The sequence below is a fragment of the Lissotriton helveticus genome, chromosome 1_1 (assembly GCF_964261635.1).
Source record: "Lissotriton helveticus chromosome 1_1, aLisHel1.1, whole genome shotgun sequence".
NCBI classification, from domain to species: Eukaryota; Metazoa; Chordata; class Amphibia; order Caudata; family Salamandridae; genus Lissotriton; species Lissotriton helveticus.
The window spans coordinates 1,111,961,313-1,112,507,037 of NC_136057.1; the positions used below are offsets into that span (position 1 = coordinate 1,111,961,313).

The following is a 545,725-nucleotide window of genomic DNA, read 5'->3' on the forward strand; positions in this document are numbered from 1 at the left end:
GGGGCTGCTCTTGCCCCTGCATTGCCATGCCCAAGGTGGCAGGCACCGTGTGGTGCCTGCCACGTTGTGCAAGGCAATGCACGACGTGCCTCTTTGGCATTGCTGCGGGTGCTGCCTACAGCACCGTCCGCTGGAATGTCGCGGATGCGACTGCCAGGGTGGTGGTCACATCCTAATTAGTGATGCGGGACTGCCGCACCGCTGGCGGACCGTCCCAGCACCGCTCGTCCGCCTGCCATCCTAATAGGGCCCTAAGTATGTCGCGCACGCCACAGGCTCCGATGTCTAAAAACAAGCCACTGTAAGGTGGTGGACATTTGCAAAGCTACAGACATGCACTTTGTTCCCGATCATTATGGACAAAAATCAAAGTTTTAGCCAGTATCGACAGCCACAAAACCCACGTGTAACTGTCTGGGCTGTAGGCATTGCTCCACCATGACCTACACTATCTTCCAAATTTGCTTGTGGCATCAAATTCCAGCATGTATAAAGTAGTCTATTGACAAAAAGCATGGTCTTAATGCCCTATTGCAGCCTCTAGCTCTGGGTGTAGGACCCATCTTGGCTGGCAATGGGAAAGTGAGCAGCTGCCACTGCACTACTCTACACATGTTGTGTATGCTGCCCACTAGTGCACATGTCCATAGTCGAAGTTTGCTTCGTCAGAAAAAATTAGGGTTTTCCTACCCAATAACAACTTAGTGGCATAAGTGACTCATTTATTTGCAGACAAATAAACAACTTCAAATTTCACATCAATTATCAGCAGGTCACCAGGTCCATACATATTCTCTAGAAAGACATGTTACACGTGGTCCTCTGCCAACAATTCTGTCCATTTAGCTTTGGACAATGACGCCCTTTTTTGTCTCTTTAACAGTAGAGAAGATAAATTATGTTTAACTACTTGTGATTCCCTCCACCACCATGAGAACGCTGTGATCTAAAAAAGTAGTGCACTGTCCCTTCTGAAAAAGATTCAAGTGAACCACATTAGTGCATGTAGTAATATTGCAATTGGACTGATGGAAAGTTATGTTTGTGGGGACAGCTATAAACCTTCTGAGGATGCTACAGGTTATGTAAACCTGTCTTACTACACCATTATTGGTTTAAATGGATGCCTGCCTTAAACCGGCACTAAAAGATTATTTAAGTTAAGTTTAAGTTTATTGCTTGATTATTTAAAATCATTACAAAATTGCATAAAAAAAGTTTCTTGATAAAACTGTGATATCACATAAAAGCATCATTGGTACTTCATATATATATATATATATATATATATATATATATATATATATATATATATATATATATATATATATATATATATATATATATATATATATATATATATATATATATATATATATATATATATTTTTTTTAAATATAAAGTGGTTTAGCTAAAGTAAAAAAAATCCAATTTAAACCAACCAACCGGTTAAAATGGCTTCTAAGTGCCTAGTACTTTATAACCTTAAATGTCCGAACAGCCTATAATCTCTTTTTTTTTCTTTTTCGACCAGTGTTTATATTCGCTTGATCTGCTTGTCGGAGTAGTTTCCTGATTTGGGCAAGATATTTTACACCTCGACAAGACAGAATGATTGATGAGCCCTCCATCCATCTGATCACAGCTTGTCTGCATGTGCGAATATGTAGCTCATTAAAAATCCGTTTTAAAGAGGATTTCCTTAATTCCTTTACAGCTGGGCACATGCACAACAGATGCATTAATGTGTTGTCCGAATATCCACATAGTCAACAGTTCTCTAATTGATAGTTACGTTTCCAAGATGGCATTAAGTCCTTCGAGTCATGGATTCCCAGCCTATAGTAAATAAAGCTCTTTTTTATCTCGGAGCTGAAATGGGCTGCTAGGTATGCTTGGGGTTTTGTATGAGTATAGGAATTTATTACTGTCCATGCATGGCGTCGTTTGGACAAGATGTTTTTGTCTTCCAGGAATGATTTCTTCTTGGCGGACAGATTACTGACTTTGTTATTTTTTTTCAATACATGAAGCGGTTGGTTTGAGTCATTCCGATCAATACAAATAAGTACAACATAAATCATCGCTTATTAGCATATTGCACAAATAATAACATCGCTTTTTAAATCAAGCAAAAGTTACAGAGCATATCATGAACAGTCCACAAAGAGAGGATTAATAATTATAGATAGAGAAACGGAGAGGAAAAGACTATATCTAGATATTCACTTAACACATTGGTCTGTTAGGAAAAAAAAGGAAAAAAAAGAGAAGAGAAAAAAATTTAAAAATCCAGACATTGGCTTAGTTCTACGGGCAGGCACTAATAAAAAGATATAACCCTATTTTATAACTCCACATACTGTGTGACTCTGCCCCATATTTGTGTGCCAAGTTTCTTTTTACGTAAGCCCTTCAACGCATACAGACTGTGCTCCATATTATGAGTAACAAAGAATCTGGACCGCCATTCCACGAATGAGGGTGGTTCCTGTTGTAGCCAGTACGAAGCAATACACAGTCTATAAACAGCAGTCGCTACAAATATTAATTTAGCATGTTGCTTTGCAGTTCCAGTATCCTTTGATCCCGTTTCTACCCCCAAAAGAATCTGGGTTGCAGATAATTGCATTTGACAACCTACAATTCCCGATAGGAATCGTTCTATCTGTAACAGAAGGGGAGCCAATGATGGACACATAAAAAAATATGTACATCATTTGCAGAAATGTGACCACATCGGAAGCATTTCCCTATAGCATCCCCAGACCATTTAGAGACCTTATCGGGTGTATAGTATAGATTAAAGAGGGATTTGAAATGTTGAGCAAGGAGCTTTGCAGATAGAAATAAGTCTGTTGCCGTATCCAAAGAGATTTCAATTTGAATATCTTGTCTTTCTAATTTAGTCCCCATTTAAGATTCTGCTGTTCGATATCGTTGGTTTTTGTGTTTAACATCAGATTATATAAAATACCTATCTTTGCTCTTCTTGTGTTAGCCTCAATCAGGGGATTTAGTTGAAAGCTAATGCCACTTTTCTCTAAAAACTCCCTAATCTGAAGATATTTAGAAAAATGCTCTCTAGGGAGTTGATATTGCATGCGTAACTTTTCAAAAGATTTAAGAGCACCGTCGGAATACAGATCTCCCACCACTCTTATTCCTCTCCCCCTCCAATTATACACCACTCTATCCCATAGATCAACTGGTAAAAATATTGGCGATACCAACGGTGTATAATAAGAAATTTTCGCGAAACCAAACATTTCTCTAGCTGCTCGCCAAACCTTGCACGCCGCTTCTACAATTTTAAACCGTGTTCGCTTGTAATAGCTCCATTCAAAATAGAGAAATAAGAGATTTTTTGCTTTTATACCCAATACCATTTGATATATCGAGGGACATTCTGCCAAATGCTCTGGTGCTGTTCCTGTCAACAAGATACCCATCCCTTGTAACCTACATGCATAATAATATAGTGCAAAGACTGACTTTGTTAAATGTTGACTTTTCTGCCATGCTCTCCCATACTACTTTGGTCTCTAGCTCCACCAGTGATTTCCTCAAATATGCTCCCCAAGATGTAGGTACTTCTTGCGTCATTTGTGCTTTCATCTTGTCCCAGCATAGGTTATTCAGTGTGCCCAGCTCTGATGATCGAATTTTATGGCATAGCTTCGCAAATGAATTCATGCTCCGGAACCTCTGATTTTGAAGGCCAAATTCCAGCCGTACCTGTGCTGGCGATGCTGACGTGGGAATGTTAAAGACGGCTTTGTATATCTTGGTCTGAAGCTTGTTCAATAACTCTGCCTCTTGGCCATGCCATGTTTCTAAATGATAAGACAGAGTGGGTAAAATTCATGCTGCCATCCCTTATAGGAGGTGGGTATAAGCCGGAGAGCTCAATTTTTTATTGAGCAGTCGAAAAGCGAAAATTAATGATTGGGCTTTAGCACTTAGATCCTGTATGTGGTCCTTGTATGTGGTACCACGCCCTAGTTTTATACCTAGATATTTATAGGAGGCTTGCTCTTCCACTTGATTTCCCTTGACATACCATTTGAACGTATTATTCTTGGGGTCGACTAGGCACACCACCTTTGTTTTCTTTTTATTTAACTCTAGATGTTCCTGGTCCTGATAAAGTACTAAGCTGTTCATTGCTCTTTGCAGCACTAAAAGATTATGATTGGTTTACAATTATGTCAAAAGTTAATACAAACTCCTTTTATATTAAAAAGTATGAAGTCACAAGGAAGAGAGCATTTGTGCTTTTTCTCACCAACAATATCAGATCAATTCTGTTCAAAGAGACATACAATAGACCACTTCAGGCTGCGGACCAGGTCCACCGGGGAGCTTCGACGTCTCATAGTAGGTGTTAAACCTGGCATCATTGGCGTGAGTTTCCCTTCCATTTTTTATGGATTGCCTTCTCCGTTTTGATATGTTTTTGCAGGTTATATCATTTGGGCACTGTGCCACTGCTACTCAGTGCCACCTTGCAAGTGCTCCCTATGTTAAATTGATGTACTAATTGGTGATTCCATGATTAGGTTATTTGATTTACCTGTCAGCCCCTAGTACAGTGCACCATGTGTGCCCAGGGCTTGTAAATCGAATGCTGCTGGTGTGCTTGCAGCACTGGTTATGCCACCCACAGAAGCAGCTTGTAAAGTGTGTCTCAGGCCTGCCATTGCAAGGCCTGTGTGCAGTCTAGTACTGCCATGTCGTCTTGGCAAGTGCACCCACTTGCCAGTTACTAAACCTTCCCTTTGCTTCATATTAGACACCCCTATGGTAGGCCCAAGGGCAGGGTGCATTGTAAGTATAAGGTAGGGTATGCTCTGGTGTGTGTAGTATGTCCTCGTATTGAATTACAGCCAGTTTCGTTTTTCACTCTTGAAGGCTACCTGTTCTCCATAGGCCAGAATGGGCAGTTAGATTATTACATTCTTATAATCCTAACTGACTCAAGGAACATGGTGGAAATTCGAATTTAGTATGCCTGAACTTAGAATAATAAAATACATCTTTTAGTAAAGTTAGTTTTAATATTCTGTGTTTGAAAATACCACTTTTAGAAAGTAGGTATTTTCTTGCCTAACTATCCAGGCCTGCCTCTGCTAGGTTGTGCATTCCTTGTCTGGGTTTGTGAGTGACAGGGCTGGGGATTCCAGGAGACAGACTGGGGCAGCCCAGTAGTGAATAGAGAGATCTGCATCTAGATGGGAGGGTGGAGTTGCACCTGGGGCCTGTATAGGGCTGGGCCTTCCCTCTACAATGCTGGCTCCACCTCCTGTGGCTTGTCTGATGTCTCTGCCCTGCACTGTGAAAGGAGAGGAGGAATCATGTCAACAAAGTGCTCCAGAGCTGTATGTTCCCTCCCCTGTGCTGGCTCCACCTCCTGTGGGGCGGCTGATGTCTCTGCCCTGCACAGTGAAAGGAAGAAGAGAGTCATGTAAACAGAGTGCTCAGGAACTGGGTTGGACTAGGCAGAGGCCTCTCTGCCTTCAGAGAACAAAGGATTTTGGGGTATAAACATTGAGACCCGGATCCCAAGAAATTAGATCACTTCTGGTACAAGAAACCTTTTGCCAAGGAGAAGAACCAAGGAAGCTGCAGGAGTTTGATTGCCCCTCTGCCAGTGTGCTGTTTTCTGGGTTGGCCTGCAGTGGTTGCCTCATTGCCAAGGAAAGGAGTAGTAACTTTGTAAGGACTTTCATCATCTACAGAATATTCTCCAAGGGCTTGAACTGTGCTTGCCTCCTGCAGAAGTCTCAGGGACAAAATACTTAATCTCCAGCTCCCCTCTGAATTTCCTTGCTGGGAATTTTCAACTCCAGACATTTGCGTGTTGCTGGGAGCTAGAAGCGCGACGCATCGAGAAGAAGCGTGTCGCCGCCGCAGCTGAAATCGTCGCATCACTGGAGAAGCGAGCCTTCGCTGCATCTCCCTGGAAGCGTGTGTTCATCGAAGCTGCCTGCTGTTGCATCACCGGAGAAGTGTGACGCCATCGAGAGAGTCGCCATTGCATCACCGGAGAAGCGTGTCGCAGGGCCTGTCTCGGCTCCAAAGTACAGAGTCGTCGCAAGGCTGCCTGGGCGCCTACGCATCATCACCACAGCGTCATCGCATCATCGCATCAAGTGCGCCATCTTCTTGCATCGCAACTGGATCATCACATTGCATCAAGGCGCCATCTTGCGCATCGCATCGGGCCCGCAGGCTGAGAATCTACGCATCACCTCCGCACTGGTAAGGATCCCGACGCATCCCCTATCTGCGCAAGCATTGAGGCATGGCGCATCATCTCCCCCGGATCACGGAACCGACGCATCTCCCCTTTTGTGAGCCTTTTGTTTACTTTGCGTTACGCATCCAGGTTCTTTGTTGAGAACTTTGTCGCATTTATCATCAACTTGAACTAAGTAACTTTTATCATCTTTAAAGCAATCTTAAGTGTATTATTGTGGATTTTTGTCGTTTGTGGTCTTGTGTTAAGTCTATATAAATAATACTTGTTTTTATAAAGCCTGTGCTGTGTCCATCTGTAGTATTTTCACTGTATCACTGTGTATATTCACAAATGCTTAACACACTGCTTCTGAGATAAGCCTATCTGCTCGTGCCAAGCTACCAAGGGGGTGAGCAGGGGTTATTAATAAGGGTGGGCGTAGTTCGCGAAGTAGCGCTACGCAAAGCTACGTGAAGTGCACTTCGCACTACGCAAACTTCACGTAGCACTACGCGAGCTGCATAGTAGCATGTTCGCACTGTGCAAGATGCATTTCCAATGATTGCACAGTGCGAACAAGCATCCGGCACTGTGCAATCATTGAAAACGGCATCTTGCACAGTGCGAGCTGTAGTTTTCTGCTGCTCGAGTAGATTTTTACTCGAGCGGCAGCTTTCTCAACGCAAACTGGCAGTTTCTCATCGCAAGCGGTCACAAGCATGCACGACCACTCGCAATGAGAAACCTGACCTCCCCGCATTGAGAGAGTCTCACCGGGATGTCATTTTGCTTGCTCGCGAACATGACGTTGAGGACCGTGAACAAGCAAAAAATGACCGCTGCACTACGCTACGCTGCGCTACACGTGTTCGCACTGTGCTACATGCAGCTCGCGTAGTGCGAAGTTACGCAAACTTCGCAAACTACGTGAGCGTAGCGTAGTGCTTCGCCCAGGGTTAGTTATTAAGGAGTGTAATCCCCTTATCCTTACTTAGAAGTAAAGGTCCCTATTTGGATAAAGGTGAATACCATTGCCAACTAGAGACCCCCAGATCTAACAGTAGGTAAAGAGCTCACATTGCTGCGCCAAGTCTACAGTACAAGTAGGATTTATTCACATTTCAGAGAAAATTATGACCAGCTCAAAGTCCGATCCTAGCCTTCCTTTAAGTGGCAAGGACCAGGTCCAAGACATCACAGCAGCCAACCAGACGTATAGGAGCATCTCTACCATTTCACTAGAGAGACCCCCTTTTTAGTAACCCAGCTACAGCTCAAAGGGATCTGAGACCATGGGTTTGTGCAGCACTCTATGCAGGAAGTGACAATTAAACTAGAAGCTTGCACTCCAACAACAATGACAGGAGTATCCAAAGTTACAGCTGCAGACAGAGGCTCGAAAACGTTAACCCTTTCTTGTAAAAGGGACAGCTGAATTGTTAGCTTAAATGTTTAAAATGTTATTCCGGGTAATAGAAATTGTAGAAAAATTCCTCATCCCAAATGTTTTAGCAGTAGGTAACTGTGGATCAATCCAAAGCTCTGGTAGCCAACTTAATTGTTACAGATTGTATTCACTACTCCCAAGGCCAGAGCAGGGCTGAAGCGCTTCACTGAACAATGAAGTACGTGCTGAGGGACCTGATATCACTGGACACAGCTGGGCTGGGCTACTCGAAACAAATGTGGAAGTCTAACCCTGCAAGGAGTAAACCATGGTGGCGTCATCCAGTATATGTTCTCAGCTCAGTTCCCCTATGCTTAGCTCTGCAGTGCCACCAGCCTTGCCTGAGTTCCTCATACTTTAGCTGAGCCCCACCAGGTAAACCTCAGCCTTTTCCAAACCGATTCAAACCTTCCTGTCTTCATGAGTCATTACTTTAATCCCCCTTGTGACCCAGACTGTCCTGCTTTCCTCACACCCCTCAAAGACCTAACTACTCAAACACCCAATAATGACCATCTTCTCATCCAGGCCATTACCCCTCCCCCAGGAAACAATGTTTACAACGCATGTGATACATCGCATGCCATTACAACGTGATCATTACAACAACTGCATTGTTACGTCGCATGCCATTATAACGTAAGTCGTTACTACGACTTGCTGTAGGGGGCAGAAGGTGTTGGATTTAAAATCCAACACCTTCTCAACTGTTCCACAGACTCGAGTTGGAATGCTAAATTATACTTTTCCAACATCCAGCGACCCGCCTACAGTAAGTCATCGTAATGACTTGCGTTGTAATGGTATGCGAAGTAACAACGCATTCGTTGTAATGACCGTGTTGTAATGGCATGCGATGGATTCGCATGCGTTGTAACATGGCCTTTTCCCCCTCTCCACCTCTAAATTAGCTCATACCATCTGCTCGCATACCTGAGATGCTGCATGCTCTATTAGTTGTTTCAGTGTTCTTTTATCCTCAATACAAGTGACTGCATTATAGTGAAGCACATTTCTTACAAGTATTTAATCTGTCAATCGTCCTCATGGAACAAATTACCAACTCAATGTTCTCAATCCACCTTGATATGGTTCCAGAATAAGTTACTAAGTATGGGCTAATGTCCAAACAGCCAACTCCTTGATAGGAGTGCAGACACTGCCCAAGCAAGAGAGATGTAATTTTTTGGGGTATGTCACAGAATTTGCAAAATCCTTGCTTTCTGTGGTATGGTATGCCTGCTTTTTACTTTGGAGACAGTGCACACACTGTTTTCGCTGTGGGGTGGAGGGGCCCTGCATAAGCTTTATTTTTGCAGGGGATATACATCTCCTTTGATGGAGGGTTGTAGTGAGCGTGTACTAGTACTTCTTTTTTTTTTTTTTATTCCAAAAGATTTTATTGTTATAAACAAGCAAATGAAGATACAGAAAACAAATAAAGTGATACAGTTGAGATCAAATAAAAAGACAATCAGAGGAGGAAATCCAGAAATGATTCATATGAAATGCATCCATAAGTAATAGTAGTCTGCTAGAAATAGAAACATGCATTAATGAAGGCCAAGCAGGTAGCTTAGGCATAATCTAAACTCAAAAGCATCACTATCAGCTGGTAGAATCAGGAGAATAGAGAAGAAGAAAGAAGAAAGAAGAAAAAAGAGGATAAGAGGGAACAGGTAGAAAAAAGAGAGGATACAGAGAAGAAAGAGGGGAGATAGGAAAGAAGGATTTCCAATGAGTAAACCCGACAGACGAGACGCCATTCAACCAGACACAACAAAGGGAGATTGGTCAACCAACCCCTTTGATGACAAATCCATGTAATTATCTAGAGCGTTCCAAACCCCACTAGCAATCGACGGAGAGAGATGAGCATGATCGACCGAGGTATGAGCACCTCGTAAGAAGGAAACCCAAGCCCACCAAGTATGATACGAAACAGAGGAGAAGGATTTCCAATCCATAAGAATGACTTTCACAGCAACGGTCAATAGAAGATCTAATAACTGTAACTCCATGGGATCTAAGGGGAGAGGAGTTGGAGCAGCTAAAGGACCTAATAGAATTAGTGGGAGAGAAAGTTGGAATTGAATATCAAAAATGATCATAATATGTTTATGAATGAGGTCCCAAAAGGGTTGGAGTAGAGAGCAGTCAAAAAACATATGTGAGAAATCACCTGGCGATAAGCCACAACTCCAGCATAAATTATCTTCTTTGAGATTGAGCGAGTGTAAGCGAACAGGCGTCCAATGAAGAAGATTGATAGAGAAAAATTTAGATTGCATTAATGACGGGGCGATTTTATTACAAAGAGAAAGTTTACCAATCATCTGCCAGGTATCTGAAGAAATATGATCGATAGCACCATGCTCAAAATGACGTAACCATTTTTGCTGAGCAACCGTATGAGAATGAGGTGAAGGCGTGGATAGAAATGTGTAAATTTTTGAGGCTACATGACCAGATTTAGTCCAAATTTGAAAAAGAGTTATCGTAGAAGAATTAGGATGAAGACGTACTTTAGCAAGTGCCACTTTAATTTTGAGAAAATTATAAAAATCTAAATCAGTTAAGGAGAATTGTTGAGCTAAAGAGGAAAAGGGTAAAGGCTCATCATTAGGACCATAAAGATGTTTAACCAACGATATCCCCTTAGCAGCCCAGTAGGAAATCAGGGAAGGATCAATATTAAGTTTAATTTTAGAGTTTCGCCAAATAGACGACCATCTAGATTTATGAAGTGGAAGCGCCACCAACTTGTCTACCTTCCGAACCGCAGTCAGAGTGTCTAGTATAATAGAACGGGAGAACGGGATAGACAGGGTAGACGCAGTGCAAAAAGATGCAGTCGGTAATTGAGAAGCCAATTCCTGCTCTATCAACAGCCAGGAAGGAACAGGACTAAAGGGATAAGAAAACCAAAGAGCACCTTGGGAAGCCAAAAAGGCAGTTTGGTATTTACCCCAATCAGGCAAATTACACCCTCCCATATCATAAGGCTTCCGTAAAAATTTATAAGCAATTCTCGCTCGTTTATCATTCCATATAAATTTAGACGTCAAAACATCAATTTCATGAAAAAAAGAATCTGAAAGTTTTACCGGAAGCATAGAGGATACGAAGTTAATAATAGGTGTAATCATCATTTTGAGAGTCTGAAGACGACCCCACCATGAAATGTGTTTCGGAGACCAAGTGTCCAAAAGGCGGCGAACTTTAAGAATAGTCTGGGTTTCATTATAGGAAATTGTATCATATAAAGTAGAACAAAAATAAATACCGAAATACTTTAAGTGTTTAGACTGCCATTTGAAACCAGCAGAACCCATATGTGTGGAGAAACAATAGGCATTCAGGGGAAACAACTCCGTCTTATCCTTATTTAAGGTGTACCCTGAAACCTTTGAAAAAAGGGCAATCGTATCCGAGATAGCAGGTATAGCCAAGACGATATCATCTGAGAAAATAAGGACATCATCCGCGTACGCCGCAGTTTTAATGCGATGAGGACCAAAAGAAAACCCTTTAATGTCCGGATTCAGCTCAATCAATCTAAGGAGAGGGTCAATGGATAACAAGAATAAGAGAGGAGATAAGGGACAACCCTGTTTGGTACCCTGGCGAAGATTAAAAAAGGATGACGTAGCACCATTAACTCGTATGTTAGCTCTAGGCTGAGCGTATAAGGACATAACCATGTTAATAAAGGAGTCACCAAAGTTATGTGCATATAAGACAGCACGCAGAAATGGCCAAGAAACCTTATCAAAGGCCTTTTCAGCATCAAGCGCCAATGCCGCAGCTGGGAGATGAGACCGTTTAGCAGCTCCAAGAATGTGACAAAACGTGCGAATATTGTCACGCGCAAGACGGCCTTTTACAAAACCCGTTTGAGAGGAATGTACCAGTGTAGGAATTAAGGATTCTAATGTTTCAGCTAAAATTTTAGCAAAGATCTTAGCTTCCATGTTCAGAAGGGAAATTGGGCGAAAATTTTTGGGATCTGAATGATCCTTTCCCTCTTTAGGGATTACTACAATGGTAGCATCCGCCGCAGTACCAGAAACAGATCCATTCTTAATAAAAGCATCAAAAACCGATTGAAGCTTGGGAACAAGCACAGGAAGAAAGGTTTTATAAAATAGAATAGGGTAACCATCAGGCCCTGGAGCTTTCCCAGAACGAGTAGCCTTAATTGCGGCTGTAATTTCGTCAGGAGTAATAGGGCCACCTAAAAGAGTACTATCCTCTACAGAAACCGATTTCACTGGTACAGATTTTAAGAACTCCTGACACTGTTCAAAAGAGGCCTGATTAGAAGGGGAATACAGGTTATTATAGAAATCACGAAAAACTTCAAGAATTTCCCCCGTCTGAAATTTTTTAGAACCAAGATGATCAGTAATAGAAGAAATTTGGGAAGACTTAAAGGAGGAATCCTGGAATTTCAACGTAGCTGCGAGAATCTTTCCAGCTCGATTTTTTAACAACAGCCTTTTGGATTTCTGAGCTTGAACCCCAATATGGGCTCTCTTGGTAACTATAGTGTTGTATTTGTATTTTAGGTGCTTGATTGACTGCAGGCAAGATTTATCTTTAGAATGTCAAAAGGAAGATTCCAGATTCTTAATGTCAGTAGCGAGATGCGCAAGTAAATGTGCTGGACTTGTAAATGTGCTGGACTTGTAAAGCGCACAGCTGCCCGTAAGCGTCCCGGCGCTTGCTTAGGGAACCCGTACTGGTATTCCCCTGTGAGAAACCCCAGCAGGGTGTCCACAAGGTGAAAGCCAGGCATCCCGCCACGAGGGGCCGTAGTGGAGATTAAGCAAGCTATTGCCCAGAGTCGCAGAGTGTGACCCCGTGAGTTGAGTAGGCACCAGAGCGAGAATTGTCGAGTCCGTGGAATTTTGAGCCCGAGACCCGCCGAGGCGGGGAATCGAACCCTGGTCCACGGTCGATCTCAGCTTCCGGGTCTGCCGTCTCTAACCACTGAGCCACGCTTCTCCACAAGTTCTTTTTTAATATCAGCATTCCTTTTTGACATACATTTAATAGCCTGGCCCCGGAAAGTACATTTAAACGAGTCTCAGAGGACAATCGGGGAGGAGACAGAGCCTTCATTCTCCAGAAAAAAAGTGTCAATCGCACTAGAAAACTCATCAACCTGAGCAGTGTCATATAAAAGTTCTGTGTTTAATCTCCAGGAGCTAGATTTCGATTTGGGAGCAAAGGACAACAGAGTAAAAGTAACCGCGGCATGATCAGAAATCAGAATAGGATGAATAATCGGAGAGGAGGAAGAAGGAACAAGGGAAGAATGAACCAATAAATAATCAATACGAGAAAAGGTAGAGTGAGGTGAAGAAAAGAAGGAGAAATCACTACCAGTAGGGTTATGAAGACGCCATATGTCTTGCAGTTGAGAAAGGGAACACATATTAAGCATTTGTTTATGGGATTTTGGAGGACGAAATTGAAAAGATGAATACCTGTCAAGAATGGGATCCATCAACAAATTAAAATCCCCACCAACAACAAGATTACCAGAGTGAGGCGTATCATTTAATTTTTGGGCAATTGATTTCCAAAAGGACGGATCATCCTTGTTAAGGGCGTAGATGTTCATAACATAAAGATCAGAAGTACCATCAGACAATTTAGTTAATAGCCATCGACCTTCAGTATCGTGATCAGAAGAGACTATGGACAACCCTGAATTCTTGGAAACTAAAGTAACAACCCCATTTCGTTTGCCACAAGCATCGGAGCAAACAACATCTGAAACCCATTCCTTCTTCAAGAATAACGCCTCTTTGGTAGAGACTTTTGTTTCCTGAAATAGGACTAAATCTGAAGAGAGAGATTTGCAATAATATAAGATCTTGGATCGTTTCACAGGACGATTTAAGCCCTTAACATTAAGGGACAACACATTCAAACCCGGCATAGACCAGTATAGAGAATAATAACATAAGCCATAGATAATAGACAGAAAGCAACCAACATGAAGACAAGCATCCAAACATCAAACAATAATGTCCAAAAAGGAAAATCCATTGGGGAAATCCGAGAGGAAAAAAGAGAAAAGGGAGAAGGAGAAAGAAGAAAGAGAAGAACCAGCAGAGGGGGTCTGAAAAAGACCAAATTCATACTAGGGGGAACGTGGGAAGACAAGCAAGGGAGCCGTCATAAGGAGCAAATACAATCAAAAATCAACAATCTACAACCCCAATATATAGCAGGAGTAATTATAGTTAAATAAGAAAGAGAGACAACTGAACTATGGAATAGAGTTAAGTAGAGTATAACAAAATAAATCGACATGAAAATCTATGAAAACAACATGCGTGCATCAATGTAATGAACAGGCAATATATAAAATATATCGTAGAAGAGTGAAATAGATAACAGAAAGAAAAAACATCTGGTAGAGTAAATGCAGTATCACTTCTAAAATAGTGATAAATACGGAAAGCAAGAGGTGTATTCAAAAGAAAAAGAAAAAAAAACAGCATAGAGACATGTTAAGAGTAAATAAAGCACATCCAGAAGACACAATATAACTATCAGGGAAGAATAAGTAGAAGGAGTTATATTATATAAGCAATATGCAAAAAGCGAGAGAAAAGCAATTAATCAATTGATTAACCTAAAATATATAGAACTTGTTGTGTTTAAGTTAGAAACTCATGCAGGAGCATGCCAAATATATCTTAAAATACAGTAAAATATTAGGGAACTATAAACTGCACTATTGACATAATAATTTAGACCTAGTAGGGTGATACAGTAATGATGAGAAATAAGCAAACAATCAATGAACAAGCATGAACTAAATAAGTGAATTAAACAATTAGTAGAAGCTTAACTCTAGATACATATCTGTAAATAATAGGTATCAATGAAGCAATTCCTATATCAATCTAGAAGACAATACCGATATGAAGCAAATGATGTAAGAGTCGAAATACAGAACAGCAGGAGACACACAAACGTATAACAATCAAAGTCAAATTAGATGGATTGAAGGGAAAGAAGGGTCCAATAAGAAAATGAAGACAAAAACATATCACGGACACTACATAGCAGGTATAAACCGAGGTATAAAGTAAGATAGGAAAGAAATAAAAGCTGAGGCCGACCAATGGCAATCAAAAAGAAAGAAGAACAGGTAAGCACTAACAGGACAGTCAGATTTAAAGGCATCCTAGAAAAAACAGGCAGTACTACAAAAGAATCGAAAAGGCATAAAGAAGGTACAACAAACATATTGACAACCTACAACATAAAGGGGACAGGGGAACAGATAAGAAAAACGAAGAAAAAGAAGAAGAAACACACCGCAGTAGTAAAGTTACATCGCCGCACAGAAACGTAACTAACAAAAATAAAGAACAATAATCGTGCACGCTAATACCACCACGCCGAACAAAGAGACAAACTTAATATAACTTAGAAAGAGCAAACACATTACATGTATGTGAACCCATCTCAGGTGCAGAGGCGCCAGGATTAAACGAAGCCTCCGGATGCATTTCCGTCTGCAGCAAGAAAAAAGATAGGCAATGGACTAACACACAAAATAGAAGCAACATAGAAAGACAAGCAACCCACAAAAGAGCAGAGAGAATACTGAGAGAATATCTCAAACGTGGTGGCGAATGAAACATAAAGAAAGGGAAGAGGAGCAGAGAGAGTCAAGGAAGGGAACATATCGCATAATTAAATGGCAACGTCAAACAGAAAATATCAAAAAACAGAAAAACAGCAAGAACGGTGGACCATCATGCCACCACCCAGACCTAAAAAAGATAAACTTATTAGATCTGAGAGAGAACAAACACATTACAGGCATGTAGATCCATCTCAAGTGCCGGAAGCACTGGGATTAAACGACGCCTCCATTTGAAGTTCCATCTGTAGCTCCATCTGATTGTCCAAAAAGGAGGCCAGGTCAGCAGGCTCATCGAAGATTCTGGAACGGCCTTTGAAGGTAATTCGAAATTTTGAAGGACCTGAGAAGCAAAAGGGGATATTCATCTCAGATAAACGCTTCCGTAGGTTTAGAAAACCTTTCCTTCTTATCACTGTGTCTCTGGCAAAGTCTTGGGAAATGGAAATACGATGGCCATTCCAGGAAACATTCTTAACCTTCCTCATGTGCGCCAAAATTTGCTCCGTATGTTGATGACGCAGTGGCTTAAAAATTATAGCCCTTGGTTGTGTGGCAGATTTGGAGCGGAAGGTGGGGACACGATGTGCCCGTTCTATCTCAAAATCTCTTTGGAAAGAAATTTGCAACGTAGCAGGAATCCAATTATATAAAAAATCAATCATAGAGAGAGCCTCCTTTTCAACTTCCTCAGGAAGGCCAAAAATGCGTAGATTGGATCTGCGATTGCGATCCTCTTGCTCAGTGAGGTCTCTCCTCAATGCCGCCATTGAACGCTCTAGTTGGCCCAGAGATCTAGATTGTTTCTGCATAACATCTACTGCACCACTAATACGTGTCTCTGTGGCGGTAACACGAAGGGAGAGAGCCTTGAAATCATTTCTGATGGCAGACACCTCGACTTGCAGCATATCCGTGTTCGTTTTGGTAGACTGAGCAATGTCGTAAATCATTCAAGCGCGTCAAAATAGACTCTAGCGTGGAAGTAGTGTCCTTCTGAGAAGACTCAGGCGTGGGAGATGGTTGTTTTTGTCTCTTTAAAGAGGCTTTAGCATCTTTTGCATTTGAGGACAAGCCCATATTCTCAGCCATATAGTTAACGTCACAGAAGCGACAAAGCAACAAGCACTGCAGGCACTCAAGAGCAGCAAAAGACTAAGGAGAGTGGGAGGGAACCCACAACATGCGAATAAATAATCAGCCAAAAAAAAAAAATAATATATAGCAAAGCGCCTCCACAACCAACAGGGCAGAGCAAAATATATTGCAGACTTATGTGAGGAAAAAAAGGGAACATAACACCTCAAAGATATGCCACTGCGTACAAAAATAAAGCGCTGTCACAATGCAGCAGCTGAGAGGTAAAAAACATTGAGCAAGTGAGAAACATTGTAAAAACAATGAAAAGAGTCATGAAAAACCAACCAGTATCTGCTCAGACGTATTCCTGGAAAGTTTGTGACAAGCGCGCCGTCATCTGTGGAGAAATTCCGATCTCCGTCACAGGAATGCAAGATGGCGCCCGCTCGTAAGAAAGACCGAGCGGCGCAAACAACCGGAAAAAAACATCGCTCCACCAGCTGCCGAAGACAGAGAAAGTCCGTAAACTGCGCACGACGTGTTCATGAAGGCAGAGAAGTCTCTCTTGAAAAATGGGGCTCCTGAAATCCGCATAAAAAGCTCCGACGGACCTTGTTCGTCTCGGAGCTCAGGCGCAAACCGCCATCTCAACGCGGCGCGCAAGCCACGCCCCCGTGTACGAGTACTTCTAAAACTTGGTGCATTTAACAGCACTACACTGTGTACTTCCAGGTATGCATTACACCACTGGCACTTGAAAGCATTTGAAGTCGTAATCAATTTGCTACCAGACCTTCTACTGTAAAGATCAAGTAAAACCTTGCCTTATATGCATACTTTATGGGGTTTGAGTGCATTAGTCAATTTAGCATTGTGTAAACGAGGAGCCCCGACAATGGCGTTAATAAATAATAATTTGATGAACCATTGGACGTGACAACAGATGTGTTCGACCGAGGTGCACGACAAAACACACAACAGTCTGAGGTCGCATGTAAAAATATAGACATAAAACAGTAACATCATAGGTGTCGGCGACATTTAATTTCTGGGAGGAGGGGCGGAGGATCACGGACAGCCTTTTTAGGTTTCGGCTACCGTCCCACTGCGTAAGCAGTGGGTGGGCGGAGCCGAAATCTTTTGTTGTTAGTAGGGGGCCTTAACACGCCCCTCTTCTCAATTGGCTGGCCTCGTAAATGCTGGCCAGCCATTGGAGGAGAGGAGCGTCACTGAGTTGAGGGCCCGCCTAGACGCGATTCGGGGGCGTTTCCGGGTCTTTTTTTAAGTCCCGCCCTCTCCTCTTCCCATTGGCTGGAATTTTACCTTCCAGCCAATGGGAAGGGGAGAGCACGCCCCCGAATCCCTACAGGACGCTGTGTTTTCTGAGCAGCTACCGAGGCTTTTAGGTAAGCCTCTGCCCCCCTGTTTGTGCCGTTGTTTCTTGTTGTTTTTGTTTTAGATTGACGAGGGCCCGGTAGCTCCCTCGGCAATATAGATTTGTAAAAACCTTGGCAAAATAAAATGAGCATTGATAAAACAAAACGGCTGTCCGCCAACGTCAGATTCATTGGTTTTGCCAAGACTTGTTTATGTTGGAGTCTTAGAAGGCATACACCCTAGTTACTAGCTGTTGTCGTTGTGCATGTCGCACTATTCGGGTTTTTAAAGAGGTGGATTGCGCTTGTTTCTTAAAAGAGTAAACGATATAATTAGGTCCCGCGCAGCAGGTGTAGCTTATCTTTGTGCACGACCGTCAGCAGTCGCTGGTGCCACCGCCTCCTTTTAGCGCACGTTTGGTTCTTGAACCTTGGTGTGGGAATCTACGGAAGCTACGGAATCAACTGAAGCGAAAGCGAGATCTGTATTTAAAAACGTAGAAGGAAAAAGAGCAGGTTTACTTTATTTTGCGTATCGTAGCATGCTGCATCTATTCACGAAACCTTAAACCAATTGCACGAGGAAACGCCGACTTATGGGGGAGGGGGTGGGGCGTTGACGAACAGCTGCCTAAGGGTCCTGCGTGTCAAGCGTATCTTGCATTCCGTCAAGTCTTTCTGTGTATCTCAAAAAGAGTGTTTCTAAACGCCCATTGTTTTAACTGCTGCTAGCTACAAAGCAAAACATGTCGATGTAATGGGAGACTTGGCATCTAGGCCTGCACTGAAGGGAGGGCTCGCTGGGATGAGAGGATGGCTGATTTTTGCAGTATTTGCTGTCCATCTCTCCTCCCTAAGCAATGCATGTTTCTCATGGCGCGTTGGCACACGGTTACCGTTTCCATCCTATAGTAGACCTTTGTGGTTGACAGAGTCAGAAGTATGCAACTCTCTGTTACTCTATTCCCCCCTCCCGCTGTCCATGTGCCTGCCCGCCCGCCCCCCTCCCGCTGTCCGTGTCCCAGTCTCTGGGTCTATCACATTCAGAGGAGGCTCGGGTGGGGGCTGCCCCCACCCTCCTCTGGAGCGAGAATAACCCGATCATATCCATGTATTTTAAGGCAGATAGCGCCTCGTTACCATGTCGGCGCCTGTCGCCTCGGGGACGCCCCGGGCATCCTTGCTGCGGGCCTGGCTGTTGGTGTTCACAAACATGCGCCGTACTTATCCGTTACTGTTCTGAAATAACCATATAAACACGTTGTGAACATATTTCTTTAAAGATACAGCAAAAAGCAAGATTTAGGAAACCCGACTATAAATCTGACATGCTTCGATCTTATTTCAATTTTACAGCCGCCAGTGTGTAGCAAAGACATCTTCTTGGGCGCGAACTTGTAATTTATGCCCAAGCGCCTTGGCCATGTAGGCGCTGTATTATGGCACCGATAGCCTCCCCAGCCCCGGTTTCAGTCGAGAATAGGCGCCTCTGGTATCACATACGGATTGGGTGACGGTTAAAGAGAGCCAATACACAACAGACAGCTCTTTATTATGGGCCCCAATGTTCTGGTGACATCCAGCCATTCAATATGTAGTTGGTTCGTAACCAGCAGCTGCGTATTGCCCAATGACGTCATGTCTTGTTCCTGCTGACGTGATAATAAACCACGACAAGTGGGCTTAACTATCACCAGCACTCCAAAGGGCTTTGTTAACCTTTATAATGCATGCATTGCGTGCATTTTTGTCAACAGTCGTCCATTTTATTTGCCTTTGAATAGCTCAATCACACCGTTTGAATGGCCTCAAAGCGCTTTATGACCCTAGATGTTTTTGCGATGCTGGGGCTCTCGTTGCGCATAGTATTTTTAACAAAATTATATTTATTCGTGTTTTTTTCGAAACAGTGAAATGTGTGCAGAAATGAGTAATATAGGGACTGCGATTATAGCTTATACGATTATAGCTACTGGGCTTCCAAATGGAGTAGAGTTGTAATGGGAAGTATTTGACAAGTCGGAAAAGGATGACCCAGGAAAAATGTTCTTGCTCTTTGTGGCATGATAACACACCAGTCAGTCGTTTAGCATTCGGGCGTGCATAGAAGGCGGCTCTAACCAGCAGATTTCCATGCTGCCAGGGCAGCTGGGGAGGTTAATGCACCTGTTGCCCAGACCCGCATAAAAGCAGTAGGGCGCGGGTTTCATTCCTGCTAGAAAGCTCAGTGGGCTGCTGTGTCTGCTGCAGACCCGGTGTCTAATTACTACTCCGAGCGCTTGAATCTTAGTAACATAGCTCAGGGGGTTGAGTGAATACTACAGAGATATGTTGCTGACTCGCTGGACACCGGTCAGTATTTAACAACTATAGTGTTACACTAAATATTTAAACGTTGCGGGACACTTTGGCATATGGTGGCGCTTCATAATTGGACAGTGCAAAATATTATTATTCTACTATTGTAAGTTGAAAAGAACTAAATAGGTGTTGCATTTATTTATATAAAATGATATTTGACCGAAAGCAGCTCACATTTATTTTATATAAATAACACGAGTTATTTTCAAGAAAATACAGGGCTTAGGCAGGCCATACAGCTAAATGTACATTTCTAATACTTGCCAAAGGAATTCCTTTTTCCAGTTCCTTTTTGGTTGCACCATTTGAGTCATGAAAACGTGCATTTCTGTGTGATCATTAAGACGACTGAACACTTAAAAAATAATAACAATTGTATTGTGCCCAGGATTAAGCGCGCGCAGCCTCTCATACTTTTTCGGCAATGTATTGTCAGCATACAGTGCAAAAAGAGAATTCTACTAAATATGATAGTCCTCAAGCAAGCGTTTTCCAAGTTTTCGAATCTAGTAGGACTGTGATTGGTGTGTTTGTGCTGAGTGCACTCTGTCTCATGTACAAAACCAGTGTGTATTTTTAATTTTTTTTGTATAGTTTTTTTTATATAGCGCGAACTCGGCCCGAAGGTATCTGGGCGCTATACACGAGCACCAGGTTGCATCACATAAGGATGCATTCATTTTTTGTAGGCACGGAGAGATGAAGTGATTTGCCCAGAATCACAGGCTGTTGAGTCGACGCCGAGATTATTCAGTCCTTGTTCTTCAGTCTATCAGGTTTTAAAAGACATGGCACCGCCGGAAGCGGCCTCTTGTGTATTTCTGAGTTATTTTGCTGACCCACGGGTTTTGTTGCAACATAGTTCTTTTTTTATTCTGCATATTGTAGTGTTTGTATTCCCTTGCCCTCTTCAGATCTCAAAGAGAAAGCAGAGTGTTTTTCCCCTAGAAAAATAACAAGCATTTACAATGCAATGGTCTCGACATTATTAAAGGTAGAGCTATTGGCATTGCTCATGACATTTTTTTCTTTTTTTTTTAAACATAAATAAATGGTATTGTCATTTACAATGGCAATAGGTGAGCATTAGAGAGTATTCGCGGACACAGAGCACACACAGAGCCGCGCACACACACAGACAGAGCCACGCACACACACAGACAGAGCCACGCACACACACAGACAGAGCCACGCACACACACAGACAGAGCCACGCACACACACAGACAGAGCCACGCACACACACAGACAGAGCCACGCACACACACAGACAGAGCCACGCACACACAGACAGAGCCACGCACACACAGACAGAGCCACGCACACACAGACAGAGCCACGCACACACAGACAGAGCCACGCACACACAGACAGAGCCACGCACACACAGACAGAGCCACGCACGCCCACACACAGACAGCCACACACGCACACACAGACAGAGCCACGCACACACAGACAGAGCCACGCACACACAGACAGACAGCCACGCACACACAGACAGACAGCCACGCACACACAGACAGACAGCCCCGCACACACAGAGCCCCGCACACAGAGCCCCCCACACACACAGAGACACGCACACAGAGGCACACACACAGCCACACACACAGAGCCACCCCCCACACACACACACACACACACACACACACAGAGTCCCACACACACACAGAGCACCTGCTTCCCATGACCATAAAACAAGCAGGTGTTGCACACGGCACCTTTTGTTTTTATTAAAATAAAAATCTGTTATTTGTGTAGCGCTTTCACAAAAGTGCTTTACGTCGAATGCGGAAAGGAACAGGAGTGGTGCCAATGCACTCGCAACCATGGAACATATGCAACAGGGAGGCTAAGTCTAAGGGGGCGTAAAATGCAAGTTTGTGAGCAGCGTGATCTGCATTACATAAATTACTCTCTTACAAGGGGGTTAGTTAAAGGCCTGCCCCTGCCCTTGAAGAATCCTCCATTCCTTCCCAAACAGACCACACACACCTAATAAATGAGCCCATCCTAGGAATATACACTAGTAAAGGAGCTCTTCCAGCGTGCCATGGTTTTTGTGCTTTTAATGTAAAGTTGTAATTGTGCCTTGTATGGAGATTAAGAAGAAGATGTGCAAAAATAACTAACAGAAGTAGGTCCCTCAACCACCTGAAATGTCCACCATTAATTTAATTTGAAACAAGTTATATTGCGTGACGAGTAGTGGCTTCCAGCCCTGGTCGGGAGGGGGGGAGAGAGGGGCTGTGGGGGAGAATGCTGGAGGGCTAATGAATAACGCTTCCGCATGCCACCTGAGCTTAATAGCAGCACTCATTGTAAAACACTATTTATAATATGCAGGCTACAAGTTTAAAATCTGGCAAACGCATTGTTTCTTTATACTTGGCAATACGTATCATTATCAAAAGTGTATTGGCAAGGCTGCTCGATTTCTGTTCGATGTTGTGCGCTGCTTTTCCAATTGACAATGTTTTCACATGAATGTTGAATTTCAAGCATTGGAGTCCTTTGTCATTTAGGCAACATTCTGCATTGGACGACTTGTCAAGGGTCGGGTCTTTATGGCTGCTTTTAGCTGTCATTCCATGTACATAAAGAAAGCCCACCCCTAAATTGTGCATCTCTTTGCTACTCCTGTGGGGTTCCATGTTTGCATCTTCAGCATGCTCTGTAGGGTGCCACAGGTTTACCTCGCCAGCACTGCCTGGAATGATCATCAGTAGTACTAGCGGGCATAAATACCCGGGTGACTTTACAGGCATTGTATAAACCGGCATTGCCATGTTCGTGCACCCAAGGATAGAAACAGCAGTGCAGAAGACTTCACGTTAGCAACACATATTCTTTGGTGCCAGGTGAAGATACTTAGTTACAGTGGAGTGGACAATGAGACAATGGGTCCTAACTCAAGAAGAAGAATTATCCTCCTACCCTCAGTTTTAGTAACCAATTGGCATAACTGAAGTTCAGTGCTTCGTCGACTCCCTGGGCCCCATTGTGACCCTACCTGCAGTACTTATGATAGCTACACCCCTAAGCATGTGATGTCCACACTCACTTCGATTGTTTTTCACCTGCTCCTTTCCAAATGTGTGTCTATCACATGTGCTGCCTTCTCTCACTCTATTCCCTCTGCCCTCCTTCTTGCTTTCTCTCTCTTCTACCATCCCTTTCTTTTCTGCCTTCTTACTCCCTCCTGCCCTCCCTTTCCACCTCTCTTCTGCTCTCTTTCACCTTCTTGTCCTCCATCTCTCTCTTGTTCTCTCTCCTTCCTGTCCTCTCCTCCTCTAGCCCTCCTTCTCCTTCCTGCCCTCCCTCTCCTACCTGCCGCCCTCTCCTTTCTGCCCTCTCTCACACACTCCTACCTTCCCTCCTGCCCTCCCACTTCTTCTTGCCCTCCCTCTCCTTTCTGCCTCTTTTCCTTCCTGCCCTCCCTCTCTCTCCTGCCCTCTCTTCCTTTTGATCTCTCTTCCTTCTTCTTCCTTACTCCTGCTCTCCTTAACTTCTATATCTATCACTTCTTCTCTTGCACTCAGTCTCCATCTCTCTCCCTCTTGCCCTCTCTCTTTATCTACACTCTCTCCTTCTTGCCCTCTCTCTCCTGTCTTCTCTCACACTCCTGGCTTCACTAACATGCTAACATGCTTTATGAAATAACTTGTATTCTAATTCACTGTACATCTGCATCTAATTGCATTATAAATGTAATCCATATTTCTGTGTAAAGTAAAACACATCAACGTTTTACACATAATTCAAAGAAGTTAGAAAAGACCATTTGTCAAAAGCAATACCAAAAGCTCAAACTTTAACAAAGGCGAAACCATTGCATTGTAAATGCTTGTTTATGTTGTTGTTGCATTTTTTATATAGCGCGAACTCGAGCGCCGTATTTACATTACACATTCAGGCACCAGGAGATTAAATGATTTGCCAAGCATCAAAGGATGAGGAAGCGACCTTGAGGCTCGAACCCTGGTTTCCAGCACCAGCTCTAAGAGCCAACGCACGAACCTAGCCAATTAGGGACATGCAATTCTTATATCACAGAGCCGAGTGACAATTATTGATAGTTATATTTATCTTTTAAATGAAACATTCAAGAATGCCCCAGCACCCTGATGATGATGCCACGTTACCCAAAATATGTCTGTCATGTTCTTTAATTGACATGACCTATATTATAATTAAGTGTGGAGCAAGCATACTTTACATAAAGCATAAATAAGTGGGTTTTTTGTAGAGCACAGATCCCCAATTGTATTATTTTAATGTGCTCTCAGACTTGAGGAAAATCATACATAGTGAAGTAAAGCAATGAGTCGTAGATCATTCATTTTGGTGAAGTGGGCAGCACGGATTTGAGACCTGGATTGCATATTGTGCAGTTCAGAGACTGTGGGGTTACATTCTTCTCTCTTCTGTTTAACAGCAAAGGTCAGTGCTTTGTGTTTGTTCAGTTATTCAGTTAGTGTTAGCATACGGAGGTCAATAAATACACTTATCACACCTTAAATCTTAACGAGAATCTCTCTCTCTCTCTCTCTCTCGCTCTCTCTCTCTCTCTCTCTCTCTCTCTCTCTCTTATCTCTCAGTTTAATCTTCAGTTTGCACTTTAAAATCTGGGAGTGGGGGTGATATTGTCACACACATCCCTCCACTTCCAAATCTGCAGTGAAAAATCACCCCTGTCCCCCACAGTTCCCACACCAATTTACAACATAATCATAGACATTAAATGTGTATATATGCCTGATCATTGTATAAATAGATTTAATGCTTTGCTTTATCCTGTCCTAACAAAATTGGGGACCCATGTTTGATGGTGGGCTTGGCTAAATGTAAGTATGTGTAGGCAGACATTGCTGTATGGTTGATACTTTTGCAGTATATATTTTTGACTCCATATCATTCAAATTCTAAATCGCTCTACTTATATTTTTGAAGTCAGTAAAATCACTGTGTTCTCACCCGGTGCAGTCCACAGCAGGACACACCCCTAAGTAAAGGGTTGTGATGAATAATGAACCCAGGCATAGTGACATCTTGGTACTCACGCATGCCTAGATTGGTTTTCAATTTACACCTGGTCCATGAGGTTGTTTCTCTTATCTAAGTGCAGCTTCAGGGTGGATCTAGGTTGCCACATTGCACTCTGCAGCTGAAGGTAATGCATAATGTCTGCGTCCAAAAACTGCCAATCTCGGTGCCTGTCTGTCTGCCAGGTTTCTGTCACAGGTGTTCACGCCAACAGAAGAATATGGTTCCGGGCGCTGCATGTCTTGGAGCCTTGGAATAGATAGGTATTGACAAGGTGCTGTGCATAGCAGCAGATAAAAATATTACTCTCCCATCCATCATCTGAAGTGCATGTACATCCTTCTAACTAGTTACCTCCCATCAGGCAGCTGTCAGGTTTAATGGAGGCTCACCCACTCAGAACACCTATTGTCCCAAAATCCCCACATGAAAAGAATGCGCACACTACACCCCCACAATAGGAATCAGGTGAAAACAAGGAAAAGATATGTAGGAAAAAAAGGAACAGCAAACAACTACACGTGAGTCTTCTTTGGCTGTGATCGTTACTACACAGGATCATGTTTCATAATAGGCAACAATATAAAACAGACTATCGGGTGAAAGGAAAACATCACAGCATGTCTGGGTGAGTGATGTAAGATGGTGGCCATGACCTAAATCTTCTCCAGCCACTGTGTTCATCCTTTATCACCCTGCCTGGAGCCAACATGATCATCCTGCCTCAGTGCAACACACTGTGGTTTGCAAGTAGTGTGCTTTTTCCACACAGAGCCATTATCAACTGAAGACACAAGCAACTCCATCTTGAGACACACAGCAGCCCTAGGTCTGATATCTTGGAGGCCAGCAGCGTTTCTGAGGTATAGGTGGATACCCAGCAACGGGACACTATAACGAAAATCCAATTTTTGGGTGCCCTTCTCCAGTGCATGAACGTGCCGTGGGGGGCTGAGAACCTACCTCTTGCAGGTGCTGCAGTCTGGTTCTGACTGAAGTTCAGGGGTAGAGGGGCTCCACGCTGAGGTGGAGCAGTGTGGGACCTGGCACCCGAGGTGCAGCAGACTGAGCTGAAAGTGGAATGGTTCCCTTGTCAGCTGAATTTCAGAGCCCCTGCCTCCCTCTCCCCTAAAGAGTAGGGGAGGTCGTTGGGGTTAAAAGCCTGTCTGGGATAGTAGTGAGACAAGGGACAGAGAGACTAAATCCCAGTGTATGGGAGCCTTTCTATTCATCTTCCTTCTTCACTGCCCTCCCTGCTGGATAGAACGGCGTGTAGTATTTGCTGGCTGGTCTATGGAGCCGGCTTGGTTTGGTGTGCGTGGAGGGGAGGCCTTCACCGCTCAGATTGGAGCCCTCCCACTCCCGGGAGTTGAGGTCACAGGTTGAGCCCACACCTACAGCCGCTTGAATCTGCTTTGCTGGGTACTGCAGGATCTTTACAATCTGAGAGCGGATGTTGCCACCATGGCAGCGTGTTGGATGGAAAGTGAGTGAGGTACGGCTGGATTGGACCTCTTTTTGCCAGCTCCATGGTTCATGTGGACTGTTGAGCGGACTCTCCTCCTCTGCCCTCCTGCTCCCACCCGGGGGTCCCTGCATCCTCCAACAGTTAAGGGTATTTGATCAAATATTTTGAATGATTGGGAGAGACTGACCTGTTCTGAAAGATCTGGTACACTGGATGTAGGTTTGTGGAACTAGCTGAGGCAGTAGAGCAGTCTTGGTGCTTATTCTTGTGCTGCCTTATTCTCTGGGTACCCTCCACAAGATTTGCTTCTGACCAGTCCCCCCTCACATGCAACAGGATAAGGCACATGGCCCTGGTCACCAGGGTGGATTGATAAATACCCTAGACTATCCCAGACCAAGGCCACTCACCCTGCTGAATCTGCTACTGAGCCTATTGAGGCAGCCTCCAGCGTAACATCACCAGAGATGATCTTAAAGGGGAAATTTCATTCTCAGAAAACACTAGAGGCCCAGATTGAGGAGAGTAAGCTAAGAAGTCTTTCTTAGAATGTGGCATATAGCACAAAAGAGGTACAGAGACAAATCTCAACTGTAGAAGATGAACTTCGAACCCTTACTACTGGCTTTAAAAAATTGAAACAAGTCACACTGAACCTAGATCGAGGGGTGGAGTATTATGCCTAGTGGGCATTCTGGAGTAGGGTTCCAAGCCCATGCTTGTCTTACTTAAATTGTTCAAGTCCTGGTTTCCTGTAGGGCATCTTTCCTCCTTTTTCCTCCTGGAAAGAGCCCACAGAGCCCTGATGCATAGGCTACTGCGATGATAGTCAAGGTAATGAACTATGCAGACTGGTACACAATCTTTAAGAGGCAATTGAAGGAAATGACCAGATTAGGGTCACCCGGGTCACTCGCGACCAACTTGCAGCCTTCTTCATAAATGAAGAGTCGGTCAGACAGTAGAGAATACAAACCAAATATATTTATTGAAAGTACTCTCGAGTGGAGTCCAGTCTTACCAGCCTCCTTAGATTGCTGCAGAAGGGCTGCCTTCTACCAACAGGACAATGCATAATGTACATTTTCAGGATCACTAAAGACACGCCCAGACTGGAAATTTCCAGTTGGTAGGTAGTGAACAATGGAGATACAGAAGGATGAGTTGCAATTCCAGGACCGGGTACATGTTATCTCAGAGCCAAGGTTACTCGGCCTGCACCCGCTGCTCTAAGTGTGGGAGCAGGGCTATCTAGCAAGAAAGGTATGCAATGACAGAAACAGTCTATTCATTAGTATAGCAAAGCTCAACCTTGGAGAAATACAAGAAGAGAATACCGCAGCTGCTTTCTGTTGAGGCAGACAAAGTGAGACAGAAATTAGTTTTGATCATGGCTCAAAATGGCGGCTCAACTTAAAAGGGTATCGCGAATGCTAACTTTACACAGAGCAATGCACTAGCAGAATGAATGCATGACATTTACATTTCAACAAAATGCATAGTTATCTGTTGTGATTTTAACGACGTGCTAATCTTCCCAGATTATACCACAAAGGTGCACCAGCAACACAATCCTTCTATGACATGAAACATAAACTGCAAGCGATGCAGCTTCAATACATACATTTGTATCTAGCACAGCTGAAGGTCTTGCTTCAAGGGAAATCTCATGATTTTTGAGACCCAAGATGATCCATGAGCCTAGGTGAAGGAGAAGGCCGACCTGCAAACACAGTTCTTGGGATTGGTGGCCTTAAACAGAGATGCACCGGGGGTTTCCACTGTAAGGGCTTGAAAGACCGACATCTGTAAAGTAGGCAAAGACATCGGGGGACCCCAACTGCTGTATCAGTGGATACAACAGTAGATAGCTGACCACTAAATCTCAGGAGGATAAAGACTGGAGAGCTACTGCAAGTTGAGAGGCATCACAGGCCTGACGGAACTGTCAGTCGCTGAGTAAAAGCGCTTAGTTTGATAGATGTCCAGCCATGAAGTGACAGCAAGGCTAAGGGTTCTCATTTGATCATACATATCACAGTGATGTGGCAATAGATGTTGCTTGTTCTGATTCTAGTGGATGAGGGCCACTGACCCACATGGAAGGCAATACGTCGTTTATGTTAGGTGACAGATGTTTCGTGTTGGGAAGTGTGGGGGGTAATAGGGTAGTCTATTAGTTGCTCAGTTACAGCCCACAGAGGGGCTAGGCATGCAGAAAGGGCAAATACATGTGCAATTAACTGATTGGGACCACAACTTGATGTTAAAGAGGTTTCTTGGAACATGAATGACCTAGATAATAGCATTAGAAGAGGCACCACACTGCAATATGCTAAGAAACACACACATCATATAGTTCTCCAATAGGAGACTCATCTGATACACACTCAGTGAAGATTTCTTGGAAGGTATGTATATACCCGAGTTTACCACTCCACATACACAAGAGGGTCTAGAGGGTCTCCAAGCTTTTCTGTAATAAGAGCTACTTATGTCTAGTGAAACTCTTTGAGAGCTACTAATATTATTAGTGTTGTAATAGTGACCACATCAAACAAAATTACATTAGTGGCCACCAGATGCAAGATTACTACCAGAGATCAGGCTTGGTTGCCAGAAGAAATGGAAAAAAGGCTTTGTCAATCCAGAATACCACTACATGGGTAATACATAACAGCCACAGTGGCAATGCCTCTAACTAACACCAGAGTTCTAATATTTGTAATACGTCTACAAATGTCACTTGATTTATCACTCAAATATCAGCTTTAAACATATTTTGGAAAATCAGCAATTTTTCTCCAAATATCAGCTTGTGAGTTCTGAAATTAAACACAATTTTATTCAAAATAAAAAAAGTAAAAAAAGCTTTCACATTTATGAGGTTGGGCTACACACAGGAGCAGCTGCTTACAGGTAGCTGGAGAGCTACCAGTAGCTCACGAGCTACTCGTTGGTGAGACTTGGTCTAGAGGAGTCATTCATAGAATGTTTCCCTTGATGGTGTCAGAGGTGCCTCACAGAGTATTGGGTGGCAATGTGGGGGTCTTGGGCTTATAAGGGATTCCCAGAAAGGGCTTCATAAGTGTATGTTCTATCTGCATTGATTGAACCCACACTCGGAGACCTGAATGTCCGTATCCTTAATGTCCAGGCAGTAAAGTGATTGTAGGGATTTGATAATGGAGCCAGGTATAGATGTTAGAGACTCTGTCTCTATGGAGCAGCAGACCGGAAAAAAGGGGCGGAAAAAAGATATACCGCAACCCCAAGATCCCTGACGGGGCGGAAAAAAGATATACCGCAACGATCTAGACCAGGTGTTCTATGAGGGTTGTCAATACTTGACCAATGGTTAAGTAGATACCATTGTCCATTCCCTTTTTGATTAACCTAGCAGCAGACCCCACTTCTGAGTTGGGATGCTATGCTTTGACTGAGTGATGCATGGACGGTCGGACACTCAGGTGTCCGAGATTACATATTCTATTTCGGGGAGCACTGGTCTCATTCTCAGCTATATTATTTCTTTCTTCCCACTGTGGATATGCAAAGGATGTTCAGCACTAGAATTCTCCCTAGATTTCTCTCAGGTTCCCTCCAGTGAAAATCACACTGAAAAAACATTCCGGCATGCAGGGTGGCCAGTGGCGCCTGAGTACCTGGCCATTGCTGGACAGGCAATTTTTATAACCATGTCCAAGATGAAAATGGGGAATACCTAGAGTTTAATAAGCTTTCCACCCTCTCAGCCATAACATTAGTTATAGCTCTAAAGCCAACAGTTCGGGGCAAGATAATTCCCAACACCAAGGACCATCATAGAGACAGGGACAAGTTAAACGATGATCTTGAGGCTTCAATCTGCACATTGGAGTCACGATTCTTAAAGTAGGGATGAGGAGACACAGAGACAAATGGAAGCAGATACATGTTTTCTTCAGGAAAGGTTGCTAGATGAGGCCAAAAGAGCTTGGGTTTCATTCGAGTACATACAACATTGGAGATAAAACCAGTAAGTTGCTCTACTGGTTGGGTAACTGCAAAAGGGACCACATCACAGCTATATCTTTGTAGACTTTTATGAGGCTTTGGGCCATATGTATCAAGCTAATTAGCATTCGCAAAGGCCGAAATTCTGCGAATTTCGGCCTTTGCGAATGCTAATTTGACAAATGGTATGTATCAAACATATTTGATGCAAAATAAGGAATAGCAAAATTTGCAATTCCTTATTTTGCGATTGCACTTAAGGAATCTCAAATTTTGCGATTCCTTAAATGCAATGTATCAAACAAAAAATATTCAAAAAATGCCATTAAGGATTCGCAAATTACCACCAACTTCTAGTTGGTGGTAATTTGCGAATTCTTTTCAAAAAGCTTTTTGACAAAAAACAAAATGTGCCATATGACGCCCATACATGCCCTTAGGGCATGTATGTGCGCCATATGCCCCCAAATGTCTTTTTCAGGGGTGCTGCAGGGTGTTCTTGAGACACCTCTGCACCCTTGAAGAAATTCCTAATTTGCGATTAGCTAATTGCTAATCGCAAATTGCACCTTCATTCCTATGGGCCTCCTGGCCCATAGAAATGAATGGGTAATTTGCGATTAGCAATTTGCTAATCGCAAATTAGGAATGGTAAGGAATCGCTATTTAATAGCAATTTTGTACATACATACCGTTTTGCGAATTCCAAATAGCGATTCCTTAAAATTCGCTATTTGGAATTCGCAAAACGGAAGTATGATACATATGGCCCATAGAACCAAAAGGTACCCACTTCACAGGCTGAAAGTGAGAATCCAGTAATAAAAGACCTTTTTGTTGCCAGGCTTAACTCACAAGACAGAGTAGCCACTATTTTCCAATCTCAAATGATGAGGTAATACTGGAAGCAATAAAAGGCTTGCTGCTAGTTAAACTCCAGATTCTAATGGCTACCCACTTGGACTCTACAATAGATATGCTAGCCTCTTGGTAGAGCCTTTAAGGGCCATCTTACAGGAAGCAGTGGATCAGCAACGTTGGCCAGAGGACTCTCTTAAACCGGATAAGCCGGCAACAGAATGTGCTTCCACACAGAGCCATATCTTTAATAAATATGGAATTGAATAGGCTTTCCTCATTAGTCGAATCATACCAGAATAGATTCAATCACCCCATAGGAACAAGACATTGACTGCTAAGGTTGCAGATGGCTAACCTAGGAATTGTACTCACTTACAATGTTAGTCGTCATTGATTTGAAGAAATCCTTTGACTTTATCGCTTGGTTGTTCCTTTACCAAGGATTGGACAAGATGCAATTTGGTCATAGGTACCTGGCACATGTAAGGCTGCTTTACTCCTCACCCTGCACACAAGTTTTCATCAATAGGGTCCTTTTTGAGCCTTTCAAGATTGAGAGGGAAATGCAACAGTGTTGTCCACTGTCTCCACTCCTCTGCTAGCCATTCAACCATTGGCAAACTGGTTCAGACGGGGTTGCTCAGTCATGGGATAAAGACAAAGGGGGAGGCCTGGAGGACCGCATACATTAGATGCTGATGAGCTATTGTTTTTGCACTGGTCACACCTCTCAAACACTAGAGTTATACAGATGCTGAATTTATATGGTGACGCCTTTGCAATTAGAGTCAACTGACATAATTCGTTTTGGTGCCCTTGATTTGCGACCTAGTAGTAGGGAGGACATCACCTATTTCAATGCTCCAGATACCACACCATAATTTTCAGTATCCAGGTATCCCAGATCCTTGGGATTCGAATGCCTATTGGCATTGAAATATAGTTCCCATGCTAGCAAAAGTTAAAATCCATATGACAATTTAAATAATTTCATCAGACATATTATACACGTGATAGACTTTATAAGAAGGGAAAGTTGCTGCGCCCCTGTACTCAATGTCAGGCAGCGGTAGGCACATTACTACACATGATCTGAGATAGCCCTAAGATACAGCTGCATTGGGTCTGTATCCACTCTACATTACAAACAATGATAGAAGCACTAGCGGCATGCAATCCTAAACTGCTCTTGACTTTGATCCTGACCATTTCAATGAGCGTCCAGAAGAATGTCAATAATTTTGTTGATCGGCAAGCAAATGCACAGCATGTCCATGAAGCTGAGTACTAAATTGCAGAGGTGGGAGAACTTACATCATCCACTCTGTCTGGGCCTAAAATCTGAGGCATCATGTAGCTGGGTGAAATGAGTGCAGGAAGTGCACCCTATCATTGCTCCCTGAGCCTGTGCCCAGGGGGAGTGGAGCATCAAGAGGAAGAGAGATGCTGGGTTCTCTGCTTGATATCAGACAGCAGTATTGGGCAGTTTTATGGCAGACCTGTTTGCTCCCACTGGGTCTATAACACCTTGTGGTTCAAACTTCTATTGTCTCTCCTTTCTCCCACAAAAGACGCTTTTGAGGTTGGTGCCACAGTTAACGCTCAGCTGCATGATCCTAATGCACTCTTTATAGGGCCTCCAAGAAACCCTTTGGGTTCACCTAAAATTCAGGATGTAAAACAGACCATGGGCCCGATTCACAGAATGAACTTAAGACTAAATCCTAAACTTACTACTATTTGGTATTCACAGAATGCACTTACTACTTTTGGGATTCACAGAGTGAACTTACTACTTTTGGGATTCACAGAATAAACTTACTACTTTCGGTATTCACAGAATAGATTTAAGACTACTAACTCTAAGTCCGAAATCGGGGAGTAAATTCCGTCCCGGAGGCGGAGCTTATGGCCCGGAGGCGGAGCTTCCGGCCCGGAGGCGGAGCTTCTGGCTCGGAGGGGGGTATTTTTGTCATGCTGAAATCTCCAACTCTGGGCCGCAAGCTCCGACTCCGGGCCGGAAGCTCTGCCTCCGGGCCGTAAGCTCCGCCTCCGGGCCGTAAGCTCCGCCCCAGGCCGTAAGCTCCGCCCCCGGGCCGGAATTTACTCCCCGATTTCGGACTTAGAGTTAGTAGTCTTAAATCTATTCTGTGAATACCGAAAGTAGTAAGTTCACTCTGTGAATCCCGAAAGTAGTAAGTGCATTCTGTGAATACCAAATAGTAGTAAGTTTAGGATTTAGTCTTAAGTTCATTCTGTGAATCGGGCCCCATATCTCCCGGAGCAATAAGCATTATATAGAAAATGTTTGCATGGTCTATAAATGCCTGCACCAGATGGACACCAGCTATGTGACCTGCAAAATCAGATGCTTGCTCAAGAGGCTCCAAGTCCTCAAATATTCACAAGAGTCTCCCTATTCTCTGTTCAGGCACCATCACTATGGGACTCTTTATTACTCGATAACAGTGATACACCCACGAATTTGAACTTCAGAAATAATCTGAATAGCTATGTTTGGCTAGCAAGTTTATGAAGCATGGAAGGGTATACTCAGATGTGAGTCCCTTGCTCATTGCACCATCAGGATTCAAGCAAGCCGGGCCGAAGACGCCTGAAATGGCAGAAAACCGGTCCCCGGAAGCTTGTTTCCTTCCCAGTGTAAGAATTGGCTTTTGTAGTCTGGTCTGCCCTGTTCCCATGATGCACTGGGCCAGGGACAGACTAATTTGCATACAGCCAGGTTCTGAAACTGGGATGGTGCAATGAGCTAAAAAACGGTGTTGGATCTAGCCCTGATCTCTTGACTGGGTGAGAGTACTCTGCTTAATTCAGAGACTCTGTCCATCACCACCCCTTGTTGTAAATAATTTTGTCCACCCTAAGCGTGGAAGGGTATACTCAGATGTGAGTCCCTTGCTCATTGCACCATCAGGATTCAAGCAAGCCGGGCCGAAGACGCCTGAAATGGCAGAAACCGGTCCCCGGAAGCTTGTTTTCTTCCCAGTGTAAGAATTGGCTTTTGTAGTCTGGTCTGCCCTGTTCCCATGATGCACTGGGCCAGGGACAGACTAATTTGCATACAGCCCGGTTCTGAAACTGGGATGGTGCAATGAGCTAAAAAACGGTGTTGGATCTAGCCCTGATCTCTTGACTGGGTGAGAGTACTCTGCTTAATTCAGAGACTCTGTCCATCACCACCCCTTGTTGTAAATAATTTTGTCCACCCTAAGCGTGGAAGGGTATACTCAGATGTGAGTCCCTTGCTCATTGCACCATCAGGATTCAAGCAAGCCGGGCCGAAGATGCCTGAAATGGCAGAAACCGGTCCCCGGAAGCTTGTTTCCTTCCCAGTGTAAGAATTGGCTTTTGTAGTCTGGTCTGCCCTGTTCCCATGATGCACTGGGCCAGGGACAGACTAATTTGCATACAGCCAGGTTCTGAAACTGGGATGGTGCAATGAGCTAAAAAACGGTGTTGGATCTAGCCCTGATCTCTTGACTGGGTGAGAGTACTCTGCTTAATTCAGAGACTCTGTCCATCACCACCCCTTGTTGTAAATAATTTTGTCCACCCTAAGCGTGGAAGGGTATACTCAGATGTGAGTCCCTTGCTCATTGCACCATCAGGATTCAAGCAAGCCGGGCCGAAGACGCCTGAAATGGCAGAAAACCGGTCCCCGGAAGCTTGTTTCCTTCCCAGTGTAAGAATTGGCTTTTGTAGTCTGGTCTGCCCTGTTCCCATGATGCACTGGGCCAGGGACAGACTAATTTGCATACAGCCAGGTTCTGAAACTGGGATGGTGCAATGAGCTAAAAAACGGTGTTGGATCTAGCCCTGATCTCTTGACTGGGTGAGAGTACTCTGCTTAATTCAGAGACTCTGTCCATCACCACCCCTTGTTGTAAATAATTTTGTCCACCCTAAGCGTGGAAGGGTATACTCAGATGTGAGTCCCTTGCTCATTGCACCATCAGGATTCAAGCAAGCCGGGCCGAAGACGCCTGAAATGGCAGAAACCGGTCCCCGGAAGCTTGTTTTCTTCCCAGTGTAAGAATTGGCTTTTGTAGTCTGGTCTGCCCTGTTCCCATGATGCACTGGGCCAGGGACAGACTAATTTGCATACAGCCAGGTTCTGAAACTGGGATGGTGCAATGAGCTAAAAAACGGTGTTGGATCTAGCCCTGATCTCTTGACTGGGTGAGAGTACTCTGCTTAATTCAGAGACTCTGTCCATCACCACCCCTTGTTGTAAATAATTTTGTCCACCCTAAGCGTGGAAGGGTATACTCAGATGTGAGTCCCTTGCTCATTGCACCATCAGGATTCAAGCAAGCCGGGCCGAAGACGCCTGAAATGGCAGAAACCGGTCCCCGGAAGCTTGTTTCCTTCCCAGTGTAAGAATTGGCTTTTGTAGTCTGGTCTGCCCTGTTCCCATGATGCACTGGGCCAGGGACAGACTAATTTGCATACAGCCAGGTTCTGAAACTGGGATGGTGCAATGAGCTAAAAAACGGTGTTGGATCTAGCCCTGATCTCTTGACTGGGTGAGAGTACTCTGCTTAATTCAGAGACTCTGTCCATCACCACCCCTTGTTGTAAATAATTTTGTCCACCCTAAGCGTGGAAGGGTATACTCAGATGTGAGTCCCTTGCTCATTGCACCATCAGGATTCAAGCAAGCCGGGCCGAAGACGCCTGAAATGGCAGAAAACCGGTCCCCGGAAGCTTGTTTCCTTCCCAGTGTAAGAATTGGCTTTTGTAGTCTGGTCTGCCCTGTTCCCATGATGCACTGGGCCAGGGACAGACTAATTTGCATACAGCCAGGTTCTGAAACTGGGATGGTGCAATGAGCTAAAAAACGGTGTTGGATCTAGCCCTGATCTCTTGACTGGGTGAGAGTACTCTGCTTAATTCAGAGACTCTGTCCATCACCACCCCTTGTTGTAAATAATTTTGTCCACCCTAAGCGTGGAAGGGTATACTCAGATGTGAGTCCCTTGCTCATTGCACCATCAGGATTCAAGCAAGCCGGGCCGAAGACGCCTGAAATGGCAGAAACCGGTCCCCGGAAGCTTGTTTTCTTCCCAGTGTAAGAATTGGCTTTTGTAGTCTGGTCTGCCCTGTTCCCATGATGCACTGGGCCAGGGACAGACTAATTTGCATACAGCCAGGTTCTGAAACTGGGATGGTGCAATGAGCTAAAAAACGGTGTTGGATCTAGCCCTGATCTCTTGACTGGGTGAGAGTACTCTGCTTAATTCAGAGACTCTGTCCATCACCACCCCTTGTTGTAAATAATTTTGTCCACCCTAAGCGTGGAAGGGTATACTCAGATGTGAGTCCCTTGCTCATTGCACCATCAGGATTCAAGCAAGCCGGGCCGAAGACGCCTGAAATGGCAGAAACCGGTCCCCGGAAGCTTGTTTCCTTCCCAGTGTAAGAATTGGCTTTTGTAGTCTGGTCTGCCCTGTTCCCATGATGCACTGGGCCAGGGACAGACTAATTTGCATACAGCCAGGTTCTGAAACTGGGATGGTGCAATGAGCTAAAAAACGGTGTTGGATCTAGCCCTGATCTCTTGACTGGGTGAGAGTACTCTGCTTAATTCAGAGACTCTGTCCATCACCACCCCTTGTTGTAAATAATTTTGTCCACCCTAAGCGTGGAAGGGTATACTCAGATGTGAGTCCCTTGCTCATTGCACCATCAGGATTCAAGCAAGCCGGGCCGAAGACCCCTGAAATGGCAGAAACCGGTCCTCGGAAGCTTGTTTCCTTCCCAGTGTAAGAATTGGCTTTTGTAGTCTGGTCTGCCCTGTTCCCATGATGCACTGGGCCAGGGACAGACTAATTTGCATACAGCCAGGTTCTGAAACTGGGATGGTGCAATGAGCTAAAAAACGGTGTTGGATCTAGCCCTGATCTCTTGACTGGGTGAGAGTACTCTGCTTAATTCAGAGACTCTGTCCATCACCACCCCTTGTTGTAAATACCTTAGGGAGCTAGGCACTTTACAAATGCTGCCACTCACTCTCTCACTCACTTCTTGCCGCTATAGTATCCCAAAGCCCCAATTCCACGTACAACATGAATCCTCCTTCAGCAATCCCTTCTGGGGCCACTCAGTTATCTCAAAATAACCCAAGAAGGGAGTGAAGAGGTAATGCTCAAAAGAGCAGAAGAGGTGGATGCATCCTCCTCAAGTTATATTGTCAAAAAACAAAGGGATCCAGCCTTATAGTTCCACTGTGCCGCGGCAAGGCAGTGTCCTGGTGAGGAGGTAACCTTGATATTTGTGTGACTATAGGTACCCCTTCGCTCCCGTTTTGAAGGCTCATGGGGCATTATCTGGGCGATATAAGAAACTCATTCAGCAATATACCTATTGGGGTATAGTATAATGTGCATGTTAAATTTATGTGCACCACTTAGTTAGGATTGATTATATGTAAATACACAGTTGTTTTGATTTGCGTGTAGAAGGGATCTCTTCTAGGTCCTGATGAGAAGCCATGGGAGGGCTTCGAAACATGTCGACACAGGAGACACTGCTCATTAAAGCATAGTATCTCCATCTCATTCCCCACTTTTAATGATACCAGCTCAAAGGAACATTAAAATGTATTTTTTACACGGAGCCAGGTATTTTTTAATATTTCACCATTCACCATTCACTCACTTCTGACCCTTCCACTCACACTTCTACACCACACATAGTATTGTTTTTCATAACCAGTGCTCTCTTGTAATCGTAGGTCGCAGCACGCCCCTTCCCGCAGCAGGCGGGAAGACCCCGATTTTGAAGCATGACACCAAGGGTCCTTTTGGTGGGTGAGGGGTATTTAAACAAAGCTATGTGCTTTCCACCATTGTAGGAGACACAGGTAGTCTGGATGAACACTTCTATACTTTTCCATGAGGGTGGATCCCTTTGTTTTTTGACACTCAGTTATCACCTTGATACTCACATAGCACTTTTAATACCCTGATGCCTACGCTTCCAACGGCATCCCAATATAGTGTGATGTTATTACCTTTTTACTACCTTTATCCTCCCATATCGATTGGCTATCTACTACCTCCTCCTGTTTGGGGCCATGATACACCAGCTTCCACCTACCATGATGACTCTTGCTCAGAAATGATAGCCCCCTCACCACCAACATCCTGCACCCAGATTGCTCTACCAGCCTTTTCCACCCATGCTTGCACTATAACTTGGCAGTCAGAATCTCAATCTCAACCCTGAACCTAACCAATCTACTGAAGCATGGGTAATTGAGCAACCTACTAGGTATGATTTCCAACCTTCTCGAATCAATGACTAAGGTGCCTTACCACTAACTTGTCTCATACCCTCCAAAGGTGCCTATTTTTACATTTTTATGGTTGAGATGTACATTTTGTTCAAGGTGTTATCTGCTCCGGGACATGAGGCATTCACTGCTGTGAAGTGTTTTGAATCAGCTTGCTGTCTCGTTCTCCTACTGTAATGTGTACCCTGGCAAAAAATAAGATGTACAGTCTAGGGGAGCAAGGAAGCAGAGGGTAAGGACTTATTCAAATATGAGTGGCCTGCAATTAACATGCATGGCTATTACATATATGATCGACGATCATAAGATAACAACGTGCTTGCCAGTGGCGGCTCCTCCACTATGCTGGAGGAGCGTCGCCCCACTGGTGAAATGCCAGCAGACAGAAGAAAAATAAAATGACAATAAAACTATTTTATTGTCATTTTAAATTTTGACCTCCAATCCACGAGTGTAGGGTGGGGCCAAGTCATGTCAGCAACAGTGGGGGAGTGCTGCTAGGCATTGAAAGTGAGCATGTCAGTTTGGCCGGGCCGTCCACAGACGGGCAAACTGACATGGACACTTTGATATCGTCAGGCTGTTCCTCAGAGATATCAGCAGTGCCCAGGAACACAGGCTCCCAATCCCTGCTGGAGCATGAAACTTTCCCGTTCTGCCCTATCCCAGCGCTTCTCTCATGCTGGGAGTAATTGCATCAGAGAAGCGCTGGGGTAACGTGGGGAGTCTGTACCCCTGGGAATTGTAGTGCCAGGAGCAGCGAGGTGCGCCAAAGCGAAGCAGCAAAAGATCGTGGGCCGACACCAAAAGGTAAGTGTTTAAACACATTTTTGTAATATTTTTTCCCCGCTCTGCCCCCCACACAAAGTTTGATTGGCAGCAGCCGCTGCTCGCGCTTTCACAAAGGCAATAGGGGAACAATTTGTTAACACAGTGCTCATGGAAAGAACCCAATTCGCCCAGCCTTCCGCATGAGCACGCCTTAGAACAGGATACTAAGAAGGATATGTCAACAAAGGGCAGTGTCAAACTGTCAGGGAAGTTATTTTGTATAACAGTATTTCATGTGAGGGTTTTTGACACCACCACTGCAATAGTAAATGTTATGGTATCAGACACTTGAACGTTGAATGTTTGATATTCACTTTAAGTATACTTTTTCCCCTACTGTTAAGTCAGCTGTTCTGAAACTGTCAAGTGATTCCTTTGCTTATTGTTATGCAAACATTGATTATATTAGTAAAATCTGGGATGACAAGGCTGATACATTTTGCATTATTTTTGATAGCTCTCAGGATTCCTAGGACCAGGCCAGCAGTGGCCCTGGACCTTCAATGGCTCCAGCCCACCAGGGAAATGCTTGATGAAGAAAATGGCCAGTATGCCTTGTCTGCACTTGGTGTAGCACCAAACTGTTACCGTGCAAGTGGTTGATGATGCCATGTGCACACCAGATGGTTGTAGTGCTTGCCTCCTTTGGCTCAGAAGCTTTAGATATATTTGACCACTGGGCACAGATTAACTTCCTACTGGTGTAATGATGTGCAATTAAAGGCACTTACTTGATTCTTCATATTGAAAGGATGCACCAGTCTCTGACACTGAGAGGCTCTGGCACCTGAGATGAGAAGTTTGTAAGTTAGATTGTTCAGCCAAAACTGTTTGCATTTTTGGTAATTATTCAGGCCGTTTTTAGGTTCTCATGAGCTCAGTTAAAGTTCCTGCCTGTATTCTTGGTGAGAATTTAGTCGTGATCAACACTTGAAACTTAAGTGTAATATGGAATACATTTTATTCTTTTCTTCCCTCGGGAAACTCGTCTCCACCATCGATTTGAAGGCATCCCCTTGTTGGATGACTTTGGGAGACACAGACTATTAATCTGCTTTTTTTCCTAATAAATTGTTTACAGACTCAAGTGAAATGGGAGCAATTTTCCTTCGAAGTCAGTACTTTAGTAATACTTTTTTGGAGAAGTGAAATAATTTTTGTTGGTTCTGATTAGTTCCTCGGGGTCAAGTTCCAGGGTTCCAGGCATCACTTTTTTTGTTTTCCTTTTTTGTTTTTTCATCAGGATGTCATACTAATGTTCTTCTCCTTCCCAGTCCTACAGAAGAATGCTAAGATCATGGCCTCAAGTGCCTACCTATCTTTGAATATTGTTGCTTAGCCTTACCAAGACCAAGATCTCTACTTAATATCTTTGTCCGTGCCTGTCAGGCTCCCCATCCTGTGTTGTGAGTCATGAAGACCTTGGCTGTCACACAAAGCCTTCCAGGCCTCTACACTTCGCTCAGTTCCCCACGAAAGGCAGAGACAGGATATGAGGGTCATGAATCTATGACACAAACCAGTGCGAACACCACACCTGACTACTCCCATCTGCACAAGGCTCCCACAACACTTGTGTCTATCTAGTAGGCAGTAGCAAAAAAAGTGATGGTAAATACAAACTTCTACTTCTTCTCACAGCAGGACAGGGAACATACATCATGAGACTGTACAGGAGAGCAGCCTCCTTCTATGCCATTGCATCCCTCTGCATACTTGTGAGGTAGAAAACACCAGTGGCCACTCAGCAGTGACTTCTCCTTTGGCTCATCAGAGCGATTACGCACATAGGCTTATTCAGCGGTACCCCCAAAAGAACTTCTGAAACTTCATACCACCTGGGTTGACTCAGGAAGTGGTGGGGCCTGACACCTTATTTAGATTGTTCAAGTCATGACCACGCTGTCTTGAAACCTTTCTGTATTAACCAACACCTGTTCATTCCAGTCACTAAAGACTCCTTGATTCCTATAGATTATATTCTGTTTGGCAATCCTGAAATATCTCTGTCACTTTGCTAAGGAACTGTACACACTTTAGGTATTTAGGGCCAGATAAACTATCCTACTGGTCGCAATTTACAACTCGTATAAATTATGCAAACCAACCAATGGCCAGGTGAACTTTTGTTGTGGTCGCAAAAAGCAGTCACAATTTGCAACCAATTTTTTTTGTGGCCAGAAATGTATTTCGCAGAATGACCTATGTACTTAAGGGTCAGTTTGTACAATAAGGATTCGGATTGGGTCAGAATTTGACCGTCCTAATTAATATCCGGTAGGCACTGGTGTAACAAGACTTGAGGGGGCCTGCCTGCAAGGCATGTGGAGGGGCTCCCTCTGGGCTCAATCAGGAGCTCTGCAGCCAGAGTGCTGTGCTGAGGAGGCCACCTGGAGCTTGGGGCCCCCTCCGCAACGCAGTGGCTGTGGGGGCCTGTGTTACGCCCCTGCCACAGGCCCCTGCCAATAGGGAGACTGACATTTATGAACCACTACAATTAGTCATTATCACTGCAGATCATTATGTCTGTGACTGACTTTAAAGAAAGTAAAGCTATTTTTAATGCTGTCCAGTTTCCTTAAAGGAAGCAGGGTTGTTTTTAAGAAAATGGCTTTTATTTAAAGTTTCATTGGGAGTAGGCAAGGGGCGAGATGGCAGCGGTCCACTGGACCACTGCCTATTCCCCAAGAAAGTTAAGCTTCAGTTCCCAAAGGGGTCCAAAGAAGACTCCTTCCCTTTAGCAAATAGGTTACTACCCTCACTTGGGTGTCAATATCTTTTCAATGGCTTGTGAATGGAATTCCAATTGATATGTATGTTACCGAATCACAATTTGGAAGCGACACACACAACATGCCCCTTTCAAATTTCAATTCAGTAACAATTCGGAATCCCACTTTGGAAGTAGGTAAATATTTATAGAATACTAAAATGGGTTTCTTACATTGGAAATAACATGTTCTGCTGTTGCAACCATCCAAACACAGTGTTTTCGACCACATACATGTTTCGTACATCTGACGATATGTATTAATAGGTCTGTTTGCAGATTTCTGAATTGAATTGTGTTGCAATCTCTTGGACCTACATCCTTGGTGTGTTTTTCCCCAAAACCTTTTGCCTTTCGTCCTCCTGTTTTGCTGAATTTTTTTTGGTTGGCCTTAGGACTCTGCAGACATTACTACTGATAGCCAGTGCTAACGTGCTTGTGCTCACTCATCGAAACTTGGAAAAATTGGTTTAAATCCAATTGGCACATTTCATTTACTTGTAAGTCCCTAGTAAAATTGTACTACAAGTACTCAGGGCCTTTAAATTACATGCTACTAGTGGGACTGCAGCACTTACTGTGCTACCTACTTAAGTAGCCTTTTAAACGTGGTTTAGGCCTCTCATTACCTCCTGTGTGCACTTTTAAACTGCCATATGAATTTGGAAAAATTACCCTTTGGTTAAGCCTCAATCTCACATCTTAATATGTATAAGTCACCCCTAGGATAGGCTCTAAACTGCCCATAGGACAGCATGTAGTGTATTTAAATAGTCAGACATGCACTTTTAAGTTTTATATGTCTTAGTAGTAAAACAGATTTAAAAAAAAAAAATTCTATACTGTGAGGCCTACCTCTCCAATTCGAAACTTTGTTTTACCTTATTACATGTAAGTAGTGATAGATTTTATTTCGAAACAGGTAGAAGTATCATGCTAGATGTCTATGGTATTATAAAGTAAAACTCTATTTCATAGTAAAGTAGGAGTGTAAGTTACAATAGTAAAAATGACACTTTTTAGAAAGTTGGCATTTTCTTGTCCTAACCATTTGGTGCCTGCTGCCTCTATCCTGGTTTGCATGACTAGGTGCAATTAGCAGTCCAGAACCCTCTGTGGGGGGAAAACTCCAGGAGTTCCGCTTCAAAGCTGGCACAGGTATAAAAATAGGACCCTCAGACCAACTCTTCAGAACAGGCCTGGACAGGGCACAAGTCAGGGGATATATGCTGGTAGACGGTGTCTACCCACTCTTTTCACAGGGTGGACGCCGTCTACCCTGCCAAGAAGTTGGTGCCCACTGAGATATGCGGAATTTCTCCTATGTAATTTTCAGAAACTGGGACACTTTCAGCAGCACCTGCACATTGTCTGCTTTAGTCCCAAGCAGTAATTGTGCAGACAGCAAAGGGCTCCTATTATTTTAAATTCCAGTTGGACCCAAAACATAGGCCCCCTTTAAGGGGCCATTGGTATTTTGGCTTGCAGCTATCTGGAGCCTCACACATCTAGATGCAAATGCAAAAGAGGTTAAACAAAGGCACGGAACTTGTCATCACTTCACAAGTACTTAAGTACCTGTACATAAGAGATATGCCTGCACTGTAAGAATGTCAGATGTGGTGGTCTGTCCCAGTATTTACCCACAATTTTTTTTCATAACACTATTTTGTTTTATTTCTTTTATAGCGCTACTCATTCCAATGCAGGGTGTCAGAATGCTTTACATCACATGTACACATTGTATATTGATGGTAAATCATATAAATGTGCAAATGAATGTACAGAATGTGGTCCATAAGGTAGTGAGGGTTACACGGTATAGGAGTCATGTCATAACTCACTGTGTTTTATTAGAAGGATTACAATTTATGAAAAGCAAGTCAAAAAGGGATCTCTGTGTGAAAAAGCAGTAACCCACTCATCTATCTACATAAAATAAAAATCTGTCTTCTGCATGTTACATGATGTGCTTGGCAGGTGACATATTAACACTCTTTGATTCAAAACGGGGACTAGGCAAGTCACAAATCTCTTCGGCAAGTGTGTTAACCTCCAAAGTTATCTTACCATTATAATTATTCTCTGAGATTTACTGGGCACAGAAAGATCTCTGCAGCATGTGCCTTAACTTCAGAAGATATTTTATAATGCAGACTGATGCAGACTGTGCACACGATTAAGTAGAAAAGATTTACTGCCATGTTTCTCCTTGTTGTGAATTCATTTGAGGTTGTTTTAGGTTTAAATTAGTTATTATTGTTGCAAAATAAGTATATGAGTACAGTCTGTCGTCAGTTGGTATGACATCAAAATTCAGCCATCTGCAGCTAGTATGCAACACATAACATGAAACTCCCTCTCACCTCCCCTCCCCCCCCCCCTCACACACACCCACCAGCCCCAGGTGCCGGTCCTGTGGTAGTTTAAAAAAGTAAATGTATAAATTGCAGCCTAAATTTTGTGTCAGGGTTGAGTCATTTTTTGGCACACCCTGAGGCAAAATCTAATTTGTTGAAAATTGTAATGTGTTCAAATGTACTTGTAAAGAACCACCTAAACATATGTGTGGTCTTAAGATCTGATGTCACTTGTTGTCATGTCACTTCCTGTGCGGTCATGTGCAATGTTGCACGCCGTGATGTCATGTGCCATGTGCCATGATATCTCTTGTATGCTGCTCAACTTGATTAGTCCCCCTACTTCTTTTTTTAGGACTTGTGGGCTGCTGCTGGACCTATGGATACTACAGAGGAAGGACTGCCCTGCTAAAGGCAGGCCTGCTGTTTGAGGCCTGCTCTTCTGTCTGAGAAGGAAGACAGCACCTGCTCCCTTTATCCCAAGCTACTTGAGGGACTCCCGGTTTTCTGACCTCCTGTCTGAGCTACAGGGACACAACAAGCTCCAGAAGCCTCCCTGCAACTACCCAGCTAACCTGCTGCAGCGGAACTGCCTGGATCTGTAACTGGACCTACCTGAGCCCTGCTGGCCTCTGCAACAGTGAGTCTCTGATTCCCAAGTGGTGCCTCCCCAGGACCTGGGCCCTCGGTTGGTATCAAAGTGTACACCTCTGGATACAAAGGAGAAATCCTGAAGTTTTGGGCTCTTCAAAACTGCAAACTCGTACGTTCGCGCTGAGATCTTGCTGCCTGCGATAACTTTCAACGTGAATCTCAGTGAACCCGGTTTTTCACGTTTCAGCAACCTCCAGTGAAGACTGGCAAAGTGAGATCTGAACTTCAGGGTTCAGCATCGACAGCCCACGATGACTGCCAACGCGCTGCTCCAGCAACGACTGTCCAAAACATTTGACAGGATTTTTGCTACACCAACAACTGCCCATGATGCCCGGCCTGCTCTTCATGCTACAGCGACGACCATCCGCAATGCTGTCCCTGCTAATCCCGGCCTCCTCCACTGTGAACTGGACTCTTCGCACAGCAATTTGAGAAGGTATCCTTTTCAGCAGGACTTACCTGGTCCCCACATCCAGCCTGTGCTCTTTCACTGTTGGCGTGACCTAACATGACCAAGTGGCACTTTGTTCTTTTAGGCGCTATAACCAGATTGTATATCTCCAGTTCTGCTGACTGGATTTTCGCCATTTTAGTGTCAATTACTTTATTGAACTGTACTCGAAATAGGTGTGAGATTTTCCTTGAGTTGTGTTTTCACTTCATTACTGTTTGTGTGCTGCATAAATGCTTTAGACATTGCCTATATGTTAAGCCTGACTGCTTTTATGCCAGGCTACCAGGGTGTTAAGCACAAGTTGATTTTGTGACTATTGTAGTTCACCCTGACAAGGATTGTGGTTGTTGCTTGAGAAGGGCTCATGCGCCCCTCAACCAACAGCCCAATTTCTCACGCAATCCCATCTACCTAATTAATATACATTATGTTGGTTCCAAATTGTGACTTAAACCGATTGATCACAATCACTCGGAAGGTAGTCTGCCAGCATCAGCAGCCCACCATGCCTGTGATTTTTCTTATTTTTTAAATAGACTTTTTTTTCAAAGCTGGCCGTTCCCGTAAAAGGACATGGGGCTGATTTTCTCTCTATTTTTCTTTAATTAGACCTTTTCTTATTCCCACAGAACAATTAACGCCTAATAATATTAATACTTACATGTTGTCTGATTGTGATGGCTGGCCAATTCTGCAAATATTCTTTTTCCTTTATCAATTTTCTCAAATAATATATCTTTTTATTTTTATAAATCAGTCTCTATTTCAACTGTATGCGGAGGCTCATTAAAGAGAGAGGAGTCCAAGATAGAACAGGGAGCTGTTCTAGATAAGACACATTTCACAAGACATAAATGGAATTCTGCATGCTCACAGTCAGCAATTTAAAACCATGTAAACACAATAGACTCTTGCTCAAGAAATCTTAAAATGTTACAATCCAATTACAAAAGCTTGGTGCCTTTTGGATGGGTGTCGCATCCGTAGAAAAGAAGATGCAGGCTGCAGCATACAGAATGATGCCAAAAATTGTTGTGTACACTAACTTGAGAAAAATGAGACAAGGCATGTAGGAAAGCGCTTATTTCCATTCATGAGAAATCCCACCGTACACCCATATTACTCATGCATGAAACATACATTGAAACAAAGGTGCATGCTGGCAGAGGTCCCAGGGATGCCAATGGGCGATGCGTATTTTAAAAGATGCGGGAAATCATATTGCCCAAGAAGACATTTTTGGAAAAGGTCCAAAACCTCGTATCATAATAAGACGAACACCGGTTCCTCCCTCTGGCTGAAAGGCGCTTGCTATTAAACCATGGTGTACACAGGCACTGGGAGCATTGCCCACGGTGACCACTTTAATTATGGGATTTTGCAATCTAGTGCCACTGCCGTTTTTGTCATTTTCCAACGGCCACGTGCAAAACTTAGTAAAGCTTTAATATAAAAGGTACTCCGACCATCACGTGGCCGTCAGAGTGGTACCCTAGATTATTTCTTTAATGTGATTTTTTTCTATTTAAGCAAAGAGAAAAGCAGGGTGACAGCATGGACCGTTGTCCTGGAAACTGTGTCTTGATATAGGATAATTTTCGATTCAATGCATTACTTGTCTGATCATTTTGTGTTGCTACATATAATATAAAAACTTAAAAAGCTGAAATACAAATGTGTTTCTTCGGAACAAATTATGGTAGGTATAAGTTTCTTAATATGACCTAACGGATGTGTTCCATTTCCCATATTTTTATCATTTGTGCTTTCCACAAGAGGGAGGTTGAACTGTTTTGTTTTCAATGAATACATCAAAATATTTGCTGCGGAGGCTTTTCCAACCCCAGTGCTGGACCCACTTTTTGATGTTTGTGCACTTTATAATTCAGCCCTCATAACGTTTCCCAATAAAGGTATCGAGGCCAAATGTTAGCCTTTTTTCCCACATGTTGGGGATTCCAGAGTATTCACTGTTTGTGGATTTCCCTGGAGGGAACAAAATAAAAGCCAAAATATAACAAAAAGTATTATTTGAAAATCGGATAAAAGTGGTGTGTAAGCAATTGTTTTTTTTTTTCTTTGATTCAGTCTTCCATCAACTAAAGATTTCCTCTCCTAAAATCACCATATCTCCAGTTTTCGGGAGCAAGCAGAATTGTAAAAAAAAAACAATTTTTTTTACCACGATATTTCCACTTTTTAAATGGTAGTCTATATTTTTCCTTTGGTGGTTTCAACTCAATTGCAATTTATGGTGGAAACCCTTGGCTGATCCTGGAAAACACATTTCCTGTCAATTTTGTAGATTATGTTTATCCTAAGAAACTAATAATTGAAACAAAAAATTACGTAAACAAAGGGAAATTAGAAATAGCTGACAACATTTTCATCTGTAATCTTTTTGCCCCAATGGATGATTTACGAAATAGTATACAATTACATCCTTCAGACCCTTTTGGTTGCAGGGATACATAGTATTTTCTGGTTGTCCAAAATATGTGCTAATCAGAGTCAACAACTCAGCTGTAGCTTATAATGATATTTCATTTTGTACCGACCATGCAGACATTTAAATGGTGAAACCTAATAAATTAAAAATTGGAATGAAGGAAGTATTTGTTTAAATGTGCACACGATATTGGGTTTTGGGAAAAGTGGGTATTTGTACACCAAAATGTTTTGTTTCTTCTACAATGGCTTACATTTAAAGCCAAAAATGGAGAGAAATTCACCCTCAGGAAAGTCATAGGAAGATATGAGAAGGGTTTCCCACAACCTGCCCCATCTCTTCTTGGCAAGTACCTAGGACGTATTTCCAGCCTACAAGTCCTTTTGAGTTTCTATTCAGGCAATTCTAATGTCTCCAAGTGGGAACAGAGCTCCTCCTCCCTCCTTCCAGATAGTGTGTTGAAATTTCCCAGCAGTCAACAGCCACAGCTGGACTTACAAATTACCCATAATGAACCTGAGATCCCCCAAAGGGAACCAGAACCACCGGAAGGTGACACACATGGTTGCCTGATGTCATAACCTGGGGGACCACATTAGGGATTACCTGCTTTGAGGACACTAGATGACACCCACCAGTAGTCATTCTGTCTCTCAGAGCCTCCCCCCTGCCCACTGATGGTGAGTCACTGTCTATATTTCTTAGTATTGTTAGCCAGGTGAGCATTTGGCACTATACCTGTGTCACACAGGGACACTATGGTAACCTCTGTTCTCCCACAATACACTGTAGGGAGGGGGGGACTAGGAGCTATCAGAAAGAAACAAGGTCCAGTACCATTCATCCCAAGAACTGACGAGGTATAAACTGAGGGGTAGCTGTTCCTAAAGAAAAAAAGAGAGTGGCAACCTATTCTGGTTTGCACATAAGTGTTGAGTTGGCTGTCTCAGTAAAGTTGGGATGTTCTAGAATGAGGGGGAATTCCTCCTTTTAAATATAGTGCCCTCACACACCCTTGCGAGTGTCATGCTTCACCGCTCCCCTTGCTGCAGCCTTGGGCCTGTGGTCAAACCATCTCCTTCATCTTCATCATCCTCCTTATCTACTTCTTTCTCAGGGTGTTCGCCCTCCTTATTGTTGGTGCAGCTTGCATTCTGCAGACCTCCTCAAAGTGTCTGGGGGCTATTTGAAAGTTCACTTGTGTGGCTCTATTTCCAACGCTTAGCCCTCTCTCCTTGCTGAGCTTCCTCAATTCGTCTACCATGAGGCTCTCAGTGCCACTGAGCTCCAACTCTGTTAGCAAAATTGCAGGTGCAAGAAGAATGTGAGAGGAATTAAATTGAGGAAAAATCAGAAAAAACAGCCAATTAAAAATAAGGAATTAAACACATTTATTCTGATATTGGATTATTAAGGGATTTTTGGTTTTACACAAATCACTGAGTGGCACTGCACAAACACAAGTACTGGATCCCACCAGTGAACCCCAATGTAAGAAATTGGCTTTCAAGTTGGGATGGGTGAGAACCCCACTCAAGTAATAAACAGAATACTTGTCAGGGTAAACCACAAAGGTCACTAAACCTTCTGCTGGCTTGGCACAAAAGCAGTTAGGCTTAACTTAGAAGCAATGTGTAAAGTATTTATGGAACACTCAAACAGTAATAAAGTGAAAACACAACACAAGAAAAATCCCACGTGAATTTAGAAAACTAGAGTACATTTTAATAAATAAAATGACACCAAGCAACAAAAATTAAACAGTTGGAACTAGAGTCATGAATTTTTTAAGTTTTGGTACAAATCCAGACAGGAACTACAAAGCGCCAGTTGCTCATATCTGGTTACGCTGAATTGGGTCAAAGTCAAAAGGTCGCGTCAACTACGATGGAGTGTAAGTCGGATAGAGGGACTAGATACGTACCCCTGGACAGGTACAGCTGGTGCTGCTCCGCTGTGCAGTTTCTAGGAATGCCTCTGGAAACTTGTTGTGTCACTGTAGCTCAAACAGGAGGTCAGCCTACTGACACTTGGAGTGACTTTTGGGACCCTAGCTTCAAGGCAAACAGGTCTAGTCTTCCTTCTTCAGACAGCAGGTCAGTCTTCTGAATTTGTACAGGTCCAGGAGTATTCTAATGATAGGTTCTGAGGGTGCTACTTTCATACCCAGTGCCAGCCTGTGTGTGGGGGTCAATCTCTTTGTCTACACTAAGCTGGATCTGGTAAGTTCTTCCCCTTCCTTTGGGTCTGGCTCCAATCTGCCTAGGTTAACAAAGGAGATGCAGGCCTAGATGTGGATTGCATTGGCCATCCTGCTCAAGCAAGGGACAACCCTCCTCATACCCAAGGTCATTTTGTCCCCTGGCTGGAAGCAATACACATTACACCACAGGAGAGACATTAACAGTTATTTGATTCTGGATACTGGCAGAAAGGTGTATTTTGTTTAGGCATGATAATGCCAACTTTGTAAAAGTCAACCAAAAAACTATGAGGGGGTGGCTCTAATCAGTATGGCTGAGCCGATATCCAAAAGAACAAAGAGGGAATGCCAGTACTGATACAGAAATTATTTAACATTTAGACACAGAACCCGAAAGAGTAATTCAAGGCTGGGAGCTGATTAGTAGCTTTTATTATTTAGTTCAAAAGAACAGCTGTATTTTAGAAAAACGTATTCAAAAAGATAAACAATATTACATGCTACGCACAAAAATAAGAAATAAGGGAATCTTTCATCATATCATGCATGTCACAAGCATATAACATTCAACCATTCGGGAACAACAGGAATTATTAACATGTGCACTATATTACAGTGATTAATATGTTACAGTGAACAAACAAGCACAGCAAGGCTGGAGAAGGCCACGGTGGCAATGGCCCATTGCCACCCTCGAGTCTGCATGGGTGATAAGCTCATTTGAACCGCTCTGTTGCTTTTCACCACTTCTTGTACATTACTTTGTTTATTGTTTCTTTAAACAAAAAAAAACAAGAATAGCTTAATTTGTGTAAGGAATGTACTTTTTGTATATAATTCTCTAGTAATATCATCCAAGATATCTTGCAGACCGTGGCCTTCTCCAGCCTTGCTGTGCTTGTTTGTTCACTGTAACATATTAATCACTGTAATATATTGCACATGTTAATAATTCCTGTTGTTCCCGAATGGTTGAATGTTGTATGCTTGTGACATGCTTGATATGATGAAAGATTCCCTTATTTCTTATTTTTGTGCGTAGCATGTAATATTGTTTATCTTTTTGAATACGTTTTTCTAAAATACAGCTGTTCTTTTGAACTAAATAATAAAAGCTACTAATCAGCTCCCAGCCTTGAATTACTCTTTCGGGTTCTGTGTCTAAATGTTAAATAATTTCTGTATCAGTACTGGCATTCCCTCTTTGTTCTTTTGAACTTTGTAAAAGTGGCCTTTTCAGAAAAGCAACTTAAAACCCGACTTTACTATTAAAGAGAATTTTAAATTACAATTCAAATGAGTGGAAGCAGTAGCTCTCTATGTGCTCCCAAATTGAAATTTTCACTTATTAATTGTAATAGGGTAGCTCAGTCTTAGGGCCTGATATAGATCTTGGTGGATGGGAAACTCTGTCACAAATGTGATGGATATCTTGTTCGCCGTATTTCAATTGCCATGGGATATAATGCACTTGTAACACGGCAGACGAGCTATCTGTACATTTGTGACACAATATCCCATTTCCCATGGTCAAAATCAGACCTTTAATATATGGGAGGTTTAGCATTGCTGCAGTGGAAATCGACTTCAGGAGTTTTTTACTGTGAGGGCATGTAAAACCTAAATACACATGTCCTACTCTTTAAATAGCAGGCACCCTTTCCTATGACCCTATCGGGGCTACGTAGGGGTGTCTTACAAGTATTAAAAAGTAGGATTTAGGCCTGGCAAAAGGTTTATTTTGCCAGGTGAACCTGGCAGTTTAAAACTGCACTAAAGGTTGCAGTGGCAGGATTGAGAAACATTTTACAGTGTTACTCCAGTGGGTAGCTCAATGAGTGTTGCAGTCCACTTGTAGCATTTTATTTACAGGCCGTGGGTACATGTATTACATGTAGTACCATATCCCTGGAACTTATATGTAAATTAAGTAATGCGTAGCCCAAGTTTATAATATTTACGGGAGAGAGCACAAGTATTTTACCACTGGTTATGAGGGGTAAAGTGCACAGAGTCCTAATACCAACAAAATCTGATTCAGCTAAAACAGAGTAGTAAGACAAAATGTCTTATGGAATACCACATTAAAGGTTGTCAGGTCCGACAAACTTTAATATAACAATCAACTTGCGGAGCAGGTGAAGCCAAAGCACATCGACTACATGTATGTTTGCAGTCAGTTGCACACAGGAATAGGGGTTATGTGGCTCCTAGTTCTTGCTTTTACCTACCATTTTACATTCCAGTGTCTTGAAATATATAACATTTCAACATATTAGTGGAAGTTTAGTTGAAGATAACCCACTACAATCATGGAAGTTGTTTCATCAAAGGTTTTTCAGATGGTTGTTTAAACCGCCGTGGATTTGTATATAATTCTCTGGTGCTCTCAACCTATGTGGATGAATGTGAGGCCAAAGTCACCTTTCCAGTCTGTTGTTGAGTCTTAATTTTTTTGAACAAATTAAATGCCCATGTGGGCTCATCAGTGAGATTGTTTGTTTAGAGCCATATGCAATATTGTTGTAGTTTCCTCTTAACTGCTGTGAATGTTCTCCTGGCACCAAGAACTGAGCAGGAGCCAAGACACCTCAGGGTATAAATGCGCTATACAAGTACGAACTCATTCATTTCATTCATTATTGTTGCAAAATAAGTGTATGAGTACAGCCTGCCATCAGCTGGTATGACGTCAACATTCAGCCGTCTGCAGCTAGTATGTAACACATAACATTAAACTCCCTTTTAACCCCCTCCACACCCTCCAGCCCCAGGTGCTGGTCCTTTGGTAGTTTTAAAAAGTAAATGTATAAATTGCAGCCTAAATTTTGTGTCAGGGTTGTGTTTTTTTTTCGCACACCCTGAGGCAAAATCTAATTTGTTGAAAATTGTAATGTGTTCAAATGTACTTATAAAGGACCAGCTAAACATATGTGTGGTCTTAAGATCTGATGTCACTTCTTGTCATGTCACTTCCTGTGCGGACATGAGTTGTGTTGCCACTTCCAGTGTTGCCATTTGCAATGTTGCACGCAGTGATGTCATGTGCCATGATATCTCTTGCATACTGCCCAACTTGGTTAGTCCCCCTACTTCTTTTTTTTCGACTTGTGGGCTGCTGCTGGACCTATGGATACTACAGAGGAAGGACTGCCCTGCTACAGGCAGGCCTGCTGTTTGAGGCCTGCTCTGCTGTTTGAGAAGGAAGACAGCACCTGCTCCCTGTATCCCAAGCTACTTGAGGGACTCCCAGTTTTCTGACCTCCTTTCTGAGCTACAGGGACACAACAAGCTCCAGAAGCCTCCCTGCAACTATCCAGCTAACCTGCTGCAGCGGAACCTGCCTAAATCTGTAACTGGACCTACCTGAGCCCTGCTGGCCTCTGCAACAGTGAGTCTCTGATTCCCAAGTGGTGCCTCACTAGGACCTGAGCCCTCGGTTGGTAACAAAGTGTTCACCTCTGGATACAAAGGAGAAATCCTGAAGTTTTCGGCTCTTCAAAACTGCAAACTCGTACGTTTGCGCTGAGATCTTGCTGCCTGCGATAACTTTCAACGTGAATCTCAGTGAACCCGGGTTTTCGCGTTTCAGCAACCTCCAGTGAAGACTGGCAAAGTGAGATCTGAACTTCAGGGTCAGCATCGACAGCTCACGATGACTGCCAACGCGCTGCTCCAGCAACGACTGTCCAAAACATTTGACAGGATTTTTGCTAAACCAACAACTGCCCATGATGCCAGGCCTGCTCTTCATGCTACAGCGACGACCATCCGCAATGCTCTCCCGGCTAATCCCGGCCTCCTCCACTGTGAACTGGACTCTTCGCACAGCAATTTGAGAAGGTAACCTTTTCAGCAGGACTTACCTGGTCCCCACATCCAGCCTGTGCTCCTTCACTGTTGGCGTGACTTAAAATGACCAAGTGGTACTTTGTACTTTTAGGCGCTATAACCAGATTGTATATCTCCAGTTCTGCTGACTGGATTTTTGCCATTTTAGTGTCAAATACTTTATTGAACTGTACTCGAATTAGGTGTGAGATTTTCCTTGAGTTGTGTTTTCACTTCATTACTGTTTGTTGCTTCATAAATGCTTTACACATTGCCTATATGGTAAGCCTGACTGCTTTTATGCCAGGCTACCAGAGTGTTAAGCACAGGTTGATTTAGTGACTATTGTAATTCACCCTGACAATGATTGTGGTTGTTGCTTGAGAAGGGCTCATGCACCCCTCAACCAACAGCCCATTCTCACGCAATCCCATCTACCTAATTATTATTGATTATGTTGGTTCCAAATTTAATTAAACGTTTTCTTATTCCCACAGAACAATTGACGCCTAATAATACTAATACTTAGGTGGCTGATTGTGATGGATGGGCCATTCTGCAAATATTCGTTTTCCTTTAGCAATGTTAATAAATAATATATCTTTTTATTTTTATTTTTATAAATCAGTTTCTATTTCAACTGTATGCGGAGGCTCATTTAAGAGAGAGGAGTTCAAGATAGGACAGGGAGCTGTTCTAGATAAGACACATTTCACAAGACATAAATTGAATTCTGCATGCTCACAGTCAGCAATTTAAAACCATGTAATAGACTCTTGCTCAAGAGATCTCAAGATGTTACAATCCAATTACAAAAACTTGGTGCCTTTTGGATGGGTGTTGCATCCGTAGAAAAGAAGATGCTGGCTGCAGTATACACAATGATGCCAAAAATTGTTGTGTACTCTAACTTGAGAAAAATGAGACAAGGCATGTAGGAAAGCGCTTATTTCCATTCATGAGAAATCCCACCGTACACCCATATTACTCATGCATGAAACATACTTTGAAACAATGGTGCATGCTGGCAGAGGTCCCAGGGATGCCAATGGGCGATGCGTATTTTAAAAGATGCGGGAAATCAATCATATTGCTCAAGAAGACATTTTTGGAAAAGGTCCAAAACCTCGTATCATAATAAGACGAACACCGGTTCCTCCCTCTGGCTGAAAGGCGCTTGCTATTAAACCATGGTGTACACAGGCACTGGGAGCATTGCCCACGGTGACCACTTTAATTATGGGATTTTGCAATCTAGTGCCACTGCCGTTTTTGTCATTTTCCAACGGCCATGTGCAAAACTCAGTAAAGCTTTAATATAAAAGGTACTCCGACCATCACGTGGCCAACATAGTGGTACCCTAGATTATTTCTTTAATGTGATTTTTTTCTATTTAAGCAAAGAGAAAAGCACTTAAAAAGATGAAATACAAATGTGTTTTTTCGGAACAAATTTTGGTAGGTATAAGTTTCTTCATATGACCTAACGGATGGGTTCCATTTCCCATATTTTTATCATTTGTGCTTTCCACAAGAGGGAGGTTGAACTATTTTGTTTTCAATTAATACATTAAAATATTTGCTGTGGAGGCTTTTCCAACCCCAGTGCTGGACCCTGTTTTTGATGTTTGTGCACGTTATACTTCAGCCCTCATAACGTTTCCCAATAAAGGTATCGAGGCCAAATGTTAGCCTTTTTTTCCCACATGTTGGGGATTCCAGAGTATTCACTGTTTGTGGATTTCCTTGAAGGGAACAAAATAAAAGCCAAAATATAACAAAAAGTATTATTTGAAAATCGGATAAAAGTGGTGTGCAAGCAATTGTTTTTTTTCTTTCACTAAGTCTTCCATCAACTAAAGATTTCCTGTCCTAAGATCACCATCTCTCCAGTTTTCAGGAGCAAGCATAGTTGTAAAAAACCACATTTTTTTACCACAATATTTCCACTTTTTAAATGGTAGTTTATATTTCTCCTTTTTGTGGTTTCAACTCTATTGCAATTTATGGTGGAAACCCTTGGGTGATCCTGGAAAACACATTTCCTGTCAATTTTGTAGATTATTTTTATCCTAAGAAACTAATGTTTGAAACAAAAAATTACGTAAACATAGGGAAAATAGAAATAGCTGACAACATTTTCATCTGTAATTTTTTTGCCCCAATGGATGATTTACGAAATAGTATACAATTTCATCCTTCAGACCCTTTTGGTTGCAGGGATACATAGTACTTTCTGGTTGTCCAAAATATGTGCTAATCAGAGTCAAGAACTCAGCTGTAGCTTATAATGATATTTCATTGTGTACCGACCATGCAGAAATTTAAATGGTGAAATCTAATAAATAAAAAATTGGAATGAAGGAAATCTTTGTATAAATGTGCACAAGATATTGGGTTTTGGGAAAAGTGGGTATTTGTACACCAAAATGTTTTCTTTCTTCTACAATGGCTTACATTTAAAGCCAAAAATGGAGAGAAATTCACCCTCAGGAAAGTCATAGAAAGATATGGGAAGGGTTTCCCACAACCTACCCCATCTCTTCTTGGCAAGTACCTAGGCCATTTTACCAGCCTACAAGCCTTTTGAGTTTCTATTCAGGCAATTCTAATGTCTCCAAGTGGGAACAGAGCTCCTCCTCCCTCCTTCCAGATAGTGTGTTGAAATTTCCCAGCAGACAGTCAACAGCCACAGCAGGACTTACAAATTACCCTTAATGAACCTGAGATTCCCCAAAGGGAACCAGAGCCACCGGAAGGTGACACACAATGGTTGTCTGATGTCATAACCTGGTTAGGGATTACCAGCTTTGAGGACACTAGATGACACCTATCAGTAGTCATTCTGTCTCTTCTGTCTCTCAGAGTCTCCACCCCTACCCACTGATGGTGAGTCACTCCCTATTTTCTTAGTATTGTTAGCCAGGTGAGCATTTGGCACTATATCTGTGTCACCCAGGGACACTATGGTAACCTCTGTACTCCCACAATACACTGTAGAGAGGGGGGGACGGCGAGCTATTAGAAAGAAACAAGGTCCAGTACTATTGCTCCCAAGAACTGACGAGGTATCATAATGTTAGTATCATCCGGACCCCAGAATAAAACTAGGAGCTAGGTACCGGCAGGTAATTTTAACTCATGTATTCACTCAGTGTCCTAGGCCCACACACCATATACAAGACTGCGGCGACTCCTCAAAAGAGCCCTCTTACAGGGCCCATGGAGACAGCTGCGCCATCCTCATGACGATCAACGCTCGATGATGAAGCATCACACTCGCAAGGGTGTGTGAGGGCACTATATTCAAAAGGAGGAATTCCCCCTCGTGCTAGAACATCCCAACTTTACTGAGACAGACAACGCTAACACTTGTGTGCAAACCAGAATAGGTTGCCACTCTCCTTTTCTTCTTTCGGAACAGCTACCCCTCAGCATATACAATCTCTGTACTCCCCCTAAACATTAACAGGGGAAACCTCCTCTACAAGTGGTTGACTTGCAATTCCAGGGGTGGGCCCAACGTCGCGGGTTTGCTCCTATGGGGACAGATGGCATCCTTGTTTAAGTGCTGATATGGATAGCACTCATGGATCTTAGGTTGAAAAGGGCCCTGAGGTTTCTTCTGGTAAAACCCCTCTTTCTTCTGATGAAGGTTGGATTGGGACTTCCACCTGTGGAAATTCTTTTGCTGACCTTTAAATAGCCCTTTGGGTTTTCCATGTTTACCCCCTCCTTCTGCTGTGGGCTGACCCCGTCCACCCTTCATGGAGTCTCCCACTGGTACCCTCTTGTGGACCCTGTTGCTGAGCCATAGGTCTGCTTCCTTGGCAAGCTCACTGGGTACAAGTTTGTAATTAATGACGTGTTGGCACAGCTCTTTAAAACAAATACTAAACATGTGTCTTTGAGAAAAAGATTGTGCTTCTCATTTTAATAACTTCACTTCACCCAACCATTGCTCCCCTTGCTGCAGCTTTGGGCCTGTGGTCAAACCATCTCCTTCATCTTCCTCATCCTCCTTATCTACTTCTTCCTCAGGATGTTCGCCCTCCTTATTGTTGTTGCAGCTTGCATTCTGCAGACCTCCTCAAAGTGTCTGGGGGCTATTTGAAAGTTCACTTGTGTGGCTATCTTTCCAACGCTTAGCCCTCTCTCCTTGCAGAGCTTCCTCAATTCGTTTACCATGAGGCTCTCAGTGCCACTGAGCTCCACTCCGTTAGCAAAATTGCAGGTGCAAGAAGAATGTGAGAGGAATTAAATTGAGGAAAAATCAGAAAAAACGTCCAATTAAAAAAAAAGAATTAAACACATTTATTGTTATATTGGATTATTAAGGGATTTTTGGTTTTACACAAATCGCTGAGTGGCACTGTGCAAACACAAGTACTGGATCCCACCAGTGAACCTCAATGTAAGAAATTGTCTTTCAAGTTGGGATGGGTGAGAACCCCACTCAAGTAATAAACAGAATCCTTGTCAGGGTAAACCACAAAGGGCCATATGCATCAACACATTTTCCCATAGACACAGAATGGGCAAAAACGTTTGATGCATCGGGCCCAAAGGTCACTAAATAAACCCGTGCTTAACCTTCTGCTGGCTTGGCACAAAAGCAGTTAGGCTTCACTTAGAAGCAATGTGTAAAGTATTTATGGAACACTCAAACAGTAATAAAGTGAAAACCCAACACAAGAAAAATCCCAAGTGAATTTAGAAAAATAATAAATAAAATGACACCAAGCAACAAAAATTGAACAGTTGGAACCAGAGTCATGAATTTTTAACCTTTTGGTACAAATCCTGACAGGAACTACAAAGCGCCAGTTGCTCTTATCTGGTTACGCTGAATTGGGTCAAAGTCAAACGTTTGCGTCAACTACGATGGAGTGTAAGTCGGATAGAGGGACTAGATACGTACCCCTGGAATGCTTAGCTTCTAATTCAGTTCAGTTCCACACAAAGAGCCTCAGTCAGAGCTTTACATTGGGGTGAGGAGGCTGCGAGGAGATCATTGTCAGTATGAACAGCTGGTCTCCAGTTGGTGTTTACCTGCCTGAAGATCATTGTTGGTGTGAAGAGCAAGTCATCAGTTGGAGCGTCACTTTGGCAGGAGCCACGAGGAGATCGTTGCTGACGTGAAAAGCCCAGAACCTCAGGATTTTCCCTAGAAGTCTAGTCCTTGGTGTACGCAGGTTGCAAGAGTAAATGCTGCACTAGCCAAGGTTCCTGGACCTGACGAGGCCCCTCGTGGGCTTCAGGACTCACTTCAGCAGAGGCCAGTAGCAGGGTCTGGACAGGTACAGCTGGTGCTGCTCCGCTGTGTAGTTGCTAGGAATGCCTCTGGAAACTTGTTGTGTCACTGTAGCTCAAACAGGAGGTCAGCCAACTGACCCTTGGAGTCACTTTTGGGACCCTAGCTTCAAGGCTAACAGGTCTAGTCTTCCTTCTTCAGACAGCAGGTCAGTCTTCTGAATGTGTACAGGTCCAGGAGTATTCTAATGATAGGTTCTGAGGGTGCTACTTTCATACCCAGTGCCAGCCTGTGTGTGGGGGTCATTCTCTTTGTCTACACTAAACTGGATCTGGTAAGTTCTTCCCCTTCCTTTGGGTCTGGCTCCAATCTGCCTAGGTTAACAAAGGGCATGCAGGCCTAGATGTGGATTGCATTGGCCAGTGATAAGGCAGGTGGCTTCAGACGTCAGGAAGGGGATGTGCACAGCTCTCAGGCTACCCTTTGAAATTCAGGAAGGTCTGGGTACAACTCCTAGGCCATCCTGCTCAGGCAAGGGACAACCCTCCCCATACCCAATGGAATATTGTCCCCTGGCTGGAAGCAATACACATTACACCACAGGAGAGATATTAACAGTTATTTGATTCTGGACACTGGCAGAAAGGTGTATTTTGTTTAGGCATGATAATGCCAACTTTGTAAAAGTGGCCTTTTCAGAAAAGTAACTTAAAACCCGACTTTACTATTAACCCCTTCAGTGCTGATGACAAAGCCAGCTCGTCATGGGCGTTACCTGCGCTACGCGGATGACGAGCTGGCTTTGTCATAAACAAGCCATTTTTTTTTCTACCTTTGGATCGGAATCAAATCGCATCAAAAAAATCATACCAAAAATTGGCACCTCATCCAAAAGATTGAACCACAACTACCACTACCAAGGTTTGCGTTTAAAAGGGCACGCAACCTGAGGGACCATTTAGTTAAAGCCTACAAAGAGCCAACTGTAAACACCATCCAAAACATCTGGGGTCTACCACCCATAGTGGGACACTATCCTTGTGGCACATGTGTCGCTTGCCAAACTACAACAATAACTAAGACCTGTTGTATAAATGGAAAAAATTGGACTTTGAGGAATCACACTAATTGCCTAACAAAAAATGTCATATACTGCATACAATCTCCGTGTTCGCTGTTTTACATAGGAAAAACCACACAAGAAGTCCGGAAGAGAATTATCCAACATCAATCGAGAATTAGATGTAAAATAGAAACAGCTCCTTTAGTTGAACAATATTTGCAAAAACAACATTCTCCCTGTGATATGCAATGGTTTGTTCTGGAAAGTGTAAAACAGTCAAAACGCAGATGTGACACTGACCGCCTGCTCACACAAAAAGAAAATAGGTGGATTTGGTCAGCCAACACTGTGGCTAAGGGACTAAATTATTTTGAGGAATGGCAAGTCTTGGCAACTTTCCGCTAATATTCTGTTCTAATGTGATTGGTCCTAGACGTGATAAGGGTTATGAATCACTTATTTCCTGTATATTTTGAATGAGTCTGCTGTACAGTCAGCCCCCATGATCTTTAGCTGACCGATCTACACTATATTGGGGTTTTTAAACTTTTGATATTCCCTTTTTTACCACACTAAGCGGGCTAAATTTGATCTAACCCGTTCAATAAAGCTGCCTGCTGTCACTAGCGGTTCTGACTCTTTGACTGCCCATTTTGCCTGACTCTCAATGATATTCCTATGGAGAGTCAGGCACTGCCCGTTGTCCCAATATGGCTTCCTGACGCTGCACGCCCTACCACGTGATCGCGGGTCTCCACTAGGTATTCTGGGTAAACGCCGCTATCGGTTGCGTTTTTGCCGATTTCTGCTGGAATTTGAGTGGCGATTATTTCATGCCCAAGTAAGTTACACCCCTGTTTAGATCCTGTTGTAGCTTCCTATTATCGTTCTAAAGCCGTGCCTTACTATTCTTCGTGGTTGTGTCTTGCTGCAGTTCAGCCGGAACACATTGAGACTTCATGTGCACTTCCCTTGAGCCTGTTGTTCCACACGACCATTGAAGGTACATTTTGCTTGCCATTTCCGAATTACCGTATCTTATGGCTATCTCTATGTATACTTGTTCCAGACATGATAGAATTACTGTTGTTTTGTTCCATTCCCAATAGGATTAGCGTCTATGATTTGTTGTGAGTATTTTCTTGATATATTCCCCTTTCACGGTGTTATTAGGAGGGTGTGTGCATGTCGTTTTGGGACATGGCCACTATGTATATATATATATATTTGTAAATAGGACATTTTAGTCCCTTGGCACAGATTGTTGGCACTTTTTATTTATTTATATGTTCACCACTTGGTTTGGTGTGGGCAGACAATCAAGACTTTGGATTCAAGAGTATGTACAGAATGAGTTATGTTTCTATTTACATTGTCTCACTATAGGTCCATGGTGCAACCCATGTCCTGATGATGGTCTCGCTATATTGTATTGTATGAGACCGAAACGTCGACGCAACAACACTTTTTTGTAAATAGCATCACCATTGATTGAGTCGCAATCGTGTATATATAATTTGTGCAAAATTACTGGATGTATGGAAGATATGTAAATACTGTCCATATTGTTTGCAAAAGTGTCTTTTGGTACTGTATACTCTGAAAAACTGAGCCAACAGTACACTACCACGTTGCCGAAAGTGGACTGTAATATGATGCATATACATATTCTTTTGATTTAAGATGAATATGATTAAATGAAAATTAAAACAAATGAAATACTATTTGTATGTTCTCTTGAAATAAATTGATGTTCACTACTGTGACAAGTCTTTAACTGAGAAGTTAAGTTGAAATAATTTGCCTAAGGAACATTGTTTTTCTGTTATTGATTATACCCAGTTCCTTGGGAATATTGGGTCGCCCTATTGACTGTTAATATTTTTTTTTCAGCGCACAGCGGGAAAACGCGCTAGTGCGGTAGGGGTTAAAGAGAATTTCTAAATACAATTCAAATGAGTGGAAGCAGTAGCTCTCTATGTGCTCCCAACCTGAAGTTTTCACTTATTAATTGTAATAAGGTAGCCCAGTCTTAGGGCCTGATTTAGATCTTGGTGAACGGGAAACTCTGTCACAAATGTGACGGAGGATATCTTGTTCGCCGTATTTCAATTGCCATGGGATATAATGCACTTGTAACGCAGCAGATGAGATATCTGTCACATTTGTGACTCAATATCCCATTTCCCATGATTAAAATCAGACCTTTAATATATGGGAGGTTTAGCATTGATACAGTGGAAATCGACTTCAGGAGTTTTTTACTGTGAGGGCATGTAAAACCTAAATACACATGTCCTACTCTTTAAATAGCGGGCAGCCTTTCCTATGACCCTATCGGGGCTACGTAGGGGTGTCTTACAAGTATTAAAAAGTAGGATCTAGGCCTGGCAAAAGGTTTATTTTGCCAGGTGAACCTGGCAGTTTAAAACTGCACTAAAGGTTGCAGTGGCAGGCTTGAGAAACATTTTACAGTGTTACTCCAGTGGGTAGCACAATGAGTGTTGCAGTCCACTTGTAGCATTTTATTTACAGGCCGTGGGTACATGTAGTACATGTAGTACCATATCCCTGGAACTTATATATAAATTAAGTAATGGGTAGCCCAAGTTTATAATATTTATGGGAGAGAGCACAAGTATTTTACCACTGGTTATGAGGGGTAAAGTGCACAGAGTCCTAATACCAACAAAATCTGATTCAGCTAAAACAGAGTAGTAAGACAACATGTCTTATGGAATACCACATTAAAGGTTGTCAGGTCTGACAAACTTTAATATAACAATCAACTTGCGGAGCAGGCTTTAGGCTTTGTGGGCCAGTAGACCACAGTCCTCTGTCTGCCCAAAGGGCAAGTGAAGCCAAAGCACATTGACTACATGTGTGTTTGCAGTCAGTCGCACACAGGAATAGGGGTTATGTGGCTCCTAGTTCTTGCTTTTAACTATCATTTTACATTCCATTGTCTTTAAATATATAACATTTCAACATATCAGTGGAAGTTTAGTTGAAGATAACCCACTACAATCATGTAAGTTGTTTCATCAAAGGTTTTTCAGATGGTTATTGAAACCGCTGTGGATTGTCTATAATTCTCTGGTGCTTTCAACCGGTGTGGATGAATGTGAGGCCAAAGTCACCTTTCCAGTCTGTTGTTGAGTCTTAATTTTCTTGAAGAAATTAAATGCCCATGTGGGCTCATCAGTGAGATTGTTTGTTTAGAGCCATATGCAATCTTGTTGTAGCTTCCTCTTAACTGCTGTGAATGTTCTCCTGGCCCCAAGAACTGAACAGGAGGTCAAGGAATAGTGAGACACTTGAGCTTGATAATTCATGCTCCATTTTCCATGCACTTAATAAAGGGTGGCTTCTCTGTCCCTATAGCTCATTAGTTGATATAATGTATGTCTTGCAAGGGCACCCAGAGGAGGTTTCTGAGAGTGTGACCTATAAACCCTTTCAACAAAAATTGGAGCAGAGAAATTGGACCTACTGAAGATATCTGCAAGCAGTTTTTCCACAAACTCTTTCATAGTGCCAGTAGATGTCGTTCTGGGGATTCCTACAATACTGCGATTGTTTCTCCTAGATGTAGCTTCTGTGTATTCATTTTGGTTTTGAACTAGTTCAATGATTTTCTCCAGTTTATGGATCCTTGCATCATTGGTGGCTAGGGTGTCTACTGTATCTGAAATATGGCATTCTGCCATATCAATTCTTATGACTTGTTTATCAAGTGTTTTCATAATTTGAATGACTTGGATGGTCAGTCAATGGAGCTTGGTGTCTATTGACATGAGGCCTTTCTGCATTGTTTGATTACGTTTTTAATGCTAGCTTCATTGTCCAGCTCTGTGGAGTTTTACTATGCTCGGTTTATAGGTGCAAGGTCATGTATTTTGTTCTTTGTTTCCAAATGACAGTTTGGAATGATAGTGGTAATTATTCCCCATTTTGCTACTGCAATCTTTTAGCTGAGTGTACAAGCTAGACCAATTGTCAAGCGTGTCATGAACAGAAGTCTCAAGTATCTTCAGTCTTAGGGTGTGATGCACATCGCACACTGGTCTAGGCCCATTTTTAGTAAGGGTATCAGCCATTTACCTTTAGTTGGAACAGTACAACGGCACACTGTATTCCAACCATTCAGCAGCAGTACTGTGAATGTATGTTGTTATATTGTATTATTGGCCTTTACAGTTGTTGTACTGAGTTTTACTGAGAGCATAGCGTGCTGGATATCTGGTGACTCTTCCAGGTTCTTTCACTCTACTCATTCATTTCTGCCACATCATACTTCCATTTGGTATGTGTTAGAAATTGGGTCTCTAGTTGGCAGAGGTATGCACCCTGTTCAAGTAGGGAACACAATCCTAGTCAGGGTAAGCTAGATACACACTAAAAGATAACCTGTGCTCACCCTCTGGTAGCTTGGCACAGATCAGTCAGGCTTATCTAAAAAGGCAATATGCAAAGAATTTGTGCAACACACACACACAGTACCAAATTGAAAAACGCAAACATATTCCACACAGGTTTAGAGAAATAGAGAATATTTTTATGAGTAAAACGTGACCAAAACGAAATATCCAATAAGTAGAACCAGAGGTATGAATTTTTAAAGGATAAACCAAAAAGAGTGCTTAGAAGTCAATAGCGCTAAGAAGTTACTTGAGGTCGCGCTAGACCATGGTAAATCCAAAGTTTGGGCTGACCATGATGGAGGGCAAGTCGGTCCGGGACCCAAACAGGTCTTGCTGACAAAGTGCCTTGGATGGAGCAAGTGGCGATGTCACAGACTCACTGTGAGGAGCAGAGGAAGTGCTACATCGTTGTGATCTCATAGATGGAGGCAAATCGCGGGTGCTGATCTGGGCAGTTGACGAAGGCTTGGGGGCGAACCCTTTTCAAATGCAGGTGCTACTTTGATGTCGAGCCGCGCTGTCCATCATCGTCGAGCCGCACAGTCTAAGGAAGTGATGTTGTCGATCAGGGCAATGCGTCAGTCTGGTCGACACAAAGTCCTCACTTCGTTAATGTTGATGCTAAAAACAAATTCAGAACTAATGTACGAGGCCCAGGACTGGGTTGGCACCTAAGGCAAGGGAGGACTCGTAGATGCCAGAGTCCAGCATCAGATTTGCAGGAAGTCTTGATGTCTCTGAGACTTCAAGAACAGGGGCAAGCCAGCAAGCACTTGGAGTCACACCGGGTTCAGGTGAGTCCACTCCTTGTCCTCAGCAGGGCCTAGATCAACAGACAGCAGGGCAGCTCTGCAAAGCAGAGAAGCAGTTCCTTCAGAACAGTCAGTCAAGCAGAGTGGTAAACCTTGTTACACAGTAGTCTTTACTCCTGCCAGAGTTCTTTACAGGTCCAGTAGTGTACGGTTTTGGTAGGGTCAGAGCCCCAGTACTTATACCCAAATGTGCATTTGAAGTGGGGGTGACTTCAAACAGGACCTTGAAGTGCACAGGTTCCCTTTCATCCCAGCCCTGTCTGCCAGGCTATCTGTGTGGAAACAGGACACTGTTTATTCAGGTGTAAGTGTCAGCTCCCTCTCACTGCCAGGAAAGCTATCAGAATGTAGATGCATGCAGATGAGTTATTTGTCATACCCACCCTTCCTGTATTTGTGGCTGTCTAGATGTTTAGAGGGAATGCACAAAGTGTAGCTGTCACCATCACCAGATGTGTATTGGAGACAGACTGCGAGGCACACAGAGCAGTAAGAGCAGAGACATGTCCACTTTTTAAAAGTGACATTTCTAAAATTGAAACGCTTTCTTGTCCCATATAATTCAAGACTCTGTCATCGTTGTCGATATATCAATTATTTGAGTACATAACATCGATGTGTAATACCAGGAGTCCGAATATATGATTAGTATTGTACACATTTTTTTGTGTCTTACTGTTTCTGTCCTTGTGTACCAATTATTCGGGTCATAATTGAATGTTATGATTTGTTATGATATGTTTTTATTTAGCTTCCAGTATTATGTTGTGTAGTATCTATTGTATTTTTATTGCATTTTACTTTTTGTAAACATAATAAATCGTGATCCCCTTTACAGATTAGTTTGTGGATTTGTCTAAAATCTTTTTAATTGAGGCATAGATTGTTCTTATTATTGTTATCCTAACGTTAGCTCAAGGGAACTTTGTTTTCACTTTCTAAAAGTGACATTTCTAAAATAGAAATGTTAGATCCAACCTTACCATTGAAGAGGATTTATCATTACCATTCCAACAAAAGCCATGATTGATAATTGTTATCTCTCATTATTGTTGGTGATTATAGGAAGTATTTCCTCTAGATAACCTCCTTTGCATGCCTTCATATCCCAATCAGGAAGCCACATTGAAAGTTCAACTCGGAGACATACAGAATGTGTGGGGATGATTAAGCACCACTCATATTGTGCTAGTAGAGAAGCTTGCCCTTTCCAAAGTGTGAATGGAGGCAGTATGGCCAAACTGTGCAACTGGTCCCTGATAATGTTATGGTTTTTAAAGCACCTCGTAGTCCTGATGCTTTTTTTCTTTTGCAATGGTATGAAGTCAATCCCTTATTTAATCTTTATTAATTGATACACAGAGCACTAAAGTGCAAAGCACTAAACACTAAATTAGGGACTTGTGGTAGCCTGCTGTCCTATTTGTGATGACACATTGTTTTGAGAAGAATAAAGCTTCTGATCTTGATATATAACATGCCAGACTGGCAGCAACAAGATGCATGTGTACAGATCATCTTGCCGAGAGCCTCCTAAATAGGCAGACCACTGAAATTACTTGAATATGGGGCTGTGACATTTTCTAGGTAATTATGCATTTTCTAAAATTTCCATATAATTAATAATCTGCTGTAAAATGTGCATATTTTTAACAAAAGAAAGTTTAATAGGTCAAACAGATCAAAAGTTACTAAAAACACTGCGACATGTGTTGCCGCTCAGTGCTCACACCCTTTGCAAATATTAACCGGTCATCTTTCAGTTGATGATTGTTCCATTTAGGTGTTAAACTGATACTCTGAAGTATAACTTTGCACAGATAGTTCTAACGTGTAAAAAGAGCAAAATAATGAAGCAATAATATCACAAATTGTGCTGAATACCAGCGCAAAATTTGACTTTTCTTGCCACATAATTTATCCAACCGTGCCACTGATTTGATCCTCCCCTGTTGCATAATTTCCATAACCATGACTTTAGACAACAAATACGCACTAAAAAAAAACAACACTGAATACATGATTAGTACGGTAAATGAGGCATGTTTAAATCCAAATTGTGAAATGTGTACTTTTTAATAACATGTTTCATGAAATCTGAGATGCTGCTGGATGTGGGCACTTCCTTTTTTGTTGTCGTATAATTTTTGTACCTAGTCTGCAGGCATCACAGAAGTTTAAAGGAGCACTAGAATATGTTACACATTATTTAGGGTTGGAGCTATTAGGCCATTTACCTAGATTCCCAGGATATTGAGCTGGGGCCAAGATTGGAACCCGGCTTCCTAGTTCCGAAGTTAGCAGCTCTAGACACAAGGCCACATTTCTTCCCCGTGCCAGTGATTTGGCAGTTAAAGAGCAAGATAACCTCTCCAAGAAACCTCAACCCAGAGCTTGCACATAGTAAAGCCACAGGCTTATGTCATGCATTCCTTGCTTTGAGATCAGCTATGTAGCAGTGCTTTCCATAGCGGCACAGACCAGTCTCTATTTATGTGAAGCCTCAGGAAATCAGCTCAGGGCATAAAAGCTTCACTTGCAGAAGGCCATCATTTCTAAATCACACTGACATGCATTTGCACTATGCATTCCAGAGGTGCAGAGGCAATTTTGCGCGTTCTTAGGACTAACATAAAAATATCAAACAAAAAATTAAATGTGTTTGATTAATTAGTGTTTAGATAAAGGTGCAAATTATTAATTAGATAAATTAAGTACTTGAAAAAATTGAAAAGTAAGCAGACCCTGTTGCCACCATTCTCCGAAATATGTACACATTAATGGGAAACATAAACTCTTATTGCACTTCACTGAGTGAAGCCATGTGCATACAGAGATTCAAGCTTCACTGATGCTGGGACACCACATTACAAATCTGCATTAAACATAATCCTAATATGCATTACAATGCAATGCCAGTCATCCTTTGTGAATTAACTGAAAGTTAAAGAAAGAAAGAACTCTATATTCTAAGTTACGTGTCTGCACTGCTTGAGATATCTGGTCACACATTACATGTTATGTTATGTTAACTTAGGATGTAGATGAAAGGCAGGTAACTTGATGGAAGTAGAGGCATTTTCGGTACAATATTGTAAAATGAACCTCCCTAGGAGAAAAATGCATGGCACGAATATCTAGCCCTCTAACATCTGATACCCGCCGAAAAGAAACCAAACAAAATTGACAATAGTTTTAAGGATAACCTGTCATTGTCCTCCCACAATAGAAGCATTTGTAGAACCACGTCTACATAATGTAGAATATGTAGACTTATGTGCATGCATAGACCTTATACACTTCAATGATTTACAAACCAACGGATACGGAAATATGTTAGCTGTGGAAAGGAAAGTGCTGCTCTTCCAACAATAAGAATGGGGGTAACAGTATGATATCAGCAATATGCACAGGTGAGAAGTGGTGCTATCATGATGTCAAAACACCCTGCAAACATATTTAAGGCTGTGGTTACAACTATGTACGAATGATACGTCATGTAGCAGAATACAATAATACAATTGTTGTCTCAGTGGGCATCCTCCAATTCATGACAAAAATGCTTGTGGCAGGTAATGCTGAATATCCCCTCAGTATGAGAAGATAGGGGGATCCAGAAATCCCACCATCCCATGTTCATTGGGCAAAATGTGTTTTTCATTGATGTGTTGTTATATAGAAGAGTGACTAGTGTCCCATGTGTATTCCAACTCATTAGCCCAGCTTGAGAAGTAGATATTAAATGATAGGAAAGGTCTATCTTTTTATGTGCGGATTTGTAAACTTACTATTAATTCATCATTTGTGAATACACAAAAAAACCGCAAACTTACACAAAAATGTAAGTTTACCTTTGTAAATCAGGCCCTACGTCATTATCTCCCTGTGGCATTGAACCAAGACCAAACTCATCCCCCTCATGCCAGTGGCGTAATACAACTTGAGGGGATCCCCCTGCAAAATACATAGAGGGGCCCCTCCACACTCCAGACCTAGACAGGAGCTCTAAGACCAGGGACCCACAGCACATGCACAGTTCTGGAGAGCCCCCCTGGAGCTCGGGCCCCACGCACCACAGGGGCTATTGTTACGCCACTGCCTCATACCCAGGAGGGGAAACAACATTTTTGTCCATCATTTGTTTGCCATGATTGCTACATAATTCCCCTGGCTGGATATGTAGTCTGCCATCCACAGTAATTAAATAGTTTGTAATGGTATTTGCCATGGAATTTCCTTCATCAGTGGCCACACTTTTAAATGATGAAGAGAACTTTTAGAGAATATAATTGGAAACTGAATTGTCCAGAAATTCAAAAATGTTTTTCTAAAAAACCTTATCCTACTCATTATTAAGTCTGTGGCTAACCATTTTATTCAGAAAACAGAGGATTGAACTCACACAAAACTTTCTGTGAATAAGATATATCAACTTTATTAAATACAAGCACACAGAAAATAGGTTTTGGCTTTAAATGGCATTCACATCAATAAAGCGAACTACTTACATAAACACTTCCCCAGGCAAGCGTCTGCCCTCCAACAAATAATACAATGTATCGGACCATGAAATAAATATACGCAAAACTCCCCAGCAGCCTTGCACCTCACAATGTAATTATTCTCGAATGGACCGTTAAAACTGTCAAATTCAAACTTAAAGAAGCAAACCAGCCGTAGTGTTCTGAAAAGAAGAAACAGTTTCACATACAAGTGGAGCCCCTAGTGAAATTGACTCAAAACAAAGTAACCGTTTCACACAGAGTCTTGAAAGCAGGCATATGGGGGAATTCACCTACAAACAACTAAACATCAGTTTAAACACCCAAAAGAATTAAACTACAGTAAATCACAATCCTATGCTTGCAAACAATGTAATGTAATATGTAATATAATGTAATAAGAATTTCTAAAGCGCACTATCGCCCCACTGGTATCCTGGGGCTGACAGCAGTTCCTCTACATGCACATTTTACCCACCAGATGTACGGCCTGCACTACCTCCTAGGGAAGAGATACGTTTTAAGTTTTTCCCAAAACTGAAGGTATTCTCCTATTTGTCTGATATCAGGCGGAAGATTGTTTCACAGATGGGCAGCCGCCCAGCTGAAGGCTCTCCTCCCAAACTTAGAGGTTCTTTTTCTGATGGTACAGACCAGGTGGGCAGTAGAAAATGAAGATTTTGTGATGGAGCATGTCAGGCAAACTTGTTCTGCAATGGCAGGGGTCCAAGTCCATAAAGGGCCTTAAAAACAATACATAGTGATTTAAACTGAATTCTCTGAGGGAGAGGGAGCCAGTGGAGATCGCTAAGAGCTAAAGGTGCAGAATCGCCTCGGGTCCTCTTTAAAGCCAACTTAGCAGCACTTGCCTGTATTCTTTGTAATTTCAGAATAAGGAAGTTGGCTAAACCGAGGAGCAGGACATTACAGTAGTCCAGCCGGCTTAAAATAACGCTTCTAACTACTAGAGCCCTAGCTGCCAAAGGGAGCATGGGGAGGATTTTCCGCAGAGCCTTTATGAGTGAGAAACAAGTCCCAACTGTCTTATTCACATGTTTCTCCAGGCTCAACTTGTCGTCAAAAACGACACCAAGTTGCGCACTGCTACCGCCGGTATGGGAGGCGTATCTACTTGAATGGGCCAGAAATTGTCTGGAAGAGGACGTGGGATTTTCTTCACAGTGCAGTGTAAAATTTCTGTTTTCCCATCATTAAACTGCAGAAACAACCGTTGTAATGCACTTATCTCTAGCAGCAAGAATAGAGCAAATGGTGTAAGGACAACAGCTATTTACAGGTGGGAATGTCCTTTGTTATGATAACTTCCTGCCTAGGGGAACAATATTGAGGGAGTTTTAGTGTTCTTTTAAGTGCTCTACAAATTAAAACAAGAAGAGAGAGTGCATAATAGAGACACCTGTCTTGTAACAAAAGTGGCTCCCGTCAGTCCTCGCATTGAAGCAAACTACGGGCCCATTCACAAAAGTAATCTGAGACAAAATCCTAACTTTACTACTCCTTAATGCCTTTTGTGAATACCAAAAGTCATAAAGTTAGGGATTTTGTTCCAGTTTAGGAGCAGTAAAGTTAGGAATCCCAACTTTACTACTCCTAAATGCCTTTTGTGAATACCAAAAGTCGTAAAGTTAGGATTTTGTCTCAGATTACTTTTGTGAATCGGGCCCTACGTTTGTAAGTGGATTGGACATGTGTAAGGGAAGAAAGCCCTCACCAAGAGAAGCAAACCAATGGCAGAAGTGGGCTGACCCATTGCACGATGCTTTATGCTCACCTCCAAGCTAGTTCTTTCCATGGCTTGAAATAAATAACCACTACCTTCGTAGGATACATTTCCCAACAGTCACATGTTTACACTGCAAACTGCTTGAATATCTCTTCAATGTATCTACAATGCACTGCTTTACAGGGGTACATTTAAGTGTGCAGAAGTTCCAAAACATAGTGAGAAATGTGTCAATGTTTGTAAAGCTTAACAGGGTAATAAGTATAAGATATAACTGCAATTCTTTTGAGGTTAACATGTAGTCTAATTTATATAAATGCCCCTACCTGCTTTGATATTAATGCCCCATATATTAACTTTAAAAAGTAATAGGGAACAAGCATACTGCTCACAGCCTGCAAGGTTAGGTACAAATACTTTGATGACCTTTCTGAGTGCGGGGAAGGCGGCTACAGCTGTAAAGATAAAAATGGGCCCCCTAATAACCAGATCTTAGGTGAGCCACTTACTGTTTATATTAATGAAGTCAGCTCTGGATTTTTGCACATTGTTGCTCTGCTGATTGGCCAGTGGTATATTGGGAAGTAACATGCGTAGGTGCCCGGACTTTCTTTTCAATAAACACACAGTGATTAAGTCGGGCAGCCTGGTGTGCTGGTCCCTGATTAGCTCTATCACCATCTTAAAAGTGAGCACATACTGCAAAGGCGTGGCGACATTTTTAGAAACAGTGGTAGTATCGAGTAGTGGTATACAACTACTATAAGTTCTTTGCTTCTAGATAAAATATGTGCACAAACTAAATTGTTATGTAGTTGTTTGGTTTTTATTACATTATTTTTTTGCTTGTGTTTTTTCTATGATATGAAGCAATTCGAATTAATGAACTTTTCTTTGTATTTTCCTCTTAAAATGTGTTATTTATAAATTGGTATGCATGATATTATATTTCTCATTGTTATAGTGCTGTAACATGGCTGTGTGTTTCTGCCACTTTACAAAGGCTTGATAGAGAACATTCTACTCAAGTCCGCCACTGATTTGTATGGTGCCTGCTTTTTTTCTCACCACCAATAAGCTCTACCTCCGTGGGAAAGCACAACCTGCTCTGACATACACTGTCCACATAACATAGAATAGTGACAATCTAATCAGATGTGAACACAAGTGGGGATGCATGGAAGGTGAAAGATGGGTTAGGCACAACAGTGCGATGAGACCCACGAGGCACGAGCATTAAAGTACCAGGCCTCTGCAATTCACATATATGACTGAGGAAACATTGTTTCCCACCAGTCTTCCCACTGAAGTGGGCCACTTTTTAATTGGATGTCCACATGTGCGGAATGATCTAACTCAGATTAAAGTAAACCAACGGAAGATGTGGGCCGACCCCTCGCTCCATGTTGTATGCTGTAGTGTGCGGGAGAAAAATGTTAATGCCACTATGTGAGGAAATGGGGTTTATTATATAGTGTGGTTGTGCAACCTCACAGTGTAAAAATTACAAACCCCTCCACTACCAGTAGGTTTCATTTGTTAAATCCTAAGCTCAACCCTAGGTGGCTGTGGCTCTGGGGAGTCAGGCTTACACAAAGGAACAAGTATTTAATCAGCACCAAAATAAGTGAAGAAGAAATTCAAGACACTCAAGAAATCCAACACCAATTTATAAAAATAGACTATATTTTAATGTATGTTTAGACACCACAGCAAAAATGATTCACTGGAGAGTTCAGAAAATAAAGAATTTACGAGGTACAGTAAATCACCACTTTTTACTGAACCGCAAACAAGCATTGGCAAATTCAAAGAATATGGCACTTGGAAAAACTTTGGCAAATGTCAATGCAGGCAGTTCAAGTTACTTTGGGTGACAAACACAGACAGGGAACTAGTCAGGGGGTCATCAAGGTACACAGAAACAGTTATCTCAAGTCAAGAAGCAGTCCTCAATTTGTTCCTGGCGAAGTATCCTTTTGCCATAGGATGCTGTGGGGGAAATGCAGTTGACGGGGTTCTTTCTGCAGCTGCTCCTCAGTCCACGACTCAGTGAGGCATTCCTGGCTGCAGGGTTTGAAGTCTCTTGAAGACACCTTCAGCCTGGCAGAAGCCTAGTTTTCACTGGTCTACCAGATGCTGGGTATCGCAGTTACAGAATGATCCTTCCTCGGATGATAACTTGTCTTCTGGGCAATGAAGATGCACTCCCGATGACTCTTTTGAGTCCAGCAGACTAGGGAAGAACTTTGATCGCTGGGTCCTGGTCCTTAGCGCTGCGCGGCGGCAAGGACAAACGATCCAGTGATCTGGGCTACCAGTCGACTGACCCTTTGAGTCTCTTCTCCTGCTTTGACCCCTCAAATTTGTTTATCATCAGGCAAAGCACAGTAGGCACAGTCCTTTCCCTCACTAGCCGAAGGTGTGGCAGGTGCAGTCCAACTTTGATGCAGTCTCTACTTTGCCGGGTCCTTGGTCTGTCCTTCTTCGGTCAGGACTTCTTTTGTTCTCTTTATCCAGTCAGGTTGGACCTGAGTGCTGGGGGCCAGAGGTGGCATCTTTATGTCCTGAAAATGCCCTCAGGGTAGGATAAGGGCAGTAGCCAATGGGAGGAGGATCCCTCTCTTCTGATGAAGACTCCTGCAAAATGTGGCATCTGTCTATCCCAAGATACACCATTGTGCCCACTTCCAACATGGGAGAACCCCTTTCTCGGCATCCAGAGCTTCCTACACCAACCCATGGGTGTGGTTACCAAAGGGGATACACACTTCGGGAAAACAGGTTTGGTAACTGGTTATCCTTTTTCTTTCCCTAGTGCCAGCCTGTCTACCTCAACAATGGAGCAGCCCATCTCCAGAATGTTTCTTCCCTTCAAAGGGGGTTTCTCCTTCAAAGCTCGCCTTTTAGACCAACACCTGTGTGGCTGCCTGCATGAGAGAGTTACCACCTCTTTCCCATGCAGGTCCCTATTGTTATCTTTCCAGGGAGTCTTTCACACTTCTCCCAGCAGGATAGAAAGCTGTCTGCTGGACAAACCCTGTGTTCATCTGTAAATGGGCACTGGAAATCTTGAGCAATTAAAGAGCAACTTCTAAATTAGATTTCACCATGAAATCAAATTTAATGTTCTGATTATTTTGATATCTTACAATACCAAATTTAGTAGTCCTAGTCTGAAGTTAGCAGGTTTGAGATGTCAGCCTGTTACATACTACTTGCCAATGGGGCTACTAGCCTTTCTGCAGTGAAAACAGCAATTTAGGGTATTTACTGTTATAACATGTAAGTACATGTTCTACTATTTAACATACAGCATCCTGACTACGGGCCCATTCAGCAATATCCCGACTGTGGTAAAGTATACTGTCCAGGCTAAATTTATGTGCACCTCTTAGGATTAAATGTAAATACACAGTTGTTTTGATTTGAGTATAGAAGGGATCTCTGCTAGCTCATGGTGGGAAGCCAGGGGAGGGCTTAGAAACATGTCGACAGGAGACACGGCTTATTAAAGCATAGTATCTCCATCTCATTCCGCACTTTTAACGATACCAGCTCAAAGGAACATTAAAATTTATTTTTTCCACTGAGCCAAGTATTTTTTAATTTTTCACCATTCACTCACTTCTGACCCTTCCACTCACACTCCTACACCACACATAGTATTGTTTTTCATAACCAGTGCCTCGTCCCATAGCGGGCGGGAAGACCCCGATGATGAAGCATGCCACCAAGGGTCCTTTTGATGGCATAAAAGTAGCAGCATATAGGAAAAGGGTCCGGGTGAATAGCAGCAGTGGGAATTGTTCTGAAACAATAAAAACAAGATCGAGTTTGTGTTGGTCTTCGCTTCACGTCTCAGTGACTCAGGAGTAGAGGAATGTAGGAGGTTGTATAGCTGGGGTCGTAATTGTGCAGATTTAAGGTAGGAATTTTCTAATCAAGAATCATTTTGCTTCCTTTTTGAAGAGAGGCGTAGAGGAGATTTTTCTGATGTATGGCGGAAACGAATTCCATATTCTTGGCACTGCTCCTGAAAATGCTCTGTTGGAGGTTTTAGTCTTGTGGAAACGTGAGGGTTTCAGAAGCAGATTGTCTGCGCTCCAAGAGTGTCTGTTTCCTCCAGATAAGGTACATTTTTTGGGCTAGGTACTGGGGTGTTCTGGTGTAGCGCCTTGTGAGTGATGCAAGCCATCTTTAGGTGGATTCGAGCTTCATAGGGTAGCCAGTAGAGTGCCTTCAGATGTGGTGATATGTGGTTATATTTCCTGGATCCTGTTATGAGTCTTGCTGCTGCATTGAGACAGGCTTTTAGAGGGGCGGTTGAGGTTTTGGGAAGCCCTGAGAGGGTTGCGCATCCGTATTCCAGCCTCGAGATAACTAAGGGCTGAACTGCAGTTTTGAGGTCTGATTTCTCAACGAATGGCTTCATTTTTCTGAGATAGCTGAGGTGGAAGCGGGCGTTTTTAGCCAACAGGTTGATATGACTTTGCATGTTAAGGTTCTTATCCAGTGTGATTCCAAGTGATAAGGTGGAGTTCACCAGAGTCGGCGTGCAGTTCAGAGCAGTGATCATTTTGATCCACTCCTTTGTCACTGTGGTGTTATTAGGTCGGGAGATTAAAAGAAATTGTTTTTTTGTTTTTTTGTTTAGCTTGAGGAAGTTGGTTGTTAGCCATTGTACAGTATTTTCGAGAGCTAGATTAGTTGTCTTTATTTCTTCGATGGAGAAGAACTTGATGTACAGTTGCGTGACGTCCGCGTGCATATGGAAGGAGCTGTTCGCCTGCTGTAGTAGATCGGTAAGTGGTTCAACATATAGGTTGAATAGCGTGGGGGATAGTGTAGAGCCTTGTGAAACTCCTAGTAGGTTAGGTGAGGAAGTGGAAAGATTTTTGTTGATCATGTACGATTGTGTTCTGTTTTCCAGGAAGGATTTAAACCATTGAACGACTTTCCCAGATAAACCCATCCTGTATTCTAGTCTTCTTAGTAGTTTGTCGTGATTGACCGTATCAAAAGCTGATGAGAGGTCGAGTAGGACTAGTAGGCAGGTTTCGTTGTGGTCAAGAGCTTAAAGGGCATCATCTACTACGTGCAGGATGGCTGTTTCTGTGCTATGATCAGGTCTGAAACCCGACTGATGGATGTTCAGTAGATTGAAGGTCATGATGTGTTGGCCTAGTTGTTGCGGAACACATTTTTCTAAGACTTTAGCTAGCATGGGAATGTTGGTAATTGGTTGGAAGTTATTCGGTCGGAGGTGTTAGCTGTGGGATTTTTTAGGATAGGGGTGACTTGTCCTGTTTTCAGGCAATCCGGGATGTGACCTTTTGCTAGCAAGGCATTGATGATTTTGCTCCAGAGAGGTGCGATGATATGGTAGAGGTGGGGTAGGCTATTTGAGGGGGACAGGGTTATTGAAGTGGTTGTTGAGTTTTATAGTCGCTAGAATATTGGTGATATCATTAAGATTGTATAGTTTGAAAGTAGACCAGTGAGAGTTATTTTTGGGCAGGGGTACCTCATGTAGTACAGAATTATCGACTTGAATGATCATTGGGGTGACTGAGTTAATTGCTGCCGCACTAAGCTCGAGTTGGAGAGAGTTTGTTTTTGTTGTGAAAAATTAAGACAATTCTTCACTGCTCAGCTGTGATTTCGATGTTAGGAGTGAGGAATTGGCAAATTTGTTAGATTGTTGTTTCAGAATCTTGAAGAGTCTCATTGGTCTATTTTTAGCCTTGTCTAGTTCTGATCTGAAAAATAATGTTTTTGATTGTAGAATGCTTTTATTTTAGGAGTTTCTAGATTTCTGGAGAAGTTTAAGATGGTGGGGGGATGGATATTGCCTCCATTTCCGTTCCGTTGATCTAAGTATGCGTCTCTCTTCAATTCTTTTTAGTTTTGGTGGAGCGGCTTGGTCGAAGACTTTGGTCATCGAGGAGTTATAGAGAGCAGTGAGGTCATTGATGTCTGACATGTTATTGGGGAGAGTGAGAGCCTTCTCACAATGGGAGGCAAGGTTGTTCCAATCAATATTTTTTGTGTCTCTTATCCATTGTTTTGGCTTAATTTGTAACTCATATCTATTACAAAGTGCGCACTGAACTTCCCAATTACTTGATTTTCTGCAAGGCCTTCTAAGAGCCAAAGTTGGATGCATCAAAGTCAATAAAGCACCAAAAAGACACAGTTTATCTTTTAGGAGCAGAGATCTTGGGGACTGAATGGCACTGCATATCCCTAATCTACTGAATAAAACGCCATGTTTAGCATCCACTGTGAAGAAGTTGGGTTTTACATTTGTTCATGGAATGACTTTGGGAGCTCAGATAAGCAAGATGGTCTGAAGCTGTTTCTATCAGTTAGGAAAGTTAAAAACCTTTCCTACATTTACTCTCTCCTAAGTACAGCAGTTTAGCTGTAGAGGTGCTGATAAATTCCAGGACTGACTTTTGCAACTGTTTGTATGTTGGTCATTTACCATCTGCATCTGCTCTGGCCCAGTTGCAAAGGGCTCAAACACAGCAGTGTGTGCTGTATCGGACCTCAGATGTAGGGACCATTTTTCCCTGCAAGAAAACATTTGCATTAGAATCGGCTAGCCAGTTGTATTAGCTACAAAGTAGCGTGTTGGGTATTTAGATGTGATCACCAACTGCGCCTTTCTACCCTGATTTTGTTGGTGGAAGACTTAAAGGATAATGCAGACAAGTTTTTATTTAGTTCTGTCTTTGGTAGGAAGCCAGTGTAGCTAACAATAGATCAGTGTGATGTGGTCAAATTTCTTTGCTCCAGACAATAGTGTGGCAACAGAGTTTATAAAGACAATAAGTGGCTACAAGATGATTTTGTTGATACCAGTTAGAATGGAGTTTTCATAGCCAAGGGTGAAATTACTGGCAAATGGAAGGTGAGGTGAAAGTCTTGGGTTGCTTAAGAGGCTTTAATATTTTCAGGGAAAGCGAGTGGCTCTTGCAGATTATATTTATTTTGGGTGGTCAATATGCAAGACCATGGAGAGGTGTGGGTCTAACCATATTCTAAGGGAGCTGATCTCAGAGGCAAGAGAAGATGTAACGTCAAACGACTGAAGTTCAGAAAGCCAGTTATGATTTGAAAATCTGATTTGTGCTGTCTGTGAAATAATAGAAATTCTTTTCAGGGTTAAATCTAAGGATATTGCTCAACATCCACTTGTAAAGGTTAGGTAGGCAATTTCTTACAATGTGAACGTTAGTGAGCGGGGAGATTTCTTTGTGAATATGAGTTTCTTCAACATACTGATGGATTGCCATAACAGAGTTCTTCATTACATCTCTCAGTGGCTCCATGTACAAATTAGATTAAACAAGATTGGAAATAGGAATGATCACTGCGGGTCATTATTCATTCATCATTCATAATGTCTGAATCCTCTCGCTGTGAGCAGAATGCTAGGAAGCTGTCTACATGTATCCCACAATACTAAAATTATTATAACCAATGTCAACAAGTGTGACATACAATAAAACATCCTTTTTTGTAAAGGTAAACAATGTAATAAACTAACACAATAAAACAAATGAAAATTACTGAAGAAATGAAGATGAACTGTGCAAATTATGACCTGTATGAAGAAATCAGTTGGTGTCTAGCTGTCTAAAAATGTAGAGGATGTTAGGGAAATCTCTGTATGGCAATGGACTTTAGCAAGCATATATTGAAACGAGGTGCAAAAAACACTGCTGAGAACTTTCATTAGACAAGATATTAAGGGCCTATTTATAATGCCAGGTGGAATCACTTCCACCCGACACCCGGTCGACGGTCCCGACAGCCCCATTAGGATGTGACCGAACACTGTTTGGTCACATTTCTATATTTCACTATGGGAGCATACATTTTGGCGGTAAATCAGCCCTAATGCATACTCCCATAGTGAAATGGGAGATGCGTTCATCCCTGCACCCTGTGGCAGGCACATCAAGGTGCCTGCCACAAGGTGTAGGGATCACCAGAGGGGCACCATAGGTGACCCCTTGGCCTCCAAGTAGAGGCCGTGCACCAAAGGGGGCCCTGCTGGTGGCCCCCTAACATGCTTTCCAACATGGTTTCCATGTTGTACAGACCGTCATGGAAACCATGTTGGAAACCGTGATCGTAATCTCAAGGTCATAAAGAGCCGCCCTTGAGATTACCGGCTGGATTTCGACTGGCGGATGGGCTATCCGAGCCCATCGGATGCCAGCCCGAATGCCCGGCCAGTTTCCTTTCTGACCGCTTCCATCCTAATGAGGCGGTCGGAAAGGAAACCGATCAGCGCATTGAGATGCAGCCCTAAAGTCTCCAAACATCGGTCGGAGCCTTTATGTACTGTCCTAATCGGCCCCTAAGTCTACATTGACTGTGATTCATATGCTTCTTAGGGGCAGACTGGAAGGGCCAGTGATAACTGGTGTGACTATCTCAGCACACTGTATCCTTTTTGATTTCCCTAAAATCTGGTAGGTCGTACGAGCAGCAGAATACTAATTCACTAATTCTAATGAATGTGCTTGACCCAAATGGGCACTAAAAGACACAGTAACATGTCAATCTAAAAAGTAGTGTTAATAGTAACACCCTCACGTTTTATATGTTCACGGAAGTCTCAATAAATTTACTTGTTTAACAATTTTATGCTGGCCTGGGTAGGTTGTACGGCTGTGGCAATTTAATGTTGGTTCTTTCGAGAGAGGCTGTGCAGTTAGAGATGCCACCTTTCTCATCGGCCTACGCCTAAAATACAGGACATGCTGTTAAAAGATGGATAAATGGTAGCTCTATGTACAGTTAATAGGTGGCAACACAAGAGTGGGGGGTGAGTCCTAATTAGATGAAGAATAGTCTTGTTGTTTTATAAACCTTAAGGTTACATGATCGCTGCAGTGAACATGCATATCAAGTTCCCCTGTCCATGAGGATATATGTCAGACAATGTGGGTGAAGGTTTGAACATGTGATTATTTCCATCTGAGTTTCCATAACAATTTTGTCTTCATCCAGTTCTTTATATTATGAACATACATGAATGCCTACAAAGAATAGAAAAATCTTCTCAACAGCCTTGGGAATTCCAGGCCCAAGGTCTACAGGCAAACATATGGTATTTATCACGTTCCTCTATAGAGAGATTCCCCCAGCAGGATGTCCCTCAGCGTCCTTGACCTTAATGTTTTCCTCTCACACCTTTTGAACTCTAGAGCTATGTACCTCAGGGGGCAATAAAACATAGTATGTAGTTTTAAAGCGAAAACGTTTTCAAAGTTTTATTGTGGGTGTAAAGTCAGGGATTAGGCTTAGATTAATGGGGCCATTTACTGAGGAAAAAAGTTATTTTCCCTAGACTTGTATTTCTAACAATCACCAGCAATGGGCATCTTATTGTCTTTGATGAGATCTGCTGGGATTTTGAGCAGTGACAGCTTATCTAGTGAGGCATTTGGATGTTGCCTCTCTCACTGCGAAACCATATACTTTTATTTAAAATCACCTTGATGGAATTACTTTTTTTGACCTGGTCGCTGCGCTCTGTTTGTTGAGTTAGTGTTGCCTTCCATCCTTTCAGGGTGAGGCCTAGTTGTATTGATTGGCACGTCAGCAGGACTTTGACGTCATGGCCATGAACTTGAAGTGAAGTGTAGTGCACATGATGGGTTGGACAGGTGTCTTGCTGTGCCCGACCTGTAGCCAGGAGTCCCCATGGCCCCATGCTCATGAGAAGTGTGGCGTCAGGAGGATAACAGAACATAGAAAAAAAGAGTATGGCATTTTTTGAAGCCACATAGTGATTTGTTAGGTTTCTATCCCTCGCGTTTGACATGATGGTCTTCTCTAGTGCCAGTTACAACACTGTACCCGCAACACACCTGTGCCTTGGTACCGAATGCATGCAACAGGAAGGAGAGACTGTGGCACTGTGTTTGTAAACTGTATGCCTCTACAGCTTTGAGTGGCTGAGCACAGCAGGCATTGCTAACATTTTGTGGTGCTGGAGCCCAATGGGCAACATAAACCATGTTAGTAGGGACTCTGTTGGGCTTGAGGCGAAGTCTAACACCTAGAGTCAGCTGAAAAGTTGTAAGAGTACCTCCGTGACACTTCTGACTACGCAATGGTTGTACTGCATTGTAGAAGGAAATGGAACATTCACATTTTTTCTAGGGGTCCTTCCCCTACCCCCGAACATCCCTTATCTTACTTGAAAATTCACCAGCTGTCACTGGTTTTGAGATTTATTGTGACTTCCTTCACTGATGCCTCTTTTGAGATTTAGGGGCAACACAGTGTTTTTACTTTCGTAGCCATCATGGATCCACCTGTTCCATGTTTAATCAATAGAAAGAAAATACAATTAATAGATTAAATAGAGAGATGTGTATGAAGTCAACAATTCTGCAATAACATTTATTTTATGGTATATTTCAAAATATGTGTCTTGGTGTGATCATATATATTTCAAATAAAATAAGACATTTATATAGGTTTTTTGGCGATTTGGCGCATAACTACATCAGGATGCTTTATCACATGGATTTGCAGAGAAAGGAGGAATAACGTGATCCTGAACTTGTATATCATCATGAACATTGTATGTCTTTCCTTTTTCTGGAAATTGCATTTTATCATGTTGAAAGGTTGTGTTCTGACTTCCAGCCTCCTGCTTGTCATCTGAATATGTCGACAAATCTAAATCTTCAGTTTTGTCTTTCTAGAAAGGAAATAACATAGCCGTCAATCAGTGATTGATAAAAACCTAACAAACAAAATTACAAGCACGCTCTCTAAACACACGAAAGTAGCATGATAAATCAATATATGTATTTGTTTCACACCATTACAATTCGGTTTTACCGAAGCTATAGCAGCGCAAGTGGTATTTAGGTATGTTTTGTAAAAGCGTACTTTTATGAAAGTTTACCCTACATTTAGTCATGCTCATTGGGAAGTAGGTGGCGAGACCACCGCCAACACTCAGAGTAGGAAGCACAGATCCAGCAAGGGTTGGATTGAATCCAACCCTTTGGGTGAAGGAGAGACTTCAGAAAGGTAGAATTAGGAGAGAGAGTCTTTTCAGATTCCACAAATGCCAAGATTTAGAAACAAATGAGAGGTTTTAAAATGAAGGTATAATAGGCCAGATGTACAACACATTTTTGCAGGTCACAAACATCCTGATACGAGGGCAATTTATGACCCAAAAAACCAATTTGTAAAGAACAAATGGTAAATTGCGATTTGGTAACTTGTTACCGTATCGCACTTTGGCTTAGCGACTCGGTATTTGGAAGGGGGAGGCAGAAACTCCTTGGCAAATGGGAAGGGGTCCCCAAAGACCCCTTCGCCTTTGAGAATGTAAACAAAAATATTTTGAAAGAGCAGGAAGTGGTTCCACAGAGCACGCCTACTCTGAAAAAAAACTTAAACTTCAAAGTTTTGTTTTCTTTTTTTAAATGTATCCTGTTTTCCTTTAAGAAAAAAGGCTGCATGAGTTTGTTAAAGAAAAAGATTGCTTTATTTAAAAGCAATCACAGACATGATGATCTGCTGATCCCAGCAGGCAATCATCCTTGTGATGGTTATCATTCCTAAAGAATCGCAAACTGCGACCTACCTTATTAAAATTCATGAAGTAGGTTGATTTGCAACCCCACTAGGTATCATACATTAGGAATTGCGATTTCCTAATTGCGATTTGATAAGAACTACAATTTGGAAATCACAATTCCACAATTTTGTGCATCTGGCCTTAACGGTGGCTAAAGAACGGTGATGGATTAAACCCAGATCAGTTTACTGGGGGTGAGTGATTGTATTGTCAACGCTCCGTCCATCACCACCTTTGGTTTTGCTTTGTTCGCCATAGGTTGGCAGGGTATACTCAGACGTGAGTCCCTTGCTCACTTTGCCACTGGATTCAAGCAAGCCGGGCTGAAGACGGCTGTAATGCCAGAAACTGGTCCTCGGAAGCTTGTTTTCGGTCCAGGGAAGGCATGGCTTGGCAGTTCGGGCTGGACTGTTCCCATGAGGCACAGGGTCAGACTGATTTGCATATGGCCATGTCTGAACTGGGGTGGCAGAGTGGGCTAAAGAACGGTGATGGATTAAACCCAGATCAGTTGACTGGGGGTGAGTGCTTGTATTGTCAACGCTCCGTCCATCACCACCTTTGGTTTTGCTTTGTTCGCCATAAGTTGGCAGGGTATGCTCAGACGTGAGTCCCTTGCTCACTTTGCCACTGGATTCAAGCAAGCCGGGCTGAAGACGGCTGTAATGCCAGAAACCGGTCCTCGGAAGCTTGTTTCCGGTCCAGGGAAGGCATGGCTTGGCAGTTCGGGCTGGACTGTTCCCATGAGGCACAGGGTCAGACTGATTTGCATATGGCTATGTCTGAACTGGGGTGGCAGAGTGGGCTAAAGAACGGAGATGGATTAAACCCAGATCAGTTGACTGGGGGTGAGTGCTTGTATTGTCAACGCTCCGTCCATCACCACCTTTGGTTTTGCTTTGTTCGCCATAAGTTGGCAGGGTATGCTCAGACGTGAGTCCCTTGCTCACTTTGCAACTGGATTCAAGCAAGCCGGACTGAAGACGGATGTAATGCCAGAAACCGGTCCTCGGAAGCTTATTTCCGGTCCAGGGAAGGCATGGCTTGGCAGTTCGGGCTGGACTGATCCCATGAGGCACAGGGTCAGACTGATTTGCATATGGCCATGTCTGAACTGGGGTGGCAGAGTGGGCTAAAGGACGGTGGTGGATTAAACCCAGATCAGTTGACTGGGGGTGAGTGCTTGTATTGTCAACGCTCCGTCCATCACCACCTTTGGTTTTGCTTTGTTCGCCATAAGTTGGTAGGCAGGGTATGCTCAGACGTGAGTCCCATGCTCACTTTGACACTGGATTCAAGCAAGCCGGGCTGAAGACGGCTGTAATGCCAGAAACCGGTCCTCGGAAGCTTGTTTCCTGTTCAGGGAAGGCATGGCTTGGCAGTTGGGGCTGGACTGTTCCCATGAGGCACAGGGTCAGACTGATTTGCATATGGCCATGTCTGAACTGGGGTGGCAGAGTGGGCTAAAGAACGGAGATGGATTTAACCCAGATCAATTGACTGGGGGTGAGTGCTTGTATTGTCAACGCTCCGTCCATCACCACCTTTGGTTTTGCTTTGTTCGCCATAAGTTGGCAGGGTATGCTCAGATGTGAGTCCCTTGCTCACTTTGCCACTGGATTCAAGCAAGCCGGACTAAAGACGGCTGTAATGCCAGAAACCGGACCTCGGAAGCTTGTTTCCGGTCCAGGGAAGGCTTGGCTGGGCAGTTCGGGCTGGACTGTTTCCATGAGGCACAGGGTCAGACTGATTTGCATATGGCCATGTCTGAACTGGGGTGGCAGAGTGGGCTAAAGAACGGTGATGGATTAAACCCAGATCAGTTGACTGGGGGTGAGTGCTTGTATTGTCAACGCTCCGTCCATCACCACCTTTGGTTTTGCTTTGTTCGGCATAAGTTGGCAGGGTATGCTCAGACGTGAGTCCCTTGCTCACTTTGCCACTGGATTCAAGCAAGCCGGGCTGAAGACGGCTGTAATGCCAGAAACCGGTCCTCGGAAGCTTGTTTCCGGTCCAGGGAAGGCATGGCTTGGCAGTGCGGGCTGGACTGTTCCCATGAGGCACAGGGTCAGACTGATTTGCATTTGGCCATGTCTGAACTGGGGTGGCAGAGTGGGCTAAAGAACGGTGATGGACTAAACCCAGATCAGTTGACTGGGGGTGAGTGCTTGTATTGTCAACGCTCCGTCCATCACCACCTTTGATTTTGCTTCGTTCGCCATAAGTTGGCAGCGTATGCTCAGACGTTAGTCCCTTGCTCACTTTGCCACTGGATTCAAGCAAGCCGGGCTGCAGACGGCTGTAATGCCAGAAACCGGTCCTCGGAAGCTTGTTTCCGGTCCAGTGAAGGCATGGCTTGGCAGTTCGGGCTGGACTGTTCCCATGAGGCACAGGGTCAGACTGATTTGCATATGGCTATGTCTGAACTGGGGTGGCAGAGTGGGCTAACAAACGGTGATGGATTAAACCCAGATCAGTTGACTGGGGGTGAGTGCTTGTATTGTCAACGCTCCGTCCATCACCACCTTTGGTTTTGCTTTGTTCGCCATAAGTTGGCAGGGTATGCTCAGACGTGAGTCCCTTGCTCACTTTGCCACTGGATTCAAGCAAGCCGGGCTGAAGACGGCTGTAATGCCAGAAACCGGTCCTCGGAAGCTTGTTTCCGGTCCAGGGAAGGCATGGCTTGGCAGTTCGGGCTGGACTGTTCCCATGAGGCACAGGGTCAGACTGATTTGCATTTGGCCATGTCTGAACTGGGGTGGCAGAGTGGGCTAAAGAACGGTGATGGATTAAACCCAGATCAGTTGACTGGGGGTGAGTGCTTGTATTGCCAACGCTCCGTCCATCACCACCTTTGGTTTTGCATCTGGCCCTAAGTGCCTGAAGTAACAGAAGAATTAATTAGAAAATAGGCAACAGCACTACAAAAGGCATCTATCTCACAGTGATCTCCAGCTCCAGCTGATAGTATACTCTCCATAAGGTTTTGTTAGCATGCAGGGAAATTCCAGAAGCGAAAGGCGTAAAAGGGCTGGAAATAGAAATAAGCATGTAGGGAAAATGGGGGAAACAGCTAAGATAATGTAGCACTTCACCTTTGTTGGGGGACAAAATATACACAAATCGTCTCCATACAAAAATAAGAGGTAATAGTAACGGAACACAGGTTACCATGGTGATGCCACATAGTCTTCGGGCCCATGTGGCATGCTGAGTTCTTTTGAAGACTGGCTGTTTTGTGTGGAAACTCTTCCCACAGACTAACATCCTCAGTGTTCTTTGGAGCATGAGCAGCCTTAAGCAGCCCGTCCATCCTCCAAGCTTCGACATTCTCCAGGTTTACAACATTCTTCTTTACCATTACATTTAAATGGGTTCCAATACGAATTTGGAAGATTTGTGTTGATGTGACACCTCTGTTAACAAAAGCCCACTTTTCCATCCTCCATTGCATCATTTATTTTATCATTTGGAGCTGCCCATTTGACTGTGAGAAAGACTGGAAAGTCCTCAGATGTTTTATAGATTCATGCACAAAAACTTTCATATATTATAATGTTAGTTACACCTTGCTGTCAGTGATAGTTATATCAGGAAGTCCTTCATCCGTAAAGACATACTTCAAGAAAAGTACTAACAGATTTGTGGTGGTCTTAATTACTTCTCAAGTAAACGCCCTTCATATCTAGTAATATGTCAAACAAGCATTGGCATAGTCAATAGGTCTTGCTTTTGGGACATTATAAGTGTTTAGCCAGAGCTATTTGCTTTGCCGATGTTTTCAAGCTATGTTGCAGAGTCATGTGGGTGTTGTGGAGCATGCTGAACAGTTATAACTAAAAAGTGTTATAAGCATTTTTGTTACCTTATATATAACTAATAAGACATTATTGTCTAGGCGGGACCTAAAGCATTTGTAATGCAATCGGTCTCGCATTTGTGAAAGTTAGAGCGATTGGTGTTATAAATGATATTTTTTTCACTAGAGGAGTCTAGAGGACTAAGAATGAGGACATACCAATGGGAAGAGAGAGACAGCTGCAGCACTGCCTAGAGGACTTAAAATGAGGAATTACCACTGGGACCACAGATGCAGAAGCAGCACTGTCTAGAGGACTTAGAATGAGAAATTACAGATGAGACCAGAAAAGCAGGTAGCAGCACTGTCTATAGGACTTAGAATAAGGAATTACCGACTGAACCCGAAAAGCAGCTAGCAGCACTTTCTAGAGGACTTAGAATGAAGAATTACTGACTGGGCCAAAGAAGCAAGTGAAGCACTGCCTATAGCTCTTAACCCCTTCCATGCTCATGACGAGCTCAGCTCGTCATGCAGTACACTAGTCTTGTGCTTATGACGAGCTGAGCTCGTCATGAACACTGGGATTCACGAGGTATCAGCACCGGGGGGGGAATTGCCTTAGCATTGAAGGTGTTAAAATGTGGGACTTGCCGACGGGACCAGAAAAGCAGCTGCAGCACCATCTAGAGGACTTAGAATGAGGAATTACTGATGGGACCAGAGAAGCACCTAGCAGCACTTCCTAGAGAACTAAGAATGAGGAATTACCACTGTGATCCGAGACACAGCACTGCCTAGTGGATTCATAATGAGAGAGTTACTGATGGAACCAGAGAAGCAGCTCTGTCTAGAGGACTAGAATGAGGAATTGCCAACAGGACCAGAGAAGCAGCTAGCAGCACCGCCGAGGGGACTAAGAATGAGGAATTGCCCCTGGGAACAGAGACACAACGGCAGCACTGAGTAAAGCACTTAGAATGTGGTAATTGCCGCTGGGACAGAGAAGAAGCTGCAGCACTGTCTAGATGACTTAGAATGTGAGAAATACTGCAAATGTTTTGCCACCTAAGGCAAGAAAAAAACATTTGGATCATGTCTTAAATACAGTTAAAATGCAAGAAAATGTATTCACTGACAAAAAGGTGTGTATGGTAATTTGGAGCACTGTGAAAGTCATTGCTCCATTCAAAGCTATCGCAGACTAATTCAACATGTACCGGATAAAACACTTAAAAGCATAAACTGGGATTCCCAAAAAGGTTTCACAGAATGATGTAATGCAAGGCTTTTACATTGCACTATATGGAACAACTCACCTTCTGAACGTTCAAAAGAACATAATGCTCTAGATTCAATATTTATTCAGATGTGAAAAGCCATTTCAAAGTGGTGGAAACCACATGTAAGTCAATGTCAAGGGCGAGATACAAGTGTTCTAAAACACAGTGTCCACCTTTCCCCCAAATACATGATAATGTGTTCCAATGAGACCCAGCAGTTAACAGCCAGAGGTGGGACATAAATATCATTGCTCACTGATTGAGTCATCAGTCAAGGCCAACCCCCATGCCTGGGTGCAGTGATCCCAATCCGTCACTATCTGGAGACAATGATGTTATTCTTCTCATTGGGGTGCAGTGACTCACACAGGTTTCTCCGAGATGCTGCACACTCACTACTCCATGGAGGAATCCATTTTACTGAGCCAAATTTCTGATGGCTTTAGTGAATGAGTAATTGCAGGAGTGCCACCATACTCTCTTACGTGCCATCACACCCATCCCATCTGGACAGGGTCAATCCTACTCTAGACTTTGTGAACTTCCCAGCAGTCAAGTCCAGCTCGGTACTCAACCACCAGTTCAGTTGATCCAAAAAGAAAATTAAATAAAAAATCCTACTTGGTGACGGGAAAGCAAGGTTAAAAGCCTTGGTGGCGCAATTAGCTGCCTTGATAAATTGTGCAGGGCATTAGCCTCCTTTCTGAGTTTGCTTCCATTGAACGAATCTTGCATGTACAGGCTAGTGCCACGATTACTTCAATAACAAACTTGCTACCATTGTTGGGATTTAAACCCCAACTCAGTTTTAAACACACACAGATTCACAAAAGACGTACTTAGATACTAAAGAACGAATGGCTATTCTAATTGTTGCTCAGCTTCTGCTTTTTGCCCGGCATCTCACTGTTTCCTGCCAGACCCACCCCACTATCAGACATGTTCCTCTTCCTAGATTGCTGCCTAACCAATGGAGGCCCTGCAGTGTCCGTTGCAGAAGCTAACAGTCTTTTGACACAGAAAGAAGACTAGAACAAAAGCTAACAGTCTATTGACACAGAAATAAGACAAGAAAAACGAAAGATTGTCAGGTTGCAAAAAAAGTAGCGACCATACAGAACCTGGTTCAGACTGGGAGCTGCTCTTCACTGGGGACTTCAGGGGAGCACTGGAGGGGACTGGTTTATAGGCCGGACACGGAAACTGTGGAAGCTGCCATCTTACAGAGAAGACCTGTCGTTGCCTTTTGCTGGCACCACTGCCTCTGCTTGTCCTTCAGCAACATAGGAGGGGGCGGGAGCAAAGGCAACACACCGTATAACTGTAGCCGGTACGCACGGAGTTTAGAGCAGAAAAATAAATATAGTAAAGGGATACCAGAGTGGTAAAAAAAAGTAGTATAATGTAAAAAGGCTTGCATGGAGGGAACAACCTATGCAAGAGCTTGTGTGCAGGCAATGGACGTCCAACTAGCCGTCACACCAACATGCGCACATTAACAAGTACATGTCAGAGAAGCATCAAGAAATGGCATGGGCCACTCAATTTAAAAAAGAGCGCACTGAACAAACGATAATATAAATCAAAAAGTAAGGGCACAAGTAAGCGGGCAAAGTAAAAACACACCCAAAGGAGGGACAAAGACCAGCGTTTCACCAATAAAATAAAAGCATTTTAGAAAGACAAATGAAACAACAAATGGAAAGCGGTGGGCGGGATCTAACCCCAAAGAGGGATTACAGCATACCGTGCAGAGCAGCGCATGCACGCTGCCTCTAGGCTTGACCTAAATAGGAAACAATTCTAAACAATTTTTACACTGCTTACATGCCCTTTTTTCATCAAGAGTCAGCTTTCTATAGGCTTTATATGGCACACTTACTGGTAGCAATAGGGGTTGTATGCACCACTTTGACTTTATCACTGGCAGCAAAACTTATTTTGCTTGATCTGACTTTCTATTCAATAAAAAAATCATCCCTGGCAATCAAAAGTATGACTTCTGTTAGATTCCTCCTTGGGTGGTTCTCATGAACAAGATCAGCAGTTTAGTCTTTCAATGGTTCATGTCAAAGTGCTTGATTTATAAAAATACATTTGTGCCATCGCTTTCACCAGGAGGTCACTTCAGCTTGCACCGAACATTGCCCCTGATATGCTGTCAATGACAGTAACTGCAAAAACAACAAGTGATGGACTGAATGTGGATCAATGTCACACACTCCCCCAGTCAAAAGATCTGGGCCCAAGAGAGGTGTTACCTCGAAACCGGTCCGGTCCTCGGATGCTTGATTCCGTTCTGGGAAGGACATGGCTTTTGTAGTTCGGACTGGACTGTTGCCATGGGGCAACAGGGTCAGAGCTGATTTGCATATCGCCATTGTCTAACCCAGGGTGGTGTGGAGTGCAAAAAAACGATGGATTTGGGCCCAGATCTTTTGACTGGGGGAGTGTGTGACATTGATCCACATTCAGTCCATCACTTGTTGTTTTTGCAATTGCCGCCCTAAGTGCGCTGGGGATGCCCAGACGTGGGTCCCAGGCACTCCACACCACTTGGAGTCAAGCTAGCCGGGCTGAAGAGAGGTGTTACCTCGAAACCGGTCCGGTCCTCGGATGCTTGATTCCGTTCTGGGAAGGACATGGCTTTTGTAGTTCGGACTGGACTGTTGCCATGGGGCAACAGGGTCAGAGCTGATTTGCATATCGCCATTGTCTAACCCAGGGTGGTGTGGAGTGCAAAAAAACGATGGATTTGGGCCCAGATCTTTTGACTGGGGGAGTGTGTGACATTGATCCACATTCAGTCCATCACTTGTTGTTTTTGCAATTGCCGCCCTAAGTGCGCTGGGGATGCCCAGACGTGGGTCCCAGGCACTCCACACCACTTGGAGTCAAGCTAGCCGGGCTGAAGAGAGGTGTTACCTCGAAACCGGTCCGGTCCTCGGATGCTTGATTCCGTTCTGGGAAGGACATGGCTTTTGTAGTTCGGACTGGACTGTTGCCATGGGGCAACAGGGTCAGAGCTGATTTGCATATCGCCATTGTCTAACCCAGGGTGGTGTGGAGTGCAAAAAAACGATGGATTTGGGCCCAGATCTTTTGACTGGGGGAGTGTGTGACATTGATCCACATTCAGTCCATCACTTGTTGTTTTTGCAGTCAATGACAGTAACAGCACAACTACTAACCATCACACTCCTACAAATGTGACATTTTGGACTATTTCAGGCCCCCAAAGATATAAGAATGGCTTCGACGGCAGGCAATAATCCTTTGTATTGTATAATGAAGTAATAAACTGTTGTTGTGGTCATCTCTAAATTAGTCAGACAGAGCCACCTTGTGGCAGACTATCATTAGCCATTGTATCTGATTTAGGCCGCTTGTGACTGTTGATTCTTTTCTGGCAATCATTAGCAATGGTTTTGACAACTAAGTGTTGGAACCACCGGCTCAAATTAAGCACTGTGATGGGGTACCTATATCTGTGATTGGAGAGCCTGTATTACTTAGTTTCAGTTCATTTATCACATACCAACACACCTGAAGGCTCAGTGGTTCATCAGTTGTTTTTTTCAAGCCAACCAATCAGGACCCATTCGTTTAACACCCTTGAATTGCTGTCTCCATCCTCAATAGCTTTCCGTTCATTCTCACCAGTGCCTTCAACAACAACCTCTTTATTAGCTATTCCCCACCATCACTGATAGCAAAAGGTATACATAAATGGCAGTCCACTTCAAGATTTGTAATTCCAGGCTGATATTGTATTTCAACCAAAGTAACCATCTTTGCGGTGGTTCATTACGCCCCTTTTGTATTGAAAGTAAACCCTAACTGTGATTCATACGTACCACAAACTTTCAAATGGAAAATGTACCAATAGCAAACTAAGGATTTACTTTCCACCACAGAATAATTCTATTTTCCCACTTTCAAAGCTCTGAAGGCAAAAGTGATTATGTTTACCCTGTCCTTCACCACTCGTGTTGGGGTTGCCGCCAGCACTTTGTTGCTAGTGCTTATGGATGATATGCTTAGTGTAGTCAGACCTCTTTAATATAATGCATATCTATGGTATACCTTTTATAACGGCTTCTTGGCCGCTGACCAGATAAAGGGAACATCCATGTTAAGAAGAGACATCATAGTTTTCAGAAAGTGAGAAAATCCTCCTACACATTTTTAAGAAGCACTCAGATAAGCCTTCCTCAGGGTTGGGTCTCATGTCATCACTGGATAGTGTATGACTTCTTTGGGTCACTCACCCCACTCCGGTCGATTGTCACTCATTAAACACAAAACTGGTCTCCCATCCTGAGAACATAGCACATTCAGAGGCCATCCTCAATTTTCAGCATGATGCAAGGGAATTCAGGGCTAAACGTACAAACACATTTTCCAGTTGACACAAAATAGGTAAAATCCTTTCATACATATGGCCCTCAGCTTTCTGTTATCCCAACAGAACACTTTTAACAGTTGTTCAGTCCTTTCAAAGCTGGATTATGCCAACTCCTAAATTTCTGGCATGCCTGGTCTGGTCCTGGAAAGCAGCCCTCAATGATGTGGACTAAGAAGGGCCGCATTGTGCGTGGGCGAGCTGAGCTCAAGCCAAAGGGTCTAGGTTCAGAGCAGTGTGCACAGATCTGACCTAATGTACTACCTTAATAATTGTATCTGATTTAGGCCGCTTATGACTGTTGATTCTTTTCTGGCACTCCATACATTTTCTTGTTCCTGTTTCTCCTTTTCCCCCATCCATCCTTCCTTGTTCCAGTCATTTCACCCCTTCACCTGGCCACTGGCCTTCAGTTTGGCCCTGATGTATAGCACTCGGGCATGGTATAAATGATGCAGGTGAGGGGAAGGAGAGGTAAATGTTTGCTTACAGGCAGCCAGTGCTCTGCGATACCCAACCAGGACCCCGCATGTGAACACCAAAGCCCCCGCGGAGATGACCAGGAGAAGCAAGCTGGAGAGGATAGCCAGGAGGACAAAAAGGGTCTGCCGAAGTTGGTTTTGTTTGGATTTGCCGTTGACACTAGCTAAGAAAAGGCCGACCCTGACTAGTTTCCATCTTGAGAAGATCACATCACATCGCTTCAATCCTGCTCTCTCTATAATGGCTTGGAATGAACACCAGAAAAGTATCATATCTGGTCTATATAATTCACAGGGCTTTATATAGCAGTACTGCATTCTACAAGAACCACACATTATCCATATCAGGAGGCACCCATTAACTCCAAAGTGCAGAATCTTTCTCCCTGGAAATCCCCTGTGGAAAAAACCCAATAAAAATGAAGCACACGTTTTGGGGAGTTCTCACAAGCTATGGAATTGCATCCATATGACTATCAAATGACACTTTCAAGAAAGATATTATTTTTCAATGCCACAACAAGATAAGTGCAGGTGGCTATCGTCCTTCAATTAATGGTCAATGATTAGAAGGCTTTCAACTAACAGGAGCCCTCTTTTAGATGTCATGCACAAGATTGTAGTCCATAATATCTCTCAATATTAACTTTTCAACCTAAATTTATAGTTATTATGAGTTGGTTAGCACTCTATTTTAATTATAACTACAAGACTATTAGCCACCCTGATGGAAAGCATGTTTGTTTTTTATCTAAAATGTAACTTCATTATGCACTCTATTGTATACTTTTATCAAGTTGAATTTGTATGTCTCTTGGTTTTAAGTAAAACACTCCGTTACCCTGGTAGGTCTTGTTCACGCTAAATACAGCTAAGAATAAATAAATAAATAAAGCTATGAACTCCTCAAATGCGTACCTGTTTGATAAAAGTGACCTGTGCAGTTTCACAGTATGCTTCAGAAGTGTGCTTAGGTGAGTGCTCTTATGAGAAGTGCATGTGGATGGAAAGACCATGGCTGCTAGAAATGCTCTTGAGTACAGAGAGTAAATATCTTATAGTACTGGAGCCTGTCCTCAAAGATATAAATTAGAGTCTGATGATATTCAACAATGGAAGACCTTCATGAAGAGAACTTTAGGGTGTTTGGAGATATTAGACTGTAGATCACATTCATGAATAAGGAACGTGTGAAATCATTTATACGCTAATTGAGAAAATCGGTTCATGTGTAAAACAAGGTTGTGGTAGAAATGTCATTACTGATAACGAAGGCATTCTTGTTAAAGTACAAACACCACATGGCCAGTGACATTGTCTGGTAAGAAAAGACGTTCTGTGGGTTCTCGCAGTGAAATGATCACTCCACACAAGTTCCATTAGATGCTGTAAAATGGATTAGAAGGCAGTCTTACTTTGATGCTGCTGTCTTGCTCTAGTGGGTTTACTTTATCCCAATGGGATAACAGAACCACTTACAGACCGAAAATGGGTTTTTATGGGAGCGAATGGCCTAATGAAAAGACCTTGTAAGCCTATTTAAATAGATAAGTACAATGAACTTAGAAGGGAGATAGTCCTAGTTATGTAGAAATTGTTTAAATAATATATTTGAAGTTTTCTTTAAATAAAGTTATGAAGTGCGTGCACATAAGGTATGTGGAGGTATACTTCATATAAACCTCTCATTTTATAAGTAGGGGCAATATCAATAATTTGAAAAACAAATTGTATGTACAATTGTGCTTTTCTACATATAGTTCCGGGTGGGTCCCAGCCACAAGCTCTGGCACTTAAACCTGCTGTGGGGAGCAAGTAGGGGGCCCCAGCCTAATTACCACAGCATCTGAAGGTTCAAGACAGGTTAAAACGCTAACTTAGGAAGAAGTGTGACTTAACCTTCCCTCGAGGTAACGGTGCAGCTCCCCAAGGCAGGTGATATTCAAAGTGCATGGATCTGAGTGCAAAACTTTGGCATCTAAGTACTATTAGTAGCCTGTGCATAGGCTGGTCTTGCCCTGGGGTGTTTAACAAGTCAGATTTTCAGGACTCTACACGAGTTACATTCATTCTTTGTAAATGTACTGTATGAGGTGATTGCGGAAATGTACTCTGGATCGGTCCCAAGTCGACCGATATTGAACACCACGAGACAACCCCATGTTGGATATTAAAACACATCGACCAACAACTTGGAAACAGAAACAGGGGGTCAAGAGCATCAGATTCAAAATAAGTGATTGCAGAAGAGACAAACAAAGGTATCAAAGAAGGCCTGGTGTCGATCGTTCAAGAAATGAGTGTTTTGATCCTGACCTCAGGCAGTGCCTGAAGGAAGAAAACACATGTGGAAAACCTGAAAGCGGAGCAACCAGGGCAGGGCTTAATTTATTTAAAAAAGTAAATGCCAGGGTCCTCGTTAGGAGGCCGCTGCAGATGGCACCACCCATTTCTCCTGCCAGCGATGCCAAAGACAGCATCAACACAACTACTAACCATCACACTCCCACAAGTGTGACAATTCAGACTATTCCAAGTTCTCAAAGATATAAGAATGGCTCGGGCGGCAGGTAGTACTCATTTTTAACGTATATTGAATTAATAAATAACTGTCGTGCTCATTTCTTAATTAAACAGACAGCGCTAGCATGTGGTAGACTGTCATAAGTGCTAGTGCTCACAATTAAGTGCCGGTGCCAAACACCGGCAACGACCGGGTCAAATTAGGCAGTGCACCAGGAGCACATATGCCTAATCACTTGATACACAGTTTTGTTTAAAACCAAAGGGCTCTAAGGCATGTATCCAAAGAGGAAGGGTCCCTCAGCACAAGTGCGAAGCAATATACCTGCTGACAATAATTTTGACTGCTGACTCAATAAAGTGTACCCTAGTTAAAGGAATTTAGGAAGAGCCCAGGGAATGGACTATACTCAGCAGGTATTTGTCATGGCCCGGTGCTCATCAAAGCAAAGAAATACATAATGGGTTAAGAAAAAATAAGGACGATTTTAACACGGAACTCACAGTCTGCGAGAAATTAGTTGCATCAATTTAACTAAATAAATGTATAATTTCAGGTTTAAAAGTTTTAGAAACGCCCACCATTCGCAGAGAGAAAACCCCAAGGTCAACAATAATCACCTGTTACCCATTTTACTTTATCTACTTCTTTGTTGCAGAGGGAAGAGCAAGCATGACTGCTTGAGCTTAAGAGCTGTCCATCCTTCCTGCAACATTTTGTTAAGTGAACAGTATTATCACATGAACGGCTGTCTGGTTATTATTAAATTACACCAACAGTGTAGGTCTAATAAGGTCTGATGGAGAATTTACAAAATGGACTTAAGAATTCACTTACTTAGAGCTACCAGGTTAGCAGTTGGAAATCATGCGGATGGCACAGTTTGCATTATCATCAACTAAAGAATCCGGGGCAGATTTACAAGAAAGTGACTCTGCGGGAACGTAAGCCATTTGGCTGCGCTGCACTGAGTCACTTTCAAAGCACAGGGATGCGATATATTTACAACAATATGTCGCATCTCTGTGCTTCCCCCTGCATTGGGGCCACAAACTGCTGCCATGCTCCAGCGCAGGCACCCAGGGCCGGACGGGGAGCCACAACCGGCCCTGGCAAAGTGCTTGGCCACTCCCCCCCTCCCCACTCAGGGGGGGGGGAAGGGGGGGGGGGGGGGTTGGAGGTGCCGCCGAGCTCTTTGTTGGGGCCGGTTTTCGGCCGATTTTGGTACAGGGCCGATTTTGCAGCTATGCTGCAAAATCGGCCCTGTAACAAAAACGGCACCCGGCAGCCCAAAACCGGCCCCCACCCATGTGGCGCACCGGGGGATTGCCCGGTGCCCGCTATGGCCGGCCCAGCCCTGCAGGCACCCTTACACCATGGTGCATGGATGCCTGCGTCGTGGGTAGATTGTTTTTGTGCAGGAAGGGGCATCTTGCTGCACAAAAACAATCACTACAGGCATTTTTCTCTTTCAATGCAGGCTGTAGAATGCATCACGAATTGAAAGCGGAAAATAAAGGAGAAATTTTTAAAATTCTCCTCGTTGGGCCTCCCTATGTCTCCCCTGGGGAGGCGTAGGATTCACACGCATTTCCAGATTTACGATCCTCGTAAATCTGGAAACGTGTCTGGTTCCATGGGTGTTGCGTGGGAACACCAACATCAACACCCCTTTAACACAAAATGCTGCGTGTAAAGGGGCCATATTTACAAGGAGAGGAAAAGCCATGAAGGGTGGCTTTTCCTATCCTTGTAAATATGGAGCAGTAAATGCACCACCAGTACGACACAAAAAGTGACGTACTGGTGGCGCAGGGGGCTTGTAAATCTGCCCCTATGTATTTGTGCAGCGTTCCATAGGTCTGGGTCTCTCTTTGGAAAAAGCACAGTTTTCTGAACATACACATTTTTTTCTTATGTATAATTAAACCTTTGCTGTTCACAACGTACATGACTCTTTGAGTAACAGAGTATGCAACACATTTTTCAGTTAATCTGTCCCTTTTTGTTTTAGGACGTGTAATTAAACAAAGTGAATGTTGAGGTCTGGGGTTTGCCAGCACAGCCGTCAAACAGACTATATTGCGAACAATATACTTAGAGTTGTCTTTGGGTCTGCCCCTTTAAATCATAGGCTTTCTTCGAGGCCGGTAAGTTACTTAATGGTATTGAGGGGCCGCTTTACAACTATAGCCCTCTCTGGCTGCTCCTGGAAATCTTAGATGTGTCTTGCTCTAATGTGATCACACTGCATTGAATGAAAAAACCCAGATGTATTTGCGCTTCCAGGCCTTGTTATAAAAAGCTAGTGGCGCTTTAAATGGAAGGGACAGGAGGGAACTTTCTCAAAACAACTATAAGGTACCATTCTAATGAATAGATTCCAGAGGCAAGGATTTGCACAGTGCTGTTCTCTGTTCTTAGTTTCAACCTCTAACAGGAGAATACCTGCAGGAATAGTTCATCACTATATGTCCGCAAGGGTGCTATCAGTAACTCATTTACTCGGTAGACAAAGAAAGAACAAGCATTGGCAAAGCCAGTAAGGTTTGCATTGACTGCTGCCGGCCTTTTGTCAATTCTTGTTTCCTTTTTTCATTATTTTTGCAAAAATGTTATTCAGGAAGCTCAGTGATGGGGGGGATAAGGAGAGAGAACCTCACCTTGATGTCCTGTCATCTAAAGAGAAAGATGGGCCAGTGGCCACCTCTGACCCAGAACAGTAGAGTACTGTCTCCAGATGCTGGGACAGGTTGCCTCACTATTTTCACTCCCTCCTGGGCTTACACACTTGTGTACCCATGATATTGATATTGGGGACAGTCTGCCTGTCAAAAATGAAATACACAGACTGTTACAGACATGATTGAGCACTCCAGTAGTCCCTGGTCCAGCCCCCAAAGCATCCCCGCCGGGTGCCGCCCCAGAACTCAGGTTCTGCGTGGTCTACAGGGGCCACAACTCAGTCACCAAAACTGATGCTCACCCAGTGGTGTACGAAAACATGAGGTGATCCCTGCAAAGTAAATGGAGTGGGCACTCCCCCGGTACCCAGACAGGCCAGGAGCCCATCGCCCGTGCACAGTGCGCATGGCATGACTGCATGCACAAGCGTGTCTGGTCCCAGACCCAGTCAGTGTACTGAGTATAGTTGCCAAGGTTTCATTTTACTTATTACATTTCCATGTTTTTAGTGCACTTATGTGTGACATTTCCATGCACATTTGTGACACCTTGAGTGGTGACACTTATAGTGAGAAGAACAACAGTTATACTCATATAGTGAGAAAAGTAACACAAATCTCTCCTTTTTGGAGTGTAGTAGTCTAAAACCCTCTTAAAACAGCTTTCAGCTGACTGGATTTGTAATGTGTAAGTGATATGATATACACTTGATTTTGGTGCTGTTTCTCTTTTGCAATGATATCAACAGAATCCGGTTACAAACAAAAACAGCTGCAACATGCATTAAGCACTCATGCATGGTCAATTACCTAAGTTTTTCTAATATAATCCTGGTCCTCTGCCATTTCTTCCCTATTGTGTACCTCTGGGCCAGTGATTTCTGACCTAGTCGGATGATAAGTCACCATCAGACCAGCAGCCATCATCGACAGCCTGCTGACATGAACAATTTCCCAGACACTTCCTGGGTATGGGGTGTGCTAGAGTGATGGCGGGTTGGAGAAGATTGGAGAGCAAGGGAGATATAGAAATGGTGTGTATGTGTGTGTGAGGGGGTCAAGGCTAAGAATATCTGCATTCAAAATGTTACTGGCAATCTATAACATTTAACAACTTTCTGGGACAATGTCAGAATCCAGTAGTTTTTTTCTGATGCATGCAAGTGCTCTTTATAAATACCGACAAGAGTTATCATCTTGATCATTCTCCTCCTTTCTGATTCTGTCCTCTGCCTCTTCCCCCTACTCTTAGTCCTCCTCTTGTTTTGCTCCTGATGCTCTTCCTCGTCCTGTGCCTTTTCTGGGTCCTGGCCATCCTCATCCTGATCCCGGGGCTCATCATATTACTGAATCATCTTCTTGACTCAGCTCTTGTAGCCCTGGTCCTGCTCCTCATCTTCAAGTTCTGCCTTCTCGTCTTCTACCTCCTCCTTTAGGTCCACTTCCTGGTCATTCCCTTCCCTCCTTTTAGCTCTATTCCTCTGCCTCCTGGCCTTCATTCTCCTGGTTTTTGCCTCCTCTGGTTGGGTCCTGAAGCGATCCTCTTAGTATAGGTCTTCCTAGTTCTGATCATCCAGGACATGGGCATTCTGTTCTTCTTGGCCCTAGTTCTTGTACTCTTGAACCACCTCCAGATCATGGTGCTGTTCCTGGCCCTCAGACCTTCCTTTTCCTATCTCTTCTGGTCTGGTTTTTCTGGCCTCCGTGTTTCCCCTGTGTTTGTTGGCCCTGGTCTTCCTGTCCACTGTTCATTTGATCTTGGTTCTCTTCCAGGTTTTGTTCCTGTCCGTGGTTCCCTTGCCCCAGCCATGTTCCTGCCACTTTACTTCTCAGACCTATTCCTGTCCCTGCTCCTATTGCTCCTACTAGCCCTTTTTATCCTAAACCTCCTCTCACTGGCCATGCAGTGATGGTCCTGGTCCCTTTAGTCCTGTTCCCTCTGGTACTTCTTGTCCTGCTCTCTTGGCACTGGTCCTCCTGGTCCTTCACACCCTGCTTCCCTTGTCCTTGCCTTCCCGATTCTGGTCCCCTTGGTCTTTTTGGTTCTCAGAGACATTTTTGCTCCAGTCCTTCTGACTTCGTGACCCCCCTGGTTTTTGTCCTCTTGGCCAAGCCCATGCTTGTCTCCCCGATCCTAGTTGTATGGGGTTGTACTCTTTCTGGAGCTGCTGGTGATCCAGGCCCTCCTGCTGGTCCTCCACTCCTCCTGGTTAGCCAGGTACCTTTTCCAAAGCTGTCACGCAGGACTTTTTTTACTTTCTGGTGTATTCAATATATCTTTAAAGGGGCTCTTATCAGTTTCCTGTCACTGAAGTACTGTATTATTGTGCTTTTGTGCTGAACTTTATTTTTGGCTTTACTTTCCCTGGCTGCATTAAACAGTATAGGGCATTTTGTTTATTTTTCCCGGCAGCACTGCTGTCTCCATATCTTTGATTCTCCGATCTGTTTCATTTTTTGGGGGGCTTTTAACTTCTTTCAGCCTATAACTTTCACGACTTGCTCATTTTCGAGTGAAACTGTGTCGCACATCACTGCAGTCTCTATTTCTTTCATTCTCCGATATGTTTCATACTTATTTCGGCGTTTACCTTTCATAATTTGCTTATTTGCCTTGAAACCTTGTCACACATCACTTCCCGCTCCATTTCTTTCATTTTACGATACATTTATTACTTATTTGGACTTTTAACTCTCATGGCACGCACACATTTGCTCAAGTGCTTTGGCTCATCGGCTCGCTCATTTTTGAGTGAAACCGTGTCGCACATTACTTATGTCTCCATCTGCTGACTTGGGAACTAGGGAAACTGGTAAATGATTCAGTGCCAACATTACATCCTATAAATTTGAGCAATTCACTTAATCTACCCATACTAGGCAAAAAACAATGGGGCATATTACCAACAACTAGCGATAATTATCGCTATGTTGGTTTAGCGGCTATATTAATATCGCCGAGCTCCGCCGATTTTTATCGCTTAGGAGCCTTGTTATTATCAAGGTTTATCTCCTAAGCGATAAAAATCGGCCGGAATTGCATGAATATCGCTGTAAAGTCAGCGATATTCATGCATTACCGAGCAAATGCTCTTAGCCATGTTATCCACCTACCATTGGATAACATGGCTAAGAACTGCTCTGGGCAGGCGTTAGCTTTTGGAGATAATCGCGCTTAGTGCGATTATTTCCAAAAGTTGGTAATAGGAGATAGAGATGTTAGCGACTGTTTCCAGTCGCTGACATCTTGGCACGCCCACTTTGCATGTCATTAGCGATAATTATCGCTGACATGCAAAGTGGGCACCTAAATGCCCGCTATCTCCTACTAGCTGTCGCTAACTGGTGTTAGCGACAGCTAGGTAATAGGGCGATAAAATTATCGCCGCTTTAGCGGGAAAAATTCCCGCTAAAGCGGCGATAGGGCCCTTGGTAATATGCCCCAATGTGTCTTTGTGAAACGGAAAAAGGGCTCGAATAAAAGTGCTCAAATGAGTGGTTATTATTACTAGCACTTTTAAACGGCAGGAGTGTGGTACAAACAGCGATACAGTAAATACTGTGGGGCAGATTTATGAGTTCTGGCGCATCTCTGCAAATCAGCAGGGATGCGCCAGAACTGATGCGTCACGCAATTCCCTCCTTGCGGCACCACAGATGCGCCGCATTTACAATGCGGCGCACCATGGTGCAAGGAAGGGCAGATGCGTGACGCATCTCGTGGTGTACGGGCGGCGCATTGCTGGAGTAGCGTCGCAAGTGCGACGCAACTCCTGCAATGTACAGAGGCCACCCATATATAACGTGGTGCATCATTCCTTACGCCTGCTTCAAGCAGGCGTAAGGATTTGACCCAGCAGCGTCGTAAAACTGACTCAGTGAAATCTTGTAGATTTCACTGCGTCAGTTTTACGGGGCATTCCTACGAGGGAACGCCCACCCTGCGACAGAACGCCCACATGAAACCTGACGCAGGTTTCATGTGGCGCAGGGCTTTACAACGTGACGCATCTGCCTAGATGCGTCACGTTGTAAATAGGTTGCAGGGATGCGCCACGTTTCTGCGCCGTTGCGTGACGCAACGGCGGCATAAACGTGGCGCAAGTCCGACACAAATCTGCCCCTGTAATTTTTAAAATTCTTGCACAGAAATTCCAATACAATTAAATATGCTGTTTTACACAACAGAGCCTGACCAGAACATCAACGCTTAAATTTCACTAGCTACACTTGTTATTTATCTTACACTTTTATTACTTAGTGCAGCATTTAATTAACTTTCCTAGACAGCATGCAAATAAAGCATGCTTTTATTCTTCTAAAGCAATTATTTACATATTAGCTTTTAGGGTGAGCACACACTTATTTAGGCATTTCTTTCACTTACTTCTCCAACACGCGTTTGTTCGCATGTTGGCATCGTAGTCTTTAAAATTAATCTTTGCATGCCTTTGGCATCCTAGCAATTAAAATTCATCTGTGCTTGCCTTTTGCACAGGGAGTTGACAAACTATGCGTAATCTACTTATTTTCTCTGGGCATACATACCTGTTTTAAAGGTGAACCTACAGGCATCAGTTAACATTTTAAACAAGAGGAAATGCAAAGGTTTTTACAAATGGAAGAGCAGGATCGCACATATACTAAAAGCTTTTCCCTAGAGTACATACGGTTTGCATGGTTGCACATTCAAAGCTGACAGTTTTAAAACTCTGAAACAGGTTAAAGTCCCTGCTCAGGCTCAACATCCTATCTTTTTGGTCAAATTACTTAATCTCAGCCTGCCAACAATTAAAATTGTGAGTTTGTGTAACTGGGGCTCATGTAAAAGAGCTCCTCTACCTTTGGGTGGAGTTCACGCTATATAAAAAATGAAAATACAACAAAATCAAAAACATGGGGCACCTTTTTGGGAACTGTGCTTCTAATGTCTATGCTTTTATATAATTTTGGGGTTTAAACTCCTTTCAAATAAAATGTAGTTGTTTAAGGCATGCTGGCAAGCTGCATAAATTTGTTAGGAAATCACAAGCTTGATTTATTTGCTTTCTGTAAACATACATTTGAAACATGCATTATAATGTTATTATTTATGAGGAGCAAGATAACACATACATCAAAGACAATTGCTTATATTTACTAAAGGTTGCACGGTTGCGCACATGCCTATGGGCAATGCAACTACTAATGAACAGTGGTATAATGCTTAGGTATATTGGCGCCACTCAGGAGAATAACACATGTATCTATACTAATATAATACAGAGAGAGCCCAAACCTTTAAGGCGGGTAATCTCAGGAACCACAGCACCAATCACAACACCCAGTACAGCGTTGGAAAGGGCAGTTGCAGCAGAAGGACATAGGCTATGCAGACGCCCACCATATACATTTAAAAGGTAAAAGAACCGTGCCAGCAAAGTAGTCCCTTGTGGGCATGTCTGCGTTGTGCTGTGGGCGTGTGCTGGGGGCGTGACAAACGCTGGGGGCGTGTGGTACGTTCCGCCCTTCATGCCATGTCTCATATCGTGTGCTAATCCCACCCTGCTCCCTTTAAATACCCCTGCACCCCATAATCATAACCCATCCTTACTCCTTAAAATAACCCAACACCCTTAAACACTAACCCATCTTAACACTATAAATATACCCTGTACCCCAAAACCCAAACCTATCCCTAAACCCTAAAAATACCCCTGTACACCAAAACCCAAACCTAGCCCTGAACCCTATAAATACCCCTGTACCTCAAAACCCAAACCTACCCCTGAACCCTAAAAATACCCCTGTACCCCAAAACCCAAACCTAGCCCTGAACCCTAAAAATACCACTGTACCGCAAAACCACCCCTGAACCCTAAAATACCCCTGTACCCCAAAACCCAAACCTAGCCCTGAACCCTTAAAATACCCCTGTACCCCAAAACCCAAACCTACCCCTGAACCCTAAAAATACCCCTGTACCCCAAAACCCAACCCTAGCCCTGAACCCCAAAAATAACCCTGTACCCCAAAACCCAAACCTACCCCTGAACCCTAAAATACCCCAGTACCCCAAAACCCAAACCTAGCCCTGAACCCTAAAAATACCCCTGTACCCCAAAACCCAAACCTAGCCCTGAACCCTTAAAATACCCCTGTACCTCAAAACCCAAACCTACCCCTGAACCCTAAAAATACCCCTATACCCCAAAACCCAAACCTAGCCCTGAACCCTAAAAATACCCCTGTACCCCAAAACCCATACCTATCCCTAAACCTACCCCTGTACCCCATAACCCAAAACTATATCTGAACCCTTAAAATACCCAAACACCCCAAAACATATACCTCAGTGCCCCAAAGCATATACCCCTATACCCATACTTACCTTATCCAAACATTTAAAAAAAACATGCTTTTACCATTCATGCATGGTAAAAGCATATAAAATGTAATGCCATGCGTTATAATGGTACTTTCGTAATGAAAGTATGCAGAGTGATGGTATGCAGAAAGAAAGTTGCGGAATAATGGGTGTTTAAGCTCCCTGGGTAAGTACATTGGTGGCACACATCTCCAGCAACATACTCATATTTTTTCACCACCCATTTGAAAAATGAACAGGTCTCTCTCATTGATGGCCAGCACCGACATACACTTTTAGACACACCTCCCGCCACAAGTTCTAGAATTGCGAACTTTAGAGCTGGGTAGCTACGTTCATTCATTCAAAATCTTTATTTCGGCATTACGCCATAAAAGAACAATTTAAACATTACATTTCAATAAAAATTACATTTCAATAAAAATAGAAACAATCACTTGAAAAAGAAAAATAAAAAGCATTCTATATAACTATGCAACAGAAGTGGAATATACATGGAGCGTAACAATAAAAATCACATGAGACGGGAGGACACCTCAATAGTTCTATAAGCAAATTCAATTGTATAGTGCACTTAATGCTAATGTAAACAAAATCGGATCCATAGGTTGGACCAAAATAATACAGATTAGAGATTAAATTCACAGCTGAAGGCCCATTTTTTTTCTACGGTAGCAAATAGAGAGTAAAAATCTGCTGACACTAAATATGATCTGTTGTGAAGTATTAGTAGTCAAAATTCTCAGAGCCTGGTCGCAGGACCTCAAGCCTAATAAAAGGCATATCGGTTTAATCCATCTTTTCCTTTCAAGGGCGTAGATAGGACAAAAAAAGAGAATGTGCTGCACATTCTCAATTTGGTTGTTTTCACAAAGTGAACAAACTTTGTCCAATACCTCAGCCGATGGATCACGGTTCCTTGCCCAACATGACAAAGTTGATTTTAATAGAAGATTTCCATATCTAAACTTCAGGAAAAGGGTCTTGGCAAGTGGAGGCTCTATTTCGTCCATAAAGGACTCATAAAAGGGTTCGCCTTTAAAACGTAAAAATTTTGATACTAATGAACCACTAGTACTGAGGTTTACAGCCATATTTGCTACATAGGACCAAAAAGCTTTTTTCAGGACTAATTTGGGATTAGGTGGTAAATGCTCGGGGTACTCCCAAAAATGTTTCAGGCCTATAAAATTAAGCCAAGTCCTAACATGTGTTAACCAGGGGATTTTTTTGTTACTATCCAACCCCATGATCTCTATCAGCCCTTCTCTATATGCCTGAAGCTCAGGAACGTGCCACAATCTTACCCAGAGCATGAGCGGTCTAATAAGGACATGATGGTCAGTTCTTTTAAAATCAAGGTCCAATTGCAGGGGTACTAATGGGGTTCCTCTCGGAGCCCTAACCAAGCTACGCATAAAGTTGTTGTCGTGGATACTAAAAGTCTCCTTGGAGCCTGGCCCCCACAGTTCAGCACCATATAGCACTGATGATTGAACCTTAAATTTAAAAAGTTCCATGACGGGACGTACCGCTTTGCTGGTGCTTAAGCTTTGCTCTCTGAGTATTGGTTTAACGTTCTGAGCAAATAACAATTTGCTTTTTTCCAATTGTGCTTTCCAGGTAAAGTTGCGATCAAGCGTCACCCCTAAATAAGAAAAGTGAGGCACAGATTCCAACTTTATCCCTTTTAAAGTTAGACAACCCTTGTCTGGTTTGGTTGGATTAAGGGACATGTATTTCGTTTTTTTTACGTTGATCTCTAGCCCCTTTTGACAACAGTAATCGTTGAAAGTATTCAATAAAATCTGCAAGCCATTTTTTGTTTGGGATATCAGAATAGTATCGTCAGCAAACAATAGAGATGCTACCCTTTCGCCATTCAATTTAGGTGCGTCATTTTTACATTTGTCTAAATAAGAGGGAATATCATTCACGAAAATAGAAAATAGAGTAGGGGCCAGAACGCATCCCTGGCGAACTCCACGTTCGATTGGAATTTTCCGTGAAAGTTCGCCATTTTGTCCCCATCTAATTCTCGCAAAGTTCCCATCGTGTAATTTTATGATTTGAGCTACTATATTGATTGGCATACCCGCTGCGCTCAGCGTCTTCCACAGAAGATCACGTGGCACCAAGTCGAATGCTGCCCTTAAATCAACAAAGGCAACATACAAGTGGGCCTTCTTTATCATTACGTACTTCCAATAGAGGCAGCAGAATCTAAAGCACTGATCTATAGTGCTGACTTTAGTTCTGAACCCGGCTTGAAATTTAGTCAAAAATGAATTTTCGTCCAACCAATTACTCACTCGTAATAGGATATGGCGTGAGTAAATTTTCTGAAGGATGTCCATTAAGCTTATTGGACGATAATTACAGGGATCCTTCCTGTCTCCTTTTTTAAATATTAAAACAATTTCAGCTCCTTTCCAACTTTCAGGAAATTCTAAACTTTGTGATAGTTTGTTGCATAGATAATTGATATATGGTGCCCATATTTTCAAGTCGTGCTTGTAAAGATCCCCGGGGATTTTATCCAAACCTGGGGCTTTCCCATTTTTAACTTGGCTTATGGCCAGCTCTGTTTCCCCCAAGGTAAAGACCAGCGGATCTACTGGAAGTTCATGGCTTGCTGCAGTAGATACTGTGTAAGGGTCATCATATTTTGTATACAAATTGGTAAAGTGGGTTACCCAGGTTTGCTCGTCTAGGAATGTGTCTCTAACCACCCTTCCCACCTTGTTCCCATTAGCTATCAACTTCCAAAATACTACAGTGTCTCGTGATCTTGCAGCTGACAGCAATTCCGCCCACTTTTCTTCCTCCCACGCAATTTTCGAAGTCCTTTGGGTAGTTTTATAGTTACTTCTAGCTTTTTTAACATCCAGTTGCGACTTGGATTTAATAGCGATTAACATTTCCCTCTTAGACTCTCTACACAATCTGTCGTACCAGGGCTTGCTGTGTGACAAGTTCTGAGTCTTCTGCTGGGGTTTTTTGGGCAGTTTAGTTACCAATAGTTTTATTTTTTTGGAAAACTCCTGATGTAAGGTCAGAAAGGAAGTTCTTGCTTCCTCCTCGGGAGTTAAACTTAGATATGCAGCAAAGGTACCTGCAAAAAGTGAGTATATTTCGCTCAAAATATCACCATGATCCAAAATAAATGGCCATTTTAGCGATCTCCTGTTGTTACTGATATGAATATCATTGCCATCCCCAACACACCCCTCAAAGGAGGGTGGAGGGGAAGGGTCGCTAAATAATGCAGCGTTTAGTGACAAATTTAATGGAAAGTGATCACTTTCTGCCCTCTCCACTATTTCAAGATCTATGAGATACGACCAAAGAGGGATGGAAACTATTGCAAAATCCAAGATGCTCCTATATGTATTCCTCCTAAAGGTTGATTTTTTTATGGTGTCGGACGGTAACCGGCCATTACAGGCCCTAAGGTGATGCTCTGTACATAATTTGATCAGTTGGAGAGCCAGAATGGAACATTTCACAGATTTGCTGCTCCCGAGGAGGGGGATTTTATTTGCCTGGTCTTCCTCCTCAAAAATCTCACTTATGCCCAACACAGGTTCATAGTCACAATTGAGATCCCCAGCCAAGATGATAAAATCCTCCCCAGGATTCAACCCCCTCAAAAAGCAATCCAACTTAGAAACAGTCGAGGATTCCTTTGTTGACGGTGTTGGCCTATTATAAATATTTATTAGGAGTAATTTATTCCCATTGGAGGTAGTTATTTTTAATGCTAGGATATCTACAGAATTTGTGTCTATCACCTCAATATCAACCCTTAGATTGATCCTTGTCCAGATCAGGAGGCCCCCAGACGGCCTACCACTTTTGGATGGGATTGCTCCAATACCAAGAGTCTTGTAGCCCACCCTGTGGGGAATGTCGATTGCCCAGGTCTCCTGGAGTAGGCAAAAATCAAAGGATTCCATAAATGCAGCCCAGTCCGGATCCCTCAAATTGCTGGCAACCCCAGCTACATTCCAGCTAACAAGCTTAACCGAAATCCCCAATGCAGAAGACATAACGGTGTTAACCCTTGGCATCTCGTCACCAGTATATGTTACTTGTAGGATTCCCGAAGATATTCCCTCAGAAGGTAAGTGTCTTATAGTAGGAGTTAATTCTACCTGTTCTTCAGGAATATTATCGTAACATGTTACATTTTTTTCCAGAGGTCGAGATACAACAGTTGGCAATAGGTTACACTCTGTTCCAACCCCCATTTCAGTATGGTTCCTTGTGTCCCCTCCCTCATCCCCCCCACTCAACAAACTTCAATCGCAACTATCAAGGCCACTGAAAACATCAAAACGATTGGACGTCTCAAGTGGCGTGAAGGGTTTCAGATGGTCCATCCTTCTGTCTTGAAAGTTGTGAAAGTTATGATGTCTAACTGGGACAGAATTCCATCCCAAGGGGTCTGGGACTATTGCAGGGCAAGGGGCACAAGGCATGTTTCTCATACCCTGATAGATCAGGGGGTACTGAGCGTATTGACTATTCCCAACATTCTGTACAATTGAATAGTTAAGTGGCTGGGTTTGAATTGATCCCTGTAAAAGGGGAAACTGAGATGGAATCACCACTGACCTTGGATAAAAATACGTTAGAGGTCTTGGGATTATAGTACTATTAGAACTGCCCATCTGCCAATTCAATATGTAGTGGACAGCGTTTGGGTCCCTAAAGTTAACAACCACTACATCTCCTTCGATATCTTTGGTTCTGCCCCCCAACCATTCGAGGCGTCGAACATGAACTATATCCCCGTTAATATGATTTGCAATAGGCCTGTGTGTTCTCAACCAGTGCGTTATCTTGTTTTTTAGTTGAAAAAAGCCCTCCCTCTTATTTTGTTCAAGGGCCGGCACACCTGTTAGGACTACCACATAGGGTACTGCCTCTGGTGGAAGTTCAGGCAACGGAACCCTTTTAGGTTTCCCCCAGGTGCGTCTGGTTTCCCTCACTTCCCTTGTTAAGTCTGTTAAAGCTAAGTTGGTTATATTACCAGAATTTTTAGATGTACTAACACTGGTCTTACTAACGACAGACCCCAGCATTTGATCACCTGTTTTCTCTTGAGATGGTCTAGAATCAACATGATGGTGAGCAATGGCTGGTACTGTATTCCCCAAAGATTTTGGTACAGATAAAATTGAGGGAGGGGTAGGAACAACATGAGCGGCAATAGGGGGAGGAGGTTGCACAACAGATGACAAAGCTTGTGATACACCATTCAATGCTTGACTGACTGCAAAGTTAACACCTTTATGGCCTACATGATCTATTTTAGGCAATGCCGTCTCAATTTTTGACAACCTACACTCCACCTCCGTTAACCTCTCCAAGATAGATACAGAATATAGTCTGATCAGGTTCTCAATATCCTGAAGGGACACGGAGCCCTTATTCTCAGAATGAACATCGTCTGTCGCACTTGACTCCATATTGACCTCTTTGTCTATAGGGGTATTCAGTAAAACTGGGGATGCGGAAATGATGTCCATCCCCTCAGAATCAGATTGGATAACACAGGGATTCTTAACAACTGTGGACAATTTTTTCCCAAAGTCAGAGCAGCTCAGTTTGGGTTGCAACGGATCCCTCCTTTTCCGTCGCTTTTTGTTCGGCGGGGGGCCATAAATTTTCCCCGTAGATGGTAATTTTTTAGCCTTAACACGGGCTGCATGCTGTTGTAACAAGGCATCTCCCTTTAGAGTCGACAGGCCACTTCCAATAGATGTTACGGACAGGTCAATCATATCAGCTCGAGATACGGTTTCGGGTGAAAGAACAACCGTATTTACCTCCGGGAGTAAACTGTCTAGTAGAGGGATCGACTCGTTTACTAGTACCCTAGCAGCATTAACAGAGGGTCCAATCACGGGAGATAAAGATGGTAAAGCTGATCCATTCTTCATGCTTTCCACTGAACGGCGGCGGTCTGCCCGCCGCTCCGCTAGCACAATCTCCCTAGCAATATCAGGCGATGATTTGGTGAAATAACTGTCCAAGGTCCCATTAAGTAGCAAACCCTGTTTGTCCTGCGCATGCAGCTCAACATTGACAGTTGCCATATCTAAATAAAAGGGGTCGGTTGGTGAGGCAGATGACGGTGGTGAGATAAAAAATTTGATAAAAAACAATCAGTACCTGAAAACAAGAAGGTATGCCCGGTCCGGTCTCCTCGTGTCTCGGAGGGTCTCAGAGGGTCCGCCCTTAGTCCGGGCTTTGTCCCGGGATTGGTCCCGCACACGCGTCCCGCTAACGCGCAGCCCTTCCAGATGATATACGATAATAGGTATAGGGGGCGGAGACACGGGAAGAGGCAACAGGTGTGCTTGGTGGAACTCGCACAGCCTGATGGGCCTCGCAGTCCCGTCCTCCGGCGCTTGCTGGGTCCCACGCAGATATTATTCACCAACGGGGCTCCCAAATGGCAGTACAGCTGACAGCGCTCCCAGTCCTTCAAACACGCAGAGTCTCCTCGGCGAGCGGCACCCGCGGAGCGGGGGCCGCGAGGAGTTTAAGGGCGAACAGGCAAGCAGGGGGGCGGAGACGCGGGAAGAGGCAACAGGTGTGCTTGGTGGAACTCGCACAGCCTGATGGGCCTCGCAGTCCCGTCCTCCGGCGCTTGCTGGGTCCCACGCAGATATTATTCACCAACGGGGCTCCCAAATGGCAGTACAGCTGACAGCGCTCCCAGTCCTTCAAACACGCAGAGTCTCCTACGTTCGAATCACGGCTTCAGCTCAACATCCTGTGATTCCAGGCAAATCGCTTTGTCTCCCCGTGCCTACCACAAATGAATGTGTTCTTCTGTAATGTAAATTGAGCTCATGCCATGTTGTCGAGTTTGCGCTATATAATATTGCAAGGAAAAATAAAGTAGGGAAACTCGAGTTCACACACTACTGAACGCGCACTCTTAAGTGCATCAGCAGTGCACTGTGAATCGGAGCGTTTCACAGGCCTGTCACAGATAAGAAATGCTATCAAAACGAAATCCTACAAAACAATATACTACTGGCCGGCAGCAATTCATACCTGGACAACGTCGGGCTGCTAGTTTGTACATAAAACCACTTATTTGGAAGACGGTGCTGTAAGGTGAGGAGAACCGCCAACCTCCTCAAAATAGTGGCCAAAGCCAACAAAATAAGAAATCCTCAGCATACGTCATAGGTGTATCAACTATCAACAATTCGTTAAGTGCACGATGTAATCACAAATTATACGCAAGTTATTTCAATTCTTATTTTCTTTCTTTATTCTTTTGATCTTGCTTCAGCCAACACATGTTTTGTTGCTTACAAAGAAAAATTGTCCCTCGACTTTCTCAATGCTATGTCCTTTTTGAGAAAGACCTTTCTTTTGTGGTGATATTTCCAACTCACAAAGGGATTCAGTATCTGCGCGACGTCAATAAGGCAGTCCATGCATCTGAGGGATCCTATTTTGTCCCCAAATCGTGAGCTTGTGAGTCTGATGGTCTCGCCCCAAAAGTCTCTCTCCGTGTAGCTTGAGTACGAGAACAATGTTGCACTCGAATTGTTTTAGACAGCGCATTGTACTTGAAGATATTGGAGTGGTTTATTTGAGCAACAGTTACGTTACACAATGACACATTGCATTTTCTAGTAGGCATGGGAGATTAAGTAATTTGTCCAGAATCACAGGATGTTGAGCCGAGACTCGAACCTGGTTACCCTGCACCAAAGTTGTCAGCTCTGGTCGTTATGCCACGACAGAACCAGTACAAACTTACTCCGAGCCTTGCTTTCTTCAGCTGTCTGATGAAGGGCGCTTTAAGCACATCAGGCAGAGGTGTAGCAAGGATGCATGTGCCTGCTGGCGGAGGTGTATATCTCTAAACTTGCGCTGACCTCCAGCACTTGTCACACTTGTTTGTTATGTCTGGGCATAGGTCGCAGCTCATTAGTACCAGTTCAACACCCAAATATAGCAATAAGCAAAAGAAAGGTGACCAATCAACTTTTGCAAAGGGCATTCCAATGGACTTCACTGCATTTTCAGTAACGTTTGAACCATTTGGGCTAGAAACAGTTACTTTTTAGGTCTCGGCTTGCGTAGGCTGCGGTGCAGTGTCGCTGGCGCGAAATTTTGTTTACAGTATGGGGGCTTGAACCCGCCTCTCTTCTCCATTGGCTGGCTTCCTAAACGGAGGCCAGCCATTGGGCGAGAGGGGCGTCTGTCCGTTCAAGCCCTGTCTTTTTGGGATTAAGGGTTGTGTTTTTTCGTTTCTTTCTGTTTTCTTTCTCTCCTCTTCCCATTGGCTGGAATTTTACATTCCAGCCAATGGGAAGAGGAGAGAAAGAGAACACGCCCCTCAATCCCAAAAATGACGCTGGTTTCTCAGAGGCATTTCTGCCTCGCCTCGGAGAAACATGGTGGTGTTCGACTGCCCTCCTGATGGTTTTTGCAGCTAACTGTATTTTTATCCCCCACTTGTAGAACTACTTGCTGTGAAACAGACCATGGGGCCTGGTGAGATTACCAGAAGACCGGGAGAGTGAGGCGACCCTGCGTCTCTCTCAAGCTGCCTGCGGCAGCCAGGTCGGCCAATGGACAGTGGCACCCGTGCACAATGGTCGGTGCCGAGCGGAGGTGAGAGCGCCAGCAGTGAGAACGCCGGCCTGGTTCCCGCAGGACGAGCGGCACAGAGGGTAGTGCGGAACACCCAGTGCTCAGAAGCGGCCTGCGGATAGTGAGGTAGGCCTACCCCGCTCAGTGAAGGCAGCGAGGCCACGAACTCCTGGGCAATGTGGTGGGAGATCGGAAGCGACTGAAGAGCGGGGCCCAGACGCAAATAAATTACCTGCGAAGGTATATACCGTGCTAAGCAGCAGGGGGCAGCGAACTGCTACGGCGGGATCTGGACAATGACGGGCCTACACCAGGGCCAGAACCCAGAAAGCAGGAGAAAGCGCCATATTCAACTAATCTATTAGTGAGGCCTCGCCCCCTACCCCGCATCCCAGGAGCGAGCCCACAGCGGAAGAGCCAGACGGCCCAAGGCAAGCTCAGAGTGTGGGTGTAACCCAGAAAAGCAGCAGCACGTCAGAACTAAAAGAAAAGAGCAAAGTCCAAGAATGGGGGAGTGGGCTGGAGAGGGGACAACGTCTGAATGATGACCCCCTTGCAGAGTCCGAGTAAGGGAAATAGCCGGGCCGCCTCTGGGGCTGAGCAGCCACCGGAGGAACCAGGGCGGCCGCCGGAGAGGAGCCGCTGCCGCCGTCCTGCCGCCCCAGGAGTACCTGCAGCGGCCGAGCTACTGCGACGCGGCGTTCGCCCTGGAGAAGATCTCCAAGGTGCGTCCTCGGTGCACGTGTGTGTGTGTGTAGTTGGGTCTGCTTGTGCTTGTGATCTTTTTTTCTGGCCCTCTGTTCCCCTGTTTTTCCGGCCCTCTGTTCCCCTGTTTTTCCGGTCCTCTGTTCCCCTGTTTTTCCTGCCCTCTGTTCTCTCGTTTTTCCGGCCCTCTGTTCCCCTGTTTTTCCGGCCCTTTGTTCCCCTGTTTTTCCTGCCACTGTTCTCTCGTTTTTGTGCCCTCTGTTCTCTTGTTTTTCTGCCCTCTGTTCCCTCGTTTTTTCTGCCCTCTGTAGCCTCGTTTTTCCTGCCCTCTGTTCCTTCGTTTTCCTTGCCCTCTGTTCCCTCATTTTTCTTGCCCTCTGTTCCCTCGATTTTCTTGCCCTCTGTTCCCTCGTTGTGATCTGTTTTTCTTTCCCTCTGTTCCCTCGTTTTTCTTGCCCTCTGTTCCCCTGTTTTTCCTGCCCTCTGCTCTCTCGTTTTTCCGGCCCTCTGTTCCCCTGTTTTTCCGGCCCTCTGTTCCCCTGTTTTTCCGGCCCTATGCTCCCCTGTTTTTCCGGCCCTCTGTTCTCTCGTTTTTCTTCTGCCCTCTGTTCCCTCGTTTTTATGGCCTCTGTTCCCTCGTTTTTATGCCCTCTGTTCCCTCGTTTTTATGCCCTCTGTTCCCTTGTTTTTATGCCCTTTGTTCACTCGTTGTGATCGTTTTTTCTGGCCTCTGTTCCCTCTGTATAGCTCTGTGTGTGTGGGGGGGGGGCTCTGTATGTGTGTGTGTGTGTGTGTAGAGGGCTCTGTGTGTGTGTGATCATTTTTTCTGGCCTCTGTTCCCTGTGTGGGGGGCTGTGTGTGTGGGGGGGCTCTGTGTGTGGGGGGGTTCTGTGTGTGGGGGGCTCTATGTGTGGGGGGCGCTGTATGTGGGGGGGCTCTGTGTGTGTGTGGCTCTGTGTGTGGGGGGGCTCTGTGTGTGTGGGGGGGCTCTGTGTGTGTGTGTGTGTGGGGCTGTGTGTGTGTGTGGCTCTGTGTGTGTGGCTCTGTGAGTGTGGGGGGTCTCTGTGTGCGGGGGGCTCTGTGTGTGTGGGGCTCTGTGTGTGTGGGGGGCTGTGTGTGTGTGGGGGGCTTTGTGTGTGGGGGGGGCTCTGTGTGTGTGTGGGGGGGCTCTGGGTGTGTGTGTGGGTCTCTGTGTGTGTGTGGGGGGCTCTGTGTGTGAATGGGGCTCTGTGTGTGTGTGTGTGGGACTCTGTGTGTGGGGGGGCTCTGTGTGTGTGTCTGGGGCTCTGTGTGTGTGTGGGGGGCTCTGTGTGTGTGTGGCTCTGTGTGTGGCTCTGTGTGTGTGTCATTTAATGAGACCGTACCCTTGAGTTACGATAGTAGATTTTTAGACTGACCTATCTTTTTAGTTGAAAACATGTATACCACGAGCATTTGTCTCAAGTGCTCCAGATGAAAGAAAGAAGTAGTCTGCTAAAATATGATAAAATGGCAGCTGGGGATGGATATTAGTGATTGGCCCCTGTTCTCGGGTAGGACTAAACACAGGAACTGGCATGACAAATGCATGCCATGCATGCCATGGACAAATGGGGAGAAAGAATAGGAGAAAGAGAAAGAATAGGAGAGCGACGATGGAGCCAGCAAATGGGAAGCCTACGGGTGGGTGGGTTGAAGCCCACAAAGTATTGATAACATGTCTCAAGAGAGACAGCGCAAGTGCTGTCTTGCCAAAACTTTAAAAAAAAACATTTATGGTAGTTGAAAATGTGAAAACTATGGTACAGCATATCCATGTTTCCTTAGCATCTAACCGATAACTTGTGTGGCTTAAAAAGCAAAAGCCAGATTCCGTGGCATCCTCACCGTTCACATTGAAAACAGTAGGACGTGTCTGCCAACATTCACTAAAACATGTTTGTGGGTTAACTAGAAATTCATCAGCACCCACAATTGGAGAGTCAGGCATCAAACGTTTCTTCTCCACCATTACCGTATGTTAAGTGATAAACCAAGTAGTGAAAGAAGGAGCATATGACATTTTACCATGGTTTGCAATAGCATTAACAATAACAAGTTCTCTAACCTCCAAAGGTTACTGAATGCCGTCAGAGAATACGACTTGGCCAAGCAGGCATTGTCAGACAAACTCAGTGCTTAATTTGAGCTGGTGCTTTCAGGTGTTCAACACTGGCACCTAATATTCAGCACAGATGCTTATAGCACCAGTTAAGAACACATATATTTGGAAGTCACGTGATTTTCCCCCAGAATGACAGGATGTTGAGCCACGCCGAGACTCGACTGCAGTTCCCCAGCTCCGAAATTGGCAGCTCCAGACATTAGACCAAGTCCTCTCCAGAATATTAAGTGCTGGGGCTCTAGTCAGAAGGCAGTTTGCACAAGCACATTTCTCCTGTTAGCGCTGCCTCCTGAGGAGAAACCCGGCACCTTTTAATTTACAAATTAACCACTGGACAGACTCCTCAGATGGCAAATTCATCCAGTGCTGCGCTCCTCTCATACCATTATCACACCCAAGGTCTGAGCCTGCCGCAGTTCAGTAGTGGCAAAGTGGTGTGTCTGTGGTACCGAACTCTTGTTGCTGCAATTGTGCTACAACATCCAAAAATTGTTTACACAACTGATGATAGGTAGGCCCATGGAAGTATGCTTTCTACACCTTAAACCTCAAACACTGCACAGTTGGAGATGGCACTATCTGCATCACTTTCATATTTAGAATTAACCTGACATGCATGGCTCAGAGAGCCTGACACCCTGCAATTTCAGATGGTTACACATTGTAAAGCTGCCCTGTTTTTTCCATTGCTTTCGCAGTAGTCATTGTTCATTAGTGGCCGCCAAAACAATGTTTACATTTCATGTTAATAGACAATGAATGGACTATGGTCTCTTTTATGCCTACACCACTTTTTTGCATTAATATTTTGATATACTTACTTTGTCTCGCCTGCAGAATGCAAAGATGTCAAAAGAGAAGTCTTCTGTACAATGAAGGTATTTCCGATCTATATTTTGCTTTGCCCCTCCTAAAAAACTCAAAGCAAAAAAACAAGAAATCAGAATACAGTCGTAGCACTTGTTTATTCTTCTACTCACGTTTGGGTATACCTCATAGCGGTAGACAGGAAGAGGCAAGGCTGAGACCGTCTTATATCGTCAATAATACTTGTATTTACTCTAAGTTATTTCATGCTATGCATACATTCCATACATACTACAAGTTCCAATGAAAATGCATGCCTCGGTGTTCTTATTGAATGTACACTGGATTTTGGCACATGCTTTAGTAAATGCTAGAAATGTGTCCTAATGTTGTTTTGCAATTCAAGCTCTGCCCTATACCTCAGTTTACTGTACCATGCTGTTCCTCCTTCATTACAATGCATACTTCTGCCAAGCAATCAGTTGTAAGTGCTCCTTCTTATCAGCTTGATTTCGGGCCGTAAAAATGGCAAAAAAATACACCTTCTGTGGGTTTCCACAGGCGCACAGAGAAAGCAAGCATCGGCAAATTCGATGGGTTGGATGTTTTAATCGGGCATGCGCATGCTATACAAACGTCAAATCTATTGGTTTTGCCAGTGCTTATTGCTACTGGGGCAGGCAAAAGCATCTGTAATTTAGGTGCTACAGAAAAAAATTGCCTTTTTTTCGTATGGAATCTATTTTTCAGATCTGTTTGGCAGTGCTAGCAGGCTGCTGCCTGACTGATTATTAACATGGGAGCAAGCTTTGAATGATAAACTCATACTAGAACGTGTAGAGTACAGTTCCAAGAAGGCCACCATGTTGATAACCCGTAGCTGTGTGGAGCAGCTAGAGTGCAAAGCGAGCACTGACAAAAGGATCTGGAAAATTGATGCTACACAGGGTACAAGTCTGGTATACATGCAGGTAGACGGCGTCCATCCACTATTTTCACACGGCAGACGCCGTCCAACCTGTCATGATGTTGGACCCCACTGAAATATGCTGAGCTTGTCCCAGTGTAATTTTCAGACACCAGGACACTTTTATTCAGCAGCGCCTGCACATTGTCTGCTTTCATTTCGAGCAGCAACATGTAGGCAGGCAGAGGGCTTTGATATTTTCACCTACAGCTGGGCCAACAGTAAAGGATGAAGTAAAGGGGCCATCAGGGCTACTTTTCGTTCCAATATGATTCTGACTGGGTGGGTGGGTGTGGAACCTCACACTTAGATGCAAATACAATGGAGGGGAAGCAAAGGCACACAGCTTATTATCACTTCACAGGTAAGTAAGAGAGGCATGCTTTTGACTTTGTTCAGTCCCTGCATATCAGAGATATGCATGCACTGTAAGAATGCCAAATGTGTTGGTCTGAATCAGTATTTACACAAATCATTTAAATGCCACTATTTCTTTTATAGCGCTACTCATCCCAATGCAGGGTGTCAGAACGCTTTATGTAAAATACATGTTATACATTGCCAATAAATCATGTAAGTGTGTAAATCAATGTACAAGATGTGTTACATAAGACAGTGGGGGTTACAAGGTGTAGGGGTCACGTATTTCATAGCTCACTGTGCTATATTGGAAGGATTACAATTTATGAACTGCAAGTAAAAAAAGGAACTCTGTCAAAAGCAGTAGCCCACTCACCTATCTACATAAATTAAAATCTGTCATCTGCATGTTACATGATATGGTTTGCAGGAGACACATTAACCTTCTATACTACTTTGATACAAATCAGTGACTAGACAAAACAAAGATCTCTCCACCAAAAGCTAGAACTTCCAGAGTTATCTTACCGTTATTAGTAATATTCCCTAAAATGTACTAGGTGCACAAAGATCTCTGCAGCATGTACCTTAACCCCAGCAGATATTTTAAAGTGCAGACTTTACAACCAATTAAGCATAAAACATCTACTGCCATGTTTCTCCTTATTGCAAATTTCTTTGTGCCAGAGTGTTAAAAAAAAATTATTAGTTGAGGCCAAGATTTTGCGTCGGCAGTGTGCCACTTTTTTGACACAACCCTGACACAAAATATAATTTTTTTAATCTTGTAATGTGCATAAATGTACTCTTGATAAACCTGATAAACATATGAGTTAGGTCTTAATATCTGATTTCACCACTTGAGATGTCACTTCCAGCCCTGCGATGCCACGTGCGATATCATGCGCCGTCACATCCTGTGCTGTGATGTCATGCACCATGATGTCAATTGCTTGCTGCCTAACTTGGGTTAGTCCCCTCACTTCTTTTTTTAGGATTTGCACCCTGGTGCTATAGAACATAAAGCAACCCTATCCTTCTGTAGCATCCATTTTCCTGATGCTTTTGTCAGTTCTCACTCCCAAGTGCTATTGCACCACCCTCCGACTGATTTCTGATGCAAAATAGTCCCTCTTTTTATTCCAGTGGAGGCAGAATTACCCATCCAAATAACCAATCCAAAAAGATTCAGACTAACTTACTCCTGTTTAGCTGATCGGTGAGTGACAATTCCTGAAGTATCCAGAGCAAAAAACGCTGATTCATAAAACAGAGAATGTGGGATGGATTGATTTCAGGGGAAAACAAGTTTAGCGAGCAGTGAGATATTAAGAAAAGCAAATGGTGATGAATTCAATGTCAGGGATAGTCAACATATAGAATGGGGTGTGGCTTGGATGAGTATGGAGTTATAAAGGGCTCCACTGCTGCGTGGGCTTCTACAGCATTGCTGAGCATCTGCGGACCTCAGTGGGCTCTGACAATTAAGGCGGCAGCCACAGGAGCAACCAAGTGCCCGACTGCTACAGAAAAACAAACATTAACGCCCTTATGGCGGTTGGAAATCAGTGACAGACCCTCGAGTCTGACAGGCACTGTTTTGTAGACACAGGTCAGCCTGTGGACCATGCTGGGCTTCATCAACTGAAGCAGATGGCTGGGAGGCCTGCGAGCGCCTGAATGCCGCCAAAGACCACCTGAATGCAGCAGGAGACTTTACCCTGGGTTTTTCCAGTGCTATGGAGACTGTGGCAAACTCTTGCTGCTGACAGGTGCAATTTGGAAACTGTTGGTGAGTAGTCGCCTGGCCTTAGGAAAGTCAGTAGAGGTCAGCCTCTAGGAGCCACAGGCTTAGTAGACATAGATTTAGAGGGTGGATGGCAGGGGTAGCCTGAAAGAGCAGCATGCAAATCAACTCACCTAAGCAAGACAAATGAAGAATACAGACAGATCGACGGACTATACAGAGACAAGGAATGAGCCTAGCTGAAGTATGATAACCTTCACGCAGGGGAGGGGGAGAGGCTGGGTGGGTGCTGATTCTCTCAGGTGTAGGGTGGTAGAAATGGAGGCAATATTTAACCTAGTAGGAGAATCAAAAGGACGCTTGGGAAATTCCATTCAGATTTTTATCTCTTAACATTTAAGACCTAAATTAGCTAGGAAAAAGGGAACAAGCATAAAGCTATATTCGAAAGTACGTCCCAATCCAGGAGACTCATCTCCTGTAGCAAGACCAATACTGAATGTGTTATAAACTTTACCCCAATCAGTTCTGGTCCTTTGCAGATTAAAAAAACTGGGGTGGCATCCTCTGTAAAAGGCATGTAGGTGTGGAGAGACATATGGTCAAGAGAAACCAGGGGAGAGAGGGGACAGGTATATGAGAGTCTGAATCCTGGTGCATCATCCCCCATGTGCTCCTCTATTTCTAACTACCATTATGGTCCAAGAACCTTTATATTACGTGAGCAGCTTAGAAATGAGAGGAGCAAAATCGTAGTGGGCTAGTTTGACTTGGCCAGGGACTAGACCGCACCTGTTGGTCAAACATAGGCATGCGAGTCATGTCTGGGAAGCTAATTCGGGAACTTTGAGACTTGCGGCTGGTCGACACATGGAGGTACCTCCATCCACATGAAAGAGACTACTTTGTCTATCATCAAGTCCACGCCACCTTCTCAACCAGTGGCTACATTTCAACGTTGCACTGCCTGACCAGATCCATTCCCAGAGTCAGAAAACTTACTTGGAGCCGGGCCATGCGTTTTCTGAAGAAGCAGCAAGTTTTTCTTAAGTTCTATCTATACATTGAGACATACACTTACCTGTTACTAGGCTAACAGCGAGACCCACAACAACAACCACTAGTACTCCAATTGTGCCGAGGTGAAGATATGACATGGAATACCAATAATCTGCAATAGCCGGTCTGAAAAAGGAAGAAATAAAAATATAATAGTTCAGTTGTCTTTCAAAAAATAAATCTTTTGACCTCCATCCTTATTACTTAAAAATACAAAAGACCATTTATGAGAGCCGTTAACAATTTACTCTTTCAAAATCATGCTAACAATCTCGACATGTTCAGTTTATTTTATGGGCATACTGTATTTGTTTGTAAGATAAAAATAAGAGCACAGCAAAATACTGACTTATAAGTGTAAGCTTAAACAGCAGAAGAATAATATTTACTGTATGGTCTGTAACTGGTAACCACATAGCTGCCGAGTGTGCAGACGGATTATGTGTGACATTTCAAAATTTTCCATATTTTTATTTATTGCATTAAAATGGAAATTCTGGATTCTATATGTCCAGGGTGCTGTGTATGTGGACGAAACTCATGACAAGCTCAGCTCGTTGTGTCAGTGCCCACTCCACAAGCTACAATCCCACTCCCCTCCTCTCTGATCGAATCTAAGGAGTGGTGATCCTACACAGAGGTCGAAGCGGGAAAGAACTAACGGATTCGCTTTCCCATAATGTTTGATTTAATACAAATTTGTTCCTATACTTTGTTAAGTAAGGAGAACGTTCTGAATGACAGAAGAGCCCTGTGGATGCAGATAATGGATTCCCTGCAAAGCTCAGCCTGTGCTGAGCCAGGAAAAAAAGTACCTGGACAGAGACACTCTGAGGATGGGTGGGGCTGCAGGGGGCTCTTATCTTGGGGCCAGTGCCCCTGAGGACTATTGTAGAGTGTAAATGAGTGGCCCTAGGTGTAAGAAATTGGGTTGTTATTTGAGAGAAGTGAAAGCTCTATTCAAGTAAGAAACACGATCATGGTCAGGGTGAGCCACAAAAGTCACTAAATAAATCTGTGCTTAATCATCTGGTAGTTTGGACAAAAGCAGTCACGGTTATAGGCAATGTGTAAAGTATGTATGCAGCACTAAAAACAGTAATAAAGTGAAAACACAACACAAGAAAAATCCCAACCTAATTTAGAAAAATAGATCACATTATAGTAAATAAAATGACATGAAAACAACAAAGCTCCAAAAAGTAGAATCAGAGTTATGAATCTTTAAAGTTTTGATTAAAAATAGTCCCAAAAAGCACAAAGGTGCACTAACAGTTGTCTGTTTCTGCTGGAGCAGGTCAAAGTTACAAGTTCAGGCCAATCACAATCGAACGGGCCAGATACAGAGACCAGGTTCGTCCCAGGGAAGAGTGTACTGTAGCATAGTCCACATCCGCAAAAGGAGCCTCAGGTGGGGCTTCGCCTTTGTGGCAGTCACTAGTTGCCATAAAAAGCCGGTCACCGTCAGAACTTTGCATTGGTGGGAGAGGGAGCATTTGTTGCTGTTGCGAGAAGCCTGCTCGTGGTAGCGAAGAATCCCAAACATCCTAATTTTCACCTGTAGCTCATTTATGTAGTAGAAGAAGTAGACTTTGATGCCAACCATGGACCAGGACCTGTGGAGAACCTTTGAGGACCATGGCTCACTCTAGCAAAGGCCAGCAGCACGGCTCAGGCAGGTCCAGTTGGTGCTGGTCAGCTAGGCAGTTGCAGGGAAGGACTCTGGAAGCAAACATGTTATACAGTGCAACTTGACTGGGTGGCACAATGTGAGCTGCAACCCAGTGGCAGCTTTCAATTTACGGGCCCTGGGTACATGTAGTACCATTTACTAGGGACTTATAGTAACTTAAATCTGCCAATCAGGTATATACCAGTTTTACCATCTTTAAGGGAGGGAGCACAAGCTCCCTACCTCTTATTAGCAGGGGTAAAGTGTGCAGAGACCTAATGCAGACAAAAACGTTTTCTGTAAAGACACACTAGCGAAGGCAAGAGGTCTGGAGGAATACCACACCAAAGATGACAGATTTAACAGCATCCTGATAAGCTCTTCTGCACTTGGAAAAATATTTATGTGTCTCCTCCACTTCTGTGAATCAAATTTGAATGCCTTGAGTGTCTACACGAATATTATTGTTTCTTTATTAATCACTGTATAAACCGACAGAAGGCTTCATATCATGTGTGACACCTCAATACAGGTCTGGATTTTATTCACTAACAGCATGCATTCTGGGACTTGTCAATTGTTATGTTATAGCTACTGTACAGTTCTTAGACCCTTTCAAGCCATTCTGTGTACACTGACCCCACCACACTCTCTTCACCATGCCCCCACCTTGTGTCCTAGCTATACTGTCATAACAATGAGCAATGACAATGATCCTGACTTCACAGAGGACATCATAGATTGCATCACAAATTACATCATCACATTGGTGTCATTTTATTTGACAACAACCATAGTGCTCGATTGTCCTAATTCAGATTAAAAAGAAAAATACACGAATAGAAAAGGCTGATACAGCTTAACTGTTAGGTAATAATTAGTTATGGCCTTTAAAAGGAGTTGTCAGATCATCACTCCACGGTCAGTTTCTTGATGTTTACTCCCAGACTACACAGATAATAGGCTGCTGCAGTTCTTTTCACAAGTACAAGAAATCCTTATGAAAGGCAAACGTAATTGTAGAGCTGAGTACAATTGCTAACATTTTCATTGCTTCTTGCAAAGCATATTTATAATATCGGCTGCTCCAGTTACAGTGACAAAGTATTAGATATTGCTATACACAATGTCTTAGATTCTTGAATCTGTGGCTACACATTTGTGAGGGCCACTTTGGCTGGAGCAAATTGTGTGGTCTATTTTCAAAGCCTGCAGAAATAGTAATTCAACAGGAGGAAGGCCAGGCCCAGGGCCGGACTGACCCCCACAAAGGAGACCTGACAAACTTTGTCAGACCAGCCCCCATATGGTGCATAGCGAGCAAGTACAGTGCGCGAGCCTGACCACTACAAGAGGGATTTGGGTGAGTTCTTCCCCCCAAGAACATTTGTGAAAAAGTGGTAAAAATGGGGCATTCTACAAAACATTTATTCATTTTACATTCAACTGTATTAGTTTTTAAAGCATAGTAAATGATGACCTTACTGTGCGCCATAATACCCAGCCACTTAAACAATTATAAGTGGCATTTTTTCATGTGAGGATTATAGGTTCAATTAGAAAGTCTGCATATAAAAAGTCAAATTGCAGTTAAGACTCACTTTCAATTTGTATTGGTGTGATTCACAAAACATATATGTCTCAATTATAGAATCGTAAAGTCTGAAAAGACAATTTGGTCCTTCACGCTGGCAATGTATTACCCCCAGAGCCTCTGAGGTGTGCTCTGGAAGACGAGGTTGTCTTACAACAATTTACGGGCAGGGTGCTTCTCGCTGAGGGAGGGCTTGGGACGGTTTTAGTGCATATAGCTGACAGTGAAAAAATCTTTGTTGAGGTTCTTCGGTGTTTTCCTCACTATCACCCTCCAACAAAGCCCCTCATCCCTCCATAGCCATAAACATTCTGCTCCTCCCTGGGCAGTTTCGGGGTGATCCATTAAGCGGTGGCCCAAAAAAAGGAAAGGGGCTCAAAATGTGTTTTTCCCTTTCATTTTTCCGTAGGAACATTAGACACAGCTAAGGCCCAACCCACTGAAAGGATTTACATCAAATGTTGCAGAAAGCTCGATCTTGGTCTAGAAAGAGGGCTTTCGTGACCTGGTGTAAATTCATTTATTAGTATTTGAGCAATAAATGCTAAAATAATTTGTATATATCTTGCCTTGGAGGTTCCACAGAGCCGACAGATCTCATGCTGAGATCTGATTGGCTACCACTACTTCGACAACAATGTGTTGGGAGCCATCCTAGGACTTGGAACTAAGGGGCCAATTACGATGGTGGGAAATCCGCGACCGCCGGGCCGGCGGTGAGGACGGCCGTCCCGGCAGTCGCAGATTTCCCGCCATCGTACTGATTATTCCCACCGCCATATTAGGATGGCGGTGGGAATAGGAAAGGCATCGTAGCGGACGGAAAGACCGTCCACCGCTTTTCCGCCGGTCCACTCGTCGACCGGCGGAAAAAGGGGTTTAATATGGTGGCGGTGTCTGGAAGACACCGCCATCCATATTATGATGCAGGCTCAGAGCAGCCTTTCCATGGCTGCATTGCTGCCATGGAAAGGCTGGTGGTTCCAGCTGTTGGGGGCCCGTTGCAGGCCCCCAGGGTGTGGGGTGCACATGGAGGGTACCTATGGTACCCCCTGCTTTTACATGTACAATGTGACAGGCACCGCGCGGTGCCTGTCACGTTGTACATGTAAAAGCACAACATGTTTATTTTACATTGCGGAGGGTGCTGCTAGCAGCACCACCTGGCGCAATGTAAAATATACAGGATGCGCCCATAATTGAATTGGTGGGACTGCCGCAACTATTGCGGGCGGTCCCTTTAGGAGGTGCGATGGTGGGCAGACTTTGTCCGCCTGCCATCGTAATCGGCCCCTTAGTTCAGAGTCCTAAGAATAAAACTGCTTCCACAAAGGGATCGCAATGCCGGCTCCCGCTGAACCTGCGCTGGGAAGCCAGGGGGCTTCAGGGCCTCCCGCTGTAGCCAACAACAAGGGACATTCTGTGGTGTGCCCTGTGTGGGTACCTGGGCACGCTACTTAAAAAATAGATAAACAAGCCGGCTCCTGCAGTGGCAGGGAGCTGACAGGGAAGCATGGGCCCTGGGGCACCAACGTGGCCCCCAAAGATATTAATGCTATGGGGTGCACTGGGGCACCCTTTGCATAAAAATAATGCCAGCTCCTGCATGGCCCAGAGAAAGGGGCTGCATCAGGGATGCTTCTCTCATCTGTGTTAACAGCATGAGAGCAGTGACTGAATCGGTATGGGGAGCTTACATGCAGATTCAGAAGTGGAACACTGAGTAGTACATGTAGCCATGGGTAAGTGCCATTTACTTTATTTATTTAAAATGTTAATCCAGTTTTTTTTTCAACTTTTGTAGGGAGGGGTTGTTTTGTTTTGCGGTTTTGGAGGGAGGGGGATTTTACTTGGGGTTTTGGAGGGAGAGGGTGTTTTATTTATGTCATGTTATGTTATGTTAAATGATTTCTAAGCGCACAGCTGCCCCAGCAAAGAGGCATCCCGGAGCTACTAGATCTAAAGGATACAGATTAAATTAAGAGCCAGCCCACCATAGTCGCAAGCCCTATGATAACGGAAAGTGGAAGGTTTTAATGGCTTTCCGGAATGCCAGCAGATCCTCCATTCCACGGATATGGACCGGTAAGGAGTTCCATAGCTTGGCTGCCATGACCCGGAAAGAGCGACCGCCAATACGGCAGAGTTTAGTCCGTGATAAGATCACCAGATGCTGTCCCAGCGAGCGCAGACTACGCTTAGGAGCATACGGGATCAGAAGTGGGCGCAATAGTTCCGGGTTTTAAGATCTTAAACGCCAGACAGAGAGCTTTAAACTGGATCCGAGAATTGATCGGAAGCCAGTGCAGCCTACTGATCGTGACTCTAACAGAACACCGGCGAGGAAGTCCTACCAAGGTTCTGGCAGCCGAATGTTGGACTCGTTGGAGTAGCTGTATCTTGGCTTTATTAGCCCCCAAGAGCAACACGCTGGCATAGTCCAGACGCGATAGTATTGTGGGTTGGACAATAAGCTGCCAAATTGCTGAATCAAAGAACTTCAGGAGGGGATTTAAGCCTCTAAGCAGGCCGACACATGTGGCTGCCACTCTCTTTGTGTGGGTCTGAAAGCTAAGTGATGAATCCATCCAGACTCCTAAGTTCTTAACAAGAGTCTTTGGCACAGGCATAGTACCGAGCGAGGCCGGCCACCAGTGCTCGTTCCAAAGGGAGATGTTCTTCCCTGCCAGTAGGACCTCGGTTTTGCTTGCATTAAGCTGTAGACAGTGGTCAGCCATCCATTGGGCTACTGCAGCCATCCCGTCTCTGAACCTCGTGGCCGAAGTGGATGGCCCTTCAGCTAAGGTGATAACAAGCTGGGTATCGTCAGCATATGATACCAACATTAGGTCCCATGCCTTTGCCACAGCCACGAGAGGCTGAACATATAGATTAAACAGAGACGGGCTTAGTGCAGAGCCTTGAGGAACCCCCTGACCGATGGGATGGGATTGAGAAAGGAACGGTGGCGCCGATACCCGGAAAGATCTATCCTGTAGAAAAGATCTGAACCACTCTAAGGCGGTTCCCGTGATCCCTACTGCCTCCAGACGATACAGAAGGATGTCATGAGACACCGTATCAAAGGCAGCGCAAAGATCTAATAAGATCAGCGCTGCACTCTGACCGGTGTCAAGGATCGTCCATAGATGTTCAGTTGTGGCTAGTAGGGCATACTCGGTGCTGTGGCCTGGTCTGGAGCCATTTTGGGACGGATCTAGAATGTCATTAAGGTTCATGTATTGAGATAGAACATTGTTTACATGAGCCTCCGCAATCTTCGCTACCCACGGGAGAAGGGAGATTGGTCTGAAGTTTTCCGGCTTTAATGGGTCCAGCGTGGGTTTTTTGATGATGGGGGATACCCACGCCAGCTTCCAGGCCATAGGAACTCTGGCCATGGAAAAAGACAGGTTGAGCATATGACCTAGAGGCTGCTGAAAAAGCGCCAGAGACTCGATGAATTGTGCCGGCCTCATAGGGTCCGACGGAGAGCCAGATTTGACTTTCCTGCATAGTCTGGCCAGCTCTTCACTAGAGATCTCTGGTATAGCTGCCAAGATGGAACCGCCAGCCTTAGTGCTAACAGGGGCATATAAGCCTGGGGGATACTGCGGAAAGGACTTGTAGATTTTTTGCACTTTTTCCACAAAGAAAATCGCGAGTTCCTCACACTGTGGAACAGATGTTATACTGGATGCAGTGGCTCTGTTTCTCTTGAGCTCCTGAACAATTTAAAAAATACATTCAGTGGGATTGGAACAAGCTTTAATTGCTTCAGCGTAGAACATGGCACGTGCAGAGCAGATGGCTTTATGATAAAGCTTTATTTTGGCCAGATAAATTACTTTATCCCCATCTTTGTAATCCCTTCTCCATACCCGCTCAGCTCCTTTGCATTCCTTTCTCTGGGCCCTCACAGCCACTCTATACCATGGATTAGAGTTAGCCCTGCGGCCCTTAGTCCATTTAGCCGGAATCAAGGCGTCGAGTCCCTCCATGATCCAGTCACAAAAGGTAGTATACGCCACCTCCGGATCCGACATGTCTTCCAGGGAAAAACCCCTAGAAAAGATTGGAGGTCCTTCAATTTAAATTTATGCCAGGGCCTCTTAAGGGTCGGGTTCACCCAATCCGCCCTAAATGGTTCGGGAATCTCCAGACTGGCTTCTATCAGGTAGTGGTCTGTCCATCCCATAGGCTTGGGCGTAGCTATGCTCACTGCCGAAATATTGGAAAAGACCGGATCCAATATGTGCCCAGCCGTATGGGTGGCAGCTGGAATTAATGGATCTAACTGTAGGGCAGCTAGATCGGCCAACAGATTACGGATGGTCGTATCATGGGTCTGATCAAAATGAAGGTTCAGATCCCCCAAAATCGTAAAGTTGGCAGATCCCACCACCAGTGAGCTGACAACCTCTAAAAGTGCCTCAATAAACTTGGCAGCAGGCCCCGGGGGACGATAGATGTATAGTCCCGAAAATGTGAAGTGCGCGCCTATTTCTAGCCGAAAGCGGGCACATTCACAGCCCCATATGTTTTCCTTAATAAAAGAGCAGGGGTATTGTGCTTTATAGATAACGCTATACCCCCACCCCTTGAATCCCTATTTAGGGTAATGATTAAGTAGTCTGCAGGAAGAGTAAGACTTAATATCCCCATCATGTCTTCTCACAACCATGTTTCACAGATAAACAGAACATCTGGGGATTCTTCCACGACAAGCGTCTGTATTTCCATATGATGCTTAGCAAGTGACCTTACATTCAATTGGAGGACCTTGAGTAGTGCTTGTTTGTCAGGACTTGCCCCTTGTCCCACCCGGCCGGGCGCAGGGGTGGTGAAATTACAGGTATCACAAATCTCGCCCCTCGGTTTCAAAGTTAAGAGTGTCTCTCTATCATAATGAGGGGGCTCCAGCAGACCTCGACCAGGGGTACAGGCGAGAGGCGATGTCCTGGCGATGATGGGCGCAGATGGGCCTGCCTTTGGCGCGCGGACGTTTGATGGTGGACATATGTAGAGGGAAGGAGGAGGGCGGGAGTCTCAGAACAACTATACCGCCACCCCAGAATCCTCCCAATATGGCGTCTAAGCCCGCGTGAGTTCCTGGACAGCACCTATTCGGCTGCAAGGGTTCGCGGTGGCACTGCGGGTGAGAACAGACACCGCGCAAACTAAATGTAAGGCAACATAAAAATCAGAATTTTAAAAGCACACAGTTTTAAAAATTAAGGTTACACTCCTAGCTTTCCCGGCTGAGCCTCAGGAAAGTACCAATCAGATCTAGTAAGCGCGCGGAGTCACAGCGCAGTTTAAATAGCTTGGAGGGCGGGAGTCTCAGAACAACTATACCGCCACCCCAGAATCCTCCCAATATGGCGTCAAAGCGCGCGTGGGTCCCTGGACAGCACCTATTTGGCTGCCAGGGTTCGCGGTGGCACTGCGGGTGAGAACAAACACCGTGCAAACTAAATGTAAGGCAACAGAAAAATCTGAATTTTAAAAGCACACAGTTTTAAAAATTAAGGTTACACTCCTAGCTTTCCCGGCTGAGCCTCAGGAAAGTACCAATCAGATCTAGTAAGCGCGCGGAGTCACAGCGCAGTTTAAATAGCTTGGAGGGCGGGAGTCTCAGAACAACTATACCGCCACCCCAGAATCCTTCCAATATGGCGTCTAAGCCCGCAAGAGTCTCTGGACAGCACCTATTCGGCTGCAGGGGTTCACGGTGACACTGCGGGTGAGAACAAACACTGCGCAAACTAAATGTAAGGCAACAGAAAAATCTGAATTTCACTCACTCATCCCCCATTTTCAAATGGTACCAGCCATCTCTGGAGCTGGTAGGGTCAAGGTGGACTTGAGGCTTCCCCATGGCCCCCTCTATAAAAAATTTAAAAAACACTGGATGTCCCGGGTGGGACCGGGACACAGGACACCCAGAAACATATAGGTAAAAAAGTATTTATTTATTATTCACTGCTCCTACAAAGAGTGCCTCATAATGACCTGCAAAGGCTATTTGCATTTGTTAGATTCCCATAGACATTCACCCATGCTTTCCAAGTATATGCAAGTCCTGTAATGGATGGCCCTTGCCGAGGGCAGATAGTAACTATTTACAGAGAGTAAGCTGTAAATATGTGACAGCCTACGCTCTGCTTGTGTAGGCCGGGCTAGGGAGGTGGGGAGGAGTAAATACATAGTGGACCCATGACATGTTATTTCACTGACGTCAGAAGCTCAGTGTGCCACTCGTTGTGGCATTGCCATCTGTCGCCATGTGGTTATTTTGAATGCTGAGATGGGAGGTCTGCCTTCCCATGAATGCCTTCTTCTCAGCATTTACGACAAGCCTGGAGCCAATTCCCCCTTTTTCATTTCAACGAGAAGGGGAGTTTGTGACATTTTGTGAACTGGAGTCTTAGGTTGCGAGAGCTTTTACTACAAAAGTAGAGGTGGTCTGAAAAACAAAAACAATTTGTGTGACCAGATTCGTTTGCACATTGGGCACTTGGCCTTTTCCTTATTGCACTTTTTATTTAATGCCTGAACATAATGTGGCTTTGTGCTTGGCGTGTTGCTTTTTGTACTTTGTCTCAAGCTTAGCCAATGTAAACAATTCCTGGGATTTCTTTGCTTCTCCTGTGAATGGATGTATTAATTTCTCTCTTCTCCTTCATGCCTAAATGAGTTTCTGTCTGTGAGAGTTTCTGTTATGTCTATTACTGTGGTGTAAAATTGCACTTTAAAACAAACCAGGTACCTCTTCGTTAATCTCTGTGGGAAGTCTCCATTAAATTTCATCAAGAAGTAAACATGAGTTTTACATTTCCTACCATCATCAAAGGAATCTGTTGTATGAAAACCTCACACTCGCGCATGGGGCTTGGACTTTCTATAATGCTCATTAGTTTGGCCTGTGAAAACTCCTTTCAAGGCGAGAACCTGTTTCTTAATCCCACAATTGCTTAACTGCTCTACGTTTTAAAAAATTATGTAATTGTTTGAAAAAACGATGCCACGTCATGATTTACTTTAAATAAGATTCAATAAGCTCAATTATATGAGATAATGTGGCCTGTAAAAAGGGGTAAACATTAGACACTATTCACAAAAAAGGAGTAATATACAATGGACCACATTTACTAAGAATTTATTCGGTAAAAGGATTCGTATTTTGCACATTAGTTTCTACCAAATGCATTTGTGTTTTGTGTTCCGACCTATGTATGAATAGATAGGTAAAAAAAAATACTGAATTGTAGAGGGTAGAAGGTCGACCTCCCTCATGAATCTTTGAGGTAGGTTTAAATTTGCATCCCACTATGATTCTCTGCCATCACAGGGATGGTGTACTGCAGGGGTCAGCAGACTCCTTTGTCTGTGAATGCTTCTAAATAAAGCAATCATTTTCAGGTCGAGCCTGGGCAGCGCATGCACTGCTCTGAGAGGCATGCTGTATTAGAGTATGGACTTGAAGCCCTGCCCACTCTCCGCCCATATTTTTCATTGGCTTCTATAATTGTACTTCGTAAATGCTGGCTTCTGATTCGTTAATAGGCTTGTTAGCCCTTCCTTAGTAACGCCTTGTTTTCATTTGTAACCTCCTATGAGGACACCCCCTTTAACACATGTTGTTGCTCTGTGGGCTTTATTTACAGCCTCCAAGCACTATTTTGTTTAATGTTTTTCTCCTGCCTGCCGCAGGCAAGAAGCTGTCTCGCAACACTTTTTTTTTTAACATGGCACGACATGCCATGCTGATAGTGGTAGCCGTGCCTTTGCTTTACTTGCTGCGCCAAATGCGTCCGCTGTTTTTTTTTCTTCTATTTAGTTCTTTTTTTTTTAATTGCCCCATGCCGCACTTACACTTTAATGTCGGCTGTGCACCTTTCCTTAGACTAGCCGCTTCTAAAGACAGGGATGTGGCCGCCATTATTGTGAAATCACAGCATGGGGCGCTTTTACAAAAAAAAGCATTTGTTTGTCAACTTGGCAAACAAATGCTTTTTTTTTTAAGTTCACCCCATGCCACACGTTCACTTAAAATGACGGCCACGCCCCTTTCTTTAGACACGTCCCTTCTAAAGAAAGGGACATGGCCAACATTAAAGTTAAAGTGCCACATTGGCATTTTTACAAACTAGCATTTGTAATGAAATAGGTGTTGCATTTAAGAAACTCTCTTAAATGCGAGACCTATTGCTTTGCAAATGATTGTTTTTAAATGCATCTCATTTTCATTAAAGGAAAACAGGATGTGTTAAAAAAAAATATCCCCTTTATATCAGCCATATGCTTTGCACTTGTGTTCTCATTCTTTTCTTTGTTCTAATCCCAATTCTCCACACTGTTGTTTTATCTACATGGTTTTCACCAGCGTGATGCAAATCTTATGGGAAAATCTTGAACATTGCAATTTTGGGCACCTCAGAATTTGGTGAAAAGTGCCGCACTGGCACATTATCTCCCACTCGGAGTTTCATACTTGAGGCTCACTACTAACCACCCCCGCAGTATCAAAATAACCTACTTATTCACACTTTCTACAGAACTTACTCCTGGAAATGTAAGTTAGATAAGCTGAAAAGTGTGGGAAATGCACTTCGAATGTTTGCGTCTCACCATTCAATTGAGACTAGGTAGAGCTCAACATATTTGCATGATATTTTCCTAATCTCCGACACAAAATCACACACCCTTGAGAACCTCCCACTAGTCTGACTTAAGTTAAAAACTACCAGTGCAAAATCTACAGGTGTTGTTAAACTACTAACCTTAATATAGCATGCATTTATGCCTCCTTATAATTTTGTGACACAAGCATATGCTTCGCAGGCATGACTTTTTCAAGCATATACACGACCTATGCTTGGAGAAGTAAGCCTAAAATGTTCAGCTCTTTAACAGAAGTTGATCTACATTCCTACACTCTATGCATGTAACAAAACTAAGTGAAATAAGGGGCAAAGTGACCTCGACTACACTGGTCATTGCACTGATGTATTTTCATGCAGATCCAACCATGGGTTTCCCTAGCACCTAGTCTAAATTTGTCTAAATCTGAACTTAGAAATGAAACTTCTGAGTGTGAAAGGAATTAAGATAAGTAGATTTCTCTTTGGAGAGTGTTTTTTAACTTGAGCCAATCAGTAAAATAATTTGTGTATTAAATAACTGTGATGTTGCTCAGATAACTTTAATAACAAAATATGAATGTGTAAGAGGGATAAATTCTCAGGTAGCCAAACTCTCAATCAATCAGGGTTTGTAAAGCGCGGCTACTTACCCATGAGGGTCTCAATGGCACACTTTGTCATGCAATAGTGAACAGCAATAATATTCAATGGCTTCCTGTTAGAAGACTGCATATTTAAAATTGCTTTGATGAAGAGCTCTCATTCGCATATATTTCACAAATTAGAAAAAGTCGTTGTTTGGGGACAATATCTTTGCAATATGTGTATTTCTTTACCTCTCCTGCAGCATTCAGAGCCTACTTGGCACTACTGATGGTGGACATTTACCATTGGTGTCTCAGGACATTAGATCAAACTCTATTCTAATTAGGCCTGCCTTTGAATGCTAATAGATTTTGTGACTACAAAATTTGTGCATTCGGGTCCTTATGTACGAGAAATGCATTCAGTTAAAGTAATTGCAATTTGCACACTAATCTTCAGAGAATGCATTGGTATTTTGTGAACCCTTCTATGTACTAATAGGTTGTGTCTCAAAATACTGAATTGTAGTGGGTCTTAATTTGACCTACCTCCAAAATATTACTAAGGTAGGTTGCAAATTGTTACCTACTATGATTTGCTGCCATCAGAGACTTGGTGCCTTTCTGGGGTTAGCAGGGCACCCTATTTGTAGATGCTTTTAAATAAAGTCATTTTTTTTTAATGCAGCCCCTTTTTCCTTGCAGAAAAAGTGGGATACGTGCAATAAAAAAAAAGAAATAGGGAAGAGGATGTGGCCTAACGACTAGGGTGGTCGATCTCAAAGCTGGGGTACCAGGTTCGGGTCTTGGCAGGGATGCTCAACATCCTAAGATACTGGGCATTTCACTTAATCTCCCTGTACCTAGCAATATGAATTTGTGCGTCTGTAACACAATTGGTGCTCATTTAAAGCGCTCTGATACCGTCGGGCCACGTTTGTGCCATATAAAACTCCAATAAAAAGAAAAAAAATTACCACTGTCTATTACGACAAATGTTTTTTGGACCATAATCAAAGGGGAAAGGGTCCCTGGGGGGAACCCTCCCTGTTTGCAAATGAGTTACCACTACCTTTCAGTAGTTGGTAAAGTATTAAAGTTTTGAAACCAGATTTCAGTCACAAAACATTAATACATGCCAAAAGGAATAGGGATTGGGAGGATATGGCCCTTTTTACGCCCTTTCCAAATACTGATTCATAATAGCTTACTAAACACATTTATTGATTGGGAAAACCTTTTAACACTTGCTTTTAATACCAAAACAGCAGGAAGCAAATGGCAGAAAGGTTAGTGAATTTGAACACAGGGAGGAGGATAACCTCATCAGAGCAGGAAGTGGAGTATTTAACTGATTTGCAGATGGCAAACTGATGTCAGGGCCAGATGGAACACCCATTGGATTTGATAAAGTGGTCACAATTTGTGTATCGAGTTTTAGTCAATCCATCTGTATTTTGAAAACCAACTTATGTACCAATAAGTGGTTTCACAAAATACCGAATCGCAGTGGGTCATAATTCGAACTACCTCATTAATATATATAAGGTAGGTGGTAAATTGTGACCAACTGCGATTCACTGTCATTACAGGGATGGTAGCCTGCTTGTTTTTAAATCGTTTTTTTCTAAATGCACTCCATTTTCCTTAGAAAAAAAAATGGATGCGTTTGAAAAAAAAGAGAAACATTTAAAAGCAATTATTTTGAGAGGAGAAACTGGTCTTACCGACTACTGCCTAATCCTAAAAAATGTTTTTGGGACCTTTTACAAAGGGAACAAGCATTGGAAATGCAATAGGTCTCGCATTAGGAAAGTTTGAGGGATTGGTATTGTAAATGACACTTTTTATTTATGTGTTGGTTTTGAAAATAGCAAAATTAATAGCTTCGTCAGTTACAATGTCAATAGTTTTAACTTTCGCAAATGTGACACCTATAGCATTTGTAATGCAATGTGTGTTGTATTTACGTGACTTAGATGTATTGATATTACAAATAACAATGGCTTTTAATTTTGTAAATAATTAATACTTAAATAAAATTTATTGTAATTTATAATGGCAATAGCTTAAACGTTTGTAAATAACTTTTGTGAAGATTATGTTCAGTGTATTTTATTGTGATGAAAATCCAAGAACATTGCATTTGCACCTACACACACACACAGAGCCCGTGCCACACACACACACACACACACACATATAGATGTGGTGGTGGTGGATCTGGGGGATATGGTGGTGGTGGATGTGGTGGTGGTGGTGATGGTGGATGTGGTGGTGATGGTGGTGGATGTGGGGGTGGATGTGGTGGTGGATGTGGGGGTGGTGGTGGATGTGGTGGTGGTGGTGGATGTGGTGGAGGTGGTGGATGTGGTGGTGGTGGATGTGGTGAAAGTGGTGGTGGATGTGGTGGTGGATGTGGTGGTGGAAGTGATGGTGGGTGTGGTGGATGCGGTGGTGGATGCGGTGGTGGATGCGGTGGTGAATGAGGTGGTGGATGTGGTGGTGGTGGTGGATGCGGTGTTGGTGGAAGTGGTGGTGGATGTGTTGGATGTGGTGGTGGATGTGGTGGTGGTGGATGCGGTGGATGTGGTGGTGGATGTGGTGGTGGTGGGTGTGGTGGATGTGGTGGTGGATGTGGATGTGTTGGTGGATGCGGTGGTGGTGCATGTGGTGGATGTGGTGGTGGTGGTGGATGTGGCGGTGGATGTCATGGTGGATGTGGAGGTGATGGTGGATGTGGTGGTGGATGTGGATGGTGGATGTGGTGGTGGATGTGGTGGTGGATGTGGTGGTGGTGGTGGATGCGGTGGATGTGGTGATGGTGGATGCGGTGGTGGTGGTGGATGCGGTGGCGGTGGTGGATGCGGTGGTGGTGGAAGTGGTGGTGGATGTGTTGGATGTGGTGGTGGATGTGGTGGTGGATGCGGTGGATGTGGTGGTGGGTGTGGTGGATGTGGTGGATGTGGTGGTGAATGTGATGGTGGATGTGGCGTGGATGTGGCGGTGGATGTGGCGGTGGATGTGGTGGTGGATGTGGTGGTGGATGTCATGGTGGATGTGGTGGTGGATGTGGTGGTGGATGTGGTGGTCGATGTGGAGGTGGATGTGGTGGTGGATGTGGTGGTGGATGTGGTGGTGGATGTGGTGGTGGATGTGGTGGTGGATGCGGTGGTGGTGGATGCGGTGGTGGTGGTGGTGGATGCAGTGGTAGTGGAAGTGGTGGTGGATGTGGTGGTGGATGTGGTGGATGTGGTGGTGGTGGATGCGGTGGATGTGGTGGTGGATGTGGTGGTGGTGGGTGTGGTGGATGTGGTGGTGGATGTGGTGGTGGATGTGGTGGTGGATGCGGTGGTGGTGCATGTGGTGGATGTGGTGGTGGATGTGGCGGTGGATGTCATGGTGGATGTGGAGGTGATGGTGGATGTGGTGGTGGATGTGGTGGTGATGGTGGATGTGGTGGTGGATGTGGTGGTGGATGCGGTGGATGTGGTGGATGCGGTGGATGTGGTGGTGGATGGGGTGGTGGTGGTTGATGTAGTGGTGGTGGGTGTGGTGGATGTGGTGGTGGTGGGTGTGGTGGGTGTGGTGGATGTGGTGGTGGATGTGGCGGTGGATGTGGCGGTGGATGTGGTGGTTGATGTGGCAGTGGATGTGGTGGTGGTGGATGTGGTGGTGGATGTGGAGGTGATGGTGGATGTGGTGGTGGTGGATGTGGTGGATGTGGTGGTGGTGGATGTGGTGGTGGATGTGGTGGTGGAAGTGGTGGTGGATGTGGTGGTGGATGTGGTGGTGGATGTGGTGGTGGATGTGGTGGATGTGGATGCGGTGGATGTGGTGGTGGGTGTGGTGGATGTGGTGGTGGATGTGGTGGTGGATGTGGTGGTGGTGCATGTGGTGGATGTGGTGGTGGTGCATGTGGTGGATGTGGTGGTGGTAGATGTGGTGGATGTGGTGGTGGATGTGGCGGTGGATGTCATGGTAGATGTGGAGGTGATGGTGGATGTGGTGGTGGATGTGGTGGTGGTGGTGGTGGATGCAGTGGATGTGGTGGTGGTGGTGGATGCGGTGGTGGTGGTGGATGCGGTGGTGGTGGAAGTGGTGGTGGATGTGTTGGATGTGGTGGTGGATGTGGTGGTGGATGTGGTGGAAGTGGTGGTGGATGTGGTGGATGTGGTGGTGGATGTGGTGGTGGTGGATGCGGTGGATGTGGTGGTGGATGTGGTGGTGGATGTGGTGGTGGATGCGGTGGTGGTGGATGTGGTGGTGGTGGATGTGGTGGTGGATGTGGCGGTGGATGTGGAGGTGATGGTGGATGTGGTGGTGGATGTGGTGGTGGATGTGGTGGTGATGGTGGATGTGGTGGTGGATGCAGTGGTGGTGGATGCGGTGGATGTGGTGATGGTGGATGCGGTGGTGGTGGATGCGGTGGATGTGGTGATGGTGGATGCGGTGGTGGTGGTGGATGCGGTGGTGGATGGGGTGGGGGTGGTGGTGGATGGGGTGGTGGATGTGGTGGTGGTGGATGTGGTGGATGTGGCGGTGGATGTGGCGGTGGATGTGGCGGTGGATGTGGCGGTGGATGTGATGGTGGATGTGGTGGTGGATGTGATGGTGGATGTGGTGGTGGATGTGGTGGTGGATGTGGTGGTGGATGTGGAGGTGGATGTGGAGGTGGATGTGGAGGTGAATGTGGAGGTGATGGTGAATGTGGTGGTGGTGCTGGATGCGGTGGATGTGGTGGTGGTGGACGTAGTGGTGGTGGACGTAGTGGTGGTGGATGTGGTGGTGGTGGACATGGTGGTGGTTGTCGTGGACTTGTTGGTGGTGGATGTGGTGGCTACCTACTCTGTCAATAGCCTTCCCTTTGACCTGGTACAAAATATATTATTGTACTATGGTCTTGAGTATGTGCAGTTTTCTATCATATTACAAAGAGAAAAATAATGGCGTTACTCTATATTTTGCACCAGTGCAATTATTTCTAATATGGCAATGGGCGCATACGTAATTAAACTACACGCTGCCAAAGTAATCGGGTGAATTTGATTGTAGTGGAAATCGGATTTATGACGAGCAAAAATCTTGTAGAAAACAGGTACGAGTAAAACACGTGGAGCATCAACTTGACCACCAAATGGCGCTACATCGTGCCCGGTTTTAAGAAACATTTGAGTCAAACAAACTAGTAGAAGAAACAAGCATTCCTCGGTGGCGGCGTGGTTGCAAAGCAAGCCCTGCAGATTGCAGGGATCTGAACAGACTAATAATGTCTATGTAAATAAACAAAAAAAATACAAGACTATGCATGCAATTTATACCTGACCACAAGTTCATGCTCCCGTTGTAATGTATGGACCGTGCAACTACATGAGACATACTTGCATAACATACCTACACTCACTTTCCAAACTCTACCTCTGTAGAATGTAAGGAATGCATGCCAAGCTTATATGTGGCTGAATGTGCCTTCCTGTAATGTAACTGATCCTTATGTAAAGCGCCCACCTCTGTATCGAGTTTATGCTAGATAAAACAGCAAAGGGAAACAAGACGGAGGGCATTGCTGTGGGGAGGGGGAGGAGAAATGCGACATGGGGCGGAGCGGGGAGAGCGGCGATGAAGGTGTGAAGCAGCAGGGGCCTTTGAAGTGAAGCTAAGCTTCACTTCAAAGGAGTGGGAGGAGTGCTGCTGGGGAACAGATGGCGATTTGATGATGTGCACGAGCATTTTAGGTCAATGCGCTTGCGCATTGACCTAAAAGCGCACGGGCACAGCATCAAACCGCCAGTCTAGGTAAACCTTATTTAAGCCCCTATAGTCTCGCTCAATGCGCATGCGCATTGAGAGGCGAGACCTAAAAAGGTCCTCCGGCAGATACCCTCCCATATGCAAATGGGTTACAACTTCGTATGAAGTGCTGGTAAAATATGAATGTTTTGCAACCCCATTTTGGTTGCGGAACATTAATGCTTACCGTGACAAAACGCTATTTGGAAGGGACACCATAAAACACCCCTTCTAAATAGCAATTCTTCATGATTTCCTAAACCCCTTTAGTGATTTGGGGCCAGATGTATCAATGGTTTTTGCCCATTCTGTGTCTATGAGGAAATCTGTTGATACATATGGCCCATAGTGACATTTTAGTGAATCGCTAAATGGGTTTAGTACATTTGAAAAAAAAAATCTTGTTTGCATACGGCCTCCGCTGCAGATGGAGGAGCCAATTGTTGTGCACCTCTCACTCCTTGTTCAACAGAGATGCACTGATCTGAAGTCGTCTGGGGGTGCTCTTTGTGGCCAAGGACTCCTTATTTAGTCCAATGGTTCGTTATGTCCTGTCGAATGGATTCTTAAATAGATTGCCATTAGTACTTGGCTGCATATATGCACCAAATGCAATTACAGTTTAGGAATCCCTCTCTGAGAGGCTTGCTAATTAGCCCGCTATATGATAAATGCCAGTGGAGATTTTAACTCCATATTATATCCCACACTGAATAGATCACACCCCCTCTACCAGGCACACCAGCTATTCATATTGCCAGAGACCTATTCGACTGGCTGCATCTTTGATCTCTAGTCAACGTGTGGTGAGTTAGGAATACCAGGTCTAAAGAATATTCGTTCTGCCCCCTCCACTCTCCACCCCCATAGATTACATGCTTGACTAAATTGAATGGTGAGCTCTGCAGATCTACTCACCTATGTTCAGCACACGTCTTACCTAGGCAAAACCCTGTGAAACCACGACCTATTGCAGGTTAGCATACACTGGGTGAAAATACTCACTCCAATTCTGTCATGGAAGCTGTAGCCCTTCCGGCTAGATGATTTCAAGTCCACCGGCTCTCCGAAGGGAAGGAAAATACAGGGCCTGCGAAAGTCCTCCCTGGCGATTTATTGTGATGCAATCCTTCAAGACTTAAAAGAACATTCCAAAGAGGATGACCGACCACTTAGAAAACCTAGATCAGTTTATTTACAAGTCCTCGAGATAAATGTAGGGTTCGGGGAGTGAGCTAAGTTATTGTTTAAGCCCAGCTCTCCATACTATTATACCCTCATTGTTTCTTATACAGCAATGTCCCCCAACCTACTATTGCCTGGTAGTTTTGCAAACTAGAACTTCCTGTGGGTGGGTGGAAGGGTTCTCAGGTTAAAAAGAGTTTTCTTCATATACAGATAGCACTAAACATTTTATCTGACATCTTAGGCTATTGAGCCAATCGCCTCAATGGCAAATAATATTGGAAGCAATATTTTGATTTTCATTAATAAGTATCAGGCACTGTACTATACTGCTTGCCCTGACATATTGTCTTCAGTGTATGCACTTCTCTGTACTCAATTTGACTTTCATCAAAAGTTTGTTCTTGTTATCTGAAATGTTAATAACATTGTATTTTAAAAAAACAATAGCATCCAGGGACTTCAGGCAGGGCAAAGATGACTTAATAAAAGTCATCTTTCCAAAATGCCTATTACAAACCTCACTTCACTAGTGAATTGGACTTGCAATAAATATTTCAACAAGTCCCAGAAATTGAATTTGTAGCTCTTTGCTAGGTGGAGATTCCATTTATGAAACTTAATATTGTATTCCAGTGCTTTTCTAAGGAACAAGCAACCCTGCTTTAGTGAAAATATCTTTCAAGTGCTGGTCACTATAAGGACATGTTTAACATTAACCTTAACATGGCCTACTTTTAAATAATGTGTACCGTGCCTTAATGGGCAGAAAGGTTACTTAGTGATGGCTTATAAATATTTAAATGGAAGGTTTGAAGCCAAAGGAGGAATTGCAGTTTAACCCTACACAGCCAGGCTACTAGAGGAACATAAACCTGTTGCCATTGGTTAGCAGAGCTAACTTGCACTGAGTTCTATAGCCAGGAAAAATAGGATTCAGCAGAAAGGCAAAAATAATCCAGAGAGACCTAGAAGAAAGGTCAAATTTCCAACTCTGGGCAGTTCCTGTGATTCTAAAATTACTTGCAGTTCAAAGGCACCTTTAACAAATAGTTTCAAACCCACTTTCTCATTATTATGTATGTGGCGGGAAGCCCTTTACATTAATTTGTGGATACTGGAATGAGAATCTGCATCCCACAACAGACCTTCATCCTAGAATTTGCTTTGAAATGTGTTTGCATGGTGATCCTTGTGCCTTAATGTCACAGGGATCAGAAGTTACAGATAGTGGTACAGGTAGTGTGAGTTTCACATTAGCGATTGCATTAATTCGTCAGTGGAATTGCTGGTTGTGCATTGCAGATTTGAGGTTTGTATCACAGAGCTATTTACGCTTGCCTTGCAAATGCAAAGTCTTCTGTGCATTAGGCCTCTGTTCGCTCTTTTTCCAAAACGCTTAAAACAGCACCCAGGAGAGCTTATCAAAGGGTTTTGGGTTTATGAAGTGTTGGATGAAGTGTTGTTCTGGTGGGGAGTGGAATCACAATGGTGCTTGGTCACGCATGGTAGTGGTATGAGCATGGAGGCTTTGACAGCAATTCCCAGGCCTGGGGGATGTACTATCACTCTCTACTGCTTGCTTTTACATGTCTTGTTTGTTTTGCTTCTCAAGGGACAGTAAGACATGCATTCTAGCCCACTCATTAAACTCACTGAAGCCAGTAGGATTCATACTGCTCCATCAGTACATGTGGTCTGTCTTGTACGCGGGAAAGGAAGGAAAGAGGTCTACAAGTACCAAAGGAAAGCGCAGTAGGCTCAAGGTATGATACTCTTAGAGTCCTACAGGTTTTTTTCCTTTTAGCAGCATTCATCTATATTTGTAGCCAAACAGTCACACATTCCCACAATTCTGGGTACCAACTCCTGATAACCACACACCCCAATTATGCATGCAGATAGCTCAAACAATCTATTTTTCCATTCATTCATTACAGAATAAAGACTGTGATACCAAGATCATGTATGGATTTTTTCTCATAGCCCTGGACCTGTGTTCTGACCTGATACAAGATGGGCTCACTGATTGTTTTTTTACACTCAAATATTACACCTATTTAAGGTAAGCCTTCCATACCTGCATGCATTCCTTGATCCTGCTTGAAGCCTGATGGTTCGCTTTCACCGCCATTGGCTTGAAGGGATTTAGGGTCAGATGTACTAATGCATTTTCTTGTCTTAATCCCTACGATTTGGTAAATTGCATGGTTTGCAAGCGGAGGCAGTCGCCTGCCTCATCTCTTCTGCCTGATGTCTTTCTGAGTGGGAGCATGATTGCCCCTGGGCCAGAGATCAGCCTCACAGGGTTAAATCCATCCTCTTAGACGGATGGCCATGCCCCCATGTCCCTGGAAGTGGAATATGTATTTGTCTCTCTCCCTTCTGCCAGCCAGTGGGAACTTACTCGCAGGAAAGTGAAAAAAGGCCTTGGGCTTGAGGAGGTGTTGTTGTTCTCTTGAAGGGATGACCTGTGTGCTGGACCAATGGACTTTTATACTTTCAAAGAGTCCTAACCTGATGACACAGCAGATGTAGTTAACACCCAGGCCTGTACCCTTCGTTTGTCCCTTCAGCCAGTCTGGCCTCCATCTCACTAGGTCCCTTGTTCATATCACAGATTCAGATCCTGCTGGAATGTCAAGACCTGCTTGACAGATCTGCTGGGATTTTTCATATTACATAGCAAGTGCATTTCAAGGGAGGGAAACAGAATGGAAAAACAATTTGTGTGCATTCACTGCCTGGTTGCTGAAAGCTCAGCTTTGTCGTACCAGCTCAGCTTTGTCTCTAGGTTATTTTTGGTGTACAGGGACTGCCTGAAACTACATTCTAGAGTTAGATGTGGAAGGATACTAGGATTACCATAATACACTCCCTTCACACACAAACACACGTTTAGTGTGGTTTGGTGTGGCCAAAGACTTCAGCCATCTTTAAAAAGCCCAAAGTATGCACTTGAAAGGGAGAGAACAGGATACTAAGACAATTCTTGCGTATCCCCTGGTTGATGAATCACCCTACTTTTGGCCTAACAGACTTCTGTCCCTGGGTTTGTTGTATGTAGAGTGCTGGCTTCAAACTGGAATTTAGTGTTAGATTTTGGAGGACACTAGAATTGCTATAGTACACTTTCCATTCCCACCCACAGCCCCAGAGCCCAAGTTATAGAGTGGCTGTAGACCTTTGCCATCTTGGTTTTATGCTGACACATTGCATTTTTGGCCTATTTGCAGTAAGGCAAAGAGGAACTACTGCAAAGGTAGTTAGCTCATGACATGGGAACCATTACTCCATTGCTCAGAGACAGACTAGGAGTGTATTATGGTGACTTCCACCCACAAGCTGGTAAACCCTGCAAAGCTGGACCCTCACCTAGCCTTCCTCGGAACACTGCTGGACTTGTGAAATTGTACCAGGCAGACTGAACTTGCTGCACTTGGACTCTGACCTGTGAGAAGCACCTTAGGGGTTGGATCCCCTTCCACTTGAAATCCAAGGAAAAACGATCTTCAAAGATCATGAGGTTGATTCCCTGGCTGGATTCTGGGACAAAATAGAGCTGAAAAGGACATTCCTGCGAAGAACTCCACCTGGACTGGACTTTGCTGTAGCTGGACTTTGCTGTTGCCTCTGCCTGACACCCCAAGAGTATTTAAGTGCTCCCCCTGTGCTCCCGGGGGCATCAGAAGTGTGCTACTGTGGTTGTTTTGGACACCAAAATAAGTTTGGGAACTTTTTCAAAACTTGATCTCCAGAGTTTCCAGAGGACAGGCCGCATATGAAAAGCGTCCTGCTAGAGGCTCCACAGCACTGAATTTGATTTTTGGTTTGTCCCGCAGAGAGAAGAGTTTTTCCTCAGAAAAACAACAAAGTCCCTTTTCAAATTGAGACTTGAGGATATGTTTGAACTTCCCTACCTCGTAGGCCCTCACGGGGCCAATCTACTTTTCGAACCTGAGCAAAGCCCTAGTGGGGTCAGCCTAAAAACGTGCCTAGATTCCTGCCTAATACAGCCATTGACCACCAGTGGCTCTTTGTGATTCTTGGCTCTATTTTCTACTAAATCTTCAGAAAATTAATCTCCAGTTTCCTTTATTGTATTTTTGGTGTCAGTATGCTCCTTAAATTTACTGTATTTTTATACATAGGAGTGAGATTTTTATTGAGTTGTGTTTTTGCCTTTTTAACTGTTTTGGTACTAAATGAGTTACACATTCTCATCTAAACTAAGCCTGTCTGCTCTGTGCCCTATCTACCAGGGGTTGAGCTCTGGTTAAACTTCTGAAACCACTGACTGGACCTAACAAGTATGTGACTTTACTACTTGTGGTGGAATATCTAAATGGACAGAAAAAGTTCAATAGAACCATTGCAATGGCATGGCCTACCTTTTCCAGCAGTGCCTTTGTTGTTTTAGGGGTTCATAGTAGATGGAACAAAGTTAACTGTGGCCAGGGCCACCGGAATTATGCCATTTTGCGGTTGCTCCATTTTTTGCATGATTATGGATTTTCCACATAAGGCATCATCTGCTGCATAATTTGCAGATTTTAACAAAAAACATTTTCTAGCTCAAATGGATCAAAAGTTACTAAAAATATTGCAGTGGAGTGCAAATCGCAAACATTTGATTGTTCACCTTTCAGTTGCATATTACTGTATTTGAGTTAAAACTAGTCCGAATTAGGTGAAATCTTTGTCCAGACAGTGTTAACATGTGAAAATGACAAAATGATGAAGTGATACTATCACAAATTGAGCTGCATCACACTGCATCATTTGCATTTTCTTGCCACATAATATAGTAAGGCATGCCACATAATTTGGTCCTCCCTTGATGCATAATTTTAGTGGCCCTGATTATGGTGAGGTAAAGCAATTAAGAGAAGCCCTTGGGCCTAGACCCTTTAGTACTATATCGTTCAGGTTTTTAAACCTAGCTTGCATTGTCTGCTGCACCTATGAGGTAGCCCAACTCAATGCAATGTTTAATGAGTAGCGTTTATTTGAATTATAAATATGCTGTTCACACTGCGTTATTAATACATAACATGGTTGAACATGTTATACAATAAACTGATATAATGCAATAGAATTATCACCATCATGAGAGTTAGATTAGAATACTAACTAGAAACTTTGCTTAGTCCACCTCAGACTCAAACACTCAAAATCACATTTTAACTATGCCATCTAAATAGTATTCCACTCCATCTCAACTGAGGCAACGTTCTGTCCAATGACACCACTGACTGCCAACCTGACTCTCTAAACAGCATCCTATATGCTCCTTGCTGCCTAACCAAAATGTATTTGGAGGTATGACAGAATTCAACTTACCCTCAGAGAACTCAGTTGGTTCTCTTTGCTAAACATACCTCATTGAAGTAATTTAAGTCATACAGCATGGTCAACGAGATAATCAATGCAAGTTACCCTGTCACCCAACAGTAAGATGCAACGTGGGGTTGTACAGCACCTGCAGAAGCATAGACATTCTTTAGATCATAAAGTTCGGCATTGTGTAAACAAGACGTCAGTCGTTATCCTGATATGCAGATCGGGATTTTTATCCTAATCCAGATGTGGTCTGCCTCCTGCCTTCTCCAGTTTCAGACAAAGCTGAAGTCTTGTTACGTCGGACGATACCTTGATGCACATTGACCTCACAGTTCACAGACTACACCTTAGGTGTCCCTTAACCTCAACTTTGTCTCTTAATTATTGTAGCCTGCTATTCCTCCATGATGATGTTGCATAATTCATTAATGGAAACTACACAACCCACCCTCCTGCCTCAAAACCTCTACTGCCACTTTTCTCCAGTATCTTGCTCTGTTGTACCTAATACCATGTTGTGCACTATGTTTTTCTCGAGTGCTCCTTTGATTTGCAGTTACAAAATTACATATGTGCATTTATAAGAATGGAATTAACTCTCCTAAGGTTTAAGAAAATATTAAAACCTATTGTGTTAGACCTGTCAGCCTTAGGGTTGTCTTCCCCCAAACATATTGCCTTCCACCACCATTTATCTGACCTTGTTTTTGCTGGCATTAGAACTCTATGCACTTTACCACTGCTAACGTGCATGTGCTCACTCCTCAAAACATGGTAATATTGGATTATTCCAGATTGGCATATTTCATTTACTTCTAAATCCCTAGTAAAGTGGGATTACTTGTAACCAGGGCCTGTAAATTAAATGCTAATAGTGGGACTAAAGCACTGATTGTGCCACCCACTTAAGTAGACCCTCAGACATGTCTCAGGCCTGCCATCGCAGAGCCTCTGTGTGCAGTCTTAAACCATTTTGACCTGGCAAAGTAAACCTTTTACCTGGTCCAAAAATGTCCTTTTTAGCACATAAAAGTCATGCCTAGGGTTGGCTCTTTAAAAAGTAGGACATGTATCTTTAGTGAAACACTCTTAAATTTGTTTTTCACTACTGCAAGGCCTATCTCTCCCATAGGATAACATTGGATTTGCCATATTACATTTTATCAGTGTAATTTCCAAAAAGAAAGAGATGATCAGTTCAAGTTTGGCGTCTATGAAATTGTAATGCGATACTCTTATTAATAGTAAAGTAGGATTTTTTATTACAGTTATGAAATTGCCAATTTTACAAAAGTTGCCATTTCCTGCCCTTTTTTGCCTGTAGCCTGTCTTGGGTCTCATGACTGGTTATAACTGACAGTTAGATTTTGTAAATTCCTCTCAGTCACACAAGAGAGGGATTAGGTGTGCATGCGTGGACAATCTACTGGCAGGATAGGGGGGCAGACTGAGCACAGCACCACTTACACATGAATAGCCTGTGCTCTGCCTTTACACAACGGGCCTGGCGACCCCGCTTTTTCACTTCAGCCAGCTTTGAACTAGGGCAAGGGGTGCAAAAAATTCCATGCACTTCAAAGCCACTGTCTAGAAGCTTCTCCCACCGTCCAGTACTAGGACAGTATGGTATAAAAGTAGGACCTCAGACACCAACTCTTCAGTACACTTCTATACCTGTGGATACTCTGCCAGGAAGAAGGGCTGCTGTGCTGTTCAAAGGACTGCCACTCTGCTGGACTGCTGTTCTGCTGGGTTAACCTGCTGCCTACTTGACTTTGGAGGAAGAACTAGACCTGCTACCCATCTTGAACCCAGGACTGCAGAGTGGCTTAAAGGGCTTGTTTGGTGGCGTCCTGATCTGAGCCTCAGGGATAAAAAAAGGCTCTTCATCTGCCCCTCAGGTCCTGGACCCTTGGTGTGGCTAGGTATGCTCTTAAATCATGCTTTTGACACTTTGAGACTGCGAACAAGCTCGTTCACACCTGAACTGCCCTACTTGCACTGAAAATCAGCGCGAGCCACTGCCAGCCCATCTCTTTGCACAGCCAGCATCGATTGCCACAGAGGACCGCCAACGTGAGACTCCAGACCACCTATCCACGCCCAGCCTGCTCTTCGTGCCACACCGACAACTGCCATTGACCATCTCCTTGCTCCCTGCGGCCCTCTCCCATGTGGATGGGGCTCTTGGCATAAAACTTGAGAAGTTAAACCTTCATCAGGACTAATCTGGGACTGTATCCGACCCGCGCACCATCGTGGTTGGCTTGATCTTTTCGCTTTGACCCAGTGCAGCGCAACCAGAAAGCTGTGGTTGGCGCTTAATACCTTTAGGTGCTATTTTGCAGTTTATTCTTTAAAAATTAATAACACCATTTCTGATGATTGGATTTTAGTTGTTTTGGTCTTGCTTTGTTGTGTGGTGTTTTCACTGTTTTACTGTTTGATGTGTTACACAAATACTTTATACATTGCCACTAAGTTAAATCTGACTGTTCTGTGCCAGGCCACCGGGAGGTGAGCACAGGTTAATTTGAGGGTTTGCTTGTGACTTGCCCTGATTGTGGTTGTTGTTTGATCAGGGCTCACCCCCAGTCAACCAGTAACCCAATTTCTAACATATTGTTTTTAGAGAAGTTTCAAGTAAACACTAGCATTGCCAATTCTTCACTTCCAACATCACCGTTCTAAGCAGCAAATTGTATGGAGTTCGCTTACTCCTGATAAGTAATGGTATACAAAATCCTGATAACATAATGTCTACATGTGAGCTAATTTACCTACCTTTCATTGGCTTCCATGGGTATCAAAGGCGTAACTGTTGGCACTGCTGTAGTTGATGTCCAGTTGCTAATTGAGGTCCAGTTGTTATTTATGTCATAATTGCTAAAGTTGCAGCCAGCAGTGCTGAGATTCAATGGTAAACGCCGCTCAGGCGGAGGAATGTAAAGCTGCCCTCCAATTCCAACCCACAGTGAAATACAAAATCCTGTTATAAGTCCCACAATTGCACCCTAAGAAAAAAAATAAGTTATACATTAATGTGGCTGATATTTGAATCACATTCAACTTCCATATGTATGAACTATAGGTTGACAAAACAAAAAGAGAGGATGGGATCAGGTGTGGCAAGAGAGTTCAGGACAAAAACAATGTATTGAAGCATTGGGACGGAGGCAATATTGTGGGCATATGAACTCATGTCAAACAGACTCACTCTTTTGTGCCCAACTGACCCAAAATGTAGGGGTGCAGAATGTGGAAGTGTTCTCCGTTTGCCACACTCAGTATAGATTGATGATCATCCTCATTCTATTATTAGAGATAATTTTGCCACACTTGGTATGGAATCAATGGGCAGTAGCGACAGGTGCACCATGATCTGAGCAGAACCCCACAGTAGATTCATGTATATTAAGGAGGGGAAATAACCTTGTAGTTTGCTTGAAATCTGACCTATGATTCCCAAATACCAATTGCTACTAATCTAGTATGTCCACTACTAGCAGACAGCTTAGCTATTTTCTCTTACCCAGTCCATGCTACCCTGACTGAACACCCATCAAGGTCAGTTCAGTCTGCACAATATCTCTTGACTTCTGGGTGTGATAAATTAACTCTGGACTACTGGGTGTGTGGCGCATATCCAATATATCATTACAATGTCTTGTGCACCTGGCACTCTATATTCCTACACACTGATTTCACTTCTCTATTCTTTGCTGGTACTGCTTTCTTACTTCCTTGTGTTGCTCTACTTTTCATACAATGCCAACATATGCCAGGAGTATCTGCGATGGAAGCAGTTGCCTGTGCTCAGTTCACCCAGCTCAAGCTTTATTCTTACACCTGTAAGTTGTATGCTGTGTAAATATCTGTCTTTTGCGGATCAGAATTGTTTTTGGGATTGTCACATAAAATAAAATGCCTATTGAGAAATTAGGATACTATTCTTCACCGAATGGGACTGCAGCATGACCATGATGTACATTTCCTACAAAATAAAAAATACGTAATTTTCATGCTAAATTCTTGTACTACCAAATTTCAGCTATTATACTCACGCAGGAATTAAATTCATGCAGCAAAAATGATTTCTGCAAACTGTCTGTAGCCTCAGTGTAAAATGTTCAGGTCCTTACTGAGTGTGGATTGATGCATACACTACATTTAAATGCTATAATCAGATTATACATAAATCTAATCCTTGGTTTACCGATATTTCTTCCATTGGGAATGGCCCGAGTACCTCATGAGAGAAGCATTTCCAGAAGTATGAGGAATAAGCAGCTAAATTCTGTGGCGTCAATATCCATATTGCTAACATAGTGAAGGTGTACTATTCTCTAGAATGAAAGTGATATACTATGCAGCTCAAAGATCTGTTGAGATGTAATCCATGCAATAAAAAATTAGGATGCAGCTTTCAATATAAACACGAGTTAAAGTCGGATCTCTATTCATTTGATTTACCAGATAAAGTGCAGTTTCAGAGTGCTAGTTATCTTGAAGGAATCTTCGGAGGCAACCAGCTATCAGGAGATTCAATAAGTCTTTTATCCCAAATATTGTGTCACGTAGCTACAGATGTATGAGAACAACACTATCACAACTGAGAGCCTTCTCTCTCTAGCACATTACATTTTCTGATGGATACTTCCAACCACAACTTCCTCGCCTTTAGAATATTTTCCAGGTGCCAGACTGGATCTGGAAATTTTTTATAGCAGTGATCCTGCATGCCGCTAGGTGATGCCATGCTTCTCTGTGTCAGCTTTGTTCCACCTCAGAAGAAGCATAGTACAACCACATATTAGTGCCGCCCCTGTGCACAGACGTGAGTTCCTTTCTTTCTGAACTTTGAAACATGGATCAGGCTCTCCGCTCCCTCTTTCGTCTATATTTTGTCTGTATAGACAATTTCTCAAATCAAAATCCAGAGTGCCAGGGAATGATGTCCTCACCCAAGACTGCAGGAATCGAAAGGTGCGGTGGCTGTTGAACACAGATTTTGATGATGAAACTGCACAAGGTGTGCAGTTTGTGTTTGGACTCAGAGCATGAATCCAAGCAATGCAATGAGTGTGCCCTTATGTACTTGAAGGAGATCCAGGACCATTAAGCAAAGCTGTATGTTGCTGAACATGAAAAGAAGTCATGCATCTCATGTAAGACCCACTGACACTCCAGGTTGAGGGTGTGGACCCACCCCCACTCTCGGGCTGATCCTGTGACAGGTCTTCTTCATGATGGAAGTCATCTGGTAAGCAAAAAAGTCCATATCATAAGAAGAAGAAGCTGGACTCCGCCTCATTCAATCACTCTCTATTTAAAGAGAAGTCACAAGGAGTCAAGGTGCCAATCGATACTGCTGCTGATCGTGGAGCCAATTATGTGATTGATTCTGACGCACCCTGAGTTTCCTGGCGTCATTGGCGACACTGCAGCAGGTCAAGGACTTTAAGGAGGCCATTCGAAGTATTTTGGGATAGTTATTTGCTTCTTCGTGTGTGCCTTTAGGCCCCAAGGACCCACAGCAGCCTGCAGATAGATTACTACCGGTGTAGCCAACTTCAGTGCCATCTGAGGCACTAGAAACTCTTGGGGTCTGCACCTATTCTAATGGTGAATTCTATTCCGATGCCAGAGGAAGATGCAGTGCGGCATCCGATGGTAGACCGCAAGCCAAATTTTTCTCAACCTCTATGGACGGAATGCTCAGACTTCACTCCACCACAACTGGTTACAGCCTCCTTCAGACAATGCACTGCCACTACTGTGGGGCCGTCTCAGAGGCGCATTCATCTTTTTCTTCTGATTCTGACTAGCTTTTGCCACCACCCAGAGATGACAATGTTAATGATGGGGATGATTTACCCCCACATTATGATAATGGTATAGATATATATATATATATGATTTTACAGGAGACCAGTCGGCTTGATACTTCCATGATATGGGGCTGCTTCCTACCATTGGGCTGCTAACAACGGAGTCTTGTTCCTTTATGGTGGTAATTAGATGTGCTTCTGAGGTTCTGGATCTAAAATTGTCTTCGGTTAATGTTTAGACAAATACCTTACAGAAGTCATGCAACCTAGGCCTGCGTCTTCTGAGCCCTTATGCTTGGATACAATCCACAGGTTTTTCAGGTAATGTGCAGGCATCCCTTATGATATGCCTTTTGAGGGATCCCGACAATTCAGTGAAACTGCTGACTCTGCTTTAAAGAAATTAAGGCAACTGTGCACTTTTGGGTCTCTCGGCCCCAGCCAGGCAGTTCCCCCATTGAATTTTAGCCTTTTTAGAGGCTACGCAAGAGGGTTGGCTAGCAGGTAGACCCATGCCCTTAATTGCATTCACACCAGCCCTTTCATGATCAGGTTCGGGGATCAGTCAGGCAATGATCAGGTCACCAGAGGCACAGATCTTCCAATTTCCTTCCCCTGAAGCAACATCACCCAAGTTACTTTTGTTTGCCCCTAGCGGCGCACAACTACCCTGTGGAAGCAGGATACCATAGTTTGTCCTGGGTGCCAATCCATCACATCTGACGGATGGGTCCAAATGATTCTTCAGCAAGGCTATGCCCCTCTGTTACTTTCTGACCCACCACAATTTCCTCCCACATCAAAGCGACTTTCAGAGGAGGACCTATCCAACTTACTACAAGATTGTGTGAGCACTATTGTCCAAAGGAGCCATCGAAAGGGATTGGGATGCAGAACCATTGGTGGATTGTTACTTCCTCCATTTCCTCATGCTGAAGAGCAATGAAGGCCTTTGTCCAAATCTAGATCTTAGCCCTCTGAATGCCATCCTGCAGAACGACAAATTCAAAATGCTCACACTGACCGAGGTTCTGTCTGCTCTGCATCCAGGCAACTGGATGGTTGCCTTGGACCTGCAGGAAATGTACTTTCATGTACCCGTCCCACAGTTCCACAGATGCAACCTGCAGTTCAAGGTTGGCCAAGAGCATTTCCAGTTATCCATTCTTTAATCAGTGTCCCTTCGGAGATCGGGGATACCAACATTTGCTATCTTTGATGACCATCAGTTGAAAGTGTGCACCAAGGCTGCCACCACTGCACTGGCATGCAGAGTGCTTGTTCTTGACATCTGCCAGACAGAGACATGGGCATTAGTCTTAACATTCACAAGGTCTTTACAGCCAGGTCTGATGGGAATGGCATTTCGCCCATTCAGTCCTGTAGGATATGTTGTTCTGAGCCACTCTATAGATCCTTCATTTTGGGAGGTGCTGCTTTGGTACATACCTAGACTTATTCTAAAGGTCGGGAATCTGTCGTTATATCTCTCTATCAGAAGAACAAGCTACTTACCCAGCTCTTTCTGGTGGATGAGAGATCTCACTGTCCTCCCAACTACCCATTTTGTGGAGCTGTCTCTTATTTCCATCTAACAAGGTCCCAAATTAGCAGCCTGCACATTGCCACCTCCAATAGTTTTGTGACCACATGTAAGTGTTTCATATTCATGTAAACCACTTCGTTATAGTCAAATTATGGTTTTTTACTGACCGCAAATCTAACAGTCTACACGTGTGCAAAAAATACAAATATCTCTAAATGTTTCAGAAGGAGGGACGTTAAGATTAAAATCCAAAGCCTAAAATCCTCTGAAATTCTTCAGTTGTTGTGAGCTACACAAGTAGAATTTCATCAATGTATGCTTTTGACCTCACACTCGATGTCACAGATAAATTCTGTCATTGATTTTATCATGGGTGGCATCCGATTTCAGCAACAATACCTGCTATGCAGAAAACACATTTCTTACATGATACAATGGTCATCAGAGTGCAATTCCCAGGCTTTGCCATCCAAAAGAAAAAAATATTTTTAAAACAATTCTAGATAGATCACAGAACAGCATGTACAAACACTTAGACAACTGCAGGTTTTGGGCAATCATTCAGCAAAACGCCTCGGTCTGAATTTAAATAGTCTAAATACCTTTTGAGACCCTTGTAGCACCCACGTCTACCAATCTGTGCAAAACTTTCCGCAACCCAAATCTTTGTTTTGGGAAGTAGAGCACAGATTTATCAAACACGCAAGTTATTAGCTCATTATCCAATGGATTCTTGTGTTGAACCATTAGTATCTACATTTCACAGTTGGTAGTGCACCGATAGATTACAGTCCATTAAACAAAAGTCCAGTTCCAAATTGCGTAATTCATTATGTTGCTATCCAAGCCGTGAGATCGTACGCCAAGGTGGCTGGATGTTTGAGGACACGCAATGAGTGTCAACTGCAGGGGCTTAATAGCTATAGCTGACTGATGCATTGGGATCAGTTAAGAATTTGAGGTTCTTATGTAAGTAAAGGACTGGTATCGATTCGACAATGGCTGCAAGTAAAAAACAAGGGGGTCAATTAGGATGGCGGATGGATCGCCACCGCCATGCAGGCGGTGGCGATCTGTCCGCCATCCTTGCCCGTCCGCCACCTTTCTTCCCCCCACCATATTATAATGGCGGGGGGGACCGTGGCGAAGGGGAAGATCGCCCAATGCTTTTCCGCCGCGGTCGCCTTGCGACCGCGGCGGAAAAGGCCTGATGTGGTGGCGGTGTCTATCAGACACCGCCAGCCATATTAGGATGGCCTGGGAGGAATGCCTTTCCGTGACGGCAATGCTGCCACAAAAAGGCATACTGTTCCTGCTTTGGGGGCACGTTGCGGGCCCCCAGGGTGAAGGGGGGTGGGGGGTGCACATGGGAGGTACCTATGGTACCCCCCTGTGTTTCACAGTGTTGTGCTGTGAAACCCCTTTTGTTTCGCTTTGTTCGTCCTAAGTGTGGCAGGGTATGCTCAGACGTGAGTCCCTTGCTCACTTGGCCACTGGATTCAAGATAGCCTGGCTGATGAGGATTATGAATCCGAAACTGGTCCCAGGATGCTTGTTTCCGGGGCTAAAGAATGGTGATGGATTAAACCCAGATCAGTTGACTGGGGGTGAGTGTTTGATTTGCTCAATCGCTCCGTCCATCATCCCCTTTTGTTTCGCTGTGAAACGCATAACAAGCATTTTCAACATTGCGGCGGCCAGTGCTTTAAGCACCGTCCGCCGCAATTTTAAAAATGCGGGATGCACCCGCCACTGTGGTGGGTGCATCCTTATTGGGGGCACGGTTCCTCTGCCCTTGTGGCGGACGGTACCTGCCCCCAACGCCATCCTAATGGACCCCCTAATGTCCAACTGGTGATCATAGAATTCTAAGTGCCCTGAGGAAGTTCACATGTGGTAAACGAAACAAGTTGGCTGTCTCATTTTATATCACCAAAGAAGGTAAAGACAATTTGGAATACACGCAATTTGGAACTGGACTTTTGTTTGAATGGACTGCAATTTATCTGTGCACTACTATCTGTAAAATTTGGATTCAATTTGACCTCATCAAAGGCAGGTGCCTTGGTATGGTGCATGTAGGAGGACTATATTGTTTAATAATATTTAGGACAAGGGAAAGTTGTGGTGCTCTGAGGGGCTCACTGCTCTAATCTGTTGATTAGTTGAACCATTAGTATGCTGTTGGCACTTAGCCTGCACTTTGGTGGCTGTTTAATACGGTAGAAAAATGAAAAGAAGTAAATATTTCTGCTGCAGATTGTTTAGAAGCATCGAGGTTGGCGCAGATTCGACAGACTAGACCTAGAGCCTAAATATTGCTAATAAATTAAATTTCCATTTTGAATAAAACATGTCCTTTGAATTTTGCCATTTTTCACATAGATAAATATACTTACTGGTGAATTTGCACAGGGAAATAATATGCCTAAGCAAAAGAGTCCAAGTAGAGGGCCACCAACCATCCCAAAAATTGATAAAGCTGCCTGAGGGAAAAAAAGTACACATTACATTTTAGAAAAACCAACATCTTAATAAAATATTTCTCAAGAATTTGCATGTTTTAGAGCAGTGTGTCTGCGGCTGCCGGTGCAAGGGTACTTTTCTCCACATTCTATGGGAGTGTCCTAAAATCGCACAATTTTGGTGGAGGGTCACACCAATTATGGCCAGAGTGGTGAGTACTGAAGAGCCGCTTGACGCAAAGAGGTGCTTACTTATCATCAAGGGAGAGGCAGTTTGGCCCAAGTATGTCACCATTTGGCGTACCCTGGCGGACGGGGTCGTGAATTGCAATATTGCCAGGGGATGGGGGGGGGGCGGCACTCCCTTCAGTAACTGGCTGGGAAAAAGACATGGATTGGTGCCAAAGAGCAGAGGAAACAGTCTATAAAAGTAGAGCGTTCATAAAGAAATGGGGAAAAGTGTGGGCGCCATGGAGGATGTACAGGGTGCTATTGGAAGACTCTGAAGAAGCCGGAGATGATCTGATTGCCTACGAAGCGTGGTTGGTCTGATGTGGATTCCTCCTGGTTTATATGATGATTCCTGCTTCACCCTGTCATTAGTGCTTTTGACCAATGTAAATGATTACCCGATGTGAATGCAATGGTAAATGTTATTATACTGTCTTTTAAGCTGTTCAATAAAAAGAAGGAAAAAAAACAATCTGCATGTTTCATAGGAAGGATGTTGCAAGTGCAAATGCTCACCCTAACCTATTTTATAATATATCATCCTGAATAGGAATGAGTTCTAAAACACACATCAATGCAAAGACTTTTTATTAAGTGATGGCAAAACAGAATTTGATCTCACTGCATAAAAAAAGTATTCCAACAAATAGCATGCCATTCAGAAAATAAACAAATATTCTCACAGTACAGGGCATCTATCCACCTAAAGAATTCACTAACGGCACATTGATGAAAAAAATCTGTAAGTCAATAAGTGTTAATCCATGCTCCTATCATTTTCAATATGGTAGGACTTTGTATTGGATTTCCAAAAATCTCAGTACATATTTACCTAAATCCACAAACCTTGAAGATATTTGTATGTACAATTGATACTAATCAGAAAAGCATTTTCTGAAGTAGAGAAACCCATTCCCTACAAATGCACTCCTAGAAATGTGGGTATGTTTGGTTCATCATAATAAACTTTATTCGGTTTACATACTAGAAAACCATAAAAAGTTACAATTCATCTATAAAAGTGTACAAAGCACATAATACATAACTGGGCGTAGAATACAAATATCCCAATTTATATGCAAAGATTAGTGGAGTAAAAAGGACATCACATTGTTTCAATTTAAAAATTAATTCATAAAATGCAGCAGCCAAGTCTTTTAGGGTTCCCAAACATTTTCTGTACCTTAGGGAACATATCAGAAAACCAACCACAAACGGAATACATTCTGGCTTTAATAATTGTAAAAAATAGAGGGCGGGGCGAACCTGTAAAAAATTTAACTTTTTTAAAAGAGATTTTAAAAAGAGCCTCTGAGGGGCTTCATAGAAATTACAGAAGAACACAAAGTGCAGCAGATCCTGAGGAGACATACTGTCGCAGCCACAGGGTGCTAACACTTGTCCTTTGTGACTCCCCTTCGGTGCGGCTAATAAAAGATGGAAATAATCCAATCTAAACCTGATCAATAGGAAACGCTTGTGAGCCAACAAAGGCCACGAGAGATATGGCTCCATATCTAGAGATGATTTAAGCATCATGTGCTTACGGACACTATTTTTCAACAGTTCCACCTCCTCTCTTTTAGCTTTTTGACGCATAATAAAAGATTGTTTCACAAAAGCCACATCTTCCCTGGTTATACAGTCAGTTGTTAAAAAAAGATCCGGACGCCCCAACTCTCTAAAGCCCCCCTTTAAATACCTTAACCACGGTATATCGATCATGTGGCCCAGGCTCAGGGTCTCTTTCAGTAGCTCTTGAGTAAGGCCAAGGTCTTCATTCAGCCAACATTTGAGCCAAAAAAGTAATGGGTGCATAGCCAGAATGTCGCAAATGAATGTAAGGCCAATTTCTTCATGAACTGTTAGGTATTCGGTCCCTTTAGGAACCCCCAGCAACTGCTTTAAAAAATTGTTTCCCGTCACCTGGATACCCTCCAAACCTGTATATCCCCACAATTCGCTCCCATAGCTAGCGAACGATACACTCTTGGCTTGATAGATCTTCAACATTGCAGCTATTGGGCGATTGCCCATTTTAGCCGCAAAGTTAAAGATCATTGCATTAGACCTGGTCACCTCTCCCCTTTTCTTCTTAAGTAGTGCGCCCCAATCCAGAGGATCGTCCAGTAGGACACCCAAATAGGAGAAGGTCAAGGTTATTGGCACTCTTTCTCCGTTCACCTTGAAGGTGTACTGCCTCTTGGGGCGCAGCCCGACCTGCATTGCGTAGGATTTCGAATTATTTATGGCCAGATCTCGATCGCCCATAAACCCACGAAAGGTGTCAAGCAGGATCTGTAGGCATTTAGGGGTACGTGCCAGAAGAACGGCATCGTCTGCATATAGCAAGACAGGCAGGCCCCTGCATCCCACGTACGGATAGTCAGCCCCGGTTTCCAAAAAAGTCTTATCTAGGTCATTGATATAGAGGTTAAAGAGAAGAGGGGCTAAAATACACCCCTGCCGTACGCCCCTTTCTGTATTAAAATCCCTAGTGACCCTCAGATCCTGGGCGTATCTAATGTTTGCCCTGGTATCTCTATGTAAATCCATCAGAAAGTCCACCAGGTTTGCCTCCACCCCCATGGCCCTCATGGACTGCCACAACTTCCCCCGATTGACGCAGTCAACAGCGGAGGAGAGATCCATGAGGCCATGTAGATTGTCTCCTGGCGGGCAACGGTGTACTTTCCGAGGAACAAATAGAGATTGAGACATTGAGCCAAAGTAGAGTGACCTGGGCGGAACCCATACTGGATATCAGAAATAGTCTTATTTTCTTCCGCCCAGGCCATCAGTCTATTTAATACGACTCCGCCTACGACCTTAACCACGGAGTCGATAAGGGAGATTGGTCTGTAATTCATAGTGCTGTTACGGTCTCCCTTTTTAAACACTGGGACAATTGTGGAGACACCCCATAACTCTGGACACCCTTCCTTGGTGGCGGCATTAATCACCGCCACCAGGATTGATGCCCAGAGGGAGGGATTGGATTTAAAAAGGTCCGGTGGAATACCATCCGGGCCTGGTGCTTTCTTACATGAAAGACTAGTAATGCCTTCCTCCACTTCTCTTTGGGTAAATACAGCTACATCATTATTCTGGGTTCTTGCTTGCAACAGGGGTAAAGTTTAAGCGCTTTTAAAAATAGTACTGAAGTGAGACATCCATTCCTCTTCCGTTATATTGGTGCCCACGTCCTCAGCTCTGTCCCTTTCAAAAAGAGGTTTGTTAATAAGGATGTATGACATCACAACGCATGCTTTCACAACGCATGCCATTACGACGCAACTTTTACAACGCATACCATTACAACGCATAGTGCTTTGGGGCGCTGGATAGTGAATAGTTTAATTTACTATTCCAACTCCAGTCCCTGTGGATAGTAGGGAAGGTGTTGGATAGTAAATTAAACCTATTCCCTATCCTAGAGCTCCCCCCAGCGCAATGCGTTGTAATGGTTTGCGTTGTAAAAGTTGCGTCGTAATGGCACTGCGTAGTAAAAGTTGCGTTGTAAAGGTTGTCTCCCGTTAATAATGCTCCAAAATCTGGAGCTACTAGATAGAGTAAAAGGATCTAAAATCTCCCCCCATGTGGCCTCCTTCAATTCCATTTTACGATTGGTCAGCATCTTTTTATAGTTAGTGCGAAGAATATGAATCTGCGATTAGTCCCTAGGGTTTGCTTTCAATGCAGCCTTTAGTTCTCTGGCGGCTTTGAGCATAATGGAATAAACCACTTGGGGTCACCGATAATCCTTCTTTGGGCCGGGACAGACAACAGTGTCCCTACTTTAGAGACAATCCCATTGAAAGCGTTAAGAATACCCACGACAGTAGAATGAGGTTTCACACTGTAGGAGAATTCTGCCGCACAGGAGTCATAAGGCTTTTCATAAAAAAGGGACGGAGTTACTTGGGCCCATTTAAGGCGTCGCCGACCATCAGTCAACTTCAGCGTGCCTGGAGCTATCACCGAGTCCTTCCTTTTCAGTATAATCCCTTCCAAGCACACACACACAGGGTTATGATCACTAAAAGCACTCGCTAATATTGCGAAGCCCACTAAAAGGGACTGAACGCTTGTAGAGATCAAAATCTGGTCTATAAGACGGGACCTTTTATTTACTAGATGGTGATACAAAGCTCATGGATGAAAACAGGTCATATTCGTTGAGCAATTCGTTAAGAACATCTCCCTGTGGAGAGTGCTCAAAGTGAAGGCCCCGAATCCTTGGACATCCCAGGTTACCCATGTTAGTGGATTCAGGATCCCCACACGGGTGAACATTAAAATCACCTACAATCATAAGGCTATTTCTAAAGGGACCGGACCACAATACTGCTTAACAAAATTGTCCAGCTGGGTTATCTTACATGCCCCTTGTTTGTGTACTGCTTTATAAAAATTAATCAAACAAAGACTAAGGTTTCCTCACCCTAAAACGATTGCCTGAAAATCACTATAAGCAGGGGAGATAACCTTTATCCTGCATTTCAGGTACAAAGAAATAAAAATAACCAAACCACCCCTTGCTCTCTCACTGGGGTTGCAGGAACAAAAATAGCTTTATACCCCTCCAAAAAGAGATTACAATTAACCAACCATGTCTCCTGGAGGCATATCACAGATAAGTGACTAACAAACTGCACCCATAATGGATCTGCAACCTTCTCTGACAACCCCGCGATATTTCAGGACAACACATTATAATCCTGGGTCTTAGGTTGGTCCTCAGGGGGAACAAAATAAGAATCCTGCGGTGGGGCAACAAGTAGTAATCCTGGCAGCTCCTGTTCCATTGGCCCTTCGCGTGGTATGACCTCCAATGACTCTGCATTAGATAACACTTTAGAGGTTTCAGTTGGAAGCCCATAATCCGACAAGACTAAATCAACAGGGACAAGCTTCTGGGCTGTTTGATCCAAGTGAACTTCATTTTTACTCAGTCAATCACAATCATTCAGACCTAAGAGAACTGCATATCTATTTTGCCCCTGAGCACATGAGGAAAGATGACAGTCACCCCGAGGATTACCCCTTTCTACCCAGGGGTTAAAAATACCAGTCCTACACTGTTCCACAGGCATATTAGGCCAAGTATTATGCTCTAAATTCAGATTATTCTGTCTAGGGTTCTCCACCTTATAAAAGAATCCCAAGGGCAGTATCTGAATACCTTGGTCCCTATATGCCAGACCAAAATTGACCTCCCTGAAAATTCTCTCTACAGGCAGTGGGTTGCTAAAATTCACCACAATACAATCCCCCCTTCTTGTTTTCCTGGAACTTCCCAACCAGGCAACGTGACGGACCATAATGATGTTATGTACAGTGGTTGGACCTACAACAATATTGCGAGACAACCAATGAGTTACCTTATTTTTAAGTTGGGCATAATCCTCCTTTGTTCCAACTGGGAGAGGGGGCACATTCCCTAAAATTGCCACCAGTGGGGTTGATTGTGGGGGTAAATCAATAACTGGTCAGTTCTGTGGTACATCATTGGTGTAATCCTGCGACATGTCCCCTTTCTTTCCCACAACCTTAAGAACTGCACCAGGTTTCTCTACTTCAGGAATTCCGTCTATTGGCAAACAATCAGGAGTCTTATCATTCCGCCCCCAGCACTACTAGTAATCAAATCTATGACCGATGGAGCACAATTATTTAATTGATAATTCCATATTTGAAACAGAGGGGGCTGCTGCTGCTGTGCAACTACGGTTTTGAAAGGATTGCATAATATTGTGCTGGTCTGCTATACTTTGCTCAATATTATGTCATTTGATCATAATTGGGCGTAATTTCATCCAGTATACTGTATAGGGTATATTTAAACACTTCTATTAATGGGAGATCAAGCGCAGGCGGGGCTGCCCCAGTTAATGATGCTGGTATTGATGGTACAATAGATTTAGACTTTTTCGCTTGACTGCCCATTTCTTTTCCTTTTCTCTTAGTGCTGCTAGTAGGGCAACGTACCCCCCCACTTGTTGCAGTGAATTAAAGTTACTAGCAGCCTTAGTATTACTATGAGTGGTAACGGTCGGACTTTTTTCCACACCCTTTCCGCCCAAATCTGGGGGAACAACCTTTGCTTATTTATCACCGTAACAACGGGAGATAGGGGTGTAGCTAAAATGTCCTGCTGGGCCTCTAAGACTGGGGAAAGCACAACCGAATCAGGGATACTATTCCCCAACCCCTGTGTAGAAGTAGTGCTCACAGTTTCGTCTATACAATTAGTTGATTGAATTATATCCCCCTCCAGAAGTGCTAAAGAGCCGCTTGTCGGTGATCTAGAAAAACGTCGGTTTACCAGCTCAATCTCCCTATCTATCACCGTAGCAGCTCTGGTCAGGAAGGCATCCATCGTGGTCACGGTTACTCTTGCGTTACCCAGAACCCCATCCTGATTTGCCTGTGTCTTGCGCCTCCCCATAATTAGTGCACAACAATAGTGACCTCTGCTTAACTTAAATAAAAATACCCCAGGAATAAGTATCATGCAACAATTTTGTCAGTAGTCTCCCTCAGGTCAAGGCTACTAAATAAAAGCAGGTAAATATATCCAGTATCTAGCAGTTATAGCTCATAGTCACAGTGTAGAAAGGTCCAAGAACACTAACCAAGTCTTTAGGGGTGCCTCTGCAGCGTTGAAAAGGGGTGGCCCGCCCCGCCTCCTCCTGCCTACGACGGGCCCGCCCTTGGCCCGGGCAGCGCCCGGGCACGCCTGCGCACGAACCGCGCTGCGGGAGCCCAACTGGGCTTTAAGCACCTCCTGGCGCAAAAACGCGGCGTCCGCAGCCGCAAAGGAGCCTGGGTGATGTAATCTCCCTCAGAGATGGATCGACAATGGTGGCCCTCAGCGCGCTCAGCCCGCAATCCTTCTCCTGCGTGGCGTGGCGGCAATAGCACTGAACGGAGCAGGTATGTGGCAAGGGGCTGGCGAATACGGACTCCCGCGTTGCGGGAGCCCCAACTGGGCTTTAAGTGCCTCCTGGTGTGAAAACGCGGCGTCAGCAGCCGCAAAGGAGCGTGGGTGATGTAGTCTCCCCCAGCGATGGATCGACAATGGTGGCCCTCAGCGCCCTCAGCACTCAGCCCGCAATCCTTCTCCTGCGTGGCGTGACGGCAATAGCAGTGAACGGAGCAGGTATGTGGCAAGTGGCTGGCGAATACGGACTGTTTGGTTGTTTTTCACACCCAACTTGCTCACTTATTGCAGCCTCTTTGGAACTGAAGTCTGCCAATTTTGTGGGCAAGGCATTTGGGAATGTTGAGGAATGCCCAGAAAGATTTTGACTTTGATAGTTTATACAGCAGCCAGTGGCCAGTCCTTTCCATTCCCATGGGAACCACAGTAGACTTCCCTCTAACTATTAACCCTAAATCTATAAATTTGAAAGATCCGCCGCAATTGTAGATTTTCTTCGCCCACTAGCCATGCGGTTATGTTAAGCGTACAATTAGAATGATCTGGAGTGGTACTAAGTAGAGCCATGAGGGGACACATGCTGCTGCTGAGCCTAGAAATTACCAGAGAATGCAACGGAAGGAACATTGGTTCAGGATACCTTCTTAAGACACAATTCACTGTCTCGTGCACAGTTTTAGAGGGAGACTGTTGTCCAGGTCCAGCTCCCCAGGTGATGTGTAGATATATGAAGGTGTCTTTTAGGTGATCAGGTGTGCAAAGTCTACATCCCCAAATCACCTGTCAATCAATCAATCAGGAGTTTGTTAAAGCGCGACTACTCACCCGTAAGGGTCTCAAGGCGCTAGGGGTGGGGGGGGTGGGGGGGGTGCAGGTTCCATTCCATCAAGGAGGGGGTCTGTCGAAGAGCCAGGTTTTGAGGTTTCTTGCGAAGATGGGGAGCGATGTTGTCTGTCTGAGGTGGAGTGGAAGGGCGTTCCATGCTTTGGCCGCGAGGAAGGAGAAGGAGCGGCCTCCCGATCTGGTCTTTCTGGTGCGGGGGACCACAGCGTAGGAAAGCTGGGCTGATCGTAGGGTCCTTTGGGGTGCGTGGAATTTGAGTCGGCTGTTCAGGTATGCTGGTCCGGTGCCGTGGAGGGCCTTGTGTGCGTGGGTGAGCATCTTAAAGGTGATTCTCGCCTCGACGGGGAGCCAGTGGAGTGTGCGCAGGTGCTGGGAGATGTGGCAGTGTTTTGGCAGGTTGAGGACCAGTCTTGCGGCGGCGTTCTGGATGTTCTGTAGCTTGCGGATGAGGTTTTTGTTTATTCCGGCGTAGAGTGCGTTGCCGTAGTCGAGTCTGCTGGTGACCAGGGCGTGAGTGACTGTCTTTCGGTGTTCGAGGGGGATCCATTTGAAGGTCTTACGAAGGAGGCGGAGGGTGTGGAAGCAGGAAGATGAGACAGAGTTGATCTGGCGGTCCATTTTGAGCTCGGAGTCCAGGATGATTCCCAGGTTGCGTGCGTGGTCTGTGGGGGTTGGCGGGTTTCCGAGGGCGGTGGGCCACCAGGTGTCACTCCAGGCGTCGGGGTTTGGGCCCATGATGAGTACTTCTGTTTTGTTGGTGTTTAGTTGTAGGCAGCTGTTTTTCATCCATTTGGCGACGGCTTCCATGCCTTCTCGAAAGTTGCGTCTGGCGGTGTTGGGCTCGTTGGATAGGGAGAGGATGAGCTGGGTGTCATCTGCATATGACACGATGTTGAGTCCGTAGGTTCTGACGATGGGGGCAAGTGGAGCCATGTAGACGTTGAAGAGCGTCGGGCTGAAGGAGGAGCCCTGGGGGACTCCGCAGGTGATAGGTGTGGGGTCCGAGAGGAAAGGGGGGAGTCTGACCCGCTGTGTCCTGCTGGAGAGGAAGGAGCAGATCCAGTCGAGGGCCTTGTCCTGGATTCCTGCATCGTAGAGTCTGCGTATTAGGGTGCGGTGGGAGACTGTGTCGAACGCCACTGATAGGTCGAGGAGGATGAGGGCTACTGTTTCTCCTTTGTCCAGTAAGGTGCGGATGTCGTCTGTTGCGGCGAGGAGGGCGGTTTCCATACTGTGGTTTTTTCTGAAGCCGGATTGGGAGGAGTCGAGGATGTTGTGTTCTTCAATGAATGTGGCGAGTTGGCTGTTGATGGCTTTCTCGATGACTTTCGCTGGGAACGGGAGCAGGGAGATGGGTCTGTAGTTTTTGAGGTCGGTGGGGTCCGCTGAGGGTTTCGTTAGGAGGGGGTTGACCTCGGCGTGTTTCCAGTCGTCGGGGAATGAGGCAGTCGCCAGGGAGCGGTTGATGGTTTGGCGGAGCATGGGTGCGATGGTGTTGGCGGCTCTGTTGAAGATGTGGTGGGGGCAGGGGTCCGTGGGGGCCCCTGAGTGGATTGACTTCATTGTCTTCAGTGTGTCTTCGGTGGTGAGGGCTGTCCAGTCATCAATCGCTGGTTTCCGGGTGTCGGGGGTGGTTGGTGAGGGTTCAGTGTGTTGGTTGTCTTCGTCGAAGTTGTCGTGGATGCTCTTGATTTTGTGGTGGAAAAAGATGCTGAGTTTGTCGCAGAGGTCTTGTGAGGGAGGGATGTCGGTAGACTCGCTGGTGGGTTGGGCGAACTCCTTGATGATGCTGAAGAGTTCCTTGCTGTTGTGTGCGTGGGTGGAGATTCTGTCTTCAATCGCTTTTTTCCTCGTTTCTCTGATGAGTTGATGGTGGGCGTTGGTGGCGGCTCTGAAGTTGTTGTGGGCTTCTGTGGATTTGGTGTTTCTCCAGGCCTTTTCGAGGCGGCGGCATGTGCGCCTGGACTCTCGAAGTTCGGTGGTAAACCATCTGGCTTTCTTGGCACGGGTATTGTTGTTTTTCTTGAGGGGGGCTATGGTGTTGGTGCTGTCCGAGATCCATCTATGCAGGGTTCGGGCTGCGGTGTTGGGGTCGTCGTTTTCCGCGATGGTTGGGGTGGAGTTGTTGAGTGAGGAGGTGATCTGGTCATCAGTGATTTTGGTCCAGTTTCTTTGTGGAAGCAGGTGCTGGTGTCTGTGGATGGTGGGTGTTCTGAAGGTGAAGTGGACGCAACGATGGTCGGTCCATGGGAGTTCGGTGGTGTGGCTGAAGGTGATGGAGTTTCCTGTAGTGAAGAGGGGGTCGAGGGTCTGTCCTGCTGAGTGCGTGGGCTCGGTCACGATCTGGCGGAGTCCAATGTTGTGGAGGTTGTCCAGGAGGGATGTGGTGTTGGGGTCCAGTTGATTGTCGAGGTGGAAGTTGAGGTCTCCCAGCAGGGTGTAGTTAGTGGATGCGATGGCCTGCGGGGAGATAATGTCCGTAATGGAGTTGGCGAAGGGTCCGCGGGGTCCAGGGGGTCGGTAGATGAGGGTTCCTCGAAGGGCGGCGGTGGGGCTGGCCAGTATCTTGAAGTGAAGGTGTTCCATCAGTTCTGTGGACTCGTCAGGGAGTGTGCTCAGGCGGAGGCTGGACTTGTGGACGATGGCGATTCCTCCTCCTGGGTGGATGGGGCGGTCCTTCCTGGAGATCTTGTATCCTTGGGGGATGGCGATGGCGATGTCCGGTCCTGAGGTGGTGTTGGTCCAGGTTTCGGTGAAGAATGCTACGTCTGGGGGTGTGCTGTCGAGGAGGTCCCAGATTTCTGTGGCGTGTTTGTGGAGGGATCGGACGTTGAGGAGGATGCATTGTTGGGTCTTCGGTTCGGTTGTGTTCTTGTGGGCGGGTTGTGCTGGATCCGTGTTCTTGGCGGTGCTGCAGGTGTGCCGACAGCGGTGACAGCTGAAGGGTCCATGGGTGTCAGCTGGTGATGCTAGCTTGCAGTTGTTGTTGCAGCCTGGGTTGAGTGCGTGGAGTGCTGCAGGGTCGTAGCGTTGGCGGGGCGGAGGTCCAGGGTTCCTGGTGCTGGTCGCGGACGGGTCGCAGACGGGCGCAGACGTGCTTGCCTTTGACGCGCCTTCGGTGCACCAGTGGCCGCCATTAAGTAGGGGTCGGGGAGGGCTGGACAGCTGGGAGGCGGGAGCGGGGAGGGGAGCTGGATTGGGCCGGTCGTGCTGGGGGGGGAGGGGCCGCGGGGGCAGCAGCGGCGGGGAAAGGTAAAGGGAGGAAAGAAGGGATAAAGAAAAAAGGGAAAATAAGCAGAAATAAGGCACAAAAGAGCAGAGATGCAGAAAAGAGCAGAAAGGAGAAAGATAGAAAGGGTAACAAAACGAGTGAAAACGGGTGAAGGAGCAGAGGGAGAGAAAGGGAAAATGGGCAAAAATAAGGCACAAAAGAGCAGAGGTGCAGGAAGGTTAAAGATAGAAAGGGAAAAAAACGAGTGAAAACGAGTGAAGGAGCAGAGGGAGAGAAAGGGAAATGGGCAGAAATAAGGCGCAAAAGAGCAGAGGTGCAGAAAGGTGAAAGATAGAAAGGGGAGAAAAAGGAGTGAAGGAGCAGAAAGAAAGAAAGGAGACAGAGGTCCACTGGACCACCAGGGATGAGGCGCAGGGAAACCTGCGGGTGGAGGAGGGCCTCGATCACCAACACTCAAGAGTGCAGGGGCAGGGGCACCTCACTTAATGGTGGAGCTGCGAGGGTGGGAGAGCAATTTCACTGACAATGAGTCAGTGGTCTTGCTCGCCTGTCCCCGCAGTGGCCGCCATTAAGTAGGGGTCGGGGAGGGCTGGACAGCTGGGAGGCGGGAGCGGGGAGGGGAGCTGGATTGGGCCGGTCGTGCTGGGGGGGGGAGGGGCCGCGGGGGCAGCAGCGGCGGGGAAAGGTAAAGGGAGGAAAGAAGGGATAAAGAAAAAAGGGAAAATAAGCAGAAATAAGGCACAAAAGAGCAGAGATGCAGAAAAGAGCAGAAAGGAGAAAGATAGAAAGGGTAAAAAAACGAGTGAAAACGGGTGAAGGAGCAGATGGAGAGAAAGGGAAAATGGGCAAAAATAAGGCACAAAAGAGCAGAGGTGCAGGAAGGTGAAAGATAGAAAGGGAAAAAAACGAGTGAAAACGAGTGAAGGAGCAGAGGGAGAGAAAGGGAAATGGGCAGAAATAAGGCGCAAAAGAGCAGAGGTGCAGAAAGGTGAAAGATAGAAAGGGGAGAAAAAGGAGTGAAGGAGCAGAAAGAAAGAAAGGAGACAGAGGTCCACTGGACCACCAGGGATGAGGCGCAGGGAAACCTGCGGGTGGAGGAGGGCCTCGATCACCAACACTCAAGAGTGCAGGGGCAGGGGCACCTCACTTAATGGTGGAGCTGCGAGGGTGGGAGAGCAATTTCACTGACAATGAGTCAGTGGTCTTGCTCGCCTGTCCCCGCAGTGGCCGCCATTAAGTAGGGGTCGGGGAGGGCTGGACAGCTGGGAGGCGGGAGCGGGGAGGGGAGCTGGATTGGGCCGGTCGTGCTGGGGGGGGAGGGGCCGCGGGGGCAGCAGCGGCGGGGAAAGGTAAAGGGAGGAAAGAAGGGATAAAGAAAAAAGGGAAAATAAGCAGAAATAAGGCACAAAAGAGCAGAGATGCAGAAAAGAGCAGAAAGGAGAAAGATAGAAAGGGTAAAAAAACGAGTGAAAACGGGTGAAGGAGCAGAGGGAGAGAAAGGGAAAATGGGCAAAAATAAGGCACAAAAGAGCAGAGGTCCAGGAAGGTGAAAGATAGAAAGGGAAAAAAACGAGTGAAAACGAGTGAAGGAGCAGAGGGAGAGAAAGGGAAATGGGCAGAAATAAGGCGCAAAAGAGCAGAGGTGCAGAAAGGTGAAAGATAGAAAGGGGAGAAAAAGGAGTGAAGGAGCAGAAAGAAAGAAAGGAGACAGAGGTCCACTGGACCACCAGGGATGAGGCGCAGGGAAACCTGCGGGTGGAGGAGGGCCTCGATCACCAACACTCAAGAGTGCAGGGGCAGGGGCACCTCACTTAATGGTGGACCTGCGAGGGTGGGAGAGCAATTTCACTGACAATGAGTCAGTGGTCTTGCTCGCCTGTCCCCGCAGTGGCCGCCATTAAGTAGGGGTCGGGGAGGGCTGGACAGCTGGGAGGCGGGAGTGGGGAGGGGAGCTGGATTGGGCCGGTCGTGCTGGGGGGGGAGGGGCCGCGGGGGCAGCAGCGGCGGGGAAAGGTAAAGGGAGGAAAGAAGGGATAAAGAAAAAAGGGAAAATAAGCAGAAATAAGGCACGAAAGAGCAGAGATGCAGAAAAGAGCAGAAAGGAGAAAGAAAGAAAGGGTAAAAAAACGAGTGAAAACGGATGAAGGAGCAGAGGGAGAGAAAGGGAAAATGGGCAAAAATAAGGCACAAAAGAGCAGAGGTGCAGGAAGGTGAAAGATAGAAAGGGAAAAAAACGAGTGAAAACAAGTGAAGGAGCAGAGGGAGAGAAAGGGAAATGGGCAGAAATAAGGCGCAAAAGAGCAGAGGTGCAGAAAGGTGAAAGATAGAAAGGGGAGAAAAAGGAGTGAAGGAGCAGAAAGAAAGAAAGGAGACAGAGGTCCACTGGACCACCAGGGATGAGGCGCAGGGAAACCTGCGGGTGGAGGAGGGCCTCGATCACCAACACTCAAGAGTGCAGGGGCAGGGGCACCTCACTTAATGGTGGACCTGCGAGGGTGGGAGAGCAATTTCACTGACAATGAGTCAGTGGTCTTGCTCGCCTGTCCCTGTGCGCATTTGAAACTGTGAGCAGCGGTTCAGATGATGTTGGGAGAGCAGGTGTACTGTGGATGGGTCCAGGTCACCTAAGCTCATTGTTTAAATCTGTGGTTCTGACTAAGAGCTGCAAACATCACCGGTTCAAAGTTTAAAAAAAACTTGGGCCCCTCTAAAAATGAAAATGATTTTGCCATAGAAAAATACTCTTACAAAGTTCTAAAACACCAACCTGAATCACACTTCCCATGTATGATGCTGCTGCAGACATACCAATGCAAACGGCACCAAAGAAGACACCTAAATTAAGACAAATTGTACATGATTAAAACTCCCAAAGAATTGCAAGAGCAGCAAAATAAGTTATTCTTAAATCCGAACAACTACAATATCTTGCATTTCCTTTTGCAGCATTATGCCATTTAGGCCCATGAAACAGCTAATGCAATGGTTTACGCATTTATAGAGCAAGCAGTTATTTTGCAACATTATATTAACAAGTATTGGGACAGGCTCATCCGTCTGCTTCGGCACCGTTCTTACCCTGTGACGGTCTCATCCTGGACACAGGCAATTCCTATGCTCCCCAAGAAAGAAACTTTCAGTTTCAAGAAACTATTTCTTTTAAAGAAGCAAACCTCTTGTGGCTGCAAGAATGCAGCATGTCCGTTATACATGATTTTTAGGTCTCGCCTAGGCAGCACTTGCGCTGTCTCCTCAAGGCATGGTATATCTGGAATACGGGCTTTAAGCACAGCCCATCTTTCTAATTGGCTCCTTTTACTGTCCTTCATAAAGGACTGCTTTTCTTTGGGTAATATGCTCAGCAGTTCCTCCTTACTTATTTCTGTAACCTCCTATGAGGACTATCCCTATTACATGTGTTATTACTCGTCATGTTACTTATTACTTTACAAGCACTTTTCCTTTATTGTTGATTGTTTAGGCTCAGAAACCCGCTGGCGCCCACACTGGCTTCCTCTCTTCGGGCTGCAGCTGCTTTCTCCTCCTCTCTCCTGCTTGTACTTATTTATTTCCTGTTCGCTCTTTGGTGTGGTTTACCTTCAGCTCCCATCTGTCCCCCACCACTTCCCACCTGTTGAGTATTTCGGGCTGTTTTTAAAACTATGAGCGTGGGCTGCTTTCTGTCTGGGCCACGTTTACAATGTAGGTAAGTGCGTATGAAAATCTTCCTGTTTGGAACTGAAGCACACAACCCTTTAGCCCTAAAGAACAAGCTCATACAAAAACATAAGAAGTCCCTTTTTTATGTTATTTAAAAGTTCATTCTTGATGAATTAATGTTGTTTTTGTGATAATATTATGTATAATTTTAGAACAATCTGTAATACATAACCAGAGTTATCACATGGGCTTGTATTTTGTTTTGATGTAATAGATTTAGAGATTTTTGTTGTGGTGCACATTACAAGATGGCCGCCGAGTATGTAGCCAGCAAAACTATTTGTAAGTCCACTTTTTATGTTGTCTAAATCACGATTGTATTTAAATAATGCCGAAAAATGTCTTCTTGTACCCGTGATCAAGGAGTGCATACGCCGAAACGTGTTGGGTTTGTTCGGCTTTGAAAATAAATCACTCTGGAATTCGCATTTGACTTGCTGAAATTTCATCTTGGGTGAGTGCATACCTCCTAGCGTTTCGGAGCTTGTTAATGAAAAACGATATGATACATGGTTTCCTCATTCCCTGGTGCACACCATGGCTGCTGGATCCCGGCGCTTATGAGGACGGTGGTTTGTATATTGTGTAACTGTGCCGGTTGACTGTGACACTACAAAGTGGACATTATGGAGAGGTCACTATCAAATACAAAACTGTTGGGGATATGCTGACCTTCGTTGGAATGGAGACCTGCCGGTTGGAAGACGCGGGAGGAAATTTGCAGTAGAGGGAGATGAGTGTTTGCGGCCATAGCATATCGGATGTTGCTCTTGCAAGTTTATACTTGTCACCTAACTCAGTGTGTTGAGGAGTGATATTTGAGGGTATCCGGTCAACTTTCAAGCATTTCGAACATTTGACTCAATGCATCTGGATTGCCTCTCCCTGTCCCTCCTGTTCTGGATGTAGTGCGTCACAAGCCGTTCCAGGTAACCCGAGTTCAGTGGAATGTGTACTTGGGTTTTTGGGATCCCCAAGTTAACCAGAGAAATCATTGTGCTTATTTAATAGAGTGACATATAAGTATATATATATATATATATATAAAAAAGAAATAATTTTCAACGTAATTGTGGCATAGCCGTAATGGAAGATTACTCAGAAGCACGAAGGAGGCAAAAAGCCAGTGTGGTATTTAACAAAGCAAGCAGACCAGCAACATTAGTAGAAGGTAAGACTTAACCGGTGGCAATAACTTAAAGTATCAAAGACTAGAAAAAGTGATAAGAAAGGAGACTTCCAAGTGGTGGGGGGTCATCACTTTGGAAAAATATTTTGAGGATGAGGAGTCCCAAGGGGCTTGAGAATTTTATTTGTGCCCTCATATGAAGAAACTGCTCCGAAGTTAACCAAAGAGTGGGCTTCTATTTTTATAGACTGTTCAAACCGTATGTTGTCAATTCTAACCAAGTATGCATGGAAAGAATGTGAGGTTCCCTTGAAAACCATTGAAATTCTAAAGGAAGCAATAAAAAAAGAGGAGAGTAAGGAGAATTTTGAATCGAAAATGGAAGAAAAAAACAAAAGAATTGAGAAATATGAGGAAGAAATAGTTGCAAAAAAGCAGAGAAAATTCACAAGAGATCAAATAGATTATCAAGTGGGCAGAATCTTCACTTTCATTTGAAAATATGACACAATATGGAGCAATTTCAAACCCATAACAGTAGAGAAAAGCATAACTTCTATTGGTTCCCAAAGTGATGCCAGTGAAAGTGATATCTTGGAAGATAGAATGATGATGGGAGATAAAGAGATGGTTTACCCGACAAATTTTGGGGAGGAATTCTGTCTACTAAACTAAGGCAATATTCAACTGAATTGGCAGCATGATCGAAGTCGGGGCAAAGGAAAAGGTCTGGGCAGAAGAGGCAAAGGCAGAGGAAAAACGAGCGGAGAAAAAGATTCAGCTACTCTAACAAAAAACTAGGAGAAGTCGATAGAACAAGATCAGCAGCAACCCCAGTGGGAGTGGAAACAAGGAAACAAAAGAAAGGACGATGAAGAATAATGTGATAAACTTATCTAAACGCTCTTTGAATGATATAGAGTTAAGAGTTTTAAGGCATGGTTTATCCTTTTGTCCTATTCTCCTTTTAATTATTCTCAGAGCAGAATTGATTTATATCATTTTGTAAGGAAGTTGAAACTATGTAAATGGCACAAATTGAAAGTTAAAACAGTTGCTGCATCTAAAGTCTTGGCTAGATCAAGGCCCAATTTTTTAGCTATTATACGCTATCCACTCTAACTGAGCTTAACATGGATGATTCTGATCACATACCTGGTGATGCATCTACAGGTCTTGAAATTGTCAAAAGTTGTCCTAACAACTTTAAACCTAAATCAACCTTTAATCCTTATCTTCCCCATGTGCAATTGACACATTTGAAGTTTTAATTGTGAAGGACCTAAAATGTTTAGCTAAAAAAGCAAAAAAATCTAATTAGAAGAATGACAACCTAACTAGAAAAGAGAGAATGGCCCTGAAACATTTGCAATCAGATCACAATGTGGTAATCTGCTAATCGGATAAGGGGGGGTAATGTTGTGCTGCAGAACATTGAGGATTATGTAAAGGAAGGTATGTGGCAATTGAATAATCAGGATTGTTATGTAACAGTCTCTAAAGAGAACATTGATAATTCAAATAGAATGTACCTTGAAATGTTAAGCATTTGGCACAAAAAGGGCCTTTGGAATAGGACTAATATGCTTTTCCTCTCAATAGGTTCCCCAAAATGTCAGTTTTGTATTTGCTGCCTAGACTTCATAAATAGCCCTTGAATCCACCAGGGAGGCCAATTGTTATCTCTATAGGGTCCCTGTTAGAGCATACCTCTAAGTATGTTGACTACTTTTTGCGTCCCTATGTGCAAACGTTACCTACACACATTCAGGATAGTAAAGATTTTCTACATAAAAACAGAGGTGGAAAATGGGAGGAAGATTTCCCTATTACTAACCCTGGATGTGTGTAGTTTGTACACCTCCATCAAACATATTAATGGCTTACAAGCCTGTAGACATTTTTTGAAATCTCAATCTATTTCCTATTCCCAAAATACTGAAATGCTAATATCCATGATGGAATTCGGCCTGAACAACAACTTTCTCATTTTTATGAGACATTTTTTAGACAAACCCAAGGTACGGCGATGGGCACCTGTTTTGCTCCCAGTTATGTCAACCTCATGATGGGCTGGTGGGAGCAGCAGGTGTACTATAAACAGTATAAGGGTCCATGTGAAAATGTGGGTTCATTATATAGATGATCTCTTTATCATTTGGAGAGGTAGCCAGAAACAGGCTAACACGTTTATTCTCCAACTCAATAATAATGAGTACAATTTAAAATTTGAAAGTACCGTCAGTAAGAGTGAAATTGAGTTCCTTGATATACAGATTAAGGTGATGGATAACAGATTAACATCTAAATTGTTTCATAAAAAACTGCAGAGAATACAATCCTACATGCAGAGAATAGTCATCCCAGGAATTTGATAAAGAGCATCTCTTGTAGGGAATTTCTACAGGCCCATAGACATTGTAGTTCCGATACTGATTTTGTAGAAGAATGTGAGCGTATGTCGATCAAAATCTTGGAACAAGGCTATAAAAGATAGGATATAGCCAAAGCCTGTAAAATATCAACTAATTTGAGCTGTGAGGTAACACTTGCTCAGAGTGTATCAAAAGGCAAGTCCGACCACACTCAGATTAGATTTATTATAACATACAATGCTACCTCACATGAGATGGGAAAAAGTTTTGTAAAACATTGGGATATTTTGAAAACATAGACTATCCATGCATCACTTATAGAAAAGGGAATTCCTTAAGAGATAGCTTATGTAGTTGTGAAATAACTGAGACCAGATCCAATATTTGTTCCATTAAGGGTTTTTATACCTGGATGTCATGCAAGGCATGTAAGTTTAGTGTCGATGTAAAGAAAGTATTTTCTCCTGTCACTAAGACTTTTCGAGTGATTGAAAAACATTTAGCATGCCTATCTTATTTCTATGTATATGTCCTGACCTGTCCGTGCCAGAAAGCTTATGTAGAAAGTACAATGTTTCCAGACAAAAAGGGTATCTTGGAGCCCATGCGTGCAATCAAGATTAAAGATAAACAATATCTGGTAGCCCGTCATTTTGAGAAACTACATAAAAGCAACAGAAATTTGCTTTGCTTTTATGTGGTAGTCCGTGTCCCTCAGACCATGAGGGGAGGGGAAAGGATTCGGAACTTGCGCCAGTTGGAATCGAGATACATACTCAAGCTTGACACAAGGGCACTGCAGGGTTTGATTTCTGATGAGGAATTAGCTTGCTTTTTTAGGGAGTTATCTGCAATATGTTTTTTTAAGGGTATGTGGCTGTATAATAAACATTCCCAATGTACATAATATACATAATACTTTATGCACCAAGGCATCTAAAAACATTTTTGGTTTTAACTTTTTCTTCACAGCACTGACAGTTTTTAATCATTGACTTCTTTGCATTTTTTTGCATTACATCGGTCCAGCTGAGGAGCATTACCTATAGAAAAAAAGAATGATCAAAAGAAACCAAACGTGGACCATGTAAGATAGTAGTTGGAAATTGCAAAGAACCAGACAACAGATATGGTGCTTTATATTTTACAATTTATATTTTACAATTTAAGTTATAATATGAATTATGTGATAGTATGAAAATCAAGGGTTATGGTGCGGGAGAGGATACTCATGTTAATAAGTGAATGTCACCCCACTGGGGCGTTATACTACGAGTGAACTATTATTTTGATTGTTTAGCAATTTTGATTGTGATTACTGTAATCTTTGAATTAAAATTTATTATAATCATATCAGCCTTATTTTAAGGTCAATTTGCTGATGTGTCAGTATCATATTACCTATTAGTGTCATTCACTCATGGTATAATGATAGATATGCTGGTTAGCCTTGTTTAGTAATATGCCCACTGGGGCAGAATTGAACACATAATTGATGAGGAAACTGAGATTTATTTTTTATGACACTTATTAATGTTGTTATTTACAGCTCATAACCTTAAATGTTATTCAATAGTTAATGAAAAACTACAATTGATTTACATTATAGGTAAATGCGTATACAAATCTTACAGATTGGAACTCAAGCACACAACACTGTAGCCCTAAAGCAGAAGCTGATACAAAAACATAAGAAGTCCCTTTTGTATGTTATTTGAAAGTTCATTCATCATGAATTAAGGTTGCTTTTGTGGTAATATTATGTATAATTTTAGACCAATCTGTAATACATAACTAGAGTTATCACATAGGCTTGTATTTTGTTTTGATGTCATTTATTTAGAGTTATTTGTTGTGGTGCACATTACAAGATGGCCGACAAGTATGTAGCCAGCAAAACTAAGTCCACTTTGTTGGTGGTCTAAATCACAATTGTATTTAAAAATACTATTGGGAGGATGCAGTTACTTCAACAGGCACATCGGAGCCCGCGATTATCGAGACTGTGTGGCTGGGAGTGAGGGCATAGGAGCTGTCTATTGCCCTGCACAGCGCTCGGAATTCCATCCTGAACCAATTCCAGCCAGCCACCTACTTCAGGTAACCAAAAATAAGGCTGATAGAGACATTCAGTGAGATGGAGAACCAACTGCAAGCGGACCGCCCTACTTTAGGAGCAGGAAAAGGAAAGAAACGAACGGAAGTGAAATCGGGGATTCTAAAGCACCCGTGGCATTTGAGAAAGGCTTCGCCGAAATGCGGCATGCATAGTGTCTTAAAATAAACAGCTCCTGAAAGCCCCGCCGTGTCCCTGCGTCTCCTGTACTGAGGGAAGACAATCTTTGCATATTAGCGTGTTGCCCGTGTCACGCAGTGGGTGCCCTTCCAGAAGCGTTCACGGGATCACAGGCACTTACCCGGAACCGCCACGCTTCTCGAGGTAGCAGAGACTTTGCTGCCGCATGGCAGACCAATACTATTGGGAGGATGCAGTTACTTCAACAGACACATCGGAGCCCGCAATTATCGAGACTGTGTGGCTGGGAGTGAGGGCACAGGAGCTGTCTATTGCCCTGCACAGCGCTCGGAATTCCAACCTGACCCAATTCCAGCCAGCCACCTACTTCAGGTAATCAAAAATAAGGCTGATAGAGACATTCAGTGAGATGGAGAACCAACTGCATGCTGGACATTGCAGTCCCAATTGACATTATAACAAAACTGAATGGCCTTGAAATGAAACTGGCTCAGGTGCGGACCGCCCTACTTTAGGAGCAGGAAAAGAAAAGAAACGAACAGAAGTGAAATCGGGGATTCTAAAGCACCCGTGGCATTTGAGAAAGGCTTCGCCGAAACGCGTCATGCCTAGTGTCTTAAAATAAACAGCTCCTGAAAGCCCCGCCGTGTCACTGCGTCTCCTGTACCGAGGGAAGATAATCTTTGCATATTAGCGTGTTGCCCATGTCACGCAGTGGGGGCCCTTCCAGAAGCGTTCACGGGATCACAGGCACTTACCCGGAACCGCCACGCTTCTCGAGGTAGCAGAGACTTTGCTGCCGCATGGCAGACCAATACTATTGGGAGGATGCAGTTACTTCAACAGGCACCTCGGAGGCCGCGATTATCGAGACTGTGTGGCTGGGAGTGAGGGCACAGGAGCTGTCTATTGCCCTGCACAGCGCGCGGAATTCCAACCTGAACCAATTCCAGCCAGCCACCTACTTCAGGTAATCAAAAATAAGGCTGATAGAGACATTCAGTGAGATGGAGAACCAACTGCATGCTGGACATTGCAGTCCCAATTGACATTATAACAGAACTGAATGGCCTCGAAATGAAACTGACTCAGGTGCGGACCACCCTACTTTAGGAGCAGGAAAAGAAAGGAAACGAACGGAAGTGAAATTGGGGATTCTAAAGCATCCGTGGCATTTGAGTAAGGCTTCGCCGAAACGCGTCATGCCTAGTGTCTTAAAATAAACAGCTCCTGAAAGCCCCGTCGTGTCCCTGCATCTCCTGTACCGAGGGAAGACAATCTTTGCATATTAGCGTGTTGCCCGTGTCACGCAGTGGGGCCCTTCCAGAGGCGTTCACGGGATCACAGGCACTTACCCGGAACAGCCACACTTCTCAAGGTAGCAGAGACTTTGCTGCCGCATGGCAGACCAATACTATTGGGAGGATGCAGTTACTTCAACAGGCACCTCGGAGCCCGCGATTATCAAGACTGTGTGGCTGGGAGTGAGGGCACAGGAGCTGCCTATTGCCCTGCACAGCGCTCGGAATTCCAACCTGAACCAATTCCAGCCAGCCACCTACTTCAGGTAATCAAAAATAAGGCTGATAGAGACATCCAGTGAGATGGAGAACCAACTGCATGCTGGACATTGCAGTCCCAATTGACATTATAACAGAACTGAATGGCCTCGAAATGAAACTGACTCAGGTGTGGACCGCCCTACTTTAGGAGCAGGAAAAGAAAAGAAACGAACGGAAGTGAAATTGGGGATTCTAAAGCACCCGTGGCATTTGAGAAAGGCTTTGCCGAAACGCGTCATGCCTAGTGTCTTAAAATAAACAGCTCCTGAAAGCCCCGCCGTGTCCCTGCATCTCCTGTACCGAGGGAAGACAATCTTTGCATATATATATATATATATATATATATATATATATATATATATATATATATATATATATATATATACATATATATATATATATACATATATATATATATATGTATATATATATATATATATATATATATATATATATATATATATATATATATATATATATATATATGAACAACAAACCTCTGCAGCTGCAAGAAGGTGAGGCCACACAGGGGAGTCTGTGGAGGTATCCTTTAATACACAAAGAACCAAAGTCCAGGCGAATGCATTTCGGCTCCGTTTGAGCCTTCATCAGCGCGACGTGGTTCACAGCAGTATCAGGACAAACTGACCGGTGAGTATCCGGGTCCCGACCTGCCAAGTGAATAAGTAATCCGCCCCCAACAGCTAGAATGTTATTGGCCGCAGGAAACATGTGGTAGGACACACAGTGCATCTGGACTCCCACTACCAAGATGCAGTGCGCTGGTCCGGCACCGCATCAGATGGACACAAATGTTCACGGATTACTTGCACTTTCTGAAGTGTTTTGAAGGAACCACCTCCGCTCCCCTATACTGCACCAACCACGCAGAAACGACAGTCCATAAGGCAGGTGCGGGATCAATGATCCGGTGCCCGAGGTGAAGCAAAGTTACTCCAAACACTACCCTTTTCTCGTGCCGCTCCTAGTGGTGGGCTCCTAGAATCCCAATAGCTTGGGCACATCACAAAACTCCACCGAAGCAGATGCCAGCAGCCAGGAGCCTCTTTCCGGTGCAGGGGCCTCTTTAAGCGCGATTCTGGCGTGCGCGCTAATTAATGAACAACAAACCTCTGCAGCTGCAAGAAGGTGAGGCCACACAGGGGAGTCTGTGGAGGTATCCTTTAATACACAAAGAACCAAAGTCCAGGCGAATGCATATATATATGTCCAAAACCCCTCCAGCATGCCAAAGGAAGAGGCCACGCAGGGAATCCAGGTAAGTGCTTTAATTCGACAGCATACATGCATAATGCATTTCGGCCGTGTGGCCTTCCTCAGACGTCGCTGCTAACAAAAGACAATGCCGCGCCTCCACCTTTGAATGGTCCTGCAGTCCTTCCATTGGTGGGAGCACCCTCCATCCCCAATCTTGTGACCGCCCACCGAGTGCAGCACTGTAGGTACTGCAACTCCCAAAATGCAACATTCTCGGGCTGGTGTTGCTTGGGGAAACTGAATAAAACCCAAAGTGGCTGGTGTCCTGCAGGTCAAGGCGTGGTATGCTCAGTTTATTTGAGTCCAAAAGCCCCCCTGGGTCCCCGCATACGTTTCAACCACACAAATAGAAGTCCGTCAGGCTGCAGGCTGATTATAATAAATCAGTCTCACTTTGTGAAGTCACGCGCTGCCTGATGGCAGCAAGCCCTGCTGAACAACCACTCCGGGTGGGCTGGTGCCGTTCCAATCCCTTGGAAAACAACAAAAACTGTGAATGCAGAAGCCAGTGAAGACACCTGCCAACTTGCGGAACGGGGCCTCTTAATGCGCCTCTGGCTGACGCAGCAAATGTCCAAAACCACTTCAGCATGCCAAAGGAAGAGGCCACGCAGGGAACCCAGGTAAGTGCTTTATTTCGACAGAATACAGGCATAATGCATTTCGGCCGTGTGGCCTTCCTCAGACGCCGCTGCTAACAAAAGACAATGCCGCGCCTCCACCTTTGAATGGTCCTGCAGTCCTCCCATTGGTGGGAGCACCCTCCATCCCCAATCACGTGATCGCCCACACACATAGCATGGGTGGTTAAGACATATGTTTGGCAAAGCCTTGTTTTGTAATGTCATCCAACCCATCTTTAGCCATAATAGGCTGTTCTTCAAAAAATGTATGTCTGATTTATGCCAGAAAAAGTTTAAAAAATTGAACAAGCGCACAGGTCTGGGTAATTAAAGGAATGAATATCAATGCAGAGATGTACTCCTTCTCATAAGATATTCAACTAAAGCCTTAGAGATAATTTATGGTTTGGCAGAAGGGCCACTAAATCGAGAGTTACTCAAGTATTTTTGTTGGAAGTACTATGTGGACTGCTCCATCCTCACGGACTACTCTCATTGCTTTATGGCTAGACATCCCCGCACTCCCTGCCAACTATTGCACAGGTCCCAATCTGCTGTTGGTATGCAGCACTTCGCCATATGAGGTGGAATGGCACTCACAGGGGAAACTCTCCTCTGGCATGGGACATGGTTGGCGGCCTTGGTGGGGCTCCAACTATGGGACTTGAATGGCATCTCCACACTTGGTGATGTCTTTCCTAGAACTGGCAGATGAGGCCCACCTACACTCCTCACTGTTGTATCGATACCTTCAATTGCGAGATGCTCTGAAGCGCTACAGGGATAGACTGGAGCCTCTCACCAAGTTCAACCACATTGAATGCAAATTAGTCATTGATAAGCCTGTGAAGGATGGATTTCCAGTCTGTATAAATCACTAGTCAAAACACACCAGATCCCCTGGGGACCTTCAGGGCACGGTGGGAGGCAGACGTGGAGACCATTGAGGATGAGGAGTGGGCGGAGGCAACAATGGCCTAGAGATGCATGCTCTATCCATGCACTTCCTCTTGTTCCAATTCAAGCATTTTCATCTAATTTAATATTTCCGGAGCATCTCTGGAGTACGGGACGTGCTTGAGACCCTGCATGTTTGCGATGTAGCCTTTCTCTGGGCTCCCTCTATCATGTTCTGTGGACGTGCGTGGGAGTGCAAGCATATTGGACTGCAATTAATTGTCGGATTGGGCGGGTGCTGGGCATACCCCTAGCACTCAACCCCAAGATCATCCTACTGGAGATCATGGATGCAAAGGGAACTCCAGAGCAATGTGCTCCTTAATCGCTACAGCATGTATGCCAGCCAAGAGAGACTAAGAGGTGCATGTGTCGTCAATGCATGAATGGGACAGAGGAATGGACTCCTGAGCAGTGATGGAAAAGCCGGTGCACAATGCTCTGTGGGTCCCTCAGAATTATGGCCATATTTCAAGTGCATGGACTGGATTTAAGAAACAATAGGCTGAGACTGTGGCCAGGTGATGCAAGATTCTTACCATTTGATGGAAGTGCGCCTGTACTGGCCATTGGACTGGACAATGCATATGTATTTTGCAGTAGAAGCTGCTACCAAACGGTGGGGAGGGGGTGAGAGTGGATGGAAAAAAATGTACCTAGATATGGCTGGCCAGCCGCCACCACTCCTCCATATTGGTTTTTTCCCCCAGGTGGCAGGAACCAGGAAGCACACAGCCTCCCAGACCCCCCTGACTAATCTCAACACAGCAACTTTGTGATTGGTCTGAACGCCGTGGTTCAGTGCTCAGAGAGGGGCTGGAAGGCTGTGCATGTTCTCCACCCAGGCTGTAATGCAGCCTGGGACAAGACCATGCAAAGTGCACATGACTGTTTGGCTGGCCAAAATGTCCTTCGCACTTCAGAAGTGCCTACCATTCCTCCCCAACTCTAAACAGCACGACCCTGCCCCATACCCCAACCAATTGAGCCAGAACGCAAAATAAAAAGATAATAATGTTGCGTTAACATTTTATTTTTCCATTTTGAATTGCTCAGTGGGGCGATGCTCCTTCACTTTAGCAGAGGAGCTGCCACTGGTACTTTGAGGTGAATAACTCTGCTTGCAACAAGTGTCAAGGTTGATGTTGTTACGGCGGGATTTCTGATCTATTGTTATAGGTCTAGATCCCAACTCGGGTCGACTGAACCGTTGATACCTGTCATAGAGTAAAAGGCAATCTAATACTAGGTCAATCAATTAAGGATTTACACCACTCTAAAGAACCACTTACTACGAATAAGTTTTAAAAGTTTATTATAAAGCCAAAAATAACTGGAGATACAAACATCTCAAAATAAGGTTCAAAAGATATACTGGTATCAATACAAACATACATTTTCTAAATGCTCTTAGTCGGCAGAAGAATATCACCAAAACCAATTCAAGAATCATCAGAGTTGCAAGAATAGTCACAAGCTGTAGCTTATGAGTCATTTACAGAAAAGAAGAAATTTCAGATTAGACTGTCCCTACACTAGACTAAGTGACATCCCTACTTAGTAGAATCTTAACCTAAAAAGGTGTCAGCCGTGGTGACTTCCAAAGAAGATCACTCACTTCCCTTAGTCTTCATTGTAAATCGGTGTCTCGCAGTTAACCTATCTGCCTACCCATCCGCTCTCTTAGGTTCCTCAGAACATCTGCCCTAACTCCACCCAGGGGTGCTGTCCCTAGTACAAAAATCACATTTACAATAGAAACGCCCTTTAGAGACGCCCCTCACGTGGTGTTGGTTCTGGCATTTTCCATGCTGATACTCCTCTGGGCCCATCGTTAGCGTTGACCTTGCTTCTCAGACTCTTCTCCGGCAGGACGGTACCCCCCAGGAAATTCCTGAAGCCTCCTCCAGGCCTGTGCCTGGCTCTCTTAACAAAACCCTATTCATCACTCTCTTGATTGGAACCTCCTCGCACCTGCAAACAGACACTTGTACAGTGGGCCCCAAATTCCGGCCTCCACCATATCTTCTAAGTCGTAAACCATCGAGCAGGCTCCGCAATTTATGCTTAACATGACATTTCTCTAACTAACACATACAGATCAAAAGAAATGAACTTATCTATTCAGGCCTTTTTAGAATTACATGAAACGGGCCTGTGCACTCTGTAAACCTTTAATTTTCTTAGTCTAAACAGTATTCTAACTTATTACACACAATGGTTATATGAAACACTTCTATAAAACATATATTTCAGTTCTATGATCAATAATACTTTGAATTATAACAACATTAAAATCCATATCACGTGAAAGTATAACATCACCTTTCATTCTCCGTGAACTGCCATATTGCCTACACATTTCTACGTTTATCAGTTATTACATTCTCCTCTACAACAGCCACATAACATGGTATTTCAACATCATTATAACATCTCTACACACTTCTATATTAGCTTTTCACACAGATATATGCATTCTATTTTGATTAAACACTCTTATGTATTTTCACTCTATAAATTCGACACTCTTATGTAATCTTTACTAAACTAATGCAACGTGCTTGTAAATATGGTGCACTTCTAATTTTTTCTCGATTTGCGCTCTCTCAGTTCCCCCCTTTGATGACTTTTAGTAGTCATCACCATCACAACACCATCCCTGAGGTATGACCTAAATCAAACTGAACTCGTTGCAGTACTCTCTCGTTTCATCATCTCTAGAGCCCTCAGACTCCTGTACTGATTATCCTGCATCGCAGCTAATCTCCTCTCCTGCTCTCTCATGGATCTCTGCAATCTGTTTGATCTATACCATTGGTACAGCCGCACCAATCCCCACAGGGTGATTATACAAACCACTATTATGATGATAGGTTTCAGTATGTACCAAATGAAACCCTTTCCTAGGTTGGCAAACCAACTTCCAACTTTAACCATTCCATGACCTACTTTTTCCCACACATTTACCTGTGTCAAATCCTCAATCTCATGATGAATTTCAGTGATGTTCCTTATATACTTTTCTAAAGGTTTTGAATTGTCTGGAATGTAAGTACAACATTCCTGAACCTTCAAAGCCTTACAGACTCCTCCCTCTTTGGCTAACAGAACGTCTAGAGCAAGTCGGTTCTGAAGAACCATTGCTCTTATCGACTGCATCTCTCCCTCCACCAGCATTAATGATCTAGCAGTACTGGCGGACAACCTATCTACAACTGTTGCCAATCTTCTGATCTTGACATCATTCAGTACTATCCCTAAAAGAGGAAACATAGCACCAAATACGTCTCCAACTACCTCCTCATCGCTTACATCCCTTCTTCCTCTAACTTGAGTTCTTCCCTCTATAATTTCTAAATCCTTAGCATGGTATATTTTGGGGAAGACAATTGCTAAATAACATGATCCATACCAATTATCCGGTAGTTTTACGTATGCATTTCTTCCACAAACAAAATATACATTCGGGATCACCTGCATTCCCTTCAAGAAATCCTTGGTATAATATTCTAATTGGAAAGCATGTTCACAATTTACTTCTCCCACAAACACATTCTCATCATAGGTTTTACCCCTATATATACACAGTTTCCCTTTCTTCTCTCGATCTAAAGCTATTGGACCATTACTACCCTTTCTTTGGTGTGACCTTTCTTCCTCTGTCCAATCTGTTTTCCATTGACCTGAAGCTTTTAAGATCTTCTGTCTCCTGTACCGATCATCCACCTGCCCTATAAACCTTTTCTCAATTTCTGACACTTTTCAAGTCAAATTATTTCTTCGGGCATGTGAAGTATCTAACGTTTTCCAAGGAATGAAAAATTTCTTTAGTCTATCTTCACTCTTATAATAATCCCACTTGTTCATGTGCTTGTAGTTTGGAACTTCTGGTAAAACAGCATCAAAGTTTGAAAAATAATATTCAAACCCATCACGTTCATAAAATATACTAAGCAACAAACTACATGTGATTCCATAAGTCAATGGAAGATGATGATATCTAATACCTTCGTCTACAGAGGCTGGCAATTGCATACACACGTAGCAATCTTTAGCCTCCATAGCATCAATATATTCGTAAAGCAACTTAGCATATGCATTTGATTTGAAATTTCCCTGTAATTCATCCACATGCAACCTACGAGTCTCTGCTGCTAGTAAAGCTTTATCTTTCTCTGTATTGTCCCCCTTTTTACCAGCAGTATTAGGTTTCTGTGTTGATACAATTTTTGCTTCCTTTGTAGCCTTTTCTTCATTTTCATGTCCCACTACATATGATATAGTAACTACTAAAACTATAAGGAAAATTACTCCCACTAAAAGTGTGCCTACTATGCATTTAGTCCTGCGGTTTGGGTTGCCAGCCTCCATGATCTCAAGACAGTGTAGTTCTGGTTTTCTTTCACAGCACAAAGTCTCTTTTCTTTGCTTATTCAGTCTCTCCGAACCATATCTGGAAGCTGATAATCCCTTCAGCAAGATCAGTCTTTGAGTTCCATAGCAACAGACAACCCTAGCCCTTCTCCGTCCTCTAAATGGGAAGCCCCTAAATTTCTTCTTCTTCCACTTGGCGCTAGGTCATCTTTCAATCTGTTTATTTACAAAGTCTTTAACAATCTGGAATCAGACGTGTTCCAGCGGCTCTAATCACGTATTCTAATATTTCCAAACGAAGAGTGATCTCCTCATGCGTTGGCCTCGTTGAACAAAAAGTCGGAAATTCTATTCTGTTTAAAACCATGTCTCTTATCCCGCTCAGATAAGGAGGATTGCGGATAGTGAGTGTCAGCAACCCTTCGACCTCCACTCCGGGTATCACCAACACTATTTCCACGGTTATGATTGGGTCAGTACTGATCAATGTCACTTCCCTCACCCTCCCGGATCTCCGTGCACTGGACATCTGCAGCTAGGTAGGTCCACTCAGGAGTAGAGTATCTTCTGCAGGGCACTCGCACCCTCCTCGATCTTCTCGGACCTTCCTGTTCCTGTCCTTGTGCACCTTCGTCCAGATCCGAGTCTTCAGATATAGGAGCAAGAGTTCTCCCTGGAGTTGGCTTCAAGCTCGACCTCTTCTTTCTTTCTGGCCAACTAGCTTCTCCACGCCTTGTTCTCCTATTTCTTGTCCTCACACTCGGTTCTTGATCACTCTTGTCTTGATCTGTGTCTGAGCCGTATTCACAGCAACTTTCTCCTTCGTGGCAACTTCAGTTTCACTGTCGTCCTGTCTTTCTTCTTCTGGATCTGTAGCACTCCCAACTTCTTCCGACACCCCCACAGCTTGACTGATCCCCTCTAGTGGTTCGCCGTCCACAGCTGGATTTTCATCTGTTAGAGGAGCTGTTTCTTCTAAGGGTGCTGGAACTCTTCGAGTATGGGAAGCATGAATCCAGTTTGGCAGCCCTCCACACTTTACAGCAGTATTCGTCGTCAAGATTATTTGGTAGGGCCCCTTCCAACGCACGTCTAGGCAGTTCTTCCGGACGTGCTTCTTGACAAGCACCCAGTCACCCGGGCACAAGTCGTGACATAGGTCTCTTGAAGATGGAACTTCAGCAGCCTGCACCTGAAGAGACACAGAATGAATGACATCAGAAAGTCCCTTGCAATAATCCAAGATCAGGTCATCTGTAATATTCAACAAAGCTGTAGTTGGAACAGACGGAAGTCTCATTACCCTCCCCATTAAAACCTCATGTGGAGAGAGACCTGTCCTCCTGTCTGGTGTGCTACGCATACTCATGAGTACCAAGGGCAAAGCATCAGGCCAGCTTAAGGACGTTGATGAACATACTTTGGCTATTCGGGATTTTAGAGTTCCGTTTATCTGCTCCACGATACCTGAAGCCTCTGGTCGATAGCTACAGTGCAACTTCTGATCAATGCTCAATGCAGAGCAAAGCATCTTCACAACTTCGCTGTTGAAATGAGTTCCTCTGTCTGATTCCAAAGAGGTCGGCACCCCAAAGCGCGGGATCAACTCTCTAAGCAACAACTTTACTACTGTGAGTGTGTCACACCTGCGTGTAGGGTATGCTTTGACCCATCTGGAAAATATGCATACAACCACCAGAACATACCTGAGGCGGTTGCTTTTTGGCATCTCAATAAAATCTAATTGCATTCTGTTGAAAGGCCCCCCAGACCTCCCAATGTGACTCATTGTAACTGGTGTTCTTTTCCCTACATTCAATTGCTGGCATGTGACACACCTCCGACACACTGCTTCTGCTGCTATCCTAAACCTAGGATTATACCAAGTCTGCCCAAATAACCTCAGCATGGCATCTCTTCCTAAGTGTACTGGACCATGTATCTGTCGTGCCATTGGACTCACTAGTTCATCAGGTAATACTGCCCTTCCATCTGCTGAAACCCACAAATCCATTTCACCTTTCACACAACCTGCTGTTTCCCATGCCTTTTTCTCAGAATCAGGTGCTTTCTCTTGCAGGTCTTTTAAATCATCCCAAGTATCAACTGTTTCTAGCATCATGTTTAACTCTGTCTTTTCCTGAGTCCCTCCTACTTCCACTTCCGTGAAAGAATATCCTTGCTCCGCGCAGTAGCGGGCAACTTCATCTGCATATCGATTACCTTGCGACACAAAATCTGTATTTTTGATGTGGGCCATACATTTAACGACCGCAATTGCTGCTGGACCTTGTAATGCTTCTAACAACAATCGCACAAATTCCCCATTTCGAATAGGCGAACCAGAGGAGGTCATGTAACCTCTCTGAGACCACAATTGCCCATAATCATGAACTACACCGAAACCATATTGGCTATCGGTATAAATGGTGACTCTAATTTTGCTACCTGCTAAACAGGCACGTGTCAATGCAATGATTTCGGCTACCTGAGCGGAGTGTACTCCTTCCAGGCAAGCGGCTTCCACAACTCCAGTAATGGTGCAAACAGCATAAGCTGCTCTCAACCGACCAGTATCGTCTCTTAAACATGAGCCATCAACAAAGAAAATGTCATCAGGGTCAGTCAACGGCTCATCCACAATATCTGGTCTTGGCTTGGTGCATAGTTCAGTCACATCAAGGCAATCGTGATCTTCAGATTCTTCGCCTTCTATATCATTAGGAAGTGGCATCAATGTAGCAGGATTCAAAACAGAGCACCTCCTAATTAAGCATGGGCGTAAAATCCGCTCCGCTCGCGGATTTTTCGGATTTTCGGCAAATCCGCAATCCGCGAACGCTCGCGAATTTGTCGAAAATCCGTGAATCCGCTCGCGGCGGATTTTTTGCTTGGTTGCGGCGCGCGGCGTGGTGCACGGCGTTCACTTTCCGTCATTTTAGCGTTTGCCGAGTTGTTTTTCTTTGCGAGTGACGCGCCATTTTAGATCTTGCTGCGTGTTCCCGCGGGAGTTTGTCGCCCGCGAATACGTACTCGCGGCTTGCCACCTTGCACAGCACACCTCGCGAGAGTTCGCAATTGCGAACACGTAGTTGCGGCGGAAAGGAACAATCTCGCACTTGCGAAATAGAGATTTTGCAATTTCGCACAAGAAAATCACCAGCAAACAGGATAAACCTTCAGAAAATTATGATTTTTATCAGAATCACTCCTCAGGTTGACATTTGCATGGCCTTTTTTTTTTGCAAGGAGTCCATTTTGGGGGGGGGGAGGAAGGAAGTGCCCCACAGTCTCCAACTTCCTGTTCCTGTCCAGCAGGCTCCTCCCAGTGCTTTGTCCATCTCCTGGTCACTTTCATTTGGATCTGGAGCTGGAAGGATTACTTTTTGTGGGTGCTGCTGGATATTTGGATTTGAGGCCTTTTTGACTGTCTTTGGATCACTTTTGGATTAGAAATCAACTTTCACAAGTAAGTTTGTTTGGGGCATTACAGTTGCTGCAAGTAAAATTTTGGAACTTTTTCAGAACATTAAATAAATTATATTGTGGGTAGCCACAGTATCCAGTAGGACCAGGTTTGGTTAGGGGTGCATGATACAACTGTTTTGTTGAATTTAAACACCATTTAGGCCATGGATGGGCTGGGATTGTGCTGATTTTTGTCCTTTTTTTGGGACTGCTGGTGGGGCCCTTTGCCCAGGGGTGGTGAGTGTTGCATGGGCCTAGTCTTTCTGTGGGGTGTCTTCTTGAATTTAAACATAATTCATGTCATGGATTGGCTGGGATTGTGCTTATTTTATTGTTTTTTGTCGTTTTTGGGGGGCTGCTGGTGTGGCCTTTTGCCCAGGGGTGGTGGGTGGTGCATGGACTGAGTGTGCCTGTGGTGTGGTCTCACTCTCTTTAATGTAAACATCATGGATGGCATTGGATTGTGGTGATTTCTGGCTGTTTTTCTGTTTTTTGGGGGTGTACTGTTGATGTGGACTGGCCATGTGGGTGGTGGTGGTGGGTGGCCATCTTGAGTGCTGGCTGCTACAGGCAACATGTGCTTGGGGTGTAAGGGGCCATTTTGAGGAGAGGCAGTGTCTGAGGCCTGCACTTATTTTGCCTACTTTTCATCCATTATGCCCAGGGGTAGTGAGTGTTGCATGGGCCTAGTGTGTTTTTGAGGGGTGTCTTCTTGAATTTAAACACCATTGAGGCCATGGATGGGCTGGGATTGTGCTGATTTTATTGTTTTTTGTCGTTTTTTTGGGCCTGCTGGTGGGGCCCTTTGCCCAGGGGTGGTGAGTGTTGCATGGGCCTAGTCTTTCTGTGGGGTGTCTTCTTGAATTTAAACATAATAGAGGCCATGGATGGGCTGGGATTGTGCTTATTTTATTGTTTTTTGTCGTTTTTGGGGGGCTGCTGGTGTGGCCTTTTGCCCAGGGGTGGTGGGTGGTGCATGGACTGAGTGTGCCTGTGGTGTGGTCTCACTCTCTTTAATGTAAACATCATGGATGGCATTGGATTGTGGTGATTTCTGGCTGTTTTTCTGTTTTTTGGGGGTGTACTGTTGATGTGGACTGGTCATGTGGGTGGTGGTGGTGGCCATCTTGAGTGCTGGCTGCTACAGGCAACATGTGCTTGGGGTGTAAGAAGGGGCCATTTTGAGGAGAGGCAGTGTCTGAGGCCTGCACTTATTTTGCCTACTTTTCATCCATTATGCCCAGGGGTAGTGAGTGTTGCATGGGCCTAGTGTTTCTGAGGGGTGTCTTCTTGAATTTAAACACCATTGAGGCCATGGATGGGCTGGGATTGTGCTGATTTTATTGTTTTTTGTCGTTTTTTTGGGCCTGCTGGTGGGGCCCTTTGCCCAGGGGTGGTGAGTGTTGCATGGGCCTAGTCTTTCTGTGGGGTGTCTTCTTGAATTTAAACATAATAGAGGCCATGGATGGGCTGGGATTGTGCTTATTTTATTGTTTTTTGTCGTTTTTGGGGGGCTGCTGGTGTGGCCTTTTGCCCAGGGGTGGTGGGTGGTGCATGGACTGAGTGTGCCTGTGGTGTGGTCTCACTCTCTTTAATGTAAACATCATGGATGGCATTGGATTGTGGTGATTTCTGGCTGTTTTTCTGTTTTTTGGGGGTGTACTGTTGATGTGGACTGGTCATGTGGGTGGTGGTGGTGGCCATCTTGAGTGCTGGCTGCTACAGGCAACATGTGCTTGGGGTGTAAGAAGGGGCCATTTTGAGGAGAGGCAGTGTCTGAGGCCTGCACTTATTTTGCCTACTTTTCATCCATTATGCCCAGGGGTAGTGAGTGTTGCATGGGCCTAGTGTTTCTGAGGGGTGTCTTCTTGAATTTAAACACCATTGAGGCCATGGATGGGCTGGGATTGTGCTGATTTTATTGTTTTTTGTCGTTTTTTTGGGCCTGCTGGTGGGGCCCTTTGCCCAGGGGTGGTGAGTGTTGCATGGGCCTAGTCTTTCTGTGGGGTGTCTTCTTGAATTTAAACATAATTGAGGCCATGGATGGGCTGGGATTGTGCTTATTTTATTGTTTTTTGTCGTTTTTGGGGGGCTGCTGGTGTGGCCTTTTGCCCAGGGGTGGTGGGTGGTGCATGGACTGAGTGTGCCTGTGGTGTGGTCTACTCTCACTCTCTTTAATGTAAACATCATGGATGGCGTTGGATTGTGGTGATTTCTGGCTGTTTTTCTGTTTTTTGAGGGTGTACTGTTGATGTGGACTGGCCATGTGGGTGGTGGTGGTGGCCATCTTGAGTGCTGGCTGGTACAGGCAACATGTGCCTGGGGTGTAAGGGGCCATTTTGAGGAGAGGCAGTGTCTGAGGCCTGCACTTATTTTGCCTACTTTTCATCCATTATGCCCAGGGGTAGTGAGTGTTGCATGGGCCTAGTGTTTCTGAGGGGTGTCTTCTTGAATTTAAACACCATTGAGGCCATGGATGGGCTGGGATTGTGCTGATTTTATTGTTTTTTGTCGTTTTTTTGGGCCTGCTGGTGGGGCCCTTTGCCCAGGGGTGGTGAGTGTTGCATGGGCCTAGTCTTTCTGTGGGGTGTCTTCTTGAATTTAAACATAATTGAGGCCATGGATGGGCTGGAATTGGGCTTATTTTATTGTTTTTTGTCGTTTTTGGGGGGCTGCTGGTGTGGCCTTTTGCCCAGGGGTGGTGGGTGGTGCATGGACTGAGTGTGCCTGTGGTGTGGTCTCACTCTCTTTAATGTAAACATCATGGATGGCGTTGGATTGTGGTGATTTCTGGCTGTTTTTCTGTTTTTTGGGGGTGTACTGTTGATGTGGACTGGCCATGTGGGTGGTGGTGGTGGCCATCTTGAGTGCTGGCTGGTACAGGCAACATGTGCCTGGGGTGTAAGGGGCCATTTTGAGGAGAGGCAGTGTCTGAGGCCTGCACTTATTTTGCCTACTTTTCATCCATTATGCCCAGGGGTAGTGAGTGTTGCATACTTGCATGTCCGTAGTCTTTCTGTGGGGTGTCTTCAATGTAAACATCAAGGATGGCATGGGATTGTGCTAATTTTTCTGTGTTTTGTCGAATTTTTGGGGTGTATAACTGAACTGATGTTCCTCTGTCTTCCATTGCTTTTAGGTGCACAAGAAGACTCAAGAGAACCACCAGTGCCAGGAAGAAGTCCTGCAGCGGTGTGTGCAGCATAACGTCACGCGACGTCACGTCTGGACACAGAACCCTCTGCAACTCGTGCAACTGCTGCCTGCTGACCTGCTCTGAAGAGGATGGCCCCAAAAAAAGTAACCCGTAGCTCCTCTAGCAAGAAAGGTGCCAGTAAGGAGCAGAAGAAGCAAGTTACCAAGGAGACTGGTGTGCCGCCCGCCCCTTTTTTTGGGAGTAAAAAAAAAAGTATGCCTGCAGCAGCAGCAGCGGGATCTGCTGGGGACCAAGCTGGCAGCACCCCCCCGCTCCATTGGGCTCAGTGCCACCACCACCACCACGCCAACTTAAGTCCAAGCCCTTGAGTGCTGCAGAGGCAGCCAGTATAGTTGTTCAATCACCATCGACCAGTGATGTTGGCTCATCGCAAGAAAGCAGCAGCAATGTCCCTCAATCAACACAGGTTGTTGTAGCTCATCTGACGAGTGTTGAACAACCACAGCCGCAACAACAATCACATGTGCAAGTACAAGCCCAAGTACATGTGGAAGGAGAGGCAGCGCAAGGAGATGCGCAAGCAGAGGTGCATGGAGGGTCACAAGTGCCCACAATAGTTGTTCCTCCCGAAGTAGGGGCACATCAGGAAATCGACAATCAAGGCGAGGTATCATTTGAGGAAGCCACTCCTCCTGCTGATCCTTCATTGTCTTCCACAACCCTAGCAAGGAAGAGATCAAGGGTGGTGTCTACATCCTCTTCAAGCACACCTCCTTCTGATGATACGGATCAAACTTGGGAACCAGCACCACAGCCGTCTGAGAGTGAGGCACACCATGATCCAACAAAGGTACTTAAGCGTAAAAGGAAGCTCGTCCAAAGTCTCAGACTTATGGAGTGTGATGAGGCTCAACAAGAAGTGGCGGATACTGCTGCTGATGAAGACTCTGCCAACGACGACCCAGTCATCATAAAGGTCACTGCAGCCCCAGCGGGCATGCAGCAAACAGACATTTTGACCCTAGCCCGAAGAGCTGCTGCGCGTGATGATGATGATGATGATGTTGTCGATGAGGAGGCAGTGGAAACACCACAATCATTGGAGTTAAGTAGTACACCAACTCGTCCCGCTTCCATATTTCTTTCTGGCAAGAAGAGACCTCCGTCAACCTCGACCTTAATTAGTGGCGGTGAAAGTGGAAAACGTACAAAAGTTGGGCAATCCAGATCCTCCACTTCATCTGGCATTAGCTTCATGACCACCACCACCAGTATCGCCGCCTCCTCCAGGTCCCACAGACACTTCAAGTCCCCAGTTTGGGACTTCTTTACTGTTTGTCCCAAAAATCCAAAGTTTGCCATTTGTACCCTTTGTAAGCTTGCAGTTAGTCGTGGTAAGTCAGGTACCAACTATGGTACCGGCGGCCAGAGTGGTCATCTTGAGAGAAAGCACGCTGTCAAATGGTTTGCGCACCTAGCTGCGATCAAGAAAGGCCAAAATCAAGGAAACGTTGATGTTTCATCTGATGTTGACGAGCAGGAAGAAGACGTGTCAAACACTTCCCTTACACCCAGTACCCCTGTCAGCAGCACACCCAATGTGAGGCACACTAAGAGTGTTGGAGCGAGTGAGACACCAACGCACAAAAGTTCACCAGCGAGCAAAATTGGGTCAACGAAGTCATTATCAGCCCGTAAATGCTTGGTCCAGGCCAACATTAGAACAATGCTTACTTCAGACGTGCCATATGAACGCAACCACCCACTGACGCGTCTGTATAACACTAAGCTGGCTAAAATGCTAGCTGTGGACCTTCTACCTTTTTCTTTTGAAGAAGCGGTAGGTTTTCTTGAATTAGTTGCAACGCTCTGCCCTAAATGGAAGGTTCCGAGCCGGTTCTATTTTGCCAGAGTTGCGGTTCCAGCACTACATGAAGATGTGCTGCAGGCGATTGGGGCAGCTTTGCAGAAGAGTGCTGTTCACACAATACATCTGACAACAGACATGTGGACCAGTGGCCCAGGCGATGATTACATGTGCATCACTGCACACTGGGTCTCTTTTTCAGGTGTTAAAGCAAAGCTAAACGCAGGTGTTGACCCGGACCAAGTTTTCAAAGCTGCTCGGAAACATGCAACACTAGCCATGTTTGGCTTGGAGAAAAGTCACACAGCAGAAAACCTTTTGGAAGAGTTTGACAAAAAGGTCTTGACAATGCTATCCCCCCTAAAACGCAAGATTGGTTATGTTTCCACGGATAATGGCGCCAATGTAGTTAAGGCCATGTTCCTTGGTGACCATGTTAGAGTGCCGTGTTTGGCGCACTGTATCAACCTGGTAGTTCAAAAATTCTTGAGTGATAAAGAGAGTCCAGCGTTCGAGGTAATGGCCACCTGCCGCAAAATGTGCAACCATTTCAGCCATTCTTTTAAGGCCCGGAAGCATCTGCGGAGACTGCTACTTCAACGTGGAATGCCAGTGAAAGCACTCATCCAGGAGGTGGCAACACGTTGGAACTCAACCTTCTACATGCTTGAGCGTCTGCATGAGCAGTATACGGTACTCGATCACTATTTCTTGACAGAGGCTACATCTCAGAAGGAGGACCTGCGGATGAGTAAGGCGCAATGGGACATAGTTAAAAGCCTGACAGACATGCTTCGTCCTTTTGAGTTCTTCACGCGTGCAGTCAGCCAGGAGGACTGTAATTTGGGAAAAGCTATCCCATTGTTGTGCATACTGGAGCACCAACTGATGGCGGTTTCTTCTGAGTTTGAAAAAGATGAAAAAAAAAAAAAACATTTCATTTTGTCTGAGAAATTATTACATCGCCTACGTGGTGATGAACGTCTTCAAAACATCAACTCAGATCAGCATTACATTTGTGCTACTATTCTGGATCCACGCTACAAAAAGGCGCTGGCAGACAACGCATTCTTTCCTTTCGCTGATGCAGATGTTCAAAAGTACAAACATTGGTTAGCCTGGTCAGCCAAGAGGTTTGAAAAAGAACGGCAGGTTATTGAAGGAGAAGCCAGTACATCAGCATCAGCATCAGCAGGCCATCCGCAGTCACAAGAATCCACTTCTGCACCTGTGGCTGGGGCACAAGTGACCTCTCAGCCGTTAAAGACACCGGCAACTGGATCATCTGCACCACACACAATGACAACACTAACAGTGGCTGGGGAGGAGGATTGGCTAAGTTTGATGGGGTATGGTTCTCGAAAAAATGTCACAGGCACAGCAAAAAGTAAGCAAAGTGGAGGAACAGTTGATGACCTTGAGTCGATGGTGCAGGACTATCTGAATGACTCAACAGAGGTCTTCCTTAATGATGAGCCATTGCAGTATTGGCATGGCAAAAAACAATTGTGGCCACAGCTCTTCAACCTGGCTATAAACTATTTGTCTTGCCCACTCGCAAGTGTGTCTTCTGAACGTGTTTTCAGTGCTGCTGGTGGCATTGTAACTCCCAAACGGAGCCGCCTCTCGCCCAAAAATGTGGAGCGGCTGACAATGATCAAGATGAATCAGCACCTCATACCACCAGATTACAAAGTACGAGAAAGCACGCCGCATGAAGACGAGGAGGACAGCAACGTAGATGAGGGGATTTTTTCTCTGTTCGGTGCCACTGACCTCATCCAGCCTGAATTCGCAGAGTATGATGACGAAATCTTGTTCTTATTCCCTGACACCAAGCCCTGAAAATGAGACAATCAATCAAGAACTTTCTTTTTCGTCCTTATTCACTTTTATTCCTGTGTGCTTTGTGTCTCTCTTTCTTTGTTTTGCACAGTTAATTTAATTCAAACTTTAATCACCTAATCCCAAAAACAAGACCATCATCAGAACTGTCTTCACTTGTTTGCTTATTGATTTGAAGGTGCCGCAGTCTACATTCCTCAGGTTCACAGGTTCTGAAGAACATGCTCCTCTATCCTCCTCCTCCAGACTGCGATTTCCCTCCAAGCAGAGTGCTGGATTACGCACAATGAAGAAAGACTCAGCACTTGTGGGGGTGTTGTACTTCTTTGCGGGTGAGTTGACGGTTTTGGGCCCATTGCTGTGAAGCTCTAATAATGGACAAAAGTGTTTTGGACCAAATATGAGGTGGAAATTTCTTGCCGTTTTTGCTGACTTGCTTGCCTTTGAGGTGCTCTTTGGCGGGGTTCCGGGGGTTTGTGTGTAATTTTTGGTGTCTGTCGAAGCACTGCTGCGACAGTCTAATCTTGATTGCATTTGCTTTTCAGGAAATCCGTGGTGGAAAACAGGAGTTATGATGATTGATGATGATGACCTAGCTGAACAGCGCTGCATTTGGAACGAAGGCCGAGAGATATTGTAAGTATGAGATTTAGCTTTTTCGCTGTTTGGGGGTGTTGTCGGGTGTTTTTTTGCGGGTGGGTTGGCGCCGGCGGGTCTTGCCTGGGGCATTCCTGGGAAGGTCTAATACCGGATAGAAGTGTTTTGGACAAAATCCATAAGGAACAGCCTTTTTTTTGCCATTTCTTCAGACATCTTGCTCAATGTAGCGTTTTGGGGGGCTTCCTGCTGTTCGTGGGTGGGTTGCGGCCGGGGTCTCTGTCGAAGCACTGCTGCGACAGTCTAATCTTGATTGCATTTGCTTTTCAGGAAATCCGTGGTGGAAAACAGGAGTTATGATGATTGATGATGATGACGACCTAGCTGCACAGCGCCGCGTTTGGACCGAAGGCCGAGAGACATTGTAAGTATGAGATTTTGCTTTTTCGCTGTTTGGGGGTGTTGTGTCGGGTGTTTTTTTGCGGGTGGGTTGGCGGGTCTTGCCTGGGGCATTCCTGGGAAGGTCTAATACCGGATACAAGTGTTTTGGACAAAATCCATAAGGAACAGCCTTTTTTTTGCCATTTCTTCAGACATCTTGCTCAATGTAGCGTTTTGGGGGGCTTCCTGCTGTTCGTGGGTGGGTTGCGGCCGGGGTCTCTGTCGAAGCACTGCTGCGACAGTCTAATCTTGATTGCATTTGCTTTTCAGGAAATCCGTGGTGGAAAACAGGAGTTATGATGATTGATGATGATGACGACCTAGCTGCACAGCGCCGCGTTTGGACCGAAGGCCGAGAGACATTGTAAGTATGAGATTTAGCTTTTTCGCTGTTTGGGGGTGTTGTGTCGGGTGTTTTTTTGCGGGTGGGTTGGCGGGTCTTGCCTGGGGCATTCCTGGGAAGGTCTAATACCGGATACAAGTGTTTTGGACAAAATCCATAAGGAACAGCCTTTTTTTTGCCATTTCTTCAGACATCTTGCTCAATGTAGCGTTTTGGGGGGCTTCCTGCTGTTCGTGGGTGGGTTGCGGCCGGGGTCTCTGTCGAAGCACTGCTGCGACAGTCTAATCTTGATTGCATTTGCTTTTCAGGAAATCCGTGGTGGAAAACAGGAGTTATGATGATTGATGATGATGACGACCTAGCTGCACAGCGCCGCGTTTGGACCGAAGGCCGAGAGACATTGTAAGTATGAGATTTAGCTTTTTCGCTGTTTGGTGGTGTTGTGTCGGGTGTTTTTTTGCGGGTGGGTTGGCGGGTCTTGCCTGGGGCATTCCTGGGAAGGTCTAATACCGGCTAGAAGTTTGTTGGACAAAATCCATAAGGAAACACCAGTTTTGGCACTTTTTGTAAGTTAGGGTTTGTTAGGGTTAGCCCTAGCAGCAGGATTGCATGTGTTTAGGGGGGTTCTATTGCAACGCGGTTCTGTTGTTGTAGAGCACTGTTGGAGCGATGCTGGCTATGGATACTTTTGCTTGCAGGCAAGTGGTTTGAATACAATCCACGGTCTGTATTTGGGCCTACTGTTACTTTCAAAGTACGTTTTGTAACCATTTTTCTGCTAGGCATCGTTTTTGGAGATATGATTGGGTTCTTCTACATTTTTGCGACTGGCTTTAGTAAGGGTCTTGGTGGGAGCATTGCTGGGAAGGTCAAATTTTGTTCTAAAACACAGTAGTACACCCACCTTGAGGGGAAAGATCCGCTATAATATTTTGGCCATACTTATTGATCCTTAAAAAGGTGACTCAGACAGAGCACGCAATTTCAAAAATATTGTACTGTCTATTAGGGAAATCAAAGTGTCACTTTTTGAACCACACAGCGTACATACCTTTTATTTATTTATCAGTGGTATTGTAATAGCACTTCCTGTTTTCCGTTCAATAATTACAGGCCGGGTTTCAGTCAACATCCGCCAGGCAGGCAGTGGACAGGGTGTCTCTTCTGTCAGTGGTCACCACCACATTGATGGACGAAGCGTCAGCTGGAATGGAGGAGTGCCGCCAATAAGAGGAATTGTTTGCTGCATGCAACTTACTTACCAATTTCAACAGGACAACTCCAACAACATACGCAATACAGATACAGTATCCATTGTTGTCTTTTATTCTATGAGTGTGACTGCATGTGCTTACCTTTAGTTTGTAACCAAAGATTGTCTGTAAACTCTGTATCTTCAATTATTGTTTGTCCATGCTCTGCTTTTTTTTTCTTCTCTCAACAAAACCTACCCAAAAAGAAACCCCCATTCCCATCCATTTTACAAACCCTAACCCTCTTCCCCCGGGCTGTGTTGTTTTGCTTGATGTCTGACTAAAATGACATCAATAATTCCACACACTTGCTGGGGAGGATAAGGTGATAGCAGCAACAGGCTGGTGAAGGAATACGAGGATATCTTCTAGACTTACTCAGCTTCAGTACTATATCTTCTAGTAGTAGTAGCCAATGTCAAATAAATTCAACGCAAGTACTAGTTATACTTGCAAGCAAATACTTTACCATTTGTTAGGCTACATTATGGCACTGTTCTAGTGTACTGTCACCTGCTATTTTCTCGATCGTACCGTAACCGTTGTAATGCTACAGTAAGGAGGACAAACAAGGTTTCGTTTTCTTTTTTTCCATAGGCATGCAACTGCCACTGTGTCACACCACTAGTACCACCGCAATGAGGAAATGTCACCCGCCCAGGATTGACAACGTTAATCCCCATTTCACCTGGAGCCAGCCCTGGGCCTAGCCCTAATTTCTAACACAAATTACAGGTAAGATAAGCGTTTGGTGGGAGGTAGTATAATGGAGTATTATTTCGGAGTAGACAAGAGATTGACGGTTGTACTACTAAAGTCCTACGACTGTTCAGGAAAACAAAGTTACTGTTACACCCCCGCCCCCCACCCACCAGACTGAAAAGCAGTAAAAAACAGGTATGGTCAGATAAAGTTGAAAAATATATTTATTTAGCCCTAACAAAATAATCTCCCTCACCCACCCTAACCCCAACGATTGTCTCTGAAACGTCCCAAAACGATCCCAACTCCCAAATCCCACCCCCCAAAAGTCTATAAAAAAAGGGCAAGGGACACTCCACTACTGGAGGGTGCTGGTGCTGGTGCATGATGCGGCATGGGCATCATACTCCTTGCGGAGGGTGGCAAGCTCGGAGCGGAGGCCCTTAACCAAGTTCTTATACCTCAGGACCTCCTGCTCCAGGTTGGACATGCGGACTCGTAGGCGGCGTTGGCGTTCCTTGCAGCTCCTGTGGGGGGCAGCTGGTATTTCGGTTGCTTGGCGGTGGCGGTCGGCTTTCTTAGCCCGGCTCGGTCCCGCTGGCTTAGTCACGGAGGAGGATGCAGTGGTCACAGTCGAGGATGTTGCCCCGCTCGACTGCGTGTCCTGCTCCTCCTCCAGGGCCACCAGCCGCCGATACTCGGCGACTGTGGCCTCCAGCCTCCGTTGCCGGGCCAATCTAGCCTGCTCCCTCCTTGTTGTTGATTTGGAAGGAGCAACTATATGAAGAAAGAAAGACATAGTCTGTAACCAATGCTCCTTATTAATAACACAAAGTGATTGAGCCGAAAGTTGGGTCACAGAGTACAAGTAGCAAATTGAAAGCACAGTACATAACTATTGAGGACAGTATCTATGTAACCTCCCACTTCTGCATCCTTGCTCTAACAGTAGTGGTAGTTTAATGAACTAATTCTACGACCACTATGGACTTCCATTACAGTCGACTATGACAGTACACCAGTCTTATTCTTCTTCTTCTCTCTTGTTTAGGGAAATGGGTACGTTATCTTATGCAAGCCGGCAGAATGACATGGACACAGCACAGTGAAGTTGCACCCGAGAAAAAAAGTTGCACACCATGATGATTGAGACAGACTTGCGTTACTGTACCGGTCCAGTACATGCAGGTGGTGAAGCTATTACTTTTCTATTACGGGTGGCACTGAGAATACTCTGTTACAAGGGCTACTGCTTAATTAATTTACCTTTCACCCTACAGTGCAAATGAGTACTAGAAAAGGAAACTGAAGAAGCTAACTAATTTGATTATCTATCACTTCACATTGGACGTATTTAATGACAGATGAGATGACTTTAGGTGCTTTGCTTAATATTGAGTGAACAGTGATACACCCACACATGAATGACGTACTACAAGTAAACTAAAGTTATTAAGAGAGGTACGGAGTGTCCACCGTAATAACCAGATATATGCTGTGAATGCAAACGCAATACAAAGTACTGCTACTATTCATGGTAGTATTGGACACATTTACAATTTCTTTTCCTTGCCTTCCCTGCACTGGGACGGACGTGCGGGTGCGGTGGTACATGCTCTTCAAGGTAACACTTACTTCACCTGGCGACCATCTACTCTCTCTAGATACACATGTGCTATGTAAGAGTCAGAGAATACCATGCTCCAGGCATCCATTCAGTCAAAGTATACGCACACATACAGTTTCTGTTTCACCCACCCAGGCTGCTGTCCTTCCACCCATCCTTGCTTCATCATTGACCCAGCCATGCACCATACCATATTCTTTCCTTCCCAGCCACCTCGGGGGCCAAGCAAACACATATCGTTCTTCTTTGCCAGCCATCATACAAGTTCGCGTCCCACTTACTTACACCCTTCTTTCGCTTTTCGTTCATCCCATCCATCACGTTCGTCTAAGAACTTATTGGGATTCTTCTCACCAAAAACTTCACAGCTAAGTCGAAGTACATTTCGAGGAGGCTACTACCTGGTTGATTTGTAATTGTAATACACCCGTGCAGAAAGCACACTATGCAGTCTTCAATCTCAATAAGTAAGGAATATATAGCTTACCTGTTTCCGCCACCACCGTTTGATCCCCCACAGGAACGGCCACCAGCTCTTCTACCGCCGCCTCCTCCCCAGAGGCCTCCGAGTCCAAGTCCAACACAGCCACCTCCGCGCTGGCCCCGTCACCAGATGTTACACCTACAAAGTACATTTAAGAATGTTAATACACCACTCACTACTATATAATATTTGGTCTAGGAGAAATGTTAAAAAAACAGAATACAATGTAATAATTTGTGACTGTCTACTCCATAGTAAAAATGTCCCATTTTCCAGGGAAGGCTGTTGTCTTGCTGCACTTTTATGCACAACTGATGAATGCTTGCTTTTGATTTTTAACACGCACCACTTTTTCTCCTAACAGACAGAAGCTTGACTCCTGAGTCCTAAGAACACGACCAGGATCAAGTTCAAACTAGGTGAGAGTTCGGCTCGACCACAAGAAATGTGTCCAATTAATCGTCAGCACTAACCACTTTTCCGTTTACAGTTAAATAGTTTTATGACAAAGTAGATTTTAATAAATGTGTTTACTTTTAATAAAGCTTTTACACTTAAATAGACTCTGTGGTTTTTGTTCCTCTAGACTAGAGTGGATGAGCTAAAGGTTTTGGAATTTTTGCAAGCATGAGTGCCTCTGACACTTCTTGACTGTGCTGTGACTCCGTACTACTCTCTTGTCCTGCGTACGATAATCTAGAGATCATTGGGGATCTATAATCGGTGACTTCGGGAGCTGAATGACTCTGCCACACTATCTAGTCAGTAAGGAGACAGTGCATAGAGGTATTGCTGAATATAATGGGAGTCCAATGGAATTGCCAAATGTCCAATCTTAGTTAGCTACACAGACAGACTAATAAGAATAGTCTAGTAATACCACAGGGAGTCATATTCGAGGCAGGATAAGAATTTATATCCAGTCTACAAGAAGATCAAAGACGATTTAGAAAAAATCGAATGAGGAACGCTAGGAAAAAGTAGGTACTGTTTATTAAAATGTAAACTTACTGGGGCCAGCAAAGGAGCCCTCGCCTGCCCGATCCTGGCCTGCATCCTCAGCACCCTCCTCCTGTGTCCTCTTGCCCTTGGGGGGAGCTGATGTACAACATGAAAGAAAGAAAAACCAGAAAACATGGATGAGATTTTTCAACCAAATCAAACATTTCAAAAGAACAATAACAACATATTTTGGAAAAATAGCAAATAGATAGACAACTATTCCACGGGATCTATCTCATGTGGTATACTACGTTATTCGTATTGCCTGATTTGCGGAACGTTGACTTAGAAAGTTCCTATGTAACTCAATAAACAGACTACTAAAGAGGTTTGCCTAGGCCTGGCACTGCAGGCAGCAGTGCGCAACACGTGACAGACAAAGTCCATCCTGCTTGCAGATCAGTGAATACTCAAACTATCAATCCACCCGCCACCACCGCCACTATTTCTTCTGATAGCCATGTGACTGTCTAAAGGAAGGACTGGACTTCAGTCTGTTGGGGCTGATTTATAAGTCCCTTGCGGAAGTTGCGGCTGATTTTCCTCCATTGTTGCGTGCCTTTTCTGACGCAGCGGCAGAACAAAAGACTCGCCATGGTGTTGGTGCGGCGTATATATTAAAAAAAAAAAACACATATGGGCGATGCATCACGTTGTAAAGCCCTGCGCCATCAGGGGGCGTTCCGGCGCAAGGGAGGGCGTACCTGCGCAGGAACGAATCCTAAAAGTGGCTGAGGGAAATCTACAAGATGTCAATCAGTCACTTTTAGGACAATGATGCATGACTCAAACCCTGCGCGCTTGAAGCCGACGTACGGCTTGATGCAGCATTGGGGAGATAGGGTACCCCAGAGCATTGCTGGAGCTGCGCCATCGTTGGCACGCAACTCCAGCAATGCGCTGCCTTTACGGCACAGATGCGTAAGGCTTCTGTGACGTTTTGGGCCAATGGGTGGTGGTGGCATGGCACACAATTACTGCCGCATCCCTGCTACTTTGCAGGGATGCGCCGGTAATTGAAAATATGACCCTTACTGTCTAGCATTACGCAGTTCTTTTCTTTACAGTACACTCATACATAATTTCTCAGGCCAATGAAATGCTTCTGAACACAACATACAAAACAAAGAAGCATAGTAGCAAGCAAGGCTACTGAGAAGGAGAGCAGTGCACCTGAAATGCATAGAAGATTTTGAAATATAATTTACCTCAATGTAATCGGCAGCATTATTGCTCTTGGTAAAGAACAAAGATTTGCAAATAACAGAGCAGGATAAAACAGAGTAGTAAATGTACTACTACTACTACTCACCAAGCCCGGGGACCTCTACGCCGAGCGCGTCCAGCAAGTCCCGCTCCCGGTCCATGACATCGGTCCAGCGGTGGGTGGCCTGGTTATATGTGCGCCGGACCCCAGAGATCTTGTACATGGCCCGGCACACCTTCTCCCACCGCTTGCGACGCTCCCGGATGCCATAGCCGGTCGCGATCTTGCCGCCTCCCAGGATCGTCTTGGGGAGGCGGCGCTGGACGTGGAAGATCAGTGCCGCCACTTCCTCCGCGCTGAATATCTCCCTCGGGACCACTTGCTCCCCCCTTAAACGCCCGCACGGGAGCCGGGCACGGGGTGCGGGACCCTTCCCCTTCTCAGGGTGCTTCCCGGCTCCCTTTACCATGGTCTGGGCAGAAATAAACTTAAATGATAAAGAAGAAATAGAATAGTGAAGAAGAAAAGAAAAGAGTTTAAAAAAGTAGTTTAAAAGTAACTAAAAGCTGCAGAAAACACAAAAATATAGAGCTAGAAAAATAGAGGGTTAGATAATAAGTAAAATTAGATCAAAAAAACTTCAAACAAGCAAAGGATGGCAGAGATTGAGAGAGGATAGAGAAAGCATGCCCAGAACCATAGCAATGAATGAGAAACAAGATGGCCGCGCCCGTTCACGACCGCGTGGGTAAGTTCGCGCGAGATTTTCCTTGCGAGTACGCGCGAAATTGTACTAGCGAGCAGCACACTTTGCGAGATTACACATAGCGGGCGGAAACGGAATTACGTCACGCCAACAAGATGGCCACGCCCGTGTACGACCGATAGGGTAACTTGGCAAACGTATAGCTAGAAGCGCCTCGCGAACACGCGCAAGATCACGCGAACATACACGTCGCAACAAAAACAATTTTGTATTCGCACGTATTCGCGGCTTCCGAAATCGATCTCGCACGGATTCGCGCCCCAAAAAACGCGCGAAATTGCAGAAAAAACGATTTTAGCTAAACTGAAAGCAATGAGCAGGTGCAAAAGTTCAAACTTAACATTAGTAACATTCAAGGTAGTGCTTCCTGATGGGCCCCTCCAGAGTTTGCAACTATTCTATGACCCTGCTATGACCCAAACAGCAGGCTCATAGAATAGCACCATAAAGGTCCTGTGAAAAAAAAATTTCACTGCAACAAAAAGCTAATTACAGATAAGGAAGGAAGCAGGTGCCAGCCAGACTGGAACTTTCAAAATTACTGACACATTAATGAAACACAAATTAATTGATGGCAGTTGAAGAAGGGCAGGTGTGCTTGCTTTTTTCAACCACCATAATCTACAGTGATAAATAAACCTAATAGGTGCCAGTGAGGATGTACTAGAGGGTGGCATGGGTGTCCCAGAGGGTGGCAGCGGTGAAACAGAGGGTGCTGTGAACCTGTGATGATAAACCAGACGTAGAAACAACATAGTCGCGGCCGTTGCAAGCCGAAAAGTAAGTTCGCAATTGCGAACTTGTCCCAAAATCGGCGCGAACACGCGCCAACACAAAAAACGGAAAAATCCGCAAATCCGCTAGAGTTCGCGGATCTTCGCGGATTGCGAATCCGTAAATCCGCAAGTTCGCGGATTGCCAATCCGCAAAATCCGCCCATGCTTACTCCTAATGGTCACGTTCTCCGTAGCAAGAATAACTTGCTCGTAGCGCGTGCGCCTATTATTGGTTAAGTGCTGTGTCTTGGTCCTGGTCATTAACAGTTCTACAGAATGAGGTACATACACCACTAATTGGTGTCCCATGACGATATTTTCACACCTTTCAATGCTGACACCTGTTGCAGCAACGGATTTGAGACATCCGGGCAACGCCGCGGCTACCGGATCTAAAGTAGCCGAAAAGTATGCAACTGGTCTACGGGCATTTCAATGAGTTTGTACTAAGACTGACAAAGCACAACCCTCTCTTTCGCAGCAGTAAAGTGAAAATGGTTTTTCGTAATCAGGCATCCCCAAAGCTGGAGCACGGCACAAGTCCTCTCTCAGCTGTAGGAACGACATCAAACAATCCTTGTCCCATGGTACCGGATCACTCACCTCCTTGTGCGTCAGTTTTTGTAAGGGTTTTGCTTTCAGGGAAAAGTTAGCTATCCACTGTCGGCAATAACCAACCATTCCTAGGAACATCCTGACTTCTCTCTGTGTCGTAGGCGCATTCATCTTCATTATCGCCTCTATCCTATCTGGTGACACCTTGCGCTTTCCTTTTTCTATCCGGTGACCCAAGTACTGTACTTCTGTCAGACAGTACTGCAATTTGCTCGGAGATACCTTATGCCCATTTTCAGCTAAATGGTTCAACAATGCAATGGTATCTATCTTACAAGCTTCTTCCGTTCCTGACGCAACAAGTAGGTCGTCTATGTACTGGACCAGAACCGAGTTCTGTGGCAGTACTAGACTTTCAAGGTTTTTCTTCAATAGCTGGTTGAAAATTGATGGACTTTCTGTATACCCTTGTGGGATACGACACCATGTTAGGACACGATTTTCCAGCTTAAAAGCGAAAAGATACTGGCTTTCTTCATCTAATGGAATTGAAAAGAAAGCCTGACAAAGATCTATCACGGTGAACCACTCAGCTTGGAATGGTATCTGAAACAATATCACTGATGGATTCGGTACCACTGGACAACATGAAACAACTATGTTATTAATCTTTCGAAGATCTTGCACTATTCTAAATTTCCCACTAGGTTTCTGCAAACCCATAATCGGGGAGTTGCATGGACTACCCACGATTTCCTTCAGTATTCCCTGTTGGATCATAGAGTCGATTACAGGTTTTATTCCTGCAATCGTCTCTGGGGTCAATTTGTATTGAGGCGTTCTTGGATATTCAACATTTGGTTTTACCATGATCTTCACTGGTTCTACTCCTTTGATCAATCCTATCTCTTTTCCAGTAAAATCCCATACCTCTGATGACACAGTATCTCGCAAGTCCCGAGGAAGGTCCCCCACAGTCAGGGTAGGATACAGTTCTACGCATACTCTCGAATTTGCAACTTTAAAGGTAGCATCCTCGTCTGTAGTCTGTACCTCTACTCCCTGAGGTGTGCAGTATATTGTGCAGTTCAGTTTGCACAATAAGTCCCTTCCTAACAGACACACAGGACTAGAATCACATACTACAAACTGATGTTCATAGTTGTGGTTTCCTATTCTTACTAGCACTGGTTCCGTCAAAGGGTTGGTCATTCTCCTATTTGCGACTCCTACCACTTGAATTGTTTCCCCCGACATTGATAGATCTGGAACCACTGCCGATCTCAAAGTTGATCGAGTAGCTCCGGTATCTACTAAGAATGTTGTAGGACACCCTGCCACTTCAGCCTCAATAAACGGTCCTCTTTGATCCACCTCTAGAACTGCCCCGAGGGTACAGTCCTCCTCTTTACTTACACGTCGTCCCGTCAATGGATCAACGTAGTAACACTCTTCTTCGTCTATAAAAAGAGGCATTTGTCTATAGATCTTTCCCCCTGTCGTAATCTTTGGTGGCTGCGGGAACTGGGCTTGTGGAGCCGAAGTCCCCCCTTTGGCCACCTTACTCTTTGGCACTGTCACCCTTTGAACTGGAACTTCTTGAACTTCCTCCTCCTCTACTTCTAGCTCTCCGTTTTCAGGGTTATAGGGACACTCGCGTTTCCAATGTCTCACCTGGTGACACTGGTGACACTTTGTCGTTTTTTTCAATGTAGCAATGTCTATTCTAGGTCTTGAGTTTTCCTAGCTGTCCTTATTCTGACTATTTGGTTTCCGTCCCATTGTTCCTGTTCCCTGTTGCTGCTGTCCACCCTTTCCAGCCGACTGCATCTGCACCATCATCAGTTTCTCTTTTAATTTCTTTGCTTTGGAATCTATTTCATCACTGCAATACCTTGCGTATCTCAAAATTTCATCCAATGGTTTCTTTTGCCAACAAATTAAATGTTGCTGAATCATCAAACAAATATCAGGTCTCAACCCCAAAACAAACTTCGATACAAACTGTCCTATATCTTTGGGATCCATTACATCTAATCCACTGTATTGTTTGAACGTTTTCAGCAATCGCTCATAAAACTCATGAACTGTCTCTTTGGGTTCCTGTCTTGTTCGGTCTATTTTTACCCAATCTATATCTTGTGGTTGCACCTTCTCCTTCAGCCATGTCATCACCCTATCATATTTTAACATTACGGTTTCTGATGGTCCATTAGTACGTCCATCCCTTTCTGGTTCTGCGGTTGGCCATTCGACACTAACCTTGCATGCTATCCACAAGTCTCCTGGGACCACAATGTCAAATAAGGTGTTCAAATCAATCCACAATACTTTTGAAATCTTGACAAACCTCTCTACCTGCTTGTACCACTCTACGGGATTTTCCCTTAACTCCGGAAATGAGTTGGTGAATGCAGCCAAATCTCCCCTACTCCAGGGCACATGTATATAACTCCCATTCGCTATTTCTCGCAAAGGGAATGCTTCCATCTGCAGTAGCCTTCCCTCCGGTGACATCACATTTGCGCTCCGCCTGACAGTTCCCTTTTTGGACCACCTCTCTTCCCATTTGTCCAGATCTCTCCATGCTCTTATTCCTGTGATCAGTTCCCTTATGTGTGTTTTTAATCCAGTTGTCCTTCTCTCATCTAGGTCCTGATCTGAATAATGCAACCTATGGTTACCCTGCAATGCTTATGTTCTGGACAAATCTACCATATACTTGTCTGCCAGTTCAGACAGTTTCTCATGAGTTGCTCTTGCCTTCCGAGTAACATCCTTTGCTATAAACAGCAGCTCGTCTTGTTCGTACATGTCAATCCTTTCTAAAGGCAACACACCATCAATTATCTCGTCCAAGTCAGATTTTAAGCTGGTCACATCGAGTCTTTTGGCTTTTATCACAGCTTTCAGTATGCTATCTCTAGAGAGTCCATTTACATCTCTCCCATCACAGCTCTGAGTCCTACGTCTGGGCTCAGGCGTGTTATGGGGAGTCTTCCCATGCTCCCATCTCTCCAGGTCCCATGCAGTTCCATCCTCTCTGGGTGTATAGTGAAACACTTCTCTATTTCCCATAGTCCCACATTTCCCGTTCTGCCTGGTTTCTCTGGGCGCATGGTAAGACATTCCATTATTCCCCATGCCTTCGCAATTTGCCAGTGATCTCTGATCACTCGACGCATGACAAGATCCTTCGCGGTTCCCCATGTTCCCACAATTCCAGTACTGTACGTTACCATCGGGTGCGTGGAGAGTACACTTAAATCTATCCCTGTACTCTTGTGTCCTTTGGTCTCCCTCACTTTGAATGAGACGAGACGTCTCTCCACACTCCGCACTTCTACCTTTTTGCTCCTGCCCATTTCCACCGTCAATATGACGTGTAACTCCTCTACTCTCCTGACTTTTCCCATCCCACTCCTGACTGCTTTCACTAGCCCCGCAGTGAGATAATGTCCCGTTGTCTCGACTTCCCTATCCAGCTTCTGCTCTTGACCTGTTGCTCTGTGCTTCTGTGGACCTATCCCATTCCTTCAAGTCAGCCCTCAACTCTTTATAGGATTTTGGCCGTGGTCCCCTCAGGTCCATCGGTCCTCTCTGACCCCCCTGCTCTGCTACGGGATCCACTGCTGAATCCAATGGGGTGCTCCACGTTATCGGTCCTGGCAGTTTCCTCCAGGCGTTTGTCATGTTATTCCTCCTTTCCATCTCAACTCTTTCTCTGTCTAGCCGTACCTGTTCTTCCTCTCTCCCTTTCTCTGGGTGATAAACCGACACTATAGGACCTATGGTAACGGGTACTTGAAGAGCATCTGGCAATCCATAAGACTCAACCCTCTCTGTTGCTGGCATCTTCTGCACCACAACCCTTCCGACTACTCTCTGTACAGGACTATGTTGAGGTGTCTCCTCACCTTTGGTAGGTACCCAATCCATTATAGGGAGTTGCCTGTTCTCTTCTATGTCAACCCTATCTTCCCTTGGGAGCTCAGTACCTTCTATCTCCCTATTGTCCGGAGGTGGTCTATCTATCAACAACCTATTTATTAGGCCATCCTCCGACTCGCTCTCTTCATCCTCTTCTATTGGTCTCTTTTCTCCTGTAACCTCTCTCACTGGGTACAACTTATCCACTTCAATCGTCTGTACCCTCCATCTCTTGGCCTCCGCATCCCATTTGGCATCTTGCACTGCCCTTACTGATCGCCTTACCCTTTCTGGGCGCCTGTTCTGATTCCTGTCGTGCGCCGCCCTAATCCACGCATTAAGCGCCTCAAACTGTGTTGGTCTAGGCAAAGGTCTCAATGAGGACATAACTGCTTTCAGCTGATGCAACACTTCTAATCTAAACGTTCCGTATTTCGGAAAAGTCAGTTCCTCATTCCCCTCTGTAATCTTACTCCAAGTACCAAGCCACAGTATAGTATGCAACCCAACATTCGTTGCCATATAGTGAGCTGGTGTACCCTCTGGCGGTGCCTCTTCCCCGTAATAAGATTCTCTTCTTTTTCTCTTAAAGATCGCTCTCAAACATTTAAAACATTTCATGTTCAAAATCTACAAAATTTCTATTTTCTCTGCGTTCGTTTACTTCCTGATGACAATCCACCAATCCCAGCGCGGTTCTCGCTAACTGGCCTATCACAGCGCGGCTTTCGCTGATGTCACACCAACCGGCCTATCTCAGCGCGGCTTCACACCAACCGGCCTATCACAGCGCGGCTCTCGCTGACGTCACTCCTACCGGCCTATCACAGCGCGGCTTCACACCAACCGCCCTATCACAGCGCGGCTCTCGCTGACGTCACTCGTCCCCCTTCGCAGCAGTTCCCCTCCTTTCTCCGCTCGTCTCCCGGTCATGCATGCGTCCCATTCATACTCTGAAAATGATTACTTCCGACCAAGCGATCACTTTCCTTGACTGTACGCCCACAGTCTAACTGTAATTGTCACCTTAACTGACGAAATGTCTTTCCGTGTACGTCCAGACAATCGCCTTAACTGATAGGTTACTTACACACGGTAACTTTTGACCTGCGTCCGTTACCCACACACTCACTCTTGCGTTCCCCCTATCTCGGTCCTGCGGGCGATCAATGGTACCTCATGACCCCCTTTACTCTGGTCGACAACTACTCTGGATGTTCGATACACCCGAACCACTTAAGCTCTTTCCCGAACTTAAGATTTTCCCCCAGCCAGGTTGCGCGCGCTCACAACCCTCTCTCACTCACACTACAGGCATTCAACTCCGCATGACATTACAATACAAATACAACACAAAACAGCGCAATCTGTCAACGCATGACCCTTGTTATACTCACTCTTGTCCGACCCTGCTGCTTTTCTCTCGCACCGTCAGCACCTTCTTCGGCAGGCGATTCTTCCGCTGCTCATCTCTCGATCTCTAGGGACCTTGGGGTAATCTTAACCTAGTCTAGATCACCTTCCTCTAGAAGGTAACCATCCGTCTCTGCTACCAACTGTTACGGCGGGATTTCTGATCTATTGTTATAGGTCTAGATCCCAACTCGGGTCGACTGAACCGTTGATACCTGTCATAGAGTAAAAGGCAATCTAATACTAGGTCAATCAATTAAGGATTTGCACCACTCTAAAGAACCACTTACTACGAATAAGTTTTAAAAGTTTATTATAAAGCCAAAGTTAACTGGAGATACAAACATCTCAAAATAAGGTTCAAAAGATATACTGGTATCAATACAAACATAAATTTTCTAAATGCTCTTAGTCGGCAGAAGAATATCACCAAAACCATTTCAAGAATCATCAGAGTTGCAAGAATAGACAAAAGCTGTAGCTTATGAGTCATTTACAGAAAAGAAGAAATTTCAGATTAGACTGTCCCTACACTAGACTAAGTGACATCCCTACTTAGTAGAATCTTAACCTAAAAAGGTGTCAGCTGTGGTGACTTCCAAAGAAGATCACTCACTTCCCTTAGTCTTCGTTGTAAATCGGTGTCTCGCAGTTAACCTATCTGCCTACCCATCCGCTCTCTTAGGTTCCTCAGACCATCTGCCCTAACTCCACCCAGGGGTGCTGTCCCTAATACAAAAATCACATTTACAATAGAAACGCCCTTTAGAGACGCCCCTCACGTGGTGTTGGTTCTGGCATTTTCCATGCTGATACTCCCCTGGACCCATCGTTAGCGTTGACCTTGCTTCTCAGACTCTTCTCCGGCAGGACGGTACCCCCCAGGAAATTCCTGAAGCCTCCTCCAGGCCTGTGCCTGGCTCTCTTAACAAAACCCTATTCATCACTCTCTTGATTGGAACCTCCTCGCACCTGCAAACAGACACTTGTACAGTGGGCCCCAAATTCCGGCCTCCACCATATCTTCTAAGTCGTAAACCATCGAGCAGGCTCCGAAATTTTTGCTTAACATGACATTTCTCTAACTAACACATACAGATCAAAAGAAATGAACTTATCTATTCAGGCCTTTTTAGAATTACATGAAACGGGCCTGTGCACTCTGTAAACCTTTAATTTTCTTAGTCTAAACAGTATTCTAACTTATTACACACAATGGTTATATGAAACGCTTCTATAAAACATATATTTCAGTTCTATGATCAATAATACTTTGAATTATAACAACATTAAAATCCATATCACGTGAAAGTATAACATCACCTTTCATTCTCCGTGAACTGCCATATGGCCTACACATTTCTACGTTTATCAGTTATTACATTCTCCTCTACAACAGCCACATAACATGGTATTTCAACATCATTATAACATCTCTACACACTTCTATATTAGCTTTTCACACAGATATATGCATTCTATTTTGATTAAACACTCTTATGTATTTTCACTCTATAAATTCGACACTCTTATGTAATCTTTACTAAACTAATGCAACGTGCTTGTAAATATGGTGCACTTCTAATTTTTTCTCGATTTGCGCTCTCTCAATGTCTTTATGCTGGCCTCCCAGGCCTGAGCTTTGTGGTTGTTTGGTTTTCTTGATTAAGCGAAAATAATAAAAAAAAGTGTCACCAACTTAAACAAAAAAGAAAGTTATATTAGGAGAACCTTTCTGAATGTTTCATGCACATGATTAACATTGTTTACATGCTAAAATTGAACATAAAATATTTGAGTCGGTAGGCCCACACTTTTTATTGCCCAAGTTAAAACAGGCCCCTCAATAAAGTGAAATCACTGCTGTGGAGGATGGCTCCCCGGCTAAAGGTTTCCAATGTTGAAGCCAGATGAGGCTGAAGATGAGAAAGGTTTTGCAAATACAGCGTTAGATTAATTATAGATAGTATACAGTTATTTAAGAATAAAAAGGATGAGTATGACATAGTAGGGCCGGACATCGAAAAATCCTTTCATAAAGTTCCTTGGACTTACATATTCGAGATATTTAAAAGAAAGAATTTTAGCACTGACTTTTGTAAAATATAACAGCTACATGAAAGCTCACAATGTAGATGTATTACAAGTAGCTGCTGTCAGATCAAATTATTTAAATGGTTATATGAGGTATAATACAAGTTTGCCCACTTCCATTTGTTATTCAGCATATCCATATCTTTAACCATAGTGATTGGATCCCTATTACACATTTAGAGGATTCCAATAGGCTCGGAATGTGGCAGATGTCTTCTATTTGCTGATAACAAGATGCTTACAGTGTCCAAACTGGAATTGCCTTGACCTTCTCTGCTACTAACCGACTATCAAATTTGTGTGATAAAATCAACAGAGCCAAATTAGTCCTAATACCCGTTTCCAATGATATAGCAAAGAAGAATCACATTCTGCCTCCTAGAAAATAGTGGGGTATTTACTGCACCTGGTAAATATTACTATTGTTATTATTATTATGCAAATATATCAAGCGCATAGCTACCACACAGGAGTTTCACCATGCTGGTACAACAGATTGGACTGAAGTAAACAAATTAGAAAAGCCACGTCTTTAGGAGTATCTTACATTTATCTAAAGATTTACAGGACCTTAGCAAGGCAGGCAAAGAATTCCATAGTTTGGCGCTAAGATAGGAAAAGGAGCGACCACCTTGCCTCGTCTTGAAAAACCTAGTGACAACCTCAAAATTCAGATTGCTAGAGCAGAGAGATCGATTAAGACACTATGGCGACATACGTGACAAATGGTAAAGTGGGCCTAAGTTAGACAAAGCTTAAAAAATGTAGCATATTGCCTTAAATTAGACTCTCTTGCCGATTGGGAGCAATGTAGGTCCAGAATAATATGAGCGACTGAAGAAAGCTTAGGAAGATGATAAAGCAACTAATTTGCCATATTCTGGATGACTTCTAGTTGCCTGAGTGCAGCTTTTGATGTACACAGGTAAAGAATATTACCATAATCAAGGCTAGAAATGATCAGTGCCTGTACCACCGTCCTATGGGCTGAAACAGGAAGGAGCCATAGCCAACTATCAACTCATGCAAATACCAATAACCCCATTTCGATGTTTCCTCTGGAAAATAAGTCACTATGTGTGGAATTTGGTATTTTCTGTACTAAAGTGTGCTTGTTTAAAAATGTAACCAATGTTTTCCACCTGGTACCTTTTGACTGGTGTGGTTATTATCACTGTATTGGGAATTATAGTCCATGACTGTTAGAAAGTGAGTTACTAGTTGGCACAGGTAAGCATCCTCTCTAAGCGGGAACCACAATCTTAGTCACAGTATGTCACAAACACACCAAAAATTAGCCTGTGCTCACCCTTTGGTAGCTGGGCCCAGAACTGTCAGGTTTAACTCAGGAGGCAATGTGCAAGTATTTGTGCAACATATCAAACAGCAACAAAGTGAAAACACAACAAAAATACTCTACACCAGTTTAGACAAATATAGAATACTTTTATGAATAAAACAAGACCAATATGACAAAAATCCAATGAGTAGAAATCAAGATATGATTTTTCTAAAGAATAAACTGTTCTGTAGTGCTTAGAAATAACTAGTGCCAAACCAGGGCTATCTGGCCACGCTTGACCAGGTCAAATTCAAAAATTCAGGCCAACTGCGATGGAGCGTGGGTCTGGTGCAAGGACCAGCATTGGTCCTCTGATCAGTAGCTTGGATGCTTTGACGCCGAGTGAAATACAGGGAGCAGGGGTGGTGATGTGTCGTTGTCGATCTCACATATGAAGGTGATGCGCCGGTGCCGGGCTGCGCACCGTCGTGGATGAGTAGAGGATCAAGATGCGAAGAACACCGGGACAATGCGTTGTCATCGAGCCGCTGGACTGAAGACAATGCGAGCAGCACAAATTGAAGTCATGCAAACTCAGAAACACGTCAGAAACTGGAGATGATGTGTCGCATTGTCGGCAATGTGGAGTCCGCAGTATGTGCAGCAGTGGCAATACGTCTGTGTCAAGAAAAGTGTGCTAGTTGCAATTAGTGCAATGTCGTCGATGTTGAGTTTTTAAAGATGCAGCACATTAAACTCACTTCGAAGGCCCAGGACTGGATTGGCACTACTTGGCAGAGCAGGAATCACAGCACAAAGAGTTCATGTGCTGTTTGCAGGTTGAAGAGAGAAGACTTTGATATCCCTGAGCCTAAAGAAAACAGGAGGCAAGCCAAAAGCCCTTGTAGATACTTAGGTTCTGGGATGTAGAGATGCAGGTCCAGTACTTCTCACTCTCAGGCAAGAGGGTCGCAGGCAACATGCCAACACAATAAAGCAGTTCAGCAAAGTGGTAATCCCTCCAGCAGTACAGCAGTCCTTCTTCCTGGCAGAATGTCCTAAGTTCCAGAAGTGTTCTGAGTTGGTGGTGTCAGAGGTCCAGTATTTATAACCATTTTCATCTTTCAAGTGGGAAAGACTTTAAAGAGAGGCCTTTGAAGTTCACAGAATCCCTGCCCTTCCCACCCTGGCCCCAGACTCACTACAGGGGGATATGCAGCCCTTTGTGTGTGGACAGAACACCACCTGTGTAACACAGCAGGTATAAGTGAGGCCATGCTCAGCTCTACCCTCCCATCAAGCTAGTTAATGGACCCTGTTTCTATTTTGCTTTTGTTTCTATTCTTATTTTCAGTCTGATTAGCTCTGTTCCTTTTTCCACTCAATATATTTAAGGTGTTGCATTCTTTTCTTGCAACCACCTCACACGATCGTCACAATTATCGATCCACTATGATGGTTATTGGTTTCCATTTTCAAACAGGGTGTTCCGCATTTTCACTTCTCTTTGTGTCTTAAGATGACACCACACACACTAGATAAGGTTTTATTGTATTATTGTGTTTCTGGATATATTTATGTTTTTTATGATTTACAGCCCTGAAGAGTCACAGGTATCGCCCTGATGACGAAACACGTGTCGGCTGGCGTCGTTTTTTCATTTTGAAGAATACCATCTTTATAACCAATATTGTATACCACCGGTGTCATTTGTGGCACGAGTTATTCTCATTGTATCAATACTGTCAATTCTCCAACGTGTGCCCAGTATCTTTTGTACATGTATTTAGAGATATGCACCAATACCAAATGGCTAAAGTAGGAAGATGCCAACTTTTGAAAAGTAAGAAACATGTAATGAGAATGCACTCCTTCCCTTGTAAGTAATTCATTCACGCAAATCATGTCGTCCATTGGTGCGTGCGAACAGATGCTGTGCACCGTCCCAGCACACAGCTCATACTTGTAGTATACCGTAGGGCACATTTTCATGCCCCATCTGTCGCACTGCGATGTGGGAAAAACATCCCTCAATTTTATCCACTTTATCTTGTGTTCTCCATTTTCATCATTAGAATCAGTAATTGTACAAAACCACATCGCAGTGCAGTGCACAGCATCTGTTCACACGCACCAATGGACAACATGATTTGCGTGAATGAATTACTTACAGTGATTGCCTACATTTAATAATTGCTGCATTAATATCATGTGATCAGCACACAAGGTTTCAGTTTTCAAATACATCTGTCTGGGCTTATTTCCTAATCTTACATTTATTGAGATCTCTGCTCTATTAATAATTACATATTTAAAAATATACTTTTATTCTACTTGTGTTGCTTTAGTTAAGTTTGTTGAATTGTATAAAAACAATCGCTGTGATAGTTTTAAATGAAGTGAAAACAGAATTCAAATAGAGGGTAAGAACTATAGATATCGCAATATAAGTGTGCGTCTGTGTCATCTGTGATAAAACGTATTGTACTGAAAAGTAGTCATAAACTAAATGAAAACGAAGGTACTTAACAAGAGTAATTTATCACAAGAGCAACATGATAACAAAATGTAACTGCCTTATGTGTCTTAAACCAATGAAGATTGGGAAACCTTTTAGTGACTATGTCTAGGATTCCGTGTAAAAAATGCATTTATTTTTAATGAAAGGTGGGAATTTTCCAGGAAGACCAGAATAGTTTGAGACCTGTTGAAACAAAGCTAAAGGGGAAACAAGGAGAGGGTAATTATAAAAAAAGATGCAATGAGACAAGTTAACACATACACCCTCTTGTAGTAACCTACAACTAATTTTTTTAAAACAGTTGGCCAAGCCTACGCCAATTAGTGTAGCAAAAGCATAGAAAGGACTGTGCCTTCACAAATATAGGTTTTACAGACGAGAACTCATTATGGCTTCACGTGACACAAATAATGAGATAAAAGTATACCAACAGCAATTAGTGTAGATCTTAATATCAAAACTTATACAAACGAGACATTGTATTCAGTGGTACTGCTAAAACAAATCATAACATAGATAAATGTTTTTCAAGAATAAAGTTAAAACAATTCAACATCCCACAAGCGTTTACCAAAATGAACTGTTTGTTAGTGGTGTAGGTAGGGTGGTAGACATTATAAACATACATGCTCTAATGAGAGTTCATGTACACGAAACTGACATGGTGCTCCGTAAAAGCCTACAGGAGAAAAAAGAGCAGAAAAATCTAATTTGGTGACCCAAAAGAATAATTGAACTAAAACAGCATAAAAGCACAGAGTTTAGAAAAAAATGAGTTGACATTTGAAAACATAGGAAGATGAATTTAGCAAAAGGGTCAATTTAGATTTACAATGTACAAAGAAGCAGAATTGGAAGAAGAGACCCAAAATGAGATTACAACCTACACAGGTAGGAGAAAGCTATAGAAATTGCACACTGCTCCACATTAAATACTGAACAGAAGGGCAAGCATGAACCCCTCTACAAGTCAGTCTCTCGTGAATGCAGACGTATTCTTCAGCAAATCATCATATGTAGGATACATGCTATTCTTTGTAATATATGAGGATCACAGTCTTCCAAATATGGTTGAATGATGTTACACCATAACTGCACCAGCTAAGGCAAATGTAGAACAATGGACTTCTGGAGAAATACATTACTAAATAAAATATTGAATTTTAGGGAATACTGGCATAAAAATATATCCACATCAAAAGCCTAACAGCTAGAGACACTTTTAAATATCTTATGTGCATGTTCCTCAAGAAGAGCCTGAGAAAGGCCAGACATTTTGGTCAGTAATTGTAAATATCATACAAGAGTAAAAGTGGGAGATATCAGTGCCATTTGGAATTCCTGGACACATAACTAAGTTAAGAGACCATAATACAAAGATCTGGTCTGGAAGCTGAACCACCTCCATGCAGGACCCTCCAATGCTTGGTCCAGCTCATATATTACACCCTCCATTGTTGTTTTTTTTAAGTGATGGTTCCTCATTTGCATGGGACCAGTGCACAGTGACAGAGGGGCCAGTAAGACTGGCAGTCATTTTATATAAGGGTGGTCTAAAAAGTGGAGCAAGCATGGCTGTCATTACAATGCATAAGCCAAAATTACATTTTTACCATTGGTTTGTACGATTGTCATGGAAAGAATAGAGCTCTTTTGCATTACATTTGGAGAGCAGTACAGGGTTGTTCAACCATATTTTGGTACAATTACAGGTTGTGCCACCATAACCTTGAACAATTTATAGTTGCACCACTATACCTTCACAGTATGCCTTCATGAACTTTAACAAACATGGTGATTTGTACAGGACATTTCTTTAGAACGCCCTTTTGGTATTTGGCCAACAGTATGAAAGTGCTAAAAGGAACAATTGTGGTATTATTTTTTAATAATGTATCTTATATTAAAAATTCCCATTCAGAGTGTCAAGGTTCTGCTACTATAACACTAATGAATGTTCGAAAGGTTATTATTATGAGTGGAAACTACCCACACAATGCGTCATAAGCTAAAAGCAAATCCACACACACAGAAGTAAGCAGCCATTATACTAATGAATATTGCCTCTAGATTGTTCATTAATCCTCTTAGGGAATTAGTGCTGGGATCATCAAAGGTTAAGAAAACTCATTCTGAGTCTTAAGTCTATAAAAAGCGAACGGATACTCTGTCCAATTGACTAAGGTATTAGCTAAGCAATGTAGGTAGAAAGGCAGTTCAGTTTGATATCATAATGAGTACTTGGCATGAACAGCATTTTTCATTGCATTCAGAGTTTAGTACATTGAGATTTTATTTAAGACCATTACAAGTAGGTCCCACGTGATTCAATGCTTCAAGGATCATGAGCATGCAAGTCTTCCAGAGCAGTGGAAGATGAAAAGGAGCACAGGGTGTCCGAGCTGCCTAGGCAGAAGTCTCGCACATCAGAAGGATGCGTTCCGTGATCAGGTAAGTGAAGATAAGAAAGACTAAATGTCCCATAAGCCAACAGGACGAGACTTCACAAATGTAGTGGCCATCATAAAGCACTCAGTAGAGGTTCCTCGTGAGCTTTAGTAGCTTTACTAGGCAATCCTGATGCATCATTGCTGTAACCAAGGTTTGCTGTTGGAATCCTGTTAGCTGTTCTTTTGTGAAGCTGACAATGCCATTTGCTAACAAAGGAATGATCTCGCAAAGAGTAGACTTGCATTTGTTTGATTCTACAGGAGTCATATATAAGGAGTATGAACGCTATAGCATCTGTTTCTTTCTGAATGAGTTATCCTGATGGATTATGAACTCTATAGCACTTGTTTGTTTCGCAAGAGTCATCCATAGAATTATGAAACCTGTTGAACTGTTTACTCCACAAGGAATCAACCATCTGGGTTATGAACTATTGCAAACTTCAATCAAATATAAGGAATACCTGTTTACCCAGGGATAGAAAATGCACCTGCAATACTACCAAATTCTGTCATGTTTCATTTATCCACTTGTCACCTTTAACACAATGCCATGTAGTTCCTATAACAAGTATACAGGATCTGCGCGTTTAGATAACATACACTGTAGGAATGGTTTCAGACGAACTCTGATCACCCCACCTGGTATGTTGGCCCTTTTGTACCAACTAGCTCGCAGTGCCACTAGAATCTCTTCTTAAAGAAGAAAGAATAGTTCTTGGCAACCATTGAACATGACAACCCTGATCCCTCAGGACCGTGGAAACAATATACTACCTTTCGCTCAGTCACTCATGCTTACGTAGTCTGTCTCAGAGAGATACACAGAATAAACAGGCTGGGCGTTTTCAATAAGCATGTATTGAACAGTTGTTTTTCTAGTGTAGAATAGATGAGCTGCAACAACTGTTAGACAGTATAAGATATAAATGATTAACAGTACTAGAAAGGTAAATGGATGGTATAGTTCTACCATCTTACTATAATCAAGAATTGGCTCAAGTATATAAAACACATGATAAAAAGATGCGTACTCCTACGATGCTTCCCTAACTAGATCTACCTAAGTGTACCTAGCATGCATGTAGGTGTTAAGCAAAGAATCCCTCTAGGATTTAGTCAACACCACTACCTGAAGTGAGAGAATATGGGACCCCATCCTGGTATTGAGCTGGACACCCCACGAGGGATGTTAGACCATTGTGAGCTGGAGTATCTGCATGCAGGAACCTTAGCGTCTCTGGTCAGTGTGTCGGCCGGGAAGTCTCTGTCTCCTCTGTACATCTTAGCAAGATGTGATGTATATATACCCACATGGGGTCCTACCTTGCTGTATTACTGTGTCCGCCTAAGGATGAGGTCGGGCATGAACTTTATACTTAGATTTTATACAGTAGATGGTAGTCCTACTGTGCTTCCAAGAATCCTCATGCATAACGTATGAGATTTCGGACTAGGGAAAACCCACGTTCTGAATGCAGTGTAATATCTAGGTAAAAGGCCAGTACCTGTAAACCGTGACAAGTGTAATGTAGGGAGAGGATATAGGTGAAGGGTAATAAGATTACTGTGGCCTATATTATGGTACCTATATGGAATATAACAACAAAGCAAACACAAAAAAAGTATTTTGTGATGATAAAGGTAGCTTTATTTGGTAAACAAGCTCTAATTGCAATCCTGATTGTTATTCAATGAGTATACTAAACCCTAAATGTATTAAGGCTCAGTAAAAAACTGAATTTAAAACTAGAATAGAAAGTGGAAATACAAAGAGTCAGCAGGTATAGCACAGGCAATAATACTTTACTGTTTAAAATAAAGTTATATTAAAACTCTCCTCTGCTTTTTGCACTCCACTTAGTAGTGCAGATTACGCCCAGCTGTGCAGCCAAGTCTGTGATGATAATCTCTGTTTCTCTCTGTTGTCCTGTTCACCAGGCCTACTGTAGTACTGCAATAATGGTGTGACATAGGCTGTGGGACTGGCATAGTGCGGAAACTAACTTTGTTCCTTGCAGATATGTTTCAGCTGGTGAGTGCTCCCAGAAAATACCATCTTTACACTACAGAATGGTAAAAATCTCCCAGCACTCCAATCCTTTAGGAACACAGCCTCTTTATGCTTCAGATCAAAGAGTTAAATAGAATGAATGAATTCCCCTTGAAGAGTCCACCTTGCCCTCATCCCATTCCTGAAAAAAGTAACTAGAACTTCATCTACACCAAACTTCTCCTTGTTTAATAAAATGTTTATCTTTTGAAGGTCCTTTGCACCTTGAAAATTAACTTGTCAAAAATAAAGCATATCTCTTAATCTAATGCTTAGATGAAACAACTATTAAACGAACCACATCAAACACACACCTACATTCAAACTACTTTTATAGAATCTCCTTCCATACAACCAATTCCTCTGAAATAGGGTTTGGTAATGAAGATGGATAATCATAGCTTCCATGTATTTAATATAAATCTAGCTTTCAAAACATTGAAAGTTATGAAATTTGTAATTGTACGTAAAGTCTAAGGCTGTGATTATGTACAAGTTCAGAGCCACTGCACAGCATTTCTAGATGCGTGTGTCTCCAACTGTAAACCTTTTGTAGCTGACTGGACATCCTGAATGCAAACAGGTCCACAACAAGATGATCCCACTGGTCCTTACACTTCTTGAACAATCCAAACAACAATTTACTTCTATTCCTCAGATATTATGAATTCCAATCCACTTCTATGTTTGTTCTCCCTCAAAAAAGTTCTGCTCTGACCATAACCTTATAACCCAGTCAAAAATACAACCATTCCACTGCTAACTCTGACAACTTACTTGACGTGGTTACCCAGGTCAATTAACTTATTGCACTGCAGACATATTGTCCATCCTTAACAAAACTGATTCCCATCTCTTGATCTGTCCATTTCTCTTCCGTTGAACATGCTCCACACTTTGCAGCACTCCAAACTAAGCACCCCATCCTATTTGACTTGCGTTGGATTCTACAACAACCTCCACCTTGTCTTCAAATATTGTCCTGTCATGCTTTTATATTCCTAACCCACCAAACAATACCTTATCTCACTTCCACATTCACCCAAACTAGAGGATGATCCCAGCACTCCTTCCTGAGGAAAATCCCCTGTGAAATGTTGTAATGACCTGTATTGTAAAGTGCCTGGGGCTATAGACTGAACAGAGCAGAACAACAAACGTATTAACAACACAAAGTCCTATTGGAAACTAATACATTTAAAAATAAATCTCAAATGTTGTAATACCCTTTAATGTAAAGTGCCTGGGAATATAGCCTGAAAAGAATAGAACAAAGCTATTACCTATGCAAACTTCTTAGTAGAAACTGATATTTCTGCAACAAAGTTCACAACCCGCTACGCTTGTCTTATTTTTTTTATGGTGAGCAAAACATATACTTCTCACAATCCACAGTGAAACCTAGAAACTGGTCTCTTGACTATCTCTAAAATGAACAGTTTCCTGTTGACTAAATAACCCAGCTTCTCTAACATTTGCCCATTCATTTTCAAATGCTGCCGAAATATCTGGCTGTCTCACCCTTGTAAATATAATGTGGGACAAACTCCCCCATTCCATAAAAAAGCAAATGCTGCCATAAACGTTTTGGTAAAGCACAGAAGATATACCAAAAGGCAGACAGGTAAACTGCCCCTTGTTTCCCCAAAGAAACTGAAGAAACCATCAACACTATAGATTAAATGGAATTGTGAAATATGCATTCTTTAAGTCCAAATAAACTATCCAATCATAATTTCTCAAATTGATGCTGATAAATGGATACCCTCCTTTTTCAAATGGTGATAGACAACACATTTCTTCAAATCTGATCAAAGGCCTCTACCCTCTTCCCTGAAGACTTTTCTTCTTTTTTCCTCATTAAAAAAAATTGTTTACAATTCGTATCTCCAGCTCCAAAATTTCCGCTTTTGCACCATGCTTTATTCACTCTTGCACCTCACCTAAACCCAAACATTTTTTTCTTCTGCAAACCTTAAATTCCCAGGAAGGTGAGTTTGCCTTGGCTGAGTACCAAACTCCAATACATATCCTTGTACAGTCTGTAACACCCAAGCTTATGACGGTATCTTCTCCCACTCTTGAGCAACAGCCTCAATCATCCTCTTACTTTTGGAAGGGTAAAACTCATAGGAATTGTGCAACTTACAACTAATTGTACCAAGACCCTGTTCTCTACATCAACTACCTGCACCTTAAAAAACTCTTCCTTTTTGCTATTTGATCCCCTGTTGTGGCTTGGAACCAATTATATCCTTTTCAACCTCTATTGGACTGTCTCTGTCCTGTATATTAGTATTGGAATGCAGGTTAAAAACTGGCATCACTTGAAACTAACTTAATTTATCGGCCCTGCCAAAATCCCACATCGTAGATGTTTCTCATAGAATTTTGAAATTACCTAGATTTGTGAATGTTGACCCATGCTTTCCCAATTTTCTTAAAACGTTATGACTAAATAGATGACCCTGAACCTTTGCTACATCCTCTGCTACCACCATATCTATTAAATCTACATCTGATCTCAATATTATGGACTTCCTCCTGAGACAATCAGTATTAATAGAAATACCCTTCATTACTTGTTTTACAATATATCAAATATACTTAGCACTAGTCCAAGGACATCCAAAAGCTTATCATTACATATATTGCTAGATTTTTCCAAACATTTCTTAGGGTTTTCCCTAATATAATGCACACATATGGGCATTTTCTTAATCCAGATCTGAAATGTTGAATACTTGATCACCAACTGCCTGTCTGGAGGACCTTGACCATTTCACATTCCTTTTCTCTACCTTCATTTAGCAGACAAATATTCTGCTACCTGAACCAAAGGTCAGCAATTTAGGCTGATAGATAACTAGTAGCTGTAATATTACTTGGCTTTAGCTGGAATGGCTGGATTCTTTTTAAACATTCTCAGAGTTCTAAGCTCATTTTTTATTTTCCTAAACATGTTTGTTCTCTTTTTTGTCTCATTCTGAATCTAAAAGAGTGTCAAATTGTTCCTCTTCTGGAGATTCTGATACACTCTGCTGCTTTTTTTTCCTGTCACATTCTCTTAAAAGGTTCAGGAAAAAAAGGTAGAAACGGTGTCGCAAAATGTGATTTCTAACCAGTAGAAATTGCATTTTGCGATCCCAAAAATAGGAAATCGCAAAAAATGTATTTTGAAGAATAAAAAATAACTCAAATGAAAGCCATGTTTTCTTGAAATTTTATATCTGTGCTGTATATTTGAAACGTGTAATAGAGTTACAACCAATTGGTAAACTAGATAGGTCTGGCAAGAGGTTTTGTATACATTGTGTTTTCTTTTTCCCCCTCCTCTTGGACCTTTAAGCAACAGGGGGTACCTTAGCTCAATAGCGTTGGTGTCTCATCATCCTGCACTGGGAGTTGGATACAAAGACCACAAGGAGCAACACAGTGGAGAGGTTACTACAGGAGTATACCTTGAGCTCTGTGTAACCTTCTAAAAAATGCCATCACTTTAAGACAGCCCGCCAGCCAATGGTAATTTTTTTTAAATGCCAACGGCCAGAGAGTGAATGAAGTTTGTCTAAAGACTGCTTTTCTTCTGTATGTATGGTGGTATATGGTGGCTGAAAGACAGGAGCCAGCTACCAGTAGGCAAGACCTATAAACAATTTATATGTTGGGTAGCACTAATAAAAGAGGAAGTGCTGGAAGGGGATCGGAGCATCGAGATGTTTTTTCTTTCTCTTGCTATGGAAATTATATTCAATTGTAGCTGGTTTGAGGTGTGTTAGGGACAACTCCGACAAGGTTGAGTAAATTGAAGTTGTTTATTTCCTCCTGAGGGAGAGCGGCAGAGACACGCCTGGTAGAACAGCCGAGCTACTGAAGGCTGCCCAACGGTTCGCCACAGAAAGTTAAAGTCTCGGCATTCTTCCACACTCGCTCGGTAGCAACGTCGCGCGACAGGAAGAATACCAACATGACATATCTTCCCTTTTTATACATTGAAATAGACCATGAGTAAAAACAAGTAAAAGACCAAGCCATACCTATACACAAAAAAAGTAACACAGAGAGAATATAAATACACAATGGCATGAAGAGCTTGCTAATCCATTGTGCTTTGCATGCGTGGGTTCAGATCCCACCCTCCTCGTCAAATTGTGGTAAGTACGACTCCGACAAGGTTGAGTAAATTGAAGTAGATTATTTCCTCCCGAAGGAGAGGGGCAGAGGCACGGCTAGTAGAACCGCCGAGCAACGGAAGGGTGCCCGACGGTTCCCCTCAGAACATTGAAGTCTTGGCATTCTTCCCCACGCGCTTGGTAGCAACCTCGCGCGAGGGGAAGAATACCAACATGAGAGGAGGCGCAATTAAAGAGATAATGCACACATTTATAGCTTCCAGTTCTGACATGAAATTAAGTTGCAGCAGTAAAAGATGCAGAAGTCATACTAGTATTGTCTGACAGAGTATTATTACATCACGAGTCACATGCATGGCAAGCAGGCATTCAATTTGAGCTTATGCCAATTTTTCTGAGTGTGCTGGTTGTCCCGCATGGCATTGTTAACACACACTGTATAGGACACACATGAAAAGTAGCAATAATGTAATTTGTGACTTACTTGCCCCTTTGGCCATCCATGCCAGCTTCCGGTCTGTGAGTGAAGGGAAGCAGGGTTTAATGAGGTCCTCCACTGTTACACCTGCCAGACCATTGATGGTGGCAGACACCGTGCTAGAGACAGAAGGATCACATGAGTGGGGTGTTTTCGTGAGCAGCGACATTGCTAGGTGGATTATAAAAGCATTTTTTAACAATATTGTTACAAAGCATTTACATTTAATTTAAAAAAAACTTATTCTGTCTTATCTCTTCTGCCAGCGATGAAGGGCACCCACACCTGCCAGAGATTCTTCAGGTGAAATCACAAAGTCATGATGAGGCAGGGGCTGTGTCATGAACATATGTGTGTGCTGGGCAGTGCATAGCTGTCTGCCTGTTTTAAGCCATTGCATATACCCGACTTACATTCTCCAAAGAGATGCATGAGCTGTCAACATCACCACTCGGAATAAGGGAATAGTTTTGCCTCACCCTCTGTCCTAACTCTGCTGACTACAGATCAGACGTTTACTTGACCAATTTTTTTGTTAATATATGCGCTTTACATAGAGCAACATTTTAAAAAGGGGCGCACAGCCATGCTCTCCATCAATGCAACCGTAGTGAAAATAAAAGTGTCCCTGTAGCACCTGGTATTAAAAGAAAGAGTACTGGCAAACACAGTAGAGCAAGGGTTAAAATCCAGGGGCATATTACCAAGGGCCTTATCACCGCACTTTTTGCCGCAAATTTTTTTTATCGCCCTATCAGCAAGCTGCTGCTAACAGGCGTTAGCGACAGCTTTCTGGCGATAGCGGACGGTTTTCCTGTTGCCTTGCATGCCAGCGATAATTCAAGGTAGGCGTTCCCAACTAAAAGCGACTGAAAACAGTCGCTAACACAACTTCCCCCTATCAGCAACGCAGGCAAAGCAATGAAAAAAGTTGCGCTAAGCGTGATTATCGCTAGAATTTAACACCTGCTAAAATCATGACTTACCTGTTTCTTCAATGGGAGGTGATTGTCAGGCTAAATCTATCATGGCGTTAATGCGTGAATATCGCATTTCGCCGCTATCGCTGGATATTTTATCGCATTGGAGATAAACATTGCTAATAGCGCATTATCTCCGCGATAATATCCAGCGATAGGAGGCGATAAAAAAATCCCGCTAATATGCCCCCAGTTTTTAGAGCATGTGGCATTATGCCAGAGCTGACGACTTTAGAACTGAGGAACTTAGGGGCATATTATCAAGAACGGCATTAAAAATTATCACCGGTTTAACGGCAGAAAACTGCAGCTAAAGTGGCGATAATGGGCTTGATAATATGCCCTGGAGAATTCCAATAGAAGTCCATGTTCTGGTGTGAATATGGGCTTCTATTGGAATTCTCCAAGGTATATTATCAAGCCCATTATCGCCGCTTTAGCGGCAGTTTTCTGCTGCTAAACCGGTGATAATGTTAACGCAGTTCTTGATAATATGCCCCCAGGTTCGATGTCTAAAAAAAGAATCTAACCTTGTGTAGTATAACTGGTAGTTATGTAAAGCGTTCCAATATTTCCAATATTTTCAGGCCGAATACAAAATTCCCACAAAAAAACTGCACCAATATGTAGGCTTTATTCCTTCCATCAAACTCATAGGCATTTTCCTGACTGCCATGCAAAAAACACTTTGCAAGCTTGCGGAGAGCCTTATAAATAAATGCAGTCCCTCGGTCAGGTTTGTTCCATCTGTTAAAACTTGTATCAAATTTGGGTAATTTTCTGTTGATATGGAGGAGGCACAATGCCCCATCAGTTACGCCATTGTCCAGATTGAATCATAAGCAAACTGATTTTAAAACATGGCCCTGCTCTTTCAATCCCAATAGCAGCTCTCTGCTCCCAGTACCAGCCTGCGTTCACTCTGTTTTAGACTGTAATTCATCAGAACCAGCACCGGTTCTGCCATTATTTATTTACTTGTTTTTACCCACAAGCATTCTAGGATGTAATGCTTGGATTGTAAACTCTTATAACTCCTGAAAAGAAAATTACATGTAATCAAAGACATTGGTTGGTGTGAAATCGGGGGTGTAGCTTGGTCAAAAAGATTAAGAGGGGGTGTGAGCATCAGATTTTCTGACACTCACACTGACATATAAGGTTAAAATGCATTACCCGAGGGAAGTGTGTATGACAGAGCCTTGAGGAGCCATGGAAGGGGAGAGAAATTCAGGTTTGTACGGATACTATGTGAGGGAAAACACAGCATTTTGTAATCTTATCAACATTTTTGAAGACTCTCCAAACAAAGAAAGGGTGTGTGTGTATGTTTTTGTCTGTGTGTGAGTCAAAATTCCTGGTGAAATGCAAAAGACACCTCACCATAACCGACTGAAAGCACCTGCACCCCATTAATTACCAGCAATTACATTTATTAGATGGGTTGTAACACCCTCCTGAAACAACGCCCCTGCATGGAATATCGCAGGTCGTTAACGTAGGAAAGCAGATGGTGCGGGGAACCAACATCTGGGTGAACCAGTGTCCATTGTATGCCCCACTGCAAATGATAGGTAGATTTCAAAGCAGTGGCAGCCTCCTTTGGTCATTACCCAGGGGAATATGCGTTTAACAAAACAAAGTTCAGATCTTGTCATTCTCAGCTGCTGAAAATGACAAGTTTCTAATACCAAGCATTCCTATGTTTATCTTGGTCATTATAGCCAACATTTACAAGAATTGATCCGATACTAGTGCCTAAAGGTCACTGGTGAGAGCATTCCTCAGTGTATTGAAGGAGGAGGTTGATCGTCCAATCTCAGGCATCCTGATCCCAAAACTACTAGTAGGAAATGTTGACAATGTGCAAATGTTGACATCATCTTATGATGCCTTGTCTAGTTCTGTGTTATTTTGTGTTATGTTATATCATGTTTGGGCATAATTGGGATTTCAACCACACAATTCCCCATTCAAGGAAAACTTGAGTAAATGTTTGTTCAATCACTTGGCTCTCAGTTTGATGCAGCAGACTATCCTGTACCCAGTATCAAAGAGACAAGGTCCTTATCACCTTTATTAAGTACTACAGTAATTGTGTCCAGGTTTTCAGACAACTGAGAAATGCCTATGATGTGTTCGCCTCTGAGGTAGAGACGAAGGGCTCAACATCATAAGCAAATATATCAAACCACCCTGGAAAGATATAGTGGAGCACCTCAGAACCCTACTGTGATGACACAGTTGAGCACCTCACCAAGGACATGGTCTATCCTTACCCTGTGCTGCTCCTCCCTAATTAATTGGAAGTAGCTGTAAGACTGCATGCCTTTTCAAAATAAAATAAATTATAACATTTCATATTACCTTAATGTTCCACAGTAAGCACAAGCAACAAACAACCCGGGAAGACCTGGATAGTTGTGGAGAATGTCCATTACTAGATATGGCAAAAGCTAAAATTGAAGAAAAAAAATTGTTTAGAAATCAGTTACAAAATGTAGATACATTTGAAGTAAAATATATTGGGGGAATACATTATTTTTGTCACTGGCTATAATATAAAAAACATATTTTAGCTTGTTAAATGAATCTTGCACTTCAGCATGCATTGCTATGGAAGCGTTCAATCAACCAGTTATCCGTGCAGCAATGGAATCCTTTCATCCTGAAACATGATCTGCAACATGCTTTAATATTGTATTTTAGTGGTCACTTTTTAGTAGCTCGGATGCCAAACAATGACCCACTAGGACCAGACCAAGCCAGCTTTCAGGACATCTATATGAGAGAACTTTTCATGCTATGAAGTATATGAGACTCATTTGACTAGTCAATAGTTATTCCGAAAAGTGCTTCATTGTCCATAAAGCACCTCTTTGACATCTCTTGTCTTTAAAATATATACAGAGTGGCTTTGGCTCCAACAGAGAAATATTCCCTCTTACCACATGCTAATGGCTGTTTTGTGTATCATTCTGCCTTGCAATTTGTTATAATTCAAACCTGGCCTAAAAGCATTAGTGAACTTTACAAGAGAATCAGGCGTCAGACATTTCTTTTTATTGTTTTTAGGAATAGGGAGATGAAATGATTTGCCCTGAATCGCAGAATGCTGACCTCAGATTAGAAATGTAATTTAGTTCCCCAGTTCTAAAGTTGGCAGCACTAGCTATTTGGCCTTCTCCTCTTATGTTTTCTATGGAATACTAGCATTGCAATGAATGAGGGACTATTTTACATCTGATAAATTAACCTAGTCATCGCACATATAAGTCTATATGTGAGGCATGCATTGTAAACAGAATGAAATCCTTTTTAGGTCTGACTAGACAGTGCAGCTGTCGCCATACCTTACATGATTAACAGAAAAACAGCTTTCAACAGTTCTACTGAGAGAGAGACTTAGGCTCCTCCCACATATCGGGCCGTGTGAGTACAGCATTTGATTAGACAGAGGTTTTGTGCTTCAACTGAAAAAGAGTGCTTGTATTGCATTTTTTGCCTTGCACAAAAGCTTATACTTAATACAGCAGGGTTGAGTTGGTTATGAGCAGAAATCAAAAATCAAGACTGGTATTATGGAAAGTGATGGTAAAGGTAGTAGGCCTGACATATTTATTGTTAAAAGCACATGTTAACGTTGGCATTCATTTTAAGGTGGTAGTTATTACTCCTTTGGGCCCATAGGAATGAATGGGGAGTCATTCCTTATTTGCGATTAGCAATTTGCTAATCGCAAATAAGGAAGCTGTAGAAATCTCAATTAAAATTGCGATTTCTACATGAATCCCGTTTTGCAAGTCCTTAATAGCGATTCCTTAATAATCGCTATTAAGGACTCGCAAAACGGGACAATGATGAATCTGGCTGATAATATATTGCTATCCCAGCTGTATTTTTGGATACATTTGTAATTTTCTGACAGTATACCTGATTGTTGCCTTGTGGGAAAGATTACGCTCAGTACACTAGGCCTCCACTGGTTAAGGTTGTAGGTCAGTGATAAAGGCATTAGGATTGATTAGTTTACTAGGAAAAAGTATGTCTGATACCATAGGTCTAATCTGCTTACCCTGGAAAGCTATGACAAAGGCAGTAAACTTTGCTTATTTTTTAGAAAAGCATTTGTTAAACCCGATAGGCATTTAACTGTGGATTGTTATCACACCGTGTTACAGGCTGTAGACATGTATTTATTAATATGAAGTTTCACTGATTCCCTTAGTGGGCAAGAGTTTTGGTCACCTCCTCTGACAAACCCAGAGTGTAGAAGATTTTTACTGTCATAATTCATGGTAGACCCTTTTGAGAGAGGTTGTGCATTATTTTGACAACTGTACTCTTGTACATAGCTGTAATTTTATTAAAGCATGCATCATGATTACGAGCTCATGTGCACTTCAGAAGGTCTGTGTTGGCTACGGTGTCATATCAATAATAAAGATTGTTGGCCTTATTGGAAAAGTTCTGTCAGATTCCATAGGTTTGATCTGTTTATTATGTGATGTTATGGCATAGCAGCACGCCTGATTTGCTTATTGTGAAAAGTGTATGTTAAATGCACTAGGCTATTAAGAGTGGAATGTTACTACACTGTGTTACATGAAACCCCATGGATTACTGTGATCAGCAACATTTTTGTTTTGGTGACCCACTCAAACAAACTGTGAGGATAGAATATTTACACTATGATAATCTTTATTAAGACATCCTAGAGGGGATTTGTATCGTTTTGACCACTATAATTTTTGAAATGTTTGTAATTTAAATATTGAATACCTGATGATTGCTTAGTGGAAAAGCTTTCACTCAGTAAGCCTATAGATCTGATTGGTTCTTTGAGAAAAGTTATTTCAGATACCTTTGTCTGATCTGTTTATTATAAAAAGTTCAGATGAAGGCAGTAAGCCTGCTTTATTTATTTTGAAACACATAGGCCTTCAAGGGAGAATTGTTATTGCACCGTGGTAAAGCCTGCAGATGTACTTTGTTACATGAAATCTCACAGATAGCATCCTCAGGCAAGGATTTTGGTGTTGATTATTCCCTTTGACAAACTCTATTGGTAGAAGATTTGCACTGTAATAATTCTTGCTAGAATCCTTTCGGAGGGCCTGACAGGCTACACGATCTACCATGATCTCGTAATTAAAAAAATTAGAAATACATACATATACATTTTATGCCACTAGTAGTTAAAGTAAAGTCTGAGTTTCCACAGGAAGAACATTTTTGAATCTTTAAAAACGTTGGGGCCACATCACAAACTTGTATAAAACTTCCCCAAAAAAGTTCATCCATCATGGCTCCTTAATGGAAAGTTTGGTGCTGGAATGTCAAGTGGGGGCCACGAAAAAGGGATGGGTCTCAAAAGTGTAATTTCCACTTAATTCCCACAGGAAACTTTGCTCTCTGATACGGAAAAAAAACCAGTTGGACGGAATTGCAGCAGATTTGAAAAAAGTTTGTATTTTACTTAAAAAGCATGCACAAGTGGAGAGATGAAGTTGACTGCCCTGCAGCAGCAGTTGGATGTTCCCCGGGGAGATTGGGCACAGGTTGTCCAAGTGGACTGGGCATATCTTCAATTTATAATATGCTGAAAAAAACACAGAAGCTCAACTGAGAAAACCAAAGATCAAAGTGACGTTAGCATAAGTAATAATAATGAGATCTTAGCTTATAAAAGTTTTTTTTTTAAAACGACATACACTGAAAAAAACGAGGGTTAAACTGATCACTGTGGTTGTTTGTGTGTGTAACCAGACAGTCACAGAACTGATTCCTATTTGGCACAGTAGGCAATCAATAGTGAACTAAGAATTTATATTGCTGTGAAGTTCCAGCCTGCCGCTGAAAGCACTGTGAATATGAAAGTCATTAATCAAAACGGTATCACACGCTGCATAATTTAATGCCGACCTTGAGGTGCCTCTTGCTGAAAGGTAAGGGGTGGAGGTCTTCTGTACCATGAAACCAAGCGAGAGTCAGGCAGTGAAAGAGAAACAAGCCTTCTCGGCAGGGTGCCTGTTACAAGAAAGAAACCTAAATGTGTGGAACTGGACATGCAGCAAATGTAAAGGCTACTTGGGAACCAGTTTGCATATGGCTTAGGCACTTTAGCTGCTCCTAACATGTTTGTCTCAAGAGGGGTGGGGACTGAAGGTAATTCAGGGTGCAGATGCAGCTCTGGCCATGCCATCAAGGTGTCCAGCCCGCTTCTTGCCTTCTTGCCTTCTAGGACACCGTAAAGCAGAATATACTGTGCAGGAGGTGCTGCAGGAGGGTCTGGACGCATCATGCAATGCATAAGTGACCTTGGGCTCCTGGAACCATCACAATACAACACACAAATGTTTTTGTTCACTGGCTCAGGCAGTATCCATTTATACCGTTTGTTCTGGTTGTTCACCTGACCTCTTGATGTCCCTAAAATTAAGACTTTCAAACAGGAACTGTTCTTCTCTGTAGGACACTTCATGTTGTCAAGAGTATCAATGTAGGGCATAGCAGGCAGCATCTGTAAACCGAACATTAACAGTAAGAGCAGGCAGTCGACACATGGATGGGTGATGCGCTAAGTAGATGTTTAGATGATAAATATCAACCGTACCCCACTGGGGCATGTCACGTTGGGATCGGAATAGAGACGCTCAAAACACTTTTTGAGGCTGACAAAAGGTGTCAACCCTACAAGAACGTGGGGCATCTTTCATAGCGTAAGACCGGGAAGTACTTTCAAATAGTTCAGTGGTTCTTTTGAGCATTTTCTCCAGAGTCTGGCAGCATTCTGACCAAACTTTTCACTCATGCAATAGTTCGACAAAGACGCAGTATTCTTCTTTGACAAACCACTCTGAGACATGTCGGTCTTACAACTCTTCTCTCGCAGTCAGGACCTTGGGATGCTTCACTGGTGTGGCCTGGACAGCAATATTGAAGGGAATTAGGTGAAATGCTGCACTCTATAGCAGGGAGACATTATTGTGACCCAGAACGAAACATCATCAAGGGGGACACAAGCGGTAAAAGAGGACATAGATCCACACTCCAGGTCCCCTGGAGGGAATATGCTTCCTAAATTAGTGACTGTCACTTATGTTTGCCCCGTGGCACTGCCCTTAGGGCATGCTCCACTGCACCACTGAGTGGGACTCCACATCAGGGCACCCTAAACACTGTGCATGCTTGGAATGGCCATTGACTGAGGATTTTAAACAGCCATGACTTGTGGTTTCAGGTGCAATCAATTCTATTGCTTCTTCAAGCAATTCCTATACATCCTCCCACTCTGTCACTCCCTGAAGCTCTTTTCTTTCTCGACCTGGGGAGTCAATGGCAGGATATGCTGCCACCAGAGTCACGTGCCATTCCATGCAGCCTGTTCAGAGCCCAGGAGTGAGCATACAATGACTTCACATCCACAGAGGCTAGGGCTATCTTTTTTTCCAATACCCATTGCCTAGATGGCTCTGTATGTGGGTGTTTTTGTATGTGTGTGTGTGCATAGGCGTGCATGTATATGTGAATTAGTTCCATTATATTCCTTTTGTGGGCAGGACACTGTGCATGATATCCAGGCATGAATTTGGGAGCCACCAAGGCAATCACCTTCTTTGCCTTAACACTGTGATTCTAATCTTAAAATCTATTATCCCTCTTTCATCGGTACCGGCCTTTATGGTGATGCTGACTGTAGGTGATGCCACAAAGAGGAAACAAAGAATGCATCAGTGATATTGTTTGGCTGATTCCATAAAGGTTCAGTACCTACCTCGTTCATTTTCCTCGTTAAAATCCTCACCACTAGAGCAGTGTCTCTCACACGAAGAGCATTCACCCAGCTTAAAAAATTACCAACATGTGCTCATCCCAATGTGGCCACCACATAAAGGCCTCGCTGTGCAATTAGAAGCTGGTAGACTTCCTGAAATACCAAGTTGATTGATAATCCATGTAATGTATTCCTCTTACCCTCAGGCAGGAAAAAAGAAAATGTACTACTGTGACGAGGAAGACTACGACTAGGAGTAATGAAGATTACCAGTAAGTAACCAAGTCAATTCGTGCAAAGTGAGCAGTTATTTACTGATCCCATGTTGAAGGGTTATCTGTGTCATTTGAAAAAAGATCAACTAGTGGAAATCTATTTAAAAAATCAGTAGGTGTAAAAGTAAGTATGACAAACAAAGACAGTCATATATTTATCAAAGCCAGCTACAGATGTAGTAGCTGCAACTGTGGCTGTCACATAAAGCTTGTACCGTACATGTGATTTCAGAGGTAATGTATGGGAAGTTGGGAGAGAACGGCTCATTGACGAAGTACAGCAACTGAGACTACTTGTTTGAGATGCAGTAATTACAGAACTGATACAAAAAAGCATCATGTGCAAGTTCTCGAGAAACTATGTAGTGTCAAACTTAATCGACCACATGTATGTGATTCATTGAATCATGTCAAATTTTTTTGCAAAAAAAAACTGTTTGCAGTTTCATTTTTCAAAATGTGCATACTGTGCGCTAAAGACAGGTATACATTTCAACATCTGAGTATAAATAATCCACTGTAAGTTATTCTTACTATACCTGATCGGGGGCTGTCACTATATTTGCCGTCCATGGGTCGCAATCACGGTAGACTGAGTAAAGGCACAATCCACTCAACACCACACAGACAAGAATCACCCACAATCCGACAAGATTTAGGTAAAGAGCCCTGAATAAGAAAATATTTTAGCAATATTAGCAAATAGATAATTGTTAGTATTACATTGACATAATATGAGTTCAAGTTTTAAGAAATTGAAGGTAGTATTTGAAAATCGAGAACTAATGTTATCTATATGCTTGCGCTACTTTGCGGAGAATTGCCATTGTGGAAAAAATAACAAAAATGCAAAACCTCTACTACAAAATAAGAGTAATAACACTTGCACCTCGTGGACATGGAGGCAGGTTGCCACGAGTGACTGCTCGTTGCGCCCTCTGGAGTGGGAATAGTAATTTTTACCCTTCGCTATCCAACACTTTCTCTACTGTAGTAATTTCTTCCCGTATGCTATTCAACACTTTCCCTACCGTTGCACTCTCTGGAGTGGGAATAGATATTTTTACCTTTACGCTATCCAACAATTTTCCTACTGTTGCACTCAATGGAGTGCAAAATGTAAGTTAAAAAATGTATAAATATTTTAACAATTCATTTTATAACATAAGCTTTTTATTATTAGATGTTGTGTTATAGGTGTATGTATGTATATATATATATATATATATATATATATATATATATATATATATATATATATATATATTTAATAGTTCATTTTTCTATATTTATAATTTTTTTAAACAAAATTAAAGTTATTACTTTATTATTAGTTTTGAAGTAAATATACATTTATATATAAAATTTTATACGTGTATGTTTAAAGTGTTTAAAATTAAATTTGTTTAATATGGCGCGCCGAGGAGTGATGGCGGACCCTGTGTGAGCTCCGCAGTGCTGCGGTACTCTTCTTCTAATTTCGAACCTCATTTCTTAGTTGCGGAGCAACGAGGCATCAACTTTCGTATCTGAGGATGCCGCGCATCCGATGATGAGGTCCTGGAGGTGTTCCTGCCCTTTCTGAGCAATTCCTGACGCCCGGGGATTTCGCCTCGGTTGAGACGCGGGCGGCCCCCATTTCGGGCCGCTGAGCTCGCATCTCCCTCAGCTGCTGCAGTTTGATTACCGGTATGCTCTTCTTCTCTGCATCTACTGCGCTGCCACATAATATAATGCTTTTTCTCTGAGGATGACTTAAATTGCACCTCTTTATTTAAATTTTTGACCAGATTGCGGTGATTGATTTCTCTCTCAGCGCGAGCGGCCGCCATTTTAGGTCACAGCGCTCGTGACCAATTTCCTCAGGATAATTTTGCCGCTTGGTCATTTCTGAACTTTTTTGACTTACTGCAGGAGTTAATGTGTCATGTATGATACATAGAGCCCTATTAATACTTGAATAATTTTCTTCACGCCTGAAGATAAAGTCTTTATATCATTGCTCATGTTTTTTTTTTATTGCTGTGTTCTTCACCAAATAGCAGCTTTCCAACACATTATGCCGCTCTGAAGTGGAAGTTGAGTTTTGTTTTAACACTGGAGGTATGCTTATCTATATGGAATGCACTGGTCCATCTTTTGGTTTTTAAGTGCAAAGTCTTCTCAAGTTTCTTCCAGCAAGTTAAAGAAGCATTCTGGCCTGTATCTCTGCTGAAGATTGTTTCACTATTTTCTTTTTCCTTTCTCTTACCACGTATATCCCCTATGTGCATACCAGTCCATCTGTTGTATTACTACATAAGCAAGATATTGCAATGTGGCTCTTCTATTCTGGCATTCCTGTTCCTATGTCAGCATCATTTACAAGGTCTACTTTATTATTTAGCAAAACCAACCTTTTTGAGGAACTTGGATTGTGTTTTCTTGTTTTTTTTCCTGTCTGGATTGAAGGAACTTATCTTATTTTTCAGCTGCTCTATCTGCTCTGCTATTATATTATATTGTGGCCCTCCTACTTCAACTGTTTGCATATATCATATTTTTCTGCACATTTTTTGGTACTTCCTTTTTTCATCGCTATGGCTACTGATCTGCATTCTACTAGATCTGTTTCTGGTACAAAACCAAAGAGGCATGAAAATGACCCGCCTTCTCCCATACACTCATCTCAAAATCCAATTCTGGACTCGATATTGGAGGAAGTTCATGGTCTTCAGCCTTTTATGTCAACGACCAATGAAAAACGTAAACATATTGAGGAGAGATCGATTGTTATGGAGGGCAAGGTATTAGAATTGGAACAACGGGTTAGCGATCTTTAGGATGTTTCTACTAAGATACCATTATTAGAACAGGAAATTCACAAATTAAAAATCCATCCTGAGGACCTTGAAAATCATAATCGGAGGAATAATTTACGCCTGTATGGTCTACCAGAAAATATTGAAGGCCCTGATATGGTATCCTTTCTACAAAAACTCCTTCCGGAACTCCTTGATCTCCAGGTTTCCACAAACCCTCTCAACATACAAAGAGCACACCGTCTGGGTCGTCTCAATCCTAATGCTTCTAAACCACGTGGTATCATAATGCTGTTCCTTGAATTCACTGAGCTGATGCGGGTCTTGAAAGCTGTAAAACTCAAACGTCGCCTCATTTGGTCTCGTCATAATCTCTTCATTTCTCAAGATATTTCTACTGCAACAAATGCACGTCGTAAAGAATTTCTTGCATTACGTCCTCAGATGAGACACCTTAACATCCAGCACGGCATCCTCCACCCATGTCTTTGCAAGATTACTCATAATGGTCGGTCGCGTTCTTTTGACGATCCAGAAAAACTCAGACTCTATCTTCATGATCTGACATCACATGGAATGGATACTAATATCTAATCTCTTTTGTGATTTAGTAGAGTCACCTTAGAGTTCTCCTCCATGTTCATTCTTGGCTCATAGTTTACTCGTTCTGTACTCATTCTCATGAGGTTCTTCTCTTTCCATCTGCTTTGTATTCCTTCTGTGGTCCGTGCCCTCTGGCGTCACTATGCTCTTCACCTCTTGTCTTTTTTTCTTTTTACAGGTCTGCACGTTGTTCCTTGATCTGTCTACATGTTCCTCTCTCTTGTATCTTTTTTTGTAACTTTGTCACGTGGAAATTCCGTGGTCTTGGGAGTCCAGTCAAAAGGCAAAAGGTACTGTCTCCATTTATCAAAACTTAGGGGTCGATTATGATGGCGGTGAATCTGCATCCTCCGGGCCCGTGGAAGCCACCGCCGGCCCGGAGGATGTGGATTCACCGCTGCGGTCCCTGACAACACCACCTGCCAGATTAGGATGGCGGTGGGATCAGCGGTGGACGGCAGGTCCGTCCGCTGCTGATCCGCGGGGTGTAGACCTCTATTTGGTGGCGGTGTCTGCAAGACACCACCAGCCAAATTAGGAAGCGTGTGTAAACATGCTTTTCCGCGGCGGTTTTTGTATGTATGTATCATATATTACTAATCAAAATGTAAACACGTTCTTCTCAGGTCTCCCTTCCCCTCCATCTTTCCCTGATGAATTTAACGCGTTAGAAGAAAACATCACTCTTCAAGAGGTAACCACTGCTATCAAATCTCTTAAAAAGTCAAAAGCACCAGGCCCTGATGGCTTACCTGTAGAGTTTTACAACACCTTTAACTCCATTTGTATCCCCAAACTCCTCCAATTTTTTAATTCCTTTATTGCTGAGGCCAAAGCATCTGGTTCTTTTATGGATGCCTTAATTGTTATAATACCCAAACCTGATAAAGACCACTCTTATTGTAAAAACGATCGCCCTATCTCGTTAATTAATTATGATTGTAACATTTTTGCCGAAATTCTCGCATATCGACTTGAAACTATCATTCCTCTTTTGATTAAAACTGATCAAGTTGGATTCGTGAAAGGCAGGCTGGAATCTGATAATGCTCGAATGTTTGCTAATATCATTTCATATGGCAAAAACTATAAATCTCCCCTTGCGGCCAAGTCTTAATTGGCAATTCATGTTTTAAACTCTCCAATGGTTCGGTTTTGGGCCCTCTGTTATTTCTTATGTTAAACTTTTGTACTCTTGTCCTCGAGCCAGTATTTTTGTTAATAATCACTTCTCCAGATCTTTTTCTTTGTCCAGAGGCCCAAGACAAGGTTGTCCCCTTTCCTCTTTATTATTTATCCTATACCTTGAACCATTCCTAGAGCGTATCCGTATTAATTCTCAGATTGCTGGCTTCAAACATAACTCTGTAGAAACTAAAATATCTGCTTATGCAGATGATATACTGGTTTATATGTCTAATCCTGCTGAATCTCTCCCTCATTTTCTAAATGAAATTCGATTATACTCCAGTATTTCTGGTTACAAACTCAACCTCTCAAAGACAGAAGTTTTACCCTTAAACTCTACATGCTTTCAGTGTATGTTTAGTGCTACTAATTTCGCTTGGTGTCCTTCTAAAATTAAATACCTTGGCATTTGGTTTTCATCTTCCTTGAATGATACAATTAAAATTACGTTTACTGCTTTAACAAATAAAATCCAGTCGATCCTCCTCAATTCGTCCCTCCTGTATCTTTCCTGGTGGGGAAGGTTAAATACCATTAAAATGATAATTGTACCTCATGTGTTATATACATTATCTATGCTTCCTGTCGGAATTCCTAATGTTTATTTTTCTAAAATTAATTCTGTTTGTACAAAATTTTTCTGGAACAATAAACACCCACGAATTGCTCTAAAGAAACTCATACGTCCTAAGGATGAAGGTGGTGTGCGTTTCCCAAATTTTAAAGCTTATCATTCAGCTTTTTTGATCAAACAATCATTTGCACTAGTTTATGACTTTGTAGATCTTCCTGTTCCCAGTTGGGTCTTTTTTGAACGCTCCTTATTAAAAGATTCCACATGTAATCTTTATGTCAAATTTTACCTTTTTGCCCACTAACCCTGTTTTAAAGTACTCCCAAACTTTATTACATAACACTTTCTCTAAGGATTTTACTCCGCTTCAATGTTTTTTGTCATCCACTATATGGTATAATAAATTCCTTAAATACAAAGGTAAATAATTTTACTACAAATACTGGAAAGAAAAGGGTATTATTTTTGTTCATCAATTACTTTACAACTATTCCATTGTTCCCTTTCATACCTTACAAACATGTTATCAATTACCTGATTCTCTTCTCAATGAATATAATATAATTGTTAATACCATACAATCTCATCTGACCACTTTCTCCCTTCCTCCTCAAACACCATCTATTTCCCCTTCTACTCCTTTATTCCCCTTATTATCAAATCACAGACCTAAAGCCGCTTTTGTATATAAGTTATTGTTATTAAATGTTATTGAAAGACCTAAATCCCATATTGAAATTGCATGGGAAACTGATTTGTCCGTTTCTTTTCCTATTACTACCTGGGATAAATTATGGTCTAAGTTATTCAAAGTTTCTGCTGATGCTCGTATAACTCAGCCTTTGTATTTTATTTATCATAGAGCGATTATTACTCCTGTTAGTATTTGTACATTTTCTGCAGCTTCTTCTCCATTATGTTGGTCATGTTCCACTGAAACGGGCATGTTAAAACATCAACTTTATGAGTGTTCTAATGTTTTATCCTTTTGGAAATCAGTTTGGAATATTTGCATGTTAGTATTTAAATTCAATGCTACTTTAACTCTACAGAATGTTTTTCTAGGTTCCCTATCACCTAATGTGGATGTTGTCTCTTCTGTTCCCAGATTATTTGATCTTTTTATTGCATTAGCTTTTAAAGTTATTCTATCATCCTGGAAAGATAACTCTAAAATTTCTTTGCTAACTTGGTGGAATTTTATTTGTGATGAACACAGGATTGCTTCTGTTTGCTCCTCCTCTCTTTCTCAAAAAATTAAATCTGATCTTCTTTGGCTTCCTTTCACTATATATCTTTCTTCACACTCTCCTATGCTTTAATTCTTTTTCTCTCCCTTTCTATAATATTTTTCTACTCCATTTTGGTTCCTCCTCTCATTTCTTTTCTCTGTCTCTCTTTTCTATCTTTCTCTTTTCTACTTTCCTTTCTCTCTCTCTTTAATTATAATATTACTATTTTATCACATGGTTTTTGCCTGATTGTTTATTTTAATAATATTATGTATGTTTTATTATGGCTTCTACCCCTTCCCCATTTTATTGTTTTCATTTTATCTCTTTTCTTATGTATTTGAAAACTTAATAAAACTTCTTAACAAAAAAAATGTATTTATTATATTTTTTCAATGTACATTACATCTAAGTCATTTTTTAAAAGTGAATTTTATTATTTAATGTATTTAACATTATTTTTCATATATAAAAAAACGATATTTTTGACATCGATATTTTTTACATCTGTATTATTGTTTCAATATTTTAGTCATTTACATTATAAAGATAGATGGCGATATTTTGACTATCAATATTTTTGCATCGATATTTGTGTAGGTAGATATTTTTGCATTCGATATTATGTCATTGATTCGATAATTTTGGTAATTATCATCCAAAAAATCTCACGCTGTGCTGATGCTACAATAAGACTGATATATATGCAATCATGCAGTCACATTGAATCCACACAAACAACTTTTTGGGAATGCTATTGATGTCATACTTTGGTTTAAAGCCTCAAAAAGTTACTAGGATATCATGCTCAAAGGGTAGAGGTAGCGACTTTATGTGAAAGAATCCATGCAATCTCACTCAAATTTATGGACTTACCCTACTTAGGAATCCTACCAAGGCACATGGGAGGAGGAGAAAAACAGTGTATCATGCTCAAAGGGTAGAGGTGCAAACTTTATGTGAAAGAATCCATGCAATCTCACACAAATTGATGGACTTACCTTACTTAGGAATCCTACCAAGCCACATGGAAGGAGGGGGTAGCATGTCCCCATTGTCACACACTATAGTTATTTGTTAACAACCATAAAAAAAATGTGTAGAACAGGCACGAATCCCCGAATGGTAGTATGCTGCTTGTTACCTATTAGGACTACCCACTCTCCCGATGGTTTTCCGTGACCGTGCATTGGAAGGCCGCTGTATAAAGCCATCCAAATGCATAGTGGTATTTAGCCTGCCCCATACGCAATGACGTAATGATGTCCACTGAGTAGAGATGACTCATGGAAAATGAAGTCCCATCCTCATTTGGATCCTGATTCGGATTGTGATCGGACAGTATTTTGGTACGAGTGCGGCCTCAAAAAAGTGAGGCCATTAATTTAACACAGTGGGTAAAAACAAGAGGATTTATGGGAAAGGAAGTCGTGTTCTCATCCGAATCGTTATAGGAAGGTTTTTTCCACGAGTGTTTTGGAAGGTGGTTTATTCGTAGGTGTAGGTAGGTATCTACCACTAGAAATAAGGCTACAACCCCAATATAAGGTCCAGTCGAGGTCTCAATAAATTATTCCCTTGCCCAACCCTTGGTAGCTGGCTGCAATGCAGGCAGGCTTACCTTAGGAGATAGGTGTGTAAAGCATTTAAAAACACCAATACATCAAATAAGTAAGACACAACACACAATACGAATCCAGCACCAATTTATTAAAATTGACAAACAAATGATGATTCAAATGACACCAAAATGACAAACATCAACTGTAGGGAACCGGAGATATGAATTTTAAATAAATCGACAGAAAACCATAAATTGCCAATTTTGGACATCTGGTTGTGCTAGACTGGGACAACGTCAAAGCTTCAGGCTGACCACAAAGGAGCATGGGTTGGATACAATAAGTTGTAGGCCCCGGTCAAGTTTTTACCTTCTGACTTAGTTAATTTTTTGGAGCTATTTCTCTCAACGTTGAGCAAGGCTCCTGTTCAGTCTAGGTTTCGAATCGGTGTTGGCAGCTTGGCGCAGGGTAAAGCCTCAGTGAAATACTGGAAGTCTTGAGGTCCGAAGCTTCCAACGGGACAAACCAGAAACCAGGCCAGGTCGCCGGTTCTACATCAGTAGCTTGACCCTAAATGACGGGTTGGTCAACTTATGAAGCTTTTTTCCCAAAATTCTCCAAAGTTCTCCAATCTTCTGGAACTTTTGGGGTTCCAAAGGGTCCACAGCATCAATCCAAGGTTTCAGAAGCTCTGAGTTGCTCCTTGGGATGTTGGGACTATGTCTTCCACAATGAACCTGGTCAAATCCTTTAAAGTCCAACTGAAAATGGCCAGCAGCTTTCCTCTTGCTGGAGGTGATCCTGGCAGAGCTCTTTTAACCTGTTTCTTTCAGGGAGTCTACTCCTTCCATTTTCAAAGCAAGGCAAGGTCCTTAGGGTTCCCAAAGTGTACAGCAGGTACAGTCATTCAGAGTGCAGTCCTCTTGGTGCAGGACAGGGTTCCAGCAGGGCAGTCCTTTTCCTTCTTGTAGTTTCAGACAGGGATCTGAGTTGCTAGGCAGCTCGCCTATATTAATCCAGTGTTCCTGGGCGACAAACAGGGGGGCACCCCCGACCAATGGAGCACAGGCTGACACCCAGAAGTATGACAACTTTCTCCAAAGTGTGGCATATTCTTGTCCCAGAAAGCACTATTCCTTTGAAATCCAAAATGGAAAAAATGTCTCCCGGAGTTTAGGATCTGGCTAAGCCAACCTACTGACGTGGCTAAGTTTACCTAACACTCCACTTCCAGCCAGTTAGCTAATTCAATTGCTGGGGCTCCTGATTGCTGGGGGTGCAGGATGTGGGGGTGAACCTGTGTCCTGTCCTAACTATCACTCCTTCTGTAATGACCAGTTTGGCTACCCAGACCCCTTCCTGCCTTTTGCTCTGCAGCTTGCAGCTCTCCTTCCAGCAGATGTCCTTTGTCTCTATGCAGGCCACTTCACACCACATCAGAACAGTTTGACTCAGCCTGCCAAAGGCTGGCCATTCAGGAGAGGCTGCTGGAAGGCTGGATTTTAGCACATCAGAAAAGCAAATTTGATAACTTATTTTCTGTAATAGTTATAATGAATACAACCTTGTCATGTTGTTGGATTTATTCTAACTATCATTTTTATACTTAGAATCATGTGTTCAGCTCACTTCTATCAATAGTTATACTTTATTAAAGTATTCCTATGTCAGCCGATTTAGCCCATGTGCTACAATGGGGAAAAATTAAACGAGCAGTTTTTCCCTCACCAGGGCACATGAAACATATTGTATAATGCCCCTGCTTATAGATACAAGGCACCCTACCACTGGGGCACCTAGGGGTGACATATGTAAAAAGTAACGTAGTATGAGACTTTGGAAGTACCTTTAATTTAAAAGTCGAATTTGCATATAATTTACTTTTAAAAGCAGCCTGCTAAAGTGGTGTATATCTTGTTCACTACAAGGGAAAAGGTAATAGCAAAATCATTAGATAAGTAATTATTTCTATTCAATGAAACCGAGATAATAATTCATATTTACAAGTCTGCATGTAAGAAATCTGAACTTTATGTGGCATTTATTTTTGTAGTTATGCTTTTTAAGCTCCGCGGAGGTCAATTAAGGAGAAGAGGCGTATGCCCTAGTTAGTCTATAACACCCACAACCAGGCAGCACTTTCTCAAACAAATGTAGTATCCTGAATGTGACGGAGTTCACATTTAGGGAGCTAGATTTTACATTGAACAGTAAGTCATGAGCATCTAACCTTAGAATTAGGGCTGGCTTTAGGGCTGTGCGACTGCTGCGGCCGTACTGGGCGCTGACCTGGGGAGGGGGCCCTGACTTCAGGGGACAGCGCTGTGTTGAGCAATAACTTACAATGTAAAAACATCTGTGACAGAGTTCCTTGTGCCTCTAGCTTTCACATAGCAATAAAAATGTCAAGATAACTCTTATGATATATGTTCCTGCAAGATGGAGTCAGAGTTTTGTCTAGGGGCAGTTTTGCATTGCCATAAAGTAGCGCAGAGGGTCAATATGCCCGCTCTTTCATTATCTATTCCTAATGTTGCTCATCACTTCCCCTTCCATAGCACTACCCACTGTAAAACCCTCATTTTGTGTAGTGGTGTGGTGCTTTGTAGCAAGGTTTTTGCTATAGCTGACAATGTAGACATTCATACAAACACACGGTTAAACCATAAAAGAAATAGAAAGATGTAATGTTTGACCCTAATGTTAGTAACTACAAGCACTGTAAATGTGACCCTTTGGGTCCCATTACGATGGCGGGCAGACTTTGTCCGCCCTCCACCGTAACGGTAAACAAGACCGACTGCCAGAGGTGTGGCGGTCCCGCTAGGCCTATTAGGATGCGACTGCCACCCTGGCGGTCGCTTCCCACATATTTAACATTGCGGCGGGCGGTGCTGTAAGCAGCACCCGCCGCAATGCAAAATGTGCATTAGTATGGCCAGGGACCGCACGGCAGGTAATCATAGCGATTACCTGTGTGCGGAAAAGCAGCGGATGGTCTTTCGGTCCGCCGCTGTGTACCCACCCTTGTAAAAGGGTGGGGGTAAATGGCGGGCGGGGAAAGATGTTGGGCGGATCACCACTGCCGATCAGGCGGTGGCCATCCACCCGACATCAGAATGGCCCCCTTTGTCTTTCTGCACCCAGGTCGTTTAAGCCCAGGTGCTGCCTCACCTGCAAAAGACATTTTACCTTTATAACTGCCTTACAAAAATGTGGTGGATTGAAATTCATGGTGCATTGTGTATTCATGCTTTGTTTGATATTTTGTTTTCTTTTAAAAACAAAATTAAAAGATTTACAAAAATAAATAAAACATTAAAAGGAATAAAGAGAAGAATGCAAGTAGATGTGTACACATTACATTTTGGCATGGAATCTGGTTTTGCAGGAGACGTATCTCTGGACCTGAGCTTGATTCACTCCATATATGCTGGTCCAGGTAAAGGTTCCTCCAACTACAATCGTCCAGAAGGTGTGTCGCTGTAAAGGCTGAGGGTCGAAGCTAAATGCAAGATGGACAAACACAGTTTAATATTTCAAGTTGATGGTTTATCTTTAAAGTGCTAAAAGGCATTTATACATTTTTCCAACTAGCCTGGGGATTATTTGTTCATCATCTCATGTTACCAAATTGTGCTGCTTCTGGACAGAAAAGCAAAAATGTACTGGTTCCATTTTAACTACAGATTTAACAATAACAATATTTGAAAGTATCAAGACTTGGGGAAAACATATCAGACCATTTTCTTATGTACCAATATTGCCATGAAGCACAAGACAGCTAGTCCTTAAAGGGCCATCTGGAAAATGTGGTCACAATTGATCTCAAAACCTAAGCAGATATCATCAAACAATGGATCATTGTGGAATGCCTATTGCAGGTAAGTGTTAGCAATGTAAGACTGTGTAAAGAGAATTCTTTTTTTCTCTACACTAGGTCAATGTAAGCACTGAGCGAGCCAATAGGTTGGACTTGCATTTTGAGTGCTGCCAAAAACACTAAAAAATGACTTCTGCAGTGGAATACAAAATATAAAAAATTCTGCTCTCTGTATACAACACTTCTATGACAACGAATGTACTGTGTGACAATTCAATGTACTTTGAGGTGTAACATAGTCCCTGATGCATTCTAATACAATCACTCCAAAGGAGGTGGAATGATACACCAAACAGCCTATTACACAGGTGAGAGTGAAATACTCCTTTGGAAGTAGCCAATGTCCACTCAACGTGCACTTTGAAGAGCCCAAAACAATAGGTTGGGCACCTCTTGAACAAGAACAGACTTTGGAAACTGCAGCACAATGTTGAAATTTTACTTGTGTTTTTTATTTAGCATTGTCATCATGGTCCCTAGGGATTCATCTGTCATTAGAGCATTGCTGGAAATACATATTAAAATACAAATGTTCGTATGCTCTGTGACTTTATCATTTAAATATTTAAATAATTGGGAAAATGTCTTTGCACCTAACTCATAATACCAATACGTATTGATGAAAAATAAAATGCTTGCCCTGACTGTTAACAATTTGCATATGTTGTGTTGAGTGTCAACTCAAGTGTTGTTGTCTTAGTAAAAAACTTGAATGATAGAGATAAAAAAGTGTGCAGGTCTAGGCAGGTCCATGTACTGCTGGCAGTTACAGGGAGGCCTCTGAAGCGTGTTTTGTCCCAACAGCTTACACAGGAGGTCAGACAAAAGACCTTGGAAGTCACTCTGGTAGCCTTGGATTAAGGCAAGGCGATCTAATCTTCCTTCTTCAAACAACTAGGCCATCCTGCAAGCAGCAGGATAGTTCTCTGGTAGCAGGAAAGTATTTCTTCTGAAACTTCCAGATGTCCAGAAGTGTTCTGATGAGTGGCTCTGGAGGGCCAATATGTATACCTGGTGTCAGCCTTTGCGTGGGGGATTCCCTGACCTACACTGGTTCTGGAAAGTTTTTTCCCATTCCCTGGTGAAGGCTCCAAACTCTCTGGGGGTGACAAAAGACAGGTCAGACCTGGGACCAGGTTCCTTTGTGTGTGCTGTGGGCAAAGTACTTTGAAGTGTAAACAGGGCTGTATACAGCCCCTCCCCAGTCATCCTCCAGGTTGGCCCATCCTGTCCACACCTAATTCCCTTTAGTCTCACTGTTTGAAAGCAATATATAAGCACCAACAGCAGAGTCAGTCACAGTAATGTGACCCAGGACACTGCCAGAAGGCACAGTTGATTGGGACAAGAAAATGCCATCTTTCTTACAGAGGTGTTTTCAGAAGGGTAACTTAAAATCCTATGTCACCATTTTAAATTCGCATTGTTTTAACAGCATATCTCTACCTGCTCCCAAATTAAAGTTAGCACTTATGAAAGATAAAAAAGTAACCTAGTGTTAATAGATCAGAGACATACTTACAACAGTGCAAAATGGCTTTAGGAGTGTTTCACACCCAAATGTCCTACTTTTTAAATACAATGCACCCTGACCTATAAACCTTTAGAGCATATACTAGGGGTAACTTATAAGTATTGTAAAAGAAGGTTTAGCCCAGGCAAATGGATTTATTTTGCACAATGACTGTGGCTGCCCAGTAGTAGCATTACATTTACAGGATACATGTAGCACATTTTACTAGAGACTTATAAGTAAATTAAATGTGTCAATTATGTGTAGCCCAATTTTACTATGTTTAGGAAAACACAGCACAAGTACTTTACCAGTGGTTAGCAGGGAAAAGTGCACAGATTCTTAAAAGCCAACAACAATGGTTTCAGCAAAGGAAGGCAGAAATCTGAAACGGTCCCTCAGAACGGGCCAGGTCAAACAGTTCACATGATTTGAGAGGATAACCTCCAAATACAAAATAGGTCTAAATGCTGGAGAACTTACATTTGCCTTTTGACAGACCCCTAACAGCTTCAAACATGTCAGTAAATTATGATTGAATGCCTTAATTTAATTGGAGGACCATATGGGCACAAATATTGTTGGACTCTTTCAAAGCACATTTGAGAATGTTATAGTTTTCCTTAACTGCAACCAAATGACAGACAGAATTGGCAGAACTAAAATATCTTGAGGCTAGATTGGCATAGTTCAAGCATGACCAATAATACCATAATGTACATTAATCAGTATTTGAAAAGAAACATTGCACTCAATCTCATCTCTTTTTAAAACAGCTTTATGATGATGAAACATGTTTTTACGAAAGTTCTTTTTTTATGGGCCACTGTACATTCTAGAAGTTCAATTCTTCTTGATTAAGTTGCTGCTTTTTTATCTGCATTCACGTACGTTCTGACAATGTACAGTAGCATTGTTTCGGAAGCATGAACCACTTTGTAAAGACCCCTTTTATGCACGTTGTATCCTTTTTTACATTGTATTTGTATATTATGACAGATGGTGTACAAGGAACTATTGCGGCTTTACTCTGGATGTTTTATATATTATTGATAATCTGTACTTTTATGGTTGCGTGGCAACTGACTAATGTTTTTCATTGATTGGTTGATATTTGAAAAGAGGATGATAAGTTAGGCAAGCTGCATGCCTGGAACCCACTAACACGTAATACTTAAAAGTAGGTTAAAAAAAATTAAAATTGATTCTGGTGAAGGACTGAAGACTTGAGAGAAGAAATGAGACATTTTTGTAATTCTATCTTCATTCAATAAGCAGGTACTCCACCCTCAAGCTTATAAGGCAGAATAGTTTTACAAAATGTCAAAGTTGATAAGATTACAGAAGACAGTTTTTCTTTAATTGCAGAGAAACAAGGATGTTGTAGTATCTCAATATTCTTAACTCTGTTGAAATAGAAAAATACGTTACTTCTCTTTGTTCATAGACAGGTAATGTGTCTCACAGTTATTATATTTGATGGAATACAAAACTTACTTCCAAAAGTTTAATCTTCCACCTTCGTAAGAATCGTCAATTATGCGGCGAATCCCTCCCTGAACCACCACAGCCCTTGCAATAACAGCTACAAATCCGGCCACCATGATTACTATCTGAAACACATCAGTCCAAATGACAGCTTTCAAGCCACCCTATAAAAAACAAAATATTTTTAGTTATCATAAGTGTTCATGAATCAATTCATCTTTGCAGAAGAGGTTAATATTGTGGTATTGTTTTCAGCTTGCCTTCACAGCATATGTTGCATGCAAATGCTGTAGAAAGAAAACTGTAGCAAGCTAGAAAGATGGCTTACAACATTAATGTGCAGGGCACATGGTTGCAATCTGGCATTGCTAACTCCACCTTCCCTCATTCTGAGGTTGTGAAATGGAGTACTATAAAATTGGCAGCAGTGTTATATGTAGCTATACACAACAGCAATAGCAATACCTCATTTTGCCCTTTGTGAGACTGACGCTATATGCGTATCACATTAGACTGAACAAGAACGAGAAAATGTTTTGAGAGAATTAACCAGTGATTATTAATACCACTGTTTATTTATAAAATGAATTATAAAAAAACATATTTTACTTCTGTATTCTCAGGCATTTGCCTAAATGATCCAGAAGAGGAGAGGTTGAATAAAGCCATATTTGTGAATGAAACGTTCTGCAAAACTGACCATATTTAAAATCTAAGAAGGTAAATACTTTTAACCTGACTTACACTTAAGCTTATTAAAGTTGTAAAAAATGGCAAATTCCAATTTTCTAAGTTCAGTTTCCATGATGTATTTTAAGTTTAAAACGTTTAATTAAGAATGATTACATTTTTATATCTATATTTTTATGTTAGCAAAATACTTCATCCTTTTTCATTAATAGTATCAAATACATAAAATAAAATGCAATGACAACTTATACATGTCATCAGAACTAACTTCAGGAAACAAAATAGTGGGAATATTAAAATAGCTTACTGCAAATATGTTATGTGTGTTCTCCTAGCCCCCCATACAAGATGTACAGCATTTTAGCTTTTAAGGTACCCCTATAAAACTGGAGTATTTTTTATACTTGCTGAATTAATTGTAATTATATTTGATGAATAATGATTCTGATGATTATTGTGAGGATTGTTAGGAATACATATAACTTTTCACCTATTGTTTAGACATGGTCAACCATGTGTAACCATTGTTTCATTTTCTTTTATTCATGTTTCTTTTCTTTTATAAAATGCAATTGACTAGGGCAGTGGTTTTTAACCTATGGTCCGGGGACCCATGAGGGTCCGCGACAACTATTAAGGAGATCCGCGACAGCTTTCAAAATTGATGTGACATATTAATAATATTATATGTTATGAACATAATATTAATATATTAATAATACTAAATTGTATGTAAATAAAGACTTGAACATTTTTAAACGTTAAGTAAATGTGGAAGGAATTTGCAACTGAAGACTAAAAATTAAGTTGCTGTCCTCAGATTGCTTCATGGGAGCAGAGCAGATGCTTCGAACAGAATACACTATGGACGATAGGTGGCCTCAGTTGAATGTAGAAAAGCCACCACCTCCCAATAAAAATGAGCATTTAGATTTTTTTACATTTGTTTGTGAATTAAATAAATATTTAATCATTTGTGTATTTGTTTAATGAATTTTTGTTTCTGTAATTTTGTATATTATTTTGAAGTTCACATCATTGAAATTCCTTGTGCTAGGCTCCCCAGCTTCTAGTAATGACTCAGTGGGGCTCCCTGGATTCCAATAATGATTCCGTGAGTTTCCCTGGATTTTACAGAAGTCAAAAGATTATGTATCACTAGACTAAAATAATCCCAAAATATGAATCATAATGGCTTTGTAGCATGCTTCAAACATGTTTGACAAGATCATTCAGTACCCAGCATCAGATTTGTGAGATAATAGAGCCCCACAAAATTTCTGGAGAGGTAGCCAAGATCTCAAAATACATCTAGGGTCTTTTCTACATTATACACTTTAAAGCACTAAGGTAAAAAAAAAAATCAAAAGAATATTTCTATGTTTCTTGTTAACAAAAAAACGGATAAAGCCCACTGTGAAAATCAATTATGTTTCAGGTAATTTAGTAACATACCAGTGCACAATAGAAAGTACAAACTGCTCCGGTTATAACCACTGCGCCCCAAAGATTAAATCCTGTCACTGTAAAATAGAAAACGTGAAAGTTTTTTCAAAAATGTTATTGACATAGCATGTTTTTTTTTATGTTATAGTTTTATATAGCGTGAAATTACCCCGAAGGTATCAGAGCACTTTACATCAACATACAGTTTTATATAGCGCAAACTTGGCCGGAAGGTATCAGACCACTTTACATCAGCACCAGTTATGTATCAGACAGACGCATTAATTGTTGAAAGGTACGGGGAGATTACATGATTTGCCCAGAATTACAGGGTGTTGAGCTTCCCTGCCAAGACCTGAACCAGGTTTTCCAGCTTCGAGGTCGATTGCTCTAGCTGTTAGGCCACATCCTCTCCCCAAGTTAGTATACTACACTTGACAGAGGTGTTGTATTTCCATACATGACATACATATTTCCATACAGAACAAACTTTGTAAATGCCAATAGGAATTGCTTTATTGTGTTGTACCCTGCACTCATCAAAGGTGCATTCACATACCATGTAGTTAAACAGACTCATCTCTCAACATGCAATCATACAAGCATGTCACTCACCCTGCAATCACAAACCACCTAGCTGGCACTCATACACCTTGCACCCACCACTCACCCTTCACTTACCCTGTAGAAAAACACCAGGTACCTTGTGTTCTTACTCACGCTGCACCCAGACACTACTCACCTTGAAGTCATACACTGCTCATTTACCTGTCAACCTGCACTCGCCCATCTCATCCTGTACAGACCTGTCTGATGGCATACCTCTATACCTGCACTCACTCATAACTAATACACAATTTACACTAACTACTCACCTGACTCATATACCACTCAACCTGCACACTCACAAATTGCTCAACCTGCACTCAAACACTGCTCCACCTGCACACAGATGCCAAACGCCCTGCGCTCAAGACACAGTTCACCATGCACTCAATAAACCACTCATCCTGCACTCAATATACCACTAGCACACCTCTCACCCCACACTCACACACTTATCACCATGCAGTAACATTGCTCACCCTGCACTCACACTTCTAACATACTTATCACCCTGCACTTGCACATTAACACACCTCTTATGCGGTCCACTCACCCTTCACTTACACACCCTGCATCCTGCGTACCTACCTCTCACTCTGCACACTCACACACTGCTCAACAGGCATACTCTCTGCTCACACTGGCTACACTCTGTTGATCACAAATGATCACACACAACTCATTCCGCACACAAACACTCACTTTGAACTCACATACTACGCACCCCTCATTCAGACACTACTCAATCGGCACTCAGAACCCTGTCATACTTCACACTCACCCTTTAGTAAGACATTGCTCACCCAGCACTCACACACTCCTCACATGCATTTCACCTTGTGCTCATATATCACTCACCTTGCAATCTCGAGTGACTCACTTTGCACTCACACATGACTCACTATGCACTCACACACCACTTACCTTACACCCATACATCACTCACCCTGCACTCAGACACCACTTATACACCTCTCACAGCACTCACTCTGTACTCACACAACACACCCTATCTTAACACACCACTCTCCCGGCTCACAGATACACCATTCACCATGCACACATAAAGCGCGCACCCTGCAAACACACACTGCTCACCATTCACTGTTACACACTTCCCACCATGCAAAACAATCACACTGCGCTCAGGCACTGCCCACCTGGCACTCTCACACGCCTTTCACTCGGCACACTCACCCTGCACTGACATTGCCTAACCTCCACACAGTCCCTCAGCATACTACACTCACACATCGCTCACTCTGCACTCCCATAAGTATGACCCTGCACTCATACACCTCTCACCATGCTTCACATTGCTTACCATGCTCTCATACCTCTGATTGCTCACATACCTCACAACCTGCACTCTCACCACAAACACTGACCGCTCATCATGCACTCACACACCTCTTACCGAAACCCACTCACACCTTGCAGTCGCCTCGAGGTAGTTATAGTTTGTCTGCTTTTCCATAGACGCATTTTTGGTTTGCTAATAACGTTGGCCCTGTTTAATCTTAATTTTATTTTTTTTTAAACTTAGAAATTCACTGAGAAAAGCAAACGCCGAGGTAATATTATAGTTAGGTGAACATGTCAGTGCAGACACTAAAATTAAAGTCAACTGTTACCTGCACCCAAACGTGTTCCATACCTCTACACACCTATGGTGCCTTAGGAGCAGATGTGTTTTATAAACACGGACACCCATTAGCTGGACCCATGCTGTACAAAATTAGTTAGACAAATAATATGGTATTTACCTGCCACTATGTAAACTATGAAACAAACTAGCACGCTCATTGGATGATGTCATCATTGATGTCAGGAGTGATGTCATTTGAAATGTCATGAGTGATGTCATAAATGATGTCATAGAACATGTCATGAGTGATGTCATATGTGAGGTCATAAGCAGTGCAGGGTGGGGACGCAAGTTATAGTTAGGGCTGCTAAATTTAACTGGTGAATTTCTGCGTTATTTTTTGTTCAAAACGTTAATGTCATCACTGACATATTAACCATTATTTTTTCAGTGAATTTATAAGTTTTTTTATACATCCTTTAATCACACCTAACTATAGTGTTACTTTAACCTATTTCCAGTGAATATATACACACATATATATATATTACCTACTGGCGGTCGCCAGTAGGTAGTTATAGTTAGGACCTAGTTTCCATAGGAAGATCGCAACCTTCTATTCCCAATAACTTCGGCGCCGGTTGACGAATCTTTGCAAAATGTTGAATACTCGTGGGGCGCTCCGGTCTGCTCCTATCTTGAAAGTTTCAGGGTGATTCGGTAAGCAGGGGGCCAAGAAAAAAGGGGGGTTCCAAAACGTGTTTTCTCCATGTTATTCCCCATAGGAAACTTTAGACATGGCTGCAGCCCGAACTGCTGAACGGAATTACACCAAATTTAGCAAAAAGGTAGCCCTTGGTTCAGAAAGAGCTCTTTTGTTAAATGGTGTAAATTTGTTCAGTAATTGCTGATAAAAATCAAAAATAAAAATATCGATATATAGAGGCGCACAGGATCCGTGTACCCTGCCGATCACGAGCTTTATTGTAATTGGCAGTCAACACTCCAAGCCAGGAAGTGTTGGAAGCTATCTTGTGCCTCAGTTGAACCGAGGCACAAGAAAACAGTAAAACTAGTGCAAAAAAACAAGAAAAGGGGGCAGGGGGCGGTAGGAGACGGTGGCAGTGTCCCCGACCCGCTTGCTGGTACTGGTACAGCGCTATCAGCGATTTATGCGGTAAAGCAATTGGATATTTTAAACCTCACTAAACCTTTGTGCTTGTGCACTTTTAAACTGTGTAAATTCTGTGTGTGTGTTGATTACAAACGCGCACTTTTAAAACTGTGAATTTCTATGTGTTGACTACAAATGCGCTAGAAATCACCGCGCCGATTCTCCCTCACCTGATGTACTAAGTAGGGAAGCAGCATTCAGCCAGTTCCATGTTTGGGGACAGCGAGTAGTGGTGGCTCAATTCTCCTTCCTGTCCGCCTCGTTCCGACAGGGTAACTAGTACCGTTGTGCGGAGGGTGGACAGGTGAGAGCCAAGCACTTCCGGCACTTCCGGTATTCACTGGAGCGGGTAGCGCTCTAGTGGTTATTCTCAGGGGCTATTTAGCCCTCGCCCCCTTAGAAGCGCGCAGCGATCGCGCGCAGGCGAATACACGCCGAAGACCAGCCAAAGAGCTGCCCGTCTGCGCCCGTCCGCGACAGGACGGGGCCATGGACCCTATGAGATCTTCAAAAGGGACTCTCAGGTATTCTGCTCAGGAATTGTTCAAACTGAGACCACCCCCTTTGTCAGGCTGTACTAGCGAGAAATGGCCATGCTTAGAGGGCCCTTTTTCTTGTCTCAAATGTCGCTTTCAAGCAACCTACCTAATCACTTCCAGCGTATTGGGCACAGCTACAGATAGGCTAAAAGATGGACTAAAGTGTATACTATTGAATGTTCGCTCTATGCCCAAACATCAACTCCAAATATGGGATCTACTTCATACATCACTACCTGATCTATGTTTCTTCACAGAAACATGGCTTAAACCCCATACAATTCCCGCTATTACATTAGGGATTCCTCTAGGATATAAGTTCCTAAATATGGATCGCCCAAACAAAACAGGAGGCGGTCTGGCCATTGCATACAAAGAACACTTGAAGGTCACCATACTAGAGCAAAAATGTTGCCCACTATTAGAAATTGTAATTTTTAGAATTAATCTCTCCACCAAAGTGTCCAAGAAAGGAGCGCTTGTCTATCGCCCACTAGGACCATGCTCAGATTTCACTCTCTCCCTTCTGGAACTGCTAGCTCCCTATTTTAGAGCCAAAGTAGACTTCTTTCTTCTGGGTGATTTTAACATTCATGCAGATATTCCAGAACTTGCAGAAACTAAAACTTTGCTTGCTGATCTATCCACCTTAGGTCTGGAACTACAGAATAATGGACCCACACATGAAGGGGGACACTCTATTGATCTGCTTTTTACTAATTGTGCCAAAATTCATTGTAAAACTGCCATCCAGCTAGACTGGACTGACCATTTCCTGGTGGAATTTTGTCTGCCTATAACCAATATACGTCCTCACAAAAAAACCCTCCCGCCAATATGGCGTCGTCAGTGGCACAGGGTAACAGTGGAAGAGCTGCAGAGGGTTTGGGAAAAACCCAACTTTATGGAAATAGATAATGTGGAGGATACACTAACCAAATTTAACAAATCCCTAACTGAGGCAATAGACAAACTTGCCCCCTTGAAGTTACACAAACAATTTCCTATAAATAAACAGGAGAAATGGTATACTGAGGCACTGAGAACTGAGAAGCAGGGATGTAGGAGGATAGAGAAAAAATGGAGGAAGACACGTACAGAAGAGAACAGGAAGGCACACTATGAAGCACAGACAAACTACTATAAAAATATAAAAAAGGCCCGAAAGAACAGTCTTGCCCAGCAACTTGCAGACGCAGGTAATTCCTCGAAGGAATTATATAAAATACTGGAAGCATTTGTCAAACCTACAGTCTGTGCTAGCCCAGACGACTTTTCACTATCCTTATGCAATGAAATATCACTGTTTTTTTAAAACAAAATAAATTCAATTTATGAAAAAATTCTGAAAGCCACGAGCTCAAATTGTAACACTTCTGCCTCCCCCACACTTACCCAAAGAAAAACCTCCCTATTAACTTTTCCACCAGTAACTGACATAGATCTCCCCCTCCTTACCAGCCATATAAAATCAGGCTCCCCTAATGATTTAGTACCTGCAAAAATGATGGCCCCCTTGAGTACCCTGCTAGGACCTCAAATCCAAACAGTTATAAATCACTCCATCATAGAAGGGCATGTGCCAGTGGAATGGAAAAAAGCAGTGGTCAACCCCATCCGAAAGAGTGCCGCACTTCCATGGACGGACCTTTCCAATCTTCGACCCATCTCCCTTTTGCCTTATCTCAGCAAATTGACCGAGAAGCATGTGAATACTCACCTGTCAAATTACATCGAGGCAGCGGAGGGCCTGGCCCACTCTCAATCTGGTTTCAGGCCCAATCACAGCACCGAATAAGCCCTCCTCTCAGTGACTGATAACATCAGGATGTCACTTGATGGAGGGGGCTCAACGATTCTGGTGCTGTTAGATCTATCCGCTGCCTTCGACACGGTGTCACATGAACTCATTCTCGGCCGATTGAGAGATGTGGGCATAGGAGGTGTGGCTATGTCGTGGTTGGAAAGCTTTCTTTCGGGTCGCTCACAAGGTGTCAAGTTAGGCTCCCACTCTTCCACCCTCAGGGAGCTTACCAAGGGAGTGCCACAGGGCTCATGCCTAAGCCCCACGCTTTTTAACGTGTATGTGGCCCCCTTGGCAAACATTATAAGATCATATGGGTTCACCCCGGTGTCATACGCTGATGACACCCAGCTTCTATTTCCTTTCCATACTCTCACAGCCGCAATCCAAAAATCATTTGCGGACGGAATGAGAGCAGTGGCACACTGGTTGGCACAGAACTACCTTCAATGCAACGTGACCAAAACTGAGGTCATGTTGTTTGGGGGGGGCAACTCTAATGTGGTCCCCCGATTGGTGGCCCTTGGAGTTGGGACCTGTCCCAAGCCCGAAACAAACAGTTAAAAATCTTGGTATTCGGCTGGATCAGGCACTCCTACTTAAGGAACACACTACCCAAGTCACAGGTGCATGTTTCCGTGTGGTTGGGCTGCTTCGACGTGTTTTTCCATTTCTGATAGACAACCACAGGAAAACGCTTGTTCAGACCTTAATAATAAGTAGGATGGACTACTGCAATGGCCTATACATATCGGCCAATGAGGAACAACTGAAGAAATTACAAGTAGTCCAAAACACTGCAGCGAGGCTAGTTCTCAATGCTCCCCCCAGAACTCCCTCTCGTCCCCTTCTTCACCGACTCCACTGGCTACCAGTAAAGCAGCGTGTTAAATTTAAGATATGTTGTAATATACATAAATGCCTGTTTGGCACTGGTCCCAGATATTTAAAGGAAAAATGTGTTCCATATACCCCTGGACGTACTTTACGGTCCAGTAGCCACCAACTGCTTCAGGTCCCAAGGTTCAGAAGAGCCAGACAGGGAGGTCGGGCCCTCTCCTACAAAGGACCTGTCCTTTGGAACTCCCTACCACCTGGCTTGAAACAAATCACCAGCCTTGAATCCTTCAGAAAAAATCTAAAAACTTATCTCTTCACCCTGCCTTAGGTAAAATCTCCCTTATAATACAGCAATAAAAATAAACATAAAACCTTGATAGAGACTACCAGTGGAAGCACAAGCGCAGAGATATCCCTTCGGGAATTGAATCAGGCGCTTTATAAGGCTATAAATAAATAAATAAATAAAGGGTATAAACACCCTGACCCTCAAGGCCTGCTCAGGGGTTCCACAAGGAAGCCTAGGGCCAAAAAAAGCATTTTTTTTTAAAATCACTAGGTACACGCTGGCTTTGCGGATCCGGACGCGAATATAAAAAAACAAAGGGTGGACTCCCGCGCTTCGTTTCATTGAAGCCCCCGGGTGGGCCAGGAAACCTGCTCTCTCTTCCAAAATCCAAACCATACTGCTTTTCCACACAGGGAGCTGCATTTCAGCAGCTCCCCATGTGGAAAAGCAATGCCGGCTCCCGCAGGATGCAGGGAGTCGGCAGGGAGCATGGGGGCATTAGGGCTTCCCCACGGTCCCCAACGAGGTGGCCAGGCCCCAGGGGATGGTGTCCCCAGAAGCCTGGGACCCCAATAATATATTTCTTTAATTTTAAAACGCAAAGGCCGGCCCTGGGGGATGGGGTCCCAGGGGCCATAAATGGCCTGAGGAGGGGGCCACGCAACCCTCCTACAAAATAATATTAAAAAAATTGCCCATGCCCCGTGGAGGGAGATCCCGGACCCGGAATTGGCCACGGGAGCGGGGCGTAGGCGGCCCCCTTAATAATTTTTTTTTTTTATTGGGGGTCAGGCCCTGGGGGATGGGGTCCCCAGGGCCCCAAAAAAGTAAAAAGAAGGAGGGCCACACAGCACCCCTTCCAAAAAAAAAAGAAGAAAAAAGACACGCATCGTGCCCAGGTCCCGTCTCCTCATAGAAACACTCTGCAAACGCGCCCTGTGGGGCGTTTTAAATTGGGGAATGAATTTAGAAAGCGCCTGCTGCCGAGACCTTTCTCCAGGTCTTTTAACCTACAGAACATTTTGCACTGAGCACAGTAAATGAATTGGCACTACACTTCCCTCAATGCACGCGCAGGACTCATTCAGAGCAGCCCATCAGGGTGCGTGCTGTCATGCAGCAAAGGGAGTGATTTGAACCAGCCGGTGCTTTTTTCATTTTCACACAAGCCTCTGAGGAAGAAGTTATTTGAAACGCGTCAGGCAGTGGAATTTGTAATATATATATATATATATATATATATATATATATATATATATATATATATTTATATATATATACATATATCCTTCTTCAAAGAATGCAAAGAATGGGCATGGCATTTAGGTTATTCACATAGTTTATTGAGAAATGAAAGTCAAAGTCAACGCGGTTCGGTTGTGTCCACACAACCTTTTTCAAGACCTATAAAGCCATTTTCATTGAAATACAGTTTAAATATCATGACATCACCAAGTGTTAGTGAAACAGAAAGAGGACAGGGTTCTAACCCTATTTTTGGTCGCTATCTTATAACATGCATCTCGCTGTCTGAATCAGTTCATTGTTTGTGTGATTCAACAATTGTACCACATCATGCGTCTTAGATACAAAAATCACAGTATGGGGCACATTCATATCCGCTGTATATTCAGATTATTCGCTCATGGATCACTGTTCAAATACCACATTAGCATTGTATCCATATCAGTACAACTGGATACAGCAGTTGGTTCACTGACTAAATATCGACCACAAAAATATAGAAGGGACAAAATATCGACACCAAAATATCAAAGATCAGAATATCGACTCCCTATCTACAAACAGGTAAGTAAAAAACATATCGAAGACAAAGGGGCCGATTCCGATTCGGTAAAATCCTGTCCGAATCGCCGTACGGAGCATTTTTCCGTACGAATCGTATCCCGAACCGTCCCCGTACGTACGATGTAGTACGATGTGCACCCAAAGCAGTTCTCCGTACGAATTGTACCAAGGACCGTACGACTCAAGAATCCGTACGGATCGCATTCGGAACATGCAGTACGCGATGTCCGTACTGATCGAAGCATCATTTTCGAATCGTTTGGACAACACTCCGTACGACTCTCTTGATACGGGAGCTGAAATGTCCAGAAAAGCAGATTTTGACTCAAATGCGTAAGAAACGCCCCCCCCCGGGTACGGTGCGTACACCCCATGATTGCAGGGGTATGGTGCATCGGGGTACGGTGCGTACACCCCTGGATTTCAGGGGTACGGTGCGTATGTCCTGTGCGTACACCTCATGATTGTGGGTGTACGGTGCGTAGGGGTACAGTTCGTACCCCCAAGGCCGTAGGTGTATGGTGCGTACACCCCGTGAGTACACCCCTTGAGATTAGGGGTACTGTGCGTATGTGAATGTGTGGCTCTCCGTACGAATTGCTTCTACGCGACGTTTTCCGTACGAATCGCGTACTCAATCCCCGGTCCGGATCATACTTGTCGGATCGGATGCCATGTTTACGATTCGTACGGTTCACTGTGAGGGTCTATGTCGTACGGATTTCACCTCGTGTTTCGTGCGGTTCGCAATGATTTGGACGTATTTTTTACCTACGGATCGTACTACGCGATTCGGACGGATCTGTACGATTCGTACGGAAATGGCTACGAATACGAATCGCCGTACGGATTTGTTTCCAGAATCGGCCCCAAAATATCATTGTTTAAAATACAGATTGTAAAAAATATCATCATCATCATCATTTGATTTATTACAATCTCAAGGATTCAAAAAAGTACAACACAGCACAGGTACATAAAATCCTTAAAAACTTTAATTTCATAAACAAATTTACACTAAACAAGGTACAGCAACTCATTTTCCTATTTATACAAAGTCTACATAAAAAGAAATATCTAAAAAAGTTCATTGCATTAATTTTACCCGCCTGATCCACAGAGCATAGAAAAAACGAGAGATACCAAAGACCACTAGTCTACGGGTATCTGTAGACAGGTGCCTCAAACTTTCTAGGTAATGACCCGGCCCAACAGCCCTGCATAGGGGTATTTTCCATTTCTTTTTCAGTAGAGAATAATAGGGACAGAAAAAGAGAAAATGAACAATAGATTCTGTGCAAGCTTTACACGCAGGGCATAAATCAGCTACTGGGGAACACGTGCTCCACTTAGAGCAGAAAAGATTAGTGGGTAAGGTCTTATTTCTAAACTCAAGAAAAAGCTTGTGTGCCAGCGAAGGGGTAATTTCCCCTATTGATGTTTCAAACCGTGGCACACTTTTAAAGATAGAAAATCTTTGGTTAGACCTGACAAATGTTCCACCAAATCCATTTGGAGTATTTTCTCCCAGTAAATTGTTTTTAACTTCTCCCTCGAAATGCAACTCATAGTTTCTGGGCTAAGCCAGAAACTTTCCATCCCTAGTTTCCCCAATAGATCACGCAGGCAAGAAAACTATGATATTGATTCTGCCTTGGGGGAGTCTTAAGAGATCCTTCAGGGCATCACGATTGTTATTGTTATTGTTAACTACAGCTTATATAGCGCCAAATCACCGTCAGGTCTCTAGGCGCTTTTGACAGAGGAAGCTATACTAGCAGAATAGAAAAGATACGTGAGGCCGTGGCACTAAGCGGTGCTTAAGGCTTCCCTAAACAGGAGTGTTTTTAGAGACTTCCTAAAATGCAACAGATTTGATTCCTTACGAAGAGACTCTGGAAGTTTATTCCAGATCTGTGGAACCACCACTGAGAAAGATCTGCCACCCTTCGTTGCTAATTTATAGCGGGGACAAGACAGCAGTAGAGTGTTTGAGGACCTTAATGATCGTTTGGGTTTGTAAACTCCAAGGCGTTCTTTAATGTAAGCAGGTGCTTGGCCATAGATTGCCTTGTGGGCGATGCATAAACTTTTGAACTCCACCCGTTGTTTTATGGGGAGCCAATATAGCTTACACAACAGTGGAGATGCATGAGTACGTCTAGGTAGCCTAAAGATCAGCCTAGCTGCGTCGTTCAGGACTACTTGCAGCCTATTTGTCAATGTTTTGGGCAGACCCAAATACAGGGCGTTCCCATAATCTAATCTTGAAATTATTGTGGCTGAGACAATTGTACGAAGCGTGGAAGAGGAGAGGAGATCGACTAGCTTACGTAGCTGTCTGATTAGATTAGTACAGGTCCCAACAACGGAGGAAATCTGGCTGGCCATTGACAGCTCATGGTCGATCTTTATGCCTAGACTTTTTACATTAGAACAAGGTTTAGGGGTGGGGCCAAGGTCTTGAGGCCAAAACAAGTCACCCCAAGGAGACGCTTCAATTGAAACCATCAAGACCTCAGTTTTTTCTGGGATGATCTTCAACGAGTTCGCTGTCATCCAGCTCACCGTATGACTAAGAATTTTTTGGGCATGGGTCTGTGCAGATGCCGTGTTATCAAAACTAAGTAGCAACTGAGTATCGCTGGCATAGTTGAAGGTTTTATAGCCCATGCTTACCAGGGAGTCGATTAAGGGCTGCAGGTAAAGGTTGAAAGGAGTGGGGACAAAGCAGATCCCTGAGGGACTCCACACTTCAGAATACCCAAGTCTGATATACAGTCCTCCAGTTGAATCCTTTGAGTTCTTCCCGAAAGAAAGGATTTGAGCCATTTATAGGCTGTATCTTGTATCCCGAAAGCGGCCAGTCTGTCCAGAAGCAAGGTGTGGCTGACAGTATCGAATGCCGCTGACAGGTCTAATAGTATCAGGGCACTCGGTTTCCTACTGTCAGCCATACCTGTGAGCTCATCCAGCACCGAAAGCATCACCAATTCAGTGCTGTGATGCGCCCGAAACCCTGCTTGACGCTCCTGGAGTAGATGGTGTGACTCCAGGAATGATGAGAGAGATATCAGAACGTGTTGCTCCAAGATCTTGGACAGAAAAGGTAGCTGGGATATTGGCCTATAATTTTTTGGGTTGGTGGGATCAGCCCCCGGCTTCTTTATTAGGGGCCTAACTCGTGCTTCTTTAAAACTGGATAGAAGCTGGCCAGTATCTAATGATTTATTTAGTAGGGAGACAAAATGACTCTCTAGAGTAGGGAGCGCCAGGCGAAAGATGCTAGGGGGACATGGGTCTGCTGGTGAGTCTGACTTAGTTCGATTTATAAGCTGTCCTAAGACTGTAGAGTCAATCGAAGGAAACTTAGAAATGGTGTAATCTGGCGAGGGGGCTTGAGAAAGGGAAAAAGAAGAGTGACTGCTGGAGGTATTCTTGATGTCATTAAGAATATTTTGTACCTTATCAAGAAAGTAGTGTTGAAAGGTGTTGCAATCTATCGGGGATTCTGATTTTTCTACTTTCTTGCTCAACTCTGCTAAGATCTTAAAGGTTTCTTTCTGAATATTCTCCGCGTTGTTGATTCGGGATTCATAGTACTCTGCTTTTGCTGACCGAATACAATTTTTGTACAGTTTGAGAAATGTTTTATAATGATCCCTATCTATGGAATCATTTGTTTTCCTCCAGCGTCTCTCTAAATGGCGGAGCTTTGTTTTGTGTTCCCTCAAAGAAGTATTAAACCATGGGGCCCCTTTTACCGCTCTATTTGTCTTTTGATTTCTTTCGGGTGCACTTTGATCAATGGCCTGACTGAGATTTTGCATCACATTCGCATATTCCTGATCAAGATCCCCATGCGTATCATGTAACTGTAAATTTTTGAGAAGGGTGTCCGTCAGAGTTTCTGAGTCAATTTTCCTCCATTGACAAACTTTTTTAGATTTTAGGGGTGGTAGTTGAGACAGATACCCATCTAGAGGGATATCGCAATTTATCAGGTAATGGTCTGACCATATGCAGGGTAGGATACCTGTTAGAGCTACATCCGGATCAGAGGTCCAGATAAGATTAAGGGTATGGCCTTTATTATGTGTGGCTGCCTCTACTAATTGTTGGAGCCCAAGTGTGGTCATGGTAATTTCCAGCTGTCGGGTTGCCACATCCTTGCGCGTTTTGTCCCAATGGACATTAAAATCTCCTGTTATTAAGACCTTTTGATAACGTGTACAGATATCTGAGATGATGGGGGTCAATAAGTCATTAAACAAAGAGGTAGATTTAGGGGAACGATAGACTGTAAGAATGACAAGGCAGGTGTTCCTCAGCGTAATCTTCACCCCAAGTATATCCGCTAAATCGACTGTTTCAGCCATTAGTTTAGTGACAGTTAGATGTTTTTTAAACAGAATTGCTACACGTCCCCCTCGGGCGTTATCTGCACGATTATGCCATATAGCATCATATTCGTTTGGGAGGGCGGCAATGATATCGGGTAGAGAGCTATCGCCCAACCACATTTCTGTAAGAGTTAGGATATCAATGTCTTCATTCTGAAGAAGGGTGAAAATTTCAAGATGATCTTTTTGTAGCGATCTAGTATTCAGGCTAGTTAGCCTCAGGCTGGGATGAATCACAGGCATACTCCTATTAGTACACAGGATGCCTGTCTCTTTTAGCTTGGTCAGAATGGTTGAAGTTAAGGTAAGAGTACTAGAATCTAGCTGGTTTAGCTCACCTGGGGAATATGTCAGTCGACAATCAGGGGGGTAGGCCCCTGTGCCCGGTTGTGCGCGGACGGGCGCAGACGGGCAGGACTCTGGCACGACTCCGGCACAGGTCCGGCGCATCCGCTGTACGCGTCCGCTGCGCGGAGGCATGGCCGTCCCCTTTTAAGCCCAACTAGAGCGCGTCTCGCAATAGCCCACACCCAATATGGCCACCGTCAATCACACGCCAAACCAGGAACCAGCTCTCGGCGTCAATACTCGTCCGAGAGCTGTCCGGTGGCGAAGGGAGGGGGGGAGAGGTCACAAAGCACAAGGTAATCTCAGGACAAAGTAAAAGCTTATTAAATCAAGCAAAGTGAAAGCTTGTTAAGTCAAGCAAAATTTAAAACGCGCGATATTAAAAAGCGCAAAGTGAGAGAATAGACCTCCCGGCTTCCGCCTCAGGAGGGGGAAAGAATCGTTCTGTCAGGATCAATCGCCGGGCTCTCTAAGCCCCTTTTAAGCGCAACTAGAGCGCGTCCCCGCAATAGCCCACACCCAATATGGCCGCCGTCAATCACACGCCAAACCAGGAACAAGCTCTCGGTGTCAATACTCGGCCGAGAGCGGTCCGGTGGCGAAGGGAGGGGGGAGAGGTCACAAAGCACAAGGTAATCTCAGGACAAAGTAAAAGCTTATTAAATCAAGCAAAGTGAAAGCTTGTTAAGTCAAGCAAAATTTAAAACGCGCGATATTAAAAAGCGCAAAGTGAGAGAATAGACCTCCCGGCTTCGGCCTCAGGACGGGGAAAGAATCGTTCTGTCAGGGATCCAACTCTTCTATCATCCATAGCCTAACCCAAATTGATAACATTTTATAGTTTATTTTATGCTTTAGTTGTTTGTGAGCAATATCAAAATAAAAGGAAATCAAGGGGGAACTGGCAGGAAGGTCAACCAATGATCTAAGAAACCGATTTTCCACTGTAGTTAAGGAAACTTGGGTACTCGAGCCCCAGAGCTCAGCACCATACAATACCCCGCCCAAAACCTTTGTGTTATAAATTTCAAGGTCCGGAGCGATTCGCCTAGATACAGTCCTTCTATGGATTTTACTAATGTGTGCACATTTGTTGTGTTAATTGTAGTTTCAATTTTTCCACCTGTGGGCACCAGTTAATAGATGGAGTAAGTCGGATACTCAAGTAATCAAAAGATTCGACCCGCTCCAGTTTAGTACTACCGGCCCACATTGGCCTAGTCTTTGCTGCACTTCTACCCTTATTAAATATCATAAATGTGTTTGTTGTTTCATTTAAGCTAAGCCCTTTTTCATTACAAAACTTTAAAAAATCATTTAAAAGTTGTTGCAACCCTTGTGGGGATTTTGAAATTAAAAGGGTATCGTCAGCAAACAATAGTGCCGGAACTCTTCCTAACCCTATTTTTGGAGAATCACAGCCATCTCTAGTTAAAAACTTGACAACCCCAATAATAAAAAGAGTAAAAAGGGTCAGTGCCAACACGCGTTACAGTCTCACTCCACGTTTGACTCAAAAGGTTTCAATTACTTGGCTGTTGGCACCCCACCTAACCCGTGCTGAGTTGATTGTAATCTAATTAAGATGTTTAAAATATTGATTGGGAGGCCCATCTAAAGTAGCACCCTCCAAAGTTTTTCATGTGGGACTAAGTCGAATGCCGTACGCAAGTCGACAAAAGCCACATAGAGTTTTACGCCCTTTACAGCTACTTCCTTCCAATAAATACAAATCAACCGAAACACCTGGTCCAATGTACTGATTTTAGAATGAAAACCCGCTGGAAGTCACTCAAAATGTTTTCTTCCTTTATCCATTTCTGAACCCTTCCTAAAACCTGCTTACAAAAGATTTTCTGAAGGGAATCAATGAGGCTAATAGGCCTGTTGTTCTTAGGGGAAGATCTACCCCTTTTTTAAAAAAACATGGGCACTATTTTAGCTATCTACCAGGAGGGTGGAATAGGGGCACCTGCCAAAATCAAATTGTTAATCAGATTTCTGTATAAACCCCACAGCATTTTATCTTCTTTATACAAATCATTAGGAATCCTGTCTGGGCCAGGAGCACGAGCCGACACCCAGGAAGATACTGCTGTTAATGTTTCCTCTAGTGAGATAACCAAATTTTCATCTTCACACCCCCTAAGGAAGTCCATTTCCCCTAACGCATCCCTAGCTGTACAGGGGTCATCATCATAAAGGAGACCAAAATGCGCGACCCACTCCTCTGGTTGAACAATATATTCAAGTGTAGGTCCTTCCCCTTTTAACCAATATGCAGCTTGTCTCCAAAACCCTTTGGGGTCACTATCTAGTAGGGCAGTATGTAAGGAAGCCCAAAGTGAATCCTCCCACTCCTTTTTTGCTATACTTTTTTAAAAATATTTTAAAAGTAATATTAACTTAATTAAATAATCAATATAATTTAATAAAACATACTTAAGATTTATTCAAAAATATTAAACTTAATAAATAATATATGTAATGTCTAGAAATACATTTACATCAGCATTGGACAGCGGGAGGGTAAAATTGACTATTCCCACTCCAGTGAGTGCAACAGCAGGGAAAGCGTTGGATAGTGTAAGAGTAAAAATTACTATTCCCACTCGAGAGAGTGCAACAGTAAGGAAAGCATTGGATAGCGTAGGGGTAAAAATTACTATTCCCACTCCAGAGAGTGCAATAGTAGGAAAAGCGTTGGATAGCAGGAGAGTAAAAATTACTGCTCCCACTCCAGAGAGTGCAACAGTAGGGAAAGAGTTGGATAGCGGGAGGGTAAAAATGACTATTCCCACTCCAGAGAGTGCAACAGTAGGGAAAGCGTTGATAGCATAGGGGTAAAAATTACTATTCCCACTCCAGAGAGTGCAACAGTAGGGAAAGTGTTGGATAGTGTAGGGGTAAAAGTTACTATTTCCACTCCTGAGAGTGCAACAGTAGAGAAAGCGTTGGATAGCGGGGGGGTAAAAACTACTATTCCCACTCCAGAGAGTGCAACAGTAGGGAAAGCGTTGGATAGCCTAGGGGTAAAATTGACTGTTCCCACTCCAGTGAGTGCAACAGTAGGGAAAGCGTTGGATAGCGTAGGGGTAAAAATGACTATTCCCACTTCAGAGAGTGCAACAGTAAGGATAGGGTTGGATAGCATAGGGGTAGAAATTACTATTCCCACTCTAGTGAGTGCAACAGTAGGGAAAGTAATGATTTATTTTTTAAATAAAAATAAATTCATGATCAATACCAATAACAAATGTATTACAATTAATTACCAATCACAAAATATTTCATAATTAAGTACTTATAAATACCAATACATATTATTTATTAAAAAATAATTACCTATTAATAATTAATTAATACCCAAATAATGTTCAATACCACAAATGCAATAAGTAATTACAAAATACAAATTAATAATTAATTAACAATTCATTAATTATCAATACACAAAAATTATTTCAATAATTACTTAATTACAAATAATGTACTTCCCAGCCTATTCACTTATAAACCCACAACCAGCTCCAAATAATAAATTAATACAATTAGCATAATTATCAATTAATAAATTCATTAAAATGTATTACCAATTAATAAACATAAATTGCCAATTAATAATTAATTAACAATAAATAAATCATCCATGCCAATAAATAAAAATAAATATTTATTTAATTACAATTAAATTAATTCCCACCCTATTCCCCTATAAACCCACAACCTGCTACGGAATTAAATTACGAAAAAATTAAATAACATACAATTAATTACTTTAAAAACAATAATCATACAATCCAAAAATAATATACAATTTTAACACATATACTAACATACAGAACACGAAAAAAATCGATATTATTAAAAATTCGATTTATTTTAATGCCTATATTATGTACTTCGATATTTTGACAGTCGATATTACTTACCTGCATTTCGATATTTTTAACCACTATATTATGTCCATTAGATATTCTGTCCATTCTATATTTTGAAGTCGATATTCTGTCCATTCTATATTTTTGATTCGATATTATGTATAGTTACCACAGCGGTACTGTGGTTCATACCAGATTAAATTTTTCAAATCATAAAATACAAAATAATGAGCAGTACGTTATATGCAATTTCATTGGAGCTCCCCAACAATATTTCAGGTTGTGGATCCCCCAGTAGGTCCACACCTCACTTGTTCTTCAATGGTACATATTTCTCTAATTCAATCATATAAATGAAAATTCACATCGCATTTATCAGCTTAATTCCTCCAAATGCCCAAAAAGGCTCATAAAAGAAGCAATCCTACTGCTGACCAAAATATATAAATGCGCTCAATATAGATTGTTTCAAAGGTTTTCCATTAAAAATCTTATTCGATTTGCTTGTGTAACAACTGTACAACAATATAATTGGATTAAAAATCATAATTAGTGTATCATCGGTGCAAAAGAAAGTGCTGTCTGGAGGCAAGCAGCTAATCTAGACGTCCGCAGCCACTCATCCACATTAAGGCCCTATTGCTCTTTACTATCTAGTTCCAGAAGGAACTGGGTTTCCAGCTTATGGAGTACTCGTACCATGTCCCCTCTTTTTATGTTCTTAGGGAACTGAGCTAAGTAGCCATACTTAAGCATGAATGGGTCACCCTTCTGGAATTTCTCAAAATGCCTTGCAATGGTGTGCTCCCAAACCCCTTTTGTTTAAAAGACTCCCTTGGGGAGGCAAGCTGACGAGCTTTGGAGACGCACTTGTTTTCCTGTTAATGGTACTGAGACCTGTAAGGACTTTGGCTGCCTTTTCAGCAACCCCAGATGAAATCCTTTTTTGTTCTCTACTGATGAAGGTTGAACTCCAGAACCACATGTCTAGAGATATAGAGCATAATCTGCACCAACTCTGGTGAAAACTAAAGTTAATTTTGAAGTTAACACTAACTGTGTACTGCATTTATCATAATGCCAAGAGGCAAACTGCTGCGATGTGAGGCAGTGTGCTCCCAGCCACCCATTTGTTTAAAAAGCTCATGTGAGCCACCAACAACAAAAGCTTTTGAGAAGCACATGTGTGCCTGTGACTGGTATCATGACCTGTGATGATTCGGGCAGCCTTTCCAGCAACCCCAGATGAAATGTCGCTGCTCTCCTGATGAAGGACGAAATCCAGAAACACATATGTGTCTAGTGATATACAGCACTAACTGCTCCAAATTTGGTGAAAAACTACAGTTAATGTTGAAGTAAACACTAATTGTGTACTGCATTTACCATCATGCAAAGGGGCAAACTGTGCTGGGATGTGAGGTAGTGTGCTCCCAACCACCTTTTTATTTAAAAGGCTCCCATGAGCCAGCAAGCTGACGAGCTTTCAAGATGCACCTATGTGCATGTGAGTGGTACTGTGACCCGTGACGTTTTTGGAAGCATTACCGGCAACCCCAGATGAAATGTGGCTGCTATCTACTTATGAAGGACAATATCCAGAAACACATATGTGTCTATGGATATACAGCACTATCTGCACCAGCTTTGGTGAAAAACTACAGTTAATTTGAAGTAAGCGCTAATTGTATATTGCATTTACCATAATGCAAAGGGGTGAACTGTGCTGGGATGTGAGGTAGTGTGCTCCCAACCACACTTCTGTTTAAAACGCCCCCTTAAACCAGCAAGCTGACGAGCTTTGGAGATGCACCTGTGTTCATGTGAGTGGTACTGTGACCCGTGAAGATTTTGGCAGCATTACCAGCAACCCCAGATGAAATGTGACTGCTATCTACTTATGAAGGTCAACATCCAGAAACACATATGTATCTAGAGATATACAGCATTATCTGCACTAACTTTGGTGAAAAGCTACAGTTAATTTGGAAGTAAGCGCTAAGTGTGTATTGTATTAATCCGTATTGCAAAAGGAGGGAATTGTACTAGGAGGTGAGACAGTGTGCTCCCAAACCCCCTTCTGCTCATTTTACTTATCAACAGCAATCAACATGATACACCATGGAAAAATCCTAAAAATGCTTTCATGAAGAATGGGAATTAATTGAGGCACTGTCACGAAGTGGCTCCAATTTATCATCATGGAGTGGTGTGGCTCACTGGTTAGAGGTGGCAGACCTGGAAGCAGAGAACGGCCCAGGACCAGGGTTCAATTCCCGACGCGGCAGGGTCGTACACCAGGGTCAGCGGACTCAATAATTCTTGCCTCGGTGCCTACTCTAACCAGGGATCACACTCAGCAACTCTGGGCATTAGCTTGCCTCATCTCTACAACGGCCCCCCACATTCACCAGGGGATGCCTGGTTTCACCTTGGAGATACCCAGTAGGGACCATCTCACAGGGATAGCCAGGACGGGTTCCCCAGCGGTCTACAGCGCCACGACGCCTCAGGGCAGCAGTGCGCTTTACAAGACACATACATTTACATCACTTCCAGATAACAATTTTGAAAATGGACACATTCAGATTACACTGCCTCCGACTTTCTTACGGTGTACTTTAAAGATCTATCCTATCAGCTCTTCTATTCAACTTCGACATGGAGGCCCTTGGTCCTATGCTACAATTGGAAGAAATTTCAATGAATCCTTACCCCAATGTTCTCCAAATATGCCTCAAAATATTGGAATCCTCAGACATCTCAACCCATAGATTGTTTGATGAAAACCTAAAAAAATGAATGAGCACTTTCTTCCTTAAACCACACTAACACTGAATTCCTCCTGCTTCACTCACATAAACCTCCTCTCCCAATGTACCTCTGGCTCCAGAATCATACTGACATGAGTGCCACACCAACATCTTTACGATTCATCCTCACCCTGCGTCTATCCAACTTCACCTCCTTAGAAAAATTAGGAATATAAACTCCTCCTACCCACCGAAGATCTTACAACTGTTTTTCAAGCGCTTGTACTGTCTCACCTTGAAGCAGCAATGCAATACTTGCATGCCTCAGCACAACTAATATCGCTCTTAACAGGGCCATCCTACACATGGTCATTCACCTTGGTCAAGGAGCAAAATAATCTAATAACATCACCCCTATCCTGAAAGACCTTTGATAGTTGACCTTGAATTTATTTTAAAATTGCTAGCATCGCCTATACAGTCTTACACCTAGATTTGCCCAACTCCGGGATAACTCAAGGCCCCCGAAGGGAAGAAAGGTACCAGGAAACATGTTGCATGAATCTAGAAATTCCAAAATTAAAAAAATCCAAGACCCATAACCAGCCCTTCTTATGCTTGGCCCTTAGACTCCGGAACAGCCTGCCGGAAGACCTGAGGATCAACAACAACCATGTCCACTTCAAAAGTAACCTGAAAACACTCCTGTTCAAAACCTATCTACCAATTAATTTCTCCTAGACAGTCTCCTCTCTAATGATATTCTGACCATGTTCCTCCTCAGTTAACCTACCTCCTTCGTTCATTGTACTGGTCTTTGGTTTTCTGGAGAGAGCTCAACTGCCAGTTGGCTAGGTTGGCACTATATTAATATTAGAACTATCATATTATATTGAAAAATAAATAGTCATCAAAGGTTTGAAATTGTGACTCTTTCCTTTCTAAGACTTCAAAGTGTTAAAATATCAAACAGGTTCAAAGACCATGGTCATGGCCGGCTCTAGGGCACTGCAAACAGTGCCACCGCGCCGGGTGCTGACTTGGGGCGCCTGTTTGCTAGTTTATAATGTGCTTAAAACCACCTGCTGCCGTGTTCCTGGCCTCCAGAAATTTTCAGGCAGCAATTGAAATGTCAACAAAACTCAGGTGATTAATGTTCTTCCTGGCGAGATCGTAGTTTTGTCTAGTAGAGGTTTTGACTTGTGGAAGTTTTGATTCATGGTAGGGTAGCACAGAGGGTTAATATGCCTGCTGCAAAGAACGTGTATTATGCAGATTACAAAGTGAATGTAATTTCAACAGGTCAGTGGGTTATTGCTTTTGTCAGAGACTTCCTTTTGTAAGTTGCAGTTTACAGTGAGCTATTAACTGTCATCAAATAACTGAGTGCAGCCTTCAAGGTATAGATTAGAGCGTATGGATTTTTTCCCATGACTTTCATTTTTCTAATGTTGCAAAAAGGGTTCATGTGGGAACAAATGAGTTCCTGTTATTAAAGAGAGCCCCAATCCATTGTGTTACATTTTAAATTCAGAGTTTGTGCTTCTCCAGACCAAGTACTCTTCAACTATACTGCCTACCTGTATGGCCGACATGTGAATCCACCCTATGTTGTCTTCTGTCTTATGTAACATTTTCTATACACTGATTTACACACCTATGATTGTCCCTGTGTAATGTGTGTGTTATGTAAAGTGCTCTGACACCCTTCCCATTAATGAGTGATGCTATAAAATTCATTAAATGCAGCATCTGCGAGAGATTGGTTATAAAGACTGTTTATGGGTGGTAGGGAGCAAACGCGGTTCCCCCAGAGCAGCAATTGGGCGAACGACAGCCAGATCTGCTGCTTGCTAAGTCTAATGAATTTAAGCTTGTGGCAGAAGTAGTGTAAGAAGAGCAGGAAGCAGGTGTGTGGGCCAGTGAGGCAAAATGTTGGCATCCAGCTGTCACTAAATAGCAACAACAGCAGTGGCACAAGTAGCCGCCTCAAGGTATGGCGTGGGTGCAAGCTCGAATAAGGATACAAGTGTGTCAAGCTGATTTTGCAAGCCCCACTTGCAGAGGTGTCCTACTGACTTGTACAGATACCCTATGGAATAAAGGCATCTCTTGGGCCAGAGAGCAGGAACTATGCAGAAGCCATCTTTGTGGTTGAATGCCTATTAGTCATACTATTAAAACTGTCTTAGTGTTCTTAAGCATCGATAAAGAGGCATCTCTGTGCAGAGTGGAGATTAGTAGCAGGGCCCAGCCTTTCAATGTGCACAGTGCCAACAGTGCCCTGAACCAACATTCATCCCACTTAAAGCAGCTGTACATGGCTTCAGCCATGTGCAGCGGGCTCTGAATGAATGGTCTAGTTTATAGGCTCCACACCTTTCACCCAAAACACAACTGCGCCCTGCTCCCAGCATATGAGTCCATAAGGTTTACTGCCCACAGGATCCACAGATCAGGATCCAGGCATCTGGGTCCACACCCACAAATGCAGTACAAAATACCAGTTCAAAAACTGCTGCCCAGTGATTAATTTGTAAATAAATTGGTGCCGGGGCCCTCATCAGGAGGCAGCTCGCACCAGCCCATTTCTCCCGTTAGAGCAGCTTGAAACAGAACCAACCGCTAACCATGAAATCCAACAAGTGGGGAGAGGATGTGGCATGATGGCCAGAGCTACCGTCTTCGGTGGAGGGCACCAGGCTCGAGTCTCTGCATAGCTCAACATCCTGTGATTCTGGGCAAATCACTTAATCTCCCTGTGCATGTCCTTAAATTGGTGCTATAAGCGCCGGTACTGATGGATAAGTGCTGGTGCTGAGCACATGAAACTGCTGGCTCAAATTAGCACTGCTGCTGCAACAGAAACAGGGATGTTTTTATCTGGCTCAACTCACGGCCCTGGAGTTCTCCCAGAGGTCAAGGGAGGATCCTCTTGTCCCAGAAGAGTGCTTTGACTCTTTTTTCAAGATCAAGGGATCTTAATGATCTTAATGTTCCTTCCTGGGAAGCCGTTGTTAGCCGTGGACCCTTGATTAAGAAAGGTCTTCAGAGAAGAAATACTAAGGGACTGCGCCCACTTTTCGCCGCACCCGCTCTGCGGGTGCCGCTTCAGAGGCAAGGACTTCGGGGACAGTGTTCAGACTGTGGGCGCTGTGTTGTGGGCAGTGGAAGGAGGCTGAGACGGCGAGTGCGAGCGCTGCAGGGACTCCAACATCCAGGAGCCCCTGCTTGACCTGTACCACCTGGTCAGCGCTCCCCAGCTCGGACCCGCCCACCACGCTGCAAAAACCAGGCGCTCTCTACACTCGTGTGGGAAGCCGTTGTTAGCCGTGGACCCTTGATTAAGAAAGGTCTTCAGAGAAGGAATACTAAGGGACTGCGCCCACTTTTCGCCGCACCCGCTCCGCGGGTGCCGCTTCAGAGGCAAGGACTTTGGGGACAGTGTTCGGACTGCGGGCACTGTGTTGTGGGCAGTGGAAGGAGGCTGAGACGGTGAGTGCGAGCGCTGCAGGGACTCCAACAGCCAGGAGCCCCTGCGTGACCTGTACCACCTGGTCAGCGCTCCCCAGCTCGGACCCGCCCACCACGCTGCAAAAACCAGGCGCTCTCTGCACTCGTGTGGGAAGCCGTTGTTAGCCGTGGACCCTTGATTAAGAAAGGTCTTCAGAGAAGGAATACTAAGGGACTGCGCCCACTATTCGCCGCACCCGCTCCGCGGGTGCCGCTTCAGAGGCAAGGACTTCGGGGACAGTGTTCGGACTGCGGGCGCTGTGTTGTGGGCAGTGGAAGGAGGCTGAGACGGCGAGTGCGAGCGCTGCAGGGACTCCAACATCCAGGAGCCCCTGCGTGACCTGTACCACCTGGTCAGCGCTCCCCAGCTCGGACCCGCCCACCACGCTGCAAAAACCAGGCGCTCTCTGCACTCGTGTGGGAAGCCGTTGTTAGCCGTGGACCCTTGATTAAGAAAGGTCTTCAGAGAAGGAATACTAAGGGACTGCGCCCACTTTTCGCCGCACCCGCTCCGCGGGTGCCGCTTCAGAGGCAAGGACTTCGGGGACAGTGTTCGGACTGCGGGCGCTGTGTTGTGGGCAGTGGAAGGAGAATGAGATGGCGAGTGCGAGCGCTGCAGGGACTCCAACATCCAGGAGCCCCTGCGTGACCTGTACCACCTGGTCAGCGCTCCCCAGCTCGGACCCGCCCACCACGCTCACTACATAACTGACAGAAGCCCCCGCAGCGCGAGGCCAGAAAAGACTGGGCTGGGCCACCCCCCTAACTTCACTGCTATTTTGAAGAAGGTATTTGCTTTCCCCCAAAACTATTGTCTGCCTAAATCTTTCTTTACTGCTTGTGGGTGGTCCGCTCTTAATACCATCTTAGTACCATCTAAAGATTAGCTATTTTTTAGGGGATACTTATTCCTTTTTGATATTAAGTAATATGAGGAACATTACTAAATCTACCAGGATGCCCATTTTAAGATCTAACACCAAACAGAAGGCGCCTGCCCCTCAATCAGTTTCCACACTTACAGCAATTGATATAATGCTGCAGCAGACTATAGGGGCAGTATCAACTGCAATAGCTAATTCAGAAAGGAGGCTGTCCTTACCACCGACAATACTTGTCCATGACTCACAAGATGCTGCAACTGACCCTCTGGTAGTTTCTGTAGATGCCACGGATGATATAGATCTAAGTCTTGGTGTTACCTCTTCCTTTGCTGAGCTCCCGTGTGCTCAGGCCCCCACTGAGGTATTAGGGGATGTTGAAATTTCTCAGCCCAACTCGAGCCTTTCACGGGACGGGGAGAAGTCGAATCCAAGAAATCTAGTGGCAAAAAAAGCTAGTGAAACTTGTGTATACAAAAAGAAAAAAAAGGGTCAGAATTCTACGCCAAACCACAATCTAGTCACCCCTATGCCTAATTCAACATCAGGAATACCATGCTGGGTAGCAAATATGGTAGCTGATCTCAAAGCGGACCTTGAAGATACAATCATTGCCCATATCAAACCACTCATGTCAAAAATCGACAGATTGACGTCCTTAATAAACAACAAAGGGATGGGTCCTACCAGGCAGGTGGCAACTGATGGTATATTAACTAAAGGGGGGACAAAAGGGGGTCCTGCCAATAACATAACAAATGATAAGGCTGCAATAGTTAACCAACCCTTGGCCAGTAAATCTAAGGATGCAACCCAAAATAATACTCCAACTGGGAAGAAAACTCTGGCACCCTTGAACCCTAGTGTATCTACTACCATCCCACAGGCCCAACCGAGGCAAGGGCAAGGATCTGGAAATGCTCCACCCCCAGCTGACAAAACTGGACAAAACTCCACCAAAAGTACAACCACAGACACTGCCCAAATAAAAAATCAAGCAGACAAGGCAAGGTTGGCACACTTTAAGACAATCAATCTCCCGCCTGAAGCCCTTCCTTTTGTTGTTGTATTAGCAGGAGTGCCACCCATGAAGGAGGGAAAAAAGGAAACACAAATTGAATTAAGGAACAAATGTGCACAATGGTTACAGCTAAACAGACCTTTACCTCCTAATATCTCTGGAGAAATATTAACGGTTAGACGAGGGGAATGGATAGGCAGAAGTATTAAAACAATAGCAGGGGACATCATAACTATTAACAGTAGAACCTTCACACCGTTCATATTTCTATCCTACCACACATCAAAGGCACATGCCAAGGAATAGAATTCCTATGAGCAGGGCATACCAGCAAGTTCCCCAGCAAGTTCTCCAGCAAAGACTCTCACAGTGGCATTCCCCTTGGCAAGGTATCCTTGATTTTGATCCTTTTCTATCTCAGCATGCGCACTGGAATAGATTGTGCGCACTGGATGAGGTGGATTGACTCAATCCTGAGGAATCCAACACCCTGCAACCAAATCTGAGACTAGATGAGGTAGGGAACACTTTAATGGAAACTCCAATCCTATGCCCCCACCCTATCCATACACTAGTGCCTAGTAATGCCCAGGTCATACCCTTATCAGCGGCTATACCTCCAAGCTCAGTTCTGGGCCCTCAAAAAAGCAATGGCTATGATTGCAAGGATCCTCTAACGATCCTTAGTTGGAACCTTGCAGGTATCCATCGGAAATTGGGGTCACCAGAGTGGAACTCTCTGGTGGAGGACCATAAGATATGTTTGTTCCAGGAGACCTGGAGCCTAGTACCTCTCCATTGTGTTGGCTATGTCACATATTTTGTCGCTGCGGAAAAACACACAAAAGGTAAGGGACTCCCTTTGGGGGGTCTGCTCACTTGGATAAGCATCTCCCTTAATTGTAGCATAAAACTCAAGCTGATCAATAGTCCAGATATCCTAGGACTCTCTTTAAAAGGTCCTCGCAGGGGACTAACATTAGATCTGTTTAATATATATGTTAGAGGCACTAAACATGGGTCTACCCCGATTGTAACCACCCTAGAAGCAGAACTAAGAGAAAATGCTGGGGGTGCCCAAATTCTAGTTGCGGGTGACTTTAATTGCACCTATGAGCCACTCTTCTTAGATGATATCTTGGACTTGGGTGAGGATGACATCAGAAGGGGCATTCCAGCCCTAACTATTTCCCCGATTAAAAGATGGTCCCATAGCGCAATTCAGCTAAATGCGCTGACATTGGAGTTTGGCCTAAGAGCCACAAATGGTCGTACACCATCAGATCCTTTGGGTGCTGCCACATATAATAGACCCAATCATACATCGAGGATCGATTATATTCTCCTGGACTTCACGCTATGGGGCTTAGTGCAGGATATGGCAGTTTTACCCACGGTAGAAAGCGATCACAATTCGCTTTCCCTATCTTTAACGAACCCCTGGCCTAATAACCCAGCTGAAAAATCCCCTAAACATGCCCACAAAATCTCCGTCTCTTCTTGTGGGAGACGCTTAAAGTGGAAAGAAATTTCCGTTGACGAAGCCAAACTTAAAATAATTAATGAACTACTCTTGACCTCACAAAGGGAACTGGATACCATCAACCCAGCCTTGGCAACAGTCAAGGTGACATCTATCTTTGAGGGCACACTTAGGTCCATAGGGGACATATTCCTGAAAAAGGGGAGTGTGGAGAGGAATACGGTATCCCGGAGCCCCCGGGGCAAGCACGACTGGTATACATATGCATGCAGACATGCTAAATCCCTCCTGATCGAGCCTGTTAAAGCCAAATCACAACCCCAGATACAAGAGGCTAGGAAAGAGTACAAGCGAGTATTGGCTAGAGCAAAAAATGAGTGGGAAGTAGAGTTCTGGTGCACTTTAAAAGAGGCAAGTGCTAAGAAAGATTCAAGGCGCTTCTGGGACACAATCAGAATCAGAAACAGACCAGATAGTGACCTTATAACATGCAACATCACTAGCCAAGAGTGGGTCAACCACTTCTCTAAACTATATACCCGTCAATCCGGTCATAATATCTCAGATACTCCCAACTAAGAACAGGGATGGGAAGTGGCTCCAATTGTGACTAAAAAGGACTGGGATGTAGATCGAATAGACTCAGACTTCTCAATAAAAGAAGTAGAGTATGCCATCAGTACCATTATGCCTCAAAAGGCGCCTGGCCCGGATGGTATCCCTGGGGATCTACTGCGCTCAGACATCCCGTTATGGGGGAAATTTATCCATTGCTTGCTCATCGCCATCTGTAGGGGTGCGCCGATTCCCACATCCTGGAAGGGGCGGAGGTCGTCCCTATTTTTATAAAAGGTGCCAGGGACGACCCGTCAAACTACAGACCTATAAGTTTGCTGGACATAAGCCAAAAGGTAGCCGGAAAGGTACTGCTAGTCAGAATATTGGAATGGATTAATGATAACAATATCCTTTCTGACTATCAGGCTTGGTTTAGAGTGGGCACTGGCACAATTGAACAAGCCTTTAGATTGATGCTAGTGTACTGGAAGGTGGTGGTCATAGGCAAAGGCAGTCTTTATCTCGCATTCATAGATTTAAAGACTGCCTTTGACCTAGTACCTAGAGAGACCCTCTGGAGAGTTCTTACTGATATGGGGATACCGCATTACATCTTATCGCTACTTGTAAGACTCCATGACAATAGCTTTGCCCAGATAAGAAGAGGCACAGGGGGAGAAAAAACCAGCAGCATTCCGGTGGATAGAGCGGTTCGCCAGGGATGTGTTCTAGCTCCCACCCTTTTCTCCCTGTACATCAATGGAGTGGTTGAGCACCTGCTGAAAGATCCTTCAGACGAACCATCCCTGGCGGAGGAGCGTGTCCCCACCCTTCTATTTGCCGATGACACGCTCCTCCTGTCCAAATCCCCAATGGGTCTCCAAAAACTTTTTAACAACTTCCAGACCTTTTGTGTAGAACGGGGCCTGGTAATCAATACCGATAAAACGAAGAATCTTGTGATGAATCCCCCCAAAAAACCTGTACGCCCCCCAAGCTGAATGGGGTACCTTTGGGGAGGGTAGAAGTATTTGATTACCTAGGCATCCGTTTGTCGCACAATATGCAGTGGGCCCCCCATCTAGATAAAATGTTGCTAGCCCATAATAGGGGCCCTTTTGAAGGAGCAACGCTCTTGTGCTATATAGCAAAGGGAGTTAGCTCTGCTCTGTATGGGGCAGAGCTATGGGGTCACTGCAACATATGCTACAATCAAAGGAGAGAGTAAGGGAGTTTGTTCACTCAGAAGTGAACTAGAGATCACTCCTATTCCCCTAGGAGGAATTATGTCAAAACAAAGAGAGGAGTATCCCCTATGAAGTTAAAGGACAGACGTATCTGGAGGGCAGGTTTTTTTGGCAAGAAGGAGACTATTCATCCTTTTGTTTAAAACCCCTCACTCACCAACCTAGTGGTGACATGCTTCATCATCGGGGTCCACCCTGGCGTCCTAGCGACACCAGGGTGTGCTGCGACACCTGTACTACAGTGGAGCGGGTTGTGACTGTGGGTGTGAAAAAATTAAATGTTAAAAATTGTCCTGGTTGTACTCAAAAATAAAATTTTAATTATAGAGCAACTGAACAATGTTAAAAAATAAGAGGGCGAGATCCTGGTAGGGAAGTTATGACCAAGGGATCTCTATATGTGTTGAGTGGTCAACATGTTTCGACCATAAGGGCTATGATAGCCGAGCAGAGGACGTTAGGAGTAGGTCTGAGCTGATTCTTCCCGCCAGTAACTAATATGTTACTTCTATGGCATTGAACCTACGCCCTGCCCGATGAAGCCCTGAGAGCTCATAATCGAGTCTCTTTTTCACTCTTTCATCTGCTCACTTATTTTACTGAGCAGTCTATACCACTGGCCGTTTTGCCAGTAGGTACACAGGGGATCAAGGTACGGGTGTGCTTTTTAGGGAGCACACACCCCCTGTCCACCTGTTTTTCTGGTCCTGATGAATACCGGGCAATCGCCCTTATGGTAGAAACATGTTGACCACTCAACACATATAGAGATCCCTTGGTCATAACTTCCCTACCAGGATCTCGCCCTCTTATTTTTTAACATTGTTCAGTTGCTCTATAATTAAAATTTTATTTTTGAGTACAACCAGGACAATTTTTAACATTTAATTTTTTCACACCCACAGTCACAACCCGCTCCACTGTAGTACAGGTGTCGCAGCACACCCTGGTGTCGCTAGGACGCCAGGGTGGACCCCGATGATGAAGCATGTCACCACTAGGTTGGTGAGTGAGGGGTTTTAAACAAAAGGATGAATAGTCTCCTTCTTGCCAAAAAAACCTGCCCTCCAGATACGTCTGTCCTTTAACTTCATAGGGGATACTCCTCTCTTTGTTTTGACATAGTCACTGCAACATAAACAAACTGTCAAGATCCGAGAGGAAGTTCTGCAGGGCAATTATGTCACTTCCCCAAGGAATTCCCATGACCCCACTAATGCTTGATTTAGGTTGTCGACCCATTGAAGACCTAGCAAAGTTCCGGCCCCTACTCCTATGGGCCCGCTTGTGGCGAGTTCCGGAGCTCGCCAACTATGCGAAAGGTCTCTCTGAGATTATGTCACTACCAGGATGGCACAGAATTAAATGGCTAAGAGACATGAAATCCCTCTTGTGTGACTTGGGCTTAAGCGAAGCCTGGATAAACAAGGCACCCCCACCAAAAGCAACACTCAAGAGTTTGTACTGGAACTGGATTTTTACTAAAAGGAGTACAAATCGTACATTGGGCAGATTGACGGAGGACTTCCTGAGATTTAAGGACCTACCAATTCGGGAACTCTATTTAGACATTATTGAGAAACCACTTGATAGGTCCCTTTACTTTAAATTTAGAACTGGAACTCTTCCTCTGCATACCTTTACATCACGGTGGAAAACGCCAGCTCAGACCACAGAGTTTTGCCCCTCGTGCCCACTAAACAGGAGTCAGTGGCACACTTTATGTTTGAGTGTCAGGAGTATGCCCGACCAAGAAGAAAATGGCTTAAGCAACTGTGCCGCTTGCTGGGGACCAGGCATCATGTTGAGGCATTACGTATTTTAATGTCAGACTCACGACCACTGTATGTTTGCACCCTCTCAAAATTCTTATCGTGGGCCTGGTGTATTAGAAGTAAAAGGCTTAAATCAAATGTTAAATTTTCTTCTAACTACAACTTTTTAATATGTGTTCTTTTTCAATGGAAAAACCCAGATTTTTAAAGTTGAATGTAATTAACTCGCTGTATTTTAATCAAATTGTAATCAAATGAATTGGTGTGTTTTTATTGTGCAGCTTTTATGATAACTTTTATCAAAATAAAGCCTTTTTGACTTGACTTTTGACTTGACTTAATGTTCCTTAATGTCTGCTGCAGCAAAAAATGACATTGCGACTAGCCAGTCAGATTGTCCAGATCATCTATAGTGCAGTATTCTCCAGTAAAGTATTTCCTCATGTGTCAATTAATGACATTTTCAAACCCTCCAGTTGGGTGGTCTCATTTTACAAGGTTTGGTGAAAATGTACAATGCAGGTTATAGTGCTCTGCTCCTTTTTTGGCTAGGTTTGCGCTATACAAATACCACATATATACATAAATAGATGCAAACCTATATATTTCATACCACCTTTAAACAACAGTCTGCTGCCTAAGAATAGGGTGACACTGACATCCACAACATAATTACAACTCAAGACAATTAGACATAAACACACAAAACTGGTCTAGAGCTCAGCACATGGAGACTATCCTAGATGGAAAAGGGAGAATGAGACAATCAATCACAAGCAAAGTGCGACTCCAAAAGAAGACAACAGGAATTTGAAACAGGACAACTTAGAAAGAGAAACACAGACATCACCAGTAGGACAGAGAAGCACATACTCACTAGTTAGGGCAGAGAATCTGTGACACAGTGATTGAGAGTGGCACAGAAAGCCACTACATATACACAAACATACAGATGCTGTAAGGACATAGGGAATTTTATTGGGACTCTGGGATAGACGATCATCCCTTAGGATAGAGAGATACTGGACCTGAATCCACTAATCACTCTCATAGTTTCGAAGAAGGCCATAAGGCACTCAACTTGGTACATTTATATGGATATATACATGTTAATGCCAATAAACCAAGAGAGGGATTAGGAGCTGATCATTAGGTCCAGCACCCACGCTCCTTAAATGTCACTGTTAAAAAAAGAAGGATACTGTTCTTCCAGAGAAACCAAGAAAGAGAAATAAGAAGTTGGCGGTCAGGACCAGGAGAGGGGCTGATCAACTGGATCATGGGATGCATGAGATCAAAAGTGATTGCCGTCACATACCCAAATAGGTGTCATGCTTCATCATTAGGCTGCTCTTCATTGGCCCGGCGATGCAATGTCCAACGGGCCCCTTGAGAGGGCTCTTTATTGGAGATCTTCTGTTTTGGAATCCATAATAATGAGTGCAAGTGAATATATAATGAGTGTAGGGTGGTAAGTGATTTTAAAATGTTTAAGGGGCATGGAAGGTGGTTTAATAAAGTGGTCCCTTTGAAAAAAGTAAAAACAAATGAACGTTGTCATAGGGGCCAATGAACCTTGACACCTTAAAATATGTGAAGTAGGGTCAATATGTTTAATGCATTGTGGCCCAACTGGATTTTAGGCAATTTGTCCGGACCAAAAAGAGGATACCTACAGTACACCTGATTGAAAATTGAGCTGTGTTTGAATAAATATGCCCAATTAATATTTGTAGTCAACTATACCTGCTACGATACAGGATATTGGAAATCTGACCCTATTAGAGTAGTGACTGTGCCCCTTAGGTATTGTCAGAGGACCCTGCTTAGCTGTGGTAATTTGCCCTCTTCTGGCTTGGAGGGGATTTCAGTACAGAAATATAGGAACTTGTGTATAGACGCTGGCACAACTGAATATGCTACAATGTGCTATCATTATTTTGGGTTCATTTGTTTCTTTGCAATGTTATGAACAGTAAAGATAATTAATTCAATGTAAGTCTTGTCTGACCTTGATTAAGAGCGAGAGCTGGTGCGTAGATGACGATCCCAGTGTATAGTATCTGAAAAAATAAATGTGTGAAATTAATCAATTCAGACAAAGCACACTATTGTCAGTATCAATGCAGATTATATAGACTCACCTTCACCCGTTCTTAGTTACCTGCAGATTCCATGAAACAACATAAATTGTACCTTTTCTTTGAGATTGTATTTTCTAGCAGTATGCAAAATCTGGCAATGCGCCCATGTGTATTTAGAAAATCAGTGTATCGGGGTGGAAGATGTAGAAAAGATTATTTTGGTGATTGATTCTACTGCAAATGGCTATGTAAAGATTCTTCTAGCGTGTCGGTGCAATATTTGGACATATTAAAATATTAAAATAAAGTAACCTTTTCAGTTAACACTATTGTGTGAGGAGTTCACAATCAGATACTGTATTGTTAACTGAAGTGAAGACTAATACATCAACTGCCAACCAATCTACTGTGTGTTTTGGCTGGCCCAAAGTTACTCATTTCGCATTTTTGCTAAATCAGGCGGCAAAATTCACAGATGCAAATTTCCATTCTAAGGTCCTGATTTCAAAATAGCTGGATAATTCTGACCTAAATGGGTGAACTTTAATGTATCCAATAGTTAAAGGGTGCTATCAAGTCCACATCACCACAATTTTCCCTAGGTACATAGTGGCAGTTCAGACCTGCCTAAATATAAATACTAGGAGATGTGGATTTTGATGAACAAAACACCCAAATCCGGATGTTGTGTCCCAGTTCTAAGGGATGAACTTGTAATAGGTTTTGATTATTGCACTCGATAAATCCCTATCCCTGGCATATTGTATTTTAACAGGCTTGCAATGGGATCACCAATGTATATAGCCTTTTGCACTTATAAAGGGGAATCACAAACTAATATGTGTTTGATCCTGCTGCCTTTGTGGCCCTTCCAATCATGAGTTTAAAGGTGGTAAATGTGAGAAAGTGGATTATTAGTTGGGTGGATGGTAGTCCAACACAAGGAATAATGGCATTATTCTTGGAAGGTCCAGTAAAGGTTTCGGTAATTTAAACCTGAGCTCAACCCCCTGGAGGCTATGACACAGAGCAGACAGGCTTAACTTAAGAAAATGTGTAAAGAATATAGAATTATCAAAAGTCAAAAACACAACACAATTAAAATCCTACACCAGTTTATAAAAGTAGGGGATATTTCAATTAACAAAAGACACCAAAAGGACAAAAAATCCAATGGGGAACTGGAGATGTGCATTTTTTAAGTTTTGGATAAAAATAGCACCAAAAGTAACTGGTCATGCTGGGCTGGAATAAGGGTATGGTAGGAAGCCAACCGTGATGGAGCTTGGGTCAGATATGGGGCACAAGTAGGTCCTGGTTAAAGAGTTACCATCTGACTTTGAGATTTGTTTTTTAGAGAAAAGGTGGTCATTTGTGGGGAAAGCTGAAGGCTAGGTCTGAAGTTGGGCTTAATGACGGCAGGTTGGTGAAGAGCAGGGTCTGGTGCAGTCGATGACCCAGGCAGAAAGCTCCGAGCGAGTGAAGTCCTACAGCTTTGTCTCGGTGACGCTCTCAGTGATTCCTTCTACGTTCAAATTTAGAAGCTTTTCTGGAATTCAGATCACCAGCAAGTTGGATATGACAGATGGCACAATTTTGATGACTTTGGCTCGAAGATGGTCCCGCCTCCCTCTGGGTCTTCGGAGGAAAAGTTGCAAAACGTTTCTAAGTCCCAGTTTACAGTTTGGGCAGCAGGAGTACACTCTAAATACCAGCAAAGGGTTCCTGGACCGCAGCCCTTGGGGATCAGGACTCACTCCAACAGAAGCCACCAGCAGGGTTCAGGAAAGTGGGTTTCTTTCAGCTTTTGTGTCCTGTAGCTTAAGAGGAGGTTAGCCAACTGACTCTTGGAGTCCACCTCTGAGTCCTGGGTATATGTGGGAGCAGGTCCAACTCTTAGTGTTCTCCTCATGGGTCACAACAACAGGTAAAATCCTTCTTCTGTCTTCCCCAGGTACAGAGGTATTCTTAACAGTGTACTGGAGGTGCTACATTTATGCCCAGTGCTAGCCTGAGCGGATAGTAAATTCCTGGCCACATGCTAACTAATGGATTAAAAAGTTCCCAGGGGTGACCTTACCTACTTTTGCAGCACTTCTTGTGTGTTTAACTGTAAACTATTCCACAGTAGCCCTCTCTTAATAGAATCAAAATGGCAGAATGTTTAGTCCCCTGTGCAGAGCTCTCTGTGCCCATGCAGAGGCGTGGCTATGATAATAGGCAAACCATCCCTCGTGGTCACTCCAAACCAGTTCTGGTGCAATTCCCCCTCCCACTGGGATTGGAGATAGTTTGGCTATGAAGACAAATGGGAGGCTGACTTAAGTGTGATCTACATCCACCAGTGACAGCTAGGAGTGCTTTGAAGTTAAAGTTCCTGGGCACAGAACAGATGGCCATCCTGTCAGAGGAATGTCAACCGCTCTCCCTTTGTCTCAGTTCTGGAAGCCATTGGACACTTAATCTAGGAGTCATTCAGCTCCTGCCTGGCAGTGAACACTGACTGAAAAGCCTATTTACCTCAAGCAGAAAACTGAAACCTTCTTAAAAGTGTCATTCTCAAAATGGTAAAATATTAAATGAAATTCAATTCAATTAAAAAGACTTGTAGTGTGCACGAATGCCCAAGGATGTCAAGGCGCTGTGAATGGTCATGATGCTGAAATCTAGTAAGGGGACTAGCTTAGTGTTCCAGGTAGAATATTGAACCTTATTATTGAGTGAAGAGCCAGGCTTCCAATATCTTTCTGAAGAGTATATGAATCTTAAGGGAGGTCAGGTGATGGGGAGAGAGTTCCAGGGCTTTGCTGCCTGGACAGAGAAGGCTCTGCCTCCCCATTTTGCTTTCTAAAATATGGGGGCCATGACCCTGTTAAGGGTCCACCAAATGAAGTCTCCTAATGGGAGTATACTGTTGAAACATGGCTCTAATTCCTTCTGGACCTGAGATGTGAAGGGTCTTGTGAAAAATGCATAGCACCTTAAACGTAGACAAAGTATGCTTTTTTATCGCCAGTGGAATTTCAGTAATCCTTCTGAGACTGACTAATATTCAGGGATGTCTAAGGTCAGTCTCGCTGCTGCATTCTGTACCAATTGCACTATCATGTGTGCTGTCTTGTTAATATCCAGGTAAAGCACGTTGCAATAATCAAGCCTTAAGAGAGAACAACGCCAGGGCTACATTGAGTGTGCGCTGATAAAGGGATGGAAGGAAAGATTTTCGCAGAATTCTGATAATCCAGAAGCAGGCCGCAACTGTGGCCCAATTCTTTGTCCTGGATTATTTGCTGATAGAGTGGGAGAGGAAAGCATACCCAACTCTTCCGGCAATCAGCTGTGGTCCCATAAGGTCGGTTTACTTCCAAAGATCAGAAACTGTTAAGTTTAAGGGGGAACATTGTTTACAACGAAACTAAACTTTTTCCCCGCACTACCATTACAACGCAGACATTACAACGAAAGTCGTTACAACGACTTTCGCTGGAGGGCGCTGTTGGATAGGAAATAGTTTAATTTTCTATCCAACACCTTCCCTACTATCCACGGGGACAGGAGTTGGAATAGAAAATTAAACTATTCCACTATCCAGCGCCCCCCAACGCAAGTCTTTGTAACGACTTGTGTTGTAATCCCCTCGTTGTAAAGGCATGCGTGGTAAAAGCATGCGTTGAAATGACATACATCCAAGTTTAAGACAGTTCTTGCCCATCCAGATTGCCACTGCCTTAATGCAGTTGTTAAAGTTAGCTGCAGTGGCCTCTGTGTCTTTAGCGATGGATGCAATTATTTGTGTGTAGTCCCCATACGACACGGCTTGTAGACCATATGTGCATATCAGTTTGACCAGAGGGGAGTCGCATAGATTGAACAATGTGGGGATGATTTCAGATTTAAAGTGATTAGCAATCACCGCCTGTGATCTGTCATTAAGAAAGGAGTAGTGCAACTTCAGTGCTGAACCTTCAAACCCCAATTCCTGAAGTCTCTCAGTAAGCAAGAGAGGAGAGATGGTATCAATAGCTGCGGACAGATCCAGAAGGATTGGTCCCACAGCCTGCCTGGATGCCCAACTTTACCATTAAGATGGATTTAAAATTACTGTTCAGATAAGTCCTTGAATCTAGCTACTCCCAAACTGAAGTCACGCATTATAAGGTGTTACAAGGCAACCCAGTGCTTTCCTATGAGAGCCAGCCAGCCCTTTCTCAGTGACTGGGGATTTTTCCCTGCCACGGTATAAACTATACATGCCCTACTTGTTAAATACTAGGGCATTTATGATCCACCTTACAGTGACTTATAAGTATTGATAAGGGAGGCTTGGCCTGTGTTTATTTTGCCAGGTCGAATTGGCAGCTTTAAACTACATGCCGGGGCTGAAAGGGCAGGCCTTAAGACATGCTTTGCATTGTCACTTTAGTGGTGGCAATATGTGTTGGACTCCACCAGTGACATTTACCTTATAAGCCCTAGGTGCACTTTTGTACAATATACTAGGGAGTTGGAGGTAAGTTAAATATGCCAAACAGAAGGGTAGCCAGTTTCAACATGTTTTAAGGGTCAGAGCACATGCACTGGGACCTTGTTAGCAGTATCCCTGTGCGCAGTCAATAAATCAGCGATAGAATCTAGCAAAATGTAGGGGTGGCCACGACAAAAGTTTTATTTTCTTAAAGTGAAAAATGTGAAAATGTGACTGAAACTCTAGCTTAGTTCACAAGAGGTACACATGGAAAAATGAGTGCAAAAATATTTCCGCTTGTGTTTTTTATTTCTGCGCCATAAAAATAAGTGAAGGGTGAAAAAACAGTCAATCTTGTTTGTTGGTTTCCATGCAGCTTTTCTGCTTAGAATCTATGCTCAGTACCGGTCAAAGTTATATGAAATGGTTCTGGGGTTCATGGTATTTCCATTGTTCCCTCCTAAATTAGGGGCTGATTATGATGGCGGTTTTCCCGCATCCTCCGGTCCGGCGGAAGCCACTGCCGGCCCGGAGGATGCGGGAAAACCGCAGCGGACTGAAAAAGACCCCCCGCCAGATTAGGATGGCTGGGGATCGTTTTTCAGTCCGCAGCTTTTCCGCCGCGGTCGCCTCCCGTCCACGGCGGAAAAGCACTAACATGGCTGGCGGTGTCTATCAGACACCGCCAGCCATATTAGGATGTTGGAGTAACATGCCTTTACACGGCGGCATTTCCGCCGTGCAAAGGCATACGGTTTTTGGTTTGGGGGCCCGTTGCGGGCCCCCAGGGGTGAAAGGGGGATGGGGGGTGCACATGTGGGGTACCTATTGTACCCCCCTGCATTTGCGTGCACAAAGTGGCAGGCACCGCGCGGTGCCTGACGCTTTGTGCATGCAAATACACAACTTACATTTTTAACATTGCGGCGGGTGCTGCTTCAAGCAGCACCCGCCGCAATGTTAAAAATACAGGATGTGACCGCCAGGGTGGCGGTCACATCCTAATTTGCACGGAGGGACCACCGCTGACCCTGCGGACGGTCCCTCCTACTCTATGGTGGCGGACGGACTCAGGTCCGTCCGCCATCATAATCGGCCCCTATAGTCTGGGGCTCCCTCTGGCCTGTTTTAGACATTGACTGATTGATATCACTTTTACAGCTTTGCACTTCCAGGAGTTACTTTGCCGTGGGAGTGTCTCCTCCAACTATAAAACTGGTATGGTTTATGGTTGGGGAAATGCTACACTGGACTAGCCACCCTCTTACACTCTCAATCTCTTTGTTGAGGTCATAGCTGATGACCGAAATTATGTATTATGGTGTAGTAGCTGCTTCCAGTGGTTTGCCCCGATTTCGTCTCTTTTTAAGGGTACTGGTCATAAAGAATAGTATTTGCAGCTTAGTAGCTACACTGAGGGGTAATGGCTCCTGCGTCCCCAACCCCCAAGTAAATTAACACCTTGGCTGCTATGGATTTTCCCCTCCTGTGCTGTTACTCCAGATTTCCCATTGTTCATGACGAGCTCAGCTCGTCATGAGCACACGACCAGTGTACTGCATGACGAGCTGAGCTCGTCATGAGCAGCGAAGGGGTTAAGTCCAGTGACCTGTAGCCAAGTGGCCGCTTAATGTTTTTTTTCTAACTCGTGTGTATGATCCTGGCAATTGTGTTAATTGGTTTTGTAATAATGATTGCACACACCATTTTCCTAAATTCCCATACCTTTTTAGGATTATTCCTTTTGTATTTCCTGTAACTTGCTTAGCAAAGGTAGAAATGATGTGTTTTAGATTTCTTTGGGGATATCATAGATCAAGGAGGGGGGCTAAATGGATGACTCTTTCAAGACTCTGGGGAGGTGGGCTAGCAATTTTTTTCTGTATTACTGTGCGTCTATTCTGCAACATATGGAGATACTCTTAGTGGGGGCTAAGGCTGAAACCCTGGAGGCAGTTAGACCAACTATATATGAAATAGGGCTCGGGGATAAGGCAAAGCAATGCTTGGTTAAGATTTTAGAACCCAGCTACTACAAAAAGACTAGATTTAAAATAGTCAAGGCGGCTTACTTGGTATGGAGGCAGATACGGCATAGACTGGAGATATCAAATATCAATGGGTATACACCAAGACCAAACCACCTTCAGATGGAGAAGAATGTGTTTCAATACTTTGGCAATTTATGTCATGAAGGTCAAATTGCCTCATTCCTGTTTTTACAAGAGAGGTTTGGCCTGTGCAAACAGGACTTCTTTAAGTATTTGCAGATCCTGAGTTGTCTGGGGAGGAACACGCAAAGGGCAGTTTTAAATTTCGGAAAGATACGATTAGTGGAGATAATACGAACTAAATCTCGTATAGGGAAGATTTATCAAAATCCATTGGAAGCTCTTCCCGATGATACATCTGTCCAGAATATCAAATGGGACAGAACGCTTGGGAAGGTGGGAATAAATATTGAGGACTCACTTGAATTATCCAACCAGATTTTAATCACTGGAAGTCTTAGGAGTCAACATTTCATGTCGGTTTTGACCTTCATTATACTCCTGCAAAGATAGCTAAGTGAGGAGGAACGCGGGGTGATACATGTAATAGTTGTGGGCTGCAGGCAGCTGATACTATCCATATGTTCTATTCTTGCCCTAGCTTAGCGAAATTCTTGCAGGATATTGAATCTTTTTTTTAATTTAGTTTTAGGGACTCCGATAACAATCACCCCCAATTTGGTAATCTTGGGCATTGAGGGGAATATGGGGGGAAACGCGAAATCTAGATCGGTGATTGGATTTTTGTTTATTGCAATGGCTATTGTACGATTATGCATTACCTCCCAATTGATAAGCCCTGAACCTCCTACCTCTTTTAACTGCCAGTCCAGTATACTGGCTATATATAATGTCAAATCCTCAGTGTATTGGCAAAAAGGACGAAGGAGACGGAAGTGGGGGCAAAATATCTGGGTTCCTATAGCAGGTTGGATATAGTAATCAGGATTAGATATCAATTTAGAGACTAGCAATGAACGGTTTCCTCCCTACGGGGCGTTTTTCGCTTGTACCCTTTTTGTTTAGGGGTCTCTAGCAGAATACTTCCTTCTTCCTTTTCTTTTCTTTTCCCCTTTGTTTTTGATTTCTGTAATTGTTTTGGACAAGAAGATACCTGGTCTTCTTCTGCTTCTTTTGGATATATTCTGCCCGTTTGTTATGGGCTATGAAATTATGTGATATAGGCTTAATGATGCTCTTTATTTGTGTTTGCAAGAGCTATAATGTATTGCTTTCTGATAATTTGCCATGACATGCAGTTATGTAACTTTAAATTGGAAAAATAAAAAATATAATAAAAAAAAAGATTGCACACACCAGAACATGTGTGGACACAAGATAGTTTACTGTCACCTTCAGTGCACCTGCCATTAAAGTTACCCTGAAATAATTGCGAAATTCTTTTTTGTATGAAAAATTGCAAGATGGAAAACATAGAAACAAGAACAATTCCGTTTGTGACTTCTTCATTTCCTGTTTCCTTTGTCTTTGAAGAGTGGATACAAAATATTTTCCCACCAGAGCAGGCCCCTGAAGATTGGCACTAAACCGCATTGTGCATTGTAGCGAAAACCTTGGCCAAAGACTGGAAATGTAAGTTGGAGCCAGTGCTTAGTTAGTGCCGGAGTTTGTCGGTGCTTAGCACCAGTACTTATTTGTGGTACCACAAATCAGTACAACTCATCAGCAACATATGCAATATATTATAAAAGATATATCAAATATGTAGGTCCAGACCATATTTACAAAGTAGGTGACCTGAAATAGCATTTGGAAATGCTGGCAAAGACAGTGAAGAGTACCAACCACTCGGGCTTCCCCATAGATATCTCGGGTAGTCGCAATTACATTTTCAAAAATGAATCACTCTTTGGAGTACAACTCTAAGTCAGGGAACATTTCTGTTGACACATATCTGCATGGATTCAGCCCAACTAGCACAATGTGTCCAAAGAAATGGACATTCTGTACCTGGAGACATGTCTACCCCTCAACGGGGACTCGAAGAAAGATGACCAAGAAACTAATTACAACAAGCAATGCTCCCTCTCATTATGCTTATCTTTGTGTGACTCCAGAATGTTTGGGCGCACTTTTCTCAGCTATGAGGAGAATTGAGTACACCCATGTGTCACTATGAGAGAAATCTTGGCTATCACTTAGGATGGCTTCGGGGTAGGATAATGTGAGGTTGAAGTGAGATATCCATCAAGATTAAAAACACATCATCTAGCAACATAGAATGTATGATCTCCGCTATTGCTTCCAATAGGTTGTACGGTTTGGAACCTCAATTTGGGGGAAATAACTTAACCGTAAATGAGGTTACAGACAATGTTTACCACACTATCAGTCTCCTGTACAATGAATGGTTAGCGCCGGGACGCCCCTTGACTGGGACAGCTGTGCGCTTCAACAAAACTATAACATAACATAACATAACTACTACTGACTTCTAAGGGGATATGTTGCCATTTCTCAGTACAATACTTTGGTCATCCCACAGTAGTTAATTGTATATGTCAATAGATGCATAAGACACTTCTATAATCCGACAATAAATAAAAATACCTAATAATTGTATGCATATCCCTGTAAGAATTTTTAGGCTAATGTCTATCAAGACTGAAGACTTTTAGGGCACTCTTGCACAGCAATCGTCTAAAATAACTTAAAGGCGGTGGAGTTAAGACTGATGCATTTTATAAGTACATAGATTTAAGTATTCTGGAAGAAATTCTAGACACTGAGGGGAGGCTGCAGTACTCTTTTGCTACTCGCATACAATTAATTATTACAATCAACATATTAACTTAAGAACAGCCTGAAGTGAACCTGAAGTTTCACATGTTGTGCTCTTGTCTTCTGTCAGGGACACTGAGAAGTGTGGAACAAGGCGAGGCTTCATGATTCTCCACATGATAGGAGAAGAGTGAAAGAGGGATTGGTTGAGTTATTTCGCATTGAGCAGGAAGGGGAAATAGGCAAAGGCTGCAATACGCTCGTAGAAGCAACCTACATACTGGCAGCAGCAGAGGGGCACAAGAACAAGGGAGAACCATGCTCCCCACAAGAAAGCGGGGCAGAGAGACGCCCCACCGCCACGCCCCTGCCCCCAGGTGATAAGAACCTCTTGCGTTTCCCGTTCTGCGGGAAACGCTCGTAGAAGCAACCTACATACCGCCAGCAGCAGAGGGGCACACGAACAAGGGAGAGCCACGCTCCCCACAAGACAGCGGGGCAGAGAGACGCCCCACCGCCACGCCCCTGCCCCCAGGTGATAAGAACCTCTCGCGTTTCCCGCTCCACGGGAAACGCTCGTAGAAGCAACCTACATACCGGCAGCAGCAGAGGGGCACACGAACAAGGGAGAGCCACGCTCCCCACAAGACAGCGGGGCAGAGAGACGCCCCACCGCCACGCCCCTGCCCCCAGGTGATAAGAACCTCTCGCGCTTCCCGCTCCGCGGGAAACACTCGTAGAAGCAACCTACATACCGGAAGCAGCAATGGGGTGCACAAACAAGGGAGAACCACGCTTCCCACAAGACAGCGGGGCAGAGAGACGCCCCACCGCCACGCCCCTGCCCCCAGGTGATAAGAACCTCTCGCGTTTCCCACTCTGTGGGAAACGCTCGTAGAAGCAACCTACATACCGGCAGTAGCAGAAGGGCACACGAACAAGGGAGAATCACGCTCCCCACAAGACAGCGGGGCAGAGAGTCGCACCACCGCCACGCCCCTACCCCCAGGTGATAAGAACCTCTTGCGCTTCCCGCTCCGCGGGAAACACTCGTAGAAGCAACCTACATACCGGCAGCAGCAAAGGGGTACACAAACAAGGGAGAACCACGCTTCCCACAAGACAGCGGGGCAGAGAGATGCCCCACTGCCACGCCCCTGCCCCCAGGTGATAAGAACCTCTCGCGTTTCCCACTCCGCGGGAAACGCTCGTAGAAGCAAACTACATACCGGCAGCAGCAGATGGGGCACACGAACAAGGGAGAAACACGCTCCGCACAAGACAGCGGGGCAGAGAGTCGCACAACCACCACACCCCTGCCCCCAGGTGATAAGAACCTCTCGCGTTTCCCGCTCAGCGGGAAACGCTCGTAGAAGCAACCTACATACCGGCAGCAGCAGAGGGGCACACGAACAAGGGAGAACCACGCTCCCCACAAGACAGCGGGGCAGAGAGACGCCCCACCGCCACGCCCCTGCCCCCAGGTGGATTTAATCAACCTCTCATTTTAGTCCCGGGGGACGCGAGCGGACGCGCGCTGGGCGCAGCCCGGGCCATGGGCGGGCCCGTTTGAGCCCGTTCGAGGACAAGCGAGGACGGGACGGGGCCACCCTCTTTTGCCTGCATTCTACGGCACCGGTCAAGGTTAGTCCTAAGACACTGTGATATCTCCCGTAGAGGGGGCTCCATAGTGCTAGATCTACCCTGTGTATTTTAAGTAGCCTTTGTCGTATTAAATTCTCATAATGTCGACCTTAAATGTGGGAAAGGGAAGAAAGTCGACTCCAGGGGGGTCGTTTATAGGAACGCTGGACCAATTCCTTATCAGGGCATCATCCATGCTGACCCATCAAATTGATATTACGGAAAATAGGCTATCCCTGGACCCCAACTTTGATGAGCGGTCATCTCTGGGATGCTTGGCGCATGTACCATCGCCAAATCGGCAAGACCAACCTGGTACATCTCCAAGGGGGGCAGGCAACGAGGGTCAACACCAGGCCCAAGTAGAAACCAGACTTGCCGCCCCCTCCATGAAAGACTCAATGCTATTGAGAACAGACTGTTACGCATGGAACGCCTGTATCCAGCCGCTATAGGGGAGGGGGGGGGGTGTTCAAACCACAGATGCTAATGTCATTATAGCAATGCCCCCCGGGAGTGTTAATGCTTCCTGTAACCCTCCTGTCCTGCAAGTAAATAATTTAGATGGCCCGACCCCACAAAGCATCCCGTCACTGGGTCAGGTGGTCCAGTGTTATGATGTGTGGTCTCGTGAGGGTCTCGTGTGGTCTCGTGAATGTCTGTGTGTGTATTCTGAGTTCTTTAGAATGTTAGGCTGACGGCACTCGGTCAGTGACAGTTGCACTGGACTGTCGAGGTGGTCGGATGCCAGGTTGTGCTTTTGGAATAAAGCTTACCTGAAACTACGTTTGTCTCTGCTGTTTCCTGCACAATCCCTCTCAACATTTTTGGCGACGATGCTTGTGCTGATATTGTGAACCTCTGATGCAATTTGATGTTCTTTTTCCATCGAGGTCAAGCACAGCCTGGTGATCCTTGACATCCCTCTTCGTTTGTTTGGATGTTCGGTGAGGTCTTCACGTCTTTCTGATTCCCGGGACTCGTAGAGGTACTTTTTGCTGTTAATTTCAGCATTTCCGCTGTTTTCCTCTTTCAATTGGTCGCAAGCGTGACCAACGGCTGTCTTTGCCTCCATCACGTCATCGTTGATACGTCACTGGAACGCACGTCTTATCTTGAAACGCAGCGCTACACGCAGCCATTTTCTGTGATCTAAAAGCCTTGGCATGCGTGCGTGACGTCTTGCGTCAGCGACGTGCCTCCATCTTGTTTCAGATCAGCTGTTTTCTCACACGAGTTCCAGATTGCTCCGTGATGCTTGGCTGATTTTCCCGGAGTTGTTTGCCGATATCAGGTACTGTATCTTGAGCGATAAGACAGTGGAGCAGCTGTAACGCCGTGGTGTTTGCTTCTGGTTATTTTGACTATTTTAAATTTATTTTACAAAATAGACTTTGAACAAAATTTCGTTTGTGCATTTTATTCTTCAATTTTTTTTGATTACTGTGATTTGCACACCTACATTTGGTCTCCTCAAGTTTTGTGCAAATTTTATACGATGATTTGCACACCTGGTCTACTTTTGTTTTCTCTATCTCTACGGTGATTTGCACACCTTGATTTTGTTTTTGTGCAGATTTTGAAATTTTCACTGACACGTATTTACACGGTGATTTGCACACCTTTGTTTTGTTTTGTGCAGATACTGATATTTTCACACTGTTTATTCTATCACATATCTATTTACCATTGTTTCTATCTTGTAAGAAATGAATACCAACGTCGTCACGCCTCCTATGTTTTTATCTCTTCCTGGTACTCCTGTTATTGATTGGGAAGATTGGGTTGAGATGTTAGAAAATTACATAGTGGCTCTGAATGGGAATAATTTTCATCCTGAGAGGAAGAAGGCATTATTACTTAGCACCTTAGGCAATGAGAGCCAACGTATTTTCAAGTATTTACCTGTAGCAATGGGTCCAAATGGTCAACCGATGGATGATGTTTTTAAAGAAGCCCTTAGAAGGCTTGAGATAAGATTTGCCAAGGAAGTTAATTTAGTGATGGCAAGATATAGATTCTACAAAACTATATGTTGGAAGATGCACAGTTAAAAATTATGCATTAGACAACTTTAATATTTATCTAAACGCCAAATTAACCAAAAACTTCATGCGAGTACACTTCTGAAATACCATAAAGCCTACAGAATCCCACACGGACTACGGATAGCCTTGAAACCTTCGCTATGTAAGAATTCAAAAACCTTTAAAGAGAAATGGAATGCAATCTTAAATAAATGCAGCCTCGACCTGATACTTCTTATTGTGGAAGAATTGTCACACATATTGACAGACCTAGAAAAGGAGATCAAAGAAATAGAGAGAGAACTTGAGGATTCCACAACACCTGAGGATTGGTCAAAATATCTAGAAGACATTAAGACACAACTAGACAAACATACCAAGGAGATTAACGAACGGAAAATCAGGAAATATAGAGGAGACACCCTGGATTATAAACTGGACGAAGTATACACGTGGGCCGAAGTGTATGCCCAAAGACGAAAAAACAAACCTTACAGTCAATAACCAAACCGACACATCATCCTCCGGTAGTGATTCTTCAACACGTCCTTTTAGAATAACCAATACTCCCACTTCTGTTACCAGTAGACAAAATCAGCAAAATCAACTACAAGACACAACTGAATCCACTGAAACCTCCTCCTCTTCTAGACAAGATCCATCCACTTCGGTACATTTTTTAGAATCGGGTCAGGACGAAAGAGAAGACCCAGGCGGGGCAAAGGCAAAAGAAAAAGAAAAGGGACATCCCAACACGCGAAGTACAATTTTGAAGAAGGACAACAAACCCAAAAAGAACACCTAGTGATTAACATTTCTGATGCTAAACTGATGCCACATGAAATGAAACTGCTTGAAAAAGGTACATCTTTCATCCCCACAACACAAACCAACTTGTTGGAACTGGAAGTCAGTACGTTTAAATTCACACGAAAATTAAGACTACGTCATTTTTTTGACAATATTCTAAGTCCAACCACAGAAGCTAAACCAGATCAACTTTTGGGGTTACGCCCACACAGCACATATCAAGCACCGTGCAGCCACAAATGTATTGATCTATTTGAAAATCTAGTCAAACGTGATCTCACACAAATCAACTTTAAAAAGAAAGTTACTAAAAACATCACACAAAAGGACCATGATACTTTAAAAAAGATTGCCAACAACCAGAACATCAAATGCTTGAAAGCAGACAAAGGTGGTGCCTTAGTCATTGTAAATACAAGTATGTACAACAGCAAAGTAACTAAACATATTGCAGATGCAAACACTTATATGAAACTACAAGCCAACCCCACCACTGAGTTTAAAGAAATACTTCAATCTATTGTTACTAAAGCCCATGAATCAAGAATCATCGATGATCGAACCAAAAAATTCTTACTTCAAGAATATCCCAAAAGTCCGTCAATACGCATGACACCAAAAATTCACAAAAACATTGAAAACCCGCCATTCAGACCGATACTGTCTACAAAAGGATCTCTACACGAACCCGTGGGGAAATTCTTGGATAGACACCTTCAACCTTTAGTCACCAAAATGAAAAGTTACGTGAAGGACACAACTGACTTTTTGCAAAAACTATCAGAAGTCTCCATCCAGCCGGATGAACAAATAGTGTTATGCACTGCTGATGTCAGTGCACTATATACCTCTATTCCGCACGGGAGCGGTATTGAAGCGATTGAAAAGGTTATTCTCAACAGTGATATTGATCCCCAGATGCAACAATTTTTGATGGAACTCATGATATACACACTTTACCACAGTTATTTTGAGCATGAAAAAACTTGGTACCTTCAACTATCAGGAATGTTAATGGGAAACTGCGCGGCACCCATGTATGCGAATATATATGTGAAAGAATATGAAGACACACACATCTATGGCAATGAGAATTGGAACAGCAAAATCAAGTTATTTATTAGATATATAGATGATCTATTCATCCTGTGGAAAGACTCGAAAGATAACTTGCAAAATGCACTCATTGACCTGAACTCTAAAAACGAAAGAATCCAACTCACGTGGCAAATGAGCGAAGAATCTATCAATTTTTGGGATGTAGCCATTACCCGAACACCAGAGGGATTTACAACTGACCTGTACCGTAAACCTACGGATCGTAATAACACCCTTCATTACTCCAGTTTTCACCAGGGTTCACTCAAAAGACGCTTGCCATTCTCACAAATGCTGCGAGCCAAACGTATTGTATCTGATGAGCAGTTGGTTGAACAACGAATGAACGAAATGAGTAAGCGATTCTTAGAAAGAGGATACCCAAAACCCATACTAGAGATGGCTAAAACAAGAGTTCAAGAGATCAACAGACAAGAGGCTCTTAAAAAAACAGTGAAACCAAAAGACACCAGAATGGTACTAGTTTCCAAATGTTCAACCATGAGTACCGTGTACAAAAAAATCATTTTAAAACACTGGCCAATCTTGGAATTAGAACCAGACTTTAAAGGTATGTTCAAAGATCCTCCGATATTTGCTTACACCCGAAGCAATAATATCAATGAAATCCTCGACAAACAACCCATCAATACCATTGTATACAAAGGCTCACGCCCTTGCATGAACAGCAATAACTGCAACAATATTTCTAAAGGGAATACCATCACCCACCCCATGAAGGGAAATAACATCAAGTTAAGAGTTAACGCTACGTGTGATTCTTCTAACCTTATTTATGCACTAAAATGTCCCTGTGGTAAAATCTATGTGGGGAAAACGGAGAGAAAAATCAAAGTACGCATAAATGAACACAAATCCAACATAAGAACTGGAAATGTGAAATCTTTTGTTGCTGTTCACTTCAATGAAAACAAACATACTGTTGCACAATTAAAATTTATGATACTTGAAACGATTCACAAAATAGAGGGCAGAGACAATCGCAAATTCTTATTGCAACGAGAGATGTCATGGATGTATCGCCTACAATCAATGAAGCCCTTTGGGCTAAACGACAGAACAGAATTTAATTGTTACCTGTGATTTTTTGGTTAAAATTATTATCAGGATATTTAACCACGTTTAGTGGTACTCTAATACAGTTGCTTTGCCGTGGCTTGTTTATTTATATTAATAATTTGTAAAGAGTATGCACGCATTGTTTTATTGTTACCCTTACCAACACTCTTTAGGTTAGTATTCCGGTGATGAATTTTTTTCACTTGATTCTTGATATAACTTTATTTGACATTCTATGACACACGTCCTTGTTTCTCATTGACACTCACTCGTACTTATTATCCTTCTAAGATGGCCGCTCCCACAGTCCGTCATCTTTTTCTATTAACGTCACGTGATTGCCTGCACCTATCACTTCACCTTTATTCCGGCACACACTCAGTTTACGTAGGACGCAGTATGCTGCCTCCACAGAACCCGGAGCACGAACACGCCGACTAACCTATTCCAGTAAGTCACTTATGACTAACTTTGCAACTTCACAAAACACAAAGAGATCTTTTCTTATACAGGACCTCACAACATCATTCTTTTTCTTTTTAGTTGCATCGATTTTTGGCAATACCGAGGAGCTGTAAGTAGCTCTTACACTATCGTTAACCCTCCCACTCATCTTGGTATATTTTGAACTTGGTCTTGGTGACTTTAATTCTTTAATTCATTTATTTAATCTTCTTACCATTAAAACTCGCACCACACACCCAGGTGACCGTTGGTGCTCTTTACTTTCCTCTACTTTACACTTATTTCAGTAAGTCTTTAATGGTGATTTTTTTTCACTAAAAATTCACGCGTTTGCATGCAGTTTTTGAAACACAAGTTGCGTATTGTTTTTTGAGTCAGCTCATTACATTTTACAGTGATTGCCTATATCTTCTTCATTTTTTTAGTACTCCTTGAAAAAGGGCCGTTCATGCCCGAAATGCATTGGAGTTTAAGAAATTTGTATAATAATTGATAACTTCATGATCCGCACGTCGGATATATGATATGCTGAAAAATATCTAATCTCTTTGAAAAACCTACATAAACTTTACTACATTCAATGAATATCGTTTGGGAGTTTTTTTGATAACCCAATGGAATGCCTCAACACAGGGATGCATCTACTAGCATGTATGCACAACCTTTAAGATATAGATTCTATACACAACCACAAGCTGAACACGAAACCATAGATGAGTTTGTCTCTAGGTTACGTGAATTATCTATTAAGTGTCGTTTTGGTATTATGACTGACAAACTTATTCGTGACCAGCTCATTGTTCAATGTCGCCATAGGAAGATCCAAGAGAGACTTTGTGCGGCTAAAGACCCTTCTATAAAAGATGCCATAGATATGGCTAAAGTGATAGAGGAATCCCAGAAATGTATCAAAGAACTTGAGCGGCGTGATAGAAACTCTTTAAGTTCTTCTTCGCAGATTGGTAATGTTGATTTTTCCTCTTCAGAGGATAATTCCGATGTAAGTGTGGTTTCAAAACGTGTACACAAAGGTAATTCCACTGTGAATTTTTCTTCTAAACCTAAGGGGAAAGAGTGTTGGCGTTATGGCAGTCAGTTTCATTTGGGGGATTTCAAAAAGTGTTATGCAATCAAACAGATTTGTAGGAAATGTGGGAAAAAAGGGCATTATTCAAGGATGTGCAAGCAAGGTGATAATGCTGAAAAGAGCAAATCTAAAGTCAAAGTCTTACATTCTCCTGACATTTCTCAGAGTTCCAATAGAGTATTGGTTATACAACATGAGAGTTATGATTTTGTTGGTGATGTTTGTGACATTAATACTCGGAGAGTAACACGTCCCTCTGTGGAATTCACTGTCTGCGGGCAAAAAGTGTTTTTGATGGTGGATTCAGGTTCTCTTTTCACTATCATCCCAGAGTCCTTATTCACCAGACTTTGGAAAGGGGTGCTCCTTTCCGAAAAGGACATCAGTCCAGTAGGATATCAGGGTCAGATTATTGATATTTTGGGCTATATGTTTGGGGTTATTACCTTTGGCTCCAGGAGTGTAGGAGGGAAAGTGTATATTGCCAAAGATGGTCCACCAATTCTAGGTTGGATGCACCAATTTGACTTACACATTATAATTAATCCGAGGTCTCCCAATTGTGTTATGGTTGTGGATGACGACATGTCAATTGGTGATGTCTTGAATGATGCTAATGGTGTATTTGCAGACAGGTTGGGTTGTGTCAAGAATTACGTCCACAAAATTGTCTTGAAACCCGATGCTACACCAGTGCAGAATAAACTTAGGAAAGTGCCTTTGTCAGTCAGGCAAGGTTTGAAAGATTTGCATCATGATCTACTTGACAACAAGGTAATAGAACCTGTGGAGGTTTCCCCTTGGATTTCGCCGGTGGTTTTGACGCTCAAATCGGATGGCCGCCTTAGATTTTGCATCGATTCGAGATCACTCAATAGGGATAAAATTGTTGACACCTTCCCTCTACCTAATATTAGTGAACTTTTGCATTTAGTGGGGGGTGGTAGGTACTTTTCTAAAATTGACCTCAGAAGTGCCTACCACCAGATCAGGTTACATCCTGATTCTAAACCACTTACGGCATTTATTACAACTGAAGGCACATTTCAATTTACTCGCATGCCGTTTGGCTTGGCCTCGGCTGCGAGTGTATTTCATCACATGATGTCCAACATGTTTGAGGGGTTGGTGGGTGTAGTGTATTTTCAAGACGACATTTTGGTCTCAGGGGAGTCTGTAAGGGAACACAACACCATTTTACGTCAAGTTTTATCCAGATTGGAAAATACTGGTTTGACTGTCAACAAAAGCAAGTGCACCTTCCTGGTTGAGGAAATTGAGTTTTTGGGTTACACGATTTCTAGCGGTGGAGTTTCTCCAAAGAAAAATGTATTGATGGCTATTGAAAATGCTCCGCGGCCTACAGACAAGGATCAACTCAGGTCCTTTTTAGGACTAGTAGAATACTATTCAACATTTGTTCCAAGGTTTGCGGATATTTCGGAACCTTTAAGGGTTTTGTTACGGAAGGGTGCTAGATTTACGTGGGAGCAGCAACAAGCTGATTCTTTCTGTCGCATCAAAAATGAGATTTGTAATGCAGGGATTCTATCTCCTTTTAATCCCTCTTGTAAATCATTCATAACAGTGGATGCTAGTCTTACTGGTGTTGGAGTGGTATTTTCTCAGTTACAGGCAGGCACCGAAAAAACTATTGCTTTTGCATCTAGGACGTTAACTCTGGCTGAGAGAAACTATTCAGTGATTGAGCGTGAGGCTCTCGCTGCAGCATGGGGTGTGGAACACTTTAGGGTGTATTTGTGGGGTGTAAAATTTGTCATACGTACTGACCACAAACCTTTCGTGAACATTTTATCAGCTGGTGGTGCAGGGAAGGGTTCTGCACGTTTAGCCAGATTCGCAGCCAGGTTACAGGAGTTTCTTTACGAGGTGGTCTTTATTCATGGTTGGCGTAACGTTCAAGCGGATTGCTTGTCCCGTTTAGCTGTTGATTGGGAGTGTGTTGATGAAAATTTGTTGGAGGATTTGCATAATGAGGAAGCGGTTGCTTCTGTTGGTGATGTTTGTGGGGGTTCGTTGGGGGGTTTCTCCAAGGTCCAGTGGGTGTCAGAAATGGAGAAAGATTCCACTTTGCAGGGTCTCATTGTTTTGATAAAGAATGGGGCTTGACGTGAAAGTTCAGTCCCGGTCTCTATCAGGCCTTTTTGGAAGATTCTGGATGAATTATCTTTGTCTTGTTCAAATGTTATCATGAGGGGTGATCGTTTTGTACCACCTTCTGGTCTCAGATTACACATTTTCAATCTTGCGCATGAGGGCCATTTGGGCCAAGGTTTGACAACTAGAAGGATCAAACAAGACTTTTGGTGGCCTGGCATGGACGAGCAGGTTAAAGGTTGGGTACAAGCTTGTGGTGCTTGCAAAGAGAGTGAAAAAAGACTGAAGATTGGCAGTCAGAGTGTTATGGGACAGATCAATGATCCAGGCAAACCTTGGTGCAATATTTGTTTGGACTTTATAGGTCCTTTTTCTGATTTGGGTGAAGATATGGGTTTTGCCATGGTGGTTGTGGACGTTCATTCCAGATGGTTGTGTGTGGAATTCATGAGAGACATCACTACAAGGTCAACAATTCTAGTCCTTGAAAATCTTTTTATGCTTGAAGGGGTTCCTCAAATGATTTTGACGGACAACGGAACTCAATTAACATCTAATGAGATGAAGTGTTTTTTTGACAAGTGGGGTGTTAAACATTCGTGTACCTCCTTGTATAATCCCATGGGAAATGGTATTGTTGAAAGGACAAATAGAATGGTTAAAGGCACTATTCAGTTGGCTTTAGCTAAAGATTTACCTCCCAATAAAATTGTGCAGGATATGGTGTGGGCGTATCGGACCACTGTACATTGTGTCACAGCTAAATCTACGTGTCAGGTCATGAAGGGGACGTGTTCCTGGTTCACGGTTGGTTCCTGGTTGGCTTAAGATTTGGATTTCATCTGAGGGTGAGAGTGTTCCTGATGTTGTAGGAGACAAAATCGAAGTTGGAGATTGGGTTAAAGTGAAGTCGGGTAGGGTTAGAGCTGGTTTCTCTAAATTCAGAGGTCCTTTTCGAGTGGTCAATGTGGGAAGGTTCTTTGTCATTTTGGATGGTGGTGAGAGGTGGAATTTAAGGAGAGTGGCTTTGTACCAAAAGGGTGGTTCGATCAAACAAGTGGTTGAGGATGATGGTTGTTCTGGAGTTTTGTTGGAGGCTGGTTTTTCTTCAGATTCTGGTGTTGGGCAGTTCACTGATCGGGGTTTGAATGTTGGTGCAGGGAGTGGTGGTAGTCTAGATCTTCAACAGGATTCTGAATGTAGAGTGCTTAGATCTTAATGACTATGTTGTGTATTCATTTTATGTTTTTTTTTGTTGTTTTAGGGAAGAAGATGTGTTATGATGTGTGCCTTGTGAGGGTCTCGTGTGGTCTCGTGAATGTCTGTGTGTGTATTCTGAGTTCTTTAGAATGTTAGGCGGATGGCACTCGGTCAGTCTCAGTTGCACTGGACTGTCGAGGTGGTCGGATGCCAGGTTGTGCTTTTGGAATAAAGCTTACCTGAAACTACGTTCGTCTCTGCTGTTTCCTGCACAATCCCTTTCAACATCCAGCCTAGGGAGAGCATTGTAAACAACCCCAACAGGAGTAGAATTCCTGGGTGTGAGAGGGGCATCAAATTCCCAAGTTCTACCTACTAGGAATGTAAGCAATGACTGTCCAGCTACAGTACTGAAATGTTTGGATCTCCCCCCTGAGTCCGCCCCGTATGTAATAGTTCTTTCTGGGGTTCCTGCTTTGGACCAGGGTAAAAGAGAGGACTATGCTGACCTTAAAAACAAATTTACCCCTTGGCTCAATTACAACAGGCCACTACCACTGCACGTATCAAGTGAAATACTCTTTGCGTGATGCGTTGAATGGGTAGGGACAAGGGTGAAAAATATCAGGGGAGATTGCGTAGTTATTAATTTTAGGGACAGTAGGGTGGTGGATTACATCTCTAATTGGGCCTCATGCCACCCAGGTACGCAAATTCAATCACTACCCCTGACTTATTTTTATCCCACCCCAACTAGGGCTAGAGGGCAACCGTCTTGGGGTGGCCGTGACATTCGGGGTTCTAAGACTCAGGAAACCCAAGTTGCCTGGTTGGGAAATAACAACAATTCCCCCAGATGTGAATTGTTTGCACTGAGTAATAGATTTAGTGTCCTAGACCAGATAGATTGACGGCAGACCACTGGCCTACTGCAGCCTTCTATTGGTGATGCAGAGGGCCCACGCATTGCCCACAGCTCCCCAGACTCCTGTATGTGGCCCACTAGGGTACCCAGTCCCCAGGAGGGTTGGATAGTTAGGAAGGATCTAGGGTGTGTGTAAGAATTAGGTCCAAAAGCTTTTAAGAAGTTTATTGAAGTACAGCACAGCATAGCTCCTGTCAGGATAGCAGCAGGATACAACTGCCTTCCAAGTACAGAATACTACATTAGCAAAGCTCTGTTTAGAATCAAGAACCAATACAGAAACAATACAAGTCTCATGCCTTAAAGAAAAACACTAATGTACATGTACATAATATGTTTAGACTAGATAAAGGAATATAACACATCTCCCCTATTAAAAAATAAACACAAAGAAAGAAATTAAAACAATGAGTTATACAAAATCGCGCAAAGAAATGGGCCTATTTCTGACCCATACATTGTTTTTGATTCTTGATGCCACAGAATCATATTTTGGTTCATGACCAAGCTTATTATCATGCATCATGCATTAAGCTTTCCTTGGGTCGGTTGGTATTTTGTATAGGACACTTAGCTATTTTCCTTGAATTCCAAACCTTACCATCCAGGGTAACAACAGTATTCCTGAAAACTTTTTTTATCTGAATAGGTCTACCATACTTACTCATGCCCTTACTAACCAGAGACGGTTTCAGAATCCTGACCCAATCACCAACTTCCAAATTATGTTCTCTTGTCTTCCACCTGCTGTTGTACAATGGAGTGGCTTTGTCCTGCTTACAAACAACTCTATTAGCAATTTCCTGAGATCAACTTTGTTCCCCACTACGCTCTTACAATTTTCCTTAAACCACCACGGACAAATATCTGAGGCTGGGTCCCTTGCCCTAAGTAGTTTAAAAGGACCAATCTCCGAAGTAGTGTGTGGAGTGATCCGATAGGTCCATAATCTTCCTCTAATGACATTCAACCAATCCCCTTTCTCCTTAACTGCATCAGATACAAAACCCTTCAACACTCGATTAAAGCGCTCAACCTGTCCGTTCTCGTGAGGTTCATAAAGAGATGTGCAAATATGTTTAATCTGACAAGTCTTCAAGAAATTCTCCATCTCGCAGAAACCAATTGCACTCCATTATCCGAAATTAAAGTAGCAGGACATCCCTCCCGTGCAAAAACCTCTCTAAAAAAACTAATAACAGCATTCGTAGTAGCCTTAGCAACAAATTTAACCTCAGGCCATTTCGAGTGATAATCAATGATGACAAGAGCAAAAGGTGAGGTTTCAGGACAAATAGAAAAAGGACCAGAGATATCAAAAGCAATCCTATTCCATGGAACTTGAGGCCATTTAAAGGGTCTGAGTGGCGGAACATGAACCTTCAACATTTTATCACTATCACAACATTCATTGCATTCCCTGACAGTCCGATCTATAAATCTGTCCATTCCTGGCCACCAAAAATACAATCAAACGTTTCATTGCAGAAATTCCGGGATGTGTCCTGTGTGCCAATTTCAAAATCAACTCTCGTACACCAAAAGGAGGAATACATTTACCAGATTTAAACAGGAAATCACCTTCACACAATAATTCATCAGCAACGGAAAAATGGTAACAACTCTGATCTAATACTATTTTTGCTGCTAGGCCATCCATCCAGCACCTATTTCTTGAGATGAACATAAATATCATCTGCATCTTGGGACTCTTTCCACTTTAGCTCAGTGATATCTTGATATTGGACTGGAATCACATCAGAAATTTTCAACACAAAATCAACATCTTTAACTAAGTTTACTTTGTCCCTACAATCTTCGCATGGAAAACGTGACAAAAAATCTGCAGTCACATTTTTTTTTCCAGGAATATACTCCACAGAGAAATTGTACTCCCGCAATTTGGATGCCAGGCATGCAATTCTCGCCGTGGAGTTCCAGCCTCCACCAACTGACAATATGTGTATTAAAGGTTTATGATCTGTTTTAAGAACACAATTGCTGCCCCAAAAATAAATTCGAAAATGTTCCACCGCCCACACACATGCGGGCAACTCTCTCCCAATACCCGCATACCTGCGCTCAGTTTCATTAAGTGTTCTAGATGAAAAAGAAACATTCCACTCTACATTGCCATCTCGCTGGGACAAAACAGACCCAAGACCATATAAGCTGGCATCAGTAGTAATGATACACTTGTATCCCATTCTAAATGGTTTCAAAGTTGGAGCATTTACAATATCATTTTTGATATCTACAAAAGCCTTATCCTGTTCATCCTTCCATACAAACAAAGCCTTCTGCCTTAATAATTTTCTTAAAGGTTCCATTTTGGTTGCGAAATTTTCTACAAATTTACTGTAATATTCGCACATTTCTGAAAAAGAAAGTAACTGTTCCTTGTTAACTGGAGCCGGAGCTTTGAGAATGGCATCTACATTAGATTTCTTCGGAACTAAACCCTCACCTGATATCGTATGTCCTAAGTACTCAACTGATTTACAAAACAACTTACACTTATGTGCCTTCAAAGTGAGTCCACTATTCTCCAGTCTTTTGCATACCTGATCTAAGTGCTATACATGTTCTTGTTCATTTTTAGAAAAAACTAAACTATCATCTTGGAAGCATTTGACAAAAGAGTACAAGTCTCTAAAAATTTGAAACATCACCCTCTGAAAAACAGACGCAGCTGAGGCCAGCCCAAACGGCATTCTTTTATACTGGAATAGCACCATAGGTGTGATGAATGCGGTGTATTTCTTTGACTCCTCAGTCAGCTCTATTTGATGGTACGCTGATCTGAGATCAAGGGTGGAAAATATTTGCGCACCATCAAATAGGGAAACAAGCTCATTAATGTTAGGAAGAGGGTGACAGTCAATTATGATATTAGCATTTAACGCTCTTAAGTCAATACACACGCGTAATTTTTGATCAGGGTTTCGTACGAGTACAATGGGAGAAACCCATTCCGAGGACTTATATTTTCCTTAAGAAGGTCATTCAACATCTCCTTCAACTCATCTCTAACATTGAGAGGAACACCTCTCAATTTTTGTTTAACAGGCAGTGCATTATCTTTCAAAACAATTTTATGCGCAAAATTCTTTAGTTTGCCCAAATCATCACAAAAAACGTTGTTATACTTATGACTCCAAAACTCCATGTCCTCCTTCTTATCCTCTTTTACAACGTAATTGTGACTTGTAATACTCACCATATCTGCTTCACTGCATAGGGAAACTGGATCTTTGGAACGTGGATTTAGAAAAATGCCTAACTCATATTGATCATGCCAACCTAGAACATTGACCCCCTTGACAGCAATGTATAATTTAATCATGGCAGATCTATTTTTAAAGGTTAGAGGTACTTTTAAGAAACCCTCAATGTCAATTACTGACCCGTTAAAACTTTCAGCAATGATGTCTGATGGTAGAAGACTTGTAATATCACATGCATCCACTAATTTCTCATTACAATATTCTTTAGTGATAATCGTCCACGGTGAACCAGAATCCACATGAGTTCTATTTCCTTATTGAAAACATAAAAGGAACATTTGGGAGATCTTACACTGCCAATGACTACACAACCTCTTTGTACAATGGAAGCTACAAATCCTCTGTTGGGCTCCTGAATTTGACTAACTTCTGTACTACCACTAATGCAAGATACTTTCGTGGGATCTGAACTGTTGGAAGGAACACGTGTTTGGTTGTGACGCCTGTCTCTGCAAACATTGCTATAATGTCCTATCCTTCCACAAATCTTACACTCCTTGTTAACTGCCGGACATCCTTGAAAAGAAGCAATATGCAATTCACTACCACACCTAAAAGAAGAAAAAGAACTGTTATAATTATCTTGTCTTTTGTAAATAAAGTTATTGAAGTTGCCTTTGTTTCTTCCTTGAGTAAAATTAGAACCCCTGTTGTCAACTTTAGATTTAACAATACAAACGTCTTCCTCAGATGTAGATTTGCTAGAATTAGAGTTTTGCTTGACAACATCCATCCATTTTTCTGACATTTCAGTGGATTTAGCTACAGCAATTGTTTCTTCCAAATTGGGATCTGCCATGCACCAGAGTTTCTCCTGGATCTTTTTATTTTTAACATGGACGATGATTTGATCTCGAAGCATTTTGTTACACATTGTCCCAAAGTTACAATGTAGGCTCAGAGATTTTAATGCAGTAAGAAAATCATCGAAAGATTCCTCAATTTTCTCTGCTCTGGTGTAAAATGTAAACCTATTCAAAGCAATGTTAGCAGTTGGCTTAAATCTTTTTTTTAAGTCTAGACAATGCTTCAGTATAAACATTCAAGGAATCACCCTCACCAAGACGTGAAGTGCACTGTGGCAAGGTTCTGAAAATATCTTGACCCTCCGAACCAAGACAGTGAAGTAAAATGCTTTTCTTTCTTTCAGTACCCATGCGCTCCCCATCAATGGCCTCCATGTAATTAAAGAATTCCTCTTTCCATCTAGACCATGGCATGGGAGGATCACCTTTGCTTTGTAAAAATTTAGCTGGAGGATCAAACTGCATTTTTAAGAAATGATTGATCAATTTATGAATAATAAAATAGAGCTGCACAGATTTACAAATAAAATAAATGATATCTCAGAAAAAAAAATCAATAAATAGAGTAGTATGGTATAAAATACATATAAATATTTCAATATTCTCAAAAACTGAGTAAAATGCTTTGAAATACCACCAAAACTGGAAATGGTATGACATTCCACTGGTCAAACGTTCTGAACTTTCTTCTGAACTTTCACCAAAACCTTGAAATTAAATAAAATGCTTCGTTTTGAAATTGCACCAAAATTCTGAGGTGAAAGTAATGCTTCCGTGTGAAAGGTTTAGCGCTTTAAAGTTCACCAATTAACTTGAAATAAAATGAAATGCTTCCGCGTAATTCACAGCACTTGTGCCAAGTAACAGCTTGTTATGAAATGTTTCCGTGTGCTTCAGCACGCTCGTTGCTAGGTGACGAATAGCCAGTAGCGAGATCACACTGGGTGTTAGTTGTGACGTGTTTTCTCGGCTAAGCGTGATGAGATCAGCGCCGTCAGCTGAGAGCCAGACACATCCTCTAGAGGCAGCGCGTGTGAGCGCAAGACATGCACGTATCCAAGCAACGCCGGAAATATGAAGAATGCAGGGCTTCGCAGCAATTGAAACAGGATGCTTGGGCTAAGGCGATACTTCAGATGTCCGTAGCACCGCAGGTAACACAACAAGAAAGGCTCTAATAAATAATAGATTTAAGAAGATTTCCACACAGCCAAATCCAGACCATGAACTGGAACGTAGAATAACGATGATACCACACTCCCAAGAGTCACAAAACAAAACAATGTAAATCGTAGAAAACGTAAGAATGAAGGGTAACAAACACCCTGTAAATCATGTAAATAAACAGTACCTTTAAATGTGAAGAATCCTCATGAAAATCGAATTGAATGGAAAATAGTTGTAAATTCCAATAGGTTTGTGGTATATAAATAAATAATACCGGATCTATTTTTGACTGGACATAGTAATAACAGATAGCTCAATAAAATAAGAGTCAAGATTCGAGGTAGTAGGAGTTTGCAGGTTTTAATACAGCATAAAGGACAGGAACAGGACAACCTGCACGGGCAAGATCTGGTATGGCTAGCAACTTTTAATAACAGTGCACAAGTATATATACTAAAACAATTGCATTACAATACATACGATAGGCGGAGCAGTGGGTGTGGTCAGTAACAGTCGCGAAAGATAAGGGTGAAAGTAGGTGTAACAGGAGGCGTATACATAGACATGTGATGTAAACGTAACAGAATATGTCATAAATGGGGCGGAAACATGGAGGGGGCTATCTGAGGAGCCGGGACCTCTAACCTAATGGTGCGCGCAAACTGACAATGACGTGTTACTAGGAGAAGCTGGGGGCTATGACTTCTGCGCTAGGAGCAGAGACTGAAGTCTGGAGAGTCAGGGCGACATGTACCTAAACATTATCTAGTATCTGATGTTTAGAGAACATGTTGATATAAACTAAAAGTTATCGGGGTAAAGGCTAACAGACTCTAAGACTGGTGCATGCATTATTCTACATGTAGTGTGTGTTGAGGAATATTAAATGGCCATTAATACCGTATTTCTCTTACATGGAGACGTAAAGGCTAGACGATGACTGAAACTATTGATGCGATTCAGTAGCTTAGGAATGCAGAGAAGGAGAGCCGGACTGATAACTAGAATCATAACATACTCTTGGCAGACTGGCAGGCAGAGCCAGGCCGAGCCGGGCACTGCGAGGCAGGAAGTAAGTGAAGGGTCAGGGATACAGGTGGGGGCTGTATCGCTCCTCAGCGAGGGCTCAGGAGACAGGAGCTGAATCTGGTGTCCGGGCCCTTTTGAGGCCTAGAAACGGGGACTTTTCAATGAAATAACGTGCACACTGAGAAACGTGGCAACGTAACTTTACATAGGCCTGATACTCGTAGCTTTCACGAGAACTGGAAACTGGCATACTAGAGATGGACACAACTGTAAGTGCGTCTTTAATCAAACATGGGGAATACATATGCATATTAATCATGCACACATAACATAAGATGGGGGACACGTAGGGACACAGAACATGGCAAAATTTACTTTTCCACATTCCCTCCTTGTCACTACGTTTCCATCAGGAAACATCAATATTCATGATACCATCTATTATTTCATACAGTATCATCTGCTCGTCTCGAATGGTCTTGGAACGGGATTTAGAACGGGACTTGGGACTAGGAATACAAGAGGTAGCACAAATGCCGCAAATCGCAGGGCCACATTGTATACAGAGGCAGCAACTGAATATGATCGCTACTGCAATACCTAGAAATGACAATACTTTCCATCCCCAGGCAGAAATTATATTCCAGAACCAACCGGACCATGTCCAGGTGCCTGGATTTTGGTGTAACAGATGGGCAATTTTATGGAGTCTGGTTATAGCTGAATAAACAGACGGCGCGTTATTAGGAATGAAAATGCAGCAACTAGATCCGATGACTCTACATGCCCCGCCTCTATCGGCCAGTATGACGTCAAGGACGAGACGATTCTGGAGCACGACAATTCTCATAAAAGATTGCTCTTCTGTTAAGTTACCTAGAGCGGAGGTAGTCTCAATCACTACTGCTTCAAGTGTTCTGGTTAATCTACGTATCAGTTTACTATTCACGACAGTACCTAAGTAGGGAAAGACACCTTTATTGATGTCTATGTATTGTTCTAGAGCAGTTTCAGTATAATCGACAATCGGGAGGTCTCTCTTGTGTCTAGTATGTACTAGGTGGGAGTTCCTATGATAGTCAGGTGGGGCTAGAAAAACTGGTGGCAGTAGGAAGGCAATGTAACAGGTTCCCTCCCAATCGAGGGGCAGACGAACATATGCGGTCCGACCACAAACAAAATAGGAATGACGTGAAGCTTTGAAAATAGATTTCCCACTGTCACTATACTTGACAATAGTAGTACAATCACTGTGTCCTACATGTACGGAACCATTCTTTCTGACACATAATTCGCCTTTGACTGGTAGTACTGACATAGCAGGTAAGTCTGGAGTAGTATCAGACTGAACATTCAGGACCATGAAATTCGAAGAATAATTACCCAAATTATAAACTTCATTTTCTAGATCTAACCCTGTTCTGTGGGGAAGACCTTGCTTGTCTGGAAAACATGTACTGTTCAGAAAGGACATATCTGTTGAAGATGACGTTAACGTGGACCATGCTCCACATGAACCGTTATGTGAAAATGGATAAGGAAAGAGTGGCAGAACTCCCTTCGGTGTCTGGAAAGGGGGGAGTCGACCACATACCCAACAATTAGTGGCATTGCTGGTCTGGTGTGAATAATGTAACATGCGGATAAAGGAATTATTTCGCATAGCAAGACGATAAGATAGTTCATGAGGAGGCAGATCACTAAACGTATGCTCTACTGTAGTATTAGAAGACTTATTTACATGAGAAACTGGAAAACATAAATAAAATGCATAACTCGTGCAGGTAATCATAAGGCTGAGATATAGCAGAAAACATAAAATAATAATGCAACTTTTAGAGTTTTCACTAACTCTCTCTCTATGGGGGTCTATTTTATACATGTCAGAAACCGGTCTGACCGTTTCACCTAGGGGAGGACTTAGACAATCAAACTGGCTGACTTATTTTACTAGACCTTAATTTTAACTTATACTCCTGCTGCGGAGTTTTCTCTAACAGGGAGGGTTTCGTATCAATGTCATTTGCGGGACAGTCCTTGAAAATAGTACTTTGGCAGTCTTTAAAATCCTCGGAAATGTTCTTGGAAACAGTCTTTAGTCCATAAAATTTCTTTACATGCGACAAATGTACCCAGCCCTTCCTGCCTTCCAGCTTGACGGCAGTACGGGTGGCCAGGAGGACTTGCTTGGGCTCCTTCCAGCGGGGCTCCAGCGGACTTGAACGATCAAAGTTCCTTACGAGAACCAGATTTCCGGGAACGATTTCATGCGGTGCCACCTCGGTATTGTCTGGAAATGCGGCGGCAACCTGTGAACGACAAGAGTGTAGGGCAGACATCAAGGAAGCTAGGTAATCTGTCAGCATATTACTTGAAACATCTGTAATACTTCGAGGTCTAGGTGTACCCCACATATTAGGGGGGCGGCCAAAAACGACCTCGTACGGGGACAGACCTGATCTGGAATGTGCAACCATGCGCATATAAAACAGAGCGACTGGCAGGGCTACTAGCCAGTCTACACCTTTTTCTTGACATACTTTAGCAATGCGTATTTTCAGGGTCTGGTTATGTCTCTCTACTAGACCGGCTGCTTCAGGATGGCGTACACAATGGAACTTCCACTGGTACCCTAACAACAGGGAAACGTGTTTCATCAATTCAGATGAGAATGGCTGGCCGTTATCAGAATATACGACCCTAGGGAGTCCATAACGAGGGAAGAACTCACGAACCAACTGCTTGGCAGTGGTCGCGGCTGTGTAATCTGGGACTGGATATGCTTCTGTCCACCTGGACAAAGCGCATACAACTACAAGGACATACTTGAAACCTCGACATCGCTCCATCTGAATATAATCCATCTGGAGGACTTCAAAAGGGTGGTCAGGAGGTTGGAATCCACCTTGTTCCACCGGAACACTTTTACCTGGATTAAACTGGCAACATATCATACAGGTACGGACTTTCTGCTTGGCTGCAGCTCGTAAATGCTTGTTAAACCAAATGTTCTGGATACTGTCTAACATGGCTTTTTCTCCTAAGTGTGCTGGACTATGTGCGGTATTGATAATGACTTGAACCATAGAGTCGGGGAGAAACCATGTGGCTTTTCCCTTCGTTACCCATCCCTGATCTGTCTGGACCCCTCCTTGTTCAGACCACTTCTTGATTTCATCGGGAGTAGCATGTGACTGGATATCTATGACATCTTGAGTAGGGTCCTTAACTGTCATACAAGTAGTCGGATCTGGAATATGTGTCTGTGTCGGATTAACTGACATGTCTGGAGTCTGTGCTGTAAGCTTGGCTGTGCGATCTGCTAGATCATTACCTTGAGAAATAATGTCAGTAACTTTCGTATGTGCTTTGCATTTCATGATAGCAATAGATGTCGGTAAATGTATTGCATCTAACAGAGCTTGAATAAGGAGACCATGCTGAATCTTGGTTCCATGAGAAGTCATGAAACCTCTCTCCTGCCAGAGCACTCCGAAGTCGTGTACAACTCCGAATGCGTAGCGTGAATCTGTGTAAATATTAACTTTCAGGTTCTTGGCGTGTATGCAGGCTTGTGTCAGAGCAACTAGCTCTGCTGCTTGAGCAGACAGGGTGTCAATACGGTGTGTTTCTATAACTTCAGTGTCAGTAGTCACTGCATACGCGGCTACTAGTTCTCCTGTACTCGTTCTCATACATGAACCATCCACATAAAGTGTCAGGTCAGGATCTGGAAATGGAATATCTGTCAGATCTTGTCTTGGCTTAGTCATAGTGTTGACTACTTCCACGCAGTCATGTGTGGCAGGATTCGAATTAGCTGACGGTAACAGTGTAGCAGGATTTAGAACGTTGCAGCGTCTGATTTCTATGTGTGGCTGGAACAGTGTCAGTTCATAACCTGTTAAACGTGCAATTGTCAAGTGCTGAGTCTGTGTTCGGTTTAAAAGAACTTCCACGGAGTGTGGAACTTGTACTGTCAAGGAATGTCCTAATACTATGGAATCACTTTGTCTGATAGCTAGTGCTGTGGCTGCAACTGACTTGAGGCACGCAGGCAGAGCCTGGGCTACGGGATCTAATGTGCTCGAAAAATAAGCACAGGGCTTGTATTGTCCTGCTTGATCTTGTGTGAGAACAGATAATGCTGTACCTTCACGTTCTGTGACGAAAAGTGTAAAAGGCTTGCTGTAGTTCGGTGTAGCTAGAACAGGAGCTTGACATAAAGCTTTCTTTAACTCATTGAAACTAAGTGTATGTTCAGATGTCCAAGGGAGGACAGTCGATACGGCTGCCTCCTGTGTCGTTAACTGTATCAGTGGTTTGGCTAGAAATGCATACTGAGGAATCCATTGTCTGCAATAAGAAGTAAGGCCGATAAAAGCACGTACCTCCTTCTGGGTCTTGGGCTGAGGAAGACTCGCTATTAACTGGATACGGTCTGGTGTCAACTGCCTACCCCACTTGGACAGTAAGTGGCCTAAGTAGATCACTTGCTGGACACAGAATTGAAGCTTTGAAGGGGACACCTTGTGCCCCATCTCGGCTAGGAAGTACAGAACTGTAAGTGATGCTCGCTCGCAAGCACGTTCAGAACGGGCTGTGATCAGTAGATCATCGACATACTGGAGCAGGGCAGTGTCAGTTGGCATGTGAATGTTGTCTAGTTGTCTCTTAAGTGCTTGACTATAAATACTAGGGCTTTCTGTGAAACCTTGAGGAGCTCGTGTGAATTTATAGCTCCTTCCATTTAAACAAAAACCGAAAAGGTACTGGCTGTCTGGATGAATTGGAACACTGAAAAACGCGTTCTTGAGGTCTATGACTGTGAAAAATGAGGCTTCGGAATCAATGGCTGTCAATAGGGAAGAGATATCTGGGACAACTGGATACTGGGGAATAATACATTTATTGAGTTCTCGAAGATCAATCACTAATCGATATACTGGGGGTGCATTTGGATCAGTACGTTTCATGACTGGAATGATCGGAGAATTACATACATTGGAGTCAGTTTCTACAACTACTCCTTGAGCCATGAGCTCGTCAATTATTTTAGATAAGGCTGCTACAGCCTCAGGTGGCAATCTGTACTGTCTGATTCGTGGCAGGACTATACCTGGCTTGAGAGTCACACGATGAGGTGTGATTTGCATGAAACCAACATCAGTTGGACCTTGCGCCCATAGATGCTGCGGAACATTAGACAATCTTGGATCAAAATCTCGTAATACATAGTGACCCTTGAAGTCACGTAAAAACAAACGTATTCCCTCGGGGGAACAACATATGACTGCACCTAATTCTTTCAGTGTCTTAATGCCTAACAAATTTTCTGGACATGACTTCGTAAGTAATAGATCAGTAGTGCGGGACAATGGACCTACTTCTAGAGTAACTGGCTTAGATATCTCGTTTACAATAGGCTTTCCTGAAAATCCAAGGGAAACATTTCTAGAGCCTGAGAGCGGAGCCCCTGGAACTTCGGCGTGACTTATGGTAGTCCTACTTGCCCCTGTATCAATCAGAAACTTTCTGTCTTTCCCTAGTACCTGACTATGAACATAGGGACCTTCTTGATCTACAGGAATCTCGACGAGAGGCAAGCCTACCTCCCTCTCTAGGCTGTTTCATGAATACTGTTGATACTCTGGATACTCAGACTGGGCATACTGGTACATTTGCTGTGTAACATGCTGGGTTGCAGCAATAGGCTGCGGTGCTGGAACTGTCTGTTTTGCGTTCTGTGGCTGAGAAGTCTGTGAAACTTGTTCTTGTCTAGGCGGACGTGGTCTTTCTTTAGTCTTACCAGTGGCTATATTATGTTTCAGAACTGCACACTCGTTTATAAAATGACCTGGCTGTTTACAATAATTGCATGTCCCTTTAACGGGAGCTGCAGGATGACTGGCTTGATTCGGACCCCTCTTCTGACTGTCTTGTGGAATAGATTGTGCAACTAGTACTTTCATTTTCGTGTCCTTCATACGTTTTCTCTCGTGTTCTTGCTCTTCTCTGATTCTATTCTGGTGATACTGGAGCATCTGTAACATCTGGGACGGGGTACTAGCTTGCCATGTACTTTCGACTTTCAAAACTCGATTCTTAACTTGTGGACTTGAATTCTCGACTAATTTAGTAACAAAAAGATGAGGGTATGACTCGCTACTCGTCTTCAATCCGCTGTTTATAATAAAACATTTTTCAAACCTAGAATAAAAATCACTAGTGTCTTCGTCTTGTTTCTGTTTACAGGCTGAGATTGCATCCCAGTCTTCCTTTTTAGTGGCTAACAATCTGGGCAAAACTTGTATTAACAGTTCTGGTAATTCTTTACATTTCTCTCCAAGACCGGTACCTGGTACTCGTATCTTATCTTCAGCTTCTAGAACTGCCCAATCGATCTTTTTCTCTCCCACCTCCCATTCTTTTTCCTTGAGTTTTTCATATACCCCCGCGGGCAACAGGACCTTTAGCATTTTAATAATATCTGGATACGTATATTCTCCCATACGGAGCATGTCTTTTAATTCTCGGTGGAACCCTGCTGGATCTTTGTCATGACAAGGAATTAATTTCTTCATCTCTAAGAGTTCCATTTTTGTAATCGGGGTGTAAACAAATACTCGTTGCATTTCACCATCTGCTGTCCTGACTGGGTGTACTTCTCGTAACGGATGCTGTCTGTCTATGTAAAACGGTTTACTTTCTGGAGGTGAGACATGAACAAAATGCGGGTTCAAAAACATACTATATTTATGGCGCTGTTCTAGAATGACACTAATTAAATCGGTACCTAAACCTTTCCATCTATACTGGAGTAACTCGTTCAGGACATCATGTAACGGACCTGGATCAGAATGTTGACCCTCATACAATGTGATGAGGTGCTGAATCATATACATACCCACCAGTCGTTGCTCGGCTGGGGGCAATTTCAGAAACATTTGTGCCACTATTTCGTCTGGAAAAGTGGTAGAATCAGTAGTCCATCGGACTGCTGATCGGGCTAGTTCTTGTTCATGCATAGTACTTAATTCACTATAACCGATTCGTGATTTCAAAATGTGATCGGTAGCTTGAAATACTTGTTCCAGAGAACCTTGTTCCGGTGCTGGATGATGAAAGATTTTCTTGTGTTCTAGGCGTAAATGGCGATCTGGAAATCTAGATTTACCTACATACGCTATTCTGGCGGGATTCTCGTCCTCTACCTCTTCCGTAGGAGAGTCATTCTCTTTCTCGCTTACTTGTGCTGTTTTACGTTGTTCGTGTAACCTTATTATTTCCTTACGAATTTTCTTGTACATACTCTCTATACTACTGATGGTTCTGTGCTTACCCTCGGCTATATTATCACTCCACCTTGTCAGGGTTCTCATTTCGGCCGGATCTTTGGTCGGATAATCTTGTTCCCTTATTAAACAATTAATCAGAAACTTTAATATCATGAGCTGGATCTCAGCTTTCCTTTGAGACATGGCTTCGCCAATACTTTCTGGATCATTCCCTGTACGGATGAAACGATATATTCTGTCTAGATCTTCTTTCATATCTGGTAGGGTGTCCAAATACCCGGTCACCCGTCTTACACGTATGGAATATATAACCGTACTATCATCGCCTGTGACTGGATCATAGCGGCATTCAGTAAGAGCTCGTCGGATGTCTGCAACGGACTTATATTTGGGCGTACGCTGTAACGCACGTTCATGTAACTCGACTAACGTTATACGTTGGTGTGGTGGCGGGGTACCAGGAGGACCTCCTCCTGCGGCCCCTAAACTAGAATCGTCGACTGATACTCTTCGTGCTGGCAGAGTGGCTGATGTGGCGGGAAGTTGTACTATGGGCTGGACCGGGGGTACCGTAGCAGGTACTGCAAAAGGTGCCCCGGTGTCTGGAGGAGCAGGAATTGCATTATTTACAGGAACTGGCGGAACAGGATTTGCATATTCTGGGACTGTGTCGTCCAAATAGGACGAGAGAAAAATATCAGCTGCGGTCGGTTTGTGACGTAGCTTGGTCGGAACTAATGGCGGCGGGAAATTACTGGATGCTTCCGGGGTTGCTTTTGGCAAGCCCTCAGCAAGAAGAGGATACATACCCTTAATGAGGGCATTCCTCTGTCTGTCTGACTGTTCGGTTTTAACTCGTTCACCTATCTCGATTAGTTCCCTTTCTTGGGCTCTTTCTATGGATTCTCTACTTAATTCTGACTTTCTGATTTCTTTTTCAGTTCTCTTATGAGATTCTTTGCGCCATAACTCGATGGCATCTTTCTGTGACTGTCTGGCTTTCTTTTTCCATAATGCTTCTTCTACTCGCATGATGCACTCGGCATCCCATGTGCCTGATACGGGCCATCTATACTTTTCTTCTAACTCTTTGGTGTACTCCACCCATAAATCTAGATATAATATGGCACTTATGCCATGCTTCTGATACATAAAATGACCTGGACTGTCCCTAGGCGGGACAGGAACTGCTGCTTCTAACAGACCTTTTCTGGTTTTTAACTGACGTAGTTTGGAAAACAACGGCATGACTGGACTGTAGTCTAGACACAATACAATACACAATGAACACGATAATTACACCACTTTCATACCACGACATTAAAATACATGAATTACATTTTAAAATAACAGTTCTGACGAAATACTACCTGGAATACTGGAAACAGAATACATGAATTTTCTCGAGAACAGAACTGACTAGAACAGAGACTAGATGCACTGCTGAAACAGTACGAAACTTACCGGTCTCATAAAGAGACACGTCAGGACCCGCATCCACCGGAGTGGACACTTCGTGTTGGGTCTGTGTACCACCAAACCCACGGACCAGAGTCAATTAGATTGACCCTGTCTAGATACTACCCCAGCAACGGTACTCACCGGGCAGCAAGAACGGAAGGCCTCAGGCTGGACTGGACTGCTTCGACGCCGGACGGACGAACTTCGGACTTCAGTTACGGGTGGGCCTCCGGATACCTCGGACCTTGGACTCTCGGCTTGGGCTCTGGTCGGGACTCGCCGCGTTCCTCCACCGCCTCGTCTGGATGCTGGACCGCAACCTCCGTCTCCTCCGTGGGCCTGAGGGATACTTGAAGCAGAAATATCTGCACGTGCACGGTATGGTTCCGTCACGGCTGCAGAGGGTCAGGGGGCATACGTGGCTTCACCGGCGTGTGGGGAAAGGGCAAGTTCCTGTTCGGGCGCCATTATGTGGTATATAAATAAATAATACCGGATCTATTTTTGACTGGACATAGTAATAACAGATAGCTCAATAAAATAAGAGTCAAGATTCGAGGTAGTAGGAGTTTGCAGGTTTTAATACAGCATAAAGGACAGGAACAGGACAACCTGCACGGGCAAGATCTGGTATGGCTAGCAACTTTTAATAACAGTGCACAAGTATATATACTAAAACAATTGCATTACAATACATACGATAGGCGGAGCAGTGGGTGTGGTCAGTAACAGTCGCGAAAGATAAGGGTGAAAGTAGGTGTAACAGGAGGCGTATACATAGACATGTGATGTAAACGTAACAGAATATGTCATAAATGGGGCGGAAACATGGAGGGGGCTATCTGAGGAGCCGGGACCTCTAACCTAATGGTGCGCGCAAACTGACAATGACGTGTTACTAGGAGAAGCTGGGGGCTATGACTTCTGCGCTAGGAGCAGAGACTGAAGTCTGGAGAGTCAGGGCGACATGTACCTAAACATTATCTAGTATCTGATGTTTAGAGAACATGTTGATATAAACTAAAAGTTATCGGGGTAAAGGCTAACAGACTCTAAGACTGGTGCATGCATTATTCTACATGTAGTGTGTGTTGAGGAATATTAAATGGCCATTAATACAGTATTTCTCTTACATGGAGACGTAAAGGCTAGACGATGACTGAAACTATTGATGCGATTCAGTAGCTTAGGAATGCAGAGAAGGAGAGCCGGACTGATAACTAGAATCATAACATACTCTTGGCAGACTGGCAGGCAGAGCCAGGCCGAGCCGGGCACTGCGAGGCAGGAAGTAAGTGAAGGGTCAGGGATACAGGTGGGGGCTGTATCGCTCCTCAGCGAGGGCTCAGGAGACAGGAGCTGAATCTGGTGTCCGGGCCCTTTTGAGGCCTAGAAACGGGGACTTTTCAATGAAATAACGTGCACACTGAGAAACGTGGCAACGTAACTTTACATAGGCCTGATACTCGTAGCTTTCACGAGAACTGGAAACTGGCATACTAGAGATGGACACAACTGTAAGTGCGTCTTTAATCAAACATGGGGAATACATATGCATATTAATCATGCACACATAACATAAGATGGGGGACACGTAGGGACACAGAACATGGCAAAATTTACTTTTCCACAGGTTCAATGATACTCCGCTCCTGTGCTGAAAAATGGCAGAAGTAAAGTAGGTCCTCGTTGACAAAATTTGTAAGAATTAGGTCCAACAGCTTTTAAGAAGTTTATTGAAGTACAGCACAGCATAGCTCCTGTCAGGAGAGCAGCAGGATACAACTGCCTTCCAAGTACAGAATGCTACATTAGCAAAGCCCTGTTTAGAATCAAGAACCAATACAGAAACAATACAAGTCTCATGCCTTAAAGAAAAACACTAATGTACATGTACATAATATGTTTAGACTAGATAAAGGAATATAACAGTGTGCTGTTAGGGCAATCAAGATTGGCAACCAGGGGATGGGTACAGATATTGGAACTCCCCATTTAGCAACTCAGGCGGTCGCTAGAGGCGCAGCATCCCTAGTGGATGTGGGAAGGATGACTGAGCGCGAGGGAGCAGGGACTGGCCAAAACCCGCATTGGAAATATTGCTGAGGATCTGACCGCTTTAGGGGTTGGTGCAGACCTAGTGGAAACCGAAACTGGGGCGGGCGAGACAAAGGAATCAATTAAAATTCTCTCCTTGGAATGTGGCTGGGATTAAAAACAAATTGCTGTGCCCAGAATGGGGAGCATTTGTGGAGGAAACCAATGTCTGCCTATTCCAGGAAACTTAGGTGTTGACAGATCTTCGCACACACAAGTATACTACTTTGTAACAAATGTGTAAGTAACTGGCGGAGTTGATAGAAAATGGGGAATAATTACTCACAAATGGGTGGGTTAGAAAGGAATTTACGGGGGATTTAAGTGGGGCATACCAATTGAAAGTCACCCAAAAAATGTAAGATAACTGCAATTCACAAACTATGGGGTCCATTACGATGTCGGGCGGATTCCCTCCGCCAGGCTGGCGGTGGCAACCGCCAGCCTGGCGGAGGAAATCCGCCTGACATCATCAGCCCAAATCCCCCCGCCATATTAGGATGGCGGAGGGGACCCTGGCGGTGTGAAACACCGCCCGCCTGTTTTCCGCTCGGTCGCCTAGCGGCCGGGGCGGAAAACCTGTAACATGGTGGCGGTGTCTTTTAGACACCGCCTGCCATATTACAATGGGCTTTGCACAATGCGGAGACTCCCTGCGGGGGCCCCTTGCGGGCCCCCTGGGAGTCCGTGGCTTGGGGGGTGCACATGGGGGGTACCTATGGTACCCCCCCGCATTTCAGTGTGCAACATGGCAGGCACCGCGCGGTGCCTGTCATGTTGCGCTTTGAAAAGTACAACGTGCACTTTTACCATTGCGGCGGGCAGAGATTCCTGCTCCGTCCGCCGCAATGGTAAACATACAGGATGCGCCCGCCTGTGTGGCGGGCGCATCCTAATGCCATTTTCGGGACCCCGCACCGTTAGCGGGTGGTCCACTTCTCCGTTAGGGTGGCGGGCGACTAAAGCCCGCCCGCCATCCTAATGGACCCCTATGTTAGGGTTACTACAGCCCTAAAAGTGGAAAAACAGGCTCAAATTTACTCCAGTCCAGCCTTGGAGCTACACATAACTTGCATCCCTGCCAAGCACTGCTTATGAGCTTGCATGTTGCATCACTCATGACATGTTCAATAACATCATTGATGACAGCACTGATGATATCTCAAATTACATTGTTGATGACATCACTGCTGTCATCATCCAAAGAGTGAGACAGTTTGTGAAATGCTTCTGACACTAAATGGTATTTAGTAAGCTACATCAAGAGCAAATGTTCCATAGCTTCTGTACTGCTGAGTGCAAACTTTTACAACATGGTTGGCCTCCTAATAAGGCTTCTGTGTGTGTGGAAGGTGTGGGCTCTCCATGAAGACTTGTGCACAGTACAAAGGCTGCGCATAATGGGGTGTCACCACCTAACAAGGTTTGGCTTGGGTATCTGGAGGGAGTGCCTGCTCCATGAAGAGTTTTGCACTGGGTGAAGGATGTGTGTTTTGTAAGGGCTTGGTCATGTAATGGGGCTTGAATGTCTGGAGTGGGTTCTCCATAAAGAGTTGTGCACAGAGTGAAGTCTGTGAGTAGTGATTTTTGGGCACCTAATGAGACTTGGGTGTCTGCAGGTAGTCGGCTCTCCGTGAAAATGTGTGTCCACTGCAAACGATGTTCGTAGTAGGGGTTTGGTCATTTAATGGGGCTTATGTGCCTAGAGGCACAGGGCTACAATCTAATTATTTTATATAAACACATATGTTTATGTAATTCATTCTTTGCATGATTATGTGACATGTAGTCTTATATACATATTTCCAATGTGTACTGGTCTGTATAGTAAATTGAACTTCAGTATCACAGATGATGTCATCAATGATGTCCTTTAAAATATCATTAGTGATTTCATCAATTATGTCAATGAAACCTTATAGGTATTACCAAGGTGGGCGATTTGTGGAAGTCAGGTGGAGTGGTCTCTTTCTCTTGGCTGCAGCAGGAGTATGGGCTATCGTAATCAGAATATTTTAGGTATCTCCAAATTAGACATGCCCTACTGGTGATTCTCCCCTTGGGTAGTTAACTCCCGATTCCTACCAGCTGGAGGACAGAGTACTAGATGGCGATCTGCCAGGGAAGGACATATCACTCATTTACAGAAAACTGGTCAACAACATGGCAGATCCCCTGACTTATCTGAGAGTTAAATGGGACCACAACCTAGCAGGACTAGATGATGACGAATGGTTGGTGGCGGTGGCATCTCCCCGGGAGGTGGCTATATCTTCCGGGCTGCGCCTGGTGCAGCTGAAAATTCTCCATAGAATCTATCTGTCTGGGTCAGTGTTGGTCCGTATGGGATATGGGTCAGACAGCTATTGTATAAGACGGTGTGGGCAGAAGGGAACCTTTGTTCACACACTTTGGGAATGCACGACTATACAGAGGTATTGGGAGGCAGTAGCTAACCTCATGGAGGAAGTGTTGGGGCATCATATAGACTGTAACATTAAACTGGCCCTCCTGAACATTTGGAGCCCTCCAGACCTCAACTCCAGGGAGCGGAGTTGGGTCACCAAAAAACAGAAAATTGCAAGATTGTGGAGGGCTCAGAGCCCACAGTGTATTGAAGACTGGGGCAGTGATATGGACTGGTATATGGTCACGGAAAGTCCATATACGAATCCAGGGGGTGCCCGAATAAATGGACCCAGATCTGGGGACAATGGAACACCCACAGAGGGGAAATATGTGAACCTCCAAGATCAAGTGATGATGTTATAAATGGGACCTGAATATGTCTAAATGGAGACTGACAGTGGTGTGTGTGACCACTATGTCTTCAGTACATTTGTAATATAACAGGATTGCCATTGTATGTACACCGTACTAGTATCATTGATCATGCCTTGATTTCAATCAAAAGATTTATTGAAAAAACAATTATGTAATTGAACGTTATAGGTGATGTAATATGTGAGGTCGTAAGTAGTGCATGGCAGGACGCAAATTATAGTTATCCCATAACAGTTGAATTTCACTTTTTTTTTTTAACTCACATTTTTACCTAACTATAACATCACTTTAACCTTTGTTTTTTCAGTAAATTTCAAGATTTAAAAAAATTTAAAGAACGTCATTATTACCAGACCTAACCATAATGCCACTTTAACCTTTGCTTTTTTCAGTGAATTTCTGAGTTCTTTTTAATGCAAAGTAAGATCGTATTACACTGCCTAACTATAAAGTCACTTTAGCCTTTGCCTATTTCAGTGAATTTCTAGGGATTTTAGCACACAGTATGATCCTACTACCATACCTAACTATGATGTCACTGGCTTTTGGCGGGCAGACCCTGCACCCCACCCCGCTTAGTGCGACCAACCCCCCACACAGGCTCAGCTAGTGAGAGAGATCATCACAATATAAAGGGGTGTCATTTTAGATAAGACAAGTCTATTGTCTTGAAAGTGGTCACAACATCAATATATAAAAGGCAGGCCTATTGGCTTAGTCAAGGGTGACCCCATCAATATACAAGGCAAGCCTATTGGTTTTATCATGGGGTCGTCACATCATTATGTTCAGGCATGCCTATTAGCTATGTCAAATGGTTACTACATTAATAAGGCTATTGGCTTTGTAAAAGGGTGATCACAATAATATACAAGGCAAGTGTATTGGCTTTATCAAGGGGTCACACCATCAATATAGGAATGCAAGCAAATTCGTTTTGTTAACAACAATAAAAACTGTTAACATCTTTCTTTTCCACTCCTCAGGCCACATTGTACAGCCATGAGACCATCCACAATGGGTTCCTGTAGTCCTCAGTTGAAGAGTAAATGCTGCAGCTCTGAGAATGATTAAAGACACCATAAATGTTTCCTCATTTCATGTTGTATGCACTCGGGTAAACATAGGGTTACTTTTAATAAATTATCTCTGGGGGAGGGGGGCTGCTGCACTCCTTGCAGCCCCACACAACACTGTTGTAAAATGGTGGTGCTGCCGTTGCCATGATTGGAGCACCACAAATCATGAACAAATATGCATATTGCCTGTTCTCTGATTCAATAAAAATAATTTTTTTAAAAGAAAATATGCATATTACCCCACAAAGGGCATCACAGAGCACTCCTGAGGAAACAAAGAGCGGAACCCAAACGCACAAAATGGAACATAAAACAAGAGGCTGAAAATGAAACATGGGCAAAATTGCTACATGACACCAACAGCAGTAATAGCGCACGCTTTTGGCAATCGGTGAATAGGATTCTGCGTCCACAATATAAAGAACCAGGCTCGCACATCATGGAACAGTCATGGATTAACTATCTCTCCAGCCATTTCAACAACCACCTGGTACAGGTAGGAGCTCAAGAATCCAACAAAATAGAGCCCCACCATACAACGCCCTCGTCGGAGTCTCTGATTAAGAAGGAGCAAGGCCTACCCGAAAGCACTATGGTTGCATCAGCCTCTCAGCAAATAATACTAATATCAAAACAGATTTGCAAGGGCAGGAAATAAGGCGCACCAGGTCCTAATGGCATACCGCCAGCTCTATTCAAGGAAAAGAGCATAGAATGGGCTACTATTATGCAACCGCTATTCTGGGAAGTCAGACTTCTAAATAAAATCCCAGAATCCTGGCGAGGGTCGACAATTGTCCCCATATATAAAAAAGGCGATAAAATGGATCCAAACAACTATCGTCTAGTAGCCCTTCTTGACAATGAGGCAAAATACTTTGCGGGTACTATCTTAGAGGAGATTGTATCATGGGCGGACTCTAATGAGATTATACCATTGAACCAGACCGGCTTCCGGAAAAACACTGGAACAACTACAAATATTCTGGCCATCTCACTAATGATCGATGCAGCAAAAATACGAAAATTGCCGTTGCATATGTGCTACATTGATTTCAGTGCGGCATTCGATAACATTGAGAGAGACAGACTCTGGAGGAAACTGGCACAATGGGGAATACCGCATTCCACGTTAAGTATGCTGAAGCTTCTCCATTCTAATACCTGGGTGCAGGTGAAGCTAGGAGGCGGCACACATCTGTCATCTAAAGTCCGCACCACCAAAGGCCTCAAGCAAGGGTGCGTGCTTGCCCCAATATTGTTTAATTTGTATACGGCGGACCTACCAGGCATATTAAACACATGCAATTCCCATTCCCCGAGGCTGGGAGGGAAATCCCTGAGTAACCTTTTGTATGCAGATGATGTCGTGCTACTGAGTCATACCTACATCGGCCTCAAGCAATTATTAATCCAAATGCATAGTTATGCCACGGAAAACAAACTAAAAATAAATTTGAGCAAAACTCGCATTATGTCAATAAACATACATAAAAAGCCTCAGAAGACCTGGACACTGAGCGGCCAAAACATTGAGTCAGCTTCAGATTACAAATACTTGGGAGTCATCTTCGACCAAGACGGTTCATTCTCACAGCAAAAGCTGGAAGCATAAAGGAGAGCATCTTGCATTGCCACCACATTAAAAAGCATAGCTAACCAACTAACGGGACCAATTCTGACTCCTTATCTGAAAATCATCCAGGCTAAGCTACGACCTTCCATCTGCTATGGCAGTGAGGCTCTACGTGGGAGAGATGCCAAGAATCTGGACTTAATCCAGATAAAAGCTTACTGAACAATGTTTTCGCTCCCGTCCTACACATCGCCCGCCCAACTCAGGCTGGAATTTGGATTACAAAAACAAGCTCTTGCAAGACAGGGAGCTTATATTATCTGCTGCCACAAACTTCGTTCAGCTACTACTAACACTCTAAATGTGCTGCTATGGCAAGACATTCGAAGCAGGGACGCATCTCAGGCAAGATCTTATCTGAAGACAGCCTTGGGGGCTACTAAACTATCCGCGATCTGGGATATGCAACTCGGCCACAATGCGTTCAAAAAACTGGTTTGGAAAATTGTTAAAAGTCTTTCACTACTAGAGGATAAAGAGTCATTTGCTAAAAGAAATCATGCATGGATGACCATAAACTCATATAAATCCCTGACACCACAACCATACTTCAGCCAGGGTTATTCCAAGATAATAAAACTGAAGTTTTTGAAATACAGACTAGGGGTTTTGCCTACTAGAGAGCATTTTCCACCATGGCTCAGGAGTAACGGCCACGATGCCTGCACCTTCTGCAATACAGAGAAGGGCGATATACTTCATATGACTTGCCTCTGCCAAGAGTTTCGGCCAGCACGCCAACAGCTCTTAAAGGACCAGCTTAAACAGATAGGATCTCGCACCAGAAGGCAAGCAGTGCTGGCTTGTCTAAACCCTGCAAACACAAAACTGAACTGCAGGTATGTAAAGTTCCTTGCGCTAATTGAGCAGAAACTGCCAAAAAACATTACACAGTAAACATATAGACGCCAAGCAGAACTCAATGATACCTGCTTCAACCTAAAAAAAAAAAAAAAAATGCATCTGGACATTAGATCGGGCTTTTACTGTTTGCTCTTTTAATGACGTTTTAATGAAACAATTTTTCTTATGATATTTTGATCTGTTTTGTAAAATGTTTGCACTGGTTTTAATTAACTATGCACAATAAAAATTACCTTACCTTACCTTACTTTACCTTATAGGGAGCAGTCAGTAATAAATGAGTGACTCTGACAGCTCATTTGTTATTTATTTGTAGTATTATTTAATGTTTTTTGGGGTGCCCTGATCCGACCCAGGACACCCACAACTTGTCATATTGCTGGGGGTCAGAGAGGGGAGCCCCAAGTACCCCACTGCTCCACCAGCTTCCCAGCCTGCTCCTATGTTGTGGTGTGGACGGGTATACCTTTTTTTGCTATTTTGTTTTTTTTGTCTCTCATTGGGGGCCATGGGAATTTGCCCACCAGCTTCCCATTTGGTGCAAGCATGGGATTGGGCCACACTTCTCTGTGCTCCTGCCAGGCGGGGGCAACCTTTTTTTCTGCCTCTGTCGGGTAGTAACAATCCCACAGTCTTGTAGGAAGGAAAAAAAACACTGAACCATGGGGCATGTGGTCCCCACGACACTATACTTACATTGGGCACCGGGCGATGGGTTCCCCCGAGACATTGTACGCATCAGGGGAATGGGCAGGTATGGGTGATGCATAGGGAGAGAGGGAGAGGGCAGGGCACTCACTCATTGAACAGAGGGCAGGTGGAGGGGGAAGGGGCAGCAAGCTAAACATAAAGGTCAGCCCAACATAAGCAGAGAAAGCACAATATACCTTGGAGGGCAGGAGGGAGGGTGCAGTGGTAGACACACAGAGGACATAGGGTAGGTGAGAGGGGGCAGAGGCAGCAACCGGACCATGGTGGGCAAGCTGCCAGGGGCAGCAAGGTGACCACAAATCACCAGCGGGAACAGGCAAGGGTATACGATGTGGAATGGAGGGCAGGGCCAGCAAGCTGACTATGCTGGGCAGGACGGCAAGGACACGAAAAGAGAGCTGACCATGAAAGGCATAAGGAAAGTAACAGGGGGTGCAACCTGACCCTGGAGAGCAGGCAGCTGTGGGTTGGTCCCCGGTAGGCCTGGGCAGTGTATCTGAAGCACAAGTGTGACAGGTGACAACTTTGCGCCCTCATAAAGTCAGGATGGCCAATCCTGAAAAAATCCAGACCCTCTATTGTGCAGCTTTCTGTGAGGAACACACAAACACCAACTGCCAACTACACCTAGTCATGTCACACAGTAACAGGCTGCATGGACCAAATGGTTAGTACAAGAAAATGACAACTTTCTAAAAGGGGGATTTTCAGAATTGTGACTTAAAATCTGGCGTTACCGTTATAGAGCGTATTAAATTACAGTTCCTCAGACACCAAACAGGACAATCCTAGCGGCTCCCAAACAAAAGTTATCAGTTATTAAATGTAATCAAGTAACTCAATGTTATCCTATGGAATTGAAAGGCCTTGCAACGTGAACAATGCATTTTAGAGTTTTCACTACCAGGACATGTAAAACATAAAAGTACATGTACAATGTTTTAAATAAAATACGTCCATATGAGCCTGTTTATGGCCTACCATAGGGGTGACTTATAGGTATTATAACGCAATGTTTAGGCCTGGCAAAAGGTTTATTTTGCCAGATCGAAATAGCAGTTTAAAAATGCACAAACAGGCTACAATCCCAGCCCTAAGGCATGTTTTATAGGACTACTTAAGTGGGTGCACAATAAGCGCTGGAGTCCCACTAGTTGCATTTAATTTACAGGCCCTAGGTACACATGGCACCATTTTACTAAGGACTTAAAAGTAAAATAAATGTGCCAAATGGGTGTAAGCCAATTGTACCATATTTAAAGGGAAGAACACAAGCATTTAACACTGGTTAGCAATGGTTTAAATGCACAAAGTCCTTAAAGCAAAATTAAACTGGTTCAGAAACCAGGAGGGCTGAAGACAAAATGCGTGTGGGTTACCCTATGGAAAGGGTCCGGCCCAACAGTGTTGATCTAATTTTTTGTCCAGGTTTTTCACAGTCTTAGAAGTGTTGTGGGACTGAATGGGTTCATCTGGCTACAAGAGAGGTGACCATATGGAGTTGGAGCTGCCAAAAGTCAAGATGTAATATTTTCTAGAGTATAGTTTGAGGCAGCTATAATGCATTTACTGTGCCTGTGATGAGAGGTATAATTTTAACTTTGCTCGACTAGAAGAGATGTTCTCAGCATGGAAACAGTAAAATGCATATCATCCATATAGGGGACAATCAAAAGTCATAAATGTGCACCAACAGAACACGGGGGTCCTCTAGCTATTTTTTATTTTTTTTTGGTCCTCATCTCACCTGTCAAGCCTCTGCGGGTCTTATGAAGCCAGTTTTTCGATCTGTAGTCCCTCCAGCTTACCGCACTCCCTTGGGTCATCCGACCGGTCCCTTATTGTGAGGGAGCCTGGTGTAATCATTAGACCAATTATATTAATCTAAACTTTGGCCCCAACTCACAAAGGGGTGCCAGATGTTTGATAGCATATCTTCTGTACCCTCATAGTCAAGACGAGCCATGGAGAATGATGCCTTAAGCTAATCCTCCCTCTGTGGTGGTAGGGGGTCTTTACACCTCTTATAATTTTCCCATCGGGCCAACAGTACCAGATAAATTAATAAACCTCTGTTTTTCTGGGAGAGGGTCTGGCTAAGTCGACCATCATCTCAAAAAAATACCAATGACATGTTGACATCTAAAGTGGTGTTAAGGATATCACGGATATTGTCGCCCACCTCTGCCCAGAATTTTGCCAGTACTGGACACTCTAGGAAAACATGTAAATCGTTGGCCAAAGGTGACAAACATCTTGGACATTTTGGGGGTGGCTCCGGAGCAAACTTGGTGATCCTAGCGGGGGTGTAGTAGAGTCTGTTAATAACGAAGAAATGTTTTTTTTTCAGACAAGCAGGTTTGACATATTTATACAAAACCTTTAAAGAAGGCTCATATAAGGATTCTATTGATGGCCCAAGAGGAGTTTCGGACCATACTTCAGTTTCCAATAAGTTGTTATACCATACTGAGATTTCCTTCTTAATTGGGAGGGTAGATTGCCACAACCCTTCGATCTCTCCATTCCCACTGACCTATCCTTTTTCTGCATCGTACCATGAGACTAACTGTAAATATTTAAATCTTGAGAAGCCTGGCCCAATCTTTGCTCTTAGGTATTCCCATGGGTAGATCCCTCCAGAGACTACGAGCTCGGCCCATTTGGTAATGCCTGCCCATCTCATGGGCAGTGCGAGCCTATCTCTGAGGCAGCCCGGTGTTCCTGGTGAATCCCAGACAGGGGCGCTATCCGAGTAGTATCCTATGTCCCAACTACATCTAAGCCAATACCATAACTCCAGGGCCGCCCTCAAAATCTTCAGGCGCACTCGCTTGAAGAATTTTGGAGATCCAAACTTATGTAGAAAAGCCTCACCTTCTCCTCCACCCTCCGCTCTTGCCATTTCACCAAGCAGCCTGCCCCACTCCGACTCCTCTGGTTTAACAAGTAGCATCCGTATGCTTTTAAACTGGAATGCTGCAGCATATAACCTGACATCAGGAAGGGCTAGCCCGCCTTTCTTCAATCTGCGTCTGATCTTTTTCCACGCCAGCCGGACCCCTTTTTCCCCCCACACAAAGCTCCCAATTTTACTCTGTGCCCTGCTTAAGCTTTTTTTTCGTGAATGTTAATGGTATAGAGGAAAATAAGTAAGACAACTTGGGCAGAATGACCATCTTTACCAAATTAGTTTTTCCATAGATAGTCAAGGGGAGGTTCCCCCATCTGCTAAAGAGGCCATCTATTTCTTTAAGAACCCAGTTAAGGTTAAGCTCAGGTATCTTCTCCAAGTCCTTGACTATATATATCCCCAGGTATCTCAGCTCTGTACTGACTCTTCCCGACCACTCCAGATTCCAGCACATCACCTCTGTCTTGGTTTTGTTAACTAAATACCCAGATAAGGCCCCAAATTCACACATATGCTCTTCTACCCTCGGAATCGTTGCCTCGGGGTCACTCGTATACAATATTAGGTCATCGGCGTAAAGGGCGATTTTAGAACTGTATTGTTCAGATCTAAAGGGGTAAATTAGATTGTCCAATCTCAACAACTGTGCCAATGGTTCCATGTACATGTTAAATAAAAGAGGCGAGATCGGGCAACCCTGCCTGGTTCCTCTCTGGATGTTGAAACTCGATGTAAGTATCCCGTTTAACAGGATTCGTGCGGAGGGTTCTGCAGGGTTTGAATAAAGACGGGACCAAACCCCATTGCCTTCAGGACCTCCCAGAGATACACCCAACAGACTCTGTCAAAAGCCTTGGCCTCGTCCAAAGCGACTACGGCCAAGGGTTCAGTCCTCTGAATGGCAAGATCTATGTTGCCTATTAAGAGCTGTATTTGCTCCTGGATGTGTCTCCCTGCAACAAACCCTTTCTGATCTGGATGGATTAACTTCGGGATCAGTTTTGCCAATCTCCCTGCCAGAATGCCCATAAAGATCTTATAATCGGCATTCAGCAGGGAGATTGGTCGATAGGAGTCCGCCTTTTTAGAGTCTTTCCCAGTTTTTAAAATCAGGACAATAATTGCCTCTTTCCAGGTCTCGGGAACCTTTCCAGTTAAACAATAGACTGAGTTAAAAGTGACCCTCATTACATTTATCATCTCCTCATTAAGGAGTTTATAGATCTCGCTTGGTAGCGAGTCTGGGCCAGCGGCTTTTTTGTTCTTAGACTTTTTAATCTGATTGACTATCTCCTCTACAGTCAAGGGAGCGTCTAGTTTGTTCTTACTTTCTTCCGAGAGCGAGGGAAGATGTTTATTCCTCAGGAATGACTGAATAATACTCGGTAGGGGTGCCATGTCCTCTTTATATAGTTCCGAAAAAATGGAGAGGAGACAGAACTGCATATCTTCGATCTTACTTGAGGTTTCCCCGCTAGCATTAATGGTTAATTCTTTTATGTCATTTCTAGTGCGGTCTGTTCTCACTTTCCACGCCAAAAGGGCACCTGCCTTCTCCCCATATTCGAAATTCTGCATCCTTCTGGAGTTCCACTGCGCTCTGCACTTAGCTTCTAGCTTCCCTCTATACTCTAATCTTGCCTCGTCTAGTTCCTTCAAGATTTGTGTTAATCGTTCCGAGTCACTGTTGCTGAGTCCATTCCTCTCTTCCTCCAGATTATTTATTTTTCCCTCGATATCCTTCAATGCCTCTACTTCAACCTTGTTCTTAAAACAAATTATTCCATGTAGTTTCCCCCTTAACCAGGCCTTATATGTGTCCCATACAACATCTAGAGTTGTGGAACACATATTCATAGAGAAAAATTCCAGAGAGGGAGCTTGTACTGCCTCAACAACTTCAGAGTCTAAAAGCTTAGCCCTATTGAGGGTCCATCTCACCGGCTGCCGCTGTACCTCTTTACTCTGATATATAAACTGCAGAGGTGCGTGGTCAGAAAGGTGACTCGGAAGAACTGATATCTCCCGTAGGCTATCTGTTGACATTCTATCCAAAAAGACATAGTCAATTCTTGAATAATGACCATGCTTTTTACTATAGAATGTAAACCTTTGTTTATCACCTTTTTGGGCCCTCCATATGTCGATCAAATCCATATCATGTATCATGTTAAGTAGTGCTCAACGTATCTTGACTGCTCCAACATAATGACTCAAGTTGGATCTATCTTTCAATGGGTCCAACAGGACATTGAAATCCCCTCCGAATACATAGGGTGGAGATTCCAGTATTAATGCCGACTGTAGTTTATATATATACGCCGGGTCATCGATGTTAGGGCCATAGAAGGATGCGCATGTTAAGGCTACGTTTTCAAATGCCAATTGTGCTACCAACCACCTTCCTGCGGGATCAGATTGTGTTTGTTTTATGATACAAGGAACTCCTTGTTTAATTAAAATTGCTTCCCCTCTGCTTTGAGATGTCTGATATGAGGCACAGAAGCTTTTAACCCAGGGGACCTTCGAGAAGATTACGCTACTTTCTTCATAGCTCAGATGTGTCTCTTGTAGCATACATACTTGAGTAGTTGAGAGTTCTAGATGTTTAAAAATTAATCTCTGCCTCCGAGGGCACCTTAACCCGTTAACATTACAGGAGGTAAAGATGGTCCTTCTATCCCCTAGGCCCGGGCCCCTGGTCATCCCCTTGTTCTATCTGGAAAAGTTGACACCCCTTCGTGGCATAAAGGTCCTACATAAGGTTGAGATGAGGTCGATTTTTTTCCCTTTTTTCCCACTGCTCCCCACCCTCGTGCCCACCTGCCTCCCCCATCCCACCTCCCCATGAGCCCGTGCCCCCCCAACCCTTGAGGAACCCTCCCTTCTAATAGGCAAAGGCCTATTTAGCCCTCTCCCCCCTATGGAGTAGCGATAACATTTTCAATTTTTAGCTAAATTCCTGCTGATTACAAATCATAAATATAGAGGGACCCACTAAGTCTACTTCCCCCCTTCTCCCCCTTGCCCGTCTCTGATCTTTGCAATAAGAGCATCCGCCTCTTCCCCAGTTCTGATTTGGTGCATGTGGTTGTTCCACATCACCCGTAGCGATGCCGGAAATTTCAACTGAGCCTTGGCCCCTATGCTGTTTAGCTCCTCCAACCTTTTCCCCAGCTCCCACTGTCTCGTTGCAGTTATGTGCGATATGTCGGATCTTATTTGGAAGGTAAAAGGGTTGGAGCTGTTAAAGTGTATGGAGCCTTCTTTCAGAGCGGAAGACAAAATCTGCTCTTTCACAGAATATGTTAAAAAGTTCACCAGGATCTTCCTGGGTTTCTGCTTTGCAAGGTTTCTTTTGAAGGGATCATGATGTACCCTCTGAATATCATGCAGCAGATCTACCTCTGGTGAGTCTTTTAACATTGTTCCCTTCAATAAAGAAATTACAAAGCCCTTGATGTCACCCCCCTCCAGGGCTTCAGGCACATTCAGGAGTCTCAAGTTGTTCCGGCGCAAGTAATTTTCCAAGCGCTCAATGTCCTCTTTTAATTCTTTGTTCTGAACAGACAGCTTGGTGACCTCCGCTTCATTGGTACGCATGGATTCCTTGATCGTAGGGATTTCCGACTCAATTGCCTTGGTTCTAAGGGTGACTTCGTCCAGTCTCTTGGCCAGCACTTCACAAGATGCCTGAATTGCTGCTTGGTTGGCCTCAGAAATTAAGAATCTGTTAGTCATTTCCGCTTGATTGGTTTAAGATACCGTGAACCTGCTGGTAATCTCATCCTTCATAGCTAGTAATATGTCGGCCAATGTGAGGTTGCATCTGATTTATCTGTGATGTTCTCTGCGCCGGCATTGTCAAACGAGGCGGAATGGTGTACTTGTTCTAATTGCGCTACATTCGAAGCGTCAGGGCTTTTTATTGTTTCTGTGGGATCCATTAGGGTGTTTCCTGATCCATCACCCCCGAGCGCTGAGTACCTATTTGACAGGCTAATGCCTGAATGCACCACAACCACTGCCTCCACCGGAGCTGGGGGCTTGTCTGCGCTCCCTTCTTTAACAGAGCTCATGGGAGTCATGGGGGTCACTGTCGGGCCTCCTTGTAATTGTACCCCCATAGCATTTACTGCTGTAGTAGCTGGGGTGGACTGGGTAGACTGAGACTGAGTGAGCTGAGTGGGCTGGGTGGGTTGAGCGGACGAGGGAGAGCAGGTGGTAGCGGAGGTGGTAGCCGAGGTGGTAGACATTACCTTGTAATAGGTTTTAAGTGAAAGGGTAACTTTTATGTTGGCGGCAGCTCCTTTAACGCTTTTACTTCTGCCCTTACTTTTTTATATTTTTCACACTCAAATATTCTTCGGAGGTATTCAACTTAGCTTTACTCCTTCTTACACGCACCCTCACTTCAGAGACTGGGGGTGAGATACGTGGGGGATAGACGGCTTCCCCTTGGTTGAATCAAACACTGCCCTGGCTCTTAGTGCATACCTATTTGTTTTAATTGGGTCCAAACTCTCCTCTTTGTCACTGGGACTTCTAGGGCTGACCTCACTGCCAACACCAGCACCCTCACCAGGCGCTCCCCCTACATCCATACAACCAGTTGGAGTGCTGCTTAAATTTGCCTTGTTTAATTGTAGGGTATATAGTCCTCTAAAAGTACCATCATATATATCGTTATACCGGGTTCCTATGAAATAGTTACCAGAACCAACAGCCTTGTGGCCACCACAGGGCGGGGAGAAGAAATATTGTCGATCCCCTACCTTAGAATGCGCTTCACTGCAATGCCAAATTATGGTTTTACTTTCACTCCTGTGTGCAGCCCCTCTCACCGGCTCCACTCTGCAAAGGCTGCCACTGGCTCCACCCCTGATGACCCGTAACGAAAGCAAGGCGAAGCCGCGCCTCTTCCGTGTCCGAGCCGCCTCCTCCCAGAGCCATCGCCGGCCTCCATGCACGTCGTCCAGCTCCTGCTCACTCTCCTCGTGGTCCTCACTCGTCCCGCAGCCCGCTCCAAGGATCCACGGCTTCAGACCATTCTCCGGGGGCATATTCAGCAAACAAGGAACAGCTGCAAGTTTAATTCCAAACGGGGGAGGGGGGGTAACTGGCAATCAAAATCATATGTGGGGTCAAAGAAGTATGCGAACGAAAGCAGGAATTAGTTTCTCCATAGGGGGAATCCGGCTGCGGCCGTTTAGCTGGCGGCCGCCATGTTCCTCCCCTACCAGTGTCCCAAGTATGGTCAGGGGGTCCTCTAGCTATTGACTAATATATGGCTCAGGGAGGAGCCTTCTGGCCATTCATGTATCACTTGGTGAACTGTGAATTTGAAGGAAGAGAGGAAGACTTTGAGACCTGTCAAGAATGTAGAAAGTTGGCCAACTGAATGCAGTGTTATGTATCCCAAGATTGTAGAGGCATTAGAATAAAATATTATGTGAGACAATGTCAGAGGCTGAAGAGAGATCAGTGCTATGGAGCCTCCATCATCCACAATAGCTTGAATGTGATCCATGGCATATAGGAAGGTTTAGTCTGTGCTAGAAAGGGCCTTAATATGGATTGGGAAACATCTACAAGAAAGTGGGGCTAGAGGAAGTCTGAGAGTTGCTGATTGACCTCCTTTCTAGGATCTTAACTAGCAGAAGCAGTGAGAAGTGGACCTTACAGTGCAATCTAAGGATGATGTTTTGAGTACTGAAAATACTTTTTGAGTGGAAAGAGGTAAAAAGAAAATGTTAAACAAATAAAAACTCTTCAGGGAAAACCCTGCTAAAATATAAAGATAACCTAGACGAATCCAGACAATCTTACAAACCACTTTATTTTAGGGCTGACCGTCTTCAGGATGAACAGATTTAATACATACAACATCAACTTGCTAAATGTTCCCATTGGATTTGTAGAGGCTTAGGAGGCTCCTACTACTAACTACCTAGGGAAGACATCTTGCACAATAGCATACGTAAATAAAAAAAGCCTCTAGACTAAACAGCTTCAAAAGTAATTTTTATGATAATTTTTCACCTAGCATGGGAAAGGTGGCCATCACAATACTTCCTAAACCTGGATACACCCTTCAGTTATGTGTCTCATATAAACTTAATACCTTCCTCAATATTAATGCTAAGATTTTATCCAAAATACCTGCAGAGACATTGGATGAGACCTTACTGTGAGTGGTCAATGCTAATTAATTTGGCTTCATAGCCACCAAACAAACTTGAAATAAAAGAGGAATAGTTCACTTTGGCAAAAGAGCACAGAAAAAAAGGTCTTTTCAATTTTGATTTTACTTGATGTGGAGAAGCCCTTTGATCGGGCGGACTGGACTTTCTTCAACTTCATGATGAAGCAGATGTGTTTTGGTATCCTACTTCATAAATATGATGTTAAGCATTTACCCTAAACCTGTGGCACCCATGTTGTTAAATGGACAGAGATTTAGACTGTTCTCACTGGGTTGGAACACAAGGCAAGGCTACCCACTGTCTCCTCTGCTGTTAGCCCTGAGCATAGGTAGAGAGCATCTGGACCATGGAGTGGAATTTTAATCGGCCCTGAGGAATTTTAAATGTTCCTATATGCGGCCGATGTGCTCCTCACGTTGGGAGACCCTAGGCATCCATTTCTAAATTAGTCACGCAACTCAAGAAATTCAAAATGGTGTGGAGACTTCGAAATCAATATAGACAAATCATAAATTCTCAACTTCATGCTCCCAACTCATAATATTTAGGGGCCCATTAGGATGGCGGGCCCCTAGCGGTACTGCGACCGTCCGCTAAGGGTGCGGCAGTCCCGCACCAGCGAATAGGATGCCACCGTGGCGGTGGCATCCTCCATTCCCAGCACTGTGGTGGGCGGTGCTCACAGCACTGGCCGCCACAATGCTGGGAATGCACTGCGTGCATTGTCATGCACAAGGTGACAGGCACCGCGAGGTGCCTGCCACCATGTCCATGACAATGCAGGGGGGTACGATAGGTACCCCCCATGTGCACCCCTCACCCCCCCAATACCCTGGGGGCCTGCAATGGGCCCCCATAAGAGATTTCTGCATGCTTGTTCCCACTCCCATGCTAATATGGATGGCAGTGTCTAGCAGACACCGCCACCATATTAAAACCTCACCGCCACCATATTAAAACCATATTTAAACCTTTTCCGCCCGGTCGACCTGTCGTCCGGGTTGAAAAGCGGCGGACAGTATTCCCGACCGCCGTGGTACCCCCGACATACTAATATGGCGGGGAGAAATGGGTTGCGGGCGGGGAAGGATGTAGGGCAGATCGCCACCGCCCGATGGACCCCTTCTTCTTGGCTGCCACCCATATTAATTATTCTGAAATTAAAAGAGCAGCACAAATTCATCACTTATATAAATACAATTCCCCTCCTTTATTAGAGGAAGTCAGTAAGAATTTTGATACAGGGTGAAAATTGTTTTTATCTTTATCTTGTATAAGTTGTGTACTCAAGATTAAAATGAATATTCTCTCCAGAATCCAATCCCATTAGACAGGGATTTCTTCCATCAATTAGGCAAGATGATATCAAGATTGTTATGAGTCTAGGCCATTTCCCCTAAGACTTCTACAACATACCAGGATCAGAAGAGGACTGGCTGCAGCAGATTTCCAGACATATTACATGGCACCACACAGATAAGAGAACTAACCAAATTCTCCATATTGCAGTCAGAAAAGCCTTGGGCAATAATGGACTATAACATAGTGAGATTACCTATATGCAACCTCATTTGTCTACATAAAAGTGAGAGACCTCCAAATGCTCACCAGTTGGCACCACACTAAAAGAGTGGGATGGAGTGGCAGAAAAAGTAGGCCACAGTTCTTTCCCCTTGCCATTCACATCTATCTATTTTAATAGAAACTTCTCACCTGCCTTGGCTCCAGGCCCATTTGATCAGTGAAGGAAGCGGGGACGTAGAATGATATCCGAACTTTCACAGCACTACCACAAAATCCCCTGACCAATGCAAGAAATTCAGTGTGGGGGAAAATGAAAGACTACATAATGCTCAAATTAGGCACATGGCATTACAGCCACACAATTAATCTAGCAGCTACTAGGGAAAAACAGTTCTAAAAAAACAATAGGAAAACTAAAGGCATGAATGGAGTGCTTTCTAAGCCCTGTAGCCTAATCTTCAAAGCTCTTTGATCTCAGGAATAATCCTATATGAAGTGGTGGGAAACAGGCCCTGGGAAACAACATATTCTCACACATGTGGGACTTGTTGAGAAGAGACATTCAGTAAATGCTCCCTTAGTTTAAAAAATAAAGAGATTCACTATAACATTCTTTACAAATGAAAGTACACTACATTTAGGATAGGTCATGATCCCCTAAGCCTCATAATTATGGTTGAGAGGTTGTATCTTATGCAAGGTACTTCTATTCCCATTCATTGCAAATATTTATTTCAATAATGTGGAATAATCTCAAGTCAAGGTCCACCTGACCTTGATCAGCTCCTCTAGAGTGTGAGTCTCCTTTTACCTGTGTGCATAGAGACCTGCCTTCTGAGCCAAAACATGCCAGTGCACAAGCTTCAGGGCTAAACACAGTAGTGTCGGGGAGGCCAGGGACTTGTTGAGCTGTGCAGGACTGAACAGCACTAGGAGCTGTGCAGCCCCACCACTGGGTAACAGCCCAAGGTAACACCAGCTAGCTCCCTCACTCTGTACTTCATAGCCTGACAAATGTTTCCCATATTTCTGTCCTCTGATTTTGTGTGTACAATACTGAGTTGTGTGTTGAAAGTAAAGTGAATTTTCTTTTAAGTAAAATCACTGGCTATGCATTTATTTCTTAAATGCTTTTATCTGTTTCAATGAGGTCTAAGTTGCTACCACACAGCGCTCCCTTGAGTATGTGTTGGACTGCTTGACTTCAGTACTTTGAGGGTCAAGATCTAAAGACCAGTGCTTAATCCTCAGGTTTGGGTCCAGCACTTAGGTAAATCTCCAGGACACTAGTGGAAAAGGGTTCTTATTGTTATACTTCTAGCCTTTTAACCCCTGACTGCACTGTGACTTCTGAAATGTTATTACAACATCCCAGGTACTGGGAGAAAACTCCCAGAGAGTCAGTGACTGTTTTAAAAGCAAACCGTTTCTCGGATTGTTTGTTTCTGTAAAAATGTTCTGACATTTGCCTTTGACATTTTAGATGAAAGCAATCCCATCATACTGGTAGGAACACTTTCAGCAGTAAATCCACATTTCATCATCTGAGATCTGGCATTATAGGCCCTGTAGGGCCCTGGGGGTTTGGGCCAGCTTGCCAATAATTAAATGAGTCACTAAGGGCCTTGTTTAGACCTTAGCGGTCCTCCCGTCATCCTGCTGCGGCAGCAGTCCCAAGTACACCGTTGAGTTGACGGCGGCCCGCCGCATTTAGATGTTGCAGCAATATACAGGAGACCGCTGCTGTGGCAGTCTTCTCTGCTGACTAGCAGTACTCAGTAGCTCTCCAATTTAGATGTTCCCATTGAGCTGGCAGTGTCCTAGCAGCAGAGTACAGATGTAATGGGGCAATGGTGGTGTGAAACAGGTAAGTACTACTTATTTACTTCTCTATACACATATAGGTTTTGTATATGTCAATATGTACACGTCGGTAATGTGTACTCCCCATTGTTTTTACATATAGCATTGCACACCACCAACATGCACACCCCATTGACTGCACAAACACATCCTCCACAAAGGTGGCTGAGCGTCATGGTCAAGTAGCAGCAGCACAGCAAGGACCTAGATAATAATAGAATATGGACGCGGTGGGGGACCCTGAAAAAAAGGTGAGCTTTCACCCCTTTTTCTTTGTTTCCACCCATACCCGAGCTTGGAGGTTTCCCAGCCACACTTGTCTCGACAGACAGGCACTCTGTAATCTGGAAAGCGGGAATCTTGGCAGAACTCCCTCTAACAGCCGCTTTAGCCTCTGACGCCATTGATGTGCAAGACAGACCCTGGAGGAGTTGGTGGGACCATGGCAGTCTTCCCTTCGGTGCCCAGCAGCAGGAAGACTGCCAAAAAAGTAATTGCCCGACTACTCCTGCCAAGATCTAAATCAGGCCCTTAATTTCCTCTTTTCTATTAATATCCCAATTCCCTATTCTTGGGTACAAACTCATGTCCTTTGAGTCATATCCTTATGTCACGTGGTTCATCAAACTCAATGGCATCAAAACATCAGCATTATTCCTCATCTTCAAATAAAACCTCAGTGTCTAGGTTCCACTCACATCCTGAACTGTCACCTTCAAATCATTGAGCAACTCTCCAACATCAAATAGTCCTGAACTTAAATATCGTGAGGAAGGACTAGATTAGCATTACAGTCAGCTCATTCCATCTTTACAGATGAAGCCTCCAAAAACACCAATTCTTCCCTGCATCTGACAAAGACCAGTGGTCACTGGGTCCCATAGCTACTCACTCCTGGAATGTGTGAGTCCACCAGGCATAGGACTCCCCCAAAATACCAAATCTACATTTCTTGTCAATATGACTCCCCATCCTACAGGACTCACTTTGTCTCTCCCAAAAAAGGATCACTGACATAATATCGAGTGACAAAATATTGTGTTCCCAAAATATCGGGACATAAATATCAATGTCAAAAATATCGACATCCTATCTTCATAATGGTAAGTACTAAAATAACGAGAGAGAAAATCTCGTTGTTAAAAATATCGAAGTACAAAATATTGTTTTTTTAAATGTATAATAATGTAAAATAAATGTAATATTACATAAAACTTTAAAAAATGTTTTAGAATTATTAGAAAATTTGAACAATTATAAGTAATAAATGTAATGTAAAAATAAATTAAACAAACTTATATAAAATGTAACATATATATTTACTTAAAAATAATTAATAAATAATTATTTTAATAAATTATAAAATGTTAAAAATATATTTAGAATTATAAATACATATATATATATATATATATATATATATATATATATATATATAAATATATATATGTAACTGGAGTCTTTCACGAAGTGAATTGCATGCGCTCTCGGACAAGAAGGCAAGAAGAGGGTCAAAATAGTTGGTAATGCAGTTTAATGCACTGTGCAAAACTATGGTCAGTTTTATTGGAAATGGGGGTAGAGCAGGTGCTTGTCAATTTCCTGCACAAGTTATACTCAGATGTTACAGCCAGACTGAGGTATGGTGTCGGGGGGGAACTAACAGCGTCATTCGGGGTAGAGAGAGGGGTTAGGCAGGGCTGTGTCCTGGCCCCCTTTCTTTTTACACTCTATAGTCTTTACCAATGGCCTGGAGCGGAACATGGTAAAAGGGTGCCAGGACCTTCCCACCATCAACAAGCGCCCAATACCGGCCATAATCTACACCGACGACGCTGTGATATTAGCACATACCCCCGTAGAATTACGACCTGCTTTTGTGAGATACAACACATTTTTAAGGCCAATCTGGACCTGAATATCAACATTAAAAAAACCTTTGTTATGTCTTCCGGATCCAGAATCAAGAAAACCAAGGCTATTTTTCTAAATAATGCTAAACTTGAGAGCACTAATACATACCCATACCTAGGAATAGTAATCTATATATATAAAAACCAAAGTATGTCCGTTTGTCCTTTATGCATTACTACACCATTCATCCGATCGGCATGAAACTTTGGGAAGTTGTTGAGTACACTCCCGCGAAGGTTTCTGGCTAAAAAAAAAAAAAATTACATTGTTAAAAGTTGTTGAGTACACTCCCGCGAAGGTTTCTGGCAAAAAAAATAATGTGTTAAATATCGCCCCCCGCCACCCAGGGCCCTCATAATCTTTCCAATACTGCACGTTTACACTTTCCGGTGCGATTCGCTTTTGCACTGACCATCAACAAAGCACAAGGACAATCGCTGCAAGTGTGTGGACTAGATTTGGAGAATCCGTGCTTCTCACATGGACAACTGTATGTGGCCAGCTCACGCGTCGGAAAACCTTCTCATTTATTCGTCTACGCACCAGACGGAAAAACAAAAAATATCGTGTATCCACAAGCACTCGAATAAAGAAACAGAATTAAAACAACACTTTGAAATGTGTTCCATATTAAAATGAATACATTTCAATAAAAATGACACAATGTAAATTGAATGTTATCATAGCAAGTTTCCTTAAATTTCCTTTCTTCTGAGATCGCAGCAACTCGCGACAGGTAAGCTAGTAGACCATAAAATCTCCTGGAGACAGGCCATTGAGTCTAGGAAACTGCTTTTATGAGGGCTATTGTTGCACTAGTAAATTTTTATCGAAGGTTGGGACGAAGGCCCCCCGCTGAACTTATAGCGATATATAAGGCCAAATACTTAACTGTTGCAACTTACGGGGCTGGCGTGTGGGGCTACGGAAAGATAGATGCTTTACAAAAGGTCGAAAATAGTTTTTTACGGTATCTTTTTGCTGTCCCCCAAGGTACGGCGACCTTTTCGTGCCATTTGGAACTGGGTCTCCCTTATCTGACAGATATTGTCAAAATCCAACCACTTCTCTTATGACACCGTATCTGGTCGTCCAACAAAACTATTTTCTGCCAAGGTTTCATTCAGGACTGTATTTCTTTAGAGAATGCTCATAAGATTGGGTGGATAGCTTATATTAAAAGCTCCCTGTATGATCTGGGCCTGGAAAAATATTTTCATTCCCCCCTCTCAATCTTAGAATTGTCTAATAAAGCATTCAAAGCGCAGTATTTAATACATCTAGAACAACTGCGACTGGCCAAAGAGGTCAGAAAAACATCTGCCCAACATTTGCTGTCAATACAAACAACTTTGACCATGCAACCCTACCTAACTTTCAATATCACTAGCTATGAACGATTTTTACTAATCCGGTTTAGGCTAAATTCTTTTTACCATCTAGTTAGCTTCCCAAAAACAAACAACTGGGCCACAGCATTACCACTCTGCCCATTCAACGTTCTCTCTACCCAGGCCACAATTCATACAATTCTATTTTGCAAGTTCTATAGTGAACCTAGAAGGCTTTGGTTGATTCCGATCTTAAAAACCATGGGTATTCGAAGATGTCGTCCCGCATTCCTATCTTTGCAGTTTCTGGATGAGGAGTGCTCAACGAAAGCTATAGCTAAATCTCTGAAGTTCATTGTGCGGCATAGGCCAAACTTAGAGTAGACTATGAACATTTTGTCTAGGACTTCTCTTTTCCTATTGTATTGCTTAAGATGTTTTTTTAAGATGTGTTTATACTGTTTTTAAAGGATTGTATAGTCGTATTTTATGACTTGTTAAAGTCCCCAATGAATTTTATTTCCCATTATCTTCTAGAGATATGTATTTTTATATTTATTGGCGTGGGAAAAAGCTTTGAAATGCACTTTTATGGTTTTGTATTTGATGAAAAACGAATAAAGTAATTTTTGATTGGATTGATTACTGACGCATAGGACACAACCATATGACCTTTAGAAAAATGTTAAAGACATTTGTTCTAATAACCCCAATCAAAGTTTCAACTCATCATCAGTGGTTCGTAGAGGTAATTCGGTTCGTGGTGCTGTTCATGCTCTGTCACTTAGTCACCAATCTCCCTAAATGTGTTTCAATGGGGTCTCCATTCACCCATGCCACTGATTTCTTTGCATTGTTGAAAATACATTTCCATGATTTGCTTTAGTAGCTTCAATGCATTCACAATTACTTCGAGTGAAATAGTTATAGCTCCAGTTACATACTCGTTATATACCCACGGGACACAATTACAGCGGTGCCTAATGGGCACTAGGCACCAGCACGTCCTTTGCCCATACCTGAGTTCCCATACCCACGGGGGATGGCATATGCCCATGTCCAGCAGACACCGGCTAAAAGTTGTGTCCTTTGGCCACACCCTGTAACTTGTAACTAGTTCCTGAGTGCCTGTGCCCCCTGGACTCGCCTGGAGCCAGGCCCCTGTTGCACAGGTTGCAGGGGGAAACATCATTAACAACGAAGGCAGTACTACGCGTAACGTTTACAACGAGGCACTTACCACGTAAACGTCTTTCCAACGCGTATGCCTTCAACGATCGTATTTACCACGAAAAAAAAAACGAAGGATTAAAAAGGGGGGTTGGGGGGGGTCTCCCCCCCCATAAAAAAACGATCCCGCCGTGCCGAAAAAAACAGTGTCATAAGAGAGGAAGCGGAATAAACTTCCGCTTCCTCTTTATGACGTAAGAACGACGTGGCAAAGAAGATGAGGGGAAAACGAATTCCGTGGTAACGCATGCGTGGAAAAGGCATGCGTTGCAACGGAATTCGTGGTAACAACATATAACCGTTGCAGGGTGTGCTAACACGTTACTTCACTTCTATACATAAATACAAATTAAATGTGGTTATTATAAAATAATCTTACCCAAAATGCATAACCTACCTAAAGTCGGTAAACTGATTTCACATTATAGTACGTTCCTCATTTATTAAGTATACAGATCACTACATGTGGCGAAAGTGTTATGATGTTTTCCTATAACGCAACCTGGATTCTAAATTGCAACATCTGAATTAAAATATAAAGGGAGTTGATCAGCTGAGTTTCTAAACAATTACGAATTCGGACGCCTGAGTCCATAATTGTAAAGTTTGATTAATGCGCAGGACGTACTCACAGAAGCCACGCCTGAATAAACCAGGTGTAAGTGGGGCTGAAATGAGAGGAAGGCAAGCAGGAGGCACGAGGGACAGGAACACTTTGCAGGAAAATGTTTTGCTGGTGAAGAAAGTAAAAACAAAAGTGCGAAAGCCCAAAAAGAGTTAATATGTTCGTTCCATTTTACTTACCATTTCAATCATGAAAACAAGCGTCCCACAAATACGAACGACCCGATTAAATCGAAGTTCTAAATACTGCAATTAAAAAGAAAATAAACCCATTAAGTAGCAGATAATGAAAACATTAAGCCATGTTTATTTACAATAGTGAAAAACATTGCCCAATGCAAATATATGGCCAACAGTTCTACACATATTTTGATTGTTGTTTCAAGCCTTCAATCATTAAGTATCTCAAAATGTTACTGATTTGAAAACATGTGCCAAAAATGACACACCAAAATGAAAGTGCATTGGAAGACTGGGCAGAAAGTGCACCTTTGAGGTCATCCCCATCACAACTAAAGTGCAAATAGGTAAGAAAATAGATTGGTATTGACATTGGTAAGGTTTACATAAGAATAATTCGGACAATATCACAGAAGGTGTTCTGCGGTGAACTTCTTAGGACACTCTGAAGCTGTCTGGTTCTGCTATACAATCATAAGCATCAACCTTTAGAGGCATACATATGGCAAACTAATCATTCACAGCCAAATCACAACACTGTCATACAGTACACAACGTTTTTGGGATATTTAACTAAACTAACTAAGTAAATGTTTTCATACCTACTTAGGCGGGGTTTTATAAAGCTGACTAAGACTCAGTAAAGTTGATTGCTTTCTTTGTAGAAACTCATTAAATCAATCTAAGACATTCATCGTATGAACAAAACATACATACCAGAGGAATAACCCACAATATGTAATAATTATGAGACCTTGTAAAGAATTTGCAAATGTATTGCAACGTTGACATTGAGACAGCCAATCAAGTTGCTCACAATTGATATTGGCCTTCGGTTGAAGCTCACAACATTGAGGGGGTAAATAGTGGAAACTCCATGTGCTGATAAATTGCTGATTTTCATGGCCATGAATAATTGATATTGCCTATTACTAACGGGCAGTGTCAGGAAAAGACTAATATCAAACTTTATTGACCGATTTTAGTATCAATATTGCTACAAGAACAGCACAGATATTCAACAAATATGAATACTTCCACGTTCATTTTCAATACCAACATGTGGAGAATAAACACAGACCGTGATCACAATATCCTCTATCCTTTCCATGCTCCATCACAGTGAGCTGGAACTTGTTGCATTTCCCCGGTTTAACCCTACCAGATGACTATGAGTGGAGCTTTGTGCTTTTAGGCACTATTTTCACAAAAAACTTTATCTCCCATTCTATTGATTGGAGTTTCGTCGTTCTGGCATTATTTTGTAATTAAAGTTTACTCCATTGCAATAAATTGGTTTGGAATTTTTCTTGTTTTATGTTTCCACTTTATTACTGTTTATGTAATGCAAAAATACTTTACACATTGCCTCTTAGTTAAGCCTGACTGCATTTGATCCAAACTACCTGGGATCAAATACAGATTCATTTAGTGACTTTTGTAGTTCACCCTGACAAGGACTGTGGTTGTTACCTGAGCGGGGTTTCTATCTCTCTCCAACCAATAACCCAATTTCTTACAATGCACTTGAAATTATTGGGTTGAATATTCAGTTTTGAGCTACCTCAAGATATGTGTTTCTTTTATTATTTTGAAATGTTTTTACTTTTATCTTTTTGACAATGCTTCTGCGAGTCCTGCTTTGCTTTTCGCCACCTTCCATTGAGATTGCAACCTCAGATAAGGATTAGATAACACACTTTTCTGCTTTATACAAGGGTCCAGCCACCGATGGGCAGCCATCTCAGGGTCCTCTCCGCGTACATAATGGCAACCTAAATGTAAAGCTGGATGAAATGGTGCTTGCTCTCGCCTGCAGCAAGGGGAGCAAGACTCCCAGGCCCTGATGGTGTACCACTTGATTTGTTCAAGTCTAATGTTCCGCTTTGGGCCCCACTATTAACCCAGATGGTCAACGCCAGTGACTCTACCACCTTCCCGAAGACTTGGTCGAAGTCGATCATAGTCCCAATATTCAAGAAGGGAAATCATCAAGATCCTGGTTGTTATCGACCAATTTCCCTTCTTGACTCTATGGCAGAGTTCTTCAAACTTTTGGATGCCGAGACCCCCCTGTCAACATTTTCAAGCGTAAGGACCCCCTCCTGACAAAAATTTCTAAACCTCTAGGTTATGAGGAAGGTGAGGACCAAATTATGCGACAGGCTTGACTAAATTGTGTGAGTAGAAAATGTAAATAATGTTCTGTGATGCTGCGTATTTTGGGATAGCATTGCTTTATCATTTAGAATTTTTTTAAACACAGTAATACTGAGGAAAGATTTCACCCCATCAGTACCAGTTTATAACCAAAATACAGCAATTACCATCAGAAAGATGTCTAGTCAACCTCTGTGAAGGGCCTCCCAATCCGCAGGAATACGCGCTGCCATATTAGAAGCTCACCTGGCCATGGCCGGGAGCAGCAAGGGTGCATTCAAACCGTGGCGGTCTTGTGCAGAGTTAAGCAGTTTACCCATGCCCCTTTCCTCTTACCCCCTTCCTTCCATCCTTCTCTTCTCTCTTCTCCCAACCCCGGATCCCTCTCTCACATTGCAGGCAGATGGTTATTAGCCCCAGGACACCTTTTGGTAACAGTAGCGCACTACAAATGTAAATAATAGGCAGAAGCAGGGGATCCACTAGACCCGAACTTCGGGGGGGGGCTTAACACTCCCAGCCAGGGCTTGTCCAAGCACTGGTCGCACACAGTGCAACAGTCTTTCCACCTTCTCCATGAATTCCCTCACTACCACTCACCAACAATACACCTCATCTCTCTATAGCACCTGTCTGACAAACATTTCATTTTTTTATAGCGCTACTCATAGTTTACTCTCACTCTGTTCTGTGATGTGCATGGCACATCTTCTTTGTACCAGGCTCTTTAACCTTCTGCACTGTGTGGGTGACAAGAGTGCCCATGTGACTGCATGGTGAGCAATGCAACAGTGTGAGAGTAGGGTAAAAGGAGTGACTGCAGGGTGAGTGAGGTGACCATATGAATTTGGGTTCGGCTGTAAGTGCAGAGTGGGACGAATTAGTGCATGGTTAGTGATGGCCTTGTTTGAGTGAGCTACAGATTGAGCAGTAAGGGGGGGGGAAAGGTGAGTGAAGTGTCACATGAGTGCAGGGTGAGAAGTGTGCTCGTGTGACTGCAGGGTGAGGTACAGAGTGAACAATGCAAGCGGATTTTTAGTGCAGAGTGATCACTGTGAGAGCAGGGTGAGCGGGTGAATGTTGTGAGTGCATAGTGATCAGTGTGAGTGCATTGTGATCAGTGTGAGTGCATTGTGATCACTGTGAATGCAGGGTGAGCGGGTGAATGGTGTGAGTGCATGGTGATCGGTGTGAGTGAATTGTGATTACGGTAAGTGTAGGGTAAGCGGGTGAATGGTGTGAGTGCATGGTGATCCGCGTGAGTGCAAGGTGAGCGGGGGAATGATGTGAGTGCATTGTGATCAGTGTGAGTGCATTGTGATCACTGTAGGTGCAGGGTGAGTGGGTGAATGTTGTGAGTGCATGGTGATCAGTGTGAGTGCACTGTGATCAGTGTGAGTGCATTGTGATCACTGTGAGTGCAGGGTGAGCGGGTGAATGGTGTGAGTGCATTGTGAATGTTGTGAGTGCATGGCGATCAGTGTGAGTGCACTGTGATCAGTGTGAGTGCATTGTGATCACTGTGAGAGCAGGGTGAGCGGGTGAATGGTGTGAGTGCATGGTGATCAGTGTGAGTGCATGGTGATCAGTGTGAGTGCACGGTGAGCGGGTGAATAGTGTGAGTGCATGGTGATCAGTGTGAGTGCATTGTGATTGCTGTGAGTGCATGGTGATCAGTGTGAGTGCATTGTGATCAGTGTGAGTGCATTGTGATCGCTATGAGTGCATGGTGATTGCTATGAGTGCATGGTGATCGCTATGAGTGCATGGTGATCGCTATGAGTGCATGGTGATCAGTGTGAGTGCATTGTGATTGCTGTGAGTGCATGGTGATCAGTGTGAGTGAATTGTGATCAGTGTGAGTGCATGGTGATCGCTATGAGTGCATGGTGATCGCTATGAGTGCATGGTGATCGCTATGAGTGCATGGTGATCGCTATGAGTGCATGGTGATCAGTGTGAGTGCATTGTGATCGCTGGGAGTGCAGGGTGAAGGTGAAAGTGAAGGCGAGAATGAGAAGTGAGTAGTCTGAAAGCAGGGTGCATTCCCAGAAACTTGAAGCGTAGGGTTTCAGATATAAGTTAAACTATTGCTATAATGGCATTAATCAGGGTTCGAAGGTGGAGGAAATAAATAATGTGCTGATCCTGCAACAAACGTCCAGTCTAATGATTAGGGTTTCCAGCTCATTATTTTGATGGCCCAGAAATAAGCAGTCACCTACAGCTGTATTTTTTACACTTATCTGTGAATACTTAGAACAGCAAATATAAATAGAAATCACTTTTAATTGTGTTCTAGGGATGCCTCAATGATCCATGACTAATAATTAAAGAGAATAAAGACAGAAAAGTCACACAACTAATTAATACATACTTTTTTATTTATAACTCAATTTAGTGTCAAGAGCAGGTCTCTGCAGGATCTTTAAACAACACATAGCAGGCATGTTTCTTTTGGCAACCCAACTTTATATTTCTTTTCATTAAATGTATTCTCACACTACAGCAGTAAGTGTAAAAAGACAAATGTAAGGAATAGGCAGAGTGGGGGCCCAGGGGGTACTGGAACCATACAAAAACTAAGCTTTTGTAATCAGTTAACAAAGGCATGTAAATATGCTAATGGTCTTTAAAGACCTGTGAAAACTCGGCCGGAGATAAGACTCCAGACACTGCCCAGCCAGTCGAGGCCCCAGGAGCGCGAGCTGCACTGCAGCAGCCCAGGCTGAGACACAGGATGGGGAGGAGGGGGGCTGAAGCCCTGGAGGCCAGGGCAGAAGAAACACTGTGAAGGCGCGACCCCCTTTGCATCGCTCCACGCCCCCCCTGGGGGTCGCGCCCCACAGTTTGAAGACCCCTGCTCTATGGTGAAGGTGGCCGGTCGAGTAGTCATGCAGCGACTACAGGACTGGGCAGTAGAAAATAATGTTCTCTCTGATCTTCAGTATGGGTTTTGGGAGGGTCTGGGAACCCAGGAACTGAGTCTAAACCTGGCAATGATTGTCGTTTTTACGAGGAAGCTACAGCCAGTGTAAGATACAGGGTGGATGGCCAGTGTACAGCAGGATTTCCTGTTAAAAGAGGGGTCATACAGGGCTGCGTTCTGGCCCCTTTTCTTTTTAATTTATACATCAATGGTCTGGCTGACGCACTCCTTAAGAATGTGCATGACTTTCCCCAAGTAGGCGGGAGACCCATACCAGCACTCTACGCAGACGATGACGTTTTAACGGCGCGCACAGGCAATGGGCTACAAAAGGTCCTGGCCAGTTTTAACACCTTTATGCTTGACCTGGGCCTAAAGATTAATCTTTCTAAAACTTTTATAATGGATTGCGCTACTGGAACTGGGAGAACTACGGGCCGGGACATCTATTTGGATAGTAGGAAGCTCGCAACTACAACTACTTTTTAGTATCTCGGAGTCTTCTTTAGTCATAATGACACATGGACCCGAGCAATTGAACAGAAAATACTGGGTTTCAGCAGATCAACCAGCGCCTTGGCCTCATTTGCTAAGAGACTGGGTAGGAAGCCGCCCGGTGAACTCCTGCAAATCTACAAGGCCTAGTGTACCGCAGCTGTGCTATACAGGGCAGGGGTTTGGGGCATTGCCAATTCTCTTCCCTTACAAACCGTGGAAAATGCTTTCCTCTGGTATATTGTCTCTGTTCCTCCTGGTATGTCCTCCTTTTTGTGCCACGAGGAGTTGGGCCTTTCGTATTTAGAGGATCTTATCAAACTTGAGCCAATTCTCCTATGGCATAGGACTTGGATTAGTGAGCAGACCCACTTAAATAGAGATATCCTGCGTGATTGTATTAAATTGGATGGGGCGATGAAGATACCTTGGCTCAGATTTATTTATAGGTTTATGAATGATATCGGACACACAGAGTTTTACTCACATCCCAGCTCTATGGCTCGTGTGTCGAGGAAAACCCTGAAGAAGGGGTGCCTTGAACTGTTGTGTTCTGTTAGACTAGCAGAAGAGGTTTCTAAACCCACAGTCATCCAACACCAGTTAAGGCTAACTTCTAACTTCTTATTTAAATTTTGTCCCAAGTAGACATGATAGAATGTTGTTGATAAGGTTCAGGTGGGGTATGGTACACAGACTAGTGACCATACCAAAAATTAATGATTGGTCAAGAGTGTTACCTCTGTGTCCGTGTGACACCTACTCAGAGCAGACCACAACGCATTTAGTTTATTTTTGTAAATTTTTTAAAGAATTAAGGAAAGTCTGGTTACTTCCCCTTTTAAGACAGCAGGGTCTCAGGCAATGCCGTCCAGCATTCGTTCGGTTACAATTTTTAGAGAATGAACATGTTTCCTGAAGGGTATCCACTTATTTGAAGAAGGCCCTGCGGTTGAGGAAAAGCATGTCATTTGAATTCTTGGAGGCTACCTCTTAGGTGAATTATTAGGACTTGAATAATGTTTGGATTTTATGTAACCCAAATTTTTAACGTAAGATGTTTCCGTTATTTTATCCTATATTTTAACTTGTATATTTTAACTATGAACTTTTGTTTTTAACTATAATGATTGTGATATGTGCTTTTATGACTGTAACTTTCATGGTCGAATAAAGCCTAATTTGAAATGAATTGAATTGACAATGCTTTGCAAACAAACATTAGTAAACCCAATAGCTTGGCCTTCACATTATAAATGTGAGGACTTTTGGCTTTTAAAAAAATCCCTGCAGCTCAGGGTTGACCTAACCAGAAATAAACAGAACCTAAACAAAATAAGTCCTCCCAGTCCTTGTTAGTGTTGTCTAACAACAGTCTTTCTTTCTCCAGTAAATTTAATACTAGTCAATTTACACAGTTTCAACCAGCAAATGCTTTGAAGATTGCAAGCTGTACGACACAGTTTCCTGACAGAGCTCTGAGAAATTTCAAAATCTTCCCAATCTTAAATGGAGGCTTACACTTTATCATTGGTGTTCACAAATGCACAGCTTACATGGCGAAATAAACATATTCATTACTCTGATTTATCAAATTGTGCAAAGGAAATGGTTATATAGCTTTAGTAATCACATGTGTGTACTTGAACACTTTATTGGGCAATGTATCTGGGCACTACTTATTTAACAATGTCTTCATTATCACTGTTCATGGGTGTTACACTTGAACATAGCAAACATTAAGAACTTCATGGAGGAGTGCAGGAGGTGCCTGATAACACACGCTTTACGCTCACCCAGTATAATGTAGTACATATTACATGCCTCTCACTTAAACACCTTCATACAATGTAGCCCTCTAGGAGTGCAAGATGCACACGCTGCGGGTACACAGCAGCGGGCTTCTTTCACTTTGCGTGGAGCTGCCCACAGATTGTTTCTGGAACGAGGTACTGCAACACTTACATGGATCAACATGATGGGCGATACCTAGGGATCTGAAACAATGCTTGCAGGGGTTGGTATCTGCGAAGAAAAACAGGAAGCTTAGTAGGAAGTTTGCAATCCTTGGACTGACTCTGGCCAAAAGACGTACAGCCATTAAGTGGCTGAGCCCGAGGCCCCCTTGGCTGTGGACTGGCTGAGTGGCATGACAGAATGAGCTGGTGTGGAGGAAGCCCTTATGAGAAAGATACGGCAAGATGATAAGCTCGCGGATGACCTACAGCCTTGGGGAGTGCCATGGTCTGCTTTGTTGATATTACCAGCCCTGGTGCTTCTGCAGCATCAGAGAGTGTAAATGACAACGGGCCTGACCTGTGAAGTTGGAAACTTGCTCAAATCTCAATTCTGAAATATTTTGGATTTCTTAAACTAATTCTGACTTTCTGCTATCATAAATGTGATTTATGACTCAAAGGGCAGTATCACAAAAGGTGCGCACTGAGGCAACCACAGTTTTTGGCTTACTGGGGTCTTCAGTGGTTAAAGAGCTCGAGCAGTCCTATTTCAACTCCTTAAACGTTTTGAAAGGTTGCTTGTCACAGAAACTCCCCAGACGTGCTGCGTTTTGCTAGAAACATAGGAGCGTTTGTTGAGCTATCTTAAGTAAACAACCAAACATATACAGTAACATAACAAAAGTAACATGACATAACTATTGAAACATAACATGGCTCATCACAACAAGGCAGTAATCACAGAACGCAATCTGCAGAACAGCAAAACAAAATCACATTGCAATAGTGCAGCACAAAAACAAAAGAACCCATCCCCATATCGCTATAACAACAAATTGCAACACAACAAATATGCAAAAAAATGTTGTCAGAAAATACCACCTCCAGAATCCTTTTTTCATACTAAGGTGATAAAAGGGTTTGGAGCAAGCCACCTTAACAGTGCCAGTTTGAAACGTTTTGTGATCAGCCCTAAAAAGACTTGCGAATAAGGTCCTTTATTTTTGTTTTAGTTTTTAAATATTCATTGGCATTTGAGTAATATACATCATCAAAGTATACATAGTAACGTTATTCAAAACCATCTGCACAGGATGACCTGTCTCTGTGCAGGGCCCCTAAATTAGTGCCTCCATAATGTGCAACACTGAATGCCTTAAGAACGACTTGAAATACAATGCAATAAACCAATTTACATACCCCACACCCCTTGTTCTTATTTAGTACATAGTCACATTGCGAAGGACAGCAAACAACACAACTGACCCTCAGTCATATAGCCCTTAGGCCAGCACCAGTTATGGTTGTCAAGACCCCACATCTCATCCGTACCAACATATCTCGAGTATACACCATTTCTCTTCTGGCCTTGGAAATTCCTCCAGTTTGCTAGAATTTTCATTTTAGTAAATATAATGCTTGTGGTGGGAATAGCAGATGGTTAGAGGAGCCACAAACATTGCCAAATGGGTTTTACCATTTTACTATACACACAGCTTTAGTGATAGTATATTCCACAGTAAATATACAACGTGGGTGCAAAAAAGCCGCAATCACACTTATATTATCCTGATGCAAAGAGTAAGAAATTCTGCATGCAAATAAAATGAATGTCAGCGTTGTACATATGCTTCTGACTCGTGAAGAATAGGTATAACAGCCTGAGGCGTGGCGGTACCATGGGTGTTTATTCAGCATTGTTGATTGAATAGTTATTTATGTATCATATTTCTATATTGCGGATCTAGTTTCGATGTCTCAGATATCCTTCTAGGATTAGGTCTGGTGTCTATCATATACCATCCACGGTAGTCCTGGATGTATGTGTCTTTGTTGGGCTTAATCTTGCCTATCAAGATAGACCGGTTCAGCCCTAGGTCAATGAATACCTGTGAGATATGGAATATTCAGGGGCCCCTCATCACATTTTGCAAGGTGCCCAATCATTGTGCATTATGCTACATGTCATTTAATGTGTGGATTTTTATGTAAACACAGTGAAATGTAAACCTATTTACCTATGTCTGCAGTCGCCTAATATATCAAGCACATGGTGATTCACAGGTATTTCAACAAGTTTGCCACTTATGATTTTGACAACTGTAACATGCACTGCCACTTGTGATTTTATAAGAGATGCACTTGGTAGTACTCTATTGTATATATTTAATTGTGTTTATAATGTGCTAACTATCCATTACAAGGTGTTGAAGCGTTTTATTGCAAGCAGCATGCTACGTCGGAACCTAAGGTTAGTGGTTAAACCAGTGGTATTGTTGGTTATTTGATTAGGCATGAGTTCTCAAGAAGAAAAAGTACCCATGCATTTACCCCAATTGTCTAGGTATATTAACATTAATACCAGTTAGGTGTAATCATTAGTGTAGTTTTTGTAGCTTCAGGCAAATAGCGAGATAAAAAGATCAGCTAGCACAGATTGGATATTGCAGTGATAGAGATTTAAAGGAGAGGTTGTGTTCTAAAAAGTGAGGGGTGAGCCATTTGAAGAATTGCAATTCGAGAGATTAACCTGTTCCGTGCTCGGGTCGGCGCAAGCACTACCTTTTGGGTGCTGCGCACGACCGTTGGCCGACGCAACCCCGCCCACTCCAAAGAATGCCCGCACCGCGGCTAAATGTCCGCCGCGGTAAACGGGTTAAGGCAGACAGATGTGAGAATGACAAGAAGCTATACTCAGAAATAGAAGGCATGCAGAATACCGAAAGTAAGGAGAGGGCCACTGTGAGGAAAGAAAGGAAAGGAATTAATTGGAAGTAAGTCAAGGTCAACTTTTCAGGCAGGGTTTATGATTATATTGGGAGAAGGCTTTCTGAGTATATGTGTGTGTGTGTATGTCACCAGTATGGTACATGCATTGTGTGTAGAAGTGAAGTGAGCAATGGAGGTCGGTGGCTCAATTTTGAAGCCCCCGGCCTGTCCATGTGCAGAAGATGAGGTGAGGTTGTTTTCCCAGACAGTGGAAGTGTATTGCTGATATTTCCAAAACAAATAATCTCAGTACCTCTATTCACCCCGTGATGCATTGGGTATATATGCACACATTGTACCTGCCATACCAGCAGATTTAGGGGCATATTTAGAAGAGAATGGCAGAGCGGGTATTTAGCCAAAATTGCTAATGCTGCGCTCCACCTTTCTGAAAACGCAGGTATGTGCCGTATTTACAATGATACAGTGCACACCTGCATTCTCCCTTGTAGTGCAAGGGTGCATGCATTGGGTGGAATATTGTTAATGTGCAGCAAGGTGTGCCTTCCTGCACATAAACAATCCAGAATGGCAATTTGTAACTTTTATGTGTGCTCCATTGTGCAACACACATAGAAGCTGCAAATCGTAATTTTTTTAATGATTGTTTATGTGCAGCAAGGGACACCACATTACACATAATCAATCATTCATGGCGATTTGCTTGCTGTTTCTATGTGTGCTGCACAATGTAGCACACATGGAAACAGCAAAAACAAGGAGAAATGTATAATTTCTCCTCGTATTGCCATAATAAAAACCAGGTTTTGCTCTGATACACTCCAGGACCTAGCTTGTGCTAATATAAAACTTTCAAAAATAAACTATGTTGTCCTAACCCTAATGAAAGAGATGTGGAATGACCACATAGCTGTCCTTGCAAGGTTTATACCATGCAACCTCACAGACTGCAAGATGCAGAGCACCCACCAAATGACCTCCCTTATCCTGTTTTAGGTGAGCTGCACAGCACCCGCCTTACCCACAATAGGATGGAGTGCCCATCGTGCACCATCTGCATTACACAACTGTGCCTCTCTTTGCTCAACAAACAGTTATCACTGTGGACATGCACAATGACCACTGTGCCTACAAGACAAGACAAGACACCAAGAACTGAATCTTCCTGGAAAAGACAGAAAAAAACTGAATTCTGCCCTTGACAAGATGTATGATAAACATAATGCATCCAGGATATAAACTATATCAATTATGCCCCAACCCTCTCTGGAAGAGTTACCACCATGCCTCCAAAGAGGAAACACAGTGACCACTGTTTTCCCCACATCAGAGAAGCCACAGAAAGGGCATAATTCCAAACACTGGAAATGAGCAGAGAGCCCACCATGCACTCCTCTGCAGGAAGATGGGTGCATGCTGTGCACCTCCAAGAACGATATCTCAAGTGACCGCTGTGACTTCAAGAGAAAACTCCTAAACATCCGATTGATCTATCGGAATGAAACAGAGTGCCCGGTATGAGGAGAGTACCGTACAACAGCCAAGAACAACTACTCCAAAAGTGCACAACCTCATCTATTGGACTTGTGTCTCACACTACCTACAATATCCTCTCTCATTCTCTATCCCCCATAGGCATGTCTCATCTCCCACACCCAACTTTTTCCAACCCTGCGCCCCCATGATTTGGATCTGCCCTTCGCACCATGGTAGGATCCCCACCCCATCAGCTCTTGTCCCAAAGCCCCTCACATCCACAGGGCTCCTCACAAGGGCAGCGCTTTCCAGGACTCAACTCACCAGATTTCAGCAGGCTGAGGCCAAAACTATCTTGGACCACAGGAGCCATTGGAGATTAATATCCCTCCACAGATGGCAGCACCAGTCCCCACCCAAGATGCCCCTGATGATGTAGAATCCCTCTCATGCCGCCCCTTCCCCCTCTCCCTGGCTGGCTCACGCCGTGCATCACTGAGCTCAAGCAAGGCAACAGGAGTGAGGATGGAGCCCAAGCACGATACCACCAACATACTCACTGCGCATGACGCCAACAATCACTTAGCACCTTAAGACACCTTAAGACACCCGCGGAGAGGAGAGTCCAACTGGGGAACAGCCAAACCAGTGCTCTACACTCCGGCCGGACCTCACACCCTGCAGCAAGGATGGCACCATTACTGACAGCACTACGGGTTTGAGTCACTCTCCGTGTGCTTGTGTGAATGCCAAGCCCTCGCTGCATCTATTGGTTGTTTGCTTTCTTAATCCTTTACTTTATACCACTATTCCTAGAGCTAAGTAGGATTGCATGTAGCAAATACCTTTAATACATGTGTGCGTGCGCGCATGTGCGCGTGTGTGTGGGGGTGTGTGGGGGTGTGTGTGTGTGTATTTTATTAATGTGACTTTGGTGTGTCCCTTGGTGTACTTCATGCCTGCCACACTTAAGGTGTTAATTTTCTTTTGTAAACCCTTGGGTGGCACGCATCTTTTGCCCGCTGCAGATCATGAGTTTGCCATTAGAAACAGATAACAGCCTTTGGTTGCGTTTACCAGCCACAACCGTTTTATTGCCATTCAGTGCCGGTGCAGATCGTTCTTCCCTCTGCACAATGGACATACAGGAATATCGGGACAGTGTGTCACTTGTATGGCGATTTACGTCATCCTATTGCTTTGTGGTGTCCCTGTTTGATCCCTGGGCCGCTGCCAGACCAGACTCATTAGACGAGGTGCTGCGCCAGGAGTTGTTTATTCACTGCCTTAGACGCTAGGTTGTGAAGCGGTGTGGCGGCCTCATCTGACCCGGTGTGAACTGACTTCAGGTAAAGCTGGGTGTGGTTTCTGCGGCTGTCCCTCAGCGAGAGGATCTGCGTCATCTCCCTACAACGCTTCAACTCCTACACCGAAGCTTCGAAGTCAATTTGTATTGCCCCGAGAAGCTGCGTAATTCACCCTGGGCCAAGAAGTAGGCTTTAAGTAGTATGCAGAACACTTTTAAGGAGATGGCGGAGCTTAAAGTAAGACGCACTTCACCCAAGCGAGGCTCTGGTTTGCAAAAAGGCTCAGCCAACCGTCCGGCGCGTCTCATGTTAGATACTCAAATCAAACAGCCAGCAGAGATCCGACGCTCTGTGGCTGTGACGTAAACCACGTGGTAGCAGAGAGGTTTGAACAAAAGCTTTCTTAGGGTGAGCCCGTTAAAGTTGTTGAGGTGACTGCAGATCCTGCAACTTTTACTGATGCCCAGGATCAGACGTGCTGCCGTATTATGAGTAAATTGAAGGCGGATCAAAGCAGTTTGGGGGTGACGCAGGCAGAGCGTACTGCAGTAGTCCAGCCTTGGAAGCATAAGAGATTAGAGCACTATCTTCGGGAAATGTGAAAGCAAAAAAGGCATGATTTTTTAAAACAATGTCAAGAACATGGAGCGCGTGGCAGTAACTTTAGAAACATGAGCGTTGAAAGAAAGAGCACCGTCAGCGACAATGCCTACGTTTCATACAGATAGAGCACAGAGGGGTAGAGTCAAATGTACTAGATCACATTCAGGGCCCCAGTGTGATGATTTTCCATAAGTGAGGACTTTGATTTTATATTGTGAGAATCATAACTGGGCTGTCAGTGGGTGGGTTAACTGAATTTCTATGGTAATTTACGGCATAAGTGAACTAGTGAGTAGGAAACATCAGGGCCCTGAAAGGTGGCTTGTGAGGAGAATCATCTAGATACTGAAAAGTATTAATAAAGACCCCACCATGCGTTAAAGGAGATTGGATATGACTTTGCAAGGGCAGTTTGAGGGTATTTGGGTGCTAAAGGGACATTTTGGGGTCCTCGGGCTGCCAGGGGAAATAAGGATAGCAGGTGTTATAGGAGAAAGTGTAATGCACTCAAGTTGACCTCGGTCATAGGCCTGCACTCTCCCCACAGCTAATGCTCTTCGTCGCTGCCTGCTGAGCCCCCTGCCCTGGGTGTTTGAGGATGCTGCCTCCAGTATTTGCGAATTGGTTTAATTGTGTTTTTTGGCTAATTTGTGTTCCGTTTTGCCACCTGCATCTGTCTTTCGTTTTTTGTGAAGTTTACTGATTTCACTGCTCATCTGTGCTCGCCCCCTCGCGCTTTTCCCCTCTTCCCGCCACTGCTGTCCCAAGCCCTCCCCTGTACCCGCGCCCGTTTTCCCACCTCCCAGCTGAGCCTCCCTCCCCTCCCCTATTTAATGGAGACCGCTGCGCGGTCGAGCAGCGGACACGCGCAGCTAGCGCGCCTAAGGCAAGCCCATCTGCGCCCGTCCTTGACCCGACCACGACCAGTGCCAGGAACCCTGCCTCTCCCAGGTCCCACCGCTACGACTCTACCACCCTCAACGCACTCAATCCCGGAAGACAAACTGGCTGCGTAAGAACCGCACCGAACGCCACCCAGGGAGAGTTCTCTTGCAGAGCCTGCCACAGATCCTTCACCATCAACTATGCCCCCACCACCACAGAAGGCCCGCCCGACGCACGCACCACCAGCACCCTGACCTGCATCCTCCTCAACGTGCGCTCCCTGCACCAACATGCCATAGAGCTCTGGGACCTGATCTACACCCTCTCGCTTGATGTCGCCTTCTTCAAGGAAACCTGGACCAACACCACCTCAAGCCCGACATCGCCACTGCCATCCCTGACAGCTACATGGTCGAGAGAAAAGACCACCCCCACTGCCCAAGAGGAGGACTCGCCAGTGCACACAAGACCCCCCTCCGACTCTCCACATCCAGCATGAGCGACCCCTACTCCGACACAGAACACATCCACTTCCAGATCCAGACCTGCCCCAGGACCACGCTAAGAAGTACCCTCATCTACAGACCCCGGGCCCTTGCACCCAGTCTGCAACCACCATCACCAAGCTCGCCGCACCCAACACAATCACCTCCACAGACTATATCCTCCTCGGGGACCTGCATTTCCACCTCGACAACCGCACCGACCCCCACTCCATCACCCTCCTCGACAGCCTCGCCAACCTCGGACTGAAGCAGCTGGTCAACACTCCCGCACACAGAGCTGGACACACTCTGGACCCTATCTTTGCGGGAGAAACAAACATCTGTTTCAGCCACACCAACCAGCCGCCCTGGACAGACCACCACTGCATCCATTTCACCTTCAACACCACCAGTGCACCTAAGCCCATCCGCGACTGCCACAAAGAAACTGGAGCAAGGTCAGAGAGGAACTCCTAAACACCACCCTTCACCAAGATCCCCCCAGCGCCACGACCAACACTAACTCTGCAGCCACAGAACTCCACCGCTGGATCGCCTACTGCGCCGACATACTCGCACCCCTCCGGCACCCCGCCAAGCAACGCCCGACGCCTGGTTCACCACAGAACTACAGGAAGCCAGACGCTCGTGCAGACCCCTAGAGAAAACCTGGCGAAACCAGAAAACCATGGAAGCACGGAACAATCACAGGAGCGCTCTGAAAGAATACCACCAGAGCACAAGGAACACCAAACGGACCTTCATAAAGGACAAAATCCAGGCCAACGCGACCTACGCCAAGGAACTGTTCAGTGTCATACAGCAGCTCACAAAGCCACCCAGCGAACCCATGGACGTCACACCTTCCCAGCAACTCTGAGACAAGCTCAGCACATATTTCCACCGTAAGATCAAGGACCATTACGACAATTTCAGCGAACGGATGGGGACATTAACCCCCCCTTGCGGACGATCAGCCAACGATCTCGACCTGGAAGACCGCTATTGTCGAAAACATCTCTGTGACCATGCCTAAGACCCACACGGACCCCTGCCCACTGCACATATTCCACAGGGCCACCGCTGCCATCGCACCCAAACTTGGACGGTCCATCAAGGCCTCCTTCATGTTCGGCATCTTCCCAGACGACTGGAAGTGGGCGGAGGTTAAACCCCTCCACAAGAAGGCCACGGCCGACCCAACGGTCCTGAAAAACTAACAGCCCATCTCTCTCCTCTCTTTCACAGCCAAAGTCACTGAGAGACTCCTGAACACTCAGATGACCACCTTCAGAGAAGAGTACTCCATCCTAGATGCCTCCCAGTCCAGATTCCGCAGCAACCACAGCACCGAAACCGCTCTCCTCGCCGCCACAGATGACATCCGCCTGATACTCGACCAAGGACACACAGCGGCCCTCATCCTTCTAGACCTCGCCGCAGCCTTTGACACCGTCTCAAATCGCACCTTTGCAGCCAGACTTCATGACGCTGGGATACAAGAAGCCGCCTTTGACTGGATCTGATCTGTTCTCTCCGGCAGAACCCAGAGAATCAGACTCCCTCCCAGCCTCTCTGAACCCACCGACATCAACTGCGGAGAGCCTCAAGGCTCACCACTAAGCCCCACGCTATTCAACATCTACATGGCCCCCCTCGCCCCTATCGTCAGACAGCATGGGCTCAGCATCGTATCCTACGCAGATGACACCCTGCTCATCCTCTCACTCATGAAGAATCCCGAAGACACCAGTCTCTGATTCCAGGAGGGAATAAAAAACGTGGCAACCTGGATGAACAACAGCTGCCTTAAGCTTAACTCAGAGAAAACCGAGGTCCTGGACCTCGGACCCTGCAACTCCACCTAGTACAACTCCTGGTGGCCCTCTGCCGTCGGGACCCCACCCACTCTTACAGACCACGCACGCAAACTCGGCATCATCCTCGGCTCTTCCCTGTCCATGAACAGCCAGGACAACGCCTTCGCTTCCACTAGCTTCAACTGCTTGCGCATCCTCCGCAAGACCTTCAAATGGATCCCCCCGACTGCAGAAAGACCGTTACCCACGCGCCCATAACCAGCAGACTGGTCTACTGCAATGCCCTATTCACCGGCATCAACAGATCTCTCCTACACAGACTCCAGACCATCCAAAATGCCACTTCCAGACTCGTCCTCGTGACTCCACGCCATGAACTCATGACCCAACACCTACGAGACCTCCACTGGCTCCCTGTCAAGAAGAGGGTCACCTTCAAACTCCTCACCCACGCCTACAAATCCCTCAACAACATCGGACCCAAATACCTCAACAAGAGATTATCCTTCCACGTACCCAAGAGGAACCTCCGCTCCGCCGACCTCACCCTGGCAGAGGTCCCCCGTATCCGCAGAAGTAGAACAGGTGGGAGAGCCTTCTCCTACATCACAGCCAAGACCTGGAACGAGCTCCCCGTGAACATCATACGCTCTCCAACCCTGCACACCTTCAGGAAGGACCTCAAGACCTGGCTCTTTGACTGATCCGGAGCTCCCCTCACCCAGCACCTTGAGACCCTCATGGGTGAGTAGTGCGCTATATAAACCCCCGATTGATTGATTGAAGTTGGGTAAAGACATAAAAGGGCTGAACTTGTGAGGACAACTACAAACACTCACATCACTGAGGACATCACACACAGGCAATAGTAGTGCTACCCACGGCCAAGTAGGGACAACAACAAATGCATGCAAGATAGGAGCAACTCACACACACAGCACAGTGACAACCTAAAGAACAAAGGCAGCTGTGGTAGTGTCCAGAGTTTTATGACCATTAGCAAGAATGGCCAGTACCATACTTGTTAACAGAACGCTCGGGAGCTGCCACAGCAATTCTGTGCATATAGAGAGCAAGGCCATGAAGAAAGTGAAGGGGTTCAGAGGTTCACACCTCCCCCAGCAAACATCTTAAAGCAAATCAATGTACAGCCCCCAGTCTCCACTGACCAATGGTGGCGTTTAGCTGCTCTATCTCTTCTTCAAAGATGATTGAATCATTCTTCATGGATTGCTCCACCACTGGCAATATTTTGAGTTTTCACAGGAGTTTGGTGTACATCTTGGGGAAGTTTGACATACCCAAAAGCCCCGCCCACGACCTTACCCTATGTTCTTGAACCAAGATTTCCATGGAAGTCCAGCTCGATGTTGGAGAAGAGCAACAAAAGGGCAGTGAGGAAGACTAGGATTTTACACTGCATAGGCAGGTAGGTGTTTGCATGCATGCACATGGTGTGTGATTTACCATGGGATACAAGATTTGAGCAGCCTAGCGCATGTGCTTATGTGACTAAACATGGTCTTGAGCCCAAATATCCACGGACTCGATAATTCTCGTTTCGGTGCCTACTCGAATTACGGGTTCACACTCTGCAGCTCTGGGCATTAGCTGCTTAATCTCCACTACGGCCCCCCGCGGCGGGATGCCTGGCTTTCACCTTTCATCTCACAGGGAAAAAGCCAGGACGGGTTCCCAAGGCAAGCGCCGAGATGCCTACGGGTAATCGAGCGCTATATAAGAACGCATAATAATAATAATAATAATAATAAACATGGTCACACATCATGCACACACAGTGAATAACTACACCTGTCGACTGGTGGATTCTTCTTGGATCCCTTTATCCCCCATGCCTAGGGGGTGCACTGGCTACACACCACTTATATATGATTTACAGTCAGTGTGATTCCTGACTGTCTCTTTTCCTTTGTGCCAGTGAGTGTAACATGGAGTGGGCACTTTGCAAAAGGAGTGCCTTCTTTGCCTGGGGCCACACCTCGATGCAAAAGGAGGGAACACCCTCTTAAGATTGCTCTGCCACACATTTAGCATGCAATGATGTGTATCAGAGAAGAGGCCATGCAAGCAGTATTCTTATTCACTAACACTAAAGTGACATACACACTCGCCTCTTGCACCACTGGGGCACTTTCTGTAATACAGGCCCAGCTCTCTTTCTGGCTCCTTGTGCAGAGATTGTTCTCCCTCTCTCAAGGTGGATTGTAAGCAGGCAGGTAGGTATACCGTCTTCCTTGGAGACTGTTTTGCCCAGCTTGGCCCCAGTCAGGAGGAGAAGAAGCAACAGAGTCTGTTCCACATTCTCAATAGCACTAAAGGACAAGCACACGGAGCAAGTCGACATCGAAACCTTCTTCTGTGTCTGAGAAATGTACCTTGTATATATTTGGTTCTGGGGAAGAAAGTGATTGTGAGAGGAGAGAGGAAGAGAGATATTTCTGTTACATCAGACTTGGAAGAAAATATTCTTGTATGCCCTAGCATAATGTAGCTGCCAAAATATTTACCTGAAATAATAAACACAATGTTGCCACCTAATTGCTGTGAAGGTAATTATTTTACAGCCTTTCTTCACGATATTTCTTCAAAATACATAGCTAGCTACCTGGTGCCACGTGGCAGCTGTAGGCTAGGACATAACTGTGCATCAGAGTCAATTATGAATCACATTATGATATATTTGTTATCATAATTGTTTTTAGAGCATCTGGCACCAAAGTCTCAATCAATGTACCAATATGAGACAGAAGAAACCATGGATTTTTTATAAGCAAATGCCTATCCTTTTTCATACAATATGAATAGAGGTTACTATGAAAACAACCAACATAGTGGCAACGAGATGTGTCAATAGACAGAACAAAAGAAAATATGGTAACATTAAGACAGTATTCTAGGGTTTCTCTATATTAGTATTTTCGACCCTTCTCATGTCTCATCTAACTAAGCTGATCTGAGCACTAAAAAGAGCCTACCATGAGTTTCTTCGATGGCCTGACTCACACCCACATACCATTTAAGAATAACAGAAGTAGTATTCAGTAGAGAGAGTGCTGCTGCATCTGTCTCTAACCATAGTAGCTGCATTACCCTCAGGCATGCAGAAAAGGCTGCTGGAAGACTCAATGTGCTTTCTCCACAACCTTCCACATTGAAATGTGTTTAGAGAGAGCTATACCTCTCATCTGTGTGACCCTCAGTCTGCAGTTCCTATTTTAATGATGCTTCTAAGCGCTTTATACTGTGCCCGAAAATTGTTGAGCATTTTAAAAATAAATAATCAATATAGAAGCCCTTCTAGCCTTTTGCCTACTCATTTTCTGTGAAACAGTATTTACTGATTAAATGCAGCAACTGGGAAATCAATATTTCAAAATCTTTGAAACCTTTTTGGCTATTTAGAAGCTATAACTAGAAAATCAATGTTTTAACTTGTGCCAGAACAAGCATTTAAACAATATATTTGAGAAAGATGAACTATCACACAGCACTGAAGCACATATTTTAACAGCATTGTCCATTATGCATTTATTTAAAAAGTACAGTCTATTCTAATAAACAAATAGGCATAATGCCAAGGAGGATAACTAAATAGAAGATATATGATGACTGTATCACTTACATAGTTTATGCAATTATTTAGCAATACTTGCCTGATGTGTATTGCCAACTAAGGGCGTCATTTATGAGGCCCTTATGCTACAGTTGTATCACTTTTTGTGATGCTGCGGGAGCGTGAAAAATGCACCATACTGCGCTATATTTACAAAGTGATGCATCAAGGCAGATGTGTCACTTTGTAAACACTTGCGCTACATTATACCTGCGACAGGTATAATGTATGCAGAGTGGGCGTTCCAAAGCAGAAAAGGCTCGTAGAAGTAGCCCTGTGAAATCAAAGAGATTTCACTATGTCACTTCTACAGCGTCACTGCGTCAGATCCTAACTCCTGCTCGAAACAAGCGTGAGGGGTGATGCAAGCCCCATGTGAAATGACACATTGCTGGAGTTGCGACTGTTTCCAGAAACACTCCAGTAATGCACCATTTTGCGCCGACAGATACGTTAGGATTCCAGATGTATCTCTAAATCTTTGTCCCATGGAGCGCTGTAAATACTTTGAATCCTTGGTGATGCAAGGATTGCGCACTGAAAAGTGTTACATCACTGTTTAACCCCACCGATGCAACACCTTTCATAAATAAGGCCCCTAGTATTTTTTTATTTGGCTGGTAGCATACTGCATTGTACTATTTGTTTGAAAGAAGCATGACAGTAGAGTGTAACTCTTCTAAGAACAACAGGCGACGTGGAAAGGGTCAACCACCGAATACTGTTTTAAGAGTTATTCAGAACAATTACGTAAGGAATGGGCAAGGGATAAGGATAGTGCTCAAATTGTATATTTACACCCACAAGAGAATAATGTGGATCAGAGCTTGTGCAGCAATTGTGAGGATGTTTATGGAAAATTAGAGTCAATGTGCATAAATGATTAACTTTGTCTCCAACCCCCATGTTTATCCCAGAAGGGGTTCTTTAGGGGTCTGTCCTCTTCCTCACCTTTTACTAACTCTATACAGAGCCATATCTTCCAGTCTTAGCAGGTCCAGCATATCTTTTCTACTGGACATGGAGGTCATCCAGCTTTACCTGAGAGGCTTCTCTCCAGGTGACATGGAACACGTCCAATATTTTTAAGGATATCCAAACCTAGATGTTTCGTCATCCTCTAAAACTGATTCTACTGTAAACTGAGTTTCTTCTACTTTCCAGGCCAAACTAGTATCCCTATCGATTTAACTCATTTTCTATACTCCACTGCAAACATTTAATTGTGGACTCCACAAAATTGTCAGTTAAATAAGAACCTTAATCTGCAGTCACTTATTAAATTTGATGCAATTTCAACTTAATCTACTTCTGGAATCAAACCATATATCCGTGATACATATTTTAAGCTAATAAAACAATCACTCGTGCTACCAACACCCAGATTTGACAACTTCTATCTGTAGGAATTACTAATCTACATCTAGCTCTTCTCAAAGCATGCATGCCTGCAGGTGCTAAGCTGGGCACTGGGACCAAAAGTATGATGACACCAGTGGCGTCTCCTGGAGGGAGTGCTGCAGCACTGTGGGGCGGGGCCGGAGAGGGGCAGGGTGGGGGCGAGTAAACTCCGGCATACGGCTGACCGGAGTTGAGTAAAGAAATACAAAAATTACATTGCACGTTGCATTGCCGATTTGGCTTTGAAGCGCGCGTAATGTAATTTGTTTTATTTATTTATTTCTTTACTCAACTCCGGTTGGCCATATGCCGGAGTTTCCTACCCCCACCCACCACCCCGCAGCACTCCCTCGAGGAGCCGTCACTGGACGACACCTTTCAAATTGAAGTGATTACCCATTGAGCAAGAAGCATCCTTAAGCTTGAACATGATTAGCCTCTACCTTACCAAAACCCTAGCCATCTAAGGGTGACAACGCAATATGAGTATCAATGACAACCTGCTCATTGAAACAGACTATGATTAAAAAAAATAAAACCCTAAAAAAAAACTCTCCCAAGCAAGTCATAGGTTTTGAGCTGCACACCACCAGCCATTAGGACAATCTAATGCTGCAATACGTTTAAAAAAGAATTGAATATTCTACTGTTTCAATGGAATAGCCATGAGTGAATTATCTTGTTTTCAATCACTGACATTTTCTGAAGTGTTTGTTTTGGTTGATGTTTTGATGTGTTATGTTTTACTATCCTCTTGTATTCCAGCAATCTCTTTTACATTCTAACAGAATAAAGTCAAAACACAACACCAGAAAAATATTGCAACCCAATTTAGAAAAATAGAGTAAATAACAATAAATAAAATGACATCAAAAGGACAAAAGTCCAATTAGTGGAACCGGAAATATGAATTTTTAAAGTTTTAGATAAATAATGTGACAAAAAACACTTATAAACGTTTATGGAGGAAAAGTAATCGTCAGTCATCAGTTGGGCAAGCTGCATGCTGGAGCCGAAGCGGGGCTTAACGACGGAAGGCTGCTGGTGAGCCTAGTCGTGGTGCAGTCACTGATAAAAATAGGAAACTTCCGAGCAAGTAAAGTCCAAAGTCCAGGCCCAGGGAGACCTCAATGTCAACTGCTGCTCGGCGTCCGTCCTGATGAAACCTTCTATGTTTAGACTTTTCACAAAGTGGAATCTCTTTCTGCAGGACAAACCGGCAAGTAGAGGCCACCAGAGATTTGACTTTAATGACTGTGGCTTTGACAGCAACCCCGGTCTCCGTCAGTTCTACAGGCAGAAAGTTGGTAAAAGTTTCTACGTCCCACTTGTTGGTGGGGAAGGCAAATACTCTGCCAAGTGCCCAACATATGGGGGGGTACCAATTGGGGGTGTAGGACTAACTCTGTCAGAGGCCAGCAGCAGGGTCCAGGACAGTTCAATCAATAAATCAGTAGATTTGGATAGAGCGCTACTTGTCACCCATGAGGGTATCCACGTGCTGGCAGGGTTACAGTTGATTAGCTGAATAGCAAGGTCTTCAAGGAGTTTTGGAACTCTAGAAGAGATGGGGAGGTCTGTATGTGGAAGGGTATCTCATTTTTCACTGCTAGGTAGGAGAAGGAGTGACCTCAGAATCTGCTATATCAGGTGTGGGAGGTGAGGGTTAGACAAAGAGAAGCGAAGCAGAGGTGTCTGGTGGACTGATGGCGGTGGTTCAAGTAGGCGGGTCCGCAGTTGTGTAGAGCCTTGTATTCATGGGTCAGGAGCTTGGCTGGCATCTTTCCTGTAGGAAGCCACTCGAGTTCCCTGAGGTGGGGGGTAATATGGTTTCATCTAGGAGGTTCCAGGATGAGTCTAGCTACAGCGTCGTGTATGGTCTGTAGTCATCTGTGAAGGTGACCTGTGATCCCTTTGTAGAGAGATCCTGTTGGAACTAGGCAGCTGCAAGTAGAGAGGCCTCTGGAAGCTTGTTGTGTCTCCGTAGGTCAAACAGGAAGTCAGGAAACTGACACTTGGAGCCACTTCTGGGATCCAGGGTTCAAGGCAAGCAGGTCCAGTCTTCCTTCAGGCTCCTCATACAGCAGGGCATCCTTCTTCTGATTCTTCACAAGTTCAGCAACATTCTGTAGAGAGGTATGTGCGGTCCACACTTATGCCCAGTGCCAGCCTGTGGATGGAGGTCTCTCCTTTGTTCATCCCCATAACCAGTTCTGGTCAGTTCCTTCTCTCCTATTGGCTCTGCAGTTGGCTCGACTGGTGAGACAAAATGAAAGTAGGTCTTGGTTTGGGCTTAATCTGCTGGTAATAGGGTAGGCATCCTTTGAAGATTAAGAAGGCTTTGAGCAGAGCCCCCAGGCCATCGGGCCAAGGGAAGAGAGAACTCCTCCCCTCACCGAAACCCCATTGTCTATTGTCTTGGAGCAATACACATCTCACCTTAGGGAATCCATCAGGGGTCAGTTGACAGCTGGAAAGCATTTTAGTTTTAGGCAGGAAAATGCCGACTTTCTAAAACTGCCATTTTCAATTTAGTCATAGAAAATCAGGCTTAATCATTAAGTTGGATTTTAAATAGCTATTAACATGGGTCCTTGAAATACTTTTCTAGCTATTCCCATACTGAATTTAACACGTATTAAAGGTAATAGTGTAAACCAGTGTTAACTTGTGGGAGAGCCAACCTTACCAGAGTGAAAAACGACTTTGGACTTTTTTCACTGCCAAGACATGTAAAACATTAAATGTACATGTCCAACTTTTAAATATTGTTGGAAATGGTCCTTTCTGTTGGGTTGCTTTCAAATATTTTGCATTCCTCTTCCCCTTTTCAGCTGATCTTGTTTTTGTTGATCTTAGAACTCAGAGTACTTTACCACTGTTAATCCGTGCCCAGGTGCATGTCCTTACTCCCCTAAACATGTAATATTGGTTTAGCCACAATTTACATATTTAATATACGTATAAGTCCTTAGTAAAGTGCACTATATGTTCCTAGGGCCTTTAAATTAAATGCTACTAGTGGGCCTGCACTGGGATGGTGCAATGAGCTAAAAAACGGTGTTGGATCTAGCCCAGATCTCTTGACTGGGTGAGAGTATTCTGCTTAATTCAGAGACTCTGTCCCTCACCACCCCTTGTTGTAAATACTAGTGGGCCTGCAGCACTGGTTGTGCCACTCACTTAAGTAGCCCATTAAACATGTCTTAGGGCTGCCAATGCAGTGCCTGTATGTGCAGTTTTACTGCCATGTTGACTTAGCATTTAAAACCCATTGTCAAGCCTTGAACTCACCTTTTTTTTCACATACGTCACCCCTAAGGTAGGTCGTACCTAGCCCATAGAGCAGTGGTAGTTTTTTTTTTGTATTCATGTAGGGTGTTTCCCAGTGTCGTTTGCTTTCCATTTATGGTCTCGAGTTGGGGTGCACTTAGTCTAGTGATCAACTTTGGAGCTATACCTTTCCAGTGATCTGCCTGCTTTTGGATGTTAACTTAACAACCCGTTTTGAAGAGGAATTTTTATGGGCCTTTGAGGCCTTTGGGTGTTTTATTTATTTATTTCTTATTGTCTTTTTTGTCATCTAATTGCCTATTTCATATATATTCTCTAGTTTGTCTTTGACTCTTAGACTTTGATCTTTTTATCTTCCTTTTCTTTCTGCTTTCTCGTTAAACTTGTCTGTACACATGCATGTCAGTATATTTTATTATTATTTCATAAATTGTTCGTAAACAACTTTCATCTTGTATGTCATTTTGGGTGTGGTGTAGAGAGGAATTTTCTCTTTATGCATTAGGATTGATACATATCAATGTATCATTGTTTTTAATGTGATATTCATATATATAGTTGTTGTGTGTATATATAAGTGTTGTTGGTTATGTTGAGTGTGTTTTCTTGTACATGGCTTTTTTATATGTTTTTAACTTACAGCCCTGAAGAAGTCCTATGTTTAGAAGGACGAAACGCGTTGGCTGATGGTTTGTTTCAAGAAATAATAAAGAAGAAAACGATACATATCTTGTAGCTACAACTATTTTCTTCATTGAACCTAGACTCTACACTATCCATGGACTATTACCTATGAACTGATTTGACCAGAAGTGGTGCAGTTCCCGTCTGGTTGTTTTGTAAATTCACTTCGTTAGGGGTGGTGCCTCTGGCCAGGGGGCACATTTGGATTGCTGCACACAGAACTGCTTTTGCATTTAATATTAGTGGTAATTTTCGGTACAGGTGCTGCACATGTTGCTTTGTGGACCACTGTCCAAATGTCAAGTGCTTCATTTAAAAGCCATTTTCAAGCCTTAAACTCACCTTTTATTGCACATACGTCACCCCTAAGGTAGGTCATACCTAGCCCATAGAGCAGGGTACTGTGTAAAGAAAAGGCAGGTGTATACTTTTTAGTTTTACATGTCCTGGTACAGACAATCTCCCAAATAAACTTTTCTCTACCGTGAGGCCTACCCTTCTCATAGGTTGATATTGGGAATTCCTTACTACATTTAGTAAGTGTATTTTCTGATTAAGAATGAGCAGAACTGTCATGTTTGGTACCTATGGACTTGTAATAATAAACCCTCTGTAATGGTAAAGTTAGATTTAATGTTACAACTTTAAAATGCCACTCTTAGGGTGGACCCTATAACGCCCAGCAAGAACGGGTCAATATTAGAATTTATGGAAAAAAGGAACTAGCTGTTCATTTATGTCAATCACTAAAAAAACAGGGACCGAATTACTCAAGATTTTGATCCAATTATTTAATCATTTCGTTATTTTAAATATTTTTGTTATATTCACAAAAATTGTTTTGCTGCTGGATAAGGAGCATTATTACACACTTCGAGATTATTTACAAAGCCTATACAAATAACTCATTATACTTTGTACACAATTAAACACAAATAAATTAAGACAAAAATACACGTTGCACAGAAAAAACATGAAATGAGTTTCAACATCAGCATATAATGACAAGTATATACTAATCTACACTGCTACCAGTCATAAGTAGAAATCAACACAGGGGGCCCAAAAACTATAGTTCAGGGCCCCCTTCCAGCGGGGATTTATTTTATAGGCAACCTGATTGAAACAAATTCCTTTGGTTGCTCCTTTATTTCAAAAGCGTAGTCCCCTGTTGGTAAACAAGGTGCCAACGCGTTTCGAAGCCCTTTTGAATCAAAGGCTCCTCCTCAGGGCTGTGACTGGAATTCTTCGAGTTTTGGGCTCATATGGTGAATAGATGACATGCTGTTCGGTTAGGAGTAGTCTGCATTTATTTTATTGGGCACTGCACAACCTGCCTCGCAGACCGCTACTTCGTGCTCACGCGGTGAGCTTTTAAATTTTAATTAGTTGGCGAATAGTAATTTAAAAATCGATTATGCAACCAGTTGGGGAAGGCAGCGGTCGATGTGAGCAGCCAATTCAGTCTTTTAACTAGTGGTACTTCTTACTTCTTTAACTGATTTCAATTTTCCAGCTTCAAATTGATGCTTCCAAAGCGCGCTCCGTCCATGACCGAAGCGGTAGTTAAACTCTCCTTAGAAAGTTGGCATTTTTCTGCTCTTAAGGTCTGTGTGCCTGCTGCCAGTCTACAATGCATATCTGGGGTGGATGACAGCTGGGTCTTGTATATTCCCCTAGACAGCCTCACACAAAGGAAGGGTAGGTGTGTCTGATGGGCTATTCACACCTTGATGGGTCATCCTGGGCAGGATGGAAGGGAGCACCCGACACTGACACCTGAATGGGCTGTATCCTGCTACCACACAAAGGAGTGCTTAACCTCCTCTAGTTATTCTGGAGCCATGGCAGGAAGGAAGGATGTCTGTGCACTTCAAAGTCCCTCTTTTAAGTCTCTCCCATTTCAAAGGCACAACTGAGTATAAGAACTGGACTTCTGACCCTACCAACTCAGTACACTTCTGGACATGTGGATACTCTGCCAGGAAGAACTGCTGTGCTGGTGAAGGGCTGGCACCCTGCTGGACTGCTTGTAAATGTAAATGTAAATGTACAGGAATTTATATAGCGCAAATCACCAAGCGGTTTCTAAGCGCTTGCTTAGGGAACCCGTCCTGGTATTCCCCTGTGAGATAACCCCGGCAGGGTATCCGCAAGGTGAAAGCCAGGCATCCCGCCGCGAGGGGCTGTTGTGGAGATTAAGCAAGCTATTGCCCAGAGTCGCAGAGTGTGAACCCGTGAATCGAGTAGGCACCGGAGCGAGAATTGTCGAGTCCATGGACATTTTAGGACTCAAGACCCCGCCGAGCCGGGAATTGAACCCTGGTCCCGGGCTGACCTCTGCTTCCAGGTCTGCCTCCTCTAACCAGTAAGCCACACTTCTCCACTGCTTCTCTGGAAGAACTTCTTTTCTGCTGTGATGACCTGCCTGCTGCCCTCTCTGCCTGGGTGAGATGGACTGGACCTACACCACTTGAACTCAGAGTAACTTCAAGAGCTAGTTTGCTTGCCTCCTATTCTGAAGTGACATCAACACCTTCCATCAACCCTGCAACAGTACCTGGACTCTGCCATCTGTGAGTCCTGTCCTGCCAAGTGGTGCCAATCCAGTCCTGGGCCCATGAAATGGGTTTTCTGTGCTAAACTTCAAAAATCCACCTAGCGCCATTGTTGTGCCAGTCGGAACCAACTCATCTACTTTGGCACCGACCCATAGCCTGCTTCAAAGACATTGTATTGCCAGCTGCATAGCTCAATGAATATACATTGCCTACATCCAGTACGGCTTGACGATGTCGCATCCCTGAGTTGCCCGTCTCAACATCGTTGCATCACCTATGAATTCTTAGGATCAGAACTGACGCATCACCTCCTTGCTCCAGGCATCTCACCCTCGATGCATTATCCAACAAGGTACTTTTTCAGCAGGACAAGGGTGGTCCCTGCATTTAACCTGTGCTCCATCGTGGTCGATGGACCGTCAGGGGGATCTTCTCTCCTACAGCCAGGTCTATTGCTCCTATCAGCTCATGTGCCAAGCCATGTAGTTGTCTCCCTCTAATAAAACCCTTTTGCTCAGTATGTATTACGTTCCCTATAATCTTCTCCAGTCGTTTAGCTAGGATCTGGGTATAGATCTTTTAATCACAGTTTAAGAGGGATATCAGTCTGTATGACTCACATAACTTAGGGTCTTGTTTCGTTTTAAAATAATACTGATTGTAGCTTCCTCCCAGGATTGCAGAAGCTCTTTCCTTCTAGGAATGCGGTATTCATCACCTTCCTATATAACGGTAGCAGTCCTTCTTTTAAAACCTTATATACTTCATTGGGAAGGCTATCTGGGCCAGCTGCCTTCCCTTTTTCCAGTGTATCCATTCCCAATATTACTTCCTCCAGACTTATCTCTGAACAAAGGAGTTCCCTTGCAATTGGGGTCAATCTAGCAGTATTTATTTCCTCAAAATATGTTTGCAATTGTTTCTACTGTGTCCTCCGTGTACAGTTTTGTGAAATAAAGTTTAAAGGCCCTTTTCATTTCTTTGTCGTCATACACCTCTCACCTGGCTCGGGATCCAGGATTTCTACAATGCTATTTCTAGAGGATTCTGTTTTGATTTCCATGTCAACAATTTCCCACAGCCCTCCCCATATTCATAGTGAAATATCTTACTGCCTCCCATTTTGTGAAAAAAAAGCAATTATTTGCTTCTTGCAATTCATCCTATTTTCAGGCTTAGTCCTGAAAATTTGGGGAGTTCTCTAATTCTTTTGAAGGCCTACCTATTTAGATTCCAGAATCTCTATCTTGGTTTACTAATACTCCGGGCAATAGAGAGACTAATTAATCTCCCCGTTATAAAAGTTTTATAGGTATCCCAACAATATGTGGCGGGGCAGAAGACTTATTGATTTGGAAGAATTCATTAGTTTCTTTCTTTAAAATTTCCACTAATTTAACATCTAGTAGCAGGATTCGATGTAAGGTAATTTCTGCATAGGGGATTGAGTTGGGCTTAATTCCAAACTTGTGGCTGAATGATTTGAGAAATGTTCTATTATATGGTCCACTTTTGTGGCTTTATTTCAAGTCCTACTAGTTACCCAAAAAAATTTATTCTCGAGGAATGTCCATATTTTTTTATGTTTAAAGGTAAATCTATTATCCTTGCTGCATTTTTACTCCCAAAAATCCATCCGATCTAAATCATCCATTATCTGTTTTATATGAGCTCTCATCTTAGGGGGTATTAACTGTATTCCTAGGAGAGGATTTATCTAGCAGGGGGATCTATCAGAACATTAAAATATGCCTCTAATATAATAGGTACATTTATATCCGACCAAGAAAAGATTATATAACTCCATGAAAGATGCTGTGTCATCAATATTTGGGCCGTAATACACTATGACAGCAAAACAATTTCCATACAATATAACCTTGACTACAATCCACCTACCCCATCTATCTACCATACATTTTCTCATGGTTGCGCCTATAGATCTTTGAATAGGATGGACACTCCCTTTATACAACATTCCTGATTCCCACATATGTAGTGTTCAACCCACTTTTGCCCTTTTAAAATACTCACTGATTATTCTTTTAATAATTGAATCTCCTATATTATTATTATTTCACTACTTAGTAATCTCCAATATTCCAAAGATTTTCTTTGTCTGCTGACAACTCTAAGGCCATTAACATTCCACGATAATATTCAAAAGGTCTTTTCTTTTTGTGGGTCCATTATTATTCTGTCTTAAAGTATATGAGGAAGGGAATTACAAACCAAACCCCTGTTAGCCATGCAACTCTTTTCTTCATCAGTGAGGACTTTATTTTTTTTCCACATGCTCCCACACCCTGTACTAAATGACATACTTTCCATTATGAACATAACTCCCCTTCCCACCCTGGGGAACCCTCCCCTCCACATGTCATTGGGTAATCTATCGAACTATGCTTTCCCTCTGTAATCTATTAAACTCATTCTTTTTGGTGTGCTTTAAGTTGCTCAATCATACTTTCTACTTCCTTTGGGTCTTTGATATTTTGCATCTTATTGTTCCACATTACCTTCGAAGTGGCAGGGAAACACAATTGAACGGTGGCTTCTAGAAGTCTCAATTCATGAATATATTTTCCCTGCTCCCATTGCCTGTCTTGTGTGTCTCTAGATATATCTTAGATATTTGAAGGACCACTTTCCCTTTGAGTAGGAACCTGCTTTAATGGCTTCAGCCAGAATTTTCTGTTTGAAGGCATAGGCTTTTAAATGTATTAGGATCTTTCTTGGGGCCCTTATAGCAGGAGTATTGCAAAAGGGGTCATGGTGGGCACGTATATCTTCCTCAAGCACCCTAACCTCTAGCTCCGGAAAAAACATTGCAGAAACTCCTGCTCCTTGTCGGAACGAGACGCTCCGCGATGTCAGCTCTTCCAAAGACTGCCCCCACATACACACTGCAACAACAACCGTTCCCTCATCCAAAAATCCTGCTCTTCCCCACCCACCGAGACCCTCTTCACCACACACCGTCCTGCACCACTGCTATGCCATTAGAGGGGTAAGAGAGAGCTCCAACCCGCTTCAGTCGCCGGAGGACGACCTGGTGACGTCTGTAGTGCAGAGGACATGAATAGTTTGGGTTCTCCTCTGCACTGAAGTGGCTAATGAGGTGGGGGATGCAAAAGATAAGCACAGAAGAAAACTGGCAATTATTGGTGCTAATCCCATTACGACCCACCTCCAAATGACACCTGTGATCATTTACGGAATTTAAGGAATAATCGAAAATAACCTTTAGTATCAGGTGCACAGTGAAAGTCCAATACTGTCTGGGAAACTACCAGCATGCTAAGAGTCAGTTTTTCCTATGAAAAAATATAGCTTTCACACAATCATGAGAATTTATCAAAATTGGGTTATACTTTATTTATGTACCTTGTGAAATCAACAACTGATTTTTTGTTGGAACTCTTGTTCACTTTAGATTTGGATAATGCAATAATAACTGCATACCCCCCTCCCCACTCTAATGTACAAAACTCAGAATATTGTGGTTTTCCCTGCACAAACGTTGCCTGGTTTTACCTGGTAAAAATGTGTGTGGAAAGTCTCCACCTGTATCCCCCTGTAGTTTGAATTGGAATTGCCATGCCCGTAGAATGAGGGCCTCATATTTTATTACACTCCTATTGCAGTGAAATGTATATTTTAAGAATGTTTATTTAGCCACACCCCATAATGACAAGTTTGTCATTACATGTTGCTGCTGAATTACTGCTCAGAATAAATCAGACTTAACTCTTTTGTGTACTATCATAAATGTTTGCAGAAAAACCGCAGTGAAAATGTTAACTTTTACCAATTGTATAAAAATATGTGAAATCATTTCTTAAATGTAATTATTTACCCTCTTGTAAATGCGTTTTAAGCACTGAAGTGCATTAGTGGATATGTAGTACTCTACACTATAGGGAGTACTCTCTTGGAAGGATGATGGCTTGCAGTGTGGCCTTTGTAGGAATGTAGGAAGTGTTTGGTAGCCGCGGGCCGTGCAGGTAAGAGAAGGTGAGGCCGGGTTGGGGGGGGTGGGGGGTTATTTCGAAGGACGATAACACGGGAAAATTAAATTAATTATTAATCTTCCCTCGTCATCGTCCATCCAAATCCCCCCCCCCCTGCCCACTGCCCCACTGCTCTTACCTGCAAGAGCCAAGGCTGGTGTTTGGTGTGATGCCTATTTGACTAGAATGGTGCTTTTATTCTGACATCGATCGCTGTGCTTATGTGTATAGTAAGGTGAGGATGACTTAGAGATAAAATGCATGAGCCCGATAAAAATATTTAATTATTGCATGCTTAAGAAGGTGGGATTGGGGGGAGGAGCCAAGATGGCGACCGGAGCAGACCTGTAGGCTCCCGGCTCCGCCAGTCCTTTTCAGCCGTGCCGATATCCTGATTCTGATCCTGGCGGAATTGACGGCAGAGTGGGTGCGATGCGGCGCTGATCCCGGCGGTGCTTTCCCGGACCCTCGACCTGCCCGGCAACCGGAGATAGCCACTTGCCAGTCCGTAGCCCTGGACCCCGCTTGTACGGGCTCATCCTGCCGTGCCTCGGAGACCTGCTGTCGGCCGGAGTGCTCCGTCGGCGCTGGCTGCTGGACCACCGGCGTGACCCTTGAGAGGCGCTGCCTGAGCCCAACCACCTGAAGGGATTCAAAGCGGGCGGAGGGACGGCGGCGCTCACGAAGCTGCATTACCCCATCGGAACGGCGCCTTTGTTTGAGGCTGAAGGTACGGGGAGAAGATTGCCCGGCCATGTTGGATTGCCCAGGACTGCCTGACCCCATGCCTCTCTATCCGGGATTGTCAGGGGGCGCCTAACCTGCACTGCGTGTCTCCCTGACACGGCACATAGCACCCCGCCAGCATTAAAAGGGCATATACTAGTGCTTTAATTATCCTGGTGAACGTCCCGGGGTTTTGCCATAATGGCTTTGTGTGCTGACATGTTTTGTGGGGAGATGCGCCCGTCCTCGCCAGCGACCTGTGCTGCCCCGCCTGTAGGTGAGCCCGAGGTTCGAGAGATTCCCCCGGGACCTGTGGGACAGCCTATATTTTCTCTTGGCACCGTTCTGTCCGCTCTGTGCGACCTCCGTGCGAAGATGCACCACTGCTACGGAAGATTGGGAGGCAAGCTAGATGACATGGCGTCTGCGCTGCGGTGGGACAATAACGATCTGGTTCCGCAAAGCTGCCGCCTGCCCCCGCCTACACTGCACGAGGACACAGCGCTTTCTCCGGCCTGTTGGACACCTGAGCCCGCTTCCTATTTTGTTGGCACCCAAGATCGCCCGCCTGACAACTCCACCCGGGATACTTTGTTTTCCCTTACAGTGAAGAGTGATACATTGTGGCTGGACTTATTATCGTGTGCGCCTCGGGATCTATCTGTGGCATTGCTGGTTCTACCGTCTGCTCCTGTGTTGTGCCCCCTGACTTTGCTGCCTACAAACTCGTGTACTCCTGGTGTCTCTGTGGAACTTTCTGCTACATTCGACGGATTTCCTGGTGACTCTTTGCGGCCATTTTGCGCTCCCATATTGCTTTCGTTCTATCTCTCGCCATTTTGCTTCTTTGTTCTGCGGTGGGTGGGCCTCTCTGGGGAAGCGCATCTGGGGGTGTATCCACGTTCGGGCCAGGGCTAGGCTGCCTTTCCTGTTATCGGCTTCTTGGCTGGTTGACCGGGGTCTGGGATTGTTTTTTTTTTTGGCATCCAGATTACTTGACCGCTGTGAATTGCTGTTTCACCTTTTCTCGCCGGCCATATTGTCTCTTTGTATCCGAGGGGATGGGTTTCCCTGGGGGACTGTATGCAGGGTTGCATCCACGATTGGGATAGGGCTAGGCTGCTTTTCTTTGCCATCGACTACCTGGCTGGCGAGAACGGGAATGGGACTGTTTTGTACATGCCTCGAGCGCGCACTGCGTGATGACTTTCTCCGCCTGTATTAGTGTTGCTATTTACTACTGTACTGGGTGTTCAGGGAGGAAGGTTTTGTGGACTGCGATCTTACTACCCCAGCCCTACTACGATGTCTCTTGCCCTAGGCGGCCAACAGCCTCGCCCTCAGCATTCATGGAGCCGCTGCTACAATAACTGGTTATCCTGGCCGACTGCGCCTATTCTGTGATGTTATCGATAAATTGTACTTTGCAACGCACTGATGCTTTGAATGCGCAGCTCCTTTTGCTTGATGGCGCTGTTTGGGAACGGTGGCGTCCATTTTGTCTAGGACCATCTCCTTTATGTTGAGTACGGCCATTTGGTCTCTTTGTTTTCAGTGGGGGCGGGCCCTCTGAGGGAGTCATGTTCTGGGATACGGTTGCGGACGGGCCAGGGCTAGGGGGCATTTTTTCTATGGCCGTGTGCTTGATTGGCGGGTGGGATTCGGGCTGGGGCGCTTCTTCATTGTGTGTCGCTGTTCTCTGTGCTGACTTTCCCCACTCTCTCGTGTGCTTAGGGCTGTCCTGTTGTGTTCGGGGTGGACGATTTACTTGTGGCCGGGGTGACCGAGAGCATATAGATTTGGCCCTCTTCTTAGTGAGGCTATGCCTGGGGGGGTTTTGTTGTACGGGCCGGGGCTGTGGGTGTTTTCCCCGTTTGTTTTGCTAGCCCGGCTGTGGGGGACCCAGATTGCACAACATTTTACTATGTTTCTTGCGTTGAATGTGCTGATTTTCCCCACTTCAGTTTGTAATTGCTATGTCATGTTCTTTACTCTTGCTGATGGGGGGGCGTACTTTGTGCTGGCCGGGGATCTGAGTGTGACTGATTCTGCCATTCTTTTGGACCTATCTCTTCCGCATCTACTGCTCTGCACGGCGTGACGGGTTTGTATGGCTGGGAGTCCGGGAGATCTGGTATTGGGTGGGCTCCTCCCCACCTTCTCTTTTTCTGGGAGTTGTGGATTGGTTTATTCTTTTCTCACTCCCTATATTTCAAGTGTGAGGGGTTTTCTTTCCTTTTTCTTCATTTTTCTTTTTCTTCCTTTTTTCTTGGTCTATATTTCGGGTTCTTTAATGGGCGACAGACACTTTGCCGGGGGGGGGTAGGCCGTAGCCTCCGCATTGGTGTAGGGTGGGGGGAGGGTTTTATTTTTCATTTAGTTTCTATGGGCCTTATTTTTCTATGTTTCTGCGCTTTCTTGGTCTGTTTCTGTTCTGGGTCCGCGGTAGGGGTTGATGGGGAGGGGGTGGCGCTGTAGGTGGGGCGTAAATGCTGGCTAATTATCTTGTTGTTTTACTTTGCACCGCCATACTGTCTGTGGTCTTATTTTCCGTTGTTGTTCTCAATGATGATGCCACCTGCCTATGTTGTGATTCTAATGTGTGGACTCAGTTCCCCTTATCTCTTATTCTTTACTGATTTATGTTTAGATTGGGAACGAACTTAAAATTAACCTTTAATGCTCCTTTTCCTCGGTGACATGATTCTATTCAGTGTAACGTTTATTAATTGTTGCTATGTCATCCGCTGCCGCTGAGGAAATGTATTGCTTGCAATTGTGCTTCAAAGTGTCGTGGCCGGCCTGACGGTTGTGGGCCCGTATTTGTTCTTTTTCGTGCACAATAAAGGTTTTCAAAAAAAAAAAAAAAGAAGGTGGGATTGATTAATGAGGATTATGTGAGAAGTGTTTAGGTGTTGTGCAGGATTAGTAATGGAATGCATTTATTATGGTGCTAGTTGATCATTAATGCTTGGAGAGGAATAATGCAGAGTGAGAGCTAGATCCAGATGTGGTCATACCTACCCTCCTGGATCATGTATAGGTTTGTTTCTTAGATGGAAATAGTCCTGAACCATCTAATGTCCATATTTTCCGTGACTGATCGAATTTATTGATGAGTGTATGCGATTGTGCATCATTATCTTGGGAAAACCCAAGTTGTTACTCCTGATGCTGAAGGTTTCTGGTCATTCTGAGATGGATTTCCATGATCCCGCAACTTGTATAAAGAAACTTCCTCCAGAGAATTATTTTTGTAGAAGGCATGATCAGCAAGGTACTAGTCTGGAATGGAGTGTTCAGTTCTGTGTATATCTTTGTTACTTAGCTTGGTAGATTAATGGTCCGTTGCCTTGGTATCCATGTGGAGAATGAAGAGTACTTTAAAGGAAAGGCATCTGGCTGTAGGGAGCCAGAGAAGCACATGCAGCAATAATTATGGTATATCCCCCTGGGCAAAAGTAAAGTAAACGTATCTGTGCTACTGTTTGTATTCTTTGTAATTTTTGGAGTTGGAGGTGAGGGTTAAGGGAAAAGACTATTTGCATAGTCTTATCCAGGCATACCAAGTCTGACAGCAGCCTGCAGGTTTTTAGGATAGCCCAAGTGTGTTAAAGAGTGTGCGGGGGATTTTCGAGGAACTTCTTGTGACTTGGTACACTTGAGGAATCAGGGAAACATTGTAATCCATGAGCACTCTGAAATGTCTTGCTTCTTTTGATGTTGATGATGAGTTGTCGAGTTATGTGGGTTATATGGCTGTAGGATGGCAGTTTTTCTATGGAAGTTACGATCTCAGTTTTTTGGTAGTTACTCAGCATCCATTCATCAGTAACATAGAGCCAGTAGTCATATCTTGATGACTCGAGGGGGCAGATTAACTAACGTTTTGCATCAGGGTTGTATATTTTATTTATTTATTTATTTATTTAAAACTTGTAAGGCGCAACAGCTACCCGCAGTGGGTTTCCCGGCGCAAGGGATAGACTAAAGAAGAAAAACAACAACACTACTGAGTATTTGGCAACAAGAACTGCAAAAGGTAGTTAAAAAAGTAAGGTTTTTAGTATCTATTGTAACTCAACCTGGTGCAACATCCTTTTTGGCATTTACTAAGCCATGCACAGGCACTATGTGCGGCTATGCATGGTTTAGTAAATGCAAAGTAACACAAGGCAGTGCATAGTGCTGCCTTTCATTGGGAAGCCGTTCCCCAGGGTGACGGGTGTGCGTAATAGGTTGTGAGGAGGGACTAGCCTTGCCGCAGAGACTTCTGTCTTGGGCAACAGATGTGCATAGTAGGGTGTAGGAAGGGAATGGCTTCTCCTTTGAGACTTCTCTCCAGAATGACAGGTGTGCATCGTATGTATAGAGAGGGACTGGCCTATTTACTGAGACTACCCCCAAGGGTGAGGGGTGTACATAGTACGGTAGAGGGAGAGACTCGCCTCTCTGCTGAGACTCCTCCTCAAGGTGACGGGCGTGTACAGCAGTGTGTGGGAAGGGACTGGCATCTCCACTGAGACTCCTCCCCAGGGTGATGGGTGTGCATAGTAGGGTGTGGGGAGAAACCATCCACCTCTTTTTATGTTTCATAATCCCGCTAGAGTCCCATTGGATCACTAAATTTTTTTAAACAGAATTTACTGTTTGCTTCATCACAGTACTTATGCCTTAGAGACCTCCTCTCAATTAGTAGGGAGGCAGGATGCCTTTATCCTTCCCCTTTGTATAGCTTTTTCTGATCATTTTCACACCAGCAATTTTGCCATATATACAGTGATGGTCGGCGATTTAATTTCTGTTCATCCAACAGTTAGCCAATCAGAGCGCTCGCTCCCGTGGAACCCCACCATGCACAGTTTTCTCATGAATAATTTCTTTGCAAAAGTTGCTGTAATATATTCAATTATGTCATAGAAGATGTGAAATTCATACTTAACTTTAACGTAACTTTAAGCTTTGTTTTTTCAGTGAATGTCTACAGTTTTTTTTTGTATCATATGTAAAGCCACCCCCCCCCCACTAATGGTTGGGTGCAAGCCAGGCCTTGCGTCCAACCACTCCGATGGCGGCCAACCCCATTACATGCATCGCCATCCCTGAAGGATTTTTTTTTAAAAAGGGGGAGGGAACACTCGCCCTCCTCCCCGAGCCACTTGGGGCCCGTGTCCCATAACTCTGGCCAAAAGATATTTATAAAGGAAGTGGGGTGCGTGGCACCACTCCCCAAGCCACAAGTGGCCCCAGGGAACCCAACACCCAGGGCCTTTTTGGGGAGGGGGTGCATGGCCCCTCTCTCTGAGCCAATAGTGGTACTTGGGACTCCATCCCCTTGGCCCATTACATAAATATAGGGGAGAGGGCAAGAGACCACCCCCCCTACAGCCTTAATAGGCCCCGGGGACTCCTGGGCCGAATTCCATGAAAAAGCAAAGGCAATGCAACCCCTTCCTAAAGCCTTAATAGGTACAGGGACCCCACATCCTGGGGCCAAATGCCAATAAAAACGGGAGGTAGGCCACTTTGCCCACATCCCTGAGTCTTAAAAGCCCCAGGTACCCCATCCCCAGGACTCTCAATGTTTTGACCCAGGGCAAGTTGGGGCCTGTGGAGGGAGCCTCATGGCACCAGAGGCTCCAGCCGGCTCCCCGCATGGGACGGAAGCGAGCATTGCTCCCACCTTGCGGGAGAAGCTGTCTTTGTTTGCTCACATATGGCGGGAGCAATATGTGTTTCCCAGCCCGCAGAAGAATAGGCAGAGAAACAAAAATCTGCTCCCACCTAGTGGAAGCATTTTTAAAGTTTGTGCCGAGAGAGAGCCCATATGCCTTCCCTGCCCACACTCCTACTAACAGGGAAGACACGTTTGCTCCCACCTGGCAGAGATTTTAAAATGCTCCTTCTACATGGGAGCATACATATGTTTCTCTGCCTGCACTTATGCGGGCAGGGAAGCTACTGTGTCTCAGGGTGGACTCTATGCGGTACAGTCTATGAGCTGGCTGGGGGAATGGAGTCCCCGGGCCCTTAAGAGGTTCAGGGAGGGGGGCACGTGGTCCTCCTCCCATTTAAGTTCTATTTGGCCATGGGGATGGGGTACCCATGGCCTTTAAAGGTTTGTAAAGGAAGTCCAAGTAGCCCCTTCCCCTTTTAATATGGAATACGGCCCCAGGGATGGGGTCTCTGGGGCATCACAGAGGCTCCAGGAGGGGGGGCACATGCCCCTCTCCCATAAGATATAATTTGTGCTGCACCACTGGGCCTTGGCCCACCCTGCATTTTTTTAAAGAGTAGCGTGGGAGCCTGCGCTGTTTTGTTTTTTTGCAACTGATTTGTGGGTCTGCTGTGGATTCACTCCAAAAGTTTTAAAACTATATATTTTTGGCCTCAGTCAGTGCTCCTCTTGCTGCTTATGGGGTCAGGCTATCCCTACCCTGCCCCTTTATGTCTTTATTTAATCTTTTGTTTAGGATTCTGGTTTGAGCCCTGAGTCCTAAGATAGCTGCTGCCACATCTTTGCTGATGTGGTGGCAACCGATCAGATTTCAGCTGAAGATATGTCAGATACACGTATCCTTCATGGCGTGATATGTACGAAGTACTTGAGCATTAATTGGTCAAAGCTTACTTAACATATTCATGCCAAATCACAAAAGCACTCTTTCTGGACCAAGATCTACCTTTCTGTTAAATTTGGTATAAATCCATTCAGTTGTTTGAACTGTAGCTGTGTCTAAAGTTCCTATGGAAAATGAATAGGGAAAACATGTTTTGGGACCCTCGCTTGACGTATCACGCTGGCACTTTCCAAGCACAACCTAGTCAAAAAGTAGCACTTTTATGAAATTTAGTGGAAATTCGTCAAACGGTGCCAAAATTATTAGCAACACAAAAATGCATTTTCTATGGTAAAACAATCCTAACTACAATTAGCCAGTACCCATATTGGCAAAAACCAATACGTTTTGCGTTTCATAGAACCATATTGGTCACTTTTACAATATTGACATGAGCAATGATTTCTAATATTCCCTTATTTGCTCAATACAACAATTACACAGCAAATCGAAAAAAATAGTCAACATTTTGTCAACGGCTGCACTGGAAAGCAGCCTCTATGAATAAGCAATAAGTAAGACAATAGTTTTTAGTCATTTCTGGTTAAATAATAAAAAAAACTGGTGTTATGTAGATTTTGTGATAAACATACTATGCCAATCAAGAATAAAAGAACTGCAATTCAACAGAGTTTCAAACAATCTCTTACCTCATAGGTACTAGTAATTCCCAATCGGTAAAAAACGGGGAGGAAGATCTCGGCAGTAATGATGCTCACAATAGTGTAGGAAATAGCAAAAAGGGCATATATTGCTCCATAGCGGTACACGTCAGCGGGCGAACCCAGGATGGTCACCGCGGACATGAAACTGGAGGTGAGAGACATTGACACCGGAATGGCAGTCATGGCCCTCTCTCCAATCAGGAACTGTGACGTCGTCCTCTGCCCACCGTGAGCAAATCCATGATATAGGCCAATAGCGGCAGAGATGACCAGCACTGCAGCCAAAACCACGTAGTCCCAGGCAGAGAAGATAGCTATTAATCCGTTGACCGCCATTATCCACTACAGCTTAGAACAAGGCAAGCAAGAACAGGACTTCCAGGGAGTAAAAAAAGGTTGGCGTTCTCTCTTTCTGTTTTTCCAACCATCAGCTATTCTCTGATGTCGCTGTCCTCAATATTTTGAAACGATTTAAAGAATTATAGCATTCTGAAGTAATGTTGCAAAGGCCCTGAGCAAAACAAAACCAAATGTAATAAAAAATAAATCCGTTCTGCATGAATTGCTCTTGACAGGCTCACCATCACGGAGTGAGCCTAACCATTTTGTTACCTGGCATCCGCTAGTAGCTACTCTCAACTCATTCCTACCACAGCAACATAAACCATGCCTTTCAAGTCAACACCCAAAGGAGTTAAAAAGTGCATATTAAATAAAGGACTCCTCCCCAATAAGCTGACGAACAACCTTGCTGTTTTGCAACAACCATATTGAGGCCTGTGTTTTAGGATAATTAAAACAATTAATACAAGGTTTAGACAGTAATAAATTCAGCAAAGAGCTTAACAAAAAAGATATTTGCTACACCCCGATATAAGGTGCTATATAAAACAATTGAACTTTGCATATAATTGAATCTAATACATATAATGTTGGGGTGCTGTGATTGATACTCTGACGTATTAAAAAAGGATTATGGAGGGGAAAATATGGAAACAAAAAAAATATGCTTAAGTAAACAAAATAAAATCTAAAATGTCAGAGAGACATCTTGGGATGTTGTGGCTCCTGCTTTTTACCTATCTGCCCATTGTAAGAGAATGGTGTCTCCATAAGATTCTCTTTGCGCTAGGTACCCAGGCGCCCACGATATCCACTGATTCTTTCTAAAAGTTACGGCATGACCATCTTTAACACTGCAACTTGGAACTTGCCTCGGTGTTGTAGGTAATTTCCAGTGGAGCCAACAGTATCTTGTCCCAGCTACACTACTATTGAATGAAGAGAAGCAAAATAAATGCAGCAGTGGTTTATGTATAACGAATAGACAGCTGACCAATATGTTTCCAGAGAAAGAGACTCATGGTTGAGTGACCTAGCGCCCAAGTTTGGTGATAAGCCACCATATCTGAGCTCAAACGCTAGACATTGGATACTACTGTATACTCTGGTATTGGATATTGTTTTTGGTTCTCACTTTTGATTATAGTATATTAGTATTGTGCTAGTGTAATAGGTGGTTTATCATAGTCCATAGTCTAACTGCATATGTGTGGGAAAAAGGCCCTCTCTTAAGGGTCACCACAAACATTTTGCCTTCCTCCTCCTATTTTTCTGACCTAGTTCTTGTTGGCCTTAGGACTCTGAGCACTTTACCACTGCTGACGAGTGCTAAAGTGTGTGTGCTCTCTTCTCTAAACATGGTAAAATTTGTTTACACCTGTTTGGCATCTTTAATTTACTTGTAAGTCCCTTGTAAAGTATACCATATACCCAGGACCCGTAAATTAAATGCTACTAGTGGGCTTACATCACTGATTGTGCCACCCACAGGCATTGCCTTTCAAACCTGTCTCAGTACTGTCACTGCAGGACCTTCGTGTGTAGTTTACTGCCACTTTGACTTGGCATTTAAAACTACTTGCCAAGTCTTAAACTCCCCTTTATTATACATGTCACCACTAAGGTAGGCTTCAGGTAGTGCATAGTCCTGTGTCCCACGCAAAGGGCTGATTACCCCCAACAGATAGCCGGGCAGACAGAGACCTGTGCACTTTAAGGGCTTGCTTTGAAGTCATCCCCACTTCAAAGGCACATTTGGGTATACATACTGGGACTCTGACCGACCAAGGCAGCACACTACCGGACCTGTGAAGAACTCTGCCAGGAATAAAGACTTTTGTGCTGCAAGGATTGCCACTGAGCTTGACCGACTGCTCTGAAAGAACTGCTTTGCTGAGCTACCCTGCTGATCTCTGCCCTTCTGAGGTCAAGGACTGGATCCATCTCACTTGAACCCAGAGTGACTCCAATGGCTTGCTGGCTTGTCCCCTGGCATGAAGTCTCATGGCTATCAAAGGCTTCCTTTTACTTTGAAAGAGCACGTGGACTCTGCCAACTGTGAGTCCAGCCCTGCCAAGTGGTGCCAATCCAGTCCTAGGCCTTTCAACTCTGATTTCTGCTGTCCAGAACCATCAAAATGAATGCAGTGATGACTTTGCCTGGATGGACTGCGCAGCTTGATGATGACGGACAGCGTGGCTCAATGACAACGCATCACTTGCATTGATGAAGTCTGCATCAACTCTGCGGATCGACACAGTTACTTCACTTCCATCCACGGGATGGTCAACAATGTAGTGCCTCTTTGACTCCTCACATCAAGTTTTTGATGTCGTCGTTCGTACCATCCAAGGTACTTTTTCAGCTGGACCTGCATGAGTCCTGTAGCCAGCCTGCCCTCCATCAGAGTGGGCCTGAACAGATGTGGAACTCGCTCCCACTTTTACTTCGGGGAGCTACTACTCTTTTGGATTTTAGGAGAGGTCTTAAAACTTGGTTGTTTACCCAGTAGGCCTCCCTAGCAGTCCCTCTCTGGTTTTGTGTGTGTTGTGCTTTCTTTTTAATTGTGTTATGTTACGCCGAATTAGTTCCCCTTACCCAAAGCGCCGGGACACTCTTTTTGAGTATCCGTTGCGCTATATAAAAGTATAAATAACATAACATAACATAACATAACTTGGATTTACCCCGGTGCAGCACGACCTCATTTAACCCCTAAGCGATTGGCTTCTAAGCACTACCATTTCATTTATTATTTAAAGATTCATAACCCTGGTTCTACTTATTCGATCTTTGTCATTTTGGTCTTGATTTTCTCATAAAAATATTTTTTCTAAACCTGCGCGGAGTATTTTGGAGGGTGGGGTGTATGGGTGGCAGTGTGTGTGTGTTGCGCAAATACTTTACACATTGCCCTCTTAGATAAGCCTGACTCCTCTGTGCGAAGCTACCAGCGGGTGAGCAAACATTCATTTAGGATTTATTTGTGACTTACCCTGACTGGGATTGTGGTTCCTGCTTGGACAGGCTATATGCCCCTGCCAACCAGAAACCCAGTTTCTAACATGGGCCATGCAGGATGCCCAACTGGCATGGGTGAAAATTCAGGACAGCGAGTGTAAAAATTCAGGACAAAGGGTCAAAACTCGGGACAAAAATTCAGGACAGAAGGTCAGAATGCAGGACAAATATTCAGGTCAAAATAATATGAAATACTAGCATTTGTAAATCAAAAAGCTACCTCTGGAGAGGTGTCCTGGCGCTGGGGGCTGTTGACCACACGGCTTCCCAAAGAGGAATGGTTTACAGACACATCAGAGGAGGTCGAGCAATATTACATAAGTAAATAGACAACCAACACAAGTATAAGCCAAAATAAGTTTAGATTAGGTTGAAACAACCTTGCACTGCATATGTTGTCTGTGGGAGTGAAACTACTTAAACACCTGCGTTTGCATAATCAAAAAAAAACGAAGAAAAAGATCAAAGCTGAAGGTTTCTCAGAGCTTACATGCCCCCTCTCCCCCATTGAAAAAAACACCTGAAACGATCAATCAACCCAAGGGGATGTGATGTGTAAAAGCTAAAAGGGCTGGGGGGAAAAGGGGGGGAATGGGTAAACATGAAAATAACAGCACAAATGCAGAAACTTTGCAGTATTGGAGCAAAAGAAATGAATAATAAAGGACAATTGATGCTTGTACCATTGCAGCTGCTTGTATGACAGTGTAAGAGGTTAACAGTGGATGCACCTGGTTAACATTGTATTGTATTGTACGGTAATTGCATTTATATAGTTCTTACTACCCCTGATGGGGCATCAAAATGCTTTTTTGGCCAGTAGCACGCTACTCCGGATCACATAAAAAAATGTATAGTGATTTAGTATAGTGAAATATGAAAGTGATTAGAGTGATGGGTATGTTAATCAGTTATTTGGATTGACAAGGATAGTGGAGGGATAGAAGAGGGAAAAAGGTTTGCATTTATATAGTGCTTGCTACCCCTGATTGGGTTTTGAAGTGCTTTTTCGGCGAGTAGCACTCAATGGAGTGCAAAAGAAGTAAGACACAGCAGAAAGGGAGGGAAAATGTAAAACAAGCACATAAGGAGGAGAGAAGAAATAACAAATGCACTCCAATAGATTGTCAAAAGAGAAAGAAAACAAGCACTGGCGTTGCCAATAGGTCTCGCAGTAGGAAAGTTATAGCTATTGGTTTTGTAAATGACAAAGCCCTTTATGTTTTTAAAATGAAAACAAAAATAAAAGGCATTGTTATTTGCAATTGTAATAGCTACAACTTTCCTACTGCGAGACCTATTGGCAACGCTAAAATAATGTAAAAAATGTGAATGAAACATAAATAAAGCAAGGCGTGTTGGGGGTTGATTAATGTTTTGGAGCAAAAGACCAGTAGGAAGGCCCTGTCGGGAATGCGCAGCTGTCGGGTATTCACAAAAATAAATAAATAAAAAATAACAGTGGGAGGAGTGAAGAAAGTAATGCCCTGCCATGGAGTGCTGAAACCTAAATTAAACCATTGCTTACTGCATTAACCGGCAAATCCTAGTGGGACCAGCGCCACTTTTCTTTCAGCAGGATAGGAAGGTATGCCTATAATATCCACCAGCCGGGCAACTAGGTGAATAGACCAAGCCGCGTTCTCATAAGGGATACGTGGGGACAGCTTGCTAGGTGAAGTTGGTGGCTCAGGCCCGACCCAAAATGACAAAAAAATGGAGATATGAAGAAAATTGCCTTGGCTTCACGACTCCCCACGTGTAAAACCATTTACGAGCATGGAGAGACCCTATTTCAGCCTGACCATGGTGATTCTCTGACGAGGCCAGAGGAGTTCAACACTTGCAACGCTATAGTCACAGAGGCGACAGATGGTTAATAGGAAAAGGGCTTGGATCAGGCAGAGAGGAATGCCCGCAATCAGGTTAATGTTAGATGGCGGCCTGGGGGCAGGGGCGCCGTTTCCTGTGATAGTAATCGCTGCGGTATCCGCTTACTGCATAATAAATCTACCTGACTAATGAACTCCGCCCGAGCGCGGCTGGGTGCAAGGAGGAGCGAGGCGGCAGCAAACATGGCGTGAGTGAGCACGCGCTGCGAGGGGCTCTTCAGTGCACGAGCTCCGATGAGGGGAAGACGGACAAAGAGTGGGGAAATAAGTAACAGCACACAGGGTCTGTCTGAGTGTCGCAGGAAGCGAGAGATGAAAGGGACATAGGAATCAGACAACGCAAGGTTATTGCCCGGAGGTTATTCAATAGGTTATTTGCAGGCTGATCCGGGAGTGGTTTAATCCAATCTCCGGGACATAAGAGTGTCCTCGGGAGAGACATATCTTCATGTATAGAACTCCCCGAGATTAGGGGACGGCATGACTGAGTTGCGGGCAGCAACTTTAAAAACCCGAAAGCAATATCAGGCATTTCGTGTAAAAAGGGTAATACTATTTTTCAAGCGTGTTATATATCTTTGCAAAGAAGGATTTCGCTCTAAAAGCGAGGGGGTTGGGGAGCACAAACGTTGCTAACAAGCATTCACGTACTATTCATTGCGTGATTGCCGTGCTCGTGAGATAAGATTTTAACCCGAAAGCAATATCAGGCATTTCGTGTAAAAAGGGTAATGCAAAATACCAAAGATTGCGGCGGCGTAAACAAACAAGGCGGGCAGGGGAGGGGGCGGAGATTTTAACCCGAAAGCAATATCAGGCATTTCGTGTAAAAAGGGTAATGCAAAATACCAAAGATTGTGGCGGCATAAACAAACAAGGCGGGCAGGGGAGGGGGCGGAGCGGGGAGAGCGGCATGTGGGTGTTAAGAAGCCGGGCCTTTGAAGTGAAGCTAAGCTTCACTTCAAAAGGTGTCGGAGGAATGCGGGAGAGAGGAACAGATGGCGATTGCGGCTGTGCACGCGCTTTTAAGCTCAATGCACATACGCATTGAGCTTAAAAGTCACGGGCACTGCAAGGAATCGCCACGATTCCTTGCTTCTTAGTTAAAAGTTGTTTAAGCCGCAATAGGCTCGCAAGCTCGATGCGCATGCGCATCGACAGGCGAGACCTAAAAAGTAGTTCCCTGATTGTAAGAATATAACTGATCCAATCAGAAACACTGTAAAAACGTATGCTCTACGGGAAGGACACGCACAATAAAAGGAATGAAAGCAATTGAATAAGAAGCAAGGAAATACGCTTGATAAGTAAGCCCACCAATAATAAGCAATGGGCTGACCTGAAGCCCACTCTAAGTTTTGCCATTAAACACAAGTCTTTTGGTAACAGACAGCTAAAGCAGTCTGCACAAGCGGCCTAATCAGTCTTTTTCTGTAGAGAGGCAGGTGTAGCTCTCCACTCCATTTACTTCAGATTGTGACAATGACTTTCAGCCAGTCCTATTTTTCTGCCAGCAAAGAAGCATGCTGGGACATGTAGTTTAATTTTCCTTAGCCGTGGTGGGCCAGTTGACTGTAGCAGACTGGTGTTTGTTCATTTTATCAGTGTTTAGAATTTATATAGAGCATAATCAATTATAAGTATGCCACAGCAGCCCTTTTGGTAGTCTGTGAATGACTTTCCATGCAGTTATAGCCAATCCCAGCTGTGTAACAGGAACTCAAGAGTATGAATGCCAACATCAATGTACCTTCCTGCTGCACACATCTTTCTTGTTTTCACCCATGCCAGACATTTTCAGGAAGCATGCCACATGGAAAACATTCATCTCCTGAGGTTCCCTTGCTCAGTCAGTCTCTTCTGCCAACTCAGCACCCAAACTTCCTCCAACTCGAACTGGTTTTAGGAATGTTTGCCATGCATTACTTTTGCACCTGAGGCTAATTTTGTTCAGGTAAATATTTGTTTGTGAGAGTTGTACAGAGCAAAATATGAACTGAATTGACTGTAGGAATTGTGGATAGCAAGCAAGAGATGGACAGAAATGTTTCAATCGTGCAAACCACTTGTATTTACCAAGTTCCACTCTATTGGTCTTTAAGGTAGTGTGTGTGTGCGTGTGTGTGTGTTCGTATGTCATGCATTTAGGTGTGCCACCCTAGCTGGTAAGTAACAGCATGCTCTATAGGACAGTAGGAAACAACTGGTGGTGTACAAGAAAAACAAAAGCATTGGCAGCTGAGTTGTCTCTTTTATATAGGCCTCACATAGAAGGAGCTAGGGCCTTAAGGATGGGGTTTCCATAAAAGGCATGAGCTTCAGTTCTTCTGTGAAGTGTAGGAGTTTATAGGCCCAGGATGCTCCCAGTTATAGATCCTGGCCCCCTCCAACTCAACAAAATGAGTGACATGATCGCAAGCTCTCTATATTTGGGTACACACAGGTCATGTCGATTACCAGAAAACACTACATTAAAACAAAAAATTTTAACCAAGCATTATCATCAAACAAACAATGACAATTCTTAAGGCATTCTTATATTAACAGACCACTAGCTTTCGTGGTGGGAGTGCTGCCGGGCGGTGACGTGGGGCAGGGAGGGGCAGGGTGGGGGGTAGTAAACTACGGAATACGTTGCACTCAGTGAATCAAATCTGGCGATGCAGTGCGCGCAACAAAATTCATTTTATTTATTTATATGTTTATTTACCTGCATTTGGCCGTATTCGTAGTTTACTACCCGCCACCCTGCCCCTCCCCTGCCCCACGTCACCCACTGGCAGCACTCCCACCACTGACCGCTACTGTAACAGACCACAGCAAATGCCACACTTCTACCTAACAGATCCATCTTCATAAATAAATAAAAAAGTATTTACAGCTAATTACACAATTCACATGCGCCAAAATGAAACTTCCACCTCCCCAGAGCTTGGCCCCTGGTGAGGTGGCAGGAGCCCACAAACAACAGCAATTTGCTATGCACTGGGCTCTGGCAGGAGGAGGCCCAGCAAATGTTGTCCCTTTCAGAGGCCCATTATCATTCTGTATGTGATAATTAGGCCGACCTACAGAATGATAATGGACTGATAGCAGCCTGTGCCAGGTTGGGGAGGGGCTGCTACAGGTCACTGATCACAGCAAGAGTGTGAGCTGCCCCTGCAGTGAGCTACAGAACTCTCAGGCTGCGTGCAGGGGGCAGCTCACTCCAATGTCTGAAATTACAGACAAAAGGCGTCTGTGAAAGAATTCCTCACAGACAACGGACAAGAGACCCAAATAATGGGCAGTCCGTGAAATTTACGGTTGGTCACCCTAGTGCCATAGTGCAAACACAGAAAGTGTGCAGTATTTGTAATACGGCCCCAGATCTACTGTAAGAATGGTCTCTTGTACAGCGAGTCTAGATTCCTGAGCCTTGTGTTGTTGTTCTCCCATGCTACAGGGCCTTCCTACTGGAGCTACCTCATGATGTTCCCCAGGCAAATTATCTAGGGCAGGACAAGACCTTTGAAAGGCTTGTCATCCACTTTTATAAGGCCCCAGATGAGGATGGCCTCAATTGCGTTCTACAGGTCTTACCCAACCTGATAGGCCAGTGGCAAGCCAGAAGGGAATCACAAGGCTCCCTTGCAGCCATTCCCTATTGTTGGCACTCTCCTTAAACGGGTGGGTATAAACATTGTTGAGCCTCTGGACCCCAAGGTATCCCTTGGCAAGAGGTTCATCCCGGTCTTGGTGGACCATGCCTCCTGGTACCCAAAGGCTATAACCTTGAGGTTAGTAACTGCACCCGCAGTGGGCAGGGCACTGATGGGGATCTTTGCTCATGTGGTGTTATCCAAAGAGGTCTCAACTGACCATGGAACCAACTTCTTGTCTGAGTACATGAAGTCCATGTGCAGGGAGTGTGGGATAACATGTAAGGTTGCCACACCCTACCATCCCCAAACTAATGGGCTTGTTGAAAGGTTCCACAAGACTCTAAAATGGTCATGGCCTATCTGAGACCTTTAGGCAGAAGTGGGACGTCTTCCTGCCATGCCCGTTGTTTGCCTACAGAGAGGTAGCGCAGAAGGCGGTTTGATTCAGCCCCTTTGAACCTCCGTGTGTCACCCTGTGAGAGGGCCTCTCAACCTGGTAAAGGAGTGGTGGGAGCAAGCTTCCAAGAAAGTCCCACAGGATGTTATCAGCTACATGCTGGCGCTCCATAACCAGATGAAGCGCTTCTGGAAGAAGGTCAAAGAAAATCTAGAAGTTAGCCGGGGCTCATGAAACGATAGTGAAGACCAGAATGCCACTTTGGTTGAGTTTTAGCCTAGTCAAAAAGTGTTGGTGAAGGAGCATGTGGAGCCCAGGGCCCTGCAAGACCGCTGGTCTGACCCCTACAAGGTAAAAGAACACAAGAGTGGGGTCACCTATCTTGTGGACCTCAAGACTCTCAGTAACTCTTTAAAGGTTCTGCATGTCATTTGCCTCAATCCACATTTCGAGAGGTCCGAATTAACCATGCTCCTGGTCACGCACAATACCTCTCATGGCCTCCTTTCTTCCAAGGAGCAAGATGGGTCAGTGAAGGGTGTGAGCCTCTCACCTGCCCTGGCCCTAGAGCAACGGAGGGACCACTCCACTTTCCGGGGCAGTTTGCCTCTCTTTTCTCCCTTACACAGGATTCCCTACATGGTGCAGCCATGATATTGATGTTGGGGACAGTTCACCTGTGGAGAGTAAAATCGACAAGCTATCTGATAAGATGAGAGCTGACAAAAAAGAGGAAGTCTGAAAAATGCTGGAGCTGGGGGGTCATTGGGCCCTCAACAGTCCTTTGTCCAGCCTTGTGGTGTTGGCCTCCAAAGCTGCCCCTCCAGGGACCATCCAGAACGTAGGTTCTGCATGGATTATTGAGGGCTAAATGGTCTCACCAAGACTGAGGCACACCCCATTTTCAGGGCAGATGAGCTCATATATCAGTTGGGAGATGCCAAGTTCCTAACATGTTTGTTTTAACCTCTGGGGGCTCTTCAGGTTGTAATATGCTCCTGCCACCTTCCTGAGATTGCTCAACAAGGTTCTGGCTGGGTTGGAGAACTTCAGTGCCGCATATCTAGACAACATTGTAGTCTTCAGTTCCAGCTGGGAGGACCACCTGAGCCACCTCAGGGAAGTGCTACAGGTTCTTTAGAGGACAGGCCTGACTGTCAAGCTTTAGAGGACAGGCCTGACTGTCAAGGCCAATAAATGCCAATTAGGGCAGGGTTCAGTGGTCTACATGGGACACAAAGTAGAAGGAGGCAAGGTGCAGCCCCTCCAAGACAAGATCAAAGCAGTTCTGGCTTGGGAACCCCCAAGATCCAGACAAAGGTGAGAACCATTGCTCCCTGGATAGAGCTGACTTCTAAGAAGCAGTTCAGACAGGTGATCTGGACGGAGGTGTCCCAGAAAGCTTTTCACACCCTGAAGAAGGCCATGAGCACAGCACCCATGCTCAAGGCCCTTGACTTCTACAGAGAATTAATTGTGCAGACAGACGCCTCAGAGCATGGCATAGGGGCCGTACTCGTACATCTGAAGGAAGAGTGCCTAGATCAATCTGTAGCCTTCATTAGGAGGTGGTTACTTCCCAGGGAACAGACGAGGAGTGGAATAGAAAGAGAAGCCTCGCAGTAGTCTGGGCACTGAGTAAGTTGACATCATACCTGTTTGGTGCTCATTCCCATGTTCAGACAGACCACAGACCCCTCAGATGGCTAATGCAGATGAAGGGGGAGAATTCCAAATTGTTGAGGTTGTCCGCCTCACTACAAGGAAAGGACTTTATGACTGAACACTGTTCTGGAATATACCATGCAAATGCTGATGATCTCTCCAGGTTTCACTGTTGTAGGGTTGAAAACTCCCAAGGGGTTGGGTAATTCTTCCTATTTTCAGCTGGGGAGACATGCTTTGGACCCGGTATCCTTGGTGTGGTCCTCTCCTATCATTTTTCCTTCCATCCTCCTGTTTTGTAGAATTTATTTCGCTGGCTTTAGGACTCTGCCCACTTTACCATTGCTGACCAGCACTAAAGTGCTTGTGCTCGCTTCTTAAAATATAGTAGAATTGACGTATTCCCAATTGGCATATTTAGTTCATTTGTAAGTCTATTTTAAAGTGGCACTATCTGTACCCATAGGCTGTAAATTAAATGCTACTGGTGGGCCTACAGCACTGATTGTGCCACCCATTTACATAGCCCTTTCACACATGTCTCAGACCTGCCATTACAGCCTATGTGTTCAGTTTTACACTGTCATTTCTACCTGGCAAATACATCTTTTGCCAGGCCCAAACCTTCCTTTTTAATACATATGCCACGCCAGGGTAGGCCCATGACAGCCCAGAGTATTTAAAACGTTGGAGATGTACTTTTTAGTTTTATGTGCCCTGGTAGTCAAAAACCCTTAAGTTCATTCTTCACTGTTTCAAGGCCTATCTCTCCCATAGGCTAACATTGGAGTTACCTTATTACATCTAACAAGGGACAATTTTCAAATGGGAGGAGGTAACCATTTTATGTTTGATGTCTTTGGCATTGTAATGAAAACTCCTCTGTCATGGTGAAGTCAGATTTCAAATTACAAATTTGAAAGTGCCAATTTTAAAAGGTTGCCATTTTTCTGCCGTAGCCATTTAGTGCCTGCAGCATGCTACTGGTTTACCTGACTGAGAGCCTAGGAATGGCCTTCACTGGCTGAATTGGAGGTCGAGGTGGGTATAGCCCTACGTACACTTGAATTGGCTGTGTCCTGCTGCCACACCTATAGTTAGTCTGGAGTCAAGACAGGGAAAGCAGGATGTCTGGGGACTTCAAAGGGAAACCTCTAGAAGCTTCTCCCACTTGAAAAGGAAGATCCAAGTATACATGTTGGATCCCAGGAACCAACTCTTCAGTACACTTCTGGACCTGTAGATACTCTGCCAGGTAGAAGGACTGCTCTGCTGAAGAAAGGAATCCCACTCTGCTGGGCTGCAGCCTGAATGACAGCTACCTGCTGTTTTAACCTGCTGCCCTCCTGCCTGGGTGGGAAGGATTGGACCTGCATCTGTTGAACCTAGTTCCCCAGAGTATCTCCCAGGGATAGGTGACTGGTCTCCTGACTAGAGCCTCAGGGACAGAATGCTCCAACAACCTTGAACCTAGCACCTGGAATCTGCCATCTGTGAGTCCTGCCCTACCAAGATTAGCCACCCTAGTCCTGGACCTTTGGAAGTGGGCCTGAAGGTCTTCTGCTAACCCCCCTCCATGTGGATCCAGCAGAAACAACACATCTCCTCTGCTTCGCAACACAAACTCGAGAAGAGTCAACACATCTGCGGCAAGGGTTTTCTCAGTGCAAGCAAATACAAGGAGATGATGGACGGAGCGCTAAAATGTTTCAGACACTCAGCCCCAGTCACAGATCTGGGTTTAATCCATCATAGTTCTTTAGCTCACTTCTCCATCCCAGTTTAGACCCAGCCATATGCAAATCAGTATAACCCTGTGCCTCATGGGAACAGTCTAGCCCAGTTCAGCCAGGCCAGGTCTTCCCTGGACACGAATAAAAACATGCTGGAACTTGTGTTTGCTTCTCTCAGTGCAAGGACTCCACATCGAACTTGCAGCCACATAGGAAACACCCCTGTGTTCACCGACGCAGGTCTTGCATTGCAACTCTCTCGTCCACTGCAGTCTTGACGATTCAGGTTCTCGCATCGCAGCTTGTCGGAAATGATGCATCGCCTTGACTGCACAATGCATCCTTGACGCATCCTCGGCTTCAATCACACGCCCTCGTCGTTGAGATCCTCAATGATGACACAATACCTCACATTGCAGCTGTGCTGCTCCTCAAAACCTGATGTAGAACTACAACTGCATGACACATCCTCAAGGCGGGACCTCGCAATGCTCCACACCTTGGATTTAGGGTAATCTTGTTCAGCTGGCCTAACTGGGTACCTGTGGACAGCACGTGCTCCATCGCAGTGGTCTGAAATTGTGATTATGTCTTGGTCCGGAGCAACAAGATATCCACAGTTGGCACTTTGTACTTTTTGGCTCTATTTTATACTGAAATCTTTAAATGTGTGTATCTCCAGTGCGACTGATTGGATTGTTGTCATATTGGTATTGTTTTAGTTATTAAAATGTGTTTCATTTTTTTTAATTATTTGTAACATTTTCCTTGTGTGGTATTTCACTTTTTTACTGATGGACGTCCTGCGTCAATACTTTACATATTGCCTCTAAGTAAGGCCTGACTGCTCCGTGCCAAGCTATGAGAGGTTTGAGTGCATGTTAATATTGGGTTTGCTTGTGCCTCACCCTGATGAGGATTGTGGTTGCTGCTTGAGCAGGGTTTCACCCCTTCAACCAGTAACAACATTTATCACAGAAGTAACATACTTTTTCTGGCACAGTATTTTTGGCCACAATCATACAACATTTACCTTCTGTCTGGATATTCAGGATTTCTGCTGCAGGTCCAGCTAAAAGCACTAATGATGCATTAACTGCCTTATATAGGAAGTAGTAGTAGTATATGGGGCGTCTTGCATCCAAAGAGCACAAATCTACTTGTTTTGTTTTGTGTCGCAATTCCTATTTGTACGCTCAATTTAGACGAAGGCACAATTTTCAATTTATTGAGATTACATTTTTTTTTACATTTCACTTGAAGCTTCTGGAATCTTTACCACTTCCCTGTCAGATCTGAAAGAGAAATATCTGCAAGTCCTGTAGCAGTTGGCTTTTGGAAAAAGAGAACAGCTGCTCTCATTAGGAAAGAACCACCACAGAAGGCTGCAGGAGTTGCATCAGATGCACCATGCCCAAAAAACAGGCCACAAGGAGGAAAGTACTGGTTAACAGAGCCCAGCAGAAATGTTCAAATTAAACACTCTGCAAGTACTAGCTGCATACATGCTTGATGAAGAAACATTCTTGACACGTTGCCTTGAACAATGCATCATGGAATGCCTCTATACATTTGCAGTTGTTTTCCAGAGCTGTCACCACCCTCTCCAGGGATATTAGTAATTCTCATTATCTGGAAACGCATTGAAGTTTGAGAATTCCTGACCATAGCTATGTGGCAAGATACCATGGGGCAGATTTGCTACATATTCAGGCAAGGAAGCACTGCCACAACTGCTGCTGCTCTACATTGTGTGAAAGGAAAAGAGCAGAAAAGTGCCTTATCTTTGAAGATATGTCCCTGTTTCCTCTCTCGCAGCGCTGGCGCACTTTTTGCTGCCTTGCACCAATACACACATCTGGGCGCATCAATAACCCTTGATGGGTACTATCTTTGTACTTCATCAAAAGGTAGGGGAGTGTTGGTCCCAAGGACGCGGGCAAACAAGGCATGTACTTAACGCTTGTTCAAGAAAGGGCGTCTATCAGTTGCTAAGTAAAGCTGGTGCATTTCATATTAGCTATCCCTTTGATGCGATTAAGAAAATAATCAGCCCTATTTAAAATGCGTGAAGTAAATTGCTAACGAATACTTCTCATGATTGTAATCAGAATTTAGTTTAAAATGTATTCTTAGACAGGCTTGCCTTGCTGCCTACAACTCCCATTATCTTTCTGCTGAATGAAACAGGGCAAATAATGCATCCTTAATTGACATTGCTTCCACTGTGCAGCCCAAAGATTAGCTCCTGAGAGTGGTTATTGAATGGATTTACTCTTCGCTGGTGTTTTTTCCACGTTGATTCTCAAATTATTTGCAGCGTCCAATGTTAAAGCAAACGTGCAACGAAAATGCAACATGTAGGGCTTAAAAAAGAGCAAAGAACACCATGCAAGAATCATTGGGGAGGACGCTAGTGCAACTTTATGCTAAGCAGTAAATGAACGCATAGGAAAAGCTGACAAAAAAAATCTAAGCGTTACCAGTACCTAATTTAGCTTAAATTCCAACTCGTTCTAAACATAATAAAAATAAAAAGACAATTGAGACAGATATGGGAATCCATATCTTCCAGGCTTTTAATTTCTTCCATCTAGGTCAACTTAGCTCAGGCTGTTGATTGATTGTGATAAAGGGAAACCTGAACGAAAAGCAGATCGTAGTACATACAATGGTATAGACCAACTGAAGTATCATTTCTATGGGCTGCAGCATTATCTTTTTAATCCACATTGTCCATTTTAATATAATTAAACTGTGCACCTGTTCTTTGACATTGATATTGTTTATGTATTGTTACGTTTGTCTTTATTAATTGCTGAAATATATATTATTGTACTGTTGATGCTACTTTTTTGTATCCAGTATTATGGCGAAATGTCCAGGATTTGGTGTTTGGATCATCTTTTCTATATAAAATTTGACAAACGGGTGTAGTATTTCAAGAGTCTTGTAATCCTTACAAGTGTAAATCAAGCAAGCATTGCATAGAGCTTAAAATGCACTCCAAGGAATATAACGTCATCTCGGCTGCAGGAGAGCAGACTGCTCTTGCACCGAGATGATCGAAAATTAGGTAAGAACTCAGCACCTGCTGCAATCTTTTTAGGATTCTTGATGTTAGGGCTGCATTTTGACGCTCCAGGAAAGTGCCCACTTAGGATGACCATCTCCTGTCTTTTTCATTTATAGGGAATATATTTTCCCATTGTTGTCGTGAAGAAGATAGGTACGTTGATGCAGAAGTTGCACATTTTGTGTGGTTCTGGACAGTATTGCTACTATAATATTTGCCAACGATGTGCTTTAAAGTCATATATCAGTAGTGTGCTGCAGTGTTGTGCCATATCTACAATAGGCAAACATATGGAGTATGCGCTGAGTGCTTACATTTGTTTACTTGTACTTGTTCCTGAGCTAAGGGCACTTTTGAATGAAGTGAAACACCTTCAAAGTGTGTGCCAATTTGTTGGTAGGAGCAAAATCAAATTGTGAAGTACCTTGGAGACAGAATAATATATTTCAAATAATATATGGGTATTCTTCTCTCATCTGAGTCCTCAGTTTTCACAAACATAGGCCCATATTTATTAAGTTTTCAAGCTATTGCGTGAAAGGAAAAGGGCAGAAATGTTACGTATTTACAATTATACAGCACATTCCTATCCTTTCCTAGCGATGGATCACTTTTGGCTGCCTAGCGCCAATTCAGGCACTCTTGCATCATGATGCAAGAGTGCCTGCATTTTAAGCAGGATTGTTTTTGTGCAGGAAGGGACACGTGAGGCATTGTTCTCTATGTGTGCTGCAGAATGCGCCGGGGAAGTGGGGGTCGGTCCGCCCCAGGCAGCACAAGTTTTGGGTGCGGCGGTCTCGCCCTGTGCTCTTACATGAGTTTGCTGCAGGGATGGGAAACGCAGGAATCATAGCCAGCACCACCTCCCCTGCTCTTCAGCGTGGCTGTCGCGGGGCGGCAAAGGCAGGGACCGGCACGAGTGGCAAAGTGGCTAGCGACGCCAACGGAATGCAGCACACGAAGGAAGAGGAACAAGGATTTGCAATGCAATAGATCTCGCATTTATCCGAGTTTGAGCTATTGGCATTGTAAATGACAATGCCTTTTATTTATGTTTTGATTTTTAAAACAAATAAAAGGCACTAATAGCTTGAACTCTCACAAATGTGAGATTTTATATAAAGCTTTAAAATTGCACATCTCCAGTTCTACTGAATGGATTTTTGTTGTTTTCATCTCAAATCAATTATTAAAATGTACTCTATTTTTCTAAATTGATGTGGGATTTTTCCTGTGTTGTGGTTGCAATTTGTTACTGTTTAAGTGCTCCTCTCTTTTTTAGTGCAAAGCCTCCGAACCAAAATGAAAGCAAGGACGCATTTCGGAATAAAATACAGAAAAATGTACATACTTTTTGCATAATTTCACTTAGTTACGCAAAATCAAAAATTGCAAATATCACACATCTCTACAGTTTATCTGATGCATTTTGTAGAATTTGCACACAATGATTCGTAATGGTAGATTTTAAAATATTTCTATAACGTCTGCTGAAATCCAGTCAGCATCCGACAGGGCATACGTTTCCAACAAACATGCATCCAAACGAGGTGAAATAAAAGCACTGCACACCTTGCTGAAACAAAACTGGGTGCTGCCGAATGGAAGGAGACTTGTTTTCCTTTCGCTGGCAGACACCTGGAATACTTGGCTCTTGGGGTGCACCCCAGGGCTTTCCTTGTGAAAACAAAGCCCAGAGACAAACATGCACTTGTGCACTGTTTATTGTTCTCGGGACAGGCCTATGCAAATGTTCACGTTCGCCCACCGTCCATCCACTGCTTTCCAGGTAGCAAATCTGCATTGCTGTTTACCCTGTATCTGTTCTGAGAATATGACATTAGCTCTGGCATTGCTGTGCAGAGATCACAGCAGATAGATAACAAAGTGGATGGAGAGTTTGGTGCAAAAAGTAAGGTGTTTCAGCATAACAGACTTTGCTCATCTAGCCCCTTCGCTGCTGGCCCTTCCCCCCCCCCCCCCCCCCCACCCCGTGCTAAGCTTTATTTGGCTATATCAAAACGCAACATGGACACACTTTATTTTTACAGTGAAAACTGACCCTTTTTTTGCAAAGTGCCTAGCTGTAGATTTTGAACCCTAGCTCTGCCGGCACCTAGGGAATCCGAGCAAACCTATACATTTGTGAAAACTGCACACCAAGGGGAATCCAGGATGGGGTGACTTGTCTGGCTCTCACCAGGGTTTGTTACCCAGAATCCCTTGCACACCTCAAAATTTGTCAAAAAAACCCACATTTTCCTCACATTTCTATGGTGGAAAGTTCTCGAATCTGCGTGGATCCAGAACATTCCACCCACCCCGCATTCCCCAAAGTCTACTGAGAAAAATGGTAGCTCACTTGTGTGGGTAGGCCCAGTGCCCGCGACAAGAAACGTCCCAAAGCGCAACATGGACACTCCTCATTTTCAAAGTGAAAACAGACCCTTTTTTTGCAAGGTGCCTATCTGTAGATTTTGAACCCTAGCTCTGCCAGCACCTAAGGAAACCTAGAAAACCTATAAATTTTTGGAAAACTAGACACAGAGGGAAATCCAGGATGGGGTGACTTGTGCGGCTCTCACCAGGGTCTGTTACCCAGAATCCATTGGGGATCGGGCTGCGCTCCAACCACGACAGGTGCTTCCATGTTTGGGAGGTGCAGGGTGGGGGATGGAGGGGGGGTTGCTATTCTGGGTTAGAGTTGGGGGGACTGTTTGTGCATGTTATGCTGCTCTGTGTTTGCGATGCTGTTGATGTGCTGAGTCATCAAGACACATGTTCTCTATGTACATATTTGACCCTATGTCTGCTGCGGGGGACGGTAGGCCGGTGAGTTCCGGATCTTTGCGTGTTTTGAGCTGGAATGTGCGGGGTGTGTTGGACAAAGTGAAGAGGGTGCGGTTTTCCGATATGCTAAAAGGGCAGGGGTGGATGTCTTGTTCTTGCAGGAAACGCATCTGCTAGGCACTAAGGTACCATGTCTCCAGCGATTTGGATACACACAGGTGTTCCACTCAGGCTTTGTGAGGAGGTCTAGGGGGATTGCTATACTTGTACATCGTAGGAGCTCCTATGTGCATGATACACTCTGGACTGACCCACAGGGTCGGTATGTCGTTGTGCAGGGCAGGGTTGGGGGGGACAGGGTGACCCTGGGTAGCGTCTATGCCCCGCCCCCTCTGCAGTGGCCTCTTGTTGAAAGGCTCACTGCCCTTTGGGATGCCATACCGGATACCCTGTCTATAGTGGGGGGAGATTGGAATGATGTCATGGACCTGGGTAGTGATAGGTGGCGTGTGGGAGCGGTCACTGGGGGCGGTGGAGGGGGGTCACCACCACCAAACTCCATGCTCTGGTGACTGATCTGGACTGGATCGATACATGGAGGTATCGCCATGGTTCACGTAGGGACTACTCATACTTCTCAGTAGTCCATGAATCTTTTTCTCGATTGGATTACATCTTTGTACCGAGGGGGCTGGCCCATAGGATCCACTCGGTGGCTCTTTTGCCGAGAGCCTTGTCCAACCATTCCCCGGTAGCCCTCACATTCCTCATAGGCCCAGCCAGGCAGTCGTTTCGCTGGCGTATGTCTGTCTGGCACTTGACGCAGGATGATTACCGGGAGCACATGGCCAAAGAACTAGGGGCCAGATGTAGGTGGCCAATTACCGGTCGGTAACGGCCGAATTCGGCCGTTACCGACCGGTAATTGGAATTTGAGATGTAGGGCACTCTATTTTACAGAATCGGTAAATTTACCGATCGGTAAATTTGATATGTAGGTGGGACTCTTCTGAGTCCCACAAGCCTTACCGAATCGGTATTTTACCATCAAATTCAATTTGATGGTAAAATACCGATTCCGGTGTGCATGCACATGTGTGCATGCACACCTGTGCCATATGACAGGCAGACCTGCCCTTAGGGCAGGTATGCCTGCCACATGGCACCCGAACCTGTTTTGGGGGTGCTAGAGGGTGTCAAAGTGACACCCCCTGCACCCTTGTGAAATTCGGTATTTACCGATTCGGTAAATACCGAATCGGTAATGCCCATTCATTCCTATGGGCTTCAAAGCCCATAGGAATGAATGGGCATTACCGGTCGGTATTTACCGAATCGGTAAATACCGACTTTTACAGATTCGGTAAATCCACATCTGGATTTACCTACATCTCCCTCCTTATATTTTACCGATTCATAAATACCGAATCGGTAAAATTCGGTATTTATGAGTCGGTAAAATATATTTACCTACATCTGGCCCTAGATCACTACTTGCGGTCCAATGTTGGCTCTGTAACCTCCCCGACCACTCTCTGGGAGGCCCTAAAACCCACTTTGCGGGGTGTAGATATTTCCTGGTGTGCAGCGGCCCGTACGGAGCGAAAGAGAGACTTAGTGCAGCGTGAGGCTGTGCTTGAGGATTTAGAGCGTAGGAGTCGGGGGGGGGGTGGATGGAGGTCCCATCAGACGTCAGCTGCTACTTGCTCAGCAACAGTACACAGCCGTTCTTATGGAGGAAGCGCAACAGGCTTGGCTGGCCACTCGTAGTCGGGTGTACGAGTGGGGGGACAAATGCTGCAAAATGTTGCACCGCCTCTGTCAGGGCACTTTCGATTCCCAACCGCTGCCCCGACTTATGTGCCCTAGTGGGGAACCTATACTTGAACCTACGGCTATTGCGGAGAGCCTCGCTGTTTATTACGAGGGCCTCTACTCGCCCCGGGAGTGCTTGTCGGTAGATATGGTGCAGAAATTTATTGATGACCTCCCCCCACGGGCTGTCTCAGATGAAGCGCGGGATTCCATGGATAAACCGTTGTCCGATGATAAGATTGGCACGGCTCTGGGTGAGCTGAACCCCGGTAAGGCGCCGGGTCCAAATGGCTTCCCCGCCAAATCTTTTCGTCAGTTTTATGTGCAGCTGGGTCCGCGACTCCGACCGGTGATGGAGGAGGCGCGCGAGGGGGGGTGCTCCCACCTGACTGGAGGCATGCCGAGGTTGTGGTCTTTTTGAAGCCGGGCAGACCCCCTGAAAGCCACGCGTCCTACCGCCCGATATCGTTACTGAATACTGAGGCTAAGGTCCTGGCCAAGGTTCTGGCTAATAGGCTCAAACCACACATAGCTGACCTGGTCCATCCTGATCAGGCCGGCTTCATGCCTCGCAGGGCCACCCGCCACAAAGTCAGACGCGCTCATGTCGCGATCTCCGCTTGGAAGGGGCTGGGGGAGCAGGCGGCGCTCTTTTTGGCCGATATGGATCGCGCCTTTGAGTCTTTGAGCTGGGTGTACCTATTTGCTCTGCTGCGACGCCTTAATCTTGGCCCCCGCTTCTTGGCATATGTTCAGCTGTTGTACACTGATCTTACGGCCTCCGTGCGAGTCGGAGGTGCGGTCTCTCGTTCTTTTTCAGTTCGGAGGGGAACACGGCAGGGTTGCCCCCTATCCCCCTACCTATTCGCGCTCGCCATGGAGCCCCTCGCGGCATGCGTGCGCATCGATACCCAATTTAAAGGCTTTCAGTGGTCAGCAGATTTGGTAGATAAAATAGGGCTCTACTCTGATGATGTTTTGTTTTTTCTTACAGATTTGGACCGCTCGGGGCCGCGGCTACTCCGTATTCTGCAGATTTTTGGCAAAACCTCCGGTTTATGTATGAACCCCACTAAGTCGACGCTGTGGATACTCGGGGGTCAGGGACGGGTCGGGGCTTGGGCATCGGACCTCTAGAATGCGTCGGGCGGTATGAAGTATCTGGGGGTGTATTTATCAGAGGACACCGCAGTTTCCCGCGAGCGTAACCTCACCCCGGTTCGGACTTGTGCGCGCGAGGATATCAAGGTGTGGTCCCGTTTGCCATTGTCTATATATGGCAGATCGGCCATTTTCAAGATGGTTGCGCTTCCCCGCCTCGTGTACCAACTACAAAATCACCCCCATCAGATCCCGCCCGGCTGGTCCCGACAAGTCAACTCGGTACTGAGTGGCTTTATGTGGGAGGGGGGATTGCTCGTGTGGCGCTGCGGACATGCTTCCACTCAACATATACTGGGGGCCTGGCCACATCGGACGTGCTCTCGTATTATCAGGCGGCCCACCTGCTGGTCTTGAATGATTGGTGGTATAGTGACCGGGGTGACCCGGCCAATGCGGTGGAGCGATTCCTCATGGGTTCGGCGTCGGTCCACACGCTGCTGTATTCGGCAGCGCTCCGGCGGTGTCTTCCTTCGTTTTGCTTTTGGCGGAAAGCGCTGCGCAGAATGGGGTGGTGGAATGTGCTCAACCCGGAAACCCCCCTCTGGTCCAATGGTCGTCTGCCCCAATTAGCTGCGCTATTGAGTTTCCGGGGCTGGGATGCTATAGGCATCTCAACGTTGGGCGATGTGATGACAGGATGTACCCTTAAATCCTTCCAGTACTTGCAGAACGACTTTGAGATGCCCCGATCTCAATTTTTTAAATACCTACAGTTTCGGCATGTCTTGACGCCCTACTTAGCCGACCTTGAGCAGTTGCCTGACTTTAGTCCGCTGGAGGCTAAATTGTTTATGGGGGAACTACCTGATAAGAAACTTTCCCGTATCTATCAGACCCTGGTGCACCACTGCTCCTCCGATCTACACAAACTCAAGGCTGCGTGGGAGGAGGATCTCGGGGATTTGGAGGAAGAGGACTGGAATGAGGCTCTGGCAAGCCCACGGTTAGCAGCAATCTCCACCCGCTTGTGCTTAATCCAATTTAAATACCTGCAACGCGCGTACTTTACTAGACAGCGCTTATGGAGGGCGGGTATAGTGGGGTCCCCTGATTGTCTCCGCTGTGGCTCGGATGTGGGCACACTCCTTCATACTGTGTGGGGATGCTCCGCACTACAGAGGTTTTGGGAGGGAGTCTTTCAATGCCTGTCTGAGGTGCTGGCCTGGGTGCTTCCACGGGACCCCTGGTTGGCGTTGCTGAATGTTATGGAGGGCATAGGGGGCAATAGGTACAAACGACATTTGCTGCTTCTGGGCCTCGTCCTGGCTAAGAGGGACATTGCCAGGGCCTGGAAGGCGCCGCATGCCCTGCACCTGGCCGCCTGGAAAAGCGGCATGGACTTTTGCCTGGGACTTGAGCAACCTATATTTTTGGCCAGAGGGTGCCCAGGCAAACATTTTAAAATCTGGAAGAGATGGGCTGAGTACCGAGGGCTGGACTTGGACCCTCCGCCTGATGCGACGGCTCTCCCGTCGCCTTGACGTTGGGACGTTTGGTAATGCTGTGACGTGTCTTGAACTGACTTTGCACGTTTTCTTTACTCGTATTTCTCATTTCTCTGTTAGCAGCTTCGCACTGGGGGGAGGTGGGGGGGCGGGGTTAGTTTGTTCTGTAAATGTCTGCAGATGATATGCTTACTCTATTGATGTTGGCAGAAGACTCCGGTGCTCAGGGCTATGCATTTTATGTGTGATCAGACAAATAAAAATCTGTTTTAAAAAAGAAAAAGCATACCAACAACCTGCTGAGCAGTAATCATACAGCCAGCCATTATCCATACTAAGAAATGAGACTGCACAAACAAGTCAACAACAACCAACACTGTGCAAACTAAGAAATAAACAAAGTGTAGCTTTAGCACAAAGATCTCTTTAGTCAAAAACAATATGACTCTCTTGCCAAAGATAGCTACACTGACCAGCACCTACTCTGCAGAGACACAGCAAAAAGCAAAGATATCCCACTAGAAAGAAAAAACGAAACCAATTACTCATAAGACAACAAAGTACACATCGAGCACTAATGCCAAAAGGTTTTGACACTCAAAAAACAAAAGCCAAACATTCTGCTATTATTACACCATTCTCAAAAAAACACATTCATGGAGGGAAATTAAACTCATTTATAGTAAATAGTACAAAAGAAATTCTCTTACCAAATACATGCAACTACACAAACTGCAGAACCACCAGTAATGAAACCGCAACCTGGAACAGTCTAAAGAGCAAAAGCCTTGAACTAGAATAAAACGGAGAAATAAAGAATTACAATTACGTTTCTCAAAAAATAAAACTATTAAAATTATAACACACTATGGGGCATATTACCAACAACTAGCGATAATTTTTGTCTCTAACTTGTTTAGAGACAAAAATTATCGCCGCACATCGGCGATTTTTATCGCAGATAAACCTTGCTATTAGCAAGGTTTATCGCAAATGCGATAAAAAACGGCCGCAATGCATGAATATCGCTGAAAAGTCAGCGATATTCATGCATTATCGAGCAAATGCTCTTAGCCATGTTATCCACCTCCCATTGGATAACATGGTGAAGAACTGCTCAGGGCAGGTGTTAGCTTTTGGAGATATTCGCGCTTAGCGCGAATATCTCCAAAAGTTGGTAATAGGAGATAGCGATGTTAGCGACTGTTTCCAGTCGCTAACATCTTGGCACGCCCACTTTGCATGTCATTAGTGATAAATATCACTGACATGCAAAGCGGGGCCCAAGATGGTCGCTATCTCCTATTAGCTGTCACTAACTGGTGTTAGCGACAGCTTGGTAATAGGGAGATAATTTTATCTCCGCTTTCTTGGCTTTTAAAGCCAAAAAAGCGGAGATAACCCCCCTTGATAATATGCCCCTATGTCACTACCCAAATGGTAAATCTGCCAGATGGGCCATCAAATAGGGCTGAGAAAAATGGGGATTAGGTTGGATTTTCTGCCAAGCCAATCTGTCCCCAGGTGGGACAGAAATGTGCCCCCCTTGGAAAAAAATAGATCCCTGGTGCCTAGTAGGGTTTTCTGCCTCCCCCTCCCACCTAGGGCAGAAAGACCAAAAAAGGGGCAGATCTGTCCCCACGGGGGACAGAAAATACATAAACATAATTTAACCCCCTTGGAAGTGACCCTGGCGCAGGGGTCGCTTCCATAACATATAAAAAAATTTATACCTGGTTTCTAGTGGGATTTTCTGCCTCCCTACTACACCCAGGGTCAGAAAGGCCAAAAAAAGGCCCGACTGCCCCCAGGGGGGGGGGCGGGGGAGGGCAGAAAAAACATCCACAAATTATGGGGAACCTTGTCCAAGGGGTAGCTTCCACAAACTAAAAAACACAATCCCCGGTATCTAGTGTGTATGCGGGGCCAGAAAGAGAGCAAATCTGCCCCCAGGGGGGCAGAAAAAACATGACATAAATTTGAGCCCCTTTGGAAGCAACCCTTGCCCAATGGCTTCTATTTAAAATTGAATACAATCCCTGGTTCCAAATAAACTGGCAGATCCACCCCCAAGAAAAAACATGCACTCCCCCTCCCCCCCCCTCCCGGAGGCAGAAAGGCCACAAACTGACAGATCTGCACCTGGGGGGGGGGGGGGAGAGGCAGAATACACATACAAAAAATATCTGCCCCCTGGAAGCAACCCTTGCCCAAGGGGTCGCTTCCATTTTATTTTTTAAATAGTCCCTGGTGTCTACGTGAGTTTTTCTGCCCACCCAACCCCGGGGCAGAAAGGCCCAAAAAAATGCCCGATCTGCCCCCAGGGGGGTCAGAAAAAACAAACATGGTGCCCCCTTTGGAAGCGACCCTTGCCCAAAGGGTCGCTTCCAATACAAATAAATAAACTCCCTGGTGCCTAGTAGGGGCATTTCTGCTGCACGATTGCGATGCTGTGCATGATCGTGAAGCAGAAATACCCTGGACAGAGAAATCAGGGGAGAGGAAAATTCTTACCTCTCCCCCGATGCCTCTGTGCATGCAGGAATCCCCCCCCCCCCAGGAGCAAGTCAACCTACCTTCTCTGTCAGGACCCTGGAAACAAATGGCTTCCAGGGCTTCTGGGCCTTCCTGATTACGTTGGTGTGCGCTTTGCGCGCTGACATCATGGGATTGCCCGGGAGGGGGTCGGGGTGGCAGCGGAACCTCTTCCTCTGCTATCCCCCTTTGTGGCAAGAAGTTGGGTTGCCCATGGGGGGAGCGCCAGTGCTTCCCCCGTGGGTGGGTGCCATGACGGAGCTGTTGTGTCATGAGCACACGCCTACCGTGGCTCATGACGGAACCGTCCGTCATGAGCACTGAACGGGTTAACCTTTCATCAACCAAAGGTCCAATGCTACATAATTGAGTTATGAAAACAGATATTTCTTTACATTCCTGACTACATATAATGACATAAATCTTGACTGAGCAAAATCACATAATATGCGCTACACAGAGGGCTGTATTGTAATAATCACGTGTTAACATTTCAGAGTGCTGCATTGTTGCATTTACTAGTTATGCCGAGTCATTGTTATATTCAGTAACTAACATGCAGAGTGATACATTGTTTCAGTTACTGATTATATCTTAGACTGGGTGCTGCATTGTTATACTCAGTAACTGAGAAGCAGACTGATGCAACTAAGATGCAGAGTGATTCATTAATTCATTGACTATATTCTAGACTGAGTGCTGGATTGTTAAATTCAGCAACTGTGATGCGGAGTGATGCATTGTTTCATTCACTGATTATATCATAGATTGAGGGCTGCATTGTTAGATTCAATGATGCAGAGTGATGCACTGTTTCATTCACTGCTTAGATCATAAAATGAGTGGTGCATTGGGATATTCACTCATTTAGATGTCATAGAATGAGAGCAGCATCGGAACAATCCCTATTTATGTCATTACAGAGTACTGCATTGTTGTATTAGTTAATTGTGATGTTACAACCAGACTGTTGCAGTTTTACGATTACTCATTATGATATGATAGACAGAGTGCTGCATTGTTAGATTCAATAGGTCACATAGAAGTCAGAGACAGACCACCTTATACAGCGCAGGGTCCTAGCAAATGATAATTTTGTCATCAAGAGAGTGCTGCATGGTAGCATTCACTAAGCATGTAAAGCAGAGTGCCACACAAAATCACAGTCTGCAATGCTTTTGTGTAATCCAGATTAGAATATGGCAACTCAGCATATCTTGATCTACGAACAAAAATATCAGAAGCTTACAAAGGGTCCTAAACATCCAAGTGAGAATCATCTTCAATCTTAAATATTTTCATTCTGTCTCACTCAATATACGTCACCTACACTGGCTTCCTGTCCTCAAGTAAATCAAATTCAAAGCTTGCTCTATTATGTAAAAAGTCTTTCACAACATTGTCCCTGAATTTGAGATTAAAATCGGCTGTCAGAAAGGTTCACGTTAGAACCAAAACGTGTTGCCGTTTTCCTCCTCTCACTACAGAAAAACAAGGGGAATCTCCATGCACCTACAGATGAAAATGAAAGTGGAGATGTTGAAGTAGAGTTTGGGCGAGCCATGCAGCCGCGATTATTCGCTTAGTTTCCCAGTTAGTGGTACTGTTGCTACTGTAAAAAAAGCTAAGTAATAGTTATTGAAGAGCTGCGTGAGATGGTAGTGCCCGTGTTGATGATATGAAAGCTGGTGAAAACCAGCTGCAGTGGTACATGTAGTGCCTGCAGTAAGAGAAACTCATTAAAGAAAATAGTGCTTACAGACTCAAAAAGACATACCATGTAACAGCCGAAGTAAATGGGCAAGCCGCCATGGGAGTTTACAAATAAAAGATCAATTACAAACACAATCTGGTGGTCAAAAAAAAGAAAAAGCACAACAACTGGTTATTTTCCCCACCACTATTGGGTAGCATCCCAGAAAAAAGGAAGGATATCCAAATGATGACCCTGGCCACTCTTGGCAGTTGATGGAAATCTGACTATTTCGTAATAGTCGCTGTCTCAGATGGTAGTCTCACTTAATGACCAAGCTTTTTTTCTGGGATGCTACACACTAGTGGTGGGGGAAATAACCAGTTGTTGTGCTTATTCTTTTGTTTGACCACCAAATTGGGTTTGTAATTGATCTAAGTTGAATTTGGGGATTAAATCTGGTATTTGGACGTTAAACTTTGGCCAGGACTCTTGTCCCTTGTGGATGTGTATGTAGGTTACAAATAAAGGCAAGGCGGTACCAAGGAGGGACTAACAAGTCTATTTTCGAATCAAAAGCCAGCATTTACGAAGGACAATGACACAAGCCAATGACAAATATGGGCAGAGAGTGGGCAGGGCTGCCAGTGCATGCTCTAATACAGCATGCCTCGCAGAGCGAGAAGTGCATGCACGCTGCAGATAGGCTTGACCTAAAAATGAGGAGAAATAAAGACATTTCTCCTCATTACGTCTCACCTGGGTAGTCGTAGTGTTTTGACGCATTCCCAGGTCTTGCGTCAAAACGGTGAGGTAAATGTGAGAATGCGGAAAAATCCATGGGTGGATGCGTGGGAACACCCACTCTCAGCAATTTGCACTGCCTTGCCTTACTCTAGATTTATCAAGCCATGCAGGGACACACAAGGTGGCCTTGCGTGGTTTGGTAAATCTCACTTAGGTTTTTATTCGCCCTTGGGCCCCCATGAGAGGCACAAGGCCAACTCAAAAGCTTGATAAATCCTGCCCGTAGTTTCAGAGATTTTAGTATAATCAGCCCAACCATTGGTAATCTTACCATTCCACAATGTGTCTCTAAATTAACAAATCCCTTAATATATGTCCTGGGCACGTAAGTAGAGATATATGAACAGTCTTAAAGGAAGCACAAGATAGTTGTAGTGCTCAAGCATGATAACTCTACGTCTTTATGGATGTGTGAAGATGTACCGATTTTTAAGTCCAGCCTGCAGGTAGCACACATGCACTGTCAATATGGAGGAAACAACCTTTACAACGCGGTCATTACACTGCGATTCCTTTACAACACGATTGTTACAACGACTGCGTTGTTAGTATGCAATGCATTTACATCGCAAGTCTTTACAACAAATTTTGCTAGGAGGCGTTGAGGTATTGCAAATGAATTCCAACACCTTCTTGACTGTTGCGCAAACTGGGGTAGAAATAGAAAATAATACTATTTCTAAGTCCAGCTGGCCCCCTAGTGGGAGTGGTTGTAAAATCTTGCAATGTAAATGCATCGCCTACTCACAACGCGGTCGTTGTAACGACTGCGTTGTAATAGCACATGATGTAATGCATTGCATAGTAAAGTGCCATATTCTCACTATGGCGATGATCTGATGTATCCCAAAAAAACCTTTCCAAAAAGGGACTTTTAGCCCGCTCATACGTTAGCCTTCATTGGCACCATTAATACTCTTCTTTGCTCAGTTCTAGTTTGGCACCCCCTGCAATGCTGCCTTTTCCTTGTATTAGATGTGAAACATTAGTAAAGGACAGATTAATTTAATTTGTCTCCCTCCGCTGCAATGGAGTTACTATCCTTTTTTTTTTCCATCAGCAAATAGCGCGAATATTTTCGCCCGGAAGGTTTGGGGCACTTTACATGGGCACCAGCTACCTTACACAAGTTGACGTTCATTTTGTATTTTTTAAGGCAGGGAGATGAAGTGATTTTCCCAGAATCACAGGATGTTGATGCGATGCAGAGACTTAACCTGGTTCCTCATTTCCAAAGTCGGCGTCCTGTCTGTCTACACTACCCGTAGCTCTATATCCATTTTAGGTCAGCCGATGCCCCCCTAGATTGCCTGATGCCGGCGCCCGACAACGCAGAACGGAGGCTGCATTGAGGTGAGCGGCGGCTTGGGATCATTCACGGCAGCTTGTGAAGTTACAGCGCCCGACTGAACCTCATTACCTCCATGCATGCCTGACCGTAAAATGGCGGCAGCGAAGCTCTAAATGGCGGCGATATCAAGCACTTGCGGCCTGTGAACTGGTGGTGCCTGACCTCAAAATGGCGCCCTCGGTGGTCGACATGCCTCAGCTGAATTTGGCATCTTGCGCCAGGGAACTATTCCAAACTAGCAGCGGGGCACATCCTACCAGCTTCAGTGGGCAATTAATGAGAGCACTCAGTAACGCACAACCCTAGCAAGTTCAAGGCATTCCAGACAGCATTCCCGGTATCTGCCCACATTGACCACATCGGCGGTGAGTCCGTCCGCCTCCTGCCGCACGCTGCCCAGCTCGTTGACGATGTCCTTGAAGCGCTGCTGGGCGCGGGCCCGCAGTTACCTGGGAAAAAGGAGAGGCACAACCCCGGGTTCTGAGAGTGGACGTGTGCGGAGGGCAGAGTCCCGGACCTGCAGGATCACCATGCAGCCCCGCCGAGAAAGGTGAGCCCTGGCCGCGCTCCCCGGCAGCCCCACGTCTGCAGCAGCCTGCGCAACTCTGGGCCAGCAGAGAGGGCCCTGTGGAGCGGCCCTCGGGGCACACACACCCCTCCCCAAAACAAAGCAGCGGGGCCGTGAAAACACCAGATGCAGGCAGCAGCCCTGCATCCACATTCAAATGAAAGAAACTACGCCACGGACTCTCCTGGACTTCTTTACTTTTACTTTTGTCCTGGCCGCCATTTTGCTCCTGCTCTCGGCCGCTTTTCTCTGGACTCTGACCCGCCATCTTGTCCATTCCCTCGTCCTTTAACCCTTTCCCCTAGTTTCCCCCTTGACGATCCTCAAATGTTTCTTCCCTTTTCTGATTTACCTTTTCTCCATACCCTTGTATTCCTCCCACCCTTCCTAGTGCTGTGACTGCATCCCCCCTCCGACCCCACTTAATGGAACTCCTTTGTACTCTCTACCATTCCTATGTGACTCTTAGAGTATATCCATTCGTATTCCTTCCCTATGTATATAGAGATAACTCTAATCACTAGTATATGCAGTAGACCTTTGTATTCTCTACTATTCCTATGTGACTCTTAGAGTATATCCATTCGTATTCCTTCCCTATGTATATAGAGATAACTCTAATCACTAGTATATGCAGTAGACCTTTGTATTCTCTACTATTCCTATGTGACTCTTAGAGTATATCTATTCGTATCCCTTCCCTATGTATATAGAGATAACTCTAATCACTAGTACATGCAGTAGACCTTTGTACTCTCTACCTTTCCTATGTGACTCTTGAGTATATCCACTCGTATCTCTTCCTTGAGTGACTTTACTATTTGTACATTTGCAATTTTTCTTTCTGTTTGTATCTCTTCCTTGTGTGACTTTACATCTTGTACATTTGCAATTGTTTTCTGTTTGTATCTTATTGTAACGCATGTAATCCTTAGTCTTTATGTTCTGCAACTGGTTCTTATGTAAAGCGCTCTGACACCTTCGGGTAAAGTTCGTGCCATATAAAATTGCATTAAATAAATAAATAAATAAAATAAAATAAATCACGTCAGCCGAAGCACTGCCTCCTCCCACTGGCTGTTTCACACCAGCAACCATCGGCCCTAGCTGTGGGGGCTAGACTGTAAATACTGTCCGCCGCCCGCGAGCAATTAAGAATGTCCGATCTCCAGAGGTGTTCGTGCTTGAAACTGAATTGAGCCGAATTGTGCTTTGTACACTGTCAGGGGATATGCCACTGCTTCCCCTGCAGTTGCTTCCTGGTGGTTGTTGCTCTGCCATGCAATAAAATGCTTCCTCATGACAGGGCACACATCCTATTCACGTTCATTTCCTTTGATATTGTGATATAATTGGATTTTAATTAGTATTCCTTTTTTGTTGTGATATAGTTAAACTTTAATTGGCATTTAGTTTGTTTCTGATCAGGAGGGAGTGCCCATTACGAGACTTGAACCAGCCCATTATGAGATACCGGCGTCCCCAGTCCTAAAGTCAGCAGCTCTGTATGTTGCACAACATTCAACTCTTCTACACCAGCTATAAAGTTTGCTGTGTTTAACAGCGGTCTGAACGGGTGGCATGTTGATTCTATTAAAAAAAAACGGATCTACCTAGATTGACTAATGGCTGGATAAACTGTGAGGGGCAGATTTACAATCCCCTTGCACAACTTTTGCGTCACTTTTCCCATGTTAAAAGTGACGCCAAAGTGGCACAAGGGGCTTGTAAATCTGCCACTGAGTGTTTTAAAACGGATGCTCATTTCTTTGAGAACACTAGATAAAGAAACTTAATCCCACATGATCGCGCTTGTAGCACGGTAGAGAAAGTAATTCGGGTGATACATGATTGGATTGATGCAGATGGAGCCGGTAAGACACTGCAGCCCCATTTCTTTCCCTTTACATTTTTCAGTACAGTGTTACTTCACTGGCCATATTTCATGGCTTTAGAATAGTGTGCACAGCCCCTCCCCATGTAGAACCACAGCCGGACTTCAGTCGGAACCCGGTATTGGACTAAGTGGGCAACTGGGGACATCACAATGCGCAAATTAAACTGATGGAATGACAATGTAATTAAGCGGGCTCCGTATATTTTACCAGCGCGGCAAGATAAGTCTCCCCTTCCCAACCCGGAGCTTTAAAGGGTCTTTCATTTACTCCTTTGGTGACCCTGCCTAGGCTGCTCTCCTCTGATACCTTTTGAGGAAGCACAATACAATGTACAGACACAGCAACTGCAATGGCCTTTAAATATCAGGCCCAAAGCAACTCAATGGTTTGTGTCCAAATGTTAATGTGAGTGCCCACAAGCCTTGTAAGAACCAAAGCAGCAGATGCTATTTTCGGTGTGGTGCACCTCCACTTCGCTGCTGCACACACAGGGGGATATTCTCAAGAACGTGCGATAATCATCACCAAAATCGGTTAACGCAATATTTCATATCGCCGTCTATCGCGGGAAAATAACTCTGTGTTAATGTCCTACTCACAACACGGGGCGATAGTCTCACGATAGCGCATCAAAGGTCCGTGATAAAGGCACCGGGACGGCGATAAAAAAATTAGCAATAATGTTCACCAGGCCAGCAATTTATACACGTCAGGTGGGAAAAATCACTATAAAAGTCGAAAAAACCCACAAACAAAAGCAAAACAACTGCGAAGCACAATGGAGGTAGCCGAAGCAAGTACAGAGGACAACCAGAACCCCACAAGCCCCATGGAGGACCAGCCTGGGACCTCGGGTCAGGGAAGGGCAAGGACAAGAAGAAGAGGAAGACACGGTGCAGTCCGCAGGAAAACAGGATCCTAATAATGGAGGTGATAGAACACAATCAACTACTGTTCGTCACTCCACTGTGTCATTGGCAACAAAAAATGGAATATGGCAGTCCATCGTGGACAAGGTGAATGCAGTTGGAGTGCTGAGGAGGACAATAGAAGAGGTCAAGAGGCTCTGGAATGATGTGAAGTGCAAAACCAAGCAGAAACTCGCCAACAACCAGAAGGCAGCAATGCAGACTGGAGGTGGGAGTTCAGCACCACAGGAGGAGCTGGATGAGATGGAGGAAATAGTGTCCACAGTCATCATTGTAGAGACGGTGGAAGGAATTGGGGGTCCAGACACTGCTGAACCTGACACAACAGCAACACGGGTAGTAATGACCAGGGACTGGGGGGAAATGGGCACCATGGCACACATGCACGATTAATGTAGCACAGTGCACAACCACAATGACTCTGGATCATGTCCCCGACCCCCTTGGCACACTGCAGCACACCTAGAAACGGAAGTAGGCTCCCGTCGACTATGTGCCCAGAGGGGGCCCTTCCCACACACCACCAATCTCACAACCAACCCATGCACATGTGCTAAACCCAGCAAAGCGGCATGTCTGTGAGAAACACTGACAATGCAAGTGACACTGCATGACGAATAGCGTTGCTGCAGTCAATATATCATGAAATGTTGCACGCCACAACACTGAGGTGGCTGAATGTGGAACACATCCGTAAAGGAGCAGGTCACACTCTGAAACATCCACATGCACAAACAACCCCTGACGTCAACAACACATCTGCAGACAAACCATGCACTAGATTCCATACTCCCACCAAGAGCCCAATGTACCCAAGTCTGCAACATCTCAGCACTGTATAAGCACAGAAGTCAAAGGCACACCACATGAAAGGGATAAGGGGCAGCAAAATCAGAGCTGCAGGGGTGACTCTCCTAAAATGAAGCACACACACATAACATGCAGAGCACATCAACATTGACAACAATGTGGTACAAACCGCAACACGTTCACAACAGAACAGAGGACACAACTGGTGCTGCTTGTGTGTAGAAACTGTCCGATCATATTTGGCATAGAAATGTAAGTTGGCAATGTACAAGTACAAACACACATCCCTGATGTTGGCGAATTGTCCACTGTCCCGCATCAAATAGGCAGCTCCTCCTAAGCAGTCACAATGTACCATGTCATGCAGCCTGAATGTAAACATGTACAATGTGTCAACATACATGTAAACACAATGTTTAACTGCATCTCCCCTTCACATTGCAGAGGGAAAATCAACACATACTGCAGACCGAACCTCTCTTCACTGATGACGAAAAGAACCTCCACACCTTCGACACCGACGCCCTCCAAGAGTTCATTGACAGCTATGTCAATGCACCTCCAGGAGCAGGGCAGCCCATCTGCATCGAGGAGGCCCCACCCCCTGCACAGACCACACAGCAAGAAGGACCCACCACCACAGCTGCCTCCCAGGACCCGCACGAACAACACATGGCCTTCCAACGCCGTGTGTTTGGGTGCCAGGAGAAGATAGCTGAACAGGTGCGGGTGGGGTTCGACCGCATGGAAACCAAACTAGATGCCATACGTGGGTGTCTAAGTCCCATCAGGGACCACTCACAGTCCCTAACGGACACCCACAGTCCGCTCCATGCTCTCCAATGATCCATGGCTGACATCGCTGGACTTCTGACAAGAACAACTGTCTAGTCAGAGTGGCTCCAGCGATGCCACCCTGGAGTTGGGACACATGCGGAGGATCATGGAGAACACGGAGCAGACGGAGGCGGAAGGAGCAGCTGCCACCGCTGCACACCAGTGAGAGGTAGCTGGGTTCTTCAATGCCCTGCAGACCCTCCTCATGGCATTGCTGCCACAAGGCCTGGCGCGGATGTATGCTCCTGCTACCACTCCATTCACATCTCGCCCCCTGAAGTGTCAGTGCCACACAGTGCGGCAGACATTCCACCTCCGGCCCCTGATGCGTCCCTGCCACACAGTGCTGGAGACAGAATACCACCACCCACATGTGAGGCACATGAAACAGCACAGGACGAAGATGTGGATGAATCTGCCTTACTGGTAAGAAGGAAGCAGTATCATTCATCTCCACCATACGACCTGTTTCTTCTTGGTTCTGCCCTCTGCATCATCACCTTCCACTGTCCTCCGATACACTTTGCGACACTCACCTTAGACCTCGACATGGACTGCCATATTCTGTTTGGTTACCAATGACACAGTAATCAGACTGCAGACTGAACTCTTCCTCTTCCGATGAACTTGTCATTCCCTAACGGACTCTGGCTGGCCCTCCATGGGCCAACAATGTAAAGTGGGGTTTGCATGGCCCTGTACTGCTCCAGCTACAACACTCCACTGAATGTGCATTAAATTTTCCTATTCACACAGATGTGTCATGTTTATGATCATTCAAGTGTGGAAGTATGGATGAATGTAGGGTATGGGATTTCCCCTTACGTCCATGTTGCTCATGTTGTGGGACTTGAGTCACAGGGTGCAATATTACCGATTGCGGTCCGGGTGGCGCCAACACTACAACAGAGATGCACACATTAGTTACTTCCTTGTCCAGCCCAGGACGTAACCACCTCCAGAACCCCGTGGTCATTGTTCACACCCCTATGCTGTACTGCCACAAGCCAGGCCAGCCCACTCCACTTACGCTTACAGGGGGGATGACAACGCTACATGTACCAGGTCTTCCTTGTAGTGATCTGCTGATCACAGGTCTAGTTGTCAGCATGCCACAGCCACTCCCTGAGGGCTGGTTTACACCCACACCACACCCATCCAGCACAGGCATCACAGGACATGTGACCCTGCCAATAAAAAGTGCCAGGCGCACGTGCTCAAAGCCATTTCCACTCTCTATATGGGTGTATCTGTGTGGTTATTATATATTTATGAGGGCCTAGGACACTATCACATCACATTCCCCACTGCCGGAGGTGACATGATGGCGTCCGCACCACGATACTCAATCATAAAGGGTCCATGACTTGCGTTGCACAGAGTTGGTGGCACCGGATACGCTGCGGCCAGCACGGGCCTACTGCCACGGGACGGTGACTTTCGATGCATTGAGGTAAGGGCACCTTAAGTGCTGAGCGGGTGTGCAGCCTGGCTGTCCGGACTGGTAAGGATTTGTGTGAGCCATGCTGGACCGCAGTGTAGGCCTTAGCCAGCGGGCAGCGCAGGCCTACCTCCACGTGGCATTGCCTCGTGGTTCACAGAGTTAGTGACACCTAAAGAGCTGAGCGGACGTGCAGCCTGCGATGATGCAGTGTGCAATTATGTAAACTCTGCCATTCATAACTCTGGACTCTGTTTCAGATAAGGGACCTGGTGGATTGCTGTAGATACCGGCACGTGGTTGGAGACACACACGGTGGCAGCAGGTGAGCAGTGAGTCCTGGGTCCACAGTGTCGGCACTCTCTCTCCCTCTCGCTCCCCCTCTCTTCCTTTCACTGTCTCTCTCTCTCCCTCTCTCTCCCTTTCTCTCTCTCTCTTTCTCTCTCTCTCTCTCTCTCTCTTTCTCTCTCTCTCTCTCTTTCTCTCTCTCTTTCTCTTTCTCTCTCTTTTATTCTCCCTCTCTTCCTTTCACTCACTCTCTCTCCCTGTCTTTCTCTCTCTCTTTATGTCTCTCTCTCTGTCCTTGGATGAGCGCAAGACTCACCTTCTTATCTTGCATTTTGTCTTGCAGGCTGTGACTTACAGATTGTTCAGAGAAGACCCGCCATGACTCTTTCAAATAGTTGTTTTGAGTTTAATTTGAATAAAATGATTTGTTTGGAAATTCAAAGATGAATGAATGTGTTGTATGTAAAAATATATATCTATAGGGCTATACTCACCAATAGCCCATATACCAATCCTCAATAACCAGTCAGTTGGCAGTGAGGAAAGTTCAATCCTTTATTAGCAAAGTACTCTACGCAGAGGAGCCTCCCCACGGCCTCCACCCTTTGAGGTCCGCAGAGATGACTGTTGGCTTCTACTCAAAACAGGGCATATGTACCTTTTCGTTACACACATGAAACACCAGATTAGGAAAAGTACCAGCCGGCCCTCGGGCTCCAAGGAAAGACCATATATGGCCCACATAATTGGTTTCATTATTAGACACGGCTATTGTGGGTGTAGGTCAGCAGGGGTGACTCCCTTTCGCCTTGGTACTAGGGAGGGCATGAAGGGCGCCTCCAGGAATGTGCTTATCGCCCTAACTGCCAGATGCGACCTTGGTTCCCAAGACAGAAGAAGAACACCCCGCATTCAGCTGTCTGCTATAACTCATTACATTCGTGCAAGGAATAACATGTGATCACTGCTGAAGCTGAAGTAACCACATATCAATATGGTGCTGGTCTTGCGAGGGCCTGGCCTATGTACAAGAACAGTCAATACACTCCTTTACGTACAAATGAATGCAAAATACATTTCGTTAATTCAAAGGCAAATACTTATTGATACATCATGATAACACAATATATATTGATAATATGAACTTATTATATTTTATATAAGAGAACGAGGAAATCAGATTTTTATCCTTCAAATTATATATATTTTTTAACCACACATGAATGTTAATTGTTGTAATCGTGTGACATCAGGCGATTTGTTTTGTTCATGATTTCATGAAGTTGATGTGAAATATCTTAGCGAGGGGGTGGGGGGTCCTGGAGGTGGTGGCGGTGGGTGTTGTGGCCCTCTTGGGTGTCCAAGCTGCATGATGAGTAGCTCCATTGCATCTGTTGTTCTTCAGGTGTGGCTATGGGCTGGGCTCCCTTTTATGGTGCAGGTTGTTGTCCGACTTAACACCAGTGTTGTATGGTGTTTTAGGATCCGAGTGAATTTTCCCGATTCATGCCCTTATATGGGTACAATTCACATTGCCCTAATATAGGCATAGAAATCATTCCCTTATTTAGACATAGCCCATGCAGACCAAATACAGGCATGGCTACTTCCACCTGTACCAAAACGTAACAACGATTTCTTAGAAAATCGGCTTAAGCAGTCAGGGACCTTCCCTTACTTGAATATTGGTTTGTCCAAGAACTCATGTACTTTACAAAGAACTACTATTCCCTTGGGGTTCTTTCCTGACGTTATTACGCCCAACTTTACGTCAAACTAGACACCTTCAAGGAATAAATATGCCTTCGATTGCTCTAGCAAGACACGGTGGTTTGGAGCAGGTCGACTATCTACTTGCCCAATGCAACTCGCTACAGCAAGTGCCGAAGGAAGTCGACCCTCCAGCTGAGGCACTGATCGAGAGGCTGCATTTCTCTTGCCGATAATCCAGCTCCAGTGCTTCCAAGCTCACCTCGCGGGGTGTTGGGAAATCGAGTTCCGAGACTGAGATACCAGACCTCCTTCATTCTAAACTATTTCTTATTCTTGGGAAACAAAGTAGTCATGTTTATGTGGTTGTCAGAAACTAATCCCTTCTTGTGAATTTGAGTAAGTTTCTAGTGACCTCTGAGCTAGCTGGCATTCACTATTAAGTTTAAAATATTCGATAGAGACCTAGTCGACCTCAGCCCTACGTCTAATCTATTGGATGTGTTATTCCAATGCGCAGAGCCTATTGGGAATATAGGAACTACACTACATGGCGCCCAACGTTTGGTAAGGCACTAATTTAACGCTAGATAGTAAAGTAACTCAGTCGTACTTCTCTCAGAGACCCCTTTTTCCTGTAAAACACTCCAATAGACGTCTGGAGTGGATACAAGGATAAAATATCCGCCATAACTGTGTAGGACGAAAATCCTATGCATTAGTTTTTGGTTTGTTCAACGTTGAAGGATACAGTTCTCCAAATATTGTGCACCTTATCTTTGTTTCCTTGAAACTTGCTCTGCAACTTTCATTAAACAATGTCGAATAACGGCAATAGCACCGAGAACGGTGGAGCTGCAACAAGATGACCCGGATGCTATAATCATCCCAGAAAATTTAAGGAAAACCATCACTTTAAAACGTATAACAAACGGCCTATCAACAAGAGGTGGTAGGGTAATCTTTGTGATAGAGGCACACGAATATCGGCAAACAGAGGTATTCTATTCATGGATTATCTTCACTGAAGCAAATTCAGTAACACATGTGTTTCACTTCTACAAAGTAGAGGAACATCCAACGAAATACGTTCCTTTTGAGGATATTGAAATTCCACTAACTTACCAAGAGCATGCGCTCTGATTTAAAGGCGCCCTACAACATCAAAATAATATTACCAGGCTCGGTCCACTGGGTAGACCAGGAGCAACATGGCGCCGTACTAGCCAGCTATACACCACATCCTGACATTGAAGAAATTACAGGTACAGAACTATTAGTTCAACTAAAACAACTAATCAAAATACATAGACAATTGGTTCAATATGTCATGCGGACTCTAATAGTCCAACCTCCTATAAGGATTCCACAACAAACCCCTTACCAGGGGAACAAAAATAAAATCACACCACAGACTATACAATCAGTCATTGGTAAATTACCTGCAAAAAAGGAACAAATTCCATTCTGGATAGCTCAAAAAATTACTCAAATCGAGGCAGTATTTCCTGATACTACCCCTCATGAGAAACACAGGATTTTAACAATCTGTTTATCAATGGGGATCGCACCACACCTGGAGGACTGCGACATTTGGGGTACAGTCTTTGTTGCAATCTACACCAAAACACATGGTGTTCCGTGTATGGCGGTAATACCAGACGTCCTGGAACAGATTTGGGGCAGAACCTGCTTTAAATCTAGGTTTGAAATTACTGAAAGATTTCAAACAGGTCTCAACAATAATATTAGCTAATATTAAAGGTGAAGCAGCATCCGTGGCGATCCGCCAAAAGTTAAGAGAATTTGATGTAACTGAGCAACCTCAGGAACTTGCCAGAATAATAGAGAAATCCTATGAAGAACTAGGTAGAGACAGCTTGGGTGGTAAACCAGTGAAACCCCAACTGACTGAAAGTCCTGAAAAGGTCTTTATTAAAAACACGCTCACTCCTTCCAAAAAGGAGTGGGAGAACACTAAACAAACTTCCAAAGAGAAGCGTTCTCAACCCCGAGGTAGGTCTCCTTAAAAGGAGCCCTCTGAAAAGAGGTATAACCTCAGGAACAGGGATAATTTAGCCTCATGGCTGCTTGAGAGATCCCTCTGCTGTGCTGGGCCATAATGTTATTGGGTGTGGTCATGACGAGCTCAGCTTGTCATGAGCAACCTAGAGGTATATCTCATGACGAGCTGAGCTCGTCATGAGCATCGAAGGGGTTAAGAAAACCTGATAGATATCAAGATACTGATGCACGTTCCTCTCGTAACTTTCAGTCTTCATCACAGAAATCCAAGAGAAGAGGACGATCAGAACACAAGGAAGAAGGCGTGAAGTCCAAAGACAATCAACACATTCCGAAAAATAAGAAAACTCAATTCACCAAAAGAAGGTAGCAGATCTAAAAATCAAAAGGGGGTGGTGATGGACGGAGCATCTGAACCAATCAAACACTCACACCCAGTCAACAGATCTGGGTTTAATCCATCACCATTCTTTAGCCCACTCTGCCCCCCCCAGTTCAGACATGGCCATATGCAAATCAGTCTGACCCTGTGCCTCATGGGAACAGTCCAGCCCGAACTGCCAAGCCATGCCTTCCCTGGACCGGAAACAAGCTTCCGAGGACCGGTTTCTGGCATTTCAGCCGTCTTCAGCCCGGCTTGCTTGAATCCAGTGGCAAAATCGTGAAAAAAGAGACTCGTCAGCAGTGAACATCACAACCATTCCTATACCAGGTGGTATAGCTTGGAACAGAACTGAATATGACATTCTTGGTCCGGCGGAGCTGTTGAAGATCACACACCAATTCAAGGTTTGAGTGACTTTGTTTCACCCAGCACATTTTCTGATGATTGGGACTTTGAGACTGTTAATATTATGATGTCAGACTTAGAAATGTCTGCAAAATGTACTAATCATGAATACTTAGAAGGTTCATCAGATTATCAACAAATGTACTGTTATAATCACTATGGTCATCATTTCTTGCATAAATCTGCAAATCCTACAAATGTATTAACTTATAACCAATGGGAACATTGTCCAACGCCATCGAAGGGTAGCTCAAAAACGTTTTATGACACATTTCCATACTTTTCAGGTTTTAATGTTTCAAATCCAGAAATATTTTACTTTAAAAATGTTAATAGAACTGGAAGGAAAAGTATGTTGACAAATACAAAGCAAATTTATTCTGCTGCCTTTTATGCTCAGCTGTCTACATTAGGTTTTGACTTTTGGAAAGACACCATTGAGACAAAAACTGTCTGGGGCACAAAAGACTGGCAGGTGCAGGGCTTAGAAGCTTTATTTAGAGCCTGCATTATCCCAGAACAAATAATGTTTTTGAATGACACTGTTCAACAGACATCTTGTCTTGGATTAGCTAAGGTAAAAGATTTAAACAAACCGTCAGTACCTACACCTACACCTGAAGCAGTAACACTTCAGAGGGGGTGGTAGACGTGAAAACTATTTTAGAACAGATCCTGATTGGAAAAAATGGTTAATCTGGCCCACAGACACAAACAACGGTCAAGATAGATTTCTGAATAAGACACAAGGGTTCACATTCAAAAGGCCAGAACCAAGATACGTCCAGAGACAACATCCAGGGATAGTAACATCATACAGTGTGGGAAAACTGTGCCTTGAGTGGCTACAAAAATCTACACTAAAGGAAGTTAAACAACACTTATCTTTACTTAAAGATGGCGTTGATTTAAGGGACTTCTTACAAGGACCTGCGAAACCGCGTTATAAACGTTTTATATACGCCGGTATCTCCGCCATTTATAATGAAGCATGGAAAACAACACAAGCAGAGAATGCAGAACGGATACAAGAAATTGATCGTATTAATTTAGAGAAATCTCTCTCTGTAGTTGACAATGGATTAACGACTCTGTCATCCAGAATATATTCTTTGAACAGCATAGTATCCTCTGCCATTGACATAATGGAACAGGACTTGGTCATGTTACAACATGGTCACTCACAATTGTGTTCTATAATGCTTTTGGGCTGGACGTTACAAAACCTTTGTTCTTGCTATTTGCCATGGCGTCTAATCAACACCAGGTCATTGTTTTCTGAGTTTAACCTTACAGATAAACAAATCACTTTGGCACAGAGAGGGGCAGACTATACGGTGCAGAGCATTGAAGAACTGGAAAGATTACCATTAACTGTTTCTGAGAAGCCAGAGACAGAATGGATAATACATGGTACAAACACTCTGCCTGGGACGGTTTTCCATTTTCAGTATTGTTTAAAACATATACCAGCGGGCGTATATGAAAGGTTGGGTAGAGAATACATCAAGACATCCTGGGATTTACCTTATACACACAAATGTTGGAAGGGGGGAAAAGGAGTGTTTCCTAGTGGTACGAATTGTGAAAACACACTAAGTGGTTCACTCTTATGTCAGGGTATTGACTTACACGGGGCCTGTAATTGCTCTCGAACAACTTATCCTACCACCTGCAAGGTTCTCCAGCTGCAGTGATAGATCCAATTTTTAGGCAGCTTTCTAATGGAAGTTACATTATGTTGAATGATCGCAGCTGTTGTGGCATGTTGCCAGGAACCCCCTATCTCGTAACTGTGTCAGCAAAGGTCACTTGCTGTATGCAAGTATTGTTTCCTAAAACTAAGACAGACGGGGAGTCACCATTATAGCCTTCACTGAACATCTCATCTATACGAATTGATACTTTAAGCTGACTGAAAGCCATTCTTTTACAAAAAACTGTGCCACTGACCTCGGCCAACGAGACGTATGATCTGCAAGTTGCAAGGACTTCTGCAGGGATACATGCCCTTTTATCGACAAATTGCCCTATACATTTCTCAGAAATGTTAGGTCGTATCTTAAACATGTCTGATACGAGTGGTATTGTTTATGTATTTAAGACAATTTTTTCGGGACTGTTAGCACCCTTTGAAGCAGTACTAGACATATTTCCAAACTTCTTGCACTCTGTGTTTGGCAGCCTGCCTCTCGTTTTGGGTCTCGTAGCAGGAATACTATTTTTACTCATTCTGCTCCGATATGGCAAGTCAAGTCACCATCGACACCCAGATCACCTTGGAGAACACCCTCCTGGCAATGAAGTGTCGCGAGCGCATGATACAAATTCTGGGTTTGGCTCGTTTAAGAGATCTAAATACCATGTGGTTTCTATCATTCCGACCAATCTGGCAAGATTGCATCTTACCTGTTCTACGATGCCTGCTATGTGGAGAAGAATGCGTGCTAGACATCTGTCTGACACTCCCATCAGTCCTGCCAATGGATGTTGATGCTTTGCTTGAACCGGTAACGGCTCATGCACTGTGCTGTCCCCAGCGGCTACCAATCCTGATGACGGCATTTGTTGAGATCTCACAGACACAAACGGCAGACAGTGAGATACGTGGAGCAACAGGCACACAGGTACCATCTACTTTGAACATTGCTTCTCATCTATGTGCAATTGTTCTGCTTATCGAGATAGTCCAACTTTCACCTACAGTAGTAGACAATTTCTTTACCAGCTTAGAAGATTTGATGTTTTCTCCAAACAATGACACTGACTTTTGAAGTTAGCACACAGTGTCCTACGAGACTCTGAATTCGACCTTCACTTTCTAAAACAAACTTCTAACTTTGGAACTCTATTTTTCATGGTTTGATTTTTTTTCCCCAACATTGAACTTTTTTGGCACAAAGTAATCTGCTTAAAGTAGAACTATTCCTAGAGAACACTAATTCTTTGAATACTTCCAAGGGACAATATTTGACCTTGTCCACAACTAAACAATTTATATATTATGTCATGGAATGGTCTTGACTTTTTAGGTTTCGGCCTGGGCGATGCAACTGCGTAGCAGTTGCTCCGCCCATGGCGAAACCTCATGATCCTACATATGGACTTTCGTTCAGCCTCTGTCTCCCATTGGCTAGCTCCATAAATGGAGGCTAGCCATTGGGAGACAGAGGCTGTCAATCACACTTTCTCGAGAAAACACGATTCAGGGGCGTTTCTCGGGCTTTTTTTAAGTCCCACCCCTTTGTCCTGGGCCGCGCTGTCATTGGCTGCCGGCCCGGGACACCCCTGTGACGTCATTCCCCGGGCCGCGCTGTGATTGGCTGCCGGCCCGGGACTTGACTTGTTTAGTATTTTCCAAACACCTAGAAAATTGATACTGTGAACACATCTTATCTACATTAATAAAAGTTAATATATAACTTATTAACATTAGCCTATTTCATTCTTGAGCCCCCACAACATAGACTTGCTTTTTTATATTAATAAGTGCACTTTTGCTGCACACGAAGCTGAATGTTACCATGACAGTCGCGTTACTGCTACTGGGGGCTGAGATCGAGCCTCAGCTCAATATCCTGGGGTTTGGAGCAATTTACTTAATTTTCCCATGCCTGCAAGAATGAACTACGTGATGTTTAACTTATGCCTATGGGAACCTAGCACGCAGGCCGTTATTTAGCTACTTGCGAGTATGACGGACATCTTGGAAAGGTGTTTAAAGTAAGCCGGGGCGACTGTAACTAGCAATCGCTTTGAAACAAGACGGACATTTTGAATTGTGTCCCAAACATTATCGGATTACGAAGTTGAAACTATTTTTCTTCTCTCTTTAAGGCGTTATTAAGATGTATATATCAAGACGCGATATATTGTTGCCTTTGACATATTTGGTACAAAAACATGCTACAATTTAGACTCTCTGTGGATTCGTCTCTTGTCGTCTCTGAAAAGCTCCACATCAATGTATCGGGTTTCGTTTTGCTTTCTGTTGAAGGGATTCGCATTGTCACTTATGAAAGTCATGGTACACCTCTGCAAAAATGTGCATATTGTTCACACTGGGCAAATAAAAAACAACTTTTGAAAATGGTAATGCAAACCATCAGTAATAAGAAACGTTTAATTATATACAGTCTGTGAGCAGGTTTTTTAGTGTTCAGAAATTTGGCGCTCAACTTCTCACGGTAAAGTTTCAGAGTATCGTGGCTTTAAGGTAGGTGCTTCTTGGCCAGAGGAAAACCTTAACCTCTGTAAGGAGAAGAGGTTTCCGGGACCCCCCTCTTATTGTGATTGAGCAGAAATCCAGAGCACACTATGCGTATCAAATAAAATTTCAATCTTCAAGTAGTCATATATATGGGATAGATCAGACCAAACGTAAGTTTTCAAATGTTTTATTCATCAACAGTGTTCTCTTCTCGGGAATCACTGTACCTGTCACTCTAGCCTACACGTGTTTCATCACAGCATGTGGCTGTGAATCTTCAGGGCTGATCTTAATGATCGAGGCGCGTTGTCGGGTGACCGGTGATAATTCCGACCCGGTCCTTATCGGGTAGTTTCTGTTGAAACGAGAACGGCACCGAGGGTATTCGGTTGCCGTCAGTCAAAAAGTTGGGTGTAGGGTTTCACAGCGTAAATAATCAAATATCTGTATATTAGGGCCGTTTGTTGCCCCTTGTTCAAGCTTGGTGCAGCTTCGGTTTCCAAGTGCGGGAAACTACCCGATAAGGACCGGGTCGGAATTATCACCGGTCACCCGACAACGTGCCTCGATCATTAAGATCAGCCCTGAAGATTCACAGCCACATGCTGTGATGAAACACGTGTAGGCTAGAGTGACAGGTACAGTGATTCCCGAGAAGAGAACACTGTTGATGAATAAAACATTTGAAAACTTACGTTTGGTCTGATCTATCCCATATAAATGACTACTTGAAGATTGAAATTTTATTTGATACGCATAGTGTGCTCTGGATTTCTGCTCAACGTTTAATTATATGTCCACCTGACTATGACTAATTATTTTCTGTACAGGTGCTTTCCTCTAAAAAGATAGTTCAGGAAAAGCGTTGATTTTCGGGGTTTCTTGTTGTTTTTTCCCAATAGCGATGTCCGTTCCATCATGGCGAGTTTCCTTGAGTCAAGCCATGTTACATTAAGCGCATGTTTGGTGCTGCAGGTGCGATGCCCCTAGCGCCGAGGCTCTCAGACACTACAATCCACTCTCCGCCTCTTCAGGAAGCGGCGCGCAGAGCAGGAAGGGAGCGGCTGATAGGTACCTTCAGGCGGGAGAATCAATGTCGGGCCGCACAAGAAGAGCGAGAAAGGAAGAACAGCCTCCTTCTGCTGGTGAGTGTTTTCGGGAGAAACAGGACTAGCATTCCACCCAGAGACGTCTTCTATAGGAGTAAGAGAGGTAGGCGGATACGTGTTCAAAAACTGGTCCAGGGTGGTCCCATTCATGTAGATGATAGGGATAACCACTGACAGCATTAGAGCTAATAGGGAGAGTCGAGCAGAGGAAGTCGGTATTTCTTGGCTCTAAGAGCCCATGTATAAGATATCATAATATTTACCTTATAACATCATGTAAAATATGACCAAAGAGCCTCATAATTGTAATAAAAAAAGTTTATTTAACACTCAGAAGCGTTTCGTAATAATGCTTCAAATAGAATGAACGATTTTAAAGGCACTGGAGCCCTCAACATTTGCACCGAGGATGGGAGTGCACACAGCCTGATGTATGCGCATTCAAATCCTTTCCCAAGAGATTGACACCTGTTTTCACGTATAAAGGGTAATTACTTAGTCTGTGGCTAGACTGTTCCAAATAACAATGACGTACCCGTTATTGTAATTTCTTAATGCATGGAAAAACAAAGCATCAATTAAACCAGATCTCGGAGACAGCAGCAGAATTTTTTAGGGTGCTGACGTGGAATAAATATCTTCTGAGTGAGTGCTAAGAAGGTCAGATCTGCTTTGGAATTAGAGAGATGAACACAGTAGTGGCACCTGTGTGAATTTTTTGTGTTATTTCAAACCATGAAAAGGTACTGTAAGCAGTGTTATTGTTACCCTACACTCCACCTTCATGGTTCAAGGTGTGAAATAGGTATAGGGAGTTAAGGCACAGACGAATCCCAGGAAATAGGCTATTTAAATGTACTTAATCTGGATTATTTGAGTGAAAAAGAGAGAGATGACCCTACTAGTTCCAGGGAACAGGGTACTTAAGACAAATTAGGCCTATAGGGAAATCCCTGGAAAAGGGATTTCCCTATAGGTTTAATTAATCTGGATTATTTCCTTCATCATTGCACGATCAACATTATGACTGGTAAGTGGCCCTTTCATTATTCACGGAATCAGATTATGAAACCTCGATTGATGGGAGCTGGTTGCATCTTATATTACCGTTGATGAGTTTCTACCTTCAGTTCTGAAGAACTTCAGAGAAGTGTGCCATAGTGTAATGATAATTGCAAACACAACAGTGATGGACAGAATGTGGATCAATGTCACACATTCACCCCAGTCCAAAGATCTGGGCCCAAATCCATCGTTTTTCCACTCCACACCACCCTGGGTTAGACAATGGCGATATGCAAATCAGCGCTGACCCTGTGCCCCATGGGAACAGTCCAGTCCGAACTACAAAAGCCATGTCCTTCCCAGAACGGAAACAAGCATCCGAGGACCGGTCCGGTTTCGAGGTAACACCTCTCGTCAGCCCGGCTAGCTTGATTCCAGTGGTGTGGAGTGCCTGGGACTCACGTCTGAGCATCCCCAGTACACTTAGAGCGGTAATTGCAAACACAACAGTGATGGACAGAATGTGGATCAATGTCACACATTCACCCCAGTCCAAAGATCTGGGCCCAAATCCATCGTTTTTCCACTCCACACCACCCTGGGTTAGACAATGGCGATATGCAAATCAGCGCTGACCCTGTGCCCCATGGGAACAGTCCAGTCCGAACTACAAAAGCCATGTCCTTCCCAGAACGGAAACAAGCATCCGAGGACCGGCCCGGTTTCGAGGTAACACCTCTCGTCAGCCCGGCTAGCTTGATTACAGTGGTGTGGAGTGCCTGGGACTCACGTCTGAGCATCCCCAGTACACTTAGAGCGGTAATTGCAAACACAACAGTGATGGACAGAATGTGGATCAATGTCACACATTCACCCCAGTCCAAAGATCTGGGCCCAAATCCATCGTTTTTCCACTCCACACCACCCTGGGTTAGACAATGGCGATATGCAAATCAGCGCTGACCCTGTGCCCCATGGGAACAGTCCAGTCCGAACTACAAAAGCCATGTCCTTCCCAGAACGGAAACAAGCATCCGAGGACCGACCCGGTTTCGAGGTAACACCTCTCGTCAGCCCGGCTAGCTTGATTCCAGTGGTGTGGAGTGCCTGGGACTCACGTCTGAGCATCCCCAGTACACTTAGAGCGGTAATTGCAAACACAACAGTGATGGACAGAATGTGGATCAATGTCACACATTCACCCCAGTCAAAAGATCTGGGCCCAAATCCATCGTTTTTCCACTCCACACCACCCTGGGTTAGACAATGGCGATATGCAAATCAGCGCTGACCCTGTGCCCCATGGGAACAGTCCAGTCCGAACTACAAAAGCCATGTCCTTCCCAGAACGGAAACAAGCATCCGAGGACCGGCCCGGTTTCGAGGTAACACCTCTCGTCAGCCCGGCTAGCTTGATTCCAGTGGTGTGGAGTGCCTGGGACTCACGTCTGAGCATCCCCAGTACACTTAGAGCGGTAATTGCAAACACAACAGTGATGGACAGAATGTGGATCAATGTCACACATTCACCCCAGTCCAAAGATCTGGGCCCAGATCCATAGTTTTTCCACTCCACACCACCCTGGGTTAGACAATGGCGATATGCAAATCAGCGCTGACCCTGTGCCCCATGGGAACAGTCCAGTCCGAACTACAAAAGCCATGTCCTTCCCAGAACGGAAACAAGCATCCGAGGACCGGCCCGGTTTCGAGGTAACACCTCTCGTCAGCCCGGCTAGCTTGATTCCAGTGGTGTGGAGTGCCTGGGACTCACGTCTGAGCATCCCCAGTACACTTAGAGCGGTAATTGCAAACACAACAGTAATGGACAGAATGTGGATCAATGTCACACATTCACCCCAGTCCAAAGATCTGGGCCCAAATCCATCGTTTTTCCACTCCACACCACCCTGGGTTAGACAATGGCGATATGCAAATCAGCGCTGACCCTGTGCCCCATGGGAACAGTCCAGTCCGAACTACAAAAGCCATGTCCTTCCCAGAACAGAAACAAGCATCCGAGGACCGGCCCGGTTTCGAGGTAACACCTCTCGTCAGCCCGGCTAGCTTGATTCCAGTGGTGTGGAGTGCCTGGGACTCACGTCTGAGCATCCCCAGTACACTTAGAGCGGTAATTGCAAACACAACAGTGATGGACAGAATGTGGATCAATGTCGCACATTCACCCCAGTCCAAAGATCTGGGCCCAAATCCATTGTTTTTCCACTCCACACCACCCTGGGTTAGACAATGGCGATATGCAAATCAGCGCTGACCCTGTGCCCCATGGGAACAGTCCAGTCCGAACTACAAAAGCCATGTCCTTCCCAGAACGGAAACAAGCATCCGAGGACCGGCCCGGTTTCGAGGTAACACCTCTCGTCAGCCCGGCTAGCTTGATTCCAGTGGTGTGGAGTGCCTCGGACTCACGTCTGAGCATCCCCAGTACACTTAGAGCGGTAATTGCAAACACAACAGTGATGGACAGAATGTGGATCAATGTCACACATTCACCCCAGTCCAAAGATCTGGGCCCAAATCCATCGTTTTTCCACTCCACACCACCCTGGATTAGACAATGGCGATATGCAAATCAGCGCTGACCCTGTGCCCCATGGGAACAGTCCAGTCCGAACTACAAAAGCCATGTCCTTCCCAGAACGGAAACAAGCATCCGAGGACCGGCCCGGTTTCGAGGTAACACCTCTCGTCAGCCCGGCTAGATTGATTCCAGTGGTGTGGAGTGCCTGGGACTCACGTCTGAGCATCCCCAGTACACTTAGAGCGGTAATTGCAAACACAACAGTGATGGACAGAATGTGGATCAATGTCACACATTCACCCCAGTCCAAAGATCTGGGCCCAAATCCATTGTTTTTCCACTCCACACCACCCTGGGTTAGACAATGGCGATATGCAAATCAGCGCTGACCCTGTGCCCCATGGGAACAGTCCAGTCCGAACTACAAAAGCCATGTCCTTCCCAGAACGGAAACAAGCATCCGAGGACCGGCCCGGTTTCGAGGTAACACCTCTCGTCAGCCCGGCTAGCTTGATTCCAGTGGTGTGGAGTGCCTGGGACTCACGTCTGAGCATCCCCAGTACACTTAGAGCGGTAATTGCAAACACAACAGTGATGGACAGAATGTGAATCAATGTCACACATTCACCCCAGTCCAAAGATCTGGGCCCAAATCCATCGTTTTTCCACTCCACACCACCCTGGGTTAGACAATGGCGATATGCAAATCAGCGCTGACCCTGTGCCCCATGGGAACAGTCCAGTCCGAACTACAAAAGCCATGTCCTTCCCAGAACGGAAACAAGCAACCGAGGACCGGCCCGGTTTCGAGGTAACACCTCTCGTCAGCCCGGCTAGCTTGATTCCAGTGGTGTGGAGTGCCTGGGACTCACGTCTGAGCATCCCCAGTACACTTAGAGCGGTAATTGCAAACACAACAGTGATGGACAGAATGTGGATCAATGTCACACATTCACCCCAGTCCAAAGATCTGGGCCCAAATCCTTCGTTTTTCCACTCCACACCACCCTGGGTTAGACAATGGCGATATGCAAATCAGCGCTGACCCTGTGCCCCATGGGAACAGTCCAGTCCGAACTACAAAAGCCATGTCCTTCCCAGAACGGAAACAAGCATCCGAGGACCGGCCCGGTTTCGAGGTAACACCTCTCGTCAGCCCGGCTAGCTTGATTCCAGTGGTGTGGAGTGCCTGGGACTCACGTCTGAGCATCCCCAGTACACTTAGAGCGGTAATTGCAAACACAACAGTGATGGACAGAATGTGGATCAATGTCACACATTCACCCCAGTCCAAAGATCTGGGCCCAAATCCATCCTCGGATGCTTGTTTCCGTTCTGGGAAGGACATGGCTTTTGTAGTTCGGACTGGACTGTTCCCATGGGGCAACAGGGTCAGCGCTGATTTGCATATCGCCATTGTCTAACCCAGGGTGGTGTGGAGTGGAAAAACGATGGATTTGGGCCCAGATCTTTTGACTGGGGTGAATGTGTGACATTGATCCACATTCTGTCCATCATTGTTGTGTTTGCAGTTACCGCTCTAAGTGTACTGGGGATGCTCAGACATGAGTCCCAGACACTCCACACCACTGGAATCAAGCTAGCCGGGCTGATGAGAGGTGTTACCTCGAAACCGGTCCGGTCCTCGGATGCTTGTTTCCGTTCTGGGAAGGACATGGCTTTTGTAGTTCGGACTGGACTGTTCCCATGGGGCAACAGGGTCAGCGCTGATTTGCATATCGCCATTGTCTAACCCAGGGTGGTGTGGAGTGGAAAAACGATGGATTTGGGCCCAGATCTTTTGACTGGGGTGAATGTGTGACATTGATCCACATTCTGTCCATCATTGTTGTGTTTGCAGTTACCGCTCTAAGTGTACTGGGGATGCTCAGACGCGAGTCCCAGACACTCCACACCACTGGAATCAAGCTAGCCGGGCTGATGAGAGGTGTTACCTCGAAACCGGGCCGGTCCTCGGATGCTTGTTTCCGTTCTGGGAAGGACATGGCTTTTGTAGTTCGGACTGGACTGTTCCCATGGGGCAACAGGGTCAGCGCTGATTTGCATATCGCCATTGTCTAACCCAGGGTGGTGTGGAGTGGAAAAACGATGGATTTGGGCCCAGATCTTTTGACTGGGGTGAATGTGTGACATTGATCCACATTCTGTCCATCATTGTTGTGTTTGCAGTTACCGCTCTAAGTGTACTGGGGATGCTCAGACGTGAGTCCCAGACACTCCACACCACTGGAATCAAGCTAGCCGGGCTGATGAGAGGTGTTACCTCGAAACCGGGCCGGTCCTCGGATGCTTGTTTCCGTTCTGGGAAGGACATGGCTTTTGTAGTTCGGACTGGACTGTTCCCATGGGGCAACAGGGTCAGCGCTGATTTGCATATCGCCATTGTCTAACCCAGGGTGGTGTGGAGTGGAAAAACAATGGATTTGGGCCCAGATCTTTTGACTGGGGTGAATGTGTGACATTGATCCACATTCTGTCCATCATTGTTGTGTTTGCAGTTACCGCTCTAAGTGTACTGGGGATGCTCAGACGTGAGTCCCAGACACTCCACACCACTGGAATCAAGCTAGCCGGGCTGATGAGAGGTGTTACCTCGAAACCGGGCCGGTCCTCGGATGCTTGTTTCCGTTCTGGGAAGGACATGGCTTTTGTAGTTCGGACTGGACTGTTCCCATGGGGCAACAGGGTCAGCGCTGATTTGCATATCGCCATTGTCTAACCCAGGGTGGTGTGGAGTGGAAAAACGATGGATTTGGGCCCAGATCTTTTGACTGGGGTGAATGTGTGACATTGATCCACATTCTGTCCATCATTGTTGTGTTTGCAGTTACCGCTCTAAGTGTACTGGGGATGCTCAGACGTGAGTCCCAGACACTCCACACCACTGGAATCAAGCTAGCCGGGCTGATGAGAGGTGTTACCTCAAAACCGGGCCGGTCCTCGGATGCTTGTTTCCGTTCTGGGAAGGACATGGCTTTTGTAGTTCGGACTGGACTGTTCCCATGGGGCAACAGGGTCAGCGCTGATTTGCATATCGCCATTGTCTAACCCAGGGTGGTGTGGAGTGCAAAAAACGATGGATTTGGGCCCAGATCTTTTGACTGGGGTGAATGTGTGACATTGATCCACATTCTGTCCATCATTGTTGTGTTTGCAGTTACCGCTCTAAGTGTAATGGGGATGCTTAGACGTGAGTCCCAGACACTCCACACCACTGGAATCAAGCTAGCCGGGCTGATGAGAGGTGTTACCTCGAAACCGGGCCGGTCCTCGGATGCTTGTTTCCGTTCTGGGAAGGACATGGCTTTTGTAGTTCGGACTGGACTGTTCCCATGGGGCAACAGGGTCAGCGCTGATTTGCATATCGCCATTGTCTAACCCAGGGTGGTGTGGAGTGGAAAAACGATGGATTTGGGCCCAGATCTTTTGACTGGGGTGAATGTGTGACATTGATCCACATTCTGTCCATCATTGTTGTGTTTGCAGTTACCGCTCTAAGTGTACTGGGGATGCTCAGACGTGAATCCCAGACACTCCACACCACTGGAATCAAGCTAGCCGGGCTGATGAGAGGTGTTACCTCGAAACCGGGCCGGTCCTCGGATGCTTGTTTCCGTTCTGGGAAGGACATGGCTTTTGTAGTTCGGACTGGACTGTTCCCATGGGGCAACAGGGTCAGCGCTGATTTGCATATCGCCATTGTCTAACCCAGGGTGGTGTGGAGTGGAAAAACGATGGATTTGGGCCCAGATCTTTTGACTGGGGTGAATGTGTGACATTGATCCACATTCTGTCCATCATTGTTGTGTTTGCAGTTACCGCTCTAAGTGTACTGGGGATGCTCAGACGTGAGTCCCAGACACTCCACACCACTGGAATCAAGCTAGCCGGGCTGATGAGAGGTGTTACCTCGAAACCGGGCCGGTCCTCGGATGCTTGTTTCCGTTCTGGGAAGGACATGGCTTTTGTAGTTCGGACTGGACTGTTCCCATGGGGCAACAGGGTCAGCGCTGATTTGCATATCGCCATTGTCTAACCCAGGGTGGTGTGGAGTGGAAAAACGATGGATTTGGGCCCAGATCTTTTGACTGGGGTGAATGTGTGACATTGATCCACATTCTGTCCATCATTGTTGTGTTTGCAGTTACCGCTCATAGTGTAATGATAAGCACTGTGACAATTAGTATTGTGAATGGCAAAGTAGGGCATAGTTCCTGGTGCTGGCTGGCTTGAGTGGTTGAGAGTGACTGATATCAGTCATTCGCTCTTCAACCGCGCAGTTTTCATTTAGACATTTCTGTCCTATGTTTGGTGTGTAGGAAAATGGTCATGCCATTAAGTGAATGTTGAATAGATTTCAAGTTTTGTTGTGTGAAAGATTCTTTTGTCTGATTTAATGTTGTGCATCTAGGGGTGAAGTGAAACAGGTTGAGTGATGGTGTGTGCACGTTGTGTTGTATTTTTTCTGTGAAGAGTTTTTTGGGTTATTCAATTGTGCTTTGTATGGCGTGATACAGCAGCGCTAAAAAAACATAATTTAATAATGTGTTCATCCTAATTATCATGGTAGCGTTTCTCTGTGGCGAGTTATTCCTGGTAATGTTTTGCTAAGAGATCTCTGTATGTAAAGATAGCTTCGGAGGCAAGATGGCGGCCGTGTAGACGGTCGGGAAAGCAGCTCGATTGAGGAGGTGCATAAGAAAATAATGAAGAACCGAAGATCTCTGTAAACCCCCTTACTACCTTTGCTGCCTGATTGCCCGCAACGATAGCGATACCGGCTGGGAACCGAAGACTGATTGGAGGCAGAAACACAAGCAGGGGATTGATCGCCGCTGGGAAAAATCTCGCCGCATGAAACTGACCTGCCGTCAGCCGCTGAAGCGGCTGTTGCTGGAGGTATTGCAGGTGACGAGGAGACGGAGAGGCGGGGCTGCCGGGCTGCTAGCGGAGGCGGAGGCGGAGGAGTTTGTGGTGTCTGCCCTCGCTAGACAAGCAGCGCTGGGTCTCCTGATCAAACGGAGTCTGCATCGGAGCAGAAAACCCCGCCCGGCTGATACATGCCTGTATGGACAAGTGAGCTCTTCGCAAGGTGAGGCTCGAGTGAAAGCTCACGCACTGGAGGCTCCGTTGGTTCCGTGGGTGGGGAAAGTGGAGCATACAGACTGCTTTAGAAGCCCGGGAAGCCCAGGCAGTAAAGGGCAGTTTGGGCTCAAGGAGAGGAGGAGGGAAATAATGGCTCCGAAAATGAGCGCTACCGCTAAAGCTGCAGCAAGGAGGAAGGCAGCCGCTGCAGCGGAATCATTGGTAGATCTAGACGGCAACAAGAAAGGTTCTCCCTCAGTTAAAAAACATGTACAACAACAAGGGAGCAGCAAATTGAACTCTGATTCTCAGGGCACCACCCCAATCTCTGTCATTTTCCAAAAAGTGAGTAAGAACAAACACTCTATGGATATTAAGGGTGATGTTAACCAGATTCAGTCGCAGATTACACCAAAGGTGGCTGAGGGGCTCCCGGATAATTTGGATGAGGGGCAGCCTGATACTGTTGGAAGCATAGAGGAGGTAGAACAGCAGGGAGAGGTTCCGGAAGTGGATCCCATTGTCAATGCTGTGCTAATACCTCAAGCATTAGAAGAGATCCTGGAGGAAGATTCTGGGGGGAACCCCTGCGGCAAAAAGGAAGCTCCAAGCGAGGCATTCTTCTCAGTTTCAGAGGGTGGGGAATGGTCGGAAGATGAGGAGGACAGTTTGGAGCAAGAAGGTAGCGACTTAGAGACCGGTAGCGATCTGGAACAGGATGAAGGTAGCCCCCCGAGCACAGCGGTGAAAACTATGTTGAGAACGAAAACGCATGGTCAGAAGAGAGAACAGCAGCCACTGACAAATACTGCTTCAGCTAGCCCAGCTGGGGAATCTGCACAAATGTCCCTTCTTGAAGTTATTCATCAGGAGATCCTAGCGCATCGTGAGGAAGCAAGACAGGAGAGCCGCAAATCTCAGGCTGCTGTCAGGAAAATACAAGGGGCGGTCAGGAAGCTGACTAAGGCTTGTGTGAATCTGGGGGAGCGGGTCTCCAATCTGGAAGACAGAATTGTTTCTACTGAAGCGGAATCAGAGGCCGCCTCCAATAAGGTGGATGGGCATACTAAGCAGTTAACTGATATACAGTGGAAGCTGGAATCTTTGGAAAACAGATCGCGTCAGAACAACCTACGCATTCTGGGAATCCCTGAAGGATCAGAGGGTACAGATATGAAGTCATTTGTTGTTAAACTCTTTGAACATGCCTTTACTGACTTGAAGGATTGGGATTTTGGCAGAGAGGTTCAGAGAGCGCATCGCACCCCTGCTAATCTTCATAAGAACACGAAAGAGGACGACAAACCTAGAGCGATATTAATTTTCCTGGGCAACTTTAATTTGAGGCAAGTTATCTCTGAGAGGGCAAGGCCAGACAAGAAAAAGACAGTTGATGGCTATACTTTTTTCGTTCGCCCTGACTACTGCCATATTACAGTTGAGAGACGTTGGAGATTAAGGCAGCTGATCAAACCGTTTCAGGATAAGGGCATGCAGGCCTACCTGATTAATCCTGCCCAGCTGAAGATAATCAAAGAAGGGAAAACACTATATTTCTCTTCTGAAATTAAGGCAAAAGAATTCCTGTTGTCATTGTCATAGGCTGCTTAGAGACGGGGCTAACTGGCTAAAATGTTCAAATGTTCAAATGAGGTGGAAATGGTGACATAACATATGTGTAACTCTGTCCTGTCAACTCACGCAAAGTATAAAACGGGGACACAGGAACACAGATAGTGGGGTGGAGTGAAAGTAGGTAAGGGGTTATAGTATTAAAATTAAATTGGGTAAAAAAAAAATAAAAAAAAATATATAGATATTTTGGTGAATGGGCACAGATTCTTCTCCTCAATCCGAGCTGCAAACCATCACGTGCACAGACCATTGGTCTGAGCGCCTCAGAACTAGGGGGTTGGGTAAGGGGGAGCTCCACCTTGGAGCTGGTCAAGGGGAGGGAGAGAGTGCAGAGGGAGGAAGGGGTGGGGGAGGGGAGGGAAGGGGGGGTAAAATCCTTGAAAAATGATGAGATGGAAAGGAAGTGGAACTGGGCAGATATCAGACACATGGTAGTTAGTCGAGGTAGGAATTGCAAATACTTTAATAATGTCAGACATTAGGATTTGTACTATCAATGCTGGGGGGTTAAATGATTGGAAGAAGCGGCAGAGATTGAGTCATCTGATTAGATCAAATAACATAGACATAGTCTGTATCCAGGAAACCCATATCCCCTGGAATAAAAGAAGGATGTTGGAGATGTATGGGTATACTTTGGTCGGATGCTCATCGCAATCATCAATGATCAGAGGGGTGGCTATTTTAGCTAAAAATAACTTGGGTGGCGTGAAACGTAGTAAAACAGATGGTTCTGGGAGATGGGTACTGGTGGAGTTGAATCTGGGGTTCACGCTGTGTGCAATATATGGTCCGAATGAGGATGACCCAGGGGTATATGATAAATTAGAAGAGGAGCTGGCCAGTTGGACTGCCCCGCTGATAGTGTGCGGTGATATGAACATCTCGGCGGATTGGCAGAGGGGCAGTATCTATACGGGCCGCAAACGTAAAGTTAATAGGGCCATAAGCTCTCTGATCCAGTCTCATGGTTTGGTGGAGGTATGGGGAGAAAAAGTTCCCGGAGACTGAGGGTATACATATTTTTCACACCCGGCACAGAAGTATTTCAAATTGGATTACTTCTTTGTCACAACTGGTGAAATTGGCAGGGTAAAAATTGATAGATTACCGAGAATAATCTCCGATCACAATCCCGTAATTCTGACATATAGGGTCCCTAATGTACAGAGGAAAAAAACCAGATGGACATTCGAAAGGAAATTATTAAATGACGAAAGGTTTGTTAAACATATTAAAAACTGGGCAAAGGAATTCTTCGAGTGTAATAGATATAGCGCTTCCAGAAATGGAGTGTGGGAATCCTTTAAGGCCGCATTAAGGGGTGAGACGATTAGTTTTGCAGCAAAACTAAGGAAAGAGGATAAAAGTAAGGTGGGGAGACTCACCTCAGATCTAGCAGGAATAGAAAGGTGTCATATTGAGGAAATAGCTTCAGGTAGAGATAGTGGGGAGACGGTCAGGAACATGGCTCGGGTTAAGGGTGAAATTTTAAAAATAATTACACAGAAGGAGATTTGTGAATACCAAACCCAAAAAGCAAGGAGATACGAGACTGGAGAACAAGCTGGTAGAGTATTAGCGCTCCGCATTAGGCAAGATTTAAATCGTAATAAAATTGGGAGGATTAAATATAATGGGAGTGAATACACAGACCCAAAATCTATAATGGATGTGTTTAAGAAATTTTATCAAAAGCTGTATGATCAGGAGCCAGGGGTGGTACCATTTATGCAAGATCAGTCTCCCCTAACTCCAAGGTTGGAGGAGGAAGATAGGGCCCGATTAGAAATGGATATAACATCAGAGGAGATTAAAATCGCTTTGAATGAACTAGCAGCAGGTAAAGCTGCAGGCCCAGATGGTCTTCCAATCGAGGTGTATAGGGCCCTTGGAGATGAAATTCTCCCCTTGCTTGAAGACCTTTTTAATGGAATAATCTGTTCGGGTAATATCCCGGATTCGTGGAAACAGACCAATATTGTCATCTTCCATAAAAAGGGAAAACCAGAGGAGAACCCAGGGTCATATCGTCCTATCTCGTTAATAAATACAGACGCCAAACTATACTCGAAAGTATGGGCGAAAAGGTTAGCGAAGATCATTGGCCAACTTGTCTCACCCTGGCAGCATGGGTTTGTCCCAGGGAGAGGTACTACCGAGCATACAGCAAGGGCAATCTCATTATTCGATGCGGCAGCTGCAACGGGTGGAGATATGGCCATGATTCTGTTGGATGCCGAGAAGGCTTTTGACCGTGTGGTTTGGGACTTCATGTGGGAGGTGTTGGTTAGAAGGGGCTTCGGAGAAAAGTGCAGGAGAGCTATTAAAGCTCTGTATACGGATCCAGTAGCCAGAATTACCACAATGGGTCTTCAATCAGATGAGGTAGTGATCAGGAGAGGCACTCGCCAGGGCTGCCCCTGCTCACCTATACTCTTCTCGTTATATATAGACCCGCTAATCAGGAAGATTCTCGCATCCGATAGAATATCCCCGGTGATATCTCATGGGCATACTACTAAGTTATTGGCGTATGCGGATGACCTGGCAATTGTTACCACCAACCCGCAGGCGGCAATGCAGGAACTAAGTAGTCTGGCTCAGGAGTTTGGGAACAGTTCGGGATACAAACTCAATTCAGATAAAACAATAATAATATGTACTAAGAACATTCAGAAAAGGGATCAAAGATATGTGGACTCCGCAGTCTATTTAGGGGTAAAAATTAATTCAAATGTAGATAAGATCATTCAGGAAAACTTTGGCCCCCTACTCGCTACAATTGATAAAGATTTGAGGAGGATTGATGTACTACAGCTGTCTTTGATTGGGAGGGTGAATGTTCTGAAAATGTCGATGTTCCCAAAAATATTGTATTTATTTCGTGCCATACCGTTGTTAATTGATGAAGGCCTAATGAAAAAAATGGAAGCAGTGTTTTCACAATTTGTATGGCAATATGGCAAAGTTAGAAGATCATTAGCTCGTCTTTCTTCACCTTTGGAGGGAGGCGGATTATCTGCTCCTAATTTAAGGCTATATCACTGGGTTTGCTTACTGCTGCATATGAACCATCTACTGTACTATGATACTCCTGAAGTACCATTTGGCACCCACAGAATCCCTACAATTTATGAATTAGTAATGGGTGAAAAAGCTAGAGGGGTCCTAATACGTGAAATTAATGTGTTGTATTTTAAGAAGAGTAAAAGTAAAGTAATGTTAAGTGCATGGGGTGCATGGAAGGCGCTGTTGAAATTTCTTAAGATCCCTAAAATCAATGGTACAATAGACATCTGGAATTCAAGTCCGTTCCAACATCTTGGACAGAATAGAAATAGTGAATTGTGGAAGAGCTTGGGCATTCGGTCTTTGGGGGATGTTATGTGTAAGGATGATCTCTTAGGGTTTGAGGTTTTGCAACAAAAATTTGGTATCCCATCCAATCACTGGCTGTTATATAATCAGCTAGAACAAACGGTGAAGGCACTTAGACCTAGGGTGTCTATTCAGGAGGTAAATCCGATCGTGCAATACTTAATTAAAGGGGGTAAGAAGATTAAAATAGGCTATAATTATCTTTTACGAGGTCTGGAGGAGGATATTGGAAAAGTTGAAAGCGCATGGGCTCGAAAAATAGGGGACCCAGACGTGGATGTGGACTATGCGCTGGCATTAAACAAGAAAGTACTAAGAGCGACTAATCTGAAAGCACAACATTATAAGATGGTCTTTAATCTTTACTATACCCCCGCTAAGCTGTATCAATGGGGGAAAAGGGATACAGATGGATGTCCAAGATGCAGCCAAGGTCCTGCAGATTTAATGCATATGTTTTACTCCTGCCAGAATCTTAAACCCGTTTTAAGAGAAATTGAGAAGTTTTTATCGGGGCTGCTAGAGTGTCAAATTCCTCTATCCCCAACCACTGTTTTGATTGGCAGGGATGGAAATCATAGAGTTGGACCGGAAGCTGAAGCTTTTATTTTTCTGTCCGTCGCCGTTTTTAGAATTTTAATTGCGGCGGCCTGGAAAGATCCGGTAGCTCCTACATTTCAGATGTGGCTCTCGAGATTGCTTGGGACACATAACATCGAAGATTGTCTATATAATTTTAAGGGTAAAAAGAAGAAAGATTATGGTAAAAAGATCTGGGCTCCCCTTAGTAACTGGAGGAAAATAACCGGCTGATAGATCTTAAAGGGTCCCGGCATTGTCTGGTATTTAATCCGGCAAGGGAAGCTATTTGCACTTTTGATAACCATTGGAAGCTGTATAAAACCTCCTATATTTGTATACTTGTTTTAATCCTTATGTCTAAACTGTAATCTTCTCTTTGACTGATATTTGTAAAGTTGTATGTCTGTTTTATTGAAAGTCTGATCCATCTCAATAAAAAGGAAAAAAAAAAAAAAGAGATCTCTGTATGTAAATATGCTTGGTCACTTAGGCAAATGGTATCCCTTCCATCTTCTCTTTACATCGATTTATGTGGTGACTCTGGCCACCAAGTGGAATAAGATACATCATTTGTAGATGAACATGCTGTCCTGTATGTTACACTTGGGAGGTGAATGTGGGGTATTGAGCTGTATACGAACAGGGGAATGCAGCTTGACTACTATTGTTTAGCAGTTTGTGTTCCTTTTGATTTCTTACACGAGGCAACGCCAAGCACACTACTTTGCCCATTTTTTTAAAAACTGGTTTTTGAGCTTTCAACTTTTCATTACCATAATGATGAAAATAAAACACATCAACAATCGCGTATACCAGTATAATTACAATCAATGCCAATCACAGCCAAAGGCCTATTCGTCATACAGCCTAGAAATCAGCCTAGAACCACCTTCTCCATTTCTTGTTTGCCACGCATAGACCTTGAACATTCCTACTGCCCCTTATTATTACACTTTTGTTGTCTAAATGATTTAGTAATCTTCATCATAAACCGCAAGTCAATACTACAGCCCTACATTTCGTAAACAAGTTTTTTTTAAAAACACTTTTTTGGGGGTATTTTCACATACACATTGTCATTGATAACACTGTACAATATAATTTCTGTTGACATAGTCATTGAGCGTAAATTGTTACAATCATATTTACCAATATAAATGTGATTTTCTACCCTAAACTGTTCCCCCTTCCCCTGTGTCCTAGTGTAGTGTCCAGGAGACTGCAACGTGAGGCTGTGGGGGCGGGGTGGTGGAGCTGAGGTGTTTCTCATGGTGGTTGCTTCCCTGCCCCCTCGCTGTGCTTGCTTCCCTGCCCCCTCGCTGTGATTGCTCTCCTGAGTGTGTGTGTGGCTTTGGTTGGGTGTGTGTGGCTTTGGTTGGGTGTGTGTGGCTCTGGGTGGGGGTGTGTGGCTCTGTGTGTGGCTCTCTGTGTGTGGCTCTCTGTGTGTGGCTCTCTCTGTGTGTGGCTCTCTCTGTGTGTGGCTCTCTCTGTGTGTGGCTCTCTCTGTGTGTGGCTCTCTCTGTGTGTGTGGGTCTGTGTGTGTGTGTGGGTGTGTGTGTGTGTGTGGGGAGCTCTGTCGGTGTGTGTGGGTCTGTGTGTGGGTCTGTGTGTTTTTGTGTGGCATTTGCCAGAGATTAAACTATTGGCATTGTAAATGACAATGCCATTTATTTATCTGTTTTCAAAACCAACACATAAATACAAATTTTGTCATTTACAATGCCAATAGCTCAAACTTTTCAAAAGGCGAAACCATTGCATTGTAAATGCTTGTTTCTTCTGTATTTAAGAAGCCATTTCATAAATGTATTTTCATGATTCATTCGGATAGCGTTCTTTAAATGTCATCTATATGCTTTGAATGAAACATTGCTTTTATATGCGTACAGCACATATGCTCTTTTTGTGTACAACCATTTCAAATGCACTTTTACGTATTTTGGGTGGGGTTTTAACACATCATGTTTTAAATATGTTTTATGTCTTTAGAACTAAGTAATATTGTACATAATAAAGTGGAGCGGGTGCTGTATGGCGTTTTAGGATCCGAGTGAATTTTCCCGATTCATGCCCTTATATAGATAGGTACAATTCACATTGCCCTAATATAGGCATAGAACTCATTTCTTTATTTAGACATAGCCCATGCAGGCCAAATACAGGCATGGCTACTCCCACCCGTACCAAAACGTCACAACGATTTCTTGGAAAATCGGCTTAAGCTGTCAGGGACCTTGTCTTGCTTGAATATTGATTTGTCCAAGAACTCATGTACTTTACAAAGAACTACTATTCCATTGGGGTTCTTTCCTGACATTATTATGCCTGACTTTACGTCAAACTAGACACCTTCAAGGTATAAATATGCCTTCACTTGCTCTAGCAAGACACGGTGGTTCAGAGCAGTTTGACTATCTACTTGCCCGACGCAGCTCGCTACAGCAAGTCCTGAAGGAAGTCAACCCTCCAGCTGACGCACTGATCAAGAGACTGCATTTCTCTCTGAGAGAATCCAGCTCCAGTGTTTCCAAGCTCCCCTAGCGGGGTGTTGGGAAATCGAGTCCCGAGACTGAGATACCAGGCCCCCTTCATTCTAAACTAAAGATATTTGGAGCTGATTAGAACCTGGAGAAACCTTGGGTAGATTCTTGGCAAAGAAAAACGAAACCTATGCTACACCCCACTTACTCCTTCCTGCGTACTAGACTTAGGTTAGGTACATTGGGGTAGGCGTATTTTAGAAGCACCAGTTGAGAAATTTTTAGCCATTGTTATTTATGAATGTATTTATATATGGTTTAGAAACCATACAATGCTCTTACAGTATTATTTTATAATATTGTTCTCGCTGTACGCATTATACTTTGCAGTCTGCATTACGTTTATGGCAGTTCACTTTACTTGCATGAGAACGAAGACCATTCAATAAAACCTTTTATTGAAAACGCCTGTCTCTCTATTTCTCTGCACCTCTGTAGAAACAAAGCATGCATGAGTGACTGAGTGAAATACTTATCTATTGTTTCCGCGACTCTAGAGATACATTTCTTATTCTTGGGAAACACAGTTGTCATGTTTATGCGGTTGTCAGAAACGAATCCGTTCTTGTGAATTCGAGAAAGTTTCTAGTGACCTCTGAGCTAGCTGGCATTCACTGTTAAGTTTAATATATTCGATAGAGACCTAGTCAATCTCAGTCCTACGTCTAATCTATAGGATGTATTATTCCAATGCACAGAGCCTACTGGGAATATAAGAACTACACTACACCAGGTAAGAGCAGGTGTTAAATCCCTGCTGCTTACGCGCATTATCGCATGTTTTGGGATCTTATTGATGATCTGACTGGTCGTTGAGAATGTTGCGGAGTGGTGTTGTCACGGCTTTTTGCACGGGAACGCCTACTCTGCATCTCATTAACATTAGTTGCTGTGTCATCTGTGGCGATGTTTATTGTGGCTGCTATCACAGGAAAACTGGTGATATCGGCCGTTAGCACCAGCTTGTGAATAGGGCGATGAATTTATCGCAACTTTGGTTGCGATAAAGTGCCACTAACTCGGCAATAAATCCTTGAGAATATGCCCCAGAATGTACACATACAGAGAAAGGGTACTGTAGGTCACAGAGTTCGTGGTTCATCTATGTGCATTTCTTAGATTACTACCCGAAGGCACTTCCTTCCCACTCGCCTACCTTTTAATTGTCTTAGGGTACAAGGGCAGGCATTCTTGAAAAATTGGAAAACGAGGAGAGGCAGTGGTACCAGAAAAAGGAGCCATGAGATGTGCAGACAGTATGGATATGGGTGCCACACGCCGGCAGAAACAGTGACTAAACACCCTTTGCTTTAGAGCCAGGCTAAGCAGACACTGCTGCATGACATTTGTGCAAACAACTCTAGCTCGGCTGGGCTCAAGCCGTCACAAAACATGCAGCGCCTCATTAAATGCTCCCCACCCTCTTGTGTGGCAGCAGCGTGAAGGATGCCCCATCACTCACTCCTGGGCTCTTACATGCACATTTTTATTGTTTCTATTATTTTGGGTTTAAACATTTTTATTTTTTGTTTGTTTTTATTTTGTAAATATCCCTTAGCGTTAGCATATGCTGTAAAATGCTGCCCAGTGTTAGGTGCGAGCAGTTCATCCAGTCATGTCTTTTATGCTGAGATACTTTAGAGTTAATGTACCTGCTGCTGGAATCCTCGTGCATCTGCGCATCCCATGATTGAATACCCAAGGAGCCAGCATAGCCTTTCATCTTGTCCAGGTCGATCAGGAAAAACAAGCCCATATTGTCGTTCCTTCTCGACCTAGAGGGTCTGCTTGCTCCTAGTATTTATTGTAGCTGCACAATGAGACAACTTTTATGTGTTTGTGTTTTAGTAGAGCACAGTGGGTGCTTCACGATCACCTCTAGGCCCATTGTGCAGGTGACAGCAGTTCATGTATATGAGAAAGGCAGTCAGGGGTGACATTTTTAGCACCTCCAAACTGGGCACAGCTCAGCTGGCAGCCCGGGGTCCTTGTGGCAGGCTGGGGGCTGGCTCAGCTCACGGCTGGCTGCAGTGTTTCACCCAACAGCGCTGAACTTTCACTGACATCACGGCAGTGCCACGAGAGTCTTCAGTCTTAAGATTTGTTTAACAGTATCATAAAGTAACAAGGGCACTAGCTTAGAGCCTTACCATTTCTGGTGCTTATCGGCAGTTTTAAGATCTTATTATCGTTTTTTGTTGCTCGAATGCATGTCATTTCTGATATTTATAGGTGTCCCTTGTTGCTTGATTTTTGCTCGCGAGAAAGTGTCACTCATAGTAGTTGAATGTCACTCATAATTATACTGAATTTATGAAAATGTCACACATAAGCAATCTGAAACCTTGGCAGATAGGGATAAATCATGCAAAACACGAGCCTCTGTGATCTCATCTCATGCCTGGTGATGGGAGACGGCAGTAAGGATGAAGGCTTCTTGAATAGGTACCGCAGCTGTTTGCCCTTGATCCAAGTTGAATGTTTTTTTCAGCAATAATTTGTTTTTCCCTGTCCCAAAGGAACAACATTTGCCAGCAGGTAATGAGTAATGGTCATTTTGGGTTCATGCGCAAGGTGAGAAGCAGTAGTGTGTGTGTACGGCTGCAGCTAGCTGCACCCGTGGTGTGCCAACACCAGAACTGGAAAACTGGTGTCCGGATAGAAACTGAGGGCTTCTGTTTCCCGGTGAGCAGTGAATATCCCAAGTGAAAAAAGTGGTAGTGTCCTAAAACTTCACGTCCCATGCATTTTTTTTCTTTTCAGACAGTCTCATGCTCTTGCTAGGATTTTTTTGTACCCGCTGAGGACACTTCTAAAGGGGATGTTGTTAAGCAACAACATAATGTTTTTATGTTGCCCGACAGAATCTTTAGCCAGTCCAGCAAGCAAAATCCCCAGAGGTTAATGTTTTTAGAAAAGATTTGCGTTATGTGGCTCATTTGTTAATTAACTAATGTTGGAGAAATTGTGCAGTATAGTAGCTCATATTCATTCAGATTGGTGAGCTCGGATAGGATAGTGTGTGTGCCTTTGTTATGTAATTTTTTTCCTGTGAATTATTGAGCTTCCTACTGCTCAAGTTTCTGACTCTTGATGGCAAGTGGCTTTGGTTTCAGCACAGGGCCTATAATACAAATTGACCCAGTTTAAGAGACCCCTAAAACTATTTTTAGGTCAAGCCTCAGTCAGCGTGCAAGCACTGGCAAGCACTGTTCTGGTGATGATCTGTTGTTTTACAGTACGGAGAGAAGCCCCACCCACTTACTCGCCCATATTTTTCATTGGCTTGGGACTTTGTCCTTCATAAATGCTGGCTTCTGATTCCTAAATAGGCTTGTTAGTATGGCCATATCCTCATTTGTAACCTCCCATGGCTACTGGCCCCTTTACTTGGTTCTTCCACAGTACATGTACTATTTTCTTTATTGAGCCCCTCGATGTGATCTCTGCTGGTTGCGTACACCTGCCACTGACCCTCTCACTGTACCCTCACCCGTCTGCTGTCAAGCTGCTATCAGGTACCGCACGTTCACCTGCTCTGAGCCCACCCTAGCGCAAATCCTAACTCTCGTGCTGTTTCTGTTGCCCCTGGTGGTCCTAGGCACGACCCCCCAGGGCCACAGTGGTGTCATTTATTGTGTATAAAAGTAAACGTAAGCAAACACTTTGTGCTTCCTGTCAAACAGATCCCAGCATAAGATATTGTAATTGTTTGAACAATAAGGCTTTTAGACCTAGTAAACGGCAGCTGACTGTGGGCAACTGCCACAGAGGCTGATTTTGAAAGGTCGGAGACAATGCCCCCTGCCCAGTCTTACCGTCCTGGGCTTCTACACATATAGCGCTGCTGACTCATTCTCTCATTCTCAATGAATTGCATTGTGTTTAATTAATATTATGAGCTCTCAGTTTTACCCAGGAGTAGTTCAGGTATTTGATTTGCATTTTAGAACCTGTAGTCCTGATTTACACTTACAAGGTCAAAGCAAAAGCCTGGACTGGAAATACTTTTCACGCAAGAAGAAGCTGGGGAAATTGAGAGCTCCAGCATTACTGAACACACATTACCAGGCGGAGTACTCTAGACAGAGCACTATTTTGGGACTGATTACACCTTTTCCAGTGGCTACCCTGCTGATTTATCTTGGACAGAGAGTTCTAAGACAGTTTGCTGAGATGACCCTCCACTCGTCGAGCGACTGCTTTTGTCTGCTCATGCGGGAGAGGAGGCGGGGCAAAAAGAGCAAAGACTGGCGGCAGCTTGTGAAAAGACAAAGTGGGTCCACGAACAGACAGTGGCAATAAACATTGCATGGGACAACATACTCTTTCCACAGTTTGTGGTTCCAGCTTGTGTCAGCTTGCATTTCGCGCCTGTGTGCTGGCAGCTAGCTCTTCCTACACCATGTAATGTTAAGACTGGACACGTGTACCTTGCAACCCGGCAGTCTGAGTGGGTCATGGGCAATCACTTCCGGGTTGTTCTGTAACTTCATGTTTGGAAAGAAGTTGAGTGCCGAACAGGGTAGAATCAGTCAGATTTAATAAGCTCCTTTCTCGGGGGCAAATGGTAAGGTCAACGTTTGGCAGCCTCTTGCACTGTTTTGGTAAGATCGCATGTAAAATGACAAATTGTTCCAGTGGAACCAGACATTGAGTACCAAGCTCTTGTCTTGTTATAGCTGGATACCAACACACATCTGTAGCTCAAAATCTAGTGCTAAATTTAGGGTTACCATATGGTTCCATATTTCTTGTCTTGATTCCCATTGATAGTGAATCAGTAATCTTCGTCCATTTGATTCAATTAAAAACAACCAAGACAAATGCTACAAGACTATATAGTATTTGACAGATGCACTGAACACCTTTTTTTTCACGAAGTAACAGCACATAAAAGCATTACCTTTTAGGTCAAGCCTGAGCCAGCCCGCAAGCTCTGATCTGGCGAAGATCTGTTGTAGTACAGAGAGAAGCCCCACCCATATTTTTAATTGGCTTGTGTCTTTGTCCTTCGTAAATGCTGGCTTCTGATTCCTAAATAGGCTTGTAAGTCCCTCCTAAGTATGGCCATGTCTTCATTTGCAACCTCTCATGGCTACTGGCACCTTTACTTGGTTGTTACACGTTTCGTATATTTTCTTTATTGAGTTTCTCCTACATTAGGCACAACAACATGCTTTGCTTACATTCAGGGAGCCATGCAAATTTCACTTTGGAAGCAGCCGGGAAAATGGTGGCCGTTTGGCGCAGCACCACCACAGCAGCACCACAGCACCAATGCATAAGTGCAGCACTACCTCAACACCATGTCAGCATCACTCAGCATCATTTCAGCAGCACCACTGAAGAGGCACCGGAGTGTCCCTCAGCAGCACCTGAGCACTACCACAGCACCACCTCAACATTATTCAGCACCACCGCACCAGTTAAGCACCACCTGGCTACCCATACAGCACTACCTCAGCATCAGTGCAGCACCACCACCTCAACACCAGAACAGCACCAGCATCTCCTCAGCATCACTCAACACCACTACCTCAGCACCAGCACAGCATCACTCAGCACCATCTCAGCACCAGCTTCTCCTCAGCATTACTCAGCACCACCACAGCACCACGTCAGCATCACTTGACACCACCTGAGCACCATCACAGCATCACTGAAGCACCACCAAAGCACCACCTCAGTATCACTCAGTACCACTTGAGCACCACCCCGCACAAGCACACCTCCACCTTAACACTACATCAGTTTAACTCAGCACCATCTCAGCACCAGTGCAGCACCACCTCAGCACCAGCACAGCACCAGCGCAGCACCAGTGCAGCACCACCTCACTACCAAGACACCACAACCCGTGCATCAGAGGAGCACAACCGCTTCAGCATAAGCACAGCACCACCACCTCAGCATCAGCTGCGGCCTGTGGAGGGAGTTGCGGTGGGGCAGGCAGGTGGGGCGGGGGAGAGGCAGGGTGGGGGGTGACAAACACCGGAATCTGGATGATTGCAGGTAAGTAAACAATTACATTAATAAAACCAATTTCGTTCCGTGCCCTATAACACCAGCACAGCATCACTAAATGCCACCAATGCATCAATCGGTACAAACGGGGGTGGTGATGGACGGAGCGTCCGAATCAATCAAACTTTCACACCCAGTCAAAGGATCTGGGTTTAATCCATCACCGTTCTTTAGCCCACTCTGCCACCCCAGTTCAGACATGGCTATATGCAAATCAGTCTGACCCTGTGCCTCATGGGAACAGTCCAGCCCGAACTGCCAAGCCATGTCTTCCCTGGACCGGAAACAAGCTTCCGAGGACCGGTTTCTGGCATTCCAGCCGTCTTCAGCCCGGCTTGCTTGAATCCAGTGGCAAAGTGAGCAAGGGACTCACGTCTGAGCATACCCTGCCACACTTATGGCGGCCAAAAGCGGTACAAACGGGGGTGGTGATGGACGGAGCGTCCAAATCAATCAAACACTCACACCCAGTCAAAGGATCTGGGTTTAATCCATCACCGTTCTTTAGCCCACTCTGCCACCCCAGTTCAGACATGGCTATATGCAAATCAGTCTGACCCTGTGCCTCATGGGAACAGTCCAGCCCGAACTGCCAAGCCATGTCTTCCCTGGACCGGAAACAAGCTTCCGAGGACCGGTTTCTGGCATTCCAGCCGTCTTCAGCCCGGCTTGCTTGAATCCAGTAGCAAAGTGAGCAAGGGACTCACGTCTGAGCATACCCTGCCACACTTATGGCGGCCAAAAGCGGTACAAACGGGGGTGGTGATGGACGGAGCGTCCGAATCAATCAAACACTCACACCCAGTCAAAGGATCTGGGTTTAATCCATCACCGTTCTTTAGCCCACTCTGCCACCCCAGTTCAGACATGGCTATATGCAAATCAGTCTGACCCTGTGCCTCATGGGAACAGTCCAGCCCGAACTGCCAAGCCATGTCTTCCCTGGACCGGAAACAAGCTTCCGAGGACCGGTTTCTGGCATTCCAGCCGTCTTCAGCCCGGCTTGCTTGAATCCAGTGGCAAAGTGAGCAAGGGACTCACGTCTGAGCATACCCTGCCACACTTATGGCGGCCAAAAGCGGTGCAAACGGGGGTGGTGATGGACGGAGCGTCCGAATCAATCAAACACTCACACCCAGTCAAAGGATCTGGGTTTAATCCATCACCGTTCTTTAGCCCACTCTGCCACCCCAGTTCAGGCATGGCTATATGCAAATCAGTCTGACCCTGTGCCTCATGGGAACAGTCCAGCCCGAACTGCCAAGCCATGTCTTCCCTGGACCGGAAACAAGCTTCCGAGGACCGGTTTCTGGCATTCCAGCCGTCTTCAGCCCGGCTTGCTTGAATCCAGTAGCAAAGTGAGCAAGGGACTCACGTCTGAGCATACCCTGCCACACTTATGGCGGCCAAAAGCGGTACAAACGGGGGTGGTGATGGACGGAGCGTCCGAATCAATCAAACACTCACACCCAGTCAAAGGATCTGGGTTTAATCCATCACTGTTCTTTAGCCCACTCTGCCACCCCAGTTCAGACATGGCTATATGCAAATCAGTCTGACCCTGTGCCTCATGGGAACAGTCCAGCCCGAACTGCCAAGCCATGCCTTCCCTGGACCGGAAACAAGCTTCCGAGGACCGGTTTCTGGCATTCCAGCCGTCTTCAGCCCGGCTTGCTTGAATCCAGTAGCAAAGTGAGCAAGGGACTCACGTCTGAGCATACCCTGCCACACTTATGGCGGCCAAAAGCGGTACAAACGGGGGTGATGATGGACGGAGCGTCCGAATCAATCAAACACTCACACCCAGTCAATGGATCTGGGTTTAATCCATCACCGTTCTTTAGCCCACTCTGCCACCCAAGTTCAGACATGGCTATATGCAAATCAGTCTGACCCTGTGCCTCATGGGAACAGTCCAGCCCGAACTGCCAAGCCATGTCTTCCCTGGACCGGAAACAAGCTTCCGAGGACCGGTTTCTGGCATTCCAGCCGTCTTCAGCCCGGCTTGCTTGAATCCAGTGGCAAAGTGAGCAAGGGACTCACGTCTGAGCATACCCTGCCACACTTATGGCGGCCAAAAGCGGTGCAAACGGGGGTGGTGATGGACGGAGCGTCCGAATCAATCAAACACTCACACCCAGTCAAAGGATCTGGGTTTAATCCATCACCGTTCTTTAGCCCACTCTGCCACCCCAGTTCAGGCATGGCTATATGCAAATCAGTCTGACCCTGTGCCTCATGGGAACAGTCCAGCCCGAACTGCCAAGCCATGTCTTCCCTGGACCGGAAACAAGCTTCCGAGGACCGGTTTCTGGCATTCCAGCCGTCTTCAGCCCGGCTTGCTTGAATCCAGTGGCAAAGTGAGCAAGGGACTCACGTCTGAGCATATCCTGCCACACTTATGGCGGCCAAAAACGGTACAAACGGGGGTGGTGATGGAAGGAGCGTCCGAATCAATCAAACACTCACACCCAGTCAAAGGATCTGGGTTGAATCCATCACCGTTCTTTAGCCCACTCTGCTACCCCAGTTCAGACATGGCTATATGCAAATCAGTCTGACCCTGTGCCTCATGGGAACAGTCCAGCCCGAACTGCCAAGCCATGTCTTCCCTGGACCGGAAACAAGCTTCCGATGACCGGTTTCTGGCATTCCAGCCGTCTTCAGCCCGGCTTGCTTGAATCTAATGGCAAAGTGAGCAAGGGACTCACGTCTGAGCATACCCTGCCACACTTATGGTGGCCAAAAGCGGTACAAACGGGGGGGGTGATGGACGGAGCGTCCGAATCAATCAAACACTCACACCCAGTCAAAGGATCAGGGTTTAATCCATCACCGTTCTTTAGCCCACTCTGCCACACCAGTTCAGACATGGCTATATGCAAATCAGTCTGACCCTGTGCCTCATGGGAACAGTCCAGCCCGAACTGCCAAGCCATGTCTTCCCTGGACCGGAAACAAGCTTCCGAGGACCGGTTTCTGGCATTCCAGCCGTCTTCAGCCCGGCTTGCTTGAATCCAGTGGCAAAGTGAGCAAGGGACTCACGTCTGAGCATACCCTGCCACACTTATGGCGGCCAAAAGCGGTACAAACGGGGGTGGTGATGGACGGAGTGTCCGAATCAATCAAACACTCACACCCAGTCAAAGGATCTGGATTGAATCCATCACCGTTCTTTAGCCCACTTTGCCACCCCAGTTCAGGCATGGCTATATGCAAATCAGTCTGACCCTGTGCCTCATGGGAACAGTCCAGCCCGAACTGCCAAGCCATGTCTTCCCTGGACCGGAAACAAGCTTCCGAGGACCGGTTTCTGGCATTCCAGCCGTCTACAGCCCGGCTTCCTTGAATCCAGTGGCAAAGTGAGCAAGGGACTCACGTCTGAGCATACCCTGCCACACTTATGGCGGCCAAAAGCGGTACAAACGGGGGTGGTGATGGACGGAGCGTCTGAATCAATCAAACACTCACACCCAGTCAAAGGATCTGGGTTTAATCCATCACCGTTCTTTAGCCCACTCTGCCACCCCAGTTCAGACATAGCTATATGCAAATCAGTCTGACCCTGTGCCTCATGGGAACAGTCCAGCCCGAACTGCCAAGCCATGTCTACCCTGGACCGGAAACAAGCTTCCGAGGACCGGTTTCTGGCATTCCAGCCGTCTTCAGTCCGGCTTGCTTGAATCCAGTGGCAAAGTGAGCAAGGGACTCACGTCTGAGCATACCCTGCCACACTTATGGTGGCCAAAAGCGGTACAAACGGGGGTGGTGATGGACGGAGCGTCCGAATCAATCAAACACTCACACCCAGTCAAAGGATCTGGGTTTAATCCATCACCGTTCTTTAGCCCACTCTGCCACCCCAGTTCAGACATGGCTATATGCAAATCAGTCTGACCCTGTGCCTCATGGGAACAGTCCAGCCCAAACTGCCAAGCCATGTCTTCCCTGGACCGGAAACAAGCTTCCAAGGACCGGTTTCTGGCATTCTAGCCGTCTTCAGCCCGGCTTGCTTGAATCCAGTGGCAAAGTGAGCAAGGGACTCACGTCTGAGCATACCCTGCCACACTTATGGCGGCCAAAACGGTACAAACGGAGGTGGTGATGGACGGAGCGTCCAAATCAATGAAACACTCACACCCAGTCAAAGGATCTGGTTTTAATCCATCACCGTTCTTTAGCCCACTCTGCCACCCCAGTTCAGGCATGGCTATATGCAAATCAGTCTGACCCTGTGCCTCATGGGAACAGTCCAGCCCGAACTGCCAAGCCATGTCTTCCCTGGACCGGAAACAAGCTTCAGAGGACCGGTTTCTGGCATTCCAGCCGTCTTCAGCCCGGCTTGCTTGAATCCAGTGGCAAAGTGAGCAAGGGACTCACGTCTGAGCATATCCTGCCACACTTATGGCGGCCAAAAACGGTACAAACGGGGGTGGTGATGGAAGGAGCGTCCGAATCAATCAAACACTCACACCCAGTCAAAGGATCTGGGTTGAATCCATCACCGTTCTTTAGCCCACTCTGCTACCCCAGTTCAGACATGGCTATATGCAAATCAGTCTGACCCTGTGCCTCATGGGAACAGTCCAGCCCGAACTGCCAAGCCATGTCTTCCCTGGACCGGAAACAAGCTTCCGATGACCGGTTTCTGGCATTCCAGCCGTCTTCAGCCCGGCTTGCTTGAATCTAATGGCAAAGTGAGCAAGGGACTCACGTTTGAGCATACCCTGCCACACTTATGGTGGCCAAAAGCGGTACAAACGGGGGTGGTGATGGACGGAGCGTCCGAATCAATCAAACACTCACACCCAGTCAAAGGATCAGGGTTTAATCCATCACCGTTCTTTAGCCCACTCTGCCACACCAGTTCAGACATGGCTATATGCAAATCAGTCTGACCCTGTGCCTCATGGGAACAGTCCAGCCCGAACTGCCAAGCCATGTCTTCCCTGGACCGGAAACAAGCTTCCGAGGACCGGTTTCTGGCATTCCAGCCGTCTTCAGCCCGGCTTGCTTGAATCCAGTGGCAAAGTGAGCAAGGGACTCACGTCTGAGCATACCCTGCCACACTTATGGCGGCCAAAAGCGGTACAAACGGGGGTGGTGATGGACGGAGTGTCCGAATCAATCAAACACTCACACCCAGTCAAAGGATCTGGATTGAATCCATCACCGTTCTTTAGCCCACTTTGCCACCCCAGTTCAGGCATGGCTATATGCAAATCAGTCTGACCCTGTGCCTCATGGGAACAGTCCAGCCCGAACTGCCAAGCCATGTCTTCCCTGGACCGGAAACAAGCTTCCGAGGACCGGTTTCTGGCATTCCAGCCGTCTACAGCCCGGCTTCCTTGAATCCAGTGGCAAAGTGAGCAAGGGACTCACGTCTGAGCATACCCTGCCACACTTATGGCGGCCAAAAGCGGTACAAACGGGGGTGGTGATGGACGGAGCGTCTGAATCAATCAAACACTCACACCCAGTCAAAGGATCTGGGTTTAATCCATCACCGTTCTTTAGCCCACTCTGCCACCCCAGTTCAGACATAGCTATATGCAAATCAGTCTGACCCTGTGCCTCATGGGAACAGTCCAGCCCGAACTGCCAAGCCATGTCTTCCCTGGACCGGAAACAAGCTTCCGAGGACCGGTTTCTGGCATTCCAGCCGTCTTCAGCCCGGCTTGCTTGAATCCAGTGGCAAAGTGAGCAAGGGACTCACGTCTGAGCATACCCTGCCACACTTATGGTGGCCAAAAGCGGTACAAACGGGGGTGGTGATGGACGGAGCGTCCGAATCAATAAAACACTCACACCCAGTCAAAGGATCTGGGTTTAATCCATCACCGTTCTTTAGCCCACTCTGCCACCCCAGTTCAGACATGGCTATATGCAAATCAGTCTGACCCTGTGCCTCATGGGAACAGTCCAGCCCAAACTGCCAAGCCATGTCTTCCCTGGACCGGAAACAAGCTTCCAAGGACCGGTTTCTGGCATTCTAGCCGTCTTCAGCCCGGCTTGCTTGAATCCAGTGGCAAAGTGAGCAAGGGACTCACGTCTGAGCATACCCTGCCACACTTATGGCGGCTAAAACGGTACAAACGGAGGTGGTGATGGACGGAGCGTCCAAATCAATGAAACACTCACACCCAGTCAAAGGATCTGGTTTTAATCCATCACCGTTCTTTAGCCCACTCTGCCACCCCAGTTCAGGCATGGCTATATGCAAATCAGTCTGACCCTGTGCCTCATGGGAACAGTCCAGCCCGAACTGCCAAGCCATGTCTTCCCTGGACCGGAAACAAGCTTCCGAGGACCGGTTTCTGGCATTCCAGCCGTCTTCAGCCCGGCTTGCTTGAATCCAGTGGCAAAGTGAGCAAGGGACTCACGTCTGAGCATATCCTGCCACACTTATGGCGGCCAAAAACGGTACAAACGGGGGTGGTGATGGAAGGAGCGTCCGAATCAATCAAACACTCACACCCAGTCAAAGGATCTGGGTTGAATCCATCACCGTTCTTTAGCCCACTCTGCTACCCCAGTTCAGACATGGCTATATGCAAATCAGTCTGACCCTGTGCCTCATGGGAACAGTCCAGCCCGAACTGCCAAGCCATGTCTTCCCTGGACCGGAAACAAGCTTCCGATGACCGGTTTCTGGCATTCCAGCCGTCTTCAGCCCGGCTTGCTTGAATCTAATGGCAAAGTGAGCAAGGGACTCACGTCTGAGCATACCCTGCCACACTTATGGTGGCCAAAAGCGGTACAAACGGGGGTGGTGATGGACGGAGCGTCCGAATCAATCAAACACTCACACCCAGTCAAAGGATCAGGGTTTAATCCATCACCGTTCTTTAGCCCACTCTGCCACACCAGTTCAGACATGGCTATATGCAAATCAGTCTGACCCTGTGCCTCATGGGAACAGTCCAGCCCGAACTGCCAAGCCATGTCTTCCCTGGACCGGAAACAAGCTTCCGAGGACCGGTTTCTGGCATTCCAGCCGTCTTCAGCCCGGCTTGCTTGAATCCAGTGGCAAAGTGAGCAAGGGACTCACGTCTGAGCATACCCTGCCACACTTATGGCGGCCAAAAGCGGTACAAACGGGGGTGGTGATGGACGGAGTGTCCGAATCAATCAAACACTCACACCCAGTCAAAGGATCTGGATTGAATCCATCACCGTTCTTTAGCCCACTTTGCCACCCCAGTTCAGGCATGGCTATATGCAAATCAGTCTGACCCTGTGCCTCATGGGAACAGTCCAGCCCGAACTGCCAAGCCATGTCTTCCCTGGACCGGAAACAAGCTTCCGAGGACCGGTTTCTGGCATTCCAGCCGTCTACAGCCTGGCTTCCTTGAATCCAGTGGCAAAGTGAGCAAGGGACTCACGTCTGAGCATACCCTGCCACACTTATGGCGGCCAAAAGCGGTACAAACGGGGGTGGTGATGGACGGAGCGTCTGAATCAATCAAACACTCACACCCAGTCAAAGGATCTGGGTTTAATCCATCACCGTTCTTTAGCCCACTCTGCCACCCCAGTTCAGACATAGCTATATGCAAATCAGTCTGACCCTGTGCCTCATGGGAACAGTCCAGCCCGAACTGCCAAGCCATGTCTTCCCTGGACCGGAAACAAGCTTCCGAGGACCGGTTTCTGGCATTCCAGCCGTCTTCAGCCCGGCTTGCTTGAATCCAGTGGCAAAGTGAGCAAGGGACTCACGTCTGAGCATACCCTGCCACACTTATGGTGGCCAAAAGCGGTACAAACGGGGGTGGTGATGGACGGAGCGTCCGAATCAATCAAACACTCACACCCAGTCAAAGGATCTGGGTTTAATCCATCACCGTTCTTTAGCCCACTCTGCCACCCCAGTTCAGACATGGCTATATGCAAATCAGTCTGACCCTGTGCCTCATGGGAACAGTCCAGCCCAAACTGCCAAGCCATGTCTTCCCTGGACCGGAAACAAGCTTCCAAGGACCGGTTTCTGGCATTCTAGCCGTCTTCAGCCCGGCTTGCTTGAATCCAGTGGCAAAGTGAGCAAGGGACTCACGTCTGAGCATACCCTGCCACACTTATGGCGGCCAAAACGGTACAAACGGAGGTGGTGATGGACGGAGCGTCCAAATCAATGAAACACTCACACCCAGTCAAAGGATCTGGTTTTAATCCATCACCGTTCTTTAGCCCACTCTGCCACCCCAGTTCAGACATGGCTATATGCAAATCAGTCTGACCCTGTGCCTCATGGGAACAGTCCAGCCCGAACTGCCAAGCCATGTCTTCCGTCAGCACCACCTCAGCACCAGCGCAGAATCTCCTCAGCATCACTCAACACCTCCCCACCACCACCTCTGCATCAGTTCACCACCACCAGCAAAGCACCAATTCAGCACCAGAGCAGCCCCATCACAGCATCAGCGCAGCACCACCTCAGCACCAATGCAGACCACTGCAGCATTAGCACACCACAACACCAACTTGGCATCACTCAGCACCATCTCTGCATCACTGAGTACCATCTCCGCATAAGCGCACCACCACCTCAGCACCATGTCAGTATAACTCAGCATCACCTCAGCACTAGGACAGATAAACTAGAAGACATTGTATATGTTAATACTTTTTTTAATAGGGTCATTCATTTGTACATATTGTTTACTTGCTTATATAAAAGGTAACAAAAATGCTTATAACACTTCTTATAACTTTTCAACATGCTGTACAGTAGCCACACTGCTCTACAATGTAGCTTAGACACATTAACAAAGCCCATAGCTTTGGCTAAACACTTCTAAGGTCCCAAAGACGAGACCTATTGGCTATGCCAATGCTTGTTATTGGAGTTGGTGCTTGCTATCTAGAGAAGCATGCCTGAGGCCAGAGGTAGATCTTTCTATTACAGGGGGCTTTGTAATCAGGACTGATTATGTAGCAATACCCGCCTTTCTTGAGGTTTTGTGGGAGCACAGCCCTTGCTCGGGCGCATCCTCTCTAGTTTAATGCGTCATACTCGACGCAGGAGGATCAGTGGCAGTGATCCTCCTCGATCTAAGTGCCGCCTTCGACACGGTTGACCACGCAACCCTTGTTCACCGTCTTGAACTAACAGGAGTGGCGGGCTCCGCCTTAGCCTGGATCTCATCTTTTCTTGAGAACAGGTCTTTTCAAGTAACAGATGGGCACTCCATCTCCAAAGCTCAGGCACTCAAGTGTGGGGTGCCTCAGGGGTCCTCCCTGAGCCCCACACTTTTTAATGTATACATGGCACCCCTCGAGGATGTTGTCAAACCTTTCGGGATTAAATCAATAATGTACGCCGATGACACCCAGCTCGTCGTTTCCCTAAACCAACCAGACAACGCCCTCACCAACTTATGTAGCTGTCTGGAAAAAGTGCACCAGTGGATGTGCGAGTCTCGGTTGAAATTGAACGGGGAAAAATCGGAAATACTCCTCTTAGGAAACCCAAATAAAATCCCCACTCCTCTTCCCTGGCCACCATGCATGGGATCTCCACCACCCCCTAAATCAGAAGTAAAAAGCCTAGGGATATGGCTAGACCAGGAGCTCAGTTTCAAAACACAAGCAAGGAAAACTGCGGGAACGTGCTTCGGCCTCATAAAGATGGCACGAAAGATTCTCCATCTTCTCCCCCCTCAATCCAGGAAGCTCTTGATGCAGGGGCTGGTGAACTCCAGATTGGACTATGGCAATGTCCTATATCTGGGGGCCCCAGTCTCTGTAGTTCACAGACTCCAATGTGCACAAAATGCTGCGGCCAGAATACTCACTGGAACCGCCGCAAGGAACTCCGCTAAACCAGCTCTCAAAAGTCTGCACTGGCTACCAGTCAAGGAAAGGGTCGACTTCAAGACCCTGTGCATTACCCATCGAATACTGCACAATGAAGGCCCTCCCATACTCAGGCCTCTGGTGTCCCACCAAACATCTAGCAGACATCTCAGATCTAACTCCCTCTCCTTGGCAAAAATCCCCAGAATTTCGAAGGCCAGAACAGGTGGTCGCCAGTTCTCGTACAACGCCCCCAGGCTATGGAACGCCCTCCCACTCTCCCTTAGACAGGAACATAACCATCTCAGATTTAGGAAAGGACTGAAGACTCTACTCTTCCCCTGAGCGCTCCCTCACTTGACTTCCCACCCTCCAGGATGTGTTCATCAGTGCCGGGATGCCTAAGGGTAGCTGAGCGCTCTACAAAACCCTAAATCAAATCAAATCAAATCAAGAGCTTGTCGGGTAGCAGAGGGGTTTGCTTCTGCTGTAGATCATATCATGTCTGATCTTACGTTTGCCTCGGCGGTGTGTGCATCCCAGACATGTCTTTAACCTTCTCAATTTCTGGGCGCGTTTCGACCCATCTTTAACCCCTTCACTGTGGCGGCTATTCCGCCGCAGTGCTAAGGGGGCGGGGCGGAAGAGCGGCGGGCGCATGCTGGTGACGGAACCGCTCCATCACCAGCGTCGGTTGTGCTGTGCTTATGACGGAGCGGTTCCGTCATGGCCCGCCCCGCTCAATGAAACGCTCAGCGCAGGCGCGGAATCCGCTCCGCGCAGGCGTGTCCCGAGCGGGCCATGACGGAACCGCTCTGTCATCAGCACAGCGCGACCGTGGCTGATGACGGAGCGGTTCCGTCATCAGCAGGGGAGGGGTTAAAGACTCTTACAGCCACCGTTGTCTCAGACCACAACTGCCACAGCTTCGAGCCTTTGTCTGGTGTAACACTCATCTTTGCCTTTTTCTGTCTCTACTTGTATTACACCTACACCCCACACCCGCTGGTTACAGTACAGTTCCCAGACCACGTGCAAAATTACACCACACTGCCATAGTCTATGAAAGACTTGTTTCAACCCTATTAGGAGGAATCAAATCATTATGCTTGACAAACAGCTCAGCGGGTTGAGCGCTGCATGTAGTAAGCCATTCAACGTTCAGCAGTATAGATAAAACGAGGGCCAGTACTCTGTGCGGTAACACTGCCTACTATTTAAATGTAAGGAGACGAGTTCACATTTTTTTTTGTTTAAATGTTTTTATTTCATCAGAACAAAGAATACATAAATTTTAAAGCAGGGACATTTTCTTTTATCCGTAATTTACCCTCCCTCTCTTACTCCCCTCCCCCCACCCTAAGATTGAATCCAAGCACAAACACAAAAATGCAATAAATAAATAAAGAGAAAAAGAAGCAAAAAGAAAGAAGAAGAAATAGAAAGCCAAAGAATCATATTTCAATTGTAAAAATGTATCCACTTCACTAATGAAGCCTAGTAAGATGACACCATATAAGGAAAAATGCTATCTTGCAGTCCCCGACTGTACTTACGCACAATGAGGCATTCTGGGATTCTCAGTCTTGCATTACATCAGCTTAACTAAGTGGACAAATACACTTGAGAGCAATATCAGGAAGAGTAAGCCCATGACTTGACCACTGTGTCTCTGATGACCTTATGGAGTCCTCTGGTATTATTAAAGGTAAGCTACACTGGTTCAGGCAGTACCACTCCGAACCCTGACAGAAATATGTGGGCCCTTTTTGCAGGCGTGCCAAGAATAAACCTTCTCTCCATGGCTGAACATCTCCGCACGGTGATGGATGCGGGGCAGACTGCGGCGCTCGTTTTATTAGATCTGAGCGCCGCGTTTGATACTGTCTCTCATCCCATCCTGTTGCATCGCCTGGAGGAGAGTGGCCTGGGTGGTTCTGCACTCCAGTGGTTCCGGTCCTTCCTTGACGATCGTTTCTTTAGCGTTGCCATGCCACCGTTCCAGTCCCAATTCCATCCTCTGAGACAGGGGGTGCCGCAAGGCTCCTCGCTGAGTCCCACGTTGTTTAATCTCTACGTGAGACCGCTGGCTGAGGTCGTCAAGCAATGGGACTTGACTATGGTCTCATATGCTGACGATACTCAGCTAGCGGTTTCCATCAGCGGGGACCCGGACCGGGATGCCCCCAGGTTTCAGAGTGGACTTAGGGCGGTGGCGAGCTGGATGAAGAACAACTGTCTCCAGCTCAACGCGAAGAAGACGGAGATCATGATCGTCGGTAGGAGGGCGGATCTTTGGGGGGACAGGTGGTGGCCTGCGGAGCTGGGGCCGGCCCCGCTTCCGGTCACTGAATTAAAGAACCTGGGAGTATGGATGGACCCTGTGCTTTCCTTTGAGGTCCACTCTAAGAAAACCGCGGCCTGTTGCTTCTGCATCTTACGGTCGTTGCGCCCCATTCTGAAGTTCTTTGACCACAGTACTAGGCAGCTGATAGTCCAGGCTACTGTGTTATCTCGCCTGGACTATGCAAGCTCTCTTTTGGTAGGCTCCAATTTGGCTGAGGTTGTTCGCCTCCAGCGTGTTCAGAACGCCGCGGCGAAAGCCATAGTGGGCTTACCCCGTACTAGCCCCGTTTCCAGCACACTGAGATCTCTGCATTGGCTGCCCGTCAGAGCCAGAATCCAGTTTAAAGTGCTGTGTCTGGCGTTCAAGATCCTGAGGGGAGAGGGTCCCCTAATCCTTGCGGACCTTTTGTCCTGGTATGTGCCCTCCCGGCCCCTGAGATCCTTGGGTCACGCTCTCACTGTGGTCCCTCGATTCAGGTTGTGTCGGGCTGGTGGCCGGTCCTTCCGGGTCAGAGCGGCTCAGCTCTGGAACTCCCTTCCGGTAGAGCTGCGGTTATTAGATGACCTTTTAGCTTTTCGTAAAGCTTTAAAGACCTTTTTGTTTTAATAAACTCGCCATCTGTGTCTTTTATCTGTTGTGTTTCCATGTAGGTGTTGCATATTACCTGACACGCGCCAGGACGCCCCTTAGCTGGGGCAGCTGTGCGCGTTACAAATGTATGTAACATAACATAACATAACATAACAAGTTGCCCCAATATAAAATCTGTACCATTAATCACATGATAATGTTCCCAATTTAAAACTTAGCCCTCTTAGGCTTGTTGTGCTTGTGTTTGTGTTTGTGAATCACAAAAAATGCAAGAGATGTATTCACAGTATTGCGCCAACATTTGAAATGTGAGTAGCCCGCATGACCCCACTGCACCAGTTGGCGCCCCTTTCACCTTTAGAAATCTTCTTGATATAATGTGTGCCAAGTGCTGTGTCTCTGACAGCTGTGGATCTTCTTGAATTAGGGACCCTCAAGTGGGCTTTCAAGGAAAAGTGATGCTTTTGAAGACTGTACAAATTTGATTTTCAGAGTGACTTTAAATTGTAAAGCTCCAAGTGGACAAGAGTCATAGATAAGGTCATCATCTAATTGTGGCTCTTGAGCCAGCAGCCCTTTGCATTCTGGTACTTGCAGTTTTACATTTTCTACTATACGCATGGACTTTGTAATCGAGGAATGCAAAGTACAGCTGAAAGTCAACCAGTGGTGGTCGAGTTTCTGGGTGATTAATGCTTTGTGAAATAGTGTTCTTTAAGGGGCATTTCTTGAATGTGTAAAATCTGCACCTGCAGGGGACCCACCTTTCGACCACAAAAAATGAACATAGTATTTGCACTATTTTTCATTTGATTTTTAAGTCCGGAAACTAGCAATTTGGTACTCACCCCCCTTATATTTTGAGAGCAAGGCCCTGGCAGATTAATGGTAGAATAGAGGTTAGAGGTATTTCCCTCCACCATGTCTGTGCCTTCATGCATCTCACACGCACAGTCACTCTCCCAGTTCTGTGTTTCACCATTCTCTGTTGCCCTTGAAACTATATGAAGTTATAAGCCTGATGGGAGCTTGGCTTCAGGTACTGCTATTGAAGATTAGGTCTCAAGCACCTCAGTTTCATGTCTATGTACTTGTGCCACCATTTAATAACTGAGTAGGACCATCTTAGTACCTCCCTTGAGTAACCAGCACCTCTTCCCATTCCAAGTCCACAGACTGAGCTCCGGCTCACCTGAACTATTACCTGGTGGCAAGTTTCCAGAGTCTCTGAGCAGAAGGAAACACAGCACCACCAGCCACCTGAATCCAGCAGTCAGTCCGACCAGCAACTTACAGCCAGTGAGTGGATCAAGAATATCGCAAAAGAGGGCTGTGGATACCACTAATACTGCTAATAAGTGTAATATGTATTGTGTCTAGAGTAATTAATGAATAATTTCTTGGGCAATCTGTTTGGATACTTTTGGTCAAATTGTAATAACGCACTCCCTTTCTCAGCCTCACATCATTTGTGCATTTTCTCTTTCTATGCTGTGTGCTGAACAATTCTGTAGTACTGTACTTATATTACTTTGATCAAAAGCCTTACAATGTCATATTATGTTCCCCAACAGATTCTATTTTGCTACAAGTACAATAATACTACGCTTTTGGAAACCTGCTTGGCCACATTGCCGGTCATCTTCAGCTAAAAAGGATTTTTTCACTTAGGTTCTTTTGCCACTGTAAAATATATGATGCAGTGTCTTATGCATTGCTGAAACTTAACAGTGGTATAAAGGAGTGGGATAGGCCTTCTAGGATGCCTTTGCACATGCATCACTTCCCCCTCACTATCACACTACATTGGGAGAAGATCCTTACACTGGAGGCAGGTTTTGCTCCCAACACTTCCTGTGTTGATTACATGTGAGGGTGCACTCAAAAGACTGTTTGCAACTTTTAAACTGCATTAATTATTCTGTATGCTCCCAAATTGCAACTGCTACCAACTTATTTGTTTCTTTTTTCTTAAAATGGACATCCGGAAATTCTTTGCAATGAAACAGCCAAGTGAACCTATATTCAGACAATTCGGAAACTAACACAACTCATTGCAATGATATGCCGGAGCTGCAGTCTGCAATTCAATATGGAGTTGGGGCTGCAGATTTCGAAATATCAAGTGATCACACCCCAGTACCAGGAACATTTTGTGGAGTTTTCACTGCCTCAGATGAAGCAAGCAACAGCATGTATACCACATATTGGCACAAATTAACGCCCACTCTCTTCCAAGATACCTTCACCCCACCACAATTTGCTGAGTCCGACAAAGTAGAAACACGTCTTACAGCCTTTCATGCAGGCATTAAATCCACATTAGACACACTGATACCACTAAATACATCTTGTGCGGTCTCTAAATGCCCACAAACACCTTGGTACACCACTAACCTCCGTACTGAAAAAAGGCAGTGCAAAAAACTTGAACGCAAATGGCGATGCACACACAATCCCTGTGATAAAGAATGATTCAAATTGGCCCTAACCAAATACCATAGTAACTTGAAAGGAGCCCGTAAACTACATATTGCAAACCTAATTGATCAGGCAGAGAACTCCCCTGAAGTACTATTTCAGGTCCTTGAATCATTCACCAACCCCAAAGCATGCAACACGGAAGAGGAGCCATCTCACACCTTTTGCGACAATATTGCAGGATACCTCACCTCAAAAATAGATTATATCTGCAATAAGATTACATCGACCAAAAGTGCCCAATCAGACAACAAAATCGAATCCCCCCCAGAATGCCCAGCACACATAAATTAGAGGAATTTCCTATGCTTTCCCTTGAGGAAAGTTCATCCTTACTAAAAAAGACTAAATCTGGCTCTCCTCTAGACCTAATCCCAGCAAAGATCTCTGCCATGCTTGCCAATCAGCTTGCTGTCTCTATCAGCTCCTTTCTAAACAGCTCCTTAACGGAAGGCGAGCTCCCTAAAGAATGGAAAGCAGCACAGATCTTGCCAACATTAGAAAAAACACCACACTCCCCCCAGATCTTGTCACCAACTACCGCCCTATCTCTCTGCTCCCCTGCTAATTAAACTATTAGAGAAGCACACAAATAAACACCTGTCCAGCTTCATAGAATCTTCCACTGCCTAGATCCCTAACAGTAAGGATTTCGGCCTAGACACAGTATGGAGTCAGCATTGGTGACACTCACTGACAACATCCGAATGCTGAACAAAATACCCGAGCTGTCAGGTAGAGGACCTAGTTACTGGACAGGGATAAGGTTTCCAATCAGTGAGATCTAGAAACATCGCAGGAAAGAAAAATTCTCTCTTGGGTCCTTTCACTCACCAGGGTTTTCCCACGGTGACATGCTTCATCATAGGTGCCATCTCAGCTCTCTACGAGCTGAGGCATAGGAGCACTTTACTGGAAGACTATGTGTAGTGCAAAAGTGTAGTGGAGTGGGCTAAAGTGAGTTAAAAATACCTTGCTTGTGGGCAATATACTTTATTGTTGCTCCTAGTTTGGTATGTCTAAAAACGGGGTGTGATAAAGTAGACCAAACTATAATGTGTTAGAAATCCTTTGTATACCTCAACATGTTTCGAGCTTCCCCAAAGCTCTTCGTCAGGACCACACAGGGACCAGCCCTGTGTTTGCCACTCCTAATCAGCCCAAATCAGGCAATCTTAGTTAATGAACAAATAAATGAACGCTGCAACTATAAAGCAGGCGTTAGACAATACATACGATCAAGACCTTGTCACGTTGTATCTGTATGATAGAAAAACAAACAAAGTTATGGCAATTAAGGCCCCCCTCCTTCGAGTGGGTGGGTATACATCAGTATTCAATGCGCTTCCATACTCTATATTGTTCCATACTGGTGCGTGCAATATTCCAGTTCTGCGCATGATTTTTAGCCTGTGTATGTTAAAAATGCATGCTGGAAAAAGTGCCGCTAGTGAATAATCCAACGGTTAAAACGAATGACATAAACAAACATATACAGCTTGTGACATCAAAGAAACACATACATATAAAAATGACATTGCCGGTACTGCAGTAGTGTTTACATACTTCTAAAGAAGCATAACTATGCCTCATGGACTGTGGGGGTCGAGGGATCTCTTAGTCCTTAATCTGGTAAATGAGGAAAAAACTGGGAGAAATTGCCTCGTTAGTTGCAAAAAAAACGGGTTTTTTTTGAGTGATGATTGTTCGGGTCCGAAGCGCTGTCAGCACCAGCCTGTGGAAAAAGTGACTTACTTGGTGTGAGAGCGCCTCGCAGGAAAATACCTAATCGTCTCCCAACAGACCACATATTAGCGTGTCCGTGCTCGGAGACCAGTCAAATACTTCCTGTATCTGCCTAGTCACTCAAGGGAAAGACTAGACCGCGGGTATTCAGAAAAATGGCCACCTCCATTGGCTAATGGTGTCGACCATCTTGGTTCGAAACGTGGGTGACTCCTGTGAATTCCCTACATGAAAATGGAACTCCTGCCCTGTGTGAAAAAGGGTGAAGGAACGTGTTAGAGAGTATACATAACGGTTTCTGGTGATACAGCGACTAGAGGCTAAAAAGGAATAAACATAATAACGTTTAGTTGGTCAAGAGTGTTACCCAAAAACCCTATACGTATTGGTGTCTCATTAAAAGACAGTATGCAATGGTGTTCGCAAAATGGCCGCCGCATTTGGCTTTGGGTCATATTGGTGGGAATCTGAGTGTAGCCTCATTTAATGTAGTACCCTGAGTCAGGGAAATAAAGGGATGAGATTGATGGCTCCTAATGGTGAATCACGGGTATAGCAAAAATTATAAATATAAGAGATATATATGAAAAATATATATAAGAGTCAAAGGTTGTGGCTAAAAAGTCTAGATCCGTAGGTTACTTAAAAAGCTAGATTATTGTTACTGTCTGATCCCAAAAAACATTCTGCAGTAATGTAGACCACCCTCCTAAATGAAGGGGTTGCTCATCTGAGTCTTAATTAGATATGGGGCCCTACTCCAGTTGCTTGGTGTTAAAGGGGAGGGGTTTTATTTGTAGAAGGCATCAGTTTGCTTCAAAGTTGGGGATAGGTAGTTCAGCAAAACTGTCCCCAAGGGATATCGTCATTCAGGCCCTGGATGTCAGAACGTAATTTGAACACCCAGCGTTGTTCTTTTTCATCTAGCTTCCTTTCTAAGTTTTCATGGCACTTAATGTGTTCCAGTACAATTCATCTCATGTCATTGGGTGTGTGTTGTTTTTCTAGGAAATGGGTGGTCATTCTTGTGGTTGCTCGTTTGCATCTTATGTTGTTACGGTGTTCCACTATCCTAGTGCTGACTTTCCTAGTGGTCATCCCCACTGAGTGTAGATTGCATGTACTCGTAATCAGATACACGACACCTACTGTGTTGCAGTTGGTAAAGCTATGCAGTTCCCATGTCATGTTGTTGTTGAATGTCACTTTCTTGGTGGTGGTTGCTAAGTGACAGACACTACAGTTACTGCAAGGGTAGTGTCCTTGTGGAAGTGGATGTTGCCTGCGTAGACTCCCTTCTCTTTCCGGTGTGCAAGTGGGGAGTGTGTGTACCAGATAGTTCTTTAAGTTCTTTCCTTTTCTATGGCTGAACATTGGTAGTGGTATGTCCAGTCCCTCAATTTTCAGGGAGCGCCAGTGTTTTTTGAATATCTTAGTCATCTTATTTGATGCAATATTGAATGTAGTGATGCAGATAGGTCTCTTGTCTTGTTGGTACGTGTCTCCTTTAGGTTGTGTTCAAATTTGCCTCTCTATAATTATTAGAGGCTCTCTTTTCTGCTTGCGACACCAGGTGTTTGGGGTATTTTTGCCACATCAATTTCTTTGTCAGATCTTTTGCTTGGGGGTTGTAGTCTTCTTTATCAGTACAATTTCTTCTCAAGCAAACGGGAGGTTGTCCTTTAAACGTCTGGGATGGAATGCTGGCAGACAATGGTCAGGCAGTTATTCTCATCCTGCTTGACCTGTCTGCAGGATTCAACACCATCTCCCATCAGATCTTATTGGAGAGACTCAGAGAAATAGGTATTGTGTGGAATGCACTAAAATGGCTGACTAATTTTATGGCCGAGAGAACCCAAACCATCAACCTAGGCCCTTTCAGATTACAGACCACCAAGGTCCTACCCTATTTACCGTTTATGTTACTCCACTAGCGAACCTACTAAAAAACTCAGGGTTCTTACCAATCTCCTATGCCGATGACACACAACTGCTTCTTTCCTTTGATAAAAATGACACCAGCATTCAGGCTATGTTTTCAGATCGAATGAATAACATACAGGACTGGATGAGCAACAACTTCCTTCAGTTAAACACAGAGAAGACAGAAATCATGTTATTTAAAGAAGCAGTAATAAAGTGGTCCCCTAATTGGTGGCCAGGAGATCTGGGTCCGACCCGTCCCCAAAACAAGTGGTAAAGAACTTAGGGGTTCATATTGACCAGAAGTTAAACTTGGAGGAACATGCCACTTCTACCACCAGAGCCTGTTTCCACGCACTAAGTCTTCGGAGCAAAGTCTTCCCCCTACTTTCGCTGTCTACACGAAAAACTCCGATACAAGCACTGGTCACTAGTCGCCTGGACTACTGCAATGCGCTGTTGATTTCAGCCAAGGAATCCTCCTTAAACAGACTGCAAGTGGTCCAGAACACAGCAGCGTGATTAGGGACCAACGCCACCCCCAGGAACAGTTTCACTTCCCCTTCTCCGCAAACTATTCGCAAAAGGATCAGATTTAAAATCTGCTGCATGGTCTACAAAGCCCCTAACAACCTGGGACCAAGGTATATTGCTGACAAACTGGTCCGATATACCCTCTCAAGGACCCTCTGCTCAGGATCCAAAGACTTTCTTCTTATGCCTTGTATTAAACAGGCTAGGTTGGGGGGGGGGGGGAAATCATTCTTGTATCTAGCCCCACTGTATTGGAATCAACTGTCTATCCACCTTCGACAATGTACCAACTACACATCCTTAAGAAAGTTGCTTAAAACTGCACTATTCTGATCCCCATGATTTGATAGCCAAAGGTCGCTGCAGAGCAGAGATACCCCGTTTAGAGTGATTCAGGCGCTTTAGAAATTACATAAATAAATAAACAACTAGTCTTCAGGATACAGAGCAAAAACATGGGAGTCCAGTGGCACCAAACCAACTGCACAAGAGCACATTACCCATTCAAATCATTGTAAGTAGTCACAAATGAGGAAAAAGCGGATACTGCATTTTCAAGGAAGATGGTCCAAGGATTTCACCTGGCTGCATTACAGCAGTAGAGTTGCAGGAGTGCAATCCTTTATTGTGCAAAGACTAAGTCGCTGAAATTAACTGAGCTTTCCAAGAGCACAGAGGAAGGATATTGTGACAACGGTTACACCAACTGGAAAAAAGGCAATAGAAAGGTTCAAAAGCACCAGAACAGTTATGCTCATTCATATGCACTGAGTCAACTATTACAGTATAGAGGAGGCCAACCAGTAGTCATTCAACAGCTATCACAGCTAGTCCCACAACAGAAAGACGCCTTGCTTTTTCTTAACAAAATCATTCATACCATAGCTCTTCTGGCAAAACAAGGACTTGCACTTCAAGGTCATAATACAAGTGATGGAAATTTCCATCAATTCCTAGTGCACAAGCAGAGGATGTAACTTCTTTGAAACAGTGGATTACAGCAAATCGAGCAGAATATCTCATCCCAGACATCCAAATGAATTCCCTCATATATTGTCCTATGCAATTTTGCATCAAATCTGTATAAATATTGGTGACAATCCATACGCACTAACTGTTGATGGCAAATAGGATATATCTGGTTCGGAACAAGAACGCTTTTGTATTCGTTATACTGACCAAGATCTGTACCCTCATGAGAATTTAATTGGACTCTGTCAGGCTGATAATACCACTGTTACTGCAATTGTTACAATTGTTAAAGATGTTGTATGCCGTCACGGTCTTTCTCTGTCAAAGTTAAGAGCACAAACATATGATGGTACAGCAAATATGGCAAGGAAATACCATGGTGCACAAGCATTAATACGCCTGGAGCAACCACTTCCTCTTTATCTCCATTGTGGAGCACATTGGGTAAATCTGGTTATGCAGGCTGCAGCACATAAATGTTCCATAATGGAAGATGCACTACTTTATGTCCCAGGACTTGGTAATCTGTTTGGGTAATCCGACACACTGGACATTCCATGTAAATGCTGTAAAAAAGTAATGGATCATTATGAAACTGTTCTGGAAACGCTAGAACAATTATCAACATCCAAGTCCAGTAGTGATGTGTCTGCTCGCCGTATGCTGGGCCAGTTTCAGAGAGGAACAACTGTTCCAGGTCTTCAGTCTGCTCTCCAAGTACTGCAGCTTCTGGAATGATTGAATGTTGCATTGCAAGAACACCAGTAAACTATTTTGGCTACTAGGTGCTGTGAATGTAGCAAAAAGTGCAGTACTAAATCTCCGTAGTGATGCGCCGTTTGACAGTCTGCTCAATGCCTATAACCACGACTGCTAAGTGCCATCTTAATGCCATTGAAGTGCCACGACTGTATCGAATCCCTAAACGGATAGATGATGGAGCAGCAGAGGCTTTTCATCCTGCTATCGCCCTCAGTATTTTGAACTTTTACATACTGTTTCTCTTCATCTCACTCACCGTTTTGACGAGGAAGGCATCCAAACATATGAAAAACTTGAACAGTAAAAAGAAACTGACCCTTTGGTTCTCTCTGCTCAATTAACTATCTTATCAAGTATGTTCAAGTACTCTTCAGTCCCGGTAATAGCAGACATACTCCGAAAAATGCTTCGAAGAAAGAGAGAGCTTTCTTTTCACACGTTGAAAAGCTACTACAGATTCTTTTGGTTATTTCAGTATCTTCTTGTGAAGGTGAGAGAAGCTTCAGTGGTTTCAGCTGACTAAAAACTTGGTTAAGATAATGTTAGAAATGGGATTTCTGGTTGGCTAAGGCTTTCGCCAAATCCAGGCAGAAACCACCGCTCTAGTCAGGGCAAGGAAGTTACATGCTGAAGATAACCCCTGCGCCCCCCCTTGGTAGCTTGGCACAAGCAGTCAGGCCTATCCCAGAGGCAATGTGTAAAGCGCTTGTGCAGCACACACACACACAGCAGCACACACTCGGCACACCACAATAGAAACTCCACACAATGTTATATAACAAATTGCCTTTGTATTGTAATAAACATCTTAGAAACATAATCACACATTTACACTGTGCCAAATGGCACTAGGCAATATTCTCAGGGGATTATATACAGGACCAGGCCAATCAGGCCACGGTCAGAACCATCAGAACAGGTAAGTAGATGCAAAATATAACCAGTAACTACTGGTACCATAATGACCTGAGCATTATCACGTTCACATTAGACACCATCCTAAAACATCATAGCATGACATTATGCATAAACACATGAGGCCCAAACCTCATTAGCATAAACACATTATGGATTAGGCCTCACCAGCATAAACACATTATGCAAAAGGCATCATCCTAAAAACATCCTAGCGTGACATTGGGCATAACAATACGCATAAATCACATTACGCATAAACATATTAGGCAGGAACTGAGTAGTGCAACACAGTAACACAACTACAAGGTGCATACATCAACTTAGGGCTTTGAGCATTTTCACCATCCCACCTATGACCCCAGGAAAAATGGCCTTTCACTGGGGCTCAAATGCCTTATGTCCCGAAATGTCAGGGCTCCTTCACGACCGTCCATTGGTCCTCTGGCTGCCAATGCAGCGAAAAGCAATGTGCCCCAAAGCCCTGGGTGTGCAAATGCGCTGGGGGCATAGGGTGCAACTCACCCCTTTCTGACAACAGAACTGGCCTCCAACCGCTGCAGCTGCCCACTGTCCTGCGGAGAGCTGTGAAAATGAGCCATGGCACCACTGGGCCTCTTGAGTTCCCCCACTGGGACTTCTACAAACAATGGGGACCCTCGGTGCAGCTGCTCGCAACCGCGGCACAGCAGTGTAGTACAACACTGGCACTCCGAGCACGTGGGAGCCCCCCTCTGGGGATCTGGAACACCAAATCACCCCCATGGTGCAGCTGGCTGCGCTCACAGGGCGCAAGAGCAAGAGTCCTGAATTTAGAAAGAATGAGTCCAAGCAAAAGTTCTTCCAGGTCCATGGGGCATAGCTGAGCCCAGGGAGGCCAGCACAAAGGGCCCTCCAGCAAGGATGCAAGTCCCCATGGCGGTTCCTCCTGGGCCCTAGCAGCAGCAAGTCCCCAGCAAGTCAGGAACAGCACAAGAAACATGGGGTCACAACCCCTACATTTATACCAACATTTCCTTTGTCTGCAGAGCACAGGGCTTAGAGGGACCAGCTAGAACTCGTTCTGGAGCACTCTGTTTACCAGGCTCCTCTTCCCTATTGTTAGGTGGGAGCTCATCATCAGACACACCACAGGGGGGCAGAGCCAGCATTCACTAGGGCAGGTACAATCCTATTCAGGGACCAGGTACTTCCCCTACCACTACTCAAAATGTAGGTGTCCCATTCAGCCTAATGCTGACTCGCCATGCCCCTCCTGGAGCCACACACACCTCACCAGCCCCTGTCACTCAAAAGCCAGACATGCAATTCACATCAGGCAGGCAGAAATATATCACACAGAAATGCCAACTTCTAAAAGTGGCATTTCTAAAATAGTTATAATAAATCTGCGCACACCATTGCATAGCATATATTATCACTATTCCAAACATAGCAAACTTGACCACGCTGCGCCTCTCATATCAGGCATTACCACTGAAACACTTATCAGGGAATTCCCAATGCATTCCAATGGGAGGGCAGCCCCACAGTAGTGAAAAATCAAAATGGCTGTTTATCACTACCAGGACATGTCACACACTTAAGGTACATGTCCTATCTTTTATCTAAAATGCACCCTGCCCATAAGGCTAGCTAGGACCTACCTTAGGTGACTGACATGTAGTAAAAGGGGGGTCACAGACATGGCACACACGTTAGGTGTCACGTCACTGCGGCAGTAACACTGCGGGCACAGGCCCTGCAATAGCAGAGGCCTGAGATAGGTTTGAAAGGCTACTTTGGAGGGTGGCGCAATCAGCGCTGCAAGCCCACCAGTAGCATTTAATTTACCAGTCCTGCTTATATGGAATACCACTTTACAAGGGACTGACATGTAAATTAAATAGGTCAAACAGGTGTAGACCAATCTTACCACATTTATCACAGACAGCACACTCACTTTACACTGGACAGCAGTGCTAAAGTGCCTAAACGCCTAAAACCACTAACACCATGTCAGAAAAAAGGCTAGGAGAAAGGCAAAAAGTTTAGGGATGACCTTTTAAAAAGGGTAAGTCCAACAGATAAACTATGTCCCAGAAAAGACTGAGGGGCATATGTATCATCCTTTTTTTTTTAGTCGCAAATGCTGCGATTCGCAAAAAAGCAGCGTTTGCGACTAAAAAAACGGAAAATGTGATGTATGATTAAAATCACATCGCAAAATTAAGGAATAGCAACATTTGCGATTCCTTAATTTTGCGTCAGCAATTAAGGAATCGCAATATGCGATTCCTTAAATGCTGTGTATGAAGCACCCAACTTGTGCGATTTCTCATCAAGAAATCACAAATTACCACCAACTTGAAGTTGGTGGTAATTTGCGATTTCTTTCACAAATGCACTTTTTGGCATTTGTAAAGGTGCCATGTGGCGCACATACATGCCCTTAGGGCATGTATGTGCACCATATGCGCACACATGTACATTTCAGGGGTGCATCAGGGTGTCCTTATGACACCCTTGCACCCTTGAAATTATTCTCAATTTGCGATTCTCAAATTGCGAATCGCAAATTGAGAATAACTTCCCATTCATTCCTATGGGCCTCCTGGCCCATAGAAATGAATGGGAAAGTATTCCTTAATTGCGATTCGCAATTTGCGAATCGCAATCAAGCAATATTAAGAAATCGCAAAAAAAATTGCGATTTTTTACATACATCGCTATTTGAGAATCGCAAAGAGGGATTTTCATACATAGGCCCCTGAATCATGTTGCCTTGTGCAACATACATAAAGAGATGATGGACTCAGTTGACCTACAGACAATAGCGAATTAATTTGTCCTCCACATTAAACAGCGCAAGAAATTATTTGGCTTTTCAAATTAAAGTTCATAATTTCATTACAGATTCCTGCAGCAAGAAAAACTATTTCTACTTAGTCCTATTGCATTTTGAGATGTAGGAATGTCGCTAGGAGCATTTAGTTTATATTTCCTTTTTTCGTCCCACCTTTGTTTGCTTGGTGCATGAAGATGCAAGATTCAGATACATGTAAAACTATGTGATTGTATTTGTTTAACTGGCATACATTTTCACACGACAGGCGATTTGTATGGGGTCACTGGAAAGTCCACAAGTTTGTCCCTGTCCCCCTCACCTCCCAGAAGTTTTGTGTCTCCTACGCCCCTGTATAGTTGGTGAGCAGTTCAGAAACAACCCCTTGCCAGCGATCCTAGCTGTAGCAGAGGCGGCTGATTTGTGCAAGTTCTGCAAGATGGGTGGCTAGGAGCTGCACAAAAACCAGTGAATAGAGGTAGTCTCATGTACACTTTCACAGATCTATAGTACAATTACCTTCTCTTTCTGGATAGTGAGCCCTGATGCCATGGTGGCTTCATCAGCTTTGCACTTGAGTGTGATTTTCGGTGCAGGTCCTGTTGCCGGTAGCAGTGGAATGTCCTTTGTATTCGATACGACAGTGGGGACAGCTGCAGGGGGCGGAGGAGCATCGCCCCACTGCTTTCTCGCAGTGTGAGAAGCAGAAACATAAAATGGTATACATACCATTTTATGTTTCTGCTTCTCACACTGCAAGAAAGCAGAAGGGTTTGGTTGGGGGGCGGGCGAGGGAGGAGTGGCTAGTCCAATGTTATGGGCATGGACTGTTTGGTCGGCCCCAGGGCCGACCAAACCAGTCAGGAGTACTCTCCCATTCTCTCCATGTAGGATGCATGAAGAAAACAGCCTCCCCATAGACTCCTGTACAGACGGCGTCCTAGCCAATCATAATGCTGCCATTGCAATGTTGTGATTGGCTTACTGGAGGAGAGGGAGGCTGCCTGCTTCTGCTTCCTGTGAGCATAGAGAGAGCAGGAGACGTGATGCAGGACTGGAGGTGAAGGTAAGTTAAAAAAAATATCTTATTAAATGAACCCCTTTCCCGTGCGACTCCCACCTGCAAGTCATGCCAGCCACTATTTGACAGCTGGGCGGTTTTGTAAAATGCCCGAAGTGCAGATAATAGAGGAAGTTCCTGTTTCTTCTCCTCCGATCCACTGCCATTCCTGTTTCATCTCCCCCATCTGCCCTGTACCTGTTTTTTCTCCCCACACCCGTCCCGTCCATTTCTTCTCCCCTCTCCCACCAGACAAAAGACCAGCACTATGACATGGCCAGGGATAGGCAGTTCATTTTGCCTTATTTTTTATCATCCTGAGCTCCACCAACTTACTTGCCCGCCCATTTACAAGCCCCAACCGACTTTCCAACATTGCACTGACAAACCAAATAGGTCAACCATAGGCGAGACCGATTGGCTTTGCCGATGCTTGTTTAATCTTGCAAGAGGTTGATGTAAAAGGTAACATTAAAGATGTATTTAGCCATACACTCACCCATTTTTTTAACATGAGTACCACCATGGTGTCCTACTACACCCAACAGTGAAGCACAGCTGTAGTTCGGCTGTGATTCACCTTACAGAAACAATGGAATTAGGCAACATCGGGAAGAACAATTAGAAAGGCAGGGCACCACCCTTCACCCCATTTGGGTGCAACAGGGTATGAGCCGCCAACTTGAGACATAAAGACCACGTTGGCCACCATGCTGATTTAATTTTGGTCTTTGTGTAAGGTGCCAGTGAGGACAATAGAGTTGTCAGTTACCTTATGAACCCGACTACCCTGTGCATTGGCTAAGAGAGTGCTCAATTATCTTGGTGACGCACGATCAACATTTGGCAACTTCCCTGTTGCATAAGGTATCTTCATACCTGTTGAGAATTGTGTAACCACCATGACATTTTTTCCATTTACGAGAGCTGCAGACAAGGCAGTAATTAGAGATTGGACACGGCCTGTACATGGAGTTTCAATGGGTGTGATTGGAGGTGCGGCTAGCAGTCACCGTTGCCTGATTCTCACAGCAAAATAATCTATCCCCGGCTGCCGGCAGCAGGGCAGGTCTCCAACAATGCCACTTGCAGAAATGTCATTAAGACGACATTACCAGCCAGATGCTGGGCATAACTACAGCTCTGTAGTTCCATAGTGTGTAGGCAACTTCATTACCACCCGAGAAAGAAGGCAGAGACCATCTTCCAGCCACAGCTTGAAATCCTATACGCGTGTTTTTGTTTTTTTGTTGTATTATCTCTCCCTCTCACTCTCCAGAAAGAAGAGGAGCTAGCTTGCACATCCTCCTGCAATATCACCCATGGTTTGATTAAGGAGGCTATACCTCAAGAACATCTGCAAAGGATACCTTCCGGCCAGCAGTCCCTTTGTGACATTTTGCTATTGACAATTATCACTTATCCAGTATTAGAATGGCTTTATTATAATTTAATTTCCCTTACAAGATGAATGTCTTTATTAAACAGTTTACTTTTTAATGCACGATACACTGTTTAGACCTCTGTACAAACTAGTAGCATAATTGTCCCTTCATTGTACAAATATTACGAATAAGATAATTTATTGCATACAAAAATAGAATAGACTCCAAAACACATACCGCCAAATTGTTTGCCTTACATACATATCGCCTTTCAAAACATTGGACATCTCAATTCACTACTTATCCCTAGTTAGAACAAGAGTAAATTAACCCAGTCCTACAATAGCAAGAAACTGACTTTGGCAGGCTTTGGGCATTGTAAATAGACTGAAATGTAAGTCGGGATATGCCCATGTATGGATATATAGCAGATATTTTGGCAGCGATGTTTTTAAGTATATTTTTTTACGTCGCCGTTTTTACATGGCTTTCTAATTACCAAGTATTAACTTGGACGATCTCCGGGCAAAGGTAAACATAAGTGAGAAAGGAAAGTGTTGTAACTTGGATTTCTATAATGCATCCTTTCCCCTGGTTACCCATTACCTACTGCTCAGCCAGTATGAATGCCGTGTGTGTGTGGGGAAAGGACAGGAATGCACCGTATTGGATCGTGCATTCCTGCCCTTTCACTTTGAGGTAGGGCAGGCCAGCAAGGTGACTTGCTGTGCTGCCCTACAACAAATCCTCAGAAATTAGGCCCTTTGATTTGAAGTCCTCGCACCATGGATATGAGAAAGCAAAGGCAAATCTTTTTCATGCAAATAGTTTCCATCCCCCAAGGCTGATTTTTTAAAAATCTTTTACAGGGCATGACAGACAAAGGATTTTTTAAAAATTTGAAAAATTGTGAACTTTAAATATAGCCAATTGTTTAAAAAAAAAAAAAGGCTCATTTCCTAAAAGCCAATCCATTCACAGTACATTAGAATGTCCCCAGAATACAGGCCATACCTGTCCATATATACATGTTTATTAAAAAAAATATCAAAACCAGTTAACAGAAATGTACCAATTCTTAGCACAAAGGAGACAGTGTCCTCCCTGAACACATGAAATTTGGTTCAGATGTTTTTGAACTGTCCAGTGATAAATATTTAACCTCTAATTTGGGACCCCCTCACTTGAACAACTAGTGTGAAACTTTACAGGATTAAAAGAATGGATACTTTTTTTTCCCCATTTTTTTTTAAGATTCGTAAAACAGTACAAAAAAAATCCTCTCCTAATGGGACAGTCCTGATGAACTAAAAAAGTTACCACTCATAGCCGCGAAGAGGATAGATCGCTTTTACTCAAGGATATACATGGCATGGATATAAGGGCTCCATGTGTGCCAACCCATTCAGCCAAAAGGTGGAACTACAGGATAGACTATCAACAACCCCCTCGAGGATCCTCCAAACTTGGGTAAGTGATAGCTGTGATACTCATACATCATGATGAAGGACAGCATGCACGTCTTACTCTTGTCCGACACGTCTCAGTCCAGAACACAAGTCCAGAGCGAGGAATTTTCATATGCAGGATAACATAGATACTTATTGCGTTCTGCAAGAAACCCAGGTGCTCCAAGACTGGTGGGGTCAATAGGGGTAACTCATTGAAAGAACCATGAAGGGATTCGGAAACGGCATGCAAAGAAGGTGTACCAAGAGTAGCTAACGCAGAAGAACAAACCTGCAACAGTGGTCACTAGCAGAACCCCCGAAAGTGTCAGGAGAGAAGAACATCTGCACAGTAGTAACCCGTGCTGCAGCACCCCAAATATTTGTGGAAACAGATAATATACCATCTCAGTCTCACAAAGTAAAATATATTCCAGGAAAGAAGATGAATCAACTTGATGCTAAAGGTCCAATTTGTCAATGGCTTGCAAGCCGGCCAAAGGCAATGCAAACCCTCCATTAAGATTTGCTATGCCACGCAGAGATATGCCATGGCTCTGCATGGCGCAGTAAATCTGAAGTATCGCAAGGCAGCACAAGTTGCTGTCTTGCGTTACTCTGCATTGGGAAGGCATTTCATAGGTGGTGTGTGGGATTTTACCACGCATCCACCCATATTTTTTGGTGCATTCCCAGATTTACATACACTACTAAACCAGGGAATGCGTTATATCGCTACACCTTCCCAGATCAGGTGTAACAAGGAGAAACATGTTTTATTTCTCCTGATTATTTCCTCTTTCTAAGTGTGCTGCACTCTGCAGCACACGTGGAAAGAGGAAAATGCATCAGAACAGTTTTGTGCAGGAAAGTGACTGTTCCTGCACAAAAACAAACCTGCCTGTAGCACAATCACCCATGCACCATGGCGCAAGGGTGTCCGCATTGGTGCTTGGCAGCCACAAGTGCACCAGCACAGAGAGAGAAAGAGCAGGAATGCACCATATATTAGTAATTATGGAACACTCCTACTCTCTCCATTTGACAAAGCGCAGCAAGTGGTCTTCCAATTTGCTTTTACCTTGCTACTAGTATGCACCACTCTTGAACAATCAAGTTTTGACAGCAGAGTAAAAGGCACACAACATGTGAGAGGGAAGAAAATCTATTTCACTCTGGATACGTGACCAAAAACCCAGACTATATGTCCCCATCAGCAGAGTGGGTCACTTTCCATTCTATGGCTGGTTCTACTCCAACAGATAAGAGATGGGGCAATGACATTTGGATCCCCAACAAGTCACCTTCTGTGCATCACTCTGACAGAAAAGTCAACCAGAAAACTGACGTTTGTGATATAGGGGAGCGGGTGGACTGGTGGAGATTGCCCGAAGTAACAAGTGAGCTTCTTGGCAGTTTATAATGGCACAAATGAGATATTAATTTTAAAACTTGAGAACAAAATGCTTTTCCCTATTCACAGGCCCTCAAGCTTGTGGTGATACACTTTGTGAACAGAAGGGCCTGGGTGGGAGATTCATGAAGTGGCCCATGGGAACTGCTCGCATTTCATCCTAACAACGGAATTTTACATAATGCACCAGCAACAGGAGAAATTCATCGCCTTGGGCAATTACACCAACAGTCACTGGGGGGTGTCTTGTAGACAACTACTAAGAGGCAGCTGGTAAAAACTGTTGGGTGGCCTTCACTATAGACCGCAGCACTTGCACATTGCCCATAGTGCTTCGGGACTCTGCAATGTGAGCTTAATGATGCCAAAAATATATAAGGTGCAATTGCCAGCTCAACAATGAGGGGGAATAGTTGTTCTGAAGAAAACTCTCAAATTTTTCTCACCATCATAAAGATACTGACACCTTTTTTATTTTTTTTGTTTAAGAGTTTTATATAGTACGAACTAGACCTGAGACATCAGGTATCAGAGCGCTTTACATGAGCACCAGTTTCGTTAAAGAAGGACACATTCATTTTTGTTAGGAACGGGGGATCAAGTCATTTGCCCAGAATCGCAGGATGTTGAGCGTTGTTGCCGCGACTCGAACCTGCTTCCCAAGCTTCAAGGTCGACAGCTCTAGCCATAAGGCTACATCCTCTAGAAATGCACTTTCGACAAGGGTTGCTTTAGGTGAAGCGGACGTGATGACCAAGGTCGAGTCTAGTGACCGGAAGTTCTGTTGAGCATTTTGAGACAAACTCTTACCCTGTGGACTGCTCAATGTATTTGTGGATTGTGACCACCTCAAGGCAGAAGGAATGTCTCCGGATTTATCAATGTTGATAAATAGTTTCGGGACATTAAAAGTCATCTTCAAGGTAAGCTAATAAAACACAAGTAAGCATTGCATGGCCATTCCCATTCCTCTCCTGATGCTTTGCAATGGGGCCAGAGTTGCAGTGATAGCTGTGCGAGTTCCCCCAGTGGCAATGGTGCCAGTTACCCTCTGATCCAAAACCTTCCATCTCAGTACCAATACTCCCCTTTAGTAGCAAAGTTTCGTAGCGATGTATGATAGGGAGGTAGGTTAGTAATAGCATTTCACTGAATTGTATTGAAATTGTATTTGCATAGCACCCTATTTCCCTGTCAAAGCTTTGAAGCGCTTTACAAGTACCATGCTACTCTGGAACTCAAGGTTATTGGTTAGTGCACTAGTTACTGGTTATTGTTAATTATTGAGATCAGTCTGGTACTCGCAAGGAAAGCATTCCATACATTCACTTGTTTCTCTGTGTAATCAACACAGATAGGTGTGATCATTAGTGGGGGCTATGTGAAAAGCAAATAGTTGAAGGAATTAATAGATATATGGTTAAGCTGCAGGGATATGGATAATGCAGACATCTGTGAAACTTAGAGTAGTCTATGTGATCAGGAGCCATGTCGACAGTGGAGGAAACATTGAAATTGTTAAAGTCACGGCAATTTTTCATGCAGGATTTTAGGAATTGAGCAGGCAGTTTTTTTTGACAGCATACAATCTGTAGACACAGACTGTAGAAAGAAAAACAAACCATCAACTGCGAGACATAACTAACGTTTCAAATTCTGCTCTGAAGTTATGTGGCTTGTAGTAGTCTTACTAGAGACAATTCAACTTTAAAAGAGGTGGCTGATACTTGCCTCGCAGCAAAAAGCTACCCCAGGGCTTGTTGAGAGATCCCTTTAAGAATGACCAACAAGCAGAGTGACATTTAAGCACATTTAAGTACCTGCAATTACCATTTTACTACACCATCGAGAAAGTTAAAATCTAAAATGGTTCAAGGCTTGTAGTATGTCACGGCTAGCCCTTGTGCACACCAGCCCTAAATGTATAGACTGCAATTAACACTTGAAAAGCCAGAAATAACCTTCTGTGTGCTACATACAGCAGAACATTCAACACTATGAAGTAGTGTAAGTTTTTGTGTGGACTGCAGAACGGATGTGAATGAGATCACCATGACCCTCCAGGATCCACCTTGTCTCATAAGTGAGGGGTGGTTGGCTTTAGTTAGTAGGCTAAGTGTGGTAGGTAGGTTAGCTTTGGGAGGGCAGATAGGAAGTCTTGGTGGATTTGTCAGTACAATAAATTAGGAATATCAGGTATGATAGGTACAGTACAGTAGATTGGGTGGTAGCTTAGGAAGAGTAGATGAGGTGTGATTGGATAGGCATGCTATGCTAAGTATGCCAGGCATGGTATGTATGCATGGAAGGTAAGTAAAGTAGCTCCAATTGTTGGGTTAGGTATAGTAGGTGAGGTATGGGTGGCGGGTAGTATGGTGGTTTCTGGTATACGTATTGTAGGTGGGCTTAATTAGGTTTTGCCAGCTGGCATGGTAGTTATGACCATCAAGTTCCTTTAAAAAATAATGTTAACGTCACAACTCTAAATTAAATGTATTTAGCACTCATTAGATACAGCGCCTTCAAAGGTACTGAAGTCACACGGGCTCTGAAGGATCAACTTTCTGTCACAGCCCTCGTGCTGTAGTAAACGATGTGTCTGACCTCGGAGGCTGCTCGTGCAGTGGAATGTTCCAAGAGGTCTGAAGGAGAAAGGTAAAACAAGCATAGGCATAGCCAATAGGTCTCAACTTTGGTATCTTATGTGTTTAGCCATAACTTTTGCCTATGTTGTAGAGCATTGTGTCTGCTGTGCATTATGGTGAAAAGTTATAATAAAAAGTGTTAAGCATTTTTGTAACCTTTATTCAACTTTAGACATATTATATATTACTGAAAAACCTGATTAAAATTAGATTTTAACATAAAAAATGTCTTCTATTTTTTTTTATTTGCATTGATGGCAATTTTTTCCTGCCTGTTCTTATGCTTGTTTGTTATAATTTTTTTCTTATGGGGGAGCAGGAAACAAATAAGGGGGGGAGGGAGTGGAGGTTGGAAAACAGTAATTAAATTAGAACACAAGCAGCGGACAGACACTAGGGGAGAATCAAAGGGCAGACTGACGTGCTGCTTAGGTGGTGCACTGTTGCAAAATGGGTGTTGAATGATATTTGGTGCTTAGGTGGTGACTCTATATGGCGTGGATTGGAGGTACGTTGTAGAGTGTGGTGTTGAAATATGTTGTTCGGTGTGTAATTATGTGGTGTGTATTGAAAATGTGTGGAGTTGAACTGTGTGGCCTGGAACTGTGGTGTTGAGTGAAATTATGCTTAGTGAAATTGTGTCATGGTGTGGAGCGCATTTATGTTGATTGGTAGTATGTAGTATAGAGTGCATTTATGTGGAGTGTATTTATGTTGCATTAAGTAGCGTGCAATTATGTCGCGTGTAATTATGTGGCCTGAGTGGTACTATGTGGAGTGTATTTATGTTGCATTGTTTAGAGAGTCATTATGTGGCATTTAATTATGTGGTATTGAGTGGTATGTGGAGTGTATTCATGTTGCATTGAGTAGTGTGTAATTATGTGGCGTGTAACTGTCACACTGAGTGGCATTTTGTGGAGTGTATTTGTTACATTGAGTAGCATGTAATTATGCGGCATTTAATTATGTGCTACAGAGGTATTATGTGGAGTGTATTTATGTTGCATTAAATATAGTGTAATTATATGATGTGTGAATATGTGGTACTGAGTGGTATTATGTGGAGTGTATTTAAGTTGCATTGTGTAGTGTAATTATGTGGTTTCTAATTATGTGGCATTTATTGGTATTATGGTGAGTGTATGTTGTATTCTGTAGAGTAATTATGTGGCATGTAATTATGTGGCACTGAGTGTTATTATTTAGCATATATGTTGCATTGAGTGTACTGTAATTATATAGCATATAATTATATGGCACTGAGTGGTATTATGTGGAGTGTATTTATGTTGCATTGAGTAGAGTGTAAATAGGTGGCGTGTAATTATGTGGCACTCTGTACTATTATATGGACTGTATTTATCTTGCATGGAGTAGAGTGTAATTATGTGACGTGTATTTTATTTGCATTAAGTAAGAATGTGGCGTGTAATTATATGGCACTGAGTGGTATTATGTGGAGTGTATTTATGTTGCATTGAGTAGAGTGTACATAGGTGGAGTGTAATTATGTGGTACTGAGTGGTATTATGTGGAGTGCATTCATGTTGCATGGAGTAGAGTGTAATTATGTGGCGTGTAAATTGTTGGTACTGAGTGGTATTATGTGGAGTGTATTTATGTTGCATGGAGTGGAGTGTAATTTTGTGGCGTGTAATTATGTGCCAAAATAGGTATGGGGTACACCCAATGCAGTCTGCGGACCTGGGTATAAAGCGATATAGGGTTACAATGGTCCTCAAACCAATTATTTTTAGAAACAAATAATTTTTCACTTATTTCTTTGAGCCTGAATTAAATCGGTCTAGCTCAGGAATCAATATTTCCATAAGAGAAGAAAGAAAGGATGTGTAGCCACACAATCGTTTATGAAAAAACATTGTCCATTTATTCTTAATTCATAAATCCAGACCAAATATCGTCATAGAAATTACAACATCATTATTAAAAAGTAGCTGGTTGCTCCCAAAATGGAACGTGCAGAAAAAGAAAAAAGTAGTGCTCAGGGAAAAGATCGTGAAATAGGGAATAATACCTGAAGGTTGTGAAGAAGCAAATAGTAAAAGAAGTTTTGGTGTGATTGATTCAATGTCTCAATCCTCTGAATCTGACCCATCCATAGTTTACATGGTCTATTTCACAATTTCTTAAAACAATCACAGATTGTATTATTTGCACGTTATGAAATGGGGTAACATGTGGGTCCAGATCTGTAGTTATATGGTCGTCGATGTTTCGACTCGTCTAGTGGCTCGTAGGGTAGTGGGACCTTGGCCTGCGAGTCTTCCTCAGGACAATGAAAGTGGAGGCAACCAACATGTGGTCTAGAATCTTATCTAATGTCAAAGAAAAGGTGTGGCTATTAGTATTGTTGACATTAATTACACATCCAGGTAAAGGTACACCTCAATTGGTGTAACAGCTTACCGGCATCAAAAGTTAGCTGAGGCAATATGACTGCCCATTTGCCCAATATGTATATGATCACAGGATGCCAATTGGTCAAACCCTTGTTGCCCGATTTACTGGGTCTAGGGAATTAAACAAACAATTAAGTGCTGTTAGCACCACGGTCGGGTAGTACCCTCCACCCCAATTAATGTGGACGCATTAGTGGTTTAAAACAACAGACACATAGTGCCCATGTTGACTGAAGTGAAGCAAAGGTGAAGTGAACCTTGGAAGCCCCCTTAGGGGACTCGGTAAAATAATTTAAAAATTAGAAATGGGAACCCGTAATATCCCCGAAAGTACTTGAATGGTTATGGTAGCAAAGGGTGGTCCCGTTGGGCTATAATCAATAATAGGCCCCACTACCCTCAGCCTGGATCATGCTTCGGTTCGGGGCAGCGTGTTATTAAATACCTGTACTAGTTTTCGGCAGAGGAGCGTCCTCGCGGTAGCGGAGGCCGCCGTCGACTGACGCTCCCGCATTTATGCCTCACGGCGCCGCACACACGCCTGTCATTCTATTTCCTCTGGCCCTTTTTCCCGTGGTGCCAGTAAACACTCAGTGGATAGCCCCTGTCTTTTAGACGTTTGAATAGAGCACTTGACTCTTCGAAGAAATCCTCCTTCTTAGAGCAGTTCCTACGCAACCTCAGAAACGGCCCAAAAGGTAGGTTGTCTCTGAGTTTGTGTGGATGGTGACTTGTATACCTAAGGAGGGTGTTACGGTCACTCGTTTTTCTAAAAAGACTGGTATATAGTTGGTTATCTTCACTCTTTATTGTGATGTCCAAAAGACAACCTACCTTTTGGGCAGTTTCTGAGGTTGCATAGAAGGAGGATTTCTTTGAAGAGTCAAGTGCTCTATTCAAACGTCTAAAAGACAGGGGCTATCCACTGAGACTCCTTAAACGGGCACGGAAGCGTGCGTGGTTTAACCCTAGAGAGTGTTTACTGACACCACGGGAAAAAGGGCCAGAGGAAATAGAACGCCTGGTGTGTGTTACGTCTTTCTCCACTAAGAGCAATGGAATTAAGAAAGTCATTAACCGACATTGGCACCTAATCCAGGATGAGATAGGGGGCTCCCCCCACCTTTGCATGCGTTCAAGAAGGCTAAGAATGTGAGGGAATATGTGGTCCAATCCCTTCTACCCTACCTAGACCATCGACAGGAGGCCACATTATGGGGATTACCACCAGTTAAGGGTCACCACAAATGTGGCCAATGTAAGGCCTGTCCCATGCTTAGGGAATGTAAACAATTTAGCCACAATAACCGGACCCACGTATTACACAAGCACAGTAATTGCAACACAGCAGGAGTTATTTATGCCATTCAATGCCCATGCGACTTCATATATGTGGGCCAGACTATCCAGAAAGTCAAGAGTAGAATCTTGCAACATTGCAGTCGTATCAGGTGTAGGGTCCAGGGAGCCCCACTAGTGGACCGCTTTATCAATTTTGGTCACACCCCAGAAAGCCTGAAGTGGTGGGTAATTGAAAGAGTAAAACCGAACCCCAGAGGGGGTGACTTCTCTAATGTGCTGAACACTAGGGAGAACAGATGGATACACCTTTTGGACTCGGTAGCTAGTGGCCTTAATGAGGCGGAGGAAATCTACAGGCAGATCACTGCATTCACCAATATCTAATATCATAGATGTGTGTTAGAACCTGGGGTAGCCTGGCCTAGGGCAAGACATACATTTCAGAGGCACAGTGTTAAGGTTGCAGACCACCCAAAAATAAAACCACGCAATATCACACAAAAGAAAACGCTACACCAAAAATGTAGGAAAATAAGTACTGTTTTATAAAAATAATATATTCTGTTCTTTTATACGTTAGAATCTACTGTTCAGTACTTTACAATCAATCAAGTGAAAACAATCCGCTAAAGTTTTGGGAGAGAAAACTATTACACAATATAAGCACAAGCAGATGTTATGGAATTAATAGCAACCTAATTAGTAGTGCTAACTGGCACTAAAAATCCACACTAACAGTAACTCTCATCACATTTGGATGTCTTATACATTAGTAGTGTCACCTCCAGAAATATGAATCTGCTTCAGGAGCTATTATCAAAAGAATATTGTATCAGACACCAACATTAGTATTCTGCATTCAATTAGGTAAATATTCTTGAAAGGTATAATGAGACTCCAGCATTAATTAACTCTGGCTACTTATAACCACTGTTGATTAGCTTCTTCACTTGTCCCCCTCTGTAAAGGAAACATACATCATATCCAACAATATTACCCAGTTTATTAATCTGGCAACTTTATCTTGCCTCACTAACCAAGGAGGCTTTCTTGTATAAGGTTGAAGTACTTTGGGAGAGTTTCCCCAGTCTCAATACCACAGTATAGTTAAATCTGTCCCTGTATTCACACTATGGACTGATCTGTAGTATTTTAGCTGTGGGACCCTCCTTTATCGTGGTCCAGTCTCTACCACCCCAGATCCCCACCTTACTTGTGGCACAGCGTGGGAAGCTGGAGCTCACCGCTGATGTTCTTTCAGTCAGCGTCGCCTCCTCACCAGCCTGGTTGCGCAGCAATACACATATGCGCTGTTGGGAGGTCGCGCTGAACCGCTCCCGCTGTTAGGAGCTCACCGCTGATGTTCTTTCTGTAAGGGGGGGGCGCTGGGGGTTTCAGGCTCTTCAGTAAGGGAGAGGGGCCGCTGGGGTTTTCAGAGATCTCCCTTCCCGCTCGCGCCCGCCTCACCGTATGGCGCTCGAGCAGGGGGGAGAGAAGCTCCTGTGTGCAGCTACCGCCGAGGGACTCCCGGCGCTCCTCCTCACACTTCAAGGGGACGCGCTGATCTAAGGGGCATGCGCGAAGCGCTCCTCGCTCTTCAGCTGCCGCTCCCGCCTTCAAAGATCCGGCTCCGCCTCACGGAGCCTGACAGCGCCACTGGGCATGCGCGAAGGATAAGTGTCTCACCGCCTGAGACCGCGCTGTTGATCCGACGCTGCTCTCCCACTTGGAAATTGTCAAGGGCTTCCCCTGGTCCGCTCCTCACCTCAGGGCACTCAAATTCGGCTTCACAACGGCGCCGCTCGCCCAGTACCAGATTGGGGTTGTGGAAGGGCGGAACAGCCCGTTTTCTCCTGGCTTCTGCTCTCCTCAGTGGCGCTCCACCACAGCAGGTGAGAGGTGACGCTCCAGGGAATTATGAACCAGGGGACAGTCTAGCACAATTACCAGTCTCTGGACAGAGGCTGAAGATGAGCACACTTTTCACAAGTCCCTCCAACTGGGCAGAGGACTGCGCTCCGCAGCGCTGCAGTCTCCTTCTCCTATAGACTTCCCCTATTTATTTAGAAAAGAGGCAAGCCAGGCGCCCAGGGTCTCCAGTAACTTCCCACAGCGGGGCCAAGACAAGTAACCAACAGGGGAATAGTGGGTTAGACCAATAAGGCAGCTTCCCAGTCCAGGAGGTCAACCCTAGTCTAACCTCTTCCCACCCTCAGCTACCACCTGTCCTCCAGCTGACTTCCACAGGTAGACAAAATGGCTGCCCCGCATTCCGCCTTTTATAGGCTGCCCTTCAATGGTCCAGCATGGACCAGAAGGTTCTGGAATGCCCTATGTTAAGCTATGGCCAAGTTCTAGGTGCGACAGTTGGGGCAGTTGGAAGCCACCATTTTGTGTGGTTCCAACTTTCCTGTCAGAACAGGCCTCTGGGCCTGAGGTAAAAGACTATGGGGGGAAAAAGAACACCTATCCCCTTGACCAACACCTAAAAAAGTAGTAGACACAAAAATAGTAAGGGTATGAGGGGCAAAAAGGGGACAAAATAAAGAATAATGAGGAGGGACTGCGCAAAAAATCCAGACAGGTCTAACACGCGTCCCCCCCAGCTGAAAGTGGGGAGAACTACCCAACCCCTTGGGAGTCCTCTTCACTAAGGCGGAAATACCTGGAGAGACCGTCTGCATTGGCGTGGTCCACTCCAGGCCGATGTTCCACCCGGAAGTCCATTCCCTGTAGGGAGATGGACCACCTCAACAGCTTGGGATTTTCCCCCTTCATTTGCATCAGCCAACGAAGGGGGCGGTGGTCAGTCTGAACCAGGAAGTGCGAGCCAAAGAGGTATGGCCGCAGCTTCTTCAGAGCCCACACCACCGCAAAAGCTTCCCTCTCAATTGCACTCCACTTCTGTTCCCGGGGAAGCAGTCTCCTGGATAAGAAGACTACAGGCTGATCCAGGCCCTCTTCATTTAGTTGCGATAACACTGCCCCAATGCCATGTTCGGATGCATCTGTTTGAACAATGAACTCCTTGGAGAAATCGGGAGCCTTCAGGACCGGTGCTTCACACATTGCCTGCTTCAACTTTTCAAAGGCTTGCTGACAAGCCTTTGTCCAAACTACCCGTCGAGGTTGTTTCCTAGAGGTGAGCTCTGTGAGGGGCGCTACAATAGTGCCATACCCCTTCACAAAGCGACGGTAGTAACCTGTGAGGCCCAGGAAAGCTCGGACCTCAGTCTGTGTCTTGGGGGGTTCCCAGGCCATGATTGCCTCAATCTTCGCCTGCAGGGGCTGCACTGACCCCCTACCCACCAAGTGTCCAAGGTACACAACCGACCCCTGCCCAATCTGGCATTTGCTGGCTTTGATGGTCAATCCAGCTTGTTTCAGCACCTGGAGAACTGCTTGCAAATGTTGCAAGTGGTCCTCCCAACTGCTACTGAAGACAGCAATGTCATCCAGGTAAGCAGCCGAGAAACCCTCCATTCCAGAGAGGACCTGGTTCACCAGTCGCTGAAATGTGGCAGGGGCGTTCTTGAGCCCAAAGGGCATCACACAGAACTGGAAGTGTCCCTCAGGCGTGGAGAAGGCTGACCTTTCCCTTGCTCCATCTGTCAAGGAGATCTGCCAGTACCCTGAAGTGAGGTCAAAGGTACTTAGGTATTGGGCAGCTCCTAGCCGGTCAATTAACTCATCCGCCCTGGGGATTGGATGAGCATCACTTTTGGTAACTGAGTTCAGTCCTCGGTAATCCACACAGAACCTCAGTTCTGGTGTGGTGCCCGGTGGGGCGGCTTTTGGGACTAGCACCACCGGACTGGACCAAGGGCTGCTGGACGGTTCTATCACTCCTAGCTCCAACATCTTGGCAACTTCGCCATGGATGCTAGCCTTCACCTTGTCCGACAGCCTATAGGTCTTGGATTTCACTGGGGGGCTGTCTCCTGTGTCCACATCATGGGTACACAGGTGGGTTCTTCCCGGGACAAGGGAGAACAGCGAAGAGTACTGCCCCAATACCTGACGGCAATCCTCTCGTTGCTCAGGAGTGAGAGACGGGGAGAGAATCACTCCCTCCACCGACCCATCCTTCTCTTGACATGAAAAGAGATCTGGGAGAGGCTCGCTTTCTGCTTCCTCTTCCCCATCAGTCACCATCGTTAAAATGACCTCGGGCCTGTGACCAGCTGTTGTTGGTGGATCCAATGGCCCTACAATGTCGATGCCCACCCTTTCAAAGGGGGTGCTAATGACAGGAAGTGGTTCCAGGGGAGCCTTTAGCTTCACCCCTGTTTTCCCACTGGCCTGGCAGGATACACAGGTCCTACAGTATGTGTTGGACGCCACTTTCATCCGAGGCCAGTAAAAGTGGAGGACAAGCCGTGCAAAGGTCTTGTCCTGGCCTAAGTGTCCTGCCAGTGGTATCGCATGAGCCAATTCCAGCAGAAAGGCTCGGTATTGCTGCGGGACCACCAAGGCCCTTGATGAGCCAGGTAGAGGTACCTTGGGTTCACTGTAGAGGAGGCCATCCTCCCAGTAAATATGGTGGTGTCCCGTAGCATCACCTGCTGCCTGGGCTTCAGCCTGACGCCTCAGTCCCTCAAGGGTAGGGCACTCCCTCTGCCCCTTACAGAATTCCTCTCTGGTAGGACCTCCCTCCACATGCCATTCAGCAGGGATGGGTAAATCCTCCAGAGAGTCTACTCCCCCCTCCATGGACTCCTGGCCTACCACCGCAGGTGGCCGATCTGTCACATGGGGCGTGGAAGCCGAAGCAGGCTGTCCCTGTCTCCGTTTCTGTCCCTTTTTGGCAGCGGGTTGGGCCATTGTTCCAGGCTCCAACGCAGGCGAACTCCCTCTCTGGGCAGTCGCAGACCGTGTGCTTACACAGGCCCAGTCAGGTGTACCCAGCATCGCAGAATGCGTCCGGTATTCCACCTCTCTCCAAGTGTTGTGCTCCATGTCATTCCCCAACAGACAATCAACTGGCACGGCAGGGCTTACGGCAACTAGAAGTGAACCTGCAACCCCTTCCCACTCAAAGGGAACCTCAGCCACTGGATAGTGGCCCATTCTGCCGTCAGCCATCGCGGCGGGGTGGAGTACATTAGGAACAACCTGCTCTGGAGACACCAGTTGACTTCTCACCGTAGTCATACTGGCTCCTGTATCTCTCAGAGCCTCCCCTCTTTGGCCATTGATGGTAACCCATTGCCCATACTTTGTAGTATTTGGGGGCACCTGGATCTTTGGTACCATCTCCCGCTCTCCCAGGGACACTAAGGTGACACCCGCCCACTCACCCCCCTTATCTAAGGGCAACTCCTCCCCGAGCGCTACACTAGCTGCTCCCGGTGACTTTCCTCCGGTGGGAGGGGGTGGTCTCTTTGGGCATTTGACATCTCCCTTATAATGTCCAACACCACCACATTCAAAACAGTGGAGAACCCTTGGCTGCTGGCTTTGGCCAGGATTAGGGTTTCTGGGCGGGTTTGCCCTAGGGGTGAAACCTGCTCCCTTACCTTGGAAATTATTTTGGGGACCTTTGGAGAACTCCTTCTTTTTATCTCCTCCCTCTTTCTTCTGGGGGGCGCCCTGTCCGGCTTTTTGAGAATCCCCTCCAGTCCCCTTGGAGGACACCCGGGTACTTGCCCAAGTGTCCGCCTCCTCTGCAAGCTTCCGGGGATCGGTCAGCTTGCTGTCCACCAGGTGTTGGCGCAACTCGGGAAAACATTTCTCGAGGAGGTGTTCTTTCAAAAATAGATTGTACAGCCCCTCATAGTCTTTTACCTCGCTGCCCTTGACCCAACCCTCCAAAGCTTTCTTGGCGTAGTCTAAAAAGTCTACCCAATTCTGGGTACTCATTTTGTGACTTCCCCTGAATTTCTGTCTGTACCTTTCAGGGGTAAGTCCAAACTTTTTCACCAGTGCCACCTTCATGACAGGGTAGTGGGTTTGCTCATCCTGCTCCAGAGCCAACAAGGTGTCTCTTCCAGCAGGTGGCATGTATTTATACAGCCCACCTCCCCAGTGAGTTTCTAGGATCCCGTGAGCCCTTAAAGAAACCTCGTAGACGGCCAACCATTTGGCAATGTCATCACCTGGGGTGTAACTAGCGATGACATCTTTGGGGAAATAGGGTCTGGATTCCCTGGTGTCCACTTTCTTTTCGCTGCCACCATTATCAGGATTGGGAGACCTTCTTAGGACGGCTTGTAGGTCCATCTCCTTGATGGTTCGCTCATGAGCTAACCTCCTTTCCTCCCTTTCCATATCCATCCTAGCTAATTCCAGCTTCATTCTCCTCTCCTCCCTCCTATCTTCCAGTTCGGCTTCAGTTAAACCCCCGTCTGAGACGCTGCTGCTTGCCCTTGAAGGTATCCTGGGACCTGTCAGCAGATTCCCACCTCCCACTTGGTTTAACAATGCAGCCTCAGTAACAGTGTCCCCGTCACCCTCTTCAGTTTCTGGTTCCTCCCTTAAATGAGCTTCCACCCATGCCCTTATGCTTGTCAGCAACTCTCCTTTCTTGGCACCTTTATTAAAAAATACCCCTTGATGCTGACACCAATCTCTAAGTTGGGCCACAGTATTGGCTTCCAGCTCTTTAAAATTCAACTCCATCTTTGACATGGAATAAAATCACTCACAGGAGAAAACCACGAAGTGACCTGAGGTTAACCTCCACCCACCACCAGAAATAAATTTAGAAAAAACAAAATTTAAATTAGGAGGGCCGCAAGGAGAAAACTACTAGTGTAGGTTAGTGTATTGCGTTGAATTACTAGTGAGTAGCTGCAACCAAGTCAGTAATCCCACCGCTAGGCACCAAATGTTAGAACCTGGGGTAGCCTGGCCTAGGGCAAGACATACATTTCAGAGGCACAGTGTTAAGGTTGCAGACCACCCAAAAATAAAACCACGCAATATCACACAAAAGAAAACGCTACACCAAAAATGTAGGAAAATAAGTACTGCTTTATAAAAATAATATATTCTGTTCTTTTATACTTTAGAATCTACTGTTCAGTACTTTACAATCAATCAAGTGAAAACAATCCGCTAAAGTTTTGGGAGAGAAAACTATTACACAATATAAGCACAAGCAGATGTTATGGAATTAATAGCAACCTAATTAGTAGTGCTAACTGGCACTAAAAATCCACACTAACAGTAACTCTCATCACATTTGGATGTCTTATACATTAGTAGTGTCACCTCCAGAAATATGAATCTGCTTCAGGAGCTATTATCAAAAGAATATTGTATCAGACACCAACATTAGTATTCTGCATTCAATTAGGTAAATATTCTTGAAAGGTATAATGAGACTCCAGCATTAATTAACTCTGGCTACTTATAACCACTGTTGATTAGCTTCTTCACTTGTCCCCCTCTGTAAAGGAAACATACATCATATCCAACAATATTACCCAGTTTATTAATCTGGCAACTTTATCTTGCCTCACTAACCAAGGAGGCTTTCTTGTATAAGGTTGAAGTACTTTGGGAGAGTTTCCCCAGTCTCAATACCACAGTATAGGTAAATCTGTCCCTGAATTCACACTATGGACTGATCTGTAGTATTTTAGCTGTGGGACCCTCCTTTATCGTGGTCCAGTCTCTACCACCCCAGATCCCCACCTTACTTGTGGCACAGCGTGGGAAGCTGGAGCTCACCGCTGATGTTCTTTCAGTCAGCGTCGCCTCCTCACCAGCCTGGTTGCGCAGCAATACACATATGCGCTGTTGGGAGGTCGCGCTGAACCGCTCCCGCTGTTAGGAGCTCACCGCTGATGTTCTTTCTGTAAGGGGGGGGCGCTGGGGGTTTCAGGCTCTTCAGTAAGGGAGAGGGGCCGCTGGGGTTTTCAGAGATCTCCCTTCCCGCTCGCGCCCGCCTCACCGTATGGCGCTCGAGCAGGGGGGAGAGAAGCTCCTGTGTGCAGCTACCGCCGAGGGACTCCCGGCGCTCCTCCTCACACTGCAAGGGGACGCGCTGATCTAAGGGGCATGCGCGAAGCGCTCCTCGCTCTTCAGCTGCCGCTCCCGCCTTCAAAGATCCGGCTCCGCCTCACGGAGCCTGACAGCGCCACTGGGCATGCGCGAAGGATAAGTGTCTCACCGCCTGAGACCGCGCTGTTGATCCGACGCTGCTCTCCCACTTGGAAATTGTCAAGGGCTTCCCCTGGTCCGCTCCTCACCTCAGGGCACTCAAATTCGGCTTCACAACGGCGCCGCTCGCCCAGTACCAGATTGGGGTTGTGGAAGGGCGGAACAGCCCGTTTTCTCCTGGCTTCTGCTCTCCTCAGTGGCGCTCCACCACAGCAGGTGAGAGGTGACGCTCCAGGGAATTATGAACCAGGGGACAGTCTAGCACAATTACCAGTCTCTGGACAGAGGCTGAAGATGAGCACACTTTTCACAAGTCCCTCCAACTGGGCAGAGGACTGCGCTCCGCAGCGCTGCAGTCTCCTTCTCCTATAGACTTCCCCTATTTATTTAGAAAAGAGGCAAGCCAGGCGCCCAGGGTCTCCAGTAACTTCCCACAGCGGGGCCAAGACAAGTAACCAACAGGGGAATAGTGGGTTAGACCAATAAGGCAGCTTCCCAGTCCAGGAGGTCAACCCTAGTCTAACCTCTTCCCACCCTCAGCTACCACCTGTCCTCCAGCTGACTTCCACAGGTAGACAAAATGGCTGCCCCGCATTCCGCCTTTTATAGGCTGCCCTTCAATGGTCCAGCATGGACCAGAAGGTTCTGGAATGCCCTATGTTAAGCTATGGCCAAGTTCTAGGTGCGACAGTTGGGGCAGTTGGAAGCCACCATTTTGTGTGGTTCCAACTTTCCTGTCAGAACAGGCCTCTGGGCCTGAGGTAAAAGACTATGGGGGGAAAAAGAACACCTATCCCCTTGACCAACACCTAAAAAAAGTAGTAGACACAAAAATAGTAAGGGTATGAGGGGCAAAAAGGGGACAAAATAAAGAATAATGAGGAGGGACTGCGCAAAAAATTCAGACAGGTCTAACAATGTGCATAACCCTTGTGCCTGCAGAAGTTCTCTATGTTAGGCCTTCCTCTTGTAGGAGTCATGACCTACATAGTATGTTCCATACTCATAACTACAATGGATATGTGATCCTTAATCATGGACCGGGCCGCCCAGGTAGGGCGCTAGATGTCCTTGTGTGTTGTTTTAACAGTAGTTATATCTGTGAATGCACCCTATTGTTATTGTTGAATTGTATAATCATGTTAAACTGTATAGTTATGCTGTACTCTGATTAATACATATCTACAACGGTTTCTCAATTTGGTAAAAATTGGCTAAAATGTGTTCTTTCTCTGTAATATATTGCTTTATGTGTCAAGAAATGATTATGGCCCATTATTGCCATCGTGATTTATAGAAAGCTCCCATCGCTGTAATATTCATGACCGGTGCATACTTTCTACGACTAGGCAACAGACCGCGCTGAGTCTGCTGTCACTTTCAATTATGTGCGCACGGCGACGTGAGGCATAAATGCGGGAGCGTCAGTCGACGGCGGCCTCCGCTACCGCAAGGATGCTCCGCTGCCACTGTGGAAAACTAGTACAGGTATTTAATAACACGCTGCCCCGAACCGAAGCATGATCCAGGCTGAGGGTAGTGGGGCCTATTATTGATTATAGCCCAACCACCCTTTGCTACCATAACCATTCGAGTCCTTTCGGGGATATTACGGGTTCCCATTTCTAATTTTTAAATTATTTTACCGAGTCCCCTACGGGGGCTTCCAAGGTTCACTTCACCTTTGCTTCACTTCAGTCAAACATGGGCACTACGTGTCTGTTGTTTTAAAGCACTAATCCATCCACATTAATTGGGGTGGAGGGTACTGCCTGAGCTACCCAACCGTGGTGCTAACAGCACTTAATCCTAGACCCAGTGAATCGGGCAACAAGGGTTTGACCCATTGGCATCCTGTGATCATATACATATTGGGCAAACGGGCAGTGACATGCCCACGTCATATTGCCTCAGCTGACTTCAGATGCGGGTAAGCTGTTACACCAATTGAGGTGTACCTTTACCTGGATGTGTAATTAATCTAATTTAATGTAAACAATACTAATAGCCAGACCTTTTCTTTGACATTAGATGAGGTTCTAGACCACATGTTGGTTGCCTCCACTTTCATTGTCCTGAGGAAGACTCGCAGGCCAAGGTCACACTACCCTATGAGCCACTAGACGAGTCGAAACGTCGACGACCATATAACTACAGAATTGGACCTACGTTACCCCATATCATAACATGCAAATAATACAATCTGTGATTGTTTTAAGAAATTGTGAAATAAACCATGTAAACTATGGATGGGTCAGATTCAGAGGATTGAGACATTGAATCAATCACACCAAAACTTCTTTTACTATTTGCTTCTTCACAACCTTCAGGGATTATTCCCTATTTCACGATCTTTTCCCTTGAGCACTACTTTTTTCTTTTTCTGCACGTTCCACTTTGGGAGCAACCAGCTACTTTTTAATAATATTGTTGTAATTTCTATGACGATATTTGGTCTGGATTTATGAATTAAGAATAAATGGACTATGTTTTTTCATAAACGATTGTGTGGCTACACATTCTTCTCTTATGGAAATATTGACTCCTGAGCTAGACAGATTTAATTCAAGCTCAAAGAAATAAGTGAAAAATTATTTGTTTCTAAAAATAATTGGTTTGAGGACCATTTTAACCCTATATCGCTTTATACCCAGGTCCGCAGACTGCATTCGGTGTACCCCATACCTATATTGGCTACTCTGAGCAGGTTCTCCTGCGAGGGTTTTTCATGTTAAAATTGTATGCTTTGTCTGTATGATTTGAAAAGAATCCCCTTTTGTATATATTCTGTATGTCCCTGGTTGTTTTATTGTCATGTCGGAAAAAGAGACATTGACATATAGTGAAGAATGTATTGCCCAACTATTACAAGCCCAGGGGAGTGGTAATCTCTTAGGGATCACCACAAACAACTCTGACTTAACACTTAATTAGAAAGTCTCCAAACTTAAACGTTTGGGGAAGGGAAAAAGTTTATACGAACCAGGCTACATGGCCATGTGTTGGCAAAATACCTGCAGGCTAATGTGATCCCTGTTGGGTTACAGGTGAGGAATGAACCGGCCATCTTCTTAGAAAACCCAAAATTTAAGGAGAATTTTAGCTTGGTCTCCAATAATTGCAGTAGACACTGGATGGTGTTGGGTATTGAAACCGCTGTAGAGGAGGTTGAGCGACTGATGAGGAAAATTACGGACCTTAAAAAGGAGATTATTGATGACAATGCTTTGACAAACTCAAAAGAAGCACTAGAAAGATTGACAAAGACCATTCAAGAGTTTGATATATACACGCAGTCCTTCAAGCTAGATAAACTAGCCAAAGATATCAACCAATACGACAAAAAGACAACTTACCTGTACCTACAGGAGGGATACTACACTAAGGAGACACAAGGAACTTACTCAAGTAGAGGGAGAAGGGGATTTGAAAGGTATACCACATTCTCCAACTCCTCAGTGAGTAGTGGCTCGGAGAACGAGACTGAAAGAGCAGGACCTAGCAAAGCCTCACTTAATCCACCTAACGCACAGGCATACCCCGAACAAACCCCTTTTTTATCAGAGGGACCATGGTGGGAACACCGTGGCCGGGGCCGCCCCAGGAGCAGATCCAGGGGCATGAGAGAGTCTACTTGGACCAGGGGAATGACTGGGAGAGGGGGACAGAGGAAAACTATCCACTTTCAAGAGGGCAATCACGGGGAGATACAGACACGCCGCCAACATTACAGGTGGTAACAGAAGCAAAAGAGAATCCGGTGGTGAATTTATCTAATTATCACCTTCCCACGGGTGAACAAAAAATCCTTGAAAAGGGCCTTTCGTTTGTTCCAACTACTAGACCCAATCAATTTAACCTAAAAGTGGAACTCCATCAATGTTTTAGAAAAATCAGGTTGAAACACTATTTTCAGCGCATTCCATCACAACCTATTTTCTCTGCTAGCGGCTTAAGACCCCCTTCCAAGTTTACCCCCAGCACATATGATGAAACCCAAGATCTTGGCCTACGAACAGGTACTGACTCGTGATGTTAACCAAATTCTAGAGAAACAAATATGTAAACTACAACACATCTAAATCTGAAAAACTAGCACTAGATACCCTAAGGAACAATAAGGATATAGTGATATAGCCCGCGGGTAAAGGCGGTGCAATCGTCATACAGAACGTTGAGGACTATAAGAACGAGATCTTGAAACAATTAGGCATTGAAGAAAACTATCAAAAACTCAGGGAGGACCCTACTAATGAGATCAGTGAATTGATCAAGGACATAACGCAGAGTGGTCGGGAGGAGGGTTTTCTTAACAGCATGAACATGCTTTCCTCAACAATAGATACCCACGATATATACCCTCCCTAAAATACATAAGCAGATGCAACATCCCCCTGGTAGACACATCATATCCGGTTTTGGAACACTGATCGAACCACTCTGTAAATATATAGATGTATTCCTTAGACCTATTGCAGAAAGTACTCCAACATATCTGAGGGACACAATGCATACGATCCAGTTAGTGGATGCACGTCCATACAATGCAGATATTAACAGCTACAATGGATATTATGGCACTCTACACCATCATCCCACAGGATCAAGCACTGACCTGCATGCGTACTGTACTCAATAGGAGACCCAGACCCCACTTGGTACCGACAGATTTCTTAATAGAGCTTCTGGAGGTGGCAATGACCAAAAATTTCTTTTGTTTTCAGGGTAGGTTCTACCTTCAGACCAAAGGGGTGGCTATGGGGGCAAGCTTTGTCCCAAATCTAGCCATCATATTCATGGAAGAATTTGAACATACACATGTACTCAACCACAATAACCCCTTTAGAGACAACATCCAACTGTGGCGTCGATATATCGACGATGTCCTAATTATCTGGAAGGGCAGTGAAGAACAATTGGTAGCCTTCCATGAATGGCTCAATGGTCGCTCTGAGGACATTAAGTTCACAATGGAATCCAACTCCTCTCAAATAGATTTTTTGGACATCACAATAAAGAGTGAAGATAACCAACTATATACCAGTCTTTTTAGAAAAAAAGTGACCGTAACACCCTCCTTAGGTATAAAAGTCACCATCCACGCAACCTCAGAGACAACCTACCTTTTGGGCAGTTTCTGAGGTTGCATAGGAACTGCTCTAAGAAGGAGGATTTCTTTGAAGAGTCAAGAGCTCTATTCAAATGTCTAAAAGACAGGGGCTATCCACTGAGACTCCTTAAACGGGCACGGAAGCGTGCGTGGTTTAACCCTAGAGAGTGTTTACAGACACCACGGGAAAAAGGGCCAGAGGAAATAGACGCCTGGTGTGTGTTACGTCTTTTTCCACTAAGAGCAATGGAATTAAGAAAGTCATTAACCGATATTGGCACCTAATGCAGGATGAGATAGGGGGGCTCCCCCCACCTTTGCATGCATTCAAGAAGGCTAAGAAAGTGAGGGAATATGTGGTCCAATCCCTTCTACCCTACCTAGACCATCGACAGGAGGCCACATTATGGGGATTACCACCAGTTAAGGGTCACCACAAATGTGGGCAATTTAAGGCCTGTCCCATGGTTAGGGAATGTAAACAATTTAGCCACAATAACCGGACCCACGTATTACACGAGCACAGTAATTGCAACACAGCAGGAGTTATTTATGCCATTCAATGCCCATGCGACTTCATATATGTGGGCCAGACTATCCAGAAAGTCAAGAGTAGAATGTTGCAACATTGCAGTCGTATCAGGTGTAGGGTCCAGGGAGCCCCACTAGTGGACTACTTTAACAATTTTGGTCACACCCCAGAAAGCCTGAAGTGGTGGGTAATTGAAAGAGTAAAACCGAACCCCAGAGGGGGTGACTTCTCTAATGTGCTGAACACTAGGGAGAACAGATGGATACACCTTTTGGACTCGGTAGCTAGGGGCTTAATGAGGCGGAGGAAATCAATAGGCAGATCACTGTATTGACCAATATCTAATATCATTGGTGTGCATAGCCCTTGTGCCTGCAGAAGTCCTCTATGTTAGGCCTTCCTCTTGTAGGATTCATGACCTACATAGTATGTTCCATACTAATAACTACAATGGATGTGTGATCCTTAATCATGGACTGGGCCGCCCAGGTGGGGCGCTAGATGTCCTAGTGTGTGTTGTTTTAACAGTATTTATATTTGTGAATGCACCCTATTGTTATAGTTGAATTGTATAATCATGTTAAACTGTATAGTTATGCCGTACTCTGACTAATACATATCTACAATGGTTTCTCAATGTTGTAAAAAATTTCTAAAATGTGTTCTCTCTCTGTAATATATTGCTTTATGTGTCAAGAAATGATTATGGCCCATTATTGCCATTGTGATTTATAGAAAGCTCCCATCGCTGTAATATTCATGACCGGTGCATACTTTCTACGACTAGGCAACAGACAGCGCTGAGTCTGCTGTCACTTTCAATTATGTACGCGCGGCGCCGTGAGGCATAAATGCGGGAGCGTCAGTCGACGGTGGCCTCCGATACCGTGAGGACGCTCCGCTGCCGCTGTGGAAAACTAGTACAGGTATTTAATAACACGCTGCCCCGAACCGAAGCATGATCCAGGCTGAGGGTAGTGGGGCCTATTATTGATTATAGCCCAACGGGACCACACTTTGCTACCATAACCATTCGAGTCCTTTCGGGGATATTACGGGTTCCCATTTCTAATTTTTTTAATTATTTTACCGAGTCCCCTATGGGGGCTTCCAAGGTTCACTTCACCTTTGCTTCACTTCAGTCAACATGGGCACTACGTGTATGTTGTTTCAAATAACTAATCCGGCCACATTAATTGGGGTGGAGGGTACTGTCTGAGCTACCCGACCGTGGTGCTAACAGCACTTAATTGTTTGTTTAATTCCCTAGACCTAGTGAATCGGGCAACAAGGGTTTGACCCATTGGCATCCTGTGATCATATACATATTGGGCAAATGGGCAGTGACAGGCCCACGTCATATTGCCTCAGCTGACTTCTGATGCGGGTAAGCTGTTACACCAATTGAGGTGTACCTTTACCTGGATGTGTAATTAATCTAATTTAATGTAAACAATACTAATAGCCACACCTTTTCTTTGACATTAGATGAGGTTCTAGACCACATGTTGGTTGCCTCCACTTTCATTGTCCTGAGGAAGACTCGCAGGCCAAGGTCACACTACCCTATGAGCCACTAGACGAGTCGAAACGTCGACGACCATACAACTACAGATCTGGACCCACATGTTACCCCATATCATAACGTGCAAATAATACAATCTGATTGTTTTAAGAAATTGTGAAATAGACCATGTAAACTATGGATGGGTCAGATTCAGAGGATTGCGACATTGAATCAATCACACCAAAACTTCTTTTACTATTTCCTTCTTCACAACCTTCAGGGATTATTCCCTATTTCACGATCTTTTCCCTGAGCACTACTTTTTTCTTTTTCTGCACGTTCCACTTTGGGAGCAACCAGCTACTTTTTAATAATGATGTTGTAATTTCTATGACGATATTTGGTCTGGATTTATGAATTAAGAATAAATGGACTATGTTTTTTCATAAACGATTGTGTGGCTACACATCCTTTCTTTCTTCTCTTATGGAAATATTGATTCCTGAGCTAGAGAGATTTAATTCAGGCTCAAAGACATAAGTGTAATTATGTGGCACTGAGTGGTATTTTGGGGATTGTATGTTGTATTTAGTAGAGTGTAATTATGTGGTTTGTAATTATGTCAGTGATTGTTATTATTTGGAGTGTAAGTTGTATTGAATGCAGTGTAATTGTGTAGCATATAATTATGTGCCACTGAGTGGTATTTTGTGGAGTGTATTTATAGAGGTTTGTTTGCCTTTCCCGTTCAAGTATGATATTTGTTGCCAAGTGTTCTTTTTTATCGCCTTGAAGAGTGGAGAGAACTTTCCAGTCCAAAAATACAAAGAGCTTCTCAGGTTCTACATAGACAGTGCCCCATTCATCAATCACACAGATAAGTCATTTGCTTATAGTAGGTCTGTAAATGTTTCTACTTTACCTTACAAAATTAATATAGCAGATATGCCATTTTCGGCTCAGCAAATATGTTTTTTTTGTAGTGGACAGAAACCCTGACGAATTCAAGAATGACTAGCCAGGGAATTTCTGGGTCCTAGGGTTAAGAATGTACTGGTTTAGTGCACATGATGGCAACACTTAGAATGACCTCTTAGGTTTTCAGTTAACTTGTGGTAGATCACAGTTTCATGTAACCTGGTCAAATGAAGGACAGCGCTAGCCAGGAAGTTCAAGAAAAAGGAAATGATAAGCAAATATATTTGTATTCCTACCACATCATATGTTCGAATAGGAGGTGTGACTAATATAGGGTCGAATCACCTAACCTTTTATTAAATGACTAGCTAGGTAAGGGCCTGCTAACCAAGCAGTGTGCAACCCTTGAGAAACCGGGAAAAAAAAATACCATTCAAGAGAATCAAGGCACACCAGATGAAGTGATGAGCACTGAACAATTAGAGGAAATGGAAGAATAAATAATAGATCTAGTGGGTAGTTAACATAGTGTTACATGTCTATTAGGAGAATTTACCAACTTACGCAGAGTGCCTAAACTAGTGTAGAAATGAAATTTTAGGGGCTATTGCACACATTTAGGGATGTTATGAAGGTAACTAAGCGGGTACCCTCGCGCAATCGGTGAAGAAAAACAAAAGCTTGTTAGTCTTTTCGAGCCTGGGACGGCTACATTTTACGAGTGCAAAATGTTTTCCCAACAACTGAAGGTTGAAAGAGGGAGAAATGACACCCAATTTTAAACAAATGTGAGGCTGTTAGTAACGATCCAGCACAGCGAATGTAGCCTTTAGGATTTCAATGAAAACGTGTGTGCCTCAGAGGGATATTTAACTGAGCATGCAATGAACAATTTCCTCCCAAAGGTTAACTTACAACAATTATTGGCCGTGGACAGGGGCGCTTAGATAAGGGCTTAACTGCAATGAATGGGGCCGGGTCAGAGAGCGCTGGTAGGGGGGCTCGGCGCACTGCGGAGTCTAAAGAAGGCCTACTACTGAAGTGGAAATCCTCGGCTCCCCACACCGCGCGGCCTGCTGAGGAAAGGCTGCCAGTGGACTTTGTGCAGCTAGACTGCCTTCCAATTATGTGTATAGGAAGCGGGGGGAAGCCCTATGGAAATGGGCATGGGCAGTGCAGCTATTGATTGCGCGGATTTCGGGGCGGAGGCCCGTAGGACGTGAAGCGGTACTAGAGTTGCCCTATGCTGTAGGATGACGTGAAGATGACACCCTTGGTCCTGCTGCATGTTCATATGTATTACATTTGTTTATCGGTCAATGTTGTAAAGTTGGAGCAGTTGTAAAATGGCCTCAAAAGCATATTTCGTGTTATTGCGCGCACAGACGTAGCATGGGCACAAGGGCTGTCGTAAAAGTCAGTGTTTCACTGATGTATAAGATCATCCTTGTCGCTCAGTGACTTTAGAAACAAGCAAATGTGCACCAGAGCCAGCGCGACCGCCATCTGTTACCAATTAATGCATCCACCAGCGCGATAATTGGAAACAGATGGCGCTGCTGCTCGCTCCCGTGGTACCCTAGGTCAGGGGACAGAAAAGGCGGGACATGCACCCACCTTGGGCCAATTGGGTACTGTATTTCTTAGAAAGATGCATGCAAAAGCCAATAGCAGGAGATTGAAAAAAAGCACACACACAAGTGTGTGTTCAGTGGGGTGACAAACACCGTGGGTACAGACCACTGCGTACTAGGTGCCCCTAGGCCATTTTAGACCCAAAATACTGAAAACAGGCATCTAAGAATGGCCAGACTTGCTCGGGCGTCAAGAAATGAAGTACGGACTCGATATTTATTCACAAAAGTGAAAGTATTTAGTGGCATTCCCTTTCCTGCTCCGTGAACCTCGTCTGGGCAGGTGGGAAACGGGGTCTGGTGGAGAATACAAAGTTTGTGATACAGTCGATAACTGACACACAGAAGGACATGCGTGATTGCCAACGGCTCCTACCTCCACAGCTCTGACATGTACGTCCTATCCAACAAGAAAGAGGCACAGGACACAGAAAGTGAAGCGCCGCAGCACAGGCCAGAAACACTGAACGTGGACAGAAAATACAGGGGCGAATGACCCGCACGGTGAACAGCTAATAGACTGCAAGGGTAGCGCCAAAAGAGGTGGGCAAACGCCAATGCCACCTTCACAGCAATCCGCTACTAAGCAATGGAGCTGCGAATAACGTGGAAGTGTCGGTGCCGAGGAATCACCAATAAAGCATGATGCTAAAGCTGAACGAAGCAGAATGGGCAGAAGAAAGGCGGAAGATACCACAGAGCGTGACCAGTATTCAAGTTATGGGGTACTGTCACTTGATTGGACATACTGGGAGTGCACATTGCATATTCTTGGACAACTTGGGAAAGAGGATATGGCTCACCACAATGTTGATAATTTTCATATAAAATGTATCCGCAGGATAGGGAAGCACCATGATACCCCTGCTGCAGAATGTCTGTGTATCACAGTCTTGAGTCCTTGAGGTTGGCCTTAGGGTCTTTTCCTTTTCAAATTGATTTTTTTTTTTAAAGCACATTATCCTGGGTGTTGTGCCACCAAGGATTGAAGAGCTAAAGAATTACTAACCACTGGGTCTTGCAGTCTGATTTAGGAATACATGCTTACCTCAGGAAACATTTTTGGATTCACTGCAAGGCTTTTGTAACCCACAGACAGAAAGACAAGTGCCTAGATGCAACCCAGCAGCACTATAACATTCAGTGTGTGCCGCCTGCAGCACTAGAGTAGCTTGAAGAATCAGTGTCAGAGGCAAGTTATGCTTAACACAATAAAATTACAGTTTTAACACCCCTCCGACTGTAAACTATGCACTGAATGGACTAAAGCCCAAATATTTGAGCAGTGCATGAACCTTGCTATAAGTGAGTTCAGGCTGTCTCCGAAGCACCAGACCAGTAGTGATCTGTTCATGGACTGCCACCCTTCCCTGCGTTGCATTGCAGTCTCAAAAATAATTTGAGCGCATTACCTGCTCTCCTCCCTTAAGGTAGGTCCCGCAATGTCGGACTCAAATGTGACTCACATGGACCCTCCCCGCCCCTTTTCACAAATACTCCACACTTTCTTCACACAGACAAGACCTTTATCTGAATAAAATATCAGGATAGATGCATCAATGTAGCCTCTATGAAAAAAAAGCAAAAATAAGATCAAATAACCTGCCCCGGAAACCAGACCATTATCTAGTTCCAGATGACATTAAAATACTTGCAACTGTGTTGAAAATGACAATGTATATGTACATAAGCGGCGTTCATTTGTGTTCACAGTACCCCTTGTTGTAAGCAGAACGGATATCGCTAAACGCTGACTGTGTTATCCCGCCAGCATAGACCCATGCGCACACGTACAAGACAGCCATTTTAGGCACCATGGCCTCTCTGCCCGTTTGTTAAACCCCCGGCACCCCTCCCCGCGCGCACTGCTCATGCATCAGCCACAAGACCCTCTCCCTCTGCGTGACCCTGCTCTAGAAGTAGCACTCCTGCTTGACCCACACCCCCCCATTTCCTCCCAAGAACAACCTTCCCCTCAGCTGACAAACCCCCCCCCCCGCTACACTTGACCTTTCGACCCGGTCCCAAGTCCTAAGACCAAGCCTCGTGGGTGTACATCCCCCTTTTCCCTGCCCAGCACAACAAAACCGTGATACACCAGCCAAAGTACACGATCTTATCGCCTGCCCAACCTTTGATCTGATCATCCCCTCCTGCCCTCGTGTCCGGTGGAATGTCCGGCTGAGAGATCACAATCCCTTGTTACATTCAGGAGGGGAGGATGACATCTGAGCGACTGGTATGGGAATAGGCCTGAAGCTTGGATTCCAAGCATGCTTTCTCCTATTTTCAAAGCGTCTTTATTGCAATAAGGAATGTTTGTGCATCATAAACATGTGTATAAAAGACGAAGCCTCAGAGAAACTTAGCAGAGCACCTCCTGAAGACACTATGCGAGTGTCCGAAATGACAGGCTCTCCTCATGAGAAATAAAACTCTATTCTTGTTTTCCTGCTTCCAGCGCCCGTCTCTTTATTTGGTAATTGTTCAAGATGGGAACTAAGAGGCGTCCTGCGCCAGCAGCCTGGGCATCAGGTGCGTTATGGGCTGACTTTTCCACAATTGGCGTCCCAACGCGGGGTCCATCAGCGACATAAGGTCCGGTAAGAGAGGTCCAGACGATGGGGTGAACATCTAAACGATTGGAGTATACCTGCCTTGAGAGGGCCCTCGTCCGGCTGCCGATTGAATGAACTTCACCGATTCCGAACGGACCTCTCTCAAGTGACCTACTGTCCTGACTGGAATCCCACAGGAATGCTGCGGTAAAAACATGGAGAAAAAGAACGATTGGGCGCTGGAAAAAGGAAGGCGAAGAATTGCCCACACGGTCCGGTCCGGGTAAGATTAAGTAGGACGTCTTTACGTCCGATTGGTAGGATGGCTTTATCCATCTGATTGATTGATTGATTGTATTTGAAGTATTGGTTCTCTTTGAGACATTTTCTATTTGCAAACAGCGATGAATAGGAACGTTCCTCTCTCTTTGCAAATAGTAAAGGATAGGTAATGCAGACGTTTGTCCCCCATTGTAATCCGTCATGCCTATTTTTCTCCCCACTGATTGTTTGATTATCGATTTTTATCGATTATTGCTCTTTGAGATATTCTCTGTCTACAAACAGGGAAGAATAGAAATATTCTGCCCCCCTTTGCAGATAGTGAAGGATAGGTAATGCAGACTTTTGTCCCCGTTGTAATCCGTCATGCCTGTTTTTCTCCCCATTGATTGATTGATTGTCTGGACATTTATTGTTCAAGGAATAGTTCTCTTAAGGTATTGTCTGTTCGCAAATAACATAGAAAGGAAATATTCTGTCTAATATTTGCAAGTAGTGAAGGGTAGGTAATGCGGACCTTTGTCCTCCGTTGTAATATCTCGGGCCTATCTACTCCCCACTGATTGGTAAACTAGTTCCACCCGGACCATTTATTAGAGGTAGGTCATCTGGCTTGATCAGAGGGCACCCCTAATAAAAAGGACAGATGCAATAATAATGAAGTAATAACCGTATCCTGTTAACAGAAACTTTAGCATGAAACACGATAGGAATAAAAAGGAAGGAAAGAAATAAGAAAGCAAAATCAGTAGGCCACTGATGAGTTTTTGATTCCACTGCAAATAGGAAAACGTTAGAAAAAATCTCACGATAAAACACATGATTTCGCTAGAAATAAGAAACGTTAGAAATAAGCCCGTAATAAGAAACATGACAATGGTGAGAGAAGCCAAGATTGACATCACGGCAGCCACGAGGCAACAAGGCTTCGTCGCCCCTCACTGCTCCAAACATGTCTGCCCCACCGCCTGCCACGCCCCAATAACGGTAACATGAGATAGATACAAGTCAACAGATACCTACCCCCATTCTGGAAACTCCCGAAATGCAGCAGGTTCACGGCTACGCCCATCCGGAAGACGAGATCTTCGGCACGTGTAGGGCGGGTCCTGCTGCCAGCCGTCGGCCGGAGGTCATCGAGTAAGGTGGGCCCGAAGAAGAGCCGTCCCCACTTCTTCAATAATGGCTGCGACAACACTGGGGGGGATGTCTTGCTCGTGCCACCGACCCCCCCCCCTCGCATCTGCTGGTCCAGCCACGGCTTGGTAGAAGCTCCCCGGTCGGCCCTGAAGCGGCGCCTTGCAGGCCAATGGGGGGGGGGGATGTCTTGCCTATGCCTCCGACCCCCCCCTCTCTCATCGCCTGGTCCGGCCATCATGTATATTAGCTAAGCCTGGGCGGCCAGCTACGCTCCGTGCACGGAGTGCACGGAGTGCCGCCTCCTACGCATTTTGCGTACCCGGCGTAGCCAGGCGGCACTACGCGCGCTCCGCAGACGGAGCGTAGCCGGCCGCCACCCGCCTCCCTCCCGCCCTCCCTAAATACATAAATAAATGTTTAAAAAGCTTTTTAAAACACTTACCTTGTCTGCCGCGTCCCCGGGGCTCCCTCTCGCCGTCCCGCGATGCGCGCCGCCATTTCGGATCCTAATGCGCATGCGCGGGCGGCCGCGCATGCGCATTTCTCGTGAGGAATGCGCATGCGCGGCCGCCCGCGCATGCGCATTAGGATCCGAATCGGTGGCGGCGCGAACGGCGGGACGGCGAGAGGGAGCCCCGGGGACGCGGCAGACAAGGTAAGTGTTTTTAAAAGCTTTTTATACATTTATTTATGTATTTAGGGAGGGCGGGAGGGAGGCGGGCGGCGCGGAGTGGGGCTGCGCGGAGTGCGCGGGTGGGCGTAGTTGTGCGCCCACTTCGCGTAGCTCCGCGGAGCCCCACTCCGCACACTACGCCCAGGGTTAATATTAGCGCCAAGGAAAACGGCGTGGGGTGCGCTGGGAGGGAGAGGCGGCGCGAACAAGCCTCTCCCACCTCCCCAGGTGGAGGCCCCCAGCGGCACCCCCAACGCTCCACTCACCCGACAGGGGTTCGCCCACTCGTAAAATGGCAGACGATCCTGCTGGAGCGGGCCCGGGGTGAAGAGATGGCCCGGTTGCTTGTTGATTAAGAAACGAGTCCCACCATCATAAAAGTTCTCCTCGACCTTGAAGATTCTATAGGAGCCGCGGGGGTCCCCGACCCCCGCAGATACCCCCGATGGGGAATGACTGCCATGATTGCCCGCGGAACGATGAAAATGTAGCCGCGGGACGTCGGCGCTCCCATGCTGACGCCAGCCTCAATTTGAATGACTAAAATCCTGCAGACTACAGTTCGGATCAGTTCCGGTGAAAAACCCAGTATGACCCGGTAGGAAAAAACTGTTGCCTCCCTCCCCCTCTTTTTTGACTGATGGTTCATACTGCCGATCCCTTTCTGTTGCCCTTTAACTGAACTTTTTGGACTGCCGAAAGAGGCTCTGGGCCAACCACGAGTTGGTGGAGATTTTGACTATGCCTGGATCTGCCTGGCTGCACCCAAAATGGCGCTGGTACAAATGAAACTTTCAACTCCTTGTTGTACCCCGATTGCTCAACCTTGGTGTCATGAAATATGTATACAGTTTAAAAAAAAAAACAATGAATTGATATGGGATGGGTACTGATTATGTGTTCGGACAATGAATTGAAGTGAGGTAGGTGCTGATTGAACATTCGGACAATGAATTGTTGTTAAGTTTGGCGCATTCATGATTATTGAAAGTTTGAATTTCAACACTTATGATACTTGCTCACACTGAAGTTTCGATATGATTTTATTGCACTTGTCGCACTTTTATTATGAAATCAACGACCACCGACTCCATTAGGTTTTCCACTAATAAGTATCCCCACATGTACAGTTCTGGCCGGCCCACTGGGTTGTAGGCCCGTATTTATGCACCGACATTTTTTATTAAAGATTTTTGGAGAAAACGTACGTAGTTGTCTCGTGTAAATTGGTAAGTTTCGAATAAATGACCACTATTTTCCGATATAACTGAATTACAGGTGAAATGGCTCAGCTCGATTAGTTAAGGGTTAAAAAGTATAGTACGCAGAAATATTGCAAATATGAATGGTCCAGGTTTTTGTTGTATGTATTTTGCACATTCTTGTACAACCTAAAGCAACCGCTAAAAGATCCTGGTATTTAGCCTATACTTTATATGCCACCTGTATCAGGAAGATTGTGCTAAAAATGCCCCTAAGTCGCCCCGAAGGAGTGCCACCTGGCCTCCCTGCATACAATCCGTAATACCACACTTGGGTGACCTATGCTATCCACCGGCTTCCGATAATCATCTCTTCCACACTAAAAGATCCACCTGGGCTCAAACGCCAAGCTGGCAAGGACTGCGTTCTGTGGAGATAGGCCGAGTATGTAGTAAGTAAAAGCCTTTTCGGGTTTATGCGCCCTAATATGTTTCTAAATGCTGCCCCCGCCCCCCTTCTTTTTCCCTCTTTCTGCAGGTCACATTGGAACGTCGATTAACATACGAAGAAGAAAATGGTGATCTAGCGGACGAAGAGATGGGAAAAAGGGGTTCGATTATGGTGCCTACACACGATGAGCGAACAATGCCCTGATCTTAGTGCTTGGGAGGACAGCCTGAAGCGAAAAATACAAAATGTGACTTCGCTTGGCACCCCGAATAATACAACCAAAAATGACGTGCACTTATGATTAAGTATTCTACACTTAACTAAATAGGGAAAGTTTAAAAGAATATTCTGAGGTGAGGTTTACTCTAGTACCCTCCGCTTGGAGGACTAGGAATGTTGTCAGTGTTTGGAAATTACTACATCCTTTCCGCACCCTCATGGACCGGAAACTCAAAGCTGCCCTATTGTTCCCCCAACTGACACCCACTGTTGCCTCAGCCTGAAAACACATTAGCCCGACCAGGTTAGTTCTTGACCAATAGCCAAAAGGCATAAGTGTGTACAACCAAAAGCCACCAGTAAAGGCAGCCGACGATAAAAGAGAAGAAAAAGGTAAAAAGTGCTTAGGACGCTAAGGATGCGTAGCATACAGGCAGAGATCATTTTGGCCAATAGCTGTTCTATGTTTTGTCTTGAATTTTTGTATATAATACCAGTCACTGTTCTATGTTTTGTCTTGAATTTTTGTAATTAATACGTGTACTGTCTCCCCTGCCTGAGTTTGTGTGTACGTAATGTCTGGATCTACGTCTTCCCTCTGCCTGTGTTTCCGTATTACTTGACCCCTGCTGTCCTGTGTTGTGTGCGCACTGAATGGCCCATTATTGTACACGTCTCTCTCTCTCTTTCTCTCTCCATGTCATATGTGTACCGAATGGACCATTTAGAGTGCGGTTTCTCTCTCTCTCTCTCTGAGGGTCCCCCTGTTCCCGCTTTCCTTGTATGGTAGCGTTGTGCCCCCCCCCCCCCCGGCACAAACGTAATTGGGCCTCCTCGAACACAAAGGTGTTCGGCAAAATTGACAGGAACTAAAACGATTGTGACTTGCCATATTACTACCTCTCCTTTCTGCAAAACGATAGAACCCGAGTTGGTAATGAAGGAAAGGACAGGTAAGACGACTGATGTCCCCTAATCTGGCCTTTTTATAGGGGGACTATAACGTCAATGGTCTTCTGTTTTCCAGCTCGTTAGAAATACAATTCCCAATGCCCAGATTACCTCACCCCACTGCAATAAAGTGCGGATGTCCAAAGCGTCCTCGCTTCTCCCGATTGACCCCAGCCCCCTGTCCAAAGCGTCCCCGCTTCCCCCGATTAACCCCAGCTTCAGGTCAGCTACCCTCGAAGCGTAATTGATGACCTTGATTAACGGTCACTCCCCAAGAAAAGCATGTTTTACATCTGCCCCCCCCCTCCCCCTTCTTCATGACGATAACGCCCCTGCTTGCAAGAGTTAGCCGACCCCAAAGGGAAATGTAAGATTGTCGGTACTTGGGTTAAAAAGAAAAAGGGCGAGTCTCTACATAAGGACTCGATTTTGAGTTTGATATAATACACTGTGTATAAAAGTCCAATTTCTCTCCACATACATCACGAATGAACGCCAAACAGGTTTATGAACTCAATAATAATGCCCTCCTACATACTCCATAAGTGATGACTTCTGACTGTGACCGATGAACTTATCCCCCACCTACTTAGGAGTGGGGACGGAATTTAAATATATAAATGTCTTCTCCTGCCAGTTTTTCTAAAACTTGTTTTGTACCCATTCAAAGATACAAGCACCGGAGGAGAGGAGCTGGACGTGACGCACAGCCTGGCCACAGATCATGAAGCACGTGTAACCTCAGCCAAAGGTGGAGCCACAGAGCAACGAGACGCGGGACGAGGCACCACTCTCAAACTCGGCAGATTAAGGAATAAAGGGCTGCCTTGAAGTCCTCGATTTGCTGACCCACTCGTGCCTGAAGTCCCCATCCCTTTTGAGCCCGACTGATGGGCCTGCCTGCTAGTCGTCCTTTGCTCCTTTGGTCCCTTGGTGTGCTCAGAGATCTGATCCCACTCCTCCCTCTCTTCCCATGATTATTCAACAAACATCACCCTTTTCGCATAAACTTTTGACTATAGAATGAAGTTTTGCCACGGAAAAAGAAAGACACGCAGGTGCCCAGCATGAGGCACCCCTAAGAAAATCAGTTAAGAAACAGGACTGTGATCTAACAGCAGAGGACTGATCGCACCCTGCAACGTGTAAGGATGAATCCGAGCTGGACCTATAGCTCCACCGCCGGTGCTCAACAGCGCCAACAAAAGAAGACGGACTCTGTTAAAAAGACATTGTGACAACGACCCCCCCCCCCTTTTCCTGAACTTTCTACTCACCCCCTTGACTAATTGCTTGTATCAAATTGAATCCCTCCCTCAACCATTTTGTATTGCTTTCTAAAATGTTTCATCGGTCACTCATGTATTTAGTTTTCCAAAAGTCCCTTATAGCACTGACAAGACCCGAAGGTATCAGAGCACTTTCTACTGTATGTTGATGTCACCGGAGAGAAAGTCAGAACCTGATTCTATAATATGTCTGAACCTTTTTCTTGATTAACCCCGACTAAGTATTATATCGATCTCTAGACTTGTATGAAGAACCCAACAAATGTAAATTCACATGTACCGCATTCTGCCTATCGTATCAACTATATAGAACTGAACTAGCTTATGTAAAAAAAGCGGCGACTGTTGAAAATGACAATGTATATGTACATAAGCGGCGTTCATTTGTGTTCACAGTACCCCTTGTTGTAAGCAGTACGGATATCGCTAAACGCTGACTGTGTTATCCCGCCAGCATAGACCCATGCGCACACGTACAAGACAGCCATTTTAGGCACCATGGCCTCTCTGCCCGTTTGTTAAACCCCCGGCACCCCTCCCCGCGCGCACTGCTCATGCATCAGCCACAAGACCCTCTCCCTCTGCGTGACCCTGCTCTAGAAGTAGCACTCCTGCTTGACCCACACACCCCCATTTCCTCCCAAGAACAACCTTCCCCTCAGCTGACAAACCCCCCCCCCCCCCCCCCGGCTACACATGACCTTTCGACCCGGTCCTAAGACCAAGCCTCGTGGGTGTACATCCCCCTTTTCCCTGCCCAGCACAACAAAACTGTGATACACCAGCCAAAGTACACGATCTTATCGCCTGTCCAACCTTTGATCTGATCATCCCCTCCTTCCCTCGTGTCCGGTAGGAATGTCCGGCTGAGAGATCACAATCCCTTGTTACATTCAGGAGGGGAGGATGACATCTGAGCGACTGGTATGGGAATAGGCCTGAAGCTTGGATTCCAAGCATGCTTTCTCCTATTTTCAAAGCGTCTTTATTGCAATAAGGAATGTTTGTGCATCATAAACATGTGTATAAAAGACGAAGCCTCAGAGAAACTTAGCAGAGCACCTCCTGAAGACACTATGCGAGTGTCCGAAATGACAGGCTCTCCTCATGAGAAATAAAACTCTATTCTTGTTTTCCTGCTTCCAGCGCCCGTCTCTTTATTTGGTAATTGTTCAAGATGGGAACTAAGAGGCGTCCTGCGCCAGCAGCCTGGGCATCAGGTGCGTTATGGGCTGACTTTTCCACAACTGAAGGTCTTAAAATGCACAATATGTTCTCACGTACAATGGCCCTCGTTCAATAGGGTCCAAAACGCCTCATTGAAACCCAAAATATCACTAAGGGGAAGACAGGAAACACTGCTAGTCCATGCAGTGCATAGCCATGTCTGAAGTACTCACCTGCCGCATACACCATTACAGGAACACCGTGCTCTGCATGTAATTAGAATCTCTTTCTAAGGAGTACCAAATGGCATGCTGCCAAAATATGGTTCCACTTAATGGGGTCTCAACTTTAAAACCCCAACAATGAGCACCACCTCCCCACTAGCGCTAAACACCAGCCCCGAAGTCAACATACTCATGCTTGGCTCAAAACCTCACCCACTTCTGTACCTGTACTTTTCCATCAGTGTATTCTTGTCATTCCCTCATGGCATCATAAGACTGTGTTGCAGATGTATGAACCAGTGCAGCAAGACACAAGAACAAAGGGCAGGGACACATCTGGTGGCCAATTTCATACTGCATTACTGACATGTGATAACGATGTCCTGACCGTAACCTATTTGTATTACTACTCCTGGAGACAATTTGTTCTCTGGGTGCTGTACATCTCTACAGGGTTGGCCTGCCTACAGGGCAGTCAGGCAGTGCCCGACAAGCTGGTCTGACAGGCCAATGTGTGCGCCGGTTTATTGCTGTTTATTGACCCATTTTGTGGTTTGTTGCTTACTATATGGAGCCTCTCAGTTTTGGCAGAGTTGCAGTAACTAATTTGTGGACATCATTGGTTTATATTGGGATGTGCACTTAGTACGTGCACAATGTAGAAAACAAATCTTAGTGAAGAGTAAAAGAGTGTAGATGCAGGGTCGGACTGGGACAGAATATAGGACTCAGTCACCAAATTAAAAGTGGTCCCCAACAGCAAATGGGGGCAGTTTTGAGCTTGATTAAGTGTTTTGCAAGTTATGGACGACTGCATGGGGTTGAGCCTTCTGTAGGCAATGTTTGGTGTAATATCAGAGATATGAACATTTGTCACTATGCCCTCCGCTTTCACAGAAGTACAGTTGTTGATTAATGAAATGAAAATAGTATTTGTAAAGCGCGATGGCTACCCTGAGGCGTCCGAGCGCTATAGACAAGACGTGTGTATGGAAAAGGCCGAGTGTGAAAATGTAATTAAAAATTAAAGTTTTAAAAAGTTTGCGGAAAGACAGCATGTGGGACTTGGCTGAGTTATAGGAAAAGGCGCGACCGCCACATCTTGCTCTCTTGACTTTCGGGACGAGGGCGAGATGGCTGTCGCTGATCGGAGCGTTCTAGGAGGCTGATAGGGGGAGATCAGTGAGTGGCAGATGTCCGGGCCGGTTTTCCAGAGTGTTCTGTGTGCAATGCACAGGGCCTTGAACTGAATTCGTTCCTTGACTGGGAGCCAGTGGAGGTTTTTCAGATCAGGTTTGATAGCGATTCGGCAGGGAATTTGAAGAAGGGTTCGGGCGGGACAATTTTGAATGATCTGAAGCTTGTGAACAGTGGATTGAGGAGCCCCCAGGTATAAAGCGTTCCCGTAGTCTAAGCGGGACATGAGGCCCTGGACCATAATTTGTCTCGCCTGAAATGTGAGCAGGGTAAGGATGTATACACAAAAAGAGAGACAGGGAAAGGCTATTGTTCAAGGTCCAGCATACGTGCCCAACTACTTAAAGCAATAAAAAAAAGAGGTATGCAGTTTCTAAAGAGGGGAAGAGGGACTAGTGTGAAAAATTGGCTGATGTACAGTAGCCCAAAAGGAGGAAGGGGGATTCCTCCTTTCGGATATAATGCCCTCACACACCCAGCCCGCTAGGTGTCATGCTTCATCATCGGACATGCTCCTCGTCGGGACGGCGGTGCAATTCCCGACAGGCGCCCTCAGTGGGGGCTCTGTGGCGAGATCTTTTATCCTTGCCGTTTGGTGAGTGCGTGTGAGGGATCCTAATAAGTGAAAGTGTAGTGTGTGAGCTGATATGTTAAAACAGGGGAAGGTGGTCATGGCCACTACTTTAATAATCCTGCCTCCTACCCTGGTTAAAAATATAATGGAAACTAACCTACTGTCATGTGCTGGGTAGTTGCATTTGTGTGGTCAAAATGTTTCTTGCCTAATGGTCCCAAGGAGTGGGTTCCAGCGGCAATTCTTGAGGACCAAAAGAGGATAAAAACAAGGTGTTGTGAACTACACTAGTAACTGGTTATCTGGTGTATTAACCTAACTATTACCAGTTCTGAGGCACCTGAGGAAACACACCAATTGCAATACCAGTAACTGCGTATACATGCTACTCTGCCCCTGTGATCTCATGTATGTGGGAATGACAACCAGACCGGTTAAGACCCGGATAACTGAACATAAAAGCAACATCAGGCGTCATAAAACCAACACTAGACTCTACACTCAATTCCTGACTAGCAACCATACTCATGAGTCCCTGAGGTGGGTCATTTTGGAAGCACACCCTGCCATTTCTTCTTCTGCACTCTTTAAAATCTAGCAACGCTGGGTACATCGCTTAGATGTGGAGAAGAATGGCCTTAATGCGGGCATTCCTTGGAGTTCCCTTAACTCACAATAACTCTGGTGACCTAAAGACACAAGGGGTATGCTAACAATTAATTAACACCTAGGTGACATACAAGCCTGATTGTCTATCAAGTGCCTGACCACTGACTGTAGTTGCTAGGGTTGTCTTGGTCAAGAGTGGGCTTCTTTAAGATGGCCCTAACCATACCATGCTTCCATGAGGGGGGCACAGTGCATGATGCAATGGAGGCATTAAGTAGATCCAAGACAATTGGGAGAATGCTATCTATAGCCGGAAGCAAGGCTTGTGGAGGTGCTGGGTCCAGAGGGGAGCCGGATTTGAACTTGTGCGGAAGGGAAATTAGCGTGCTGGGGTCAAGAGGGGGGAAGGAATCCAGGTGGGCTACTAGTCTGCAAATGATTTAAGCCAAATTAGTCATGACTGCGCATTCTAGATGGGACAAATGTATTAGAGTGGAAAACGAGCAGGCTCCCAAATGTAACACCAAAACATGATCTCTCGTTGGTAAAATCAGAAATATCCTCCAAAGAATGATTTAAGCCAAAAGAGAGCACAACATCAACCTCCCGGGGCAGGCAAAATGTACCTCACTACTTTAACCTTATTAAGCCAACCCCGCACACATGTACAAATTATGGCCCTGGAATGTACCATTCACAGAAAATGGTTTAGTGATAATCAGACATCAATAATACATTCCTGTAGAGAGGAAGGGGGTGGCTGCCTCAGTGCTGCTAAAATGATCCCTGAAAGATTTAAATTTAGGTAAATGCTCAAACACCCACCATCATGGTTCCCGTCTCCAGTGAGGCCGCCCAAAGTCCACAGCAACACAAAATGGCAGTCTCCTACCTGAAGTATGGAAGAAGGGCATTAGAGCTGTGATTGGATGGATGCCAGGAAAGCTACTCTGTAATCAGTCATAGGAGGCAAGGTGGGTTATCCCCTCTGTAATTGGTCAGCCGCTCACCTTCGGATTGGACAATGGCAGTCTAATATTTTTTGATATGTTTGATAAAGTTATATCCAAAATAGTTTCAGGTTGGAGCGGAGAGTGAACGGGAGCCCGCACAGCCACAGCGCAATATTTTTGTTGTAAGAACAGCAAACGGATAAGGGATCCAGTGAAACCATGTACGCTCGTCAAAAGCACTGGAAAACAAAGAAAGACGTAGTATGGAAAACATTTTCTAAATGGGACAAGTGTAAGGGTACAAGTAATGGGGCCGTGCTCACTGGGAGAGAATAACTCACGGAAAAGCAGGTCACATAGGGAAGATTAAGCACTTGGAATAAGGCTATGGGAGGGCTATGAGCAAAAAAAAAGAAGTATATACATGTCTCAAAGAGACCGCACTAGCGATGTCTGGGCGTGACCTAACAATTTACTGTTGTCAGCTACAATAAAGGGCATGAACCAGGAAAGGGGATCCATCAGCACTGGGGAGGTGGCATCCACCCACAGCGAATTTCCGACAGTTCACCATACAGTGGTGCTGTATGTCTATTTTTAGGAAGAGCATAGCATCCGACTGTTTAACCACTTCAGCGCTAATGACAAGGGTAACTCGTCATGGACTTTCCATTGATTTCAATGGAAAGTCAATGGAGCTCGTCGAGGACCCTTAGCAGCCAAGTGGTTAAATTCAACAAACATTCAAAATAAGAATACTTCATCCAAGTCATTCTTACAGTTTTGGTGACATGGAATACTTCAGGCAGGGTGTGCCAGCAGCTTGGGCCCGGCACTTATTTTTATACATAATTAAGCACTGCATCCACCCATTGCAAAATACTTGAATGCACTTGCGACTTCAAATATCCAGTCTGAATGAAGCCAAAACCCTACTCCGTACGCTCTCCTCCTCTTTTATGAATGCCAATAAGAATCAGTTTTTACAGCTTTCAGGAAAAGAGGCAGATGTTTAACCATGTAGGCAGAAGTTCAGAGTCTCCAACATCTTTCCTTATTTGGACAAACATGTTATGCCCATGTTAAAATGTTGAGATTTTAGGCTTAAGGAGAAACTACTCATTTGAACATGAGTGAGTCTAATTTCAAGCCAACGCCTATGTGCAGTAAACTCTTTGGGCGAGGGAAAGCATAAGCCATGCATTCAAACAGTTAATATCACTAATGTGAACATTTCACAACCCAGAATTCTACCTTGACCAGGTGAAAAATGACTGAGAAGATGAACAAAAGTAGAGTTTGACAATAGCTTCAATGCACAAATTGCTTATTCACAGTTTCGACTTCTTGCTGGTCCTTGGAACTTGCCTGGGACTGGAACGCCCTTCCATTTTACTTTTGATACAGCTGACAAACCTAAGGTAACATTAGATTCACACTAAGGCCAGTGCTGCCTAACTGAATAATTATGACGTATAGCTATGATACTACCTCAGTCACTTTTGAGAGCAGGGGGCAATGCACTGTATTAAAATGCCTGTGATGGAGCAGGAATCGGTTTCTATTAAAATCTCGGTTTACCATCATCCGGGCTAATTCCTGCGGTCACTGAGGCAATGGATCTTTGCTGTTTATAAGAAGATGAGTAACTGTACATCACATACATTATAATCACAATTTCTAATCAATTGTTAGTCAATATAGGGAGTTTGCTACGTGTTGAGGTGTATTTCAAATCTTTAGTAAATCATCTTTATTAAGTTCACAAGTTAAATTAATCAAGTCTAGCAATTAGAATCTCAGTAAAAATAAATTAATATTATGGCAATCAATAAATCGCATTAATGTGCATTAAGCATGATCCATAAAGGAAAAAATCCCTGTTCTAGAAATAGGGACAAAAAGATGTCAGTCACAACTCAAAGAGTTGTAGTTCAAGAGAGTGAGAGTGCAAGCATAAAGCTTCAGCATACAATCGGCTCAATTAATCAGAATCAATCAAAGCAGAACTTCCCATAAAGAGAAGTTTGTGAAACTCAGTAGAGGCATTGGGCAGGGTGTCTGAAATCTGAGTGGATGAGGGCTAGATGCTTGGGGCATTCCGAACCTACTCTAGGAACACACTATTACAGACAACACATTTTATCAATATTGCAGTTTGTGGTTTCTTCTTTCTTCAGCTAGCCAATCACCTTCAATGCCCTCATGAGAATGCGCTCGCTCCCAGGTTTCGCACAGGAATACAATAGTCCACAGACGGCAATGTTGAGTGAAACATTTATTATCAAATACAATGTTAATTCGCTTAGACTTTCACACCAGTAATGTCCGTTCGAAATGCTGCATCTTCATATATGAACTTCATTACTTCACTGAATGACAAATCTCTAAGCATGAGTTAACAGCTCTCCAAGACAGCTCCTTCAAGCTTCACCTCCAAGCTTCAGACCTATGGTGTGTACAGTTTCTCAGTTGACAAACTTAGCCTCTGCCTACCCAAGTATGAAAAGGTCCTTCGCCTCTGCAACCAGAAGGACAGAAATGCATGTAAATGTATTGCGACTTATATAGCGCACATATCACCCGAAGGCATCAAGGCGCTTGCCTTGGGAACCCGTCCTGGTTTTTCCCCGTGAGATAACCCCTACTAGGTATCCCCAGGGTGAAAGCCAAGCATCCCGCAGCGGGTGGGCCGCCGTAGTGGAGATTAAGCAACTATTGCCCAGAGTTGCAGCGTGGGACCCCATGATTAGAGTAGGCACCGAGGCGAGAATTATCGAGTCCGTGGACATTTTGGGCTCAGGACCCTGCCGCGTCGGGAATTGAACCCTGGTCCCGGGCCAGACCTCTGCATCAGGGTCTGCCGCTCTAATCAGTGAGCCACACTCCTCCACGGGCATGGCTTTGGCTTGGCTTGGCATGGCATTGGTGCACAGAGCGTTGCCCAGGGTCATGTTGTAGTTGAAGAGGAAAAAGCCTGGTGGGTTGTACATGAGCAAAGCATTGCTAAGGTAGTATAGATCGTGTCTTAATGTGTGCTGTGTGGGTCATGCCTATGGTAAGCATGATTGAGGGTGTACAGAGCATCACAGTGTCAAGATCGAGGTGAAATAAATCTGTCAGGCAAGAAGTTAATTTTTTTCTAGTACTGGATTACTGTAAACTCTGTCGAAGCAGACTCTTCAAAACACTGGTCAAAAGATTTTAGTCTGCAAAGAACGTGGGGCCTGAAGTACAAAGATTACATCAGCAAAAACAGGTTGCAAATTGCGCGCACGTTTTTTGCAAATGCAATCTTCTTTTGCATATCGACCAGTGTACAAATGGGTCAGTTAAAAAAAAACATCCCAGAGGGGCTCAGTACGGCTTGCCTTAAATGTCTGCAGACTGTAATTTGCGATCCCTGTGATTGGCTACAATCATAGTGATGGTGGCCTGCGAGGGACAATAGACCACCATCCCTGTGATTGCTTCCCAAAACTGAACTTTTAAGGACAGGCGTTAGCCAAGACCATTTCATTTTATCCAAATTATATGTATCATATACTCACTTAAAGGGGCGTTCAACCATTTCTCATCATCCTTTGGGCTGGTGTAGTGTCATTCACATTTTGCTTAGACCCACTACAACATACAGTAGGAGGCAAGGGGTTAGCCTACTTCAGGCACTGGCTAACTTCACTTTGAGTGACTGATTTAGCTCTCTCACAATGAGCACATCTGCACACAAGGTATTTCCTTCAGTGCCAGTGTTGTTTTTACTATATAATTACTTTAGTGTTGCCTTTGTGTTTAAAGCCTGGTGAAAGCAGGAGGCTTTAAATCAGATGTGAACCGGCTTTATCAGTTCCTATCTCCTGCCAATACGGTTGCAAATTTGTTGTAAATTTCTTTTGGAGTGCCCTTTGTTTATCTGGCTGATGGTCTTTCACAGCACCCATTCGAAAGCATTCTATACTAAGTTAGCTTATTTTTACTCCTCATACATTACACAGACGAAAAGCTTTAATATTATATATATATTACCTACTGGCGGTCGCCAGTAGGTATATATAGTTAGGATTTTTTCTCTATGGGTTTTTTGAAAATTCTATGTCTAATAACTTTGGCGTTTGTGGACGGAATTGGCTGAAATTTTCAGGAAAATGGCACATTTTGTTTCTGAGCAGCCCCTGAAAATTGGGGGGGGGGGTTTGTCCAGGGGGGGGTCGAGAAAAAAGGGGGGTCCCAAAACGTGTTTTTAACATTGAGTTTTCCATAGGGCGGTTGGCCTCACTTTTAGCCCGAACGGCTGAATGGATTTGCACGAAACTTGGCAAAATTGTAGGGACTGGTAGCCCGATGTGCCTTTTGTAGGTCTCAATATATGTGCTACAGTGGATTTTGAGAAATTAACGTTTAAAAAAAGATATATATCTGTAACAGCGGACCGGGCAGCGCTCCAGGACGCGTACTTTTCGCGCAACGGAGCTTTGTGAAGCGAAGCTGATTGGTTCTCCGGCGTCTGTCAACATTCCAAACAGTCCGTAGCGGCCGCCATCTTGTCTCTCGGTAGGATCGAGAGACAAAAGGAGGCCAAAGCGAAGGGGCAAATGACCATAAGGGGGAATAGTAGATCCTCGCTGACCCCCTAGGTTTGATGTGGAGGTTTTAAAAGGGCCCCGCGGGGCAAAAAAAATAAATTATAATAATAAAACGGCTGAATGGATTTGCACGAAACTTGGCAAAATTGTAGGGACTGGTAGCCCAATGTGCCTTTGCTAGGTCTCAATATATGTGCTTCAGTGGATTTTGAGAAATTAACGTTCAAAAAAAGATCTATATCTGTAACAGCGCACCGCTTCGCGTACTTTTCGCGTTACGGAGCTTTGCGAAGCGAAGCTGATTGGCTCTCCGGTGTCTGTAAACATTCCAAACAGTACGTAGCGGCCGCCATCTTGTCTCTCGGTAGGATCGAGAGACAAGAGGAGGCCAAAGCGAAGGGGCAAATGACCATAAGGGGGCATAGTAGATCCTCGCTGACCCCCTAGGTTTGATGTGGAGGTTTTAAAAGGGCCCCGCGGGGCAAAAAAAAAATAATAATAATAATCGAACGGCTGAATGGATTTGCACGAAACTTGGTAAAATATTAGGGACTGGTAGCCCGATGTGCCTTTGCTAGGTCTCAATATATGTGCTTCAGTGCATTTTGAGAAATTAACGTTCAAAAACAAGATATATATCTGTAACAGCGCTCCGCGGAGATAAAATTATATCTGTATTACCTAGCTGTTGCTAACACCAGTTAGCGACGGCTAGTAGGAGATAGCGACCATCTTGGGCCCCACTTTGCATGTGAGTGATATTTATCACTAATGACATGCAAAGTGGGCATGCCAAGATACAGTCGCTAACATCGCTATCTCCTATTATCAACTTTTGGAAATATTCGAGATAAGCGCGAATATCTCCAAAAAGTAACAGCTGCCCTGAGCAGTTCTTAGCCATGTTATCCAATGGGAGGTGGATAACATGGCTAAGAGCATTAGCTCGGTAATGCATGAATATCGCTGAGTTTTCAGCGATATTAATGCATTGCGGTCGTTTTTTATCGTATTTGCGATAAACCTTGATAATAGCAAGGTTTATCTGCGATAATTTCTGACGGTAAAAAAATCTTTGCAATGCATCGTTAGGGATAAATATCGCTTAACTTTGGTAATATGCCCCAACGTCTGTTAACGTTCGATTCGAAGGAAATCAGGAAGTGTTGAAAAACATTGTCTGCGCCATCTTGTCTTTTTTCAAATGCCACACTTTTGTCGTGCACGGCAGCCATTTTAGATGCCTTGACCAGACCCACTCTGTCGATCCTTAGCATGGCTCCCCACCCTCGCAAGCATCTCACCCAGGCAGTGGTCACCCCCGCTCTCTGTCTTATGCATGGGTAATAAACCTCCCCCCATCTGCGCTGCTCTTCCCTGAGAATCACACCCTGTGCCCGCCCGACACCTCCCTTTCGCCCTATTCACTACCGCACCCTCTGACACTTCTTTTCCTCTGTGTCAGATTGTCCAGGCCGGTCCTAGGCTATCAGCTAGCCCTGCAGATGTAGTTTATGGCCACAGCTGTAAAGAATCACCCCTCTTCAAAGGAGTTATAGTAGATCAAGGCCCACACTCGATGAGATCCGTCACAGCAGAAGCGTTGCTATTATCTGAAAACCATCCTGTATTGTGATTGGGGAGGGGACCGAGCGTGAAGCGGAAGATTCCAGGGATGACTCTTTGTACATGAAAGTTTTTACAATTATGTGTCACATTAAAAATATATAGCACTCCGACAAAGTAGTAAGATTATAAAACTTTAATAATTTATAAATATATACAAGAAAACAAAAATAGTAATAACATATAAAAATTTTTAGGGAAAAACAACGAAGTAGCGGTCGGCTGTGCGAATAGTCCCAACGCAGCACAACGTCCAGATTTCCGGCGTGGGGCATCGCGGGGGTGGGTCATCAGTAGCAAACTGTTGTGCGAATAGTTCCAAGGCAGCAGAACGCGCCGAAATCTAGATGACACGAAAGTGATGTCTAGTAAGTTGCCACCCAGCAAATAACGGCGTGGGGCGTCGCGGGGGGTGGGTCATCAGTAGCAAACTGTTGTGCGAATAGTTCCAAGGCAGCAGAACGATGGCACCAAGGTGATGTCCAGTAAGTTGCCGCACTGGTTTTGGTATCCTACAATGCTGCTCCGAATAACGGCGTGGGGCGCCCCGGGGGAGGCGGCGTGAACGGGCCTCTCCAGGTGGAGTGTCATCTGTTGTAGTGGGGCGCCCCTTTACCGTTTCAGTTGCCATTCCGTCCGTTTTTGGTCCACTGTGTCAAAAGCCGCAATTCAGCTGAGTTGCGCCCACTCTTGCGGTGCAGCGATAGGCGGCTGTCACAGGACTCTCAAAATGGCGGCAGGCTCTTTCCTTTTTGGGCCTGGTCCACTGAAATGGCCCTGGGACACCTTGGAAATCGGACGCTTGTCTGCTAGGTCTTGGACCCCATTCTCGAAAGCGTCCCCTCCGCCTTGAGAATTCATCAAAAGTTTTGGGGGCCCCGACTCCTGCAGGCTTCTGGTGGGGAGCGGCTGCCATGATTGCTCGCGGAATGACCACGACGGAGCTACGAGATGGTGGTGCTCTCATGCTGACGCCAGTTTAGTCTGAAACATCCAGAAACAAGGTGGGGCTTTCATCGTTTGGGAAAAAAAAAAAGTTTTCATCCAATGAAAAGTGTTGTTTTTAGGTCATATGATCAAGCCTTCCATCATTAGGAAACCAAAAGTAAAATGAACCAATGAAAAGTTTTATAAACAAGTCACATGACCTGTTATGCGGCATAGGGTATAAAATGCGTAGAAAATACGTTGGCACGTGAGGCGGCGTCAGTAGCGGACCGATGTGCGAATAGGCCGAAGGCAATACAACGCGCCAAGATCCGGATGGCACCGAGGTGGTGTCCAGCAAGTTGCAGCACTGGTGTGGCCATCCTACAATGCTGAAAGTCGGCGTGGGGCGCCCCGTTGGCCTGTGAGTTTGCGTCAGTAGCGGACCGATGTGCGAATAGGCCGAAGGCAGCACAACGCGCCAAGATCCGGATGGCACCGAGGTGGTGTCTAGTAAGTTGCCGCACTGGTGTGGCCATCCAACAATGCTGAAAGTCGGCGTGGGGCGCCCCGTTGGCCTGTGAGATGGCGTCAGTAGCGGACCGATGTGCGAATGGGGCCAAAGGCAGCGCAACAATATTTTCTGACTGACACCACAAGGCGCTGAGATGCCAAGATCCGGATGGCACCGAGGTGATGTCTAAGTTGCGGACTGATGTGCGAATGGGGCCAAAGGCAGCGTAACAATATTTTTTGTATGGAAGATACCACTAGGCGTTGAGATGCCAAGATTCGGATGGCACCGAGGTGATGTCTAGCAAGTTGCTGTACTGGTGTGGTCATCCTACAATGCTGAAACTCGGCGTGGGTCGCCCCATTAGCCTGTGAGATGGCGTCAGTAGCGGACCGATGTGCGAATAGGCCGAAGGCAGCACAACGCGCCAAGATCCGGATGTCACCGTGGTGGTTTCATAGTTGAGAGGCACTTCATCTGCAGTGGGGCGCCGAGATCCGGATGGCACCGAGGTGATGTCTAGCAAGTTGCTGTACTGGTGTGGTCATTCTACAATGCTGAAAGTCGGCGTGGGGCGCCCCATTAGCCTGTGAGATGGCGTCAGTAGCGGACTGATGTGCGAATGGGGCCAAAGGCAGCGCAACAATATTTTCTGAAGAGAAGACACCAAAAGGTGCTGACATTCCAAGATCCGGATGGCACCGAGGTGGTGTCTAGCAAGCTATGCAGTTGAGTTGTGTGCGCACTTGCGGCGAATAGGTCGAAGGCAGCATAACAATGTTTTTTGAATAGAAGACACCACAAGGCGTTGAGATTCGGTTACCACCGAGGTGATGTCTAGCAAGTTGCCGCACTGGTGTGGCCATCCTACAATACTGCTCCGAATAACGGCGTGGGGTGCCCGAAGGGGGGGGGAGCCGGCGTGAATGGGCCTTCCTAGGTGGAGGCTCGTCTGCTGTAGTGGGGCGCCCCTTTACCGTTTCAGTTGCCATTCAGCTGAGTTTCGGCTGCTCTTGATGCTACAGCGACAGGCGGCTGCAAGAGGACTCTCAAAATGGCGGCCTGTTCTTTGGATTTGGGCCTGGTCCACTAAAATGGCCCTGGGACACCTTAGAACTCGGACGCTCGATTTTTTTTTCCTTTCCTGTACATGCAAAAAAAGGTAAATGCCCGGTACGTTACACGCTTCATCTGCCACGATGAACTCTCCAGAGGAACCGAAAAAAAATATAGTTGTGGTAACTATACCATGCATCGTCATATGGAGAGGTGGCACCAATTAATTATAGTGCTGCATAAAAGAGAGATTTGGAGGAGAACCCCTGACCTGCTAGTACATTCATCAAAGAAGTGGCACTGAGAGCTTCAGAGGCAAGGGAAACGGTCCCAAATATTTAGAAGAACTTTGGAAAGATTAAAATGACATGTTTAGATTGTGGCAAATTAATTTCATGTGGACAGATGAGTGTTACTCTAATAAATACAGCATATGAACATCATCATAGTCGATGGTTGGTAGAGACATTTTGACTATATCCTGGACCTGCCCGTCCTCGCCCAAAATGGCGCCGGAATAAATGGGACTCGTAACTCCTTGTTGTGTACTGGTTGCAGAACCTTGAAATCACGAGATACGTATGCAGTTTTGAAGCACATGGCGGGCGGGGACGAGAATTGATTGACTATTTCGACATCCCTATTGATATTAAGTTCTGATGTGTTATTGATTACTGTACTGTTGAAAGTTCGAATTAACGTCACCCATGGTACTTGCCCGCAAATGTATATCTAGATAATTTTATTGTAACTGGCCCTGTCGTATTTTAATTATAAAATGTACGTCCACCGATTCCGTAACTGTTAGACACCTTAGTTCTTGCAACCTAATGGCCCGCCCGTTACGTTCCTCTACAGTGTAAATGTCTATTCATCATATACGATTACAGTTTGCTCTGTGGCAGGCCCACGTGGTTATAGGCTCGTATTTGTATAATGACATTTTCACAATAAAGGTTTTTAAAAGAAAACATGGTAGTAGTATATACATTGGTAAAGTTTTTAATAATAGTGACTGTTTTAGAATCATTAAAAGGCAAGTGAAATAAAGCAGACCAATTACATGAAGGGTAAAAGGTATAATACGAAGGAACGCAGTAAAGATAAATGGTCAAGGGCTGTTGTGTTTTCTATTCCTGCAACATAAAGTGATCGATAAGAATCTCATATTCAGGCGTATCGGCGACTAAGACAGCAGGTCGACCCTCTTTTGCTCAACGGCTCCGTCATGGGACGAAGAAACGCTCTTTTTCTCGAAAAAAGAATATATTTTACTTGCAGGACAGTTGTAAAATTTCCGGGAAAGTACATTAGCCTGGAACATTATAACATATATTTAAGAAAAAATAATGTTCGGAAGTAATGAAAAGCGTAATTTTTAGGTCATATGACCAAGCCTTTCATCATTACAATAAGAAAAGTAAAATGAACCAATGAAAAGTTTTATTAACAAGTCACATGACTTGTTATGCTTACGTTACGCGCTGCGCGCCCCGGATGACTTCCGGATGCGCTAACGCGGCGCGTCATATGACGCATTACGCGACAACGCAGGTACAGAATATAGTCAAAATGTCTCCACCAACCAGCGGTCGGAACACAACCCCTTTCAGCAGGCTAAATAGTTCTGTTAAATGGCAACAGAAGGGACAGGCAACAAGAACCATCAGTCAAAGAGGGGAGGGCTAGTTCTTCTCTACCGGGTTACATTGGGGCGCTACCGGAACTGATCGAATTGGTAGTCTACAGTGTTTCTGGATGTTTCAGACTGAAGCTGGGGTTAGCATGAGAGCAGCACCATTTCGTAGCTCCGTCGTGGTCATTCCGCAACCAATCATGGCAGCCGTTCTTTATCGTTATTTTGGGCGGGGTGGGTGGCGGAGCCGAGCTGTTTTGCAGCCATCATTGTGTGGAGTTCAGTTCATCTCACTAGTTTTGTATTTGTCATGAGGGGTTGTTCCTAATGTTTCTATTTTAGCGAGGTCAAAAAGAGATCCCATTAGTGGCCTACTGATTTTGCTCGATTCCTTTTCTTTTTTTTTACACGATTTTTCGTTATCTGCAAAGACTAAACAGAGTATTGCGACTCTGTGTTTGTTTGTAAATAGAGAATGAACCAAAGAGAACTAATTCTAAAACAGTAAATACTTGGATAACAATCAATCAAATGGAGAGAGAAGCAGGCACGACGGATTACAACGGGGGCAAACGCCTGCGTTAACTACCTTTCACTATCTGCAAAGAGAGAGTACTCCTAATAGAAATGAGGGGGGGGGCACCATTCAAAGCAGATCAGTGTGCATAAACACGAAAATGTTTTCACTTACCACGTACTTGACATTCGACAGCTTATGATATTTGCTATTAAAAAACCATTGAAATTCACTGAAAAAACCATAGGTTATAGACCATATATAGTTAGGAATTAGCATTTACAAAACCTTGAAAATTCACTGAAAAAACCATAGGTTATAGACCATATATAGTTAGGAATTAGCATTTAAAAAACCTTATTTTACTCACACAAAACCATTGAAATTCCATATATAGTTAGTTGCACTAACTATATATCGCGCACCCGCAATCCACTGCTGATCATGTCACATATTACATCATTCATGACATGGTCAGTGACATCACTGATGACATCACTGATGACATCACTGATGACATCTCATTTGACATCATTCTTGTGCTAATACGATAAACCTCTTCAGACTCTAATATAACCTTAGATACACTCAGTGTATACAGACACTCACACACTGCCACTCATCCATGGAGTTACTCACACACCCAGTCAGTCATGCAAAGAAACAATCTCACCTCCATTTCTTCAACTATACAGTTAAACACACCTTACTTATTGAAACATATACTAACACATATTTACTCTCTTATACAATCCCTGATACAAGTTCACAATGATCGATACAACCACTCACTCATTCAGTGGCTCTCATGCACAGTTATTTATATATGCCAACTCTCACATGTACTGTGTTTTACATATGTACTTACTATGACATGTAGCATTGAGATATCCATTCACTCATCAATACACTCATGCACACAGTCAACTGCCCATGTAGCTGTTTCCACATGCACTCTTGAACTCATACACCTAGTGAATAAACTGCTCACACATCTATGCATAGAGTCACACACCTTCCAGCCACCCCCACACAAACTCAATCTCCCATAGAAATACTTGGGCAACCAATTAATAACACATATAGCCTCTCGTATAGCTAATGATCAACACATGCAGCAGTTTACAGAACAACAGACATAATGATGCACAAACTAAGACAGTTTAGTCACTAACCCATGCATTCAGTGAGACACATTTAATCACTCACTCACAGTCAGTCACGCACCTACTAAATCCTTCATCCAGACACTTATACATCCACTCATTCTTCAATATGTAAGACATATTTTAACTTTACAGAAACATACAGTCACTGGATGTTGTCATCAGTGATGTCATTTGAGATGTCATCAGTGATGTCATCAGTGATGTCACTGACCATGTCATGAATGATGTAATATGTGACATGATCAGCAGTGGATTGCGGGTGCGCGATATATAGTTAGTGCAACTAACTATATATGGAATTTCAATGGTTTTGTGTGAGTAAAATAAGGTTTTTTAAATGCTAATTCCTAACTATATATGGTCTATAACCTATGGTTTTTTCAGTGAATTTTCAAGGTTTTTGTAAATGCTAATTCCTAACTATATATGGTCTATAACCTATGGTTTTTTCAGTGAATATATATATATATATATATATATATATATATATATATATATAATCATAAGCAGACAGTTCAGAACATGTTTATTCTGGACTCAATTTCACCAATGATTCTTTCATAAACTTTGCCAAGGAAGAAAACCAGCCTTAATTGTATTTAATTTGCAGCACTTGTGAACACTTTAAAAAAGTATTTCCTTCTTTCTTGCCATCTTTCTCTCTTGCCTTCTCTATTACATTCTTTCCTTCCTGCTTTTCATTTTCTTTCTCCTGCTTTAGTCTGTCCTTTCTTTGTCTCTTTTCTTTCATTCTTGCTTACCTTCGTTTTCTTTCCTCCTTCTCTCCATCACTTTCTTTCCATCCCTTCCTTTTCATATTTTTATTTCTCATCCTTTATCTTTCCCATCCCTTTTCCTCCTCTTTCCCATTCCTTTACTTCTTTTCTCCTTTTTTTCCCATCCGTTTCCGCCTTTCTTTCTTTCCCATCCCTTTCCTCCTTTCTTGAAGGCAAAAACTGGAAGTCAATGGCAGAAGGATGGATTTTTTTTTTTTAGGTCTGTGTTATCCAAGACCTTTTGATTTTACTAAATTAGATGTATGAAATAGTTACTTATAGAGTTTTCTGCCACACTTTTGCCATTTGTTTGTGGTTGTGCATTCACATTTTTCACTAACCTACTTGAGCATGCATGAAGGAGCAACTGGTCACCCCTCTACCATTGGCTGACTTCACTATAAGTTACGGCATACTGCCCTTTCACCAGGAGCCTATTCACTCACAGAGTAGTTCCCATCAGTGCCAAGCAGTATTGTGGTAATGTGTGGTTTTTTTCAAAGACTTTTTTTTGCCTTTAGTCAATTTTTTGTGTGTGTGTGTTTTTTGTAAAGATAGAAGAGCACCTGGCAGCTTCCCGAACCACATTTTGCGAAAACCATGGCAAGACAAAAGAATTGCCAAAAGGCTGCAGGACAAAGCCAGACCTATTGTCTCTGCCAATGCTGGTTTTTAAAAGGGCCAGAATGCCTTAAAGTAGCCTGTGCAGCTTTAAAAAGAAAAATGTTTTCAGTTTTGAACAAAATCAGTGCGAGTAAGCAGTGGTTTACCTCTGCCCACCCCTAAGAAGCATCCAAAGGGACCCCTTCCCAAGTCAGTTACCACCCCACCTTGGGAGCCAGTAACAAATCAATGGTTTGTGATTGAAATTATGGTTGCAAACCATTGATACATACCTGACCGACTCGCAGTTTGGAATCAATACACATAACATGCCCCTTTCAAATTGTGCTTCGGTATTTGTTTCAACACATTTTGTCATTTGGAATAATTGTAAAATGAAGTTGTTAAATCAGGAAAAGTGATGTAGTAGTTGCAAATCCCGTAATTTGGGGTTTGAGTTACTAAATCACCTTTTGAATCAGGCCCATGAACTTATGTACTAATACTGCTTCAATAATGAACTTCTATTTTTACCTATACTGGCATATTCCCTATTGAAAAGTAAACGCTCAAACAGAAAAACTCGCCTTTAAAAAATGATTGATTTAATCCATAGAGCTGAAGGAATTGCATTCGGTTATAAAAAGGTGCCAGAAGTTGTTTTTAATCTTTCAAGTTTGCATTAAAACCACTACTTCATTAATTACTTATAAATTGATAAATATCACAACAGTTTACAAAATGCATGATTAAAATCACAACGTGGATGCCACTCATCTAAGAAATTGAAATAAATTGAGGCGGTTGTCCAATTTTGCAGGTCACCTCGGGTGCACAAATGCACAACAGGCAAAGCATACATTTGGGACACCACTGCATTTAATATCAGCTTGCTGTCAGTTTACCTTATTTTAAACGCTAGTCTCAACGTACGCCTGTGCAATGTATATATAAAAGCGTGTATCGGAGCTGTATTATAAATAAATGTAGGATAATAACATACTGTTAACAGGGTGCAAAAGCTCTCTTCAGGTCTGCTATTTAAGACCACAGTTACACAGTTCCCATCTTTGTATTAATCGGATGTTAATGTACCATACACAATGTCAGCTTGTACATTTGACAAACAATATTAGTAGTAGTAGTGCTTAAGAAAGTGAGGAGTCTTGCAGGTGTAAGAAATCAACATTACACGACGGAACTTCGTTCGTTGGCGCCATCTTGTCCCTTAAAACGCAGCTCAGTGAACCCTGGTCCCGGGCCAGACCTCTGCATCAGGGTCTGCCGCTCTAATCAGTGAGCCACACTCCTCCACGGGCATGGCTTTGGCTTGGCTTGGCATGGCATTGGTGCACAGAGCGTTGCCCAGGGTCATGTTGTAGTTGAAGAGGAAAAAGCCTGGTGGGTTGTACATGAGCAAAGCATTGCTAAGGTAGTATAGATCGTGTCTTAATGTGTGCTTTGTGGGTCATGCCTATGGTAAGCATGATTGAGGGTGTACAGAGCATCACAGTGTCAAGATCGAGGTGAAATAAATCTGTCAGGCAAGAAGTTAATTTTTTTCTAGTACTGGATTACTGTAAACTCTGTCGAAGCAGACTCTTCAAAACACTGGTCAAAAGATTTTAGTCTGCAAAGAACGTGGGGCCTGAAGTACAAAGATTACATCAGCAAAAACAGGTTGCAAATTGCGCGCACGTTTTTTGCAAATGCAATCTTCTTTTGCATATCGACCAGTGTACAAATGGGTCAGTTAAAAAAAAACATCCCAGAGGGGCTCAGTACGGCTTGCCTTAAATGTCTGCAGACTGTAATTTGCGATCCCTGTGATTGGCTACAATCATAGTGATGGTGGCCTGCGAGGGACAATAGACCACCATCCCTGTGATTGCTTCCCAAAACTGAACTTTTAAGGACAGGCGTTAGCCAAGACCATTTCATTTTATCCAAATTATATGTATCATATACTCACTTAAAGGGGCGTTCAACCATTTCTCATCATCCTTTGGGCTGGTGTAGTGTCATTCACATTTTGCTTAGACCCACTACAACATACAGTAGGAGGCAAGGGGTTAGCCTACTTCAGGCACTGGCTAACTTCACTTTGAGTGACTGATTTAGCTCTCTCACAATGAGCACATCTGCACACAAGGTATTTCCTTCAGTGCCAGTGTTGTTTTTACTATATAATTACTTTAGTGTTGCCTTTGTGTTTAAAGCCTGGTGAAAGCAGGAGGCTTTAAATCAGATGTGAACCGGCTTTATCAGTTCCTATCTCCTGCCAATACGGTTGCAAATTTGTTGTAAATTTCTTTTGGAGTGCCCTTTGTTTATCTGGCTGATGGTCTTTCACAGCACCCATTCGAAAGCATTCTATACTAAGTTAGCTTATTTTTACTCCTCATACATTACACAGACGAAAAGCTTTAATATTATATATATATTACCTACTGGCGGTCGCCAGTAGGTATATATAGTTAGGATTTTTTCTCTATGGGTTTTTTGAAAATTCTATGTCTAATAACTTTGGCGTTTGTGGACGGAATTGGCTGAAATTTTCAGGAAAATGGCACATTTTGTTTCTGAGCAGCCCCTGAAAATTGGGGGGGGGGGGTTCGTCCAGGGGGGGGTCGAGAAAAAAGGGGGGTCCCAAAACGTGTTTTTAACATTGAGTTTTCCATAGGGCGGTTGGCCTCACTTTTAGCCCGAACGGCTGAATGGATTTGCACGAAACTTGGCAAAATTGTAGGGACTGGTAGCCCGATGTGCCTTTTGTAGGTCTCAATATATGTGCTACAGTGGATTTTGAGAAATTAACGTTTAAAAAAAGATATATATCTGTAACAGCGGACCGGGCAGCGCTCCAGGACGCGTACTTTTCGCGCAACGGAGCTTTGTGAAGCGAAGCTGATTGGTTCTCCGGCGTCTGTCAACATTCCAAACAGTCCGTAGCGGCCGCCATCTTGTCTCTCGGTAGGATCGAGAGACAAAAGGAGGCCAAAGCGAAGGGGCAAATGACCATAAGGGGGAATAGTAGATCCTCGCTGACCCCCTAGGTTTGATGTGGAGGTTTTAAAAGGGCCCCGCGGGGCAAAAAAAAAAAATAATAATAATAAAACGGCTGAATGGATTTGCACGAAACTTGGCAAAATTGTAGGGACTGGTAGCCCAATGTGCCTTTGCTAGGTCTCAATATATGTGCTTCAGTGGATTTTGAGAAATTAACGTTCAAAAAAAGATCTATATCTGTAACAGCGCACCGCTTCGCGTACTTTTCGCGTTACGGAGCTTTGCGAAGCGAAGCTGATTGGCTCTCCGGTGTCTGTAAACATTCCAAACAGTACGTAGCGGCCGCCATCTTGTCTCTCGGTAGGATCGAGAGACAAGAGGAGGCCAAAGCGAAGGGGCAAATGACCATAAGGGGGCATAGTAGATCCTCGCTGACCCCCTAGGTTTGATGTGGAGGTTTTAAAAGGGCCCCGCGGGGCAAAAAAAAATAATAATAATAATAATCGAACGGCTGAATGGATTTGCACGAAACTTGGTAAAATATTAGGGACTGGTAGCCCGATGTGCCTTTGCTAGGTCTCAATATATGTGCTTCAGTGCATTTTGAGAAATTAACGTTCAAAAACAAGATATATATCTGTAACAGCGCTCCGCGGAGATAAAATTATATCTGTATTACCTAGCTGTTGCTAACACCAGTTAGCGACGGCTAGTAGGAGATAGCGACCATCTTGGGCCCCACTTTGCATGTGAGTGATATTTATCACTAATGACATGCAAAGTGGGCATGCCAAGATGTTAGCGACTGGAAACAGTCGCTAACATCGCTATCTCCCATTATCAACTTTTGGAAATATTCGAGATAAGCGCGAATATCTCCAAAAAGTAACAGCTGCCCTGAGCAGTTCTTAGCCATGTTATCCAATGGGAGGTGGATAACATGGCTAAGAGCATTAGCTCGGTAATGCATGAATATCGCTGAGTTTTCAGCGATATTAATGCATTGCGGTCGTTTTTTATCGTATTTGCGATAAACCTTGATAATAGCAAGGTTTATCTGCGATAATTTCTGACGGTAAAAAAATCTTTGCAATGCATCGTTAGGGATAAATATCGCTTAACTTTGGTAATATGCCCCAACGTCTGTTAACGTTCGATTCGAAGGAAATCAGGAAGTGTTGAAAAACATTGTCTGCGCCATCTTGTCTTTTTTCAAATGCCACACTTTTGTCGTGCACGGCAGCCATTTTAGATGCCTTGACCAGACCCACTCTGTGCACGCTGTCGATCCTTAGCATGGCTCCCCACCCTCGCAAGCATCTCACCCAGGCAGTGGTCACCCCCGCTCTCTGTCTTATGCATGGGTAATAAACCTCCCCCCATCTGCGCTGCTCTTCCCTGAGAATCACACCCTGTGCCCGCCCGACACCTCCCTTTCGCCCTATTCACTACCGCACCCTCTGACACTTCTTTTCCTCTGTGTCAGATTGTCCAGGCCGGTCCTAGGCTATCAGCTAGCCCTGCAGATGTAGTTTATGGCCACAGCTGTAAAGAATCACCCCTCTTCAAAGGAGTTATAGTAGATCAAGGCCCACACTCGATGAGATCCGTCACAGCAGAAGCGTTGCTATTATCTGAAAACCATCCTGTATTGTGATTGGGGAGGGGACCGAGCGTGAAGCGGAAGATTCCAGGGATGACTCTTTGTACATGAAAGTTTTTACAATTATGTGTCACATTAAAAATATATAGCACTCCGACAAAGTAGTAAGATTATAAAACTTTAATAATTTATAAATATATACAAGAAAACAAAAATAGTAATAACATATAAAAATTTTTAGGGAAAAACAACGAAGTAGCGGTCGGCTGTGCGAATAGTCCCAACGCAGCACAACGTCCAGATTTCCGGCGTGGGGCATCGCGGGGGTGGGTCATCAGTAGCAAACTGTTGTGCGAATAGTTCCAAGGCAGCAGAACGCGCCGAAATCTAGATGACACGTTTCAGTTGCCATTCCGTCCGTTTTTGGTCCACTGTGTCAAAAGCCGCAATTCAGCTGAGTTGCGCCCACTCTTGCGGTGCAGCGATAGGCGGCTGTCACAGGACTCTCAAAATGGCGGCAGGCTCTTTCCTTTTTGGGCCTGGTCCACTGAAATGGCCCTGGGACACCTTGGAAATCGGACGCTTGTCTGCTAGGTCTTGGACCCCATTCTCGAAAGCGTCCCCTCCGCCTTGAGAATTCATCAAAAGTTTTGGGGGCCCCGACTCCTGCAGGCTTCTGGTGGGGAGCGGCTGCCATGATTGCTCGCGGAATGACCACGACGGAGCTACGAGATGGTGGTGCTCTCATGCTGACGCCAGTTTAGTCTGAAACATCCAGAAACAAGGTGGGGCTTTCATCGTTTGGGAAAAAAAAAAAGTTTTCATCCAATGAAAAGTGTTGTTTTTAGGTCATATGATCAAGCCTTCCATCATTAGGAAACCAAAAGTAAAATGAACCAATGAAAAGTTTTATAAACAAGTCACATGACCTGTTATGCGGCATAGGGTATAAAATGCGTAGAAAATACGTTGGCACGTGAGGCGGCGTCAGTAGCGGACCGATGTGCGAATAGGCCGAAGGCAATACAACGCGCCAAGATCCGGATGGCACCGAGGTGGTGTCTAGTAAGTTGCCGCACTGGTGTGGCCATCCAACAATGCTGAAAGTCGGCGTGGGGCGCCCCGTTGGCCTGTGAGATGGCGTCAGTAGCGGACCGATGTGCGAATGGGGCCAAAGGCAGCGCAACAATATTTTCTGACTGACACCACAAGGCGCTGAGATGCCAAGATCCGGATGGCACCGAGGTGATGTCTAAGTTGCGGACTGATGTGCGAATGGGGCCAAAGGCAGCGTAACAATATTTTTTGTATGGAAGATACCACTAGGCGTTGAGATGCCAAGATTCGGATGGCACCGAGGTGATGTCTAGCAAGTTGCTGTACTGGTGTGGTCATCCTACAATGCTGAAACTCGGCGTGGGTCGCCCCATTAGCCTGTGAGATGGCGTCAGTAGCGGACCGATGTGCGAATAGGCCGAAGGCAGCACAACGCGCCAAGATCCGGATGTCACCGTGGTGGTTTCATAGTTGAGAGGCACTTCATCTGCAGTGGGGCGCCGAGATCCGGATGGCACCGAGGTGATGTCTAGCAAGTTGCTGTACTGGTGTGGTCATTCTACAATGCTGAAAGTCGGCGTGGGGCGCCCCATTAGCCTGTGAGATGGCGTCAGTAGCGGACTGATGTGCGAATGGGGCCAAAGGCAGCGCAACAATATTTTCTGAAGAGAAGACACCAAAAGGTGCTGACATTCCAAGATCCGGATGGCACCGAGGTGGTGTCTAGCAAGCTATGCA

At 44.4% G+C, this 545,725-nt stretch overlaps 1 protein-coding gene across 1 annotated transcript; it reads right to left on the reverse strand.

Moving 5' to 3' along the window:
• Positions 1-82,656: 82,656 nt before the first annotated feature.
• Positions 82,657-389,680, reverse strand: LOC144821569 (sodium-coupled monocarboxylate transporter 1-like). The gene is made up of 15 exons (XM_078678765.1): positions 389,226-389,680; positions 348,795-348,860; positions 285,005-285,056; positions 252,491-252,558; positions 250,355-250,509; positions 246,826-246,966; positions 236,041-236,170; positions 229,817-229,905; positions 226,476-226,588; positions 170,515-170,582; positions 156,430-156,516; positions 149,438-149,667; positions 121,860-121,963; positions 117,719-117,807; positions 82,657-82,971 (listed from the first exon to the last, which is right to left on the reverse strand). The coding sequence occupies exons 1-15, from the start codon at positions 389,574-389,576 to the stop codon at positions 82,774-82,776; spliced, it is 1,941 nt and encodes a 646-aa protein (XP_078534891.1). The 5' UTR covers positions 389,577-389,680; the 3' UTR covers positions 82,657-82,773.
• Positions 389,681-545,725: the final 156,045 nt, after the last annotated feature.

Bases quoted from the DNA above. Each gene is read 5' to 3' on its own strand.
- LOC144821569 (XM_078678765.1), bottom strand. From the start codon at position 389,576: ATGGCGGTCAACGGATTAATAGCTATCTTCTCTGCCTGGGACTACGTG. The intron at 285,057-348,794 runs GTAAGTAAAATG...TTATTTTTTCAG, and splicing joins TTGTTTTCATGATTGAAATG to ATACTATACACTGGGATCGT. The intron at 149,668-156,429 runs GTAAGTATATTT...TTTTTTTCTTAG, and splicing joins TTCCCTGTGCAAATTCACCA to GGTGCAATTGTGGGACTTAT.